The 576,716-nt window shown below is 40.7% G+C and overlaps 5 protein-coding genes and 1 long non-coding RNA gene across 13 annotated transcripts; 5 read left to right on the forward strand and 1 right to left on the reverse strand.

Moving 5' to 3' along the window:
* Positions 1–53,814: 53,814 nt before the first annotated feature.
* Positions 53,815–75,796, forward strand: GABRP (gamma-aminobutyric acid type A receptor subunit pi). 2 transcript variants are annotated; one of them, XM_004320613.4, is made up of 9 exons: positions 53,815–53,867; positions 54,340–54,458; positions 58,892–58,959; positions 59,726–59,943; positions 61,573–61,655; positions 65,062–65,199; positions 65,673–65,825; positions 66,322–66,509; positions 75,494–75,796. In XM_004320613.4, exons 1-9 carry the CDS (start codon positions 53,815–53,817, stop codon positions 75,794–75,796), a joined length of 1,323 nt encoding a protein of 440 aa, XP_004320661.1. The 2 variants fall into 2 exon arrangements, with proteins under 2 accessions (XP_004320661.1, XP_019801964.1); XM_019946405.2 differs by lacking the exon at positions 66,322–66,509 and having other exon boundaries at positions 75,494–75,531.
* Positions 75,797–109,361: 33,565 nt separating this feature from the next.
* Positions 109,362–117,189, reverse strand: LOC141278230 (uncharacterized). The gene is made up of 3 exons (XR_012330579.1): positions 117,149–117,189; positions 114,306–114,371; positions 109,362–109,508 (listed from the first exon to the last, which is right to left on the reverse strand). It is a non-coding gene; the product is annotated as an uncharacterized lncRNA (long non-coding RNA).
* Positions 117,190–117,340: 151 nt separating this feature from the next.
* On the forward strand, positions 117,341–429,131 carry RANBP17 (RAN binding protein 17). Of its 3 annotated transcripts, XM_073802791.1 has the most exons (29): positions 117,341–117,464; positions 127,348–127,494; positions 131,915–132,005; positions 139,916–140,082; positions 143,525–143,590; positions 148,500–148,604; positions 149,992–150,157; positions 153,146–153,219; positions 155,442–155,561; positions 157,342–157,488; positions 158,022–158,194; positions 160,221–160,414; positions 188,997–189,102; positions 198,289–198,424; positions 327,636–327,695; positions 335,678–335,751; positions 336,773–336,853; positions 345,728–345,791; positions 345,883–345,991; positions 359,197–359,300; positions 365,025–365,113; positions 372,425–372,532; positions 375,106–375,188; positions 387,622–387,836; positions 389,264–389,402; positions 401,203–401,369; positions 424,563–424,661; positions 426,558–426,685; positions 428,705–429,131. In XM_073802791.1, exons 1-29 carry the CDS (start codon positions 117,447–117,449, stop codon positions 428,799–428,801), a joined length of 3,327 nt encoding a protein of 1,108 aa, XP_073658892.1. In that variant the 5' UTR covers positions 117,341–117,446; the 3' UTR covers positions 428,802–429,131. The 3 variants fall into 3 exon arrangements, with proteins under 3 accessions (XP_073658892.1, XP_019801368.1, XP_019801376.1); XM_019945809.3 differs by lacking the exon at positions 327,636–327,695 and having other exon boundaries at positions 372,413–372,532; XM_019945817.3 differs by lacking the exon at positions 327,636–327,695.
* A 10,088-nt stretch (positions 429,132–439,219) lies between these two features.
* TLX3 (T cell leukemia homeobox 3) lies at positions 439,220–441,922 on the forward strand. 2 transcript variants are annotated; one of them, XR_012330955.1, is made up of 4 exons: positions 439,220–439,793; positions 440,149–440,392; positions 441,320–441,647; positions 441,891–441,922. XR_012330955.1 is itself a non-coding variant. In XM_033855151.2 (3 exons), the coding sequence occupies exons 1-3, from the start codon at positions 439,232–439,234 to the stop codon at positions 441,528–441,530; spliced, it is 1,017 nt and encodes a 338-aa protein (XP_033711042.2). In that variant the 5' UTR covers positions 439,220–439,231; the 3' UTR covers positions 441,531–441,922. The 2 variants fall into 2 exon arrangements, 1 of the variants encoding a protein (XP_033711042.2); XM_033855151.2 differs by having other exon boundaries at positions 441,320–441,922.
* A 40,509-nt stretch (positions 441,923–482,431) lies between these two features.
* On the forward strand, positions 482,432–498,534 carry NPM1 (nucleophosmin 1). 4 transcript variants are annotated; one of them, XR_012330956.1, is made up of 12 exons: positions 482,656–482,864; positions 484,911–484,990; positions 485,483–485,602; positions 485,933–486,026; positions 486,582–486,688; positions 486,788–486,855; positions 491,281–491,338; positions 491,688–491,771; positions 492,620–492,721; positions 494,846–494,920; positions 496,509–496,593; positions 498,170–498,534. XR_012330956.1 is itself a non-coding variant. In XM_073802792.1 (11 exons), exons 3-11 carry the CDS (start codon positions 485,537–485,539, stop codon positions 498,206–498,208), a joined length of 693 nt encoding a protein of 230 aa, XP_073658893.1. In that variant the 5' UTR covers positions 482,432–482,450; positions 484,911–484,990; positions 485,483–485,536; the 3' UTR covers positions 498,209–498,534. The 4 variants fall into 4 exon arrangements, 3 of the variants coding, with proteins under 3 accessions (XP_073658893.1, XP_033709450.1, XP_033709451.1); XM_073802792.1 differs by lacking the exons at positions 482,656–482,864; positions 496,509–496,593 and adding an exon at positions 482,432–482,450; XM_033853559.2 differs by lacking the exon at positions 496,509–496,593 and having other exon boundaries at positions 482,657–482,864.
* Positions 498,535–505,050: 6,516 nt separating this feature from the next.
* Positions 505,051–540,556, forward strand: FGF18 (fibroblast growth factor 18). The gene is made up of 5 exons (XM_033855078.2): positions 505,051–506,074; positions 506,250–506,286; positions 520,692–520,872; positions 532,558–532,664; positions 539,485–540,556. Exons 1-5 carry the CDS (start codon positions 506,043–506,045, stop codon positions 539,749–539,751), a joined length of 624 nt encoding a protein of 207 aa, XP_033710969.1. The 5' UTR covers positions 505,051–506,042; the 3' UTR covers positions 539,752–540,556.
* Positions 540,557–576,716: the final 36,160 nt, after the last annotated feature.

A 576,716-nucleotide genomic window follows, 5' to 3' on the forward strand; every position in this document is an offset into this window, starting at 1 on the left:
ATGCCAAGTAGCACATCACCCTCCCCTGCCCCCAAGCAAACATCCGACTCAAATGTGAATACTGTGACCATAAGCAAATGCAGCTTAAAAATGAGACTCTTCACAACACCCCCCTTCCAGAACAAGTGTCACTCCCAAGACCCTCTGGTATAGAAAGTCTGGAGCCTCACATGGTGTGGTTGGGGGTACAGAGATGAAGAGGTGGTCAGGACCCCCTGCTGAGGGACTTGGAGTCCAGGAGTGGATCAAGAGGCTTCAGCCTATAAACAGCAAATGATTGTTTATATTGGACACTGTGGGTCTTGGTTTCTTCATCTGACATCACATTAAAAAGATTAAGAGCTAACAGTGGCATTCTTGGAAGAAAAGCAATTTACAGAACCCCTGTTATGTGCCAAGGGCTGCACTAGGGGCTTATATGAATTATCTCATTTCACGGCAGAATGCTCTGGAAGGTAGAGTCTTCATTTGGCTGGTTTGCACACTGAAGCTCAGAGAAGTAAGGGAAACTGCCTAAGGTAGCACAGCTCCATAGAGAGATTAAACTCTTCCCACTTTCTCCTAGAGCCTTCCTACTAGGGGATTCTGCCTTGCCCCAAGGAACTGAGAGTACCTCCCACAAATCTCACTCATCTCCAGTCAGCTCAGAGAGGCAAAGGCATTCTTTGAATCCAAACAGTAGAGGAGAAAACAGATACAGAGAAGGGAAAAGCCTCAGGTACCCGTGGATCACTAGCGAGAGCAGGTCACCACACCTCTGCATGGATGAAATATTCCCAATCGGATTGCCATTGGCTGCTGCTGCTTTATGGCTGGAAATTATAGAGGCCACAGCTCTGTCTCTCTATTTGAGCTTCCTGAGTGCAGCCATGTGGTCATCTAAGGCTGCTGGACATGTGGCTGGCCCCTAGCAAGGCATATACTTAGGTCCAAGCAGACGATCTATTCTTGTGACCTTTCCACTGTGGGGTGTGAACCTGCATCCCGAGGCTGTACAACGTCTAGGCCATGGTTCTCCACCCTGGCTGCATAGCATAATCACCTGGGGAACTTTGAAAAATGCCAACACCTGGGCCCCATCCCAGATCAATTGAAGTAGAATCTCTTGAGTGTAGAACCCAGGCATCAGAATTCCTTAGAAGCTGCCCACAAGATTGTAAAGTGCATAGAGAGCCACAATGGGGACCATACCCAGTGCTGGGAATGGAGCACAGGACCTGAACCGTCCCCCTGGCTACAGTGATTGGTCCAGAGCTAGGCGTGATACCTATGCCAGTCCACACAGCATGAATCTCAAGACTTGCGCTGGGAACAACGGGGCAAAGATGCTCTCTCTCCTATTGGACATGAATGAGACAGCAGTCCTAGGACATGTTGGTAGTGATTTAGGAATTCTGAGAGGTTATCTGATAACCAAAGGGGAGAGAAACCAGAATCACAGAAGGCAAGGCAAAGAGGTTTTTTTAATAAAAAATTTAAAAATAAACCAGAAATTGATGAGACCATTGAGCTGCTAGATCAAGCTGTACCTGAACCTACACATACCTCTGACCTTTTCAGATGCCTTTGCTTGATGCCTATGTAAGATTTAGGCCAGTGTTTATCCACCATGGCTTCATATCAAAATCACTTGGGGAGGCACACTTAGGGAAAATTTTCAAAGTACCAAATGCCTGGGCCTTATCCCAGGTTCTAAATCAGAATTTCTAGAGGTGGGGCCCTGAGCATCAATGTGCTTTAAAAGCTCCCCAGATGATTCCAGTGTACACCTAGAATGGAGAGCCCTGGCCCTAGAAGAGTGGAAGGGCTGCTGCCCTTCTCCCTGTCCTGGCCAGACCACAGGTAAGAAGCCCAATTCAGTCCTCGGCACCCAATACTGAAAGGAAAATCAGCATCTGGAGATATTCAGAGAGAAATCAGAATGGAAGGAAGATTGAAAACTTGTCCTAAGATGAATAATCAACAGAAAGGAAGTTGGTTGTCCTGGTGAGGTAGGGAGAAAAGGACAACCTGTTGGAGCAACTGCAAGGATATGGGCCACCACTCATCAAAGCTTTCAATAAAGGAACAAGGAAAAAATAAATGCTGCAGTTTCCACAGAAGCACAGAAACAGAAAGAGGCCTGGGCTTTTGTGAATCCATGCATCCCTCAGCAACTGGGGTATTAAGAGAAATGAGGTTCTCAGCTTGGAACACCCTCCTCTTGGCCTCCTGGAGGGATCCTGCTCCTCCTGAATCATCCAACAAATTGTCACTATTTGTCCGTCATCGTGCCTGCTGATGGGGATTCAACCGTGTAGTAGATGACTTATCAGACACGCTTGGCACTCACTGACTGCACAGGTGGACTCAAAGCCTGCTGGCTGCAAATGCCTGTGACTTTTTGCCTGTCACTCTGACTGTCACAGACAGACTGTGGCCAAGATAGCCCCACTCTGTTTGTGGGCAGGGCAGGCAGGAAGAATCAGGTAGTTAGCACTTCCCAGGAGTAGCCCTTAGCCAATGACCAATGAGAGTTGGTGAATCAATACCCCAGAACCCTCTCCGCAGTAGGAAGAACTCTATACCTTCTCCCAGACTTCTCCACTGGGATTGAGCCCCAATCACCCACAATAGTAATCTGCTCAAAAGTACACCCCTTATTGACCTCTTTCTCTTCCCTGTCTCATTTCCTGCATTCTCCTACCATTGCTTCCTGGAATCCCCTCCCAGATAAACTACTGAATCCCACACGCTTGACCCAGGGCTGGATTCTAGAGGAACCTAACCTGAAACAAGTAATGAATAGGCCAGATATGTGTCCTGCTCTCATGAATCTTATTTTCTAATGGGAGGAAACAGAAAACAAATAAAATGATTTGGGGTAGTTAAAGTGGCATGAAGAGAACAAAAGTGTGATGTGATAGAAAATGACTGGGGTGACTTGGGAGGATGCTTTAGACAGGGTGGGGAGGGAAGGCTCCTCCGAGCGGAGCTTGATGCGATCTCAGGGGTGTGGGGGGGGAGATCACCAGGCTTTTATACAAAATATGGGCCTAGGCTTGCTGTGACTTCTTGCTCAGGCTTCTGAGATTCTATCTCTTGTTCCATTAAGGAAATCAGATCTGTTGTGGAAATGGAGAATCCCATCATGACCAATCCTGTGGTTCTCTAACATCCCATGTCTGAATAAATCCTCTGAGCAGAGGCCAGCAAGGCCCATTGGAGAGGCTTCCAGGAGGAAATGTAGATGGGACCGGGGACCACTGCTTGGCGCCAGGCTCTCTATGGTGAGATCCTACTTGAATCTCGCAGCAACCTTGTGAAGTAGGTATCCTAGGCACCTATTCTTCGGATGAAAAAAAGGATGCCCAGAGACACGGAGGAAACTGCCCACAACAGCTGGAAGTGGGCTTAAAAGCCTGCCAAACTCCAAAATCCATGCCCAGCTCCATTTCTTAGAGAACATGAAGACCTTCTCCACCTATTCCTAAAACTAGCTGTAATTATATACAAACACCAGAAGGTGTTAGAAAGCGGCTGTCGTGAAAACTAAAGCAATGAAAACAAGTCCGTGAATTCAAGCCAAGTTACTCTTCCTCTAAAGGGAAACATGCACAAAGATGCCCATATGGGTTTCTTAGAGGAGCTGAAATAAGTCCCTTCACATCAAAATAAGGCCCAATCTAATTGGCAGACCTCAACCACCTCTGCAAAAAACCCAGATCTTGAAGAGAAGGGGAAAACCTCAGGAGTAGCCAGCCCCACTGAGTGGACTTTTGATGACCCATGAGATTCTGACAGCTAACTGTACTCACAGTTCTAGAAATGGAGCACATGACCTAGTCTAGGCTAATCATTACCTCCCATGCCCCTGGTCACAGTGATTTGTTCAGGGGTAGGCTTAAGACTGAAGCCAGTGCAATCATCATGAATTTTAGGGTGTTTACAGAGAACGATGAAACGAAGTCCCTAGTTTTCCTGCTGGACATGAATGAAAAAGCACATAGCCCTGGAACATAGAGGCAATCATTTTGTAACCTGCAGGAAAGTCAACCTATAGATGAACATAATACCACAGAAGTCAAGGCAGAGATGAAAACAAATGGACTCCTTGAGGATTTCACTGAACTGCTGGATCAAGCTTCACCTGAAGCTACATGTCCTGCCAGTGTTTTGGTTGTATGTATCAATAAATTCATTCGTTGTTGTTTTTTTTTTTTTAATTTTTTTTTTGCTGTACACGGGCCTCTCACTGTTGTGGTCTCTCCCGTTGCGGAGCACAGGCTCCGGACGCGCAGGCTCAGCGGCCATGGCTCACGGGCCTAGCCGCTCCGCGGCATGTGGGATCTTCCCAGACCGGGGCACGAACCCGTGTCCCCTGTATCGGCAGGCGGACTCTCAACCACTGCACCACCAGGGAAGCCCCATTTGTTATTATTTAAGGCAGTTTGAGTTGAACCTCCTGTAACTTGCAACTTGACACTTGCTAACTGACCCCAGCCCCACTCCTTCATAAGACAGATGGAGCAAACAAAGCCCACAGCTACACAGATGGGTTGCAGCAAAGCTGGACTCAGAAACCCAGACCAGTGCCACATCCACTACACTGCTCTGCCACCTACTGATACTTTGCAACCATAATATAATACTAATATTAAATATCATTTACAGAACACTTATGTCATACTCTCATACATTTAATCCTCACTACCCTGAAATTAGTTCTGTTATTATTCCCATTTACTAATGAGGTTACCGAGAGATTAAATAACCTGACCATGATCAAATACCTAATAAGTCATAGAGTGACTTGAACCCAGGACTTTCTGACTGCTGCACTTAACCACTAAGACAGGAACTGCTAGGTTCAATGTGTATACAGAGCAAAGCAGACTAAAGAAATGAGTTGAAAACCAAAGAATATATACCCAGTGTGAAGGAGGAAACTATATCACAGCTCTAGGGACGGCTGCCATATTTTTGGAATTTGGGCCCTGTGTGTTAGACCTAACAATTTTTTCAAGTAAAGTTGAAAATCCGAATTTCTTTTTTTTTCCTTTATTATTTATTTATTTTGGCTCCATCAGGTCTTAGTTGCAGCACATGGGATCTTCGTTGAGGCATGCAGGACTTTTGGTTGCGCACACGGGCTTCTGTCTAGTTGTGGCATGCAGGCTCCAGGGCGCGTGAGCTCTGTAGTTGTGGCACCGGGCTCCAGAGCACATGGGCTATGTAGTTTGTGGCACACAGGCTCACTAGTTGAGGCCTGCGAGCTCAGTAGTTGTGGCGCACGGACTTGGCTGCCCTGCGGCATGTGGGATCTTAATTCCCCGACCAGGGATCGAACCCTGGTCCCCTGCATTATAAGGCGGATTCTTTACCACTGGACCAGGAGGGAAGTCCCTAAAATTCCGAATTTCTATATTCTGGCAAGTAGTTCAATATTTTAAAAACACCAGGCAGACCAAACCAAACAAGTGTAAGATTGGGATTGAGCTTGGATTGGGCTCAGAAGTCATCAATTTACAACCTCTGTCCTAAATTCTATGACCATTTTTCCCCACTAGAAAGTGGTGGTAATATACCAGGCTAATGCCAACTGTCCATCACAAGGTGAGTGGATAAACAAACTGCGGTGTATCCATCATACAATGGAATACAACTCAGCAATAAAGAAAAATGAATTATTGATAGACATGGATGAATCTCAAAATAATTATACTGATGAAAGAAGCCAGACAAAAAAGAATACATGCTGTATACATCCATTAATATAAAATTCTAGAAAACACAAACTAATCTATAGTGACAAGAAGCAGATGAGTGGTCGTCTGGGGCTGGGGAGGGTCAGTGTGGAGAGAAGGAGTGAGAGAGATCACCAAGGGGTGAGAGGAGACTTTTGGGGGTGATGGATGTATTTATTTTTTTGATTGTGTGATGATTTCATGAGTATATACATACATCAAAAATATTAAATTATACACTTTAAATATGTGTAGTTTATTGTATGTCAATTATATTTTACAGATGTTTTTAAAAATTGGTCTGGGGGGACTTCCCTGGTGGTCCAGGGGTTAAGACTCCATCCTTCCACTGCAGGGGTCACGGGTCCAATCCCTGGTCAGGGAAGTTGCACATGCCACACGGTGTGGCCAAAAAAAGAAAAAAATGTAAAAATTGGTCTGGGATCCCAGGCCACACCACCAACAGCTTTCATGGTTTACCTACCACTCTGGGACCTCCGCTCCTCAAGAAGCACTTTACATGAACAAGCTTCATCATCTTACCTTCCCTGGTCTGTCTTCTGGCCACTTTGTTCCAGCCAAGTTTCTCCAGCTATATTACATCGCTCCCTACCCCCACCAGGAAGCCTGACAAATGCAGTCCACCGCTTCCACCCCCCTCCCAAAGCCCAAGTCAGGCCCCTTCTCCATACTAGAACACCCGAGGGGTGGCCAGGATTTTGTGGCAGAGGATTGGGAACTAAGAGTACCCAATCCTCCTGTCTCCTAGCCCCCCACTCCCTGCCCAGTCCAAGGAGCCAAAGGCCCTCACTGCCATGCTGACACAGAATAGGGGAGTGCTTGGGGAGAGATGGAGAAAGATGGACCATTGTGGATTCTATTGAAGAGAGCAACAGAGGCACTAAACCGGCTGCTAGAAAATAAGTAAAAGATGGAGAAAAGGAAGCAGAGAGGTGTACGGGGAGGCAGAGGAAGAATAAGATGATGAGCTTATAAACTCCTTACATGATAAGTGTTAGCCCACTGTGATGGTTAATTTTATGTGTTAACGTGGCTAAGCCATTGTACCCAGTTTCTGGTCAAACTCCCATCTAGATGTTGCTGTGAAGGTATTTTGTAGAGGTGATTAACATTTAAATTTGAGTAAAACAGACTATCCTCCATAACTACTGGGCCTCCTCCCATCTGTTGAAAGCCTTAAGAGAAAAGACTAAAGTCCCCTGGGAAGAAGGCGTTCTGCTCCAGAGAGGCAGAATAATTTTGGTTAACTAAGAAGGAACTATGAAAAGGGATTATTTGATGAGCGGCCAGAGCATGGAGTAAAGGGAGAGGACTAGTGTCTCTTGAACACCTCCTCCATGCCGAGCACCTCTGTACAGCGCCTCATTTAGTATCATAAAGATCCTCTGCGATAGGAATAAAAATAATATCTCCATTTTCCAGATGGGAGGGGCTCAGCGAAGTGAAATCAGGGGCCCAAGGTCACTGCTAGTAATTAATGGATACAGAATTTAATAATGATAATAATGGCCATAACAACGTTTAGCCATTCTAAATGCCTAATGTAAGTCATTTCACAGAAAGTCATTCTGTGCTTGCCCCCGACCTGGCCACCTCTGACTCCAGCAGCACCCCCATACTGCTGTTCACGCAAAGGGGATGGCACCCCTGAGGATTCTAGTAGTCTGGAAGGCTTCCCAGCAGAGGTGGGACCTGGAGAGGCCACAGGCAGGAGAAGGGGACCCCAAGTCAGGGACGGGTGTCAGGAAGCCAGGGACGGGTGTCAGGAAGACAGGTCAAGATGGGGATGGTGAGGAGTCAGGCTGGGATTACCAGGGGGACGGCCTCAGATGCCAGTCTGGGGGAAGGGGTTTTCTCTGGAGGTGGCAGACAGCCACAGGGCTCCGAGGAAGATGGAGATGCAGGCAGGAATGGAGCTGAAGAGAGGGTGTCTCCAGAGGCCGAAGAGGGACCAGCTCTGGGAGGGATGGTGGGGACCTCAGTGAATTTGACCAAAACCATGGGGAGTGAGTGGCGGCTGAGTGGACCAAGGAACTAATGACCAGGAAGGGCCAGTGTGAGCCCCTGGAGGACAATGCAGAGGACGTGGTGAGCGATGGGAGATGCGGAACGAAGATGAGGCTGCCGGTGTGACTCGGAAGCACTCCCTAGCCCACGTAGGGTGAGTGGAACACGGGAGGCCTTGGCCAGCTGGGTGCGCGCGGCGGTGCTGCTCGCCATGCGCCGCTAGATGGAGCAGACGCCCCTCCAAACGAGCCGCGGGACCCTCAGCCTGGGCCTCACCATGAGGTCCAGGAGCCGAGGCGGTGCTCAGCTGCCGCGAGGGGGAGGATGCGCCCCACCGCCCCTAACCTCAGCGCCTGGGCACGCAGGGGGCCCCGTGCTTGCAAGGGCCCGGCGCTTAGTGTCCCGCTCCGCAGCCACCGCCTTGAAAGGGAACCCACATTTATGATTGCTCTGAGTCCTGCACATCAGGCAGCAGGTCCCACCCTGCTTTCCCTTTAGAGCACTTTCACAGGGTGACTCATTTATCCCGCCCACACAGCAGTGAGGTAAGGATATGGTCCCACTTCACAGACCAAGAAGCCAAGGCTCAGAGAAGTGATGAGACCTGTCCAAGATCACACCCGGTTGGTGGTGGTGCCCGCTGGAAGCGGCATCTTTGACTTCCAAGTACAGCGTCCTTTCCCGCCCACATCAGAGACTGCCCTCTGCAGGCACCGGTTGCAGACAAAGGCCTCGGCCCACTGCCTCCTTCAGGCCCATCTGGTGCTCTGAGGCTGAAGTGGGGCTGGGATGAAGGGGCCAGGAATAGCGATGTCCCCAGAGTCTCCATTTCTTCTGGTGATTGAAAGATCCTAGGCAGCCTGAAGGAAAAGGTAATCTTCCCAGCCCAGGACTTGTTAGTCCTGGCTTCAGCCTCCACGACAGACAGCCACAGACTTGGGCATCAGAAGGACCTGCCCGTTGGCAGGGTGTGCAGAATGGAGTAGAAGGTCTGGCTTCCCAGTGAGTGAGACAGCCCAGAGCTGGAATCCTTTCTCCAGCATGCCCTAAGCATCTGGCCCCTCTGAACCTTGCTTTCATCAAAAGTAAATGAGAAAAAATTCTCAGGGTTGCTGTCACTGTTAAACATTTCAGGTGCCTGGCAAGTTGCAGGTACTCAGTAAATCTTCCTTTATTTACTTTTGGGTTTTGTCAGGAAAGCAGCTGGGTTATCTGCCCCGGAATCTTCCCCTTAGGGAATAAAGTATTCTCAGGGGTGGGAGAGAGAGGTCTCCAAGATAGTTGGAGGGCCAAGGGCTGAGGGCCCGAAAACTGTGAGAAATGTGGTCTAACAAGCCACACCAGAAGGGAGTCACTAACTGTGGGTTTGGAGAGAGGCCTGCACAGTGCCTTCCTGCTGGTAGAGGCTGCAGGAAAGCAAGAGGGGAGAGGGAAGGAAGAAAACAACGAAATGATAATGATACTCATACTACCCCCTCATGGGTGTACCATCCTGGGCTGGTTTCAAAACCTTTTCTGGTCCACATTGCTTGCTCTGATTCTCCCCCCCAGCTCCCCTGAGAAGCCAACAGGGCACTCACTGCCCCCAGTTTACAAATGAGTGACTTGCCCAAGGTCAGGGGGGCGACACAAAGACTTGACCCAGTCTTCTGATTTTTGATTCAGGGTTCACCCCAGTAGTGCAGAGTCAGACCCTCCAGGCCATGGGGTGAAGAGGCAGAAAAGGCAGAACAACCTCTTTGTTCTGCCAGACCCACAAAGCTAGGAGTGGGTGCTGGGCTTGGGAATTGGGAACTGAAGAACAGAATATTCTCCTGATTCCAGGGACTGTGACTTCCTTAGAGTCCAGGCTGAACCAGGATGAAAGGTTGTCCCGGAGTCCTTGGAGACAGACAGGCTTGGGCTCTAACCCCACTGCTGCGATGTACTTGCTATGTGACCTCAGGTAAGTGATTATACCTCTCTGAGCCTCTGTTTCCTTATTTATAAAGCAGGGAGGATAAAACTTAACTCACAAGCTTAGAATGTTGTGGGGGAAAGCAAGCGGGTTTTATAGCCAGTCAGACTGGGTTCAGATTCCAGCTCTGCCATTTATTAGCTGTATGATCTTAAGCAAGAGTCTTCACCTCCATAAGCCTCAGTTTCCTCATCTGAAAAATGGGGATGTTAAGACCACCTGCCTAAGGTTGTTGTAAAGATGAAATGAGATAATAGCTATAGACCACTAGACACTTTGCCTGGTCTATTGTAGGGGTCAATAACGTTAATCTCCCCTGGTGAGAAGGCGGGGAAACGCTGCTGCATTTCACTCCAGAGGCCACCCCAGGACCAGGCCTGGTGCCTGCTCGCAGAGCAGTCAGCTCAGAAGCATTCCTGCTGTCAGCAGGCAGCTTCTCGGGAAAGAGCTGACATTCACAGAGAGCAGGACATTAACCAGGCAACATTAACAATGGAACGACTGTGAATTATTTGAAATATGGATCTTAAAGACAGAAACCTTTCATCCTAAGATCTCAGAATGAGGAGACCTTCAAGATGGCAGAGTAGTAAGATGTGGAAATCACCTTCCTCCCCACAAATACATCAGAAATACATCTACTGTGGAACAACTCCTACAGAACACCTACTGAACAGTGGCAGAAGACCTCAGACTTCCCAAAAGCTGTGTGGCTGACAGGGTCTTGGTGCTCCGGCCAGGTGTCAGGCCTGTGCCTCAGAGGTGGGAGAGCCGAGTTCAGGACATTGGTCCACCAGAGACCTCCCAGCTCCATGTAATATCAAACAGCAAAAGCTCTCCAAGAGATCTCCATCTCAAAGCTAAGACCCAGCTCCACTCAACGACCAGCAAGCTCCAGTGCTAGACACCCTGTGCCAAACAACCAGCAAGACAGGAACACAACCCCACCTAGTAGCAGAGAGGCTGCCTAAAATCATAATACACACCACCGGACAAAGTCCTGCCCACCAGAAAGACAAGATCCAGCCTCATCCACCAGAACACAGGCACCAGTCCCCTCCAACAGGAAGGCTACACAACCCACTGAAACAACTTTAGCCACTGGGGGCAGACACCAAAAACAACGGGAACTACGAACGTGCAGCCTGAGAAAAGGAGACCCCAAACACATAAGGTAAGCAAAATGAGAAGACAGAGAAACACACAGCAGATGAAGGAACAAGGCAAAAACCCGCCAAACCAAACAAATGAAGAGGAAATGGGCAGTCTGCCTGAAAAAGAATTCAGAGTAATGATAGTAAAGATGATCCAAAATCTTAGAGATAGAATGGAGAAAATACAAGACACATTTAACAAGGACTTAGAAGAAAGAAAGAGCAAACAGTGATGAGCAACACAATAAATGAAATTAAAAATTCTCTAGAAGGAATCAATAGCAGAATAACTGAGGCAGAAGAACAGATGTGACCTACAAGATAAAATAGTGGAAATAACTACTGCAGAGAAGAATAAAGAAAAAAGAATAAAAGGAATTGAGGACACCCTCAGAGACCACTGGGACAACATTAAATGCACCAACATTCAAATTATAGGGGTCCCAGAACAAGAAGAGAAAAAGAAAGGGACTGAGAAAATATTTGAACAGATTATAGTTGAAAACTTCCCTACTATGGGAAAGGAAATAGTCAATCAAGTCCAGGAAGCACACAGAGCCCCATACAGAATAAATCCAAGGAAAAACACACCAAGACACATATTAATCAAATGATCAAAAATTAAATACAAAGAAAAAATATTAAAAGCAGCAAAGGAAAAACAACAAATAACATACAAGGGAATCCCCATAAGGTTAACAGCTGATCTTTCAGCAGAAACTCTGCAAGCCAGAAGGGAGTGGCAGGACATATTTAAAGTGATGAAAGGGAAAAACTTACAACGAAGATTACTCTACCCAGCAAGGATCTCATTCAGATTTGATGGAGAAATTAAAACCTTTACAGACAAGCAAAAGCTAAGAGAATTCAGCACCACCAGACCAGCTTTACAACAAATGCTAAAGGAACTTCTCTAGGCAGGGAACATAAGAGAAGGAAAAGACCTACAATAACAAACCCAAAACAATTAAGAAAATTGTAATAGGAACATATATTACTATAACTACCTTAAATGTAAGTGGATTAAATTTTCCAAACGAAAAACACAGACTGGCTGAATGGATACAAAAATAAGACCCATATATATGCTGTCTACAAGAGACCCACTTCAGACCTAGGGACACATACAGACTGAAAGTGAGGGGATGGAAAAAGATATTCCATGCAAATGGAAATCAAAAGAAAGCTGGAGTAGCAATTCTCATATCAGATAAAATAGACTTTAAAATAAAGACTATTACAAGAGACAAGGAAGGACAGACACTACATAATGATCAAGGGATCAATCCAAGAAGAAGATATAACAATTGTAAATACTTATGCACTCAACATAGGAGCACCTCAATACATAAGGCAAATGCTAACAGCCATAAAAGGGGAAATCGACAGTAACACATTCATAGTAGTGGACTTTAACACCCCACTTTCACCAATGGACAGATCATCCAAAATGAAAATAAATAAGGAAACACAAGCTTTAAATGATATATTAAACAAGATGGACTTAATTGATATTTATAGGACATTCCATCTAAAAACAACAGAATACACTTTCTTCTCAAGTGCTCATGGAATATTCTCCAGGATAGATCATATCTTGGGTCACAAATCAAGCCTTGGTAAATTTAAGAAAATTGAAATCATATCAAGTATCTTTTCTGACCACAGCACTATGAGACTAGATATCAATTACAGGAAAAAATCTATAAAAAATACAAACACATGGAGGCTAAACAATATGCTACTAAATAACCAAGAGATCACTGAAGAAATCAAAGAGGAAATCAAAAACAACCTAGAAACAAATGACAATGAACACACGATGACCCAAAACCTATGGGATGCAGCAACAGCAGTTCTAAGAGGGAAGTTTGTAGCAATATAATCCTACATCACGAAACAAGAAAAATCTCAAATAAACAACCTAACCTTACACCTAAATCAATTAGAGAAAGAAGAAGAACAAAAATCCCCCCGAAGTTAGCAGAAGGAAAGAAATCATAAAGATCAGATCAGAAATAAATGAAAAAGAAATGAAGGAAACAATAGCAAAGATCAATAAAACTGAAAGCTGGTTCTTTGAGAAGATAAAACAAAATTGATAAGCCATTAGCCAGACTAAGAAAAAAAGGGAGAAGACTCAAATCAACAGAATTAGAAATGAAAAAGGGGAAGTAACAACTGACACTGCAGAAATACAGAGGATCATGAGAGATTACTCCAAGCAACTACATGCTGATAAAATGGACAACCAGGAAGAAATGGACAAATTCTTAGAAAAGCACAACCTTCTGAGACTGAACCAGGAAGAAATAGAAAATATAAACAGACCAATCACAAGCACTGAAATTGAAACTGTGATTAAAAATCTTCCAACAAACAATAGCCCAGGACCAGATGGCTTCACAGGCGAATTCTATGAAACATTTAGAGAAGAGCTAACACCTATCCTTCTCAAACTCTTGCAAAATATAACAGAGGAAGGAACACTCCCAAACTCATTCGATGAGGCCATGATCACCCTGATACCAAAACCAGACAAAAATGTCACAAAGAAAGAAAACTACAGGTCAATATCACTGATGAACATAGCTGCAAAAATCCTCAACAAAATACTAACAAACAGAGTCCAACAGCAATTAAAGGATCATACACCATGATCAAGTGGGGTTTATCCCAGGAATGCAAGGATTCTTCAGCATACGCAGATCAATCAATGTGATACACCATATTAACAAACTGAAGGAGAAAAACCATATGATCATCTCAATAGATGCAGGAAAGCTTTTGACAAAATTCAACACCCATTTATGATAAAAACCCTCCAGAAAGTAGGCACAGAGGGGACTTACCTCAACATAATAAAGGCCATATATGACAAACCACAGCCAACATCGTTCTCAATGGTGAAAAACTGAAGCCATTTCCTCTAAGATCAGGAACAAGACAAGGTTGTCCACTCTCACCACTATTATTCAACATAGTGTTGGAAGTCTTAGCCACAGCAATCAGAGAAGAAAAAGAAATAAAAGGAATCCAAATTGGAAAAGAAGAAGTAAAGCTGTCACTGTTTGCAGATGACATGATACTATACATAGAGAATCCTAAAAATGCTACCAGAAAAATACTAGAGCTAATCAATGAATCTGTAAAGTAGCAGGATACAAAATTAATGCACAGAAATCTCTTGCATTCCTATACACTAATGATGAAAAATATGAAAGAGAAATTAAGGAAACACTCCCATTTACCATTGCAACAAAAAGAACAAAATACCTAGGAATAAGCCTACCTAAGGAGACAAAAGACATGTATGCAGGAAACTATAAGACACTGATGAAAGAAATTAAAGATGATACAAACAGATGGAGAGATATACCATGTTCTTGGATTGGAAGAATCAACATTGTGAAAATGACTCTACTACCCAAAGCAATCTACAGATTCAATGCAATCCCTATCAAACTACCACTGGGATTTTTCACAGAACTAGAACAAAAAATTTCACAATTTGTATGGAAACACAAAAGACCACGAATAGCCAAAGCAATCTTGAGAAAGAAAAACGGAGCTGGAGGAATCAGGCTTCTGGACTTCAGACTATGCTACAAAGCTACAGTAATCAAGACAGTATTGTACTGGCACAAAAACAGAAATATAGATCAATGGAACAGGATAGAAAGCCCAGAGATAAACCCACGCACATATGGTCACCTTATTTTTGAGAAAGGAGGCAAGAATATAAATGGAGAAAAGACGGCCTCTTCAATAAGTGGTGCTGGGAAAACTGGACAGCTACATGTAAAAGAATGAAATTGGAACACTCCCTAACACCACACACAAAAATAAACTCAAAATGGTTTAAAGATCTAAATGTAAGGCCAGACTCTGTTAAAACTCTTAGAAGAAAACATAGGCAGAACACTCTATGACATAAATCACAGCAAGATCCTTTTTGACCCACCTCCTAGAGAAATGGAAATAAAAACAAAAATAAACAAATGGGACCTAATGAAAGTTAAAAGCTTTTGCACAGCAAAGGAAAACATAAACAAGATGAAAACGCTCAGAACCCTCAGAATGGGAGAAAATATTTGCAAATGAAGCAACTGACAAAGGATTAATCTCCAACATTTACAAGTAGCTCATGTAGCTCAATATCAAAAAAACAAACAACCCAATCCAAAAATGGGCACAAGACCTAAATAGACATTATTCCAAAGAAGATATACAGATTGCCAACAAACACATGAAAGGATGCTCAACATCACTAATCATTAGAGAAATGCAAATCAAAACTACAATGAGGTATCACCTCACACCAGTCTCATCAAAAAATCTACAAACAATAAATGCTGGAGAGGGTGTGGAGAAAAGGGAACCCTCTTCCACTGTTGGTAGGAATTTAAATTGTTACAGCCACTATGGAGAACAGTATGGAGGTTCCTTAAAAAACTAAATATAGAACTACCATGCAACCCAGCAATCCCACTACTGGGCACATACCCTAAGAAAACCATAATTCAAAAAGAGTCGTGTACCCCAATGTTCATTGCAGTTCTATTTACAATAGCCAGAACATGGAAGCAACTTAAGTGTCCACCAACAGATGAATGGATAAAGAAGATGAGGCACATGTATACGTGGAATATGAGCCCGAAAGAGAAACGAAATTGAGTTATTTGTAGTAAGGTGGATGGACCTACAGACTGTCATACAGAGTGAAATAAGTCAGAAAGGGAAAAACAAATACCATATGCTAACACATATATATGGGATGTAAAAAAAAAAAAAAGGTTCTGAAGAACCTAGGGGCAGGACAGGAATAAAGACACAGACGTAGAGAATGGACTTGAAGACACGGGGAGGGAGAAGGGCAAGCTGGGACGAAGTGAGAGAGTGGCATGGACATATATACACTACCAAATGTAAAACAGAGAGCTAGTGGGAAGCAGCCACATAGCACAAGGAGATCAGGTCAGTGCTTTGTGACCACCTAGAGGGGTGGGATAGGGAGTGTAGGAGGGAGACACAAGAGGGAGGGGATATGGGGATAAATGTATGCATATAGCTGATTCACTTTGTTATACAGCAGAAACTAACACACCATTGTAAAGCAATTATACTCCAATAAAGATGTTAAAAGAAAAAAAAATGGAAAAAAAAAAAGATCTCCGAACCTTTGAAATGCTCATTTATTCCTCTTGGCAGCAGTCTGACACCGAAACACTAAGTAAAAACCGAATCTCAGAGGCAAGGCTAGGACAGGAATTACAAATCACTGAAAGGAGTAGTGTTTCTATCACATTTCTGGGCTCTGCACGATTGCTTTTCTTCACTAGGCAAAGAGCAGTGGCAGATGCGTACCCTGGAGTTCGGCAGCCTGGGTTCAAGCCCAACCACTTACTCTCTTCCTGTGCCTCAGTCTCCTCATCCGTAAAGTGGAGCTAATAATAACGCCTTTTACAGTGTTAAGTGTTAAGTTTAAGGATTAACACATTAACTCAGGTAAAGCCCTTGGAAAAAGATCTGGTACGTAGTAAGCACTCACTTATAAAAAAATAGAATAATAATTATAATAATTATTATATCTGTATAATAGCAATTACTGTCATTGTTGATTCTATTCTGTTGTATCCCATAAGAAGACTCCCACGTGATGTGTATAATAAAATCTCATCTACTCAGCAAGGCCTACAAGGCCATTCATGGCCTGCTCCCCACTTCCTGCCCACCTCTATCCACCGACACTTCTTTCGCAGGAGTCTGTATGTAGCTAAACCAAACTATAGGCTGCTCCCCTTGCAGTGTTTCCTGCATCCATGCCATTGTACACACTGTCCCTCCTCCTAGAATGCTCTCTCCACCTAGCCCCTGGGAAAATCTCAACTCACCCTTCAAGACCTCATATAATTGTAGCCACTTCTGAGATGACTTCCCCACCTCAAGCGTGGCTGGCCTCCCCTTCACTGCACATTTCGCAGCCGAGTACCTGCTCCACTGTTGCTGTGTCCATGTCCCCCAGGATGGCAAGCTTCTTAAGGGGAAGGCCCACATCACATTTTCCTCCCCACGTGTACCAGCACCTCACACAGCACCTGCACACATCAGGCACTCGGGAATTCTTTGCCGAATGAACACATCCCTCGCCAGCATCACTGAGGTTTTTAACAACATGAACATATAACAACATGGACATTACTACAGAGTTGACCTGAAGAGCCAGTAGCTGGCACCTTTCCTTTCTCCAGGTTGATGGTTGGGCCTTTCCTAGAGCCAGGCTGCCTGCAGGCTTCGGTCCCTGCACATGGGGGATGGCAGGAAGCAGGTCTTTGAAACCATACAGAAAATCTTCCATTTCCTGCTGGTCGTGGTCCCGGGTCCCAAGCTGGGTTCTTTATGGGACTCCTGGCAACAATCCAGAAAGCTGGATCTTAACGCTCCCACCCCCTACATGGAGACAGAGCCCTAGGCTGAGACCAGACAAGGGAGGAGGGGAGGAGGGGCTCGAGTTATAACCAAGCCTTATGCATGAGTCTGGCCTGAAGGTGTTGGTCAAAAGGAGGGGGCAGGCTGGGGAGTTGTTTCTCAGATTCTCTGGAGAGTTCCAAGAAACAATGCTACTGAGAACACCACCCTCTTTTGGAACTTGTTTCTTCTGTCCCTTTCTGTGTTGTGTGACTTTTGGTGGCCTCCCCTAGGAGGCGGAATGAGATCAGGAACTAGTATTTACTGAGCACCTACTCTGTGCTAGCCACAGTTCCAGGCACTTTACATACTCCAATCTCCATCTGCCCCAGCTAGTGCGTGCCAGAGGGAGAAGGAACACACAGGTCTGCCTGATTCCAAAGCTAATGCAATAGTACTTTCCCCTAAAAACCAACAAATACTCTTACAGCCCATAGTATGACCTGGTGGTTAAGAGGGTGGACTTTGACACCAGGCCAGTTTGGGTGCCAGCTCTTCCACTTATTAGCCATGAGACAGTGGACAAGTGACTTAACTTCTCTGTGTCTCAGTTTCCTCATCTGTAAAATGGGGGTGTGGCAGCCATGGAGATGTGCTGCTCAGAATTCCTTCAAAAGAACCTACCTGACCACCTTATGCATATGGCTTCAGAGTAGGGGAAACGATGTCAATGTGACCATCCCTCTCCACCCCAGGAAAGAAGGAGCCTAGGGATGACTGCTTCTGGGCCCGGGGCCACATGATCCTTCAGGCTGTGCCCAGCCAGTGACTGAGCGTGGAGGGGGTGTTAGTTTCAGCCCATTCCTGCAGGACACCTGATCTTTCTAAGAGGTGACTTTTGCATGGAGACTGCCATCAGCCTGGCTGAGGGTTTCTCAGAACTGCACTGCTATCTGAGGCTCTTCCTACCCAATCTTTCCTGCCCTCTCTCGTTTTTACAGCTGTCAGCCCTACACTGATCTTCCCCCTTTCTCCTTCACAGCCATTTGGCCCCATAAATCTCTGGCACATCTAATCCCATTTTGGCCTCTGCTTCTTGAAGGACCCTAACTAGTAATAACTAATAATAATAAGTAACAACAGTACTTCCTTCATAGAGTTGTGGTCGGGGTTAATGCATTACTCTTTGTAACTGCTCAGGACAGCACAGCATAGGTGTCAGCTCTCACCTTTGCTACAAATGACATCCACTCCACTCACAGATTTGTCTGATGGCAGAGATTTCTGTGGTGTTCCCTTACAGACCTGAAGAAAATGTAACCTTAGCTAAAGATGGTATTTCTCATTCCTCTTAAGCCCATTTCTGCTGGGCCACAAAAACCACCTCCCTCTGATGCAAATATTTATTTGCAGTAAGTCAGGAAGAATTTTTTCAAGGATTAGTTCACACCTTCAATCAAAGAGACATTGGCTCCACTGCTAAATCTACAAACTGGACAACCCAACCTAAGTGTGATCCCATCTCCCTCTCTGGGTTTTGGGTAGTGGGGGCTGGTGTAGCGGCTCTCTTTGGTCCCTCACGCTGTAGCATTCTGGTGTGAGGACATCTGTTGGCCTCAGACACAGCCCCCCAATCCCCAGCTATATCTTTCCTTGCCACCCACTCAGTTCTGGGAGAGGTGGCTCCTGGGTGTGTAAAGTCCGCAAAGGCCAGTCAGGCTTGACCCAGTCACCCTTTCTATCGTCTGGGGTGGACGGTCCACAGACTGAGAAGGGCTGGAATGCCGGTTTGTAGAGGGAAGCTAAGGTAAGCCATTTCCACCTGCTTTGGCCTTGTGATTTATATGACGGGCACTGGGAAAGCGTCCCCATTTTGATAGAAGGTTATCCTTCCTCTTCCTCTCCTCTCGTCCAGAATAATCATCCCCGACCTAGGGGATATCAGGGTGGGAACAAGCACAGGAGTTCCCTTTCCAGTGGCAGTCTCTGACGTCAGTACTTCCCCCAGGGGCTCCCCAAGAGAGGGGAGCCTTCCTCTGAATCGCTCTGCTCCCAAAATGTGGATTCCTCATTCGCAGGAGAAGCTTGCTCTAGACAGCTATGCTGAGTGTTCATCACCCAACACTCCTCTCTTCAAAACTGAAGGACTCCTGACTCGGACCCCCGACTTGAAATACTCTCCTGCACTGTCCCACTGAGGGACCCCCCCCCCCCCCGCCGCCAGACCCCTCTCCCGGACTGTGCGCACATCCTCCCAGACGTCCTCCCGTCACCAGAGCCAGAGGTGCCCGCCGCAACAGCACCTCCCATTTATAACCTGCACCACCTCTCTGCCTCCCAAGCTCCCATTTCTACATCCTTAACCCCTGTAGGCTCTGTCTGCCCAAGCCGGTGCAGCTGCCATTCGTGAAAACCACAGTGCTAACTGTTTCTAAAGGTTTTAGGATCCAGAAAACATAAGAAGGTTCTAGATGGCTTGTAACGTGAAAGAAAGCAGCCTCCTTTTACTCTGGTGAAACTTCCTTTTTAATGAAAGGAAGTTACCATTAAGTGACAAATGTCATAGAGCCAGCCATGAACCTTTCTGACTTTCTTGTGGCCATAAATGATGACCACACACAATCAAATCTCCAGGTCAACAGAGGGACAGATTGACGGTAGAACCACCATTGGCATGTTAACGATTTGACCTGAAACCTTCCAGGACAATTTGGGATGAGGAACTTGTCTTTAATCTTTATAGATTGCCTCACAGTCACTTATGGTAGCTCTTAAAATATATCCAACCAGGACACAATGCAATGAATAGGTCTTAAATAACAGTCCCCTCTCTGTTTAGGAACTGCCCGTTTCAGTCAACAGGAAAGGGTGAGGGGGGAATGGGAGAATAATGTGCTTTTCAGATAGACCTGGAGTCGAACCCTGACTCATCTCTAACATCTGGGCAAGGTGTTTAACCTCCCTTAACGTGCTGCCTCCTCTGTAAGGTTAAAAACAGACACCTGCCTCACAGGATTCTCACCAGGGTAAATGCATCAACGTAGGACAGATACCTGCAACGGAGGCTGACACACAGCAGGCACCAGGAAACGTTCATTTTCTTCCTCCCTCCCTCCCATCCCCCCATCTCTCATATCTAGAAAACAGAACGTGCTGCTGTCCCCCTCATCCATGCTTTGCTCACAGCCCACGGGGTTTCTAGGCAAACCCACCGAATTTAAGGTCTTGATAACAACAAAAAGCTATGGAACCCCTTCCCTCTTCCAGGCTTTGTGCTAAGTGTCTATGTGTGTATTAGCTCATCTCATCTGCCCAATAGCCCTGACGTATATATGCAAGATGATCATATCTATATCTTAGAAAGGGTGAAAGTAAGGCAGAGAGAGGTGAAGGTACTTGCCCAAGGTCACCTAGACAATTAGTGGTAGAGCCAGCATGTCAGCCCAAGCCATCTAGCTGCAAAGCATACACAACCATCCGTCTCTCTGCCCCCCAAGCCACAGGACAGTAGGGATGACACATGCAGGCTCAATCGCTCTAAACAAAGTAGGTAAGCAGAGAGGGCGGGAGTCTCAAGGGGCTTTCCTCACTCAAAGAACAGAAACGCAGCTTGCCGGGACCAGGGTGACTAATCAGAAAAATGTCCCACAAAAGACTAAGGCAGGCTTTGAGGCCCAGAGATATGGGGCCGTGAGCAAATCCACTAACTCTCTTAGGATACATGAATGCTACATGGAAGGTCAAAGTCTCCAATAACTTGACTTTAATAAATTTACATTTCTTGCCCACCTACTGGGTACTTCACACGCATTCTCTCATTTAAGCCTAACAACAACTCACTGAGGTGGGTATTACACCCTTTGTAAAAAGAGGTAGTGAAGGCTCGCTGAGGCCAAGGGATTTACCCAAGTCCACCCGGCCAATGTGGCAGAGTTGGGTGAACCCAGGTCAGTCCTGCCTCTGTGTCCGCTCTGCCAAGTGAGAATAGGGTACTCGCCCCAGGATCCATCTCTGTGGGCAGTCAGACAGCTCCCGTGCCCTCCCTGCCCGCTTCCTTCCCACTCACCCCCACGAGGCACTGCAGGGTCATCATCCTAACCCAGAGAGCAGGCTCGCCCAGGTCACTGCCGGGAGGAAGGCACATGCCTCACCTCCCAAGGCAGACACAGCCAGATGCAGCCACCATTGTGTCCCAAAGGCCCTCGGGGGCTGGCGGAGGCCCTTCACGACAGCTGCTACAGTGCAGCCCATCCGGAAGGGCTCATTTTGCTGAATGCTTAACCCTTCTGAGGACCCTCGGGGCTGATGGATGCCATACCCTACTGAGAGAGATACTCGAGAGGAGAGGGTGAGCCAGGGCACCCCAGAGAAACCCCGCTTTCCCCCACTCGCTTCTGCTTCCCGGCGCTGGGAAGGTAGGAGAACAACATTCCCCAGAGGGAGAGGCCATGAGCCTACTGAGTTTTAGGAATCTAAGAATGAACACACCCACACACCTACCATATGCCCCCAAGCAAGAAAAGGGCCTCCCTGAGTCCCAGTGGCTTGGGTGAAGACCTCCCTGAGGCCGAAGGGAGAGGCTGCTGTGGGTGTGCAGCGCCCTGACCCAGCTTCTCATGGGTTCCCAGGAGATGAACAAAAGGCTCACACAGCCATCTGAGGCATCAGGTGGCAGCTGCCTCTGACCAGGGGCCATTCATGAAGTCCCGCTCAGTCACTCAGCCCCCCAGGCAGCCTGGGGGTGTTGGCAGCTGAGGAGAGAGACTTTCACCCAAAGACAGGTCTGGGTTTCCCTGGAGAAAAAGAAACCTGACTTCCTGGGGCATTCTCTTGGCAGGCTCACCCGACTAAACAGAGCTGTTAGATCTGTAGTACAGGGGCCACGGCCTGCTGTGCTGGAAGCACCTCCAGCATCGGGGTGCTGCCTCTGCCCCAGGTGCCGCCTTAGCAAGAGAGACCTGCAGGGGTCCTGGCTCTACCGGCCGACTGACCACCCCCTGACAACATGTCGGATCCTTCCTCTACCTGGAGCGCCTCTCCTGCCTGCCTGCCTTCTGATTCAGGCCCGGCGCCCAGGATTCCTGCTCCCCTCCCTCTGCCCTGCTCCACGCCCTGGACACACTAACAGGGGGCATGCTCCTGAGAGCCTTTCTAAGCCCAGCTCGTTCAAGGGCCACGTAAATGACTGACCTTCCTCCTCTACCTGGAGAGCTCAGTACAGAACCCATCACATTCATCACCTACCAGCTCTGTGACCTTGGGCAGGATGTGAACTTCTCTGAGCTATGGCTTCCTCATCTGTAAAATGGGAATAACAATACTTATAGCTAAAGGTTGTTATGAATACACAGAATAGGCAAATCTATAGAGGGGTGATGAAAATGTCTGGAATTACATAATGGTAATGGTTGCACAACCTTGTGAATGAACTTAATGACACTGAATTGGACACTTTTAAATGGTCACAATGGTAAATTTTATGTGATGTGTATTTTACCACCATAGAAAAGAAAAAAGTTGATTATGAGACTAAGTGAAATGGAAGTTGTAGAAATATTGATTGCAGAGCCTGGGATATAAGAGGTCCTCAACAGATTTTAATTTCCTTCCTTCCTTCAGATCATCACACTGAATTGTACGCGACACGCTCCTCCATGCCCACCCTGGGCAGACTGCCTTCCTCTTTAGCTATCTGCTCTGAGATGCTAGTAGGATGGAGCCATATGTTTTTCATGAAGCAAAGCCTTTACCATTGGCCCATAGGAGAGAGTGTCTGATTACACCACGCCCCCTTCCCACTCCCGCTGGTGACCTCATTTACGTGTTTCACCATGGCCATACCCCAGCAGCATCGAGCCCTACAGGAGGAGGGCAAAATCCACTTTGATACCAAGGTCAAGGACTTCCCTCAGTTTCTCCTCACTGTTTCCACAAAAGCTGTCATCCTAAAGAAATAAAAGATCATCTTGGGAAAGCAGTTTTCCAGGAGTCTCTCATGTTTCTGCACATCTTGTGAATGGAGACACTGTCTTGGTTATAGATTATCTTTTCAAGAATGTTTATATAGCAAATGGCATCAGAAGGTAGATAATGTCCCCCTTCAAAGCAAAGGGCAGGTAGGTTTACTATCCACTATAAAAGATATGGGTTCCCTAAGCTCAGGGTTCCTCGCCTGTAATGCAATCCACAACATGTACAAGTGACACCTGGCCCTCTTTCAACACCCTGAGGAAATCAGGGGTTGGCACAAAAAATTGTACTGAGCAAGGCTTAGTTAGTATTTCAAATCATTATCACTTGCCTTTCTTTCCCACAAGGTGCTAAACTCCTTGAGGGTAGGCAGCATGTTTTATTTATCTTTGAATTTCACAGAACAGATACTAATAAATGTTTCCTGAATGAATTAATAAGTGAATGAATGGATGAATGGAAGGATGGAGAGATGTTTCTCTTCTGTTAAACTGGCAGTTTTATTTGACCCTGCCCCTCCCATTTCTATGGTTTTCCTAGCTCCTGACATCATATCCAATATTTTAACCACTTACCTTGCCAGATATTTGCCCAGCTAAAGCCACTGGATGTAGATAATTAGACCCAAATACTCTGTCTAAAGGCTTTGGATTGGAATGTTGGGGGGATCTTGTATCTTTGCCCAGGTCTGGACATCTCTCAGATCATCCCTGCCCTGCCCTCCCAGCTTTGTCCTATACCTATAGTATTCAGCCCCATTCCCATCGTCATGACCTAGTGGTGACCTGTAGTTCTAATGTGCACAAAAGGACATAGGTCCAGGCCACCAAACCACACATTGCTGGTCACCATTGAACCAGCAACAAATGTTTGTTTCTCATGTTTGTTCCTGTTAGGCTGAAAGGGCATCACAGTGCTGGGCACAGAGCAGGTGCTCTGCTAATATTTATTTAATGAATGAATAAGCTTTCCTTTAAATTAAATTAATTGCCTCCTTCTTATATTAAGTCAATATCCTGAGCAATGGGACACAAAATATAACCAAAAAGGAGAGGAACCTGAAATGTCGCTCTGGTCATTTCTTTTGCCTCAATGTCCGCATGGCAAACACAGTCTCCAGAACAGAAAGCGATGGAATTTGATGCGACAGCAGCCTTCACCTGCCATAAGAACCCCTGCCTCTGTGTACAGCTTCATCACACGCTATATACGACGTAGAACATGATGACAAAAGTGTATCTGCTCTATATGCACTTGCAATTGCAAACGGCTACTCACCTTTTCTATAGTGATGCAGAAAGGTTAGCCAGTCGGCATTTTGCCAAGGGAAGCCAGCAGTGAGCAGCTACTTAATGTAAAGGCTTTGGCGCCTGTTTCTCACATGGTCGGCAGACAAACTGAAGTGCTAAATCCATGGCTCAGGCGTCACAAGAACACTGCATTCTCTACTGCACCAGTTTCCCCTGGCCTCAGTTCACCCGAGGAAGACTTGTCTTTTATTCTTTAAAGGGTAGGATTTAGGGACTTCCCTGGTGGTGCAGTGGTTAAGATTCCACGCTCCCAATGCAGGGGGCCTGGGTTCTGTCTCTGGTTAGGGAACTAGATCCCACATGCATGCTGCAACTAAGAGTTCTCATGCCACAACTAAGGAGCATGCCTGCCGCACCCAAGACCCGGCGCAAACAAATGAATAAAAATAAATAAATAAAAAGAGTAGAATTTTACTGGATATTATCTATCATTAGATGCCCAGCAGTCAATGAAGCATTTGTTTGTTTTTGACTCCCTTCACTCTAGAAGAGATCTATGCCTGCCCATCTATGGGAATTTATACGATAAGATTAAAAGGCTCTGGAAAAATACAGGCAGTATTTATGGAAGTAAAACAAAACCGGATTGGTTATAAACCACAAAACTGCATATTCACCCAAGGATGTGGCAGTTCAGTAGAGCTCAGAGACTTTGCCAGGAGAGCTGTTGAGTTGAGCCCTCAGGCAGAAGGACTTGGCACCTCAGGGTGCCGGATTCTAGTGCCTGACCCCCCAGCATTACAAGTCCAGCAACCTGATTTTGACAATGCTCTGAAAGTTGACCAGACTTTGGAGGAACCGACTCAGACTACCCAGGCTCACAGGAGGTTTATGTACAAACCAAAATTCACTCCACTAATCAAATCTAAGAACTAGATATACAAGAAAAAACAAGAACAGAAAGAGAAAAAGATGGAGAGGGGAGGAGGAAGGAGAGCAAGAGGGAAAAAAGAGAGAGAGAAGGAAAGGAAGGAAGAAATGGAGGGAGGGAGGGAGCCAGAGCAGTTATGCTCCATGGTCAGTGCTGGTATCCCTGTAAGCAAATCCAATAGGGAGACCCAATTAGAAACAGAACATCACTTCCTGGGTTGAAGTCAAAGCCAAGAGAAATTGGGAGGGTATGGGGGAGGCTGTCACCCAGAACTGTGCTGAGGCCTCATGAAATATCCTTCCCCCACAAGAGACAACACCTTTCCAGGACCTGAAAACACCCTGGCAGATTCCAGCCTCTCTCCCTTGGAAGGTCCCCGATAAACACTGCCAAGTTCTTGTCCTGTGAGTTACCTTTTTCAAGGCTCCAGGCCCACCCTCCCTTCTGGAAAACTGATGTTCTTCCAGAGACCACATGATTCTACTGCAGACCTGTCACCTCCTCCATGGTAGGATTTCCCCCGAACATACTGCCAAGTCACCTTGATTGGAATTCAGGCTTTCCAAAAACACCTCTGTCATCCTCTGGAATAACATCTACAGATGATTTCTTTCATTCATATTGTGTGAATTTTACTCTGTAACTCTTAAAGGACTACCTTAGTTCCAATTATTGGGGTTGGGGGGGACAGCCTCTCTCTCAGGTGTGAACAGTTTATTGGTTCAGTCAGTAAAGGTACTATTTACAGAGCCAGACAGGCTCTAGCCACAAGGAGGTATTTTCCATGTCTTAATTACACACTAACTGTAATGGTTACAAACACCAAAGCAACCCATTGAAAAGTGCAGACGCTTAATGATACGGGGTCGGGTGGAAGCAAGTGACGGGCTATTGTTTTTCACTAATCTGATCTATCAGTTCAGTCAAAACAAGGCGCTGGCATCAGACACAAACACTGCTAATGATTAATCATCAGAAATATCAATATTTGGATTGAATTTCCTACACTCTTCTGGAAATGCAGACATCTGAACTCCCCAGGGCACGTGTATATTTTGACCAATTATTTTAACAAGCTCAAAGCAGACCATCATGGCAAAAACATGTAAACAACTGCTCTCTGGTCAGAGAAAACAGATATTGGGCCATTTTCCTTGTGGAGAGAGTAGAGCTGCCCCATAAAATATAGGATGCCCAGTTAAATTTAAATTTCAGATAAGCACCAAATAATGTAATATTGGGGACATATTCATATTTTAAAAAGTTTTCTTTATCTGGAATTCAAAGTTAACTGGATGCCCTATATTTTTATTTGCCAAATCTGACTACCCTATATAGGAGTGAAAGAGAAAATTTTTAATTCACACTTCTTAATAAGTTACATATAAAACACAGCTGCAGGGCTTCCCTGGTGGCGCAGTGGTTGAGAGTCCGCCTGCCGATGCAGGGGACACGGGTTCGTGCCCTGGTCCGGGAAGATCCCACATGCCGCGGAGCGGCTGGGCCTGTGAGCCATGGCCGCTGAGCCTGCGCGTCCGGAGCCTGTGATCCGCAGCGGGTGAGGCCGCAACAGTGAGAGGCCCGCGTACCGCAACAACAACAAAAAAACACAGCTGCAGAGATTCCCCCATGACAGTAGCAAAAGCTTCACACTGAGGCATCAGCCTCAAACCAAAGTAGGGAATCCCAGGAACGAGGGGTAAGAGTGGCTGCTTCCCTGCTTTGCAAACTTCTCAGGCATGAAGGGCAGCAGAGAGGGGGCTACCTTATTTATTATGCTGCCCTCCACTGAAAGCCCTGCTAAGATGCTCTGAGCAAAAAGCCTGCCCCACCTGGCTCCTTGGATGTGCAGACAGCAGTGCAAGAAGGGAGATGTTTTCTTCACTCCTCCCTCTGTCTAGTTATCTCTTCCTGGGATGTGAAGACCATACTTGCAGAAGCTAGGGAAAACATGGGTGGCAAATCAATGGCCTCTGGTCTTGGGGTCCAGATAATTCAAGTAGAAGATAGAGGGTGGTTGCTTGTTTGTTTGTTCGTTTCCAAAAATCCCTAGGCAATTGCATCAGTGCATCCCCACCTTTAAGTACTTCATCGATATGTCATTTCATACTCAGGAATCACCACCTCCACAGCCACCGCCGTCCTCATGAGTTCCAACACTCTCTCTGCCATTGAACACAGTAGGATCTGGAGCAATTCACTTACATTTTCAGGGTAGTGGTTTTCCAACCTTTAATACAAAGAAAGGTTTTTGTTCATTAGAAAAGTAGGAGGAAGAGGAGGCGGATCTTTAGTCCCGAAACCCACTGGAAAAACAAAATCTAATGAAAAGATATTAGGACCTTCTTGCTCTAAACTTGTATATGTAAATGTCTGCATTTTCATACTGGCTGGAGAATGAAGAATTTATTCCTATTATAAAATTATTATATGTTGTCCTTCATGGCACAAGATGTATTCTCAGTGCTGCTGTATGTTCCAGCTGTAGGGACTGAAGTTTGTTGGGTCATCTACACTTTCTTGCCAGATCTGCAGAGTTAATGAGATGGGAAGCCACAGTTAGTCTGTAGTCCCAGGGAAGAGGTTTTCCCCACCTAAATCTTACCGCCTCTTTGGGCACCAACCACGTGATCTCGGAGCTGGAGCTCTTCTCTAACCCATGAACCATATTCTCACGCCATGTATGGAAAGCAGGCAGCTCCCTGACTAATCCTCTGCTGGCTCCCTAGTTGTCAAGTAATATCCAAACTTCTTGGCTTCTCCAAATGGGTCCCAGGCCCATCAGGTGACACTCGCCTTCATGTCCCCTATCCTGGTGTCTTCCTGGGACACACTCTCCCCATCACAACCTCTGGCCTTTTGTACACATTCTTCCTTCTGCCCAGAAGGACCCTGCCTTTCTTTTTCATCTGGCTAAATGATACCCATCCTTCAAGAACCAGTTTGGTTGTCACCTCCCTGGTGAAGTTTTCCTACAGCCCACAGATGGTCCCACCCTCTCTCTTCTCTTCTCTCACCTCATTGGCTCCTTTCTCTATAATGCCACTCCCCGCCCCCTCCATTGCATAATGGATTGCTTGTTGACAACTTTCTCTCCTCCAGCTTACCATGAACCCCTCAAGGAACAGACCATGTCTTAAACATCTTTATTTCCCCAGCACTTGGACCAGAATAGGTATAATAAATGTTGACTGAATCAGTGAATACAGAAACCACAGATAATTCAAATAGCATCTTCCCTGGCCTGTAAATTAGCCGTTGGATGAGTCAGTTCATAATCTATGAAGTTTATAATCTATGAAGAGTTCAAAGTCTATGAGGTTCATAATCTATGAAGATTCCTGTACACACCATTATTTTATTAGCTAGAAGGGACAAGAAAGTTATGGTGGGACTTCCCTGGCGGCTCAGTGGTTAAGAATCCTCCTGCCAATGCAGGGGACACGGGTTTGAGCCCTGGTCCGGGAAGATCCCACATGCCACAGAGCAACTAAGCCCATGCGCCACAACTACTGAGCCTGCGCTCTAGAGCCCACGAGCCACAACTACTGAAGCCCGCAGGCCTAGAGCCCATGCTCCACAACAAGAGAAGCCACCGCAATGAGAAGCCTGTGCACCACAACGAAGAGTAGCACCTGCTGACCACAACTGGAGAAAGCCCGCGTGCAGCAACGAAGACCCAACACAGCCAAAAATAAATAAATCTACTTAAAAATATATATATATATACATATATATGGCCTGATTATAATTCTACCAGATATTTACAATGGGTCAAATGATAAATAAAATTTAGCATGTAAACCACTTAAAAAATAAAAGACAAAAAGTCATGGTAGAGTGCAAGTACAGGACGATGTCAAGACTTCCTCACTGGGGGCAAGAAACAGGCAGGGAAACTACTTCAATTCCAGGCTCAGTACCGGAGTCCCACCCTCAGAGTCCTAGGTCCAGGATCCATGGTGCTGGGGTCATCCTGCTGGAGGTTGGGGTAGACCAGGTAGATCACTTGAGTGCCCTAAAGCTCAGCCTGAACCCCACCTGGGTGCTGAGCACAAAGAAGACAAAGGAGGGAGCTGGCACTCTGTGTGCTCAGGTGACTGTCCCCCCACCCCTCATAGCCTTTTGCCAGCCCCCAGTTCAGTCAGTTTCCCGAAAACCAGAGATGATTCTCCAGACAACGTGACTCTTGAGAAAATGGAATTAATCATCTTGCTCTAGAGCTGGTCAAAGAGGGGCCCCTGCAGGGTGGGGGCATGTGGCCTAAATGGTCCTTTGGAGCAGAAGCCAACTGAGGTAGAGGAAGATTTCCTGCAGATCACATGGTTGGTGATGCCAGGAACAACAGCCTAGAGAACCACACTGAACAGGACTGTTCCTGTTCCTGAGAGTCCACACACATGGCATGCACACACACACACAGAGTTCACACACGTGAGCGTGTACACATACACACACAGCCCTCTCCCTCACAGGAGCTTTGGAGCTCTCACTTCAGGGTCCCTTCAGATGACTGCCACCAGTTCCCATCTGCCCCTCTGTGGTGGTCCCTTCAGGATAGAAAAGTGACCCTGGCTGTCCCCCGCTCCTTGCCATTTTCTTGAGCTCAGTAACTATTTACAAGGTAAGATAATACCAGATAGATACGAAGCAGAGTCCACCTGTGAAGACATCAACCATTTCCCAGGGTCGACATAACCTTCTCGAGATCTTCCCCTTTCACATCTCCTGACCTGTCTAGTTTTTATCTAAGACCCTTCTGCCTGGTCCCCAACAAGAGCCTGGAGACATTAGTGTTCCTGGGGCTGGGGGTTCTCAAGTCAAATCTCACCTTGGCCCAGTACCTACTGTGTGAACTTGGATAAATTACTTGAGCTTTAGGACTGTTGACTCACTTGTAAAATGCGGATAATACTACTTGGTAACAAGGAAGCCTGGCACTTGAGAGACCTTCATCAGAAATTCCCTTTCAGGGCTTCCCTGGTGGCGCGGTGGTTGAGAGTCTGCCTGCTGATGCAGGGGATATGGGTTCGTGCCCCAATCTGGGAAGATACCACATGCCGCGGAGCGGCTGGGCCCGTGAGCCATGGCTGCTGAACCTGCGCGTCCGGAGCCTGTGCTCCGCAATGGGAGAGGCCACAACAGTGAGAGGCCCACGTACCGCAAAAAAATAAAAAATAAATAAATTCCCTTTCATTTCCGCTAAGCAAGTTGCCTGGCTGCTTTTTGTCTTTCTAATTTCCTGACCCACAATCTTTTGGGAGGAAATAACATGGGCAGCAGATTGGGAGGGATACTTACACACATGTCTTTAATGGCTACTGGATATCTATAAACAAGACACATCCCATATTAAAATGATCTACCCCAAGAAGCACAGAGGTGCCAGGCCTGGTATCCTGCTTCCATCTCTAATAACTCTCTCCCCTCTCCATCTCCCCATCCTCTCCCCTTCCTCACTCAACTACACCCAGAGGATACAAGATATCAACCTTACTCAGAGATGGAATGACCCATTCAGAATTACTCCCTCCATTCAACAAACAGTTACTGAGCCTGTGCTGACGCTGGGCTTGACTCTGGGGATTCAGGGAAGATAGAAGGGGCCCCTGACCGCCTGAATTTTCCAGCTAGTAGCTTGGTATATGGATGGGGATGTATGTGGAGGGGGTGGGGTGCAGGTACGGACATGCAGGAGTGTGCATAAGCCATCACACGACAATGTGATAAATGTGGTTATGGAGATGAATCCAAAGTACGTGCTGGGAGAAGCGAAGAAAGGCAAAGTAAGGGAAGGCTCCACAGGAGAGGAGCTGGAGCTTAGAGGGTGAGTAGCAATTCACCAGGGAGCTGCGGGCTCAGCAAACAACACCAAGGGGGCTGCCTGGGCTGAAACACTCTCTTGGACGTGATTATCAGGTGAGGGCATCAGTACCAGGAATCAGGGGTTAGTGACTGGGGCCGACTCCAGAAGACAGATATGGTGGGGTGCAGGCACACTGGACCCAGCACAGGAAGGCCTGGAACCCTGACCCAGAGCCACAACTTAGAGCCATGACGACGCCTCAGCCACTTACACCAATCATCTGAGCTGGGGCAGCTCGTACAAAATGTGTTCCACAAACGTTCACTGACTGAATGAGCATTCCCATCTATAAAATGGGATTGATAATATGTACTCCAACTATCCCATAGGATTATGTGGGAGGGTGAATTGAGGCCAGTGAGATGGAAAACCCTCTAAACAGTAAAACACGATCCCAATATAAGAATTATTAAGTGAACTGATCTTGTCGGTTTCCAGAGACAAAAACCATCTGAGGAAGCAATTGGTGAAGTACAGCGACTTCTCTGGCTGGCAAGGGAGCAGCTCTAATTAAGGAAGTCCCTTCTCTCCAGACCATTATTACTACTATTAGAGAAATCTTTTACATGGGTGAGTGGAACAAATTGAGAAAGACTTTAAGTGATAAGAAACAGTAACAGGATTGGGTATATAAACAGTCAGGGTGGTGGGGAGACAAAAGAACTATCCTATCTCAGCATTCCACTTGAGAGTTACTGATGGCCAAGTCTCGGCCCCTATTTTAGAGAAAAGGATACCGAGGCCCAGAGAGGGTACAGGGTCCCAGTGTTCACCTGGACCGAGTAATAATCATGACAGCTCACATTATTGAGTACAGCCCTATGATGGAGCACCTACATATATCAGGTCATTGGATCCACAGAGCAATCCTATGAGGTAGATACTATAATTATCTCCATTTTACAGATAAGAAAACGAACTCAAGCCAAGCAGCTTGTCCAGGTCACAGTTAGTAAGTGAGGGTTAAGACTTGCAACTCCCTGTTGCCAGGGCAACCAGAAGTCCACGGGTAAAGAAATCTTTGTGGGAAGATATATATTGTTTCATTTATTTGAGGTGGAGGGGGAAGATGTGACTAAAATGGAGATTACTGATGTCATAGAGTATGGGAAAACCTGTAATGATCTTTCTTACTTGGGAGTGAAAAAATGGGCAAGGGCTTGGGAGCTGATAAGCCATGGCTCAGTTGAAGCCAGGCCCTAGAGAAAGAAATGCAGTCAGAGGCGCCATAATGCCTGAGCCCTCCTGCTACCTCTCCCTCACTAGCTGACACCATCAATTCGAGGTTAATGCATGCCAGGGTTGGGAGCTAATTATTCCACCATTACAGACATAAATTTCCCCTGGAGAACGGCCAGAGATGGGAGCTAGGGAAAAGGGGAAGAGGCTGGGAAAAGAAAGAGGCTGCCTGGCTCTTACAAATGGGAAAATAATACGGCATCAGCTGGAGTGGGTTCCCAACCACTGGAATATGCTTTGCAAAAATTTTTACAGTCTCTCCTGGTTTTTCTCCAAGCTATTTTCCTGGCTGGGGGGGACTTCCGGAGGTCATCAAGCCCCCATCCCCACCTGTCAGTATCAGTGGTTCCTAAAAGAGCTTGTAGAAAACCCTTCAATTCCACAATTTATTTAATCCTAATCTGTGCCAAGCACTTAGATGCAGGGAAGGGGGAGGGAAATCAGCCACAATGATAAGTAACACAGTCCCTGAATTTCAGGAGCTTTCAATACTGGGGAAGAAGAATGTGTATCCAATCAACTCCAGCACTATGGACAGGGAGATTCACTCCAACTAGGAGGTTCTGGGAAGGGAGAAGCGTTTGAGGTGTGTCTTAAAGGATGAGTAACCTTTAGAGAGGGGGGAATAGGAAAGAAAGGGTATTCCAGGTGATGGAAGCAGCAAAAGCAAAACTTTGGAGGGAGGAAAAGACGGAACACATCGGAATGGCTGGGAATTAGGGCGCAGCATGTTGAGAGTTGAGAGCTTGCATTGGGAGTAAAGGCCAGGGAAGTCAGCTGGGAGAGACCATGGAGGGCCTGAAATGGCATATTATGGAATTTCAAACTTTCTGCTAGAGGCAATGGGGAGCCATTGATAACTTTTGAGGAAGGGAGTGACATAATCTGATCTGCATTTTGGAAAGAGGCCTGGGGTAGCGTATAGCAGACGGGAGCAAATGGAGGCAAAGGCATCAAGGTGGAAGCTCCTGAGAGACTCCAATAGGAACAAGTAGGGATTTGAGTTAGTGTGTTGGCAACCTTGTCAAGGTGACTTTTGAGGTTAAGAGAGGGAGACACCCTTACAAATGGAGATTTCCCTTGCAAAGGTAAATGTTTCTTGCAAAAGGGCCTACTTGGTCTTCCAGGTCCTTCACATCTGCTGTTTCTCAGAAAATAACCAGCTTAAAACAATTAATATGCCTAAGAGACATATTTTAGGGTGGCAAATTCTGCTCCCCTACAACATCAAAAGGCAAGTTTATTGTTTTTAAATAACATACATGCTACAGACAAACTATTTGTGTCGGCGTGGGGGAACAACGTGTCAATGCCCAGAGAAGCTCAGGAAGAGTAAGGGGCACTCACAGTTCCCTTCTGGGTGTTCTTTGACAGTTTTCTGTCTAAACAAGGATGACAGTTTTCTCTAAAAGCTAGAGTTACAGCAAAACTGGGAGAAGACGGGGAAGTTTCACTTTCAGTTGTGGGCATTTATTATTATTATAACCTCTTATTTTTAGATTATGAGTATACTTGAGGATGTGAAGTCACACATGTTTAGAAATGAAAATGCTGCACCTCCAAATCAGGGATTCCCCTACCACCTCGTTTCTGAAAAAGTCACACCAGAGGAGAAGCTAAGAAAGTGTACAGAGGCATGTGAGCATGAACATGCAAGCGCACACACACAGGCATACCCCATGCCCCACGTCCAAGGAATGGTTTACACGTCTAGAGCCAACACAGCCACTCAAGGAGAGATGTATGTATATTCACGGTGGGGGATTGAAGATGAAGGGCTCAGAACCCCATCCCACATGGACACAGAGTTCGAAGAGAGGAGAGAGGAAGGCCAGTAATAGAACAGGGAGCCTTCCGAAGCCAAGAGATCAGGGAGACACTAGGAGGAAGATCTGAAAACGGCATGGCAGAGGAAAAGGTGGAGGTCGCTTACCCTGGGTTCGGGAGTCTGGCTCTGGAAGGCTCTGGGGCTGGAGAGAGGCCGTCGTTAATCACATACCTTCCATTCACCCTGTGACTCAGCTAGGTAGATGCTTTGTGTATTTCTTTTTTGTTTGTTTTTTGGCCAAGCCGCGCACCTTGCAGGATCTTAGTTCCCCGAGCCAGGGATCAGACCCAGGTCCTCTGCAGTGGAAGTGCAGAGTCCTAACCACTGGACCGCCAGGGAATTCCCGCTGTGTGTATTTGTGATCCTCAAAATAACCCCCTGACACAGACATAAGTATCCCCTTTTGCAAGTGAGAAAAACGAGGTTCAGAGGCCGCAGGGAAGTGACTTGTCCCAGGTCACATGGGCAGGAAGGGGCAGAGTTGGGATTCACACCACTTCCAAAAACTCATGTTCTTTTCTTTCCACCTGTGTTTCTCAAGAGGGCACTGTTGACATTTTAGGTTGGGCGGTTCTTTCGTTGGGGTGGGGCTGCCTAGGCATCATAGGGTGTATAGGAACGTCCCTGGCCTCTTCCTGGTAGGTGCCAGCATCACCTGCCCCTCCCCACCCAAGCTGTGACAGTGTCTCCAGACATTGATTTTGCCACTTGTCCAACTGTGGACAAAACTGCTCCACACCGTGCCACCTCCCCCAGCGAAGGCTTTCATGGTCCCCATCCACACCGTGTGCAGAGCGAATGACCCTCCACTCCCAAGCCTGCACACTTCCTCAGCTCCACCACGTTTGCACATCGAGCCAGCTCCGTCAGGCTGGCTCAGTCAACACCATCACGCCAGGGCACTTCCCTTCTCTGAAAACAACAGGGCTGGCGGCCTTGACCAAGGGTGTACATGAGACTCACCTGGGAAGCTGGTGTATTGCTTTGTTTCTTTTGTGTTTATTTTTGGTTTTTAAAGTAAAGATACGCTTGTCCTACCTCAACTCTACTGGGGCCCAGGGCTGCATGCTCCTGGTAAGAACACCAGGCCTGAATCCTTCCTAGGGCTCATCTCAACCCCACCCTTCATTCATGAGTTCACTTTGATTCAGTCCCCACCTCCCAATCACTTTTCAGTCCCTCCTGTGTGCCGGATGCTCTGTTAGGGACTGGGGTTCAGACAGGGCTTCTGGCCCAGGTTGAGGAACAGGGGATGACACACCACAGTCCAGCGCAGACCCTGCTAAAAGACAGCTTTGCCTAGGGAGCTATGGAGCATAAAGAAGGGGGTGGCTGGGTGCTGCGTGCGTCGTGGCGGGGGGTCAGGAGAGCAGGAGGGTGTGTGAATGTGTGTAGGGACGGTGGAATATGTATATGTGCGAGTGGGGGTATCTGGAAGGAACTATAGGTGTGTGTACATGTGTAGGGGAAGGGATTATGGATACATATGTATTTTATATATATACTTAGTGTATATGTGTGTGTGTGTATATGTGAATAGTGTTTGTGGTGTATGTGCGTGTGTGTCTTTGTGTGTGTATGTTGTGTGTGTGTATGGAAAATAAATGTATATGTCTGTGTACAGAGTATCCGTGTGTGTGTGTGTGTGTGTGTGTGTGTGTGTGTGTGCGCACATGTAAGGGGTCAGGGAGAGGGAAGACCTCCTGGAAAGACCAGCACTGGGTCTGGCTCCTGAAGAATGAGGAGCAATTCAGTGGGGAGAGCGGGGTGGGCGTTCCAGGAAGAGGGAACAGGGTGTGCAAAGCCCAGAGGCGTGACTGAACGTGGCATGTTTGGGGTGCAGTGGCAGCAGAACAGAGAGGGGGAGAAGGGGAGAAGGTCGGGGTCACATCAGAATGACCTTCCTGGAGATCTCAGCACCTCATTAAGTTCTAGGCAGGTGCCCCAGCCTTTTGGAGAGATGCCATCAGCAACAGGCTGGCACCTCTGGGAAGGCCCAGGAGAAGGTCTGGCAAGGCCACATGCATGGTCACACCTGAACTGGCTGCACGAATGTTTACAAAGTACATGCATACTACAGGGATTAGAAAGCCGTGTTCTAAGGCTGAGCTTGGAGTGACACGTCTATAATATTCAGGGGTGGAAGACGGGCTGGAAGCAAGCCAGGAACCTGTGGCAAAAATGGGCTGGGTTGATTTCTCTAACCTCGGAGGACTGGTCTTCAAGGCACCACTAGGATTAGCTCTTCTGTGCAAGCCCTGCCTCTCTGCCAGATCACCTCCCTGCCTGCTACCCACCTGCCCTCCCCCACCCCCAGCCACGCGTCTCTAGCCTCTATTCTTAAGCTTGAGGAAATTCAACACGACCCCACCACCTCGGCCCTTACAGTACAGCCTCTTGCTCCAGGTTCCAACTAGGGCAGACCGACCTCCTTAGCCTAGGAATTCCCCCTTTTCAATATGAAAGAGGGGATGCTGAGCAGGACACTGGGAAGGGAGTTCAGTCAAGGGAATGCCCAGTGGGAGTCCGGAGGCTGAGACCACCTCATGTGGCCCACTTCAGCTCAGCCTCAGCCAGGCCTGGCGGAGGGGACATGGACTTGGCAGTCAGTCTCTCTCTGGCTGTGTGTCCTTGGGCAAGGACCACAGTTCTGTGTTTCCTAGAACAGAGATCCTAGAATGCCAACAGCATTCAGTAGCTGTGGTTCATTGAACAAATTTGTATACCTCCTCCGTGCCAGGTACTGGAATATATCAGGGAACAAAACAGACGAAGGGCCTTGCCTATGTGGAGCGTGCATTCTATAGGGAGGAGCCCAAGGGATGATAAACAATAAACACAGTAAATGACTGAATTACGGAAGGTGGTAGAAGGGGATAAGATATGAAGAGAAAGGAAAGAGCAGGGTAGGGGGCTGGAAAGGCTAGGAAGGTGAATATGAAATATGGCTGACTGGGCAGAAGCAGTTGGGAAGACACTGACATAAACCAGGCAGGGGACAGTGCAGTTGAGACCAGAAGTGGGTATCTGATGATTCCACGGGAATGGCTGTGTCTGGCCCTCAGAACATTCTGAATAGTTCAGCATAGTGTTCACCATTCTAACTGGTTGGACAGGCTCCCAGCCTGACTCAGTGTCTCAGGGACAGGATCCAGATCTCCCAGGGCTCGCTCTGCCCACTGGGACCTGTTCAGTGTCTCCAGCCACCCCGTAACCCTCCTGGAGACTGTTGTCCCAGTCTTTTCCCTGCATTACCCACCAGGGACAAAGTGCCCAACTAACGTGGCCCCAACTTTACGTTGTGTCCTCCCCAGTATCTCGAGGCCCCTGGCCAAAGCAAACAAGCCTCAGAGATCATCTGATTTACATCTGAGGGGCAGACAGGGAAGTGACTGGCCCAGGTCAGACTCCTTCATTCAGGCCCACATCAGTGCCTGCCTGGACCACTGCCCTGGGTTCCTAGCTGAGATCCCTACCATTAGTTTCTCCAGCTCGGTCTTTCCACAAAGCAGCTGCCAGAGTGATCTTTCTACAACATAAATTTGATCATGTCACTTCCCTGTTTTCACTCTCTAGTTCCCATAAAATAAAGTCCCAACTCCTGGGCATGGCATTCAGAGGTGACCATGAGGCACCCCGCCTACTCTCCAACCTTGCCCACGCCACACTAGTGTCAAGTCCCCTTGCCTCTACTCACACTGTTCCCTCCACTGGGAATGCCCTTCTTCCCTCTGACACCTTCTCACCTTTCAAGATTACCTCTTCTATAAACTTCCCGGAATCTCAGCTCTCATTCCAGATAGGATCAAGCAACACTTCTTGACTCACGCCCCATTGTTACCTTCACTTCTATCACTCAAACTTCTGAACCCCTATTTGAGTTGAGCTGGGTACCATTTTAGTTTTCAGTCATCAAATATACTGTCCTAAGGTTTTTGTGCTACTGCATTTTCTTAAGAAATCATGCACTTCTCAGTTCTCAGGTGTTGGTGTTTCACAGAATCATAGTTTTTAGACAGCATCAGGATGAAGCTGTTGTAAAAGGTACAACAATGGTAACTGGCAAACTGCAACTTGTGGGCCAAATCTTGCCCACTGCTTGTTTTTTATAAATAAAGTTTTATTGGAACACAGCCATGAGCATTTGTGTATGTATTGTCTGTGACTTATTTTGCATCACAACAGCAGAGTTAAGAGAGACCACAAGGTCCACAAAGCTGAAAATATTTACTATCTGTCCCTTTTCAGAAAACGTTTGCTGACCTGGATGCTCATAAGGGCAAGGACCGTGTCTGGTTTGCACCTGGAATATAAGAGGCACCTGACAAATACTTTTGAGTGAGTGAATGATACCCACACTCCAGGATGATGGTGGAAGCTAAGGCAGAGCACTGGGTGTGGGTTTTGGGGAAGGAGCTGGAGGGTTTGGAGGGGGGTGCTATGAAAGGAGGGACTGTGGATCAGCCCAGCATTATGTTTTTCCTCTCTGATGAGAGAAGAATGTTGCTTAGCCTCAAAAAGGAGATCTACGTCCAGTGAAGGGAGGAACACCTCCTCCCACCCAGGCTGGTTTGGGTTTGTAATGACCTTGGGTGGGACAGCTTTGAGAGCCTCGGGGTGAAGGCCAGCTGCCCCCGGCTAGGACCGCACTACTGTAACAACTCCAGCAAGCAGTCCTGAGGGCCCAAGCAAGGCGTCATCCATGGAATACAGGGGAGAAGTGACAACCCTGAGACTGTATCCTCAGGGAGGCGGGGAAGGGGTTAAGAAAAGAAATCAGGAAAGTTGATTGGCAGGCCTTGGGGAACAAATCTAATGGGAATTTATATTAAAGAAAGAGGGAACAGTTGTTGATTTGGTGGGGAGAGTCGCAGAAATGAATTCAGTTTTCAAACGCTTAATTTCAAAGGAACCCAATCACCGCAAGTGGGCAGAGCTCCAGGCACATGCTTGGGTTCATGACTCATCACCAGTCTGGAGATGAGGTCAGCAAATTGCAGGCCCTGGGTCAAATCCTGCCCAGCACCTGTTTTTGTAAATAAGGTTTCATTGGAACGTCACCTCACCCATTCATTTCCCTAATACCTGTGACTGTTTCTGTGCTACAACATCAGGGTTGAGTAGTCACAGCAGGGCTCAAAGCCTTAAATAACGCAAAACCTGACCCTTCACAGAAAACATTTGCTGACTTCTGACCTGGAACCTAGCAAGGGGCCCAACCCAATCAAGGAATGTGAAATAATTGAAAGCAAGCAGGAAGATGTGGTCATTGAGAGAATGACCAGAGGTCAGACAGTCTGGTCACCATGTTCAAGGCAAAAGAATGAATTAAGCAAATATCAGGTCAGAATGTTCCTGAAGTTCAAGACCAAAATGGATACCAGTGGAAAACAGAGCGGGGCCATGTATTTAAGGTGGTGGCCAGGGAACCCCCAAGGCCGAGTCTGGTCTCCAGTCAATGTGGTCCACATAGATGACCCTTTAGGATCTAGGTAGCAGCAACATGGACAGCTCTGATGCCTTCCTTTGTCCTCGGATCTGGGTGGCCTCCAGGTTGGCTCCACCTGGCTTGGCAAATGCCCTCTAACTTAAAGTGGTCTCAGTTCTAGCCAACCAGGACCCACAGCACATCTCAAATTTGGTCCCCAGAGGAAGTCTGGGTCATCAGGAAAAAGGTCTCGGTCAGCTGGGAGGGGTTTGAGCAGAGCTGCAGATGTGCAGGCCCAGGCCCCAGACCTACACCTGGAGACATAGGTCTGCAGAGGAGACTCAGGAAGGGAGACAGACAGCATGAGACAGGAGAACAAGGAGAAAACAGAGGAAAGAAAACCTAAGGAGACAGTGGAGAGAAAGACATTGCTTGGGAGAAAAAGGCTGGATCTAGTTTTCCTGCTGAATAAAATAAGCCATGCTGGACGGGCTCAGTAAGGTGACAGAGAACAAATTCTTTTCTCCCTTCATTAATTCATTCAGCACCTACTGAGTATCTGGTTCTATGCTGGGCATTAAAGGTTAAGAGTTTCTCTAGAAGCTCATAGTCTGGTGTGGGGGCCAGGCAAGAATACAAGCGATGAATTCTTTGGTTTATGGTGTGGTACCTGCTATGAGAGAGGTCAGCACAGAGGGTGGGGAGAAAACCAGGTAGAACAGGAGGGACTCTGAGGGACCTGTTGGGGTTGGCCTGATGGGTAGGAGGGAGAAGACAAAGGATGCTCCAGGCAGGGGAACAGTATGTGCAAAGATGGATGAGGGAAGGAAGGGGAGAGAGAAAGAGTGCAAGAGACCTCCTGGGGGCATCTGGATGTCTGTAAGCCAGTCAGTGTGGAAGGACAATTGCAGAATAAGGGAGTGATGGAGGGTGAGTATCCCGGAGGCCAGACCCTGAAGGCATTTGAATGTTATGCCAAAAGGGCTTTTTGTTTTTGTTTTAACTTTTTATTTTATATTGGAGTGTAACCGATTAACAATGCTGTGATAGTTTCAGGTGCACAGCTTTATCTAGAAAAAAATCCACTGAAGGATTTTTAAGCAGGGAAGACATCTGATTGTAATAGAATTTCAGAAAGCGTATTGACAAGAGGGAATTGACAAGAGGCTGGAGGAGGGAAGCCGGAATGGGGCAGCATCCCTTCCTTTAGGGGCTCCCTCTAACATCACCTCCTCAGAGAGGCCTTCCTTGATCACCCCATATAAAATAGAACCCTTACCACCCCCATCCCCTTTAGCATCTACATATGGGTTTATTTATTTTCTGTTTGTGCCCCCCTCATTAGAACAGAAGTTCCATGAAAGCAAGGACTTTGCCTGTTTGTTCACAGCTGCATTCCCAACACCTAGAAGAGCATCTGACACATTGTGGGCTCTCAAATTCTGTTGGAAGGATGAAGGGAAAGTAATAAAAGTCCTATCTTTCTAAGAATTAGGAAACTTAGCTGTGGGCCTGTTTTTATCTGAAGCAGTGAGCTGACTAGACCTGGGCTGGCCTTGAGGGTAGTAATGAGCTGCTCTACAGGTCACTGAAGTAAATCACAAGCATGTGAGATCTGTATCCCAAGGCCTCAGACTTGCTCTGGCAGAACTCTGAGAACCAGGTCCTGCAAAGATCCCTTCCAGGTATGCTGATCCTAGTGCTTCAGGCTGGGAGGCTTCTGGCACTAGGCAGGGAGGGTGCCACTGGCCACTCAGGGTCTTGGGTCTGAAATGACAGCTTAAAAATGTTTATTAAGCACCACCTGTGTGCCAGGCATAGGGCAAGGTATTCTACATAGGCTAATGCCACAAAGTAGGGACTGTTATCCCCATTTTACAGATGAAAAACTAAAGCTCAAAATGATTAGATGATTGACCAAGATCACAGAGTAGGAAGTGTAGGAGCCAAGATATAGGAATCCAGGTTTGACTCCAATACCTGGGTTCTCTTCTACAAAGCCATGTAAACTGAAACTTCTAATCCCAAACCAGACCCAGTGCCCCAAGCTCTGCTGGCCTCACCCCAGAGACTTTTCATCCCCTTGTGATAAACGGACCCTCAAACCTTTCTCAACCAGAGGAACTCCTCATGACTTCCAGGGAAGATGCCAGGGATCCAGGGTGGGCAGGGGCAAGTTGGTAAATGAAATAGAGTTGCCGGATAGAAAAAAACTTTTCCTCTATCCTCTTATGTTAGTGTTTGGGGGCCTGTGAATTAAACTGACGAAAGACAGATTAACAAGAGAAAAGACAGATTTTTTTAATTCACATACAGATGGGAGTTCACAAAGAAGTAGGACTCAAAGAGGCAGTTAGAACTGGGGGTTTATATAACATCTTAATGGGGAAGGGGAGGGGGAGAAGGGCATTTACAGAAAAAGAGTGACTTCTTAGAAGTGTGTAGGACAGGGAGAAGAGGCACTTATGGGAAAACAAATGACTTTTAGGAAAGATAAATGGCCCTTATGAGAATAGATGGGAGACATAATAGTTTTTATAACAATGCCTGTTTAGGTATGATGTGGAAACTTCTTATCTCTGGCGAAAAGAATTAATCTCCCTGGTTGTTCTGAGGGAAGAGTTTTAGGATAATTACGTTTTTTGAATTGCTTTGGGAAGGAATGCTTTTAGGCAGATAAGACATTTTTTATCAGGAGCCCAAATGCCTTCTGCTGAAAATAACTTTTATGCCACTGTGCCATATTCTGGGCCCCTTTACAGCAATGAGAGGCCCCACTGGGCTCTGGAACATGGGCAACGTTGCAGGGAATGCAGATGAATATTTGGGTTCAAGGACCCCCAGAAACTGACCAGGGAATCATTTTGACAAACAAAGATAATGTACTATATATATAGCCTGAGCCTCTGGCAATGACATTAAGGTTTTGTTTTTGTTTTCTTGGTTTCATTTTTTGCGTGGAGGGAATATGGTAAGGCTGGGGGCACTGGGCATGAGCTCTTTACCATAAAGTGATGGCAGAGGCTTGGTGAGACAGCTTGCCCTCTTCTGGCTCTGAAGCTCCATTGCTATGGCACACACTGTCTGCAACAGATCTTTCCTCCAGCCACTTTCCCAGGGGGAGCAGCTTCCCAGGGCGCACAGTAACGGGCGTGGATGGTCTACCCGCACTGGGACTGCTTCCTGGTCAGTCCAGTCCACCTCTCTCCACCTGCCCTATAGCCAACAGTGCCAGTGATTGTGTTTGTGGCTTGGGAGTGATTTCTAAGGTCTTTAATGCTCTCAACTTCTGGCACAGTCTTCTAAAGGTGTCGGTGACCTAGCCACTCAGAAGAAAAGGCTGATTGAGGGAACAAGAACAAAGAAGCCAGGGGCGGAGAGAGGGAGTGGAACATCCCCCCGGCTTCTGGGATTATTGGACAATGGGAGTCTGGCTGAACCCCAGGAGATGTGAAGGATCAAAGTCAAAGCTAGTGTGTATGTTACTGCAGATATTACAGTTTCCAAGAGTTGAGATGGGGAGGTGACTGAGGAGGCGTGAGGCCAGCCCTCAGCTTCTCCAGTCCGAACTCATTTCCCTGGACCAGGCGCTCCCACAGGTATCCTCCCAGCCCCCACACTGCCTCCTGTGCCCTCCCAACTCCTTCCCATCCTCTGGGGATCAGCTTAAATGTCAAACTCTCAAAGGGACATTTCCTCCTTAATCCCTATTATTCCAGCCTGTTTATTTCCTTCACAGCTTTTATCACAAGCTGTAGTGAATATGTTCCTTTACTTCTTTATTGTCTGTCTCCATCTCTAAGCTGTGAGCTTTAAGAGAGGAAGGAGCAGGTGTGATTGAGTCAGCAAGCAATATTCCACCTGCACTTAGCACAGTGCCTGGCACAGGCTTAGCAGGTATTGAGTAACACCAAATCAATGAGTGAATGAGATGGGAGCTCTACCTGGCAGCAGTAGTCTTCAAATTTTAGAATGAATAAGAATTACCTGGGGAGCTTATAAAAATTCAGATTCCTTGGCCTTATTTCTTGAGATTCCAATTCAGCAGATCTGGGGAGAGGCCCCGGGAAGGTGTGTTTTTAACCCCCGTTAAAACGTGTTGTAATCACCCCTGGTGATTCTGACACAGGAACCACTGATACAGGAACCACTGTCTCGGATTCAAGCTTTGTCTCCACTGCAGAGACAATGCCGAGAAAGGAACTTTCACCACTTGCCTTTTTGCTTTTTTCTAGTCCTTTAAGCATATAAAGTCTGAAAGCTTATGCCTTGGAGATGAGGGGTGTTGCAGGGAGAGGGTGAAAGGGTGAAAGAAGAAGGTATGTACTTATTATTATTAGAAATTAGAAGTAGACACTAAAGCTGATAATACATTGCTGTTACCCAGTATCCAGGTGCCATTGTTTGCATTCATTCATTGACTCAGCAGACTTTTCGAGAACCCACTACGTGACCAAGGCACTTGGCCTTGATATTGGGGATGCACCAGTTAGGAAGACAAAGAACCTGACCTTAGGGAGCACCAACTTAGTGATGGAGACAGGCAGGTTAGCGACATGCTGAGAACAATAAAACCCAACAAAAGTAACCTGTGAGGGCAGCTCCAGGGAGGAAAAGTCAAGGAGCTCCACAGAGGAGATGGCATCAGGCTTATTTAAATAAGCTTACTTGGCCAGGAGGAGGGAGTAGCACAGGGCAAAGATCAGCACGAATTAGCAATGAGCACAATGTAGAAAGCATCTGGGAGGATGCAGCAAGAGACGGACAGCAGTTCCCAAGGTCAGCCTTCACCTGTTCAGGGGGTCACAATTCTCTTGTCTGTCCAATTCTTTAAGTTGAAATGTTTTTAGGCAAAGAACTCTCCTGTTCACCATGGTTCCCACCATGCCTTACACTCAGCCTGTCTTCTTACATCAAGAAGGTATGCAGGGCTGCCACTCTTTCTAGGAGAGGGAGGCTCAACAGAGAGCAGAAATCAGAGTAGTAATTTGATCTCTTCTGGGTTTTTATGAAGACTAGTCTGGTGATATGTGGTAGACAAAACACAACTGGAAGCTGAAAGAATAGCCCGGCCCAACTGTCTCCATACCTTCTTGATCCTATACCCTCCATATACATACACTTAGTTACTTAGAAACCATATACACATCTCACTTCCTAATATACTAATATACGTTACATATGTTTAAGTAATGATTGCACCCGATTCCTGTGAGTGGGTTTTTTCCCCCACACCAACAAGCAAATTTCTGACACCAGCTAGGTATCCTACAATTCAACTCAATTTTGATATTATCTGCCTGGAGATAGCATCACATCCCACAGGTTACAGACTCAGTCCCACAAGACTGCTCACCCTCCCCTGCCTTCAGATGCCAATCTCAAGTCCAGATTGTCACCTGTGCTTCTGACCAACCAGCTATAGACCAGAGGTTCCAATGGGCTCCCTCCCATTCAGTTAATTTGCTAGAACAGCTCACAGAACTCAGAGAAATATTTTACTTACTAGATTACTGGTTTATTATAAGAGGATATAACTCAGTAACAGCCAGATAGAAGAGATGCATAGGGCAAGGCATGGGGAAAGGATGGGAAGCTTCCCTCTCCTCTCCTAGCATGCCACTCTCCCCAGTCTCCAAGTGTTCACCAACCCAGCTTTCTGAACCCTGTCCCACGGAGGTTTTATGGAGGCTTCATTACTTAAATATGATTGACTAAATCTTTAGCTACTGGTGACTGATTCAACCTCCAGCCTCTTTTCCCTCCCTGGAAGTCTAGGGTGGGACTGAAAGTTCCAAATCTCTAATCACACAGTTGTCTCCTCTGGCAACCAGCCCTCATCCCTAGGTGACCTAGGGTCAGTCCAAAAGTCACCTCATAACAAAAGATACCATTTATAGCTCTTATCCCTTAATGAATTCCAACCATTTTAGGAGCTCCATGCCAGGAACGGGATGAAGACCAAATACATATTTCTTATTGTAAATCACAATATCACAGTAAGACATAGAAAGGTATTTAAATGGATGTGCTAGAGATGAAATTACACTACTTTTTAAACTCCGATTTTGTTAACCATACAAAAAAACTTTTCACTGAAAGGAATTATTATGAATACTAATATTTGCAGCGAGTGCAACATGGTTGATATGTTTTATTATGTTTGTTTTATCTTCATATTAACATTCTGCCATTTGATATTTAGACCATCTGGTTTTAAGCTCAAATTATTTTAAATATTTATTTATTTATTTATTTTTGGCTGCGTTGGGTCTTCGTTGCTGCTCTAGTTGCGGCAAGCGGGGGCTACTCTTTGTTGAGGTGCGCGGGCTTCTCATTGCGGGGGCTTCTCTTGTTGCAGAGCACGGGCTCTAGAGTGCAGGCTCAGTAGTTGTGGCGCACGGGCTTAGTTGCTCCGTGGCATGTGGGATCTTCCCGGACCAGGGTTCGAACCCGTGTCCCCTGCATTGGCAGGCGGATTCTTAACCACTGTGCCACCAGGGAAGCCCTAAGCTCAAATTATTTTGATATTGGCTCTCATAGTTTTCAGAATTGAAAAAAGATACCTCACTAAGGTTCAGAGAGGTATCACAAATGGAAATGTGATAACGTATCACAGTAATGGCTGTGCTTACTAACATACAAAATTTTCAGTCTTACCAACTATGCAAAGGCTTCTGTTTAAATTCAGCTGGTAACTTCCTGTCTTCTCTGAGGTCGATCAATTGTTCTTGCAAACTGATTATTGCATTTTATACACATATATATATATATATATATATATATATTTTTTTTTTTTTTTTTTTTTTTTTGTGGTACGCGGGCCTCTCCCTGTTGCGGCCTCTCCCGTTGCGGAGCACAGGCTCCGGACGCGCAGGCTCAGCGCCCATGGCTCACGGGCCTAGCTGCTCCGCGGCATGTGGGATCTTCCCAGACCAGGGCACGAACCTGTGTCCCCTGCATCGGCAGGCGGACTCTTAACCACTGCGCCACCAGGGAAGCCCGCATTTTTTATATTTTTAACCAAAAGTCTTCAAAACCACTAAAACTCTTCATTTGTTTTTTTTTTTTTTTTTAATTTTTATGGGAGTACAGTTGATTTACCGTGTTGTGTTAGTTTCAGGTATACAGCACAGTGAATCAGTTATACATATACATATATCCACTCTGCTTTAGATTCTTTTCCCATATAGGTCATTACAGAGTACTGAATACCGTTCTCTGTGCAATTAGCTTGTTCTTCATTCCCACACCCAAGGGCACAATAAACACTTAAAGTGTTCAGGAGTACATAGGACATCCCCTTGTCCATACAAGGGCGGCCTTGGGTGTCCAGGAGTCACCCTGGATGCACAAATAAAATTGGGTGCTTATTATTCACATATATAAAATTCACACATGTAAAATGAGGCGGTAAGCACCTTGCAGCTTTTTATCCTCCAAGCAAGAACTTTCAGGAATATGAACCTTGGAGCATGTGTGAGGAGGTGGGTCTATTGTGAATGTAAGAGTATGGGTCCTGGTGTGGACCTGCTGACTGTGACCTAGGACAGGGGTCAGCAAAGTCCTTTAAGGGCCAGACAGTGAAAAGAATTACAGGCCACCTGGTCTCACAACTACTCACTCTGTCCTTGTGCAAAAGCAGCCACAGACAACATGTAAACAAACGTGCAAGCTGTACGCGAACAAAACTTTACTTATAGAAACAGGTATTTCTTGAAACTCATAAAACTTCATTTGCAAGATGTTTAACTAGGGTAGGCATTAGGTAGGCGAAGTGTCAACACTACCATTTTCTTGCTATTTGCTTCTGTTTGCATTATTAATGCTATCTTCTCTCAGTAGTTTCTTTTTGCAGGACTCATTTTTAAGCCACGTGTTCATTTCGTTACGGTTAATTTAGCGAAAACAAATCGTAAATCCATTTAACCTGGCCGATATACACGGCAGAAGGTCAAGTTATACTGAAAGAAAAGGAGTGATGCATAAGCACTCCACATTTAGAGACCCTGCCCCCTCCTCAGGCTTGTGTGACCTTGCTATGTGACCTCAGACAGTGTGACCAACAGAGCAGTGAGAGGCCAGTATCCATCTACATAGTAAATATTACTAAAGTGCAATGTTTTTCCCATTGTTTGAAGCCATAGAAGTTCTATAATTTTCTCCCCACACCTCAGAGGCTCGTTTGGCACAGGACCTGGTACATGGAGGCCTCATTTTGGAGACCACAGTCTCCAGGATAAGGCAATCCTGAGCCAGGCACTAGCAGATGAGACATTTTCAAAATGAAAAGGTGCCTGGGGTAGGGATCAATCAGGTGTTGACGAGGGGGAGGCGAGAGGGAAACTAAAGGGGTGAAGGTTGCCTAGAGTTTCCAGCTGGGGCTGCAGGTCAGTGGGGTATTCAATCTGACAAGCAGGTACCAGGTAGCCTTGCCCCACCATGGCCTCCTAGGCCAGGGGAAGATCCAAAGGCTGTCTCCATCCCAAGCTTCACTTGAACTCTGTCCCTCTGTACTCCCCATCATCATTGAACAGATGTGTGAGGTACGCAGCTGACGCAGAATCCTAAGACCTGGGCTCTAGTCCAAGTTGGCCTACTGCTTAGTAGCTGCGTGACTCTTGGGCACAGATTCCTCATCTGCAAATTGAGAATAAGGGAACATATCCTGTTCGCTTCACCGAATTATAACGTGGCTGGAATAAGATAAGGCGCAGGCGTATGAAAAGGCTCTGAAAACTGCAAAGCACTATATAAACGCACAGCATTATTATGACTTTTTAGTATCCTATGTGCATAGTGATCAAGGTCCCAGGCAAGGCGCTCTGGCCTTTGTTTTTCTGGGACACGTTCTAGGAGGGTGTATAGCCAGGTGATGTAAGAGGTGGACACCAGGTTGAGTAACCCATGGGCGATGTGCCTGCATAGCTGGACATATTGAAATACCACTGACCTCAGGCATCCAGAGACTAGAGGTCATACTTGGAAACTAGGAGGCCTGGATGGTGAAGAGGATGCTGGGTCTTCTGCAGACCCAGCAGAAGACCCCAGAACTTGGCTTTCCTGGAAACGGCCCGCTCTAAGCATTTCTTCAGTTGATCTGAAAGAAATCAAAGAAAGAAGCTGGCACTAGATTGAAGCATTGTTTGAAGCTGGGAGATAAGAAGCCTTATCATACCTACTTTATTAACTTGAGGTCTGGCTTGCCCTGACTCTGATATAATCAATCTATTAAAATACTTACTGAATGCTTACATAGAAGTACAATATAAGCCCATGCAATGAAAGCATTAACAATCTGATTGGGAAGATTAAATACTGGATGGTTGGGCAAGTGATAGATAGATAGATAGATACTTAGATGGATGGAGGAGTAAATAGGTTAAGTACAAACATGAGAAGATACTAACAACATCAGATAAAAAGAACAACTTACTGAGCATCTACAATGTGCCGGGTACAAAATGCCAGGTGATCTCGGATATGATATCAAACCTATCACTGCTGAATGATAGGCAATGATACCATCCCCATTTGTCAGATAAGGAAAGTGAGGTACAGAGAGGTTAAGTAACTTGGCAAAGCCACCCAGCTAGCTGCCCAATGTTCTTTCGTTTTACTGTTCCTGAGCCAGAGGATACCCACTCCTCCCATCCCCATCTCCCAGCTCCAAACTGTCTTTGTTACTTTTGAGCCTTTGTTTTATGTAAGAACATCTTGGAAATTCTGAGAAAAGCCCCAAACTACTTCCAGACGCCTTCCTACTCCCCACCAGCCAGCACAGAAATATTTGCGAGGCTGGCCGGGCTGCAGGGGCACTCTAAGGAAACTAGTTTGGAGCCAAAGGCATCTATGCGGCATTGTACATGGAGGCCCACTCCATCCTTCCTACCTCCTTTCACTTCCTGAAGCTCCATTTGCTCCCTCTTCTACTGTCTCCCTATCTCCCCACCTTCCCACCTCCAAGACAGGTAGGGGTCTGGGCAGGAGCTCAGTAATGATGTCAAGAGGGTAGGAGGAGGCTTCCCTGGTGGCGCAGTGGTTGAGAGTCCACCTGCCGATGCAGGGGACACGAGTTCGTGCCCCGGTCCGGGAAGATCCCACATGCCGCGGAGCGGCTGGGCTCGTGAGCCATGGCTGCTGAGCCTGCGCGTCCGGAGCCTGTGCTGCACAATGGGAGAGGCCACAACAGTGAGAGACCCGCGTACCGCAAAAAAAAAAAAAAAGAGGGTAGGAGGTGCTGCAGGGCCTTTTGCCATAGACTCAGCTCTCTCCTGGGCCTCTCCATTTGACTCCCTTCCTGGCTCCCAGCTCTCTCAGGGTGCAAGGCCAAGCCTCCAGGGAATTCCTTGTGCCTTCCCACAGGGCTGGAGCCAAGAGTGAGTTTCGAGGCCACTGGCTATAGTGACAGGGAGGACTGAGGGCTCAGAGAACACGGTGAAGCACTTCTGTTAGGAGGTTCAACTGGCCATAGAAGAAGGATGCTCCTAAAATGGACTTTGTGGGGAATGGAAAATCCTCTGTGTGAGGGGTAGGGATGGGGAAGGGGGAGCAACCTAGAAACCTAGCCAAATTTCTCCCAGAGTCTCTCCTATCTCTTCCTGGGTTGGCCTGCTCAGCCTCTATCCCCCATTCTCTTAACCCCCATGTCTCTTTTTGAAACTTCCCAGAGTGGAAAGCACGAGGTCCTGGCATTTGCAAGTCTCCTTTTACATAGACAAGGCTCTCTATTGATCCCAAAGAAGCTTTTCAAATACGTAACCAGGGATCAGAATTTTAGAAATGGTCAAGTTCTATTTTATGCATGGGAAGCTGAGGACTAGAGAGGTGGAATGGCTTGTCCAAGGTCATACGCACTGCAAAACCCCATTCCATTATACCAGGACAGAGGGGTGTCCTCCATATTCAGAACCGGAGACTCATCTTCCAGACATGATGGGTGGCGTTACCCATTTTATTTGACTTTCATGGGTCTTTGATCTTGAGTCTTTTCTGGCTGTGGTCCAGGAGCATGGCTGAGATGCAACTCAGAATCAAAGGCCTGGCAGCCAGCAGCCCTAGCGGGAGCTGAGGATTCCCACAGACATCCAGAACCTGGTCAGAGCTCCACCCAGAGGAGGAGCTGGGAGAGGCTCCACCCACCTGTCTGCCTGGCTTGAAGCTCTGTCTTTCCCGCAGAGAGATCCACTCCATCAGAGAGTGACTGTGTGCCTGCATCCAAGGGGGTCAGGGCTGATGATGGGGCAAATCTCGGGGACCCAGAAGACCATGCCCTACCTGAAAGCCCAGCGTGAAGCCCTGAAGGACCTGTCCTAACGGAGCCTTGTCAGCTGTCTGGTAAGGGAACTGCTGGCCCCTCCCAGTGCCTGAAGGGAGGAAAGGGAAGGGGATCCAAATATAAGCCCTGCTGGGACTGAGGGAAGGGGGCCGGGTCTGGAATTTGCTGAGCACCTACTTTGTATCAGGTTTCACCATCATCTGAAGAACTATTGATTCCCATCCCTTTTACAGTGGAGGGAACTGAACCTCAGGGAGAAGTAATACAATCTCAGAGCAAGCGCAGAGTAAGAGTAAAGCACCTTCTGTCTGATACTTGAGCCACAGGTGTTCCTGTCTGTGTTGCCACCCAGGACACACACCACACACCTTTACCTTCTGTGATTTGCTCAAGGTGGACCCATGGTAATAATGCCTTTCCTCACCTCAACCTAATTCAGGATCCACTCCTGCTTCCCAACAAGTGTTTCTGTCTATACTGAAGAGACTGATGACAGGGGAGCCGTGCCTGTGTAGGAAGGAGGCTAATATGACAAGTTTGGAGCTCACGGTATTTATGTGATAGCGATTCTGGGAATGAGAGTGGAAACCTGCACATGTCGGAACTACCTCTGCTTCTTAAACTCGATGCTGAGGATAAGGGGAAGGACAAGGGTTGAGGAAATGAACTAAAGGGAGAAAGTTGGATTGTGACCATTGGTGGATTGATAATGGTATTGTTGATGTGTGAGAAGGAAAAGACTGAGGAGAGAAACATGACAGAATGCAGAATTATAGGAGCTTACATATGTGCAAAGATGTTTATTACTGATTTTGTAACAGTAAAAAATTTGGAAATAACTTAGTATCTATATAGGACATGTGTTATATAAATGTTAATACATTGACCTTATGAAACACCTTGCTGCCATCAGAAAGAATGAGGCAGATCTATAGGAACTGACATGGAAAGGTCCCACTGACATTGGGAAAGAGCATGTGTCAGGTGCTGTGATTAAAAGCACTTGTAAATCAAGTATACTTCAATTTTTTTAAAAAAAGGTGCAAGTGAAATAAACAGAACCTTAAAAATGCTAAAAAAAAAAAAAAAGCTCTTGGCTCAGCTTACCTGGATTCACTTCTGCCCCTCACGTGCTGCGTAACCTTGGGACTTTTCTTATCCTCTCTAAGCCTCAGTTTCTTCATCTGTAAAATGAGAATGGTAGTTACTACTTCAAAAAGTTGTCGTGAGGACTGGAGAGGTTCTTGGCACAGCACAAGCGTGCATTCAATATTCAATAAAGATTTGCTTTATTATTAAGTGAAAATGTAAATAGCAAAAATATATGCACGTTATCATCCCAATTTTGCTGTTAAATATTTTTCTTCCTGCAAAGATATATGTGTATATATACACATAGTAGATGTCTGGATAAAACAACTGTTAACAGTGGTCATCTCGGAGGTATGAGACTAGAGAGGAGTGAGGGAGGGATTTACACTGTTTTCTTAAGAGAGTTTACTTTTCAGAGAAGTTTTAAGTTCACAGCAAAACTGAGCCCCATACACGTGCGCGGCCTCCTGCGCCATCAATGCGCCCCACCAGAGTGTACGTTTGTTAAATTGATAACCCTACAATGACACATCACTGAGATTTACACTTCTGACTGTATACATCTCTATCTCATTTCCATTTCTACAATAAGCATGTGTTTGTTTTGTAAGTAAAATAATGTTAATTAATGGCTGAATGGCACCCTAAGCCCCAGCACGGCAAGACTCTAGAAAGTGGCCTGGTTCACAGAAGCTACCAAAGCAGAGGGTATGACCCAGCCTGGATCTGCCTGGGAATGCAACCTGAGCCCTCACCCCCGCCCCAAGAACCTCCACTCTGCTGTCACCAGCGTGACGGGTCACAGGCTCACCTGCCTGACTGTCTGTTGCTCTCTCAGAGACATCTGACAGCAGCTCCCAAACCTGAGGAGGCCGTGCCCCTGGGCCATGCCTACCCTGACAGTCTGCACGCATACAGTGCTCACCCACAGCATCTGAACTGCTTCAAAGCACCCAGGCAGCAGGTCCGGGAGGTTGGGAGAGCAGCCAGTGGGACTGGGTCTTGAGGCAGCCAGCCCTGGCTTCACAGTCTCCTCTGACATTCACTAGCACAGTGACCTTTCCGTGAGTTCTGTTTCCTCAACACAATGCAGGGGTTAACCTGCCCATCTCACAAGGCCACCGTGAGGATAGAGCAAGAAGATCTGTGGGAAAGTACCTAACACATTCCTTGGCACATGGAGGTCCTCGGGAAGTTTTCATTTCCTGGCTACGTGACCTGCTTAACAGGCCTAGACCCTCAGATACATGGCGTGGTCAGGGGGAGTGTGTCGTCGAGGATGTCCTTCCTGGCAAAGTCAGGACAAGGACAGGGTGAGGACAGTCCTGGGGCTCCCCAGATATGCAGCTCAGGGTGGACCAGCTATATTTCTGCCCTCTAAACAAGTCCTCAGCCTTTATTTGGGCTGGATTTAAAATGTGATCCTTCAAAATGAAGTCACTCCTGGATGACATTCAGGGGGCAGGAGCTGAAACGGAAAGGTGTGGGAAGAGGCTGCTCCCCACAGACGTGGAGAAAATGCTGTAACTGACGCCCCACAGGACAGAAAAGCTGGGCTGGGAGGAGGTGAGCCTTTTGGGTTGTCTGCCTCTCACCTACCCCATCTGTTTCCCCAGGTATTTCTACTTCAGCCCCTCTCTGCATAAGCAGCTCCTCAACATGAGGCACAGTCTCCACTTGACCTTCCTGTGTCTGAGTCTCCTCACTGGAAGGTGAGCTTTGCTACCCCACGGTGGCTTTGAGCTGAACTGCTTTGGGTTTTGCATGTGGTGGGAGGGGCAGCAGCGCTTTCTACTTCGCAACGGTGAGACAGAACGTCAGGCCTTCACCTCCCTGATGCACCAGGACAAATGCAACTTCTTGCCAGTTATTCTATCTGGAGAAGTCAAGCTTCCAAAAGGGTCATAGATGGATGAACCCCTTGGGTTTGGGGGGGAAGGTGCTTGGAGTGTTCCCAAATTAGCATGACACTGTGATATACAGCAAATGGGTAACAAAATGGAGTGGGATCGGGACATGTATTAATTCAGCAGCTGAAAATCAGAGATTTCTCTTTGGGGAAGTTACTGCTCGTATCTGAGCACAACCACACACAGACATGCAAACACAAGCTCAAGTCTGTGTGTATGCATGTTTATCCACACGTAAGCAAGCATGTGCACCGAAACCCGTTTTCTTTTCCAGGATGTGCATCCAGGGGAATCAGTTTAACATCAAGGCCAGCAGAAGTGACAAGCTGTCCCTGCCTGGCTTTGAGAATCTCACAGCAGGATATAACAAGTTTCTCAGGCCCAATTTTGGTGGTAGGTCATTCTTTTTGCCCAGGACATCAATTCAAAAAGATAGGAACAGAGACAATATGCAGAAAAGGGTTTCAGGAGGTTTTAGTCGACTGCGTTTTCTGACCTGCCACTGGTTAAGGAGTGGCAGTGATGGATACAGACAGCTGCCAATGATTTTTCACGCTACCTTGGAGAAAGCACTTTCTCTGGTCTCTTCACCTGCAGGATACAGAAATACTCCTCCCCACTGAGGAGGTTCCTAGAGCCCCCTCACAACCTCACACACGCTGTCTGCCTTCTGCCCACACTTCCAGTGTCATTATTCAAGGAACCCACCATGTCTCACCAGGACTACTCCACCTGGTCCTCCTGCCTCAGCCTGCTTCCTCAAGGCTAACCCTCTACTCTGTCAACTGGATGACCCCCCTGGGTCCTTTGCTGCTGCCTGCTTCCCAGCATCCTCAGCATACAGTCCAGAGCCCTTTGCATGGCACACCAGGCGCTCCCCAGCCCAGCCTCTGTCTGTCAGTCTCATCTCCCCAACTTCTCCCGACTATGCCCTGCTACAAATGTGCCCCCTGGCCTCCTTGGCCTCCCTGGTCTCCGTGCTTTTTGCTGAGACTGTTTACCTGTCAAGAATGGCTTGTTCCAATTTGACTCCCTGGTGAAATGTCAGTTTTCCTTCATGTCTTAGATCAAAGGCTTCCTCCTCTGAGCAGCCCACCCAGATTCCTCCAGGCCCCATCCCCTTTCTTCACACTTTGTTTTGAACATATCTCCAAGTCATAGCCATTACCGGGTGATACTGTCACTGGCTTTATGTCTGTCTCAGCTCTAGGCTGCAGTCCCCTGGGGGAGTCTTGCTTTATTTACCTCACCAAACCCAGCAGCATCTCGGTACTTAACAGATAGCAAATTATCAACTAATATTTGTTGGAAGAATGAGGCAAGGAGGGAAAGAATGAGGCCACCACATACCTCCTCACAGGGTCTCAGCCTCTCTGTTTGTAAAATGCAAGACTGAACCAATGTGGTCACTAATGTCTTGTTACCTCGAGCAGAAACTAGTAGAAAGAGCCTTGGAGTGGAACAAACCCGAGTTTGGCTCCTTGGCTCTACTGCTGGGCAAGCATCTTAGCTTTCTGAGCCTCAGTTTCCCTTTCTGTAATTGGGGGTCACATTATCTGCCTCACAGGGAGGACTGAATGAAATGAAGTGTGTAAATACAGCATCAGGATGCAGTCTATTTTCATCCCTTTCCTTCTTGCTCCTCCCTTCAGATGATAAAATTCTCTGGTCAGATCTAGCATTAGTGGGTCAGTCCAGGTCCTCTGAGGAACAGACACTGGAAGGGGATTATCCGTGCAAGATATTTATTGGGGCCATATCTATGACAAAATATGGGGCAGAAAAAGGAGGAAGCTGGAGAACTGTCAGACCACAATGCAGGTCTGATCCCAGTGGAAGGAGGGAGGGAGGGAAGGAAGGCTGGTGGAGGAGTCTTAGACTACAGTGCGATTTTAAGTGTGTTTGGAAAGGCCACCAGGGAGTTCTTGAGCTAAAGTTCCCATCAGAGGAGCCTCCCATCTCTGTGCCTCCCAGGAACAGACCTGCCTTAGTATTCCTGCCATGCTCAGTCCCTGGTGGGATGCAGCCCATGGGAAGCATGGCCTCCAAGCAAGTGTGGTGGAAGAGTTCAGAGCACAGCAGCTGGGGCCAATCACACCCCCTTGGGTTGGAGATCTGAGAGACGCAGCTTCTTGGCCACACAATTAGGATTTTAGGTCCTTATGTTAAGGGACCTTGGGGGGCTTCAACCTCCTCTGGTTTTCCCAGGAGCAACTGAACACTAATGACAAGCACATGAGTCTCCACATCTGGTTGGGTCCACTCAACAATTTCCCAAACAATTAGGCCAGGACACTGCCTTTTTTTTTTTTTTTTTTTGCGGTACGCGGGCCTCTCCCTGCTGTGGCCTCTCCCGTTGCGGAGCACAGGCTCCGGACGCACAGGCTCAGCGGCCATGGCTCACGGGCCCAGCCGCTCCCAGCGTGTGGGATCTTCCCAGACTGGGGCACGAACCCGTGTCCCCTGCCTCGGCAGGCGGACTCTCAACCACTGCGCCACCAGGGAAGCCCAACACTGCCCTTCTTGTTGCTTGCTCACGGGCCAACAAGGTACAGAGTCCTAGGGCAAGGTGCCCATTCTGAGCCTGGAGTGGACCTAAGGGGACGTGAGGCCCAGATCCACCTAGGGCAAAAATGGGGCAAGGGGTCATCAGTCAAAACGAGGGGAAGGCACAACCCCCACCCCTCGTCACGAGCCTGTGGCACGCTGCCTTCTACAGAACCTACATTTACAAGGCAGCCTCGAGGCCCACGGAGGGAGTGTTGCTCTCCGTAATGTCTGTCCACCCAGTTCTCGGACCCTGATGTCCTTGAGCGACAAGACCTCTACAGGGTTTTTCAGGGACTGAGCTGGACAGCACAGGTTTGCAAGCAGGCCCTCCTGAACTCTGCCCAGAACATGGTTTTGACCTCTTTCCTAGGAGAAAGCTGCCCTCTGGTGGCACAGCTAACTTTTATAACTCAAGGGGAAGAAGGAGCAAACTCCGGTCTATAAAAAAGCCAACTGAAGGAAGGCCTAGACTAGACTACCTAGAAACAAACTAAACAAACAAACAAAAACCCACACTGAGGCTGGAGCTCTTGTGTGTTTTCCATTCTCCATGTTTCTCAAGGGGCGGGGAGGGGGGCAACCAGCACTGACCCACTGCCCACTGTGTTCCAGGCACATAAGATAGATCCTGTAACCTTCCCAACCCAACCCTTGATGGCTAGCATTAGTAGCTCTATTTTACAGGTAAGAAACTGTAGAACAGAGAAGTTTAGCAATCTGTTCAAGGTCACACTGCTATGATGTGGCCAGCAGAGGTTTCAAACACTCTGACTCTAAGCTCCTCTTCTTAACACTGCACCTTGCTGCCTTGAGGGGCAGAAAGCCACTTAGCACCGTAACTCCTTCAGCACCCTCCAGGGTCTGCCCTCAAAGATCTCCCCCTTTCCCACCAAGTATTAACACTAAGTATTAAGTTAATTATTGTTAATTGCTTTGGCTTTAAAACTCCACTTCCAAATTCTTACCTATATCCTGTGGCTTGGTTTCCTTCAATCGATCATTAGGCTGCTCTGTCTGATTCCCCCCAGTTTGCTGTTTCTAAGCGTCCTTTGAATTTGGCCTCTCCTTTTCCTGGTTAACGCGTTGTCAGTTTCCAGAGGCGTCCCCAGTTATCTTGCAAGTGAATGCTACTCTATCTGTTAACCTGGTGAGGAAAGTTTTTGCTTTTCCAGAATTAGCTAAGATCACCGGAGGAGAGCGGAAGGGAAGGGAAATGCTGTTTACTAAGTGCCTGGTAGGATGTGACAGGAACAATGCTGGGGGCTTTGTACAGATAATTATTTCTGAGCACCTTCTAGATGTCCAGCCAGGCGGGCACTTCATGTCCATTCTCTCTTGCCACCACTCTGCAAAGAAGCTGTCACACACCTAGTCTCATTTAACCCTGTCCGTGACCCTCTGATGTCATTAGCATTATATTCAAACCTGCAGGTGAGAAAACTGCAGTTCTGAAGGACCTGGTAACTTTTCCCACATCGAAACTCACGTCTTTCTGACTCCTGGGCTTTTGTTCCACATGTCCAGCCTAAGGAGGAGTAAACGTCCCTGGCCTGGCCTGGCCGCCGAGTATCGTGGCTCCCAAACCTCAGTCCTGAGAGCTAAGACAGGCCCTCTCAGGAGTTTGGCCCATCTGCTGGGACTCCAGGATTGAGGCCCAACATCTGCACACCAGATGAAACGTGGACAGCTCTGCAATTCTAAATAGTTTAGGGTTCTTGGAGAATAAAGGAGGTGGAGGAAAGTGTCAGGAGGTGAGCGGGAGCTCAACCATGAGCAGTTTTGAATGCCGTCTTGTGGTAAATTTACTTGGTTGGGGGGGGAAATATATTTGTGTACAAATTACCAATCTCTATTACCAATCTCTCTATTACCAATCTCTATTACCAAATCTCTATTACCAAATCTCTATTCTAATGAGTCCCTTGCAAGCACCATAGGAAAAAATCTCCAAGTAAGAAGTAGCAAATACCGCTACATTCTTTAAAATATACACTAATTAATCGTGTGGTCTCTCTCTTATGTATTTAGCTAACTACATATTTGTGTATTTTTTTCATACAAAAGAGAGGCACACTCTACATAGTGGTTCCTCCTGAGATGGGGAGGATAGAAATTAACCTTTTATTTAGAAGTATTTTATATACTTCTAAATTGTTTAAAAGTTTCCAATAGGCATAATTTTCTAATATATGCATATTTTTTAACTGTGCTAATGTAGGGTTAGGAAATCTGTTTGTGTTTCTATGGAAGTCTTTCTGGTTTTTCTTCATTCTTAGGAGAACCTGTTCAGATAGCACTGACTCTGGACATTGCAAGTATTTCCAGTATTTCAGAGAGTAACATGGTAAGTGTGCCCCCCTCATCTTCCACCCAAGGAGCCCCTCTCCTGTGTCTTATGAGGACACATGTTCTAGCTACTCAAAGCAGAACAGAGACTTACTTGGAATGGCAGAAGCTGGAGACCTATCCTGAAACTCCAGACAGTGGAAGATGCTTGTAAAACAGATCTGAGTATCAGAAGGAAAGTGGATTCAAAGGCTAGGAGGGGAGAAATGAGGGAGTGGAGTGGGTGTACTTGGTGAGGGATAAAAGTGGGGGACAAGAATAAAAGTGCAGGGGGGAAGCCTGAATGTCACATGGTCCCTCACAGAGTGGGAGACAAGCTGATGAAAACCAACAATCACATAACTGCTTTCAACCGTCCTCTCACTTAAGACAACACATTATAGATAAGGTGACACTAAAGGCAGTTTAGAGGGTCCACTGTGGACTCTGGGTAAATCCTGGACAACCTAAGCACCTTGCTCACCAAAAGCTTCAACAATTTGGTGTGGCCTCTGTGATCGAGGGCAAGTAAGTTAAGACCCTGAACATGCTCCTGTGGCGCCCCCTTTTGGCAGTGGGCGTTACTATCCAGAATCAATAAGGTGCTTTTTTCTCTTATTGCTACAGGCCACCACCTCAAGACAAACTTTATTTACCCATGTCTACTGTAGTACGTGCTCTTGACCTCAGTGGAGGTGGGTAGGGGAGTAAGACTTGACCCTTTTCCTTCCCTTTTCTGAGCTTTCTCCCTCCATCCATTTCCTCCCCACCGGCTGCCCCCTCAGGACTACACAGCCACCATATACCTCAGACAGCGCTGGACGGACCAGCGGCTGGTGTTCGAAGGCGACAAGAGCTTCACTCTGGATGCACGCCTAGTGGAGTTCCTCTGGGTGCCAGACACTTACATCGTGGAGTCCAAAAAGTCCTTCCTCCATGAAGTCACTGTGGGAAACAGGCTCATCCGCCTGTTCTCCAATGGCACAGTCCTGTATGCTCTCAGGTAATTGGATACCTGCGACCTCAGGGTTGGAGGGGGAAAGAGCGGGGAGAAAAGGCAAAGGAATTCTGAACAGCGCTCGAATAACCACCTACCCTTCTCACGTGCCTGCCTTCTTAGATCCCTGTCCCCAGAGCAGCAGGGCCCTTTCTCAGTCCAGTCTGGCTCAACAAGAATCTACTGAGAATGTGTGCTCTGTGCCAGGCCCGTGCTGGACACTGCGGATATGGAGCTGAATAAGACACTGTCCTGACACAGACACATAAGGAAAGGAAGGCAGGGCGCTGGGGCCCCAAGGTGGAGAGTAGGTTAGTGATTTGGGGTGATGTTAGAGGATGCTTTCACAGGACTCTGAGCTGAATCTTAAAGAGTTAAAGGAAGTTCGCCAAGAAGAGGTAAGGGGAACAGCAAGAGCAAACAGAGAGGTGATACAAAGAACTTTCCTTTCATGGGGCTCAGCGGGGTGGCGGTGGCTTAAGAATACATCTTTACTTAGCTGAGTCATTCTTGTACAGACAGAGAAGCAAAGCATAGTCCTCCAAGCCTCACCACCCGTAGTCACAGGCTCCCCTTTGCCCCTTCTACAAATCCCTGAGGCCAAAACTTCCTCCCACCCAATCGTTCATCGAGCCGCTGGTTGGCAGGAACAGGGAAGATGCCCCCAAAGTGCTATGTAAGGCAGCCCACAGGCGGAGGACTCATCGCTGCCTGTGCCAGGGCTGGACGAGGACTGCAAACACTGCTAGAGGCCTTCAGCAGAAGGCCAGGAACCAGATATTCATGAGGTGGATCTTAAATCCCAAGTGAGAGGCTGAAGTTATAAAACAAGGACTGAGCTAAGCAATGAGCTGAATTTTCGGACCGTTTATCTGACACTCCTCAGCTGCACTGAGTTTTGCAAAGGTCAGCCAGAACGCCAGCACCTCTTTCAAGAAGTCCAATAGACCTCTCCCTTGACCCCAACTCCAGTCAATGTTAAGGTGCCCCTCCTCGTATTCCCACAGCACGTGTGTGTGTGTGTGCATGTGCGTGTGCGTCTGTCTGTATTATGGCACATAACACAGTATCCTGTACAAGGATTACAAGTGATGGATGATGATTAATAGCCTGGCTCTAGAGTCAGACAGATGTGGGGGCAAGTTCTTGCTCTGTGACCTTAGGCAAGTTACTTGACTCTCTGAGCTCCAGTTTCCTCAGCAGCAAAAGGAGAATAATAATATTTCCTACCTAGTAAAGCTACTTTAAAAATTCAAAGGGATAATTCACGTGAAGCATTTTGCATAGGCACGGACTCCTCATGGGTCTCTCCTGAAGAATAAGTTTCAAAACTGAATGAAAAAGCATCTCAAACAAGCCAGTGAATGATTCTGTTCTGCAATGTTGTTGCAAGTTTGCCTCTGAATTGCCAACATTCCAACTTCCTCCACTCTGGACCCCAAGCTTTAACTGAGTCTCACAGGTGTCACTTAGCACAGAAAAACTCAGGACTGCTTTGAATGTAGGCACCAAGTCACACATTCACTGTAAGAGTCAAGGTGAAAGTTATCTTGGAGTGGCCCTTAAGAGGGAGTGTATACTTTCTACAGCATCCTCATAACACTCTCTATGAATCCATCATTTTTCCTTTCTTAGAATCACAACAACCGTTGCATGTAACATGGACCTGTCTAAATACCCCATGGACACACAGACATGCAAGTTGCAACTAGAAAGCTGTGAGTATACATCGTGTGGGCCCCTTAGATGATTTTCTGGGATGACTCAGATCTGTGCTTTCATGAAGAGTGTCCTATACATAGTGGCCTTTCTCTCCTTGATGTTGATTACAATGGGTTCAGACCTTCTGGGTGTACATCCAGAGAGATCTGGAGACCGCTCAAAACCAAACCTTACAGTGTTACATCTTTGGGAGAGGACCGCTGTGCATTGGCACCAAATATTTCCACCTAACAGTGGATAAGACAGCCAAGCAAACAGGGGTCAATAGGACTAGGAGGGGGCCTCAGAATCTGCTAACTCATGGAAGCCAGAAAGAACACAGCAGAAGTTAGAAATGGCAAGTATACAAAACAATCACTGACATTTATTGCAAGACTGCTTCCACCTTCTAAAATAAATTGTTTTGATACATATATAAAGCTTAATCTAGTAATGTCAGCAAGTGGGCATCTAAACTGCAATCTGGGGATTTTCTTGTGATGAGGAAGGAAGTTCTACTCTAAGTTGATGTGTGTCAAATGAACTCCTGGCACCGTGAGTGATCTCCATGATTCCTTAGTAAACCACTCTGAAATGCCCACCATGGGGAGGTGGCACCAGTGATACGTGTTCTGGGAAGAAAATGCCGCATATAGGAGTTATCAAGGTATCAAGGCATGGCTCGTGCAAGAAGGAAAAACTAGAGTCAAGTGCTGGAAACCACTGGGCACTTCTTACATAAGGACACAAGTGGCCAACATCCAAGAAACACAACCATTATGAGGCAGCGTTTTTCAGAGGTAGACATTTAATTAAAGACTCAGGCAGGCAGATTAATTACCTTATTGATTAAATGCATGCAAAACCTTCTTGAAGCAATACAGCTGTTTGGGGGCAGACTAAAACTTGAGGTTATCAAGAGAACTCATTTTCAGCCCCACATAGAAAAAGCAATTGCCCTCCATGGATGGCTGTGCTCATCTCAAAACCCAGGAGTGAGATTCTCCTGGAAACTTCAGCACTCTGCTTGCACAAATACCGTCCTCAGTGAGCAGAGGAAGCTTTCATTGAATGTTTATCAGCAGTTATTTGGGTACAGAAACCTCACCAAGGGCATTTTTCCTGAACACCATCCCTAGACAAGAATTGATACCTCCCACAATTGCCCATATCCACTCAGGGACAGAGCAGTGAGAATGTAATGACTGTGAACATTTACCAGTTGTAATAGCAAAGTATCTAAGTAGAGGCTTGTACAACTTACTTTTTTAGATATGTTCTTTCTTTGGGATTCTAGGCCTATTTGGACAGCTGGCTTCAGTAAATGAGGGCGTGTTTCCAAGGGAAAGTGCACAGACAATTTTTACCTGGAAATCCTCTAAGAGCTCATGACTACTTCTCCCCCCTATGGAGGCGGAGATAACCACTGACAGACAGTGGATACCATAGGTTAAGACTTAACAAAATGTTAGTCCTAACACTGGCATCCCACTTCTCAGTAGCCTTGGAGAATGAAGTTCCAGGTTTAAGATCACAGGTACCAGAATCACTGGGCTTTTCCATTCACTAGCTGGGTCACTTTGGGTCAGTAGAATTAACCTCAGTTTCCTCATCAGTGAAGTAGGAAAAATAATAGTATTTGACTCAAAGAGTTATTTTTAACAGCTTTATTGAGGTATAAATTACATACCATAAAATCCAACCATTTTAAGTGTACAATTCAAAGGTTTTTAGTAAATTTTCTGAGTTGTGCAGCCGTTGCCACATTCCATTGTTAGAACATTTCCATTACCCCAAAGAGACTCCTAGTGCCCATTTACAGTCACTCTCCATGGCCACCACCAGCTCCCAGACCACCACTAATACACCTTTTGTCTCTATGAATGTGTCTTTTCTAGATATTCCATATAAATGGACTCATACCACATGTGGTCTTTTGCATCCGGCTTCTTTCACTTAGCATAATGTTTTTTAGTTCATATATGATGAAGCATATATCAGTACTTTATTCCTTTTTACTGCTTTATTCCTTTTTATTCCAGACAAAAGAATACAAGTAGTACAAGTCTCTTTGGCGTGTTTCCGCCTTTCACCTGTTATGAATAACACTGCTGTAACATTTGTGTACAGGTCCTTTTGTGGACATGATTTGATTCTGTTGGACAGATACTTAGGACTGAAATGCTGGGTTAAATTTATGTTTAAGTCTTCAAGAAACTGTCAAACTGTTTTCCAAAGTGGTTGCACCATTTTACATTTCCACCAGCAATGTTCCAGCTTCTCCACATTCTCACCATCTGTTGCTGTCTGCCTTTTTAATTACAGCCATTCTTCTAGTGGATGTGAAGTGGTATCCTACTGTGGTTTTGATTTGCATTTCCCTAATGACTAATGATTTGAGCATCTTTTCATGTGCGTATTAACCATTCATCTATCTTCTCAAAGGTATCATTTGAGGATTAAATGAGATGATAATGTTGTAAAGCACTTAGAAAGGTAATTGCTTACTAAATGATAGATATTATTATTATCATCATCATCCATGGGCTTTGGTATTCAACTTTCTTGAGGTACAATCCTGGTTTGTTTTTCATTTGCACTGGTATCCTGAGAAACTTATGCAACCTCTCAGAATCTGATAATTTTCATGTATAAAATGGGCAAAACATTATAGTTCCTCAATTCTAAGGCACAGCATTTATTGAATAATAACATTTGAGGAAAAATGTAAGCTCTACTTTATATATATCAAGTATAAGATCCATTTCTATTTTATTTTTTTAAAAAGCTTTAAATAATGAAGAAATATGCAGGTCTACCTTGCAAGCTCATGAGAACCTTAGAGACATAATGTGTAAAGGACATAAATGTTTAATAAAAGGTAGCTATTATTACCATCATCAGCTATATTGGTAAAACTGCTTTGGGATTTATCAAACACCTATGTTGACACACATCAATAAAGTGGCTGGCTGAAGGTTTTTTGTTTTTGTTTTTGCATTTATGCCAATATGAAAATATGAATAGACCAACTGTAAAGTCCCTGAGAACCCCCTCCGAGGGGTTAGACTGTCCTGAAAAGCAATGTCTAGCACAGGCCTTTGTGGGTTCACAGATGCATGTTCAAAAATATCATTTAAATAATGATAGAGGCCATTTCTAGTTGCTTATCATCTACCAGGTCTATACGATGCTTAGCATAGAAACGGTTCTCAGCTGATGGTGAAAAGCCCTAGCAGGTCATCTCATTCTGAGTAGACACTGCAATTACACTTGAGAAATCATGCCAAATTTTGCATGGGATCATCCTTGGACTTAGCACCATCAAGACAGAGCTTCTGTTTCCTCCATATCACAGCATATTCCAGACCAGTTCAATCTGCTACCTTCTTCTGCTGATCAGGGCACTGTTTCACTTGCCAGGGGGCTATGATGGGAATGACGTGGAGTTCAGCTGGCTGAGAGGGAATGACTCTGTGCGCGGGCTGGAGAATCTGCGGCTTGCTCAGTACACCGTACAACAATATTTCACGTTAGCTACCAGATCGCAGCAGGAAACAGGTAACTCGTGGGACAAGCTGCACAAAAGCAAAATAGCTGAGCTGTATTCTGAGTCAGAAATATCTTTTTTCCACTTGGTCCCTTTGGGGCCCAGGAACCCCTCTGAGGTGCGGTGGGGCAGGAGGGTTTGGGCTCGGCACTTTTACCTGCTCCACACCTACTACTGAAAAGGTCCCCAAGGGGCTCACAGTCTAGTGAAGTAGATGTCAAGGAAACCAGCAGTTATGATGCTGCAGGAATACTATGACAGAGAAAGGCACAAGAAGAGGATCCTGGGTGAGGGCATTCCCACAAATCCCCTTCTCTACAACCACAATTTCTTTCATTGAAACTATGATGACAATTCATGATTAACTATGTTTTGGTGAACAACAGATGGCTTCATGGGAATATAGTGAAGTTAAACATCCCACAGGGAAACCACTCTGCTAGGTGAGCAGGGATGATTTCCTATCCCTTGTTCACCCTATCAGGAAATTATACACGACTGGTCTTGCAATTTGAGCTTCAGAGGAATGTCCTGTATTTCATTTTGGAAACTTATCTTCCTTCCACTTTCCTGGTGGTGTTATCCTGGGTTTCGTTTTGGATCTCCCTTGATTCAGTTCCTGCAAGAACCTGCATTGGTAAGTAGCTCCAACGGGAGATTTCTAAGAACTGGGTTATTAGGTCCTTATTTTTTTTTTACCTTCTACCATTGTTTTCATTGATATTCCCAGGGCAGTTCCAGGAGCTGGTTTCTTGAAAGACTCTTTTACAGAGAGAGAAAGAGAGACCGAGAGACTATTTTAGGAATAATGCATTTTTAAACTTGTGTTTGACAGTGACAGATAAGGGAGAATTGTGATTCGATGGTCTATTGTCTGTTATTTTGTTTACTGAACTCCTCCCTCCAGTGAGAAGACAGAAGGTGAAACATTTAGAAAATCATATCACTCATATCTGTATAAAATAGACAAATCAACCCTTTTCCAGAAGGCCACAGACTTTTCAGAATGAGCTATGCTCCATTTCTGAGTCCTATCCTCACCTTGCCAAGTCTTGAAGGGAGACAGTCTGCCACGGGGTGATGGAAGGTTCACTGCCCACTGACGTGGGTACATTGCTTACTTTTTTTCCCAGGAGTGACCACTGTATTGTCAATGACCACACTGATGATTGGGTCCCGCACTTCTCTTCCGAACACCAACTGCTTCATAAAGGCCATTGACGTGTACCTGGGGATCTGCTTTAGCTTCGTGTTTGGGGCCCTCCTGGAATATGCAGTTGCCCACTACAGCTCCCTACAGCAGATGGCAGCCAAAGATAGGGTAAGAATTTTGAGGGCCCTATATATGATTCATCACCTGTGCCATATACTGGTCTGTAGAGATGACCTGGACCTGGTTCCCGACCCCCAGTGATTCAGTTTGCACCAGTGATTCTCATCCTTGTTCAGTTGGGGGAATCTGGAAGTCATGACACCTTTTAAAAAAGACTGCTCTTTTCACCAAATACAGTGAGATATCAATATGCTTAAATTTCCCGCAGAAAATAACGGTGTTATCTGTATGCAACATAAAATCACAACCGCAAGAACAAGCATCCATGAAAAACCCAGTATCAAACCTAACATGATCAGCTGCTTATGTTTCAGATTAATATGTATTTAATATTTATTCATTTGTCGCATTTTTGTTTTCCTAAATTATACAAGTAATGGTTTACTGAAAAATGTATGGAAAAATTAAATTGTGGCAAATTTCATAATTAGCATATTTTTCTGCTGACAGGGAAAGACTTATTATCTGACTTAGCTGTGAAACACCACGGTCCAGCTCTCAGAATAATAATAATGATTATTATCAATTGAGCATGTATGTGCCAGACACAGTCACAAGCTCTTTGAAAATATTATATCATTTAAAATGCTCGTAACAACCCAGTAAGGCTATCTCCATTTCTATAGTTGTGGGATCCTAGTATGGAAAGATAAGTGACTTATCCAAGGGGACACAGACAGTAAGAGGCAGAGCTGGGATTCGCACCAGCCAAATCTGCTTGGCTCCAAAGCCTGACACTTACCTGTTATTCCCACTTGAAGTGGGCAACGGGCCATGCCCTTAACTATTATTCTCTGCAGGCCTACGGAACCCTGGGATTCTTTGGAAGCCCAATTTGATAGACGTTAGCATACTAAAGCTCCTGTTAACAGGCAAAAAAATGATAGGGATCCAGGGCAGAAGAGCTGCCCTACTTCAGCAAGGTGCCAGGACTGCACGGGGTCCAATGGTGAGGAAATGAGGATTCAGAATAGCCCAAAGATCCAGTTGCCTTTTCTCTTGTGTTTAACTATTGTGAACAAGGTTTCACAATTATATTACTCAAGTACCAAAGGCAAATGATCATATGTGCCAGCCAAAGAATAGGTATTTCATTTATTTTACTCCCTGTAGGCTTTCTTTTTTAAAAAATTATTTATTTTTTAAATTAAATTTATTTTTTAATTGAAGTAGAGTTGATTTACAATATTATATTAGTTTCAGGTGTACAGCATAATGGCTCGGTATTTTTATACATTATACTCCATTAAAAGTTATTACAAAATAATAGCTAATATTCCCTGTTCTGTACAATATATCCTTGCTGCTTATCTATTTTATACACAGTAGTTTATATCACCTTATCCCATACCCCTATCTTGCCCCTTCCCCTTTCTTTTTTTTTTTTTTTTTTTTTTTTGCGGTACATGGGCCTCTCACTGTTGTGGTCTCTCCCGTTGCATAGCACAGGCTCCAGACGCGCAGGTTCAGTGGCCGTGGCTCATGGGCCCAGCCGCTCTGTGGCATGTGGGATCTTCCCGGACCGGGGCACCCGTGTCCCCTGCATCGGCAGGCGGACTCTCAACCACTGCGCCACCAGGGAAGCCCGCCCCTTCCCCTTTCTTTCTCCCCTCTCATAGCCACTAGTTTGTTTTCTATATCTGTGAATCTGTTTGTTTTGCTATTTACATTCATTTGTTTTATTTTTTAGATTCCACATATAAGTGATATCACACAGTATTTGTCTCTCTGTCTGACTTATTCCACTAAGCATAATATTCTCTAGATCCATCCACATTACTGCAAATGACAAAATTTCATTCATTTTTATGGCTAGCTAATACTTCATATATATATATATATATATATATATATATATATATCTCACATATTCTTTATCCATTTGTCTGTCGAGGGACACTTGGGTTGCTTCCATATCTTGGCTATTGTAAATAGTGCATCTGTGAACATTGGAATACATGTATCTTTTTGAATTAGTGCTTTCATTTTTACCTGGATATATACCCAGGAGTGCAATTGCTAGATCATATGGTAGTTCTATTTTCAGTTTTTTGAGGAACCTCCATACTGTTTTCCACAGTGGCTGCACCAACTTACATTCCCACCAACAGTGTACAAGGATTCCCTTTTCTCCATATCCTAGCCAATATTTGTTATTTGTAGACTTTTTGCTGATAGCCATTTTGACAGATGTGAGGTGATATCTTATTGTTGTTTTGATTTGCATTGTTCTAATAATTAGATACGTTGAGTATCTTTTCATTTTCCCGTTAGTCATCTTTTTGTCTTCTTTGGAAAAATGTCTGTTCAGGTCCTCTGCTCATTTTTTTGATTGGGTTGTTTTTTTTGATATTGAGTTGTATGAGCTGTTTATATATTTTGGGGTTTTTTTGTTGTTGTTTTATTTTGTTTTTTTAGCTTACTTTTTAAAAAAATTAATTAATTTATTTTAGGCTGCATTGGGTCTTCGTTGCTGCGTGCAGGCTTTCTCTAGCTGTGGCGAGCAGGGGCTATTCTTCATTGCGGTGCGCGGGCTTCTCATTGCCGTGGCTTCTCTTGTTGCAGAACATGGGCTATAGGTGTGTGGGCTGCAGTAGCTGTGGCTCGCAGACTCTAGAGCGCAGGCTCAGTAGTTGTGGCGCACGGGCTTAGTTGCTCTGCAGCATGTGGGATCTTCCCGGACCAGGGTTTGAACCTGTGTCCCCTGCATTGGCAGGCGGATTCTTAACCACTGTGCCACCAGGGAAGTCCCTGTTTATGTATTTTGGATACTAACCCCTTGTTGTTCATATCATTAGCAAATATTATCTCCCATTCAGTAAGTTATATTTTCATTTTATTGATAGCTTCCTTTGCTGTGCAAAAGCTTTTAATTTTAGGTCCCACTTGTTTAATTTTTGCTTTTGTTTCTTTTTGTCTTAGGAAAGTGATCCAAAAAATATTGCTATGATTTATGTCAAAGAGTGTTCTGCCTATGTTCTCTTCTAGGAGTTTTATGGTTTCAGGTCTTACATTTAGGTCTTTAATCCATTTTGAGTTTATTTTTGTGTATGGTGTGACAAAATGTTCTAATTTCATTCTTTTAAAGCTGTACAGTTTTCCCAGCACCACTTATTGAAGTAACTGTCTTTTCTCCATTATATATTCTTTTCTCCTTTGTCATAGATTAATTAACCATAGGCAATTCTGTTCTGTCCTATTGATCTGTGTGTCTGTTTTTGTGCCAGTGCTATTTTGATTACTGTAGCTTTATAATAGCATAGTCTAAAGTCAGAGAGGGTGATACCTCAAGCTTTGTTCATTTTTCTCAAGATTGCTTTGGCAATTTGGGGTCTTTTTTTGTTCCATATGAATTTTAGGATTATTTGTTCTAGTTCTGGGAAAAATGTCATGGGTATTTTGATAGTGATTGCATTAAATACATAGATTGCTTTAGGTAATATGGACATTTTAGCAATATTATGTCTTCCAATTCATGAACATGGGATATCTTCCCATTTCTTTGTATCATCTTTAGTTTTCTTCATCAGTGTTTTATAGTTTTCAGAGTATAGGTCTTTCACCTCCTTGGTTAAGTTTATTCCTAGGTATTTTACTCTTTTTGATGCCATTTTAAATGGGATGGCTTTCTTGCTTTCTCTTTCTGATAGCTCATTATTAGTGCATAGAAAAGCAACACATTTCTGTATATTAATCTTGTATCCTGCAACTTTACTAAATTCATTAGCTCTAATAATTTTTGGGTGGAGATTTTAGGGTTTTCTATGTAAAGTATCATGACATCTGCAAGTAGTGACAGTTTTACTTCTTCTCTTCCAATTTGGATGTCTTTTATTTATGTTAAATAGAAGTGGTAAGAGTGGGCATCCTTATCTTGTTCCTAAATTTAGAGGAAAGTCTGTCAGCTTTTCATCATTGAGTATGATGTTAGCTGTAGGTTTGTAAAAATTGACCCTTATTATTCTGAAATATGTTCCTTCTATACCAACTTTGATGAGAGTTTTATCATGAATGGATGTTTTATCACATGCTTTTTCTGCATCTATTGAGATGATCATGTGATATTTATCATTCCTTTTGTTAATGTGGTGTATTACATTGATTGATTTGCAAACACTGAACCATCATTGCATCCCTGGAATAAATCCCACTTGATCATGGTATATGATCCTTTTTATATATTGTTGGATTTGGTTTGCTAATATTTTCTTGAGGATTTTTGCATCTATATTCATCAGAGATATTGGACTGTAATTTTTTTTGTAGTGTCTTTGCCTGGTTTTGGTATCAGGGTAATGGTGGCTTCATAAAATGAATTTGGGGCTGTTCTGTCCTCTTCAGTTTTTTTGGAATAGTTTGTGAAGGATAGGTATTAGCTCTTCTTTATATGTTTGGTAGAATTCCCCTGTGAAGCAGTCTGATCCTGGACTGTTGTTTGCTGGGAGGTTTTTTAGTTTAGTTTTGTTTGTTTGTTTTTTACAAATTCAATTTCACTACTAGTGATTGGTCTGTTCAAATTGTCTGTTTCTTCTTGATTCAGTCTTGGCAGGCTGGATGTTTCTAGAAATTTGTCCATTTCTTCTAGGTTGTCCAATTTGTTGGCATATAACTGTTTGTAGTATTCTCTTATGATTTTTTGTATCTCTGTGGTATCAGTTGTTATTTCTCCTCTTTCATTTATTTTATTTGGGTTCTATCTCTTTTCTTCTTGGTGAGCTTGGCTAAAAGGTTTATATCAATTTTGTTTATCTTTTTAAAAAACCCAGCTCTTGGTTTCATTGATCTTTCCTATTATTTTTTGGCCTCTATTTTATTTATTTCCTCTCTGATCTTTATTATCTCCTTCCTTCTGCTAACTTTAGGCTTTGCTTGTTCATCTTTTTCTAATTCCTTTAGATGGTAGATTAGATTGTTTATTTGAGATTTTTCTTGTTTCTTGAGAAAGGCCTGTATTGCTATAAACTTCATTCTTAGAACTGCTTTTGCTGCATCCCATAGATTTTGGAAAGTTTTGTTTCCATTTTCATTTGCCTTGAGGTATTTTCTGACTTCCTCTTAGATGTATCCATTGACCTATTTGTTTTCTAGTGGCATTTTGTTTAGTCTTCAAATGTTTTTGTTTTTTTCCAATTTTCTTCCTGTAATTAGTTTCTAGTTTCATACTGTTGCGGTTGGAAAAACTGCTTGATATAATTTCTGTCCTCTTAAATTTACTGAGACTTGTTTTGTGACCTACCATATGATCTATCCTGGAGAAGTTCCATGTGCACATGAAAAAAAGGTTTATTCTCCTGTTTTGGGATGGAATGTCCCATAGATATCTATTAAGTTTAACTGTTCTAATGTGTCATTTAAGACCACTGTTTCCTTACTGATTTTCTGTCTGGATGATTTGTCCATTGGCGTAAATGGGGTGTTAAAGCCCCCCATTATTATTGTATTACTGTCAATTTCTCCCTTTATGTCTGTTAGTATTTGCTTTATATATTTTGGTACTCCTGTATTAGGTGCATTTATGCTAACGAGTGTAATATCCTCTTCTTGTATTGATCCCTTTATCATTATATAATGCCCTTCTTTGTCTTTCGTTATGGACTTTGTTTTAAAGCCTATTTTGTTTGATATGAGTATTGCTACCCTGGCTTTCTTGTCATTTCTGTGTGTATGAAATATCTTTTTCCATTCCTTCACTTTCAGTCTGTCTGTATTTACCTCGTTTGTAGGCAGCATATAGGTGGGTCTTGTTTTTTAATCCAATCAGCCACCTTATGTCTTTTGATTGAAGCATTTAGTCCACTGACATTTAAAGTAACTACTGATAGGTATGTAGTTATTACCATTTTATTACTTCTTTTCCAGTTGTTTTTCTGGTTCTTCTCAGTTCTTCTCTTTTTGTTTCTTGCCTTGTGGTTTGATGATTTCCTTTAATAATACGCTTATGTTCCTTTCTTTTTAGTTTTTGTGCATCTATTGTAGGTTTTTGACTTGTAGCAGCCATGGAGTTCATATATATTGACCTATAACTATACCTACTTGTTTTAAACTTGTAGTCACTTAAGTTCATACACACTGTAAAAGATCTACATTTTTTTACTCCCCTCCCCCACATTTTGTGTTTCTGATGTCATATTTTACATCTCATGTTTATCCTTCAACTGTTTTTTGCAGTTATAGTTGCTTTTACAATTTTTTGTCTTTTAATCTTCGCACTGGCTTAAGTGCTTGGTCCTCAATTCTTACTATATATTTGCCTTTCCTAGTGGGATTTTCCCTTTCCTCTAGATTCTTCTTTTCCACTCAGAGAAGACCCTTTAACATTTCTTCTAGGGTAGGCTTATTATTGATTAATTGTTTTAGTTTTTGCTTGTCTTAGAAGTTCTTTATCTCTTCTTCAATTCTAAATAATAATCCTGCTGGGTAATATAACCTAAGTTGCTGGTTTTTCCCTTTCAGCACATTGAATATATTATACCACACCCTTCTGGCCTGCAAAGTTTCTGCAGAGAAATCAGCTGATAGCCTTATGTGGGTTCCCTTGTATATGATTCTTTGTTTTTCTCTTGTTGCCTTTAGAATTCTCTCTTTAACATTTGGAATTTTAATTATGTCTTGGTGTGAGTTTGTTTGAGTTCAGTTTGCTTGGGACCCTCTGTGTTCCCTGTACGTGGATATTTGGTCCTTCTTTGGGTTTGGGAAGTTTTTAGTCATAATTTCACCAAATACATTTTCCACCCCCTTCTCTTTTTCTCTTCTCCTTCTGGGACCCCTATAATGTGAACACTGATACACTTGATGTTATCCCAGATATCTCTCAAACTATTCTAATTTTTTAAAATTTGTTTTTCTTTTTGCTGTTCTGATTGGGTAATTTCCATTTTCTATCTTCTAGACCACTTCTGCATTTTTCTGTATCATTTAGTCTGCTTCATTCCTTCTAGTGTGAGTTTTTTTTTTTTTTTTGCGGTACGCGGGCCTCTCACTGTTGTGGCCTCTCCCGTTGCGGAGCACAGGCTCCAGACGCACAGGCTCAGCGGCCATGGCTCACGGGTCCAGCTGCTCTGCGGCATGTGGGATCTTCCCAGACCAGGGCATGAACCCGTGTCCCCTGCATCGGCAGGCGGACTCTCAACCACTGCGCCCTAGTGTGAGTTTTATTTCAGTATTGAATTCTTCATTTCTGATTGGGTCTTTTTTTTTCTTTGGCCAAGCCATGTGGCCTGTGGTATCTTAGTTCCCTGACCAGGGATTGAATCTGGGCCTCCAGCAGTGGGAGCATGGAGTCTTAACCACTGGACCATCAGAAATTCCCAAGATTGGGTCTTTCTTTATATTTTTTTAGTTCCTTGTTAAAATTCTCACCACGTTCATCTATTCTTTTCCCTAATTCAGTTAACATTCGTATTACCAATGTTATGAATTGTTTATCTGGTATTGTTTATTTCTGTTTCATTATTTATTTTTTCGGGGGTTTCTCTTACTCTTTCAACTGAGACCAGTTCCTTTGCCTTTTCATTTTGCTTAAATGTCTCTGCCTCTATGAGTTTAGGTGAAAGAGGTTGCAGTCTTGCATGGGCATCCTTATGTGGATGTGTCCCTATACAGAGCGCATGTGCCCATTGCTTTTGCTGGATTTGGTGTTGACACATGTCATGTCTTTCCTCAGGGTGTGCTGGCAGCTATCACCTTCTGCCACCTTCTGCTGGAAGAAGGTGGGACTGGAAATGGAGGGGCTAGAGCTAGAGCCTGTTGTGAAGTGTGACTTCCCTTCTGCTCAGTGGCCATCACCACCCTATTGGTGGTGGGATCTGATCCCAAGTTGCTGGAGCAGAGCCCTGAGGGTTGGGCCCATGCTGGCTCTGTCCCCTTTAAATGTACGTTTTCCCCTCTCCCAGCACTGGGGAAGTGCTGAAGCAAGGGAGGCCTGTGGGGGCTCTCGGCTTGGGTAGGCTGCAGAGAGAGGGCTGAGTGTACTGCCCTCCAATGTACTGCCTGTGCAGGCACCAGCAATTGTTGCCCTTGCTCTGCTCAGATGAAGCCTTGAGTCCAAGTCCCCTTTGTCCTTCGTAGCTGATCATTCCCCCAGCCTCTGCCACCCCTGCCCTGTCGGGGAGCCAAACAACAGGGCAAGCAGGACTTGTGTGGATGCTCTGTGTGTATGGGGTATGGTGGTGAGCTATGGTGGATCAGCCACTGTCAGAGTCCTGGGCTGCTTCTGATGTGCTGCCTGAGTAAGAGTCAACAATGGCTGCCGCCACCCCACCCAGACTCTGCCCTGGTACCAGGTTGCCTCTGTGTCCCATGGAGTTTTCTTCCCAGACCAGGTTGTCTCTGCGTACCGTGGAGTTTTCTTCCAAGTCTATGTTGTCCCAGCCATGGTGGAGAATGGCAATTCCATGGGACTGCAAGGAGCATCACTATTTCTGTTTGTGTGGCAAAGTCCTTAAGACACTGCTGATTTCTATTAACTCTCATAGTCAATTATTCCCTCCTCCCAGGAATAGAACGGAATTCATCAAACACCTACTAAATGCTCTACATAATTTACGCCATTTAATCTTCCCATCAGTCTCAAGAGGTAGTATTAATGTCATCAACATTTTGCGGCAAGGAAATTGAGTTCTAAAGGGATTAAGGTGACTAAAATTTCACAATAGTGAGAGGCAGAATGGGATTTGAACCTAGGTCAGCTAGCTTCAAGGTCTGAGCAATTAACATTTACCACACGGCCCTGCACACCTAGAATGGGCAATGGTTATTCTTCCCATTAGACAAGCTGATGACCTAGGGACAGGTGCCTATAAACAGGATAATAGGACTGCCAAATCTTGCTTACCAGCCAATTTATGAGGCACTCAGTACTGGTCTCTCCTAAACCTAATTATTCAATACTAAGGCCTCTAAGTATATAAATACCCACTTACTTATTTTGCTGAGTCAAGTCTATCAATCTAACTGCCCTGTTTATGAACTAGGGGAAGGCAAAGGAAGTGGAAGAAGTCAACATCACTAACATCATCAACAGCTCCATCTCCACCTTTAAACGGAAGATCAGCTTGGCCAGCATTGAAATTTCCAGCGATAACGTTGACTACAGTGACCTGACAATGAAAACTAGTGACAAGTTCAAGTTTATCTTCCGAGATAAGATGGGCAGGATTGTTGATTATTTCACAATTCAAAACCCCAGTAATGTTGATCGATATTCCAAACTCCTATTTCCTTTGATTTTTATGCTAGCCAATGTATTTTACTGGGCATACTACATGTATTTTTGAGAGTATGCTGAATTGTTTGCATGTCATAGGTCTTCAACAGAACAAAGTAATGATGTAAACGATATTCTAAGCCAAGTGTGCATCCTAATCCAGTGGCGCCACAAGTGACTAAAATAACATTTGAGCATTTCTCCTCAAACAATGAACCCCCCTCCAACCATTATTTAAGCTGTGTAGAAGTCCTAGCATTACAGAATCTTTTAATAGAAACATCAACCCATTCCTTTTTTATTTTTATGAAAGATATTCCCATGGAGCCCAAGATTACAAACCTACTCAGGACTGACTGCCCAGTGGCTCCCTGGTCTGCATTTAACTCATATAAAAAATGAAAAGGAAGCTATTACGTGTGTTGAGTCAAGTGTCAGAGGTTGTTTCTAAATTAATCACACATGCTATTTACTAAATCTCTACAGTGCTTATAAAATAAAATACATTGCTGCCTATTTAGGGAATAACATATTCTAGTTTTTGGTTTTGATTACAATGGAATGTGGGCTTATAAAAAGAAACAAAATTGAGTTATTTGTAGTGAGGTGGATGGACCTAGAGTCTGTCATACAGAGTGAAGTAAGTCAGAAAGAGAAAAACAAATACTGCATGTTAACACATATATATGGAATCTAAAAAAAGAAAAAAATGGTTCTGATGAACCTAGGGACAGGACAGGAATAAAGACGTAGACGTAGAAAATGGACTTGAGGACACGGAGAGGGGGAAGGGTAAGCTGGGACAAAGTGAGAGAGTGGCATGGACATATATACACTACCAAATGTAAAACAGATAGCTAGTGGGAAGCAGCCACATAGCACAGGGAGATCACCTCCGTGCTTTGTGACCATCTAGAGGGGTGGGATAGGGAGGGTGGGAGGGAGATGCAAGAGGGAGGGGATATGGGGATATATGTATAAGTATTGCTGATTCACTTTGTTATGAAGCAGAAACTAACACACCATTGTGAAGCAATTATACTCCAATAAAGATGTTTAAAAAAATAAAATAAAATGTGGGCTTAAGTAAATTCCCTGGAAGTCAGTGCACTAAATACCAAGGTGAGTTTTTAATACAGTATTTAATGTCATAGCAGAACTGTCCCCATTTCCCAACCTTTGAAGAAAAATTTAGTGGATCAGTAATCTCAAACATAAATCTCTTGTTTCTAAGATATAATGGATTCCTCAAACTGGGAGAGCTCTGGGGCTTTATTCCGCCATTTGACATGTCTTATCATTTTACTATTATATGCAAGCCATTCCTAAACAATGCTGAAGCCCTTTCGCCATAACATGGGAAGAAATGGAGGAACTTTTTAAAAAATTTATTCTGAGTCTTTATGCTGACTATTGTCATGAAGCCTTGCAGAATCAAGTCCAATTCTATCTGCTACTCTGACACTGTGCAATACTTTGCCAGCAGCAGGGTCATCTATAGGATATGTGTTTTAAGATCCCATTTGGAAAAGGTATACATCATAACACAAACTCAGTGGGCTCACACTCTTCCATCCTCATGTTCCACTCACCCCAGACAGTATACATATATATTCACAGACACACACACACACGTACCCCTACTATTTCCTACTGAGGAAGATAAACACTGGTGATACAGTTAATGTCATTCTTTGACACCACTGTACCAGAATACTTGCCTTGCAATTAAACAGCTAGGCCTGGTGGTATTGAAAGATCCACTTTTCAAAAAATGTCCCGGATTCCCTTCCAAGCCTTCTTCATTGTTTTGGAATTCTCTTTTGTTTTTGTTGAATGATATTTTTATAGTTTGAGAATATACTTTGGGGAAAAAAATTCTTGGATGTTTGTATCACTCTGAAATTTATGTAGGCTACAACACTAGACTTCTCAGTAGAAACTCCTAATACTCTAGATCTGTCCCATGTATCCTACCTACCCAGATCAGTCCCTGACTCGCTTTATTCAAAATATTTATTTCTTGGGTGAAAATATCAAGACCTACCTCATCAAATTTCTCAAAGTCATGAAACTAGGTAAAGTTGAGAATACCCTTAGTTATGGAAATACAATTTTAAATTATTTTGATTTTGAGAATATCAATATTTAATATCAATATTCTCAATATAGGAAGGAAGATATATAGATATAGATATATTCAATAACAAGCTGATGACAGAGGGTTTTCAAATGAAAGACAGGGAGAAATGGAGAAATGAGCATAGCAAAAAAGAGCTAGAGATTACAGTGCACCACAAGCTGAAAATAAGTCGGCAACACAAAGGAGTACTATTAGAGAAAAAACACAGTATGGGCTTTCAGTGACAGGAAAGTATAGTGACAATCTGTAGTTAGGAAAAGTTTGACAACCGGGATTGAGGTGTGGTCTTTCCTCAGTGCTGTGCATTACTCTTACACATACAGAGCTGTTCTTCTCAGCTACTTGCTTATACTTAATTTTGACCAGTTAGTAATGTATTTACTGCCAAAGACCCTTGCTTCTTAATAGACATTTTAAAAATTGAATCCTAACAGACAGGGGATTATGCCCCAATATATGGTCAATATAATTTATGTGTTTTACCAATGAATTTAAAGAAGGAAAGAACATATGAATACATGTTTCATGTTTTTAAAATAATTTTTAAAATATATAATATACATCTTTTTCAAGTTTTTGTAGAGAATTTATATATATCAGACTGTAGTATATTTGTGTTGAAAAACATTGAGTCCAATTTTGGCTACAACACTTTTAAGAAGGATGTACAGAAATGGAAAAAGAGTCAGAGAAAAGTGGTTAAAGTCATGGAAGTGATTAAAATCATGGAAAACAGGTCCAATAAGAAGGAGCTTTTGCACCTTGAAAAGCAAGGCTGAATGATGACTGTCAGTAGGTTCAAGAAGGTTTTGTACACGAGACATGCTGTGCCACTATTCACCTGAATAAGTGAACTGAATAAAAGTAAATAGAAACGAACTTAAAAGAAAGGCTAATTGTTTTGAAGAAAGAAAATGTGCAAATTGAATAATGAAATACCGTTGAATAATGAAATGCTCGGATGAACATCTAGTCTCCATCTGGAAATTTCCCATGAGAATAAATAACCTTGCCTCCCCTTTGATTTTGCCATCCACCTACCTGAAAGCAGAAGGTTCTGATAGGTAATCTTGGGAGGTTGCAGATACCGGGAGATGCCTCTGGCTGCACAAAACTAAAGTGTCATACCGAGTATTGCTAACGAAGAATGTATGCCTAAGAATATTCCTGGTGGCCCACAAGGTTGAGTTCCAAAATTATGGTTTCTTTGGGGGCATTTGAAGGGGAGTCATGTGACCCACAGCTTTCAGTGACTTGGATGTGAAATAGGCTTTGATCACCCAATCTCATTACTTAAAATTGTGCCTTTCCAGAAATTAGAGAAGAAGCAATCCCATTTGGAAAACTGGAAAGGGGAATAGAACATAAAAAGTGAGTGAATAGCTGCATGTTGATCCAATGTCTCTGTGATCTTTGAGGACATCTGCACCTACAAGCCAGCTATCTCTTCTTTAATAAGCCCAGACTAGAGCCATGGCCTAACTGGTCTTGGAGAGTCAAGTGGTCCATACCCTGCATTCATGATGGCCTGCTTCCTATTCAAGTCAGGGCATGAATTTTACTAAAATCCTTAAGGAATAGGAAATCACACTTCATCACCATGAAAATCTCCATTTTCATCTGGACGTTTTTCCTCCTACCCAATACAGAAACTTGGTTCACTTACTGTGTAGAAAAGCATTAACATAACAGGCCCGAGACTGCTTTCCTTAGGAATGGTCTCTTTGCAAGGCTGGGCCTTAGCCAGCATCTGCGAATTTGAATTTGGGGAGAGTTCCTATTATTCCCTAATTGGTAAGAGTGGCTCACTGGGCCTAACCTATTTGCACAAACAATGTGGTTTATGCTGAACACCTGCTTCTCTTCTGGGAGTCTGTAATTTTGGATCATGCTAAGCAGGGGGTGCCTATGTGACCAGCCCCCAGTAAAAATCTTGGACACTGAGTCTCTGGTGAGCTTCTTGGTAGACAGCATTCTGCACTTGTCTCAATTCCATGCTAGGAAAAATTAAGCATGGCCTAGGGAGGACACAGGGAGAATACTCTTGGAAGTCCATGCCTGGTTTCCTCCAGACTTCACGCCATGTGTTTTTCTTTTCCCTTAGCTGATTGTTCTTTATATCCTTTCACTATATCATAGCCATGTGTACCACTGTATGCTGAGTCCTGTGAGTTCTCCTAGAGAATCACTGAACCTGTGAGTGGTTTTAGGGACTCCCAACACACATGTTTTGGAACAGTGGTTCCCAAGTCTGGCTGATCATAAGATTCACTGGTAGAGCTTTATGAACAAAAGATTCCAGAGTCTCACCCTAGATCTATGGACTCAAGATCTATATTTTTCAAAGCTCTCCAGATGTTTTCAATGTCAAGTCAGAAGGGAAGACAGATGGCAAATCCCTTGGTGGAAAAGACAACAGCTGCATTAAAGCTATATTTTCTAGGAAAAAAAATAATACAGTGTGTTTGCCACATGGAAAGGAAAAGTCCAACTCAATATGATTACTGAATATGAATAATGTATACAGCTGACGGAAAGCAAAATTTTCTTTTGTCTCATTGAACCTGCTACGTTGGTGCCAAGGAGGAAAAGGACAGCTATTCTTTCTGATATGGCCGCAACATGACAAAAAGGCATCTAATAAAAAACATGTGGTTGAAGAGTTAGGAAGGTGTATGGGGATGCAGCAGTTCTTCATTGCAATTCCTGGTTTGTGAAACACTAAACCTTAACAGGCATTGAAATGAACTAAAAACCTTCACAGGAAAGCAAAAAGTTAGACTCTATGCAACCAAAGACTTTGGCTTCTGCAGTGGGTAGGAGGGGCAGTTGGCTTGAATGAGGCTTGAAGGTAGCTCTCAAGGAGGCTAGGGGTATGCCCCCAAAGTTTCATTAAGAACTCTCAGAATGACAAAAGGAGAAGACTCAGTTGAGAAGTATGAGATTATCAAAGTTGTGACATAAAAGGGCATCTCCAAATTCAAATTTCTTTCTCATTCTTAGGGCCTCTTTCAGTCTGGCTCACCAACTTATTCTGCAACTGCACAAAAAGCAGGCCTTGCAAGTTTAGCCAGAATCCAAATTACAGCTGTACTTATTATCTTATGGAGTAAGACACTTGTTTAATTTCCAAATTTTTGAAGTAGTCTTGAAAGCTGGCTTTTTAGGTTGAAACTTCTATGGACATATTCAACAAACAAAAAATGTGGGTATGTTCTCATAACATACAGAAATGTGGCATGACTGATGAATAACAGTTGATTTTGATGAGAGATTTCTCTTTAGGGGAAGTAGGCAAATATGTCCCTGATGGGTTTTGCTTTTCAATAACAAGTTATTGAACCAATTCGCCAAAATATATCTTGAAGCATCTAAAGCTCTCATTCATATATCAAATCGTATCTATGGAACAAAACAAAGGAAATGGGAGAGGATGACAGTGGAAAGTGATAAACACAAATATCACCAATAAAAGTTAGACTCAGATGCCGTGGCATTTAAAGGCACGAACCTTAGAATGTAATAATAAAGTGAATTTTCAGAACGTAAAGAAGTCCCAGGAGAAACTATCCGTTTAAAAGAATATGAGATGTTCCTTTCCTGGGTTTGTATATTTCTTACATCCTAACAGAACATTCTAATCCATTTCACAGAGGGAATCAAAGGCAAATTCTCAACAAGGGAAATAGAACTTTGTTTTATCTACTCCTGTAGTAATTTAACATAACTTATCCAGTTATTTTTTTTCCACAAAGAATCCAATTGCATACTCTTTTATACATATCATAAAAGATTAACCCAGTTTCATTTGGTGTAGGAGTCCAGGAATGAAAGTCAAGAGATCTGGGCTCTGCCATTACCTTAATCTCTATTTGCCTAAATTCACTAATATGTCAAGTGGAACAAAAATATTTGCCCTTCCTATTTCACAGGTTTGTGATAGGGTTAAAAATGAGATTATAAATATGAAAGTGTTTTGGAAATGTGTAATAGAAGTGGGTCCTAATTAATTTGACATATGATTATGCATGCATTACATACCCCTAGAAAATCAGAACTGGGATGTAGCTGGGACATCAAGACATTCGACCAGCTTATATGCCATTTTAGTAGATAAGGATCAAAGGCATCAGAGAATGCCTCCGAGATCAAACACAGTACACAGCCAGGACTAGGAGCCATGTCTTCTAAGCCCAGTGTTCTCTTTGCTGATTCTGTTACCTCCTCAAATGGTTCTGTGCATGCAGCTTCATGCTCTGCTTGTGCAGAAGCAGCACGGCAAGATTACAACATCTACAGTATTGTTATAAAAAGCCACAACCCTGTTCAGATTTAAAGTCATTATCTGTGGCCTATGTTTTGAAGGTCTCTCTCAAACTGCCAGGACTGTTCCACCCCCAGAAATTTCAGGCAGAGTATCTCTGGAATCTTTGCTGCCCAATAAGATCATTCTTCCCCAGAAAGGACTTTTTGAAGCCATTTTTTAGCACATAGGACCCGGCTTTTCACCAATTCCATCTCAAAGCCTCTGCAGGGAAGATCACAAAAGCTGGCATCCTGCCCACACAACGTATCTGACCTGGCTAGCTGCTCCCCAAATGCAGTTAGCAAGAAAACCCTATTTCATTTCTGCAAAGGTGAAAGATCTCAGATCATGAATCCTCTCAGCACTACACAGGTGAATTGTTTTAAAAATGCATTTGTGTGTATAAGCCATACCTTTCATTGCAATGAATCTTTTGCATTTTAACGGTAAGTTGTATGTTCTGACACTATAAATGGTAGAATTATTTCAAATTATCTCTCATTTGCTTACTTTATTAACCAAGAGAGTACATACAGGGCAATAAAGTTATATCTTTATCGAAAAAGCATACAGTGCTTTGGTAAGCACTGTGCTATAACCACTGTTGTCTACTCAAAGTTTTATAATGTTTTCCAAATAGGACAGAGGCATAAAATAACTCTTATTCAATCTTCTTGGAAAAATTAAGAATAATTACCACAATGCAGTCCATCAGTGGTTTTCTCGTTTCTCATTTTTGTCATTTCTCTTCTTCACAGATATTTTAGATAGACTTGATGTTATGAGTCACATAAAAGGACAGGAGCTCATGGTGTGTAAATGAGAGTCCATAGCTACAATTTATTAAGTGTCAGTCATATACTAAGCACCTGACCTACCCTGTCTCTCATCCTGACAATAGTCCTATGAGGTAAATGCTGTTAACCCATTTTGCAGATAAGAAAAACAATGATTCAATGAGATTGTCTGCCTGGCTCAATGTTACACAGTTGGTAAGTGGCAGAGCTGAGGTCTGAATCCAAGGTCTGTTTGGTCGCAGGACCATGCTTTATCCATTACACCATACTGCCTCCCTCTTACAATGAGCTATTAGAGGTATAGAGAATCTGGATCTAAGTTAGATGATACTGTGGAATGAAACAAATGCAAACAGTGAGAACATGTCTCCTTCATCCACTGAATATCCACTGAAATTTCCATCTCCAAAGCCAGTAACTCACAAGGGTGAGAAAAAGCAAACTGACCCTGTGAGAAATCCAAGCAGTGCACTGGAGAGGTTAGGAACTGTAGCTTTTTACTGAGTTAACTTGGGTTTGAGCCCTAGCTCTGCCTGTTTCTAGCTACTTGTGTGACCCCACCCACTTAACCTCTTTGAACCTATTTCCTTCTCTGTAAAACAGGAAAACATCCTTGTAGGCTTGAATGACACAGAGTGTACAGTATACTTAACACCATAACTGGCATATATTGTTGCATGCTCAGTAAACGCCATCTATATTTTATTAGAACTTTTAGCTGTTAGGTTGCTGTATAAAAATAAAAGACACATTATTGGTTAAAAAAATTACAGTCTCTGGTTTAACTGGTTTTTGTTGGCACCTAATGGTTCTACACTTATTGATTTAAGAGAGACTTAAAAACAAAGAGTGGGTATCAAGCACTGGGTTTCTACTTTCAAGAACAGATGCTCTTGTTTAGGCTCAGCTAACACTGAAGTTTAGTTGGACAGCTCAAAATAGAACCCACTTGATTTCTCCTGCCAGTTTAAGTAGGAAACTGGTGCTCCTAAGAGTGTGAAGATAGAGTCTCTAGAATTTCTGATTAATATGTCAGACCCTAAAATGCACATCCCATCCTTTCTTATTTCTACATAATAAAGTTTTAGCTCTTATTTGCACCATTCCCACAGTTAAAAAAAAAATTGGCCTAAATAGGATTATGTACTGAAAATGAAGTAGCAGCCTGGCTATATGCCAAGTTGAAACGGAGACCACCTCTCAATAGGGCTCCTGCCCAAGGAAGCTCTCTCTACTAGACCTGCAGTCTTTTCGCTTATGACTTAATCCAAGAGAAAATGTGCCTGTCCCCTTGGAAAGATAACTCTTAAAACATTTAATTCAGGATGAATGAAGAATGGGAGACACTTAAACAGGGAAGTGGGAAGGAGCATGAGGCTGCTGGGAACCTTGGGATTTGGAAGTGACAATTTGACCAAGGGCTGGTACCACATAAAGTTTCATTTTAAGGTTAAAACCCATAGTTTCAGATAAGCAAAAGTAAAACTAGTCTTTATGGGAGTTTTCACCAAATATCACCCACAGGGCTGGGTCCTTATAGAATTACTTTTAGGCTTAATTTTCACCTCCCTCTCTCTCTGAACAGCTCAAGTCTCCATATTTTGTAGCAGTATATGCCTTTCATTAAAAAGCCCCATAACTTGATCACAACTGTAATTTTACACCTATTTGAAACATCCGTTGGTTATTGTCATTCCATGAGATATAAACTTCCTACAGGCAAGAACTCTGTCTGCTTTTATTCACTGGGCATCCACAGTGCCTAGCAGAGTGACTCCCACATAAAAAGTGTCCTGTGAACACTTGTTGAGTGAATGAATACATTCATTGAATCCAAGAATACTGAAACAAACTCTGTCCCGGGAGATTAGGGCAGTTTCCCCAGGCATCCCTCCCCGGAGTCAGAATGCCTGGTTTTGAGACTTGCCTGAGGTTTATTAGCTGTGTGTGATCTTAGTCAGATTAATCCCTCTCTCTGTGCCTCATCTGTCAATTGGGGATAATAAAGTCCAAGATCAAGGGGACCACAGGGTTGGTTTCTTCTGAGGCCTCTCTGCTTGGCTTACAGGGGGCTGTCTTCTCCCTACGTCTGCACATGGTCTTCCCTCTGCACATGTCTGTGTTGTGATTTCCTCTTCTTATAAGGATACCCATCATATTGGATTAGGGACCACCCAAATGACCTCATTTTAACTAAATCACCTCTCTAAAGACCCTATCTCCAAAGACAGTCCTACTCTGAGGCAGTAGGGGTTAGGACTTCAACTAATGAATTTTGGGTTGGGATTGGGGAGATGACCCAATGCATCCCATAACACCGGCGTAACTCCCCTCACAGGCCTTCCAAAAATGTCAGGGGTTACTATGTGTGCCCTGTTCAATTTCCTGTATTACAAATACAAAAAGGAAAAAATGTAACCACTCTGCTAAATCTATCACCCTCATTAACGGCCCAGTTTTTCTCCAACCATCTAGCTATTAGTCCGCTTCCCCCAAACCAAGAGAGCCCCTGTGAATCGGGCCCTTGTGTGCCATCCAGTGTCCCTTTGAGAAGAGCTGCAGTGATATGATGTTTCCCTGATGATTCCCAGCACGCATCCTTAAAGAGTTTTTGTACCACCCTACCCACTCATCTTTTCCAGACCCAACTGCCGAGGATCTCCCATCACACTGCAAGGATTTAAAACCCTTAGACTCTGGAAGATATGCCCAGGTGGTGTTAAAATGGGGTAGTATTCTTTTACAACTGAGGAAACAGAGGACACTCATGATTCGATGACAGTTTCTAGGTCTGAGAACAGCACTATGTCAGCAGAAGCCTCAGTTCCTAACACAGCAAAGACCATTGTCTTGAAAGGGTGCAGAATGGACTTCACCAGCTCACCTCAGAGCTGGGATCTGGATGGAGGGCATGGCAAGGTGTTTGGTTTCTGTAATGGAAAGCAGAAAACTTTTTTTTCTTTTTAATTACCTTGTTATGTGATACAGGTCATAAGGTATAAGAAAAGTATGAAAAGTTGCTTTTTTTATACCTGAGTTTCTGATAGCCTATATGTTTTAGGGACAGATAACTTCCTAATGAGACTTTTTATAATAAAGCTTTCATTGCTTTGAAAAATATTAACTTTTCCAGTCCTTCCGGGTAGATCAAACAGACCCTGCAGTTATAGTTACAATATCCTAAAGATTTAGCTTCTCAGTAATAATGGGTAACAGCCTTCGCATTGCCACGGGCCAAAACTGTATTATTTGAAATGAAACCTCTCATAAATATCCAACTATGAAGTCACTATCTATCAACTGCTGTTATATAAACAGGGAAGAGCCAAATCCCCCATCTGCCAATATCAGAGCTGCCACAGAGAATGATTTTGTGTCCAGAACTCACATATGAAACAGGCTCTTGCTCTGTCAGCCAATTCGAGGAAGCCAGTTTTGGTTTAGGTAGCCACAGTGTAGGATGGCCTGAAAGTGTCTGAATTCTTCACGCATTTCCTTTTTTCCAAGAGCTTGGACCACCCTCAGCCCCAGTTGCTCTCTTCTGGGTGGTTAAAAGATGTGACCAATTCTTTAGAAAGAATACTGCAGTTCCCAGCGTCCCACTTACTACCGCTCTTTTCTATACCTTTCTCCATACCCTTGTGATATCGTCGAGCCCTAGACTTCTGCCCTCACTCTATTCTGAACACTTACATACCTGGTTCACTGTAGTTTTGTTCGGCACCAGAAACGCTAATGGGAAGTCTGTGGACCAAGTTTTGAGAAACACTGCCAGAAACAATGTGAAGCCATCAATATAAGGCACTGCTGCATTTACCTTTTCACAACTTCTGTTCCAGAGCCTGGAACATGACAGTCACATGATATACGTGTGATAATCTGAACTCAAGCCAAGAATTTTTTTGAAGCCTAAGATTTTTTTTTTGCAGTACGCGGGCCTCTCACTGCTGTGGCCTCTCCCGCTGTGGAGCACAGGGGCCGGACGCGCAGGCTCCGGACGCACAGGCTCAGCGGCCATGGCTCACGGGCCCAGCCGCTCCGCGGCATGTGGGATCTTCCCGGACCAGGGCACGAACCCGTGTCCCCTGCATCGGCAGGCGGACTCTCAACCACTGCGGCACCAGGGAAGCCGGAAGCCTAAGATTTTTAAGCAGGGAAGTAATATAATTTAGGTTTTAGAAACTGAATAAGAGTAGCTTAGAAGCTGAAGAAAAAGGAGTAGAGATCAGAATCAAGGGGACTAATTGTGCTTCCTCTAATTAAAATTTTAAAACATTATAATAATAATAGCCAAGATTGACATAACACTTATGATGTACCAGACCCTATTATAAAAGTTTTCCTTATATTAACTCATTTAATCCTCACTACAACCTAAAAGGTAGGAACTATCATTATCCTCATTTCAAGATGAGGAAATGGAGATCCAGAGAGGGTAAGCCACTTTCCCAAGGTCACATGGACAGTGACCGGCAGAGATGTGATTCCAACTGGCCATCTAGCTTCCCAGTCCAGTGTGCAAATCACTTCCATGTGCATTATCTCAATTAGTCCTCATCTCCCACCTACCCAGCCTGCCAGTGACAGACCTAAGTGGGGTAGTGGCCAGTGCACTCCCACTGGCCTGTCCTACCTAACTTCACCTAGGTCTGGCTTATACTTCTCTGCTTACAGCCACCAAAACTTATCTGATCTGTGTCTTATTCCAGGGGCTCTGGGTCAATTTACTGGCTTTAATAGCTTAATGTGTTGTTCATGCCAGGATGACTCATTCACTCTTTCAGCAAATATGTATTGAGCAACCACCATATGCCAGGCTCTGTGCTAGATGCAGAGGAAATACAGTGAACAGACCATCAAACAAATAACTACATGTACAAAATTCAATAATTATAGATCCTGATTAATGCCATCAAGGAAATAAATAGGACTGCATCTACGGGACAATGACCCACAGGAGTGCTTCTTTGGTATTGAGAATTTCAGATACTGTGGCAAATCACATAGGGAAGATATTTTGGGACATTGGTGACCTTTCTATTGGGCCCCTAAATATACCACCTTGTTTGTAAAAAATAAAATGGATCTTATCATTCCCCAGCCTAGAATCCTTCAGTGGTTCCTTTGAGCCTTTAGGATAAAGTCCAAATCCCTTAGCATGACTCACATGGCCCTCCAACATTGGCCTCCTGCTCACCTTCCAGATTCAACATTGTGTCAATCCATTCCCCGACCCATTATGCACTCAGCTCTGGCCATACTCAAGACTAATCATCACACGTTGCCCTATCCATCTAGATTACCTATCCTCCTTCCCCACACGTCATCTGAGTGGCCCCTATTTATCTTTCAACACTCAGACTTCAAGAAGCCTTCCCCACTCTAGGCTGGGCTTGGTAATGGTGATCTCTTAGTGTTACTGACTGAATTGTGCCCCTCCCCCAAATTCATATGTTGAAGTCTTAACTCGCAGTACATCAGATTGGGATGATATTTGGGGACAGGAGTCTTTAAAGAGGTAATTAAGTTAAAATGAAGTCATTCTGGTGGGCTCTATCCAGTATGACTGGAGTTCTTATAAGAAGAGATTAGGACACAGACACACACAGAGGAAAGACTATGCGAAGAAACAGCGAGAAGGTGGCCATTAGCAAGCCACCTTGCTGACCACCTGAGTAAGGTCTCAGAAGAAATCAACCCTGCGGTCACCTTGATTTTGGACTTCCAGCCTCAGAATTCCAGAAAATAAATTTCTGTTGATTAAGTAACCCAGTCTGTGGCACCTTATGATAGCCCTAACAAACTAATACACTGTGTAAGCCTTAGTGATACGCTTGATTCACAGGCCTAAGTCAAGAAATCTCATCTTTTTAAATCGTTATGCCCCGAGTGTTAAGCTCAGGGCTGGGAATGTGGTAAACTCAATAAGCGTTTGCTGAATGAATGAACTTCTCATTCGTCTTGTGTGGAGGGCATCTTCAACGCAATGTTACTTCTAAAAACTGGAAAGCCGGCTGGAACAGGGAAACCATCTGAGAAAGGTTGGTTCCCTCTGAGGGAGAATAAAGGAAAGCAGCGCTACAGTTCCCACTGCAACAATCAGGATTTGGAAAAACAGAAGGTTACAGAGGCACCCCCCCCCCCAGGCACAGATCTGTGGTATTTCCCAGGTCTTTCAAACACATTTAATTGTGCACATGGAAAAGAATAGCATCATTATTTAATCTAAAATATAATAACAATAGATTGCTCAAGTAGGCGCATAAGTCCCCTGCAGAGAATTTAATGTGCATGTTGCCTTACCCACGCATACAGCCAAGGCAGTGAGAATGGAAGCCAGCCCATTCTGGGAAGAGAGAACATAGATGCCTGTGGTTGTTATAACAGCAAAAGGGGGGAAAACAAAAGAAAGCCCAAGGGTATAGCTGCAACTCCACTTAAGGCTAATGCACATCTTCATTTTCGTCCTCAGCAATAATCCAAAGAAATATCTGATGCTTCTGAAAGACTACTGTCATCCCTGGTAGATACTCATCAATTATTATTAAGCATTGCACGGTTCAGGTCTAGATACAATATGTCTGAGAAAAACCGTGGCACCTCCTTTTAATCTTGCGTAGAAAACAATTAAAGTATATAAAGCGCATTATTAAAATATGTAAAATTTATAATTTAATTATAAGATTGCAAAGCTTTATGATCTAATAGTTCTGCTGTATTTTGCATATTAGTGAACAATTGCTTTCTTAAAGCACACAGTAGAATCATTTACTTGATGCTGGAGAATAAGTTAATTATGGATTCCCTGTATATGACTAATGGATTTAATAATCACTTTACTGTAGAATTAACTTATACTTCCCTGTGCTTATAGCACTAATGATGATATTCATAAAAGTTATATTTTTTAAAAACTGTAAGATTGGCACAAAAAGAGAAACCAATGTACAACTTGGTTTTAGAAACAGCAGTTCTAATAGATGGTTCAGAGCCATCAAGGCCCTCTCCTTGCTCCATAATAAATCATACACACCCTCTCCGCCCCCCACCCCTGCCACCAACCCTGCCTCCATTGGCTTTATTAAGGGAATTTATTTTATTTAAGGGAAGACGAAATGCTTGCCAGATGCATTTAGTGGAGCTCCTGATTTTTTTTAACCTCGGTCGTGGGTTACAATAAGGATTATTCACTTACAGCCACTTCACAGAGCTCTGGGAAGCCCCATATATGCTGAGATCACATTGGGATGCCCAAGTCCCTCTTTTCGTCCTCAGTTTTAGTCCCTTGAAGCCACTCGTTTTTCTCCTTCAGCCAGAACAAACAACATTGGTGGAAAAAGTAACAGGAATGCCTTTTGTTTCATAAGGAGAGTCTTTAGCAATGCTTTTCTCAACTTTTATATCCTTCCTTACCACTAAGAACAGAACTAACACCATGTTGAAACTGCCTCCCTAGTTCTTTAGCTTATGTATTCTATTATTTTAGCCCTGCACGTCAAGAGTTAAACATTAGAGAAATGTTGCTTGTGCCCAAATAGCTCACTAGGCTCCCTGAAGAAAGTTCCCATCCCACTTCCCGGGGTGGTAGATAAGTTCACTTTCAGCCTAAAACCTTGCAAATAAGCAGAGATAAGAATGGTAAAGTAAAAATAACTGCCAATGACTTGAGGTTTTGCAGGAGCCTTGTGATCCAGCCTATGTGAGCAAGCAGAAAAATGAAGAAATGTTATGGTTTCCTTGAAGGCCAGGTGGCTCCAAGAAGTCTGCAATCCACCTTTACTCTTTAACCTTGAATGCTCCTGCTTCCCCTTTTCCCTTAGCATAAAAGAAGTCTGAATTCTACGTTGAGATAAAACGGTTCTTTAAGACATTAGTGTGCCATCTTCCAGATTTGCTGGCTTTCCGAATAAAGCCACTATTCCTTGTCGCAACACCTTGTCTCTAGACCTACTGGCTTGTAGAGCCGCAAGCAGTACGAGCTTGGACTCGGTGACACCACCATCACCGTCATCACAATCACCAACATTACCATCATCCTCTGGGTTATTCTTCCTCATGGAATTAGCAATGGAAGATCTGGATTTTATTTCCAGCTCTGTCAGCTTGGAGATGACCTTGGATGGGTCACTAAACCTCTTCAAACGTGTTTGCATAGCTCTAAAATGTGAAAACTGGCTACTACTGACTCTGAATGCGCTTTGTCTACTGTCAAGTCCTAAATACAGGCCAAAATACGGTGCTCCCTCCTAACCAAATGCACATCACCCACCCCTCCGTGAATTACTTTGCCAATTCTGTCATGGAAATTTGAATATTCTGGAAGAAGAGAACTATGGCTTATACTTTGATATACTGCGCAGAGCTGTTCACAAAGTATGTACTTACTAAATACCTGTTAGTGAATTGATTGAAGGAGTGTAAATTCTTAATTTGCTCCCTGAGGACTTGAGGGATTGTAATTTCCTTTAGGTCAGATACCTGAAGCTATAACGGTGAATCCTTGAATCTCTGTCCCCCTGCCTCACATCTCTACCAATCTCTTCCAGAATAATGCTCTGCTGAGAGTGCAGAGTCATAAATGGTGATGACAGGCTTCCAGGAAATGTGACCTATCCCCTAGTGGGGACTCAGGAGATCTAAGGGTACCACTTCCTGCTCCATTCCTGGGTTCTTCACAAAGTGCCAGGTACCTGTTCCCTCCTCCTTAGCACACTATGGGAGTAAACTAAACTTTATGAAATACTGAATTGCTTTGACGAGCAAGAAATCCAGGAAGTTTCGCTTTTATTTTACTCATAACATATATAACATTATTAGAGGGAAATTTTTAAGCTAAATTTTCAAGATTTCATTTAAGTTCTTCTCAGCTCATTAAAACGTAGCTGGCAAATGGTAGGCGGAATTAAATGTTCCAATCCCTTTTCATACCCAAACATTTTGTTTGTTTGTTTAATGAATTTTATTTACACTTAACTTCCCTCCATACTGCCACTCCCCAGCCACAGTCATTTTTGTGGCAATTGGAGTGATTTGTTTATACTGATTAGTCATAAAAAATACTCAAGATACTCCCTGAAATTCATTTTTCTCATAAAAAAATATGTAACCCTACAAACTCCTTGCCCAAATTCATACCCTTTTCTCTTCATCCACAATCTTTGGCTTTTGACCTAAAGCACTGCTTCTGAGACTGAAATGTGCATACGTATCACCTGGGGTTCTCGGTGATCAGGTGGGCCCAGATTCTGCATTTCTAACAAACTCCCAGGTGAGGTAGGTGAGCTGCCAGTCCCGAGATACACTTTAAGTAGCAAGGATCTAACATTTTTGTGCATCAGCCTTGAAAAAACAACCTTTTTAATTTTATACCCAGAAAATTCGTACTATATAATTTTTTATGCAAGAAACAAATGTTTAAATTGAGCAATTTCTACTACTCAGAAATAATTGTATTACTCTTTTTCTCTTGAAATACTAAAATGTACCACCTTTCATCTCTGTCTCCACTTCATCTCCATTTTGGCCTCATATTCCCATCTCTTTTTCCAACCTGCTCCACAAACTAAAATACACCGAGTGCTACACAAGTATAAACTGCTTCTCTGATTTTCAGGTGTCTTTTGCCTTTCGTATGTTAAATAATAGTTAAAATATATTGGATTTATATAATACTTTATGCCTTACAAAAGGCTCGCATGCACTTATTTCATAAAAATAAGTTCATATCTAGAGAGAGCGAGAATGACAGAATGAAAAAAGTAGACGGACTTTGAAGTGAGATTCACCTGGGTACAGATCCTGGCTCTGCTAAATATTCAGTGTTGGGCAAATTATTTAACCTCTTTGCTTAAGTTTTCTCATTTGTCAAAGTGGGGGAGGGGAGTATAAATAGCCACATATCATGAGCTAGTTATTTGGGTTAAGGTTGGGGTTATGAGATTTCAAAGGAAGCTGACTAGCCAAGACTGGGAACACAAAGGACACTTCATATGTGTCCCCTCCAGACTCACATCCAGCTGCCCCTCTAATCCTACTTCGTTGTTTAGGGATCTCTCAATGCCCCCTGTCCTGTGATAGTTGTCCTTCTCTAGGATGGCAACTGGCATCAGACACTATCTCCTCCTTTCCTCTTTACTTCCCAAACCTTTCCGATTCTTCTATAAAACCTGCTGCTTTTGTAAAGCATGCAGCTGGTATTTGACACCTAGATTTCAAGTGATCAAACAAGACATGATGACAAATCTAAGAAAAATGACACCAGCCCTTCGAACAAAACCAAAATCAATTCCCTTCCCACCCCCATTCCTTGCGATTCCCCCTTTTCCAGCTGCTATCTTGCCTCATCTATCATACTTAGACAGAAATCCATATGTCTAGTTTAAATGACTGTTTCTCAGGCAACAGCCAGGCCACTTAGCAAGAGTCTAAAGCAAGCCAATACAATATTCTGCCCAGAGTGATATTCGGCCAGAGGTTACTGTGCCAGAGTAGGTTAATTATTCTAAGAAGACTTACTTTTACTATAATTATTGATTGCCGTGAACTAATGAAAAAAGAAAAGCCGCTATTTATTAAGTGCCTCTGTATCCCCTAGAAGCTTTTACATATGTATCTTATTTTCTCTTCAACACAACTCTGCAAAATGTTTTCCAATTTTAAGAAAATTTTAGGACCAAGTTGGTGAAATTACTTGCCCAGGGTCATGAGCTGGTGATGGGCAGAGCCAAGATTCAAAGCCATAAGCGATTATCTGACTGTGTTCCGTTACTATTACCTTTAATTTAAAATTCACGTTTAGCCAAGAATATTGAAGAGTTCCACATGACTTCAAACAAACAGCAACAGTTCCTTGCACCATCCCTCCCCACCTCTAATTCTCATTCCCCAGAGCAAACCTCTTTCGACTGCTTTTTCTGCTATTTACCTCCTACCATCTTTTCTTTTAAAATATGCTTAATTGCTCTTTCTTGATTTTAAAATTTTCGAATTATAATTGACTACTATGAAAGATGAGGATTAACTCTCAACCACCATGTCCTCCCCTCTTCTTCCTTCTAATATAAAAATATAAGAATTTTTGGCTAAACCAATAGTCAATATTTACATTGATTTAGACATAGAAATATTATTCACAGATGAGCAACGGTAATAGCATATCTTGATAATGTTTCTTTTCTCGTATAACAGTTTTCCCTGGAATTAATAATTGCATTACCTTTCCATTTCTTTAGTATTTTATGTTTCTATTACTAATCCATCCTTAGCTCTCTTCCAGAACCATAAAACTCTCAGTATGGTCAGTCAAATGCATCAAGTGATTTAACATTTTTCTGTGAGTGCATGCTTTGTTTTGTTTTTCCCCAACATTCATCCTGGAGCCACAAACTGTCCCAAACCACACTGATCACTCTTGAAGCGGGCCTCATTGGTTGTGCTGGGATCTTAGTAGGCCATTTGACCTAGAGATGCATGGCATTCAGTTCTGAAAAGTTCTCCTGTGTGGTTTCTTACATAATTTCCTTCCCTGTGATAATTCTCTGTTTCTGTAACTCTTACTAGATATTGGAACTCAAGAATTAAGATCCTTGGGGAAGCTGGGACAAAGTGAGAGAGTAGCATTGACATATACACACTACGAAATGTAAAATAGCTAGTGGGAAGCGGCTGCATAGCACAGGGAGAACAGCTCCGTGCTTTGTGACCACCTAGAGGGGTAGGATACGGAGGGTCGCAGGCAGGCTCAAGAGGCAGGGGATATGGGGATATGTGTATACATATGGCTGATTCACTTTGTTATAGAGCAGAAACGAACACACCATTGTAAAGCAATTATACTCCAATAAAGAAGTAAAAAACAAAAAGAATTAAGGTCCTCTATCTCATCTTTTCTTGCCTATTTCTTTTTTGCCTTTTTAATTTTTATTTTGGATGATTTCTTCAACTTTTCCTTCAAACTAGTGGGTTTTTTATTTTTGGCATTTTATTTTTCATTTCTGAGGTCTATTTCTTCTTCTCTGAATGTTTGTTTATTATGGCATCTTGCGCTTGTTCCAGGGATGCAAAATTTCCTTTTCTCTCTCTAAAGATACAGTTTAAAAAAAAAAAAGTTTTCTTCTACTCCCTAAATTGTCTATTTCCTACAAGTAGTATTCTTCTATTTGCTTATTTGATTCTCATCTTTCTTATCAGAGGCTTTTCCTCTTGCCTGCATCACTGTGAAGCACTCTTAAATATGACACAGGAAGTTCTGTATGTGGACAGAATACCCAACGGGTAAGCTTTTAAAGAGAGTGATAAAAGGGTGATGAGATGGTGGGTCAGCTTTTTCATTGGTTAATATCCAAAGACATCACCCAAGGGTTATATTTCCCATAGATAAGCTTCCCCATAGAAGGACCCTCCCATTTCTTCCTTGGAAGGTATAAACCTGGCTGCCAGCATCCTGGGAGCCCAGAGGGAAAATGGGCATGAGGTGTTGCTGTTCAGTAAACTGACTTTCAGTAAACCTCGTGGCCACAGCTGAGCAAGGCTTACAAGATTTAACTCCTGGATTTTTTTTAACCAGCTACCCTGGAAGGGATCTTACTGTCCTATAGACCAGCAGTCCCCAATCTTTTTGGCACTAGGGACCCGTTCCAAGGAAGAAAATTTTTCCACAGACTGGGGGGGGGGAGGGGAAAGGTCCAGGAGGTAATGCGAGCTATGGGGAGCGGCAGATGAAGCTTCACTCGCCTGCCACTCACCTCCTGCTGTGTGGCCCGGTTCCTAACAGGCCTGGGGGTTGGGGACCCCTGCTATAGACTCATTTTCAAAACATCCCCTGTTTTCAGCCCCACTCTACAACTTGGTCTCCAGAGGTTCCTACTGCTTTCAAGTCTTGACATTCTGGAGTTCTGCAGTACAACATGGCTGGCTTCTTGTCACCTTCTCCCACTACAGATATCTCGGGTTCTATTCCCTCTGATGTGCTAAATCAGTTACCACCTGTTCATTTGCTTCCCAGCTTCCAACAGTGTGTTGATTTTCTCATTTGCTATGGAGCCCTCTCCTGTTTTTCTTGGTCCTTGTTACTGTGTGTTTTCCAAATTTCTTCACTGTCATTTTAGTGGGATTGGAGGAGGGAACATGTGAGAACTAATTTACCATGTTTAACTAGAATGCACATGCTTTATTCTTGTTCAGCAGTTATTTTAGAATCAGAGTGTGTTAAATAATGGCCTAAAACCTCACTTGACCCTCAAATAAACAGAGACCAATTAGGTTGGGCCACGGATATTCTCTAGTATTTTATAAAATAGTAGCCTAGGTGTATTGAATGTTAGTCTAACTCTTATGACTAGAACAGAAGGAAGAAAAGAAAGGAGGAAGGCAGGGAGGGAGGGAGGGAAAAAGGGAGGGAGGGAGAGAGAAGAGAAGGAAGAAAAGTAAGGAGAGAAAAAAGAAAGAAATTCTCTAATTTTTAAAAAAAATCATACATGATAATAAACTTTATACTTTACATAATTTTTCTTCATTAATACTTCTTGGGCTTTACCATTAAGTGGTATAAAACGATTCTATTCTCATACAATAACTGTCTCAGGATTTGGCTTCCAGAGCCAACAGGAAGCAAAACCACACTTCTATTGCCAAGAGTGTAGTTTGTTTTAAACCCAAAAACTGCTCTTATAAAAACTGCATCCCAGAAGAGCATTTGTGGATGTTTAAATACCCTATTTATCTTCTCTAGACTTGGAATCTGATGTCAATATTGGCTTGAAACCATCTGTGGCAGATTTGTGATTTTTTGCTTTTTTGGAGGGGAAAGAGGAAAAAGAAAAAGAAGAAATGGGTACCTTTTTCCCCCTCTTGGCTTAAAACTAAACATTCAAGGCTCATGTTCATTGCCTGGAATGAAGCCTCTGGTAAGCATAGTGATGTTTGCAGCCCAACTACATGTTTTGCAAAGTCCCCCCACTTTGCATCATGAGAGCTGACTGAGATTATTCACGGGAGGTGGTGACTGAGGAAAATATGATTTAGAACTCTGCTCCCAGCCTGCAAACTGCTTGTCTGGGACTGTATGGGATCAATGTGGCTGCTGCTTAGAAAGTGGGAATGTAGAAGGTCAGCTCTGTGACTTGGACAGAAATAGTCATCTCTATGGTCAGTGTAGGCACTACCTGGCATGTGTCCTGGATGAAGAGGTGCTGATGGATGGACAAATCTCCAAGCCATGATGCATCTGTGTGACCTAGGGAAGCATTGGTGGGCTGAAAGGAAAGACCTATGAGAATGTTTGCTAGTTCAGGAAGCTAAACTCTCAGCAGAGCACCAATATTAGCACAAAACACAAAGGACCTTGTGAATCAGGTAACGCAGAATCCCCATACCATTCAGTAGAATTTTTAAAGAATAAAGGATATAGGACTCTGCATATGTTTTTCTATTTCTAACATTGACAAATGATATAAGAGCCTGGTATCCATTTGTGGTCATAATCTGACTTAATTTCTGGGTAATGTGACCTCCAGGCATGTGGAGTTAGTTGTCCAGGACTTGATTTAGTGGTGCTCCGTAGATAAAATTATACAAGAATCAAAAAATTAACTATAATAGAATTCCACTATGTGACTTCACCAAGTAATAGCAAATGTTTCTGTTTATATATTTCATTAACAACAATAACAGTATTTTCTTTGTCTCTTCTATAGTTATCATGCAAAATTAACTAAATTTTAATTTAGTGATATCTACATGGAGTTAAAATAAGATGAATGCAAAAAGGTAAATGCCTTGATAATTATGAATTATATCTGTGCTGGATTCAATACATTTTAAAAGTAAGGACATGGCACATAATCAGTTGGATGAAATTTCATTTTAGTGTGAGAGTCAAAACTTACATCATTTGAAAGAACTACATGTAAATAGACTATAAATCTACATTACTTGATAAGTAAGTAGAAAAGACCTCCTATGTCAATGCGAAATCATTTGCTTTTATTTCAGTGCTCTTAAGAGCCATAATAAGACAAAGTTCTTATAAGGCTGCATTTTCCTTGCTAGGAGAAAGAAACCAATGTAAACATAAAACTACTATACTCATTGGGAAAGATGAAGAAAAATAAAGCAATTACAACAGTAACTTTCACAGAGATAGTTTTGCAGCCCCATATTAATATAATTCATTCTTCAGAAATGAGTCATTGCAATTTCTTATAGATTTTCAAATGTCCTAATGCATGCTCTCCAGAGCTCTAAATTGCTCACTAAACACTTCAAAATATTAATAGCTATTAATGAAATAGGGCAAGTTCAACAGTTATCTCAGTACCTAGAATCCATCGTGTTATCACATGCTCACACTATAAACACTTGCATTTCATAATATTCCACTTAGTTTTCAAAAGTCCATAGGTACAGTTTTCCTTACTACATTTGTTTCTGACAGGTAAAACCTTTAGATCTCAAGAAGCAGATTCCTAGAAAGAAATAAAGCTTAACCAGCAATGCCCCTACTGTAATAATGTCAACCCACTCTAACACAGTATTAGAATTGCAGATACAGATGCAGTTTGCAGAGTGCTGCAGTACTGGATGTGCTGAAACTCAAAACTCCTGAGAATTACATAGCTTAGCAAAGAGAATATTTTTGCCTCAAATCCATGTGTTCAAAATAATATCTCCAATCAGCTCTAACCTATTATTGTGAAAGTATTCTGTTGTAAATGAGAAACAATAGTTGTTTTCTCCAGAGTACTAGAACCACAGCGACACGTGAAGTGTAGTGATCCTGATATCATTATCGTATTTATTATTAATGGGTATTCATAAGACTAAGCTTTCCAGAGTCCACTTAAATTTTTTTTTTTTTTTACTTAGGGTATCTCTTTTAGTATCATTTTCCAGGTCATCAAAGTTAGTTTTCAGGAATTTTCTACATCATTTCTAATCACTGATTCACAACTTTTCAGGGTAATTTGTGAGTTCCTGAGGCTGAGAATATGAGTCTAAAAGGACCGGTAATGTCAGTGATTTGGGCATACAAAATCTTCCATTCTTGATTTGGTTACTCCCTCCACATTCTAATTTCTACAAGAATAATAGCACTATTTTAAGGTAAAGTATAAGAAAATTAATTCAGCAAGTAGGATTCTTTCAGAATCTTGTGACAAGCCTTTAAAAATTCACCACATTTACAAAAACAGAGTTAACCATTACTCTGTTAATTTATGTTAATACCTTCCTGTAATGGTCTGAATTCACATGCTTTGCAAAATGACCAATTTGCCAACATAATTACGATTTTCCTACATCAATAAGAAACAATTTGCACTTATTTTAACATACTGATATATACACTTACCAGAAACAACAAGCCAATCCTTTAAAATATTTTCAAAGCTGTATTTTACTTAACTCTGACTCAATGCTCTTGAGCTAAATAATACAAACCTAATGTGGTTTAACAGTCCATTGGGTACGATTTTCTTTGGGGTTCTGGCAGATAATATGATAGATTGAGTTTGAACTTTGATCGTGCTTGGGCTATGGAAAGTCTGTGAGACCTTTTGCGGACAAGACAGGTAGATTTATCATGAGTGATATTAGCACAGGTTATTGTGAGTAGATTAAGTTTGTAATACACAGGAAAATTAAAGGGCCAACTTCGCTGATTAACATGCGGCATTCGCTGGAACAGTGAAGTCATATTAGAGTTTCTTTTAGCCAAGAATGGAGTAATTGATTTGTGGACAATTCAAAGATTAAAACTAAATATGTTTGATTGATTTAAGTCCAAGAAAAGGTTACTATTGTTAGCAATCATAAAGTACTCCCAAAAGAGAAAAAACAAAAATGAAAAGTATTACCAAATATTGGAAGCTTTCAGCACAAGCTAGGACAGAAAATTTGGTGGTTAGGAGAGCTGAACTAAATCATCTATTCTTTATGAGTTCCTTGATATAAAATGTACTCCCTAATGTTGAGAAGCAACAATTTAACACTAGTTCATTTTTTGTTTTATTTCTTATCCTATTTATTTTTGATTGGATGTTCACAAACTAATACTTCCAAGGGCCACATAGAGTAGTTTTGCCTGTGTAAAGGGGGATTTATGTGATTTCTGGTTTTTTATTTGGTGCTCTTGGCATTGACATTCCTGCTTTCTCAGAACAAAAAAGAAAAACTAATGTTAAATTGACTGATAGCCCATTCTGATTCCCTGAGATTACTCTCATGAAAAACTACTTCAAATTAAGAAATAGAAGCTATAGAATATAAAATTTATAAAAGCTATCTGACTTTATAGGACCATATCAGCCATTAAATAACCATACAATGTTGGCTTGTATCAACTGCTATAGATACTACAACAAATAGTTAAATAAGGGGGCAAGAAAATTCACACAGCTGGACTAAAGATGACTCAATTTTTGTACCCTGGGCCATAAAAGTCAATTTCCAAGATGCTGTATCACTTATGCAACGATGATATTTCATTATGTTTCAGAAAGAATTTTTAGCATACATAATTTAATAATACAAATATTAATACATATATTTTAAATTTTATCCTCTAAATGGATAAAAATGTCCTCTGAGGCAACTTGTACAAGTTTAGGGTATTTTTATGTGATTTTTTTTTTAAAAAATAACACCACAATAGAATTTACCATATTCTTAATTGTTTTACTTCTTTTCTGAATAAAGAGTCTGTTTTAGATTTAGTTCCATTGCTGAAATAAAATTATAAAGCTAGTTATGGTATAATGGGGCAAATGGTGTAACGGGAAAAACAGTTACTTTGCAGATAGACAAACCTTATTTAATTCTGGGCTCTGCCACTTAACTATGTGACTGACCTTGGGCAAGGTGCTTAAAATCTTTGAAGTCGCCTATAAACTAAGAAAATACCTACGTTGCCAACTGGTAGTGTTAAATAAGAACTGTACAAAGCTTGGTACGTAAGTGTTCAAATATTCTTTTTTCCTTTTCCCAACCACAAAGTGAAAATGAAATACTGGAGTAATGACTATTTTTAATCCCTTATATTATAAAAAATGGCTTTTGTATTTTTTGACATGGTACTTTTTTTTTAAACAGTTTTAATTGAGATATAATTCCCATACCCTACAATTCACCCATCTAAAGTATACAACGTAATGGCTTTTAGTATATTCACAGAGCTGTGCATTCATCACAATCAATTTTATTCACCACAATCAATTTTATATTTTCATTGCCCCAAAAAAGAAGCCCCCCTCCTCTTAGTCATCACCCTCCAATCATCTCATCCTGTCCAGAACTAGACAATCGCTAATGTCCTTTCAGTCTCTATAGGCTTTCTTATTCTAGACATTTTATGTAAATGGAATCATGCAATATGTGGTCCTTTGTGACTGACTTCTTTCCTTAACATGATGTTTTCAAGGTTCATCCATGTTGGAGCATGTGTTAGTACTTCATTCCTTTCTGTTGCTGACTATTATTCCATTGTACGTATATACTGCATTTTAAAAATCATTCTTCAGTTGATGGGCGTTTGGGCTGTTTCCACTTTTTGGTTATTAGGAATAATGCTACTATGAACACTAGTGTACAAGTTTTTGTAGGGACGTGCTTTCATTCCTCTTGGGTATGTGCCTACAGGTAGAAATCCTGCATCATATGGCAACTCTTTGTTTAACGACTTGAGGAATTTCTAGAGTGTTCTCCAAAGGACCTGCAACATTTTACATTCCTACCATAAGGTTAAAAGGGTTCCAGTTTCTCAACATCCTCACCAACACTTGTTATTATCTTTTAATTTTTTAAATTATAGCCCTCCTAGTGTATTTGAAAATGGTATCTCATAGTCGTTTTTTTTTGTGTGTGTGTGATACGCGGGCCTCTCACTGTCGTGGCCTCTCCCGTTGCGGAGCACAGGCTCCTGACGCGCAGGCTCAGTGGCCATGGCTCACGGGCCCAGCCGCTCCACGGCATGTGGGATCCTCCTGGACCAGGGCACGAACACGTGGCCCCTGTATTGGCAGGCGGCCTCTCAACCACTGCGCCGCCAGGGAAGCCCAGGTTGTTTGCTTTTTGATACTGAGCTGTATGAGCTGTTTGTATATTTTGGAAATTAAGCCCATGTCAGTCGCATCGTTTGCAAATATTTTCTCCCATTCCATAGGCTGTCTTTTCGTCTTGTTTATGGTTTCCTTTGCTGTGCAAACCCTTTTAAGTTTCCTTAGGTCCCATTTGTTTATTTTTGTTTCTATTTCCATTACTCTAGGAGACAGATCCAAAAAAAATATTGCTGCGATTTATGTCAAAGAGTGTTCTGCGTATGATTTCCTCTAGGACTTTTAGCGTATCTGGTCTTACATTTAGGTCTTTAATGCATTTTGAATTTATTTTTGTATATGGTGTTAGAGAATGTTCTAATTTCACTCTTTTACATGTAGCTATCCAGCACCACTTATTGAAGAGACTGTCTTTTCTCCATTGAATATTCTTGCCTCCTTTGTCATAGATTAATTGACCATAAGTGCACCACATGTATTTTTGTAGCAATTTTGGCTGAAAGTCTACTGACTATATGATTTTTAAAAGCCCTCAATTATTTTGTGCCAATTGAATTTATACATGCACAAATTATTTCCAAACACATTTCTTTAGATACTAGAGCCATTTTTTAACACAAATTTCTCACTTAATTACTTTTTTCTTGCAGGTCCTATTATTTCTTTGCCTCCTAAAAATACAGAGAACGTCACTCAAAATGATGTCACTTTTGCTTGCGAAGTTTCAGCCTATCCAATACCACATCTGGAGTGGAGGAAAAAGGCAGACAAAATGATCCTTCATGGTGATAATTTCAATGCAAGTATGTGAATTATTTGCACAGTTCACACAGTCAGTATATTTGTTGATAATGTTAATGAATTCTCTCCTTCAGATTACATTTTAAAATGAAGGTTTGAAATATTAAAACGTTTTCATTGTAATCATGTCAAGCAAAACAATAATACCTTAGATATTTAATGTGTTAGAAGATTTACAAAACCGTTTCATGTGTATGATCTCATCAATATGACTTAGAGGTCTGAACACAGTGATAGAGAAAAAGGATGGTGGTGCAGTGTTTCTCAAAGTGTGACTCGAAGACCACAAGTTATAGAATCATCTTAACACCCTGGCGAAACAACCAACTGCAGGACCCAAATGTAGCCAAAAATGATCAGGATACAGGGGGTGTGCCTCATGACTCTGCACTTTTTAAAAATAATTGTTCCAGATGACCTCAATTCATTCTAAAGTTTGACAATCACTAGTATAGTTAAATAAATAGATAACTAGCATAATACGCTTCAGAATGAAAAAGAGTGTGAGCAAATTATTTCACTTCTTTGGTCCTGTTGCCTTACCTTCTCAGGAATATCACAGCATAGTTTAATAATGAATATATGTCAATCACCCAGCACACTGCCTTGCTCAGTGTAGGCACCCAGTAAATACAAGCACACCTCATTCTGTTGAGCTTTGCTTCAGTGCACTTCACACATATTGTGTTGTTTACAAATTGAAGGTTTGTGGCAAGCCTGTGTCCAACATCTTATCAGCACCATTTTTCCGACAGCATTTGCTCACTTTGTGTCTCTGTATCACATTTTGGTAATTCTCAGAGTATTTCACATTTTCATTATTATTATATTTGTTATGATCTGTGATCAGAAAAATTAATACCAATCCTTCTCAAATTCTTATAAAAAATAGAAGAGGCGGGAACACTTCCAAACTCATATTATGAGGTCAGCATTACCCTGATACCAAAGTCAGATAAGGACACTATAAGAAAAGAAAGTTACAGGCCAATATCCCTGATAAACATAGATGCAAAAGTCCTCAACCAAATGTTTGGAAACTGAATTCAACAGTACATTAAAAGGATCATACACCATGATCAAGTGACAGTTATTCCAGGGATGCAAGGATAGTTTGACATATGTAAAACAATAAATGTGATACACCAAATTAACAAAATGAAGGATAAAAATCATATGATCACCTTAATAGATGCAGGAAAAGCCTCTGACAAAATTCAACATCCTTTCATGATAAAAGATCTAAACATACTAGATACAGAAGGAACGTACCTCCACATAATAAAGGTCATATATGTCAAACCCACAGTTAACATCGTACTCAATGGTGAAAAGCTGAAAGCGTTTCCTCTAAGATTAGGAACAAAACAAAGATGCTCACTCTCATCCCTTTTATTCAACATAGTACTGAAAGTCCTAAGTCAGAACAATTAGGTAAGAAAAAGAAATAAAAGGCATCCAAATTGGAAAGGAAGAAGTAAAACTGTCACTATTTGCAGATAACATGATACTATATATAGAAAACCTTAAAGACTCTACCAAAAAACAGGTAGAACTAATCAACAAATTCAGTAAAACTGCAGGATTCAAAATCTATATAAAAAAATCAGTTGTATTTCTAAATATTAACAAGAAACTATAAGAAAAAGAAGTTGCAAAAACAATCCCACTTACAGTAGCATCAAAAAGAATAAAATACTTAGGAGTAAATTTAACCAAGGAGGTGAAAGATCTGTACACTGACAACTACAAAACACTGATGAAAGAAACTGAAGAAGACACAAATAAGTGGGAAAATATTCTAATATTCCATGTTCATGGGTTGGAAGAATTAATATTGTTTAAATGTCCAAACTACCCAAAGCAATCTATAGATTCAATACAATTCCTATCAAAATTCCAATGGAATTTTTCACAGAAATAGAAAAAAAAAATCCTAAAATTTGTGTCAAGCCACAAAAGATCCCAAATTAACCAAAGCATTATTGAAAAAGAAAAACAAAGCTGGAAGCATCACACATCCTGATTCAAGCTATATTACAAAACTATAGTAATCAAAATGGTATGGTATTGGCACAAAAAGAGACACATAGATCAATGGACCAGAATAGAGCGCCCAGAAATAAAGCCACACATGTATGGTCAATTAATTTTTGACAAACCAAGAATATTCAGTGGGGAAAGGATAGTTTCTTCAGTAAATGATTCTGGGAAAATGGATATCCACAAACAAAAGAATGAAACTGGACCCCTATCGTCCACCATACACAAAAATCAATTCAAAATGGATTAAAGACTCAAATTTAAGACCTGAAATGGTAAAATTCCTACAAGAAAAATAGGTGGTAAGTTCACTGACTTCAGTCTTGGCGATGATGTTTTGGATCTGACACCAAAAGCAAAGGCAACAAAAGCAAAAATAAACAAGTGCGACTACATCAAGCTAAAAAGCTTCTACACAGCAAAGGAAACCATCAACAAAATAAAAACACGACCTACAGAATCAGAGAAAATATTCGCAAATCACATATCTGATAAGGGGGTTAATATCCAAAATATATAAGGAACTCATACAACTCAACAGCAAAAACCCCCAAACAATCCAACTAATAAATGGGGAGAAGATCTGAATAGACATTTTTCCAAAAAAGGCATACAGATGGACAACAAGTACATTAAAGGTGCTCAATACCACTAATTATCAGGTAAATGCAAATCAAAACCACGATGAGATATTACCTTGCACCTGGTATAATGGCTGTCATCAAAAAGACAAGAGGTAAGTGTTGGGAGGATGTGGAGAAAAAGGCACTGTTGGTGGGAATGTAAATTGGTGCAGCCACCTTGGAAAACAGTATGGAGGTTCCTTAAAAAAATAAAAACAGAGCTATTATGTGATCCAGCAATCTCACTTCTGGATATATACCCAAAGGAAAGAAAATCACTATCTTGAAGATATATCTGCACTCCCATGTTCACTGCAGCATTATTTACAATAGCCAAGATATGGAAACAACCTAAGTATCCATCAATGGATGAATGGATAAATAAGATACATATATGAATATAATACATACGAATATTATTCAACCATGAGAAAGAAGAAAATCCTGTCGTTTGTGACAGCATGGATGGACCTTGAGGGCATTATGCTAAGTGACATAAGCCAGACAGAGACAAATACCACGTGGTATTACTTATCTGTGGAATCTTTTAAAAAAAGCCAAACTCACAGAAATAGAGAGTGGAAAAGTGGTTGCCAGGGGCTTGTGGGGTGGAGGAAGTAGGAAGTAGTTGGGAAAAGGATACAAACCTTCAGCTATAAGGTGAATAATGCCCTTAACAGATTCTAAAACTGAAAAGGCAGAGTAGAACTTGGCCACTTAGGAACACAGTTCTTTGTACATCAAATAAAAATAAATAATATTATTATGTGTGGTGCATATTTAATTCAAATACTTTGAGAGATCTAGTGATAATATAAAGTAATCGAAGCTTGCATGTAGTTGAATTCTGGGCTTGATGAGTACCAGTATATATGGAGAAGAGTGTGCATTGGGAGGGAGGGCGGAACAGGGGTGTCTAAGTCTGCTCAGGCTGTCATAATAAAATACCATGGACAGTGTGGTTTAAATAACAGAAATTTGTTTTCTTATAGATCTGGAGGCTTTAAAGTCCAAGATCAAGGTCTGGCAGGGTTCAGTTTCTGTATTAGGGCTCTCTTTGCAGTTTGCAGATGGCCCTCCTCTGTGTCCTCACACGGTTGAAAGGAGAGAGAGCTCTGGTGTCTCTTCCTTTTCTCATAACGGCACCTGCCCTACCAGATTAGAGCACTACTCTTATGACTTCATTTAACCTTTATCGCCTCCTCACAGGCCCTGTTCCAAATACAGTTATGTTGGGGAGAGGGTTTCAACATATGAATTTTCACAGAACACAGAGAGTCTATAACTAGGGGTAAAGAGACGGGGGTGGGGTGTGGGTAAGTATAGCACTGAAAGGTCTACCCGCACTGAACGGTCTACTTGCAGGCCAACAGTTATTAAATACATTGCATTTTTCACTTATGTAAACTCTAACTTGTTGCCTCTATAGGTTCTTCATTTACATATCAAATTCCTGCAAGGAACCAAATCACAAAAAATAATACGAATTATGGAGACTACACTGAAGAAGATGAAGAATATGAATCCAGTGACTATGAGAAAGGAAACATTTATATAGGAATGTAGACGTTTCACATAAAATGTCACCTATATTTACTTTTATAATTACAAAGCATTTTGAAAGTCAAATTTTCTGGCAAAATTTCAGGTATAATGAATCACTCTTTCCAGACAAACTAGGATCTAGTTTGTTTTTTTTTTAACAGTATTCTCCTACCTTAAGAGCTTGCCTTATTCATATAACGACCAAATATCATCTCAGTTGACAAGAATAATCAAATGATACTGTAAGCATTTCTCTGTACTAAACTTTCTGATAGGCATCATGGAGGAAGTGAAAGAGGCTGAAAATGCATGATTCATGAACTGAAGAAGATTAAAATTTTAAATGAATTTAACCTTTTATTTCACAAAGAGATAACTTAGCATAACATTCCTTACATATTCTAAGAATCAATAAAATCATTCGCAATTGGATATTATTTGCAACAAAAATTGCCTACAGGTAACCATCAGCCGAAGATCGGGAGTTGGTGAACCAGTATGAGAAATGACTAAGGCTTTTCCATCTCTGATTGCATTGCAGCAGAGAGCTGTAAAATGGCATACACCATCCCAGTTTAAAACAGATTGTCTTAAGTATGCGTTTGAGGATGAATGTAGAGCAGGAGAAAGATGGAGGAAGAAAGCTTGATTAGGATAGCTCATTTAAGATATGCCTTGCCTTGGCGCATTTTCAGAATTCTGGTGTCTCTTGAAAATGGTCATCACCAGGCTGTTTGTAGGTGAGGTAGTCCAAGAGGGCCTGTGTATGAAATGTCCAATGCTACGAACACACAAAGGGCTCATTTACAAAATGGCCAATTCTGGGCCATTGCTGAAGGTGCTAAGCCTGTGGCAGTCCCTTTGTGAAGTGTCTCTGATATAGTCCATGTTCAAATTATCTGGTTTCAAGGTGGGCCTTTGGAAATGCCGTATGTTCTTTATCAGTTTCAAATATGCTAGTTGTATCCTGAAATAGAAACCACCAGCCAAATATATACTCTGATCATTTTGTAAGTGGGCTTCTCCAGAGGTTTTTAGTATCACTCTATAGAGTGGTGGCCCACTATACTTTGGTCCAGAAAGTGGTTCAATGTTGTTTTTAGCACTATGATTACGTGACCTCTCTTCTTAGGTAGGGTGACTGATGCTTTACCCAGCCATTGTCTCCTTTCAACACTCTAAAATTTGGTTGTACATCCATCATTCAGACAGATTCCCCTGGACTCCTGAGGCCAACATATTGACTTCTCAGATTACCACCCAATGAGATCTTACTAGTGAATTCATGGCAAGTGTTACTGGCATGTGCCTAGAATGTATCTTCATTTTTTCCACAGTAAAACAGGAATCCAAGTATGTTCCTAGGGATGTAGACATGGTGGGCTCTGCTTTAGGCCTTCTAGGTAAAGACAGTCTCTCAGAGGATTTATTTTCTCAGAATGATTTCTGCCATTACAAGGAACCAGTCCTAGGGGTCTTGGAATATTTTATAGATTATTGTCTGTATGGATAGGACATGCAACTATTTAAGTGATGTTGTCTCAAGGATAATAAAAATTGTCATTGACTGAACTTCTTCAAACCTAAGACACATATCAATTGTAAGAAGCACAATTATCTTATCCCCTGATACATCGTGTTGATTTTCTATAACCAAGGGCATTCTCTTGCATAACTGCAATACAACCATGAAATCGGGAAATTAACATTGATACATTATTACCTTCTAATTCTTAGATCTCATTCAAGTTTTGCCAAGTATCCCCAAAATGTCCTTTACTGTAAAATTATCCAGTTCAAATCATGCATTGCGTTTAAATTATTGTTTCTCTTTTAGTTTTCTTAGTGGATCAGCCTCTCCTTGACTTTCACTACCCTGGTATTTGTAGAATGTCTCTCAATTTGAGTTTGCATGATGTTAATCATGTTTCAAGGTTAGATTCAGCATATGCATCTTCTGTGAGACTATCACAGAGATGATGCTGTGTTATTACTGCATTCTGTCAAGTGGCACATGGTTTAGATTTGTCCCATTACTAATATTATCTACATTAATCACATAATCAAGGTGGTGAATGACAGATTTCTGCACTGAAAAGTTACTCTTTTTTGCTTTCTTTAAGTAGTATTTTATGAGGAACTACAATGAGACTATGTAAATATTCCATTCTTCACCAAATTTTCAATTTATTCATTTATTTACTTATATTAGCATGGACTAATATTAGTATATTATTAAGGTTTCTTATTTTATTCAATGAGTTATAATCTATTACTATCATTATTTATTTTGATGCCCGACTCTTCCTAGATTTGGCAGGTGGGAGTCCCTTCAAGCTGGCTCTTATGTCCTTTTGACTGGCCCCCTTCATTCTTTGAAGATTTCCTTACTTTCTGGCACCCAAAATGTTCCAAACATATTCTGTACTTACATACCCCAACTTGGAATCAGCTGTTTCTCCAAGTGGCTGGTTCCTACAAGTGGAAAATAATATTTAGAGGCCAAGTTCTGGATGTTAGGTGTTCTCATTATTATTGGGGCATTGTTGACCTCAGGAACTCTCAGTAGGGCATATATGTAGGTATACACACACCCCTAAACTTATTTCTGTATTTATCTCTACATTCTGAAAACCATGAATTTTCATTGATACTTCTAATTCCAATCCAACACCACAGGGTTCATTCTAGTTTTCCCCCTTTCCATATTTGTAACTTCCTTTTCCCACAGTGAAAAATCTGGCTTCCAGTAGTATTAATGTATTTATTTCCTCAATTTCCCAGTATGCAATCAGTTTCCCAACTCCACTGCCAACTCCTCCCCTGTACTGATATCCTCCTTCTCTACTTGTGCTCTGACACCCCTTATAGAACACCACTCCATATGAACACTCTCCTCACCCTACTCAGGTTCTGACTCCCCATGCCTAGCTAGCCCCTAACCCACCCCTGTATAGATTCCTTTCTCGGGCCTGTTGAACTTCAAAATCCTGCACTGTGCCCCCAACCCATGCCCCCAATGCACAGATACCCTTGGTATCTGGGCTCCAAACCCCCACAAGAGGCCAAAACTCTGTATGGATACTCTCCTCCCCTGCTGGTCTCTGACACTCCAAGAAGGACCACTCTCATGACGGGATGCTCTCCTCATCCCATTCAGGCTCTGACAGGCTTGTCAACCAGCCCTCTACACAGAAGTCCTCTTCACTTTGCTTGGCCCACAGTGGCTCCCCCAACCTTCTTTTGCCACAGCTGGTATAAACCTTGCTCTACCTACTGGATGGCTTCAGGACTAGCACAGAGTATGCATTAATAGTTCCCCCTTTTACTCTCAGAAGTGTTCTTGGTGAACAATGAACTATATGTATAAGTCAACATACAACATAAGACTCTAAGTATAATCAACTTATGTACAAGTCAACCTGGGAAAGCTTTTTTGGAGCAGTGTTTTTAGATGTCCTGAGGGCAAAATTTTGTCTTTTCTGCCTCTCCTAGTTATAAAGAATATTGATAGTTCACTTAACATTGCTACTACATGCTTTAGTTATGATAGTAAAAAGAATCATACAAACCTAAATTTCTCTCAGTAGAGGACTGATTAAATAAATCATAGTATATACATATGGAGGAATATGGTACTGTTACAAAAGAAATGAGGTTGATCTATAATACTGACATTGAAAAATACCTAAAATGCATATATTGTTAAGCAGAAAAATCAAGGTACAAACCAGTTTTATAGCATGATCTCAGAAATTTTTTTTGCCCACATATGTATGTGTAGAGACAGAGGCATGGAAGGACATATGCTGCTATATTAAGATAGGTTATTTCTGAGAGGCTGCTATTCTTGGTAATTTTTACTTTTGATTTTATACAATTCTGTACCATAACATTTTATATAAAAATCACGGATTTCTTCTATAGTCAGGAGAAAATGATAGAAATACTCTTTTAAAATAAATTTCAGTAATTTGAAAGGATTTAATATGGGTATCATCTCTCCTAAGCTCCTCAGTATGACATATGCTACTCGTGGGGAAGGTGTTAATGTGTGTTGGGGCAGAGGAGATGGGAGGCAGAAAAAGAAAGGAGAAAGAAGAAAGTTCACAACTTGGTTTTCCTTGAGATATTCTTAGGTGCTTTTGTTTTTCCTTACAGTAAGAGACTTGCCTGCTCAGCTTGGTATCCTCACAGTAAATTTAAAACATAACTCTTAGCAAAAGGAAAATGTTGACCCTTAAGGAAGGGGCTTGGGTTGTAAGAAATGGTATAGCTTTTGCCTGCTCAAAGTAATATTAGTATGTGAAGGACATAATTTTATATTTTAGTCCAAATTAATTTTACTCTAAAAACAATTAAACAGTATTGTTCTCATTGATACAGGCTTAAACATATTTTATGGATATCTTTTAGAAAAAAATCACTTGAAATGGGGACATGCCTATTTCTGGGAAGTAGCTATGTGCATAAAATGGGCTATGACTGGTGATAGCTCTTTTTTCCTGCCCTATTCCCCTAGGATTTACACATTTTATATTTTCCATTTCAATTTAAGATTGCATTATTTTAAAAAAAGTTACATGCACACACATACGACATCCACACTTTGCCTTACTCCAGAAAAGATTTATGGCAGTAGTGCCTGCCTGGTCAAGTTCAGATTTTCTGATTGGTCTTTCTTCCAAATATACGCACCTGCCATCAACACTTCTTTGGTAAGTACTTCCTTAATGAGATTAACAGTAATCTATTTTGGTGTCACTTTTTGTTATACCATCAGTTTTCCTCTCAATATAAAAATGAATAATGTACCTTTTAGAAAATCTTGAAAACACAGAAACATGATAAAGAAAAAAAATCACCTGTTAATTCCACCATTTATAAGACAGCACTGTTAATATTTGTTTGTATTCTGTTCCATTCATTTTTTTCTATGCCTTTTTTCATTTGATTGAAATGATAAATTGTTCCATTTTTCCTTTTACACTTAACCTTGTAAGACAGCATTTTCCATATATTTTTTAAAAACTCTCCATAAATGTAATTCTTCATGACTGTATAGGATTCTGCCATACGATGTACCATAGTTTACTTAAGCTTTTCTGCTTTTTCCTATTGTAAATCATGCTATAATAAATATCTTTGCATATAAAACTTTAAAAAAATTTAGGCTTTTTTGTTAGAATCACTTTCTAGAAGTTGGATGAAGATGAACATGTTCAAGGTTCTTGATACATATTGCAAAATTGCTTTTCAGAAAGGTTATACTGCTTTATTTATCCAGTAGCACTGCATATCAGGTCACATTTTATCATGATCCTGCTTAGCAGTAACTTTAAGATGCATATTAAGTAATGCTACTATCTTGCTTACATAATCAATGCCTTAAACTCTTTACTATTATGTAGAGGAATTAATATGCAAGTAATATAAGGCAATGTACAGAATGAGAAACATTAATTTTTATTTGTCAAAATAATGGCATTATTAATACACAGCAGTATACCCTTATTGGCAGTGCATTAAAAGTAAAAATCATTTAAAGAAAAAGTATGTATAGTTTTTAATATATATGTAATAGTCAAGATTGTGAAATAACTCATATCCATATCATTAGTGAAGAAACAAATTTTTTTTCTTACTCTGGTTTCACACTGGCTATTTAAATAAATGGAGTTTAAAGTTAATGACTTAACAAAACAAAAATATAGTTGAAATCAACCAACGTGAAAGAAATATACACAGGTAAATATTTTATATAACTGTTGCGTTTGAAGGGGTTTTACGTAAATTTGAATTTATTGGGTTCATTCTCCTCCTATTTCTCTTACCTGCCTGCCCTCTGCTGGATTCCCCAAACTTATTGACGTATTAAGCAATCTTACTCAGTGTATTTAATAAAATTACATTTGTAGAATAAGTGAAGGGAAATGTGTACTAATGCTTCCTATATTTTGTTTATAATGTTACTAAAGTAAATGATTGATCATAGGTTTTACATTTTAAGTATTCATAAAGTGAGAATTTTAGTTGGATATTTGGAATTTTCAGTCCCACCATTTATGAAAACATGAGATAGAAATGCTGTTAATGCAGGAAATGTCAGAGCCTTTCAAAATTTTTCAGGATTGAGAAGCTGGGTGGGGCAGGAGGGACAATGAGGAAATATCCAATTTGATAGTAAATTCACAAAGTAAAAAAGTGTAGAATTATTTACTGTTTGATTAAAATTATAATGCTACTCCATTAAAAATATTGATTTAAATATGATATTCAGGGGCTTCCCTGGTGGCGCAGTGGTTGAGAGTCTTCCTGCCGATTCAGGGGACGCTGGTTCGTGCCCTGGTCCGGGAAGATCCCACATGCAGCGGAGTGGCTGGGCCCAGTGAGCCATGGCCGCTGAGCCTGCGCGTCTGGAGCCTGTGCTCCGCAACGGGAGAGGCCACAACAGTGAGAGGCCCGCGTACCGCAAAGAAAAAATTAATAATAAAATAAAATAAATATGATATTCAGAGAATATGAATTTACTTGATAATAAAATTAGTGTTTATGTAGCACTTATTATTTACCACATGCTAAGTACTTTATATATATTAACTCATATAGTCATCACAGCAACCTATGAGATATATACTATTAGTCTCCATTTTACAGTTGAGGAAATGAAGGCATGGCGAGGTTAAGTAACTTCACCAAGTTTACCAGCTAGTAAGTGAGGTAACTGGTATCCTAACCCAGGCTGTTTGGCTCCATGTTCTTTTCCTAACCGCCGTGCTTGGCTGTCTCATCTCAATATTACTTCTTGTAAAATTTTTGAATTATAGACTTACTGTTATCCTGACCTTAGAAATGACAAATCAAAGCTCAGAGTTGTTAGGTGAATTTCCTAAAGCACCAGAATTACAAATGCTAATTGAATCCCCTAAAAAGATACAAAGATTAAAGACCCATCTGTGTTTTTTAGAAGGCTAGTTGCCATAAAGGAAGATAATATTGTAATTCCTAAGGGCTCTAAATGTCCCTCCATTAATTGAGTTTTGTGACAGAAATGAATTATTTGACATCCTGGAGCATCTTCTGTGCTAATTTTAATAGCTGTAGAGACGCAATTCTATCTTAAATTTTGTTAATTGACAAAAAAAGATATGGAGTTGTGTGCATATTTTGCTGACAGAAAATCACGGAAGGGAGTGTTAATTAAAGAGAAATCTTATGTGGTCACTCAAATTTAAAAGGAAAAAATAATTGGCTTCTCATTTCCAGAATTACGTGGTGACTCCACAGAACAGTCAGCCGCTGTTCCTGTCACAATCTCATATTTGCCCCAAGGATATTCTGGAGTGGGAAAAAAATGCCAAACGGTCAAAGTTCAAGTAATTGTTCCTCTCTTAATGACCTAAAAATTGAGGTAACAGAAGTGCTACTTTAAAACTATAGCTTTAAAATGTGGTTGGGATCTAGAAGTTAGGCAAAGGCAATAGTCAGTTAAAATAATGGGGTATTTATTACGTGGCAGGTGCAATAGGGAGGTCAGAAGTGAACACTGGTGCTTTGGATGTGAGAGTCGGAAATGTTGGAATGTGAGAATCACAAACAAGATTGGATATCAAAAGTCTTGGGGCATGGAAATGAAAGTTAAAATATAGGAATCAAAATCTTTAGGAATTAGGAGCACAAAATGGCAGGATGAAGGTATCAAAGATTTTAAAGTTTAGGAGTTGAGCTGTGGGGATGAGGATTCATGGGCTGTGGATGAGCTATGAAAATCAAGGGTGAAGAATGGAAGATGCAAATAGCCCGGCCATAATGAATTAGCTTATGCTGGATTAGACCTCCCACTGAAAACAATTATAAAAACGGGACAAATAAATATACATACATATTTAACAACTATATTACATATATAACAACTATAAAGAAATAAATATGTATTTAACAATAATTTAACATATTAACAACCATATCACACTATATATATATTTAACAACTGCTTGAAGGTACTAGAGAACAACCAACAAGGGCAGGACTTAATTGGCTTCAATCCTTGAGAGCATGTGAGAGCATGAAAGCACTAAGGGCAAGATCCACATTGACTTCAGCTTTTCCCTTCCCTTCCCCTCCCACCCCAAAAGCATTTTCCAGTTGGCACAAGGAGTAACAGAGCTAAATAGATAGCAGCGATCTCAATAGGCCAGGAGCAGACAAGGGAGTCTGGGAACAAAAGCAGCTGAGATTCTAGGGACAAAATTCTAGAGAGGAGCAAACCGCAGAGATGTAAGCCCCAACATCTGTGTACAGATTTCCCTCAAATCATCAGTCAATTCTTAAGATGTATACCTGTAGGGAGAGACTTTAAGAAACTCAGCAGAAGAGCAGCATCTAAAGAGTCAAACAGAGATTTTAGCAGCTGCACAGTGATGGGGAGACAGGGATTAAGAGTTCAAGCCAACAGGGTGAAGGTGTCTTAGTAAACATCCCAGGCTTTTAGTTGTAAGATCTATTGAGGACCATGACCTAGGAATAAGGGTAAAATGGAAATAAACCTGAATTTAAAAGCCTAAAGCCAAGTCTTATAGGATTGGAGTGATCCTCTGGTATTCTATCTGCCTACTACAATAAAATTTTTTTAAAAACCTTCTTTGGAGAAAGCTGATATCGTCCAGAACCTCTACAGTTTTTCTTCCACACTGTCTGACATTCAATAAGAAATTATTGAGGCACACTTGAAAAAAATAGGACCAAATACTAAAAGCCAGGAGGACCCACAGCTGATTCAGATATCGGAGTTATGTGTCACAGGCTTTGCATAATATAATTAAAATATTCAAGAAAATAGAGGAATGATAAAGAATTTCACCAGAGCCTTGGAATCTATTCAAAGAATGGAAAGGGAGGAGTCAAATGAAAATTCTGGAACTGAAAATATTATAACTAAAATTAAGAATTCAACAGAGGGGTTGTATACCAGCTCAGACACAGCAGAATAGAGTTTCTCCTGACTTGGGTGAAAGGTCAGTAAAAAATATGTGGATTAAAGCATGACAAGGAAAAAAGACAAAATATACAGAAAAAAGTGTAAGAGACATATGGAAAACTCTAAAAGGTTTAACACACACGTACTTGGGGTTTCAGAAGGAGAAGAGAGAGAGAAAGGGACAGAAACAGTATTTAAAGAAATACTGACTGGGAATTCTCAGACATTGATAAAAAAAACCCATCAGATCTCATATTTAAGAAGCTTTATGAACCCCAAGCAGGAGCACACACACACACAGAGTTATATCACACTCAAACTGCTAAAGACCAAAAGAAAGAGAAAAATTTTAAAGCAGCCAGGGGTGGGAGAAGGAGACATATTACCTTCAGAGGAGCAGCAATCAGACTGATGGCTAATTTCTGAACAGAAACAATGGTAACCAGAAATCAAGAGAAAGGCATTTTTTAAATGCTCAAAAAAAATTTAAAAAGCCAAAATAGAATTCTATACCCAACAAAACTATCCTTTAAAAATGTAAGTGAAATAAAGACGTTTTCATGTTAACAAAAGCTGAGAGAATCTGCCAGTAGTAAACATGAACTATAAGAGGTATTAAAGGAATTTTTCACACTAAAGTACAATGACCCCAACTGGAAGTGTCAAACTTCAAGAGGAACTCCTTTCAGAAAGGAGTGACTTTGGCCTACTTCTCCTCAAATAAATTCTCATTCCAATGGAATCATTCAGTGTAAAATATAAGTTCATGTTAAATGAGATCTAGACAAGAAGTGAACTAGAATTTTATAACTTAGCAATATGTAGAAGATACTGTCAGTTTAATTTTAACCAAAATAAAGTTTTTTAAAAAAATGAAAGCTGGGTTCTGGGAGTCAGGGATCAAGGACAGCAGCTGGCATGTAGGAGTCAAAGGTTATGGCTGATCTGTCATTGGCAAGTGGGTGTTAGGGGACAAGAAAAGATGTGGAGATGGGGGAGTTAGAAGGCGTGGGCAATAACTATGCTCTAGGGGTTAGAGGTCAAGAGAGTCTGTGGGAGATGTAAGGTCAGGGGTCATGGCTGACAGTTGGGTGGTGGTGGTTGCCTCAAGGGCCGGAGGTCTGAAGTCACGACTCACCTGAGGAAGTTGAAGCATGAGAACGGGGAGGGGTGATGGGGGTGGTGGCGGTTGAGATTCCTGGCCCCCGGCCCCGCCCCTCTCGGCTGGCCCCGAGCGCGCCGCCTCCGTCACCCCGTCCTTCCCCGTCAACCCCGCCCAGTCCGGAGCTTCGAACGCGAAGGCAGCTCGGCCGAGGCGACAAGCGAGGTAGCGAGTGGCGCAGGGACCCAGCGGGCTGCTGGGGCTTCTGCGGCGCCCGCCTACGCTCCCTCCCCTCGGGCGCTCGGGGCGCCGACTGGCGCCGCCCCCCGGGAAGATGGCGCTGCACTTTCAGGTCAGTGCGCTTTGCGCCGCGGGTTCTCGCTCCGCCGGTCAGCCGCCCCGGGAACCCGGCGGGACGCTGGGGTCTGGAGACTGAGGGCCGAGGCCAGTGGCGGAGGCCGCGGGGTCGCGGGCCGGTGCCTCGGAGCCCCAGCCCCCGTCCCCGGCCAGGGACCCACGCACTGGCTTGGGCTGCACACCCCGGGCCCGGGCCCGAAGAAGGGGCGGCCAGAGCTTGGGGTTGACGGTGGAGGGGCAGGGGCCAGTCTGGAGCTCGCACCTCGGGGGAGGTACGGATGCTGAGGACCGGCCGCGTGGGAGCCCGCTCTCCCCGGTGCTGCCGCACGGCGCGCACGGAGGCTTCGGCGGCGCCCTAGCAGGTGGGAGCCCGGCCGGACCAGCCTTCCCGCCGCGTCGTGGGCCGCGGTTCCATCGTCTGCCTCCACACAGTTCGTACGGAGCTCGAGAAGGGGGCCTGGGTCCGCCGATGGAGGGCGCAGCAGTTGGACTTTAATTGGCCAGAGCGGGCAGGGGCTGTGTATATGGGGAGTTGCGAGGGAGGGCTCTGCAGCAGCTTCATTGGAGGAGGAAACGGGGGCAGGACGCGCGCTAGGAGCGCAGAGATGGTCTGGATGGGACGCGGGCTGGAGGAAGGCTCACGTATTCTCGGGCACTCTAGCATATGCATGCAGTTATTCATACAACAAACATTTATAGAGCCTTCCCCCGCCCCCCACGTGTCTCAAGCACGGTGCAAAGTTCAGGGATAAAGGATTACATCATCTTACCATACTTGCCCTCATGGAATTCACGGATAATTATATAGTACATGTGAAAAATGGTATGATAGAATTAATCACGGGATATCATGGGACATTGAAAAGGGGCAGTCAACCGTGTGTGTGTGTGTGTGTGTGTGTGTGTGTGTGTGTGTGTGTGTTGGGAAGGAGTGAGGCAGAGCTGCTGTGCTTCTCAGGCAAGCTTTTTTGAGCTTCTGTTCATCTACTAATGTATTGTAGTTCCTACTTTGCTAGGCCCTTAAGATATAGCTCTAGCAAAACTTTATGATTTGTACACTCAGGAAACTTGCAGTCTAGTGGATACTGAAAGAATTGTAGGAGTTGGCCAGACGAAGAGGAAGCGAAGGGTATAGAGGCAAAAGGATAGTGTGAGCCAAGTCAAAGAATTGTGGAAGAACATGGCACACTGCAGGAAGTTCGGTTTGGCTGGAGCTTAAGGTTCATATAAAAGGGAAGGGAGCAGGGAAGCCTGTGGAGGCAGGAGATGACCTTGGAGAGGTAGGCAGTCTCATAATATGCTGACAGTATATCTAAGTGTCCCAACCCTTTGTAGATTTCTTTGGATCCCCTGTGACTACAGTGCCTCATTACTTAATTATTGATTCTTCCAAAGGGTCTTTTCTTTTCAATCAGCCACTCTCCTATCAGGTAATTGACAGCTCAGGAGGTAGTAAGCCTGACACATTACCTTTTGACTCCTTGCCATTTCTAAGCGTCTCCAGGTCAAAATAATGTTATTTATTACCACTTTAGTAAATATGCCCTTTGGAAATCTTCACAGGAGGAATTTCACAGGGAGGACTTTGGGATTGTAAATAGGTAAACAGATGTTCATAATTCAGGTGTAAATCTTGAGGGCAATTAAAAACTGTGATGGAAGTTTTGGGGACTTCCCTGGCGGTTCAGTGGTTAAGAATCTGCCTACCAATGTAGGGGATATGGGTTTGATCCCTGGTTAGGGAACGAAGATCCCACATGCAACTAAGCCCACGCACCGCATCAAAGACCCAGCGCAGCCAAAAAAAAAAAAACTATGGTGGAAGTTTGGAACAGTTTCAGACTTGGAAAGATGAAGCATAATAGTAAATTACCCAGTCTGGAAGATTTCTTCATACTTAGGTAGTGGTGGAAAAATTAGCTGCTAATGCCAAAATTACCCAAATTGGTTTCCTAGGAATGTATTTCACAGCAGTTCTGGGAAGCTTAAAAGTGGAGTTGAACAAATAAAAGACCTGATGATTTGGGGGGCCAGAATTAAGCTCTGAACCTTCTCAGTTTGAATTGTTTTCAGCATATGGATCATACTGTTACCCAGTTAACTCAAGGAGCCTTTATTACTAATGATAACTGGTACCTAGCATTTTGAATTTTCACATGCTTGTTGTAGATGTTCAGCCTCACAACTAGCTTGAGAGGTGTGCATATACAGTCGGCTTGCTGTATCCCTGAGTTTTGCATCTGTGGGTTCAACCAACTGTAGATTGAAAATACTCTCAAAATTCCAGAAAGCTCCAAAAAACTTCCATTTGCTGCACACGTGACAACTATTTGCATAGCATTTGCATTGAATTTACAATTATTTACATAGCATTTACATTGTATTAGGTATTATAAGTAATCTAGAGGTGATTTAAAGTATTTGAGAAGATGTATAGAGGTTATAGGCAAATACTATGCCATTTTATATAAGGTACATGGACATCTTTGGGTTTTGGTATCTGCAGGGTGTCCTGGAGCCAATCCCCCTACTTATGTGCATATATACATTTTATCCCTGAAGACACTGAGTCTTAGAACAATTGTGACTTGCCCAAGGCTACAGAATTAGAGTAGTCTTAATAACTCATGTTTCCACATTCTTTCCTACAAATATCTTACTGTCATCTACCCAGCAGGGAAGTTAGTGAAAAATTATGCCATTTTGATAAGTAAATAAGTGAATTTATGTAAGGGGAAGTTAGGTCACTGCTTCACAGTCTTTTTCACATCATAGCATACATAAAAAATGGTAATTGTGTGGTTCATTGACATAAACTGCTCATAACCAAAAGCCTGACTGGAGGACAAGGGGATCAATGTCCCTGACATACTATAACCATTCAAGGCACATGCATTCTGGTTAGGAAGCTGTGGGTTAGGGTACTCTGTCCCAAAGGAAGAAATGGATGTGGATTATCTGAGAGGAGACAGTCCAGATTAGAGGGTAGGGGACAGAGTGAGGCAAGATATTTCTGGGACCAAGTAGGAGGTAGGCACTTAAGATTTAACAGAAGGACCTTGATGAGAATCAAGGGATAACATTAGGAAAAATTTAGGAGATGCAGTTGGTCGATCTTTTTAGCTTTCAGGATTATTCCAGAACCTGGGACTATAGTCATGCTTAATAGCCAGCCAGGCATTCTGATATGATCAGGCATACCTGATATGATCTAGATGTGATTGTGAACTATTATAGTTGAATATTATGGTAACATGATGAGAAAGGGGTTTGGAAAAGATCATCCTGTATGGAGTTGAATGGGAGAAACTATAGACAAAAGACCAATGTGGTGTTTTATAATTAACTGAAGAGATTATTTACAATTTGTGTAGATCTGCTGTGTGCCAGGAGGCGGATTAAGCTTTCTCTCATCTTTTCTGTCTTAATCTTCACAATTACTTTAGATGGAATCTTCACAATTATTTTAGATGGTGGATATTACTACCTGCAGTTTCAAAAGTGAGGTTTAGAAAATTTAAATAATTTGCTTGAGGTCACTTAATAAGTAATTGGACAGATTCCAAAGCTTCCACTCTGATTCCCAAAGAAGCCCCTAAAGAAATCCTAGGCACTGTAGGCCACAGTTGGAAAATACTCTTCTATTGATCTACTGTCTATGAATATCATGTAGAGGTGTTGAGTCTGAGTCTTTATTTTAAAAGAATTGGTAGGATTTTGTGATAAATTAGGTAGGTACCTGGAATTAGCCAAACTGCGAGGTTTGAGGGCACAGTTTGCAAGACTGTTCTCACTTCTGACACCACCTGCATATTTGGGGGTTTCCCAGTACCACTCTCAGGTTTGATAGTTTAACAGAAGAACTCACAGAATTCACTGAAAGCTATCATACTCAGTTTATTATCAGGAAAGTATGCAGATTAAAATTGATTAAAGAAGAGATACATAAGGCAGAATCTGGGAAGGTTCTCAAACAAAGCTTTTGTTGTCCTCAGGACATGTTACTCTCCCACCATATATGTGTGGCAGTAAGCACCAAGTATTGCAAACCAGGGAAGTGCACCTGAGCTTTGAAATCTGGAGTTTTTATTGGAGCTTCTTTATGTAGTCATTGATTGACTGGTTGGTTGCCACATGATTGAGCTCAGTGTTTAGGTCAGATGATACTGAGCAATCTAAAGTCCCCACCCTAAAACACAGGGCTGGTCTTTGGGATGGCCAGCCACCAATCTACACACACACACACACACACACACACCATCCCCTCCCACACACACACACACACACCACCCCCTCCCACACACACACACCACTCCCGCCCACACACACACACACACACACACACACACACACACACACACCCTGCCCCCGCCCTGAACAAAAACATTCCTATCTTAGACGTAGATTACCTCCCAGAATCTGAGGGCAAAGACCGCAAGGCCAAACTCTTAACTATATAGGAGGGACTAGGGAGAAGGAAAAGTAAAAGATAACATCAAGATTGTAAGTCTAGATTCTGGTCTACACCTCCAAAACCACTGAAAACAAAGGGACAGTTGATGTGAAAATCTGTGGGAAATATGTTCAATTCAGTTCCTGACATTTTGGGGCTGTTTTCAACATCTTTCTTGATTTCCAAGAAGAAGTTTGTAGATAAATATAAAGGTGGTGAATAGACAGTTGAAAGTGTGGACTAGGACATCACCTGCAGGTACATGATGACTAAAGTCAAGGGTGGTAAGATGGCAAGGTGCTGAGGAGACAACATGTGCTTGGGGCCCACAGATTTGTATGTGGCTCAGAATTGACCATTTACTCTTATCTTGAGCAACGTGTGTGTGTGTGTGTGTGTGTGTGTGTAGATATATATATGTGTGTATATGTATGTATTTGATCTCTCAGCCTCAGTTCTTTTTTCTGTCTGTAAAATGGGTGTGCTAAAAATATGTACTTTACAGGAGTCTACTTTTTAGAATTGGTTTAAAAAATAGAAGATGGAAATACTTTTGTAAACGTTTAAAGCACTAAAACAAATATGATCCAATTCATTGTAGAAGAAGGAGTTCTAAGAGGCCCAAAAATAAGTCCCCAGGTATGCTCGGGAAAAGGTAGTAAAGGGAGGAAAAAACAAAGAGTTTATGGGAAATGAGCAGCTTTAAGATAAAGGCACTTTGTATTAATGGTAGTCAAGAAGCTTAATTCCAGAAGGCAGGAAAGATACAGGGAAGAGTAATTGAAAGGAGTTTAAATTTAATTGAGCAGGGATTTTTTTGTGGTTCATCGATTTATTGTTTTATTATTAGGGGACATTTTTCCCTAGGACAAAAAACCTTCATTTTTTTCCAGCTTTCTTGAGGTATAATTGACAAATAATAAACTGCACATACTTAAAATGTCCTTTTGGATGAATTTTGACGTAAGTATATTAACTGTGAAACCATCTCGGAAATCAAGATAATGACCATCTCTATCACCCCCCCAAAGTTTCCTTATGCTCCTTTGTAATCCCCCCTTGCTGCTTCCCTATCCTGTTCTCCCACTCTCTCCTCCCTCCCCAGCCTGAAACCGCTGATCTGCTTTCTTTCACTATAGAACCATATAATATATACTCTTTTTGTCTTGCTTCTTTTACTAGGCATTTACCTGTCGATGGATACATGATGGGAATTACTGTATAGAAAGAAGTCACATCATTTACTGGTTAATTGTATGTCAAGTGCAAAGTGCAGAAATGAGTCCAGAATAACTTGGAAGATATTTAGACTGTAGGCAGGATTATGTCATTGTCTCCTAGGCTATGGAAGTTGGGTGCTGTCTGTTCATGTTTGATAGTTTATCGATGGGAGTTAGGTGATATGCAATTCTACTTGTGTTACCTGTTGGGCTTCTTATGGTGATATGAAGCCATGTAGAAGCTTTAATAACTCAAACCCGGTTTGTCAACAAGTTGAGAAGGGATCCATTTCTCTGAGGCATTCTTATGTTAACCATATTCTCAGACATCAGTTTATAAAACTAAGATGCAGTTTATCAGTTCACTATGAAAAATAGTCTCTCTTTATAGACAGATTTTCTGGAAAATCAAATGCTAATCAGAAGATTGCTTGGTCACTCAGCAGTCATCACAAGTTTAACTACTTGAAATGTTTAGATAATGCTTTTCCACAGGGTAAGGATCTTTGTGTATGTATCCTTTTCTCTAAAAAGATTTATCAATAGTATGCCAGGCATTTATTTAATTGTTATCATTACAGTGAAAGAATAACTTAATTTTTTCCACTTTGTTTCCGTCTTTCTTAAGAGAAAGTTCAAACCTTTACCTTTTTATCTTTCACTGCCTTTCGGTGGTTAATAATTTGAAAGGCATTTGGGACATAGTTGTAAACAAATACTTTTTAAATACACTTCAGACTTGTTCTCTGTTGGAGTTCACTAAATCAGTATAGCAAAAAAGACAAAATTCCAGAACTTTTTCAGAATATTTCCAAATAGATTTACTCAGGTGCCCCTGAATTAATTAATATTAATGTTTGTGTTAGTTTCTTGGGGCTGTTGTGACAAATTACCACAAACTGGGTGGGTTAAAACAACGAAAATTTATTCTTTTTTTTTTAGAAGCTATTTTAGCTTTATATTTTTATTTTATTTTATTTATTATTTATTTTCTTTATTTTTTGGGGCTGCGTCGGGCCTTAGTTGCAGCATGTGGGATCTCATTGCAGCGTGCAGGCTTCTTTCTAGTTGTGGCCTGCAGGTTTTCTCTCTCTAGTTGTGGTTTGCAGGCTCCAGGGTGCGTGGGCTCTGTAGTTGTGGTTCTTGGGCTTAGTTGACCCATAGCCTGTGGGATCTTAGTTCCCCGACCAGGGATCAAACCCACGTCCCCTCCATTGGAAGGCGGATTCTTTACTACTGGACCACCAGGGAGGTCCCAGAAAATTTATTCTTTTATACTTACAGAGGCCAGAGTCTGAAATTAATGTGCTGACAGGGTTGGTCTCTTCTTAGAGGGCTTGAGGGAGAAACTGTTCTGTGCTTTGTCCCTAGTTTCTGATAGCTGCTTGCAGCCCATGGTCCATTGGCTTGTAGATGCATCACCCCAATCTTTGCCTCCTTTTTATGACTTTTTCTCTTGTTTCTGCATCTCAAATGTCCCTCTCTCTTGTGAATCATTGGATTTAGGGCCCGCCCTAAATCCAGGATGATCTCATCCCTAGATCAGGATTTGCAAAGACCCTGTTTCAAAATAATTCGAAGGGACTGGTGGTTAGGACTTGGATATATCTTTTAGGAGGATACAATTCCACCTATTACGATATTCTTATTAGGTGATACTAATAATAAACAGCTAACGTTTGTAGTGTGTAATGTGTGCCAGAAGTTATGTGGCCCTAACTCATTTAATCCTCCCAGCCGACCTTTTGTTTTTCAGCAGTTAGGTTTTCTCAGTATTTCTGGCTTCGTTCTTTTTTATACTCAAAAAGTCTACTTCTTCAGAGACTCGTAGACCTAGATGAATGCGTGACAGCAGGATCAGTTTATCTTTAAATTATTCTGGGTATTATCAGCTCTAAAATTTAGCCCTTCAAATTTATTAGATGAAGGAAAAGGTTTCTGAGGTTGATCGTGAGTCATGAGAGGGAAAAAGTAGCTCTTTTCATTTTTGTTTTTTGTTTCTTACCCTTGGAGGAAATATGGGAATTCATATGTATTCATGAACCATAAATTTTCTATGCATTTTAGTATGATGAACAGTATGTAGTAGCACTCCGAGGGCTTCTTGGACCAATCTAGGTAGAGGAAATGTTTAAAATGTGGTTCATTTTTGCCGTCCTTTATCCTAATTTATCCTTTTGAAACCTTTCTTTTTTTGTACTTTTATTTTCACTCTAGCAAAAAATTCCCTAGTCTGAGATGTTGGGCTCTGAGCTGGATAGAGAAGTGGAAAATGCCATAAAGAAACTAAGGAGAGAGAAGTAAAAAGAATAATGGGAGCTAGAGGAGGTTTCATTTCAGTGTTTCTTACGTATTCCTGTTAGACAAAGGTACATGCATTTGACGGAATGTTTAGATTAGTGTAACTGTAAGGCTGCCACATAAAAATTCAGGTCAGAAAGGATAAAAAATAGTATTTCTTTATGAATATCCCATTACCTTCATATGCCCACCTGACGTTGAAATCTGTGCCAGTTTTTTTTTGTCCTCCAAAGAATAATTCTCTAAGTTCAAACTGAAGTAGTTTTAGTAAGACACCTTTAACAAAAATTCTCTAAAGCTGAGAGGAATACTGAACTCATTTAGAATTTTTTCTTTCAGATTTTATCCACGTGTCGTATATCTTCAGATTAGATTATATTTATAAACAGAATGAATTATTCTTTTTTATTTTTTAAATTGGCTTGTTTGTCCTTATATATTTTTAATACAATTTTAAAGATTACCCTTCACTTACAGTTATTATAAAATATTGACTATATTCCCTGTGTTGTACAACATATCATTGTAGCCTATCTTACACCCAGTAATTTGTACCTCCCACTCCCCCACCCCTATATTACCTCTCACAGGTAACCACTGGTTTGTTCTCTGTTTCTGTGAGTCTGTTTCTTGTTTGTTATATTCACTAGTATGCTGTAATTTTTAGATTCCACATATAAGTGATATCATACAGTATTTGTCTTTCTCTGTATGACTTATTTCACTTAGCATAATGCCCTCCAAGTCCATCCATATTACTGCAAGTGGCAAAATTTCATTCTTTTTTATGGTTGAGGGATGTTCCATTGTATATATATATATACCACATCTTCTTGATCCATTCATCTGTTGATGGACACTTAGGTTTCTTCCATATCTTGGCAATTGTAAATACTGCTGCTGTGAACATTGGGGCACATGTATCTTTTTGAATTAGTGTTTTTGGTGTGGTTTTTTTTTTTTTTTTTTTTTTGATATATACCCAGGAGTGGAATTGCTGGGTCATATGGTAGTTCTTTTAGTTTTTTGAGGAACCTCCATACTGTTTTCCACAGTGGCTGCACCACTTTACATTCCCACCAACAGTGTATGAGAGTTCCCTTTTCTCCACGTCCTTGCCAACATTTGTTATTTGTGTTCTTTCTGATGATAGTCAGAATGAATTATTCTTTATGTCTGTAAAATAGGAGCCTACAAGATGATAGCTAGTTATTACACTGCTATAAGTAACATGGGGTCAAGTCATAGTTCCTGAGAATCATGCCGCAGTTTACCTGCAGCACTATGAGCCATTAGTTCTGAAGACCCACATCAGCATATATTTATATCTTTTCTTTTATATAGATGGAACCATTGAAGTTCTTATAATCTGAAAAAGAATGTAAATTGGCATAATGTCTGCAGCTTGCACACGATAATTCCCCTTACCCATCTCTTTAGCTTCTTTTGGCAACTCCTCCTGGCTGTCTGTCTACCAGTCATACTGACCATTTAATGCCTTGAAACGATTAAGCTCTATTCTGGCCTCTGGTAAATGCTGTGTCTTTGCCTGAACTGCTGTCTAGTCTTTTTCATATGGCTTACCCTTTCAGGTCAGCATAAATGTTACTATATACTTTAGGCCAGCCTTTTTAAACCCCTTGGATTAGACAAGTCCTCCTCTTTCTGTACTCTTACTTTTCCATCACAGAACTATCAATTTAAATAATTTAGAGGTAGGAGGTTTGCCTTTTTTTTGTTCACCACTGTGACCCCTAGTAAGTAGTTGTAGCTCAATAAGCATTTATTGATTTGACAAATACACACATGGTATTTGCATTCCTTGTTTCCTATGATTAATATATTTACCTTATTTTTTTTCACTCAAGTAAAATGTTAAATTTTTTTTTTTTTTTCTTCTTAAGAGTTTGGCTGAATTGGAAGTATTATGTACTCATCTCTACATAGGGACTGATCTTACACAAAGAATAGAGGCTGAGAAGGCACTCCTGGAACTTATTGACAGCCCAGAATGTCTCAGCAAGTGTCAACTTTTATTAGAACAAGGAACAGTAAGTATTTGATAACAGCAATTAACAATGAAAGATCGGTAGGTATATGTCACTGTTGATGAATGCATGTAGGTTAGCAATGTAGGTTAACTGATAGGTATTACCATGTCTTTTTACTGTAGTTTATTTCACTGTTGAAGAATTGGAAAGCCTGGAAAGAAAACTTAGGGAAGAGCCCAGGAGGTGGAAATAGGCATGAATCAAAATACATTCTTGATTCCTCTTGGCCCCTTTTTATGTCTTCTACCAGTGGCAAAAGTTACATTTTTAGAAAGTTGGAATTAAAAATCTAGGTGGGAGAGGCAGATTGTAATTAACTTTGAAATATGAAGGAATGATTCAGAGGAATGCTGATTACTTCTTGCCTGCCTCTCTCCTAGAGATTCATAGCCATTCATTCAACATCATTTAGCAAGTATTTAAATGTAAAACCAGGCACTGTACTACCTACCTGCTTTATTTACAAGCATTAAAGTAACTCATAATTTAGTTGGGAAGGCATAGATGTATCACTATAAATAAAGAGCTGTGGAATGATATGGTAAGCACTATAGTAGGAGACTGTAGGATCTATAGAGCAGAGGTTAGCAAACTTTTTCTGTAAAGGGCCAGAGTGTAAATATTTTAGACTTTGTGGGCCAAGAGGCAAAATCAAGGATGTTTTATAAATATGCCTATTAGAAGAGAGAAAACAAATTTCCACAAAGTTTTGTTTATGAATTTTGAAATACAATAATTGAGTACAGTTTTTTTGTAGTATAAGTCTACTGATGAAAAGAATGGAATTATTCTTTTGGGGATGACATTTTGCTTAACTGGGGTTCAGAGTTAGTATTTCCTATCATTAGCATTGATTACAAATGTTCATATGTTAATACTGACCTGTAATGAGATTTTACAAATTTCATCTTTGGAAATGTCTCTTCACACAGATAGGTACTACCAAATATTGATATCAGCTGATAAGCATATGATTTTAATTAAGCATATTCATCACTTAGAAGGCATGTATAGTGTTTTATTAAAACTTCTCTTGATATTTGTCTTCTAGGATGTCATTACATTCTAGATTAATCACTTCCAATTGAAGGTTAGGTGGAGGCTCCTCAATTGCTCAGTTAAATGGATTTTGAAATATGGAAATTTCCGTTGCATTTGCAACAAGGTCTGAAAAAAAGTGCTGCTGGAACATAGTTTGAGCTCAGAAAATACACTCAGCAATAGAGATCTTGCTACTTGTTTTAATATTTGATGTGTGGAAAGTATATAAAGCAGCTTGATATTACTTGTGATTCAATCAATGTTAGTTGTGATTAGAGTAACTTTATTGCATTATAAGTTTCACATTAGTACTAAGCACTGTTTGCCTTTTAGACAATTTTGTAACTTTAGGTTGAATTTATTAAGAGACATTATCAAGTTTGAAGCAAAAACTAACTTCAAAAGCTATTTAATGTTCAACAATAGTGGATAAAATTGGTTCTTCTCATTCAGAAAAATTTCAGTCTCAGTCCTGAGCAAGAAAAAATTGCAGTAAAACTTTGCCACTGCCAAGCTATAGAACTACTGTGCAGTAGGGCAAGTCAGAATTTTCAGCTTCTATTTCTGACAGAAATTTCCAGAACTGAAGATGAATTCATGAAAATGAACTAAAGTCCACTGTTTTTTTGTTTCGTTTTGTTTTTAGATTTTTTTTTTGATGTGGACCATTTTTAAAGTCTTTATTGAATTTGTTACAATATTGTTTCTGTTTTATGTTCTGGTTTTTTGGCCGCAAGGCATGTGGGATCTTAGCTCCCCCACCAGGGATCAAACCCGCACCCCCTGCATTGGAAGGCAAAGTCTTTTTTTTTAAAAATTAATTAATTAATTAATTTAGTTTTGGCTGCATTGGGTCTTCGTTGCTGCGCACAGGCTTTCTCTAGTTGTGGCGAGTGGGGGCTATTCTTCATTGCAGTGTGTGGACTTCTCATTGCGGTGGCTTCTTCTTGCAGAGCATGGGCTCTAGGTGCACGGGCTTCAGTAGTTGTGGCACGTGGGCTCGGTAGTTGTGGATTGCGGGCTCTAGAGCACAGGTTCAATAGTTGTGGTGCACGGGCTTAGTTGCTCCGTGGCATGTGGGATCTTCCCGGACCAGGGCTTGAACCCTGTCCCCTGCATTGGCAGGTGGATTCATAACCACTGCACCACCAGGGAAGTCCCTGGAAGGCGAAGTCTTAAGTACTGGACTGCCAGGGAAGTCCCTGAAGTCCACTGTTAACACTACTGATTCATTAACACATGATAGATTCAAATATTGACAACAAAGTACCTACTGATGAATAATAAAATGAATACCACAGGCTTTAGTCTCTTACATTTTTACAAGCTTTGTAAATTTGTCCACTTAAGTCTTTTCTTTTTACCACCCTTGTTGGCACATTTTAGCAACTACTTCAGCTTGTACAGAATTAGCATTTTCTCAGCTTTTTTCAAGATATTCTGACCAATAATTGCATGCAGACTCTTCATAGCGATTAATTCTTTAGTCACTTCAAACTTAGCATTGACTTCTGGAATAAACAGATAATGTCGGTAACAGTATGAGCAGTGCATGTTGGTAACATCGGTAACTCATCAAGAACTAGGGAGAACCTCCAAATCATTCGCCTGGTTTGAAATTGAATTTTGATGTTGCTCTAATAATATCTTCAACTATCTGGGCCTTCTTCTCACTGAAAGTCTAGTAGTCTGAAGTTTATGTTCTCTGCATGTGTAACTTTGGCTACTGCAATAAAATAATGGTGATTTAATTAACTCTTTTGGTAAGTGGCTTTCCTTACTTGGCTGACAAATGAGCCATTTCATAACCTAACTTTGGTTGCAGCCTCACTTTATTTTTTTGTGGAGAAATTTCACTGTTATAGATATTCCGTCTTAAATTTTCTCCTTTTTTCTGACTATTGATTACCTGTGAGTTAGGAATACTGACATGAGTGCTTGGTATGATATGGTCAACATATGTTGTATTCTTTTAGGACAGCTATAGTACAATTGCATAAAAAGCACATTGCTTTGCTATCTGATTCAATAACAAAATGATCCACATTCCACTGTGCCTTAAAAGTTAGACATTTGAAGTGCTTTTCTATCTTTTCTTGTTTTGACATAACAGATATGCACTGGTAATAATAAAAGGTGCGTGTCATGTCATGGTGATACTCATGGCACTCTGTGCTGTGAAGTTAATAAGTACATCATTGCGGTTTATAGTGCACTGAGCAGCAGTGGGGAGGAGGCAGTGAGTGCCATATACTGTTTTAAGTATTTGACTCTGCTGTCATAGTCTGAAAGCAAACTATATGCGTGTGGCTGTGTTCTAATAAACTTTATTTATGGACACTGAAATTTGGATTTCATGTACTTTTCACATGTCACAAAATATTATTGTTTTTATTTTTTTCCCAACTGTTTAAAATAGTAAAATCCATACATAGCTCATGGGCCTTGCAAAAACAGGCGGGATTTGGTCCACAGGCCTTAGTTTGCTGACCTCTGGTCTAGAGAAAAAAAATAGGGCTATCTTTACAAGAGATTGCTAGGGGTAGAGTGAATAACTGAATCAGATTTTGAAGGGTTGAGTATGCTATTAAGTTAAGGCAGTTGGTGGTCAGAGTGAATACAACCAGCATGGATCTGAAGGAGGGGGGAGGTCAGGGTGGGAAAGGCATTGAAAGGAACTGAAAGAGGGCTGTTTTGGTCAGAGGATAGCAAAGAGTGGAACCAGATGAATTTGAAGAGATAATCAGAGGGCAGAACATGTAGGACTCTGTAGACATGGTAAGTGTATTTTATTTGAACTTGCTCATAATCATTTTTTTCCTCTTGCGGAGGATGGGCTCTAGGTGCACGGGCTTCAGTAGCCCAACAACTGCTTGCCATTTGAAAAGACTACCTATACCTTCCTCAACTACCCCACCCTTATGAGGGATTTTGTGTGTGTGTGTGTGTGTGTGTGTGTGTGTGTGTGTGTGTGTGTGTGTGTGTGTGTGTGTGTGTGTGTGTGTGTGTGTGTGTATTTTATCCCTTGTAAATCTGCCAGTTTGGAAAACCAGAAAAATTCCCAATATTGCTTAGCAAAAGTTCCTATCATAGTATTGTTTTTTGGCTGCATTGGGTCTTCGTTGTTGCGCGCGGGCTTTCTCTAGTTGCAGCGAGCTGGGTGGCTTCTCATGTTGCAGAGCTTGGACTCTAGGTGCGCGGGCTTCAGTAGTTGTGGCGCATGGACTTAGTTGCGCTGCGGCATGTGGGATCTTCCCATACCAGGGATCGAACCCATGTCCCCTGCATTAGCAGGCGGATTCTTAACCACTCTTCCACCAGGGAAGTTCCCTTATCATAGTATTTTGATTAATCTATTAAAATTTATATTTCTTTACAGACATCCTATGCTCAACTCCTTGCAGCAACATGTCTTTCAAAACTTATTAGCCGAGTCAGTCCTTTGCCGATTGAACAAAGAATAGATATCAGTAAGTGGTTTATTATGCTTTTTATCAAATTGCACTTTAAAAATAATTTTTGCTTTTAAATATGCTAAACTGTTAACAGGCTTGCAAGTTATTTTATTGTCATTTTTAAAGATGAGTAGTCAAGTCTCCTTTACACATGTAGTGATAAATAACAATGTGTTATACAAAAATGTGTTGTCAGAAAAGCATTTGTTTAGTTTGATAATAAATAATAACTAGCATTTTATTGTCTATAGTATTTACTAAGATTTGCACTATCTCATTTTATCTACCAAACTTCTGAGATGGGCACTATTGTTATCCTCATTTTATAAATGAGGAAATTAGATTTGATAGGCTCTATAATGTGCCCAAGATCATCACACATCTAGCAAGAAGTAGAGCTGTGATTCAAACTTACACAATTTTTGTGGAGTCCATGCTCTTAGCGATTATCTTAACATCATATACAACTAAATGATGGGAAAGAAGTGTACCCTCCAGCATTTCTCAGAATCCTATATCAAAATCATATGGGATGCATATAAAATCAAAAGCAGATTCCTACTTATTAGGAAAATAATGTGTATATGGAGGAACAGTGCTTGAAACTTAGTGTAGTTGGAAAATTGATTCTATAAAGTACCAATATGCTTTCAGAAGTAATGTATTTTCATATTTTAAGTGTGTGAGTTTGTTTTTCATATGGACAAAACTCTGATAGTTGAGATATGGGAATTTTTTTGTTATCTTTGTTCATGATAGACTGTTGACTCATTTCTGCTCTCCAGCCTCAAGGTTTACATGATTCATATTTGTGTAACAGAAAAGTTAAAGTGTAGTATTATATATGATGGTTCTTTAAGCTCAGTTTTTGAATGGTCAAATCCCACAATGATTTGTCATTTGCCTCATATGTTTGACTGATATTTCTCTTAAGTACCTAATAACCGAGGGGAACTCCTTCAACTTGATAAAGAACATCTACCAAAAAAAAAAAACCTACCAGGCTGAAGAAAACCTAGAGGAGAATTTATCCATGTTCTCATGGACTTGTGTGCTTAAGAAAGCAAAAGAGAAATTTACAGTTTAAAAAATAAGGGTTCAGACATTAAAAACCTGTCATAAAACATTGTGATTTTGTTTGTTTGACTTTTATACACATAAACACACATATTTTAGGTAGACTTTATTTTTTTAGAGCACTTTTAGGTTCACAGCAAAATTGAGCAAAAAGTACAGAGAATTCCCATATACCCCCTGGCCCCACACATGAATAGCCTTCCCCAGTATTAGCATACTGCACCAGAGTGGGTACATTTGTAACAGTTGATTAACCTACATTGATACATCATCATCACCCAAAGCCCATAGTCTATATTAGAGTTCACTCGTGGTGGTGTGCATTCCGTGGGTTTGGATAAATGTATAAATGACACATATCCCCCGTTATAGTATTATACAGAATAGTTTCACTGCCCTAAAAAGCCACTGTGTTCCAACTATGCATCCCTCCCTCCCCTCTAACTCCTGGCGACCACTGATGTTTTTTACTGTTTCCATAGTTTTGCCTTTTCCAGAATGCATGTAGTTGAAATTATACAGTGTGTCGCCCTTTCAGATTGGCTTCTTTTACTTAGTAATATGCATTTAAGGTTCTCCATGTTTTATCATGGCTTGGTAGATCATTTCTTTTCTTTCTTTTTTTTTTAAAATTTATTTATTTTATTTATTTTATTTTTGGCTGCACTGGGTCTTTGTTGCTGCACCCGGGCTTTTCTCTACTTTGCGGTGAGCGGCGGCTACTCTTTGCTGCAGTGCACAGGCTTCTCATCGTGGTGGCTCCTCTTATTGCGGAGCACAGGCTCAGTAGTTGTGGCCCACAGACTTAGTTGTTCGCTGCATGTGGGATCTTCCTGGGCTAGGGCTCGAACCAGTGTCCCCTGCATTGGCAGGCAGATTCTTAACCACTGCGCCACCAGGGAAGCCCGATCATTTCTTTTTAATGCTGACTGACGTGCCATTGTCTGGATGTACCACAGTTTATCTGTTCACCTTTTGAAGTACACCTTCATTGCTTCCAAGTTTTGGCAATTACGAATAAAGCTGCTATAAAGCAGGTTTTTTGTGTGGACATAAGTTTTCACCTCATTTGGGTAAATACCAAGGAGAGTGATTGCTGGATTGTATGGTAAGAGTATGTTTAGATTTGTAAGAAATCACCAAACTGCCTTCCAAAGGGGCTGTACCAGTTTTGCATTCCCATCAGCAATGAATGAGAATTCCTGTTCTTCCACATCCTTGCTAATATTTGGTGTTTTCAGTGTTTTGGATTTTGACCATTCTTATAGGTGTGTAGTAGAATCCTACTGTTTTTAATTTACAGTTTCCTAATGACATATGATGTTGAACATCTTTTCATATGCTTATTTGTTGTCTGTATATTTTCTTTAATGAGGTGACTGTTTAGGTCTTTTGCTTATTTTTAAATCAGGTTGTTGTTTTCTTATTCTCTGTATATTTTAGTAAATGGTCCTTTATCAGATAGGTCTTTTGCAAAGATTTTCTCCCTGTTTGTGGCTTGTCTTCTCATTCTCTTGGGCAGAAGCTTTTAATTGTAATGAAGTCCACCTTATCAAGTATTTCTTTCATGGATTGTGCCTTTGTTGTTGTTTGTAAAAAATCATCACCAAACCCAAGGTCATCTAGATTTTATTCCTGTTATCTTTTAGGAGTTTTTATAGTTTCACATTTTACATTTAGAGCTGTGATCATTTTGAATTAATTTTTGTGAAGTGTGTAAGTTCTGTGTTTAGATTCATTTTTTTGCATGTGGAGGTCCAGTTCTGCCACCATTTGTTGAAAAGACTATCTTTACTCCGTTTTATTAGCTTTGCTCCTTTGTCAAAGATCAGTTGACTGGATTTATGGGAGTCTCTTTCTGGGTTCTCTATTCTGTTCCATTGATCTATTTGTCCTTCACCAGTACCACACTGTCTTGATTATTATAGTTTTATAAAAATTAAAGTTAGGTAGTGTCAGACCTCCAACTTTGTCCTTCTCCTTTAGTATTGTGTAGGCTATTCTGGGTCTTTTGCCTTTCTATATAAACTTTAGAATCAATTTGTCAATATCCAAAAAAAATAACTTTCTGGGATTTTGATTGGGATTGCATTGAATCTATAGATCAGTTCTGGAAGAACTGACATCTCGACAACATTGAGTCTTCCTGTCCACGAACATGGAATATCTCTCCATTTATTAATTTCTTTGATTTTATTCATCAGCTGTGGTTTTTTGTAGATGTTCTTTATGAAGTTGAGGAAGTTCCCCTCTGTTCCTGGTTTGTTGAGAGTTTTTATCATGAATGGCAGTTGGAATTTTTGAAATCCTTTTTTTGTATCTATTTTGATCATGTGATTTTTCTTCTTTAGCCTATTGATGTGATGGGCTGCATTAATTGATTTTAAAATGTTGAACAATGCTTGCATACCTGGGATAAATGCCACTTGGTTGTGGTATATAACTCTTTTTATACATTGTTGGATTTGCTTTGCTAATAATTTGTTGAGGATTTTTGTTTCTATATTGATGAGAGATATTGGCTCAACTACAAGTTTTCTTGTAATGTTTTTGTCTGGTTTTGGTGTTAAGGTAATGCCAACCTCATAGAATGAGTTAGGAGGAATTCCCTCTCCTTCTTTTTCCTGGAAGAGATTGTAGAGAATTGGTAGAATTTCTTTCTTAAATGTGTGGTAGAATTCATCAGTGAACCCATCTGGGCCTGGTGCTTGCTGTTTTGGAAGGTTATTAATTATTGACTCAGTTAATTTAATAGATATGGGCCTATTCAGATCGTCTCTTGCACTTATCTTTTTAAAATGGATACTTAAAAAAAAAAAAAAAGGTACACTCATTAAAGGAAATTCGGAAAAAAGAGAAAAGTAGAAACCTACCGCACAATTTCAAGCAACAAATGATGTGTTTCCTTTATGAGTTTCTTGGGTTTGAGTTACTACTCTTGCTTCTGCAAGTAGATTAGAATGTTATGAAATGTCTGACATGTGTCAATAGAATAATTGGTATGTCAGTTAAAATGGAAAATGTGAAGATTGCCTCAAAGTCACATTGCCTTTATTACATCAACTCTAAAATTCTCATTCTTTCATGATACAGTCCCAGACTACATATTTCATTATTTCCCAACATTAACTCTGTTGCATGTTCTCTGTGTCCAGCACACTGTTTTCTACCTATATTAGTATAATTAACGATGGCTTACCATCGCTCATCAATTAAATACCATTTCCTCAGCCTGGTGTTCAAGTCCTTTCATGAGCTTGTAATTGATGGATCGTCCCGTCCTTGTAGCCTTATATCTCGTTGGTACTAGCCTATTTGTACCAGAAGGTATTTTCCTCATGCCATGTTATTTCTGCCTTGGTGCCTTTTCTTATGTTGTTTCTCTAGCCTGGAATGCTGTCCTTTTAATCTTCTATTCAAATAAAAGTGTAGCTTAAGTTTAATTGCCTATATAAATCAGTCAATTCTCCTTCCCTTTCTCTGTCCTTCACTCCATCCCTCCCTCCCTCTTTCCTTCCTTGCTGACTCCCCTCTTCAAACAGCTTTATTGAGGTATAATTTATATACCATAAAGTTAACTTGTTTTAAGTGTACAATTTTTGATTTTTAGTAAACTTACAGAGTTGTGTGAACATTTCCATCATCCCTTCCAAACTCCCCATGCTCATTTACAGTTAGTCCTGCTCCCATACCACCAACCTCTAAGATGTTTTCTGCCTGTAGAGATTGACCTTCTGAGGATATTTTCATATAAATAAAATCTTATCATGTGTAGTTTTTTTACATCTAACTTCTTTCACTTCGAAAAATGGTTTTGAGGTTCATCCATGTTGTAGCATGTGTCAGTATTTCATTTTTTTTATCATAGAATAATATTCCCTTGTATAGATGTGTGACATTTTGTTATCTATTCACCACCTGATGAACATATGGGTTGTTTTTGCTTTTTGGCCACTGTGAATAATGCTACCATGAACATTGCTATACAAGTCTTTGTGTGGATATACGTTTTCATTTCTCTTGAGTAGATACCTAGGAGTGAAATTGCTGGGTCATAGGTAAGTTTATGCTTAACTTTAAAAAAAAACCTGTCCAACTATGTGTCAAAGTGCCTATACCATTTTGCGTTCTCAGCAGCAATGTGTGAACATTGCAGTTTCTCCACATCTTCACCTCATAAGTCTTACATTGATCTTCTTGTGGTAGTTTCTTTTTGTCTGTCTCTCCAAATATTTTATAAGGCTCTCAAGGCATAGATTATAGCTCAAATTTTTGTGTTCACAGCATTTGGAATTGTTTCCATCAAAGCATTTGTAGTTAAATGTTGAGGTATTTACCTTCTTTTCATTTTTTTCCTGAATAACATGCTAGTCTTTGGGACCAAAGTAGAGATTGAGTCTTTCCCCTTTCTTTTATATTCTTTTTGTATGTTTTCTGATAGACTTTGTGGCATATTTTTTTACTTGACTTCAATTAATCAGTCAAAACTATTTCATATTAAATTTCTATAATGTGTAATACCTAAAGTTTCAGTCTAATGACAGTAAACTCCAAAAGACTATCTACAAGTTTGGACTTAGTAGAGTTTTTGAATTACTAATTATTACTAAAATATATGGTTTGACCGGTATTTGAAAGCAGGAAACAAACTCAAACCAAAACAACCTGACTCAGAGTCCCAATTTGGCCACTGTGACAAGTTGTTTCACCTCTTTGACCTTCATATTTTTTTGCCTAGGAAACAGAATAATAATAATAGTAATATAAAAGCAATATCTTCACATTGCTGTGAGAGCTACATAAAGCTTTTTTTCTGGGAAGCACTTGTAATTTCTAACTTGTTTCATAAATGCTAAATACTGTTGTTATCATATAGGTATTTGACACTCAAAGAGCCTCTAGTGCATGGCTTTCCAAGTTTCTGTTAACTTTTGTTGGGGAATTTTTCCAGCTGTTTATTTCGTTCTCCCATGTGTCTTTCTGAACATTTCATTTTCTTCTTGTTATGGCTTTTCCCTATTATCTTGGGCTGGTGATGATTAGACTGCTGTTGTTTTACTTGATTGTTATCATTGGCTCTTGCTTATTAAACTGGAACACTATTATAGGTCATGTAATAAGCATAACGTGAGAATATTTTATGTAAAACATTCAACTAAAGTAACAGAAATACAGTCTATTAAATTTTTTTGCCTTAGATAATAAACTTATTAGCTAGTATCTTCGCTCAGGGAGTTTGGGAAGGTGTGCTTAAGGTACCTAGCTTAAATGTGAAACTTGGTTTGTCTCCTGTTTTGTTGTTTTATTATTTTTGAGATTACCCTCCCAGTGGTTACCACTACCTACATATAGATTTCTCACATTCCGTCCGGGTTAAAATTTTTCAAGATACTAAAAATAAAAATAATAGAAGTAGATAAACCAGATTTTCTTTTATGTTCAGGAGGCAGTGTCATTTTCATAAGTTTTGTTATTGAAATAAAAGATTACATGTAATGAAGCTTAAGAGAACCATATTACTTTAATCCATAGCAGAAACCTCTTTCAGATTTATCTTAATGCTAGGAAAATCTGTGCTTTTTAATAGTATTTTTATTTGTATAACTGTGTATTTTTAATGTTAATAAAAATTAAGGTTGAAATGTGCTAGTCGTGAGAACTTTTCTTTTTTATATCAAGGTTCTCATTACAGTTGTCAAGAACAGCTGTTGAAAGTGTTCTTGGATTTTGGGGTTGTTTCCATTAAAGCTATTTTTAGTTAAATAGTGAAGTATTAATATTTACTTTTTCTTCACTCTTTTCCCAAATGGTATGCTGGCCTTCGGGGCCAAAGTAGAAATGGAATCTTCTCCCTTTAAAAAATTTTTTTCTTCTGTCTTTCTGATAGACTTTTGTGGCCCATTTGTAACCTCAACCACTCCTCCATTGGGAAGCTCATAGCTGAATTTGCTACCCACTTTTTATGATTTGGATATATTAACTTTATTCCAGGCTTTACTCTTCTGTTCGTACTTTCTTTGACTTATGTACTTATTTTATCACATTATATTATTTGTATTTTTTTCTGCCACTTAAACAGCCAGATATCGCTTCTCGGCCTTTTGGCTAAGATCATGTGTAAACAGCCAGATAGTGTGTAGTCAGTTTTGCTATAACATGACATATGTATTCCTAAAAGTGACTGTGCTGTGCAGTGATATGTAGTAAAACCACAGGGCTTATTAGAGAAATGGGGTTATGGAAATAAAATTGAAAAAGGATAGAAGTCTAATAAAAGACATAGTAGAGTTTTACACATGTTAAGTGGTTAAGAAATACTAAATAGTGGAATAAATACAGCATTTTATTTGAAGAAGACCTGAAGTTTGTGGAAGGGGGCCCACTTCAACAAATAACTCATTGAAGTGTTGAAATTTGTGAGTTACTATGAAGGTAGAAGGAAGGTGATCTGAAATAGGATGGAAATTGTAACACCAAAAGGGATGAGTCTGATAACACGAGATGAACTGAGATAGCTGGTAGATACATGCATTTTGAGTATGGCTTGGTTCGTTTGGCTTGGTTGCCGTTTTCGTTATTCACCTAGTGTTTCTTTCTGAATGAAATTATGCAAAAATGAAAGTGACATTCGCATTATACTCATATTATCCCCTAATATATCAATTGAATTGGAACAAATTTGCTTTTTCCAAATAACCCTTATAGGAGAACTGACTATATAAATAAGTACATATCTTGGAGAAAGGGATTAACTTTTTGTCAAAGAATGTGTTGTCATCACTACCTGTTTTTACATTATTCGCATTAAGTTACTGAATAGTCCAAATGATCACAATATTTTTTTACAGGAAACTACATTCTTAATTATGTGGCATCACAACCCAAGCTGGCTCCCTTTGTCATCCAAGCTCTAATTCAAGTCATTGCTAAAATTACTAAATTGGGGTGGTTTGAGATTCAGAAAGACCAGTTTGTCTTCAGAGAAATTATTGCTGATGTGAAGAAGTTTCTTCAGGTAAGAAGGCATTATTACATTATAAGAGCATCAGTAGTTGTTTTTTTGGTTTAGAAAACTGCTTTTCTTAAAGTTAAATGGTTTGTTTTGTGGCTACCAGAACCATATTAATTATGGTTTATTATTTATCCTCTGGAGCCTGTATTTTTTATTGCCAGGAAAAGAGGATCATGTCATATAACTTCCAAACCAGAAGAATGCAGATTATAATGTTTTATAATTTCAAAAATATATGTTGTCATTTGTAACCACGTGTGTCTTTGTATTGCATATATGCAAAACATGTATATAATGTTTTTCATGTATTATCTAATTTAATGCTAATTGCATCTCTGTGAAGGGAATTACATTTTGTAAATGAGAAGACTGAGGCTTAGAAAAGTTAGGTAATTTGTATAGGATTGCATAGTGATCTAGTAAAGCATAGCACTCGTACTTCAACAGGTTTTCTAAAGATATATATATTTAAAAATTTTTTACATTATACATTGAGTCATACTAAATTCTCAAGAATGTTTTTAACGTAAATGATTAAAGTTATAACATACTCACATTTAACTTACACAAATTCAGGTATTTGGACTGAAAAAAAAAAAAGAAAGAAAGAAAAGAAAAAAGAAAAGCAAGAAGACACTAATTTAAACTGTGCCAGTGATTCCACTTGCCATTCCACATAGTATTTTATGTTGTGGGGTGTGATATGGGAAACTTAAATCTGCTCTTTTCTGTTCCTGTATGCCTCTTAGGATGACCATCATGCCCTGCTCAGTATGATTCAGATATTTAAAGATACATACTTTTTCATGCAAATGTTATCCCTAATCGCAAGAAAGGTACCTTAGTTGGTGCTCTGCTGAAGAAGCAGTGATCTGTTACAGTTCTCAAGGAAAAACTGGCAGTTTGGATTAATAGATGTTCAGTGTTGGTTTATTGGCAATTAGGGGGCTGTTTGGACTTTCTGAGATGTTATTGCTTATACAGTAACTGTCAGATTTAATCCCTATGTAAGATGTAACTCCGTCATACATTGTAATGCTAGAAACCTCAGAATATGAAACACTAGACTATTCTGCTTCTCTTTTATTCATATTGTTAAAATCCTGTTTAACAAATATTTGATTATCTAAAATATCACAAGAATAAGTGTATTTTTAGCCCTGAGGAGATCTGCTGTGGGACAGAGGGATAGTTTATTCAGTGACACATGAGTTTCTCACTTTATAGTTGTGCATATAATTTTGACTAACACAATAGCACCCCTCTCTTGTCCTTTACTAAGATTGTACACAGCTCATCAAGAATCCACACACACACTCACTGTAAACAAGAATAGACTTCAGAGTTCTTTTAAAATAAAATCAAGGTTGAAAACTGAATGAAATGAAATCATTCTTGTTGGCTAACATTTCTCAAGCTCCCTTTTCAATGGCTGATAAGTTGAGCTTAAGTTGGGCTTTAGTGTGCTTTTGTCAGTTTTGGAAGACCAGAAGAAACAGAAAATGTTTTCTCTTCAAAGTTTATTACAGTATCACGAAAAAAGCACTTGCTTTCTGGGCATATGACTTAACCTAACCTTCAGTCATGAGAAAGACAACTGACTTAGTGTTTTAGTACTCTAAAATAGTACTGCATAGTTCCTTTGGGTAATAACAGCTTCTGTGAATTTTGTACTAAAAATTATTTTAAGTTTGTTAAATTTTTAATGGCCTGAAATTTTGTATATCTTCTTTTCTCTGTTATTGTAACCTTATTGCTGCCATACTTCTAACATTTATATGCCTCCTTTCTACATACATACCCAGGAGATACTACTGTCATCTAGGACAGTGCTATTCAGATTGCTGGTTCACAGCAAGATAAGGGGTTTATGTCAGAATGTAAATCAACGTGGTGCTTCCGTCATCGAGAGAGACTTGCTATGAAAAATATGCCAGCTGAACTAAACAGTGTACTTAGTGACTTATCTGTTTTATATTTTGGTGCAAACTCTTTTGTCATGGACCAGTATCAAACCATTCTCAGATTAGAATCCAATTTGCAGACTACCAGCAGATTCATGGACTAACAGTTGGTCAGGGAACGGCATGTTAAGGAGCATTGGCCTGGTTTACACAGAAGATGGATGCTTCAGTAATGTGAAATCTGTAGTTTATCATAGAGTTCCGATTGTCCTAAAGGGCCATAAAGAATTAAAATGCAAAAATTGGACTTCCCTGGTTGGGCATTGGTTAAGAATCCGCCTGCCAATGCAGGGGATACGGGTTCGATCCCTGGTCCGGGAAAATCCCACATGCCACGGAGCAACTAAGCCCGTGCACCACAACTACTGAGCCTGTGCTCTAGAGTCCACGTGCTGCAACTACTGAGCCCACGTGCCGCAACTACTGAAGCCCGCGCGCCTAGGGCCCATGCTGCACAACGAGAGAAGCCACCGCAATGAAAAGCCCGCGCACCACAACAAAGAGTAGCCCCCGCTCGGCGCAGCTAGAGAAAGCCCGTGCGCAGCAACAAAGACCCAGTGCAGTCAAAAAAAAAAAAAAAAAGCAAAAATTATGGATGTTTCTTTTATGTTTTTATTCTGAGATAATTTGAATTTAGTTACACCTAGTGACCCAGTGTTAGTGAAATTCTGTGATAGTTAGAAGGAATGACCAGCTATAAAATTAAGACTTGAAAAGTGTATCATCTGTATTGCTTTCTTAAAATTATTATACTGTAATTGGATGTTAGATTTTTTTATTTTCATACTTCCAATGTGATTTTGCAGTTGAGTAATTTGTTAGTAATGTGCATATAAAATCTGAATTTTGATTTGAAGGAAGTTATTGAGATTAAATTGGAAGCTGATTACATTAAAACATCATACTGTATTGATAGTCATGTATTTACTCAGTGCATTGGGCAATTCACAAGCCTTCATTATAGATCCTTAGTAAATGCATATACATGCACTATTAAATAATATTAAAAGGGCGTAAGTGATCTTATCTGGTATTAGGTTGAGGCATTTAAATTAGTTCCCAAGTTATTAATTATTTACTGAATGCATCTATCTTCAAGCAAATTTACAGAGCTAAAAATTGTTTTTTGTTCTTTCTTATTCGTGGCCTTATGAAAAGGATTAAACTACACTCCTGTATTTTGAGGTTTAGTTTATTGTAAGTCCTACATGCTGAAAACATTTTATAGAGTATCATGCAGTCCTAAGGTAGGTGAGCTTTTTTCCCATTCAACTCTATACCTAAATTTATCCTTCAGAAAAATGAGCTTGACATTATTTTTATTTGTGGACCTCATAGTGATTTTTCTATATATTTTAATAGCTCTATTTTAAGAAAATGTGATGTTTCAGTATTGAATTACTTGTAAATGTTACCTGGTTTACACATTAAGAACCAATCATTTGTCTCCATTTAGGCTAAACTTGTTTTTTTCTCCAAAGGGTACTGTGGAGCACTGCATAATAGGAGTAATAATCCTCTCAGAATTGACTCAGGAAATGAACCTGGTAAGCCTTTCCATCTAATGGTGACATGAAGTTTGCTAGGTCATGTCATTTCTTTGATGTAAAATCTTTGTGTGGCTTAAAACTCTGAATAAGCAAGTCTTTTTTTTGGGGGGGGGGTGTCTATTTTATTGGTGGGATAATCAAGTATTGGAACACTTTTATTGTTACTGAAAATGACAGTAACAATATAAAGTACTACAAAGAACAGGAAATTAGACATGGTCCTCTCTCCATAGCAATTGGAGGATCGTCCTTTTATCCTCTGAATATATAGTAATATACTAATCGTAAAAATAAATTATACGCAAAAGTGGAACAAGCCTTTATTTGCTTACACATTAAAGACAAGCAGTTTAGCAGTTTGGTAAATTGATTCTCGATAATGAATACACAGCATGACTCAACAAAGAACAGGATACTTGGCATTTTGCTACTTGTTAGCATGGGTTTCACCCATACAAGGAGAGTTTGCAGAAGCTATGCTTACCCCCCACCAACGCCTTTATGAACTCAGCAGCTGAGCACATCCTCACTTGCTCCTGTTCATTTTTGTATTTAACATGGTTCTAGACAGAACAAAAGCGGAAGTTGGGTTTTACATGGAAAAATGTTATAATAAAGGGGAATGTATTGTTTATATTTAAGAACTTTTATCTTTTTTTAAATTGAAGTACAGTTGGCATACAATATTAGTTTCAGGTGTATAACATAATGATTTGACATTTATACATATATATATATGTATATATATATATATGAATTGATCACATAAGTCTAGTAACCACCTGTCACCAAAGTTATTAAAATGTTATAGACTATATTCCTCATGCTGTACATTATATCCCCGAGACTTATTTATTTTATAACTGGAAGTTTGTACCTATTAATCTTCTATTTCATCCAGCCCCCATCCCCCTCCTCTCTGGCAACCACCAGTTTGTTCTCTGTATCTGTGAGTCTTCCTGTTTTGTTTTCTAGATTCCACATATAAGTGAAATCAGATGGTATTTGTCTTTCTCTATCTGACTTATTTCACTTAGCATAATACCTTCTAGATCCACCCATGTTATTGCAGACAGCATGATTTCATTCTTTTTTAATGACTGAGTAATTCCATTGTATGTATTTATACTACATACTCTATTCATTGATCTATTGATAGACACTTAGGTAGCTTCCATATCTTGGCTATTGTAATTGATGTTGCAGTGAACATAGGGGTGCATATATCTTTTTGAATTAGTGTTTTTGTTTTCTTTGGGTAAATACCCAGAAGTCGAATTGCTGGATCATATGATAGTGCTATTGGGTTCTCAAAAAAAAAAAAAAAAATCTTATGGAAAAACCCAAACAAACTTTTTGCCCAACCCAATATTTTTAATTTTTTGAGGACCTTCCATACTATTTTCCATAGCAGCCATACTAATTTACATTCCCACCAACAGTGCACAAGGGTTCCCTTTTTGCCAGGTCCTTGCCAATACTTATTTGTTGTCTATTTAATAATAGCCATTCTGAAAGACGTGAGGTGATATCTCACTGTGGTTTTGATTTGCATTTCCCTGAGGATTAGTGATATTGAACATTTTTTCATATGTCTGTTGGCCTTCCGTGTGTTTTCCTTAGAACAATGTCTATTCAGGTCCTCTGCCTATTTTTTATTCAGATTTTTTTTGATACTGAGGGTAGGGAAGTTTTCAGCAATTATGGCTTCAAACACATTCTGTGCTCTTTTCTTTCTCTCTTCTCCTTCTGGGACCCCTATAATAATGCAAATGTTAGTATGCTTGTTGTCTTAGAGGTCCCTTAAGCTATCCTCATTTTTTTAAAACTCTTTTGTCTTTTTGCAGTTCCAATTGGGTTATTTCGACTACCCTGTCTTCCAGATTGCTGATCCATTCCTTTGCTTCCTCTAGTCTGCTGTTGATTCCCTCTAGTATATTTTTCATTTCAGTTATTGTATTCTTCAGTTCTTATTGGTTCTTTTTTATGTTTTCTATTTCTTTGTTGAAGTTCTCACTGAGTTCATCCATTTGTTTCCCGATTTTGGTGAGCATCTTTATCACTTACTTTGAACTCTTTATCTGGTAAGTTGCTTATCTCCATTTTGTTTTAGTTCCTTTCCTGGGGTTTTGTCTGATTCTTTCAATTGGAAGGTATTCCTTTGCCTCCTCATTTTGTCTGACTCTCTGTGTTTGTTTCTATGTAGTAGGTGTATCAGCTACATCTCCTGGTCTTCAAACAGTGGTCTTAACGTAGAAGGGGTTCTGTGGGGCCCGGTGGTACCCTCTCCCTGGTCAACAGAGCCGGGTGCTCCAGGTGCTCCTCCTCCTTTGTGTGGGCTGTGTGTGCCCTCCTGTTGTGGTTGGGCCAAGATTGCTGCAGGCGTACTGGTTGTCGGGGCTGGTCCTGGCCCACCTGGCTGAGAGGTCTGGCTCTGAGTGCTGCAGGTGGGCTGATGTGCTGATCTGTGGTTTTCTCGTTGTCTCATCTCAGGAAGCACATGATTTGATTTGTTACATCACTAATGATGTTCACTTTGGTCACTTGACTAAGATGGTCTCTACCAGGCTTCTCTAATTGTACATTTATTCTTTTCCCCTTTGTAAATAATGAGTATTTTGTGGGCAGGTAGTTTAAGACTCTGAAAATACCTTATTCCTCATTAAACTTTTAATTTATTCATTTATTATTTCTATCAGTTTGGATTCCTGGTTTCTAACTTTGTTTAATAGGTTATAGTTTGTTACTTACATTATATTTTGGTGCCCAAATTTTCCCAAATTTGGTCATTAGGAATGCTTTCAGGCTAGCATCTCTGTTCATTTGACATTTATTCACCATCCTTTGAACATTTTCTTACTTTCTGTCACAAGATGTTCCACACTTATCTTGTGTAGAACTAGGTACCTTTTGAAGAAAGCTTCAAGCTCTGAAGTGTGATATTGACTTTGTATGGTAAAAAATTACATGGCTTCTGTGGAGACATTTTACTTAGCCTAATTTTAGAGCATTAACAACTTCAACTAGCATTTCTTAAGTACTTCTGAACCAGGCAATAGGGAGATCTACAATGCATAATGAAAATCAAATATAATTGTCAAATGTGAGCTAGGTAAATTCATGTAGGGTCAATAACAGGATGTATCTTCTAAGAAAAAGATCTAAACTTGAGGTTTCTTAAAAATTTAGAATTATATGTTACCATGCTTTTGTAAAAGCTAAGTCTAGTATTCCTGCAGTATATTCAAAATATAATCATCAAGAAGTAAAATATCCTTCGCCTACATGGTAGAGACATAGTTATGCAGTAGAAAATGGATGATAATCCCTCTTATCAAAAAAGTTGGATATCTAAATAAATAACCCAAGTAGAATAAGCATGTATGCCTTGAAGATAACTCTGAAATAAGACCTGGATTTGTGTTTTAGCTCTATTGCCTACTGCTTTGTCCAAACTTCTTAATGTCTTTAAACTTACATATCACTATCTGTAAAGCAATCATGACACTTTCCTTGGGTCTTATTAAGATTAGATAAGTTACTAGCACAGGTCCTAGTACATACAAGTACTCAGTAAACCCAAGGTTCTTCCCTCAGTGTTATAGATATGGTGTGCCTGTGAGCTTTAATTTTCTTGTATGTGAAAAGAGAATAATATATATCTCACAGGTTCGTTTTGAGAATTTAGTGAAATAATATGTGAAGAGTACATAAGTTGAGATTATAATGCTGTATGCTATTATTAATTTGTATTAAGGAGAAATTTTTATATATTGAGGGAAACTGAAGAGACAGACCAATTGAAGGAGAGAGAGATGGACGTTTGATTTAAAAGAAGGGGGAAATGCTGGAAATGCTAACTTGAATCTTACATAGTGGGTAGAGATTCCAGTAACTGCTTTCTGTAATCACTTTGGGCTTCTGTTATGTTTCATGTTTCTATAAGTAAATGTGGTATTTAAGTATAATATGATGGAGCTTAGGAAGTGTCAGATAATCAATTTTGATCTCACTACTTTTTTCAAATCTATAAATATCAGGAAGGAAAATGGTTTATTTTCATCTTTCAGATACCAAAAGGAATGCTATAGCCACTGTAGCCTGTGGTATTAATAATTGTTTGGGTATCAGATTTCAGCTTTGTTTGCTGTTTCCTAGTGATAAATGGAAATATTAATGGTACTAATAGTATAGTTTTTGCCATATTATATTTTAGATTAGAGGCTCAAGAACTAGTCTTAGTAAACTTATTCTTAAAAATTATTTTTTATTAACTAATAAAATATTCAGGGGGAATATACTGTTATATAGTAAATCAAATTTATGATTATTTATAATTTCTGCCTTGGTTTTTTTTTTTAGAATATCAAAATACATGAATCAGTGACATATCTGATATATATAGAAATATCACTTTCATATAGAAGAATCTTCTGTAACTGATTCAGTTTGCTGATTCACAGAATGTTAGAATTTGAGGATTATCTCAGAGATTTCCCATTTTATAGGTGGAGCCTGAGGAACAGGGAAGCTGTTACTTGCCTAATGTGAAATATGATACATGACTCAGGAGTTGATAGTATCTATCTATTATTTTCTAATCTGTGTTTATATTGCCTCTGAAAGTATGATCAATTCTGCTTTTCAATTTTGGCATCAGTATAGTTTGTAGAGAGAGCACTGAATTAAAACAATACAGAAACTTGGGTTCTAGTCGTGGCTCTGCCATTATTAGCTCTTTGAGTAACCTTAAACAAATCACTTATACTAGTAGATTTTTAAAAGCTCTTTTAGCTCTATACTTTATGATTCTTTAATCATTATTTTCATTCCTTTTCTTACATAGTAAATTTTTGCTTTGCTGTTTGGCAAGTCTGGTTAAATAAATTCATCTTGAACTTTTTAGGTTGATTATTCTAGACCTTCAGCAAAACACAGGAAAATAGCTACCTCATTTCGTGACACTTCTCTTAAAGACATTTTAGTGCTAGCATGCTCTCTTCTAAAAGAGGTAAGTTACTTAATAATTCAGCATCCTGTTTCAGAAGAATTTCAGATGAATTCCCCTGTGCCCGTTTAATTTAAGTACAAATTAATTTGCACAAATCTATAAGCAGTTCCAAAAAATTCACTTTTATTTAGTCGGGATATAATAAAGTAAGATCCAAAGGGAATTTAGTAACTTGTCTTTAGACAGTAGTTTCATTATCTTCCCACCGTAGATTACTTATTACAGAAGCTATTTGAGACTTAGTTTCTGTATTGCCCTGCCCATATTTTAATGGGGTGCAGATGAACAATGAAATGATGGCAAGTTTTCCTAATTCATCATTTCTCAATATTTTTTCAGAGTTGAGCCAAGATAGTTGACTTTAATAATTTCTTTAGGAAATAATATTTTCCCGTTTGCTACTTAGTGCCCTATTGAACATTAGTATGTTCATAGTATGATTCATAATTCTATTGTGTTCTCTTGTAATATAGGGACTCCCTCATTTTACTCAAGCTTGTTAATTGGTGTAGTAGAGCATTTCCCAAAGTATGTTCCACTAATCACTAGTTTCTACTTATTTAAATTCTGTGATATAGTAACATGGTAACTGCCACACTAGGCCAGACTGAAAGTTCCTCTATTTAAAAATTTTTCTTTTAGTATGAAAAATTTTAACATATATACAAGAAGATCGAATAGTATAATAAACTCCCTTAGACCCAGCAACCAGATAAGCATTAACAACTCGTGACCAATCTTGTTTCATCTCTATGAACTAACTAACCACTTTATTTCTTTCTGTGTTTTTCATGAAGCAGAATCCCAAGCTTCTTATCATTTCCTCCACAAATATTTCACACTGTATCTCTAGGAGATATAATCTGTTCTGCTTGTGTCAGAATGAACATTTTGAGGGGGTCGGGATTGTTCTCCAGGAGCTTGTGAGTGTCCTCCCACATTCAAACAGCTCTGAGAACCTTTGTTAGCTGAATGTGTATCGTTTATGCATGAAGCTTCCCTACTTTTTCTTGAAGAATATTATATTTTCAGCTTGTTCCAATTGCTCCTTTGAGCTAACAAATCCTGTACATTTATACATTTGTGCTGTGTAAAGTATTTGTCCTAAAGTTACTTCCTACAACTTTAGAAGGTGATCTCCAGTATGCAGTTAAATATGAAAGGTTTTAACCCCATTTTACAAGATTAAATTTGAAAATTTAATCTATTATTGTAGATTTTTGTTGATAGTGATATTACAGTTTTTTTCTGATATATACAACATAACTATGCAAATTCTTTTTAACTAATTTTAATTTGGAACTGAAGAATTATTTAAATTAGTTGACTAAAATTCTTTTAATTGACATATGTCATAATGTTTCATTTGACTCTGAACCTCTTTCAGGTGTTGGCCAAGCCTTTAAACCTTCAGGATCAAGGTCAACAAAACCTAGTAATGCAAGTCTTGAAACTGGTCCTCAACTGCCTTAACTTTGACTTCATTGGCAGTTCAGCAGATGAATCTGCAGATGATCTTTGCACAGTACAGATTCCAACAACTTGGAGAACAAGTAAGAAAAAAGTTTAGTGTAAGGAATGGTCAACATAAAATACACAGGATTAGCAGTATAGTTGCTTTATGTGCAATTATCTCTGTTTTTTACTTGGCAATCAAAAAGTTCAAAAAAATTTGTAACCTAAGGTAGCTGCTGATACCCAATGTTGAAATCTGTTTTCCTCAGTTCATATCATAGTAACCTCTGTATTTTGATTTTGGAAAAAAGAAAAGACAACTCTAGAGTTGGAGGATGACAAGTTTAGGTGGGGAAATGAAGAGCTCTGTTTTGAAATTTTCAGATAAACAGTAGGAGAGGATATAACACTTGGCAGGAGATATCAACATATTTTTCAAAGTTATAAAGAGAATGAATTAGAGTAGCTAACTTAGCAGAGCAGAATTGCAATTTACTTTGTTACAGAGAAGGACACCAAAAAAGAGCAAACTCACTTGCTTTCACACATCCCAGAAAGATGATGGCAATAGGGCTTTCCTATTGAAGTCAGAGGTAGGGAATTGGGCTGAAAGGACTTGGTAAAAAGTCTATGTTCTGCACAAACATCCTCGGGATCTTCTCTACCACCTCTGTGCAGCTCTGTGACTGCCCTTTTCCCTTCCTTCCCTATGTGTACTTCCCTCTAGATTCCCAAGACCAGAGCTTTTTTCTCTTGAGAAATTAAACTGGAGAGGTTTCTCATTCAAGGGTATCAGATATAGTAGAGAAACACCATACATTTGGTGAAAACTTCTAATAGGGAAGTCAGAGACTAAAAGAAACAATTAAAAGGGACTTTGTATCTTGATAGTAATGATGAATGCATGAACCAGCACAGGTAGTAAAAATTGCACAGACTAAATACACACACACACACACACACACACACACACACACACACACACGAGTACATGTAAAACTGGGAAAGCCAAATAAGACTGGTGGATTGGATTTTATCAGTGTGCCTTCTTGATTGTGATATTGTGCTTTAGTTTTGCAAGAACTTAACCATTTGGGGAAATGGGGTAAACAATACATGGGATCTCTCTGTATTATTTCTTGCAACTGCATATAAATCTAATTATCTCAAGAAATCTTTTTTTAAAAAGGGAGAGTTAGTAGAAACAGAGACAAAGTGAAGAGTCGAAGTAAATTTCAAAAAGGTTTAATTACTATCCTCAGAGAGATAAGAAAAGGTAATGCATTCCTGAAACATGAATAGGATATTGTTTCAAAAACGGAAGTTAAGACAGTGTTCCAGATATACAAATTGCCCAAATAAAACATTCAGTAAAAGAATTGGAAGATAAAGCTAAGGAAATATCCCAGAAAGTAGAACAAAAAAAGCAAGAAGAGATTTGATAGAAAAAAATGCAAGAATATTAAAGCATGAAACTAGGAAGCTTGACATCTGAGTATTAGGAGTTCAAGAAAGGACAGGAAAAAACAGAAGGCAATTTGCAAACAATACCAAAAAAAAAATTCTCAGCAATGAGATACATAAATTTTCACATTGAAAGATCCCATAAGTACCCAACATAATGAAGGAAAAAAAATACACTAAGCTTCGTAATCATGACATTTCAGAATAACAAGGACAAAGAGAACCTAAAATCTACCGGAAAGAAAGTCACCTACAAAGGATTGGGATCAAGAATGGTATTAGAGGGCTTCCCTGGTGGCGCGGTGGTTGAGAGTCTGCCTGCCGATGCAGGGGACGTGGGTTCGTGCCCCGGTCCGGGAGGATCCCACATGCCGTGGAGCGGCTGGGCCTGTGAGCCATGGCCGCTGAGCCTGCGCGTCTGGAGCCTGTGCTCCTCAACGGGAGAGGCCACAACAGTGAGAGGCCGCGTACCGCAAAGAAAAAAAAAAAAAAAGAATGGTATTAGATTTCTCAACAGTAGTACTGGAAGCTACAGGACAATGGAGTAATATCCTCAGACTTCTGAGTGAAAATAATTTTCAAACTAGATTGAGATTACCAAGTATAAGAGAATAAAGATATTTTCAGACACGTAAATCGTTCTGAAATTTAGCCCTTATGTACTTGCTGTTATGAAGCTACTTGATATACAAGCAAGAAAATGGAGGATATGGAGTTCAAGAAAGCTTTAACACAAGATGACAATCAGCAGACATAAAAAGGAGATAATTATGTAACACATTTTGGAATAGCCAGTCTAAGTTGAAGAAGGCTCCAGGAGGAAGGGGTGGGAAAATTGAAGTAACAGGTTATTTGATGCTATTGACCAGGTGGAAAATGGCATGAAGAACATTTTGCAAATCTGTCAGAACATTTGGAAAGAATTAATGACAGATACCGATCTACACAACTAAGCACAGAAAAGATGCTGTGATTAAATCCAGGGAGTGTTGGAAATGTGATATAATCATAGCTGTTAACATTATTTACCTAGTCATAATAAAGTAAACACTTAGAATTGATTTAATTCCTAATTATTATAACAGTGGATGGATTTTTGAGAGAGGATGGATTGTAGAAAGAGTGGTGGGAGTAGAGGGGAGAGTGTACCGTAACAAGGTCATTTGAGACCTAAAATAAAGTAGTCAAAGACATGTAATACAGCACGCAATTTGGAAACATGTATTTAAATATAGCTAAGAGTTGAAAGGCAGTGGGAATGGAGTAGGGTACAGCTGTTTTTTACTATATACTTTTTAGTACTATTTACTTTTTTATACTATTTGAATTTTTAAATGTTTTTATTACCTTAATATAAATGAAAATAGTGAGAAGGTTCTCTCGATAGGAACTGTAGGTGCTACATGGAAATAAGGAACATCTTAGCTAATTAATTTTTATCTTTGTATTATTTCATATTTCAAAGGAAAATAGCTAGGAATTAAAAAGGAATTAAGCCTAACTGCAAGGAAAGATTGGCCACATGCAGAGGTCTTGGAGTTCTTGGTTTGTATGATAATGTCTTACTATGTGAAGATCACTGAATTGAAAGTAATGGTGTTAGAATTTTTTTTTTTTTCCAGTTTTCCTGGAACCAGAAACATTGGATCTTTTCTTTAATTTGTATCATTCACTTCCACCACTCCTATCTCAGTTAGTAAGTAAAACTCATTCATTATTTCATTAAAAAGTACCTGTGATATTTATCTAAGGGTGGTACATATTTATTTATATTCTTGATTAGGTTTACCTCTCATAAGAGATTCTTACATCATCTGGGATTTATATTACGTAAGCTATTTGTCAGTTTCTATTTATAGTCCATAGTTCCCGTCATTTCACTGGTGAGCCCAAAACCCATAACTGGTGATTTCGTTCCTGCCCGTAGCCAAGACAACCTATCAACCTCTAAGTATCTTTTTTCCTACTCAGTTCCCCCCCAGCTCTTCTTCTGGGCCTCAGTCCAGTAGTTTGGCACCCCACCTGTTACCTTCCCTTTTCTTAACCTCTCTAACTCTTTCTCCACTTTGCTTGGCTCCATGTCAGGCTTGCCATGTGGCCCCCATCAGATATCTCCAAATGAGAAACAAAGGGGATCTGCTCACTTGATTTTGTGCTCATCACTCCAGCTGTTCATTTATTTTTTGAATCAGATTCTGTTGTGTGGTAAAAGATTCTTGAAACTCTTTGGTTATAGTATGGAACTTTGAGACTCTGTATCCCATCTTTGTGGAATCTAAAACAGAGACCAGGCAAGATTGAAAAAAAAAAGAAAGTTGTTAGCTTAATATCTAAGCTTGTAGAAGTGAAGTTGGGGAATTTTTATATTGTCATTTCCTGAAAAAAGATGTTCCATATTTAAAGTACATATCAGCAGTATGTTTGTTTAGATATGTTATCACCTAGAAGGGAGGAATAGGTTCACAAAGATACTCCCTCCCTTTCTTAGAAAACATGTTTGCTCTCAAATCGAGGGTTTTAAGGTGGTGGTTTTTAAACTGGGTTTCACAGGACACTCATGTTTCCAGGTGGTGCCACAGAACTTCAGCCTTCTGTCTTTTAACCAGAATAGTCTTGTTTTTAGTTGTTTAAAAACCATGGTTTCATGTACAGTTATGTTTTGGGATAAAACACACAAGCTACTGGTGCTTAAAAGTAGATTGGAAAGCAACTGCTTTAAGAGAATGTAACTGACATTTATTGGGCATGCCCTATCCTATGATGCTTATCTCACTTCATCCTCACAGTGGCCCTGCAAGGTAAGTATTGTTACCTTCACTATGTAGACAAGGAAACAGATCCAGAATGGCCTAAGTGACTTCCTTCAGGGCAGTGAACTAAATTTTGGAGTTGAGATTCAAACCCAGGTGGTTTTGGCCCCAAACCCCTGGATATTTTTATTACGCTAGTGGTTCCTGAACCTTCTACACATCAGAAGAGAGTTTTGTTTTTTGGGTTGTTTGCTTGGGTTTTGTTTTTAACATTAAGGACTGTGGCAAACTGAGTAACATCTAAAAAGGCTATCCTCTGATTTTTGTCCCTATTCTCACCCTTGCCAAGAGAGCCAGACATTTTGTGTGAAATCTCCTAACTGGAATATTTAAATATTGACAAATAATTCTTTTTTTTTTTTTTTTTTTTTTTAAAGTGGGCAAGTTTACATATGTGGGCCAGTTTGGCCTGAAAGTTGCCAGTTTTGGGCCTCTCAGTTAATGAACAAACAGGCTTCAGTGGGTTCCAGTAGTAGAATTAAGAACCCGAGAAGTGAAATTGACTGATAAAGTATTAACTTCAGAAAGATAACTAGGCCACAGACACTTTGCAGGAATTTTTATAGGGCATCTAACTTTTTCAGCAGCGTTTTCCAAATTGTTCCTCAAGATATTAATAAATGGTGTGGGCAAGATGTTTTATCACCAAATAAATTTGGGACATGCTGGATTAAGTAAAGTTAAAGGATTTTTTCCCACTTGCAGGATACCACAGTGCATATTGTACAGTAGTTCCCAAATGTATTCTACAGCAAAACCATATTTTCTTTTTGGTGAAACACCTGGTTCGTTGGTTTACAAACAGATTAGGCATCAAAAGCAATTGGGAGCCTTTGAGTGTATGCAGGTCCCGGCTCTACTCTGGTGTATTTAATATATACAAAAATATTAGAGGAATTTTACACAGAAATAGGAATTCTAGTGGTGGGATTGACAGGTTTTGGGTGGTGGTAATTATTGATGATGTTTAGCTTTCATTGTTTTTGGAATCTATAACACTATTTTATCATTAAAATTAAAAAAATTTAAATGTAAAGAATAGTGTTCCTTACATGTGGCCTTACATTAATTTTAAAGTTGAAATGAATTTTGTTGTTCCTGTTTTTAGGCACTTTCATGTTTAGTTCAGTTTGCTTCTACAAGAAGGTCCTTATTTAGCAGTCCTGAACGTGCCAAGTACCTTGGTAATTTAATCAAGGGAGTAAAAAGGATACTTGAAAACCCTCAGGTATTTTTGAAGTAATTTAATTAATATTTACCATATTTAAATACAGTTTTTCTGCTGAAAGGTGCATAATAAACTTATGACTTTATTACGATTCTGGAAGGAAATAAGTATCATATTCTACTTTCTTGGATCTCATTTGTAGTATAAATGGGCAGCTTTTAAAAGTGAATGTTTTCGTGACTGACTGCTGTGTTGTTCTTTTTATTTTTCCCGTTCTTTTAGGTAAATATGAATAGAGGTTGTATACCTTATTATGCTTCTGCTTTCTACCATTGTACTTTCCTTGCACTTCTTAAATTACTGAAGTGATTAATTCAATCATATCTACCTTCTAAGCTAGAAGACAGTATAAATCTGGATGTTAATATTGGAATAAGTGGCTTTAAATTATGAATATCTTTTTTGCCCTCTTGTGGACAATAAAAATTTGTAGATTTTTAAATCTACTCTCTATGTTAACTGCAAATCTTCAGTGGCAGTGTTCATTTCAGAGAATTGCACAGCCATTATAAATTAGTGATTTTGGATGCCTAGATAAAATTTGTTTCACTTTTGGTTTAAAATATCTGTAATGAAAGTACAAATATTAAAAGGTTAAATGATGATTTAAGGAGGTTTATCTAAGTCTCTTGGTTATTAATAACTTAGGGGGGACATATAATATCTATACATAAAGAAAACATGCTTACTCTATAAAGAACAGTTGTTTTTGCAGATTAAGAGGTATTTTATGTGTTGTGCATTCGTTTTATCTTTTCACTGTTGGCATAACTGTGAAATTTATGTGTTTTGCTGATAAATGGGATTTTTACCAATATATCGATACTTCAAAATTTTTAGTTGTTCAGCTCACTATCATCAGTCAATATGTGGAAGATAATATGCTAATATCAGATAATTCTCTTAATTGATTTTCCAGTATCCTCATGTTGATGTTTATGGCTCTAAAAGTTATTTTGAATATTATATGTATTTTTAGAATTATAGATATGTATTAAAAGACCCATGAATACAAAATATATTTTTAAGTTAGTCCTTAATAATTAGAAACTATGTTATATTTTTTCATGGGTTGAAATTTTTTACAAACTCTTTCACTATTAAGCAGATACTGAAAGATACTTGAATTCTGTTTCATGCCAGCTATAGTACAGAGTTCTCAAACTATAAAGATAATAACATACATGTCCTGTCTTCGAGGAGCTCACTGGGGGCACCTTTCTTGGTCTTTCCTTTTAAGCTGTCCTCACGAAGTTACCTCTGTTTCTTGTAGTACTTTTGTTAAACTTTCTGCTCTACATTGCAGCAGTTTATTTGAATGTCTTAAGAGACAAGAATTTGCTTGAGGACATAATGCCTCTAGGTACTCAATAAATATTTGTTGAATTAAAAGATGTTTCTGTTATTTGTGGGTACACATTTAATGTAAGTCTAGTGGTATTGCTCTTTTCCAGGATTTCAAGAGCCCATTCTTATTTTCCATCTTAAATATTTTTCAGGTTTTGTATTGACTTCTATTTAAGTCACAAGGTACACACTCTCTCTCCCTCTCTCTCCACCCTTTTCTGTCTCTTTTCTGTCTCTCATGCAAGTTTTTTTGGGGTAATGTAGTGGTTCCCAAACATTATGATTTAGTCATGATGGTCAAAGCTTCCTCCAAAGCCTCTAGTTTGGATTCCTTATTATTAATCATTTATGACAACATTAAGTCCAGTAGGAATCATTTGGTTTTTTGTTGTTAAGTTTTTTAAAAAGCCTTTCTTTTTGTCTCATAATTTAGGGTTTGTCCAATCCAGGTAATTATCATGAATTTTGTCGATTTTTGGCTCGTTTAAAGACAAATTACCAGCTGGGAGAATTAGTTATGGTGAAGGAGTATCCTGAAGTTATCAGATTGATTGCTAATTTTACCATTACTAGCCTACAGGTAAATAAAAATATATAGTTGATGTTAAACTGTAGATAGTTTTAAAACACTTTCTTGGTAAGATTTGGTAGGGATTTTAAAAAAACATTTATTAGAGCACTTTGCTAAAAATGTTCATTGCAAGATTTTAGGTAAAAAACTTCTCTGTAACAAATTTTATAATAATAAAAATTTAGAGGCCATCTAAATATCTAATAATTAAAGACCAAATTGAGATGCTGTAGTAAAATCTATGTGGAGAAATAAAATAAAGTTTTACAGATTAGTTTTTGGAAAAATTCTTTTTATAAGTTTGGGGGGAAGTTTTAAAACCATATTTTCCACATGATATCAACTCTGTGAAAAAATATTCCTGGAAAGATTAGAAGGAAGTTCACAAACATTTAACAGAATTTGCTATTTTAAATGTTCATTGGTTATAATCAGAATAAAAGTTTATTTTAAACTGTATGTTTACTAATTTTGCCTCTCCATTTCTTATTCTAGGAAGACATAATGTCATTTTAAATAACGTTTGCTTTATTTTTTTGTAGCATTGGGAATTTGCTCCCAACAGTGTTCATTATTTATTAACTCTCTGGCAAAGGATGGTAGCATCAGTTCCTTTTGTGAAATCAACTGAACCCCACTTATTAGACACTTATGCACCAGAAATCACGAAGGCCTTTATCACTTCTCGGTTGGAATCTGTTGCCATAGTTGTGAGGTATTGAAAACTAAATGTTTTTGTTGTATTTTCATCTTCTGCATCTTGGAATTTTTTAAAATGGAGGTATAATTTACCTATGGTAAAATTCACCTTTTTTAGTATACAGTTCTATGAGTTCTGACAAGTGTATGCCGTTGTGTTTAACAGCACAATCAAGATATAAAATAGTTCCATCACCCCAAAAAGTTTTTTTAGGTTCCTTTGTAGTCAGACCTTTCCCCATCCTCAGCATCTGGCAATTATTGATGTTTTGTTCCCTAAGATTTTTGTCTTTGGATGTTATTACATAAATGAAATCATATAGTATGTATCCCTTTAGTCTGGCTTCTGTCACTTAGCATAATGCATTTGAGATTCTTCCATTTTGTGTCAGTAGTTCTTTACTTTTTATTGCTGAATAGTATACCATTTTATGGATATATCACAGTTATTAGTCCACTCACCTATTGATGGACATTTGGGTTCTTTCTGTTTTTGCCTTTATGAGTAAAATAGCTCTAAGTGTTCCTATACAGATTTTTGTATGAATTTAAGTTTTTATTTCTCTTGGATAAATTCCTAGGTGTGAGATTTCTGGGTTGCCTGGTAAGTGTATATTTTACTTTATAAGAAATTGCCAAACTATTTTCCAAAGTTGCTGTATCATTTCACATTCCCACCAGCAGTGTATGAAAAATCCAGTTGCTCTGCATCCTCACCAGCACTTGATATTGTCAGTTTTAAAAAATTTTAGTCATTCTGATAAGTGTGGTGCCTCATTGTGGTTTCAAATTGCATTCCCTTAATAACTAACAATGTTGAGGATCTTTTTATGTGCTTGTTTACCATTTGTATATACTGTTTGGTAAAATGCCTGTCAAATATGTTCCCTTTTTCTTATTGGGTCGTTTATTTTCTTATCTTGCGATTAGAGAGGTCTGTATATTCTAGTCACAAGTCTTTTTATCGTATGTGTTTTGCAAATATTTTTTCCCAGTCCATTGCTTGCCTCTTCATTTCCTTAACAGAGTCTTGCAAAGAGCAGGAGTTTTAAATTTTAATGAAGTCCAATTTATCCTTTATTTTTTTCTTCTAGAAGTTTTGTAATTTAAATTTAGGTCCATAATCCATTTTGAGTTAATTTTTGTATATGATATGAGGTTTAGACTCAATGTTATTTTTCTTTCCTTTTTTCCTTTTTGCATAGGGAAGACCAGTTATCCCCAACACCATTTGTGGAAAAGACTATCCTTTCTCCATTGAATTGTCTTTACTCTGTTTTCAAAAATTAATTGACCACATATGTATGGTTCTATTTTTGGACTCTATTCTCTTTAGTCTCTGTTTTTCTCCTTCTGCCAGTAGCCCCTGCCTTGAGTACTGTAGCCTTATAATAAGCTTTGAAATCAGGTAGTGTGAATTTTCACCTTGGTTTTCCCTTTTTAAAATCGTTTTGGCTCTTTTACTTCCTTTGGTTTTCTGTATAAATGTTAGAATCATCTTGTCAGTATCTACAAAAAAAAAAGTCCTGCTGGAATTTTGACTAGAATTGCATTGAATTTGTAGATTAATTTGGAGGAAGAATTGACATCTCAGCAATATTGAGTCTTTTAGCCAATGAGCATGTTTATCTTTTATTTAGAGCTCTTCTGTGATTCCTTTCATCACTGTTTTGTATTATTCAGTCTTTAGATCTTACATATATTTAAGATTTAATTAGTGTTTTATGTTTTCTGGTGCCTTTGGAGATACTGTTTTTTAAACTTAAATTTCCAATTGTTCATGTTAGTATATAGTAATGAATTCTATATATTGATCTGTATTGCTAGCACCTTGGAAATACACTCACCTGTTAGTCCTAGTAGCTATCTTGTGGTTCACATTTTCAAATATAGACATTTTATTTCTTAACCGTACAGTCTATGTCTTTTATTTCTTTATCCATGATAGAATTTTTATTTAACATAAATAAAGCTTATTTGTGGTGAATAAAAGTACATCTCATTCTAACGTCGTCTGCAATCCTTTTCTTATATATTTGCAGAGATAATTTAGATGATCCACTGGATGATACCGCCACTGTGTTTCAGCAGTTGGAGCAGTTGTGCACTGTTAGCAGATGTGAATATGAGAAGACATGTACTCTTCTTGTACAGTTGTTTGATCAAAATGCACAGAATTACCAAAAGCTTCTGCATTCAGCTTCTGGAATAACTGTGGACATGGCAATTCAGGAAGGTCAGTAAATTTTATATGACCATATAAATAATATAATAATATGGTATTATGTTGAATTTTAAGTAGCTTCATTAATCAATTTATTTAATAATTTTACTGCAACGTATTTTTGTTTATTTCCCGCAATTCTATTCCTCTAATAATCCATTAATTTTAATAACCATCTGGGTATTTTGTTGACTTGATAGTTTTAGTTCTTTATAAGATTCACAGGGAATATTTCTCTCTGGATTCACTATCAAAAAAAGCTGATAATGATCTTTGAGTAGAGTTTATTAACTTACAACTATCTTTTAACTAACCATGTTTCCCTCTTTGCTATATCTGACTGCAAATTCAGAGCCCAGTTTTAGCCAGTAAAAATTTACCGAAGACCTCATCATGGTTTTGCATTTGTTTATTTGCCTTCACCATGGCTTTATTTTATTATTATATTTCAATTTCTCAATTTCCTCTTTATTTTTCATTCTTTACTGAAGGAGAATTTATTTATTTCTGTATATTTCCTTAATATGAAAGGATTTTCAGGAACATAGGGAATTAAATACACTTTTCAGATTTTAAGTGGGATAATTTATGAGAATGGAACTGGCTATATACATTTCTTTTTTTTTTTTTAACATCTTTATTAGAGTATAATTGCTTTACAATGGTGTGTTAGTTTCTGCTTTATAACAAAGTGAATCAGTTATACGTATGTTCCCATATCTGCTCCCTCTTGCGTCTCCCTCCCTCCCACCCTCCCTGTCCCACCCCTCTAGGTGGTCACAAAGCACAGAGCTGATCTCCCTGTGCTATGTGGCTGCTTCCCACTAAGCTATCTGTTTTACGTTTGGTAGTGTATATATGTCCATGCCACTCTCTCACTTTGTCACAGCTTACGCTTCCCCCTCCCCATATCCTCAAGTCCATTTTCTAGTAGGTCTGTGTCTTTATTCCTGTCTTACCCCTAGGTTCTTCATGACTTTTTTTTTTTCTTAGATTCTATATATATATGTTAGCATGCAGTATTTGTCTTTCTCTTTCTGACTTACTTCACTCTGTATGACAGACTCTAGATCCATCCACCTCACTACGAATAACTCAATTTCGTTTCCTTTTATGGCTGAGTAATATTCTACTGTATATATGTGCCACATCTTCTGTATCCATTCATGTGATGATGGACACTTATGTTGCTTCCATCTCCTGGCTATTGTAAATAGAGCTGCAATGAACATTTTGGTACATGATTCGTTTTGAATTATGGTTTTCCCAGGGTATATACCCAGTAGTGGGATTGCTGGGTCATATGGTAGTTCTATTTGTAGTTTTTTAAGGAACCTCCATACTGTTCTCCATAGTGGCTGTATCAATTTACATTCCCACCAGCAGTACAAGAGTGTTCCCTTTTCTCCACACCCTCTCCAGCATTTATTGTTTGTAGATATTTTGATGATGGCCATTCTGACTGGTGTGAGATGATATCTCATTGTAGTTTTGATTTGCATTTCTCTAATGATTAATGATGTTGAGCATTCTTTCATGTGTTTGTTGGCAGTCTGTATATCTTCTTTGGAGAAATGTCTATTTAGGTCTTCTGCCCATTTTTGGATTGGGTTGTTTGTTTTTATTGAGCTGCATGAGATGCTTGTAAATTTTGGAAATTAATCCTTTGTCAGTTGCTTCATTTGCAAATATTTTCTCCCATTCTGAGGGTTGTCTTTTCGTCTTGTTTATGGTTTCCTTTGCTGTGCAAAAGCTTTTAATTTTCATTAGGTCCCATTTGTTTATTTTTGTTTTTATTTCCATTTCTCTACGAGGTGGGTCAAAAAGGATCTTGCTGTGATTTATGTCATAGAGTGTTCTGCCTATGTTTTCCTCTAAGAGTTTGATAGTTTCTGGCCTTACATTTAGCTCTTTAATCCATTTTGAGCTTATTTTTGTGTATGGTGTTAGGGAGTGTTCTAATCTCATACTTTTATATGTACCTGTCCAGTTTTCCCAGCATCACTTATTGAAGAGGCTGTCCTTTCTCCACTGTACATTCGTGCCTCCTTTATCAAAGATAAGAGGACCATATGTGCATGGGCTTATCTCTGGGCTTTCTATCCTGTTCCATTGATGTATATTTCTGTTTTTGTGCCAGTACCATACTGTCTTGATTACTGTAGCTTTGTAGCATAGTCTGAAGGCAGGGAGCCTGATTCCTCCAGCTCCATTTTTCTCTCTCAAGATTGCTTTGGCTATTCGGGGTCTTTTGTGTTTCCATTACAAATTGTGAAATTTTTTGTTCTAGTTCTGTGAAAAATCCCAGTGGTAGTTTGATAGGGATTGCATTGAATCTGTAGATTGCTTTGGGTAGTATAGTCATTTTCACAGTGTTGATTCTTCCAATCCAAGAACTTGGTATATCTCTCCATCTGTTTGTATCATCTTTAATTTCTTTCATCAGTGTCTTATAATTTTCTGCATACAGGTCTTTTGTCTCCTTAGGTAGGTTTATTCCTAGATATTTTATTCTTTTTGTTGCAGTGGTAAATGGGAGTGTTTTCTTAATTTCACTTTCATAATTTTCATCATTAGTGTATAGGAATGCAAGAGATTTCTGTGCATTAATTTTGTATCCTGCTACTTTACCAAATTCATTGATTAGCTCTAGTAGTTTTCTGGTAGCATCTTCAGGATTCTCTATGTATAGTATCATGTCATCTGCAAACAGTGACAGCTTTACTTCTTTTCTGATTTGGATTCCTTTTATTTCCTTTTCTTCTCTGATTGCTGTAGCTAAAACTTCCAAAACTGTGTTGAATAATAGTGGTGAGAGTGGGCAACCTTGTCGTGTTCCTGATCTTAGTGGAAATGGTTTCAGTTTTTCACCATTGAGGACGATGTTGGCTGTGGGTTTGTCATATATGGCCTTTATTATGTTGAGGAAAGTTCCCTCTATGCCTACTTTCTGCAGGGTTTTTATCATAAATGGGTGTTGAATTTTGTTGAAAGCTTTCTCTGCATCTATTGATGATCATACGGTTTTTCTCCTTCAGTTTGTTAATATGGTGCATCATGTTGATTGATATGCGTATATTGAAGAATCCTTGCATTCCTGGAATAAACCCCACTTGATCATGGTGTATGATCCTTTTAATGTGCTGTTGGATTCTGTTTGCTAGTATTTTGTTGAGGACTTTTGCATCTACGTTCATCAGTGATACTGGCCTGTAGTTTTCTTTCTTTGTGACATCCTTGTCTGGTTTTGGTATCAGGGTGATGGTGGGCTCGTAGAATGAGTTTGGGAGTGTTCCTCCCTCTGCTGTATTTTGGAAGAGTTTGAGAAGGATAGGTGTTAGCTCTTCTCTAAATGTTTGATAGAATTTGCCTGTGAAGCCATCTGGTCTTGGGCTTTTGTTTGTTGGAAGATATTTAGTTACAGTTTCAATCTCAGTGCTTGTGATTGGTCTGTTCATATTTTCTATTTCTTCCTGATTCAGTCTTGGCAGGTTGTGCATTTCTAAGAATTTGTCCATTTCTTCCAGGTTGTCCATTTTATTGGCATAGAGTTGCTTGTAGTAATCTCATGATCTTTTGTATTTCTGCAGTGTCAGTTGTTACTTCTCCTTTTTCATTTCTAATTCTGTAGATTTAAGTCTTCTCCCTTTTTTTCTTGATGAGTCTGGCTAATGGTTTATCGATTTTGTTTATCTTCTCAAAGAACCAGCTTTTAGTTTTATTGATCTTTGCTATCGTTTCCTTTATTTCTTTTTCATTTATTTCTGATCTTATCTTTATGATTTCTTTCCTTCTGCTAACTTTGGGGTTTTTTTGTTCTTCTTTCTCTAATTACATTAGATGCAAGGTTAGGTTGTTTATTCGAGATGTTTCCTGTTTCTTAAGGTAGGATTGTATTGCTATAAACTTCCCTCTTGGAACTGCTTTTGCTGCATTCCATAGGTTTTGGGTCGTCGTGTCTCCATTGTCATTTGTTTCTAGGTATTTTTTGATTTCCTCTTTGATGTCTTCAGTGATCACTTCGTTATTAAGTAGTGTATTGTTTAGCCTCCATGTGTTTGTATGTTTTACAGATCTTTTCCTGTAATTGATATCTAGTCTCATAGCATTGTGGTCGGAAAAGATACTTGATACAATTTCAATTTTCTTAAATTTACCAAGGCTTGATTTGTGACCCAAGATATGATCTATCCTGGAGAATATTCCATGAGCACTTGAGAAAACTGTGTATTCTGTTGTTTTTGGATGGAATGTCCTATAAATATCAATTAAGTCCATCTTGTTTAATGTATCATTTAAAGCTTGTGTTTCATTATTATTTTCATTTTGGATGATCTGTCCATTGGTGAAAGTGGGGTGATAAAGTCCCCTACTATGAATGTGTTACTGTCGATTTCCCCTTTTATGGCTGTTAGTATTTGCCTTATGTATTGAGGTGCTCCTATGTTGGGTGCATAAATATATACAATTGTTATATCTTCTTCTTGAATCGATCCCTTGATCATTATGTAGTGTCCTTCTTTGTCTCTTGTAATAGTCTTTATTTTAAAGTCTATTTTTTGTGATATGAAAATTGCTACTCCAGCTTTCTTTTGATTTCCATTTGCATGGAATATCTTTTTCCATCCCCTCACTTTCAGTCTGTATGTGTCCTTAGGTCTGAAGTGGGTCTCTTGTGGACAGCATATATATGGGTCTTGTTTTTGTATCCATTCAGCCAATCTGTGTCTTTTGGTGGGAGCATTTAATCCATTTACATTTAAGGTAATTATCGATATGTATGTTCCTGTTCCCATTTTCTAAATTGTTTTGGGTTTGTTATTGTAGGTCTTTTCCTTCTCTTGTGTTTCTTGCCTAGAGAAGTTCCTTTAGCATTTGTGTGAAGCTGGTTTGGTGGTGCTGAACTCTCTCAGCTTTTCCTTGTCTGTAAAGGTTTTAATTTCTCCATCAAATCTGAATGAGATCCTTGCTGGGTAGAGTAATCTTCGTTGTAGGTTTTTCTCCTTCATCACTTTAAATATGTCCTGCCACTCCCTTCTGGCTTGCAGAGTTTCTGCTGAAAGATCAGCTGTTAACCTTATGGGGATTCCCTTGTGTTATTTTTCCCTTGCTGCTTTTAATATGTTTTCTTTGTATTTAATTTTTGACAGTTTGATTAATATGTGTCTTGGCATGTTTCTCCTTGGATTTATCCTGTATGGGACTCTCTGTGCTTCCTGGTCTTGATTAACTGTTTCCTTTCCCATACTAGGGAAGTTTTCAACTATAATCTCTTCAAATATTTTCTCAGTCCCTTTCTTTTTCTCTTCTTCTTCTGGGATCCCTATAATTCTAATGTTGGTACGTTTAATGCTGTCCCAGAAGTCTCTGAGACTGTCCTCAGTTCTTTTCATTCTTTTTTCTTTATTCTGCTCTGCAGTAGTTATTTCCACTATTTTATCTTCCAGGTCACTTATCTGTTTTTCTGCCTCAGTTATTCTTCTATCGATCCCTTCTAGATTATTTTTAATTTCATTTATTGTGTTGTTCATCATTGCTTGTTTCCTCTTTAGTTCTTCTAGGTCCTTGTTAAATGTTTCTTGCATTTTCTCTATTCTGTTTCCAAGATTTTGGATCATCTTTACTATCATTATTCTGAATTCTTTTTCAGGTAGACTGCCCATTTCCTCTTCATTTGTTAGGTCTGGTTGGTTTTTATCTTGCTCTTTCATCTGCTGTGTGTTTTTCTGTTTTCTCATTTTGCTTATCTTACTGTGTTTGGGGTCTCCTTTTTGCAGGCTGCAGGTTCATAGTTCCCGTTGTTTTTGGTGTCTGTCCCCAGTGGCTAATGTTGGTTCAGTAGGTTGTGTAGGCTTCCTGTTGGAGGGGACTGGTGCCTGTGTTCTGGTGGATGAGGCTGGATCTTGTCTTTCTGGTGGGCAGGTCCACGTCTGGTGGTGTGTTTTGGGGTGTCTCTGGCCTTATTATGATTTTAGGCAGCGTCTCTGCTAATGGGTGGTGTTGTGTTCCTGTCTTGCTAGTTGTTTGGCATAGGGTGTCCAGCACTGTAGCTTGCTGGTCGTTGAGTGAAGCTGGGTGTTGGTGTTGAGATGGAGATCTCTGGGAGATTTTCGCCGTTTGATATTATGTGGAGCTGGGAGGTCTCTTGTGGACCAGTGTCCTGAAGTTGGCTGTCCCACGTCAGAGGCACAGCACTGACTCCTGGCTGCAGCACCAAGAGCCTTTCATTCACACGGCTCAGAATAAGAGGGAGAAAAAGTAGAAAGAAATAAAGAAAGAGGATAAAATAAAATAAAGTAAGATAAAATAAAGTCATTAAAATAAAAAATAATTTTTAAGAAAAAAAAATTTTTTTAAAGAAAAGAAAAACGGATGGACAGAACCCTAGGACAAATGGTGAGAGCAAAGCTATACAGACAAAATCTCACACAGAAGCGTACACACTCACAAAAAGAGGAAAAGGGGTAAAAATAATATATCTTGCTCTCTAAGTCCACCTCCTCATTTTGGGATGATTCGTTGTCTATTCAGGTATTCCACAGATGCAGGTACATCAAGTTGATTGTGGAGTTTTTTTTTTTTTTTTTTTTTTTTGTTTTTTTTTTTGTTTTTTTTTTTTGTTTTTTTTTGATTGTGGAGTTTTTATCCACTGCTTCTGAGTCTGCTGGGAGAGATTTCCCTTTCTCTTCTTTGTTCGCACAGCTCCCCGGGTTCAGCTTTGGATGTGGCCCCACCTCTGCGTGTAGGTCGCCTGAGGGAGTCCCTTCCTGCCCAGACAGGACGGGGTTAAAGGAGCAGCTGATTCGGGCTCACTCAGGCCGGGGGGAGGGAGGGGTACGGAGTGCGGGGCGAGCCTGCGGCGGCAGAGGTCGGCATGACATTGCACCAGCCTGAGACGCGCCGTGCGTTCTCCTGGGGAAGTTGTCCCTGGATCACAGGACCCTGGCAGTGGCAGGCTGCACAGGCTCCTGGGAGGGGAGGTGTGGATAGTGACCTGTGCTCGCACACAGCCTTCTTGGTGGTGGCAGCAGCAGCCTTAGCATCTCATGCCCGTCTCTGTGGTCCACGCTGATAGCCGTGGCTCGCGCCCGTCTCTGGAGCTCCTTTAGGCCTTGCTCTTAATCCCCTCTCCTCGCGCACCAGGAAACAAAGAGGGAAGAAAAAGTCTCTTGCCTCTTTGGCAGGTCCAGACTTTTTCCCAGACTCCCTCCCGGCTAGCCGTGGTGCACTAACCTCTTCAGGCTGTGTTCACGCTGCCAGTCCTCTCCCTGCGCTCCGACTGGAAGCCCAAGCCTCAGCTCCCAGCCCCCGCCCGTCCCAGCGAGTGAGCAGACAATCCTCGGGCTGGTGAGTGCCGGTTGGCACCGATCCTCTTTGCGGGAATCTCTCCGCTTTGCCCTCCGCACCCCTGTTGCCGTGCTCTCCTCCGCGGCTCCGAAGCTTCCCCCTCCGCCACCCGCAGTCTCCGCCCGCGAAGGGGCTTCTAGTGTGTGGAAACCTTTCCTCCTTCACAGTTCCCTCCCACTGGTGCAGGTCCCGTCCCTATTCTTTTGTCTGTTTATTCTTTTTTCTTTTGCCCTACCCAGGTACTTGGGGAGCTTCTTGCCTTTTGGGAGGTCTGTGGTCTTCTGCCAGCGCTCAGTGGGTGTTCTGTAGGAGTTGTTTCACGTGTAGATGTATTTCTGATGTATCTGCTGGTGTTGGAGAGTCTCCTGCAGAGGCAGGTGGTGGCTGTGTCTCACCGTGAGGACAAGGACAATGGCAGCAGAAGTTCTGGGAAGCACTCTTTGGCATGAGCCCTCCCAGAGTCTGCCATTAGCCTCACCAAAGAGGCCAGGTGGCTATATACATTTCTAATAGGAGGCAGTTTAATTAAAGTTCCAGGATGTTTTTGTTTTCTTTTATATTTGTTTGGAAAGTGAGTGGTAAGGGATGATAGTCAAACTTTGAGTGATTTTCCATTTAAACTCTTTTAAAAAATGTTCTTTAAAAATTATCCTATACATTTACGTATTGTTTTCTAAAAATGACTTTTATTCATTATCTGTTTTTTTGGTTTTTGTTTGTTTTCTGAGTCACACAGTACTGCTCAGCAGCAGAGAGAGGAATAGTTAACCTTCTTGAAATGTTCTCTTTTATTAGTATCTCATCATAAATTAGATGGAGGAGAACTAACATTTTACTTTGTAGCATCTTGTCTTCATGACTGAATTCTTTCTTTAGCAGAGTTCTGAAAATTATTAAATATCCAGTACATACAAAAGGGTATTTATATATTTTGAGCCATAGTAACTAGCAGTAACAAGCACCATCACATAGCTTAAAGAACAGGTCAATACCAGTATCTTTGCTGTTTCCTTTTTCCTACCAGCAAAAAATACTTGATGTTTGTTCATTAATTGATGCCTCTTTTTCATAGTTTTACTGCATATGTATGTACTCTGAAAATAATGCATGGTTTTGCATATTTTTGAACTTTATACAAATAGAATCAAAATTATTTATTCTTTTACAACTTGCTTCATTATTTTTTCTCAGTGTTGCATTCATGAGAGTTTGTGTGGATGCTGTAGCTATAGTTCCTTCATTTGTACTGCTGCAGTGCTGTTGTTTGAATATACTGCAATTTATTGATGCATTTTCTTGTCAGTGGGTATTTGTGTTTTCTGTTTTCTGCTAATGCAATGAATGCTGCTCTAAAGATTGTTATATATATTAATTACACAGTCAGCTTCAGTAGGCAATGCCAAACTATATTTTACAAAGTGATTGTACTACTTTATATCCCACCCACTCTTATCTAGATCCTCACCAATGGCTCATAATGTTAGACTTTTTGTCAGGCTAGTTGAGGTAATATACCTCATGCATATTTTACTTTTCACTCTCATGATTATTAATGAAGTTTAGTGTTTATGTTTATGTTCTGTCATCATCAGTGATATATATGTTCATCACTTGTGTTCATTTCCTCCTCACCATTTGGATTATTTTGGTCTTTGTTTTTTTTATACTAATGGAGCTCTTTATAATATTTTAACAGTAATCCTTTAGTTGTTTGAATTGTAAATATTGCCCTCAAGTTTGTTACCTGTTTTTACGTGTAACTTTAATGTGTCTGTTCTCTTAGTTTTCATATCTAATTTTATTTTAATTAATTCACCCAATCTTTTGAAGAGGTATTATATTTACGTTGTCCAGAAAAAAGAAATTAAAATGGGTTCTGTTCCAGTCCTATAATCTGTCCTACTGTTCTTCACTCTAACAAATAACGATTCTTTTTTTTCTTTTTTTTTTTAATAAATTTATTTATTTATTTATTTTTGGCTGTATTGGGTCTTCGTTGCTGCGCGCGGGCTTTCTCTAGTTGTCGTGAGTGGGGGCTACTCTGTGTCGTGGTGCGCAGGCTTCTCGTTGCGGTGGCTTCTCTTGTTGTGGAGCATGGGCTCTTCAGTAGTTGTAGCACACGGGCTCCAGAGCACAGGCTCAGTAGCCGTGGCACACAGGCCCAGTCGCTCCACTGCATGTGGGCTCTTCCTGGACCAGGGCCCGAACCCGTGTCCCCTGCATTGGCAGGCAGACTCTCAACCACTGCGCCACCAGGGAAGCCCAAATAACGATTCTTATTGGTTTTGCATCTTTCTGAAGTTTCTGTATGCATGTACAATTAGGAATATATAAGTTCTTATCCCCTTTTATTTACATGGAATGTGGCATACCACACTCACATTTTACTCCTTGCTTTTTCTCATTTAACAATGTATTTTATAGTTATTCTCAAATCAGTATACAAAGAATACTTAATTTTTATAGATGAATAATATTTTATTTTTTGAATGTGTCATAATTTATTTAACTATTCTCTCCATTGTTGAGAATCATTTGAGTTATTTGCCATCTTCTGCTATTAAAACTAATGCTGTACAGATTAACCTTGTACTTGTCATTTTATATTTATGCGAGTATATCTGTAGGATACATTTCCAGAAGCAGAATTACTGTTGGGTAGAAGGGTTAATGTATTTGTAATTTTTATAAATATTTCCAAATTACTGTCTGTAAGGGTGACACCAATTTACTTGTCCACCAGCAGTCTATGAGAGCTCCATGTTACTGCCTTCACAGGACAGTATTAACAAGCTTTTGAATTTTTGGTAATCCTATAGGTGAAAAATGATTTCTCAGTATAATTTAACATTCTCATATCAGTGAGGTTAAGCATTGTTTATTTAAGAGCTATTTGGTCTGGGTTTTTTTTTGTTTTTTTTTTTTTTGGCAGTACGTGGACCTCTCGCTGCTGTGGCCTCTCCTGTTGCGGAGCACAGGCTCCGGACGCACAGGCCCAGCGGCCATGGCTCACGGGCCGCTCCGCGGCACGCGGGATCCTCCCGGACCGGGGCACGAACCCGCGTCCCCCGCATCGGCAGGCGGACCCCCAACCACTGTGCCACCAGGGAAGCCCTGGTCTTCTTTTTCTGTAAAAGAATTACTCATTTTTTTGGCTCAGTTTTTTGTTGTTGGGTTATTGGTTCTTTTTTTCTCATTGATTTTTTTTTTCCTCATTGACTTTTAAGAGCTCTTTATATTTTAGAAAAATGAGCCCCTTGTCTGTGTTGAGTTGCAAATATCTTTTTCTTTTTTTTGAGTATACAGTTTGAATTTAGTAGATACATAGCCATGTAACTACCACCACATTCAAGATAGAGAACCTTAGAAATAATTTTCTCATGCCCTTTGATCCGTTTTCCTAACTCTATATCCAGGTAACCACTGGTTTTTGTCACTATGGTGCATCTCTTTTGGGTTTTTGTGTAAATGAAATCATACAATAACTAGTCTTTTGTGTTTGACTTTGTTTGCTTAGGATAATGGTTTTGAGATTCAAACATATTTTATATATAAATATTTTGTTCCTTTTTATTGCTGTGTAGTATTCCATAGTATGGCTTTTTCTTTAGTTTGTCTAGCTGTTTACCACTTAATGGATATTTGAGTCATACTTACAGTTTTTGGCTGTTATGAATAAAGATGTTGTGAACTTTTGCAGACAGATCTCTGTATGTACTTAAATTGTCATTTCTCTTGGGTAAATACCTGTGACAGTTTGCTGGGTCATATGAGAAATGTGTGTATAATATTATAAGATACTACTAGGCTATTTTACAAGGTGTACCATTTTTCATTCCCATTAAGAATGCTCCACATCTTCATCATCATTTGATATTGTCTTGTTAACTTTAGCCATTCTACTGGGTATCTAGTAGTAGTATCTCATTGTGGTTATACTTTGAATTTCCTTGATAATTAATGAAGTTGTGCTTTTTTGGCCATTCTTATATCTTCCTTTGTGAAATGTCTGTTCACAATTTTTGCCCATTTTTATATTGGGCTGTTTGTTCTTTTGTACATAGTCTTATTATTGAAATTATAAGTGTTTAATATATTCTGTATACAGTCCCTTTTTCACATACATGTTGCAAATATTTTCTTCCTGTCTGTCGTTTGTCTTTGCAACTGTCTTTCAAAGGGCAGAGTTTTAAATTTTGATGATCTGCCTTTTCAATTTTTTCTTCATGGCTTATGCTTTTTATATTTAAGAAATCTTCTGTAACTGAAGTCCACGAATATGTTCTATATTTTTCTTCTAGAAGTTTAATAGTTTTAGCTATTATGTTTAAGTCTGTGATCCACTTTGGGTTAATTTTTGTGAATGATGTGAGGTAAGGATAGGGTCTCCTCCCCAACCTGTACAGTTATCAAGTTGTTCTAGCACCGTTTGCTGAAAAGACTGTCTTTTTTCCTATTGAATTATCATGTACCTTTGTCAAAAATCAGTTGGCCGTAAAAGGCTAGGGTCTGTTACTAGACTCTATTCTGTACCATTGATCTAAATTTCTATCCTTATGCCAATATTATACTGTCTTGGTTACTATAACTTTATAAGTCTTGAAATCAGGTAATTTAAGTCTTTCAGTCTTGTTCTTCTTTCTCAAAATAGTTTTGTGTTCTACATCTTTTGGTTTTCTGTATTAATTTTAGCATCAACTTGTCAGTTTCTTAAAAAAAAAAAACCTCATTAGAGTTTTGATTGAGGTTGCCTCAATCTATATATCAGTTTGGTCCATCTTAATATCCAGTTGATGGACATGATATATTGCTCCACTTATGTAGGTGTTTTAAAATTTTCTTTGCAATGTTTTATTGTTTTCAGTTCATAGGTATTAAAAATCTTTCACAAAATATATGCCTATATATTTTGGTGCTATTGTAAATTTTGATTATTCTTTGCTATTTTATATAAGACCAGAATTGATTTTTGTCTTTGTGTCCTGTGATTTTGCTGAATTTACTTATTAGTTCTAATAGCTTTTTTTGTAGATTCTTTAGGATTGTTTTATATGATCATGTCACCTAAAATAAAGACAGTTTTATGTCTTGTCTTCATGCCTTTTATTTCTTTTTCTTTCCTTATTCCACTGGTAGGACCTTTAGTACAATGTTGAACAAAAGCGATAAGAATGGATATTCTGGCCTTGTTTCTGTTTATACATAGAAAGCATTGAGCCTTTTACTATTGGTAATAAATTTGATGAAGTTCCCTTCTGTTTCTCAGGCGATTTATAATGAGTGGGGCATTGATTTCTTTGAATGCTTTTTTATGTACCTACTCAAATGACCTTTGTTTTCTGTTTTATTTTACTAATATAATGAATTATATTGGTTGATTTTTCTGTTAAACCAGCTTTCCATTGCTAGGATAAATCCTGCTTGGTTACGATACTGTTCCTTTATATAGTGTTAGATTCAGTTTGCAAAAATTTTATTTTACATTGATGTTCGTGAAGGATATTTGTCTGTAGTTTTCTTTTTTGTGATGACTTTGGTTTTGGTAACAGGATAATACTGGCCTCATAAAATGAGTCAAGAAGTGTTTCTTCCTCCTTCTTTACTTTCTGAAAGAGTTTGTGTTGTATTGGTATTATTTCTTTCTTAAGCATTTGATAGGATTCATCAGTGAAGCCAGTGGGCCTGGAGGGTTTATTGTTATGAATGAAATTTTGTTAATTGGTATAGGACTATTCAAATGTTCTCTTTCACCTGGGGTCAAATTTAGTCATTTGTGTGTTTCAAGGAATTGGTCCTATTTTTAAATTTACTGGAATAAAGTTATTTCTAATTTTTCATTATTATTCTTTTAATGTCTGTAGGATCTGAAGTGATGTCTTTTCTTTCATTCTTCCTATTTTAAAAATTGAAGTATACTTGCCACATAATATATTATTTTCAGATGTACAACAGTAATTTGGTATTTGTATATATTAGGAAATGATCACCACAAAAAGTCTAGTTAACATCCATCACTACACATAGTTACAGATTATTTTTCTTGTGATGAGGACTTTTGAGATCTACTATTTTAGCAACTTTCAAATATGCAGTACAGCATTATTAACTATAGTCACCATGCTGTACATTACATCCCCATGACATTTATTTTATAACTGGAAGTTTGTACCTTTCATCCCTTTGAAGTTTGTACCTTTCATCCCTTTGATAATTTTTGCCCTTTTTCTTTTTTCCCCCTGATAGACTAACTAGGTATTTATCAACTTTGTTAATCTTTTCAAGAAATCAACTTTTAGTTTCACTGATTTTCTTTCCTTTTTTTTTTTGTTCATTTTTTATTTCATAAGTTTTTTGGGGGGGCTTTATTATTTTCTGCCTTATACTTGATTTTATTTGGTCTTTTTTTCTAATTTTGGATGGAGGCATCACATCTTTAATTTTTAGATTTTTTTGTATTCTAATAAAAACATTTAAAGTTATAAATTCTGCTTTGAGCATTGCTTTAGCTGCATATCATGAATTTTGATCTTTTATTTTCATTATCATTTAGTTAAAATTATTTTCTAATCTGTTATTTCTTTGGTAGTTTATGGATTATTCGAAGTATGCTTTTATTTCCAAATATTTGGGGCTTTCCTAGTTGTCTTATTGTTTCTGATTTCTAATTTAATTCTACCTTGGGCAAATATCATTTTGTATGATTTCAGACTTTAAGTTTATTGAGACTTGTTTTATGACCCAGCATATGGTCTCTCCTGACACACAGACCATGTACACTTGAAAAGAATATGTATTTTACCATAGCCATAGTTGGGTATAGTAGTATGTAAATAGAAGTTAAGTCAAGATGATTAATAGTATTGTACAGATATTCCTTGTTTTTACTGATTTTTTTCTGTTATTTTTGGGGCCTATTTCTATTATTTACAGAGAAAGAGGTATTAAACCTCCAAATATGATTGTGGAATAGTCTATACTACTTTTTATTTTTTTAATTAAAAAAATTTTTTTTTATTTTTGGCTGTGTTGGGTCTTCGTTGCTGTGCGTGAGCTTTCTCTAGTTGTGGTGGCTTCTTTTGTTGCAGAGCACAGGCTCTAGGCACACGGGCTTCAGTAGTTGCAGCACGCGGGCTCAGTAGTTGCGGCATGTGGGCCCTAGAGCGCACGGGTTTCAGTAGTTGTGGCTTGCGGGCTCAATAGTTGTGGCTCGCAGGCTCTAGAGCACAGGCTCGGTAGTTGTGGCACACAGGCTTAGTTGCTCCGCGGCTTGTGGGATCTTCCTGGACCAGGCCTCGAGCCCGTGTCCCCTGCACTGGCAGGTGGATTCTTAACCACTGCACCACCAGGGAAGTCCCATATACTACTTTTAATTTTCAATTTTTGCTTCATTTAGACATTTATAATTTTTTGTCTTCCTTGTTAATTGATCCTTTTATCTTAAAATCTACCGCATTTGATATTACTGTAGCCAGTGCCATCTTATGCTTTCTGTTTACATGGGATATCCTTCACCATCCATTTACTTCCAGTCTGTCTGTGTCTTTATTTTTAAAGTGTGTCTCTTGTAGACAGTGTATAGTTCTTCCTTTAAAAAAAAAATCACTGCTGACCATCTCTGTCCTTTAATTGAAATGTTTGGTCCATCTACTAAATGGGGTGGAGGAAGACTATCAACTCAATACCATTTAAACTGCTTCCTTAGAATAAGGTTTTTCTTATCACACTGGTAGTCTGTATTTAGGCCACTCGCTGTGTGAGGTCTGAATTGAGGGATTTTTCCTTCTTTCCTGTGACTAACATGGAAGTCAAGTTAGACGGTTTTCTGTTTTGTCTTTCTTTGTCTAGGGCAGACAGTTCACTTCCTTGCTAAGGGTGTTAAGAGTTTCTTGTTGGAGTCCTCTTACTGGGCATGCCCTAGGCTTTGTCCTTTGTCCTTCAAACAAGAAGCTCAAGTTCTCTAGTTGTTTCTATGCCTATATCTCAGTTTCAGCCCAAACATCTATTTTTGCCTTTGTGGACTTATTTTACTTTCTTACCAACTCAGTAATATATTAGGTGCCTTTGTGCAAATTAGAAAAAACACCCAGGCAAGTATAGTATGCTAGTATGGTGAGTAGAGTACAGGCTGGATTTCAGTCCCCGCTTGTCCCTTCAGTTCTTTTTGTAGATATGTGGTTGCCCTGTAAGCCTGTCTTATAGTGTTTTGGGGTTTTTTTGCCTGATGACACAATGGCAGCCTTATATAATATCTTTTCTGATTCATTTTTTATATTAATTCAGATTATGTTATAATTTACTTCATGTTTTACCAACTACGTATAAAAATCACATTTTTTGTTTTTGGTTTTATATCACAATTAGTGTTTGCTTCTTTAAAAGTAAAGAATTAGTAGTAACTTTCACTTCAGTGTGGTCAACTACATGCTCTGAAAGGCGTTTGAGCTGCAAACAGTCAGATCCTGCATTGCTTGGCTTGAAAATAAGTATATGAAATTTCTGAGGTTCCTACTCCTCCAGTCTGCTCTCCTCCACTTCTCTGTCCCTCTCTCTTCTGACTACTTCCCCCTCAAAAAATGAACTTCAACCAGAATGAACTGGTGGGTAGCAAACAAGGGCAAAAAAGGCAGTGTTGCCTTTAAAGGCAAATTATCAATGATTAAATTGGTGGCAAAGCCTTAGGCTAGTAGCAAAGTCAGTGTACTGAACTTGGGATTCTTATATTAAGTTGGGCCCTTGAGAGGGGATATAGTGGTCTGAAACTGGTAGATCCCCTTGCCTTCCAGCAAAAAAGTAAATAAAATCTTCTTTAAAGAATAGCAACCATACTTTAGTGCCTTAAGAATCCTGCAGATTAAGAGCAGTCAATTAACTCTTCATGACTTAAAAAATAACCAGCACACAAACAACAAAACAAGATACCATGACTGAGCACTAACAAAAACAGTGAATGGTTTATTTGATTTAGATCTCCTCAAGGACTTAAGATATTGGAATTTTATAGGAATATAAAATAATTATGTATGAAATGTTTAAAGGAAAAAGTTCGAACTACAGGTGAGCAAACAAGAGAATGAAAAATGACCAGGCAGATTGAAGAAGACTCAAATGAAACTTATTATTGAAAAAAATATTTTTTGTGATCTAAAATTTAATGTATTTGTTAAACAGTAAATTAGAGCCTGCTGAGGAAAGAATTAGAAAATTGGCAGTTAGATTTGAAGAAATTTTTAAGAATGTGAGGAAACAAGGAAAGTAACTGTTTTTTGTTTTTTTTAAAAAAAACTGGTGAAGGATTTATTTTTTTAATTTTTTTTGGCCGCACCTCACGGCACGTGGGAATCTTTGTTCCCCGACCAGGCATCAAACCTGTGCCCTCTGGAAGTGGAAGCATGGAATCTTAACCACTGAACCACCAGGCAAGTCAAAAGTAACTATTACAAGACAAGTTAAAAGATGGAATGAAGAGGTCAGATATGTCAGGTTGGATCCCAGAAGACAGCATAGAGAGAATGGAACAGAAGCAATAATGGAAAACATTCTTTCTGAGAAATTTTTAGAATTAATGAAAGACATGCATCTGTCAATACAGCAAATCCAAAATGTACCAGTCAAAAAAACCAGCAGTTTAGTCAAACTGTGTAGCTCTGAAGACAGAAAATCTCAAAAGCAGCTTAAAGAGTGTAAAATAGACCGAAAAACTCACTTCTCAACAGTAAAAATGTAAGCCAGAAGATTGTGGAATATTATTCTCAAAAAATTGAGTCAAAGTAATGGCCATCGTATAAGTGTATGTCAGAAAAAGTATCTTTCATGAACAAAGATACTGAAACCACTTCTGGACAAGGAAAAACAGAATTTTTACTACCAGTAGATCTTTACTGAGGTTCTTTATTAAAAGTTTTCATTAAACTTTCTAAAGATTATTTTTCAGGAAGAAGGGACGTGATTCCAGGAGGAAGGAAAGGAACACACAGAAATTGGTAAACACACAAATCTTAACAAACATAGCCTTATATTTTTAAAAAAGTTATTGTTTTTAACTTGTGAAATTAAAAAAGAAACTACCATAAACAGTAGTACACGAGAGAGGGATGTGATAAGAATTAAAATTGTCTTAATGCCTTGTTTTATTTTGGAAGAGAATTAAGATGGTAAAATTTCAAGAGTAACAAAAGTGTAAGATATGTGATTAACTTCCATCACACAGTAGAGGAAAAATAATGAAATAGGTAAACAAGCAAACTCAGTGTTTTAAAAAGCCAAGAAAAGAGAGACAAAAAGAAAGACAGTAATAGAAAACAAAATAGTAGGAGCATTCCACATACATTATTAATCTAATAAACATAAATGAATTAAATTTACAATTAAACCAGATTATAAAGTTGAATATTTAAAAAAATATTCCAGTGAGCCAAATGCCCATTATAAGAGACATACTCGGGGCTTCCCTGGTGGCACAGTGGTTGAGAGTCTGCCTGCCGATGCAGGGGACACGGGTTCGTGCCCCGGTCTGGGAGGATCCCACATGCCGCGGAGCGTCTGGGCCCGTGAGCCATGGCTGCTGAGCCTGCGCATCCGGAGCCTGTGCTCCGCAACAGGAGAGGCCGCAACAGTGAGAGGCCCGCGTACCACAAAAAAAAAAAAAAAAAAAAAGACATACTCAAACCTTTAAAACATAGAAAGTTGAAAGTAAAAGGATAAAAAAAAATGTGCTGTGTAAATACGATCCTAAAGGAAGTTGGGGTGGTTATATTAATATCAAACAAGACTGTAAGATAAAAAGCATTACTAGAACTGGAGATAATCGTTTGTATACTAAGGAGGTATAACAATTTCAAATATCTAGTACCTTGAAATAGTCTCAAAACGTCAAGCGAAGAATGGTGATCCTGTGGGAGAAATTGACATATGTACCATTATAATGAGGAGTTGCAGTACATTTCTGCAAATTATTGTTGATAGATATGGAAATCAAAAGGATTTGAACAATATAATTAACAGACTTTATTGAATTGATGTATATAAAATGCTGGAACCAACAATTAGAAAATATTAATAGGACATGTGGCATGTTTTTAAAGGAATTGACCAAGAAGAACAAAGCTAGAGTCATCATGCTTCTTGACTCTAAACTATATTACAAAGCTATAGTGATCAAAACAGTATGGCATTGGCATAGAAACAGATACATAAATCAGTGGAACAGTATAGAGAGCCCAGAAATAAACCCATGTCCACATGGTCAGTTAATATATGACATAGAGCTAAGAATATACAATGGGGAAAGGACAGTCTCTTCAATAAATGGTGTTGGGAAAACTATATAGACACATGCAAAAGAATGAAACTGGACCCCTATCTTACACCATACACAAAAATAACACCATACACAAAAATAACTCAAATCGAAAAGACTTGAACATAAGACCTGAAACCATAAAACACCTAGAAGAAAACATAGGTAGTAAGCTTCTAGACATTGGTCTTCGCTGTGATATTTTGGACTTGACACCAAACGCAAAGGCAACAAAAACAAAAATAAGTAAGTGGTAAGTGGGACTACATCAAACTAAAAAGTTTCTGCACAGCAAAGGAAACCATCAGCAAAATGAAACGGCAACCTACCAAATATGAGAAAATATTTGTAAGTCACATATCTGATAAAGGGCAAATATCTAAAATATGTAAAGAACTCACAGAGCTCAATAGCAAAAAGATAAACAGCCCAATTAAAACATGAGTGGGGGATCTGAATAGCTATGTTTCCAAAGAAGACATATGAATGGCTTTCAGGTACGTGAAAAGGTGCTGAACATCACTGATTCTCAGGGAAATGCAAATCAAAACGACCATGAGATATCACCTCACACCTATTAGAATAGCTGTTATCTTAAAGACAAGATATAACAACTGTTTGCAAGAATGTGGAGAAAAGGGAACCCTGTGCACTGCTGGTGGGAATGTAAATTGGTATAGCCAATATTGAAAACAATATGGAGGGTCCTCAGAAAGTTAAAAACAGAACTACCATATGATCTAGCAATTCCACTTCTAAGTATTTGAAGAAAATGAAAATACTAACTCAAAAGGATATCTACACTCCCATGTTCATTGCAGCCTTGTTTACAATAGTCAAGACATTGAAGCAACCTAAGTATCCATTGCTGGAGGAGTGGATAAAGAAAATGTGGGGGGGGTGTGTGTGTGTACACATAAACATATGTATGTAAAATTATTATACATTATATATAGTATATAAGGAATATTATTCAATCATGAACATCTTGCCATTTATGACAACACGGATTGACCTTGAGAGCATTTTAAGTGAACTAAGAGAAAGACAAATACTGTATGATTTCATTGTATGTGGAATCTGAAAAACAAAACAAAACAAACTCGTAGATACAGAGAACAGATTGGTGGTTGCTGTGGTAGTGTTGGGGAGTGGGTGAAATGGGTAAAGATGGTCAAAAGGTATAAACTTCCAGTTATAAAATAAATAAATCATGAAGATGTAATATACAGCATGGAAACTATAGTTAATAATACTGTATTGCATATTTGAAAGTTGCTGAGAGTAGATTTTGAAAGTTCTCACCACAAGAAAATAAAATTTGTGACTGTGTGGTGATGGATGTTAACTAGACTTATTGTGGTGATCATTTCCCAATACATACAAATATCAAATCATTTTGTTGTATACCTGAAACTAATATATTTCAATTATATCTCAGTTTTAAAAAATTAAACAAGTGTTAGTACATAAAGCAAGTCTCAACAAATTTCAATGACAGTATCATAGAGTCCAGATTTTCTTACCAATTTGCGATTAAATTAAAACCAACCTGTAAAAATTACAAATTCCATAAAGTTGGTAATTTTATAAACATACTTCTGAGTAATTATGGAGTAAAAGAAGAAGTCTTAAGGAAATTAAAAAACAAAGAAAAGTGGAAATACAACATGTTTGGAATTCAGTAGGAAATTTATTTCACAAAAACAAGAAAGGCTGAAATGTGACTTAAGCATCCAAGTTGAGAGGTTAGAATGAGAGGAGCAGATCAAACCCAAAGAAAGGAGAAAGAAGGGAACAAAGAGCAGAAATTAAGGAACTAAACAACAAAGATTCAGTAATATCAAAAAAATCAAGAGTTAATTCTTTAAAAGTACTAATAAAATTGACAGACCTCTCATGAGATAAGAAGAAAAGAGAATTCACAAATAACATTAGGATCAAGAGGGGAAATACAATTACAGATACAGCAGAGGTTTAAAAGATAAAATTATACATAGTATTTTTTGAAGTCAACAAATTAGAAAACTCGAAATTAGTAAATTTCTAGAAAAATAACTTAAAATCAACACAAGATTTTTTTTAAAAATACCAGAAGTCGAAGAAGATATTTTCAACACATACACACACACTAACCCAAGTAAGGATCTAGAAGAACCTGGAAATAAATCCTAGAAATCAATAAAACAAGCAATTCTTTAGGGAAATGATCAATAGATACAAATAAGCATGTCACTACTCATAAGAGAAAGGGAAATCAAGGCACATGAGATACCATTTTACTTCCAGTAGATTGGCAAAAGTAAATCTTACAGGAGAATGTAGATCAAAGGGAATTTTTACATCCTTCTGGTAGGAATATAAAGTATAGTCACTTGGAAGTAGACTGGAAATCACTTTGGTGTTATCTTGAAACGTGGAACATTTGAATACCTTCTGACCTGGATTTCCACTCTTAGATATGTCCTTTAGAAAAGCTCTTCTAAACAAGAGGACATGGCATGAGAATGTTCATAGCCTTAATGTTATTAAAGGCAAAAAAATGGAAAAAGCTCAAATGTCCATCAACATGAAAATGGATAAACAGATCATAATATAGTTATACAATGGAGTATTATATAACATTAAAAAATGAACTACAGATATACTTAAAGATGAATTTCAGAAATAATTAGTGGGGGAAAAAAAAAATTTTCAGAAAGCTATATATAGTATGAAATGCTTAGTAAAGCCCCAAAACAAGTGAGACTAAAAATATATTGTATAAGAATGTATCTGTAAGTGATAAAACAAAAAGATGTCAAGAAAATAGTAAGCATCAAATACAGTCATGGTTACTTCTAGGGTGCAAGGTAAGGGGGGATGCTAGGTTCGGGGTATGGAGATAGGTGTGACAGTATTGGTAATGCCTTGGTTGTTAAATTGGATAGGGGGTTCACAGGAGTTTGTTTTATCATACAGTCATCCCCCTGTATCTAAGGTTTCTGCACTTGCTAATTCAACCAACCACAAAAAATATTCCCCCCAAAATAAAATTCCAGAAAGTTCCAAAAAGCCAAACTTGAATTTGCCATGTGCCAGCAACTGTTTACTTAGCATTTACGTTGTATTTACAACTCTTTACCTAGACTTTACATTGTATTAGGTTTATAAGTAATCTAGAGATGATTTAAAGCATATGGAGGTTACGAATAGGTTATATGCAAATACCGTGCCATTTTATATAAGGGACTTGAGCATCTGCAGATTTTTGTATCCATAGGGATCCTGGAAATAATCCCCTGTGGATACTGAGGGAAGACTGTACTTTACATACATTACATATATTCGTTCATATGTATCAAATATTAGTTACAGTGTAAAAAGATTCAGTTGTAAAATCAAAGACTTGTTTTCCTACAAAAGGGTATTGGAAGAAAGTATAGCTGTTCTAAGATACATGAATGGAATTAATTGAAATGTAATCATTTATTGTTATTAAATAGGCCTATCTATTGAATAAAATGTCAGACCTGATTCTTTTTTGTTTTTTTTGGTTTTTTTGGACTGCGTTGGGTCTTCATTGCTGCGTGCAGGCTTTCTCTAGTTGTGGCAAGCGGGGGCTACTCTTCGTTGCGGTGCGCGGGCTTCTCATTGGAGTGGCCTCTCTTGTTGTGGAGCATGGGCTCTAGGCGTGCGGGCTTCAGTAGTCGTGGCGCGTAGGCCCAGCAGCTGTGGCTCACGGGCTCTAGAGCGCAGGTTCAGCAATTGTGGCGCACAGGCTCAGTTGCTCTGCGGCATGTGAGATCTTCCTGGACCAGGGCTCGAACCCACGTACCCTGCATTTGCAGGCGGATTCTTAACCACTGCGCCACCAGGGAAGCCCCAGACCTGATTCTTGACTAATACAAATTCAGGGAGTTTTTGTAGTTGTAGTTTTAATAAAACATCATTTCAAAGTTTCTAATATAATGCCTGATACATGGAAATGTTTAATAGATATTTTTTTCCTTTCTTCTAGTCAAAAGGTTAGTGAGAAGGAGTCTGTCTGCCCTATAAAAATATCTGTGGTCTATTCAAAAATAATTGTTTTATATTATGAAAAGTGCCTAGTGTGGTTCTAGTTTGTACTGCTGTATATGGTAGTGTTCAATTTCTTTTGTGTAAAGACTTCAGTTAGTGTTGAACAAAGAAAATTATATGCTCTCGTTATGTGTGCTTTAATTTAATGCTTAATGGCTTTTAATGTTACAAAATAAGTTTATTATTATATTATGATCTCACTTGTATTATATTGTCTTGCTCTTCCATATTCGTGGTGATACGGTCATGGTTTACGAAAAGAATAATCCCTAAGAAATAGATCGTTAACAGTAGTTAACGATTACTTGTGATCTAGGGTAATGACTGATTTCTTTGGGATTATTGCAGTTATAAACCATAATTACAGATTATTACAGCAATAATTATTTTGTTAAAGGAAAAAATGTTCTGTCCTTGACAGCTGCTGAACAAGTGCCCTGAACATTTCAGAATAAATCGAAAAATGAAAAACTATAATGGAAATGTAATCTAAGATGAGATTTTTTAAATAAAATTATAGATATGAAACTCATGTATAGGATATTTAAATTTCTAAATGCAATTTAGATTTATGGCTTTACATGGTTCTTTAAACTTTGTGGATATAATTCCGTAACCAATGTAACTTTTTAACATCTATTATTCTAAATGCTGTAACTCTAATATTCTAGAGTTTTAGGGTAAGGTTTAATGTGTATGAGAAATATCACTCATTCAGTGAAATAGGAAAATTGTATTTGATAGATTAATTAAAATGCCTTTATATTTCATTGCATTGTTCATTTCTAACACTAATCCTAATTTATTCAGTTAGTAGTTGTTAATTTTTAGGGTTAAAAATTCCTGCTTTTTTGTCTCGTACAATAGAAATCACTGCTTTCTAAAACAGGGAAAGAGTAAATATACATCCTACTTCTCTCTGAATAAACTTCCATTCAAAATTTACCATAATTTTAGAAAAAATGCTCACAATTGATCACATGCTATCTTTGCATAGCATTCTTTGATATCAAAGCCTTAATTTCAAGGTCACAAAATAAAATGAATTAAAGAATAAAAAATTAAAATTTGAGAAATTCTTGTCCTATATTTAGTATTTATTATTAGACAGTGATACTCATCACACTGCATTGAAAAATCATCTTTTCAATTTTCTCTCTCTCACCAGGTTCAACCTGTTGGGCATAGGGTCTCTTTCTCCCTTCTCACCCTGCCTTATACATATTTAGTTATATCCCAGTGGACAGAACATGGCACATAGTAGATATTCAGCAAATGAATCTTGAGGGTTTTTTTCAGTTCAGGGTTTTTGTTTGTAGACACAGCTAACTGTAAGTAGCTTTAATTGCGAAAAGCCTCTTTGGTAGAGAGGGAAGAACTTAAAAATTCTTAAATATTGTGTGACTTCATTTTCTTGAGCAGCTTGAAAGTAAAACTTAGAATGGACATATAAATATTCCATATTGATATGTTTTATGGCTTTTGTAGCTATGATATAGAAGAACTAAAAACAGTATAGCTATTTAATAATAATAGCCAACATTTAGTCAGCCCTTGTAGCAGGAATTATTATGAGTACTTTACATGCAGAATACCATTCAGTGCTGTCAGAAGCCTATGAGCCAATTATTATTAGCATTTCATATTTATAAATGAGGAAATTAAAACCAAAAAGATTGAATAACAAGCATAATAAATAGTAGAGGCAGAATTTGAATCCAAGTTGTGCTCTGGGTGGCTAAATTGTATTGCCTCCATTTTTAAATATTGATCTTCCAACAGAGAAATATAAAAGTTACATGTATAATCAGCGTCTGTTTTCAAGATGGCTTGTTTTATGAAGAGCTAGTAGGCAGATGTTTCTACATTTACATTAGTTACAAACTCCAAAAGTAAGTTTGCTTATTTTAAATTCAGCTATTCAACAAATGTTAGTTTCATGTGTCACATATACTTGGTTTTAGGGTGGCTGGTTTGGGAATCAAAAGAAGTGTGAATGCCCTAGAAATGATGCCAAAGGGAGATGCAGTCTCATCTGTAGTAAAAATGTGGGAGACAGGTGGAGAACAGTCAGGATTAGGAATTAAAATGTATTAAATAAACACTTAAGAGGTTGTTGGATCATCAAGGTCTGTCTAGCTGATTGACCACTGTGGTGTTCAAGTACTTCCTTTAATCAGTCTTGAGAGGAAGTGGTACATATCTCATAATGGTATGAGAATGGACTCTTGGAAATCCATTGCCTATATTTGAATCATATACTTCTTAATAGGGATTTGTGACACTAAATAAATATAGGTACAGATAGTACATATAATGTTTAAAATAGTACTTAGTGCATGTTAAGTACTATTTAAATGTTTACTATTTTTAGTAATAGTGAAGCTTACTTTAAGCAAAATTAGTATCTAAGAATCTAAATAGATAAAATATATAAAGAAGGTTATTATTTAGATTTAAATAATATTTTTCATTTTGAGAAATAATTTGCAGTAACATATTTTTAAAATAATGACTCTCATAGGCAGGTAAGTTATTATACTACATTCACCAAAGATTATGGTCACAATGTTTTAGATTCGTATCAATTATATAAAATGTGTATGCCCCACACACATTGGAGCACAATCTATTGATGATAACCTTTGTAAGATTCTGAGAAATACAGTCAATTCTCCTTATTTGGTATTTAATGTTCTATAAAGTTTCTGTGAACACTGAATTAGCAAATATTAAACCATTGCTCTTAGGGGAAATACAGGTTGGGTTCCTGCAGGCTTCTGGTCACATTTTCATCAACTGATCAACATATAACCTTGTGTTATGTATTCTTGCTTAAAGATACTTTACATTAATATATATCATTGATTTGTTAACATTGAACTCACAGCCAACAGCACTACAACCCATGCCTGGACGAAGCTTAACACGTGTTATTTTCTCTACAAGGTACATAATAGCTTTTTTTTTCACTTAGGAACACTAGGCAACACATTAGCACTACTCTTGTTGACTATTTTAAACAGTAAAATTATAAACAAGGAGCACAAAAGTGAAAAAACAATGTGATACCAAAAGGATACCAAAAAGGGATACTTAGCTGTTTATAGTATGAGAGATGAAACAAGAAAGCAGATTGTTGCTTTGTTTTACCTGATCTTGGAATGTGAACATTGGGCAACTTAAATTATTTGCTGTTCTGCATCTGTCCATGAATGATCACAAGTATTGATTGGGGGGATTACAAATAAATTTTACTAAGTAGATGAATTTGCAAATAGCAGGCTAGACTAGATCATACCTTGCATTGAATGTGCTTTAAGAAGCTGCTTTTATTTAAGCAATAGAAATGTAAGTACCATTAACATTCATTTTTAATAACAACTCCACATTTTAATGTTTACTAAATTGATAATAAGCTGTTAACTTCTTCTTGCCTGGTTCATGCTGTATTTTCTATGTAATGATTTCTTAATTCAATAACCCATGCCTGTTTGATGACTTATGTATGCCAGGCACTGTTTCAGGCTCTGGATATGCAATAGACAACCAAACAGAAAAAATAACAGCTGTCATGCAGTGTACATTCTATTGGAATAGACAAGTAACAAAGCAAGATAAATAATAAAATATATATTATGTTAGAAAGTGATAAGTAAAATTTAAAAAAATAATGAATCAGGAAAGGTGGATATGAAATGTTGGCAGATTGTATTCTGGTTATCTTTTGCCCAAAACTTAGTGGTTTATCAAATAACAATTTTATTCTTATCTCTCATTGTTCTCTGGGATTGATAAGTTTCAACTGGATGGTTCTCCTTTGGTGTCTTTCAGGCGCTGTAATCAGGTGACAGCTGCAGCTGACATCACCTGAATGATTCTTTACTCACAAGTCTGTTCTCTTTGCTGGAATATTTGATGAATGGGCTATAGTTGGGCATTTCTCTCTCCATGTAGTCTCTCTATATGGCTAGCCTTTAGGTCTCAGGGTATGTGGTCTTCTTACATGGTGAATGGCTTCCCCTAAGTGAACATTCCCTGAGAGACTGGAGGAAGCTGCCAGTTCTCTTAAAGGCTAAGCCCAGTGCTGGAATAAGTGTCACTTCTACCATATTCTTTTAGTCAAAGCAGTCACAGTCCAGCCCAGACTTACGAAGGATTGGAAAAATAGACTTCACTTCCTGATGGCAATTGCATACATGGAGGGAAGGAATTGATGGGTATCTTGAAGACACACTACCTTAGTCTAGGTATTGAAAATTGATAGGATAGCTGTGTAAGACCTGACTGAGAAGGTGCATTCAAAGTGAGACTAGTCAACATGGTTGTATCTTTTTGCAGGTACATTAAGCTGTGTGAGGATAGGCAAAGGGTAGGTGGAGAATTGGATTTAAACAATTACGGTTTTGTAAGATGCATATGTCAGAGGAGGAGAGAAGTTGACATTGAATGCAAGACAGAGATTATAATGATAGACAGTAGAACTGGAGGTAGGTAAGCATGGTAGAGAAGACATGAAGGGTGTAAGAAAGTGAAAAAAATGGCAGATCCCAAAAAACTATTAGAACTAACAAAAGAGTAACAAAGTTGCAGGATACAAGATCAATAGACAGAAATCAACAGTGGGTTTATATATTTTCAATGAACAATCAAAAATGAAGATAACAGGTCCACTTACAATAGCATTTAAAAGAATAAACTACTTAGGTAAAAACTTTACAAAAGAAGTGTTAAGTCTTGTACACTGACACTGTAAAACATTATTAAATCAAATATCTAAATAAATTGGAAGACATCATGGTCATGGTTCAGAAGACTTAATATTGTTAAGAAGGCAGTATTCCTCAAATTGACTTAATGGATTCAGTGTAATCTCTGTCAAAATCCCAACTGGCTTCTTTTCAGGAATTGGCAAGCTGATCCTTAAATTAATGTGGAAATCCAGAAGACCCAGGATATCCAAAGTAATCTTGAAAAAAAAAAAAACAAAGTTGAAAGACTCACACTTCCTGATTTCAAAATATATGACAGAGCAATAGTAATCAAGACAGTGTGGTATTGATGTAAAGGTAGACACTAGATCAATGAGATGTAGTTGAGACTTCAGGTATAAACCCTCCAATTTGTATTCAGTTGATTTTTGACTCTGGTAGGAAGACAGTTCAATGACAGAAGGATTGTCTTTTCAACAAATGGTGCTGGGACAGCTGGATGTCTGCATGCAAAAGAATGAAGTTGGAACCCTATATCCTACCATACACAAAAAATTAAAATGAATCATAGACCTAAATGTAAGAGTTAAAGGTATGAAACTCTTAGAAGAAAACATAGGACTAAATCTTCATGACTTTGGGTTGGGCAATGGTTTCTTAGATTTGACAGCAAAAGCTGAAATAACAAAGGAAAAATTAGCATTATGTACCACATGAGAATTTAACATTTCTGTGCGTCAGAGGACACCATGAAGAAAATGAAAACAACCCACAGAATGGGAGAAAATATTTGCTAATCATATGTCTGACAAGAGACTTGTATCTAGAATATATAAAGAACTTTTACAACTCAATAATAAAAAAGATAGATAGCCCAATTTTAAACTGAGCCAAGGATTTAAATAGACATTTCTCCAAAGAAGACATACTTATGCCAGATCACATAGCAGATTGGTAGAGCTGGGATTCATAGTTGTATCTGGCTCTAAAACGTGTCATTTTCACTCTTATACTACCTTGGTGAACTTAAAATCCAACTCTTCGCTCTGTCAAGAACTGAGTTCACAGTAGTTTATCACTTGTTTGGAAGAACTTTTGCTAATTTTAGAATATCGGGAAAAATAAGCTTTATTTCTGTCAATACTTTCTAAACGATTTTTTCCTTGTTATATATTAGGACGTCTTGCCTGGCTGGTATACTTGGTTGGGACAGTTGTTGGAGGAAGATTAACATATACCAGTACAGATGAACATGATGCTATGGATGGAGAATTATCCTGTCGGTAAGTAGTAGCCATGTAACTTACAGAAATTTACTAAGTACTTAGAAATTTAGTTACTGGGCTGCTATTATGAGCTAAAGCATTTTGTACTTGGCCTTTTGGAGAAGGTATTATTTTCCTTTTTACTAATGAGAAAACCAAGGCTTAAGTGATTTGTAAAAGTCATATCTCTAATAAGTAGTATAGTCAAATATATTCATATGAATAATATGAGTAAGCTGGTTTTCCATATATTTTAATTCACTTTTAATAACATCTTTCTTTATAACAAAGTAATACATGTTTTTGTTGAACAGTAAAGATTTAAATGAAAAGAAAGTTATATATTAATTTGGAAATAACTACTGTCATTTGGTAAAGATCTTTGAGTCTTTAATTAATGTTTGAGAGTATATGTACATTACATGTGTATTTCTCAACTTTTTTTCAAAAATAATTATACTATAATATTGTTTTGTAAACTAAGATGGGGATACTAGTACTATATCTAATTCATTTTGGGCTGTTATAAGGATTAAATAAGTTAATAATTTAAAAATAATTTTAAAGTGCTTAGGACAATCAATGCCTGGCAAATAGTAAGCACTATATTACCAAAAAAAACCTCCAAAATAGTTCTTTTTTAAAAACTCAAACATAATAATTATTTATAAACATTTTATCTAGACATGACATATTCTAAGCTATACCATAATTTAAATAGGTCCTTGCTTTGGGAATTGTAGGTTGTTTCTCAATTTTTCCTTATTATAAATGTGAATATTCTTTTAGCTATATCTTTATGTAGATCAAAATAATTTTATTAGAGTTAGGTCCTAAAAGCTAAATAGCTGGTTGAATAGTATATAGCACTTTAAAGACTTTCAATACACATTACCAAATGGCCTTCTGGAAAAGTACCAGTTTATCCTCTGAGCCCAAAGGCCATGAGAGGCGATTGGTTTTTTTTTTTTTTTTGCAGTTGAACACTAGGTGGTAGGATTCTTATCTTTGCCAGTTCATAGGTAACTGATGTCTCATTTTAATTTGTATTTCTTTGTTTACAAGTGGTGTCAAACATTCTTTTCCATTCCTTTTCTTGCCATTTCTATTTTCTCTTTGTGATTTTTTATTATATGTAGATTGCATCATTCACCTGGTTTTCTTTTATGATTATATTTCCTAATCTATCCGTAAGAACTCAGTATATATCAGTATATATCAAAGATTGTAATATTTTGCTATTCATTTTGCTATTCATTTTCTCCATATGTTTTAATTTGTTTTAGAAATTGCTTTTTTTCTGGCTTTAAACATTTATATATTAAGATCTATGAATTTTTTCTCTCATACTTTTTTCAGTGCTCATGTTTAGGAAGGTTGTTCCACACCTGGATAATAAAAATATTCTGCTATATTTTCTCCTGGATCTTTTATGGTTTCAGCTTATATTTAATTTTTAATATATCCAACATTTATTTTGTTATGTACTTTTTTGAAAATTTCCAAGTGTTAACCAGTTAATGTCAAACCCCACCCTCTACTGATTTGAAATGCTGCATGTATCTTACACAAAATTCTCATGTCTTTTTCTAGGCCTTTCATTCTTCTCCACTGATCTTGGAAGTCTATTAGTACACCACTATCACCCTCCTGAAGTCTTTAGTATGATATTCTCCCTCATTATTATTCTTAAATATATTCCTAACTGTTTAATAAATTTGTTGCCATTTTGAATAGAGATTTCTCTCTCATTTCATACCCTTTTTAACCTTTAAACTACCTCATTTCAATGAAATTTGAATCTGAATGGAACATAAATATTTTTAGTTTTTCTTAAGATTTATTATTTCCAATATCAAACCACTTTAAAATATGACTGGGGCATTCTCAAAATGCTTTGATTAATTTTTTTTTTTTTTTTTTTTTTGCGGCACGCGGGCCTCTCACTGTTGTGGCCTCTCCCGTTGCGGAGCACAGGCTCCGGACGCGCAGGCCCAGTGGCCATGGCTTACGGGCCCAGCCACTCCGCGGCATGTGGGATCCTCCCGGACCGGGGCACAAACCTGTGTCCCCTGCATCGGCAGGTGGACTCTCAACCACTGCGCCACCAGGGAAGCCCTGCTTTGATTAATTTTAAACCAAGTGAACAATTTACTTCTGTAACATCTTTTAATATTACATATTCAGTAAAGTTTTTGCTATAGTTAGTTCGATTTTTTTTTTAATGTTTTCATCATCAAGTAGAGAATTTCCCACTGGCACTATTTTCCTGAAAAATATATATAATAGGAAATAAACAAAAGTATCTGCCAAGTAGAAAATTTTAATTTTTTCTTTAAGCAGCAAACATATTTAGCTCTAAGTAAGATTTGTTTTGTGTTTAGCCTGTTTTCCCTAGGAAACAAAGTCTTAGTTGAAGTTTATGGGCTGAGATTTTTTTGTGGGGTGGGGAAAAGGATACATTTTCAGGGAAGAAAGAGTGAAGGAAAAGTGAGTAAAAGATAAAACAGGTTATGTGTTGATTAGTTGATGAAAATATTGTGACCAGAGTTCCTCGGGAACCTATTCCTGTATTACCTCTAGGAGCAGTGGTTCAGTATTTGCTAATTCAGTTTTTACGGCCATTTTACAGCACATAACTACCATAAATAATGAGAATCAACTATAGAAGGTGGTGCATTACACACCTGGTTGCTCACTTTTACAGGTTTCCCCAGAGACCACATGGAACAGCTGTGCTTCAAAGCAGTCCATCTTGGTGGGGGGCGGGGGGGGGACGGGGACTGAGGGCAAGTGGTTTATATGTTCACTTATTTCTGCATCCCATTTTTAGTGGTTGAAATCTACTCCTGGAGTGTATAACTTTTCCATACTTCTTAGTTGTGTTCCCTGGCCTCTTTGAGGAGCTGCTGGGGAAGCCAGAGCTACTATTGGTCCTGTTGGTTGGAGGTAGGGGCTGGCTGGAGCTATGGTAGGCCTTTCCTCCCCCTGAGTGAGGATTTATAACTGCAGTAGCTGTGCGAGTCTTTACTGGGGCTACAAGGCAAGTGGTTGAGCCCAGGGGACAGGAGGAGAGGTGGTGGTGGGGTTGGTGGGGGTTAAACAGGGCCGAGCAGATTCAAGGTGGGGTATGTACCAGGACTTACATAATTTGCCTAGAAAAAACATAAATATATGTGTTTTAACATACTGAGATTTTAAATTAAATAAGAATGATGTTATATGTAAAATTTTAAAATATCAATTTCACATGGAGAAATTCCAGGTAACTAGAACTGTCATACTGTTGCCTTTTGGTGTTGTTATATGATAACCTTTTTAACTCCTGGGAGGACACTACCAAATTAGACGTTGAGGAGCTCCTGCCAAAAATCTATGTGTTATTTTATCAGAAAAAGGTTGATATTCATAAAAACTTTCAATATTGTGATAATGATATTTAAAACATGTTACTTTAACATTTTTAAATATGCTGCTTTAACTTAGCAAATAAGTATATTTGTGCTCAGGCCACACAATTCTGATTAAATAAAGATAACTTTATAATCACTTCAGTGTCATTCATCATGACCAGAATGTAAACCTCTTGAGAGATTTCCCAGGGATTTTGTCTTGTCCTGTATCCTCTCTAATTTGCTGGTGGCCGCTTCTTTTCGGTTCATTCCTCTCAGTTAGGCCACCCTCTGTTTCTGTTTCTTCATGTTGCTCTCACCTGTTCATCTCGCAATCATTCCTCATTATTCATTGAAGACTTTTGCAGCTAGCTCAGTGTTTTGCTCTCTGCCCCAAACCCTGCTGTGATATAGATGACTTCAACTTCTTTCCCATCCGGTAGTGTTGCTTCCTCTTCTCTACACAAGACACTTCCAGTGGCTTCCTGTCACACGTGAAACAAATTCCAAATTCTTGCCATAGCCCAGAGTGTACTGTGCTACTTCTCTGACCTTATTTCCTATCCCTTTTCATTCAGCTCAGCTACATACACTGACCTCCTTGCTATTATTACCAATATGTTTTCACTTTAGGGCCTTTGCGCTTCTCTTCTGCTAGGAATGCTTTCTCCCAGATGTTTATGTAGTACTCCGTCACTTCAATCAGGTCTGTACCCAGATGTCTCTACCTCTTTTGACCTCCCTATCCAAAATAACATCCTTATCCTACTTTATTTTTCTTCACAGCACTTACGTTTATTCCACTAGAATAGGGAAGTTTATTCCACTTGATGTTTATTCCACTAGAATAGGGAAGGAATAAGCTTTATCTGCTTTGTTCACTGCTGTATCTTTATCTCATCTGCCTGGCAAAACCTAAATTCTGAAGGAATTCAGAGTTTTCTCTTAATTTGTTGAGTGATAAAAGAAATTGCACACTTCTTTAGATAGGTACCATTGCCAACTAAGATATCTTTTTTTTTAACCTTAACTGAGCCCTCAGCATGGCTCAGTGATTTGTGTTATTTTAGTAATTCTTATCTTCTGACTTCCAAACACTTACTGAACTGTTTTCCTTGCATGTGTTGTCCCACATGTACCTCTAATTCAGTGACTAAACTTAAACTCATCTCTTCCATCCACTCCCGACCCTGACTCTTTGTGTGTCTCATCACTGTCCACTCAATTGCCTAGGCTTGAATCCTGGGACTTCTCCTTAACTTTTTCTTTTTTCTCTCACCAGCATCCTTATAGTCATCAAATTCTGTCACTTCTACCTTTTCTGCTTATCCCGATTAGTCCAGTTATTTCTGTTACCCTTGCTGTTTTAACTCCTGTCATCATTTGCCCGGATTCATGCTACAGTTTTATGCGGGCACCTTGTTTCCTCTCTGGCTTTCTAAAATAAAGATTTAATTATGTCTGTGCTTAAAGTCTGCAGTGACTTTCATTGCTACTGGGATTAAAATCAATGTGATTTATCAGGCTCTTCATAGTCTGGGTCCTGCCTGTCTCAGTAGCTGCATCTCGTACCACTGACTGTCTTATAGCTGTATAGAACTTTTTTTCAGCTCTTAAATGAGCCATGCTTTCCTCCCTGCCCGCCCCCCCCGCCCCTTCCGTCTAGAAAGCTGCACATGCGTTCCCCTTTCTCTTGACACTCTCTGCTCTGTTCCATCCTAGAATGTTAGGAGCTCTCGCTAATTTCTTTGTAGTGTTTATTATAGCACTTGTCATTCCTTATTCTAATTGCTTGTTTTACTGTCTTTCCCTGCATAGGCTGTAGATTTCTGGAGGACTGGGAATATATATGTTTTGCTCAGTATTGTATTCTGAACTCCTAATACATACCTGCCATACTGTAGGCCTTCAAATATTTGTTGACTGAATAAATACTTACGGAATTGGATATTAAGGGGAATATAAAAGAACTGATTATCCAAACATTCATTTCTTTATACTTGAAATGGTGTACATATACTTGGACCAAAATTATTTAATATTTATCTTTTTATTCCCTCCATGCTCCAAAGATAATTTAAGATAAAGGTAAAAATAAATGTAGGACAATAAACTGAAACACAAGTGAATATTGTATATACAATACAAGCTTTGGTCTTATGCACTTATTAGAGGTGGCCACAGATCTTTGAAGGGCACTGTGGTAGAGACTACTAGTTGTCTTGTATCTCTTCTTTCCTTCTTCTGCAGTAATAGAATACCTGAAATGTTTTGCTGGGCATTGGCCACCTGAATAAGACTAGATTTACTAGAATCTCTTGCAGCTAGGTATGGTTAAGTGATTATGTTCTGGGCAATTGAATGTAAGTGAATGTGGTACGTGTAACATATATGCACATGAGTGGAGCTGAAGAAGCCATCTTAGACCATAAAGTGATTGGGTGAGTGGAGGCAAGTGTAACAACAAGATGGAAGGAACCTGAGTCCCTGATACACTGTGGAGCACCAACTAGTCCTAGAGCATTGGCTTGAATTTTTTTTTTGCTTGAGAGAAAAATAAACATCTATATTGTTTAAGCCATTGTTTTTGGATTCCAGTCACTTGCAACTGAACTTCTTGTACGACTATCAAAGCTTATTTGACAGATGGATCATGTACCCTTCTGGGAACTCTTTCCTACTCTCCTGTTGGGGATTGTTGGGGTGCCTTTGCAATTCATATCAAGCTGGTGATTTGCATTGCCTCTTAAGCAAATGTAATCACCAGCTTGATATGAGTTGTAAAGGCACCCCAACAAACTTGGCTATTGGTTTCATGTCTTCCTCAGAGTTTTGGAATGTATGTTATTAAAAGGAAATAAAAGTAAACAAGCCATTGCATAGAATCAACAAAGAACCAGGGTAAGAAAAAGGAGGTCCTACTCATAAAGAATTTAACAGCAGGATATGCTTTAAGTCACTTAAGAAATCACCTGGATCCAGAGATGAAGTTTGGTGTGTGTATCTATTTATTTAACTAAAAATTACTTCAGGAATCTGTGCATTCACAAATACACAGACTTTAAAAGTGAGGTATGTCCCTCCTTTCAAAATCAGAGAATAAACACATCTTTTTAGGAAAAACAAACAAACCTGGTTGACTCATTCTTAAATTTGATCTTTATAAGCTTTCCTTTATGAATTTTAATAGCATTAAAGATATTTAGTAAGTGAAGGTACTTTTAAATAAGTAGCTTAATTTAGGAATTAATAACTATAAAAATGGTTACCAAAATATTATTTCATAACACTTTGGCAATAAATACCAAGTTTTTTAAAGAAGTTCATTTGCTGTAACCTACACATTTTGTTCCTAGAACTCTTTGCTGGTAGGGAACAGGAGAATAATTATATTTCACTGAAATGTAAGTTTGTATTCAAAATGAGATTATTAAAATTTGGTGTAGCTTTAATTTTATACAATGTTTTGGAAAGTTATTTAATAATATGAAAAAAATAATTGGGCTAGATATGTTTAGTGAGACAGTTCAATGGAATAAAATAAACGGTCCAGGAAGTAATATGAATGCATAAATAGACCTAATGTATGTGATAAGGGGGTAATTCAAATTAGTGGGCAAAAGACAGACTATACAAGAAAGAAATGGCGTTGAAGCAGCTGGGTAGCTATCTGCGAAAAAACGTTGATCCATATCTCACCAGATAGGTTCAAGGTTAATTTCAGTGTATCATACAGTTGAATGTAAAAAGATGGAACAAAAACACCTCAGATTTGGGTAAGACCTTGTTATTATATAAAATCCATAAGAGAAAAATTGGTAAGGTTTTCTGCATAAGAAAAAGAAGAAAAACATGCATGGTATTAAAAAAACACCATAGGGCTTCCCTGGTGGCACAGTGGTTGAGAGTCCGCCTGCCGATGCAGGGGACACGGGTTCGTGCCCCGGTCCGGGAAGATCCCACATGCCGCGGAGCAGCTGGGCCCGTGAGCCATGGCCGCTGAGCCTGTGCGTTCAGAGCCTGTGCTCCGCAACGGGAGAGGCTACAACAATGAGAGGCCCGTGTACTGCAAAAAACAAAACAAAACAAAACAAACACCATAAAGTCAAAAGACAATTGAAAAAGTGGGGGAAAATATTTACATCTCAATCACAGGCAAAGGGCTCAGTTTTCTAATATATAAAGAATTTGTAGAAATTAGCAATAAAAAAATAACCCAACAGAAAAATCAAAAAAGGATATGAGCAAAAAGGGCACACAAAAGGACATATGTATTACTTAAAAATATGGAAAATTTTGACTTTACATTCATGAGAGAAATACAAATTAAAACTTCACTGAGATACCATTTTTCAGATTCCAGTAAATTGTAGAGTTTAATATCACCCTGAATTATTTATATGTATATAGACACTCTCATTTACTGATGATGAGAGTATAAATTGTTTCAGTTTCATTGGAAGGCAATTTTGTAATAGCTATCAAAATTGTAAATTCATTTTCTCTAAGCTAGTAATTTGACTTTTACTGTGTATATTATAACTGAACATGTGTGCAGTGATGTGTACAAGATTTTTAATTGCAGCATTTTTGTAATAGCAAAAAATTGTAAACAACCTTAGTGTCCCTCAGTGGGGGAAAGTATGAAAATAATGTGGTATGTTCATATAATGATGTTCAGCAGCTGTAAAAAGAGAATAAGGAAGCTCTTTATATCTGACATGAAAAGATCTCTAAGAAATATTATTAAATGAAAAAAGCTAGGTTTAACAATATAACGGTGTAGTATGCTCCATATGTGTAAAAGAGTTGGGAGGAGAATGTATAGTCATACATACATTTTAAAAGTCTCTGGAATGACACAAACTGTTAACAGCATGTGTGTGTATCTTCTCGTGTGCATACATGGAAGGAAGTGAGTGGGTTAGGGCTAGGCATAGCTGCCTTTGCATAATGAGAAAAAAGAGAAATAGGTGCTGTTTCCTCCAGAACTTCTACTTCTGTTTCTTAAAAATTTTATTATGATATGCTAATTTTGTTAGCACCGGGCAGTTGGCAGCCATTCACTGGAAAATTTTAATGAAAATAGATAGATAACAGAAGGATTTGGGGGTGGGGGGAAATTCTAGACTAAGCTTTTTATTCTATTAAGCTTTTTCTCTAGGAAATTTAATTTAACCTTTAGTTCATTTATGATTTTTTGATAATAATAGTTGCATACCTGTAATAAAAATATTTGATTTTGTTAAGATCATCTTGTAATTTATTTCAGGTAAAATTTTTATTACTCATTAAGAAAGTGATACAGCTTGATGGCTGTACCTCTTTTTTTTGTATTTTGAACCATATGACCCCAAAATATATAGTTATATGAAGAAAATATGTTGTAATGAAAAAGTAAAATACAAAACTACACATTCAATATCATTTTTCTTTTACTAAAATATTATATATATACCTAAATATATAAGTTAATACCTGCATTTATATAATAGTTATAATTGTAGATATTTACTATATATGTATATGTCATATGTATCTATATATAAATGTTTAGTAAAATAATAAATGCATGTCCATGTAGGTTTGTATGCATGTATATGAAGTGCATGTGTTAGGAAAAAGGGCTAGAAGGAATTAGACCAAATTGTAGTATCTCTTCGTGGTAGGATTTCAGATGATTTTTAAAAATATTTTCGTTATAAGCATTTGTATTTTTCCACTTTTTATATTATGTAAAATTGATGATAAATGTTTTAATGGTATTTCTCTAAGAATTTTTACTGAAGCTTCTTTTTTCCTTCATGAAAAGAGTTTTTCAGCTTATATCTTTAATGGATACCGGATTGCCTCAGTGTTCTAATGAGAAAATAGAACTTGCAATTCTGTGGTTCTTGGATCAGTTTCGTAAAACATATGTTGGTGATCAACTTCAGCGAACCTCAAAGGTAGGTTTTTACTAGAGATTAAAATTAATGTTATTGAAGATGAAGAAAGGTGTTCACATGTAACAGCTTTAAGCTGAATGATATATTTGGGCAATTTCTACATAAGAAATTTAGTTGATCAATTGAAGTCAGTTGATTAATTGGTATTGAAGGCAATGTGAGATTGCTTGTTTTATGCCTAGATTTACCATTGTCTTTGAAGATTGATTGGCAGAGTTAGAGAATATTTTTTATGTGGTTAGTCATTAGTTAAGATTATTTTAAACACCTTAATGAATTTTGCCTTATTGTATTTCAAGGTTTAAAACATACGATTTACTCTTTTAGTAGTTCTGAGGGTTTTGGTGGGGGGTTTTTTTGATACTTATTTTTGTGGTTTCCAGTGTATTTTCCACTCATTTCTTGGCATTTTTACATGATAAATGATGAGGACAAGAAGAGTAAGACATGCCTTTGAGAGGCTGCAGTTAACTTAGTGAAGGGAACATTTCTACTATGGTGATTGAAAGTTTAGCATTAGCAAGTTCAGATGAATTGATCTTAAGGCATTAAGGTATTATTGAGGGCATTTATGTGAACCCTAACCAGATATTTAGTAGCACTTGGACACTGAGTAAGATCTATGAGGTTTTCTTTTTCTTTTCTTTTCTTCCTAGAATAATAACTTTCCAAAACCTTCTCTGTTGGAAGTCCTAAGGATATTCTTATCTCCTTTGGATTTATAGTTTGTATTAGTAATGTTAAGAGATTAAGTTCTAGAATAAGCTTTTTATATTGAACTGAGCTTTTTTTCCCCTGGGAAATTTAGCTTAACCTTCAGTTCATTTATGGTTTTCTGTTAATAGTAGTTGTATAGTAGTATGAAGAGTATTTGATTTTGTTAAGATCATCCTTTAGTTTACCTCAGGTAAAATTTTCTTTGCTTTTTAAGAAGGTGATGTAGTTTGATGCTTTCTTTGTGAAATACATTGTGATATTTTATTGCCATTTAGGATTTGTTTTCATTCAGGATTAATATCAAAAAATTTTTCTTAGAATTAAGCTGACATTGAATGAGACAACTAGGGAGAAAAAGGAGTAGCTAGGTATAACTGTTTTAGGTTGACAGTAAGACAAATTAGAATCAGACAAAAATTACATGGTATAAAATTTATACAGGGTACACATTGAATTATGATAAACTGTCTTGTTTTAAATGTACCCAGAGAGTTTATTTTGCTTTTGCAAAAGTGAATACTCTTGAAGCATTGCTTATCTAATATCCATTTGGTCTGGGTCCTAAATCAGAACAGTGTAATATGGAGTGGAAAAGCCTTAAAATTATTGTGGTTAAAGCACTTGGAAATAATTATGTAAAATGAAATCGATTGTTTTAGGGCAATGGGTTTGAGAAGTTTTTTTTCTGAAGATTCTTATATGTATATAACTTTTAATATAAGGTAATTGTGAAAAAAGTGAATTATAAAAGATAAGTTTTTCTTTTTTGAAATTGCTTACATATTAGGAAAAAATAAACAGATCATCAGACTGGTGTTGATTCTTTTATTTTAATTTTACTCTAACATTTTTGATGCATCTTATCCTATTTTCAAAGAGAATAAGGTGATTTTATTTCTGAGGCATTCCTACTGCATAACTTTGAAGTGAGGCCAAAGCTTTCCACTTTTCTTGTCTTTTTTTTTGGCTTGTCTGCTGATCTGCCTTAGTAGGAACTGTTTTGGGGGTCCTTATTGTGTGCCCTGGCACTCTTCTAGGAACTCTTCACATTCTCTCTAGGTCTTATAACAAGCCTGCAAGTTTGGTATTATTGTTCCCATTTTACAAATGAAAGAAAAGACTGTCTAAGACATTTAAAATAAGTTCTCTACATACTGTTTTTCTGTCAACCAACTAAGGAGGACCAGATGGAAAATATTTTTTGGTGAGAGCATTCCGGATTATGGCAAAAAAAGGGAGAGCATTAGGTTAAAGTAAGCGAATAATGTTCAATGTGTACTTATTTTGTACCAGGAACTTTCCTAAGCTCTTTTAAGCATTATGTCATTTAATTGGATCATATAGAGTATGACTTAAAGTTCTTCCCAGTCTCTTTTCTATGTATGTCATCAGTTTCATGCTTCACTACTCCATACTTGTATTACATACTTTATGTGTACTAAATTTTTTTCAGCTCCTTTAACAGTCTACATTCTCTTTCAATTCTGGACCTTTGAAAAAAATTGTTTCCTTTGCCTAGGACACTATTTTTTTTAATTCAGCTTCCACTTCCCTGCCTTACTTAGCTAACTTCTACTTTTCTTTCACGTCAGATACCTCATCCTTTAGGATGCTCTTCTTAACTTAAATTCTGGGAGAGTTTCTGTCTCCTATTTTAGGATTATTATACTGCATGGTAATTATTTCTTAGCAAAACATATAGAGACTATAATTTGGGTTAGGACTGTTCTGTCTTCTTTATTGTTATCACCTCCACATGCTTGGCATATTCCTTGTATGCTTTCTACTAGATAATGGTTGAATGTATATATTTAGTAGAATTTCATAGGAATTGGGTCTAGATATCATGTATAATACTTTCAGGTAATAAAGGGTATGTTCTTTAGTTGGAAAATGATGCTGACTTTAGTGAAGTTGTTTGACAGTTTTTTTAAAAAGACATAATAATTGATTTATTTTTAATTGATTAATTTATTTATTTTTGGCTGCACTGGGTCTTTGTTGCTGCACACGGGCTTTCTCTAGTTGGCGGCGAGTGGGGGCTACTCTTTGTTGTGGTGCGCGGCCTTCTCGTTACGGTGGCTTCTCTAGGCACGGGCTCTAGGCGTGCGGGCTCAGTAGTTGTGGCATGCGGGCTTCCGTAGTTGTGGCTCATGGGCTCTAGAGCACAGGCTCAGTAGTTGTGGCTCACGGGCTTAGTTGCTCCATGGCATGTGGGATCTTCCCGGACCAGGGCTCGAACCTGTGTCCCCTGCATTGGCAGGCGGATTCTTAACCACTGTGCCACCAGGGAAGCCCTGTTTGACAATTTTAAGTAAGGTATACCATTAATAAGCATCTTAAAAATTCTATAAAAGCCTTCATGTGCAAAATAATATAATTTATAGAAATAAATGCTCCAGGAACCAAGGTGGGAATCATTGAAGTGATTGTATAGAAGTATGTCCTATAAGTGAGAAAGAAAAATCATAAATAGCTGTAGGTATTAATTGAGCAATTAGTCTGTGCCAAAGACTTTGCTCAGCACTTGACAGGCATCTAATTTCATCTCACAGAAACTCCATAGAAATAGTTATCTTTATTAACATCCCCACCACTTTTTACAGATATGGAAACTGAGGCTTGGAATAGTTAATTAATTTGATTAAGTGGTTGAACCTGGATTTGAACCCAGGACACTTGATAGAGCCTTTGCTGCTAACCACTTTGCTGTATTGCCTCCTGTTGGATCTTTGACAGGGGTATTGAATGGGCCTTTCAAGCTCAACAGGTTCTAAAAAGAAACATTGTCTTCTAAAATGCTTTCTACCTACTTTTCTATTTTGAGGAAGAATGACTTTTAACCCAAAATTTCCACTTTGTTCTTGTTTCTTATGTCTAATCTGTCACCTATTCTTGCTGATTTTATTGCCTAAATATCTCTCAGTTCCACTCCTTTCTCAGGAGTGGAACTTGCCTTTTTATTCTTGTTACTGCTTACATTTCTCACTAGATTTCAAAAGTCTTCTGGTTGTACTCTTTGTTTCCTTTTTGCCTTCTTCCAGTCCATTTTCCATACTGCCACCAGAGTAATCTTTTCTTCAGTAGAAAACCAGAGAGAATAGTGTAATGAATAGTCACACATCCATCTTCCAGCTTTGTCAAATCTGAATGCTTTGCCATATTTACTTCAGATCTGTATATTTTAAAATTAAATATTGAAAACATATTGCTCTGATTCTATTTGCCTCACTTCTTGCCCAAAAGTAACCACTACCCTAAATTTAGTGTGATTTTCATGCACGATATCGTTCTTTCCCACATTTCTATGTATTTATTAACAAAACATAGTATTATTAACTTTATAGAAAATTATTAGGCAGAAACTTGCCTTTTTTGATCAACATTGTTTCTGAGATTTATCCATGATGATACATGTAGTTTTTGTTTGTTTGTTTGTTTTAAAGAACAGGTGTCATTCTTTTTTTTAAAATTTATTTGTTTTATTTATTTTTGGCTATGTTGGTTCTTCGTTGCTGTGCACAGGCTTTCTCTAGTTGCGGTGAGTGGGGGCTGCTCTTCGTTGTGGTGCATGGACTTCTCATTGCGGTGGCTTCTCTTGTTGCAGAGCAGAGGCTCTAGGTGCACAGGCTTCAGTAGTTGCAACACATGGGCTCAGTAATTGTGGCTCGCAGGCTCAGTAGTTGTGGCGCACAGGCTTAGTTGCTCCGTGGCATGTGGCATCTTCCGGGACCAGGGCTTGAACCCGTGTGCCCTGCGTTGGCAGGCAGATTCTTAACCACTGCGCCACTAGGGAAGCCCTGATACATATAGTTTTAAGTATTTTAATTATTTAATGGTATTACAGTATATTACTGTGCCATTATATATTCTTTTTTTAAAAATATACATTAGGTGTTTCCAGTTTTAACGTTTACAAAAAATACTGCAGTATGTATACTAATACCTATTTCCTCATGCATATGTATGAGTATCTTTTTTTTTTTTTTTTTTTTTTTTTTGCGGTACGTGGGCCTCTCACTGTTGTGGCCTCTCCCATTGTGGAGTACAGGTTCCGGATGCGCAGGCTCAGCAGTCATGGCCCACGGGCCCAGCAGCTCCGTGGCATGTGGGATCTTCCCGGACCAGGGCACTAACCCGTGTCCCCTGCATCGGCAGGCGGACTGTTAACCACTGTGCCACCAGGGAAGCCCTGTATGATTTTCTTGAAGGTAAATACTAGGAGTGGAATTGCTAGGTTGTGGAATGTTCATATCTTCAGCTTTACAAGATATTATCAAGTTGCCCTCCTAAGTGTTGTAACAGTTTATTCTTCCTCCCCCAGCAGAGTAGGTGTGTGTTGCTGTATATTGTCATTGTCAGTCTTTAAATTTTGTCTGTCTTGCTTTTGTCAGTCTTTAAATTTTGCCGTTCTTCAGGGAACACATTTCTTACTGTGCCATTTCTCTGCTTAAAATTATTATTGATTTCCCATTATTTACAAAATAAATTTCTTCTTATGGTCAAACTTCACCTACCTTTGCAACTTTTTCTTTTGATACTGCATTCTATTCTATGACATGATGTATATGTGCTGCTGTGTATTTATTTCCTGCTTGCATATTTCAATTATCCAATGAATATTAATAAGTAACTATATTAAGGCCAGGGATACAAAGGCAAATAGGATGGTCCATCTCCCCAGTAAGTTTATAAATTAAAGGGGAAGATAGCAAATAAAGAAAAAAATAGAAAATTTATCCATGTCTATATTGAAACAATATATAAATAAGGAAAAGACAGACTGTTAAATAAATGCTGCAAATATATTTTGTTATATCTATGTAAAAATTATATTATTCAGAGCACACAAATATCAAATCCAACTAAGTTAGAAGACTCTTAGTGTGCAAAGTAGAAGATTATGATTTAGGGGCAGGGACGGATTTTTTTTAAGACATAAAAAGCCCAAAGTGTAGATACAAAGGTTGAGAAATTCTACCCATTTTAAAAGTAAAAACTTCTGTGGATAAAAAAGATACAGTAAACAAAGTAAAAAGACAACCTGTAGACAGGTTGTAAGATATTTGTAATACATGTAACTTAAAGAGAATCAATATTCAGTTATATAAACAATTTCTATGAATCAATAAGAGAAAAACAACTCAGTAGAAAAATGGGCAAAAGATGTGAATAAACAATTCACAGAAGAGGAAATCACAGTTGCCCATAAACATGAAGAAATGTTCATCCTTTTGTGGACTCAAGAATGCAAATTAAAGCTACAGTGAGATACCATATTATACCTGTTAGCTGGAAACAGTTACAAAGTCTGACAAGTGTTAAGTATTTGTCAGGAAGTAAAATAGCAAACACTCTACACTGCTGGTGGAATCCAAATTGGTAAAATTGCTTTGGAAAACAGTTTAGCAATATTTAAGAAAGTTAAAAATGCTATACTCTTGGATCAGGGAACATAAATTCTAAGAACATACTTTAAAGATGCTCACATGTATGGATGACTTATTTAAGAGTATTTTGTATACAACATTGTAAATCAACTATACTTCAATAAAATTTAAAAAAAAGAATATTTCAGGTATACAAACAATTGGAAAACTTAATTTTAAAAATACCATCTACTCTAATACCCCAAAAGCCCTTCATAAAATAGGAATAAATCTAATGAAAGATGTACAAGACGTGTACAGTGTAAACTCTAAAACATTGTTGTAAAAAATTAAATGAGCCCCAAATAAATGGACATATATATACTATGTTTATGAATTGGAGAATCAGTATCATTAAGATCACTTAAGTAAAGTAAGTGGTAACAATGTGTCATGAAATAGAGAATATCGATAAAGGGAAATTTTTAAAAAAAGAAACAAATAGAAATTCTGTAGTTGAAAAGTACAATAATTGGTATGAAAAGTATACTAGAGGGGCTCAACAATATATTTTAACTTGCAAAAGAAAGAATTAGCAAACTTGAAGATTGACTGTGTCTTAGTTTGGGCTGCTATAATACATACCATTGACTGGGTGGCTTAAACAACAAAAAATTATTTCACACAGTTTTGGGGGCTGGTAGCCAAGATTAGGGTGCCAGTGTGGTTAGGTTCTTGGTGAGGGCCCTCTTCCTGATAGTGTCCTCACATGTCCTTCCTTGCTCCATGCCAAAAATGAGAGAGTGGTTCTTTGTCTGCTCCTCTTTTTATAAGGGCATTAATCTCATCATGAGGGCCCCACCCTCATGACCTCACCTAACCTTTGTTACTTCCCCCAAACCCCACTTACTAATACCATTCCTTTGGAAGTTAAAGATTTAACATATGAATTTTGGGGGACACAAACATGTAGCCCATAACAGATGGCTAGAGATTATAGAATTCAAAAAACAGACAAAGAAGAATGAAGGAGGGCTCCCCTGGTGGCGCAGTGGTTGAGAGTCCGCCTGCCGATGTAGGGGACACGGGTTCATGCCCCGGTCCGGGAAGATCCCACGTGCTGCAGAGTGGCTGGGCCCGTGGGCCATGGCCACTGAGCCTGCACATCCGAAGCCTGTGCTCTGCAATGGGAGAGGCCACAACAGTGAGAGGCCCGCATACCGCAAAAGAAAAAAAAAAATGAATGAAGGAAAATGAACAGAGCCTGAGAGAACTGTAGATCCCCGTTAAGTACACCAACAAGCATATGGAGTACCTGGTAGGAGGTGTAACAAAGAGGACAACAAGAAAGGAGCAGAGGGCTTCCCTGGTGGCGCAGTGGTTGGGAGTCCGCCTATCGATGCAGGGGACACAGGTTCGTGCCCTGGTCTGGGAAGATCCCACGTGCTGTGGAGCGGCTGGGCCCGTGAGCCATGGCCGCTGGGCCTTGTGCGTCCAGAGCCTGTGCTCTGCAGCGGGAGAGGCCATGGCAGTGAGAGGCCCGCGTACAGCAAGAAAAAAAAAAAGAAAAGAAAGCAGAAAAATATATTTAAAGCAATAATGGCTTAAAAATTACCACATTTGTTGAAAAATATTACCCATCAAAGAAGTGTAACGAAAAAGGTCCACACTAAAATCACACCATAGTAAAAATGCTGAAGGACAGACAAAGAGAAAAATTTGAAAGCAACGAGAGAAAAACTACTCCTCACATACAAGGGAACTCCAATAAGATTAACAGCTGATTTATTTTTGAAAACAGTGAAGGCCAGAAGACATTTGGATGTCATATTCAAAATGCTGAAAGAAACTGGTAACCAAGAATTCTATATCCAGCAAAACTATCTTTAGAAATGAAAGGAGAATTAAAGACATTTTCAGATAAACAAAAACTGAGAGAATGCATTGCTATCAGAGCTGCCTTATAAGAAATGCTAAATGAGGTACTGCAGGCTGAAAGCAGGTGATCTCAGACAAATTCATACGGATCCACGGAAAAAACCAAGAGCACTAGTGAAGCTAATTAAGCAATTATAAAATACGGTACTTCTCTTAACTGATTGAAAAGCAATTGTATATAACAGTTACATATTTTATATACATATACACTGTATCGATAGCATATAACATGTAGAGATATCGATAGCAGCACACAGAAGGTGGGTGGGGAAAAAGAAAGGTGGGTGGAAGTGGAGTTGTGGAAATGACACAAGATGGTAACTCAAATATAAGAATCAATAAAGAGAACTAGAAATGGTAAATAAGAATGTTTATCTAGCAAACACTTTAAACATATTCTTTTTTTTCTCTCAACTTTAAAAGACAAAATTACGTAAAGAAATAATTACCATAGTTTATTGTTGGGTTTGTAATATGTAGTTGTAATATGTTATAACGTACAATAACAATATTACAAAAGGGGAGCAAAAAGACTAGAGCCATGTAGGAGCAACATTTCTGTATCTCATTGGAACTAAGTTAGTATAAATCTGAGGTAGATTCTATTAAGATGTATATACTGAGCCCAAAAGCAACCACCCAGAAAGTTACCAAAAAAATGTATAGTGAAAAAAGTCATTAAAGTTTTTAAAATGTTACATTAGAAAATATTTGCTTAATGCAAAAGAAAGCAGTACAGGAAAGCTAGAGGAACAAAAAAGACAGTAGACATTTTTTAAAAAGTAAAATGGCTGACATAAATCTAACAATATCAATAACATTACATTTAGAATAGATTATATAATCTAACCAATAGGCAGAGATTGTCAGATTAAAAAAAAATGTCCAACATGCTATCTACAGAACACACTTTTTAAATTCAAAGATACAAGTAGATTGAAAGTAAAGGGATGGCAAAAGGTATACAGACAGCAACCATAAAAAAGTTGGAGTTGGGCTTCCCTGGTGGCACAGTGGTTGAGAGTCCGCCTGCCGATGCAGGGGACACGGGTTCGTGCCCCGGTCCGGGAAGATCCCACATGCCGCGGAGCGGCTGGGCCCGTGAGCCATGGCCCCTGAGCCTGCGTGTCCGGAGCCTGTGCTCTGCAATGGGAGAGGCCACAACAGTGAGAGGCCCGCGTACCGCTAAAAAAAAAAAAAAAAAAAGTTGGAGTGACTATACTAATATCAAACAAAATAGACTTTAAAACAAAAAATGTCACTAAGGATGAAGAGGGACATTTTATAATGATAAAATAATCAACCCATGAGGAAGATATAACAGTTACAAACATATTACTACCTAAGAACAGAGGCAAAAACTAAAGCCTCTGTTTTTTACATGAAGCAAAAACTGACAGAAATAACAATGTTAATTGAAGAATTTAATGCCCTAGCTTCAATAATGAATGGAACAACTAGACAGAAGATCTATAAGGAAGTAGTAGACTTGAACAGCACTATAAACTAACTGGACCACAGACAACTACAGAACACTCCACCCAACAACAACAGGATATACTTTTTTCCCATGTACACACAGAACATTGTCCAGGATGGACTACGTACTTTACCATAGAACAAAACTCAGTAAACTTAAGAGGATTGAAATAATACAAAGTATGTTCTCCAACCACAATGGAATGAATAGAACTCAGTAAAAAAGAAATTTGGGGAACTCACATATATGTGGAAATTAAACAACACACTTCTAAATAACCAATGAGTCAAAGAAGAAATAAGAAGCGAAATTAGGAAATACTTCTAGGTGAAGGAAAATGAAGACACAATATACCCTAACTTATAAGATTCATTTAAAACAGTACTTAGGTCTAACTTTATAGCTATAAACTCCTACATTAAAAAAGAAGAAACATCTTTAATAGCCTAACCTTCTACCTTAACACTGGAAAAATAAGAAACTAAACCTAAAGTAAGCAGAAGGAAGGATATAATAAAGTAAGAGTAGAAATTAATGTAATAGAAATTATAATTCATGGGCAATTAAATCACCATAATTCAGGAGAGTTCATTTCAATACTATAATGACATACCACTTCACTCACCCCTAGGATGGATATAATCATAAAGACAGATAATAACATATCGGTAAAGATGTGGAGAAGTTGGACCTTCATACACTGTTGCAATGTAAAATGGTGCAGCTAGTTTGGAAAACAGATTGGAAGTTCTTCAAAAAGTTGAACATAGAGTTGCCATATGATCCAGTAATTCCAGTCCTCTGTATATACCCAAGAGAAATGAAAGCACACATCCACATAAAAACTTTACACACTATTCGTAGAAGCATTCCTTGTAGTCATTAAGTCAAAAAAATCCAAATATCCATCAACTGAAGAGAGGATAAATAAAATGTGGTATATCCCTAAATGGAATATTATTCAGTCATAAAAAGGAGTGAAGTATTGATACATGCTACACCATGGATCATCCTTGAAAACATTACGCTAAGTGAAAGAAGCCATTCACAGAAGAACAAATATTGTGTGATTCTACTTATAGGAAATTTCCAGAATAGACATATCTATAGAAACAGAATGTAGATTATTGTCTAGTAAAGGTTTCTTTATGTTGTGTTGAAAATATTCAAAAATTGATAGTGATGATGGTTGCAAGTATCTGTTAATATACTAAAACCAATTAATTGTACACTTTAAATGTGTGGTTGTATGAATGTCTCAACTACTACCAAAAAAGGACTAAAGCTCACTTTTAAAATGGGGAAAAGATTTAAACAAGCACAACTAAAGAAGATATCTAAATGGCCAATAATCACATAAAAAAATGCTCAACATTGTTAATCATCAGAGAAATATGAAAGAAGTATCATTTCATGCCTGCCAAAATGGCTAAAAATGAAAAGACTGATAAACCCAAGCCTTGACGATGGTGTGGAATATATGAAACTATGATGTGTTGCTGATGGCAGTGTAAACTGATGTATCCATTTTGGGAAACTATTTGATGAGTCTACTAAAGCTGAACAGAGCTTACCCTATAGTTCATCAGTTTCACTCTTAGGTATTTACCCAGAAGAAATAAGTTTATATATCCAAGTGACTTATATAGGAATGTTCATAGTAGCTTCATTTATAATGTCCCCAAACTGGAAACCTATTTCACCAACAGTCTAATGGATAGATAAATTAATGTGTACCACATGGCAGTAAAAGAAAAGAAAAATATTATGATACATGCAGAAATGTGGGTAAATTGATGATAATCAATTTAGCCATGATGATGAATGAAAAATTAGACACAAAGTATACATGCTTTATGATTCTGTTTAACAATTTAATGTGCTATTTTGATTGATTTGTGACTATCAATCCATCCTTAAGTCCATGGAATAAATCCCACTTGATCATGGTGTATGATCCTTTTTATATATTGTTGGATTCAGTTTGCTAAAATTTTGTTGAGGATTTTTACATCTGTATTCATCAGAGATATTGGCCTGTAAAAAAATTTTTTTGTAGTGTCTTTGACTGGTTTTAGTATTAGAGTAATGGTGGCTTTATAGAATGAATTTGGGAGTGTTCTGTCCGGTTCAATTGTTTGGAGTAGTTTATGAAGGATCAGTATTAGCTCTTTGGTAGAATTCCCCTGTGAAGCCATTCGGTCTTGGACTTTTGTTTGCTGGGATTTTTTTTTTATTACAAATTCAATTTTACTTCTAGTGATTAGTCTGTTCAGATTATCTGTTTCTGATTCAGTCAAGGAAGGTTGTATGTTTCTAGAAATTTGTCCATTTCTTCTAGGTTGTCCAGTTTGTTGACATATAACTATAGAATTCTCTTACAATTTTTCTATCTCTTGGGCTTCCCTGGTAGCACAGTGGTTGAGAGTCCGCCTGCCGATGCAGGGGACACAGGTTCGTGCCCCGGTCCGGGAAGAACCCACATGCTGCAGAGCGGCGGGGCCCGTGAACCATGGCCGCTGAGCCTGCGCGTCCGGAGCCTGTGCTCCGCAACGGGAGAGGCCACAACAGTACCAGAGAGGCCCGCGTACCACAAAAAAAAAAAAAAAAAAAAAATTTTTTTGTATCTCTGTGGTGTTGGTTATTTCTCCTCTTTCATTTCTTATTTTGTTTGTTTGTGTCCTCTTTTTTTTTTCTTGAGGAGCCTATCTAAAGGCTTATCAATTTTGTTTATCTTTTCAAAAACCAGCCCTTTGTTTCATTGATTTTTTTTCTATTGTTATTTTTGTCTCTATTTTATATTTTTCCTCTCTGATTTTTATTATTTTCTTTCTTCTGCTGACTTTGGGCTTCGTTTGTTCTTCATTTTCTAATTCCTGTAGGTGGTAGGTTAGGTTGTTTATTTTAGATTTTTCTTGTTTCTTGAGGAAGCCCTGTATTGCTATAAACTTCCCAATTAGAACTGCTTTTGTTGGTATCTTATAGATTTTGGAAAGTTGTGTTATCACTTTCATTTGTCTTGATGTATTTTCTGATTTCCTCTTCTATTTCTTTATTGACCCATTGGTTTTTTAGTAGCATGTTGTTTAGTCTCCATGTGTTTGTTTTTCCCAATTTTATTCCCATAATTGGTTTCTAGTTTCATACTGTTTTGGTTGGAAAAAGTGCTTGATATAATTTCTGTTTTCTTAAATTTGTAGAAACTTGTTTTGTGGCCAGCATGTGATCTATCCTGGAGGACATTCCATGCGCACTTGAACGTATTTTCTTCTGTTTTGGGATGGAATGTCCTGTAGATATCTGCTAAATAAGTCCGACTGATCTAATGTGTCATTTAAGACCACTGTTGCCTTATTGATTTTCTGTCAGGATCATTGTGTATTGATGTAATGGGGCATTAAAATTTCCTACAATTATTGTGTTATTGTCACCTTCTCCTTGTATGTCTATTAATATTCACTTTATATATTTAGGAGCTCCTGTCTTAGTTGCATATATGTTAACGAGTGTTATATCTGCTTCTTATATTGATCTCTTTATCATTTTATAATGCCCTTCTTTGTCTTTTGGTATAGTCTTTGTTTTAAAGTGTATTTTGTCTGCTATGAGTATTGCTACCCCGGCATTCTTGCTTTTATTTGCGTGAAATATCTTTTTTTCCATCCCCTCATGCTCAGTCTGTGTGTCTGTAGCTCTGAAGTGAGTCTCTTATAAGCAGCATAGAGATGGGTCTTATTTTTTTATGTAGTCAGCTACCCTGTGTCTTTTGATTGGAGCATTTAGTTCTTTGACACTTGAAGTGATTATTGATAGGTATGTACTTATTGCCAGTTTGTTACTTGTTTTCTGGTTGTTTTTGTAGTTCTCTTTTCTTTTTTTCTGTTCTGGTTTGATGATTTGTTTGTTTGTTTTAGTGGTATGCCTGTATCCCTTTCTCTCTAGTTTTTGTTTATCTATTGTAGGTTTTTGACTCGTGGTCATTGTGGGTTCATATGTGTTGGCCTATAACTATATCTACTTGTTTTAAACTGGTATTCATTTAAGTTCAAATCATTCTAAAAGATCTATATTTCTGGGCTTCCCTGGTGGCACAGTGGTTGAGAATCTGCCTGCCAATGCAGGGGACACGGGTTTGAGCCCTGGTCTGGGAAGATCCCACATGCTGTGGAGCAACTGGGCCCGTGAGCCACAATTACTGAGCCTGCAGGTCTGGAGCCTGTGCTCCGCAACAAGAGAGGCCACGATAGTGAGAGGCCCGCACACCACAATGAAGAGTGGCCCCCACTTGCCACAACTAGAGAAAGCCCTCGCACAGAAACGAAGACCCAACACAGCTATAAATAAATAAATTAAAAAAAGAAAACAAAAGATCTATATTTCTTTACTCTCCTCTCCCACATTTTGTGCTTGTGATGTTGTATTTTACAGCTTCATGTTTATCCCTTTAATGTTTTTTGTAGTTATAGTTGACTTTACAATATTTTGTCCTTTAATCTTTGTACTAGCTTATATAAGTTGTTGATCTCCAGCCTTTACTGTATATTTGCCTTTACTAGTGAGTTTTTTTTTTCCTATCCTATAGATACTTAATTCTTGTTATATCCTTTTCTTTTGCACTTTAGAGAAGACCCTTTACATTTCTTTTATGGAAGGTTTAGTATTGATGGTGATCGGGTCCTTTAGGGTTTTTTCTCCTCTGCTCAGTGGCTGTCACCGTCCTACTGGGGGCAGGGGCAGGGGCAGGTTTCAAGTTGCTGAAATAGAAGCCCTGAGGATCAGGTCTGAGCTGGCTCTGTTCCCTCTATGTGTGTGCTCTTCCTCCTCCCAGCACTGGCACCCTTGCCCTAGAGGGGAGCAGTCCTGGAGCAACAGGGGCTGGAGCAGGCCCTTGGTGTGGATCTGGGCACAGGATTGTGGCAGTCCCAGCTGGAGTCAGAGTCCTAGACCACTTATGTCAAACTGCTTCCATAAATGCCAGTAATGACCTCCCATATCCCATTCGGGTTTTGTTCAGGGTTCAAGCCACCTTTGTCCCTCACAACTGAGCACTCCCCTGAGCCACTGCAGCCCTAGCCCCAGTGTGGAACCATGTTGCAAAGCAAGCAGGGCCAACGTGGGCGCTTAACTGAGGTTGGGCCTTGCGTTGGGACAATCACAGGAAACTTGTAGGAGTCTAGGGCAGTTTCACTCTGCTTTCTCCACTTTATTTCAAGAGTAACCAAGTGTGTGTATGCCCTTCACCAGCAGAATCTAGGTTTCTTACAGCCTTCCTGTTTTTCCCACTGGTTTTCTGACCAGCTAAGGGAACTTGTATTGGTGGTGTCAGACTGCAGGGCTGGAGCACCCAATATGTGACTTGAACCTCTCACTCCCTAGAGAGGATCCCCCTCCTATTCTTGGTCCCCTCCCAGGGACCCAGGTCCTGACCTGATCGTTTCTCTTTCCTTCCTACTGGATTCCGTGTGGATCTTTCTTACAGCCTTGGTTGTACAAGAGTTAGCAACTCTCCAGTTATTTTAGTTTTCAGTGGGAATTTCTCGAATGTAGATGTATTTTTGATGTGTTCATAAGTCCCATGTCCTCCTGCTCCACGATCTTGATCTGAATCCCCCATTGTAATTTTTAATCCAGTTAAAATTGAATTGTAAATTTTAAAATGGGATATGGAAGAACCTTTTTTATAGACACACACACACAGAGATCTTGGCTTCTGAATATTTATCAGTAGGTGGAAATTTTGAACTTTGTTTTTAATTCCCTTTATTTATTCAAGCCAACCCTACCCATAAACATCAGTTTTGCTTTTGTTGGTTACAGAAATCTCACCAGTAAGTTGAATTGCAAAAGTTAGTTAAATTGTGGTCGTTTAGATCTTGGAATGTACTTTCCTTTAAAAATAGATCTACAAAGAACTATTTAATCAGTGACACTGATAAGCCATAGTATTAATAGAAGTTTCCTGAATTTTGGCCTCCTAAACTAGGATACCAGAAATTGAGGAGGAAGCAAGTTCCCTTTCCCTCTTAGGATTTAAATTTTCAAGTAGACAAGTTAGTCTTAGAGGTTTTCTCTCCTTTTCTTCACTCCCAGTTTTGACATCCTATACAGTCAGTCACCACCAGAGGGATTTCATTCTTTGAAATGATCTGTAACTCTCTTTTCTCCATCACCACACTACGCACAGCAACACACATGCACACAGCAACACACAAACACACACCTCACAAATTTGCTTTTTTTCTAAACACTTGGCATCTGCTAGGTGTCAAAAGGGAAGACTCCCAATTAATGGATGAATGAATTATCCTAGGAAGGATTTACCTTTTCTAAAGAAGATATTTATTAGTGCCAAAGAATTTCAAATAGTATAACAAAGTGAAGTAAGTAAAAAAATCACTCTGTTTGAGGTAGTTACTTAGATTGAGGCATTACGTGGTCTGGGAATGCACTCTCATGTTATTTCTACTTCCACCTCCCCCTTTTTTGCCTTCATCCTCCTGAATTAGCTATTTTCTAAAAATTTGCAAATTGCTTTTCAGGAAGGTTCTCAGGGCATTGTTAGGAAGCCAAAGGGAATAAAGGCAACATACTAATTTATAAATAGGTGACCATGCATTCAGATTTGCCTAGGATTGTCCCAGTTCACACTTGTTGTGCTAGCATAATTGATAATTAATTGCTCCATCTTTTGTTCTCAAAAGTGTCCCTGGATAATAAGTTATATGGTCCCTTTATGTACAAGCCATATGTTCATAAATAGGATATTGTAGTAATTCATAAATGGGAAATAACTTTATTAAGGTCAGGCAAAGTGATCCTTTTCTTTTGCTTCTCTGGCTCTCCATACCTGAGTAAAAGCCTTATTTATAATCATCATGAACTAGTGATATATAAGCACATTGTATCCTTGTAATTCTGTGGAATAACTTGGAATTTGTACTAAGACAGTAAGTGACTGTTGATGTATTTTCAAGTTATCCAAAATAGAAATGGGAATATTTCAACTTTCAAGTATCATCTTTGTATATGGATTTCTAAATTGTGTTTTGTAATTACTTTACCTGTTATCAAGCTTTTCTCCTGTTGAGTACCACATGAAGCAGCAGATGGCATTCTCTCTCTACAACTGTTAGATCCTCCTGTGTAGAATATTAGTAACAGTTACTGGTAAATCGAGTAGGGAAGCACGTGAATAATGAAAAAGAAAAACATAATTGTAACGGTAACTTAAGTAGACTGCTGTAACTATAATTGGCAATCCAGTGTTGAAATAATGTACTTGCTGCTTTTCCAGGTAACTTGGATATATTTCAATTTTGGGCAAAACAATTTTTGTATATGTATTTAATAACAGTTTTAGGAGAAAGTATTTAAGAAATCACATGAAAATTGTTTTGTGCATAGGATTTTCACTTTGGTGAAAAATACGTAGCAGCTTTAAAACATTTAAACAGTAAACATTTAACAGTAAAAAAATATTCTAGTGTAACAAATATATCATGCAGGTTGTAGGGGGAAGAAAGTACCTTCAAAAGTTGATTGTTTTTTTTGAAGTTTGAGTAGAGAGAATAATGATCACTGACTTTGGGATTTTTAGAGAATAATGATCATTGACTTGGGATTTTTTTTTTTCTATTAAGTGTTTTAAAACTTTTAAAAAAGTTTTCGAACTTTCATTTTGAGCTGCTTTCACATTTCCTGTGTAAATGTATCATAATTTGTCTGTGTGATAGAGTGTTTTCAGAGCTAGCTACGTTTTCCTTCTTGGATAATGGTTAGTGCTTATAGTCCTAGCTCATGCTTATAGTGCTGGATTGTTTTATTGCGCAAGGATTTTTTCTTTCAATTGTCATATTGAATACATATACATCATATATATATACATCTAATACATATATAATATATATACATCATATATATATACATCTAATACATATATAATACATCAGAGTTCAGACAGACCCTTTTTTAAAAATATGATTTCTCTACCCCCATTCCCATGTAATTCATCTTACTTGATAATATTTATTAACTATTGAAAAAACACATTCTATGTCTCTGCTTAATAGAAAGTTGAGCAAAGCAGCCTAAGGCCTAATTTTTTTTTTAATGTTTTTGCTTTATAAATGGATTTGCCAAGTTATGCTTGGCACTCCACTCCCTAAGTGCATTTAAGTGTTGATTCAAGAGCATTAAGTACTAGACAGGGAGGTTTGCAGCAGAAAAATCTAAAGTTAAAATCTTAGCAGCTGTTAATAATTGAAATTATGATGTAATTTGGAGAAATACAGGATTTAAATTGGAAAAATAATGGGCTTAATTTATTATTTTTAAACTGACTCCTATGTATTATTTATCATACCAAATCAAATATACCATTATTTGGCATATGTAATCATGTAATTCTTTATACATGTATTCCTTAAACACTTATGGTCTTCCTTGTGCTTAGCACTATGCCAAATCCTGGATATTCCAAAACAATGATTATTTGTAAAAACTTGATAAAGTATATATGCTTATACACAGAGTATTTTAAATCTGTATTTTCTTATTTTTTCCATTTATTTTAAATGATTATAAATTCTGAAGCATTTATAGAATTTGACATTTGTGGACAAAATGAACAAAGTAAAACTACATGTGCATTTGGATTATGAATGACATATTTTGGATTGTTCTCTTCATTAATTTTTTAAAAGGCAGAAGATAATACTTTCTTTTGGTGGTGATTTTTTTGCCTCAGATACATTTATCTGAACATCTTTTGATGTTTGAAATTTTCCTAATGATTCTAAGAAATTGTTGTGACAAAAATAATAAATGAAATAGTATGTGGATGTGACTAAGATGTGTCTTTGAAGCATTTTCAGCACTAAAAAACACTCAGTTTAAAGAGGTTTTAGTTTTTAAATTTTACAACTGAAACATTTTTCTCCCCACATTGGTCTGTAGTTTTTCTGAATAGGTATTGGGTCTTGTGGAAATCACACACAAGGTGATCTTTCCCTACAAATCAAAAGGTGAGGCATGCAAGTCTACTGAATTTACACTAGAAATGTGTTCACCTGTGATGGTGTTGCTAAAATTGGTTATCTTCTTTATTATTTAGTGTCAAAGTAGTTATCAGTGAGAATCTCCTACTTCATTCCAGAAAGTATTTTCTTTTCTTCTGTTAATAATTGCTTTAAGTGGCTTGCTTGAAGGGAATCCAGATGAGAGAGGATCCATCCTACTTCTGCTGCAGAAACCCTGAAGCTACGTAAAATTTGTAAATAATCCATCCCACATCTTTGTTTCTTTTAGCTTCAAGGAATGCTTAACACCTATTATATATTATAATGACTGGATGATCAACTGGAATGATAAGAAAAGTTATTTTAACTACAAGTTTGTAAATAAATATGGTTAAAATATTTCCAGAAGAGTTTTAGGCTTTAAGATGGTGATTCTATCTCATCAAATGTTTTCTACAAATCTGAATGAGGAATATCGTGGATCATTCTTTAATCGTTTATTTAATAATTCTTTAAAAGTTCTCTATATTAATTATTTAATCAATTATTTACTGATATGTTATTCTTTTTTGGTAGTATAAGAAAGTAATTGTATTATTTCCAAGGCATGTTAGTATTTGAAGAATAGGTATGTTTAGCCTGAGAGCGAGCCTGATATTAAGTAGTTAAACATTTTAATAATATATTCGTGTGTGTGTTTATATTTTTCTTCCTCAAATATATATTGTTCATTGCTAGTTCATGTTCTTATCTGATAACTAGGAAGAAAAATTAACAAGGTAGGCTTATTGAAATATGTACATGAATGACAGTCCAGAATTACAGGCTATTTATTAACTTAATAGTGTGATTACAATGATGTAAAACAAACAAAAAATAAGTATTAGAAAAGACAGAAGAAATGTAATTAAAAATTGCTGTTTCTTAATATTTAAATGACAAGCAGTGTTTTCTTTTTGTTTTTTTTGATAGTTTTAGATTTTTCCTACTGGTTATGTTATATATATTTGGAAAGTCTAGTAAAGTCCAATTAAACATGCTTAACTATGTTTGTCTAAGTCTGAATGACACTCTCTTTGTTCAAATGATACTTTTAGGCAACAATTTAATGCAGAGCATAGTAGGCAGTTTATTGGATGAATTTGTTTAAATGTGTTGTCAAAACTTATCCATTTAGACTATATTCTAAATCGTATAAATTCAGTTTCTACTATATATAGATGGCTGCAGTGTGCATTTATTAGATTCCTACTGATTTTAGAGAATGTTGTGTGCTTATTATGTTCCCGCTTAGTTCTATCAAACTAGCTATCTCCAAGTTATGTAATGTTAAGCCTCTTACCACCATGTGGCTGTAAACGAGATAAATAGAAATGTCAATAGCATGGATTATAATAGCTACTGTTTATATTCCATCTGGTACATTTATTTTTTTCTCTCTGTGGAAAGGCCAAAAAAATTTTAGCTTAAACAAAGGATAAATGAGCATTCTGAATAAGGCTCCTTTACTGTCCTCATGATTAATGATCACTGAACACTTTTGAAAGATTAGCATTTTTTGAGAGCTGCTAAAAAAAATACTGTTTTATTTAATTACAAGAAAGTAAAGGCTCTTCACACTGACAGGTGGTGGAAATTAGCAGGCAGTTTTGAAATTGTGCTGTGCACGAGAAATTAGATCTCATTTTAATTCTGCTTTTCTCAACTAGCAAATGAGGTTAATGCCATACATATTCAGCTGATATGGATGAAGAAATTGATATAAAGTAGATCAACATAGCTACAGGGCTAGATTAATTTATAGGTAAAGAGGCAGTGATAAATGAAAGTAATGTAGTAGTGGTCACTAAACTCCTCTGCCATGAGGGATTCAATAGCGTTAGTTGCTCATTAAAGGCATTGTCGGGGTGCATCAAGTAGAAATTTGAAAAGGAATAACCAACTAACCCCTAATTATCAAAATACAGAAAATACTAATTATACCTTAATTAGCTTTTCTTTTAATGTACTGAAATTTGTTACTTTTTGTGTGGCACAAATGGATAGTTATATCAACAATAAATAGGTTGTTTTAATAACTTTCTTTTACCTCTGGGAAAACTACACTCCAATTTTTAATATGCAATAATGCTTCTCTCTAGCCTGTAGGAGATGAAAATTATTAAGTAGCTTGATTTTTTTGAAGATTTTACAGCAGCTTTGGGAAAAATTATTTCACTATGCATCAATTACTTTTAATTGAACTGAATATTTTTCAGATTATACCGAATGCCTCTCATTTAAGTTTAGCAGTTAGAGTTTAAGAAAGCATCATAATGAGAACTGCATATATCCTCTGTCATGCGTTATAATAAGATAAAGATGATTATTTATTTTGAATTTTTAAGAAGTGTCCTAATTAGAAATTATCAAGGTAGTCACCTTATTTATTTCTGGTAGGCAGTGTTAGAGAAATAGAGCTATGTATTTTAGACACTTTTGTGATTTTTTTTTTCTTCCCCAAATAAGGTAGCTATCAAACAATCCAGTTGAGAAAGGATTTATCTATTTAGAATAAAGATGCAGTGCCGGAGTGGGAAGCAGCTTGGGCTTTTAGTCAAATAGACCTCAAGCCTGATCTGTGCTCCTCCTGCTATCTCTTAACTACCCTTGGAAAATCCATTGACTTTTCTACGTATCAGTTTCCTCATCTATCAGCAGGAGAGATACCTTTTACAGAGAATTGTGAAGATGAAGTAAGATATGTGAGAAGTATTTAGCATAGAATTTAATACAATGCAGATACTTGAAAGAAAAAAATCTGTTATTGATAAGAAGGTAGGGCTAAATTTTAAAAAATTATCTCTACAAATTCATGTAATGGGGAAATTCTCCATGAAAGAATTTAATGTAATCAAATCTTTAGAATATATAATATAATTTCTGACCTTTTTCAGAATTTGACTGACGTATCACAGATTGATTTTTTTGTGTGTGGAGAATTTGGAAATAGTTTGGCTTTAGGGCACATAGTTACAGTCATTGTAATATTGGTAGATAATCTAAGTTCATGTTTTTTTCCTAATACCAGGCAGAACTGGGAACTAAAACCAGTCTGATTCTGAAATCCCTCTAGAAAGAGACAAAAGTGTGACTTCTGGCCTAAATCAAATCTATAATTTGTTCAAAATCTCTATTTTTCTATCCTCTTTTGCCTTTGATACTTGTGTTGGATTTGTGTTTCTTCCTCCCTCTTTTGCTTTTCCTCCACTATCCTTTTTGGGTCATAGTCATTCAATACACTGACCATTAACTAGGTCTGTGACACTGAGCTTCTCCAACTTTGTTTTCCTTGTTAGTAAAATAAGAATAATAGTATTCATTGGTCTTTTTGGTAATGAATTATATCAATATGTTATGCCAATATCAATTACATTGTATCTTTTGTCAGAAAAATCAAATAAACAATTCAAATAGGCATAAAAGAATGGATCACCAGAAGAGAAGAGAGCCGGAAGAGCATTTTACAATTTATCAAGATATGGATTCTAGTACTGCCTTAAAACATAAGCACTGTCAGCCAACATTTTAGAATTATGAGCGCTAACTAAATTAATATATATGAAAGTAAGCTGTAAACTATGAAGCATTCTGTATATCTCCATATTACATGAAAAATGATAATACTACCTTTCACCTGCTTACCTCCTCTCAAACTAACCAAAAAGAACAATTCAAGTGTGATTGTGATGAGAAGGAAAATGAATGGGTTTGTTTTCATGGAGGGTTAGGGGAGTGAGAGAAAATGCCAGAATGGAAGAAAGGAGGTGAGATTTTTATGTTCATCAGAAGAGGAAAGGATTTTAAAGGTTAGAAATAGAGAATTACAGCAGTGGTCTCAAACTGAGACCCCAAATCAGGAGCGATAGTCCACCTGAAAACATGTTAGACATGCAAATTCTTGGGCCCTACTGTACCTGACCTAATGAATCTGAAGCTCTGAGCATGGGCTCAAGCAATCTTCGTTGTAACAAGCTCTTCAGGTGACTCTGATGTTCACTAGTTTGAGAACCACTGAATTATTTGCTTGAAGACAGATGCTCTATTAATTTCTATTTTTAATCATCATAAGGACCTAGGTTTGTTTGTAACTCATCCCCACCCCTGCCTCTTTTAACCTGAATATGTGCTCTTTTCTTACTTTTATTTTAACCTAAGCTCTAAAGAAGGGTAAGAGAAAAATGACCACTAGTCCATTATCTGTTAAACGTTGTGCTAAAATAATCTAGGGGAATGTATAAGTCAATAGGATCTATGTTCTCCTCTCCCAAGAACTAAAATGTATACTTATACATTAAGTTATACAAGATACATATGTAATAAACCATGAGTATTCCTAATCTTATCCCTATTTTCAACATTTCTTTTAATATTATAATTAATGCTAAAATGAACATTTTTTTCTTAAATATATTTTTGAAGATAAAATTATTTTTAAATAAAATTTCTCTTAGTATATTGATTTTTTTTTTTTTTAAAGAAAACTACAATCTGAACTAATGCCTTGAACATAGTTCTCAAATGTTGTGACTCTTCCCTCTTGGCCTTTTATGTATATTATATTGCTGGTGATCTATGGGCTCATTAACTTTTTAAAATTAATATGTTTTAAGAAAAGTCCTTCAGACACTAGCAAGATTAGGTCAGAAGTCACACTCTTTTCTGCTTCTAGAATCAGATAGTTTGGATTTAATTCACAGTCCTGTCTCTTAATAGCCTTGTAATTTTTGATGAATATATAATCTCTCTAAGCCAGTCTTTCTTCATCTGGAAAATGATAATAATAGTACCTCCCTCTTAGGAAAGTTTTGAGATTAAATGAGAGTGCATATAAAATAGTTGGCACAGTGCCTGATACATAGTGCCCAGTAAATATTAACTGCTATGATAATGATGATGATGGCAACTACAACAGCAATGTGACTCTCACTTTTCTACTTCAATTTAAACGGTACACAGTGTTTTTAGAGTTAACAAAATGTTAAAAGTCTGGAAGAGACTACAGATATAATTTAAATGAGCACTTTCTAAGATGTTTTCTACAGATCACAAGGCTCTTGATAGCAGAATTTAACAAGTTAATAGCACTTGAAAGGATTTTTTGCCATAGAAATTTGGAAAAGCCCATGTACTATATATTTCTCTCTTAGAAATTGATAATACATGTTAGCATATTAAAGGTTCTAAGAAGGCCTTGCCTTAAATGATCCTTAGCATTTATCAGAATTACTTAACCATAGAAACTTTTTCTATGGGGAATACCTACTTAGGTTTTACAGAATACATTCTGGGAAATGCTTTCTAGACCAACCACTTTTATAGATAAAGAAGCATCTCCTCGACCCCATTCTGTAGAAATTGATGACTTACCTAAGGTCACACAGCTATAAACTGAGTTTGGAACCCAAAACTCTTTCTAGTCATGTTCACTTGTTTTTCTAATCTGGTTTGGATGTAGAAAGGAAAATGTTTTGAGTAGAAAATTGGAAATGATTCTATTATATGGGATGGCAAGGAAAGAGGAATGGGAGATAATTCTAATATAGTGCCTCTCATGTGTCTGATTTTAAGAGAATTCAGGATACTTGTTAAAAATATAAATTCTTATACTCCCGGTCATTTTGATTTATAGGTATGAGGTAGGTTATCATTGCTAGGTCATATGTTAATAGATTTAGGATTTCTAGGCATGAAAATTTCCAGATTGGTAAGTGTTATCTTTCTATATTGGCAGAAAGATGATTAAAAATAGACCAGATTCTGTGACAAGAAAGGCACATAAACCTCACTTCCTGTCCACTTACATCTTAAAGTCATGTATGTTTGGGAAGAATGTTACTGGTTTATTTATTGCTTTCCCCTTAAATACTCTCTAGTAGTCATTTCATTAAGGAGTTATGGAAATCTGTTTCTTAAGGTAGCTGTGGAGTCATTCAGAGCCTAACAGATTATCAGTAAGCTATATTAAGTTCTCTATAATAAATTAGTGATTCATTAAATTTATTTACTTTTTGACCACAACCCTGTTGGATTCACCTCCAAGGGACAGACTATAATTTAAGGTTAAACCTAGGCCTTCTTATGTCAGAAAACATCTAAAAATTTCTACATGGAAAATTTTGGGAAAATACGGATAATATTTGGAGTAATAGCACAGCCTTTATAGCTGATGCCTAGACATGTCCTATAAAGACACTAAGAATTCTCAGTGAAATAAGAATTAGTTCTGGTATGTGTTAAAATGTCTGCTTTCCAATAAATATTCATAGTTAAATCAGCCAATTTCAGGAAGTCAGACATTATTTGGAGAAATAAATATATATAAACTGTGTATTGTCATAAACAAAGATTTTTATGATCTTCTTTGGGGATTTTATGTATTACAGGTGAAATGTTTCTGAAATTTGTTATATGCATAACCTTTTCTTTAAGACCTTGAAGTTTATGACCAAGTTACATAAACACGTTTGCATTTAGCATTTTTATTATCAATACGAGTTGTCAATTAGAATAGATTCTCGAGGTATTAAAGTGAAGATATGTTTGTGAAATTTGACTTTCAGAGTAATGATGCTGTTACCTGTTGTTCTCCAGCTTATTTTGCAACCTACTTTTCCTTCATGTTTTGCTTCAGAGAAACCAAATAAAATATAATTATAATATCAAGGTCCTTAAAAATGTTCACATCTGTTGACCCAGTGTTTTATGTACAGAAGTGTAGCCTGAGGAAATAATCTGAAATGCAGGGAAAACTTTGTGTAGCAAGGTATTCATCCCAGTAATGTTTAAAAGAGAAGATTGATTAAATAAGTTATGATACAGCATTTGATAAAATATTGATCAGACAGTGGAATTTGTTTAGACTGAAAGTTAAAAGTTTTTGTAGACCCCTGTACTCCCTCTTTCTAGGCATAACCACTGTATCGTTCCATACTTCTTTCTTTTCTGAAAAATTTTATTGACATGATATGATGCTTTTGTTAAAATGTTACACTTTTTGTAGGACAACAAATTATAAATACATAAATATTTTAAAAATTCATCCAAAAAGAGTAGAAGAAAATATATTAAAATGTTAATTAATAATGCTTGTCTCTGGGTCTGTATACTTTCTTTTTTTTTAAATAAATTTATTTATTTATGGCTGCATTGGGTTTTTGTTGCTGCATGCAGGCTTTCTCTAGTTGAGACGAGCGGGGGCTACTTTTCATTGTGGTGCGTACGCTTCTCATTGCGGTGGCTTCTCTTGTTGCAGAGCACGGGCTGTAGGCACACAGGCTTCAGTAGTTGTGGCACACGGGCTCAGTAGTTGTGGCTCGCAGGTCACAGCTAGAGCTCAGACTCAGTAGCTGTGGTGCATGGGCTTAGTTGCTCCATGGCATGTGGAATCTTCCCAGACCAGGGCTCGAACCTGTGTCCCCTGCATTGGCAGGCGGATTCTCAGCCACTGCACCACCAGGGAAGCCCCTGTATACTTTGAGTTACCCTCCACAGCCCCTCAAGTAATTTAAAAAAGCTTATGGATAAAGATGATCTTTCTGTGTCAAAAGGGCTGGAAATCTAAAAGTCTGAAAGATAGGATGCTTGAAGGACCGTCTTCTTTCTCATTCTTACTAAATTAAAATGATAGTTGAAGTTATTTTCTCCTAAAAAGCAAGGCAATGAGTGAAAAGATAAGGGCACTACTGGTAGACATGATGACAGTGAAAGAAAAGAGGAGTGGAAAAATCGTTTATGGAAATGTGAATTCATAGAGTGGTTGTAGTAATACCTGAACTTGACTTCAGAGAAAGCAAAAGTGATCTTCATGAGATTGGTTAGTTTGGTCATTTGAAATCAGGAATTTATTTCATTCATGCTCTGCTAAACAGCTTTCAACCACTATACTAAGTGAATATGAAGAAAAGTTTCTGTTCTGGAGGATTTTGAAGTCATAATTATATTGGGTTGGCCAAAAAGTTCGTTCAGTTAGTGACTACGTTGTTCAATAAAGTTCTTCGTGAAAATGAAAAATGTCTTTTATTTTTACTTAAAACCGAACAAACTTTTTGGCTAACCCAATAACATGCCAAAGGTTTTCACAAATAGAAAGTGGTGAAGCCAGAATTCAGACCTAGGTTGGTCAACCCCCAAATTACTTGCTCTATCTGTAGATGCATCATGTTTAGGATTCTAATTTCCACCTAGGACATACTGTCTGATTGTGGAACTAAAGATATGTATCCAGGCTTCCCTAGTTGGGCAGTGGTTAAGGCTCTGCGCTTCCACTGCAGGGGTATGGGTTTGATCCCTGGTCAGGGAAGTTCCTTCCGCATGCCACGAGGTGCAGCCAAAAAGAAAAAATAAAAGATGTATCTCAAGTTACATTGTCATTATTACTACTCTTCTGATTGGAAAGGGATACTTTATCTTTTGCTAGCTTTACTAAAGAGAATAAGATTTCTCTGTGTTACTATTTATTATGCCGTGGCTTCTAAAAAATGGAAAAGTTAGTTGCTAGGCAAAAGAAAAAAAAATTTAAGTCCAAAAATCCTCAGTATGATGTTTCTGGAAAGGTAGTTCCTCAAACTGTGGTGTACGTAAGAATCCTGTTGCATGAGTTTGTTAAATGCAGATTCCTCTACCTCTCAAAGATTCTGATAAAGTAGATTTGGGGCAGGATCCAGAAATCTCTATTTTAATAAGTACTCCTACTAATTTTGATGTAGGTGATCCATGAACTACACTTTAAACAACTCTCGTTCAGAAGTTCTACCTCCTAGTCCTTACACTGGATATACTTTTTATGTCTTTACAATTAACTTGATTAATACAGACGAAAGTTGAGGGTTTTCACATTACTTTCTTATTTGCAGTATGCCGTGAAGTCTGCCAAATGCACATAAATTTGCTGTATTAAATCTTATACTGTTTATCATTTCTTAGTTCCTCATTGACTTTGGAGAATTTTATTGCTGTGTGCATACATTTTTGAATATAGCATTTTGAACATAATTGTCAGGTTGGAGGAGCTGCCATTTCAAATAATTAGGAGCACTCAGGCCATTTTGGGGTGGAGCCCATTTATAAACCTTGGGCTTATGGCTTTTTAAAAAACTATTTCATTCTTAGGCATATCCATGTAAAATTACCAAAATGATTATGATTAGACTTTACGTTGTCATGGTATTTAAATGTTGTGTGTTCATATAATGTGAAAAGTGTATATTCACATAAAAATAGCATCAGTACTAAAAGTAGTATAGGTCTTTGATAGCAATATTAATTTAGTTTTAAGCCCTTCTCGTTCAACAGTTTAATAGTCGTCTTGAGGTTCTTGAGGCATATTAACTACTACTAATTAAAAATGGACCTACTGACTGGTCTGTTTTATTGTGCTTTTACTTGTGTCTTGGATGTCTATCCAGATGCTTTTGCTGATGGGAAATTAAATAATCTATTACAGTTTTCAATGAAAAAAAAATGTCAGTGGGGCACAGGTCTTGGAGCTGTGGTTTTTAATTTGTATAAAATATTTTTTTATTTTGGATTGGAAATTCCAAGTTTTTTTTTTTTAATTTTCATTTGTATTTTTTTAGATATAGAAATGTTCATGGACCTAGATAGAATGTAACATATTAGAAGACTTTCAGGTTTTTATTTAATATTTATATACTGTAATGGCATTGTAAAGTTTAGAACTGGAAAGGCTCTTGATAAGTCATCTGCTACCTTGAGGCAGTTAAATTTTTTTTAACCCTATTTTAATAGTGAGGCCCCGTGAGAGTAAATGACTTGCCCAAGGTCTCATAGCTGGCAAGTGTTAGAGAGAAAACTAGCATCTAGGCTTTTATTTTTCTAATGTAATGATTTTATCTAATTATTTTCTTGGATCATTACATTAATACATTTTCACAACTTCAGCTTATGTCAATGTTCACCATCATTAAGTTTTTAAAGATATTTCTGTAATTGTAAATAAAATGCTAGTATTTATTGTAGGTTTAACTTTTTACCATTTGATAATATTTTTCAATAAAATTAAGTAATTATAAAAATAGCCTGTTTTGTCAGTTGGATAAGCTGGCTTTATTTTATACTGCTGATAAAGGCACATTACGTTCAAGCATTGCAATTATCACTGAAATGCGCACCCATTAACTGAAACATTAGGCTGAGTATATAATTACTGTCCAGAGCCAATATCTTTGAAGCTGCATCTACACAATGCTATTAAGCTATAAGCAATATTTGTAAACTAATATTTAAATGATTCAGAATTGATACCATCTTTTTCAAACATAAAAATGAAAACTGTATATTCAATTCGGTTTCTCATGTGCTTAGAAAAATATGATGGGAATTCTTAAAGGTGATTGAAATATGTGACTTGAGGTAGATGAATTTTAATACAGTTGCGATAACCTAATACATAGTAATGTTACTGACATCATCTGTTTCCCAAGTTTTTTTATTGTGGTAAAATATACATAACATAAAATTTACTATCTTAACCATTTTAAGTGTACAGTGGTATTAGATACATTCATATTGTTGTGCAAACATCACCACAGTCTGTCTCCAGAACTTTTTTCAGCTTGCAGAACTGAAATTCTATACCCATTAAACAGTAACTCTTCATTCTCCCCTACCCCTAGCCCTGGCAACATCTGTTCCATTTTCTGTCCGTGTGATTTTGACTATTCTAAGTACTTCATATAAGTGGAGTCATACATTTGTTTTTCTGTGACTGGCTTATTTCACTTAGTTAATGTCCTCAAGGTTCATCAATGTTGCAGCGTGTGTCAGAATTTCCTTCCTTTTTAAAGATGAATAATATTCCATTGTGAGTGTGAACCACATTTTGCTTATCCATTCATCTGTTGATGGACACTTGGATTGCTTCCACATTTTAGCTATTGTGAATAATACTGCTATGACCATGGGTATACTAATATCTCTTCTAGACCCTGCTTTCAGTTCTTTTGAGTGTATACTCAGAAGTGCAATGGCTGGATCATATGGTTATTTTTAATTTTTCGAGGAACTGCCATACTGTTTTCCACAGTGGCTCTACCATTTTAGACAAGATCGGGCACTTTCAGGGTGGCGTGGCTGTAGACTGACTCTGCCGTTTTACAGTCCCAGCATCAGTGGACAAGGCTTTCAGTTTCTCCATATCCTTGCCAACATTTGTTATTTTTTTAAATTGAAGTCTTTTGTCCATATAAAGTAAAATATATGTATATTCTATTCACAGTAAAACTGAAGCGGCTGTGTAATCAAGCTTTTTAACTCAGAAGGTCTTTTGGGGGCTTATCATTTCAAAATTGCTTTTAAATCTGAATATTTATATTTACTATTGAAATCTATCTGAACTTGTATTTCCAACAATAAGTACCACTTTTCTTTACTGTTACAACATTTAGAAGGGTGTTTTGACAACTGTTGCATATAGATGCTTCACAGTATCCTACAATGTACCTTTACAATTTGTGTAATTTGTATGTTGCAGTATGACATTACTTAATTTATTTGACCCTACTAAATTCTCATGTCAGCATCTTGGCTTAGACATACATATCTAAACCATAGGATGAGGAGGACAGTGTCAAGAGACTTGCTATCTAGTTTTGTCTCTACCATTAATGCCACATTTTGTGGTGAAAAATATTGTAGTTTTAAAATCTGGTTAACTTGGTTTTAGTGCGTGTCTTTATCATTTAGTAGGTATGTGGCCTTAGGCAATTTACCTAACTTCTTTAGATACCAGTTTTCCTAAATAAAACACTATAAAGCACTCTGCAGGGTTGTTTTGAGGGTTAGAGATAGTAAGTATAGAGATTCACACAGAATTGGTGTTCCCTAAATCATACCTATTAACATTGGTTTAGTTGGGTAAGTTATAGTCTAAATCTCAAATTTAGCCCATGTGAAATGAAGCAATTGAACTGGACTAAGAGAAATGAGTCCGAAGATCCTTGAAATAATATGCTAATATTTTCATTTTGTATACTTCTGTGAAAAGATTTGTAGTGTTCATCAGATTATTAGAACAGTTTATGAATCTCCCAAAAGGATAAATATTAAAGGAGGTGATCTCCAAATTATCTTCTAGTGATAAAATTTTGATTATATGCTACACAGTCCACCTCAGTGTGGCCAGAGTTAGGGAAATTCTTTCTAAAAATATTTTTTACTCAAGCCCTTTGTTGTCAGAGGTAATCATTGTAGTTTACCTTAGATTAGCAAATTATACCCAAAGTAAGTAAAGAAAAGGAAATCATTAAAATAAGAGTAGAAATCAATGAAATATAAAACAGGCAATCAATGGGGAGCACCAATGACATGACAAGATGGTTATTTGAAAAGACTAATAAAATATATTAAATTCTGCAAGACAGATTAAGGAGCAAAAAATGAGAACCCCCCCCGCCACACACACACACAAAGTACCAATATCAGGAATGAAAACGGGCACCATTATAGATCCTACACACATTAAAAGGATAATTATGGAACCTTACAAGTAAGTTTACACCAATAAATTTGACAACTGAGAGACAATGACAAATTCTTTTAAAAACAGAACTTACGGGCTTCCCTGGTGGCGCAGTGGTTGAGAGTCCGCCTGCCGATGCAGGGGACACGGGTTCATGCCCTGGTCCGGGAGGATCCCACATGCTGTGGAGCGGCTGGGCCCGTGAGCCATGGCCGCTGGGCCTGCGCGTCTGGAGCCTGTGTTCCACAACGGGAGAGGCCACAACAGTGAGAGGCCCACGTACCGCAAAAAAAAAAAAAAAACAGAACTTACCAAAACTAACAAAAGAAGAAATGTGAAATCTAAATAGCTTAATATCTAATAAAGTGAATTAAATTTATAATTAAAAATCTATACACAGGGGAAATTCCAGGCACAGATGGTGACCTCCATGAAACACTGGGGAAGGAATTAAAACCACTCTAACACAAACTTTCAGGAAAGAGAGGAGGAGAATAAATTCCCCATTTCTTTTATGAGTTTCATATAGCCTTAATATAAAAATCCAACAAGGAAATTTCAGAAAAAGAAGATTGCAGACCAACATACCTCATGAATATGGACACAAAAGCCCCCAGTAATTTCTAACTTTATACCAGTTACTGTACCTAAAAAGAGTTTAATCAATTTAAGGTTAATTCAATTAATAGTAGGTAATATAGTTCATATATTTGTTTATTTAATTTGCCATTACATAGGAATGTGAATAACTATTGATGTTATTACCCAGTTGGTAATCAGAAATGACCAGGGTGTTATATGAGGATAGTTACTTAGTATAGTTTATGGCCTCTGTTGTCTCCCTTAGTACTGTTCTAATAGGCAACTACTTCTGTTTCTTTTTATATTATTCATCAAAAAGGAATTGAATAGATAGCTAGTGGGAAGCAGTCGCATAGCACAGGGAGATCAGCTCGGTGCTTTGTGACCAGCTGGCAGGGTGGGATGGGGGGTGGGGAGACACAGAGGGAGGAGATATAGGGATATATGTATATGTATAACTGATTCACTTCGTTATAAACAAACTAACATCCCATTGGAAAGCAATTATACTCCGATAAAAACGTTAAAAAATTTTTTTTAATTTAAAAAAGGAATTAAAAAGTTTTTCATTATAATTATGGGAAATTATTTTTTAATTACACACTTAAAATTTCAAATCTACAGAAAAGTTTAAAGAATGTTATAACAAATGCCTTTATACCATACATTTTGCCACATTTGTTTTATCTCTCGTTCTATGTATGATACATTTACATGTACACATTACATATAAACTTTTTTCTGAACCATTTGAATATGTTACACACATCAGGACAGTGAACCCTTAAGAATACTTTTCACGTATCTCCTGAGAAGAGGGATGTTCTCATATATGAAAATACCATTATCACACTCAAATATAATAATGATATAAGAACATTTAATATATGGTCCGTATTTAAGTTTTTACTTGTCTCAATAATGTCCTGTATAGCTTTATTCTAATGCTAGAAACAATGATCATGTGTTAAATTTACTTTTTTCTCTTTAATATAAAATCTTTTTGCCACCTTTCTTTTTTCATGATATTGACATTTTTGAGAACTTCAAGCCAGCTGTTTTGTAAAAATTCCTGCAGTTTGTATTTTTCTGGTTATCGCCTTAGTGTTAGATTTGTTTAAACAATATTGCCAAGAATACTACATAGCTGAAGAAATAAAATTCTTAGTAGAATATTTGCAAAAAGAGCACTTTAGACCAACAGTGAACCATGGAACAAATAGATAAAATGACAAACGGCAAAGTTTACAAGATTATACTGCAGGTACCAATTCTGCATTACAGTGTTCTTGCCTGCCTTCACTTACCTTATGAATGTTCCAGTTACTCCACATCTTTGCCAACATTGTCAATCTGGTATTGTCAGCATTTTAAATTTTAACCATTATAGTGTATGGTGGGATTTTACTATAGTACTAATTTGTATTTTCCTAATGACTAATGATATGGAGCATCTTTTCATGGACTTGTTGGCCTTTCATATATCTCACTTTGTGAAGTGTCTCTTCACCTCTTTTGCGTATTTCTTATTGAGATATTTATTTCTTATTATAGAGTGTTGTTTATAAATTCTGTGTTCCAGTCCTTTGTCAGACATATTTATTGCATTTTCTCCCCCTCTGTGATTTGTGTTTGCGATTTACTATTTGCTTTCTTAATGATGTTCTTTGGAGAATAAATATTTTTAATTTTGATGAAGTCCAGTTTATCTTTTTTTTCCTTTTTTGTTTCTTACTTTTTGTGTCCTAAGAAATCTTTACCTTTGCAAGGTCACAACTCTTCTCTCCTATGTTTTCTTCTAGAAGTATTATATTTTTAGTTTGTACATTTGTATCTATGATCCATTTCAAGTTAATTTTTGTCTGTGGTGTGAGATAGAGTAGAGGTTCATTTTTTTTTTTCCCATATGGATATCAGGTTGTTTCAGCACCAGTTTCTGAAAAGACTGTCCTTTCTTCCATTGAATTATCTTGAGCCCTTAGAAAATTAATTGGTTATATATCTTTACATCTATTTCTGAAATCTCTATTCTGTCCTATGGTGATCTATAAGACTATTCTATGTCAGTATTATAGTGTTTTGATTACTGTAGCTTTTACTGTCTTAAAATCACATAGTGTAAGTCCTCTAAATTTGATATTGTTTTAAAAAATTGCCTTGGCTATTCTGGTTTTTGTCTCTCTTTACAAATTTCACAATCGGCTTAAACATCACTATAAAAAATAACACTTTTTTGGAATTGTATTAAATATATAGATCTATTCAAGGAGAACTGACATTTTAATAGTATTGAGATTTTCTATATTATTCCTGATTTTCTGGCTCCTTGGTTTTATTGGTTATTGAGAGAGAACTGTTGAAATCACTGACATATATTTATTTCCTCTTGCAGTTCTAGCTTTTCTGGCTTCGTGTATTTTTGTGTGTGTGTGCGGTACGCGGGCCTCTCACTATTGTGGCCTCTCCCGTTGCGGAGCACAGGCTCCGGACACGCAGGCTCAGCGGCCATGGCTCATGGGCCTAGCCGCTCTGCGGCATGTGGGATCTTCCCGGACCGGGGCACGAACCCGTGTCCCCTGCATCGGCAGGGGGACTCTCAACCACTGCGCCACCAGGGAAGCCCCATGGCTTCATGTATTTTGAAATTCTGTTATTAGGTCCATAAACTTTTAGGATTGTTATGTCCTCTTTTTTTTTTTTGACTCTTCTATTTATTTTTGTTGTTGTCGTTGAAGTATAGTTGATTTACAATGTTGTTTAAAAAGAATGTGTATATATATGTATATGTATAACCGAATCACTTTTCTGTACTACAGAAACAGAAATTAACACAACATTGTTATGCCCTCTTGATGAATTGACCCCTTTATCATTATAAAATGACCCTCCTTATTCATGGCAATATTCTTTGCTTTGAAATCTACTTAGTTTGGTATTGATATGGCTACTTTCACTTTCTTTTGATTACTGATACCATTCTTTTACTTTTAACCTTACTATGTTTTTATTTTATATATAAATAAGTTTGTAGGCAGCATATGGTTCAATTTTTTTTTAATCCTAGATGGTAATCTCTACCACTTAATTGAGCTGTTTAGACCATTTACATTTAATATAATTACTGATATGGTTGGATTGAATGCATTATCTTGCTTTTTTTCCTGTTTGCTTCAACTGATTTTGTTCCCCTTTTCTTTTTTCTTTGTTTTACTTTTTTGGCCTTCTTTTGGATTACTTTTTATTATTCCAGGTTATCTCCTGTTTTGACTTATTAGCTATAACTTCTGTTTAGTAGTCATTCATCAGGGTTTTATAGAACAAAGAGAATACATCTTTAGTTCATCATAGTTCCCTTTCAAGTTATATCACACAACAGTGTACTTCCATTTTCCCCCTTTGGCCTTATGCTATTGTTGTCATACATTTTACTTCTACTTATATTATAAGCCCCACAATGCCTTGATATTATTTTTGCTTTGAGCAGTCGGTTATCTTTTCAAGAGATTTAAATAATAAGAAAAAAAGTCTTTTATATTTATCCATGTAGTTACCACTTCCAATGCTTTTGATTCCTTTGTGTAAATCCACATTTCCATGTGACATCATTTTCTTTCTGTCTGAAAGATTTCTCATAAAATTTTATGTAGCACAGAAATCCTGATTAAAGATTCTTTCAGCTTTTGTATGTCTGAAAAAGCATGTATTTTGTTTTCTGTTTTGAAAGATATTTCCACTGGAAATATCATTCTAGGTTGACAGTTTTTTTCTTTTTAATACATTGAAGAAGTTGTGCCACTGCCATCTCACTTGTCATGTTTATAATGAAGAATCTGCTGTAATTCTTTTCTCTTCCTGTGTATGCAGTTTGTCCTTTTTCTTGCCTTCTTTTAAGATTTTATCTTTATCACTGGTTTTAAGCAATTTGATTATCATGTGCCTTGCTGTTGCTTTCTTCATGTTTCTTGTGTTTGGGATTTGTTGAGCTTCTTAAATCTGTGAAATTTTAGTTTCTTAGAATTGGGAAAACTTTAGGCTTTTATTTCTTCAGGTATATTTTTCTGTCTCTCCCTTTTCTCTCTCTTGTTGAACATGTTATATATGTTATCGTAACTCTTTTTTGTCTTTGTCTACTGATTCTGCATTTATAGAATTTTTTTCTTTTCATTCCTAATAATTTTTTTTATTGGATGGCAGACATTTTTGTATAAATACTGTTGAGTTTGGTCTGGGAAGCAATTAAAGTACTTGGAAACAGTGTGATTCTTTCAGATCTTGCTTTTAAGCTTTGTTATGCAGAGCCAGAAAAGCATGTTGTCTAGGACTAATTTTGCCTCAATGCTAAAACAACATCTTTCTGAGTATTCTACTCAATGTACCATGAATTATAAGGTTTTCAATTGTGGCTGTTGGGTATGGGACCTATTTTGGGGCCCTCTGTGAACCCCAGGTACTATTCTCTCTAGTCCTTTTGGTGTTGTGTTTTTTTTTCTTTGACATCGGATAGTTTCCTCAAATACATGTATGGATTGATAAGTACTCAGTTGAAGATTCAGTCCTCTACACATCTCTGAAGTTCTTTCTCTTTATAGCTCTCTCTTTTCCAGTACTCTTTCCTGCAAACTCAAAACTCTAGCTGCTCTGGCCTTTTGGACTGTCATTTTGTCCCTCAACCTGGGGAGCCTTCTGGGCTGCACCAAGCTTCCACCTCCCTGGGCCAATCCCAGGGATCCCTGTTTTTTGCTTCCTGACTCTAATGTCTTGAAAATTATTGTTCCATATATTTAAATTGTCTGCATTTTTAGTTATTTCAGGCAGGGGGGTAAATATAATCCCCATTACTCCATGTTGGCAGAAGTCATGGATTTTATTTTTTCTGTATTTTTTTTTTCTTTTAATCTACCTGTTTCTTTATATTTAAAGTAGTTTTCTCACAGGCAGTATCCTATCTGACAGTCACTGCATTATAATTAATATGTTTAGACTAGATATCAGTAAACCTTTTCTGTAAAGGGCCAGATAGTAAATATTTTAGGCCTTACAGGCAGTTTGTGTCACAACTGCTCCACTATGTTATTTAGTACAAAGCAGCCATAGACAATATGTAAATGATTTGACATGGTTGTGTTCCAATAAAGCTATACTTAATGGATATTGAAATTTGAATTTCAGAAATTGTCATGTGTCATGAAATACTATTATTAAACTTTTTTTCAACCATAAGTGTAAATGCCATTTCTAGCTCATAGTCCATAAAAAACTAGGTGGCAAGCTGGATTTGGCCTGTGATCTGTAGATCACTGACCCTGGTTTAGACTATTTCTCTTTAATATAATTATCAATATTGCTGTCATCTTGCTGTTTGTTTTCTGTTTGTTCCATCAGTTTTTTTGTCCCTTTTTTCCCCCTTTCCTGCCAGTTTTGGATTAATTGAGTATTTTTAAATTATTCCACTTTATCTTTACTATTGGTGTGTTAGCTATACCTCTTTGTTTTATTTAACAGTTTTTCTGCGGTTTATAAAATGCATTTCTAATTTACCTACCCTGAAATGATATTATAGCACTTCATATATAATATAAGAACTTTACAAGAATATACTTACATTTAAACCCTTCTGTTCTTTAACTTCTACATTTATAAACCTCTCAATACATTGTTATTATTTTTTAGTTGTTGTCTTTCAGAGAAATAGAAGAATGAAGGTGAAAGTTTTTATATATACCTACATATGTGCTATTAGACACTTTTTTTCTGTAGTTGTAGATTTCTTTATGGTATCTTCTTTATTTTCCATGTGAAAAACTTTTTTTTTTTTTTTTAACATTTCTTGTAGTTCAGGTCTGATGGAAACTAATTCCCTCAGCTTCTTTTCTTTTGCCTGAAAAATCCTTTGCCTTTACCTTTGAAAGATATTTTTACTGGGTATAGAATTCTGGTTTGACATTTTCTTTCCTTCTGCTATTTAAAAATGTGTTTCATTGCCTTCTGGCTGTTGTGGTCTCTGACATGCAGTCTGTGAACATTCTGAAACTTCTTCTGGAACTCTGCCCTGAAGGTTCAAGTTACTTCAGATTCTGAACTCTTATATTTGCCTCCTCAACTCAGTGAGACTGTTGTACTATACTTAGAATACCCCCTCCTTCTCTACAGTCCAGAATGCTTGTTTGTTTCCTTCTTATAGGAATCCAAGTCCTGTACTGCCTGTTTTCCATTTTCTCAAAACTGTTCCTTATTATATTTAATCTACTTCTCTTGCTGCTTAAGGTAGAAGGGTGAGCCGGGTGCCTGTTACTGCATCATGGCTAGAAGAGCAAGTTCATTCTTTTGGGAGGAAAAAAAAAAACATTGAACTGGGAACAACATCTCTACTTTAGATACTAGAGATTTAAAAATGTGAACTGTACAGGCTTGATCTCTAGTCTCATGAAACTTACATTTCAGAGGAAGCAGAGAGAAATATTTAATAACTAAGCAAATCCGAAAGGTAATTTAAGATACTAGATAAGTGCTGTGAAGACAGTAATGCAGGATGGTATGATAGAAAGATGGAAAGAAGAGTCTGCTTTAGATGGGAAGAACATGAAAGGCCTTGCTGAAGTAGTTAATGTTTGACGTGAGGCTTGATTGATATAAGAATTGTCAGACTATGGTCTGAGGGCCAGTGCCTGTTTTGTAAATAAAGTTTTATTGGAAAACAGCCACACCTATTCCTTTATGTATTGTCTGTGGTTGCTTTTGAGCAACAATGGCAAAGGTAGTAGTTGGCCCATAAGCCTAAACTATTTATTATCTGATCTTTTAAGAAAAAGTTTGCCACACCTGACATAAAAGAACTACCCATTTATTGCTTGAGCTGAGATCACCAATGACAGTAGTATTTATAAAGCTGGTGAATACTTTTTTACCCTTATCTTAATGAACTTTAAATGAACGAGCATTCAACATAAGTGACCACTTTCTCCTTGAAACAATTTTTCCTTTTCCTTAGCTTCTCTGACACCATGCTTTCTTGTTTTAATCTCTCTCATAATTCCTTCTCAGCTTCTTTGTATACTAACTTTCCTAAATTTGACCTTTAAACATTGTTTCTTAGGGCTGGGCTTAGGTCTTCATATCTGTCTTCTCCGTTTTCTCCTTAGTCTCATCTTCTGTGTCTTTAATTACCATTTATTTACTGAAGAGCCCAAATACGTATCTCTAGTTGGGCCTGTCCTCTGAACTTTAGACTTACGCATCCAGCCGTCTACCTGACATCTGTTTAGCATCTTAAATTCAGGAGCCTCTAAACAGAATTCATGACATCCCCTGAAAACGCTGCTTTACTTTTAGATTTCTCTATTCAGTAAATGGCATCTGATGCTCACGTCTGTAACCTAGAACTCGCTGTAGCCATTTAAACCTTTCAGGTCTCTGTCCTAAGTATTTGATTTTATATAATTTTATATGTATCAGCATGTTACTAGTCGAGGCCACCTCTCCATGACCTCCGTGGCGATTTTCTAATGGTCTGCCCATATCTATTCTTGCAACCCCCAAAATTGTTCATCGTATACGATAGCCAAAGTGGTTGTTTTACAATGAAAATTAGTGTCTCCCTTTGTTAGTAGGATAAAGACCAAATCTTTTCCATGGCTTATAGCATCTGCTGAAGAAACTCTCTGTCTCCCTCTCCAGTCCTATCCTATACCAGTTTCCTTTTCTTTTTTTGTTTCTTTTCTCTAGGTACTCTGGCATTTTTTCAGTTCCAAAATTCTCCAAATACTTTACCAGGGCCTTTGCATATATTGTTTCTTCTCCCTGGAATGATCTTTCTCTGTTCTTTGCCTTGCTAATTCCTACACTGTTTTCTCTGGTCGGCCTTCCCTCATCCTTCCTTCCTATCTTAGGGCCTTCAGTTATATGAAGTCATATTACTTAGTCTTTAGTCTTCTAAGCACTTATCACACTGTGAGTATTCACAACTATAATTAATGTAATTATGTGTCTGTTTTGTTCACCATTGTGTTCTCAGCATATTTTCTGACAGTCAGTAAATATTTGTGAAATGAAATAATAAATGAGTATATCATGTGTTTCAATTATCACAAAACCCCTGAAATTTATAATTTCTCTTTGAGAGGCTGTTAAATTCCTTAGGAAAAATTTAGTAAAGAATAATGACAATAGTTGCCATTTGTTGAGCAACTGTCATGTGCTTCCTATTCACTGTGCTACCCTACAGTGTAGAGATAGACTTATCCTAATTTTTATGTGGGGAAACTGAGGCTCACAAGGGTTATTTCACTTGCCAAGAGTCATACAGCTAGTACATGGGAGAGCCATGATTCAGACCCAATTGATCTTTCTCTAGAGGCTCTTATGTTCTTACACTTTGTGTTACAGCCTCCTAACCAGATTATTATTGGGAAAACTGCAATTTGTAACTTTACCACAGGCTTCCAACTAATTTTTCCTTTTTACTCCAAAGAGATTAAAGTTAGTATCTATACATACTAGCTCATATATTCATTATTTGTTAATATTTACATAATGATTGTGAAAATACATGTACTTCTTGGATTAACAAACATCTGTAAAATACTGAATGCTGAAATTTAGTAATTTGGTTTGGGTCTTTGCAGGCATGCTCTAGAATAGTTATGCAAAAATTACACCAAGGCTACAGATGAACTTACTCCATTTGACATTCAGTATTTTTCTTAGTTGTCATAGTTTTGATCCTAAGTTGAGAAATTACTCACATATTCGAATTAAATTATGGAATGTTTCACATTTTCTCTGCCTTAGAACATGTAGTAAAATTTGGATGGATCTTTAAGAGTCTGTTCCTTAAAGAGTTTATCATATAGGGCAAGGCTCTGCTTTGAGAAACTGCAGCTTAGCTTCATTCTGTTATTACTGCATGGTTTAGAAGTCTTAAAGATTCTGATATTTCTATGATAAATCAGTATCATGAAGAATTCATTTTTGTCTTTTCTTTCAGCATTGGTAAACTCATTTCTGCCATGAAGCATCTTATCTCCTTGTAATGCTCTTCAAGGGAATTACCCTTGATATCTTGGTAGAGCTAAACACTTCCCCTTCTCCTATTTGTGAGCTTTGCAGAGAGTATTATAGCTCTTCTTTGGAATTTTCTATGTTTTAAAAATCCCCTTAATAAAGAACTCATCTACTTGTACATACAATATAAATCTATAAGAGAAAGACAAATGTCACATTATATCACTTATATGTGGGGTCAAAAAAAAAGATACAAATGAACTTGTTTACAAAACAGAAATAGACCCACAGACAAGGAAAACAAACTTATGGTTACCAAAGGGAAAAGGGGGGAGGGATAAATTAAGAGGTTGGGATTAACACATACACACTACTATATATAAAATAGATACCCAACAAGGACTTACTGTATAGCACAGGGAACTATACTCAATATTTTGTAATAACCTATAAAGGAAAAGAATATATATATGTTCATATATATACATGTATTACTGAATCACTGTGCTGTACACCTGGAACTAACATGACATTGTAAATCAACTACACTTCAATAATGTTTTTTAAAAATAAATAAGAGGGCTTCCCTGGTGGTGCAGTGATTGAGAGTCCGCCTGCCGATGCAGGGGACACGGGTTCGTGCCCTGGTCCGGGAGGATCCTGCATGCCGCGAAGCGGCTGGGCCCGTGGGCCATGGCCACTGGGCCTGCACGTCCAGAGCCTGTGCTCCGCAATGGGAGACTCCACAGCAGTGAGAGGCCTGCGTACCGCAAAAACAATAAAAAATAAAATAAATAAGAAAAACAGCAAAAAAAACACCCCTAGTATCTGAAAAAAAAAGTCTGTAAAGCATTTGAACTAACCCCAGTAAGATCATATTATAATTAATAATAATAATATTTTGGTCATCAAACCTTGCTTCATAATAATTTCTTTCACACTTAAGTTTAAGTGCTAAAGTCTGTAGCTTCATATAGTGATTTTCATTACAGAGATCAATTTTATTATTTGCCATTTGAGCTATAGACTACTAGACCTAGTAATTCCTGTTTATTTTGTAGAATGGGAGGTGAGAACTAGAATTGAGGAAGGGATTTTGATTTCATATAAATATATCAGCTATTAATTAGTTATCCTATTAGATTTTTATAGTAGCTATTGAACTTTTGCAGCCAGTCTTATTTTGAGTGTATTTTTAAGGTAGCATTTATTAGCTTCTATATCATCTCACCCTGTCATCTCATTCATGTGAAATGGAGTTTTTTGCTTATTGCTTTTTTAAAAGTAAAAACTAAGTGGTACCCATACATACAGAACATTGAAATTCTAGTCTTGCCCATGAAGAAAAACAGTTAAATTAATATTAGACATATATGGCACTGCAAATAAAGCTAAACAAATTTTTATAAATAAAAAACAGAAATTTACTGTGTTTAGTAGGGCAAAATAGACATCATGAAATCCTGAAGTTTGCTAATTATCTAAAATAAAACTTTGTGTATCTATAAAAAAGACTAACATGATATTTTTGAGTATAGATTCTTAAAAGAACTAAATCATCAGTCTTGGAGAAAAATAGTATTTTTAGAATTCTTTTTTGAAAATATCAGTAAAGATATTTTATACCTATGGAAAACTTGATTGGAACATGTTAGAGACGTATCAAATACTGGTCTTTGGAATGCCAGATAATTTGGACTCCGGAAAGATATATTCTTTTAAATCACCATTAGAGTAGCTATAATATCTGAAAATAATTTCATGATTTGGATTGACACTGCATTGTTGACATCCTCCTTATCTACTCTAAAGCATTTTTAGAAATATTCTAGGACTAACTACTTTGCCCATGAAAACAAACTTTTGATCATTGATCTTCCCCAAATCAAATTCAGCGGGGCCATGAAAATAATCAGTTGTAATTAGCATCTTTATTATTATAATATCTATTCCAAAATGATTTAGACTTTTGATACCTTTGTCTCTCCCACTTTTGCAGAGACTTTCTTTGCCTTGTGTACAGAAAAGAGGTAGCTAAGTGGAGAATATGCATACCTGATTTTTTTTCCTCTCCTAAGAAAGGAGAATTCATCCACTGCCACTGTACCTTTTTTTTCTTTTCTTTTTTGTCTTGCACAGAAGACTGACATCTTCCTGTGAAGGGCTTGTGGCAAACCTATCCAAGTCGGGTTTCTTCCTCCTTGAGAACGATCTGACCCATCATCATCTGAACCAGGGATCACACTCTAAGGGTCCAGGTGAGGGCAAGTCAGTCTGTATGTTAAGCCAATTTCTTTTCTGGTCAGGTAAGTCACACTCAGGCATTATCTCACTCAGCATCAGTCAGCCTTAGTTTTTTAAAGCTTCCTAGACCCCAGAGAGATATACAATTCATCTATCCATTAATTCTACGACCCACCTAAACTATTAATGATTAATCACATCAATTAAAAATTCTCTTTGCTGAATAATGTAATCATTTCAGAATACTTACTCATTTTAAGTTCCAGAAATCTTAAAAGGAGTATGTGTGTATGGTGAGAGAGAAAGACATATTGAAACAGGTATTTCTAGTTGCAGTTTTAGTGCTGATCCTTGTTTCCATTTTTATTGAACTTGTAAGAGTTGAGAGCAACTTAAAGTCAATCTAGCAGATATAATCTTGTACCTTTGTAATTTTAATAGCTTTTAACTGTGTTTGTAGATGTCTTGAATCCAGCGGCGGATTCAGAATATTAGAGCTAACATTTACACGCATGGTCATCATGAAAGTCTTCGTTGGTTTGTCATGGATTCTTTCACTTAATGTCATAACGATTAAGGGCAAAGACAAGAATTTCCCTGTTCTGTATCCAATTTCCATAAGCTAGTTATAAGCAGAAATTTATGATTGCTCCTCAGGCAAGTGGTCTTAGCTAATTGAAGTCTGACTTTGCACCTTGATGCTATATTTTAAGCTGGGAGGTGAATTAGGTCTGTGGCTATGAGGCTATTTTCAAGACAACTCAGTTTCAAAAGCTTTTTTTAATTGGGGGGAAAAATCTTCCTTGTATTCTGACATTGATAATCTATCCTTCACAAGGCACTTGTAGGGACTTCCCTGGTAGTCCAGTGGTTAAGACTTCGCCTTCCAGTGCAGGGGGCGTGGGTTTGATCCCTGCTTGGGGAGCTAAGATCCCACATGCCTCATGGCCAAAAAATCCCCCAAAACATAAAATAGAAGCAATATTGTAACAAATTCATAAAGACTTTAAAAGTGGTCCACATCAAAAAAATCTTTAAAAAAATACAATTAAAATAAAAATCTGAAAAACAAAATGCACTTGTACATTATATATAATTTGTTTTATAGGTGACCCTTTATATACTATAATAAATTACTTGTCAATCTTATAAAACATTAATTTGTTGCATCTTGATAATGACACTATGCATTTAATTGTGAGGAAAACAGAAGTAGTACTACTCTGATATACCTTGTCTCTGCCGTTTGCCAACACAAAGACAGGAATAAATTGGGCTTTTATTTCCTTCCATTGGCTAACTCTCCAGGTGACTCCTAAGTTATGAACTGAAGTTAATATACTTCAGTGAAGTTAATACACTTCAGTTTGCTACAGTAAAGAATGACTCCTACTTAGTGGGAAAAAGCAGTTGTCTTCCTCTCTGAAATTTTGTCAGCCAAGAAGCTAAATGGTTGTATTACCCTTTAATATTGGCTTTTTGAGATGCATTTTTTGGTGTTTATTACTCAAAAATGTCAGTACTAGTTTTGAGCAAGAGAACTTTTCTTTGGCTGGGAAAGCAACTTTTTCAAGCATTTATTATTCGGAACCACCTGATGTTTTACGACTGGAAGCTAAATAAAGTAGTTGTTTACTTGATTCTATATCAGTACAATTAAATTAGTATGGGCTTACACACAGAATTTGTTGAATACAGATCCTCTGTTTTGTAATCCCCTTATGTTTAGTGTAACGTGCAGAAGAACTGAAAATATTCACTGGTGTTAAAAAATATTTCCAAGATAATCTGTCTTGAACAGGAAAGTTATTTATTTAACTCTGCTTCAGATGCTAACAAAAAGTTATTTCCCACTAGACTGTAACTGTTAATATGATTAGGTTCCTATATGTGCAGTATGTGAGTACATGAACATATCCTAACCCAATCCTATAAATCTATAAAGTAACTTAAATATTTAGAAATCTGAATTACATTACTTAACCAGGAATGTCATACACATTAAAATGTTTATTACATATTAGAATCTGCATTGTAATGAAGTCAGTGGCCATGTTTCAAAAGCTTAGGGAGTAACACAGATTTCCCATGCTGCTCTTGGGCTGGGATAATCAACTACATTGTTGAGGAATTGTAATTTTGAAGAAATAGCAAACTATGAATGAAACTTGAGTATTTGACTGCCTTTAGAAGTATGTGTATATCTAAAGAGTATAAGTTTTAAAATAATGCCTTATATTTACCCTTCTCTTACTCTTTTACTTATGTAGCCAGTAGTTTTTTATGTAGATGTATATGTGAATTTTAGATATTTCCATATTTATATCAGTGAAATCATTGCAACATCTGTTTTAATAAACAAATGAACTGAGATTTAAAAGACCAGTTTTTAGTCTTTAAAATATCATGATGGTGTCAGCTCTTAATTATCTACACAGAGATTTAAAGAATTAAATGTATAGATTTAGATTACCCATGATAACATTTCCATTCTACACCAGTTAACATATTTCAGACACCTGGCAAGTGTAATAAGGGACATGCTAGCTCATTTCCCTTACTATAGGCAAAACAAAATTAGAAAGGCAAATGTGCTATGAAAAATAAGTAATTGATTAATTCTAGAACCACATGATGTGACTTTTAGACTCTTCTGTGCATTGATAGGATTGTTCTGCCCTTTCTAAGAAAAAGGCATGCTACTGACCCCACTATAAGCTTCAAGTTATCTTTTAAGTAAAGTATGTTAAGTTTGGAATAAAACATAGCTTAGACATAGGCATTGTAGAGATTACATACTGAAATTGGGGGTTCCTTTCCTTATTCTCCCTTCCCAGTTAAGATTTGATTGCATTACTCAAATAAGTTTTAACAGTAAAATCATGTTTTGTGTTTCTTTGTTTCCATTTTCTGTGTCCTCTGTAGGACCAAAAAACAAAAACAAAACAAACAAAAAACAATGAATGTCATTCTTCTAAGAAACCCTTTTAATGCATCCAGGATGTCAGAAACAGTCCTTTCATGCCTCCTGAAGAGTGGCAGCATGAAATTGTATAGGGATATTCTACCTAGCTTTTCTTTTGGTGATGTCTTGCCATTAACTCATAGAAATATGTATTGTACTATTATCCCTATTGTACCTTCAAGTAATTTATTGGATTGCCTGTTGGCTACTAATGTCTTACATTAATAACCAGAGAATATTTCAGAAAGGTGGTTCCTGCTTCGTAAAATGTATCTGTGGTTGCTAAAATCTTATTTGGCTTGAAACGACTAAATTTAGTAGACTCTAAAATTGTATATTGTTAGAACATGATACTTCAAAAAACTATGATTTACTTTCAGTTCTGAAAATATTCAGAAGGGTTTGTTATCTCTTGCAGACCTTTCTGCAAACTACTAATGGGATGAACACAATATATCACTTTTGTAATAGTGAGCTATTAAAGGCAAGCATAAAGCAGTCTGAAGCCCATAAGTGCTGCCAACAGCTCCTGCTTTAATGAATTCCCTTTTAGATGTCCATTAAATGCTCGTGGCAAATGTACTCATAATGGAAATGGCAAATCTAAATGGGTAGATATGAATAATCCATGGAGTTTAAATTCTGTTTATGATCATCTTCACATTTAGTTTTCAAGACAACGCAGTTTAGTTTTCATTACAGTTTGGAATAAAGAGGACAGGGAGTAATTGATTGCTTCAAGCAGATTAAAACCAATGGTTTTCTTTTCAAAGAACCAGTTCAATGCAGTAATTCCAACTTTAAACATTGATTTAGGGTACTCAACACAAAATGTTTTGTGCTGTGTGAACTTTTATGTAGAAAGACTAGTATTACTTTTATTTCCCTATATATCTATATAGTGAAATATAGAGGTTGTTAGTAGCATGTGCATGACTTAATAGTGATCTATATTAAGTCATTTTGATATTATTGCAGTCATATAATGAATCAATGAGATTCCCGTCATCACTGTAATATTGTTTGTAACCCATTAGCACAGAGAAATTACAGCCCATCGTACATCATTACTGTGATTGAGGCTTTATTACCATATTCTCAAATTGCTTGCTTGCTCTAAAACTAAATAGACACAAGACAACTATAGGTGGGTATAGACTATGCATTATTGTGCTACAGTAATGAGGGATTATTGTACAATAAATGGGTGAAACTTATGAGGAAAATAAACAGTAGTAATAGAAAACTGGAGACTCTTTTTGCTTTTCTTATTACTTAAAAGGTCATATGTATTTGTTACGCTCACGTTATTGTTTATATATTACACGAATCGTAGCCATTAAATATTTTGTAAAGATTTTTTTTCCCAAACGTATCTTTTCGAAGTCTGTAGTCTAACGCACTTCCAGTGCTCAGGGCTGGACTTGGAATCTGCCTTTTGTCACTTGCGAGATTAGACATTTTACTGCTGCTAAGCTTGACGTGGGTGGGTAATACCATTTAAACTTCAGGCTATTTTTCAGTACTCTATATATTTTATTAATAGTGTGAATAGGTCAGTAGTCTTCTGACTCTTCAGTTGAAATAATAAATGTATGAATGCAACAATATTCTAAGCAATGAAGAGAGGTAGAATATGGAACAATTGCCTGGGGCCTGATTGTAAAAGACTTTTGATGTCTCAAAGAGGGAAATGGAAGAAATATATTGCCTCTATATTAAAGAAGAAAATCCCACGACACTAAAACTTGTTAGTTAAATTGTGCATATGTTCATCCTCTCTCTGTTGAGTCTTGTTTATAACATTGAGACCATTATTTAGAACAGTAAAAAGGCTAGTGTGTTGACTTTTGGGCTAAGATCATTGCTTGGATTGAAAGTTCTGCTCAGTGCAGAGTGGCTTTCTGATCTCAGCTTCACTGTGATTTGGCACCATGACAATTTAAATAACAAATAACAGTATAAAACAAAAACCAGAAGCTGGCATAAATATATTCATGATTATAAAGTACTATACCTATAAATTCTTAGCTAAAGCAATAATAACCACCTGCAAAGTTAGAAATGACAACATATTCTTCCAAGAGAGACAACTCTGTTCTTAGGTTATAATGTTCTCACAAGCCACTTAGGCATTACTCTAATGCCTATCATGATGTAATTACCACCCTCTTTGTAAGTCATAGTTTTTATTTATAACACATATAGTGGTTGTGGTGGTATAAAAACTGAACGCTTGTCAAAGTATGTCTTAACTGCAGCGAGACATACTCTGTGAAACGAGAGTTCAGAATTGGCTGAGGGGACATAGGCCTAAACTATGCCTCACCTAACTCTAGTATATTCTTAAAATGTAAGAAACTGAAAAGCCTCCTAAATAACTGACTTCATTCCCTGCTTGCCAGATTACACAGCCATTTTGAACTATATGAATATTTTTGTGACTTTCTCTTGATTCACGTCATCACTTCTTGGGAGCACTTTCCATGTTAAAAACAAAGCGAAGAAGCAATACAAAAGCAAAATGCCAGGAATAAGAGAGAGGAGATGTTAGAAAGATGTATTTTAAATCTTTGAAACCATCTATCTGTGACTCACTTAACATAATTTCAAGCAGGATTTGAAGTTGTATTAAATTTGTTACCTGCTTCCAGATCTTTTGGGGAACAAGGGAGAACATGAATAAAATAACTTTTGTTGTTTTTAATAGTCTACTTGGAGAGATACTAATAAATAAAAAATTACAAAAATAATAGTAAACAATAAAAATAAGCATTAAGAGCTAAGAAGAAAAAGTGAGATATGGGTGATAGGGAGTGCTAGGTGGGGTTGTTTTAATATAGGATATTTATAGAAGGCCTTTTTTTAAATTAATTTTTTTGGCTGTGTTGGGTCTTTGTTGCTGTGCGCGGGCTTCCTCTAGTTGTGGAGAGCAGGGGCTACCCTTCGTCGCAGTGCATGGGCTTCTCATTGCAGTGGCTTCTCTTTGTTGCAGAGCACGGGCTCTAGGCGGCACGGGCTCAGTAGTTGTGGCTCGGGGGCTCTAGAGCACAGGCTCAGTAGTTGTGGTGCTTGGGATTAGTTGCTCAGCAGCATGTGGGATCTTCCTGGACCAGGGCTCGAGCCCGTGTCCCCTGCATTGGCAGGCAGATTCTTAACCACTGTGCCACCAGGGAGGTCCCCAGAAGGCCTTTCTAATGAAGTGACATTTTAGCAAAACTCTCAATAAAGTGCAGAACTACCATAATGGTATCTGTGATAAAATACCCCAGAACGGTGAATACAAATTTCTAAGACAGAAGCATGTTTGGTGTGTTTGCACAACAGCAAGGCCAGTGTAGCTCAGTGAAGTAAGTAAGGGACAAATAATGAGAAATTAAAAACAATGCCTTAGTAATTTTTAAGATTTATAATAATGAATTTAATACCATTAAAGATTTTTTCTTTGGCTAGGTTTTTGCTCTTAGAGAGGTAGTTCAGACTCAGATGATGTTTTCAATAGCTTTCTTAATATATTGTAAATGATTTACTTTTTAACTGTTTAAATATACTTTTAACATATTCAGTCTATCACGTATATCTTCTGTGGGGATCGAGATATTTTTGATAAGTTACGTCAAATTCTCAGAGTGTGAGCCATGGACTACCCTATATATTTAAGAGCTTATAATTGGGGAATATTTGTACTTTTTGTGCTGGTATAGATAGGTTTCCAATTTATTTCTAGCACTCAGTAAAAACAAACATTATTTAGTGGCCCTTCCAAAGTAGTCCAGAGCTCCATTAAAGCTTGTGAAGTCTTGCTATTTTATTTATTTGACTTACAGACAAATTGAAGTAGATGAGATGTAGAGTTTGGGGGATCTTTAATCCTGTAAAAGGGGTCCTTGAATTGCAAAAAGTTTTGAGAATCATTTGCCTTCTTCTAAGGCAGAAGGTGAGGAAGAAAAGGAACCAAACATGGGGAAACTGAGGTAACAAGAAGACACTAAGAGAAGTCTAAGGTTCCAAGAGAGAGAAGAAGCTAAAAATGTATGTAAGTTAAGTTTTGACACAGAGAAGAGGAAGCTGCTAAGAATTTTTCTAGTTGTATCCTGCATTAGTTATGTGTTGCTGTGTAACAGACTACACATGTAATTACTAAAACTTTTATGAATCTAAGGACTTAAAAACCCCTTCTAACTGATGGATTAATGGATGGATAGAAGGATGGCAAGGTATGTAATAATGCAAAATACAGGAACTCTTTAATTATAAAATCTAGAATGTGGATATATGGCTGTTTATTGTACAGTTCTTTCAGCTCTTCTGTATGTTAAAAATTCTCATAATAAAATGTTAGCCTTATACTACTACTCCTAGCTACTGCTTTTCCAAATGCAAAGTGACATTTTGTAGTGGCAAAGAATTGGTAACTTTTTCTCCCCAGCCTAAACAACATGCACAAGTTATTGTTAGTAGTTAGCATCTTAGCAAGCCTAATAGCATCTAGCTCTTTCTGTCCGTATAATATGCTTCCTTTTATAGGGAAGCAATGATTATACCTCTGGCATATGTATATGACAAGAGCCTGAATCACAAAACACATTTAAACAAAATATTTGTTATGTAACAGCAGCTACCAGTTACTTAGTGTCTGCAGTGTTTCAGGTACTGTGCTAGTTACTTCTGTTCTCACTTTAATCCATATAAAAATCCAAAACTGCAGGAAATTACGGATGAGGAAACTATGCTGTAATATTTTTGCTTCTTAGTGGTGGTCCTTGTAAAAGTCTGTTTAGCATTGAAAATCAGTATATATAGTTTTGGATTCTGGTGTATTATCATCATTAATTAGTATAGTCTATGAAAAATGCCTGTCATTTTTGCTTAGACCATTTGCAAAGGCCATTTTGCAGTGATCTTTCATAGGGTCTTATATTTTCTTGAACCTCCCATGACTCATGTGTAGTTGAAAGAGCCATATAATTCGGAATCAGAAAGCTATGTTTTAGGTCCCAGCCACATCTCTTAAAAGCTTTGTGACCATATAGGGAATGTGAGTGAAGAATATATACAAATTCTTTTTAACTATTTTTGCAGTTATTCTGTAAATCTGAGATTATTTGTAGATAAAACCGAAAATAAATAGCTTTGTCACTCCTCTAAGCCTTAGTATACTATTTTTGAAAGTAGGAAGACCTGTACCTAATAATACCAGAGGAACCTAAAGAGAGCCTAAAGTGTGAATGCAGATGCAGATAGCTCACACAATTTTCAGCCCTATTGTAGGTATTCAGTAATCTTCACACATAGTTAAATGCACAACACATGTTCATTGAGAGCGGCAATATGATCTTGTAAGAATATCCTCAGTGTTGGAGAGCCAGCTAACTAGATTCGGATATTAATTCTCTCACTGGACGACATTGAGCAATTGACTCAGTCCTGTCATTCCTCAGTTCTTCCTACAATGGTATGAAATAGTGGAAAATATTCAATATCTAAAGGCATTCAAGCTATCCCCTAGAAAGCTACTGTAAAAATTTAGGGTAATGTATTACATAATATTTACTAAGCAGCGAACCGTTTCAGTAATTGTTGTCACCCATTTGCTTCATTTATGTACTGTGATTTCTCAGTTTTTTTAATCATTGGGCACAAAGCAGCATCTCCCAGAAACAAATAAAGAAGCCAAACTACCACCCCACCTTTCACAATCTAACTTGTGATAAAATATGAGAACATATTTTTATTTGTTGAAGGAAGTCTTATATATCCCAATTGAAATCACTTCTGAAGTACATCATCATATACAGATACTATACTTAAATACATTTGTTGTTTTCAGTATTATTGAAATATTTGTGGTGAAAGAGATGATTAATTAATGCTGGTGAGTTGTTTGGATCAAAGAGTTTTCCCTTAGCTAATATTTTGAGGATGAGCAGGAACATCAAGAATGATTTTAGTACAGTAGCACTCACATTTGAATCATCTTTGGATTAAAAGGTTCTAACTAGAGTCTTTTTTGCATTGCTTTTCTTAATTATAACTATAAATCAAAACCATATAAAATTACAGAGAGCTAAATGTTTTGTAAGAACCATTTAATGACTGTAATAACCAGTCTAGAGGGAGGCATCATCTTTTTGTCAGGGAAACCATAGTCACAGAAAGACCCCTACTCTCAAATTTTTGCTTTGTCTGAAGGGAGTATATATTAAGATGTTTGGAGAAATAGTTACATAAAGTCTTTTCTGCAATATTTTAAAAGAGGATATAGTACTTTGCTTAAGCTAATAATAAGACTGTAGTTAATGGACACAAAAGTGGATGAATATGGGATGACTTCAAAAAAGAGATACAATTGATGTTATATATTGACTGGTGACTGCTTTCCTGTACTTAGCATTAAACAGTTTGTACCATGCAAATATCGAACTCTATCAAATAAGTGACTACAGTATTTTCATATAGATGTTCCTATAATTACTTTGTAATAAGTAAATCTTTTTGAGGCAAATACATAAAATGAAGTATTCTTAAAAAACAAAAAACCTAAGTTCACTCTTTTCTTAAAACATTTTATTCTGAATTTCAGGAATATACATAGGATAAGATAATGGTTTCAAACTGGTTTATAATTAACTGTTTCTTAAATAAATCTTACACAGAAGCAAATGGTTCTGACAGAAATGAGGATACAGTGATGGCAGGGAGCCAGATGTTCCAGTGGCTCAGTTCTTACTGTCTCTGTGGTGACCCTGACTTGTCTCTCTGGCATCCTAAGCCTCTGAGGAGTGCATTTTGAGAACTGTGGAAAATGTAGGAATTTGTAATTCTTAGGCCATATGCCATTCCTTTGGCTATTGAACAACTCTGTCTTGCTGTCACTGTTAGATTACATAGGCTAGCCACTAGCAGCTATAGTTGTTCAACAGGAATATGTATATTGCATAAACAAGTTATTGTTAGTCAGCATGTTTGTCTAATCGGTACTAGTAATTAGGTATGTCATATGGGCTCAGACACTTCTGATTCTCAATTTCTTTATTGTATGTAGTGAGAGAGAATTGGGTTAGGACAAATCAGAAGCTCTTTCCAAGCACGTACCATTCTGTCATTCGATAGAGAGTCTAGAACTTCCCTTACATGAGTTAGAGAATAAGTCTTAGCCATAGACCATAACTCTGAGGGATTTAAACTCACATTGACGAGATAAAACTATCTGACATAAAATGAACAGAGACAATCTATTAACAAAATGTTAATAAATTGTTTTGGACTTTAAGAGCCAAAATTATAAAGAGACAAATGTATGTAGAAAGGATCTATTTTTAAATTCTTAGATTAAAAGAAAATCCTGTTTGATTGAGATTTCATCTAACTAGATAAACCAGCAAATTATGCACTTAACGTATTTCCTACTAAGAATTAGAAATCAGTGCTGTTGCTCTGTTTTGATCTTAAATATGGTCTTCTAAGCAGGTGTAGGAAGGTCTTATTTTTTCTCATGCTGTCTATGAATATTAATATTATGACATTTTTACTTTAATGCCTCCTGTGAAACCTGTATTCTTACACATCTAATGAGCCAAACTATAGCTTTAATAGCTCATATAAATTCAATTGGCATATGGCTTGAACATCAAGATTATAGAGTGACAAATTTTTCCTAATTGTTTGTGAGTACAAATTAGTATTTTCTTAAGTCCATTCTTAAAATGTATTTTTAATATAGCTATAAGGTCATATAGATATATTTCAGCATATTAAAGAAATATTTTAGTAATTTTTATGTTGAAATTTTATTTTACTTTACTAGCAGTTTTAATTCATTAACTCTTATTTTTCCTTGCAATAATAATGTATTTCCAAACCATTATAAAATTTGTAGAGAATCTTATATTTAATATTTGACTGTAATACCCAATTTGAGTTTTGCTTTGCTCACAAAGATAGAGAGAAATCCAAATTTACTCATAATAAAAGTATTAGAGAAACTGTCAATAAATTTACTGCTATAATTGAATCATATGATATCTAAATTGTTGATAATATGATCTGCTCGTTAAACAATAGTGTCTGGAGAAAATGATGGATTAATTGACTGATGGCTAAAGTTTCCCTCAAATATAATGGTTTACCCAGTTTGATTTGATTTGTGTAAAATAACTTTCTCTAATAAACAATTTGCTCAGAGGCAATAGAAGAAATGAATGGTTATCAAACCAAACTTAATTAGTCTATCCTAGATTGATATTACTTGGGGAGTCTTCGTTTTAATTGTGGAGGGCTGGATACAAAGAGTTTGGTTCATTATTTTTTCCTGTATAAACACTATTGTGTAACTACCTATGGAATAATAACATGTGAATTCATTTTAATAAATGCTTGTAAAGTGAATTAGCTAATTATGCCAGGCTAAAAATGATTCCTTTAATTATTTTGGATATTTAACTGGTACTTCAATTTTATTATTGTTAGTCTGTAAATGTGATTTGTATTAGCTCTGCCAAACTAATTATAATATTTAACTTAACAATTTGAACAGTTTTGTAATGCTTATAATGTTCTCTTGTGCAAGAGAAAACATTATTTCTAGTTTGCATGAAGATAAAGGTTTGACACAAATTTAGACCAAAAGAATGGCTGTTTGTGTTTAAATAGAGAATTTTTTAAAACCCTCAGTGTCCAATATAGTGACTGACATCATTATATGTATGAGAAGAATGAACATATTTCATTCAGGAGAAGGTAAAACCAGTGAAACCAGTGACTCGGTTTATCTTAAGATGGTATTAGTTTGGCACTTGAAGATATGATATAGCATAAGAGATTTGATTATTATTTTACAACGTAGAAGCATTTTCTTCATGACTTTACCATAGACAGAAAGAAGAGCTCTATCCACATTCTCAGAAAGATTTATACTCACAACTCATTATGAATGTTAAAAACAATATACTTCTTTTTTTAATTTAATTTTTATTTTATATTGGAGTACAGTTGATTTACAATGTGGTGTTACTTTCAGGTGTACAGCAAAGTGATTCAGTTATACATATTACGTATATCCATTCTTTTTCAGATTCTTTTCCCATATAGGTTATTACAGAATATTGAGTAGAGTTCCCTGTGCTATACATTAGGTCCTTGTCGATTATCTATTTTATATATAGTAGTGTGTATATGTTAGTCCCAAACTCCTAATTTATCCCTGTCCCCACCTTTCCCCTTTGGTAACCATAAGTTTGTTTTCGAAAAAACAATATACTTCGTAATCACTCCCATTTAGCAAGCTAATTCTAATTGTCTTTGAATCAGAAGTGAATCAGGAGTTTTAAAAAGGCCTTAGTAGTGAAAAATATAGCATTTTTATTTAGTTTTTCTGGGAAAAAGGCAACTACCATAATCAGGACACAGAATAATTCCATCACCTAAGAAAAACCTTCCTCATGCTGCCCTACCCTCTCCCATCCCTAACCCCTGGCAACCACTGATGTGTTCTCACTCACTATAGTTTTACCTTTTTCCAGAATGTCATATAAATGGAATCATATAGTGTTTGACCTTTTGAAACTGGCTTCTTTCTCTCAGCATAATGCCTTTGAGATTCATGCATGTTTTTGTAGTATCAGTAATTTGTTTCCTTTCTGCCTCTCCCCAAATTAGCAACACTAATATCAAGTTGTCAGGTTAATATAAATGATCTACCCATATGGAAACTTAGTTTCTCCTTCAGCATATCCCCGTCATAACTAGAACTTGATTTTTGCCCTTATTCATGAATATAGTTCTGTCTTTTTAATGTCTGTATTGTAATTTTTTATGGATGCATTATAAATGCATTATAAATTTTATGGATGCATTATATTTGTTTAACCTGTCTCCAACGTAGATGCATAGATGTTTTAAGATATTATATTCAAGGCTACAGTAGGCATTCTTGTGCATGTCTTTTCTGCATGTATATCTTCCAGTAATTCCTAGAAATGAAATTTCTGGGTGAAAGAATGAACACAAAAATTTGTATGGATTACAGTTTGCCTTCCCAACCAATGGTGAACCTATTTGTACACGCTCTTATTTTGCTCTGTCATTATCCTTCTTTGTAATCTTTGCAAGTCTAGTAATTGAAAATATCTCACTTTTATTTTAAACTGTATTTCATTAAATATTAGTGCATTTGAACTCAATATTGTTTAAATGTCAGTTGTCTCCAATTTGATCTATATATTCAGTCCAATCCTAATAAAAAAAAAAAAATCCCAGCAAGGTTTTTTTTGTTTGGTAGTTTTTTTGTTTTGGATGGTTTTGTGGGGTGTTTTTAGGGTTTGTTGTTGTTGTTTGCCATTTTAATAGGATTATAGTGTATCTCATTTTAGTTTTAATTTGTGTTTTCTTAATGGGTAATGATGCTGAACATTATTTCTTGTACTTAATTGTCTTCCATTTGTCCTCTTTGGAAAAATGTCTGTTCAAATCTTTTGCCCATTTTAAAATCAGGTCATTTGTTTTCATACTGTTAAATTTTGAGGGTACTTCATAGATTTTGGTTACAAGTTCTTTGCTGGATATGTGATTAACAAATGTTTTCTTTCAGTGTATAGCTTGTCTTTTCATTTTTTAAGTGTCCATTAAAGAGCAACTGATTTTAATTTTGGTGAAATCTAATTTACCTTTTTTGTTTTTTGCTTTAGAGAGTGTTTTGGTTTTATTTTGATTTGATTTTAAGCCATATACACATAACTTGTAAGCTTTAAAACTGTAATATGTTGCAAATTGGTTGTATCATATGGACTTTTGCATTTACTGGTATTTAGTGATCATATGATCTATATTCCAGAAAGCATGTTTTTAAAAATGTGAAAATCTGGTTTTGTGTGTGTGTGTGTGTGTGTGTGTGTGTGTGTGTGTGTGCTTTTATATGACATTAGCTTATTTCCTATTCATGATTCTTTGATTCAAGAAGGCACTTTTTGTGCATATATTGTATATACAGTAACATAAAAGATATGATGAGACTCTCCTGGCAATGAATTAGGAAAGTGAATCATTTAAATAAATTTAAGATATTGGAAAACTTCTAAGAATGCAATGAAAGATAAAAATATATACTATGAGAATTACATTAGGTAATGTGCATGAAAGCAGGGTATAATCTAAAAAGTTCTATCTAAATATAATTTTTTTTGTTTCTGCTTTATAACAAAGTGAATCAGTTATACATATACATATGTTCCCATATCTCTTCCCTCTTGCGTCTCCCTCCCTCCCACCCTCCCTATCCCACCCCTCTAGGTGGTCACAAAGCACCGAGCTGACCTCCCTGTGCTATGCGGCTGCTTCCCACTAGCTATCTATTTTACGTTTGGTAGTGTATATATGTCCATGCCTCTCTCTCGCTTTGTCACAGCCTACCCTTCCCCCTCCCCATATCCTCAAGTCCATTCTCTAGTAGGTCTGTGTCTTTATTCCTGTCTTACCCCTAGGTTCAGCTCATGCAGCTCAATAACAAGAAAACAAACAACCCAATCCAAAAATGGGCAGAAGACCTAAATAGACATTTCTCCAAAGAAGATATACAGACTTCCAACAAACACATGAAAGAATGCTCAACATCATTAATCATTAGAGAAATGCAAATCAAAACTACAATGAGATATCATCTCACACCAGTCAGAATGGCCATCATCAAAAAGTCTAGAAACAATAAATGCTGGAGAGGGTGTGGAGAAAAGGGAACACTCTTGCACTGCTGGTGGGAATGTGTATTGGTACAGCCACTATGGAGAACAGTATGGAGGTTCCTTAAAAAACTACAAATAGAACTACCATATGACCCAGCAATCCCACTACTGGGCATATACCCTGAGAAAACCATAATTCAAAAAGTCATGTACCAAAATGTTCATTGCAGCTCTATTTACAATAGCCCGGAGATGGAAACAACCTAAGTGTCCATCATCGGATGAATGGGTAAAGAAGATGTGGCACATACATACAATGGAATATTACTCAGCCATAAAAAGAAATGAAATTGAGCTAATTTACCTTTTTTTTTTAATAGATTATGTTTTTAGTGTCATACATAGTTAAATGAGCAATGTGAAAGAATTCTTTGCCTAATCCCAGGACACGAAAATAGTCTCCTAAAAGTTGTATAGTTTTGGGATATGAAACTTTTGGGATATCTTTTTTCCATCTTTTGCTTTAACCTATATTTAAATGTAAATGCATTTTACCTTAATATGGGTTTCTGGTAGACAGCATATCATTGAGTCCTGATTTTTTTGTCCATTTTCAGAAGCTCTGTCTTTTAATAGGTATATTTAAACCATTTACACTTATTATTGATATTTGGATTTAGGTCTACCCTTTTCTTGTTTTATGTTTGTTTCCTCTACTTTTAATTGTTTCTTCTTTCCTGCCTCCTTTCAGATTATTTAAATATTTATAGTATTCCATTTTATTTTATCTATTGAGGTTTTTTTTTTTTTTTTCCGGTACGTGGGCCTCTCACTGCTGTGGCCTCTCCCGCTGCAGAGCACAGGCTCCGGATGCGCAGGCTCAGCGGCCATGGCTCACGGGCCCAGCCGCTCCACGGCATGCGGGACCCTCCCGGACCAGGGCACGAACCCGTGTCCCCTGCATCAGCAGGCGGACTCTCAACCACTGCGCCACCAGGGAAGCCCTATCTATTGAGTTTTTTACTGTAGTTTTTCAAATTTTTTTTCATGATTACTCTAAGGATTATAATATGCATATTTAACTTTTCACAATCTATTTAGAATTAATATTTTACCACTTAAAGTGGAACATAGGTCCTTTTATCCTCCACTGTTTGTGTTGGAGTTGCATTACGTATTACATCTACATACATTGAAAACCCCAAGATAATGTTATAATTTTTGCTTTGAACCATTAAATATATTTTATAGAATATAAGAGGAAAATTCTGTTTATCTCGATATTAACTCTCTTTTCTTTCATTCGTGATGTTCCAGGTTTCTCTCATATCATTTCCCTTCTATCTGAAAAACTTTCTTTAACTTTTCTTACAGAGCAGTTCTACTGACAATGAATTCTCTTAGTTTCCTATCATCTGAGAATGTCATTTTCACCTTTTTTCATGAAGAAATTTTTTTTCTGGACATAGAATTCTAGGTTGACAGTTTTAGCACTTTAAAAATGTTTCACTTTCATCAGACTGCATGGTTTCTGATGAAAATTCCACAGTCATTTAAATTGCTATTCCCCATCATTTTATGTGCTATTTTTCTCTGGCTGCTTTCAGGATTTTTTTCTTGGCCTTCAGTTTTTGAAGTTTGGTTATAATTGTATAGGCGTGAATTTCTTTATGTTTATTCTTCATGAATGTGTAGGTCTGTGTTTTTTGCCAAATTTGGGAAGTTGTCAACCATTACTTTCATTTTTTTCTTTTTTCATTGAGGTAATATTCACATGACGTACAATTGAGCGTTTTAAAGTGTACAATTCAGTGGCATTTAGTGCATTCAAAATGTGCAAATACTACCTCTCTGTAGTTTCAAATATTTTTCATTGCCTCAGAAGAATATTCTGTACCCATTAACTCACTCTCCATTCTCCCCTCTCCCATCCTGTGGCAATAACTCTAATCTGGTTTCTGTCTCTGGATTTGACTATTCTGGTTATTTCATATGAAAAGAACCATGCAATATGTGACCTTTTATGACCAGCTTCTTTCCCTTAGCATAATGTTTTCAAGGATCATCCAAGTTGTAAGATGTGTCAGTACTTTGTTTCTTTTTATGACTGAATAATATTCTGTTTTATGGATATGTATGTACACCACATTTTATTTATCTCTTTATCAGTTGACAGACATTTGTGTTGTTTCCTTCTTTTGGCTGTTATGAATAGTGCTGCTATAAACATTTATGTACAAGTTTGTGGATATCTCAGAGAGAAATAAAACGTATATATAAAATATAAAATAAAATTAAATATATATATGTATATGGAGTTGCTAAGTCATATGGTAATTTTATGTTTAACTTTTTGAGTTACCACCAACTTGTTTTGCACAATGGCTGCACCATTTTACATTTCCACCAGCAATGTACGAGGGTTTCTTTTTCTCCATATCCTCATTAACACTTTTAATTTTCTGGTTTTTTAATGTATACATGTATATTTGGATTATATATTATGTATATAATTATAACCATCTAGTGTGTGTGAAGTGATCTCATTGTGGTTTTGATTTTCATTTTCTTAGTGACAAATCATGTTGGACATAGTTTCTTGTGCTTGTATATCTTCCTTGGAAAAGTACATTCAAGTCTTTGCCCATTTTTAAATTGGGTTGTCTTTTTCCTGTTGAGTTGCAAGAATTCTTTAAATAATCTTGATACTAAACCCTTATCAGGTACATGATTTGCAAATATTTTCTTCTTTTCTGTAAGTTGTCTTTTCATTTTCTTGATAATGTCCTTTGAAGCACAAGTTCTTAATTTTGTTGATGTTCAGTTTATCTGTTTCTTCTTTTGTTGCTCTTGCTTTTGTGTGAAATCTAACAATTCATTGCCAAATTCTGAGGTCATTAATATTCTGTGTTTTCTTCTAATAATTTTATAGTTTTAGCTCTTATATTTAGCTTGTTGCTCCATTTTGACTTAATGGTGTAAGGTAGGGGATCCAAATTCATTCTTTTGCATGTGGTTAACCATTTATCCGAGCACTATTTGTTGCAGATATTATTTTTTCACCTTTGAATGACCTTAACACCCTTGTCAAAAATCATCTATCCATAGATTTTTGGGTTTATTTCTAACTCTAAATTCTATTCCCTTGGTCTATGCTATGGTCTGAATGTTGGTGTCCCCTCAAAATTCATATGTTGAAATCCTCATCTCCAAAGGTGATAGTATTGGCAGGTGGGACTTTTAGAAAGTACTTAAGTTCTGAAGACAGACCCATCATGCATGGGATTAGTGCATTCTAAAACAGCGTCCACAGAGATCCATAGCCACTTCTGCCATATGAGGATCTGGAAGAGAGCCCTCATCAACCCATGCTTGCACACTGATCTTGGACTCCTCCCTGGAAGCCTCCAGAACGGTGAGAAATAAATTTCTGTTGATCATAAGCTACCCAGCCTGTGATAAAAGCCCAGACGGACTAAGACAGTCTATACGTCTCTCCTTGTGCCAGTACTGTACTGTTTTGATTATCGTAGCTTTGGGGTAAGTTTTGAGATTGGGAAGTGTGAGTCCTCCAACTTTGTTTTTCAGTATTGTTTTCGCTATTCAGAGGCCTTTGCAATCTTATATGAATTTAAAGATCATCTTTTCCATTTCTGCAAATGAAGGCAATTGGAAATTGTATTGAATCTGTAGATCATTTGGGGGTAGTATTGCCTTCTTAACAATATTAAGTCTTTTAATACATTAGCATGGAATAGCTTTCCATTTAATTAGGTATGTAATCTCTTTCAGCATTGTCTTGTAATTTTCAGTGTACACATCTCTCACCTCCTTGGTTAAATCTATTCCAAGATATTTTATTCTTTTGGATGCTATTGTAAGTGGAATTATTATCTTTATTTCCTCTTTGCATTGTTCATTGCTGGTGTATAGAAACCTAACTGATTTTTGTGTATTGATTGTGAACCCTGCAACTTTGCCGAATTTGTTTAATAGCTAGTATATGTTTTCTGAACGTTTTGGTATGTTCTCTTTATAGAATCATATCATCTAAAAATAGAGATAGTTTTATTTTTTTCTTTGCAATTTGGATGTCTTATATTTCTTTCTCTTACCTAATTTCTCGAGGTAAAACTTTCAGTACAATGTTGAATAGTAGTAGTAAAAGTGGGATCCTTGTCTCATTCCTGATCTTAGGGGGAAAGCTTTTAGCCTTTCACCATTGAGTATGATGTTAACTATTTTCCCCTTTGATTCTGTCAGTGTTTGCTTCATATATTTTGAAGGTGTTGTATGGTGCATATGTGTTTATAGTTTTTATATCTTCTTGTTGATTTGACCCTTTAATCAATATATAATGTCTGTCTTTGTCTCTTATAGAAATATTTTGATTTAAAATCTATTTTATCTGATACTAGTATAGCCACTCCAACTATCTTTTGATTATTGTTTGTATGGAATATCTTTTTCCATCCTTTCACTTTCAATCTGTTTGTGTCTTTGGGTCTAAAGTGAATTGCCTGTAGGCAGCATGTAGTTGGATCATTTTATTTAAATTCATTCTGGCAATCTCTGTCTTTTAATAGGTGAGTTTAATCTATTTACATTTAAAGTTGTTACTAATAATGAAAGACTTAGTTCTGCTACTTTGCTGTTTGTTTTCTATATATCTTATATCTTTTTTGTTCCTCAATTCCTTCCATACTGCCTTCTTGTGCATTTTATTGATTTTTTCTAGTGTCAGTTTTGACTCCCTCTTCAATTCTTTTTCTGTAAATTTTTTATTTTCTTAGTGATTGTCATGAGGATTACAGTTAACATCCTGAATTTATAACAATCTAGTTTGAATTGATACCAAGTTAACTTCAATACTAGAAAGTTATACTAGAAAGAGAAAATACAAGTTATTTTCTCTTATTGCTTTCAATATTTTTTTCTTTGTCATTGTCTTTTGACAGTTTGACATAATAATGTGTCTCATGGTGAATCTCTGTTAGTTTATCCTGCTTCAAGTTCATTGAGCTTCTTGGATATATAGATTTGTGTGTTTCATCAAATGTTGGAAGTTTGGGGCCATTATTTTTTCCAGTATTTTTTCTGCCCTTTTCTCTTTCTCTCTTCCTTCGGAGACTTCTATAATGTGTATGTTGATATGCTTAATGGTTTCTCATAGGTCCCTTAGGTGTTGTTCATCTTTCTTTGTTCTTTTTCTTTCTGCTCCTTAGACTGAGTACTTTCCAATTGCCCTATTCTCAAGTTTACTGAGTCTTTCTTCTGCCTGCTCAGATCTGCTATTGAACCTCTACTGAATTTTTTCATTTCAGTATTGTACTTCTCAGCTCCAGAATTTCTATTTGGTTCAATTTTACAATCTCCCTTTTTAAAATTAACAGTCCCCACCTAAGTGTTTATATAGTGTTCTCCTGATTTCTTTTAGTTTTTTATCCATGCTTTCTTTTAGCGCTTTGAGCATATTTAAGACAGTTAATTTAAGTCTTCATCAAATAAGACCAATGAATGGGCTTTCCTCATGGATTGTTTCTGTCAGTTTATCTTTTTCCGGTGAATGGGTCATACTTTCCTGTTTCTTTGTGTGTTTTGTGGTTTTGGTTTGCTAGTACTTTGAATTCTGGTCTCCTTCTCTAATCTGCCCACTATCCTTTACTTTGCAAAGTCTTCAAATAGCTTCTCCATGCTTTCTGTGCAGGATTTATATTTGTACTCAGTGGGAGAGACAGGTTATAGTTTGCTTATTTCATCTTGCCAGGATCCAGAACCTCTTTAAACCATTCTTTTTTTTTTATATAAAGATGAATATTTAATAGTGATGAAAGGTATGATCCACAAAGAAGACAAAATCATCATAAACATTTACATTTCAAAAATATCAGAGAAATTTATAAAGTAAAATCTATGGCTTGTGGGATCTTCCCAGGCCAGGGATCAAACCCATGTTCCCTGCATTGGAGGGCGAATTCTTAACCACTTCGCCGCCAGGGAAGTCCCTATACAGTCTGATATTCTAAAAGGCTTTACAAATTTCAATACTATCTCTAATCTTAAAATTAGTTTGATTATGTTGGATGTATAGTCATGCAGAAATGGTTCAGATGGTCATAGAAACTTAAGGTGGAATCTCCCTTAAAAAACCCCTAGGATATGATACCAAGCCAGGGGTCTTCCCTTAGTCTGCAATTCCATTAATGTTTGAATTTATCATTTTGATGTTCTAAGTGATGGCATTTCTTCAACTTCCCCAGATGATTTCTCATAACTTAATATATTTTCCTGGCATCTAGCTTTCCCTAGTAAATCAACTCTTGACTATTTAGAAAACAAATTTATTTAGCCTTTTTTCTTTCTCCTCTGGCTCTAGAATTACTGTTGAGCTGTTGCAGTTTCTTAGCACACCATTAAACATGCAGTTCAAACCACTGTATTCCAATATTCAGTTTGGTTTAATTCATTCTTTATTGGGCACTAATACTGTGTCAAGCCCTATGTTCTAGATACCAGTGAAATAGGAAATACGATTTCATACCAGATCCTGAGAAATTCTGGTTAATAAGTGAGACATACACACAAATAATTATAAACATTCCATGCAACACATACAGTGGCATCAAGATTGGATGTTGTACAGAGGAGATGGTTTATTCTGTCTGGGTCAGGAATGGGGGATGGATTCGTGATCTAAATTCTGAGAGGCCACAGAAGAAAATGGAAATAAAGCCAAATATAAAGTAATTTTGAAAAAGCGTCATGGTGATAGAGTGATTAGATAGAAAAGGAGATAAGAATAGGCAGATTTACCATGATGCTGTTGAAGCTTAAGCTTTGCAGAAGGGCCTACCAAACCTGCTCTGCCCCTCCTTATAAGAGATAAGTAACAATATTTTTGTCAGGGATATAAAATAAAAGAGAGGAAAAATCTTGCGACTTAGTAGATAGACAAAATTTCTAAAAGACGACTTGAAAAGCTGAAGCATATTGGTATTTCTCCTTTCTGTCTTTACCAAAAAAAAAAAAAAATAGCCCTTCTGTATGCCAAAGCAAGCAAATTCTATTTATTAGAAAACCAAATTTCAATAAGATAGATTATCTTAGAATGTTCATATTTGTAGGGGACTTTAAATGAAATTTGGTTAGTTCAGTCCTATCATTTTACGGTTGAAGAAACCAAGATCCAACAAGATTAATTAAAGAAAACAAATCTGTTTGCCATTTTTGTTCTTTTGTCAGTATACTCAGCATCCCTCTCTCTTAGGTATTTCAAAAGGGACTGTTAGGGCAAATACATTCTCTTTTTTGGAATTACCTCTACTGTTTGCTTGTATCTGTAATCTGAATAAATATAATGTTAAAGCTGGAAAAAGTCATGGAGATCAGCTGTTCTTAAACTTTTGAGGAGCAAAAATCATTTTGAAGATTGGATAAAATTCATTCCCTGTGCCCCATTCATTCCCCCCAGACTTAGGTGAGTAAATAATTCCTGACACAGATGGAGAAACCCAAGATTCAGAAACAGAGAGAATGATTTTTTTTCAAAATCCCAAAGTGGCCAGTAGCAGACAAAATTAGAATGGTCTACTTATAGATTACCCCTAACAGTTAACTTCTTCAAATTGTAATAAATTGATAAAATAGTAGTTTCTTTCCTGTTTGTCTCACCTCTCCCCTCCCCTACAAACTGAATGTAGAAATACTAGTATACCTATCTGGAGAGTTAGTTTCTTCTTCAGAATATCGCCAACATAATTAGAACTTGATTTTCACTCTTATTCACACATGTATTTTTGCCTTTTTAATGGCTACATTTTATTCCAGTTTACGGATGCATCATACAGTTTAATGTGTCTCTGATATAGATTCTTAGATTTTTAAAACTATTATATTCAGTGCTGCAATAAACATTCTTGTGCTTATCTGTTCTATATCTCCAACAATTTCTAAAAATTAAATTGCTGGATGAAAGAATAAACATGAAAAAATTTTTATGGACTGCAATTTGCCTTCCAAAAAGATATAACCAATTTGTACCTCACCAAAAAAATACAGTTGTTGTTTTTCTGTAACTTCACAATTTTTATACTTCTTTGTAATCTTTGCCAATCTAGTAATTGAAAAGATTTTACTTTTATTTAACTTATATTTTATTATTAATGCACTTGAACTCAATATATGTCAAACAGCTCAGTGTGACATTTAGATTCAATGCAGTCATGGTCCAAATCTTAGCAAGGTTTTCTTGTCATTATTGACAAGCTCATTCTAAAATTTTGTAGAAAGGCAAATGAACCCTTTCAGTTTCAGAAAAAATTGAAAAAGAAAAGGTTGAAAACTGATACTACCCAATTTTAAGACTTAATGTAAAGCTACAGATGGCAAGCCAGTGTATACTGGCTAAAGGATAGACATGTAGTTCAGTGGGATAAAGAGCCCAGAAATTGATCCACTGATATGTCAACTGATTTTTGGTAGAGGTTAAAGAGAAATTTAATAGCAAAAGGATAGTCTTTTCAATAAATGGTGCTGGAACAGTTGGACATCCATACGCAAAAAGAACCTTGACACGTACCTCACACCTTATACAAAAATCAGTTCAGAATGGATCATAGACCTAAATGTAAAATGTAAAACTATAAAACTTCTAGAAGAAAACATAGGAGAAAATTTGTGTAACTTTGAATTAGGTGATGAATGCTTAAAACTGACACCAAAAACACAATCCATAAAATAAGAGAATTGATAAGTTGTACTTTAAAATGTTTGCTCTGTGAAAGACACTGTTCTAACAATAAAGAGAGAGCCACAGAATGGGAGAAAATATTTGGAAATTGAATGTCAGACAAAGAACTTGTATTCAGAATATACATAGAACTCTAAAATTTCAACAGTTAAGTGTAGTAGGCAGAATAATGGCCACCCCAACCATGATCTACGTTCCTAATTCCTGAAACTTGTGAATATGTTGCTTTATATGGCAAAGAATTATGGTTGCAGATGGAAATAAGTTTGATCATCTGACTGTAAGATAGGGAGAAGACCCTGGGTTATCTGACTGGGCCCAATATAATCACAAGGGTTCTTAGGCTCTTAAAAATGGAATGATGATGCAGAAGAAGCAGTCAGAGTGATGTGATGTGGAAAGGACTCAATCCACTGTTGCTAGTTTTGAAAATGAGGGGTGAGGGCTCTGAGCCAAGGCCCACTTGCAGTCCTCGAAATCTACAGAAGGCAAGGAAATAAATTTTTCCCTAGAATCTCCAGAAAGAAATGTAGGCCTGCTGATTCCTTGACTTTGACCCAGTGAGACCTGTGTTGGACTTCTAACCTACAGAAATGTAAGATAGTAAGTTTGTGTTGTTTTAAGCCATGACTTTTGTGATATTTTGATACAGCAGTAAAAATCTAACACGGTAAAAAAATAATAACAAAAAAATGGGCAGTAGATCTGAATAGATAATTCACCAGAAAAGATATATGGATGGCAGATAATGATATGAAAATATACTCAACATCATTTATCATTAGAGAATGCAAATTAAAACTAATGAGGTACCACTACAAACTTGTTAGAATTGTTAAAAACAAACAAAAAATTTGACAGTACTAAATACAAGAATCTGGAGCAACAGAGACTCATTCATTGCCAGTGGGATTGCAAAATGATATGCCACTTTGGAAGATAGTTTGACAGTTTCTTATATATCACTCCTAGGTATTTATCCAAATGAATTGAAAACTTGTGTTCACATAGAAACCAGTATGCTAGTATTTATAGCAGCTTTATTCGTAATCACCATAATCCAGGAACGAACAAGATGTCCTTCAGTACGTGAATGGATAAGCAACAGGTGAGTCGTACATCATACAATGGAATAGTACTCAACAATAAAATGGAGGGAACTGCTTATTCTTACAACAACATGGATGAATATTGGATGCATTTTGCTGAAAACAAAGCCAGAACTTCAAGGCTATGTATTGTATAAGTCCATTCATATGACTTCTGGAAAATGCAAAGCTAATAAGATGGAAAACAGATCAGTGGGTTACCCAGGGGGCAGGGAAAAGGAGGAATGGTTGACTACAAAAGGGGCACACAGAGGAATTTTTAAAGCGATGGAACTGTTGTATATGGTACTAAGATGTTGGATGTGTGACTCTATGCATTTGTTAAAAGCCACTGAACTTCAACTGATATAGATTAAAAAATCAGCCAAGATGTCAGGGGATCCCAGGATAGAATTGAGACTTTCTAGTGAACTTTACAGTGAAGACACTGGGTCAAACTCTACCTTACTCAAATAATCAAGGTTAAAATCAACAGTGATAAGTCAAGTGGTAGTACATCTATAGTATTCTTCCCATAACCCATAACCCCTATCTGATCATAAGAAAACATCAGATAAACCCAAAATGAAGGAAATTCTGCAAAATACCTGACTAGTGCTCTTCAAAAGTATCAAGGACATGAAAAGCAAAGGAAGTCTGAGAAGCTGTCACATACCGAAGAGACCAAGGAAATATGGTGACTCAGTACAAGTGGAGGCGACTGATTCCTTCCTACAGCAGATAGAATTCATTGGTGGGAAAACTCGTGAAATACAAATCAAGTCTTTAGTTTAGTTGATAGTGTTAGTGTAACAATGTTAATTTTTAAATTTTGACAAATGTACCTTGATTATATCAGATGCTACCATTTGAAGCTGGATGAAGGATATCTGAGAACTCTGTATTGTATTTGCAATTTTCCTATAATCTTAAAATTATTCCGAGATAAAGATGTTTGTTTACAGAGTATACATTCTTTCAAAATATATATTTATGCAGGTGAACATCTCTTTGTTTGTTGATCATTTTTTTGTGAGTTGCCTATTATAATCTTTGCCAATGTTTTGTTTAGGTACACTTTTTATATGTGATTGCAACTGCTACATCGACTTGTTTTAGGCTCTGTATAAATTTTATCAGTAACTAAAAAAGCTTGTGTTTTTATTCATTTTCACGCTATTTTTGAGACTGTGTTCTAATAGGAAGGCTGATTGTAAATGTTTCCTTTTGTTGTCTTCTCTGCCTTAGATGCTGGAAACTTTTTCATACACTGTCACTTAATCCTTGTTAAATAATAACTTTGTTAAAAAAGAATACCTACTTTTCAGGTAAGAAAACCAAGGCTTGGAGGTTAATAACTGGTCAAAAATCAAAAGCGAGGTGAAGATTTAAATTTAGATCTTGCTCTAGTTCCCTTTCTTTCCCATATGATAAATTGCCTTTTCTGCAGTATAGTAGGAAAACTTCAGGAAAAAATGTTTTGACTTTTTAAAATCAAATAACATACATTACAAAATGTAAAACCAAAACCCATATCTTCTATTCTACTTGTAAATATGCCAGTTTTGTTAAAGAAGGTATATTAGAGAAAATTACAAACTAGATTGGCCAAATGAACAAATTGTTCATGTATCAGAAAATCCACTGTAGTCTTTACTTTTCATTAGGAAGCAAAATACCAGTAAAATAATATACCCCTGGGTTTTGAGGAGTTTGAACAGCATGATCATTCATTGCTTGTTGAATTTCAGGAAGACCGTAATAATGCTTCTAAGTTTGAACATAGACTTTTAAGACTGTGATTATACTTATTTTATCAGTTCAAGTAAAGCCACCCTTGAGTTTAAGATACTTTCTTTGCTAAAAGGCAGTTTGGGTAGGCTTCAGAACCAGCCATTTGGTTTGAGTATCAGCTCTGCTTTTTATTTAATTGTGTGTTTTTTGGGTTTTTTTTTTTTTTGCGGTACACGGGCCTCTCACTTTTGTGACCTCTCCCATTGTGGAGCACAGGCTCCGGACGCACAGGCTCAGCGGCCATGGCTCACGGGCCTAGCCGCTCCGCGGCATGTGGGATCTTCCCGGACCGGGGCACAAACCCATGTCCGCTGCATCGGCAGGCGGACTCTCAACCACTGCGCCACCAGGGAAGCCCTAATTGTGTTATTTTAATCTCCATGTATATAGCATATTATGTATCTCATCCTTATAAGTTATGTTAGTATATCTGCATAAACTACCATGTTGAAAATCTGATAACATAAATGCCTTCATATACTTTAATCCTTTGTCTGGGACTCCAAAGGAAAAAAAAAAGACTTTCAATCTCAACAGGTTGTAATATAATGAAATAATCTCTAAGAATCTCTCCTTGATACCTAGATTCTGTTCCCACTGATAAAAGACAGTCTTTACTGTTGAAAACCCATAGTCTAAGAGAGGAGCTTCATATGCTCATACAATAATGTCAGCTAAATATAGATCACATTTTTAAAAGTTAAATAAACATCAGAGTATCTAACATAGAGATTACTGGTTCAATAGTATTTTCTTATTTTGGCACCTGCAAAACTTCACTTAACTGTCTTGGATCCTAAATATCTTCCTATGGAGAAAGTATAGCACTGCCTTCCCTGGGATACACTAAATAACTTTTTCCTTCTATTAATTATTAAGGACTGACTTAAGTGTCAGCTTCAAATAATCAGGATAACCTGGTGTCCTAGATGCCAAAGGAAATTGCAAGAAGAGTGTTAAAGATGGGGTGTCAGGTAGCCTTGAATATCAAAATAAGATGAAACCTGAGATTAAGGTTGTTAAATCTGCCTGTGAGGGGTTCTTTGAAGTGATGGTGCAGACAACAAATGACATATTACATTATTATTGTTTGTACACATCTATCTACCCTTACAGACTGAGTTCTATTATAGAATGGCCTGTTTCTTTTAAATCTTTATTGGCAGCACCTAATATTGGGCCTAAGCTTAAGTGTAACATTAATTTTTGAGAAGGCAAAGTGTCTTGGAAAAGCTCCATTTTTTTCTTTACTCTTACATTACACTTCACTTCATCCTTAAAGTTCAATTCAGTTCTGACACTATCTGCTTGGAGGTAGCATCAGATTCCCCAAGTTAAGGGCTCAGTCCCACAAGACTGCCCCCTCCCTTCAGATGCCAATGGCAAGTCCCATGTAATCACCTGTACTTCTGACTGAAATGGAGGTTCCCATGACCCCTTCTTCGGGTTTGATAATTTGCCAGAATGGCTTACAGAATTCAGAGAAGCACTTAGGTTTACCAGTTTATTATAAAGGATATAAGAAAGAATACAGATGAAGAGACACCATACGGCAGGGTATCGGAAAGCAGGGTGGAGCTACCATGCCCTCTTTGGCTATGCCACCCTCCCAGAACCTCCATGTGTTTGGCATCCTAGAAGCTCTCCAAACCCCATGCTTTTGGTACTTTTATGGAGGCTTCATCACTTAGACATGACTAATCATTAACTCAGTAACTCAATATCCACCCTCTCATTCCTGGAGGATGGGGAGCAGGGCTGAAAGTTCCAAGCTTCTAATCACATCTTCATCTTTCTGGTGACCGGCAGCCATTCTGAAGCTATCCTGGAAACCTAGCAAGATTTGCCCAATTAAAACAAAAGACATTCCTATCACCCAGGAAATTCCAAGGGATTTAGGAGCTCTGTGTCAGGAACCAGGGTCAAAGGCCAAATATTAGAACAAAAGATGCCCCTAGTGCTCTTATCATCTAGGAAAATTCAAAGGTTTTAGGAGCTCAGTTCCAGGAACTTGGGGCAGAGACCAATATGTATATATTTTCTGTTATTTCACAAGAGAGGAAGGAAAGAAAACGGATAGTAGCTTGTGGGGAACTAAGGTCATCACAAAGATTTTTGTTTCTTTATTTGTTTTTATAGTAGGTGACAGGATATTGAGAAGGGGAAGGGAGAGATGGAGAAAAGTCATAGGGCCTTGATTATCTCAGCCAAGTGGGAGGCAGTCAGTCCTCCACTGAAAATAAAGGACATCAGACTGGAGTGAGGACATTGAAGAAAGTGGAGAAAGGTTAGAACAGAAAATAAATTATGGTTTAAAAAATAAATAAATTGCAGGTAGCTGTAAGGACCCAGCTGAGGTGAGAGCACTGATGAAACACTCAAGCCCATTTTAGAGCTGAGTGTCTAAATAATAATGTGAGAATAATATTAGAATAACTATTATTGCTGTACCTCAGGAGATTCTGTGTCTTTTACTATCCAACATAATATTTCATATTTTATAAATTATATTAATTTTATTTAAAATTATATTTTTTATTATTTTTATAAGTTGCTGTCTTCTTTCCTTGAAAGTAATCCTACTGGTAGTTATGCTGTCTCTGTGAAGGTATGACTGATGAGATCATATCTAAGCAACATTACCCATGTGGTCCATAAAGCTCACCTATGGATTATTTTCTGCTTCATGACTATGGAGCCTTTAGTGTGATTTAGGGTTCATTCACTCAGCATGTAAGACCTAGACACTATGTGTCTGGCACTGCCTTAGTCACACAATGCTAAACCTCCAGAACTGACAGTCTAGTGAGGAAGAGAAAATATATAAACAGTTACAATGTTATCTAAGGAGTGCCTTCAGGTAGTATTTTATTTTAAAAGCATGTGATGGGTAACCCAAGGCACTGAATTTCTAATGCTGGAATACCAAGGAGTTCAGGAAGTGCTACTGGACAACTTGGAGTAGGTGGGGAAAGCTGTAACAAATGATACTTAATTTGCATCTTCAAAGCAAATAAAGGAAGCGGTTCAGCTTCCTTTAATGTGCCTTCTTAGAAACCTGTGCAACGGATTTGGGCAGTTATCATTTTTACTAATAATTGCCCTTTTCATCTGTGTCCCTAAAAGCTTGTAAACTAATGGAGAGCAGAAATTGTGTTTTTCCTACCACCGTTTATTTCCCAGAATACTGTCATTGCCAAGTAGGCAATGAATATATATTTGTTAAATGAGTAAATATAATTAAAAGTCATATTAGCATTAAACAAAATGATCCAATGAGACAAGTTTATCTGTAGTTTTTCTTGCCCACCTCTATCACTCTAGCATCTCTAAGTTTTTCCTCCCGCTTTTTTTTTCCTTCAGGGAACCTATGTCTACATACTGCCTTGAGCCCCCGGGTATCAAGGCGATGGTGGAAGGGTGAGGATCTGATTGACATTCTAGTACAAAATAAAAGTTTGCTTCTATATTTTAAATACGTCATTATAGTGTTTTCAGGTGTCTTTTTAAAAATATTTGTTTATAGAAAAAGTAATATAGTCATTTGGTACAAAAATGCAAAATACAGAGAGGAATGTACTGTGACAAGTAACTTCCCTTTTCCCTCCATCCTTCAGCCATCAAATTCTGGCTCCTAGAAACCATACTTATCAGTTTCTTGTGTATTTTTATGGAGCTATTCTATACATATTCATATTGTATGTCTTCTAACTTAATTTGTAACGTCTTCTTTTAAAGGTGTTTCAAATATATATGTAATCAACAAGCCAGGTGGTTTGTCCTGTAAAATTTCTCAAAGTCTAGATATTGCTGATTATATTTTGGTATATTCTTCTGTCCCTGTATTTCTTGTATAAGTAGTAAGATATAGAGACCTCAGGCTTGATTTTTTCTTTGTTTGGTTTTGTTTTGGTTCAAGACTGCTTCATAAGTTAGGTTGTATACTTACTATACTTACTTTGCCTATTCTGGATATTTCATATAAATGGAGTCTACACAATATGTAATCCTTTGTAACTGACCTGTTTCATTTAGTATATTTTCAAGGTTCATCTGTGTTATAGCATGTATCAATACTTCGTCCTCTTTATTGTTGAATAATACTCCTTTGTATGAATATACCACATTTTATTTTTTCGTTCATTCATGGAGGGACTTTAGGATTGTTCCTAATTTTGGCTATTAGGAATAATGCTATGAACATTCATGTACAAGTTTTTGTGTGGATATATATTTTAATTTCTCTTGGGTACATACCTAGGAGTAGAATTGCTCAATCAGATTGTAACTCTATCTTTAACATTTTAAGGAACTGCCAAACTATTTTCCAAAGTAGCTGCACCATTTTACGCTCCCACCAGAGGTGTATGAGGGCTCCTGTTTGTCCAAAACCTTGCCAACATGTGTTGTTACCTGCCTTTTTTATTCTGTTCATCCTAGTGGATTTGGAGAGGTATCTCATTGTGGTTTTGACTTACATTTTCCTGATGGCTGATGGTATTGAGCATCTTTTCATATGCTCATTGTCTGCTTTTATATCGTCAGAGAAATATGTTTTCAGGTCCTTTGCCCATTTTAAAATTGGGTTATTTGCTTTTTTATTATTGGGTGTTAAGTGTTCTTTATATAACCAGGTACAGGTCTCTTTTCAGATATGTAACTGTGTAGATATTTTCTTTCATTCTTTGAGTTGTCGTTTCACTTTCTTGGTGGTGTCCTTTGAAGCATAATAGTTTTTAATTTTGATGATGACCAGTTTTAATTTTTCTTTTGTTGCCTGATCTTTTGATGCTGTAACTAAGAAGTCACTGCCTAATCCAAGGTATTGAAGATTTACTCCTGTGTTTTCTTCAAAGATTTTTGTAGTTTTAACTCTTACATTTAGGTCTTTGATTCATTTTGACTTAATTTTTGTGTATAGTATGAGGTGTAAGGGTCCACTTTCATTCATTCACTTGACCTAATACCACTTGTTGAAAAGAGTATTTTTTGCCCACTGGATGGTCTTGGCACTCTTGTTGACAATCAATTGATAGTAAATCTGAGGACTTACTTCTAGAATCTAAATTCTGTTCCACTGACCTATATGTCTGTCCTTATACCAGTACCACACTGTCTTGACTACTGTAGCTTTGTCATAAGCTTTGAAATCAGGAAGGAATTGTTATCCTTTTTCAAGATTATTTTGACTATTCTAGATCCCTTGGATTTTCATGTGATTTTTGGACAACTTGTCAAATTTCTGCAAAAAAGTCAGCTGGGATTTTGACAGCGACTGCACTGAATCTGTAGATTAATTAGGGGATCATTGCCATCTTAACAATATTGTCTTCTAGTCTGTGAACATGGGATGTCTTTTCATTTATTTAGGTCATTTATTAGTTCTAATAGCTTTCAGTGGATTCCTTTTCTATATACAAGATCTTGTCATCAGCATGAAGCAATTTAATCTTTGTGTTAACAGTGTCTGTCAGTAATAGTCAAGGACAGTTTCATTCCCTTAAGCCCCTTCTCCTTCATGTTTTCTTTTCTAGTTCTTTTTTCTCCTTACAATACTGTCTGCCTTCTTTCTTTGTAGCTCATTCTTAGTCCATTTCCTTTCTGCATTTGGGCTTTTCTCTAATAATCCGAATTCACCTCTTCTTTCCTCCTTTGTGTTCTCTCTGCTGGAATCTTTATCCTTATGGCTTTTCCTCTCCTCCTCTACTTAACCTCTTTTTCTTGCACTTTCTTTCTCTCTAGTGTCTATCTTTATTGCCTGCCTGATGGACATTGGCACTGTTCTCTCAGGTGATTGGAGTTATTTCTGAGGTCAAGACTATGTTTATCAGAGTTATTTTCTTATAGAAGTAGTTGTAGCAGCTATTTTTAGCTTTATTGAGATACATGTTACTTACAATAAAACAAATAGATTTTAAGCGTTCAATTTGGTGAGTTTTAACAAATGTATACATCAGTGTTTACATGGTTTTAACACCAAGGAAATATCCTCATTTCTCTTTCTAGTTAATGTCCCTCTTCCCCCAGCCCATGAGAGGAACACTTTCTAATTTTTATCACCATAGATGAATGTTACCTGTTTTTAGATTTTTATATATGAATAGAAACGTACAGTATGTGCTCTTTCAAATCTGATGTTTTTTCACTCAATAAGGATTCATCCATGTTGACATGCATGTAGTAGTTCGTTCCTTCCTTTTAATTACTGAGTAGTATTCTGTTATATGAATATAACACAATTTGTTTATTCATTATCCTGCTGATGGACACTTGAGTTGTTTTCACTGGTTTTGTTTTTTAAAATAATAGTAATGTTTTAAAATTTGTTTTTAAAAAGACAAAGGAAAAATATCGAAAAGTAAAAGCTCAGCTCCCTCCCCGCAGAGGTAACCTCAACATACAGTTCCATATTTTCTTTCAGACAGTCATATGTATATCCAAGTATTTTTATATGTCTTTGTACTTATTTTCATACAAATGGAATCATCTGTGTATATAGTCCTGAACCTCAATTTTTTTCCCATGTGATATTTCTTAAACATCATTCTGTATTAATACGTGTATTACTTCATTCATATTCTTAATTGTCAAAGAGCATATACGTAATATACTTCTTTCTCATTGTACAGATATACAATAAATTCTTTAACCAGTCATATTTAACTAATGGATAATCAAGTTGTTTCTTTTTTTGCTCTTACAAATATTCCTGTGTTGAACATCCTTATATTTATATATTTGTGCTATTTGCTCAGTACATAAATGCTGTAAGATAACTATTACATAAGAGGAATTGCTATGTCAAACAATATGTACATTTAAAATTTTGATAGAAATTGCCAAATTGCTCTCCAAAAGTGTTGTATTAAATCTCAGCAACATTGCCCTTTCTATACAACACTTAAGGACTATTCTTCATATGTGATTATGGAGACTTTCATCTGTCTACAGTTTATTTATTTAACAATTATTGAAGACCACCAACAGTGTCTGACAGTTTTTGTTCCCACACAACTTGTAAATATCAGGTCATGTTTATCTTGCCAATCTTACCGATGAAAAATATTATCTGACACATACTTGAATTGCATTTCTATACTTACGAATATTCTTTCATATCTTTATTCTTCATGTAGTTTTCTTTTATCTGTAAACTACCTAGTTTGTATTGTTTGCCCGTTTTTCTATCTCATTTTTGTCCTTTTTCATGCTGATTTATAAGAGCTCTTTGTCATGTGTTATAGTTTTTCCTAGTTTCTTGTTTGCGTCTTGAATTTGTTTATGGCGGTTTTTTCTTAAATAAATATCATATATATATATATTTAATAAATTTATATACTTATTTTTGGCTGTGTTGGGTCTTCGTTTCTGTGCGAGGGCTTTCTCTAGTTGCGGCGAGCGGGGGCCACTCTTCATCGCGGTGCGCGGACCTCTCACTGTCGCAGCCTCTCTTGTTGCGGAGCACAGGCTCCAGACACGCAGGCTCAGTAGTTGTGGCTCAAGGGCCCAGCTGCTCGGCGGCATGTGGGGTCCTCCCAGACTAGGGCTTGAACCCGTGTCCCCTGCATTGGCAGGCAGATTCTCAACCACTGCGCCACCAGGGAAGCCCTATGGTGGTTTTTTTAAAAAAGAAAATATCCTCTGTTCCTTGATGGTGTTTGTATTTTTAAAGTGTTGTTTAACCCAAAAGAATAATTCTAAAGAATTAGTGGGATCCTAGCAGTTGAGTGAGAAAATTATTTGGGTTGGCAGAAGGGATACCAAGAAATCTGGGAATTTCATCTCTCTAAATGAACTCTTCCTTCAAAGACCTGTCTCTACAATAGAGGAATATTTGATATACCATCAGTTTTTATGCTGTGAGGATAAAGTTTGTCTTCACTTTAGTTCTAAATATATAACAATATGTTATATATAAATGTCAGTATATATACATTTTTTTCTGTAATGATGCAATTGGTTATTTTGTCATTTGTGATACTGCAGATCCATCACTCACCTGTACTGAGTTTATTCTTCATTTGGGTAATGACTTCAGAGAATTTTAATATCCTAGAACTGTAGCATTGGAAGGATTCTCATAAATTTCAGGACAACTAAGAAGTTGTCTGCATTCACCCATCAAGGCACATAAATAGAGACTTTTGCTTAATTCATAAGTAGAATAAACGCAAGTATTGTCAATGCTTTATTTTCTTCTCTTGAATATTTATTGAGACTCTGGCTAAGATCTTGTCCGAAGGAATGTGAAAATAAAAAACCTGAAAGACCTGCTTAATGGATACTCATCGTGTAACAGGCATGACACTGAGTTGCTAATATTACCACATCTTCTAGTTGGTCCAGTTCTACATAGAAGGTGAAGACTTTCTATGAGTTAGACACAAAACTAAGTGCTTTACCTATGCATTTAAATCTCTGAAAGTAGGTCCTATCATCCCTATTTTAAAGTTGAAGAATCTGAGGCTCCAGGAAGTAAAATATCTTGCCAAAGTAACCACTAAATGATAACTAAAACCTCCTGTTGGTCCCATCAGAAACTTTAGAGTTATGCACTGGCTTCTTTTATCAAGTAAATTCCATGCTGTGTCTACTACTCTTAGTCCATGGGGAACTGACCCCATTTCCTGGCCTCAGGAATGCAGACTTGACATAGCCCTGGTCAGTCAGATCACTGTATTCCCCTGGCCACGATTATTGGTTTAATATGAGCATATGAAACAAGCCAAGTCCAAGGTCAGTGAGGTTTAATATCTGAGACCTTTTGAAACTATTTGGAAAGAGAAGCTCTCTTTCCACTGAATTTGTAGCTAGGAAAATTTAAGTCTTAAGATGTTAAGGGCAACTATGTTCAAAAAGCCAGTTTGAGAGTGAATGAAAGGAGTGAAAAGAAACACTGAGTTATGGAGAGAGACCAGATTCTGGCACTATTTCTTTAGCTCCTGGATCCAAGGATTCAAATATGCTTACAAGAAGATCTAGCAATGTTTGTTTCAGACACTGAGCAAATACTCCCTCCCTCCATGCTCCCTGCTTTAAAACCAAAGACCATGCTGAAGTTGTAGAACCAATTGGCTCCTAAAGATTGAGGTGATATTGGTAATATTCTGTCTCTGTCACTGTCTCTCTCTCCCCTATTCCTCCTCCCTTTTTCTCTCTCTCCCCCCTCCCCCTCTTTCCCTCCCTCCTTTTCCCCCCTTCTCTTTTCTCCTCTCTTCCATTTCCCCTCCTTTTTCCCCTCCTTCCCTTCCTCCCTCCTTCCTGCCTTCTCTCTGTCTCTCTGTCTCTCTGTCTCTCTCTCTCTCACTCACACACACACACACACACACACACACACACACACACAGACTTATGTCCAGCTTGACCACTAATTCTAAAATAGGAAATGACAATGAATATGCCAGGGGGAAGGGGGAGTGTTCTGACCTGTTGCCAAAGCTTTTTTTTCCCACCTCTGCACTGCACCTATATTCTGTAATGGTCACTGCAACCCTTTTTTAAAAACTGTTTACATGTCTGACTTCTTGTTTGGATTTTACTTGGTGATTTGATATGAATTTTTAATGTAAAAGCACTTAGCATTAGGAGTTTGACATTTTGTCTGACCTTAATCACCAGGAGGATCATGAGAGGTTTATTCAGTGGGAAGAGAACTGTTACAGCCCTGACAGAAATGATGGGAAATAAGTAAACAGACTTTTAAATCTTCACCAGAAATCAATAGGGTTTAAAGATGATGGACGTTGGTGTTTTTTGCTGCTTAAGGACTTCAACCTTTTACGGGAAGATATCTTCTCAACGTGTCAGCAGTTTTTTTTCCCTGTACACAATGAATCACTGCTGCAAATAGAGCATTCTGCATAGCACACTCTTCATCATTATTATATGGAAGAAACTGTATATGCCTGCCCATGGTAACATAGAGCCTTTTGGGGCATTTTTGTATGAAAAAAGAGGGCCGTTTCTCACCGTTTTGTTTTTTGTCTTATGTGTAATTCATGCTCCAAACTTCTTCCCTCAACACAATAATAGCAGTTTTTATTTATTGAGTACCTTTTAGCTATGTGATGTTAAGGTAGATGATATGATTCCATTTTATAGATGATGAAATTGAGGCCCAGAGGCTCTGCCTAAGGTCATCCAACTAGTGATATAACTGGTTTTTAAAATTGTGGTCCATAGTATTTGAAGCGTATGCTTTTACCACTCTTTCAACTGCATCTCTGAAGACACTCAGTAGGTAGTCTCACCTTTGACTCTATTTCTTTAGCAGTGGTATCTCTTATTTCTTTCTTTCATCTTTTCCCTCAGTCAGTAAAACTGACTTAAGTGACAGATCTCCACATCATTTAATAAGAGGATAAGAGCTATACCATGGTCATTGAATAAAGAGATACGGGTTGAGAACTGCTTCCCAGTATACTGTGCAGATCTGTTTTTCATGAATGATTTACAAGATATTAGATTGATATAGCATTTAGCAGTATATTCACAATAAACAGAATCTGATGAAAGTGTTCAAATTTTAACAAAACATGTCATGCAGTGTCCTTTTTTTGAAGGTATAGAATTATATATTTCATTTTTTAAACATTTTTATTCTAAATACTTTAAAACATGGAAAACTTGCCATTATAGAACAGCTGACTTTCCAGGTATTCGAGAAACTAAGATATTTATTTTGTAATTTGGAAATATTCTTTCTAATTCAAACTAAGAATACCAACTCAGTTTTTTAATAATAAGTAATCATGAAATATATATTGGTAGATAAAAATTTTCACATAACATTTCCTGATTTGATGTGAATTTAGCTTTAAAGACACATTACTTTATTTAATTGGAATTTTAAGAAGAAAAGATGAGATAGCTCTTTACCAGTTCATTGTAATACATGTTAGATATGTTGAATGCAAATACCGTCTTATGAAAGGTGCAACAGTCTGTTAACTTTTGGAATCCTCCATTTCCTTATTTAGAAGCTGAAATAAACTAAAATTTTTGAGGATCCTTCTAACTCTAAAGTTCTATAACTCCTTAGGTTTAGAATATTGGTTTGAAGTCATTTTTTTTCTATCACATACTTTTACGTAATGTTCGATTTTTCACAATGTTCAAAGTAATTTTTGCTGTAGCATTTTAAAATGTTCCACCCTCACCCCTTAAAAGCTGATCTTTTTCTAATACCTAATGATCTTCTCTGAATTGGTATACTGTGTTGCTCCCCTGACTTGTTCTTACCTCAAGAAGAGTGACTTGAAACCTTTGTTTCTCATATGAAAAAAAGATAAAATATTGTTACTCCAGGCCTTCTAAAGGTGCTGATCAAGGAATAAAACTGATCAACCATTTTCTTATGTTCTCTTTACACTGACTTGGGACCTCAAAAAAGAGTGTTAGTAGAAATCAAGAATGCTTCGTTCCAGTCTGACCCTTATCCCTAATTTTTTGGTCATACAACCTCTTGAGGCCCTAGTTTTCTTGTCTACAAAATGGGGATAATAGGACCTACTATACCGGATTATTGTGAAAATTATTTGCATTAACATATATGGAAGCATTTGAACTCCTAAATAAGCTGCTTTGTCAGACAACAATGTAGGTGTTTTGCTAGTACAAGTTCTTGTTACCTGGGTTTGATATATAACCTCAAATTCTTGTACTGCAGTTTTTTGGGTATGACCAGATGTAACTTCTAAAAAAAAAAAAGTACTGCTGAGTTTATTTATTCACTTAAATAAACTTTCATGGTTTTTATCCTTGCCCCTGTTATTAAGTAAACATGTCCATTTTTTAAAAGGCTATAGCTTCCTCAACATGACAGGGATTACAGATTAAACAAATGAAGAGAGGGCTTTTCAGTATAGGGTGTTCTGTTTATCAAGTTCCTTTTCTTGTTTGTCTTTGAACTTTTAATCCTCTCATTAAATATAAAGTCATTTCCTAGTTACTTTGCATTTAAATTTTGCATTGGTTACTATAGGTTTTTGTGTTTAAATATTTGATTTTGATGAAGTCATCTTTAATCATTCATTTTATTAACATCTGTTTTGGGGACCAGAAATTTTACCAAAGAACATGCTTTAAATTTATTGAAGGAAAATATGATTTGATACCTAAAAAAGTAAAGCAAAACCAATTTTTTTTGCCCCAAAATCTTACTGAATGTTAAGTAATGGTCAACCATGATTATGCCAGTGTTGGTCCTACCTACATACATTTGTTCCTTTTAAAGAACACGTTTCCTCTTTTCGAATACTTCATTCTTAAGTTATGTAAAATAGTTTTCATCCCTTATTAAATGACTTAATAACAGTCATCAATTCCTATCAAAACAGAAGTTATTTTCCCCAGAATTATTATCACATTTTTTCTCTTTTCATAACTCTTTGTACCTTCTTTTATTGCAACAATTATATTGCACATTTATATGTCCGACCTACACACCATCAGGAGTTTCTTACATTGTGAAATCGTATTTACCTTTGATGTCTAGTCCTTACAAGCTCTGTGTTGGGCATTTAGTGAACTCTCAGTAATATATTGAATGATACTTAAAATTCTGTTGAAGATCCAAAAATGCTTAGCCAAATTGATCTATGACTATATAGACAAGTTCTGTTACCATGATTCTTAAAACAAAAGTGTTCCCAGTTTGTGACTGATGGTCTATAATGTCATATTTACTTCCATAATAAATAGTCACCTTTCATAATAGTGTCACCATAATAAACTAAGATTGAAAGGATTTTCTGAGCCTTCTCTCCCAGACATTAGGATAAACCAGGTATAAGGTTCTACCTCCAGTTAGCTACGTGACCTTATCCTGTTAAGGTTTTATTTATAAAGTGACGGCTTATACTGGATTATTGCTAAGGTCTGTCTAGCTAAAGAAATTCTCAACCAGAAGAGCTTAACAGTATCTGTCACCTACATTTATTTTTGCTAAGAGGCTTTTTTCCATCATATTGACACAGTTATTCTGAAACTCATGTAGCTTCTGAAAAAACCTAGGAAGCCCAGCTTGTGCTTAGCTCCACAGTAGGAGTGCTTGAGGAACCTGAACTGCATACTACCAGGTGCTTTTTACATCCTGAGAAAAATTGTTATTCACTTTTGATCTCTAGTCCTTAAACTCAGTGCTTGGCATTTAGGGAATGCCTACTAATGCTTAGTTTGGTTTGGTTCCATATAATGGAAAGTACTCATCTGTATGTAATGTATAGATTTCTGTCTTTGAATTTGTGGGAAGGCACGTGTATTGTAAAGTCAGCTTCCTGCCATCCCTACTCTCAACCAACATCTAAGTCCCTGCCACTGTGGTTTAGTCCCCAAAATTTGTTATAGAAGGTATAAACACTTGTTTAATATATCATAGACAGCCAATGTGTGTTTATATATGGCCTTGTCCCTGAAGGACTATAAGCTACTTGAGGTCAGAAACTCTGCTTAATTAATTTTTTTATCTCCTTCTAGTGTTTATTACTATTTAGTACCTATTGGTCAATTTTGTTTACTAATTTGATGATTATACAGAATTGCAGAATTATACAGAATTTTCAGAATTATTACTGAAAAAAGATCACTGCCTTTGTAATGATCCCTCTCTACAAGAAGGAACATCCACAACTCAGTTTTGTGTGATAGCTTTTGTAAGCGGGGAACTTCTGGAGAAGCACCTGATGATTGTCATTGTCTGTTATGTTATTTCAGGGCTAAAGGACAAATGTAGTCGTAATTGCTGCTATAATTTTCATGAACCCTAAACAGTTCTATATTTTTTAAATGACTGTAGAAATGTATTGGTTATTTTCAGTTTAGTTTTTATGCAGTCTAGCAATGTAATCAGATTAAGTGTGTATGTGTCCTGCATTTTTTCACTTGTAGCAATAATCCGCTATCTGCATCAGTCTAATTCAGTGCTTTGGGCAATGAAGTAATGCAGACTAAATCAAAGCTGAGCTTGAGCCAAGATGATGAGTTGGAAAGATTCCTGGTTTTGTAATTATACAGACCTGAATCTCCACTGATTGAGGTATAACATACATAAAACACTAAACATGGTATTGATTCTGGTAAGTTGCTCTGTAAAAGGTAGCTAATGTTATTTTAGTTTAAAAAGTATATTGCTAAAAATAGTCATTAGGTGTGAAAAGTATTTGAAAGACATGAAGTTCACTGCCTTCCAAGTACAGATTACCAGCATATAATATATCTTGGCATATGTTAGCTCCATAGTAGGTTCTGAAACAGACCAAGGAATGAAAGAACCAACTAACTTTGTTGCAAGGCTGTGTGCTTTTTTATTTAATGGGAAATGATAGTCATCAGATGACAATCTAGATGGTGGCAGCCAGCATGTGTGTGATTTCTAATTGTGTGTGTTAGGTGATTAGAGATTTCTGCCTTAGGCAAGTCACTGAGTACTAGATGAATTCAACTTCTGTTAAATTTTCTCTAGTGAAAATAAGGCCAAATAATGACTATGCTGCAAAGTTATTATGAGGATTAGTGATTATATCTAAAAAATAACTACAAGTGCCTAGCATTTTGTAAATTTTTCTATAAATTGAACGTTTTATTTTTATTCTCATTATTGCCGACATTGCTGTTGCCATCATCATCATCTTTATGTAATGATCTATGTGTTTAAGGTGGGTTTCTGCCTTTGTGGATCCTCCCAATATTTCTCTGTTCCTTAGAAACAGATCCTTTAAATAATCACAGAAACTCTCTAGGCATCTGAGAGCAAAACTACTTCATCAGATTCTGTAGGCTCTTAACTTTATACCATTCTACCCAAGCCTGCCTTCTAACACTGATTCTTCTGATCTTTCAGAACTATGCTCTCTTGACGTAGAGGAATTACGGAAGTTTACTATCTGGCTGATCTTGGTATATGGTACTATCAGCAATTTACCCAAGAGAAATACATTCACTTTGGGCAGTCTTTATCTGATTGTCAATCCTACTTTACTCATATTGGCGATTTTTTTTTGTATTCTGTCCCTACTTTTCTTTTCCTCATGATAATTTCACATTCTTTTATTATTTTTTCAAAATTCATTAACCCCTAATAAGGTCAGTTATGTGAATTACGGATTCTCACTAAGTTGTTCATAATGCTGTGGAGGTGTGTTATTTACTCCATCTTGTTTTCTTTACTCTCTATCCTCTTGATGTACTTGTTGTGATGACCTTAATCATGTTTAGAATGGTTCATGGAAAAGAGAAGGTTGTGACTGGAACTGACATGAGCCGTAGAGTTTATTTATATGCTTGTGTAAGTCTTTTCTATTTTATCATCTTGAAGCTGAACTTATTTAAAACATTGCTAGCTATAAATAAAGAGCACAGTTCTTTTCATCTGGTAGGTGTATAGTCCACCAAAGGAAATCCATTGTGGATACTGGTAAGGAAATACATAGAAATTGAGAAGGGTTTTGGTAGTCCAGTTACCTTTGACAAGTCATAAGCTTTCTGGGCCTTAGTTTTCTCCAGTCCAAAATGGACATGTTAACTGCCTTTTCTATTTCAGTGGATTGTGTAAAGATCAGATGAAATGTGAAATGCATGTAAAAGGACTTTGTCATTCATGAAAAGTGTTAAACTCTTTATGATTATACAGTGTTGTTGCCTTGAATACTTTGAGGAAAGAGAATAAGTATTGGTATATTTATTAACTTGTTTTTGCCTCTCTTCTTCCAAAAAAGATTTGAAGCAGAGGTCACTAATGAAGTCACTGAACTGAAGATATTATTGGCAAGAGGAATGAAGTGAAAGGAAATCTGAGGAGGAAAATATTTTGTAAAGGTGTTGAATTAGTTTGCTGCATAGGCAATAAATATTTAGGAGGCACATCCTCAGAGATAGAATTAAAGTACAAATTGGATTGTTATTGTTGGCAGATAGGAGTGGTTTTTAAAAGAGTAGTAATATATTGTAGATCTGGAGAGATATTTTCTATAAAATGGTAAGATCTTAAAAAGAAGAGGTAAGGATTAGATATAATGAGAAATTGTTAGTTAATTTCTATTTGAGTACTTGGAGGAAATGCTTCAACTTACAGGGAAAGAGTAATTTTAGGAAAATAATAATGTGACCAGGATAGGGCCTGAATTTTGAATGTGTAAGGAAGAGGCTAAGTTCTTATTAACTTTTTTAAAGGTCAGTGTCTACCTTAAAACTCTAGTTTACCAACAAAAAAAAGTTACGGGTGGAGGAGAGAGAAGAGGGATATTTATGAATTATTTCTGAATCTAGTGAAAATTCTAAGTATGTGGTAGAACTTTCTGAGATTCATACCGTAGCACAAAAGGAATTATGATGGTCTTAGATAATGTTTTGAAACATTAATTGTGACCATGTAATTAAAGTTTATGATTCTTGACCTCATATCTTATTTTGTAAACTGATGTTTTATAAAAGACTATATTACTTTCTGCTTCAAGTTGCTACTGAATCATGTTAACTCCTTTTTTATCAATAGTTTCTCTCTCGTTAGTTCTTTCCTCCCAAACTACGTTAAACAGAGTACCTACACCACTACTTCCTAGCTCTTTTTTTTTAGGCAAGTTCCTGAGCTCTCTGAGCTTTAGTTTTGTCGTAAAATGTGGATAATAATACCTACTTTTTATAGAGTTGAAGCGAGGATTGAGATAATATTCTTAGCATGATAACTGACACATAGAAAGTACTCATTAAGAATTAGATGCTTCTACTGTTGTTGGTGGTGTTATTGCTATAATTATTACAACTGTTCTTATCATCGTTGAATACAGTTATTTTTTCCCTAGTGGTCTACTAAATCAAAGAAAAACCATTGGGAAATAATCACAGGGGATGTGTTTATATAAGTGGTGGCCACGTATTATATTTTACAGGTTAGTAAACTTTGCTTCTTAGCATGTTATGAATATCTTTGAACTAAAACGTTTGGAGAGGAAAGAAAGATTTTCTTTATTTGAAAACATCCTTCTGTTTTACATCTTAGAATAGCAAAAACCTGTATGTACTTTTTAGAATCAGTCTCTAAATGATAGCCCGATACAGAAACCAGGGTTCTTTACAGCAGGCCATTCTGAGGTTGGAGGTATCGTTGGAAAAAAACGTAATTAGGATTCACCATAAATTCTTACATTTCTCAGTATTTTATCTATTAAGAAGTCACCCCTGCTTGTTGCCCTTTAGGCAGTCAGTTGGGGTGCATTAGTAAGCTAGGTGAGCAAACTGCTGAGCATATCTAATTGGGCTCCTAGAGAAAATGGCTGACCAACGGTTTTGAATGCTCAAGAATTCACATATTGAATGCCTGTCGAGGACCAAATCTGTTGTGAAATCATCATTACCCTTAGAATCTTGTATTTAATGATGAGACTGGTAAGAAATGGTACAGGGAGATAAACGTGTGACCGAGGTAAAGACAGGCCTGTAGCAGCCTTGGGCTTGAGGAGAGCAGGACTCGGGAGAGAGGAACCAGAGGACTTAATGATGGTAATATCTGGGCTTTGAGGCCAAATGGGCAGTGGCTGGGTAGAGAGGTGGTAAGGGACCAGGAGGGGATAAATTTTCCATTTGGGGAACTATTAGATGGCGGAGTAAAGATGAAAATATAGGCCATGAAGGGAGAAATGAGATTTTTCTGCTGTGGCCTTGGAGGGTCTCTTTTGTGCAAGAACTAGTCAGTTCAAAGGAGGAAATGATTAAAATGGAATTCACTAAACTATTTTATTCTGTTGACTTGATCAGTCAGTTTCAGTAAAAATGCTTGCGCCTCATAATCCATTTGGGCATGGATTTGTTTTTGTTACTCTTTTATAATGTGGAAGATACTTTCAAAATTCTCATGTGGTTCTCGATAGTGGTTGTACAATATAATCACATGGGGATTATTTTTTTAAATGCCAGCGTAGATTTGTTGTAATGATTCCAACAGAAATTTTTAAATGTTGGGGGATGGGGAAATAGATTATACAAGACTAGCAAAATATTGATAATCATTGAAGCTTGGTAATGGATACCTGAGGTTCATTAAAGTATTCATTATATTTGTGTATGTTTGAATATTTCCATACTAAAAATTTTTTGAAGTAAATTTAGAAGAAGTTTTTCTCAACAACCACCACCAAAAAAATACTCGTGCCTGGGATGCTCCCTAAACCCATTAAATAAGAATTTCTTGAGATAGGACTAAGGAATCTTTTTTCTTTTTTATTGAAGTATAGTTGATTTACAATATTGTGTTAGTTTCAGGTGTACAGCAAAGTGCTTCGGTTATACTATATATATATATATATATATATATATATATATATATTCTTTTTTTCAATTCTTTTCCATTGTAGGTTATTACAGAATACTGAATATAGTTCCCTGTGCTATACAGTAACTTCTTGTTATTTATCTATTTTACATAAAGTAGTGTGTATCTGTTAATCCCATACTCCTAATTTATCCCTTCCCCCCCTTCCCCTTTGGTAACCATAAGTTTGTTTTCTATGTCTGTGAGTCTGTGAGTCTGTTTCTGTTTTGTAAATAAGTTCATTTATACTATTTCTTTTAGATTCCACATATGAGTGATATCATATGTTTGTCTTTCTCTGTCTGACTTACTTCACTTAATATGATAATCTCTCGGTCCATCCATGTTGCTGCAAATGGCATTATTTCATTCTTTTGTTTTTTTAAGTTCAACATGATCCTCGTGTGTAGCTGTGGTTGAAAAACCTCTGCTTTATGAGATAAACTAAGCAGGAATTATTGTTCTTATTTTACAGGTAGAAAAACTGAGACCCAGAAAGGCTAAATGTTTTGTTACAAGGCCACATAGATAGTAAAGAACACAGCAATTGCATTGTCAGCCTCATATATTCTAGTGCTCATTTTATTATACCACTCTGCTTCTACATTGCCCATCGAAGGAATGATTTCATTGCCAGTAATTGTCATATGGTCTGTTCAAAACCTATGCTGTATTGAAGATACCTTAGTCCTAACGACTCTGTTTTAGAACACACTAGTTCCTCTTCCTCACACTGGCAGTAAGTATTGGGTGCAAGCAGTGACGGTTGCTAAATTGGTTTTATTTGTGAGTAGGTGCTCATAATTCAGCCTGCCATTTTCTTTTCTTTTCCTGCGAATATGGGGACAGTGTAAGTACCTCTTGGAAAGAAAAGATGCTGATATTTTTCTAACGCCCTGTGCACTGGGGCAGTAAATCTACATGCAAATTAAAGATTTTGGTGACAAATGATAACTCTCATCATCACTCTAATCTCTTCTTAACTTTCCTGGGTATTGTTAATTCATAACGTAGTTTGAATTGACTTACTACTATTGATTTCTGTATTCATTAGAATGAAAAGAGAAATCTTGCCGTTGCAAGGGAAATACAGTTATCAGACACTTTTTTCTCAGAGAATAAAAGGACCTGGCGGGATATAAACTGTGAGAATGACAGTTAAATTGACATGAAGGTTAATGCTTGCTTGCTACATTGATGTTGGAGGATCAGTCGCTTGTCAGTATGCTGCTATAATACATGCAGTACATCTTCATTAGGAAGGCATATAGCAATCAGTTTCAGGTTTCCGGATGAGCCTGTGGCCAGGCCATAATTAACCTTTTGAACCTGGAATTGTAACAGAATGTACTATTGGCTTGGGTTATCAATTATGGTCGGAGTCAGTTGATACTTACTCAAAGAAGGCTTATTGGTGATGGATATTATAATCTACTCATTTTCCATTGTTTGATTAAAAAATAAAATTGACATGACAGAATATTCCATTTTTTACTTTTGGAGAGACCAATTTTTGTAAGCCAGATACTTTGCCAAACAAACAGTTATATTAGTAACAGTTTGGATTTTCTTGGTTTCGATTTGATTTTCGGTCTCAATTTTCAGTATTGTTTTCAGTTTCTTAAATATGAAGCAGTGTAACTGCTAAGGAGGACTTTTTAAATACCTGATCTGTCAAATTATAATAGAAAAGACTCAGATAGCATTTCATCATACTTTAAACATAAGTTTTAAAAGATTAAAGTTCAGGTGCAATCATGTTACTAAGTTTTTTGCGTCTTGTACTTCTTTTTCAATATTTCACTCAAATCAAATAGTATTATCAGAAAAATGGCTGACCGAGTTTCACTTATTTTGGAAACACTTAACAGAATATTTGTTAATCAAATAAAACTGAAAATAATATTTGCCAATCCAAATCAAGGGAATGTTGCTATTTTAATGTATTTCAAATTGCCTATTACAGTTTAAATATAACTACTCAAATTTAAAAGCTATGTGCTTTTTAGCGATATTTCCATTTATTATGTTATTTTTATTGTATAAGTTTTCAAAATAATTTTCTATTAAAGTTATGCAGTGCTAATATGTTTGAGAAGTTATTTCTAGAAAAAAGTTACACTTAGGTTTTACTTATAGTTGCTGCTGTCTGTGCATATTGCTTTGAAATTGTCATCTATGAATCTGTCTTGAGACAATTTATTTTTATTTATTTATTTATTTATTAACATCTTTATTGGACTATAATTGCTTTACAATCGTGTGTTAGTTTCTGCTTTATAACAAAGTGAATCAGCTATACATATACATATATCCCCATGTCTCCTCCCTCTTGCGTCTCCCTCCCACCCTCCCTATCCCACCCCTCTAGGTGGTCACAAAGCACCTAGCTGATCTCCCTGTGCTACATGTCTGCTTCCCACTAGCTATCTGTTGCACACAATGCTGCTTCTGCCCATAATTAATTTTAAATAAATTGTCTCGTAGAGAATGGAATTGAGGATACGGGGAGGGGGAAGGGTCAACTGGGACGAAGTGAGAGAGTGGCATGGACTTATATATACTACATATATACTACTTATATATACTATATACACACTACATATATACTACTTGTACATACTACATATATACCACTTATATATACTACATATATACTTATATATACTACTTATATATACTACATATATACTACTTATATATACTACATATATGCTACTTATGTATACTACATATATAAGCCTATGCCACTTTCTCACTTCGTCCCAGTTTACCCTTCCCCCTCCCCGTGTCCTCAATTCCATTCTCTACGAGACAATTTATTTTAAAATTAATTATGGGCAGAAAGAGCATTGTGTGCAAAGGTGTTTTTTGCAATATTTTTATAATAGTGAGAAATTGAGAAAAACATAAATGTCCAATACTAAGACATTGGTTGAGTACATTGTGTACATCTGTTTGAAGAATTAACATAATCATAGGGTAGAAATTTTAATATTCTGAGGAAATAGTTATCTTAAATTTTTAAAAGTAGGCTAAAAAAATTGTATACCTAAGGGTAATAGGAGGGTTTTTTTTATACTGGAAAGAAATATACTAAAATGTGAAGAATAGTTGCCTTGAAGTGGTAGTATTACACGCCTTTTTTCTTATTTATATATTTTATTATATAAAATATTTATTATAGTATATATATAAATTATATTTTAAAGTAAATTATATTTTTATAAGTAGAACTGTTTCTGAGTATTATTACTCTTATCTATCAGGAAAACAATAGTTTAAAAATTAATTACAGGTCTCTAAAATTAATGTTTTTGTAATCTGTTCATCAGTAGCACAAGATAGTATGTAAGGCCTGACTGCCTGGTTCAAATTCCAACTCTTACTTTCAAGCTGCGTGACTTTGGATAAATTTTTAGTACCTATTTATGCTTCCGTGTCCTCCTCTATAATATGAGGCTAATAAAGTACCTCTCTTGTAGGGTTTCTATAAGATTAAATTAGTTACTGTACGTGAAGTTAAAATAAGTAAACACAGTCTTCTGGGCACTGACCCTCTAGTGCTATACACACAGCCTGCTGCTTTCCTAATAGCTGATCACTAGCTCTTTAGCTTTCATGTCTATCTTCCTTCTGTAAATCTCTACTTATTTATGTCCCATGGGCTCTTTCAAACTCACCATTCACCTTCTCCCCAAACATCTCTCACTCCTCCTAGTGAATCATTGTCACCTCAGTCACAATATGAGAGATGTGAAAGTCATTTGGATTCTTCTTCTCTCTTCCTAAATTTTCTTGAATATTTCTGCTTTTTTTCTTTCTCTTCTGCCACATTCAGACCATCTTTACTTCTCATCTGCTAATCCAGTCTTGACTTTCCTATCCCCAAACATCCTAGACAACACTGCTAGGGCATTCTTTCTGAAGTGTCAGTCTTCCGTAATTCCCCAAGCTTTCAAGGTGAAATCTAGAGCCCCAGGGACCTAACCTCTCCTCAGGACTATACTCATTTCACCTCACACTGGCTTTCCTGAATTATTTGCAATTCTTTGAACATGCTTTGCTCCTTCAGTACTTCTGTGTCCTCATGCATGCACTTCCCTTTCTATGGAATGCTCTCCAACCTTCTATAATAACTCTGGATTAGATATTTCTCCAAATGGACTTAGCACATGGCACAAAGCAGTAAAAGCATTTATCATACTTTATGTTAATTGTCTGTGTCCTTTTCTCTGATACCCTTTACATTGTGAGCCTCTTACATTTAGGGACCAAGCCTTATTCTATATGTCTTCTTTTTAATATGCGTGGACCTAGAGATGATCATACTAAGTGAAGTAAGTCAGACAGAGAAAGACAAATACCATATTGATATCATTTGTATGTGGAATCTAAAATATGATACAAATGAACTTACTTATAAAAGGGAAACAGACTCACAGACATAGAAAACAAACTTAACGGTTTCCAAATGGGAAAGTGGGTAGGAGAGGTAAAAATTAGGAGTTTGGAAATAGCAGATACTATCTATAAAATAGATGAACAACAGGGTCCTACTTGTACAATACAAGGAACCATATTCAGTATCCTGTAATAAGCCATAATGGAAAAGAATATGAAGAAGAATATGTATATGCCTAAAACTGAATTGGATTTCTCTGCCGTAGTTTTTAAAAGTGTAAAAGAGTCTAGAGATCGAAAAGTTTGAGAACTATTATCCTACACTGTTATCCTCATATTTCAGAAGAACCTTCCTTTTAGTATACATTTGGGGCCTTTTAAATTGACCTCCCAATTTCAGAGAATCCTACAATTCTGTATAAGAACAATACTTTCTTATAAGTTGTCAAAATTGTTAGCAGTAATACTTGAGACCTTTGTTTATTCTTTGACCCTGTTTGCCTTCTCAAACAGCTTACAAAATACCAGGATATCATGATTCTGGTGTACTTGAATCAGATTTCCAAAGTTAACTTTTATGAAATATGGAGAATAATTACATTATAATTAAAGCAGATTGTGTTTTAATGTTAACCATTACATTTTAGTATATGACTGGTATTGCAACTAGAATGTTACCACTTCCAGAAGTTTATGCAACCACAAAAAGCAAATATCCTCTTTTTTACCTTATATAATGAAATTGCTGAATGTTTTAAATAGGATTTATCTATTGTGTATTTTCCAGTATTTTAGAAGCGTGATAGAGTACAGACACACTAAATGGTTTCTAAAAGAACTGTTTATTTTTTCATTTAACAGTTATTAAGCATGTATCAACTCTGTGTTTAAATACTAGGGGAAAGACTAGTTGTAGTCTTGGTTCTTAAGTTAGATGGGGGAGGTAGAAAAGAGAACAAATGAAAGATATTTTTGCCAAACTAGTGTAAAACTTCTCAAAAATAACATCTTTTTTTATTCTTGATGAATGATGATTGTCATTGATTTTATGTAAATTAAAGGTTGTAGCCTATTTTATGAGTATAACTTAATCAGTAATAAAATCTTACTTCCACTATGAAATAGAATTTGAAATCTAATACAATATTAAAGTTTTTAAAACAATGATTAAATGTTCTTTAATCTCCCTCAAGTTACAAAGAGGTAATATTGCTTACTTTATTTATATAGTGGAGCCGGAAAATGTTTGCCAGAAGACAAAATTGATTGCCAAGTTGAGCTGTACATATGATCATCAAAAGAGAGCAATACCCTAAATATCCCAGAAAGTTGAAAAACAGTTATAGATTTTACATATCCATGTATTACAGTGAGTACCCCATTTATGCTGGGAGAAGTGGTTTCAGTTTTCATTTTTGCAGCTAGGAATGTTTTATAGGTCTACCTTACGTACATACTTACTGTTCAACCTAACGGTATTCCAACAAGCATTACTAGTGTTTCATGGTCAGAGGGACGTGGGACTCCTGTATGGCAAATACCATTCGCCTAAACATAGGTGACAGTTTGCCTAGGAACAAAATTCAAAATCTTTTAAAACCTGCTAGTTTTTACTATTACAAATTTTATTCTAATGGAATGAGAGCTAAGACTAGCTAACATCTTTTGAGGTACACAGAGTCAAGCTAACCTAGGACAGCCTCTGAACCCTGGCATTATCATCCAGGATATATAGAGTTTCTAGAGCCCAGTAAAAATGAACAGAGGTACCTTTTAATGAAATCATGGCTTTAATGTGAATTTTTTAATGCCATGTGGATTTATAGTTTAACTTCTTACAGAGAGTATTAAAGGCAAGTAAACTTAAAATTTCTTGCCTTGGTTTCACTGTTTGTTACAGGAGGAGGAGATACAGTTAGAAAAGTATTCCATGTCATATTGCTATTTGGGTAGAAATTTTTTTTAAGAAAAGAACATTTGTTTTCTATAATGCCATCTACTACTGAAAGAAAGCTCAATAAAATCTTGACTGATAAAAATAGTGTTATCCCCCCACCCCAACCCTGACCTTGGAAGAATGGCAAGTTCTCCCCCACCCCCTTCTACTAAACAGAGAGGTCTGGAGTGACTTGAGAACTTACGTTTATCAAAATGGTAATGGAAGGTGGAAGGAGGGGGAGAAGTGTGACAAGCATGAGAATGATAAGGTAACACTAGTGTAATGGCCAGAATGGATTCCAGTCCTGAGCACTGTCACTAACTGGCCGGTGAATTTTAAGAAAAACTTTGAAAGTGAATCGCAATGATGAGAACTCTGTCTTCTAAACTCATAAATGTAACAGTGAATATCATATTTGCCGATTTGTTGTTTCAACAGATGTTTTTTGATTCTTTAATTAGCCCTGGCCCTGCCTTCAGTGAGTTTATAATCTAGTTTGAAGAGATTAGATTTTTACACTAGTGGATAAAGTCTCAAAAACAGATGTCTCTGCCTCTCTATCCCTCTTCTCTAGCACAGAGACTATCCTGTGTCATAGAGGTGTTTCTTTTGTTGTTTAAATCACTCACCATATGGTGATGGAAAGGGGGAAGAGGGAGGAATCGGTACAGAAACATAAAGCGAAAAAGCCTAGCAGTCCTTGTTTCTGAAAAGTAAAGCGAAAATTCAATTTATCAACCTCACCTCTGAAATTACAATGTAAGTCAGTAGAAATCAATGCATAATTCTCTTGCCACACATTTCTTGCAGAAATGAGATATAGCTCTGCTTGTGCCTGGCTTACATAGCTGGGTCATAATTAAGGAAACCTGTGTGGGCTTAAAACCTAGAGGAGAGTTTCCCTTCCTTCTACTTCAACCTCCTCTTGCCCCAAACCTATCTCCACCAGTTACTTCAGTCTGGCACTGCTGTTGAACCCATAGCACCATCTAGGGGTCAGGGGAGGTGATGGAGAGTAGTATTTCTGTGCCTAGGCATTCCCAAGAGCTTACAGCTTTAGTACTTTCAGAACTCTTCTCCCAGTTTCCAATTCTGTAAAATTATGTCAGAAATAGATGAACATGAGGTTTGTAGAGTTTTCTCCTCATGGCAATCTAAGAAAGAAAGTTTACACACATGTCAGAAGACAGTATGACACAATGAATAATACCATACAAGCTTTATTCCAAATCGACTTGGGTTCAGATCCACCATCTGGGCTTGTAAGGGTTTTTCTATTATAATGTGTAAAGTGGTTTGGACATAGTAGGCCCCTAGAAGTGAGTCATATTATTATGTTTCAGAATCATATGAATGGAGTTAGATGGAGCCAAAAAAAAGAAAGGTCAAATTCTACAAAAATAATGAAACTATTTTATTCAACATAAGGAAAGAAAATGAACATTAAGCAAATGTATTTGGTGTATTTGGTGTATTTGGTGATTCTTCTTTTTAAAAGAAGAATCATATGTATAACTGAATCACTTTGCTGTACACCTAAAACTATCACAACATTGTTAATCAACTGCACTCCAATATAAAATAAAAAGTTAAAAGATCAAAAACAAAAGAAGAATCATAGGCTGTGGTCTAGATCTAAATCACGAAAGGTGTTAAAATCACATTAATAAGTATTCTGGTTACAACAGAGAACTATGTCATCGTCAAAGTAAAGCTGACTGAGGCTTCAACGTGTAATTAAATTGCACTTTGCACAAGAGCATTAAAACAATTCTTGTAACACTCTCCTCCTCCGTCACTTTTCTCCTATCAAAACACAAGAAGCCAGTAAGAAACATCATTCCCTTCTCGGAAAAAGCAACAAGATAACCTGCAAACAGATGATAAGAAAATGTCATTCATCATTTTCATTTTCTTTGGAAATTGTGCTTCTCTTCTAAATATACCATAATTTTTTTCTTTTCCTTTTTATGCTCAACCAAAATACTTTAAAATACTGTTTTGTTTGTGGAAAAACACCCTTCTGTCTCTTAAACATATCTTGTGCTTTTTAGTAAGAACCAGTTGGGGGACGCAGATGCATCATCGTAAGCAACTGTACCTTGGCACAACTGTATTACAAATTATGTTGTGAAGTTGAAAAGCTAGTTTCCCTACTATCCGTTTCTTTTGGTGAATGTAAATTAGCAGTGTGATACCATTTTATTGATACTGGAGATACAGTATGCATGTTTTTACTCATACAACTTTTTTGAGAAGTCTATAATGTTGCATATGTTCTTGGACTTCTATCTCCAAAATCCTCTTGCTAACTCTGCTAGTTATAAGGGCATGCAGTTTTCAGCTATACAGTCTTGGGTTCTACCATTTAGTGGCCTTTAGGCAGATGTCTCAAACTCTCAGACCCTCCCTCAGCTTTCTTGTTTCTAAAGTTAGAATAATAATAGTTAATTCATAAGACTGTTGTAAGGATTAAAGGAGATTACATATGATAAGTTCTCAAAAAATATTAGGTCTCTTTCCCTATAAAATAAAACATTCCCCTAAAAACTATTATGTCCCTTTTTTTTCTTGACTACCTTCACCGATTTTGCCCTCCCCCATCCTATCCCCCACCTCTGGCAACCACCAATTTGTTCTCTATATCTTTGAGGTTTTTTTGTTTTAGATTCTACATATATGTGAAATTGATCATACAGTACTTGTCTTTTTCTGCCTGACTTACTTCACTTAGTGTAGTGCCCTCAAGGCCCACTCATGTTGCTGCAAATGGCAACATTTCATTCTTTTTTATGGCTGAATAATATTCCACTGTGTGTATATACCACATTTTATTTTTCCATTCATCCATTTATGAACACTTGGCTTGTTTCCATGTCTTAGGTATTGTAAATAATGCTGCAGTGAACATTGGGGTGCATATTTTTTTTCTTTCAAGTTAGGGGTTTTTTTTCCTTCAGGTAGATATCTGGAAGTAGAATTGCTGGGTCATATGGTAGTTCTATTTTTGATTTTTTGAGGAACCTCCATACTGTTTTCCATAGTGGCCGCACCAATTTATATTCCCAGCAACAGTGCACAACAAACACAACAGTGCACCTTTTTTCCACATCCTCACCAATACTTGTTATTTCTTGTCTTTTTGATAATAGTAATTCTTACAGGTGTGAAGTGATACCTTGGTGTAGTTTTGATTTGCATTTGCCTGTTGGTTAGTGATATTGAGCACCTTTTCATGTACCTGTTGGACATATGTGTGTTTTCTTTGGAAAAATGTCTATTTGGATCCTCTGCCGTTTTTTAATTGCATTGTTTGGTTTTATTTTCTACTGATTTGTGTATGAGTTCTTTATATATATTGGATATCAGATATACGATTTGGAAATATTTTCTCCCATTCTGTAGGTTGCATTTTCATTTTGTAGGTGGCTTCCTTAAGTGTTGCTAGGCATTTGAAGTGATTCTAATTTGTATCTAGTACTACTGTTTTCTAGATCCAGGAATAGCTTCCAATTAATATTCCTTTACGTGGAATAGCGTTAATTTGTCTAGCTCACTGCTGCTATATTGTACATGTGCAGCTTGGGAAAATGTGCTGTTTTTGCACATTTTCTGTTCATTCAAATGGTTTATGAATCAAAAAACAGAGGCCTATCATGTTCTAAGATCCTGTAATTATTGCAAAATAAAGTATCCATTTATTAGGCAAGAATTGTCTACGGTGTCTGCAAGAGTAAACAGAACCACTCACAAGAATAAGTGTTGCCTTCAAATTCATACTGACGTATGCTGAAAAACATGTATACTATAGCTGTGATAATGAGCAGTACAGTAGAGAGAGGTGATTTATGATACCTGTTTCTGACAACTATAGTGCTGAGATTCCCAGGGTATCTGATTGTGGCATTAGCATGCTGACAGCTCAGCATTTAGAACATTATGGTAATTTATCCTGCCTATGCTGTCACCTGCACTGTCAGAGTTTCTTTTTAATGATGGTATAACTATTTTGTTTGTTTGTACTGCATTCTTTTCATTTGGCTAATGCTTTCTCATTAGATTGAACCTAGTAAATGAGAGTAATTAAGTGCTTCCTATAGCTCAGATGCAATGATTAAGTTGCAGAGCTGCTACTGATTATGTTTTGTCATTTATCTCTATTAATCTGAGAATAATCCAGATGATAAACACATGTAATTTTTTGCTAATGTTCAATAGATGAAATTTATAGTTTCTCAATGGAGCCAAGCAGTATGTGTATATTCATATATAAATGATAAGTTGTTACATGTGAACTTGCTTTTAATCAGCATACAAGTTACAACTAGAATTAATAAAAAGGGAAAGATACTTTTTGTCACACTGAATTTACTTTTTCCTGAAATGTCTTTCTTTATTCCAAAAAAACAAAAAAGAGAGAGAGAGAAAGAAAGCAGGCTTAAATCTTTGTTACAGAGCAAGTTGTCTCTAACTTTTCCTTTCTTTGAGTTATATGCAGGGGCAAAACTAAAATTTGTTTTAATGTAGTGTATTTGAACTCATGGGATTAATAAGTTTTTGCCTTTCAATAAATTAAGCTAAAATGTGGAGTTACATATATATTTTTTGAAAGATAATACACAGTTACATATTATTTATTTGTATCTGACAGTATTTGCTGTAAGGAGCTATACAGTTTTCATAACTCTGAAATATTATGAATATTATAGTTAATTAATCCTACTAGCTTTTTAAAGTTTTTGTAAACAATGCCAAACCAACTGATATTTTGTTTGTAATTGAGACAGTATATGCCAAATTCATGCATTTTAATGTAATTATTTGCAAAAATGTATTCCTAACTCTTTACAATTTATTTACAAAATGACAGTTCCAACAAAGTTTCAGATGTACTAAGAGAAAACAGTATTGTTTTTAGGAAATTAGATTTTTGTGACACTGTTTTCATAAATGCTTTAAAAGATCATAGACTCACTTAATCTGTGAATATTTGTGTGCATAGGCTACCCTTAATCTTCAGTTCATATATGGACGGTAGGAAAATTGACAGGAACCTAGTTGTGGTATTTAACAGTTTGTGCTTAAGTGTATGACCGGAATCTGGTTAGACTGTGATTTATCATACATTAGAATAAGAACATTAACAGTTCTCTTTTTAAAAAACGAGCATTGTTGTCCTTGAGCTTTCAGCATGTTCCCAGGCACTGTAGTGCTTTAACAACACTCTTATAATTCACTTAAGAAAGATGTCTTTTCGGCATCCATACACATAATGCCTACACACTTAGATCATTTGCGGAATTTCGTGTGAACAAATGGTATCACCTAAAATTAAATTTCTGAAACATTGGTGTTAGGCCTACTTCAGTGATTTAGTTTTAATAGAATATTATTTTTTGAAAATAAAGACATTGTATAATTCTTAAATGGAATTTGATATTTTTAATGATTATTCATGTATTCTTTGGATTCCTTTCTAAAAGAAGAAATGATTTTTAAAAGGTGGGTTTAGGCTAAACAGAGAAACTTTCCTCCCCTTTAGGTATAGAAATGGCTTCCATGCAGACTAATTGGAAATTGAGACTATCATAAATATTGGGCATTAAGTTCTCTAGCAGTCTATTCAAATTGGTTTTCCCTCATTTTTAGAAGATTTAATATTTAGCCTCATAGAGATGGTCACCTTTTAGGGATTACATTTTTAATTCTATACTTAAGGCTAGATAATTTGTTAATGTTAGTATAATAGAAGAATCTGTGTTTTTGAAATTGTGGAAAATGTCTCTGATAGGCATTGTCAGTTAAGTAAAGGACCAAAAGCAGAAAGTCCAAAGTTCTTTCTAACTCAGACAATGTTCCCTAGTAGTTATTTCATCGGATAAATCTCTCTTTCTTCTGCACACTGAGATATTAGGATGAATAATGGTAAGTATTAGGCCAATGAAATGCTCTTTGAATGTTAAATTATAAAATAATAAGCCCCAAAAGAATAAGCTTTAAATGTCATAATAGGTTTCCTATCACTGTATACTGATTTTTTTAAAAAAAGCACAATTTGAATAATATTTAGGAAGGATTGTTAATTACTTTAGAAGGTATTTCTTTTTCAGTAAAGGATGGGAATGATAGTTTTGATGTAAGAATCTTTTCATTGACTTGTATATATTCAGTTCACTAATATAAATTAAATATCTGTTTGCTCTTTCTGTATTCCTGACAGTGGATTCCTAAATGCCCTTTCTTTAATATTCTGGTTTTTAAAATTATAATTCTTAATCAGTCCCCACCCCCACCCCTTGTCCCCACAACAAACAAAGAAAAAGTCTATTTGAGTTGTTAATGTTGAAATCACAAGTTGTAACTGTCCCTTTCTCCTTGGTTAAAAAATAATTATAAAAATAGGGTAAAGAGAAAATTCCCTTTTTCCCCTTGTTGGTCAGTTCTGTAGAAGTAATTTAAAATACGGTGTATTGAATTCTTTGATCATTTCTCCTGGGTGGATAGGGAAAGAAGTCAAAGCTGAGGCAATTGCTTCTGGGCTCTCTTTCTGTGTGCCTGGTAAATGAAACACAAGGAACCTCACCAAACTACATGACTAATGGCAACCTCCAGTGCCGCCTGCAATCAAAGATTAATTTGCTTTATCAAGTTTAAAGAATACTGGGTGATAAATCATGTCAAAAAGAAATAATCAGTCAAAGGCTGATGTTCTTTTCTACATGTGAGGACAGGTGCTATGAGGCAGGCATTTGCCGTGTACAGTTAATTTTGTTCTTGTGCATTTATGTTCATTTTAGTTTCTATTTAGTTGATTCTTGAATCAAATAATTTCTCTCATTAAGATCAACTAGCATTCCAACTGGAAGGCTATCGGATTATGGATCCAAAATAACATTCTTTCCCTTTAATTTGTATAAATATTTTCTTATGTGAGGATTATTAATAAATGTTTACTTTTTTCAAACATGAGTTAGCTGACGCCAAATGAGTAGTGAAATTGTTTTCTCCTTGTCAAGATGGCCAAGAATATTAACTGAGTGTTCATATTTGTAATAGATATCTGTATATAACATACCTACGTATTTATATAAAATTTTCATTTTACCCAAATCCCCACACCCTTTTCTTTTCTTTTTCTTTTTTTTAGAGAGAGAGAGAGAGAGCTGGAGTCTCTCTTTAATTCTGTCCCCTGGGTCCATAATGTAGGATCCATTTTAGGTAAGATTGTATTATAAAGAGGTGGTCTTCCCAGCACTTGTAACACAGGCATTTTGAACAGTATCCAAAACCAATCTTGTGTTTGTTCAGAGGCTGTCAGGACTCTTCTTAAAGTGAAACTCAGAGCATCATTTTAGAAGAGTTTTTTATTTCTAGCTATAGTCACGTTCAACTAGAGTCTCTTTAAATGTTTTGGAGTATGTAGATATGTATTCCTACCCTAGGTCGTTTCTACTCCCTCTACCTTCAGTGACTAATTAGAAATTGAGAAATTATTAATTTTGCATTTGATGTATATAAAATAGAAATGTCTCGTAGGCTTGAAACTTGGGGCTGTGAAGTTATATAGTTTGAGCAGTTGTAGGAAATCTTATTCCTGACGTGACTCTTCATTGTCTTTTTCCTCATGGTTTCTCCCAGTCTTTCTAGATTTTGACCCTTTTTCACTCCAATAAATTCTTGGCAGTGCAGGTGGACTTATGGCTTTTGTTTTTCTTTTCTTTGGTTTCTGATTCCTAGGAATTATTTTAAAATATTTATAAAGTTCCTTTTTTAGCATCAATAGTATCCTAAAGAGAAAATATCTTGTCAGCTTAGCTGGGTTGTTTTTTTTTGTTTTTTTTTTGTTTTTTCTTCTGTACGTGGGCCTCTCACTGTTGTGGCCTCTCCCGTTGCAGAGCACAGGCTCTGGACCCGCAGGCTCAGCAGCCATAGCTCACGGGCCTAGCCGCTCCGCGGCACGTGGGATCTTCCCAGACCGGGGCACGAACCCGTGTTCCCTGCATCGGCAGGCGAACCCTCAACCACTGCGCCACCAGGGAAGCCCTTAGCTGGGTTTTTTAAACCTTCTTTTTAAACTGAGTAGGCATTTAACTTGCCTATACTTATATTTTTCATAAGAAAGTATTTATCATGATCTAATTTATATCTAAAATGAGAATGGGACAAGGTAATGAGGACCCTTCTAATATGAAAGAATTTTGTAACCTAGGACATACCTATTTTGGTGTTAACTGAGTCATCAGCGATCATTAATAGTTTGTATAACAGCACTCTATGCTAGCAAATTGCTATAGAATGAACTGCATAGCAGAGTAAAAATAGGGTTAGATTTGAAGACTGAACACTTCTAGCTAAGGTCTAACTTCAGCATTTGTATGAAACCTGATAATTGTAGTTGCTTTAGGGGTGCTGTTGAGACTAACAATCATATTTCTCAGTGGTCCCTATATGAAACCACATGAGAGAAGTTTCTTTTAAAATTTCGCACTAAGATATGACTCTGTGCTTAGGAAATGCATATATATTCCTATAATGGATAACAAAGACTATAAAATAATATTTACTTTTTCACTTTGGACATCTGGAAATTTGGCCCCAACTTATGGCTCAATATACCATTATGTGAAACCTTATAATCTGCTTTTATGAATTTTGATAATTCTCCTCCCTCACCCCCCCATCTACACTCTAATACAACTTTATATTATACCAAGCCCTCATGTTTTATTCTAATTCCTCTTTTACTTTTTTAATGTTTGGTTTTCCTATATATCACTCCAAATACTATATATAATGAGTTACTGTGTAAATAAGTAAAGCTGCCCTGACTCTGTCACTAAATATCCGAAGAGGTCATTTCTTTTCTTTTAGAGTTTCAGTATTCTCATTTGTAAAATAAATTAATGCATCAGGTTGCCTCTGAGGCCATTTTGACTCAAATTCTAGGAGTAAAAGCAATAGTCTTTTAGTTTCTGTTTGGGACTATAGAAAGCAGAAAGATGCATCACTCCCACCCTGACAACAACAAAAAAGATGGACAAACTGCAAGTTTATGACTTTTCTTGAACCTATCAGAGAGCTGAGGTTGCAGAGCAACCAAACAACCTAAAATCTAAGAAGAGATAGGTGCCTACTAGGAGAGAAAGAACACAAGTACTCTTACCTGAGGCACATACAACGGACACCATTAAGGATGATTGGGATAGAATAGTTCAAAGAATTGATGGAGGTACACACTATTATACATAAAATAGTTAACTGATAAGGACCTACTGTATAGCACAGGAAACCCTGCTCAGTACTCTGTAAGGACCTATATGGGAAAAGAATCTTTAAAAGAGTGGATATATGTATAACTGATTCACTTTGCTGTACAGCAGAAAGCAACACAATATTGTAAATCAACTATACTCCAATAAAAATTAATTTTAAAAAATTAAATTAAATTTTTAAAAAAAGAATTGGTGAAGGCCCAGTATGGACTGGCAAGAGAAAGTAGAGCCCCCAACAGCCTTAGATATATGTAGACTTTGTAGCCTCTTGCAGGTTCTCTCTTCACACACTCCACCAGACAATCCCTCCTACCCCAAAAAGATATTGGCAAGAGTCCGGAGAAAGCATCCTTCAAAGTGCAGCGCTAGATGAGGGGAATAACAGTAGGAGGGGCACAAAACTTAACCTGAACCCTTCTTCCCCATCTCCCCTACCAAAAAAAAGGTATTAATTTACAAAGTAAGAAAGGCAACCAGTGAAAACTTTTGGTGGTGGGGGACAACTCTGCCCAGTCAGGGAGCAGGGACAGGAATATGTGCTGGACCCAGAACCACAGCTGCAGGAGAGGCAGGAGCACTGTGAAGGTCATATCCCTATGACCCAGAGACACAGTGCCTGCCCAAGACTAACACCTAATCAAAACAACACAGAACACTCTCACCCATTCCCTATCAGCAGACTAACAAGTGTCAGTTAACAGGTAATAATGGAATATTGCTAGGAGAGTTACAAGAACATTAAGACAGATAATACCTGAGGCACAGCACAAAGGAGAAACCTAATAGGAGTGGAGCAGACATTGAGAAAATCCCTCTTTGAGAGCCGGCTCCCACTCTAAATAAAAGGTATCACTAGAGTAATTTGAAGCCTATGATATACTGTGGGTAATTATACAACAACAAACTCAGACTTAACCCAGATTCTAACTATTAAAGCTCCACACAAAAGGCCTAGCAGAAAGACACACGCATTTCCAGAAGCAAAAAAAAACCCACAAAAAGTCTGACTTTCAACAAAAAGTTACAAGAAAGGAGAAAAAAGAAGCAGCCTACAGCCAAGAGACAAAGCAAAGAACAAAGCGAGACTCAGCTATGATGCAGACATTAAAACTCTATAACAAGGAATCTAAGGTAACTATGATTAATATGTTAAAGATTCTACTGATAAAGGTGGACAACATGCAAGATCAGATGGGTAATTTCAGCAGAACTGAAAATTTTAAGGAAGAATTAAGTATAAATGCTAAAAATGGAAAACTCTTTAACAGAGATGAAAAGTGCCTTCAAAGGCCTATCAGCACACTTGACACAATTGAGGAAAGAATCAGTGAACTTGAAGATTGGTCATGAGAGATTACCCAACAACAACGAATTAAAAGAATAAGCCAGGGCTTCCCTGGTGGCGCAGTGGTTGAGAGTCCGCCTGCCAATGCAGGGGACACGGGTTCGTGCCCCGGTCCGGGAAGATCCCACATGTCGCGGAGCGGCTAGGCCCATGAGCCATGGCCACTGAGCCTGCATGTCTGGAGCCTGTGCTCCGCAACGGGAGAGGCCACAACAGTGAGAGGCCCATGTACCACAAAAAAAAAAAAAAAAGAAGAACAAGCCATAGCTTTTGAATGGTTGTTCTTTTAATTTTTTTCATGAATAATACTGTCAGCCAAGTTGACCTAATTGACTTTGATAGACCACTTCATCTAACAACAGAAGAATATACATTCTCTCACATGCACATGATATATTCACCAAGATAGATTGTATTTTGGGCCTTAAAGCAAATGTTAACACATTGAAAGGAATAGGAATTCTGTAAAGTATGTTTTCAGACCAGAAAAAAAATTAAACTTGAAGTTAATAACAGAAGGCTATCTGGAAAATTACCAAATGTTTAGAAATAAAACAACTATTTCTAAGTAGTCCATGGATCAAAGAGGAACTCTCAATGTAAAAAATATTTTGGATGGAATGAAAATGAAAATATATTCTAAAATACTGTAATTTGTGGGATACTGCTAAAGAAGTACTTAGAGTGAAATTTATAGCATGAAATGATCATATTAGAAAAAGAAGAAAGGATTCAAATCAGTAATCTAGAACAGGGGTTAGCACTTTTTCTGTCAAAAACCAGATACTAGGACTTCCCTGGTGGCACAGTGGTTGAGAGTCCACCTTCCAATGCAGGGGACACTGGTTCGTGCCCCGGTCCGGCAGGATCCCACATGCCGTGGAGCGGCTGGGCCTGTGAGCCATGGCCACTGAGCCTGCGCGTCCGGAGCGTGTGCTCCACAGCGGGAGAGGCCACAACAGTGAGAGGCCCGTGTACTGCAAAAATAAATAAATAAATAAAACAAAAATCCAGATGGTAAATATTTTAGGCTTTGAAGGCCATATATGGTCTCTGACACATATTTTTCTTTTTTTTCGTTCTTGTTTTGTTTTTACAACTTTTTAAAAATGAGAAAACCATTCTTAGTTTGAAGGCTATTAAAAAAAAAAGGTCACAGGCCAGGTTTGGTACTTAGACCATAGGTTGCATACCTCTGATTTAGAAAATGAGTAAATTAAATTCAAAGCAAGGAGAAGGGAGAAAATAATAAAGATAAGAGCACAAATCAATTAAATTGAAAACAAAAACAATGGAGAAAATCATTGACACCAAAATCTAGTTGAAAAGACAAAACTAATAAATATCATTCTAAACTGTCCAAGGGGGAAAATAAGGCAAATTAGTATCAAGAATGAAAACACGAAGGAACTCCCTGGTGGTCCAGTGATTAGGACTTGGTGCTTTCACTGCTGTGGCCCGGGTTCAATCCCTGGTCGGGGAACTAAGATCCCACAAGCCACGCAGCATGGCCAAAAGAAAAAAGAAAAAGAAAATGAACGAAAGAAAGTATGGGTATCAATACAGATTCCAAAGACATTTAAAGGGTAATAAAGTAAAACAGTTTGACAACTTATTTTAAATGAGCCATTTCTGTGAAAGACATAAGCTACCAAAATTTATTCAAGAAGAAATAGATAACCAGAATAGTTTTATATCTATTAAAGAAACTAAATTTATAGTTTAAAACCTTTCAATAAAGAAAACTCCAGACCCAGATTATTTTACTGGAGAATTCTACCCAACATGTAAGGAAAACAATAATCCTAATTTTACACAATCTCTTCCAGAAAATAGAAGAGAAAGGAATACTTCCCAACTTATTTTATAAGGCCCAATTCCAAAACCAGACAAAGATACTACAAAAAAAGAAAACCAACGATCAATATCCGTCATGATCACAGACTCAAAAATTCTCAACAAAACATTTGTAAACCAATACAACAGTGTATTAAAAGGTTAATAACAACACAACTAAATGGAATCATCCCAGGAGTTCATGGTCGGTTCAACATTTAAAAATCAGTCAAAGTAATTCACCTTCTTAAGCTAAAGAAGAAAGACCATATGATCATCTCAGCAGATGCAGAAAAAGTTTTTAACACCCATTCTTAGTGAAAATGCAGTCATCCAGGAATAGAAGGGACCTTCCTTATTCTGATCAAGGCAGCCAGTGAAAACCAACATCATACTTAATACTGAAAGACTGAATGCTTTCCCTCTAAGATCAGTAACAAGCAAGGATATCCTTCTCACCACTCCTAATCAACATCATACCAGAAGTCCTGTCCAATTCAGTGAAACAGAGAAATTTTAAATGCACATATTGGAAAGGAAGAAATATAACTGCCCCTATTCCCAGATGACATGGTTATAGAGAAAATGGCCAGAAAGCTATGAAAAAAAAATCCTGAAACTAAAAAATGAGTTTAACAAGGTTGCAGGATGCAAGGTTAGTATACAAAACTCAATTGCATTTCTATATACTAGCAATGAACAATTTAAATTAGATTTTTTTAAGTGCTATATAAAATAATGCCTCCCAAAATGAAATACTTTGTGTAAAACTAGCAAAATATATGCAGGATCTGTATGCTAAAACTATAAAGCACTGATAAAAGAAATCAAAGACCTAAATAAAGAGAGATATGCACAGGATTCATGATCAGAAGATTCAGTATTATTAAGATGTTAATTCTCTCCCAGGTTAAACTATAGATTTATTACATTTCCAATCAGAATCCTAGCAGGATTTGTGCTAGATATCAACAAAGTGATTCTAAAATTTATCTGGGAATGCGCAGGAAAAGGAATAGTCAAAACAATTTGGGAGAAGAACAATTGGAGGATGCACACACCCAATTTCAAGACTTACCAAAAGCTACAATAATCAGGAGAGTGTGGTACTGGCAAAAATGTAGACCTGTAGATCAATGGAACATAATGGAAAATCAGAAATAGACCCACACAAATATACATCATATATATCACTGATTCTTACAAAGATGCAAAGGAAAATTACTGGAGAAAGAATTTTTGTCTTTTTCAACAAATGGTTCTGGGTCAAATGTCAGTTTCTCTCTCTCCGTATCTCACACCTTAAACAAAAGTCAACTCAAAATGAAATAAAAGGCCAGTAACAGATTGGGGAAAAATATTTGCAAATTACATTTCTGACTAATGATTTATATCTAAAATATATAAAGAAGTCTTGAAACTCAGATATATAAAACACTGCAGTATTGGGGCTCTAAAGCATGAAAGTTAAAATTTTTATTAAAAGAATTTTGTGTTGTTACTAACTCCAGAAAGTCTCCAGTCATCTCTTGACTCCCACTGTTGACTCCCCCACTGTTGACTTGGGCATCCTTTCTCTCTCTGCTTACCCGTGTCGTGGTTTTTATCCCATTGTATGAGACTCATCTATATACTTATCTCGAATTGGGAGCCTCAGTGCCTGGTCCATAGTAGACATCCAATAATATTTATTGACATAAACCTGATTTCTTCCACTGTTACTCCTTTTGGTGAATGGCACCATTCTGTCATAAGTCAGAAACTTAGGAATTATTTTTATTTCATTTCTTTCTCGCTCATTCTCACCAAATTCTGATACTGTTTTACGTCGTAAATCTCTCACCAGTCTGTCCATTTCTATCTCCTCTACAGCCCTAGTCCAAGTTACTATCTATCTGTTTACTTGGGCACTTACATTACCCTCCTAACTTGAATCCTCACTCTATTCTTGTTCTCCCACCCCATGCTTTCAGCCTATTTTATACATTGTACCCAGAGTAGTCTTTTCCAAAAAATTAATCTGATTCTATCTTTCCACCTATTTAAATAGCTTTACATTGTTTGGGGGATAAAAACCAACTTCACAATGCTACATGCCCTTATTAATCTAGCCCCAACCTACCTTTTTAACTTCATGTAATCCCTACTTTCCTAGCCAGCCCAATGGCCTTAAGACCCTCAGAAGTACCATACTCATATAACTCCAGGCCTTTGCACATGTCACTTCTCTTGTCTGAAATACCCTTTTCTGTTTCTCCCAACCTCATTTTCACCCAGTTAATGCCTACTCACCCCTCAGCTCTCAGCTTAACTATCTCTTCATCATCGAAGTCCTCCCTCATCTCCCAGACCAGGTGGTTACCTTTTTGTATACTGTCAGAACATTTGACATTTCCATTATAGCAGCTCTCACCGTTTGTAATAATGTTTATATGTGTGATTATCTGATTACTATCTGACTCTTTCACTAGAACTATAACCTCAGTGAGGATGGGGATGTGTTTGATTTTGTTCATGCCAGCATCTAGCACAGTGCCTGACACATGCTGGAATATTCATCAAGCTCACATGTATAAAATTCAGTTGAACATTTATTAAATGAATAAAAGAATAAGCTATATATACTGTGCTAAGTGGTGGAACTGGAACTGTAGCTGAATACATGTGCCCAACATTAGATTAGTCATTTCTTCTGTGAGCAGAGTTTGGGCTATAAACAACAGATGTCATATTATGTCCTAGTTTAAGAAACCCTAATCCAAATACCTTTCGATGGTCAGTCTTCTGTTTGTCTGTTTGATACAAGTCCTGTTGGACTCAAGGACCCCTAAGTAGAGGTACTAGAGTTTGGTTGACTACAGTGAGGCCCAGAGGAATTTTTTGGAGTGATGGAAGTGATTGATATAGATATACTGATATATATATATATATCTTGATTGTGGTGCCAGTTACACAACTATTGCATTTGTCAAAACTCATAAAACTGTATGTTTTTGAAAAGGGTGTATTTTATAGTATGTAAATTATACCCAATTAAAAAAAATTCCTGAATATTTTGAGGCAGGCATTTGCTCTGTACCCAAGAACCTCTTCATTATGCCCTTACCTTACTGTGGAAGTTGCATTCATGTATCATGAAGATATGAAAACCAATTCCAAGTCCAGAATATTCCTCACAACCTGTGTCTTCCCCCTGCCTTCTCTCCCAGTCTCGTTTCATAAAATTGAATGAATGAATGAAAAGCAGAAATTATTGTTGGCTACTTGATTGTATTAGGACAGCTCTCATGCCATTCTCTTCCCATGACAGGCTGTCCTTGCTCATCTCCACCTGATTCTTCCTCCTATCATTCATTTAAGAAATATTGGCAAAGTTCCCCAAAAGTGTTTCTTTGCTTTCCCTCCTGTTTCCTCTACTGGAGCACCCACTTACTGAAAATGAATGTATCAGAGAGGCCCTTTTATTGATGGTTCCCTAAATGAAGCCCAAGACAAGATCCCTTCCCAGTGAAAAGAAATATTCAGACATAGGAGTTCCACTAAGGAAGGCTGTGTTTAAAGGTGGTTTATCAAGGATGAAGCCAAAAAGTGCAAAGATACATACTTTGATCTAACAAAAAGCCTAAACTGGAGAATTGGTTAAATTAATTTAGAGAAGACTAAAATCAAAATAATTATTTTGTAGGACTAATTTGCAGGAATATCTATTTTAACTTTTGCTACTGCCAACCCTGAATCCAGTCACCCAATTTTTTAAAGGTTGTGCGCTTAATTCAAGAATTCATTTTAAAAATTATGAATGAAGACCTAATGCTGAATAATACCTGCGTCATAAATAGTTGGCATATTCATCCTGCATTTTATATACTTCCATTTATTGCTAACTCTTTAGTTTCTTTTCTATTTAGTATATATTGTGTAAAAATGTATAATATATATTGCTTTGGAATAAAATCAAGACTAAAAAATTCAAATTTATTGGTGAAATATCAAAAGGTTGTAAATTGTTTCAAATATACAAGGTCATCATTAGTGCAGATTCTTCCTTATATATTGATATTGGAAATAGAGGTGTTAAATTCCTCCATGATATGGCCATTAGTTTGCTTCTGGTTTTTAATGATAATAGAGCTGCTCGTTTTGGTTTCTGTGCTCTGTATCTCCATTAGAATGTTTGTAGAGACTCTCTTTTAAGGTAATAGGTGATTCTTGAAAGCGAGACTGATCTCTTTTTTCATATAATTTTCTGTTAAAAAGTAGTTTCAATTGTTCAGACTGTAATTGAGGAAAAAATATTGTTAGAGGCCAGCTATACAGCACTATGTCACTAAGTGAATGTCTAGTAAATGTATACTTTTGTTGTGTGGTGAGCTTGGAATCCAGACCATGATCGCTGTTGGTGGAGTCTGAACCAAATGTTTTACCTGCCCTTTATAGAAAGGATAATGTTTTATGCCCATCATGAATGTGGAATTACTTTGAATTTGCTTTTTCAGTTATAATGCAAATTTTGGGTAGATTCAGTCGTAGTCTTTCCATATTAATAAATTGCCAGTGGTAAGATGGGTGGTACCGAGTGTTACCTGTGACCAAATGAGTGACTTTGTTTCTTAGAACTCTAGAAAAGCTTACCTTCTTTAGTTTATTAGTATTCATTAGGGAATGAAATGTAGACTGTTTTTAGAGGCCTGCCATGTGCCAGTCAGTATGCTAGATACTTTATTTACTTTGGTCCTTCTAACAACTATGTGAAGCAAGTATTATACCAGTTTTAGAGATGAGGAAATTAAGGCTCAATAAATGACCGTCACTGATAGCTAATGAATCATACAGCAGTGTTTCAGACCTAGAGCTCTTAACTACAAAGGCACATGACAAATTTTTATAGATGTTTACCTTTTCTTTCCAGGCGTGAGTAATAAAGGCCTGGTTTCTTAAAAGACTATTAAACAGTTTATTTTTTAAATTTATTTGATCAATTGCAACATTTTGTGTTTAAACTGAATGATCGTCGCAAACAACCTGATTTTATCTAGTAAGCTAGTAGGGTAAATGGCTCCATAATCACTGAGTTTTGTAGCACAGTCAGTGAGTCCAGATAATTCACTATGGGAAAATACGGTTCCAAATTGAGTTTTTTGTTCCTAAAGGACAGTAGAACAATGGAATTTTTCTACTTAATAATCTTTGTATGTGCTGCTTTGAAAAACTGAATAACATCATAGAATCATAGAGTATTAAAACTGGAAGAAAACATAAAACGTGTAGTCCACAAGTTTTCCATCTTGCTTTGTGCAAAGTTTCCAGCAATGGGAAGAGGAGCTTGGCAAGTCACATTCCCCTTCCATGAAATAGCACTCTACTTTAATCTGTCTCTCATGTTAGTCTTCCAGGTAAGCTCTTATTTGAGGAAATGGTTTCATATCTTTAAAACATTTTTTTGCCATTTCCTAATTTTACAAACAGCAGTTTAAGGCCCGGAGAAGCAAATTACCTTTCCAAGGTAATGTCCCTTGCTGGACTAGTTTCTTCATTCCTTCAGTAAACATTTATTGAATATCTGCTATGTTCCAGTCACTATGCTTAGAGCTCACAGACTAGTGGCAAAAAGAGATGGACAAACAAATAATTGACAACACAGTGTAACAAAGGAAGTTTATGAAGTGCCATGTGAAAGAAGTCAAGAGAAGCATCCCATGAGAAATTACATTTGAACTGGCTCTTAAAGATGGAGATGATTTTGCCAGGTTGAAAAGGGAAGGATGACTGTTCCCGACCGAGGCAACAGTGTATACAAAGCCATGGAGGTATGAAAGCACGACATGATCAGCCCATGTCACGGGGCTTGGTGGGGTAAAATTCCACACTAAGTAATCGAAGTTAGGGGAAAGGTTATTACCAGAGTTGCGAAGGGCCATGTTAGGAAGAGTGCTCCACAGCAAGTTAAGGAAAGAAGGTTTTATCCTGTAGGGAAGTGTGCCTTTGAAGGCTTTTAATTAGGTAAGAGGAGTGATTGATCATGTATTGCAAAAAAGTTATTCTGGGGGCTGTTTCTTAATCCGAGAGGGGAAAAGATACAAACTGTGTGTTGCCTTTTAGCCATCTCAGCCTCTTTCACTTACTGGTACCTGCAGATGGTGCCCTCAGCCTCTCCCTCAACGGCCATAAGAGTTCATTATATGTTTTGTTAACGGCGTTTTGTCCTTTAGAGTATCTGCCTGCCACAACACAGCATAGATCAGATTTGGAGGACCTTTTCTGAGTGTTTGACTCTCTGTGAAATCCCTTTCTGTGTTTTGCTTCACTTTGAAATGACGTTATCACTTACTGTGAGGATAATTTGTAGTTTCCTTTGTCATCATCTTTTTTGGATGTCACAGACCATGGAGTGCTCTGCGTTGGTTCATAGAAACTGAGAATGGGAAGGACACATGATTTTTATATTATTACTTCTCTTGAGTATGCTCACCTGTGATGGATTTTGGCTCCAGGCTTAGATGGAGAAGTGGCCCGTTGGGAGAACATTTCATGTTTCACTTGACTTTTTCTGTGATTAAATACACTATTAAATGATTTGCGTGGTGCTTGCATGATATTGAATCAGAAGGGCTGTTGTTTTATCAAGAGGTGCTTTAGCATATACTGTGAAGACTGGACATTAAATGCCAGGGCTTCTATAGCATGTGAAGAAAAGTCAGGCCAGATTTCTTAGTAACCTTAGCAATGGCTCTTAAGAAACCTGAGGCTTTCTTTCTCATCAGAAGCCTCAAACAGGTTTCCTTTGGGGGTCATTTTTCCTGGCATTATATTCTGGATTCAGCCAGCATCTTGGGCTGGGTGAGCTAGCATCTTACCATCCTCTGTCTCCAAGCCTATAATCCTCTCTTAGGCCATCTGTGCTTTAAAATAAAATCTGTATTTCTTTTTACTTTGTCCTAAGCCAGAGTCCTTTGTCTCTCTCTAATGAAAAGCAGAAGAGGAGCTGAAACTTTTCTTTGGTATAAATTCCTAGGGACAAACTCATATCCTGAACGCCTCAGGAGTTGACTTGCCCTTATTTCTGTCCAGGATTCCTCTGTTCCCTGGCCCTCCAAACTTTTTCAGCAGCCCTTTTGGGGATTTCTATATGTTTTGATACTACCAAAAATAAAGAAATGGCCTTTTTTATCAGAGTGATGGAGAAAGATTGGATAAAATAACATGAAAGAACCAATTATACAACTTTAGGAAGTCTCACACCAGAAGTTGCCCATGACAGTAATGCAATTGTAAATGGGATGGGCTCCGAGTACATGTCATATTTATTCTTCTGAAAGCCGCATGGTGGGCTCTATACTTCATTCCCTAGAAATAGTGTTTCTAGGCTGCATAATGCCTTACCTTTCCTTAAAAAACTAACACAAAAAAAGTAGGAAAAAGCATTACTTTAATTACTAAGGTGGATTTTTAAGTACTCAAAGGACATTTCAGAGAAGCCCCCATATTGTGTCTAATAGCCCCATGAGGAAGAATAAACATTTATCAGTCACCTATAATATGCAATGCCAAACATTTCACAAAGATTTCCCTTATTCCTTGCAACAATCTCATGAGATTCTACCTCTAACATTGGAAAGGAAATGCATCCAAGGAGATTTCCTTCTCTTTCTTCCCTTTTACCTTGGGCATTAGGGTGAGGTGGAAAAGTAGTAATAACAAATAAGGCTGAAGACCAGATTTGTATGACGCGCATAAAATAATCGAAGGAAGACATAGATGATGAGCACTATGCCCCCAAAAGTCTAGAGCATATTGAAAAGTAGATGAGGCTTTCTTTGACAGAGAGAGCAGAACAAGAAAATAGAATCATCAAGAGGAGGAATGCCATTTATTGTGTAGCTCCTGGGTGCCAGTATGCTGCTAGGCGCTTCACGCATGTAATCGATTTAAGCCTCACAACAGTCATGTAGGGTGAGTGAGCTTTTCCTCATTTTACAGGGGAAATCTGGGGAGCAGCATGGTTAAATAACTTCATCCAGGTCGTACAGCTAGTTAGTTTTGGGACAGGGATTAAACTCAGGTTCTACGTGTAAAATCCTCTAACACTAAAAAGAAAAAGTATGTAAAATTTTATACATGTACATTTTCCTGGGAGATGGTCGGTATCTTTAATAGATTCATAAAGGAGTTCATGCCCCCTCCCCCAAAGTTAAGAACTTCTTCTAAATTATGCCACTTTAAGAAGAGCCATGGGCTTCCCTGGTGGCGCAGTGGTTGAAAGTCCGCCTGCCGATGCAGGGGACATTGGTTCGTGCCCTGGTCCAGGAAGATCCCACATGCCGCAGAGCGGCTGGGCCCGTGAACCATGGCCGCTGAGCCTGTGCATCCGGAGCCTGTGCTCCTCAACGGGAGAGGCCACAACAGTGAGAGGCCTGCGTACCGCAAAACAAAAAAAAACAAAAAAAAACAAAAAAAAAAAAAAAAGAAGAGCCAGCTGAGGAAATTGGAGCTGTGCGAGCCTTATTTTATGTTCCCTATTTAGACGTTTTCCCAGGTAATAGTAGTAAGTTAAACCAGGAAAAAAAATTCTTACAATTCTTTAGGCCTGAGAAAGCTAATTTATTTTGCTAGAGAAGTAGCATAGTGTACTGGGGTAGGGGAACAGGTTCTAGAGTCACATTGCTTACATTTAAACCCTAACTCTACCACTTATTTGTTCTTTTGCCTCAAATACACCTAATCCCTCCATCTCAATTTCCTCATTATAAAACTAGAATAGTTGTAGAAGTACCTACCTCATGGTAGATGGAAGCGTTAAATTAGTAAATGTATGTAAAGTGCTTATTAGCACAGTGGTTCTTTCCAGGGGTGAGTTTATCTTCCAGAGGACATTTGACAATGTTAAAGACATTTTTGGTTGTCACGATTTGGGGGAGGGGTGCTACTGGCATCTAGTGAATAGAGGCCAGAGGTGCGGCTCAACATTTTACAATGCACAGGACAGCCCCACACAACAAAAACATCAGTAGTGCTGAGGTCGAGAACCCTGTTTTAACACAATGACTGACATATATATTTCAGTAAATATTTGCTATTATTTTGTGTTAATGATTAAGAAAAATAGGGAAGAGCAAGCGAAATTACGATTCATTCATCTTTTCTGAGCAGCTAAAGAAAAGTAAAAAAAAGTTAGTATCAGGTAATAAACTACTCTACCCAATAGTCATAAATTCGATATTATATGGAAAAACCCACTTAAAGAATGTGATTTTATGATAACATAAATGAATATGAAGCCATGTTTGAGGCTCTCATGTGTGCTTTGTAAAGAGTTCTATAGTTTAATACTATTTGGTATTGATGTAACTATATATTTTTAGAGCATTTCATGATCATATATAAAAAATAATTGGTTAAGAGTGTGGTCTTTGGCATTATTCTTACTTGGGTTCAGATCCCACCTCTGTCACATACAAACTGTCTGACTCCATAGACACATCACTTCTTTGAGCCTCAGTTTCTTTAGTGGTAAAATTATGATATTAATGCCTACCAGCTTCATTGAGTTATCATATTGATTAAATGAGATAAAGCATATAAAGTACTTGGCAGAGTCCCTAGCAAATATTAAGCACTCAGTAAGTGATAGTTGCTCATATTATCTTCATCATCATTGTCATCATCTCTGTCCCTGGAACTTTAGTACCCACCAGTGGTGGGATAAAAACTAGAGTGACCAACTAGGAGGCTGTTAGCAAAGTAAACCTGACCATGGGTTCTGTAACTAGCACGTGCAAGCCATCTGACTTGACATGCTGCCTTTACCAATTCCATAAAATCACCCTCAACTTCCCTCGCCACTCTACAAGGGCTCTTTCCTAGTTTGATACCTACCGACATCCATTTCCAGCATCCCTGACCCCTTTTGGAGATACCCTGGATATTTTACTCCTCTTTATTGATGGTCTAAGTTGTGATATTTTTCACAGGTGTCCATTGAAGTGCCAAGTAATTACATAGTTTTGGTTTTTGTTTTGTTCTGTTTTTTTCAAAACCCCACATCACACCATTAAGGGAATCTGAACTCTATTTCCTGTCTGGCTCCTCTCACCATATGACAGTTCATTTTATTTTTTTTAACTTACTGTATTTTTAGCCTTCTTCTAAGTTATATTATCCTTTGAAGTTCCTAGCTTAGTTTGTTCAAGGCAAAACAAAAGTGATATTTTGTGAAAAAGAATGTGTATTTTGGTTCTGCATGTGATAAAGAGACACTGTGATTGCTTAGAAGCTAATTTATTATTAATTAACTTGTTTAGAAGCTAATTTAAGTTTCTTCTTTTACTGTACTTGGGCAGTAGAGTATATAGTCTGCAAACATGGTTTAAGATTTGGGTTAGATTGCATACATCTGTATTAATGTGTTCCATAAGCCAAGTTTTAATATCCTTTTATTGTGCTGTTGTTAAAAGAATTTTCTTAAATCTAAGGAATGTGTCTTTATCTTGAAGAAAGATAATTTTTCCACCTCTCTGAGTTTAAAATAGAGGAACCTACAAAGAAAAGGAAATTGCATTTTTAAACAACAGATCTCAGTAGTCTCTGGATTTGCAGGTTGTTGCTCTTCATCCTCTGAGCCAATTGAATGTATCACATGGGCACCAGTGAGCAGATGTGGGGAGGACGCAAGCAGGATGTGGAAGCAGGAGCCAGCAGCGCTGGCAGACTGGCAAATGCTTCTGTTTTGCTAAGCACCTGCTTTTTTGTATTCAGACTATCCAAACCATCTGCTTTTATATTCTCTTTACTTACTGTCAGCCATTTTGGAGTTTTTAAAAAGCTTCAAAAGTGACTGGGAATTTTTCACAGTAAGCTAGGAATCCATACCACTCTTTTAAAAACTTGTGCTTTTAGGATATTCCTATTTAATTCTCAAGACATAGTTGCTTTTTAATTTAGGTACAGTGTGTTATGTGTTGTATAATTAAAATGTTTTTCTCCCTTCCCAATTACTTACTCTCAGACATCAGTATTTGAATTGCCTAAACAGATAGTTGGCCGTCATATGATACATTAACAAGATACATAATGATTGAATGTAAATGATTGTTTACTTACCCCTTCTCATTAAAAAAAAAGAAAAACATTGTACCTTTTAATGAAAATTCCTAATTCTTTATAAGCTTAACTGTTTTCTAATATGCAACTGATGTCCTCACTAGAAATAGTATTTATAGAGTACCTATTGTGCACCAGATACTGTGCTAGGCATTTTGTCCAAATTATTGCTAATCCTCTCTCTCTACAGCCTTACAAGGTAAGTATTATTACCTTCATTTTGTGAATGAAGAAATTGATTCTTAAAGAAGTTGAGAAAGTTGTTTAGGGTCACACTTGAGACTGGGGATTTGAGCTCTAGTTTCTCTAGCTCTTCTACACTGTTCTTCAAAAATGTTGTCATGTGGGCTTCCCTGGTGGCGCAGTGGTTGAGAGTCCGCCTGCCGATGCAGGGGACACGGGTTCGTGCCCCGGTCTGGGAGAATCCCACGTGCCGCTGAGCGGCTAGGCCCATGAGCCATGGCCGCTGAGCTTGCGCATCCGGAGCCTGTGCTCCGCAACTGGAGAGGCCACAAGAGTGAGAGGCCCACGTACCGCAAAAAAAAAAAAAATGTCATGTCAAAGAGATGATACAATATGTGATAGAGGGCCTCAGCATAAGGAATCAGGGATGGTACAATTTATTTAGCTGCAGGTGAGTACTCTTCATCTCTAGTCATTGAGAAGTACTGTTGGCACTTGGTCCTCTGCTTCTGCTTTTTTAAAGTTTTTTAAAAAATGCTTTTACTTAAAAAGAAAGAAAAGGAACACTTGTAGCCTGTTTCTAAAAACTTACAACAGCTAATTTGTTTTTTCCTTGAGCTTTCCGCCTGTCAACATTAAGCCCTCTAGTAGCCTTTTAAGATGGTAATCAGAATTGAATGGCGATGTTGTTACATGTTTTTTGACCTTTATCACTACCCAAAAATGTGGTCTGTACAAAACAGACCCCAGAGATGCAATAATTCAAATGATTTAAAAGCACAATCAGTAGACATAACCTCTATTTATATTTCACTTTTTGTAGAGCGCAGCTCACATATACACTGTAGAAATCAACAGTATGAAAGTATTAGGCCTCTTCAGCCTAGAAAGTTAAACACTTAAGAGAAAAGATCAGGTTTTTGGCTTTTTTAATCAATATTGGTAGAACTTGAAAATTTTGTAAATATTTAAATTCAAGAGTACCCTTAGCCTTACATTAAGTTCAGGGTAAATAAGAAGAAGTTCTGCTTTCTTTGGTGGATAATGAAATTTTATGGGGCTTATTTTTCCAGGGAGTGCCACAAAATGAAAATACAAATAGGTCGATAAGTCCATGAATGAAAGATTCTCAACTACTTAAGGAAAGATAGAAATTTCTGGGCTCCATCTCTAACCTTCTGAGGTTAATGGTCATCGCTGGAGGCTAAGTCACTGGAGTCATAATCAGAGACAGTAAAGAACCAAATGAGCCTTCAGCTGATATGCTGTGTTCTTATATAATTAACAGAGGCAGTAATCTCCTTTCTGACCTACCTCAGACTTTCCTCTTGTTCAAGGAAATAGGGCCAAAATTGTCACAGTTTTGCCACCTTGGCCTTTCTTTTCAATTCCCAACCCTAACTACTTTTCTTTAGTAATACAGATGAGGTAGAGAGGAATTTCTTTTCCACATTCAGTACTTACTTTTGGAACTATGGATTTAGAGTTTTGGGGGGTACATATTTAATTGATACCTTGTGAGCAGATGAACCTCCCCCAAGGAACTGGGTATATAAGGATGAAGGGCACTCTCAGCTCAAAGATGTGGAAAATAAACATTTCTAATGGAAAATAAAGAATTGAAAAGTGAGAAGCCCAAGAATACTGTGTCCATGAAGGTAAAAATATCAAGAAGAGGAAACACATGATGTCAGAGACAACAAAGGGTTCAAGAAAAATAAAAACTTGACCTCTCTGGCTGTGGTCCATCACACACACTGTAGTCAGACAAATCTGAAACACCACTTTTATCATAGGGCCCTTCCCACTTCAGAGACCTCTCTCTTGCCTTCATCTAGCCAACAGTCCTCAGCTTCTAAGGTCCTCCAGAATCTAGCTCCACCTACTGGCCAATTTTAGTTTTCACAGACCCCCCTCTATCAAGCTGACTCCCACCATCTTTATCTTGGATTACATTGTTCTCTTTTTTCTTCTCCCCATTCCCCCCGCTTACCCCACAGCAATCTCCATCCTTCAGTGTTCTATCCCAGTAGGCGCTCTTACAGTTCTTAATACCTGGATCATATTCATTAAAACTTAGTTAAATAATAATGATAATGGCAATGCTGGCACTCGTTTATTGTTTATTATATGCCATGATGCACTATAATAATAAGCGTTTACATACATTGTATCTTGTAGGCCTCAAAATAATCTTGTGATAAAGGTGTTCTTAACCCCAGTTCCGCCATAACGTAACTTGACTAAGAACACAGTGGTAGGAAGGGGCATGCACAAGATTTGGCCTTTAAATCTAACTCTAAATTCACTAAATGACTAACTGATTCCCAGTCTTGCTCCTTAAGTGTTCTGCTCTATGTCCTTGTTTTCTTAACACAGTTTGAGTTTCTTGAGGACAGAGGCAATATCCTAGGTATAAGATACGTATCGTATATCTGTCGCTGTTGATTGAATATGGGTTAGGTAGGGTGAGATGGTCAGATTTCATGGTGACAAAAACAGAAATTTTATTCTGATTCTAGTCATTTTTTTGAAGTAGGTGTTGTTAATTAGAGCAGTGTTTTATTAGGAGACAGTGGATTGGAACCAGCTAATGTTCCGTTTTTAAGGATTGTAAATTAGAAAAGGATCTGCACCCCTTCCCACATACCTTGCTCTAAGCATCTCTTCCATCTGGATGTTCCTGAGTTACATCCTTTCATAATATACCAGTAATGTAGTAAATAAAGTGTTTCTTTGAGTTCTATGAGCCACTCTAGCAAATTAATCAAACCCAAGGAAGAAGTCCCTGGATCTTCGATCTGTAGCTAGTTGGTCAGAAGCACAGGTGACAACCTGGACTTTCTTACTTCCTTTTTTATTGGACTTTCAACTGGTGTTTGAAAATTAGGAGCAGTCTTGTGTGACAGAGCCCTTAATTGGATGTGAGACATCCAAGTAGTGTCCCCTGAGAACTGCTTGGTGGTGTTGGAAAAAACATGTAGACATTACAAATACATGTAATTGCCTACTATGTACTAAACAATGGGCCATAATATTGACTATTATTATAAAGAGAGATAGTCCTGCCATCATAGACAGGTGGAGAACACAGAGCTGACAGGCATCATTGTTTGATATGGTAAGGCCCATATTTGATATGCAGAACAACAGTGGGAACGTATAGGAGAACACCTAATGTAATCTTGGGAAAGTCCAGGAAGGATTCCCGGACCAGAAGAGTCCAGCTCTGTGTTTTCCACTTTCCTATTCAAGATTGCAAAACAAGACCAAGAAATCTAAGTATCCGTACACTTCAGACTGTTTAACAAATTGGTGACAGTGTAAATGTTCCATCCCTGATGGGATGGTAATTAGTAAAGCAAATGAATTCCTCTACCCCTCTCAGTTGGCACCAAGAACCACCCACCACTCCTGCTCTGTCAGATAGGTGCCAGATATAAGGCAAGGTTGTTTTCTGTGCATTGAATAACATAGCGCCCAGTAGAAAGTTTAATTTGGATTTTCTATGGTAAATATCCATGAAAACATATTTTTTCCTAGTAGCTAGGAAGCAGTGTTATCAGTTAGTGGAAACTGTTGAGTAGGAAGTTGGAGAACAAGCCATTTCACTGTGTAGCCTTCTTGAGCCGTCTTCTAAACCCCATCTAAAAAAAAATGGAGTTCATGATACCTGCCCTACCTGCTTTGAATGCACAGTCTTAGTGATCTAAGGGAGACAGTACATTGAATGAGCTCTTTCCCAGCCAAAAGGGATAATTCAAGTAACTAAAGGTTTAAACTAAAATTTTGTCAGTGAGATATAGGAGGGAGAGAAGAGGGCCGTAGAGAAAGTTCATGTTTTGTCAGCTATTTTTCTTGGTTGCTAATTAAGAATTTATATTTTAAATCAGCTGCAGTGTGGGGAAAGGTCATGATTTCAATAAACATGAGTGATACTATTAAAAAGAAACAGAAGATAAGGAAATATACCTGGGTTCTCTGCATGTAAAGATGTGTGGTTTATAGAACATTAGTTATTTATGGTGGTAATGATTCCCCTCTAAAAAGTCTGTGAAAATGAAATAAAATTATTTCGTTGAACTTTTCAAAAAACATATCTTCCATGAATTCCTAATTGTTAATCATCATAATCAAGCTGATTTCAAAAGAAAGGGAGAAAAAGTAGATCTGAATGGAGAAATGGAATGCTAGAGAATATAGAATTTTTATTCATTTGTATGGTGGACCGTCATCTTGAAGTAAATATGAAATGGATCAAAGTTGTTTGTGCTTTGAAAATTGAAGCAGTGTTCATCATACATAATTGAACAAAGTTGAAATTTTGTAGGTATAAAACAAACAAAAAAAGCCACAGCTATAATAGCTATTACAGGAAATGGAGGAAATTAATAATAAAAGACAATACACTACCTCATAAATACATGCTCATCATGTGATTAGAGGGTGAGAGCATTAAGCAAATACCCTGATTAATTTAACAGTTTAACCCTGAAATTAGAGTACAGACGGTTCAAAATTCATTTGTACATAAACCAACCAGAAAAACAAACAGCTTGCTTTCATAAAGTAAGGTTTTTCGGCAGTTCTTTTGGATACGTGAAGATAATATTCTCTTAAAAGAAAGATTATTACTTAGCAAGACATGTTTGTTTGATGTATTTCTTAAAAAAATAACCAAGTTTCTGTATCTTTTTTTAAGAAAATATATTAAGGAACAGATTGAGGGCATTTTTGCCTTACATCCAGTGATCTTGCCTTTTATAACTTGTCCTCAAGTAACTCCTAGGAGCTATGATTTTTAAGACTGATTGATACTAGGAACATAAATTAGGCAGGAAAAGGGTATTTTCGTAGGTCTCTGTATTCACTGAGTAAAGTTTAAATTAACCTTGACTAGAGCATCTTTGAATACCTTTTTGATGCATAAAATAGTTTATCAAAACAATTTTAAAATAAATTTTGGAGGATTTTTAGAAGTGCAAACAGCAAAAGAGTAGTTTACTAGAAAGGCTTTTATTTTATATCACGTCGACATTTGTGAATCACTATGTTTTTTCTATCACTTATTTGGTTAAAAGTCCACAATTTGCCAAAATGGTTAATAGAACACAAATACAGACATTTCATGTGATGTACCATGTAAATGTAAACCTTTGTAGTTACATGTTTTTGTAGCAAGAGAATTGTTTTAAAAGGCACGTAATTTATTAGCTATCGGTAGCTTCTTTATTGCCTTGCCGCGCTGCAGTAATAAATAAAAAAAAAGTGAACTGATTTTACAAATGGCACACAAGGTGCACATTTTGTGGGGGGGAAAAGCCTTTTTTTAAAGAATTGGCATTAAATCCTTTTTTTGTGATGACAAAGAGGCTAAGAGTGCAAACTGTATTTTCTGTTTATCGAAAACAGTCTTTTTTCTCGGGGGCATTTTTTCCTATGATCATCAAGGGATTTCAAAAGCAATAAAGTGTGGAATCATTGTTCGACTTGAACAGTATTAAAACTTAGGTTTTAATTTCAGTGAAGTAATAAGATTTGAACCTGTCTCACATTACAGCACTGTAAGGCATTTAGCAATTGTATTTTAAAAGAGGTTTTTAAGATGCAGCTCACTTGTAAGCTCACTGTCTGTCAGTAATTAATAGTTTTTCTTCAGCGTAAGCTGTTGTGATCAAACCAAGAAATATCTGGGTTTTCAGTAACACATTGTGATAATTGTGAGTGTTTATTCCTAATTAGTCTAAATGTCTAATAATTGTCAGCTTGCTTCCCTGGCTGCTTAAAAAGAAAAAAAAGAGAGTGACATTTAAAGCTACAGTGTGTCTTCGGGCTTTTAAAAATATGAACGTAGATGTACATGTATATTTCAATAAGCTTTACACCCAGCAAGATTATATGTCAGTTGACTCATTCATTAACCAAGTATTTTATCCTTCAATATCATTTCCTAGTTTTTAGACATTACATCATCTGTGTACGTTAAAAAAAAAAATGTTTCCAGATACAGTATTATATGTACAGCTAAACCCAAACTGACAATCTGGATTCTTCAGTACTCATCACTGAAACTTACCTTTACTTCTCAAGAAAGCTTTTAAAATATGAGCATTTCTATTAGATCAATGTGGCAACATACTTGCTGATGAAAGATTGTAGTTACCATTTTGAATTGCTATTGAAAATAATTGCCTCTACAAAAGGAAACATCTGTATGATAGCACATGGTTAAAGCTGCCATCAATTTTTAACATTTGAGGGTTGAGCTATGACCTTTTATGATGACTGTGAACAGTAACTGCCTCCATTAGCCATAAGTTTTGTTTCTTTATTTTAGTAGATGGCCTAGGCTGTAAATATTAGAGAATCTAAAATAAATCAACATATTATCCTAAGGATACAAAATGTAAGAGCTATTTGTGGTTGGGAGCCCTTGACAGATAGTTTGGATGAAGCAGATGATTGCCTGCCTAGCGTATCTGGTCTGCATTGCTATGCCTGCAGGCAGTTTAGTGCTGTGGTTGTATATTGATGTCAGGGTTAGTACTGAGTGGCTAGCAGTGACAGATGTCTATAATTACAGGCAATGCTTCCAGTATTTCTGAAAAGCCAGCCTATGTTGAACAATTATCTTATTTCTGCCTTGCCAAAGAGCGTGTTCCAATTGCTAGTATTAGCAGTGGTGAATATAGCGCTTCATCTGCTGCCTTGGGACAAATGTGGGAAAAGCACTTGGTTATAAAACATAAATGCAAAATATTTTTTTAACACTTTGAATTAGTTCAGTTCAGTGTTTTCCTAATTTTTATCTTCCCATAATGTTTCTGTTGAAGGAATCTTGAAATAATAGAAGCACATTTGGCTACTTATTGGGATTTTGTTTTCCCTTAAGCCTGTGTGTCTCCCCAGCGCCAGTATCCCTTGCTCTACTGAATAGATGTGTTTAAGCAAAGTTGGCTTTGAAATGACTTTCTCCAACGTGGATTACATTCTCTGATTGACTCCCATTACAAAATTGGAAATGCATTTCCATGGACAACCTCCCACACCTTTTGACGAGGAAAATTGTAAAAGGATAGACAGTGCTGAAATGTGCGAAATACCTTAGTGCACTGGTGCCTTTACATTTACTGAGAAATTGCAGTTTTCAACTTTTGTTTTAACCCTTTATTTTAAGCCTTCAGCCACTTATTGTCCTTTCCTATCTCCAAGTGTACATGACCACTTCCTTCCATATTGCCTCTTAGCCCGCTTTAGTGACTCATTAGAAATGCTTTCATGCTTGTTGGTCCCAGTTCTCAACTGTCCTTTTTTTCTGGTTATTTGCATTTCTGAGACATGGGCTGTAATACCACTCTCCCGAGCAGATGCATCTGCCTTACTTACACAATACTCTCCAACCTTAACATTCCTGAAGTTCCTAAAGTTCAGGGCACTGAGTATTAAAACATTATCCATGCTGTAAGTGACAAATTCTGTATTTCCAGGTAATGTAGACTGAGAAATGCCTAGGAAATAGCACTTGAGGTCATGTTTCTTTCCAACCTTAATCTAACCTGTATTGGGTTTCTACTTTGTGCTTCACTCCACTTTGTGGCATTATTTATACATTTTCTCATTTAGTCTTCTCAGCAATATTCTCTTTAGTAGGTAGGAGTATCTTCATTTTGCAGAACATGAAAAAAGATTTCAGGAAGGTTAAAAACTTGTTTAGTGTCCTGGGTTTTCGACCAAATCATCATACCCTAAACCCAAGTGTGCTTTCCAGTGTATCACATTACCTATGTAGGTATTTAGACATGAGTCCAGACATGATCAGTTTTAAGTGTAATGATTGATAAGACCATCATCACAGCTTCATCCCCGTATTTGCTATTTTACTTCCCGAGGAAAAATCTCATCACTACAACCACAGATTGGACCTCTAGTTCTGGCTATCCAGCAGTCACAAGAGAATCGAGCTACATCCTAGATTATCTGCTAAAATCCACCCTACTGTAGGAGAAGCAACTCAACCCATGGTCTAGTGTCAGAGATAAATATTATATTCATATATGAAAGGCAGCCCCTTTCTGTTCTTACTGGGCCTATCACACAAAAACTTTTTTGATAACTTAAAACTCTAATGATGATGTTCTGGAACCCCTTGTCTGTGTGCATTTAATTTAGCAAAGAAAACTCAGAGAATCGGATGGACTTGTTTACCTGAATTGGGAAGACTTTGATAATTTATTGGACACAGGGATGTAAATCATCTACTTAACCCAGAGGTGAGAACTTATCCTGCAGACAGGAAACAGGAACTTGTGATGACTGTAAAAAGGAAGATGAGGGCTTTGAAATCAGGAACTTAGGTTGTACAGAGCCCTTGGGCTAAAACATCACCTGCTACCACATAGCGTTCTGTTTTCCTCCTGTCTCCTTTCCCATCACATTTACTGTTCCGCCTCTGTAAAATAGAAGTTATAGGTAGAAGACGGAAGATTAGGAGTTAGTCTTTCACTGGGGCTCTCTTCCCTCTAATCACTCTTCTTTAACCACTATTAAAGTTACTCACATGCCAGCTTAGAAGAAACATTTACTTTCCACCATCTAGTCCAGATAAAGCACAAATAAAAGGGACCGTCATCTTGGTGCATGCCTCATAATCTTAATGCCAGACTAATGTTTGACTATCTTACTTAATAATAATAGTGGCCATTTAGTGACCACGTATTCTAATGGCTAATAGCTAATGTTTATTTGGTGCATACTGTGTGCTAAAAACTTTCCAAGTGTTCCTGACACTGTGCTGGCAGTGCTGTGTATAATACAGCATTTGATGACAATAATATTGGGTTGGCCAAAAGGTTCCTTTGGTTTTTAAGTAAAAATAAAAGACACATTTTTCATTTTCACCAAGAACTTTATTGAACAACCTATTCATTGTTTTGTTCCACTACCTTCTGCCGTTTTTCAGGCAACTTCATAATTCCATCTTCCCAAAACCTTTGGTCTTTTTGAGCAAAGAACTGTTCCAGGTGCCTTTTACAGTCTTCCAGGCAATGGAAATGTTTTACATTAAGAGAATTTTGTAAAGACCTAAATAAATGGAAATCTGAAGGTGCAGTGTCTGGTGAATGTGGCGGATGAATCGGAACTTCGCAGACAAGCTGTAACAGTTTTTGCCTGGTCATCAAAGAAACATGTGGTCTTATGTTATCCTGATGGAAGATTATGCGTTTTCTGTTCACTAATTCTGGACGCTTTTCGATGAGTGCTGCTTTCAAGTGGTCTAACTGGGAGCAGTACTTGTTGGAATTAACCGTTTGGTTTTCCAGAAGGAGCTCATTAGTAGAGGACTCCTTTCCAATCCCACCACCATATACACATCACCTTCTTTGGATGAAGACCAGCCTTTGGTGTGGTTGGTGGTGGTTCATTTCGCTTGCCCCACGATCTCTTCCGTTCCACATTATTGTACAGTATCCACTTTTCATTGCCATCACAATTTGTTTTAAAAATGGAACATTTTCATTGCGTTTATGTAGAGAATCACATGAGGAAATACGGTCAGGAAGGTTTTTTTCGCTTAACTTACGTAGAACCCAAACATCAAAGCGATGAACATAACCAGGCTGGTGCAAATGATTTTCAATGCTTGATTTGGATACTTTGAGTATGTCACCTATCTCCCATGTGCTGATTGTTCTCAGTTAATGTCTTGATTTGATCGCTGTCAACTTCAACTGGTCTACCCGACCGTGGAGCATTATCCAGCAAATCTCCAGCACGAAACTTCGCAAGCCACTTTTGACACGTTCGAACAGTCACAGCACCTTCTGCATACACTGCACAAATCTTTTTTTTGCATTCCAGTTGTGTTTTTACCTTTCTTGAAATAATAAAGCATAATATGCTGAAAATGTTGCTTTTTTCTTTCCATCTTCAATATTAAAGTGGCTACACAAAAATTCACCAATTTTGATGTTTTTGTTTAAATGCACGCTCATATGACAGCTGCCACATACAATCTAACAAACTTGTTTCGAATGAAGTTAAAGACAACTAAGTGCTACTAGAGCCATCTTAACAGAAAAAAACTGAACAAGCTTTTTTGCCAACCCATAATAGCCAGTACTTTATGGAAATTTTACCATGTACCAGGACTGTTGTAAGTGCTTTACATATGTTAACTGCTTTAATCCTCTCCAAGATTCTGTAAATTAGGGCCAACTATCATCCTCATTTTATATTGAGAAAACTAAGGTGTAGAGGGTAAGCAGTTTGCTCAAAATCACTTAGTAAGTGGTGGAATCCAACTAGTCTTGGGCTTCAGAATCTATCTTTAACGACTTCACTAGACTGCCTTCTATTTTGTGATATTATTCTTTCCATTTTACAGATGAAGAAACTGAGACTCTTAGAGGCTAACTAATTTTACTAGAATTATAGAGTTAATTTATTAAATAAAATATTTATTAAATGTCTGTTATCTGCCAAGCACTGTGCTAGGCTAGCAAGTAGTGGTCTCACTCAGTATCCCAAGTGCATTGCACTAGACATGCATTCTGTGTTTCCTCCTAGTTGAAGTTATCTAAAATATATACTCAACTTGCTCATTTCTGTCTCTTATTGAAAGAAGACTATGCTTCCTGGGCAACTGCATGTTGTCTTTGTTCACCAGTTAGACTTTTGCATACGTTGTAGCTAATTTTCAACATAAAAGTATTCAGTAGGAAGACTAGGATGGAAGCGGTACCTAGCCTATTGCTGCGTATATTGCCTCCTCAGAGAAGGTTTGAAGTGTTTATTAGTGTTTGAAGATACTAGTGTTTGAAAGACGTCAGTAGGCCATCAGAAGGTGAACTCTGATCCTTTGCATTTAGGGCAAGTTAAAGTTTTCACTAACTAGGCTAGTGTGAGAGACAGAAAGTAAAAGCTACGAAGGACTATAGGATTAACGTTTTTGAGTAAAGTTTGAGAATATAATGAAAATAGCAGATTTGACAGAATAGTAAAAATATGCACAATGTCATTGGCAGCCCTTTTTTCATTCCATGGGCCATTATTCCTTTACTCTTTTTGTCAGGTTGTTCTTCCTAAAGGGATAGAGAGTTGAGTGGCTCATAGGAGGAAGGTACAGCAGTTGTTTTGGGTGTAGGAAATGGGAAGTGTTTCAGAGAGGCAGGGTGGAGGCAGAGTGTGTGTGCAAGAGTTAGTAAGTGGTGGAAGACTCAATGTGATTTGCTTAACTTTCTGAGTGACTACAGAAATGCGTTTCATTTATTGAACATATACTTTTACCCTTCAGAAGTTGACTTGGCCTACTTATATCATTAGCCCCAGTTGCCACATTTGCATAATTAGAGTGCCTCATGGGAAACAGCAGTATTAAGAGATTCTTAAAAATAGTTCTGTTAGGTGTTATTTATAATTTGTTCTTTTTCAGGGCTACCTTTAGTAATTGGTTTCTTGAATTATTTCATGGAAGCAAACCCATTGTAATCCATATAACCACATCCAGGCTTTGAACAGCACTTCACTCTGCCTCTGATCCTAGCCTCCAGAATAAGATCAAAGTCCCATGAATATTTTAAGTGACAACCACAAAGATCCTGAGCCACCTTCTCCCTGTATCGGAAGTTGGGAAGGACTTCTGCTCTTCCCTTATCCCCGACACCAGGTGGCAGGTCCCTAAACTCTGTGCTTCGTAGGTTGTACGCCTGAGGAGTGATGTGTCCAGAGTTCCAAAGAAGGCTTGGAAAATAGTTCAGGTGAGTTGAGCTGCTGGTTATTGTGGTGGATCACCAGTCTTTATGCTTGTCTCACCACAGCCCGAGATTCTTATTATTAAAATAGGCGCGTGCACAGTGATAAGTGTGGGGGTGCATTTTTCTTGATTCCCTTTTTTATGCACTGTGGAATCCTACAGTGTGCATGTTTTATAACGAAATGTTCTATAGTCAGCTAATGTTCGATGGTATTAACGGCAAAGCCTCTGTTCAGTGTGATTGCATAGTATGAAAGCAGCCTAGGTTTCTTGATTATAACGTTTCTGAAGTGGCCAATTCTAACCAGTTATTCATACCTGAAAGCAGAAAGTTGTATTTGGCTACAATGAATAGCATCTGTTATTGAACAGTATCTAGAGCACATGTATCTCTTGTGCCAGAATACGTTTCTGGCAGACACTTTTGAGAGGTGTAAAGGATTAAACAAAATCTTTTACTTCCCAGTTCCCCACCTCTACCATCACTCTCTCACAAACTTCATCCAGCATCAATTCTTCGCTCCAAAATGTAATGTCATCTTATAAATTTGCTATTGCAAAGAATTATGAATCAAATGCCTGAAATGCCCCTTCAAACCATGATCTCGAAACCTACCAAAATTAATCACACCTTCTTCCAGTGGTCCTGTGCCGTAGCCATGGTTCGCTTCTTATTGTATGAGCTTGGAAAGATAATATATTTACCCAAGACTTTACCATGGCTTTAGCCCCAGAAGACTAGTTTAACAGAAGCTTGGCCCCAGATATGGAGTGAATTGGCAGCCAGCGGGAACAAAGCTGTGTCAGGACAAATGTACACTCCCCGTCTTCTCTAGTTGGCTTTCAGCTGGTTGCACCACAGGAGTCTTTCTATGGACTGTGTATCCTGTGACCAATAACTGGTGCTCTCGACCCAGGTCCCTCTTGGCTAGTGAAGGCCTGTCGGGAGACATTAGGTTCATGCTGGTGGAGATCCTTAGTCAGTGGCTCCCTGAAGGAAAATGGGGCAAACAGCCAGCTTCTGTTGAACAGGTGGTAGTTAGACCTTAGATCTGGTCGGGGCAGGAGGGAAAGAATCTCTCCAAAATTACCAGTATTGCTGGTTTTCACACTGTACCTGTACTCCTCTTTCTAATAAATGATTGTTTAGAAACTAATCCAAAAATATCTCTGGCGGCATCTGGAGCCCTTCCTTAGCAGTCTGGATTTGGGCCCAAGTGAGGAATGGAAACCCCACTGGGGTGCAAGCAAAAGAGGAAGCATGTTCTTAGCCATGCATCAGTGGAGGCCCCTACTGGGAGAGGGGATTATCACAAGGCAGCAGGCAGCCCTGTACCCCAGCCTGCTGAGTTCATGCTTTGTGCCACAGGATGTGGAGCGAAGGAAATGTGAGGCCAAAGTGGTCGCTCCAAGTTTTCTTATACAATAGCTCATTCAAGCAGATTGGGAACGCCTCTTAAGAGATTTGTTAGGTACATGTCCCCTTAGCAAGATGGCCACCACAGATGGTAGGTTCAGATATTCTAATTGAAATAAATACTTAACATTCATATTTATTTTATATCTCCATAGCCAGCTTTTCTTTATCAGATGTCATTCTGTATTCCACTGAATGAGGCAGGCAGATTCCTAACCTTTTACTGCTTGGTTTCCAAAGTAAATTATGGTCTTAAAATTAAATTTTAGCAAAAGATTTTTTTACCTAATTTTGATCCTGTATTTTGTGATGTTATTTTAAATGATATGGAAAAAGTAGTCAGCCAAGATTAATGTGGATCTATTCATTATCACAAAGTTTATGTATTTAATATGCAGCAATGATGTCTGTACTATTAATTCTCTTGATGTGGTCACAAGTTAATTGTGACGATCATTTTATTTTTTTTTTATTCTGCTTCAGACGTTAATGAGAGAGCTCAATATCTTTAGCTCCAAACTGTTTAGATCCCAGTCATTAAATGCTCTGTTAGTTTCCTCTTACACCTTTCCTCTTCCTCCCTCCCCTCCCTTTCTCTTTAATGGATCTCATGTAGAGAGCACTGCATTGGCTTCAAGGGCACTTGAAGCCTAAGACAAAAATATGGAAATTGATTTCTTACTCATAATAAGTGAGTTCACACTCCGTTCCAAAATTCTTTTCCTAAGGAACATTAATGCTTTTATTATATTGAATGCTTTCCAGTGACAGGTCTTGTTTTACTAAATTACATTCAGTTAAAAATCTTGACACCAAGGGGGGAAAGTGGTGGGGGGCGGGTCATGGTGGTGATGGGATGAATTGGGAGATTGGGCTTGACATGTATACACTAATATGTATAAAATGGATCACTAATGAGAACCTGCTGTATAAAAAAATAAATTAAATAAAATTCAAAAAATTAAAATAAAAATCTTGATTTTTAAGTCCTTTCAATAGATTAAAATAATACTTAAAAATTCATAATTGTTGAGTTTTTAAAATTTTTATGGTATCAATTTTGTATTATTGGATGTGAATTTTTTTACACTAAATTGGTTCAGGAAAGTGTATCGTCTGATGGCAAAATACTTTGTTGTTGATTTCCACAGCACTGCTAATTTTCTGCGCTGAGCCTGCTTATAAAAGCTCTTTGAGAAGTTATAACATCCTAAACATCTATAGAAGGCCTAAGGGTATTAACTTACTGTAATTTTCTGAAGATTCATTATCCAAAATCTTAATTCATTATAACAACTCTTATGAAAACCTATAGAACCAGTGTTTTCTCTTATTTTCTTATTTGCACACAATGAGAGATTCATTGTTCTTTTTAATTTGTTTCATGCGGTGCTTTTGAGTACATTTCATAGAGGGCTGTTATTGAATTTCTGTGACTGTCATTATATATCCATACAACCTTTAGGAACTAATATTCTGGGTTTCCCAGTTCTGTAATCTACTTCAAATTTAAGGATTGACATAATTAGTTTCTTCAAAGTTATAACCAGAATGTTAGAGACAACACTGCGGATACCCAAGACCAAGGATTAGGACTGGAAAAAGAAAGCAATTTAAAAAATTATCACAGCACATGCTTTTATTCTTTATTAAATTAAATTTACAGCTCAAAACCTTATTGCTGTTTGTATGTGTATTCCCTTGTCTGGTTTTCTTATCTTGTCTGGCTTCTTTTTTAAAAAACCAGATATAAGATCATTTCAACTACCTGCATATGCTCAGACATTATTTGTCACTTGATTAGTTTAGAAGTTAAAGAACATAAGTGGGTCACTGAAGTGTTATATACATATCCAAATACTCTTTTCTGAAGTTTAAAAGAAGCTGCGCAGTAGAACGACTAGAGATAAGAAAACATATTAAGACAGTTTTTTAGGAGCATGCCTTCTTATGTCTGTACTGATGATAATTTCTTACATTTCTAATGACTTCCTGTATTTCAAGAGCCAGAGAGATGGATGACTGGCTAAAATGGGTACTTTTTCTGCCTTCTAAGACAGTAACTATTGAGAAGTAGAAAGAATTTGGTTTTGTATCATGAAATTTTGAAGCTTTATGCCTTTAACAAATGCCATTTCTGACCATGATTAGCAAGATTTCAAAGTTAATACAAATTTAGGGTTTTGTTTGTTTTAACCTTTTTTCTGTGTGAAAGTCTTCAAGGTAAGCCCTTTCTTACCCTTCTGTTATTTTTTATGTAATGAGCTTTCTCTTGGAAAGGTAGTAGCTGACATTACTAGCACCTACTATTAGAAAGGGTCCATGAAAGGGGGTAGGAAGGGAAGCAGCATTTGTTGAGTAGCTGCTAAATGTCAGGTTCTGTGTTAGGTATCATCATTTAATGTTCCCAAAGGCCCATAAGGTAGGCTTTATTATTATTCCTGTTTTTCAGATAGGAAACCAAGATTCAGATACTTTAAGTAACACCTAGTTAGTGGCAGAATTCAAATCCAGTTATCTTTGGGACCAAAACCTGTGCTTTTTGTATGTTGCTAAGTTTATCGAGATAGCTTCTGAGTACTTCTGGAGATGTAAAGAGAAATAGACATTTCCCTGCCCTCAGGCAGCACGTGCTTGAAGTAATGGAGGAAACACGTATAAACATAGAAAATTAGTACTACAACAAGATAATATTCTGTTACATGAGAAGTGCCACTAATAGGCCAGCAACAGTGGGTGCTCTGAGTATCCAAAGGAGGAGAGAGAGCTCCTCTTACTGAATCTACAGGGAGAGCTTCTTCCAGAAATATTTAAGCATTGAAACTACATAGTTTTATATATAAAATAGATAAACAACAAGGACCTACTGTACAGCACAGGGAACTATATTCAATATCTTGTAATAACCTATACTGGAAAAGAATCTGAAAAAGAATAGATATATATATAGATAGATAGATATGTATAACTGAATCACTTTGCTGTATACCTGAAACTAACACAACATTGTAAATCAACTGTACTTCAATTAAAACATAATAATAATTTTAAAGAACTGTATCTTTTTAAATAACAAAACTTTACCAGTGGTCACCGGAGTGAGTAGAATTTGGAATATATTATCTTTACAGGAAAAAAAATTCTTCGTAAAACAAACACACGTCTTACTGGTCGTTTTCCTTTTGTTACAAAATTATGAATGAAATGGAATCAGCGAAAATACACATTTTAACATTACATTCTTGTTATTCATTTAACAAACATTTATTGAGTATTAGGCATGGGAGATAAAAGACAGAGCATCATCTCCACCCTCAGGGAGTTTGTAGTCTAACAGAGAAGGGCAGGCATATTTAAAAAAAAAGAAAAGAAGAAGAAGAAAGGGAGGAAGGCACAGGCTGACAGGCAAAAACTAGGTTATGTGAAACACATAACCAAAAGCATAACGATTTATTCAACTTCATTGTCTCCTTCAGAGAAGGATAACACAAATGCGCTTATTAGTCTCTTATTTCTTAGATTTTTGCTTATTTTTCACTATGATCAAATTACCTTGATTATGAAATAAAAGATTAGAAATCTATGAACTGAAAGTGAGCTTTTTTCCTTTTCTTGCATTCCTACGCCAACTCCTATGTCTTTCCCTAAAATGAGTATGTATTGTGATGTAGTTTCTTGCTGTCATAAAAATTATTTTTGGTGAAGTGATAGAATTTTTAGAAAATGTTGAAAACCCGTAAATATTGTGTACGAATTTTTTCTGTAGAAAACTTTCATTGACTTGTGCTTTATGATAAATAATCTTATAGATGTTTCCTCACTGGACGGATTAGTCCTCACCCCCAAATTATGTGTATCTATGGTATAACTACATTTCAAATGTTCGAAGACATTTTCATATTATCTGCATGCTCTCTGAATGATAAGGTGCCTTGGAAAACGTGAGATGGTCTTTTAAAAGAAATGCAGTAATCATACCTTGATTTTAAATGACCCTGTCACACGTGAAAACAAATCAGATTGTTGCTCTTAATGAGCTTTTCAATTTACTATTCAGTAGATCAGATAAGTGGATTTAAGAGGTAATGATCCTGTTTAGTACTCAAGCTTGGCTGTCAGATCCTAGTAGTGGAGAGAAATCCCTAGGGACAAAAGCGTTGACACAGTTCTAGATGGGATAATGGGAATCAAAGCTAATGGATGATAAAAGGAATGGTGCAAGTTACAAGGATAATTGTGGATTAAAGCACTGCCATGTGTCAATGTTGACTGTTTTTTCCAGTATCGTATTGGGTCAAATGTGATGCTTTGAGAAGCTGTTTTGACAGCAGAGCACAACAGATCTGCCTGCTTAGATTCCCTCTTTCTTGAATGCTAGAGACACAACAGAAAACTTCCTTGCAGGGACTATCAATTTAAAAAATATTTTTAATATGTTTAAATGTCTTAATGTTTAAAATCACATTTTTGTTACATTTCTATTCAGTGTGGCATGGGCAAAATCAAAATTAGACTAATTTGATCTTTGCCATAAAAAATAGCATTTGAAAAGTCTTGAAAGTGTAAAATTTTATTTTACAAAAATACAGTGTAGGAGGGGAGATGGACACCCAAACAATTACAATGTGAAAAGCACCATGCTAGAGGAATGGACCAGACGCTATAGGAACGTAAAGGAGAGCGCAACTTACCCTACCTGGTAATGGAAGGAAGGCTTCAGAGATGACTTTTGAACGAGAATCAGGGGAAGAGGAGGAAGAAGGCTGATTCAGGAAAAATGAACAGCACATGAACTCATAGAGATCTGTAATTGCATGAGAAGCCTCAGTATTTCATGAGTATTTCATTGTGGCTTCAGGTTGAGGGAAATGATAGATGAGGAGGTAGGTTGGGGCCAAGTTGTGGAGGGCCTTGTGTGCCATTGTCATATCAATATCAGATTTTCAAAGGGGCCCGACTTACTCCCATTCATGAGAGAGCTTTTGGATCATGTTGAGATAAGGGAAACTTCCCTTTTTACAACCATTCTTCTTTTGAGCCTTCTCTGGGCTTAAAGGTTTCTGATGATTGAGGATTTGGTGTTAACTAACTTCCCTAGGTTCTTTCTCCCTAGCTCCCTCTTCTCAGCAGACATCTTCCAAAAACAGTGATAGCTTTGATCTTACAAGAGATGAAGGCCTACTCTCATGAGCCAAGTCACAGATACTGGAATTGAAATGCTTTTCTATTAGGGCTCAGAAGTTAGCAGGAGAAGCAACGGGAATTTGAATCTCAATCTTCCTTTCTTTCTCTCTCCCCCAGCTTCTCCCCTCTACCCTTCTGCCCCTTCTTTCGCCTGCCCCTTCCTTTCCCTCTCTTTCTCCCTCTCTCTGATTCACTCTACTGGCCTGAGGAGCTCCTGGTCGTAGGACTTAAGTCAAAAGCCTGGAACACAAGATTCTGGTTGAATAGTGTTTAAAATCCAAACATGAGATCTCTGCAATGAACAGCTTTCCTCCCCTGTATCACCATGTAACTCTGGATGATTTGTGGTGTCCTGTGATTTTTATCTCACCTTCACAACCTATGACATTATATCAAGGTAGTGTTTACGTATGAAGAACAAAAGGCAGAGGGAGTGAAAGCTAAGTTGCCATACCATAGGAAATAGTCAGATCAGGAGAGAGTAAGAGAACACAATCACAAGGAATCAAATCAGAGAAGAGAAATCCCATACAGCTGGTGTCTGGCAGAGATAACCTGGAATCATACCAGAGCATCAGGGAGTATGAAGGTGTCAACCCACCTCTCAGCTTTGCCAGGCTATTAGAGGGAATATTCAATTGGCTGCCAGTGGCATTTTCCCACTTGTAGTGGGATATGTGTTTATAAGCTCAATGCGGCTTAGGTTGGAACTGAAATGTTACACCCCAAACTCTGCAACCATCACTCCCTAATGGGAAGCTTAGTGGATTCCCAGACCCTGATGTATTCAGCAGAGAATCCCTGAGCCTGGGATTTCAGTTTCAGCATGGAAAGTAAGACCTATCTGTATATTTGGGGGAGCTTATTGAGATACTTGAGGAGAATTTCTATAAATTCTTTAACTTCCTCTTATTTTTGAAATCCTTATTTTTATAGCTGCCTAACATAATCCTGAATTATTTGATGGCTTGCTAAAATCTGGAAGAGATGGAAATTTTTTAAATGTTGGAATCTTTTATTGAGGCACTCCACTTTCCAGCCCTTTACGTACATATACCTGCCTTTGAGAAAGGGGTGCCTTATTACCACTTTGAGAAAAAAAAAAGTTATGGGGTATGCTGGGAATAAAATGAGTATGTGAATGTGGGTTTATGTGGGTATGTATGTATTTCAAAATAAGGGAGGTGCTTCCTGGAAGAGAAAGAGGAGGGTAAATTTTTAAATTATAAAAATTTTTTAAAATTCTTAATTTGTTCTCCCCACTCGTTCCCTACATCACTGTGGGTGCAACAATGCATTAAATCTTTACATTTGTTCAATTTGAATAGTCTTTTGAAAATATATGTTAATGATAAAGCTTTTAACAATTAAATGTTTTCATGCAGGTATATGCCCGTATGTCAGAAGTCTTAGGAATAACAGATGACAACCATGTTCTAGAAACATTCATGACGAAAATGTGAGTTCCTGCTTTGGTTCTTTGATTTTTCTGTTGTTGTATTGCTTTGACCTTTTTACTGTGCTTAAATCTCTCCAGAAATATTAATTTTTAATAAGAGACTTTTTAAATTATGCTTTAATTCTTAGAACGGTAGCATTGTTCTTATCTGAAACTTAATTTCAAGTATTTAAAATTCACCATCCAAAATATGTTCTTTGTCAAGGTATCCGTACTACTGCAGTATGCAGTATCAAAACATGGTTTTGAAAAGTTTGCAGACTTTGACTCTTCAGTTCAATTGGACCGCCTTTTTTAATTAAAAAGAAAATACTCAATTTTAAAGACCAACTCAAGAGATTATTGCAAATTGGAATCATTGAGAGAGATTTGGTTGCCTTCAGACAGGGCATTCATTGATTCCAGTAGAAACCTATGGCTATCAGAGACATATTCATGGAAACTGTCCTTAAATTATCCTTACAATATTAGCAAAATTAACTAGTTTCTGGTCATAGACATAACTTTGTACACTTAGCCTAAACTTCTATGCCTCCACTTGACATCTTTCTTCATCTGTGTAACAGATAGGTAGCACTGCCTTACTTGCAGAGAACAAAGCTAGATAAACAATCATGATCATAGGAAGTGAGTTTTGGAACCACAAGTTTGATGGTTCACTTCTTCGCAGTAACTGTGAGTCTCTATTTGACTTCCTTTGTAACTCCTGTTGTCACTCCCTACTATGTTTATTTTGGATACAAACTTAATGTTTCTTCTCTGAAACATTTAGGCAACTTTTTAATTTACAAAACTAAATTTATAGAATAATACACCATTTGGAGAGCAGTGTTCATTGCTTGTATATAATTTTGAATATACTATGAAAAGAATAGAAAATGTTCCATTGATATTTAAACCTACTTTATGAGATATTTGTGATTTAGGTCATTTAACTGACATGAGTGTATGTGTATTTCCATGTTCTCCCTACACAAACAAATACCTTCATTATAATTAAAAACTTTTTTTTCATATTTAGTGTTACAAACCTTAAATACTGGGGAAGATGTGAGCCTGTCATTTCAAGGACTCTTCAGTTCCTAAATGACCTTTCTGTTGGATATCCTTTTTACTATATCTGATAATGTACATAAACAACCTAACAAGTGCATTCTGTTGGCCAGGTATTTTCCTTATTTATAATTTTTCAAGTGTTTTTAAAATTTTTTTAATAAAAAGCCTTTCATTTAGCCTTATCTGTAACTGCATAATTTTGAAAGATTTATATTAGCTATATAATGTGAAAATTTTATTCAGAGTCACAATTGAATTTATGTGGATATATAGATTTCTAACTAGTTAAAGTTAATGTTTGTACCCATCCAGGCTTATAAATGGATATATAAGAAAGTATGCAAACCACATATGTTTTAATCCGTAATTTTTCATAATTGTCAGGACGTTCTTGTTTTAAAAAAACATGTAACTAATTTTAAGAAAGTCAAAATGTTCCAAAAACATTATTTTATAAAAACTGAATTCCTAAGAATCAGTATTTCTTCAGTGTTCTTCAGTTGAAACAAATATTATTTTCACTAGTTAAGAGGCACAAAGGAGTAATAGAAAGGGAATTACAAGATTTTTGACCTCTTCTTTGATTATTTCCTCTACCAAATCAACATCTTATTTGCTCTAAAATAAGATTTCCCATTACACATTAAATGTTTAGATTTCTCTTTAGCAGATTTTTAAAATCTAAAACCAGAATCATCCTTTCTTATTAGATTATAGTTGATACTATTATAATGTTTCTACCAATGCGAGAGAAGTATGTCGATTGTCTTTTATATGTTAGCTATCAAATATGTAGGAGTTGTGAAAAATAAGTGTTGGTTTAGTTAACCACTAAGATTAGCTGATATTTTAGCATGAGGACAGCATTCTGAAAATGGGTGGCATTGGATGGAAATCTTTAATGTAGGTTCACTCCAGGAATATGTTTATATTAGTTAAGTTTAAAATTGTGTTCCTTGGCAAACCATAAAAGATTTCCAAAGTATTAGACACCCACTTTTGTGCTGGAATTTAATATGCAACTTTTTATTGGAAAATAATCGTCCTTGTCTGGCAAAATCCACCATGCAATATTTCTGTTAGTAGGTATAATGCAATAAAGACAGGGAGGGCTATTTATCACTACAAATTTTGAGGATTTCAGGATTCTTTTTATTATTTTAATATATTTCTTTGATATTAAATCAGAAAAATGATAAATTACACCTGTCCAGGCTGTTTTTCCTTTTTACTGGAAAGTGATGTACAACCCAATTCCAGTGGTCATTTTGGCTTTTTAAGATATGTATTTTTTCTTATTAAAAAAAAAACTCAACCTGTATTTTTTTTTAATAATAATGCTGAAATACTCTTTATTTCTAACATATGAAGTGGTTTATAAGTACTTCTTAGTATTGCAAACTCTGGCCTTTTCACGATGTATTACTTTGAGAACATATTATCTGGAAAGAAGCCTATATTATTTTATAGCACATATCTATGTTTAGATTTCCCCTATTTTTTAGGTTGAAATTGAAATCTAATATAAAATTAATTTGATTTGTATTGTTTTTTGTATGATTTACATAATGCCTAATTTATTTGTATCTGCTATTAAAGATCCTTTCCTATCACTTATACCTTTTATATATTCTTTAATCCTGAGATTATAACCATTTATCTTACAAGTCACTTACTGCTTTTGAGCACTCCTTTTTTGAAGTTAATAAAAGAATCGTATTTTCAGAAAGCTTATTAGATAAAAGTTTAATAGCTTGCGTTTTAAACCAAGGGATAGGCATAATTTCAACTTGGGTACATTGATTTATATTTTTAAACAATTATTTCAGGTTTGCATATTTAGAAATATATATTAACTCAATTTGATTTCACTGCTCAGTTATTTGAATTATAAATCATTATGTCCCTTCTAGCTGATCAGTCATGAAATATCTTTGAATTCATTTACATAATGGAATATGTGAGTGGTGTATCTATTTCAGTGCAGTTGCTGGTTACTTAATGCATGTTTTGTTGTTTCTAATCGATTTCTTTATTGTAATGTGTTTTTAAATCCTGATTTTAAAGCAATACATTATTTCTGTGTTAAAAATAAGGTGACACTCTTCAGCAATAGAAACAGTTATTCAAGATAAAAATCATCACCTTTTGGCCTCTATAAATGGAAGTCTGTTTATATAGTAATATTCAAAATATTTATATTTAAAATACTAGTAACAAATAAATGAAAAGCATGTTATCTTACTATAAAATTTTTAAATGTTCCTTATTACTTTTATAATGCATGTCTTCAAATACTTATTTTTTTGTTTTTTCTATTTTTATCTTCTTCAGAGTGAATCTTACTCATTATTTATGGTCCTCACAGCCCTTCTCTGAACTTTGGTCGTCTTGTATCTGACTGGTTGTTTGGAAATTGAAATCACAAAAGATCCTCATTTATGAGAAGTGCTAAAAAGCCTTGTGTTTACTTGCCTAAGGCAGAGTAACCTGGAATGGTAACCTGGCCCTGATGGTTACTGTCTCAAACCTTAGTGATAATCAGAATCACTGGAGTTCTTGTTAAGATACAAATTCCTGGACCCCACCCCCACCCCCAGAGTTTCTGTTTTAGGAGGGGTCAGACTGAGGCCTGAGAATTTGCATTTTCATCAACTCCAGGTGATGCTGGTGGCTCAAGGACCATACTTTGAGGACTTCTGCCTTAAGTTAATCAGAAAATAGAACTGAATGTCCTAAACAGAAAAGTCGGGTATTTCTCCTACAAGCTCTTCTCTAAGGGAATTTGTCTTCACTTGGAAAAGGCGGACTTGATGTTTTTAGAAATAGTCTAGTTTTCCAAAGAATAATGTGTGTGAGGAGGATACCATTATGTTAAGTCCTCAGATTTTAACTGGAAAGCCCTTGTTGCATTCACCCCAAGGTTTCTGTTGGTAAATTTGAAGCTTTCTAAACTGGCAAGATTATTGTAATTTTAAAATCTAGTGGCCTTTTTGAGAGAAAGTTTGTTTTCCCGACAGATTCATTACATGTGGCATATATGATACACTTAGCAAGCATATCTAGTAACTTTTTAATGTACTTTTTAAATTTCCAAGACTAAATTTCAAGAATTCCAGATTCTAAATAGCTTTCTCTAACAGGCACAGAGTTGAAATGACTCTGTCCTGGGGCAGCCCTCCACAGTTAGGTTTAATACCTGGGGATCTTTTTCCTGCTTTGAAATGATTTCCAGTCATAAATTCTAGTTTCTATCTAATTGGGAAAGGAGTAAGATTGTTGAAGTGATTAGGACAAGGAAGCTGCCAGGAAAACTGGAGCAAGAATAAGGGTCATACGGAGCTATCAAATAAACTTACTTATTTTACATGCTGAGAAAGAGGGAGGGAAGTGTCACATTTCATCCAAAATTCTGTTTGTTTATTAATCATTATTTTAAATTTTTCTTCCTTTGAAAAATAATTGATCAACATTTCTACTGCAATTCATTGTTTACTAAAATTTATAGCATTTACATGTCTCTGGGTTTCAGATAGATAATAATGAGAAAGGAAATTTCATTTTCTGTTAGGCCCTCTGTTGGTAGCTGCCCTTATTACATCATCCTCAAAGGTCTGAGAAAACCCACAATATCTTTAGCTTTTAAAAAACAGACCCCATTAAAGGGTTCTACATAAATTCATGAATTTATCCAAACTCACTTTACCCTATTGATAATGTTAACTTAAACAATTCTTAGAATTAATAACTTCATCATGTTATTGCAAGACCACATACATAATTCACGGGTCCCAGTACGAAGTGAAAATGTGGGGTGCCTTGTTCATAAATGATTAAGAATTTCAAGTCCTCATCAGCAGAGCATTGAACCAAGCAGAGGCCTTTATAAGCACAGGCCCCTGTACAAGTGCATAGTCTGGACGCCCATGAAGCAGGCTCAGGTTATCTGTTAAAGAAAGAATTGCTTCCATTTGGCTTCAGACTAACTCTCTAAGACTGGGACTATCTCCCATAGTTCCTGTACACCAGGATTTGGTGAATCCTGAATGAGGTGGAGGGTCAGGAAAGACTAAAGGATGAAAGATGAAACAAGGGTCTAGAATGAAATAAGGGTGAAGGATGGAAGTAAAATTGGGTATGTCTGTTACAGGAAATATTTAGTAATAAACCATAGTAATTCTGCTTTTGTGAAACAGTATTAAAATGTATTGCTTTATTTCAGCGAATATCACCATCTCCAGATGTTTTTCAGAATGTTAAATAAAACTAGTTTCAACAACATCCCTCAGGCATACTTCTATTAACATTTCTCATCAAAAGAAATGTTGATTTATTTCTTTGTTTGCTGTCTCTATCATCTTTGGAAAAGTCATCTCGTAATTTATCTGCTCTATTTGTTTGTTTTTGTGCTGGCATCAAGGGTGAGAATCTGCTACTCCTCTTCTGTAGCCCACTTATGCAGGCCTTCTCTCAGTTCTTTATATATTCTTGCTTCACAGGATTACCTTCCTCGAGCATTGTTTTGATCTGATCATTTTTCTTCCCAAAAGCCCAGAGTCACTTCCACTTGCTTCTTGGGTCAAAGTAAAATTATCGATTTAAGCTTGAGTTCTTTAATGGTACTTGACTTATTGAGTTCCCATAACTAATTTCCTGATCTACCACTCAACCACAATTTGTACTTTATACTTGGGCCAAGGAAATTTATTTTTGCCTTCCCCTTGACACCCTTCATTATCTTTCACTGAATTACCACGTGTGCTGTTCTCTTCATTTGATCCATTGTAACTCACTTAGGTCTCTTTTAATTTTCAGGTTTAGCTAAAAACTTGGTAGAGCCATCCTGAAGTAGTTATAATCCTTAGTCACTATGTTAACTGAAAGAACATGAATGAGTCATTTAATTTCTCTGAGACTCAGTTTCTTCATCTGTAGAAAGGGAATATTACCTATCTCGTAGGATTTTGTAAGGATTAGATAAGATAGTAAATACATAACAATATATCTATGTCATCTTACAATAATAAAGCACCTGGTTCTACTGATCCAGTCACATAGTAGGTGCTACTAAATACTTCATTTTCATTCCTTTTCTTTTTCTTAATGTTCTTGGACACCTAGTTCTTATCTATATTTCTGGTGATGAATATAATACAGCCTAGTATTGGCTAGTCCTCTCTCCTATTAAGTTGTAAATTATTAGGGATTAGGACTCTTGTTTCCTTTCTCTATAGTTTCAAAACTTCATCACATAGCAGGCCTTTTGAACATACTGTTACCTCTCCTACTGAGATACTAAACCTTAACTCTTAGTCCTTATAAGTAGTTATTAGTATCCCTTAAGATGTTTCATTTTGGTTATACCTGTTTGGATTTTTTTAGTCTAGTAGGGTTCATGAGCATAATTCTACTTTTGAAATAACTAAACTAATATTTCAGTAATTATACTATATACCTACAGTATATTTATACTATATTACCTACAGTAATTTCCAACAGGTAATTTTCTTATCTGTGAACTTTCTTCTATCATCAGGATCTAATTCTATCTGTAATATTTGTAAATATGTATGGCTTTTACATAATTGCCGAGGTCAATACCATTATCCACCCTCTTGTGCTTAGTGAATATCATGCATCTAATATACTACTTCTTTGATTCTAAAACAAATTTTGTCACATTTTAACACTTCTGTAAATAAAATGTTCTATAGTTGATGATACTTTAAAATACCTTTTCTTTCATAGTAGCTCATATAATACGAATGTTTTTTTATAATCAGTGGTGTTTTAGGATTGATGAAGTATGGTGTTGCTCAGTAAAGACTTGATAGCATGAATTGAAGTCATACTTGGTGCTCCTGTGCCCCTTAGCTGCTGAAGTGTGTGGTACCTGTAACTTAAGAAACCAGGGCATTCTCAATTTGGTTATCCTTCTTTACAAAGGATGCAGATTTTCAAAATTTTGACCATCTCTAAGGTACACCATTCTTTCAACTTTTTCTTGCCTTTCTCCATTTGTCATGCTAACTATCAGTAAGGCCATCTTCACCTTTGTCAGTGGTTTCATAACAACATGGTTATAGACAGAAATTTTATGAGCATTTTGTTTGTAAGTTAGTATCAGCCAGGTTATGGAGTTTGCTCAGTCCTGGATGTGATGAAGGCTCACTAATGAGTTGATGCCTCCTAAAAGAACAGTTTCCCTGTCGCTTCTAGGACCTAGTTCCAGTTTCAGTTGTATCTCAAGAAGCTAGTGATCTCTGTAGAATCATGTGGCATCTTTAAAATTAAATGGATATGAGATAGCCTAGTGAAAAGAGCTTATACTTTCAAGTCACACAGACCTTTGAACTTTGGATTTGAATCTTGGCTCTACCATTTATAAGTTCCATGTGAGACCTTTATTAAGTTCTCTAACTCTACTGGACTTCTACTACTGTTGTTACTGTTAACCACCATTACCACGTGTACTGTTATAAACTGTTGTCAGCAGGCCTCTGAAATCTAACCTAGTACTGCCACCCGACTAAAATGGTGCAACTTACAAGAACCCTAGTCTCTTAGAGAAGAATGAAGATTATAATGATGATGTATCTATTTACCTTTTTAAAAAAAATTATAGATCCTCTTAAGGACCATAACTAGCTTTGAATTGAATTCCTATAGGGGAATATAAATATTCAGATGAACGCTCATTTTTTTCTTTATTGAAAAAGTTTAAAAATTCACTCTTAACCTTTTTTTTTTTTCTTTAGAAGGTAATTAAAAGGCCGTGAGGCTGGCCTTGGTACAAAGTGCACAGATGCAGTTCTGCAGAAAGTGTGTCTTTGGCATATGAGATTCTTCCTGTGAATGTTCTGTTTATTGCTACCATAAATATTCTGTTGTCAAAACATGACTTGCTGTTTATTAGCAGCACTGACAGGAAGATTCCTATTAATGGCAGCATTCTTATTACCCATAGACCCTGTCACTTTCAACTTCGCAATTGTAAGAGAATTGTATTTGGTAATTACTTAAGATATTTCTTAGCTTATTGATCCCCACCCCTGTTTAACCGAGTGAAGTTTGAGTGGCAGTTCTTCTACTCAGTGATTTACACTGGAAAAAATCATCAAATCTGCATCTTTGTAAGCAGGGAAAGACTTGCTACCTATCAGCCCTGATCTTGTTTCAACCTTCCAGAAACACATAGTGCATCGAGCACCCGCTGAGAGCGATGTGCTGTGGAAAATGCATACATGCGGCCACTGCCCTTAGAAAGTTCACAGTATAATATACAGATAAGCAAACTATACAGTTGCTTAATATGCAACTGGAATGGGTTGCCTTAGAGTCAGAGGGGCTTGAGTGTAAATCATCCTAATTGCCTGTCTTTTGGTAAGTTTTATTTCATTGTTTGAGTTTGTTTCCTCATTTGAAAAATAGAATCTATCTCATGGGATTGTGAGAATTAACCTTGCAAGTAGTAAGCATTCTGTAAAGGTTCATTCTCTGCTTCTTTGTATTTTCTCTCTAATTTACATTTAGCAAAGACATTTGCATCATCTGATCCTTACAACAGCCCTCACAACCCAAGATAGCTTGGGTATATCCTCATTTGTTGAAGAGGAAAACTAAGGCTAAGAATCGCTGAGTATAGTACTCAGACTGTCATCCTGCTGATTGAATGGTGTAGTCAAGCTGAAAGCCCAGGTTTCCTAACTTTCGTTCCAGTGCATTTTCTACTCTTTTACACCCACACCTGAGTGCCTAAAATTTTAAATTAGGCTAATCAGCCCCACTGTACAGAGTTAATATACATCTGCATTTGGGAATGATGTGAAGGAAAAGAGCCAGTGTTTTCATTGGGACATAAATGGAACCATGTAAGATTATTACGGCTTGAAGAAAGGTGTGAGTAAGTATGTAGGGAATGCCCAAGAGGTGCCCTAGCTAGAGTAGGAGACACATGACTAGAAAACACTTAGGGTAAACCCTAAGTAAGAGGAGAGGGTGTCTGTGTCCTGAATAGATGTTCTTAGAACCCACTTCAGCCCTTCTTTGATGATGGCATTAAACAGAAATTATTTAGGCTTTGTGATCATGTTTGTGACTTTTCAACTCTCTTCTCATTCTGAGTTGAACTGTTCAGGTGATAATGTGGTACAGTAGAAAGAACACAGCCTTTGTAATCAAACCTCAGGTCAAATGTCAGCACTCTCAGTCCACAGATGTATAATCTTGGGCAAGTAACTTAATTTCTCTGAGCTTCTGTTTTCTTATCCACAGATTAGACATAATAAGTAATATTTAACAATGTAATTATGAAGATTTGGTGGGTTAACAAATATAAAATGCCTTACACCTAGTAGGCACTTGAGAAATATGAGGTCCTTTAAACCTGGCCTTCAATACTTGAGGACATACAATCTGCTACATCCTCCTAATTGTATTCTGATTTTCTTCATCTAAAGCAGAACTTCCTTAGATTTCTACTAACTGAGCTCATGTTTCTTAGAATTGAATAATTTTCTCTTTCTTGATAGCCTATTATGGGTCTTTCATAATTATTTTTTATGAAATAATATTAAGTGAAAAGGAGTTCCATGTTACACCCAAAATGTAAAAAGGGTCAGTTTTAATTTTCCACTCTCAAGGCTTTAATAGTAAAAAACTTTTTGTCTTAATTATAAAAGTCATTCTCCCTTTCCATAACTAGAAAATGTATAAGATAGGAAAAGTAATTGCACTGGTTAATAATGGATTATCATTCTTAACAGAATGGAAGGCATTTCTATAGGAATAATACTCTTTAGAAAAAAATATTTATTCTTCATAAATAGAAACTGATGCCATTATAGTTCAGTGTTATTTTGTGATCTATTACTTATTGATGAGACAATTGTATTTCCCCAGATTCCTTAACTTCTATTACCTATATCCTTTTAAAAAAACTTGTGAAGATAGATGCCGTGAAATTCATGTTAAAAAATCACACGGTGAGTCTTATTTCATTTAATTAATGACTAGAGTTTTCCGGGTAGTTTAGGTAAAGCTTAGTAACTTTGGATGCTCTCTTGCTTTCATCAGAGTGAACACTTCCCCTTTCTTGGCATCAGTGACAGTTACAGTCTCAGTGACTTCAGGTGCCGAACAACCTTCTACACAGCCCTCACTCGTCTTCTGATGGTAGATCTAGGTAAGGTTAAGAATTTAAGCTTAATTAATAAGGGGTCAACAGTATACTTGTGTGAATAAAGAAGTGTCGTATTTGTGAGTACCACATTTATCTTATTGGAATTTGCCATCTTTGACAGTTTTCTACAACTTTCCGAGATTTGAGCATTCACTTGTTAACATCAGAGCCAAAAGGCAAATTTTTGTATATAAGGTGGTATTTTTCACTTCAAATAGTACTTGTATTAACTCTTTACTTCAAAACTGATTTTCTGGGTATCCTTTGATCCATTAATTTTACTGCTACAAAATCAAAGAATAATCGTAAATACAGAAAACCTTTATAAACAAGGATTTTCTTTGTAATGGCATTTAATCTAGAAAAAAAAATGGCAATGATGTAAATGTCCAACAACAGGGAATTATAAAATTATGGCATATCTACTTACTTGATGGAATAGTCTGTAGTCATTAAAAATTATGGCTTGACAAAGTAATACATGAAGTTTTATGATATAATATTAAGCAAAAACGTAAGGTATTGAACTGTGCAAATGATTATGAGCATGCCCATTGGGAGGGAAAAAACAGTGCGTCAAAAAAAAAGTTCAAATGAAATTCTTCAAAAATGTTAAATGTTGTCTTTGAGTAGTGCACTATAGGTGACTTTTCCTCATTTCTGGTTATTTGAAATTTTCCTGACTGTATTACTTTTCTAATGGGAAAAATTAACTTGTTTTTGTTTCATTGAAAAGCTGAAGTTAGCCAGAAGTGTCCACAGGTAGATAGCGAGCTACCTTAAGATGGGCACTTAGGCCTCTCTGTGTTGAGCACGTTATTCTGAATTCCCATTTTCCCCCATGTTTGGATACTGCAGGTTAAATTAATCGGTTTATAGACATATGAGAGAATTCAATCAATGACGATATGATATCATCCTTAGAAAATGTAAGACTGATGATACTTTTTCTTCCTTTCTCTTGCAATGTATTAACTGATCTATCAACTTAAACATGAATTTTTTTTAAACATGATCATACATAAGGAAAAGGGATAAATAATTTCATTTTATATGTAAAAGGCATTGACCCTTGTAATGGAAAGGTGACTAAACCCTTCTCTGCTCCATATGTATGTTATTTTCATGCATTTCAACAGAATAAATTACCAGAAAGACAAACAGCCAAAAGTTCTGAAAAATACAACAAGAATGACTAAGGAGCTTAGTGGGATTGATTTCTAAAGAAAGATTAAAAGAACCATGTATGTAAAACTTGGCCAAGTGACAAGTAGGGCTTGAGGCAAAGAAAACTGTCTATAAATATTTGAAGAGTGTAAACCAGGCATGCAAAACCCAATCATCTGCTACCTTAGGCAAATGGAGGATCTGAGTGACAGCTTTGCATGCTGCACACTGGCCTGTATTACCTCTCAGCTGCTGCCTTGAGCAGAAGAGCAGAAGAGCAGCCCAGACTCTTTGTCATCATCCTCCATAATCATTTAGAGAGCACCCTGTGCTGAGGTCTGAGGGCAAGACAAAGACCAGTCAGGCATACTGGCCCCTGCCCTCAAGGAGCTAGCCTTCTTGCTTTCCCTGTTGTCCAAGCATTAAAGGAGATAGTAACACCCTTGTCTAGACTTAATTTGTTTCCTAAGCCTTAAAAATGCTCTTTTAATGACCTGTCAAACAGAATGAAAGAAGCAGGGAGACCAAAGTTAAACAGAACTAGCTAAAGGAAATTTCCTAGAAGGAGGTTCATGTCACGCACATCTTCAGGACCTGGAAATGGAATGAGTCAAGATCCTTTTTTGTACGGCCGTTATGGACAAAAGAACCCCTCATAAATCTGTGGTAGCTTAAACAACAGGATAGCACTGTCAGTATTCACAGCACTACTGCGCTTATCTTTGCATTGATAATTGATAGTCATGATGATGCCCAGAAAGACCCTGCATTGCACGCTGCCTTTTTGAAGACTACATTTATTTAGTATTGCTTAATGCAAACTGTGAGGTATGAGAAAACTGAAGTACAAATATATACTTGAATAATAGGGTCTTATTAGGTTTCACACGATTGGATTCCTTTGAAATATTTAACCCAAGGACATATAAAGTATAAATTGAAATTTTTTGGTTCAGAGGGTTTTTTTAAAGGTAAACATCTGTTTACACTGAAAGCAGTTTTTAGATACCTTGGGGAAAAGGAAAGACAGGCTGTGTGGGAGTACCTGGTACATGGTAGATGCTCAATGTAAGTAAATCGAATCTGGGAATACAATAGCAGCTACACTCATGGAACTTGTACATAGTTTGAAAAGAAACTTTTTTATTTATTAGTGTTTTTCACTTTTAAAAATAATTAAACGTGTATGACAAGCATCAAGTGATGATTTGTGGTATATATTATCAGAGAGCTTCCTTCCCCTGTTACAAACCAGAGTTGCTCTTCTTCCCAAAATATGTTGAGCTCCTTTAGGGTATAGACTTTGCCTTCTTCATATTTTCTAGTACCAATCTCAGTATCTCTACATTGTTCGTGCTCAGTTAGTATTTGGCGAATGAATGACACACAAGTATACTGTAACCAGAATGCCATAATCATGGCTCCTGAAATCAGCTCAGCCTGCTGTGTTGTCTCTGGGAGTAGTTTGATCATTGGGCTCTCCAAGACAAAACAAACCAAGTGGCTGATTACTTTCGCAAGTGATTAGCTACACTTGGACACTCTTGTGCTCGATTAGTCACTTGTTGCTCTCTGTTCAAGTTATTACTTTACAGACAATCATTTGTTGAGTGCTGCTGAACACAGTTTTATTATTTGAAGCCTTGTCTCACAAACTAGATTGACTGGATGTTGCTGTCAGAATTCCTATATAGATGGCTCTGTACTTTTCTATTGGGTGTTGACTGTCATGGAAACAAGGAAAGAAGAGGTAGTGATGTTGTCAAAAGAAGCACAGATCCATGTATTAAGTGAGAGAAATACTAGATCATGAGAATTCTTTTCAAATTAAACAGAAAAATTTGAAGAGGAACTTTTTATATCAGTGATTTTTGGGGGGGGGTAAGAATCACATAGAAAAAACGCCTAACCAACCTGCTTGCAAAGCATTGGATGTGATTCTTAGATTGAAATATAAAGCATATTCTAATTGAATCCTACAAAAGAAATTGAATATGCTTTGTGTATAAGCCCTTGCAATTGGAGTGATTAAAAAAGGTGAAGAAATTGGGTGTCACATTAATTGATATTTACTTTGAAATGCATTTTGGTTTCTATTCAATAATTTGTACTTTGTATGAATTTAATTAGGGGCTATGTGCCCCAGGTTGTATTTCAGATTAAAATGGGGGGGAGGGTGTTGACAATAAACAGTTGTACCACTTTATCAAATTGCTCCTTGGCTAAACTAGACAAAATGTTCACTTGTATAAAGAACAGAATTGAAAGCATTTCATCGTCAGAATGATGATGTTTCATGTTGGCCATGTATTTTAAGAAATTATAAAAATTAATGCAGGGCTTCCCTGGTGGCGCAGTAGTTAAGAATCCACCTGCCAATGCAGGGGCCACGGGTTCGAGCCCTGGTCCGGGGAGATCCCACATGCCGCGGAGCAGCTAAGGCCGTGCGCGACAACTACTGAGCCTGCGCTGTAGAGCCCGCGAGCCACAACTACTGAAGCCCACGTGCCTAGAGCCCATGCTCTGCAGCAAGAGAAGCCACCGCAATGAGAAGCCCGCGCACCGCAACGAAGAGCAGCCCCCGCTCACCGCAACTAGAGAAGAGCCTGCACGCAGAAACAAAGACCCAACGCAGCCAAAAATAAAAATAAATAAATAAATTTTTTAAAAAAGAGAGAGAGTGAAAGAAAAAAAATTAATGCAAAAAACTCCCTTCATGAGATAGCAGCATACGTACAGGAGAAAATAGTAACTGACCAAGAATCACTTAAAGTTCCCAAGGTTATTTTTAAGTTAACTTTGTCAATCTAATAAACTAAAGGAAAGATAATATTACCCAAGTCAGTAAATGGCGAACCTCCAGGGAGCTGCTCAGTGTAAAATACTTGAATAAATAAAAACCTTCTATTTTGTTTAATTTGAATGGAGGTGAATTCAGCTGACAAATATTGCAGAGGGGAAGTGTGGGAAAGAGATACAACAAAGGGTTTTGTTTTGTAGAGAACTAAATATTGTTAGTTGCAAATTAAGTTTTTAGCAACCACAGATTTAGAATTGCTCGGTGTCATAGTTTATTTTCCTTGGACATTTTATGATTGCACCTTATCTTGAACTACTCAGATGAGAAGCATGTTGATGGGATCTGAGTAGTACCTTCCTCAGATATTCAAACTCTAACAAGCAGTCATACTTTTAATGATCACGGGGATACTAATATTAAAATGGTGTTTATAGACATTAAGAGAGAGTTCTCTCTTTAGGGATGAAGGTAGCATAGTATCCATCTACCTTTGTGGCTTATAATTGGTAATTGGCACCTGAAGATATCTAGCTTAAATTTGAAAAATCTTAAATAGCAAGTAAATGACTTGAATAAAAAGGGAAGAGTATTCTAGAAATAGCTACTAAAGATAGAAGTAAAAATGTACTGAGGAAAGAAACGTTTCCTTTTCTTTATTAATAATAACGTTTTGTTTACAAAGTTATAGTTTGCAGACCACTTTGACATACATTTTCCTATTTGATCTTCAGGACAGCCCACATGAAATAGGTATTATTGCATTGTTTATCTGTTAGAAAAGTGAGGTACAGAGAGATTAAATGACTTGCCCAAGGTCAGTCATATAACTTGTAGCCCTCTGACCCCATATTCTCATTCACTTTTGCTAAACTGTTACTTTGCCTTTCACATTCTCAGTCAATTAGGCAGTGTAACTTTTTCTTCTTCATTTTTATTTGAACTATTTGGACTGAATGATTGATTTGAGGTTCGGGGGCAGTGAGAAGAAGGGAGAAGGGATTACTTTCCAAACTTCTATCAAACAGATAAGATTCATGTTTATTATTTGTATATTACATTTCTGTGGTCAGTGAAAGTCAAATGTAGTTTTTGAAATTTGTTCTTATGTCTAATAATTGGCTAAAGCATATTTCTTCTCATGGAAAAAATAACACAGAGGTAGATATCCCAGGAGGATTTAGAAAGTGAGAAGCTTGCTCAGAAATAGCTGATGTTCTGATAAATAGGAAGAATACATCAATGTATCACCTGTGTCCATGACTTGGCACAGACTATCTGGAAAATAGACATTTGGTGGGAGGAGGGGAAGTGGGCAATAGGGGTTAAAAAGCAGCTGGAAATACTTAGAATCTATAATGAGATAATTAAGACTAATTAGCTGGCCCTGTAGGCAGAAAGCAGCCCATTAAGTCCAGATCCAGTGTTAATAACTCACCTGGTTTTGAGGGTAGAGAGTCCAGAGCACCCCCAGGAATGAGATGCTTCAGGGATGAAACTTTGAGGATAGGTTTGCTAGAAAAAGAGTGAGTAGTCTGCAGTAGGCAGTGTATTTTTCTTTTGGGAACTAAAATAAACATTCTGGTTCCCTAGGGAGAGGAATTAAAGGGTGCCTCAGTTTTCTCATCTGTTAAATGGAGATATCTACTTTGAAGAGCTGTCATGTGGCTTAAATACGATAAACATATGTGAAAGGGCCTGGAACAATTCCTTTCACAAAACAAGTACTCAGTATGTGTTAATCATGACAGATATTTTATTAAATGCACTGTTAGGGGCACTGACTGACACTGGGTCCTCAAAATGAGGCAAATCCAATACCCTTTATGCAGCTACTCTACCTTTAGAACTTGGGCTATTATTTTCCTGTAGAAGCAAGAGCTGATGACACTTCCTGACTGATACTAAAACATCTTGCCCTGCCCAAAACCATAAGTTATTTCAAAGCCAGCTAAAACTCCTAGGCAGTTTAGAGGGAAACTGAAATGAAAACCAAATTTGGGCCCAAGTTAAATCTAGCTATGCACACTTATCAAGCCTTTTTCTAATAGAACTTTATTTATTTTTATTTTTGGCTGCGTTGGGTCTTTGTTGCTGAGCTTGGGCTTTCTCTACTTGCGGCGAGCGGGGGCTACTCTTTGTTGCGGTGCGCAGGCTTCTCATTGTGGTGGCTTCTCTTGTTGCAGAGCACAGGCTCCGGATGCGCAGGCTCAGCGGCCATGGCTCACGGGCCCAGCCACACCACGGCATGTGGGATCTTCCCAGACCAGGGCTCGAACCCGTGTCCCCTGCATTAGCAGGTGGATTCTTAACCACTGCACCACCAGGGAAGCCCCTCTAATAGAACTTTAGAAGTGCTATCCTAATAAAGTGCTGGGGAACAGCAGATGATATGGGCCTAGACCTGCAGAAGTCACTGGCTCTTACGAGATTACCCACTGGTACTTGGTTTTAAACGGGTTACAGTTGTCCCTCAGTATACACAGGGGCTTAGTTCCAGGACACCCCACCCCCCCATACCAAAAGTTGCATTTGCTCAAGTCCTTATGTAAAATGTCATAGTTTTGCAAATAACCTACACACATCCCTCCCGTATACTTTCAGTCATCTCTAGATTAATTATAATACCTAATACCATGTAAATGCTAGGTAAATAGTTGCCAACCATGGCAGATTCAAGTTTTGCTTTTTGGAACTTCCTAGAATTTTTTTTCCTAAATATTTCTGGTCTCTGGTAGGTTGAATCTGAGGATGTGGAACTTATGGATATGGAGGGTCAGCTGTATTTTCTTCACTCACTGTCTGTGTATCTCCTTGTTTGCCTCTCCTCTTAATTCTCATTAAGAGCTTCATGGCAGTAGACCTGATCTTTATTGATGTATTAGTTTCCTATTACTATTTTAACAAATTACCACAAACTTAATGGCTTAAGTATTACAAATTTATTATTTTGTAATTCTGGAGGTCAGAAGTCCCAAATGGGTCTCATTGGGCTAAAATCAAGGTATTAGCAGGGCAGTGTTCCTTTCTGGAGGCTCTGAGGAAGAATCTGTTCGCTTGCCTTTTGCAACTTAGAGCTTACCTGCTTTCCTTGGCTCATGGCCCCCTTTTCCAAGATTGGTCAAATTCTTCTCATGCTGCCATCTCTGAGTTTCCCCTTCTGCTTCTCTCTAACACTTTCACAGACCTTGAGATTACATTGGACCCACCTTGATAACCCAGAATAATCTTCTATTTTTAAGTCAGTTGATTGCAACCTTAATTCTCCTTTGTCATATAACCTAGCATACTCACAGATTCCAAGGATTAGGATGTAGACATCTTTGGGGGGCCATTATTCGGCCTACTACGTTATTCAGCCTACTACATTATTCAGCCTACTACTACCTATCACTAATACCAAACTATTTCACACAATATATATCATACAATAATTCCTCAGTAACTGTTGGCTACCATCATTTATTACTACTTGCTTCTCCTTGGCCACTCCCCAAACCCCCCAGTAACCCAGCTGCAATTTGCATTTGAATTTGAAGAAATGAGAAATTGCACTGTTTACATTTAAGGGGGGGAGGTGGGAAGCAAACCCAGATTTTTGGTGGTGGTGGTTTTGTGGAGGTGGTGACATTCTCATACCATAAAATTCATCCTGTGAAAGTGTATAATTCAGTGATATTTAGAATATTCACAGGGTGTGCAACCGTCACCATTATCTGATTCCATAATATGTTCATCACCCCAGAAAGAAAGCCTGTACCTTAAAGTAGTCGCTCATTACCCCTACCCCCAGCTCCTGGCAGCCACTAATCTACTATCTTCTCTATGGATTTGCCCATTCTAGACATTTAGTGTGAGTGGAATCATACAATATGTGACCTTTGTATCTGGCTTCTTTCATGTACCATAATGTTTTTGAGGCTTATCCATATTTTAGCATGCATCAGAACTTCATTCCGTTTTTTGGCTGACTAATATTCCATTGTACGGATATACCACATTTTGTTTATCCATTTATCAGTTGATGAACAGTTGGGTTGTTTCCACCTTTTGGCTATTATGATAATGGTGCTCTGAGCGTTCGTATGCTAAGTTTTTGTATGGACATATGCTTTCAGTTCTCTTGGGCATATACCTAGGAATAAAATTGCTGGGTCATGTGACAACTCTGTGTTTAACTTTTTGACTAACTACCAAACTGTTTTCCACAGTGGCTGCATCATATTATATTGGCTTCACCATTATACATTCCCACCAATCTAGATTTTAAGTTATACAAAATAACAAATGAAGTGGCCTACAAATAAAATATCTGAGAGCCAACATACTAAAATAGTTACTATTTGTATTTTAATGTGACTTCCCTGAAGGAAAAAAAATTGAAATTCATAAAATGAGTAACTTTTCTGTTGAATCAGATCCTCAGAAATCCAGTAGAGGGGATTTAGCTTTGGGTTTTCCCTAAAAGCTGATGTCACTTACAGATTGGCACTTGCCCTTGCCACTTGCCATCTACCTCTACAAGGATCAAATCATGAGCTGCTGCAGCTGCTGACTTTCAGCAGCCCCTGAAAGGAGTTCAGGGTGGAGAGCAGAGATGAGGCGCTCTGGGAAAAACTGGCAGAACAGATCTTCAGATAGTTAGATATTTTCAGGAGCCGACTTTATGAGCCCAATTCTTGTATCTCCTCATATCTAGAAAAGCACTAAGATCCTTCGTGGTGACGTCTGCTCCTTGTGACTAGCAGTAACCTTCACAAGACTAGCAGAAACCTTCTGCAAAAAATATGCACTTGGGACTTCCCTGGTGGTCCAGCGGTTAAGACTCTGTGTTCCCAATGCAGGGGGCCCGGGTTTGATCCCTGGTCAGGAAACTAGATCCCACATGCCGCAACTAAGAGCCTGCATGGCCCAACTAAAGACCCCGCGTGACGCAACGGAGACTCGGTGCAGCCAAATAAACAAACATTTAAAAAAATGCGCTTGATTGGATGTACTCCCCCTTCACCCAAATCACATGTATACTGACCTTCTCCCCCACCTCTTCAGGGCAGTTTCTCAGAGCTATCTGAAATGCTGTCTCCCAGACTGTAGGCCTCATTTTGCCCCAAATAAAACATAACTCGCAATTCTCATGTTGTGCATTTTTTTAAGTCGACACTGAGGAATATTATTTTTATCTATGCATGACTGAGAACTTAGGATGTTACGTTAGTATTTACTTTCTGATGCCAATGAAAATAGTAGCCTATAAATTGGCACTTCACCCTCAAATTATACTGGTGTCTGGGCCCTTGTCTTGTTAGAAAAAAAAACTGGCAGCGTCCATTATTATTCATAAAAAGATCACATGTAGATTTGGCATACTAAACATAATATATGACTGCATACTTGAATGTAAAGTCGTAAGAGCACATGTTTTCTCTTTTCGTATCAGAAACAGTAAGTGATACCTCCATGGGTAATACAAATGAGGAAAAAATCCTTAATAGATGTTGTATAAAGTTGCATGAGGTAAAAAAAAATGACCAGTTTTCTAGCCTAGATGATACAACATATCACATTGCAATAATAGGAACAGTGCTAACTGAAACATAAACGTTTCTATAGGAATAATGCACCAGTGTCTCTTCGTTTGCCTACCTTAAACTCAAGTGATTGCTGAGGAATTCCTTTCTCCTCACCAGAACCAAGCTAATTGTTCTTCACCCTCTTCTGACTTCATGCAACTGCAAAGTCGAGATTTTGTGACCCTGACTTCCGTCCCTACCTCTGACACCTTCCACCTCATCAGAGACATGGGGGGAGGAACATGAAGTTGGGGGGTAAAGCAGAACTAATTGGAGACCCTGGTTCACTGACATTTACCAGGCAGAGGATGTTGGACAAACTGCTTAACTCCTTCAACCTCTCAGTTCACATGTAAAATGAAGGAAATCATCATACTAGTTTACAGGATTGTTGTGACTGGTAATGACTTACAACAGTGCTTTGAAGGTAGTAAGAGCTACATAGGTGTTTGTTAAGTAAACTAAGTACCACATTCATTGACCGCACATAGCAAGTACTCAAGAAATAACTACTGTTATTCAGTCACTACACAAATATTACTTGACCACCAGACCCTCCTCTAGGCACTGGGGATACAGTCATGATCAAGACAGACGAAGTTCCTTCTCCAAGGAGCTTACATTCTAGTAGGAAAGACAATGCATAAATATGTAAATTAATAGCCAGTCATAGTAAGTCCCATAAGAACAGTGAAGTGTTTATGGGGTGGGAAATTAGGTGAGGGGGGAGGGCACACACTGTGGTACTGTTTTAGAGTGGTCAGTGAAGTCCTTTCTGAGGAAGTGACATTTAAGTAGCATTGCCGCTCACCTTGCTTTCTTTAGTATTTGCTCCTTGACTTCTCCCTTCACATTTCACATTTTGGTGGCTTTCTCTTGTGCTCCTGATGTCCCTATTTGCCTCAAAATTTGATTGAGGAAAGAGATGGAATCAGGAAGTTTTTTTGATCTGTAGCTCAGTATACTAAGGAAGGGTTTAAATGTTCAGGTTCTGAGTTTGTCTTTGTTCTGAGTAAATATCCTTACCTTGCTCCCAGAGGAAGGGTATTGGGCTGGCAACCTCGTGGTCACATTTTATTTGACCACCATAATCACCTCTGTTAAGTTCATGTTAAACTCAAAACAACAAAAATGCTCCTGGCTATCATTTATTAAGTGCCAGACACTGAGCAAGGGGGCTTACAAGTGTTTTGTCATTTAATCCTCACAGCTGACTTTATGAAGTAAATACTATGTCTCTTAATTACAGATGAGTGAAGAGACTTTATCCAAAAGCAGACAGCTAATAGTAGCAGAACCAGGATTCAAGCATAGAACTTTCAAAGCATCCACTCTCTCTAGCACCCTTACCTGCCTGCAGTGATCATTATCACTGTTCTCATTAATTCCATACTAGAAGAGTAAGATTACATGGTTTAAAATATAATGTATTATATATTTGAGGATTTGATGTTTGCTTCAGTTAGTAATTTTTCTATATTAGGTATTAAGAAAATAAGGTAATTTTAAAATTTACCTTTAATTGAACACCTACTTTTCATTCAAATACAGTATTTCCCTAATATGTACCAGGCACTGTTCTAGGTGCATCATCTATTTTTCCTGTATATACATTTAATATACACAATAATCCTCAAAAGATAAGTATTTATCCTTATTTTATAGATGAGAAAACTGAGACACAAAGTGATCAGCTGAGTATCCAAAGTTAAACAGTACATGATGGAGCCAGACACTGGGTCTGTTTATTGCAGGGGCTTAACCTACATCATTCTCCTTCACAGAGAAATGAAAAGATGCAGTCTTGGTTCTCCAGAAGCAAAGCCAAAGATACTATCAGTGTAGGCTGATAAATCTAATAATTTACATATACATGTTACAAATTTTATCTCATTTAATCTCCACAGTAACCTTCATCAAATGGTGGTAGTAGTAGAATGATATAGGTGGTATTATTAAGTGTTAGTATTAGCTATCTGCTAAAATATCTGCCATTCACAGCAGACTGATACATGCTGTCTAAAGGATCAGACAAAGGGGAAGAATCAGACAAAATGCTGTGAGAACCCAAAGGGGGAAGGGGAATACTTGCAGTAGGATCTTAGTACTTGAAGGGGAGCTTAGCTCAGACATTAAGAAAGCTATCATTTGACCTGGGCTTTGAAAAATAAAACTGGCTCCTATAAAGGTCTCATGTTATCCCCAGTTGACAGAGGGTGTATCTAAGAGGAGTAACTTGGTCGCATAGCTAGTTGACAGGGCAGGGCTTATAACTTGGAGTCAGACGTACTACCATTGCACCACGAGGTCACTATAATTTGGTTTACCTTCCCCTTCACCTAGCACCCTGATCCTTGTGTCGAACAGCATACTAGGAAAGACTCATTGGCCTTTTGACATCTGTTTCTGAAGAAAGCTGAGTCTCTGAATCTGTTGGACTCCAGAAACAAAGTATGTAAGGTTAAAGGGAAAAGAGAAGTCACAAAAGATCAGGGTCAGCCAGATCAGCCACTCCTTAAGAGTCAAAAGATCCTGAATCTGCCATTGATTTTCTGTGTATGTGGCCTTGGACCTCGCTCTCCTTATCTGTAGAATAATATATAGGCCAGTGTTTCTCAAACATTTGCATGCATCTGAGTTACCTGGAAGACTTCTTAAAACAAAAATTGCTGGATCTGGGATGAAACCTGGGTTTTTATATCTAACATGTTCCCAGGTAATGCTGATGCCGCTAGGTCAAGGACCAAACTTTGAGAACCACTGATCTCTGCTCTGAGATCTTATTTCCTCTCTAATTCTCTACTTAAAAACTGCTAGCATAGAAATCAGGAGGTCTGGACAGTATAGTTACACCTCCAACTAAGTATGCTACCTTGAGCAGTCGCTTAACGTTTCTCTGCCTGTTTCTTCATCAGTAAAGTGGGACTCACAATTCCCTGTGGCATAGGATGAATGAGAAAACTTTCTCATTTGAAGGAAACCCCTTTTGAAAAGGATAAATTACCAATTGTGTAACATATCCATTTGTTAAATGAAGATTCTACCTTCAAAGTGAAAAAACAATAGAAAATGTCTCTTTTCCCTTTTTTATATAAAGAAAAAGAAGCTTATTGCAAAAGGAAGTATACTCAATGGAGAATGTACTTAAAATCCAAATGACCCATGAGGGACCCCATCCCGTTTGGAGATAAAAGTTTCCCTGACATCCATTTAACAAATTAATAAAAAAGAACATAAATAAAAGAGAATAATAACTTAGGGCTATCTGGGCACCTGAGTCTGTGAGCCCTTTAGGGCCTTGGCACCTAAAGAGAAAGGGAAAAAAGATCCAGTTCTCTGAGGCTTTGAAAGTGCCTTTCCTTGAGGCATTAGGGAAGCTCTGGGGGCCCTAAGAGCTGAAGGGCTGAGAAGCCTGGGGCATGAGTCTATTTGATCCAATAAAGAGCCAGGAAAAAAAATGGCTGGTAAGTAATTTTGCTATTTCATTTGGTGCAAAAGAGAAGGCAAAACACCAGAATATTCAATGAGCCAAAGCACAAAATGTGGTACGGAGGTGAATGCAGGCTGACCCCTTCTCAAGAACGTTTCTAAGCCTGAATGAAGCACTCACTGTGGAGGCTAATGGACAATAGCATGCATCTTAAAGCGCAATGACCCTTTTGTTTTTCTGATAGGCGAAGATGAGGACGAATTTGAGAATTTCATGCTGCCTCTTACAGTCTCTTTTGAAACAGTGTTACAGATATTCAATAACAACTTTAAACAAGAAGATGTAAAGGTGGGTTTGTTTCCGAACATGAGGAAAGATGATTTTGTTCATTCTAGGATGTATAGATTCAGAAAAAGGTCTGCATATTTGTGTGTGCTTTGTGCTTCATCAATCTTAATTTCCCAATTGCATGTGTCTTTGAGTTGTACTTTTCATACAAGTACTTTTCTAGTTTCTTATACAAATGGACTTTGAGGTTATCGAATGATTTCAGAGAGCTTATGATTAGATGATGCATTTGTCTCTCGTGGCAATATCTTTTAAAAGAACATTTCTCGTGGGTACACCACTTTAAACGTCCCTATTCCCTCATCTACCCCACACTCTATGTTTCAACATATTTATATGGAGGAATGCACAAATGTACACATGCTAAAATACTACATCTCTAAATATTTTTAAACAAGAATTTGTATAAATCAAGACTTTATTAAATGGCTAGGCATATATGTATAAATAGGAGCTGGTCTTGAAGTATTGCATTCTTAAACTGAACAAAGTGATTAGGGTAACTGATAGCTAAATAAGGTTTTTATGTGCCTGTGGGAGCCATATTAGGATTGATTTGACAAGTCAGTTCAGCTGTGGCAACAGTCATAATATCTAAGACAACATTATGTTTTATTAGTAAAATCCTTAAGTGTAGCAAGCTGTTTGTGACAAAACAGCCCCGTATTTTAATACGGGGGATGGGGAGCACAAGATCTGCTAAATAGGAATAACATCTTCTGAAATTCTGATGTATCAGGGCTGTGTTAAATTGATTGACACTGGTTATTATTCTTAAAAGACTAATAAATATATACCGAAAATGTAGGCACCTTTGTTGGTGATACTTGAGTCATGTTTTATTGTTATTTGAAATGTGTTGAAAATATTGACAGTCATTTTGCATGGCTCCTCTTCTCTCTACCAAAAAAAAAAAAAAAAAAATTAGCAGTAAGAAGCCAAATAGAAGAATGATGGCCTTTGGTGATTATTCAGTGTAATTCTTGTACTAAAAAATAATTAACCAAATACTGTACCTTCTATTTTGACATAGAGTTTTTGAAATGCATGTTTATCAACATGCAATAGTCATAGAATTTTTAAAACCAAAAAAGGATCTTAGAGATTGTCTTTGTGTTTATAGTGTTGCTGAAATTCTTCACCAGAGTTTCTACTCAGGTTAGCTATATTTTTTAGATGTCTCCCAAATATTTTTAATGACCAGAAAAATCTTTGCAACTTTAAGGTGGTTATTGCTGCCCTTTATATCAGAAAGAAGCCATGAGGTTGAAAAACACTATCTTTATAAAAATTACATTTGTCTCATTTGAAGATTTCATTATACTCCAAACCCGTTTTGATGTAATCCCGTCTAGTTTGATAGAAACCATCTTCCTAGAGTCATTTTTAATGGAGTTCCTGTGATATATCCCTAAACCAGCAAGTTCTTAACGACCCTGGAAAGTGACTGCTTGATTACACTTTAACGGTATTTGCAAATAAAATCACAAGTAATTAAGGGGAAATCTCCAGGCTTTTGAGCAAGTTTGATGCATGATAACTGCCTGATTCAGCTTCATCTAGAGTAATGCTGTGTAGGCAACAGCTACTGAGATCAATAGCAACGTAATGATAGTGGCAGAATTAAGTGAGTAACCTGAGAACTGTGCCTCAGAATGCATGCAGCTGCCACGAACCAAGGCCACACAGTGCACTCCGTGCTTCCGTCCTAAATGTTCATCAAAAGACGCCCTGCAGGAAAATGGAGTTAGATGCTCTTTATTGCTGATCGTGTCTCTTGCCACATTTATCAGGGAAATTGGATTAGCAGTTGGCAGCTGCAGGTAGACAAGATTCTGCAGTGATTAAATATGCAGCTTGGCTGCATTTGTTGTGACAGACCTTTAGTAAATTCTACTGTAAGCACCATCTGTCTAATTTGTATAAAGAAAACTTGGTGCTTTAAGCTACCGATAAAGAACTAAATCTGTTGCTTTATCATAAACAAAACTTTTGCAGTAAATGCTTTTAAATGTAATTTATTAGGTTAGGCCTATTTTTCTATCATGATGAATAAATAATACATGCAGAAGTGCTTTCAGGTACTTCATTTTGCAAATACTAGAGATAAAAACAGTTCTGTTTTGTTCTTCAATAAAGTATTCAGTATTCCAATCCACAGGAGGTGATGCCGTTAAAAGATCTCTATGAAAATGCTGCAGGACTGCCAAATTCATTTAATTTGCAACCCTTACCAGGATTTTCTAACTGCCTATTTATTGATAGATATTTTTCAAATGCGGATTTCAGGATAAACATAAGCATTAAGGACCTACACTGCCAAACTGAAATATGGTTGTGAGAGAAGGAAATGCTGTAAAACTCTTAAATTTATAGCTTTGTTTTCTTACTTAGTCCTAATAAAATTGAAGAGAACATTGAATTTTTGTCTTGGGTTTCTCTTTTCAAAGGAAAGGGAAAAGGAAAGAAATTGCTCTGACAAACCCTGGCTCTAAAACGTTAGTTCACAGTACGTGTTTCCCCCCTGTGATTGTACCCACAGTAAAATATAGTCCAGTACTCTGACTCCCCATGCATCATTTTTGTTTTGGCCATGACGTCATCAGTTTTAAGGGAAATGAATGAAAACTTCTAGGAGGAAGAGGAGCAGTTAAATAGGAACCTGCTATCTTTAGTCCCTTCGTAAAAACTCCACAATGTTAAATTATTTAAAATCCTAGATTTTCAGCATGCGCACATTAAAAGTTTTCGCACTAAGTGCCAAATGTTGCAAACAGCACTTTAACAGAATGATTTTGCTTTGATCCCTGTAGCAGTTCCTGAATAATTTATCACAGGTTATTGCCTTAATTCTGGAGAGGGATAGAGCAATAAAGGCAGATGAAAACACTCCAGTTGAAACACCTTGGGGCCTGCTCATTCCTCTGACACGGCTCTTTTGTTGGAACTATTTAGAGGTTATTAAGATGTGTCTTCAGAATTAAGAGTATGCTGTAAGGATGAAGACAGCCATCTTAATTCTAAAGACAAAGCACAATGACCCTTCACCTTCTTTTTCTTTGTTGTTATTATATAGTAGAATTATGAGGATAATATTATAGCTGCCCCCAGTAGTGCCACTACAGTAAAGGGTCTGTCAGACTTTCCATTAGAAACCCTGTTTTGGAGGTCAGGGTGGAAGGAGCCGCATTTCAACTGTTTCCCAGCCCATCCGTCTCACACTTGGCACACAGACGGCCGTTCACCATTCAGGAGACTGCAGCACCGAGCAGTTTCTCCTTGAACTATCCAAAAAAGGAATCCTTAGGATTAGATACGCCAGACCTGCCCACTCCCCCAGACAGCCTCACTTTATAAGGACCTCTTATTTGTCAGGTCAGTCAAGTGTTGACTAACTGTAGGAGAAAGGCAACTTTTTAAATAAACCTCTTTGTACTGTTCTAAGTGAGATGGTAAATTGTGGCTCTTCCTCCCCTAAATTTCAGATCATCCCTTGATCTCTGAGATTGTTTGATAGCCTGGTTGAGCTCCTTGTTAACAGTTTTCCTGGTCTCGTACCAGAACTGGGTATCTTTTGACTGTCAAGAAAGTGCTTACTTAGTGTTGTTTGAGTGTCTGTATAGATTATGACAGTACTCTTGCTGCTTTGAGATAAAAGATTGTTTGAGCATGAGAGATCTGTTTCTCACATTAACACTGCATTTTCCTGCTCAGTCGAATCTTTTGAAAACATATTTAGTTATTATATTGTCATATGCTTCCTCTGCTTTGGAGTAACATTTTCTAAAATGGATATAATTTCATAGATTTGAGTCAGTTAGAGCCCTTCTGTTAACTTGGTGTCTCTTAAGAAAAAAATTTGTGATGAAATAAATATTAACCTTTTTGCGTAATAAGGATAGTCTAAAATATTTTAAGAGCCTTTTGCACTAGACACAAAGTAAAACTTATTGCTCCTGTTGACCGATTTAGAGTTGAATGGTGATGAGTACCTTATGTATATGTGAAAACTGAAGATTATTTGAAGAGTAGCCTGTAATTTGTAAGTGTACATAACAAAAATAGCATCAAAAAAGGCCACTTTAATAGAAAGACTACAAAGAGAATTAGTCAGAATAGAATTGTTCAAAGACTTCTTAGAAGACATATTCTGTTCTGGAAACTGCAAGAAACGTGGAAAGCTGAGAAAGAGGAGAATAGTTTCCAGGTGATGAAAACAGGTTACATAAAAGGCAAAATGGTTTAAAGAAAAATAGCAGTCACAGAAGAGAACTACACAGAGAGACTGGCCGATTATAGAAAAACAAGGACCGGTGAGATTATGAAAGGAAAAAGAATAAGTTATTTAAAGAAGCAGAAACAAAAGTTCAGGGTTCACAGATTCAGAAATTCAGATTACCATCATTCTATAAGCTGTTACACAGTATAGAAACTGAATATTCTTATAAACAGCTTCCAGTTATATTGAGTCACCTTTTAGGTATGGGGCATTGGGGAAGGGGGATCAAAAATTACAGATACTTGTGACATAAACTGTTTCCTACTTTGAAATTTTTGTAGTCATTAAGGTGAGGGTCAGCATTCACTTCCAAGTCCTTAATGATCATTTAAACGCCTTGCTAAAGAGACTTTCATTTATTACCAAAGTGTGCGGAAAAGAAAATCTGATGAAATAGTTCAGAGACCATTTTCTGGCAGAATATTTCCACTGAAAACAGTATCTTCAGAAATCACAGTTGCATATCTCAATTATCCCACCCCCTTGTTCTGCAATTATGTTTATTTGTAGTCTTTGTTCTGACATTCTAGCATCTGTTCATGGGTTTTCTTTTTCACTTCCCAAGCATCTTCCTAAGGACAGCTTAATTAAGGGTCCAGAGTACGAGTCAGATCTCTTCTATTTAAGAGTCAAGTTTTCATTTTGTTTTGTTTTGTTTTCTCTAAAACTAAGTATTTATGGAACACTTATGTATGTATCAGGCTCTTGTTAGGCATTTTTATATAAATTTATTAAATTTATTCCTGACAGTGCCTCTGTGAGAGAGGCATTATTAGCCCCTTTCAGAGATGAGAAAACTGAGACTGATAATTTGCCTTGCCTTAAGTCTTACAGTTAAGAAGTAAAGCTGGGTTTAAATTCAAGTCTTCTGATATTGAGTGTAGAAGAACTCTTTTCCTTATATCTTTTCCTTGCTTGGGGAATGTGAATGCCATTCTGGGTATGCCACAGTACCAATAGGTCATCTGGCCAGTTTCATTTTATCCTAAGTTACTAAAGATATTCCTTAGGGATCTTTAAATGCCAGTGTGCTTTCAGGTTAGACTCCAAATTGCATAGTAGGACTGATTTCTTGCAAGCCAGTGTGGTTAAGATTTGTTGTTATTAAATAATGTCTATACCCTGTACATTTCTGTTTCGTGGAATTATCAATACTCTTTTTTTTTCTAATTTGGCGTTATTCAGAAACAAAGTATGTTAGGAATCTAAATGTTTCTAAGCTATTGGAATTATGACTCAGCTCAATTTATAAGAAGCAGAGTTGGTCAGCAGATTTGATGGTCTGTTTGCTTAAAAAGTCTATGACTTTCTATAGAAAGAGATCTGAGCGAGACATTTTAGCTAATGAATCAAAATCAGATATGTGGTCATTATTGCCTGATTATTACTCCATCTGCTCTGTGCTAACGTGAAAATCAATTACTGTGTCTCTTTCCCACTGACAGCGTCTGTTGATCGGGCTGGCAAGAGATCTTCGAGGGATTGCCTTTGCACTGAACACAAAGACCAGCTACACCATGCTGTTTGACTGGATGTATCCTTATTACACTGTGACAATACCAGCTCTGTGCACAGAGGGATGCCAGGCCCCTGGCTTTCGTTTAATAGTATGGCACAGTAGGGAAGAGGAAACAAAGCTAAATGAACTAATGTGTAATCAGCTAAAAATTACAGCACAGTGGCAGCAGTACAGATAACTGAGCACAGCATTTGGAGACCCAGCTCAGAGAGGTCACTTCTTTGGTGCCATTAAATATCGACACCTTAAAAAATCACATCCCCAAATGATGGTTTATGTTGGGGTTGCAGGGGTAATTGGGCTGACGTCTCTAACTCAAGATCAATGGATCCTACCATTTGTCATTTTCGAGGAGATTTGGATTCCCACTCTATCTCAAACAGCAGAGCTGAGGTCACTTTATCTCTTTGAGGCTCAGTTTATCATGCTGTAGTTTTTCATCATCATGAAAATATTAATGGACATGAAAAGGGGGAAATAAATCGTTAGGATTTTCATTTGATATAAAATTTGAACTTACCTTTGCCAAGGCTTAGTACAGACAGCAAAATAAATAAGCAAGGAAACAAACATCCCCCCACAGAAATGCCTCATCATTAATAGTAAAAAGATTTGGTGTTAGGCAGACCTGGCTTGAATTCCTAACTCTCCATTTGCTGTGTAAACTTTGGCAAGTCTTTTCACCTCTCTGAGTTTCCTCATCTATAAAAGGAGACATCCAGTGTCATGGCCTATTGTAACCATTGAAATAGGTAACGCACTTTGTATAATGTCTAGAACATAATAGGTAGTCGTAAATGGTTACTATTCATATTGTTTTAGCAATATTGTACGAATCCTCTTTGATCCTAACAGAAAGTGATAGTTTATGCAAGTCATGTAAGTGTAACATATGTTTTCATGCCTTTATACATGAAACCATCAGAGCACGTAAGAAAATTCTGTAACCTTAAAGTTATTTTTTAAGTTACATTATTTGTCTGTTGCTCTTTTCAGACCCTTTTTATCATAAATAAGAACTTCCCTCATGAATTGAATTACAAAAGAAACTTCCCTCATAAATTAAATTACAAAAGAAACTTCTTAAAGGCAGTCTTCAAGTACTGATGACACAGTTATGACCGAAAACATAACGAACAGGATCTGGGCATGTTTCAGGGAGAACGCTACACATTAAAGAAATCGTTTAGCATTAATTTTGAATACTTACTTACATTTTTACTTACTATTAAAACCTACCTCATCAGATTTATGTGCCCATAGAAGGGTTAGAGATAAGAATTTTCCATGCCGTTTAGAAATCATGTATGTCTTTATATCAGCATACAAAGTACATGTACAGAGATTGTAGATTTTAACCTGCAAAGTCATACAACTCTTTTAACTGTGCAGAACAAACTGGAATTACATATGACCCTTTCATTTCTCTAAACGTAAATACAAGCTCACAAAGCAAAAACTTTCATTTATTTGAAATATTGTAAAAACCTAATTTTAGCGCTTTAAAATTGACGGTGATCTTGAAGCCAACCTACAACTCTAGGAGGTCCAGCAATTAATGCTTCACGTTTTCCTCAGCAACAATCTTAACTAAGAGTTCAGATAAGAACTTTCCCCTTAGCATCAAAGAATAGAAATATCTGTCGTAATTGATACTGCCTAAAATTTATAGAACATATTGTAATTTAAGTTTTTAATTAAGTCTGTTTTCCATTTCCTCAGTTTGCTCCTTCTTTTGGGCACCTATCTGAAATGAAACTTTTGTCCAGCAGATGGCAGAAAATAGCAAACGGAAAACCTTGGGACTTAACTTTTGTTTTGGACTAGAAACCACTGTCTCCTCCATCTGACTATAGACGTTGATGTTATTAGGGTCAGGGACAGAGGGCCAAGTGTCAGTTATGCAGGAAGTTATGTTAGATTGCCAAACGGGATGGCTTGGTACCGGCCTTGCTTGTAATAATTGAGTTTCAGTAGCAAATCAGCTTCCTTGGGAAAAGGCCAAAGGCTTTTCATAATTGTATTGACAACAAAATGAATATGATAAATGGTGTTCATTCAGTTGAGGCAAGATTTATAGTTTTCCTTTGAGCAAGGGATAAAAGAGCAAATATTTATAATAATAGTAAAATTTGTTTAAAAGTTATATTATTTGATAATTCAAAGAGCTTTATTAAAATATTTCAAAATACTTTAAGCAGTTTCAGGTGATAGAGTACAGATTCTTTCCAAAGTATTCTAGTAATGTAAAAATGAGCAAGTGTATGATTAAAAAAAGAACATGGATATGAAAGTCATTTATTCTTCCTAAAATATTGATATGTCAAACCGTCAGTGATGATTCTAATATTACTGCTGGAGAAAGTTTATTTGCCTTTTATCCACATAAAGGTGTGTGCTTTAATTTGCTGTATAGTCCTTGGCATACGGAAGAAACATCCTATAAGAGCACATGTCATCTTAAAGTCAAAATGCATTTTATTTATCGTGATTATTTGATAAAATGCTATTTTAGTGGTTAGCTATTTAATTTAAAAACATTTCTATAAACACTGACTGCATTAACTGGTACACGGACTACATTACTTATCACTCTGTCCTTCCAAACCTAAATTGCCTGAAACTACACAGCAACCATGTTGATAAATTGTCCCACTACTGGAGAACAGAAGAAGAATCACTGCTATTTCTTTGCCCCTGTAGTGAGAATGCAACAATATAAAAGCACCTTACCTTGCACTGTATTTAGTCCCCTTGTTTAAACTTTTTCCAGATCATACTTAAACTTAAGTATCAAAAACCCAGCGGGAAATTGAAAAAAATAAAAGAATGTGTAGGATGCTATTTCCTCACACTCATTCTTTTAATTGTCATAATCCTGATCTTTGAGTACACTGTTTTTCAGTCACGCAGTCAGTGCTGTTGTTTAATATGAATAAACACATTTTACAAAGACAAGGCAAGACAATGAGATTTGTAGGGAGAAAAAAAGAACTTTGGAATAGGACAGTCTCAGGTTCCAGTCCTGGGTTCACCACTTAACAACCTGTGGGGTTTTGGGTAAATTACTTAATGTCTCAGAATCACAGTTTTCTCCTCCATGAAACAGGGCTAATAATACTTGTATCACAGGTATGTTGTAAGAAGTGAGTGAACTGACATATATAAAGGGCCTAGTACAGTGTCTGGCACAAAGTAAATATACCCCTCCACTGTTGTTAGTTCCTTTCCCTAATATGGAATGAGACAAAGGAATCCGATTTGCTCACTTATTCAGCAGATTTGGCTAAGGACTGTCCGAGGATTCATGAGGGATGTAGATTTCTTACCCTGAAATCCCACCCCAAAATGATGTTACAGTTTAATAGAGTCAGTTAGGTATCTACCTAAACAACTGTAATAAAATACAGAAGGTGATAAGTGCCATAACAAAGATAGAAATAAAGTGATTGCATTTAGCTGGCGCATCAGGAAAGGCTCTGTAAAGGTGAAGGTATTTCTTTGGGTCATATCACATAAGTAGGATTGGACTATTGGAACTGTGAAGTAAGAGGTTTTCAGTTGGTCTAAGCACAGGTTTAGGAAGGAGAGTAGTAGAGAAGATATTTTGTTAAAGATACACTTATTTTATGGTTGGACACGCAGGTTGTCTGGGACCCTTGAATATCAGGCTAAGGAACTGAGACCCTTATTCCATAGCTGGTATAAAGCAATTGATGATTTTGACTGACTAACAGAACGAGAATTGTATTTCAAGAAGAGAATAGTCAGCAGTATGTTAGACAAACTGAAATAGGGAAGAAAGTAAACCTGAAAAATTGCTGTTCAACAAGCATATGTTGAGTGCATTGTGCCAGGCATGAGAAATGAATAAAATGATTGCTTTTTATAAGAATGAATAAAATGGATCGTTCCTTAGAAGCTCATAATCTAGTGGCCATAACAAATAACTAATAAACCATCAATGTATTGTAACAAAGATGCATGCAAAAGACCATATGAACATTTAAGAGGAAGAGATTGGTATTTGGGGCAAAAAGTAGGCTTCCCAGGGAAGTAAAAGTTGAGCTAGGTGTTGAAAGATGGATAGGCATTTGCCAGACCGAAAGAGAGACGGCTTCCCAGCAGCGTTTGCCTCCATGAACAAAGGTATAGATGTTTCACGTTCAAGGAATACCTTTCAGTTAAGCTCTGAACTAGCAGGCTATTTCTGTTCTGGAACCACATGCTCACACTCTTACCTCCTAAAATTTTTAACAAAAACCTCTTTTGTTGCCTTCTAGTGTATTAGAATGCTTTCTCTACTGTGAAATCTCAGAGGAAAAGAATTACTTTTTTACTCCTTTATGCTTTCTTGGGGTCCAGCCCATAGTAAGTAACTATTGGATGGATGGATGGATGGATGTCATCAAGAAGCAAACCTCATTCTTTTCAGTTTTTCATATTTAGCATCTTATAAGGCAATAGCATATCATTAATTTTTTTATTTTTTATTTATCTGGTGTTGACCTTAGGAATCCATTGGGGAGATCTAGGTGAAAGCAGTTAGATCTGTGCCACTTCTGCCTAAGGTCTCCCACTGTCTTCCTCCTATCCATGTACACATAGTTCTCACAAGGCCACTGGAAAATTAAACTCCTAGGGTAGGTTCTGATTCTCACCGTGTAATCTGAGTCTGGCACTCTCACTCTGAAACCCTTTTAACCTCCTGCTTGGTAGACCTTTACTCTGCTTTCCAGTAATCACTCATTTTCTCCGTGGCAGTCACCTCTGTCAGAAGCATATTAGAGTTGGCACCACTCTCATTCCACACAGAAAAGGGAGCATCCCCTCATATCCCGGGCCTTATCCCATAGTGAATACAGTGTGCTCTGAAAAGTATAATGGTCCTGATGTCTTTAGAATGCCTTGCAAAGGGGCATCTGTGTGCTTATGATATCCTTAGATTCTGAGATTTGTGTCTTTCCAGTCTCCTGATGAGTCTTCCAGATGCTTTCCCGCTCGTGATCGCTGAGTTTGTACTCAGATCTCTGGGTGGAATATTTTCTCACCTGTACTCCTGTGGCACTGTTTCAGGATTTTGGTACTCAGAGCATTACTATTCTGTGTGCAGCACCCAGACTCAAGCATGAATTCACCAAGAACAAAAGCCATGTCTTACTTACCACTGGATCCCTGGCACAGTACATAGCACAGAGTATCTACCGTCTATCAAAAATAACAGATTTTCTAGTCCATAGAAAAAAATAAAACAGTAAGTTATCTGACAAAATAGAGTTAATAATCAAGTTTATTGATTTTATATTTTTCATTTTCATCCAACTGAAACCTCATTCACACATATACACTCACTTCTCATCTCCTCTCTCTGCCTTATTTCCTTTGTAGCACTTTCTAAAGGATCATATATCTATTTTATTTTCTGTCTTATTAGAATATAAATTCCACGAGGGCAGGGATTTTTTTAATGTTTGATTCACTGATGGCTCCAGAGAGTCTGTAACAGTGAGAAGACATTTATAGAATAGGCCTTCAATAAATACTTAAGTAAATTGTTCGTATATATTCAAATACAGCCTTAACATGTATATCTAGGGGGACAAAAGTATTGCTTTTTGCACTTTTAGGGAGCCTGACACTCTTAAGGTATTTAAGGGCTTATTTTCACTAAATGTTATGTGAATTATTTCCTGAAGCTTCAAAGTGAAATGCACAGCTTAAAAGAATCAAATAGGTAGGTCTAATTAAGTATGCTACACCTCATTTTTAGGTTGGCAGGTTTACCACAACAAATGTTTATTGAAATCTATTTTGTGCCAGGTCCATGCATACAATAAGTACCTATGCTGTGCTCTCAAAAAGCATATAATAGGAGAGATAAGGTGCTATGATAGCACTAACACAGGGTACCAGAGCCTTACATAGGAGACACACTTAGTCATGGGGGATTAGGGGAGGTGTCACGGAGGCTTCTTGGAATAATTGACATGTATATTGAAATATGAGGGACAAATAGGAATTAACAAGGTCATAGTAGGGAAGCACAGGTCTTTGCCCTTGAGAAACTCACTATCTAATGGGGCAGATGGGTAACACAAGCAACGAACCGTAATACAGTTTGTTATAAGAGAGACGTGGTCAAAGTGCTCATTGAACTTAGATGAGGAGGAGATTGATTCCTTTTGACAAAAAAGGGAAAATTTCACCGTTCCAGGGGAAGTAAAACTTGAGCTAGATGTTGAAATACAGTTTGGAATGTGTTAGGCAGACAAAGCAGCATATAGAGGAATAGAGACAAGAGAGAGTCGGCATCAGTGGGTTTGCAGAGAATTAAGAATGGCCAAACCATAGATAAGGGCAGGAGCACTAAGAGACGAGACTGGAGGTAGGCAGGGACCAGATATTAAGGACCTTGTTTGCCATGCTAAGGAACTTGAAATTTATTCTAAGAGCAGGGAAGAAAATTGTGATCTTTTCTCACCATGGAGGTCACTACCCATACCACACAGGAAAGGAACAACATGAGGTGATTCCGTTCAGCACTTCCATCTGAAACAAAAAGACAAGTACATTGAAAAACATCAGAAAGAGACAGATTTAGGAATTAGGAAAAGAAAAAGGAAATGAAGGTAGTGGTATAGGAAGGGGTTTTTCTGCTGCAGTTTTAGGCCTTAATTTTATATTTCTGTGTCCATTTGTTAGGAGGAGGCCAGTTACGGGTTAAAGGGTCAGTGGAGCTGAGTCAGAGTTTTCCAGGTTCTGGTGGTCTCAGCCATTGACTTAACAGAGACATGCACTCCTTAGTATTGATGAGGGTGTTTGAGAATTTCTCCTTGAGCGTACAAGGGACTACCTTTTAGCAAACTGACCTTGAGTTGAGATTAAAAATTACCCAAAGCTTTTCTTCAAGCTGTCATCCCTAGCGTTCCTTGGGGCTATAGTGGAACTAAGCAGAGTTAAGTCAACAACTTAAAATAAAAGAATGTAGATAATTTCTAAGCTGGGAGATAAATGCATAGGCTTTACTCTTTCCCTCTACTTTTATGTATTTTAAAAGTTACATAATAAACAACATTTTTTTCTTAAGTAGTTTGATGCCCAACAAACTCTGATAATAGCAGTTCACATTTTTTACCCCTCATTAACTAAACTTATTTTCCTTTCCTGCAATATTAAGCATAATTCTTTAACTATGTTACATGATACTTCATAAGTATGCTAAACATAGAACAAATGTGGATTCCTTTGTTTTCTTTTTAAGTGGCACCAATTTTCAGAAACAATATTTCTTTTGACCCTTAAATTCTTTAACAGGCTTTATAAAAGGTACCCAACCTATATTCCCATCCTTCAGAGGGCTGTTGAGCAGTGGTATGGAGAGCCAGCGTGTACAACTCCCATCTTAAAACTTATGGCAGAACTGATGCAAAACAGGTAAGAGGTAGCATAGGCAAGTGAAAAGGTCATTTACTATTTGGTAGCACTCTTCAGAGGTCAGACTTTCCTGCCTCGTGCCTGTATATTTAAGACTTAGCAAGAACCCGGGAACCAAAGCTTAAGATGATCAGTTGAAGGCAGTAGAATTAGAGATATAAGGTTGAGACTTTGGGCGAGAAAGAATTTAGTATACTTAGGTGTATACGGGGACTATGGGAACTGGGAAAAAAATTGGAAGACTACAGCCACCATTATTTAAAAGATTCAAAAGCGCAAGATGGAGGAAGGTAGGTTTTTGTTTTGTTTTGTTTATAAATTTATTTATTTTTGGCTGTGTTGGGTCTTCGTTGCTGCGCGCAGGCTTTCTCTAGTTGCAGCGAGTGGGGGCTACCCTTCAGTGCGGTGCACGGGCTTCTCATTGCGGTAGCTTCTGTTGTTGCAGACCACGGGCTCTAGGTATGTGGGCTTCAGTAGTTGTGGCTTGCGGGCTCTAGATCGCAGGCTCAGTAGTTGTGGCACACGGGCTTAGTTGCTCCGCAGCATGTGGGATCTTCCTGGACCAGGGCTCGAACGCGTGTCTCCTGCATTGGCAGGCGGATTCTTAACCACTGTGCCACCAGGAAAGTCCCAGGGCAGTTTTAACTGTCTCATTGCTTAACTGCAGTTCCGTAGAGGAGGAAAGGAGTTTAGAGGTCTCTGAGTTGAGATGCTTTATTTTATGGATAAGGGAACTGAGTCCCAGAGCAATTCGTGGACACATAGTTTGTCTCAAGCCCTGGGGATTGTTCCTGCCTTGACTTCTAAGTTATCCTTCTTCCTCTGTGCCAAGATGCACATATGTGGATGATTTATGCACTCACAATTTTTATTTAAATAGCAACTACCACACTTCTCAGAAATTGCCTAGGTGACCTTATAATTTGCATAGACAAGCAGAGGTTCAGGTTCTTTGTATATAAATATTAACAGAGGTGTAGCTAAAAGAGAAAAACTGCAATAAGATAATTAGTTTTACCTCTTTAAGATATGTCATTATGAATATGGCTTAGCACCAAATTACCTGTCACTTAGCCATACTGTTTCATCAGTTCCTCTTTGTAAATTGCGTGTTGGAAGGGAGATATCCAGACAGGGAAGGAGTATGGGTTGCAACTCTAATTTGATCTATGGTGCTGAGTTTTTCACAGCAATAATTTAAAATTTTTAAAACAAGAGGTGGGAAAAGACCTGGCAAATAAATAAATGTGAGTATTCTTTTGAAAGCTGTTAGTTTTTTTAAAACTGTTCTCTAGGTGCCTTAAATACTAAACGAAGGGTGGCTATATACTTTATATTAGAAATTTAGTTTTTATTAAATTACAGTTTTTTCAGCTAGGTAATTAATAGTTCATATTACTGATATAACATTTAATGCTAAAGGAAAAAATCATTACGTTGTATATTGTAAAGTATTTTATATCTGCCATAGGTGGATAATTCATATCTCGCACAGTTGTCCAAAGAACTACCTGGTAAAAATTTGTAATCCCAGAAAATGTTATCTTGTCTATATTTCTCTGGAACCTAATGTGTATTATGTATATACATTTCTTTAATCGGAATTCTATGCCAACAATCAAATGTTTCCAGTAGTATTTCTAATAAGTTATAATTGCACTTAATTCCGAAGCATTTTGAAAAAGCATAGAGAAGCAGCAATTTATTCTATTCCGAGCAGTTTATTCTGTTCCTTGGCAAATATCTTTGCTTTTTGGTGTTTCTTTGCTATGACCTATTTCATATTTTTGCTGATCCTTTTAAAAATATACCATTATTTCTTAAAAGCAGAGCAAAAAGGTATATTGGAGCCAACTAAAGCCAAAGTGATGTTAAAAAAGCAAATATTATGTCAGGATGGCAAATATTATGACTGACATGCCATCCTGACATAATACACTTTTCAGACTGTTCCCCAACCTGTTAGGAACTAGGAAAGTAGAACTGTTCTTATTTAGAACTTCTGGGATTTGTTTCTCTTTACTTGAGCTATGTTCAATGGAAACTATAGTCTGTATGTAATTTAATGTATTTGAAATATGCTTGAAGTATCAAGTGATTCATTATGCATATGAGCAGTATTAAAGGTACTTAGATTTCCTGTTATTTTATAATTTGTTTTAAAGATGTGTATTAGGCACTACAGGAGATCTCAAGTGTAAATCTCTATCCAAGTAACTATATAAACTTATACATACTTGGGGTTTCCTTTATTATTATCTGTCAACCACTTTGCATGAAAGGAGAGGGGTGTAAGAGGTCGGTGATATAGGATGTCAGGATATTGTTTTGACAGATAAAAAGTGAATTCTTTGAATCAGCAAATAAATGAAAATAATTTTATCGTTCTAGTATCTTTATAGTGAGAGAATTAGCACACACATTTTATCAATACTTGTTTAATGGAATGACACTTTAAAAAAGGGATAATTGTACTGTTGCTACTTCTAATAAATGAAAATTCTGGGTATTTTAAACCTATATTTGTTTTTTTTATCTGCACATATAGTCTAAATTTTTGCTGTATTTCTTAGATCCCAGCGTTTGAACTTTGATGTATCATCTCCTAATGGAATTCTTCTCTTCAGAGAAGCTAGTAAAATGATTTGCACTTATGGTGAGTATCCTTTTCCATATTTGTCTCTGCAATATAACTTTTATCTCTTTGGAGGAAAGAATGATGTTAGTTATTTTGTTCTTTTGAACCTTCATATCTGTATGAATTTGTGAAGTGGGTAATAGGGGTGCAAAAAGCCAGGTAGCTATCATATTGACATCAAGAGAAATAAGCAACATGCCTTTGACTACAGATCATGCCTGACCAGCTTGATGAATTTCTTTTAGATGAAATTGCAGTGTCAGTAGGCAAAGGGAATACACTATAGATAGAATATTGAAAAGTTATAGCATATTTAAAATTGCTAAAAGTTACATCAGGGAGTTTAGTGTGTTGCGTCAAAGGATGCTTAAATCAGTATGTCACCGGCACTGAATTTTGGAAAAATATCCTGGTAAAGAGCAGTAAATATTTTATTGTAGGAAATTTGGGGGCACTGCATCCTAAGAATCAGAGTTCTACAGTAATGATTGTTCTATTCAATTACAGTACAAAAAAATGTGGTTAGGGGCTTCCCTGGTGGCGCAGTGGTTGAGAGTCCGCCTGCCGATGCAGGGGACATGGGTTCGTGCCCCGGTCTGGGAAGATCCCACATGCCGTGCAGCAGCTAGGCCCGTGAGCCATGGCCACTGAGCCTGCACGTCCGGAGCCTGTGCTCCGCAACGGGGGAGGCCACAACAGTGAGAGGCCCGCGTACCGAAAAAAAAAAAAAAAAAATGTGGTTAGTAGTTAGAAATGAGCGTTAGAACTACCATAAACCCTAATATTTGCCACTTCTGACAGCTTCGTCAATGAAATTCTCAACTCTCTGAGACCTTTATGTAGCCAGGGAATGAGGATACGATACAACAGATAAGAATCCTCTGTTAGTTCGCCACAAACTGACTGAATACTAACTACAGGCTGGACACTTTGCATGGTTCTTCTTGAGAGATGTCTCTCTGTGTCCTCCGTTCCTTTGTCCTCTTCTTTTTTGCCTGTCTGGTCTTACTTTCCCAAATCAACAGCCAACTCTATGTTTGGCCTCAAAAATTGCCTGTGATTCTCATACTTCTTTTGGAGTACCTAGAAACAGATTTTACAGAATTTTGTAAAGCTTCTTTAAGTGAGTGTGTGTATGTAGGAACAGCCATTAAAAGTGTATTAGTTTATTTTGTGTATGGTGTTAGGGAGTGTTCTAATTTCATTCTTTTACATGTAGCTGTCCAGTTTTCCCAGCACCACTTATTGAAGAGGCTGTCTTTTCTCCATTGTATATTCTTGCCTCCTTTATCAAAGATAAGGTGACCGTAGGTGCATGGGTTTATCTCTGGGCTTTCTATCCTGTTCCATTGATCTGTATTTCTGTTTTTGTGCCAGTACCATACTGTCTTGATTACTGTAGCTTTGTAGTATAGTCTGAAGTCAGGGAGCCTGATTCCTCCAGCTCCGTTTTTCCTTCTCAAGATTGCTTTGGCCATTCAGGGTCTTTTGTGTTTCCATACAAATTGTGAAATTTTTTTGTTCTAGTTCTGTGAAAAATGCCATTGGTAGTTTGATAGGGATTGCATTGAATCTGTAGATTGCTTTGGGTAGTATAGTCATTTTCACAGTGTTGATTCTTCCAATCCAAGAACATGGTATATCTCTCCATCTGTTTGTATCATCTTTAATTTCTTTCATCAGTGTCTTATAGTTTTCTGATAGTTTTCTGCATACAGGTCTTTTGTCTCCTTAGGTAGGTTTATTCCTAGGTATTTTCTACAGCAGAAACTAACACAACATTGTAAAGCAACTGTACTCCAATTTAAAAAAATTAAAACATATTACTTTTTAAAAAGTAAAACTTATTTTAAAAAGTAGAAAAAGTTCTTTTAAATTGTTTTTACTTGAACTCAAAATATTCTGGGACTCAGTTCTGTATGCACTGTAGGCCTCTGTTAAAAATGCTTAGTTTTAATTGTACATTTGATTTTTAGAGTTTGAGGTCATAAGTGTATAGAAACTACAGAAAGCACCTATTTAAGACCGTAAACTTAAACTCTCCTATTTTCATCTGTACCAGCAACTATATTGCCACAACTTTTGCATCTGTTGAAAATGGACACATTAGAATCATATAAAGTAGAAATGCTTTGCCTCCCAAAGGTAAAAATGGACCCCTTTTTGAATATTCTCAGTACAGTTTGTTGTGTTTCCAGGGTATATCTAATTCCTTTCAGTGTCTTATCATAAAAGACATATGACTGGAGCTTTTTCCAAAAGAATGATATCTTTAAAAAAACATAGATTTTGGCAATTAAAAGATCTGAGTACCAATTCTAGTACCAACCCATATCAACTCCGTGACATTCAGCTAAGACACTACACCTCTTTGGCCTACTTTTCTCATATGTAAAATTAGAAATAATGAATACCTACTGACCTACCTGTCTAGTTAGGATTAGAGGTGGTTAATTGAGCTACTCTGGGTAAAGGGCTTGGCACAGGTTGTAACATGGCTTAGGTACTCAGTGAATATGCCTTTCCTTGATCCAAAGCCATTCTCTTACACTCACAGAACCAGCCTCCTTTGGATAGGGGTTCACTGACCTCATCACTTTTTTATTCAGGAATGCCTTCTGTTTGGACCATGCTGTCCTGCTTCCTTCTGCCTGTAACAAGTGCTAAGCGTCTATTTCCTCACTTTTTAAAAAGAAATACTTCCCCATTATGAAACAATGCACGTATAAGAATTTCTTAGTAGTCAATAGACCTTTAACTATACAAATGTTTGTTTCCTGTTACCAACCACAGTTGTATCTTTCCTTCCCCCTTTTCTGGATCCAGTTTCTTTTACTGAGGCTTACTCACTCTTACAGTAGGGCTGACAAGAGCAGCAACTTCCTCCTCGTCCAGGATCACTGAATCTCTAGTATAGGACAGAATGTTTGTCCAGCAATTGATACCAAAAGGAATCTCAGAACATCGCCAAGTCTATGGGCTTCAAAAGCTATTCAGTCCTCTGTCAGGTTGTTTGACATAGACAAAAGCATTGCAGCAAAAGTTGAGAAAGAAAACTGTGAGGATTATATTGGAGGAAGAAGAAGAGGAGGAGGCAGAAGGAGAGAGAGGAAGAAAAGAGAAAGAAAAGCAGAAAAAAGAAAAAGAAAAGAGAAAACCTTCAAAGCATTCTTGAGAAGAAAAGCCAATAAGGAGTTTTCTTACTCTGAAGAAAGACTAGGAGATTAGGGTAAGGTTCTTCTCCTTAGTTGGGACTAATAATAATGGTTGCTTCCACTTTTTAATCAACTATTATGTGCCTGCTCCTATACTAGACCATTAATCATACTTTAGCCCATTGAATCCTTAAGGTAAGTATTATTATCTGCCACTCACTAGTCACTTGGCCTTGGTTAAGTTGCTAAGCCTCTCTTGCTTCACTTTCTTGTTAAACAGAGAAAATAATACCTACTTCATAGGGTGGTTGTGAGGATTCAATTACATAGTGCATGGAAAGCCCTTAGATCACTTAGCTACTGTGATTACTGTTATGAAGAAATTGAAGCTCATAGAAGTTAAAGAGTTGCCCAATATTACATAGTTAGCAAATAGTCAAATTGGAATTTCATTCAAAGTCTGTATAACTTCAGACAGTAGTCTTTCCATGTTCCTTTCTGCCACTTGAGAGTTGCCACACAAAGTTGGGTATTTTTGATGAAGTACTGTTCTTTAAGTATGGTGATTTCTATCCTAAAACTTAAGGAAAATGAAGGCTCAATGGAAAAATGTCCTTCAACTTTGTCACCAGTGACTTTGACACATCGCTTTACATAGAATGATAGAAAACTCTTTCTCAGCCTTCACTGATTCCACATGCTGGCCTCAATCAGCCGAGCTGATTTTGTCTGTCTTTACCTGTGTAATGTTTTATTACCCATGCTTTTACCTCTGGAGATTCTAATATGCTCACTGAAGGGAGATCCTGTGGTTGCCATCCAGGAGTCTAGAAGATGAGGAAAAGAATGACTAGGAGGGTACAGAAGAGCCAACATTATTTATTTCTGTGGTAAGCCAAGGTGAAGGAAGGGAGAGCCCATAGAAGAAAGGGGCCAGAACATTCTCTGATCCCTTCTGTTCCCATCCTCGCTGGGTTCCTTCTCTGCTCACCTGTCATGGGCAGTACTTGTGTAATCGATGATTGGGGCAGTTCAGAGGGGGGAAGAACTCATTTCCACAAGCACCTGATTCGTTATATATTTTATGGAATACCTCCACCTCGCTACTCAATGAGACTGGCAGAAAAATAATACTTTCGATATGCTGTTTTATTTATCTACATTCTGTCATGATATACTTTGATGTAAGTTTTTAATTTTGCCTCAGCTCTCAGCTGCTCTCGCCGTTACAGCTCAGGGTCAGCAATGAGGTTAGCCACAGTAGCACAAAACAATTTCCTGTTTGTGCAGCCCAGGTAACATTTGGATGAGGATTAGATTTTACCACATTTTCTACTAGCCCAAGCCTATTATTTCTAATGAGTTTTAAATTGCTTCAAGAACATGTATTTCAAAATTTAGTGCTATGATCCGTTCAGCCTGAGCAACTTAATAAAAGAAATTTCTTTCTTAAATTTTTGGTTAAAATGTTGCATGCAGTGTAATAAATGTCATTACTTTGGAAACCTACTTCTCAGTTTTAAGAACTGGGTGGTTTTTATGCTCAATTTCCATTTGTCTAATCTTTTCTTCCCTTTGCCTCTGGGTAATGGTATCTTTAGTGACATCTGTTGGTTAAAGAGTGCGCAGAAGGGAGAAATAGTGGTTGTTTTTATACGACTGGCAAAAATGGAGCTGCTTTTATTCCTTCCTTAGGTACCTGATTTAAAGAAAGCTCGGTGTGTGAAAAATCTAAACTTTAATAGTGGATAGAACAACTATAATTATTCACTGTACATAAGAATTTACATCAGGGTTCTTTTGAGCAATATATGCTCCAGGTGCATTTAAGGTATGATCTAATAATATGCTTAAATTGAATTTGTAAACTGATATACAAGCTGCTGTTATTTACTGTGACCTAGAAAACAAACCAGTGGTTTTCCAACTGGGTTTTTCAGAGCCCTAGAGATCTGTGAAAGTACCACAGAGCCTCTCCAGAGAGGGGGGAGGAGGGGACCCTACTGCCACTTTGACCAGAACCACCCAGCTATATATAGTTGCACTAGATTTATTTGTAATAGGGGTCACCTGCTTAAAGATTTTTTTTTAATAAAAGAGCTTGAAAATTACTGGTATGTATTGATACTATTAGAAGCATTGTAAGAATGAAGGATTATGATTTCTATTTATGTTTAAATGATTACAGAAAGATAGCTGGACAGGGCTTCTCTGGTGGCACAGTGGTTGAGAGTCCGCCTGCTGATGCAGGGGGCACGGGTTCGTGCCCCGGTCCGGGAAGATCCCACATGCCGTGGAGCGGCTAGGCCCGTGAGCCATGGCCACTGAGCCTGTGCGTCAGGAGCCTGTGCTCCGCAAAGGGAGAGGCCACAGCAGTGAGAGACCCGCGTACCGCAAAAAAAAAAAAAAAAAAAAAAAAAGATAGCTGAACAATGTGTTGGACTTGAAATAATTAGAGACTTAAAATGTAATCAGGAAATAACACTTCTGGAAAACAGATCATCCAAGAACCATGGACATAACCTTAGATTGTATCAGAAACGTGGTCAGGGACAGAGAGTTGTATCAGAAACGTGGTCGGGGACATAGGACAACAAAGTAGTAGAGTAAGCTCACAAAAATCTTCTTAAGGCGATGGAATGATCAACACCTTGAGGATCCCAGGCCTTGAGGAATACATTTCACAGTGAATCCACACGTGTTGGACTTGGCCACTTCTGCACACAAGCAAAAACTGCTAAACAAGCTGTTAAATAAGTAAGCGTGATCTCCAAACAAGTGGCTTAGAGTTCAGTAGAGTCTTTCATCCATGCAGCTAACGTTTATTGAGCATTTACTATGTGTTTGAGAGTTACAAGGGATAGGAAGAGAAATAAGGCACACAAAAATAATCTTACTGATTCTTCTCTTAGTGGAGTCCAGCAGTGTATTCAGACAAGTAAATAAAGAATTATAATGTGTTGTGCTCACTTTTATGCTTAAGAAGCATACAGAGTGCTATGGGAGCCCAGAAGTTTCTAACTCAAAACTGAGGAGCCAGAGAAGGAAATAAGAATAGGGCCTGGAAATTTGAGGAGGGCATTTCAAGCAGGCAATAGCTTTTACAAAATCATATAAATATAAAACGTTAGCATGGTCTATCAGTAAACTGAAGGATTTCAGAATTGCTGGAGAAAGTAGAAAGTGAAAATTCCTGATTATCTCATCACTCAAAGATAACCATCATTAACAGTTTAGTGTGTGCTCATTCATACTTTTTTATGTGTGCATATACATATATTATTCCAAAAGTGGTATTATAATATACTTGCTAATCTGCAATTTGCTATTTTTTACTTATATCATGGCCATCACTTTATATTAATACATATCTAAATCTACCATATCTCTTTTTTTCCTTTGGTTTTTCATAATTTTTTCTACCATATCTTTTAAAATAGATTAAAGCATTCCATTTTATCGTCATACTATAATTTAATTATTCACCTTTTGATAAATGTAATTTTTATAAACATGTAATTTTCACTGTAATACACTGTTGCAGCAAGTACATACACTGTACATTCAGCTTCATGAGCTTCACTCAGTCAACAAGTATATATATTGAGAGCAGCAGGTGCTGTTCTAGACTCTGGATATATCAGTGAGCAAAACTGAAAAAGAAATTATTTTGTATGTCAGAAGGTAATAAGTGCTATGGGGAAAAAAAAAGAAAGAAAGCAAATCAAGATGGGAGCATTAGGGGCTTCCCTGGTGGTGCAGTGGTTGAGAGTCCGCCTGCCGATGCAGGGGACACGGGTTCGTGCCCCGGTCCAGGAAGATCCCACATGCCACGGAGCGGCTAGGCCCGTGAGCCATGGCCGCTGAGCCTGCGCGTCCGGAGCCTGTGCTCTGCAACCGGAGAGGCCACAACAGTGAGAGGCCTGCATACCGCAAAAAAAAAAAAAAAAAAAAAAGATGGGAGCATTAGAAGTACCAGGGATTGGGAAACATGTTGCATTTTTAAGTAAAGTGATCGAGGTAGGCCTCATTGAGAAAATGACATTTGAGCAAAGACTTGCAGTAAATAAGGGAGTTAATTATGCAGATATCTTGGGGAAAAGTATTCCAGGCTGAAGGAACACCAAGTTTTAGGGTCCTAAGGCAAGAGTGTATCTGGCATGTCTGAAGAACAGCAAGGACATTGTTTGCTGGAACAGAGTGAACAAAAGAGAGTAATAACAAAAGCAATGTCATGTAACGTCATATCCTGTAAAGATTATCAGGACTTTGACTTTAACTCCGAGTGAAGGAGAAGGACTTTTGAGCAGAGGGCTGACATGATTTGCCTTTGGCTTTGACCAAGGTGATAGCAGTGGGAGTAGTGAGAAGTGGTTAGATCCTGGATATATCTTGAAGGTAAATCCAATTTCTTGATGGATTGGATATATGGTATGAGAGAGAAAATGTAATCAAGGGATTTTGGCATAAACAACTGGAAGGATGAAGTTACCATTAACTGAGATGGAAAAGGCTGAGAATGGGTGTGAGGGGGACTCAAAAGTTCCATTTTGGTTGTGTTGAGCTTGAGGTGTTGATTAGACATTCAAGTGGAGGTGTTGAATAGGGAGTTGGATATACAAGTCTGAGGATTGGAAGAGGTCTGGCCTAGAGAAACAAATATGGGAGTCATTAACTCTAAGATGGCATTTAAAGCTGCAAAACTAGATAAGATCACCGGGGTGGGGTATGAATTTAAATATAAAAGATTTAGCTTTGCGTTCAGGGGTATTCTGTGTTAGGAGGAAAGGGAGAAGAGGAGGAACCAGCAAAGGAGAGAATGAGCAAACACTGAAGTAAGGGAAAATCAGGAGAGCGTGTGTCTTGGAAGGCAAGGAAGAAGAGGTAGTCAGCTGTGTCAAAAGCTGCCAATGAATCAAATAAGACGTGGACTAAGAGTCGACCATTACGTTTAGGGACAAGGAGGTCATTGGGAACTTTGAAAAGAGCACTTTCAGTGGAGTGGGTGTAAAAGAGAATCAGAGGAGAAGAAATGAAGACAGTGAAGGTCACAGTTCTTTTAAGGAGTTTTGTTACAAAGGGGAGTAATATCAGGCAGGGAAGTAGGGCCAAGAGAAAGTCTTTTTTAAAATAAAAAAAGATTGCATAGGAGAGAAAGGGGGAAATTGCTGTGCTTTCTTCTCAAGCACATAAGAGGAGATGGGAGCTAGTTCAACACACTGAGGGGCTGGCTTTTTAGAAGACAGTGTGTAAGTGCAAATGCTAGGAGATAGGTAGATATGGTAGTGAACATTTGGAATTAGAATATATTCCCAAAAGTGGATTTACGCATTTTTAATATTTTTAATAAAATTTACCAAATTACCCTCTAGAATCGTTATACTAATTCACATTCCCAACAATTTCCTTAATTTCCCACATGCTTGTCAGTGCTGCATTGTTTTAATCTTTTTCAACCTGAAAGGGAAATGTTATATTCCTTTCCAGTCTCCACAGCTTCATTTCTGTCCCAGACCATTTACGTCCAGGGGCCTCAGCTGGTTTGCACAGAGACAGAGTAGGTTGAGTGACCTGAAGTAAAGGAACGTCAGGAAGCTTGCACTTCTCTTCCCATAATTGTTCTGATGACGAATGAAGACATTCAACCTGTAGAGCTGTCAGCTAAATATCAAATTCACTTTAAAATTTTAGAGATTAAAAGGGAAAAAGAAAAGGTAAATCAATGTAATGGATTGCTTTATAAACCGGGAAGTGACATTGTTCATACTGTTAGTTCTTCCTGGTATAAAATACAGCTATAGTATATCTTATCCCTTGTACCTTTTTTAAAAAGTATTCTTTTGAGGGCACAGAGAACTGGTAGATTGTGGGCCAAAGACCCCCTGCAGCCAGTTCTCTTTTGAAGGAATAAAGGGAGAGTGGTCAAAGATCTAGTATTGACCTTACTTTGAATTATGTGTTAGAAGGAAGGGACATTATTCTACACCAAACACACCCAGCCTTACCTCCTCCTCTTTTTCAGGCCATAGCTCCCCATGTATGAATTTACAGGCTAGTAGACTGGAGAAAGAAAGGAACACCTAGTGCTGTGTATTGTTATAGATTACATGAGCACTGTACCAGTTACTGTGGTAAGCACATTACGTATGCTGTCTCTTTTACTCCACATAAGAGCCTTGTGAGTTATAAGTACTGTTATTGTCCTCATTTTACAGATGAGGAAACTGACTTACAGAGATTAATAATCTGTTCAGACACCCAGGTAGTGAGCAAAGAAGTAGGATTCAAACCCCAGGTCGGTATGACTCAGAAGCCCACCTGGTTCATCACTACCTTACGCACTGTATGTTTGTTTTCTGTTAGACTGCTATCTTGTTATACAGTTCTCCAGCTGAGGCCTTTGAAGGAAGGCCACTTCTTTTTGGGTGTAGGGAGCCTCTTCTGTAGAGGACATCATGGAGGCAGTCATCAGGGAAGAGATAGGGTCTCAGAAGGGGAAAAAGTTGTTTAAAAAGTAGGTCTGAAAGTAGATATCAGATAAACAGAAAAGGAGATTTTGCATCTTCTTATATATCCTTCTCTAAATCTAGTTATTGAGAGTGGTCTAGAAGGGTACTTCTGAATGCTGGAAGCTAACCAAACACACACACACACAAACACACACACACACACACACACACACACAAAAGGGGGGCTTCTCCAAAAAAGATAGAATAGAGGTTAAGAAAGAGGAACCCAAGCAGTTAATGTAAGCTAATAATGAGGGAAATATATGTAATAAGCAAAATGATAGCAGGAGTCCTCTATGCTTATTTCCCAGGTTTTTTCCCCTTATTATTTAGTGCGATTCTTTTCCTGTTATAGCATATACAACAGTAAGACTGGCAGTTCCAGAACACTTGTGCTTCCCTTCCTCAGTCATTGCCCTTAGCCAGGTAAACCACTCAATTCACAGCATCCTTTCCCGGAGCCCCAGCATAGCCTCAACATCTGTCTTACCCAGGTCTGATGTTAAGGTTGTAACAGCATCTCATTCCCCTGCTCCCAGTTATGGCAGATATAATCAGTGGGAAACAATCAGAGATTTTCCTTTTGATTCTAAACTTCGGAAGTCTCTTATTTCATTAAAGAAAGTATCATTTCCTTTTGTACAAGTGGCAACTGCTACTGGCTTCAGTGGCTGCCAGCCTGGCAATGCCTTCATCTCCCAGCGGTCCATCAGTGTAATAAAGATCTCCCTCTTAGGAAGGAAATTCTGGGAAGGAAGGAGATGGGACTTTATGGGTGTGGGGTGGAATAAGGAAGGCAAGGAGGGTTGTCATACCTATAGAGGAACATCAAAACCAAACCTCAGCTCAGTCACTTTTGTTTACAGCAATGTGAGTCTAACTGCTAGATTTTAAGCTTTTGGAGGGCAGGGCCTCCAATTTTAGTAAGTGTTGTTGAATAACATAGATTGAATAAAGCTGATTGGAGTGAATAACGATGCGGCCACGTCTTCTCTTCCATAGTCTTACAGCCACCACGGAATGCGGAGCCACTTGAGCACAATTAAATATAGTTTCCTCTTTCAAAAGTATTACTTTTTCAAGGTCATAATGGTATACTAATTACTGTTTTAATTAACACAGATGTGTCTGAAGCAGTCCAAAAAAACAAGTGTGCCAGATTGCAGCTTTAACACAGCGATAAAAGTTGTGATTCTAAATAATTAATCCTTCTTGATGATAGGTTATCCAGTCCTTTAGAATCAAAAATTTTCCCCATCACAATTCTTCGTCTTCCTATTCAATCTTGTGCTGAAGAATATAGGATCTTTACTATAGTATAGGGGAGAGTTGGAAGTTCAGGAGAAAAATAAGACTGGCAGTTCTTATTCTTATAATATAGGGGAGAGTTGGAAGTTCAGGAGAAAAATCATTAATAGGCCCTCCTGAGATAATGGCATGGATGGACAAGTTGGAGCTTGCAGGGAAAGCTAAAAGCTAGAGACATCCAGCTGCTGGGGTGGGACCCTGAAAGGATGTGGGGTGAGAGGGGGGACTTGAGTAGTGGTAAAGAAGCAATGGAAGACTGTTGCCTCTGCACAGCTCCTGCTCTGTACCTGTGCTGCCAAGCACTTGGTGGTAGGCTTGGGGTCATTGGTCAACAGGGCTTGTAGTTCTAGACACAGAGCAGGAAAGAACAAGGAGAAACTAAAACCCAGCGGTATTTCTACATCTTTTTCTCACACCTCTAATCACAACAACCTTCAGAAAGTCATGGCTGCTACTTCACTTCCACCTTCTAAATCTCATATAGATTTCTGTTTTGCTCAATTCTAGCCCACAACAGTACAGGGAAATGAGTTCTGGGAAACTTAATTCTTATTTAGCCCAATAGACACAGTACAAAACCACAACAGTATGCCTCTAAATTTTGTAAATTGAATTTAGTTTCAATTTTAGAAGCAGTACTCACTTGAACAGGAAAAAGCAGAGCTAAGAAACATGTATGACTTTATAATTCTTTACAAAGCATTCTTAGATATTGCCTGGTAACAAACCTTATAGCACACATTTCAGAAAGAGAAACTATTAGTTGTAAATGCTAACTATAAAAAACTGTAAGGTGATTATATAAACATTTCTTCATCTTTCGACGGTCAGACATAGAATATAAGTACGGTTTTTAAACAATCGTCTCTTTAGATCTTCTGAAAAAATGTCTAAGAAGAAAAAGGAAGTAACATTTATTGTGCACTGTGCCAAGAATTTCTTGTGTCTTTATTTCATTTAACTCATGTATCAAACCTGTGAGGCTCCTAAGAGTGAAGTAACTCAATATCAAGTGCATGTGAAAAGGTTGAAAATTCATCCCACAATTCAGAGTAATTTATATGTCTAAGTTATCTTTTTCTCTTGACTTAGTTTGTTATTTACTCCTACTTTTTTTTAACTTCTTATTGAAGAAGAGATAACATATACATTAAAGTACATAAAGTGAAATAATCTTAGGAGTACAACTCAATGAATTTTTGTGCATCCACATATATATTCATGTAATCACCATCCAGATAAAAATATCAAACTTTTCCGGTACCCCGTGATTGATTTTCCTCGGGCCATTTGCACTTCCCAGGTAAACTGCCTTATGTATTTATATTTTTCATTATATGGATGATGTAATTCTTGGAACAATGGTAGGGGGAAGTGAACAATAGCAGTAAAGTGAAAATGTTGAATAATGTGCCTCATAACTGCTTTGAATTACATCTACTTATGTCACTTTCTCATTCTGCTTTTACCCTAAAACAGGTAATCAGATCCTGTCCCTTGGGAGCCTCTCAAAAGATCAGATTTATCCAATGAAACTCAAGGGCATCTCCATCTGCTATTCAGCTCTCAAGTCTGCCTTGTGTGGAAATTATGTCAGCTTTGGCGTCTTCAAGTTGTATGGGGACAACCATTTTGACAATGTACTCCAGGCCTTTGTCAAAATGCTGCTGTCAGTGTCCCACAGTGACTTGCTAGTAAGCAATCATGCGTCATGGGAGTCTTTGTATGAAACGTGAAGTAACACCACCACAGGGTTGGAATTGTTATAATGAAGCCCAAGGAGTTAGAATAGCACCAGATCATTTTATGTTTTAGGACAACTTCTTGATTTAACTTACAGGATTTGAATAACTATAGTGGCTGTATTTATATAATTAAATGTGCAGTTTTGAGAACTGCAGCTACCATCTTCTGATAAATTGGTCATCTCAGGCATTCCAGGTTCTGTGTCTAGAGAAAATGTAATTAGCAATTTCAACTAATTGCTTACAACCGTACTCATAATTCAGAGAAGGTCTGTGTTTCCTGGAGCAGAAAATGCAGAATGACTATAGGATCTTCTCCTTCCTTCATTTCTACTCTGTGTACTCCCCTTGCTGTTTGGCCTTGCTTTCCATTAAAATTCAGGTGTGGTGGACAGAGTGCTAAACTGGAAGTTGAGCAGCCTGGTATGTAGTCTCAACTCTGCCACTTGCTGGTCATTTACCTTGAATAAATCACCTTCTCTATTTCTCCAGGCTTCAATTTCCTCACCTTTAAAATCAGTAAATTAAACAAAGTGATCTCTAGGTCCCTCTTCTACTCTACCATCTAGTCTCTGTGATTTATGTCAGTTGTTTTCAAACTTTGCCCCTCAGAATCACCTGGGGTGCTTGTTGGAATTCAGATTTCCGGACTCCTCCACTGAGCTGAGTCTGAGTCGTTATCAGACTTTTTTTTTAATATCTCAGCCTGATTACTAACAAGCACCCCATGTGATTCTTATGGAGATAGTCAATTTTACTTTATAATAAATATTGATATGGTTTATTTCTCTTATAAGTGTTGCGCTTCTTTGATACTGGTTTGGGTTTCATTTGAGGCTTTCCAGGTATCTTTCTCATGCACTTATCCTTTGCCTGTTGTATATGGTAAATATTAAGCCATTTACCAAGTTATGATTTAATTAGATGGGTTGGCATTGTGTAAATATAGCAGACTATGATGCCAAATGCTATTATAACACAAATTTCTTTGTGTTAAAAAAGAAGGTTCCCTAGCCACTATTAAGCACTGTTCAGTGTTACAATATTCCAGCCCAGAAAAATCATTCAGTCTTCTATACTGCAGCGATTTTAATTGCACTTAAGTGTTAACCACATAAGGCAAAATTGAAATTACTTACTAGGGTATGCTGTAGCTTCAAATTAGGATTTCTAGAGATCAAGAGATTTGTATTAGAACCCCTTTAAATACTGAATTGAGAATCATTATGTCATTTGTTCCATGTATTTATATTTATGTTTATTTTATGTATTTATGTGTAAGGTCACAATTTCTAATACTATAAATGGCAATTTTCACTGAACTGTGACACGTCTTTTGCTTCCCTGTGGCTTGACATTTAGTATTTCTGTTATAGCAATATCGGAAGCTGAGCCAGTCTTATTATCCACTCCTGGAATGTCTCACCCAGGACCACATGAGCTTCGTCACCAACTTAGAGCCTCCTGTACTCCTATATGTTCTCACATCTATCTCAGAGGGACTCAGTACTCTTGGTAAGTATCATGGAGAACATTGTTTTCAGAGGAAAGACTTGATTGTGGTCTCTTAATGTATGTGCTTTTGAGATGATCATCCTACAAAGGGGGAAAGATTATTTACCCAAACTGAAAGATTATTTTATAACTATTGCCTGCGAGAGAGAAAATGCCCTTTTTCATATTTTGATATAGTTTATTTTTTAATCAGCTTAATTAAAGTATAATTTACACACAGTAAAAATTACTGATTTTAAGTGAACATTTCAATGAGTCCTTACAAACATATACACAGTCATGAACCACCACAGCCAAGATACAGAACATCTTCATCACCGCAAAAAGCTCCCTCCTGACCCCTTCTAATCAATCCCTTTCCCCTAGTCCCAGCCCCAAGGAACCACTATCTACTTTCTCTCACTGTAGTTTGCCTTTTCCAGAATTTCATATAAGTGAAATCATATAACCTGTAGTCCTTTGTGTCTGACTTCTTTCGTTTAGCATAATGCCTTTGAGATTTATCCACGTTTTGCGAAACAGCTTTTATCTTTCTATTGCTGAGTATTATTCTATGGTATGGATTACCACGTTTGTTAATATGTTCACCAACCAATAACATTTGGGTTGTTTCCATTATTTGGTTGTTTTGAATAATGCTACTATGAACATTCATGTACAAGTCTTTCTGTGGACAGGTATTTCTCTTGAGTAAATACCAGAATGAATTTCTGGGTTGTATGCTAAGTGTATATTTAACATTATTAAAAACTGCCAAACTCATGGATATATACACTACCAAATGTAAAACAGATAGCTAGTGGGAAGCAGCCACATAGCACAGGGAGATCAGCTCGGTGCTTTGTGACCACCTAGAGGGGTGGGATAGGGAGGGTGGGAGGGAGACGCAAGGGGGAGGAGATATGGGGATATATGTATACATATAGCTGATTCACTTTGTTATAAAGCAGAAACTAGCGCACCATTGTAAAGCAATTATACTCCAATAAAGATGTTAAAACAAAAAACTGCCAAACTGTTTCCCAAAGTGATTGTACCATTTTACTCCCCCAAGCAATGTATGAGGACTCCAGTTGTCCTGTATCTTCCCTAACACTTGCTGTTATCAGTCTTTTTAATCTTAGCCATCCTCGTGGGTGTGAAGTGGAATCTCCTTGAGTTTTTAATTTGCATTTCACTAATGACTGATGATTTCAGCATCTTTTCTTGCTTATTTGCCATTCATCTGTCTTCTTGGTAAAATATTTGTTCAAATCTTCAACCCAATTTCTTTAATTGGGTTGTTTTGTCTTGGAAGAGTTGTTATATATTCTGGATACAAATCTTTTATCAGATCTATGTTTTGCACGTATTTTTTCAGCCTTGGCTTGTCTTTTTTATTTTCTTAACAGTATCTTCTGAAGAATAAAAGTTTTCAGTTTTGAGGAAGTCCAATTATTTTTTTCTCTTACAGTTCATGTCTTTTTGGTCCTATCCTAAGAAATCTTTGCTTATTAACCCAAGGCCATAAAGGCTTTTTCTGTGTTTTCTTCTAAAAGTTTTATAGTTTTAGCTCTTATGGTTAGGTCTCTGATCCATTTCAATTTAATTTTTGTACGTAGTATTATGAGGTAAAAGCTGGGATTCCTTTTTTAACATGTAGATATTCAGTTGTTCTAGCATCTTTTGTTGAAGAATATCCTTTATTTGTTAGACTACTTTGTGCCATTTCTATACTGTCCTAATTTTATAGTAAGTCTTAAAATCAGATAGTATAGCCCTCTGATTTTGTTTTTCCCTTTTTAAGTTGTCTTGGCTATTCTGGGTCCTTTGCCTTTTTTATAAATGTAGCGTCAACTTGTCAGTTTCTCATGTTAGAAAAAAAATGAGCAGGGGAATTATTATTGGGTTACATTGAATCTCTAGCCCAGTTTGGGGAAAACTGACATCTTAGCAATATTGAGTGTTCAATTCCTGGCAATGGCATATCTTTCCATTTATTTAGATCTTCTTTACCTTTTCTCAACAGCATTTTTGAAGTTTTGAATATATAAGTCTTGTCCATATGTTGTTGTATTTATAACTATTTTCTGTTTTTATGCTGTTGTAAATGATATTTAGTTCAATTTCTATTGTTTTTGCTACCATGTATAATTGCAGTTGATTTCTTTGTATGCTGACCATGTATCCTGTAACTTTGCTAAACTGACTTATTAATTCTGGTAGCCTTTTGTAGATTTCTTAAGATATTCTGCATAGATGTGTCTGCAAATAAAGGTAGTTTTACCTCTTTCTTTCCAATCTGTATGGCCTTTTTTTGGCCGCACGGCATGCAGAACTTCCCAACCAGGGATCGAACCCATGCTTCCTGCATTCGAAGTGTGGAGTCTTAACCACTGGACCACGAGGGAAGTCCCTATATGGCTTTTTTTATTTTTCTCACCCTATCACACTGGCTAGAACCTACAGTACAACGTTGAATGGAAGTGATGGTAGCGAGCATTCTTTCCTTGTCTCCAGTGTTATGGAGCAAACATTCATTCTTTTTCACCATTCAGTATATTAGCTCTAGGTTTTCTGTAGAGGCTCTTTATCTTGTTAAGGAAATTCTCTTCTTTTGTAGTTTTCTGAGAGTATTATCATGAATGGGTGTTGAATTTTATCAAATTCTTTTTCTACATATACTGAGATAATCATATGGTTTTTCTTTTTTGGTCTGTTAATGCATTACATGATATTAATCACCACATTGGTGGATATTTGAATGTTAAAACAACTTTGCATTCCACACTTGGTTACGATGTATTGTCCTTCTTATATATTACTAGATTCAACTTTCTGTAATTTTGATACAGATTTTTACATCTATGTTCATGACAGCTATCGATGTATTCTTCTATGGTTCTTCTTTTATAGTTTTCTGTTCTTCTCATATCTTTGCCTTGTTTTAGTGTTGGTCTAGGGCCCTCATGAAATGAGTTGGGAAATGTTCCCTCCTCTCTTATTTTCTTAAAGAGTTTGTGTAGAATTGTTATCAGTTCTTCGTGAAATGTTTGATAGAATTCCCTAGTGAAACCACTAGGCCTAGATTTTTTCTTTGTTAGAAGGTTTTTAACTATAAATTAAATTTCTTTAGTGGATATAGGACTATTCCAGCCTCCTATTACATCTTTCTTTCTTTAATTAATTAATTTATTTATTTGGTTGCGCCGGGTCTTAGTCGCGGCAGGCGGGCTCCTTAGTTGTGGCTCGCCTGCTCCTTAGTTGCGGCTTATGTGCTCCTTAGTTGTGGCTCACGGGCTCCTTAGTTGTGGCTCGCCAGCTCCTTAGTTGTGGGCATGTGTACTCTTACTTGCGGCATGCATGTGAGATCTAGTTCCCTGACCAGGGATCGAACCCAGGCCCCCTGCATTGGGAGTGCGGAGTCTTAACCACTGCACCACCAGGGAAGTCCCTCCTATTACATCTTAAGTAGCATTTGATAGTTTGTGTCTTTAAAGGAAATTGTCCATTTCATCTGAAGTTCATCTGACATTACTGACATAAAATTGTTCATAATATCCTCTTGTTATACAACTTTGATTTCTGTAGGATCTCTAGTAGTGTTCCCTCTTTCATCCCTGACATTGGCAATTTGTGTTGTTTTTTTTTTCTTTATTATTCTGGGTCCAGGTTTATCCTTTTTTTTTTTTGGTTTATCAATTTTATGCAGAGAACCAGCTTTCAGTTTTCATTGATTTCTCTATTGTTTTTCCATATTTTTATTTCATTGACTTAAGGTATGATCTTCATAGCTTCCTTCCTTCAGTTTATTTGCTTTTCCTCTTCTAGTTTTTTCAGGCAGAAGCTTAGGTTGTGGATCTTAGACCTTTCTTCTTTTCTAATGTACACATTTAATGCTTTTATCTAAGCACTACTGTGGCTATAACTGATAAAATTTTTATATATTGGGGGCTTTTTTTTTAAAAGATTTAATTTTATTTATTTTTGGCTGCGTTGGGTCTTTGTTGCTGCGCGCGGGCTTTCTCTTTGAGGCGAGCGGGGGCTACTCTTAGTTGCAGTGCACAGGCTTCTCATTGCGGTGGCTTCTTTTGTTGTGGAGCATGGGCTCTAGGCATGCGGGCTTCAGTAGTTGTGGCTTGCGGGCTCTAGAGCACAGGCTCAGTAGTTCTGGCACATGGGTTTAGTTGCTCCACGGCAAGTGGGATCTTCCACCAGGGATCAAACCTGTGTCCCCTGCATTGGCAGGCGGATTCTTATCCACTGTGCCACCAGGGAAGTCCTGGGGACTTTTTCTATTCAGTTTTAAAATATTTTCTTATTGCCTTAGTGATTTCTTCTTTTACCAGTGAGTTATTACTTAGAAGCACATTGTTTAATTTCTGATCTTTCTGTTATTGAGTCTAGTTTAATTCCATCGTAATCATATTAGTGGTTGTTATAACTTTTGTATTTGTTGAATCTTTTTTTGGTCCAAAATATGGTGAATGTTCCATGGGCACTTGAAATGAATGTATATTCCATGGTTGTTGGGAAGAATGTTCTCTTAAGTGTCAGGTCTAATTGCTTGATAATGTTCGCATTTTATATATTTTTACTGGTTTTTTGTCTGTTTGTTTTCTGCTTGCCCTATGAATTATCAAGAGAGAAGTGCTGAAGCCTCTAACTATAATTATAGATTTGTCCGTTTCTCCTTCTATCCGTCTGTGCATAAATTATTTTGAAGCTCTGTTATCAAGTAAATATATATTTAGGATTGTTATGTCCCCTTGATTAATTTACCCCTTTATCCTTGTGAAGTGATGCTCTTTATTTCTGGTAATATTCTTTCCTCTGAAATCTACTTTGTCTGATATTACTTGCCTCTCCAGCATTCTTTTGATTAGAATTAGCCTCTTTTTCCATCATTTCACTTTTATTCTTTCTGTGTCTTTATATTTAAAGTTGGTTTCTTGAAGACAGCAGGTATTTTCTATTGCTGTTTTAACAAATTCTTACAAACTTGGTGACTTAAAACAATGTAAATTTACTGTCATATAGTTCTTTAGGTCATAAATCTGACATGGGTCTCACCAGACTAAAATCAAGGTGTCAGCGGAACAATTTTTCTTTCTAGGAGCAAATCTATTTCCTTTCCTCCTCCAGCCTCTAGAGATCACCTACATCCCTTGGCTCATGGCTTCTGTCCTCCATCTTCAAAGCTAGCAACATTGAATATCTCTGACCATTCTTCCATAGATACATGTCCCATTGATTCTGATGTCTTCTGCCTCTCTCTTTCACTTTTAAGGACCCTTGGAATTACCTTGGACCTACCCAGATAATCAAGGATGATCTTCCTATTTTTGGTTCAACTGATTAGCAACCTTAATCCATCTGCAACCATAGTTATTCTTTTCTGTGTAACCTAACACATTAATAGGTTCTGGGGATTAGGATATGGACATATTTGCCTAACATACAGCATATAATTGAGTCATATTTTTATATCAAATCTGACTGTCTCTACCTTCTAAATAGTGTTTCAGCCATTTACATTTAATATAACTACCAGTATATTTGAGTTTAAATTTATAATATTGCTGTTTGTTTTTTCTTTATCCTATCTGGGCTTTGTTTCTTTTTCCTGCCTTCTTTTGGTTTGGATTAATTAAATGTTTTTCTAATGAGTTCATTTTATATCCCCTGTGGGTTTATTAGTCATACTTTTTAATTTTTAGTGGTACTCTAAGGTTTACCATCTACACCATCAAATAATATAATCATAGTTTGCATTCAAATAATTACAGTCTGCCTCTCTCCATCTCCATTCCTTCTGGAACTCCAGTTATACATATGTTATGTATATCTGTTATATTGTTCAAAGACTGGAGAGAACTCCTCTGCAGATCTCCAGAGCTCTCTTCTTATATAGTTCCCACTCTCTGACACTCTGTCCCACAAGTTCTAGCTGCCTCAGCCTCCCCAAATTCAACTCAGTGAGACCACTTGGCTTTGTTTGGGTTCCCCTTTCCTGGCCAGTAGCCTGGAAACTGCTTTGTGCAGTAAGCTTGAGCAGTTGGGTAGGTATTACCTCATTTGTTTCCCTCCTCTCTGGTTTCATAGTCCTATACTGCTTCTTGTGCAATTGAAAACCGTTGTTTCATATATTTTGTCCTGTTTTCTAGTTGTTTATGGCAGAAGGAAAAATTCTCATAGCGGTTAATCCTTCATGGATAGAAACCGAAGTCTTTTATTATTACAGTTTGTCTTGACATTCTTTTATCTCATATTATAGTAATACTTGAAGATTTTAAATTAGTTGCGGATGGCTGTGTTGTTCTCAACATGTGATCTTAGGCCCGAAATCAGCATTTTAACAAGTCTCCAAAGGAATCTTGACAAAGTGGCATAATGCAGGGAATACTGAACTTGAATTTAAGTCCCAGTGCTGCCACTTATGAATGTATGACCATGGACATGGACTCTGTGCCTGACGCTGCCATAGGTGTTTTCATATGTGTACTTCACTCATTTCATTCTCAGAACCACTCTGCATACCAAAACTGGGTTAAATATGCTAATAGCACTGTTTGTCCTTATTTCCTGCTTGATTGTAGGCTTCCTACTTGATAGGAACAGTGTGTCTTAATCACGAATTTTTTCCCAGTGCCTAGCATGTGGTAAGTGCTCAATAAGTATATGTTGAATGAATTAATTAGGTAATATTATTTTCACTATACAGATGAGTAAGCTGCTGCCCAGAGAGGTGAAACAACTTGCCTAAGGTCATACAACTAATGAGTGCCTCATCTAGGAGTCTTTCTAACTCTAAAACCCATTCCTCTTCACCTCACCACCCTGCTGGATCCTGCTGTGATCCAAAAGGTCACAATTTGGCAGGTGAATTGTGCCCTGTGTCTTCAAGAAAGAGGATTATTTAGACTGTTGAACGTAACCACTTGGGTTTCTCCTTTTCCAACAATGAAAAATTTGCAAAGAGGCATTAATTGGGTTACAGGCAGCCTTCAGTTCTACTATAGCCTCAGTGGGAAAAATGAGAGGGAGGTGCAGAAAAGTTGAACCAATGATAGATAATATGCTTAACACGATATTAAATTTTTTTAGTTAATCATTTACTAGCATTTTTAGTTTCAGGCCAGCTATAATTTGTGAAAAGAAAAAGTGATTGTATTTATATATTATATTTTCCATGTTTTTAATCACCCACCACCACCACCACCGCCTACCCCCCATACTCTTACATGCAGAGACCAAGCACGGGGCTTACAAAAAGCTGCTTCTAATAATGACTCTCAACTCATTCATTTAGTAAACATCAGCTGTGCACATGCTGTGTACCAGGTTCCATTCTAGACCTTGAGAGTGCTGTAGAGAACAAGATAGATAAGGTCTCTGCTCATGTGCAGTTTATATTCTAGTGAGGAGATATAACAGTAAACACACACACACACACACACATACACAAGAAAATGTCAAGTCATGATAAGCGCTAAACAAAGACTTAAAATAGGATCATGAAGAAGGAATGATTGTATGGCTTTTTTAGAAGTGATCAGGGAAGGCCTCTGAAGATGAGCCCTGGCAGGAATGGGGGTGCCTTCCAGGAAAGCAAAGGATGGCACAGAAGACAAGGCAAGGGAAGGTGGGGGCAAGCTAAAAGTTGAACCAACTGGAAACCACCAGAAATTTCCCCATCAAGGTCATTATTAATAAAATTTTCATTATTAATAAAGGGTGTATGTTATTGTCATGAAACACATTCTTGAATTGGATGGAGTAAATATTATAAATGTAATATGGAAATAAAACATTCAGGAAATACGTAGAAACTTAGAGACCTTGTTCATTAGTTTCTCCCACCAGAAACATGCTAAAGAGAGAAGAAAGCTATGGATTGGCTAAATAGAATGACAGGCTTGGTGTTTCAGGAATTGAAATAGCCAGAAAAACAAATGGGAAGTGAAAAGGGGGAAACCTACAAGCATTGGGCGCTATGTTACAGTCTTTACACACTTTCTGTCTTTAATCTTTAATTTCTCAAAACAAAGTAGGTGGTATTAAACACATTTTACAGAGGTGGGAGTTGAATCTTCCTATAGTCAAACATCTAGAAGATACAGATTCAACCCTAAACTGCTGCACCATCCAAATAGGCCTTTGTTTCTGAAATTGCCTTTCACACTATATTTTTCCAAGACCTTCATCCTCCCCTCTGCTATGGTGAGAAATTTTGAGTCAAAGCCAAATGTAATTTCAACCCCATTATCATTCTTCTGACTCTCAGTTAAGCAACTCTTTCCTGCACAGTTAACTTTACAGAACAGCTTTCTACGATGGGTCTTAGTGAACAAGAGGGCTATTAATGATGCATATGCTTCCCATAGAGACTAGTTGCAGAAGAAAAGGGGCATTTGGTTGTTGCAGTCACAAACAGTAAGTTGCTAGAGAGGACAAAGTGCCTGTTGGGCTTAAAAAATCTGTCCAAAATTGTCTAAATCATGGATGATAAACACCAAGAGCAAGGAAAATATGAAAATTCATGACTTCTGCTCATTCTTTTATTTCAGGAGAGTTTCATTGTTTGAATCTCACACAATAGCTTGAACTGCAAATAGAGAAAACTAAAAATAATACATAGTCCTCATCACTATTCATTCTGTTTTTGATCAAATGGCCCATGATCCTTATGATTCCACACTTTTCAGTCTACCCTGAAATAACATTTATCCTTTTCAAAGCCCCCAACAATAAATCAGCCATAATGAAAGCTCTTCTTCTTGCTTTTACTGCAAGGATATATGCTCCAACCTTCATGTCTAAAGTGTTTACCTGGCTTTTTCATAGCTGACTCAGTAGACTGGAACCTTTTAATGCAACCTTCATGGCATGTGGTCACCAAATCTATGTGAAGTCTTTATCATTTTTGTATGATTGATAGCATATTGCTCTTCACTGGTGAGGGGAACCATATCTATTTCCCGCTTGCTTCCTTTGTACATGTTAAGTTACTTAATCCATTTACTTTCATGATTGGGACTTCAGAGGTAGAAATGTGAAGGAAAAGAGAAAAGCAAACAGGTTCAACAGTCTGTGCCTGATTCTTAGGCCTAAATGTTTTCTACTACATTATATACTACCTCCCAGGGTTATAAAACCAAAGCTTCCTTTTCTGCAAAGCAACCCAGTTAGTGGGGAGAGGTAATCAATCAATCAGTCAATCAATCAACTGCCATAGCTTTAGAAGGAAATAAAAGCTCCTTTCTCAAAAGCCTATAGCTCCACAGTTTCCCAAAACTATTGTCCATGCCCATCTTTTAGACCTTCATTCAACCCCTGTGTCAGCTACCATTATCATCTATTTTAAATGCATACTTCTATATTTCAAAACCTGTCCCCAAACCTACCTCTATTTACTATGTCATTCCTCTCTAAAACAACGTATGTGAGAGTTTTTAAATTGTAGTGTTATATCAATTCTAGTATTATTACTAAACAAAACTCAAGACTTTTTTAAAAAAACTTTCTCCGATTAGCTTTGCCTACCCATTCTTTAATTAAATCAACTAATATTTCACCTCTAATCTATGACAAGCACACATATGTCTCAGAACCTTAGAGATGAGTAAAATGAATAAGAAAGTAACTATTCCCCTAGGAAGTTTATAATCTGCTTCCCAGCCCTACTCTCCCAATCTACTTCTTTTCTGAATCTACTGAATTTGCCGGTTTTTGAGTGCCCATCACGTTTTTGTTTGTCTTGTTGTTTCTGTTATTAATCATAAACTCCCCAGAATTGTGTCCGTATGTTACCATTAGCCAAAAAATCTGGGCACTGTCATGCTCTGAATCAAAACCATGAGCTTTGGATAAACTAATTATCTCTGAGCTTCATTTTTCTCATTTGAAAAATGCAAACAGCAGTACCTACTGTATACAGAAGTGGTCATTAGAGGTATATGAAATGATATTTAGTGTACAAAGGAATCATGTCACTTACTTGCTAAAAAAAAAACCTTCAATAACACCTCTGTTGCCTCTCAAATTACATGTAAATGTCTCGACCTACTACTGGATGCCCTCAAGATCCCAACTATTTTGTCAGCCTTCTCTCTTATGATTCCTCTACACACTCTTTCACTCACACCAAAAGGTCCTGCTCCCCTTTTTTCACTATGAGGGAAAATTAGTAGTAACTACCATATTTTTTTCCTTCCAGTTTTATTGAGACACAATCGACACTATACAAATTTAAGGTGTACAACATAATGATTTGGCTTACGTACATCCCGAAATGATTACCGTAGTAAAGTTTAGTGAACATCCATCACTGCATATAGGTACAAAATAAAAGAAAAAGAAAAAAAATATTTTCCTTGTGATGAGTATTCTTAGAATTTACTCTCTTAACTTTCATACATAATATACAGCAGTGTTAGTATAATAATCATGTTGTACATTACACTCCTAGTACTTATTTATCTTATAATGAGAGCTTTATACCTTTTGACCACCTTCATCCAGTTCCCCCTCCTGCTAACCCCTGCCTCTGATAACCACAAATATGATCTCTTCTTCTGTGAGTTTGTTCGTTTGTTTGTTTGTTTGTTTGTTTGTTTTTAAAGTATAATTGACCTACAACACTAAGTTAGTCCCTGGTGCCCAACATAGTCATTCAATATTTCTATACGTTAGATAATGATAAAATACTGTGGTAAGTCTAGTTACCATCTGTCACCATACTAAGATATTATTATTGGCTATATTCCCCACACTGTACAGTTTGTCCCCATGACTCATTTATTTTGTAACTGGAAGTTTGTACCTCTTCATCTCCCTCACCTATTTCTCTCATCTTCGCCCCCGCCCCCAACTCCTCTCCTCTGGCAACCACCTGTTTGTTCTCTGTATCTATGACTGTTTCTCTCTTGTTACGTTTGTTCATTTGTTTTTTGTTTTAGATTTCACGTATAAGTGAAATCATATGGTGTTTGGCTTTCTCTGTCTGACTTATTTCACTTAGCATAATACCCTCTAGGTCAGTTATTTTTACTGTGAGAATTTCTAGTTATTTTTCTCCTCATTCAACTCTGCAGCATATTTTATAAATGATGAGAAAGGTTAATTGGCTCCTTCGCAGTAACAACACAGCAAATAACTGGAAAAGATGGAATTTGAAACCAGAGCTGTCTGGCTTCAAAATCCATACCTTTTCACCCTACTATGTACATTGTGCAAAATGTGAAAAATGTCCTTCCTTATGTTTAACTGGAATTAGTTTTCCAAGCCCATCTCAGGTGCTACCTCCTTCACCAAACTGTCCTTAATCCTCATCCAAATACAATATCACCCTCAAATTTCTCACAGCACTGTGTCACTCATTTTTGCGCAGCACTGTGCTAGTGACTTACGTACCAAATCATGAGCTCTTTGACACCAGGGTGAGTGTTTCCCCTGAAACAAAGTACTTTGCAGCAAGTTTACACCCTGTTTCCCCTGAAGCAGAGCAGTTTGCACCAAGTAGATATTTAATAAAGTCACTTCAATTGAACAGAGGGTCATTAAGGTCACATATGGAAAATTCTGTCCAGTCAATCCAGGAATCATTTACTTACTAACATGTCTCTATTCCAGGTCCTGTAGTAGACATTGGGTTTAAAGAGATAAAAGCAAAGCAAAAATCCCTGCCCTCAAGGAGTTTACAGTTTGATTAAAGTGCTTTGAAACCAGAAAGTTGGTTTTCTTTTTAATTTAGGCATTATAGTGAGATGAAACAAACACTTTAGTAATACAAATGAATTCTCATTTGTTGTTCACACAGATACAGTTGTCTCCTCCAGCTGCTGTACCAGTTTAGACTACATCGTCACCTACCTCTTCAAGCACATAGCAAAAGAGGGCAGGAAGCCACTTCGATGCAGAGAGGCTGCCCAGGCTGGTCAGAGACTATTACATTTTATGCAGCAAAATCCAGAGGTCCTGCAGCAGGTAACTGGTGGTTGCTTATCTAGCTTAAGAGAGAAGAGTTTCCCAAAAGCCGATCTGGTCTCTGAATATCCCTTAGAGCAACTGGTCTTGCCGAGACTCTTTACTGGGTCTTCTCTAGGAGTATTTTCCCTGTAGGGAGGATAGTACACTGGCCTCAGGATTACCCACCCTCCAGAAATCTCTAAGTCATTCATCTCACCTCAGTGAAGCTAGAATTCAAAAAGAGGATAGCTCTTCCAGCGACAAGAGAAATAAAAGTCAAAGCTGGAACTAGAAACAGTCAACCTCTGATTTCTTTCCCAGAGCCTCTAATAACGTTGTCTTAGGTTTGCCTTGTGAATACCCTGGTATGTTGAGAAACTACCATTTTCTGGGCTCCTAGTCTGTGCCAGGCAGCTTGCTGGGAACTTTCCCTTCATCATATCATTTTCCCCATTTTAAGATGAGAAATCAAGGTTCAGATAGGTCATATTCCCACGAACATTTAAATAATAAGTAATAAAGCTACGATTTGTTTATTTTCAAATGTTTTCTGACTAGCTAATATGAATTAGGTCCAAGTTTAATATTTTTTAAAAACTTCTGCAAATCACAGTAACAGCATGCATAAAATTAAATAATATATGCCAGAAATGTTTCAAAGAGAATAATACCATTTTACTGTGGAGATAGCATCACTATGATATATTGCAGTTCTACTACATTTGGAAAGTGATATCTTTGTACTGCTTCCAGTTGTCTTCTTTTGCCAAATTATCTATCTCCATAATAGTCTGTGGTTTGCAAATATAAACACGTTAACCTGGTCATTAGCCAGCAAATAAGTCACCTGCAATCAGCAAAAAAGTGTCAGTCTGAGTAAATAAATGATGAAAATGAATAAGACAGCCATGGAAGAGGTTTTCTTCCTAGCTGTCATTTTTTTGCTGATATTTAAATGACATTATGTAAACTTTATTTGTGGTGATGTTTCAGTTAACCAGTTATTTTCCTGGCAGGGAGGTGTGTGATTAAGATTTTGTGTAAATAAGCAAAGGGTTCTGGGCCTGTAACTATTTGGTATGACCCTGGAATTGTTACAACATGTTGGTGATTAAACAGGAGGAAGGTAACTCACATTTATTGAGTATGTACAAGGTGCGAGAGCCACTAAGACCCATGAGACATAATTTCTCTCCTTAAATAAGTGTGTCCTGCCAGGTGGGAAGGAGAGACAAGTAACTAACTAATTATGTGATAATTGGATTAACATAGTGATGACAGGAGGAGAGGACTTGCAGAGACATCTCCTCATTTAGACCCCACAACAACCCTGCAATGTGGATATAACCATCCCCATTTTTCAAATGAATAAAGTGAAGCACAGAGAGAAACTGGAAAGTGGAATGTGAACCAAGGTCTGTTTGGCTTAAAAGCCCAAGTCCTTACCACTTACTTACACCATTGATTCTCAGGAGACTAGTTGCTGGATAAGATCTCAGATTCACCTGGAATGCCTTTTCAGAATAACACATTCTATCAAGATTTGGATGCACTGCTCCTCACCCATCCTTCTGCAGTAGCCACTGGTACTGCTGGGAGTGTGGCGTAGCCCTCAGGTGTTTTGCAACAAGAAGGCTGAGAACCACAGAATTAGAGCATGTAGGCAGTGGAGAAAATAAATAACCAAGGATTGGCCAGCAATCAGACCCAGCGCTCACCCCACCGTGGCAAGTGACAGGTCTGCCACCTGCCATTGCTCAACCATGATCACAATATTGTCCCGTAAACTTCGGCAGGAACTTTTAAGTGGGTAGAAAATTTTAGCAAAAATCAATAGGCTATGGTCCTAGACAAATACCATCCGACTGTGCAGAACAAGTAATGTGGTTGTGCAGAAGACATTCAAGTTTGTCTTTACTCAGAATTACCATGTGTTTGTTGGTTTAAGTAATTTCTATGTGTTAATAGTACTTGGTAATCCTTTACTTTATAGCATATGACTACGTAGTGATATATCTTTATTAACAGTGGAATACATTCTATTTATTTGGAATGTAGGCTTTCAGATAGCATTTTAAATATTAATGACCGGTCTCTGGTAGTCAGCATAAATATGATTTGCATTAGCACTGGGTTATATCATCTTGAGTGCCTCTGATGTCAATGATTGGGTATAGTAGTATCTGACATCATCTCCTTAGGTCACTGACAACTTTGACCTCTATTCTTATGCACAGTTTCTGTCGTCTCAAAAGCTCTTTTGAATTGATTTGAAATTTTGACTCTTCCCTTTATGAGGCAGTAAAATTGATAATTATTCAGATGGGAACTGAGCACTGAGTGAAAAATCAATTCCACCCGCTCTCTGCCGCGTATAAAATTACTTCTGAGTCGGCTGGACTGAACGGATGGCCAGAGTAAAAGCAGCAGGCAGGAGTAGTGGGAAGAATTAGCTGGACACAGCTAATAGCCTGAAGGGATAGACTTGGAAAAGAGGGAGTGGGCCAGTTGGGGGTTATTATGAGCAAGGATGGGTCCCATTGATCATCTGTTTGCATCAGCTTTCCAAGACCTTATAAATCAACCCTGAAGAGCAGCAGAATCCAAGATTTCAGCCTCTTTCCAGAGGGAATTTATATTAGATTATTCTCATTTTCACACTCAGATGAAAAGTGAGCCATTGATTATTCATTGGTTGCCCATCAAATGCTGTTTTTATAGATGATTTACCTATCAGAGAAGATAATGAACAAGGTTGCTGCTTCATAACTCAAGGTTTCAGTTTTCAAGGCATCTGTGTCAGTTAAGTAATGCCTAACCCTATTAAAAGGAATGGGTTACAAATTGCTTAACAGTGCTGAAAAACTAGACCCTAATGACTAATTGTGCTTGGAGTTTAGAGAGGGTTTGTCAGCTCTTTAAACTAAACTGATGCAATGATACTGCAATTATTTACTAGTTTGAACTGTTCTCCCCCTGCACCACCAACCTGGAAGCATAGTTGCATGAAGAGTGTCAATTCTAAATTGCAAAAGTTATCTCCTCAAGCTTCCACAGCAAATGAAGCATGAACCCACATAAAGGGTCTTCTGACATTCTTATAGGCCTTTCCTATAAGACATTTTAAGTGCCTCTCACCTGAAAATGTGTTTATTATGACCTGCTATGTGGCTTTAGATCTTCAGTGTTTTTAAAAACATTCTCCAAATAAGCCATCTTCCATATTTTGCAAACAAACCTAAATTTGCAAAGCATTACATTTAATCCATTTGAAGATCTGTTATAATTAAGTAAATCTATTTTAAGTAAGAATTATTGTCTAACCAGCATTGCTTTAACTTAACTGAGAAAAACCCAGTTTACGTATATTAAGCAAAAAAAAAAAAGTTCCCATGTTTTTATGTCATTAGAGAGATAAACTAAAGTTTTAAGAACAGGCCAGTAGTAACAGTGATTAGGCATGGATCTGCTACAGTAATTTGGAAGATAAAATTTCTACGGGAAACGTTTTCAGTTTTATCCCTGGTCATGTTAAGTGTTTGTATCTATAACTCAAAGGTCAGCATACATTTAGTTATATCACAGAATGAAAGAAGGATCTACCTAAATTAGGTACATGAAAGAGTGTGTTTTATAAGAGTAGAAGGGCATTTCAAAGATGAGACTCATTCTCTTTCAGATTATAAGAATAGGACACTGAGGCTGAATGCTTCTCTAAATCATAACTTCTATTAAAACTACCTGCTCTCGAAAGAGTAGCAACTTCCATAGAAGTAGAACAAGAATTATGTGATGGTCAGTATTACTGATTAGATTATGCAATTAACTTATTAACAAGGTATTTTTAGCAATTATGTTCTCTAAAATTTAAATACACTGAATGGAGGAATTAGAACATTTAGGTTTTAATTTATCTTAACCTCTTCTATTTAACTATTTGGCTCAAGTGAGCTGTACTAAAAACCAGAAAAAGTTCTAATTATAATTCTTTCTCCCTCGCTCTCTCTCCCCCTCCCTCCCACTTTGTGCTAACCTGACATTTAACTACAAATTGTAAAGAGCTGTCAGGAGTTATAAGAATCATACTTCAGTAGGGACGTAAGCTGGAAAGAACATTCACCCTTTTCCTCAATCAGTCAGTCAATCAATGAAAATTGCTTTTGTACAGTGCTCTTCGTGACATGCATCCCAAAGTGAATTACAGCAAAAGGGAAATCATCTGCTCTTTTTTCATTTCTGTGTTTAGATTGAAAGGATATTGCTCAACATTTTGACATACTATACAAGACATCTTTCTTACTTAAGATACCATCCTATAGTACTACGTAGGAGAAAGTGCAGTCACATATTTAACTGATGTTGAGATTTTGGCCTATAGAACCTCAGCAAGACTCTCACAGTGGGAAACACTTTAGCAGATGAAATATATTCATGTCTCTTATGCTCTTAAAAAAATTAACCAGACTTTCTAATGTTATTGTAGACATTTCTAGTGAACCCTAAATAGAAAGTATGCTCATGACCCACTAGCTCAGTCTGGTTAATTTGCAGCTGTTATCAAAAGTATGGCAGTAGATTGATGTCAAAAACACATGCTGAAGGAACATTCACAACTGGATCAGAGGATAACATGGATTTAAAGGGAAGCCAGGGATAGGTCATCAGACATGGCAAGTAAAAAATAAGAATAATAGAATTGGTTTTTGCACATGCTGCTGCAGTCTTGGTCTTCTTCACAGCAACATGTGTATGTACTTTGTATTTATTTCTAGGAAAAAAATTATACTGGCAAAATATTGCAGACAGTAGCTTAAGCTTTTTCATATGCATTTAATCTGATTTAATCACCACAGTATCTCTGTGAAGCTGTAGTATTATGAGCACCATTTTACAGATATAGAAACCAAGGCATAAAAAGATTAAGTAGGGGCTTCCCTGGTGGCGCAGTGGTTGAGAGTCCACCTGCCGATGCAGGGGACACAGGTTCGTGCCCGGGTCCGGGAAGACCCCACATGCCGCGCAGCGGCTGGGCCCGTGAGCCATGGCCGCTGAGCCTGCGCGTCCGGAGCCTGTGCTCCGCAATGGGAGAGGCCACAACAGTGAGAGGCCCGCATACCGCAAAAAAAAAAAAAAAAAAAAAAAAAGATTAAGTAACTTTCCCAAGTTACTAGTGGTCAATAAGATCATGTAGTCCATAAGCGGAAAGACTAAAATTCTACCTTGATGTGTTTAGCTCCAGCGTTCACATGCTTAACCACAAAGCTATAATTTGTTGGCGGCTGCTAATTTGAAGTAGTATGTATGTTTTGAGCACTTACAATGAGGCAAGTTGAGCTTCCAGTAAGTCCCACTGGGGCCATCCTTAAGGTAGAATGATTTAGAGCAGTCATCCTATACCCCAACTTTGTGCTGCAGCCGGAATGAAACAGATGGGCAGTGACCCAAAGAGGCAATGGGCAAGGGAGAGGGAGGTTGCTTTGCCAGCTGGTATAGAAAAGCCCTGTGGCTCCCACCATCACTGACAGAGCTAACAGAGCTTCCTCTCTCTTATTCTACACCCATACCCAATCATTAATTCTGTAGCCAGACGTTGAAGGTATAAAATTTAGCAGGACATGTATCCTTGAGAAGGTCAGAGTCTAATAGTGTAACTGTCTCATGATGTTCCTTTGTGACTATCCTTCAGTTCCTCTGAGGTAGCTCTTGAGGTTTACTCTAACCTGACTTTTCTAGGATAGAGTCAATATAGAAGCTGTGAAATGAAGTTGGGGAAGCAACAAGTGCTTTGCATCCATCCCCCATACCCTGCACGTCTCTAGGCTTTGTCCTGACTCTCACTACTGATTCATCAGTGTTGAATGTCATTTTTCACCTCTTTCTGATTGTAAACAGCTTCTGTTTTTTAAGAGGCTTCTACTACTGAGTACCATTAGCTCTACTGAAGGTCCTTCTTAAGGGCCTCTCACATGGGCAAGTCTGAAACTGGCTCCTTTGAGCATCCCTCTCCTCCTCCTTTTCATTCTGTAAGGTACCACAGACTAAGGTGCCTATAGAGCCAAGTAGGGAACTTGACTGAGGTAGACAGGAACGACAAACTGTGTTCAGTATACATCCCTATCTAAAGGGGGCAGCCTCCAAAGGGCTCCAGCTAATTGTTGCCCTGTAAAGTGGTAAGACCCAGTGTTGCCAGATATATTGAGATTTCCCCACGGAGAGAAGCCAGAAATACAGTTTTGTAAATGTTGGCAACTGATTGAAAAATTAAAATAAAAATACTCTGCAGGTCAGCACTGTATGTCTGGTTATCAGTTTCCCACCTCTGTATTCTGTACTCTTAGAGAATTTCAGAACTCAGATCTCTTAATGCATGATCCCTTGCATTTCTCATAGCCATCCCATGTGGCCTTGCAACAGTGATATTTTTATTTGTCTCTGATGTTTTGATAATTCTTAAAGCACACTTTTTTAATTTGCTGTTTTAAGAAGATGCCAATATTTTGCTTTTACATATGACTCTATACTTAGGTCTTTAATGAAACTTAAAGAGGGCATTTTATCACATTTGGGTTGTGTCTTTGCATACAGAAGGGGTGCAGTAAACAGGCAATGAAACTCAGTTAACATCTCCCAAACATTTTTTTTTTTAATTTTCAAAATAATAAGGTTTGTTTGAGGCAGAAATAAAGCTCACTTTGGTCAAGTGTGTGTGTGTGTGTGTGTGAGAGAGATCTAATTACTAAGGATCATATCAGAGTATCTAAGAGGACCAGGGCTGCACAAAAGTATCTAGTTAATAGCCAGGTAACAAAAGTCCAAAAGGGAGTAAAACTCTTAAGAACGATCAGTGTGTGACCACCACCCCTAAAGATCAGCTTAGAAAGTTAAAATATATAATTTTAAAAATGGAAAAACACTAATTTTTAATTAAAATGGCTTTTATCTGTGATATAATAAAATCATTTATCCATCTTTAGAAGGATGATTCTTGTCCAAATCCTTTGTTATATTCCATATCTTTGCCATTTTGATTTCATTTTTGTTATAGAGATATTTGTTGAATGACTGTTTCAGCTGTAACAAAAAATGGTATTTTAAAACAAAACCCTTTTAAAAAGAAACCTATTCTTGGTTTATAAATCATCAAATTAGTGTTATAACCCTATCACCTATCTTTACACAGTACCTTTTTTTCCCCAAAGATCACCTCCATCTTGATACTTGTCCCAGCACCTAGCAGAGCCTGAAACCTTGTGATGGTCAATGAATGTCTGCGAAACAAACCAAAAAAATTAATTTTTAAAAGTGCAATCTACAGGCAGTGACTTTAGGTATCAAATCTAACATGGTCATAGACTAATACATGATAAAATAAATGATAATGCCAAGATAAGATTATATCGTCATATACTATATAATAACCCTGCTGAAATTCCATAAGAAAATTTTATTCTAAACACGGATGAAGAAAGAAATAAGTACTTCAAATACTGTTTCAAATGGTTAACAGAACAGAGAAGGTTTGTGGTGGGGTTTTTTTTTTTTTTTTGTCTGTTTGTTTGTTTGTTTTTTCCACTGGGACATGTGTTTTTCTACCTCTAAGCACAGTTTAAAGATGTAATCCATTGATAGCGTAACTTGCCTTATTAATTGAAAGGGATGGAATCCACCAGATGTAGCCCAAACCAGCAGAGAGTTAGGTGACTAAGCAACAGCAAAGACACCATATTGAGTGAGCCAGATTTCGGTCTCCAAGTCATTTATTTCAACCGGTGACAATACATTTAAACTCCTGTGCCTCAGCAGTGATTGATGGTTTAATATCATATATAATTTTTTTAATGAAGGAAAACCATTTAAATATGTTACCATTTGCACTGGTATTCTCCTATGTACATAACTGCATTTAATCATTATGGGGATTGTTTTTATACTTGTGTAATTTGTATCCAAGAAATAACTGTCAAAACCATCTCATGCTGTTGCTGGAAATGGTACAGTGTGCTTCATACTTGAATAGATTCATTCTTCCCTGCACATAATTAAGAGTGTTGGAGCTTTCACTGCTACCACATAGGAATTCCATGTTTACATTTCTGAGAATGAAAAATTAGCCACAGTTTGCTTTTTCAGGCTCCCATTTTCTGGGGCTGTGATATTTAAGTACCTTAGTTCTGTACCAGTATATGATTTGAAGAGTTTGATTTTAAGACTTTTAATATTAAAATACATAATAAAATTTTATTATCTAATTATAAGAGGGTTTAGCCTCTTATTAAAGTTGCTAAACCAGGCCTGGATTAACATCATAATGGCACAGTTTGACATGGAATACTCAAAAGTCAAGTTCGAGGGAAGGGATGGGTTTTGTTGTTGTTGTTGTTTTGGGGGTTTTCTCCTATACCCACCCCTCGCACAAAATAACAAGGACGAAACGCATGTGTGGAAACAAACAAGGAGCAATTTGGGACGCTGGAGAAGGAGTGGAGGTGTCAGCCTAGGATGGTACCCTTAGGCGAGGCAGCTGGTATATGTAGCCTTTTGTTTATCTGCTACTGGTTTATGTAGCCTTTAGGCCGGCAGCAGAAACAATCACTCCTACAGGGTCAGCTGCTGGTCAGAAGCAAAATAAGAAAAGATTTTGCGTTCAAATGCACAGCCATGATTTCTGTACAGCTGGCACCTGCTGCTGGTGCACAGCGTGAAGGTGAAAGGGCAAAGAGGCAGTTGTTCAAAACTCAAGAATGGCTTAAAGGGACTTGTAGATTAATCTGCTTTATTAACTTCTGTATATTAGATAACTATTGCTATGAATGACAGTACATCTTTTTGAATAAGTCGCATCTCTTTCTCTTTTAAATTAGCTTTTGAGTAATGAATATTAAATAGAAAGCATTTCAGGGGTAATTAAATGAAAACAGAATGATGTCATTTTACAATTATATTTGTGTGTTTATAGAATAGGGGAATTATAATGTTTTCCAAGGAGCTAAAAAAAAAAAGAGCCGGCTTCATAAAGAAGAATTTGAAATAAATAAGTTAGATGTCCATTAGCCTTTGTGTTTAGACTAAAAAGTATGATGTAGTTTGCGACTTAACGTAGAGTCATTGGGTGCCAGTGGCTTGATTTGGCATTCCCAGGGGCTCCAAGTGTTTTCTTTATGAATTAAAGTGACCGCAATCCGTCATTGTTCTTTTATCTACAGTTTAGGACAGTCAGTTTTGCTATCACTCTGCAGCAAATGTTCTCAGAATAGCAAAGGAGTAGTAAAAAACAACAGCCGTACCTTTTCCTTCGCACTCATGTGGGGCAGATAAAGAGCGCTTCATGAGGAAGAAAACGCACGGTTTTACACAGGTTTAGCCCAATGATAATTAGGCATGCTTTATAACAGTCTCTCACCCGGTATGGCAAGTGGCAAACAAGATGGTTTTTAGCCTCTTCATTAATAGTGATTGGCGCAGTTAGCTTAATTTATCATTATAAATTAAGGGTAAAAAGAGTTCACTTTCATGCGTTCTTTTTTAAAGCCTCTGCAAGGAAAATTTCTAATCCATAGACAAAATACTGACACCAACTCTGGGAACGTGTTTAGCAATCTGCCTTCTAAAAGGACAACTCTTTTCTGCTGACTCTCAGTGATTTTTTGTTTTTGTTCTTTTAAGAATTCTCAGAAAAAGCATAGCAGATGACATCTGCCTTTTTCATGCTAACACAGGACAGGTAGTAGCATTTATCCATATTTCACAAAGGGAAGGCGTCTGGGATTTCATTTGCACTCCCAAGTTTTAACACAAGTTCAGTCTTTCTACTCTGAGCAGTGTTTCTGTGACATGTGAAGATGACACCTGAGATCACCTCCCTGTGTCACATCCAAGCCAGCCCAGGGCTCACCAGAAGGATCCTAAACTTGCATGGGTGTCACAAAGGAGCAGACTACCTTGACCAGAAAAGATTGGGTTAGGAGTATTTCCACATCCTTACACTCCGAAGTGGAAGAGCCTTTACACCTCCTTCTTAAAGATCTAGACTTTTCCTCCATCCTGTAACAGAAGCCTTATTTACTGTACGGTTGCTAGGACCTAAGAAGTCACTATAAAAGGGCGATCTCAGGTTCAAACAGAATTTTTATGATGAATGATAATGATGAAAAAGAAGTAGAAATAATTATTATATTCTAGGCTTGTGTGCTAAGTGCTTTATATATATGTACACAGACATATATTCCAGTGTGTGTGTGTGTGTGTGTGTGTGTGTGTGTACATATATATATATATTTCTGTTTAAGTCTCAGTACTCTGTGGGGCAGATATTTTTATCTCCATTTTATGATCAAAATACTGTAATTGCAGCTCTAGTAAGATAGTAACTCACCCAATACCGTACAGCTAGTAAGTAGCAGAACCCATGCTCTTCACCAAAATACAGTGCAACTTTTAAATGGGCTAGATGGAGGCTAAGCAAGGGGAGACACATGCCATTCATTCATTCATAAATCCTCGACTGAGCCAGGGGCCCCTTTCTTTGAGAACTGATTGGACAAGAGGAAACGCTTGACCTAAGCTGGCTTTTCTTCCCTAGATTTAGAAACGAGCATTTAAAAGTTACTGGTCAGCCTCATCTGAATTGAAGACTTGAAAAATCAAGAGCCATGGGGCAGCCATTCCCTGCCACATGCTCAGAGAAGTAGCCAGTCTGCAGCGAGAGAAAAGAGCAGCAGACGTGCTAAAAGGATCTCGAGAGACCAGGCAGGCCCACAGAGGGAGACTGAGAAGGATCCCACCAGCGTTCTTGCCGCTGGTTCTAAGCCCTTGAGAGGCCTGACCGTGCTGCCTAGTGTAGGGGTCCTGAAGCCACCCCTTTTAGGCCTAAGTTTTGCCTGCGATAGTTGCCGTCCTCCTAGCCAAAGGATTCTTGACTCAGGGAAGCTGTGAGGACACAGTGAGCCAATGAGTATAGACTCACCTAGCCCAGAGAAGGTATTCAATCAATGTGTAAAAGTAGCCTTCACTTTGAAAAACAATATGCAGCTACCACTTTTCGATGTCCCTGTCCTTGTCCATATCCCTGCTGTTCATAAGTATAAATATGAGAAAAGTATCCTGTCCAGGAAATCCCAGGCCCAAGACGTCATTTCACAAGATGATTTGCTTTTGCCGTGACTTCAGCCGGATTACTTATGTCTACCTGGTCCCATCCATGTGTTCTGCCTTTCTTAGAGTTCCTTCTGTGACAAGCATTCTTAATATCACACTCACTCACTGGACTGGATGGGGCATGGTGTGATTTTATTCTGGGGCCCAAACTGACTTTTTCTCACTTATTCTTCCTGCATACTCCAGGCATTACCTTGCAATGGCAAGAATGAAAATAAACGCCATAACTCTTTCCATTTGTATAATGTCTTCATACCTTCTGTCTCTTCTGACTCTCACAACAACCCTGATGGGTAGACAGGGCCAATGTGAATATTTTTTTAACTTGAGAGTATGGGTACATCAACACATTTAATCCCACAGTACCTGTATGGGTAAAGTACGCAGAGGTTCAGAGGGGTGAAATAACTTGCCCAGAGACACAGAGCCACTAAGTAGCAGTGCCTAGAATATAACGAAGGCTTTCTTGTCCCTAGATTTTACAGTTTTCTTGTCTCTAGATTTTAACATACCAAGGCTCCCCAGGGCCTTACCCTGCCCTTCCTTCCTGGCATTTCTTCTTCTCCGTCCATCCCTATTCAAGGGAGACAGCAAGATAAATGACAGGGTTCCCTTGCCTTCATTTCTCTTAGTGGCACTGTGGATGGTATAAGAAGCTCTTTGAGTTTCTTGAAAGAATGGCACAGGATAAAGTGAGGGTTGGTTTCATGATGGCATGATTTATTCATTTCGCAGTTATTACTGATTTTTCACGTAGTACTTGAAGGGTAAATTATGTGAAATTTTCCCAAAGTATATTAAGGTCTGGAGATGTGACTTCCACCTTCATATTCATTTGTCTTGACCCTTGGAAATTTTAACTAGCAGTAGCCATTCGTGCAGCTGTGAGCTCATATAGTGTGTTGAGGAAGACTTCTTATTTGGTTGCAGTCTAATCACTACTTGAGGAACAAGGTAAAGGTTCCCTCATCCTCTGACCTTTCATGAGTTGATGCTGCTTTGTATGCTTTGCAACCCAGAAGAACTCTTGCGTGCTAATTCTGTATCCCTTGTCATGCTTAGGAAAATACAGATGTAAGTGCTTTCAGACTGATGAAATTCTATCCTCCTTTCATAGTTGTTTAATTGCAAATTCTCTATTTGTGGAGGACTTTCTACTTACAACAATCAGAGCTGACAGATTTTACAGTCAACATACCTGGTTTTGACATACCAGTTATGCTACTTCCTGTGTCCTTGGAATACTTTCTTCACCTCTTTGAGGTTAGCAGCCCTTCAACAGGGGGAGTTCTTTACATTACTTGAACTGGCCCCTGGGTGGCTGAACTGGTGGCTGAACTGCTCCCTCCTGTGGTCTCATGCCCAGACTCCCCAAGACCAACCAAGACCTAGATGTCTCCCATTCCATCACTCCCTCAGCCGGTTACCCCATAACTTGGAACATTGGTATCATGGAAAAGAAAAACATTCAAGTGCATGTTTAGTTGAAGTCATGTGAACATAGAATGCTAAGAAGGAGCGATGGGAAGCTCAAGGCCTGAAGAGAAATCTCTTAGGCCCCAAAGAGACCCACCAGAAAGAAAACACTAAACAAGAGCTCTGTGTTAATCCCCATACTTAATGTGGCGTCTCGTTTTAGATGAGACAAAGAAGTTCCACTCAGGGAACTAAAAGCGTCAATTAGAGTTAAGTGCATTTAGGGATGATTTCTCTGAGACCCTTAAGATTGGAAGGAAACAACTTGATGGGTGCGCAATAAGAGATTGGTAAATACTTAGGCTGCATGGGCTCTTTTAGGCCACAGGGACCACATTTTATTCAATTCTGTACCACAGTGCCTGACACATAGTAGGAGTTCAGTAATTCTTTGAGCAAAGAATAAGTCTAAGAAATGAAGAGGGAGGGAGAAAGGAAGGAAGGAGAAGTCCCTAGCACAGTACCTGACACATCGCAGGCACTCATCACGGATGTGTTGCGTGTGTGCCCCTAGCACGTAAGAGTTGATAATAGAATATTATTGACTTGAAATGTGTGCAGGTGAAACAAGTAGATGACAAGAGGGCTTTAGAGCTTCTCTAGGGGCCTGGCCTGTTTTGGAATCTGTACTTGAAGGGAGAAGTTCCACCCTCAGCACACGATGGCCTCTTCTTATCCCACAGAAGGAGCAAGCCCTCCCTCCCCAACCCCATCTTTCTCCTGAGCCCCTTGCATTACTGAGAGGCTGGAAACAAACTGACAGAAACCTGGAGAAAAGTAACTCAAGTGATTTAGGAGAATGGAAGGGCTGGCTTATGGGGCCAGATTAAAGAAGCTAAATATGTATAGCCTGCCTAAGTGACAACTAAATGGAGCGTTTGATAAGTCTATAAATACGTGGAAGATGTAAACGCCAAGGAGGAAAGGGAATTACTTAGCATGGCACAATGGAGTATTGGCGTAATGGGATAATATTAAGAAAGGGAAAATGAAGGTTGAACATCAATAAAAAGCTTCCTGACAAAGAGAACCATTCCTGACAGAGGACACTATTAAGTTACACGCTGTGCGCCAAGGGAAGTAATGGCAGTGCCATTTCTCAGGGTACTGGCAACAGAGCCAGCAGGACGGGGCCCGAGATATGTCCTGACTGAGGCACAGGAGCCAAGCAAGTAACCTGTGTCTGCAGCCTCCGAATCCTAGAAACAGGAAAAAGGCTGCATCTTCTTGGGAGAACTCAGACAGCTCAGCCTCCTAAAGGGTCAGACCCTGTGGAGAATGGTTATGCCAATCGTTCGCCCTCCCACGCCACTGCCCAAAAGAAGTCATCCACCTAAAATGGTACCCCATTTCCTCCAAGGTAAAGCCCACATTCTCTAGCACGCAGTAGTAGGCCCTTCACAAGACGGGGCCTCTGCCTACCTAATCAGCCTCCTCCGCCACCACCACTGCCCGCGCACCCTCTCAGGTCCCACAGAGCTGCCCGTCATTCCCCAGACACTTCTCCAAACCTTGGCACCTGCTTGCTCCTTTTCCTGCCTTACTCCCTGTCAGACTTTGCTTGTTCTCTACAACAGATCCGGGTGTCACCTGTGAAGCCTTCCCTGCCTGCCCCCCGCCCCTCGACAGCGTTAGTCAGCCTCCTGTGGTCTCTCAGAGCCTCCCGTGCAGGCTTCTGTTTGTGGCGCTTGCTAGAGTGTGTGGTCATGTAAACAGTGTACTGCCTCCCCTACCTGAGTTCTTGGAGGGCTGGGACTGTGCCTCATTCATTGGTATGTCCTCAGGGTCTAACACAGAGCCTGGCACAAAGTAGGTGGCAGTAAAGTCTGAATAAATCAAGGAACGAGGTTCTATTCCCAGCACTTTCAGTCACTATCATTCCTTAGGCTCCCTATGTAAATATCAGGGTGAAAGAGCTTCCAAATCTCAGTAACATCTTTGAATCATCTCCCCAACCGCTTGGCCAGCACTCTCTATGCCATTTAGACAGCTATAAATAAAAACGCTCAAATCTGAAAGGCAGCATGCCATCCTCTGTGGTTAAACTCGAGACTGCTCTTTAATGGAAAGTGCTTCTGAGGGCCGAGTGAATTTTCCAAAAAATATTTTTTTCTCCTCACACAAAATCATTCGAACATGATAAGTAAAATAATCCTCCTCTGTTGGTTATGAAGATTTTTAGGTCCGTCTAACCAAATCCCTTCGGGAAGTCAGGGAGAATATAGTGACAGATGATAGGCAATGAAACTTTGAACCTCCTACTGTAAGGATAATATGTTTATTATGAAATACAATATTCATTGCACTCTGCTCTGAGGACCGCGTGAGATGCCCCCATGCCATTATGCCTTATGTTGTTCTGTTGTGAAATATGATATTCATTGCAAAATGTTGTGATGACTGTTCAATAAAGTAGCATGCTGTTTCCCGCTCCCTTCCTTGATTTTGAATGGCCTCAGTTAAGAGTTTACTTTATCACTGAATATTTAATATAAACATGTGCTTGTAGTCGCCTCTGTCATGCATGTATATGTACACTGGGTGGGGTTCATTTCACTGCTCCTTATCCCCCGAGCTCACTGGGACTGTGGGCCTGCTAGACGGCAGCCGCCCTCCACCACGTGCAGCGCTGCTGGGGCCGCCTAGCATCCAGCCCCTTCTCTCATTGGCAGTCTTGAAGTTGAGGCCATGTTCTTAAAGCTCTGAATTTACCTGTAGCTTCAGTATCAGGTTGTTGTTCTTCGAAAGATTTCTTTAACTGGGAAGAAAATGGGATACGCAGTCAAGGATTCTGACCATTTCTCTCTGTCTCTGCTACCACAGACTTGCGGAGGCCCTCGTCATTTCTCCTCTGGACTCGTGCAGTAGTACCTAAACATGTTGCCTTGCCTCCAGTACCTACCCGTCATTGCCATTCTGCAGTTTCCCATAAGTTTTGTTCTAAATCACCGATCTCATCATTATTCAGAAGTCCTTTGAAGGCTACCCTTTGTGTACTGGCCCGAACTCATTTCTGCATTCAGCCTGACATGAAAGACCTTTTATAGCCTGGACTCAGCCCAGTCTTCTCCTCACCCTCAGCTCTACTCCTTTCCACTCAAAAGAAGGTCTCTCTTAAAAGCCTCCTATACAGAGGCTGATTATTCCTCATATATGCCAAGCCCTGTCCCCTGTGCCTTTTCTCATTTTATTGTCTCTTCCTAATGTGTCCTTTCCCAGTGATGCTATATGTGTCTTTTAAGATTCACATTAAATATTAGCTGTCCTGTGTGGATAGGCTGATTTTTTTAGACAGAAAACGTAGCGCATATGCCTTTGTTAGTCTCGAGCTTACACACATTTTCTAATTTGGGGCCCCCAGAGGCTAGTGTAGGACATTTGAGGTTCTAGAACCTGATTGTATGGCAGTCATTTGGGCAGTATATCATGAACTAGAAATTACAGTGTCACTTGAAAAAAATGAGAGGAAAATGGCTTTGGCGTTGAAAGCCATTCCTTTACATACAAGTTTTCCCAACATTCCTACCTAGAGGAAACTTAGATAATGTTTTTGACAAGGGATGCTTAATTTTTACATCAAATCGAATACTGTTCCGTTTGATGTTGGCCAGAGAAGAGTGAGAAAGGGTTTCCCAAACAGTGCTGAGTGGCAAATCCTTCAGCCTCCCAGTACCCCAGGTTTTCTGGTTTTCTTTTAATGCAGCGAGCCGCTTTATAAGATCTGCAGCCACTTGAAATATGAGTTACTACTCGTAAAAAGTTTCAAGTGGATAATGAAGATTCAAGAATGAGACTCACAGTGTAGTGCAGTCAATTTTGTTGCTGCTGCTTTCCAGTACATCTCTGCCATTGAAATGAATTATTTATTGTAATTTATTTCAACCATGGAAAATAAAACTGTTTTCATTGTGATGTGCACTGTTACATTCAGAATAGACACATCACATGCAGTACTCTCAATTAATTAATTCTGAAGTTTCATTCCAACTTTATCTTCTTTATTATAAGCTATGAGACTGGCAGGTAATTCTTTCCCCAATAAACTATGATTAAAATGAATGTTTTGAGAACTAGGGGTAATGTTGGTAATGGAGAAAATTGAAACAGCAGCAACACTAGGTTGTGTATTTCCTTAGATTTTACAGTGGATTGGAAGGGTTTTTAAATATTCTAGGCAATTTATCACTTGGAGGAAAACTTTTTCTCCCTTAACTTTTCGTAAGGAGTGGGTGGAAGAGGAGGGTACTCTTAGTTTAGATGTGGAACCGTGCAATGCTAATATATGGCCAAAGCCAGCTGAGTTAACCAGTCCTGCAGTACCTTTATTGGTAAGAAGTTTTTTGCCTTTTTTTTTTTTTTTAAAGCAAACTTAGCATTGTACAAAGGCCAAGAGGCAGGACTCCCAAATGATTTTTCAGAGGAGAATGGGTCACCTGTAATTGATTGCAATCTTGTTTCTTCTAAAAAGAGGCTCACCTCATGCATTTCATTTGATTTTTTTTTTTGATTTAAAGTGCTAAATAGTTGCTTCTGTTATGAGACTGCAAAGACACTATGAGAACTTAGGAATGTGCTTAATATGTACAGATATTAAAAGATTTAATATAACTTAGGTGGTGGGGCTTAGTCCAGGCAGAAAAGTACTTGCTTATTTGTCCATTACTTTCATTTTTCATAACATTCCACTAATACCACATTGCTAGACAGCAGACAAAGAAACAGTTGATTCCTTTTCCCCAAAGATGACCAGTATCTAATTTGAGGAGGATCACATTTCAATATTTGCTATGCACGTGGCCTAAGAACAGCGCTTGGTAATGACAGCAACTCGCTAACCTCCACAAGCACTGAAAATCTGGAAGCTTTTCCTCCTTTGGCAGCATTCAGGTTCTTCCAGGTCATAGATCTTCAACCAGGGCATGGGGCTCTGGAGAAATTGCCGTGGAGATGGGTAGAAGGTCTCTCTGCTTTTTCAGGCTCTACTACACTATCGTTTTTGTTTTGTTGTTTTTATTGCTGTTGCTAGGGCCAGCCTTCCTCCTCCTCTCCTAACTGGCCTTCTGAAAAGCCAGTTACAGGTGCCAGAGGCTTCTTGAGACTCAGAAGCATCTCTCAAGTGTTTGGTGCATTTATCGGTTGTTCTCAAAACATCAGCAACTCACTGCATCAAAATCAAAGGCAATCTAGCTTGGTCAGCAGTACATATAATTGTGTATCCTACCCCCTCTTCTCATCGAGGGCTCAAGCAGATTAAGGCACCCCATTCCGCAGACACACCCTCTTGGGCACAGCCCTGATCATCCTTGCTTTGTCCTCCTCTCCCCACCTCTGTCTGGATCTAGGTACAGGGACGCTTTGTCTTTGGTCTCTCATCTCTTCTTTGGTCCATCCTTCTTTTATATAAACCAAAGCCTCCTTCTCAGCCCCTCCTTGCACCACCTTTTGGAGAAGACAGATTACTCTTGCCCCATTCCCATTTTCCATTTCCCTGGTCAACAGGGAGCAAAGTTGCAGTGTAACTAAAAGGTCATTCAGCCCTGAGCAAAGAGGCCAGGATAGAGAGAGAAGAGCTGAAGTTCCCTAAATATGTTAAGGATTTGATCCCCATAGATCAGAGTTCATATCATCACTTCAGATTCAGTTTTGTCTTTCTGAATCAGATGGGGAGCAGAAGGGAGGAGTTTGAATTTTTTTTCACCTATTTCTTAGACTTTGTGGAATATTTTTTAGTTTTATTAATCAATATGTTCGAAGAACATGAACAATGAAAAGTGCTCACTTTATTGGGAGTATTGTAACTCGAAGAAAATTAGCTTAATTTACTAATGTTTTCTATGATGTTAATTTAAATTGCCGTATACTTTTGGTGGGAGGGAAACCAGTGGTTCAGTGGACCGTGTTCCAGAGACAATCTATTAATTATGTCTACTGCTGTTCACCTTGGGAGGCTGAAAATATGTTAACCAAATTTATAAAAGCTGTAGGTGGGAGGCAAGAAGGTCTGCTGCAAACTCACCAGGAACCTCTGCCCTGGATTCCAATCACAGGGATTTCAGGAGCTGCCCGGCTCTTGATCAGGTGGCAGAGTGGCCAAACAGAGGAGATACACATGGGCAGCATAGCTGGGAGGCTCACTGCAGGTGGAAGAGTGAGCCACGCCCAGAAACGAGCCTTTCCTTTCACACCATGAATCCGCTAGCAGTCTACAGTGAGGGCCAGACACACTGTGCCGCAACCACCACTGCGGCAGTCCTGGTCCTCACCCTCAGGCAACAGCCTCCGGACTCAGGCGGGCCTGTGCACATGTCCTGGTTCCACTTCACCTCGTGGTAGCTGGTGGCTGTGATGCCTTGAGCAAGTGACTGACTTGCTCAGCACTTCAGATCCTTAGTCTATGAAATGGGGATAATACCTACCTCAGGGTTAGCTGAGAGTTCCAGACAGTGTGTGCCTAACAGAATGCTGAGCACCCAAGGGCTCTCCGTAAACGTGTCATTCCCTGCTGGGCAGTGAGAAAACTCATCAGGCACAGCTTATGCTTAGGTGGAAGTGCTTGTCATTAGAAAAGATGGTGCCTCAGCCTTTGGCCTTGGTGACCTGAAAGGACCTAGAGAGCTCTTCCCGGCAGCTGCTGGCTAGAGAGGCAACAGTGGCTTAGAAGAGTTCTCAGGCTCTGCACACAAAAGCAGGATCCTTGGAAATGAACAATGTATTAATTTACATATTTACCCATTTCAGGTTTTAGCCGTAGACTGAGGCCAGAACTCCTCTGTTTTCTGTACAGTCCCCTTTCGGCTCTTTAGCTCGTTATGCTTTAGTTGATATTTCACTCATCCTTTCCCATTCATTCATTTATTCATTTATGTATTCATTCTGTCATCCAGTAGCTATTTCCTGAGCCTCTGATAGGTGCCAGATGCCATACTAAGCACTAGGGATACAGAGAAAAGTCCCCCATGGTCCCAGCCCCGCAGAAGTTTGCAGACCAGTCTCCCGACCCCACCCCATTGCAGTCACCACCCTGTACGCACTCAAGCCACACCTCTCCAGCCATCCTTCTCCACTCAGCTTCTAGACCCATTGAGCCTCCAGCCTCCTTAGAAAGAGTACATACTCACCGTGTAGCAGTAAAGCACCCAGCCACCAACCACATCTTTGCTTATTCTGCACAGGTAGAAGATAGAACAGGAAGCACCTGAAGTGAGAGCATGTAGTTACCACCTTGCTGTAGGGGAAGAGTGACCCAGCACATTGGAGTGGGAAGGTCCACTGTGCTTTGTGCTTGTGCTTTACATGCCATTTTAGGGTAGAAACAGGAGCGGAGCTGAGGAGTGAACAGAGATCCGTGTAGCACAGCATTGCTTTGTCTTATTTTTCCAGATCAGATATTTGTAGCATAGCTTCATGTTTTATTTAGAAGATTACAAGATTTCAGAACAACAGAAACACTGTCATTCAAAATCCATACTAATACATGTGCCAGACCACATAGGACTGATTTTTGGACTGTTTTCTATTTTAGGGTTTTTTTGCTTGTTTGTTTGTTTGCGTATTGCAACTCCCAGTGAGGGTAACTGATAGTGAGAATATAATCTCGTTTATCTGTCCATAAGCAAGACATGAAATGGGGTGCTTCCTGGAGCCATGAGATTCCACTGGGCCAGATCAGGCAGGGTAACCATAGTTGGAGTAAAGGAACGCTAGTAAGGATTTGAGTGCCTGGGGAAGAAGTCAGTCCTCACAGCAGCCCTTCAAAATAGTTGCCATAATCCTTCATTTTATATGTAAAGAAATAAAGGCTCAGAGAAGTGAAACAACTTGCCCAGCGTCCCAGGTTACGTAAGTGGCAGGGCCAGATTTGGCCTTAGTTCTGACTGGCTCCAAAGTCTGTTCTTGTCAAACCATGTTGGTTTTGCTTCACTGAGAGAAATTTTCTACAAACTCATGCCAAAGCCCTTTGGGAAGGAGGAAGGAGAACAAGGAAGCACCACCTGAGACAGTGTGGTGTCTGGTTTTCCTAAGCGGACTAAGCCTCATGACTCCCCTTCCCAAGTGGTCCATTCCCTGGTTGGGCAGAATAACTGCTTAGGATAATACAGTGGGTAATGTGTGTGTTTTTTTGGACATAGGCTCTGGAAACTGTAGCCTGGGTTGGGCAAATCTGAAACGGCCATTCCAGCCATGCCTGTAACAGTGCAGGAAGTGAGCAGAGGTTGGAGGAGTTCCTTATACTGAACGCTGATGGTGCTTTGTGACTCAGTGCAGGCTGGGGCGGGCCACTGCAGAGTTGCCAAGGGCGCTCTCCTTTCAGTCTTGACTTGTTCGCATCGATAACCGCCAGAGATTTCACATTACCTGCAACAGGATTCTGTACTCAGGCCTTTCACCCAGTATTCTTCCATATGGGGGGGGACTTTCTCCAAAGGGACTTGCCATACTGATTGAACTGTTTCCCCATATCCTCTAGGAGTGTTAGAAACAAGAACTCTGGAAATGAGTTGACACGTCAATACCCTTTGAACGGATTTGCTCACTAATTTCCATTTTTCCGGAAGAGTAAAAGAGAAAAAAAAAAATCATCCATTTTAGCCAACTTTATTTTTAGAAAAGTATTTTATTCAAACATCCCCTTATTACAGACATAAATACATGCATTCAGACAAATGAATCCACGAGAGAACCGTATAAAGTAATTGGCACATCACTTCAGCATGCTTTGTCAGTTAGTGGAGGACTTTGGTGCCTCTGACTTTAATCTTTTCCATTAAAATATCCATTCTGCCTTCAGATTGTGAAACCCATAATATTTTAGGCTGTCTCCGTGGATCTGTTAGTTTTGCTTGTCAGACTAATTTAATTTGTGGCTCTGTGACTTTGGGTGGCTTGTTAAATTGTACATGGAAACATGTGATCTGCAAATGATGTTCAACATGCCAGGCTTAAGACCTAGTTTCTCCCCAGAGACACTGGACATGCAGTAAATGTGTGTTGGCAGATTTCATTTGCAACCAGCCTAACTGTTAGGATGATGATGATGTGTGAAACGGCAGATGTTTAAGCGCATTACTGTTGCTCTTATATACCTTAAATGTTTATAACACTTTTTGGAGCACTTTTTATATCCACCGTCTCATTTGATTCTCTGAGCTTCCTTGTACTGGGTTATCATCTCCCTCTTTATAGCTAATGAAACTGAGACACAGAGAGAAAGGTTCAGTGACTTGCCTGAGAACAGGGCAAATTGGATTGCAAAGATGCTAGAGGACAAAGCCAAATGTCACCAGAGCCTAGTCAGGGTGGTGTGTGTAGTAGGCTTTGCCACATAATTGCCATCTTCCCCTGCCCTCCTTTGAGGAAAGGAGCTCTGAAGTGGTGAAAACAGGAAGGGCTAGAGATGGGAGGTAAAGAGTGCAAGAAGCAGAAACTGTAGCGTCAGCTCCATATGGATGGCCACAACTGGCTTCACTGCTCTTTGCCTGGACTGTTGCAGCAGCCTCATCTCCGGCCTCCCTCCTTGACTGTCACCTGCACAGTACACGTTCCAAATGTCCCCAGAGAGAGATTTCTTAAGTACAAATCTGAGCATGTCTCTCCTTTGCTGCAAACCCATCATTGGCTCCCACTGCCAGATTCTTCATCGCGGTCTTCCAGCCTACACTGGGGTCTTGCTTCTGGCCTGCCTCTCTCCTGCCACACTGCATTCCTCACCACTGTAGAACCCACTGTGTTCTTTCCCAGACTCCTTTTTTTGCCACCGTCTCTGCTTAGAACACATTTATGGTGAACTCCATAAACCTGACCTTCTCTGTGGAGCCTTCCCTGATTCTCAGGGACCCAGAAGCATCCCTCTTTCCACTGCATGCCCACAGCAACTTAGCCCAGCCTAGTGCCTGTTATCTCTGTGCTGAGTAGTCTGCCCCAGGGAGTTTTTAGCTCCTCAAGGATGGAGGTTGTGGTAGATGCCTGTGTTCTCTTACCGCCTCCCAGGTGTCTTGAAGAATTGGAACTTAAGAAAACGAATGAGTATGAAATGTAGGAGTGAAGTGAGTAAATGAGTGAATTAGTGTATGAGGAGTGAATGAGAAGACTTTAACAGCCTGAGCCAGCAGGAAACGTGACTTCCAGCATTACCGGGCATGTGCCCCGTTTCTCCCTCTTGTCTGAGAGGAGTCATGGAGAGAGATTACCCCTCCACAGCTTGGCGTCTTTGGTGAAATGAGAGGCAGAAAGAAAGGTGAGCTGGGCTTTTGCCTGGTGACCTAGTATAGAGGAAAACACATCAGGGTTGAGAGGCAGGGACTGATCCTCTTGGCTCTGTGGCCCCTGACTTCTGCCCACCCAGAAGGTTCTCACCAAAGGTTTCGGTGGTGGGAACTCTTCCTCAGGGAGCTGAGTGTCTTTGCCAGGAGTTCCTACAGCAGCATCATAGGCTTCCAGAGTCAAAGCTGTTTGTTTGTCCAGGAAGCACCTTCATGTCTGGTGGCAAGATGTGGGGATAGAAGGTGAGCACATAGAAGGCCTGGGACTGGGGGGGGACTCTGAGCCAGCGCATCAGTGTCTTCATGTGACTCTGTCTTCTAGATGATGTCTGTCCTCATGAATACCATTGTCTTCGAAGACTGTCGGAACCAGTGGTCGGTATCCAGGCCTCTCCTGGGGCTCATCCTGCTCAACGAGAAGGTGAGTGCGGTTGCAGGAAGGTCCGCAGGAGGCGACCACTGGGAAGAGGGAGCACTGTACACCAGGCCAAGCTGTGACAAAGACAGGGAAACCAACCGAGCTTGAGCTGGGACCTTGAGCACGCGGGACAAGGCCATATTCCCCCAGAAGGCCCTGCCCCAGAGGCCTCAGATCTCCTTCAGTTAAGTAGAGGCCTCACACTAGCTTTTCTGGCATCCGGAGCCCTGCACTGGACAGGTGGTTTGCTCAGCATTGCTTCCAGCACACCCTCACTCCCCTCCCTGTTCCGGCAGACTGTGGGCAACCACGCCTCTTGCCCCTTCCTAGGCCTCCCTTCCTTTGTGGGATCCCCACTGCCCTCAGTGGTAGCAGTAGCCCCTCAGGGCCAAACACAGAGGCAGCACCCTTCATCCGGAGCACAAGTCTCCAGTCCTTAAGTGCACGCAGCACTCTGGGCTGCCTCCCAAGTTCTCCAGCTTCCCCTTGAACCCACCCCTGTCTCCCCAGCAGTCAGTAGGAACAGTACATTACTGCTCGGGAGAATGAATTGTCTATACAATAAGAGAGTGCTGGGGAAAAAGACAGTGAGTTTAGAGGCAGCCGCATACATTAAAATTCAAACTGAAATCCCAGCCTTGGAAGGAAACTAATAGAAGAAGAAAATATATCAAAAAGAGAAGAGCTGTCTCATCATTCACCTGTGCTGAAGTATCCAATTTTAGCCACATTCAATAGCACTGTCATTCATCTTCCCTCAGTGTTATTGTGATTTAAATCCAAGCTCTATAAAAGAGAGCAGTTCTTTTAAAATGATTGAGAGGGAATAAGGGCAAATTCAGTGTTTAGAAAAAGCTTATGACATCACAATATTATACTTTACTGATGGAGGTAATATTTCATGGTTTGGGATGAAAAACTAATAATTTTCTATTTGGTGTGAGTCACTGCATCATTATAAAAGGGAAAAATAAGTAGTTTTGTGCATTCCCAGTCTTGTTCGGGAAGACATTGTGGTTTAAGTGTAATGCCTCTGATATATAGTATTTAAGTATTAGTCTGACTACATATTAATTATGTGTGTTTTTGATGTGAGCTGTTTTAATGTATGATGGAAATTAAATATCATGCTGTTTGGGCTTGGAAGGATAAACACGACTGGCAAAATGTTGTCTTTGTGCTGAAATTAGGCTGTTTCCAATGATTAGGAGCTGCTTTTAGCATAAGAGTTTGTGTGTATAAAAGCCGACAGACATCAGCAGAGAAGAAAGGGCTGTGCAGTTCTTTGTGACCAGGTGTGACAGGTGTTCTTCTTAGTGCCAGGAAGCTCTCCCAGGACTAAGCAAGTCCCTGTAGTACCCCACCTCAGCAGAACAGACCCATCCTAACTCAGGAGGACAAGGACTTGGAACAAAGCCTGGGGTCGTTTGAGGGGTAGTTCACTGAAGCCACCGAAGAGGAAGAGGCCTGAGGAGGGACCCTGGACTTGGTCGCCCAAAGTGCTCCTTGGGCATTTTTAGTTCATTTCTTCCCCTCAGCCTAAGAGGTCCTTCCTCTTTCAGCCTTTCTGTGATTATTGTTGATGAGACTCAGGAAGACCTTTATGTGCTTGGTCCCCCACAGAGGAGGCGAGAACTCCATCAGCCTAAATTGTTCCATGACAATAAAGCAGCTATAGGAAGAGATTTTTATGAGAAGGGATAATACAGTTTATACTCAGGAATGTCCCTGTTGCTTTGGTTTTCTCTAAAGGCTTAAAGTTCAGAGGGGACCTGGACCAAAGCGCCTTTGAGAGTTAGGAGCCCTGAGCACTTTGGAGGTGGTCTAGCCCTCCCCTACAGCTCTTCTCAGGCCCCAGTGTGGAGCCAGAATTCTGACACTTGTTCTGTCTCCCAACAGTATTTCAGTGAACTGAGGGCAAGTCTGATAAACAGCCAGCCTCTCCCCAAGCAGGAGGTCCTTGCCCAGTGCTTCAGGAACCTAATGGAAGGAGTGGAGCAGAACCTGTCTGTCAAGAACAGAGACAGGTAAGCAGCGCCCCATAGTTTAGCATCTCTGGGGTAGGTGGACGTTCCGGGATTGCGCTTAACACAGCTCACGACATACTGATGTGGCTTTTTTATCACGCCTTGTAATCCTAGACTCAATTTAGTTCCATGCAGTAAATATGACTGGGTAGTTGCTTTCTTCCAAGCATCAGACTAGGCACTGTAGAGCAGCGGTCCCCAACCTTTTTGGCACCAGGGACCAGTTTCGCGGAAGACAATTTTTCCGGTGGGGCGGGGCGGGGGGCGTGGTTCAGGCGGTAATGCGAGCAATGGGGATAATGGGGATGAGCGATGGGAATCGGCGGATGAAGCTTCAGTTGCCCGCGGCCCAGGGGTTGGGGACCCCTGCTATAGAGGATGCAGAGATGAATAAAATGCAGCCTTTGCCCTTAAGCAGTTTATAATCCAACAGGAGAGAGAGAGAAAAAGTAACTAATTGAAAAGGTTAAAAGAAGGAAAGTTTAGATCTGCTAGGAAGGACAAAGAAAGGCCTCCTGGCATTTGAACAAGCATAGGCTTTGAGGTCAGACAGACTCCAATTTAAATTTTATCCCTGCCCTTTATAGGCTGTGTGGCAGTGAGTAAGGCAGTCAAGTTCTCTGATCCTCAGTTTTCTCACCAGTAAAACAGAGATGATGATAATTGATTGTGACCTTTAAATGACAGAATATAGTAAACATGGTACCCAGGACATATGATGCACAGTAAGTAGTTCTTTCCTCTTTCTGACCTTTAAAAGTGGTTGGTTTTGCAAGAACAGAGACAGGTAAGTTGCCAGTGAGATCCTGATGAGGAAGCCAAACTTAGCACCTATGCCTGAATTCACTCATTCATTCATTCATTTAGTTCATAAAATTTTATCAAGAATCTGCTATGTGCCAGGCACTGGGGATACCACTGAGGAACTAATTGTTCCGGGTTTTTGCCCTCACGGAGCTTCTAGTGGAAGAGACAGGCATAATGAATGATGGAGAGAGAAAATGTTTTCAGAAAAAAAAAAAATAGTAATACTTGCCTCATCCTTTTATCAAAGCGGTAGCATTCAAACACTGCGCCATTTGAAATGTATATTATTAATCATCCCGATAGCCACAAGCCAAAACCTGGGCTCTGGTAATACAAGGCCAAGTCGGATGGGCTCTGTGGACGTGTTCCCTTGACTGCTTGTTCTGAGCCAAGATCCTCTATCAGGCAAAAAGGGGCAGCCTCCAGGGCTAGCAGGAGAAGAGACTGCGTGAAGGAAGAGGGGACCCTTCCCTACATGCCTCGGGGGGAAATTGCTTCACCTGAGGCTTGGGAATTTGAGTATTGCCTCCTGAGCGGCTCTGTGAAATGGTGTCAGACAAGCTCCTCGTTTAGTGAGTACTAGCTAGCAAGGACTGCGTGTTTTCCATGTGCCGGGCAGGATGTCGCGCACTTACAGGCATCATCTCACTTGACTCAGTAAACTCTCCCTTCCCGCAATCCCGTAAGCTAGCCACTCATGTGGGGCATCAAGACAAGAGATCACCCAGCTGAGAAGTGATGGGGCCAGGATGTGAGCCCAGGTAGTCGTACCCAGTGCCCCCTCTTTGTGAAGCACTTAGTTTGGTTTCCTTATCTGCAAATGAGGATACTGACGCCTACTTTGGAGAAGACTTGTGATGATGAAACGAATTTATGTGTAAACTCAACCAGTGCCAGGCACATAAGCTTTTGTTCTTTTCTTTATATTCCTTACCATCTATAATGTAATTTGACTTTTAAAAATAATTTTTAAATAGTATAACCACAGAATGCACCCCTCGAAATGGTCAGAGTGTATTTGCTGGTAACCCTTGTCTTCCGGGAGGGGAAGGAGGAGGGCATGCTGCTGGCAGAGCAGTAGTAGTCGGTGAAATGGGAGGAAGGAGCTCAGCCAGCACCTAGGCCGTCTCCAGGGTCCTGAACTCCGCCACCAGAGCTTCGCACAGCCTCAGCCTTGCCACTGCCCTCAGCCCTTTCTTACTCTTTCCACAGGTTCACCCAGAACCTCTCGGTCTTCAGAAGAGATGTGGCAGAGGCCCTGCGCAGTGACGGCAGCACCGAACCGTGCAGTCTGGACATGATGAGCTGACCCGACTTCTGACCGTGTGCCGAGCAGCTTTTTTCAAGAGACTTGTGGGTCTGGATCCCAGGACAGTGATGTTGGCTAGCCCAGGGGAATCTATTTTTCAAAACAAACAAACAACAACAACAAGAGTCCTACCTTTTTATAAGCCTGGCCTAATTGTAAGAATTTATAATAGCGCACAAACAATGTAAATTCAGTCTTTGCACTGAAAAAGCAAAAGATGTGTTTTCAGTCTTTCTATAAAATATCATTTATCTTTGTTCTTATAATGCTCTGAAAGGGTGTAGAGACAATATTTAACCAAAGAATATAATAAACCAGGTTTACGCCTAAGTGTGTACTAGTTAATGGTTCTGCAGTCAAGGTTGTGAATTTGTGAGAGATGCAACCTTCAACATAGATCCCGGATTGAGACAAATATACCATTTGAACCTGTTAAATTAGTAGTTTGTTATGAGTCTGGAAAAAGCAGCACTGGGGGCTCTGAGCTGTGGGCACTTAGAACGAGCCTGGGAGCCCTCCAGAGCGCCCCACAGGACTGCACACAGCCCTCTCCGCCTCAGCAGCGACTGATAAAGTTGAGAGACGGTAACACAATTAAATGACTTACAAACAACGTTTGCTCTTCACTGGCATAAATCTGAAGTGGTTTAGTCTAGAAGAATTAAGCTGCAGAGATTAATTGCCTGCAGAGATATTTCTGCCTGCAGAGATATTTCTGCAGAAGGAGATATTAATTGCCTGCAGAGATATTTCTGCAGAAGGAGTAGGTGGCCCCAGCATGTAGCTCTGGGTGCTACCAGCTCCCAGGCCTGCCTCCATTTAATTTTTAGGAGAAGCTGAGGGTGTCCAGTCAAAATACAGATTCAAAGCAGCTCTGCCTTCTTGGGCCACCCAAAACAGTTCCAGGTGCTAAAGTACAGATTTTCAGAGGATGAGGATCAGCTGGTTTTCATCCTTCCACAAAAACTCTTACTACTGTGGGGATTGCAGCTCGGCCCAAACCCAGGACAAGGAGGAAGCCTTTACAGTTTGTGAGGGACTGGAGCTAAGCTATTAATTTGAGATTGCCACTGTCAGATGGCTTTGGTGTCTCACTGCTCCGTCTTCATGGCTCAGGCTTGTAGTAAATATTGTTCCCTTTATTTCTGATAAGACACGAAAGGTTGGCCTTACTGTTGAAGAAGAAGTAAATCTACAAGCTCCTGTTATAATCTCGTTTCTCAGACTAGTATTTCTTGAAAACTTTCTTGATAGCTGAGTTTTACAACAGGCTTGTCACAGAAAAGCAAAGTCACCCAAGTTTATCTCAAAATGTTTGTCTTCCGTGTGTGAACCCAGGAAATCAGGGAAAAGTGTGTTCTAGGTAGGGTTACTTCTGGTATCTGATGGAGGAGGAAGCCTCAGCCTTACACTATGTTTCATTAGCAGTGGGATGAATTTCCACAAGAAGGCAAATTCTGAACTTCATAAAACCTCAACTGTTTAGAGAAGTCTGACTTGAGAATTTCTCTTTCTCATGGGCTTATTACTGTACACTACTCATCCCCAAAAAAATCCTTCATAGAAGACCTATGCCCTTCTGACACTGTTTTTTGGTTTGTTTGTTTTTTGTTTTTGTTTTTGAAAAGGGTCCAAGACCTGGGAGTTCCCTAGTGGCCTAGTGGTCAGGATTCCGGGCTCTCACTGCCATGGCCCGGCTTCAACCCCTGGTCGGGGAACTAAGATCCCGCAAGCCGCGTGGCGTGGCCAAAATAAATAAATAAATAAAAAGGTCCAAGGCCTAAAAGCACCGTATTATTTGCATTAAAATGCTCACAAGAAAATCACCATGTGTACTTGCTTTTCTTGACCACATCGCCAAAGGTCGCCTGGTGGTTTCTCCCCAGCCAGGAAAGGCTCTGTCTTGGCCTTGGAGAGCTGCTGGGGAGGAGGACTTGTCAGGCCTGCCCCAGCCCCACTTGAGCAGGGCCTGCTCATGGCGCCGGGGTGTGCAGAGCATACGGAGAGGCAGCGCGCGCAGCAGGGAGCAGACTCAGCAAAACGATGGAACGTCTGCCGTGCCCTCCTCATCTGACCTCTCACTTAGTCCTCACAATAGCCCTGTGAAGGTGGACAGCATACTCCCACTTTTCAGATGAGGAAGCTGAGGCGCAAAGGTGGTACACAGCTTACACTGGTCACACGGGCAGGATTTGACCCCAGGTCTGTGTCACCTCAAAGGAATTCCTGGCCTCTCCAAGACCTGTATTTGAGAATGGTGAGTTGAAACCAGTTACTGTTTACATCCATTTCCGTGTGTTTTTCAGAACTCTGTTGCTGTGTAACAAACGACCCCAACATGTAGTGGCTTAGAGCAACGCTGCTCATCTCACAGTTCCTGTGAGGGTCTCCCAGGCTGCAGCCAGCATGGTGGGCCAGGGCCCTGATCGTCACCAGGCTTGCCCGGAAAGGACCTGCTTCCAGCCCCCTCGTGGCTGTTGGCAGGAGTCGGCTCCTCGCGGGTTGGTGGACCGAGCCCCAGCTCCTCGCCAAGTGGCCTTTGCACAGGGCGGCTCACAACTTGGCATCTCGCTTTACCAGAGCAAGAGAGAGAGAGAAGCACAGCAGTCTGGAAGTCTCAGCCTCTCATAACCTAATCGCAGAGGGGCCACGCATCATTTTTCCTGTGTTCTCTTCATTGGAAGTAAATCACTGGACCAGCCCACACCCAAGGGGAGGGGTTACACAAAGGCGGGAGGCAGGGGTCTTCGGGAGCCATGTTCAAAGCCACCTGCCAGGACTCTTACCTGGCCTTTGCTGGAGAGGTTGAGTTTGGCTACAGGTTTCTCCCCTGAGACCTGGAAAGGAATCCTGATTCTCCTTGGAGAGCTAAGTTCCGTTCTGTGCCCTTTCTGAGGGAGGAGGAGGGAGTGGGGAAGCTGGGGTGTTTGCAGAGCACATCACACTGCACACTCACCGCCTGACCCAGTGGGTCCTGGTTTGGAACTGCGCCCCACCCGCTCAGGCCAGCCTCGCCAGAGCCGGCCTTGGTGAGGGATTGCGGGGGCTCCAGGGGAAGCTGGGGTCCCCCGTGGGAGTTCTCTGCAGGGCCATCCTATCCCAAGGGTAAAACAGGCATTCCAGGGCACACCCAATCTTGCGGAGCCTGCACAAAAGAGAGCTAGTTGGATCTGTTACAGAGTGGTCCCCAACCTTTTTGGCACCAGGGACTGGTTTCATGGAAGACGGTTTTTCCACCGTCGGCGGTTGCGGGCTGGGGGTGTGTGGGGGGCGCGGGAGGATGTTTCAGGAGGTAACACGAGCGATGGGGGGCGGCAGAGGAAGCTTCGCTCGCTCCCCCGCCGCTCACCTCCTGCTGTGCGGCCCGGTTCCTAACAGGCTGTGGCCCGGACCGGTATTGGTCCGTGGCCTGGGGGATGGGGACCCCTGTGTTACATGCTCCAATCAGATCGCAGGTGAATGTGACTTACACACAGCAACAGGAAAAAAATGATCCTGGCAGTTCCTCGGGGTCTACCACCTACCCGCAGCCTCTGGCCCAGAGTGAGGAGGAGAGGAACGCGCGGGCCGCTGCCGGCGCACCTCGCCCTTCTGATGAGCTTCTAGCAGGCGAACAGGTCTGGTCCACACTGTGCGGGGCTCTAGGTCAAGCCAACAGCTTCAGCTGATAGTCAAGCAAGAAACAGTTTGAAGGTATTATGACCGCACGACTTTTGCCTTCTCCACTGACTTGAGAACCTGACGCCTGAGAGCTGTATCCTGCTTGTGGTCTAGATGTTTCTGTGTTTTCTGTGCTTTCCAATCAGGCTTCTCTAGAACAGGGGATGGGGGTGCTGCACCGTGTGATGATCGGAGCAGCCAGAAAAGCCCTGTTGGCCCCTGGCCTCCCTTCCACCGGCCCTGCCAACCTAGAAGTGCCTTTGGGTTATGGTACTGGAAGCCCCTGTCGACGTGCGCAACTGACCTGGCACTGGCTGTGAGCTGAGCTCAGTGACTGAGTTAACTACCAACAGAGCTGAGCGTGAGAACAAAGAACAGGGTAGGTCTGGTGAGAGAAACTGGGGAAAGTGGAAGAGCTGGCACACGGGAGCCTTGTCCAAATGGAGGCCAGTCCAGCAGTGTAGGCGAGGCAGCCTTTGAGAGAACCCAGCACCTTATGGCGAGGAGGCAAAGAGCGCCTGGAGAGCAGGGCGGGGCAGAGTACAGAGGGAGACAGTGAAAGTCCCAAGATGAGCATTAAACAACTGGAACCACCATCATTTAATGAGCACCCACGAGGCACTGCAAATCATGATCTCATTTAAATGTAATGCTTACCAATAAGAAAGTCAAGTAAGTATTGATATTATCCTCATTTTAGAGATGAAGAAACTGAGACTAAAAGACTGACCCGAGCCACACAGCTAAAAAGTGGACGAGCCAGGATTCAAAGTCAGGTCAGCCTGACTCCAAAACTCCTGTTTCTTTTCCACTAACATCCCTTAAGCTAGGTACTTCACCACTGGGCTTTGGAGACAGTTGGGTGGGGAGGTGCCTATGGACCCGCCGGGACCCCCAGATGGGGCTGATCACTCCCCAAGAAAGGCCAGTCCCACAGGGCCCCTTGTGTGCTGTGTCTGTGGCTTCTGCCACTGATTCATCCTCCTCCCTGAACTTTATAAAATCATTCTTGAGACTTTTTAATGTTTTATTGAGGTGTAAGTTTACAATGACAGCAAACCTTTCAAACTACAGCAAGAGTAACCTGCCTCCTTGGCGTATTAAAAAATAATGTTAGTGTGGGTTTTTACATCCCATAGGTTGGATTGCTGCTAAGAGTGCTTCCTTGACAAGATTCTTTTTGAGGTTTACAGAAAGCGTAATAAAATATGTAAGTTACATTCCCACAAACAAAAGCTATAACATAAGTTATTTATAAGCGTGAGATACAAACAGTATCACGATAAATAAACCATAAGGGTACCTGCAACATCCATCTTAATGTAATTTGCCCAAGAAAAGTGTTGAAACGAAGTCGAATTTAGTAGAGAAATCTGTCAGGAAGAAAGGAAAGTTGTAAAACACAAAATGGGGACAATGGCTGATGGGGTGGGAACAAACAAGGGCATGAGATCGGGTGTGAAGGCACCTCAGAAGGCCACGGCTGTGCCTGCCCTCGGTGCCTGCCCTCGCCCCCTGAGCCCGCGTGCTCCCAGCAAGCCCTGCTACCCACAGGCGCATATGTCACCAGCCCACACAAGGGAAGGAATCTCCCCTCCCCTCCCGCTTCCTGTCTTATACCCTCTCTCCTAACCCCCAGCCCTTTGGCAGCTCCCTCAGGCTGCTGCCAGCCTCCCTGCCAGGCTGGGCCATCCTCAAGGCCAGGGCCTGGGTCTGACTCAGCACAAGGATCCTGGAGATCATTCGTTCGCTCATTCATTCACCTACCACAGATAAAGCAGTGAACGAGGCAGAGTCTCTGCCTTCAGAGAGCTGGTGAGCAGGGGAAATAAGATGGGTTCCAAAGGCAAGGAGGCAATGATGAAAATAAACAGGGATAGACAGTGGCTGGGGGAGAGGAGGTCTGCTTTAGAGGATGGGCAGAGAGGCAAGAGGTGGCCTGGGCCCTAAAAGGTGGAAAGGCAGGGCTTCCCTGGTGGCGCAGTGGTTGAGAGTCCGCCTGCCGATGCAGGGGACACGGGTTCGTGCCCCGGTCTGGGAAGATCCCACGTGCCGCGAAGCGGCTGGGCCCGTGAGCCATGGCCGCTGAGCCTGAGCGTCCGGAGCCTGTGCTCCGCAATGGGAGAGGCCACAACAGTGAGAGGCCCGCATACCGCAAAAACAAAAACAAAAACAAACAAAAAAGGTGGAAAGGCACCAGCCGTGGGCGGAGCTGGGGGAGGCGAGTGCTGAACTGAGTACAGGCGAATTACTGGACACACTTCTGACCCCTTCTTCCCTATCCCTCGTCTGACCTTGCTGTGTGCTATTCAGTTTAATACCGCAAACTCTTAATGACCATCCAGTGGGCCCTGGGCCAGCCCCAGGACATGAACTTGAACGCCACCAACACCATTCTGCCCTGGAGGTACTCCTGGAACAGTGGGGGACACAGAAGTGAGCCCACTGTGGCCGCCCTCACGCCGCTCCTGGGATCCTTCCCCTAGACCACCCACTGATTTCCTATGACTTCGAATCCTTACTACCTGCTCCCACAGCAAAAATGGGGGTATGAGGTAAAGGGAAAAGCACGGGCTTTGGAGTCAAGACAGTCCTGGGTTCCAATCCCAGCTCCAGCCCTTCCCCACCGCACGCCCTCTAGTCCTCCCCATCGGGGGAGGCAGCGATGAAGAGCTCAGACTGTATTACTCCCACTATCAGATGGGGAAATGGAGACCCAAAGTTGGGACATGGTCCAGAAAATTGGAGTATGTGCTCAGTAAATACTTGAATAAATGAATGGATGAGTGAATAAGTTTGGGCAGGTGTCTTTAGAGCCTTCCATCATGAGAAATAGAAGGGCCCCTAGAGACTCCAAACTAGGGGGTGTGAACTAAGGATGGAGGGTGGGCAGGTAAGCAACCTGGGACATGGCGTGTGTGCCAAATTGATGTGTTTGTGTCTTTGTCTATGGAAATGGTCCATAATATTTCCATCTATCTTGCAAATTCGGTTGCTGACCCAAATATGTTTAAGAGCCCTGATTCAAACCCTACCCCATTTTACAGACAGGGAAATTGATTCCCAGTTTACACAGGAAGTCGGCGGTAGAGTGAGCCCGAAATGGGTCCTCCTGCATGTGGACAACTGGAAATGCCGACATCCTGACTCTCATCCCTAAATCCCCCCTCTGTCTCCTATATGACACCCAGCAAGATCTCCAGCAGTGCTATCCCTTCTCCCATCTTCTCCATCGGGAGGAGGACAGGATGCACTGCATCCTGGAAGTCTTTCTGGCCTCATGAGTCTGGGCCACCAGCTCCCAGTTCTTAGAGATTTTCTCATCTCTGTGTGTGTGTGTGTGTGTGTGCGCGCGCGTGTGTATCTCCATCTCTGTCATTGTTCAGTTGATAGCAGGTAAGAATGGACAGCAAAAAATTACAATTTCAGGAACACTAAATACATATCAAACAATATTTGGCCAAAACAGTGCTCAGAGGAGAATGTCTGGCCTTAAATGTATTTAATAAAAAACAAGGAAGAATGACCAAAAGGAACTAAAATTTCACCTCAACAAACAAAGAAGAAATTAACGAATAAAAATAAAACAAACCATTCCTGAAGGAGATGATATTTTAAAAGAGGATAATGAAATAAAAGTCTTTTCTTTAAGACCAGTAAAACAGACAAACCTTTGGCAAATATGATCAAAAGGCACAACTGAGTAACAGTGAGAACGAAATGCAGAGGATGTCAACACAGATTCAACATGGGAGTTTCAAAATAGGAGAGAATCTTCCCACAGTGTTACAACAATGAATGTGAAAACTTGGATGAAATGGGCAATATTCTGGGCACCGGCTTCTGAATTTGAGCAGGCGTCTCAATCACCTGGGGGGCTTGTTAAACACAGAGTGCTGAACCCAACCCCAGGGTTTCTGATTCAGTAGGTCTGGGCTAGGGTCCAAGAATGCGCATTCCTAACGAATTCCCAGGTGAGGCTGATGCCGCTCGTCGGAACACACATGGAAAACGCTGTCCCAGAAACTGCTACCCGCGCCATTTACTCCTTTTCCTGAGCTGCCTAACAGCTCTGTTCTGTCTGGGTTGGGAAAGAAGGGGGGTTTGTGCCCAGTGGTCCAAAGCGCCTACTGCTGGATGCCTGAGAAGCCCGGGGTCCCAGGCAGCGGGGCACAGTGAGGTGGAGCCCTTCCCTACCCCAGGCGCTGTGCCGAATGCTTACTTGAATGAGCTCATTCAATCCCACGATGTTGGTACTGGTGCTTTACCAGATGGGGAAACTGAGGCACAAAGAGAATTCCCTAGCCCACAGCTGATAAACAGAGGCAGGAATCCAACTCTTAAGCACTGGGCCACTCACCGTGCCCTGGGAGCAATGTTGGCCACACCACCCACATCTTCTCCCTATCTCTGTGCCTGTCCAGCTACATGTGCAGCGTGGGCCTTGCTATTCCGTGTAACAGAGCCAGGAAGCAGCAAAGACAGGCCTGGGATCCAGGGATCTGGAAGCCAGGAAGGAAGTGGAGCTGCTGGTGGAGAGCCTTCACTGGCCTCTGAGTCAGCGTGAGTCTCAGAACTCAGCCTCAGTCAGCTCGTCAGGTACAAGATGGGGTTGAGAGCAGCCCTTTCCACACAGGGCTGTCGCGAGGAATAAATAAGTGCCCCAGCCCTTGCCTGGCACGCGCTAAGTTCTCAACTCACAGTTGCTCTACTGTTACCATTAAAGTTATTATTGCATAACCGCCAGAGTGTCTCCCAGGCAATTCCACAGACCTTCTCTCATTTACTTCTCACAGCCACCCTGGGGGTAGCTATTACCCTTTCTGTTTTACAAATAAGGAAAATGAGGCTCCAGGAGATGCAAGAGGGACCCCACAACCCCCAGGCCCCCCAGTGGCAGAGCCTGAGTTAGAAGCAGGAGGCCCCCAGCCCAGAGCAACAGCGAGACTCCATCTGAAGGTCCTGGTCTGCAGAGGGCAGTGGAGGAGGGCTTGCCCAGGGCCCAGGAGCCCTGCTCTCCTCACCCCTCCCTGCCCAGACGCCTCATTCTCCCCACCCAACACTGAGGTTCTGCCAGGGCCAGAGACTTGCCCAAGGTCACAGAGGGGGTGTTGACTCAGGCTTCCAGGCCTTAAGATTGTAAGTCCTGAGGCCTCTCCTTGTTGGGGGCAGATTACTAGGAAGAATCTAGTAATTCTGCTGCCCCCTGCCCTTCCTGGCCCCCTGAGACTGACCCCACCGTAGACAAATACACCTCTCTCTCCAAGATACTGAGCCTCCGCAAATAAAATAAAACCGCAAACAAATAAACAGGAATCTTCAGAATAACACATCAACTGTCACGCTGGGCGGGTGGGGAGGGCAGCCGCAGCTTCCTGTTTCCTGCTACCTGCCAGGCCCTAACCCCGTGCGCTCTCCACATCTCACTCGCTGCTCGAGACCATCTCGCAATTCACGCATTCCGTTTTACAAACGAGGAAACCAAAGCCTAAAGCTATGAGTCCCTTGCTCAAGGTCACTCGGCTAGGATGTGACCTGGCCCAAATACAAACCCCCTTCTGGCCAATGGAGCATCCCAGCTCTCACCGCGTCGGCAAGATGGGGAGCGCAAGGGAGGCCCTGCCAAGCGGTCAGCAGTCAGTTTGCACCTAACGATTTTAGAATTAGCAGGTAGAAAACGATTCTGTAAACCTCCCCTGGGGAGACAGATGAGACTGGGGGGGGGGGGGGCAAGGGGGGTTGACCGCCCTGAACGCCTTCCTGTCACCGGTGCCCCTTGGCCCGCCGGCACAGCCTCCGAGGGCGCGGGCAAAGCAAGGAGTGGTCTCAGCGCCCAGGGTTACCCAAAGAAACCCCGCTATTTGCTCTAAATATGACCCTCCCCCGCCCTTGCCCCTCGGTAACCCCAGGTCTCGACACCTGCCGCGCCTCGGGCAGGTCTCCCCGCGGGTCCACAGTCCCGTCCATCCTGCAACGAATTTCGAGGGACCGGATCTCGCTCCCTACCGGGCGACCCCGGGTCCCGTTCAGCCGGGCCTGGCACGCGTGGGCACCTGAGAGTCTCGCCTCGGTCTGCTTGCCGGGTGGGTGCCAGGGAGCGTCTCTAAAGTGGCCGCGACGCCGCGGCCGAAGCCCGGGCGGGGGTGAATTCTCCCCACGCGGGTCGGTGTCCTCGGGAGCGCGGGGCATGCTCCGGTGCTGTCCTTACCCCGCGCGCAGGCAGCGCACAGCTTGCGCCCCACGGTGCGCCCCTTTCGTTGCTCCCGAGGCGGTGGGGTGTCCAGGACGCTGCCGCGGATTCCGCAGGGTCGTTCCGGAGTTGCAACTCCATTGTAATTGAAAGGATTCATATTGTTTGGGTTTTGCTCGGATGAAAAAAAAAAAAATTTGGAAGAAAACAAAACCCCCCTCAGCAAATGACAATTTCACCAGCAGAGCGCCCTGCCCGCCCCGCTCGGCGGCGGGGAAGCTGCCCCAGCCGGGAGGAGCGGGGAACGTCTCCTAATTGCAGCTTCGTTAGATTTCGGGTTTGGGAGGCTGTGGTTCGGGCGCTAATATCCGCCGCCCATTATCCCGGCTAATAAATTTGACCTATTGTTCGTTTGTTAAAATGATGTCACCTTGGAACAGTCCCTAAGCTCCTATTTCCATGAATTAGGCCTTTATTGAAAGCCAGGAGCCAATGGGAGGAGAGAGGCTTGTTGATCGCAGCCAATGGTTGCGGCGGGAGAGGAATTAGCAGCGGAAACTCCAGGTTCGGTTCAAGAAAGATGACACAGAGCCTGTCGGGCCCGCGCACTCTTGGCAAAGTTTCAGTGCGACGAGAGGCGCCGGGCGCTCCATGGCCGTGCCGTAACGGGGACCCAGCCGCCTCCCCGCCCAGCCCAGCCCAGCCCTTCCGCCCGCCCAGGATGGAGGCGCCAGCCAGCGCGCAGACCCCGCACCCGCACGAGCCCATCAGCTTCGGCATCGACCAGATCCTCAACAGCCCGGACCAGGACAGCGCACCAGCCCCGCGGGGCCCCGACGGCGCCAACTACCTGGGAGGGCCCCCCGGGGGCCGTCCGGGCGCCACATACCCGTCTCTGCCCACCTCCTTTGCCGGCCTCGGCGCGCCCTTCGAGGACGCGGGATCTTACAGTGTCAACCTGAGCCTGGCGCCCGCCGGCGTGATCCGAGTGCCAGCGCACAGGCCGCTGCCCGGGGCCGTGCCGCCGCCTCTGCCTAGCGCGCTGCCTGCCATGCCCTCCGTGCCCACGGTCTCCAGCCTGGGCGGCCTCAATTTCCCCTGGATGGAGAGCAGCCGCCGCTTCGTAAAAGACCGTTTCACAGGTGAGCAGGGTGTCCAAAAAGGCGCCGGGCCTCGGCCCTCCCGGGGCCAGAGGCGCCGCGCCCTACGTGCTTCACTCGGGGAAACGGTTCCGGAGGCCCAAGTGCGGTGGAGGCCTCAGCGCTCAGGGCCCCGGGCAACCATAGAGGGGAGAAAAATCAGAGAGTTTGGGGGAAATAAGCCTGTGCCCGGGGAAAGAGGGGGACATCTCCCAACCGGCTTGGTGCCGCTGGGGACACTCGGGACCAACGAAATAGCGTAGTACTCTGCGCCCCACCGGGCGGCACCGGGTCCGCATGGTGCCTGAACGGCAGTCGAGCTGGGCCGGGCTTCAGGGGGCCTCGTGTGTCTCCGCAGCGGCGGCGGCGCTCACGCCCTTCACCGTGACCCGGCGCATCGGCCACCCTTACCAGAACAGGACGCCGCCCAAGCGTAAGAAGCCGCGCACGTCCTTTTCTCGGGTGCAGATCTGCGAGCTGGAAAAGCGCTTCCACCGCCAGAAGTATCTGGCTTCGGCCGAGAGGGCGGCGCTCGCTAAGTCCCTCAAAATGACGGACGCGCAGGTCAAGACCTGGTTCCAAAACCGGAGGACCAAGTGGCGGTGAGAGAGGCCTGGCCCGGCCCACCTTGCACCGGCCCTTCGCCCGCTCCGTGCCCGAGCCTCGCGTTCTCCCCACCCTGCGCTACCCCCTACTCGCCCTCCTAGGGCTGCACCTCCCCGCTCCTTCCCAGGTTTTATCTCCCAGCTCGCCCTCCCGCGCGCCTGTCCTCATCCGTGTCTGGAATTCTCCTCCATTCCCAACCCTGTGTCGCTTTCTTGAGCCTCTCCAGCTGTCTCGATGTTTTATTCGGTCTCCTGCGCTCGCTCGGTTTCCTCTCACCTGCCCCCCCCAACACCCTACCCCATCCCGGGCCTCTCGCGCTCCGCTAAACCCTCCCGCTTGCCCCCTGCCCTTCCGATTCCCGACAATCCGCGCGGGGCTCCGGGTTCCCGCTCTAGCTCCCCATCCCGACTCCAGCCCTGTTTTTATCCAATCGCTCTTTCGATCCAACCCGTGAACGGCGAAGCGATCGCGTCCTGCAAGAGGGGTTTGAGACAGAGCCTGGGAGAACCGGATGAGGCTGACCGGACCCGGGGACACCGCGAGGTGCAGAGCCTGCCCGCCCACCCGCGGACCCCAGTGACCCGGCTGCCTGTAGGGCCTAGTCAGTTACACACACGCCCTGCCCTTGTTACCCCGCAAAGAAACAATCTTTGTTGTTGGCGAAGCCACAATACCCGGGTGTGCAAGTGGGCGGCGGGCGGAGTTTCCTCCCGGCGATCTCCCCGCGCACAACAAAAACAAACGATCCCAACCCACTCCGCGGACCCGCGGGTCCCCGGCGCACAAGGCCGGCGGGGAAGCAGACTGACTCTGCGCCTCGAGGCTCCCGGCTGGCCTTGGCTCCCGGGCGGGTGGGGGCCCCGCCGGCGGCCCCGCGGTGCCGGGTGCCTGACGGTGCTGTCCCTCTCCCTCCCCCGGTGCAGGCGGCAGACGGCGGAGGAGCGGGAGGCGGAGCGGCAGCAGGCGAGTCGGCTCATGCTGCAGCTGCAACACGACGCCTTCCAAAAGAGCCTCAACGACTCTATCCAGCCCGACCCGCTCTGTCTGCACAACTCTTCGCTGTTTGCTCTGCAGAATCTGCAGCCCTGGGAGGAGGATAGCTCCAAGGTCCCCGCCGTCACCTCTCTGGTGTGAGCCGCCAGCGCGCACCGTCACCAAGTATCGCCGCCCCGACCCGGCGGGGCGCCCCGGCCCCCCAGCCGGTCTGGGGGGGGAATCGAGGCCGAGACGGGAAGGGCCAGCCAAGCTCAAGTAGGCCCCGGGGCGCGGCCGCATCCCCGCCGCCTGCGGAGGGGGGCTGGGCCCGGGCTCCGCGCGACTGCACAATCCGAGCCCCCGCCCCGCGCCCAGTCCCGCCCGAGGCCCGGGCCTGACAAAGAAAGCGCCTTACGTTTCTCCGCCCCTCGCCCGCAGCCCCCGGGCCGGGCGCCTGTATTATACTTTGTACTTTTGCCCAAACGTGTAAATAATAAAAGTTTTGGCTTTTTTCTTTAGAAACCGGCCACCTGCTTCCCCCGCGGGGGCCACTGGAGGAGGGGCGGCCGATCAGGCGACTGGGGGAAGCGCCAGGGGCTGGGGCACCCTGCGTTGAGGCTGGGTCCACCCTTCTCCTTTTCCGTTCCTTTTATTTAAGTCGTTTTATTTAATAAAAAAGTTAGCTATTTCACTTAACGCCGCTTTTATTTCGTTTTCGTTCCAATAATGCTCGGCGACCCCCGACCCTGCGCCCCACCCCCTGCGGCGGTAGAGGCCGAGCGGCGGTGTGCGGGCGAGCGTCCACTTCTCCGAGCCTCGTCGGTATTCGCCTCACCTCGAACCCCGGCTCGGGGCCCCGCGGAGGACCCGCGGTGCAGGTCAGTGCGTGCCGGCCGCCCGCAGTCCGGGTGCCCGCGGGATGGGGTGGACGTGGGAAGGGCACTCTAGGCTCAGAGGTCGCAGAGCAGCGCCAGGCAGAGTTGGGGAGTGAAAGGCCCCGCCTGGACGGGTACTTAGGCCGTCCCAAGTCAAACCCACCTAAGGGGTGGGAGGCACGGTGACCTCGAACTTCCGGCGACGCGAAGCCCACGCCCCCTCCCTCCCACAACCCACAAGCCACTGTCCTCTCTCTTTCTCTAGAGAGGCCCTGGGCGGGCCCCTCCGACAGGTTTGAGAGGATCTGGGCGCACTGCGCAGAGCAGGCGCGCTGCCTGGCTCTCCAAACGCTCGGCGTCTGGGGAGCAAGTGTAGCGCACAACCCCGGGACACCCTCGCCCTTCTGGGTTGCGTGGGACCGCCGGTGGAGCGTGATGTCACGTGACTTCACTGCAGCCGTGGTGGCGTCACTAGACAGGAGGGGGCGGGGCGCCCGGAACGCCCAGGACCCCAAGCCCAGGTGTGAAAGCGGCATGGCCCAGTCCACCCGCTTTACCTCGGCTCAAAAGCTAGAAGTTTCGGGATCACGAGATCTGGAGCAGGTGGCCCCTTATAACAACGACAAACACACACTCGCAGCGTCCGTGAACATTTCATCTTGCTCGTTGATTTTTTCTCCTTTTATCATTCTCCCTTTCGGTCTTTTAAAAACTTTTCTTATTTTCTGGCCTCTCCATTTCTTTCTCCACAATATTGTGTTTCCTCCTCTGTTACTCTTGGTCTCTGTTACTATATCTTTTTAACTTTTCTCTACAGTTTTATGTTCCTCTGTATAGTTCGTTCTCTATTGCTTTCAGTTTTTCATCTTTCTTTGTCCTATCCTTTCTCCCATTTCCAACTCTCGCGTTCTGTCTCCTTACTTCCCTCCTCTCTTTTTGTCCTTGTTTTCCCCTTCTTGTCTTCCAAAATCTCTTTGCCTCTACCTCTCTCAGTCCCGGTCTCTGTCTCTCTCCTTCCCTCCTCCAGCCCGGGCTCCCCGGGTCTCCTTAAGGCTAAACCCTTCTGGGTGCGGTCCCAGAGGCCCTGTAGCAGCCCCGCCAGCCTCATCGCCCTGCCTCCCTCGGGGCGTCGCGGCACCCTGCAGGCTCGGGTATATTGGGCGCCTTCGTTGCAGGCGGGCAGCGGTATTGTCTGCACTGCAGGCCTCTAGGAAGGGGAGGGAGTCTAAGAAAGAGCTGGAGCTGCAGCGTTTCTGCCCTCATCCCCACCTCCAAGCCCTGGGGACTCCCAGACACCTCAGAGAAGAACTAGGGTGACTCAGAGCTTCGGGTCTCTTCCTTGGGTGTTTTCCTGAAATGCTTCTATTTTCTCCGCTTAAAAAAAAAAAAAATCGTAGTAAACGCCGTCATCAGGATGGGAAAGGTTGGCCCTTCGGCTGGGGACTTGAATATCTAAAAACCAGAGCGACCGTCTTTGCCTTTGCTGAACAAGCAGGCCCCCCGTCGGGCACTGGCATCGCTTTCTATTTTTCCTCGCTTTTATTCTATTCCTCCATAACAGGGCTTAGTGGTTTTTGTTTTTTTTCTAAATTATGTTTGTTGTTCTACCAGAGGGACCCTCGATTCTCGGGCCTTTTTGGGGAACGCACACACATCTTTTTCCCTCTCCGGTGCCTGACTTTGCGCAAAAGGTCTCTGAACGAGAGGCCAGCCGGGCTGGGCTTTCAGGCAGGCCCGGGGACAGGGACCCAGTGCCGCTGCGGCCCTAGGGGAGAGGGGGCAGTTTTTCCCCAACCAGTGACTTCGCGGGCGTTTGCTCTCCCTGAGCGCTTTGTCTCAGCGAAGCCTTGCCCAGCCAGAGAACGGCTAGGGGGTCTCTTCAAGCTAGGGGGGCTCAGCCCACTTGTGTGGGGCCGGGTGGCGACCGTCACCCAACCACGCGCACCCAGGGCAGTGTGGGCGCCCCCAACAGGTGGGAGGAATTGCTGAGCCAAGCCAGGGCTTTTAGCGCCTAACGCCCTCCTCCCGCTGTGCAAAGCCTGGAGGTCGCCGCCATTTCCACTGCGGCTGCGCCGGATGAGAGCCCGAGGACGCCCAGCTAAGGGACACAGCTCCCAGTCCCCACACCGGGAGGACTGTGAGGCACAGTCGCGGCGCGGAAATACCCGGACCAGGCACGCGCCCCTGAAGCTGAGTTTAGGAGAACGGGAATCTGGAGTAGGCTGGGAGGCCCACATGGGCGTCTCCTTCTGGATCGTCTCCCAACATGAGGCCCCACCTCGGCCGGAGGAAGCGCCTGAGGCTCTGGAGGTAGGCGGGTGAGTGTGGACGTTCAGCCAGGCCAACGTCCCCGGAGGGGATTGAGGACAAGAAGCAGCCGGCCTCTGGGCAAGGGCTGGAGACTTCGCCTCGTGGCCCTTCCCCGCGGCCTTCCGTAGGCTCGTTTGGAGAGTCTCTGAAGTTGCACCCATTTTACAGATGCCGGACAAGGAGGCACGAGGCAGCTTCGCGACCCAGGCGGACTGGTCGCGGGAGCTCTCCCCGAGCGCCGGTTGCTGGGCTCCACCCGCGGGCAGGGTGGGGGCGGGGGGTTGGGCCCCAGGCGTCCGCAAAGACCGGCGAGGCTGCCCCGCCCAGGCACGCGGAGTTAGGCCCGAGCTCAGCTCTCTGGGATGCTCCGCAGACGGTGGAGTCTGGGGTTAGGCGATGCAGTGGGGACCCGGGCGGGTCAGAGCCAGGGAGGGAGGGGGGTGGGAAGGGGAGGGAGGGAGGGAAAGAGAGAAAGGGAGAGAGAGAGAGAGAGAAACTCTGGGGCTGGCCGCTCGCTTCCCGAAAGAGGGAGTGATTCCCCTTCAGCAGCTCCCTGTACAACACCAACCGCGGACCGCGAGCTTTGCACGCAGTGTGTGGTTGACGATGACCCGCACCCAGTCTCTAAGAGGTTTGGATGCCCCTCCCCATTTTGCAGTTGAAAAAACTAAGGCTCAAAGAAGTCAGAAATTAGTTCTGGGTCGCGCATCGCCGGCGGACTGGCGCTCCCTCCCAAACACAGCGCTCTTATACTTGGGAAGACTTTTGGGAGGACTTTGCTTAGCAAAGGGATAGGGAGGCGGCCTAGGGGACACCTGCAGCCACCCTGACACCAGGCCCAGCGGTCACAGTGCGGCAGAAGGGCCTTCCTGCTCCGTCTTGGGTGGTGGACTCGGACTCTGAGTTCCAAGGGCGCCAGCGCCTATCGCCTCCCAGGCTTGCGAGCTTCCCCGCGTTTGCCGTCCAAGCAGGAGCGGCGAGACGAGATGAGGTCGCCTCCGCTCATCGGTAAGACCGGAGTCCACACTGCGCCCTTGAGCCGGGCAACCTCTGCCCGCCCGCCCGCCCGCCTGCCTCGGCAGTTCCTCGAGCAGTTGGGGCCTTGCGGCCCTCGTCTCGGACTTGAGGCCTAAGGACGCGCAGCCTGGCCCAGGAGGGTCCGGCCACCAACTGCGCCGTTTCAGCGGCCGGCCCTGGGCAGCAGCAGGCGGTGCGCATCTGTTCGCCGCTTAGCTAGGCGCTCCGGTTAGGGACCTCGGGATGTGGCCTCGGACTGCCCGCCGAGACCTCCAGGCCAAGGACCGGGCCTAGGTTGCGAGAGCGCTGAAGGGCACCTCCGCCAAAATCCCAGTCTCAGCCTCAGCGCAAACGCAAGCAGAACAAGGCCGGAGAAGGGCAGGCGTGGTGCAGGGGCCCGCATTCTGGAGAGCGAAGGTTTCTTAACACCGAAGGCGACTTTCCTTTTACGAAATCTTCCGACTCGCGGCGGCGAGGTCCCCCACGTTTCCAAGCATCTGCTCGGTTATGAGCGGTTCCTCTCAGCGAAGCCCCGACTCAGTAGCGCACTTTCTTGGTTCAGACACTCGCAAAATCCTCCCGGAATTGCCACAGTGATCCGTGCCGTCCCTCGTGCCACCCAGCCGGTGGTGGCACGGATTTCTCTGCTCAGTTTTGTCACTCCCTTGCTGTGTGGCCCTGCGAACGTGGCTTTGGTTTCTGCATCTGTAAAATTAGGGCTACATAGTCATTAAGGAGTCTTCCAGGGAAAATGAAAAAAACCCATGGCTTATGGTACAGCTGATCTTCCGCTTATTATGAGAATAGAGGCATTTAAAATATACTTATGGATGAGGAATCTAATTAAACACCTAACTGCGTAGGGGTTTATTCATAGTTGTTGCTATTTTGGACGAAAGGGCAGGAACGGGGCAGGACCCCATTGAGGTCACTTCTCCTGCAGTCACTGAAGGTGGAGAGTTGGTGGAGAAGTCATCTGGGAAACTGGGCCTGGGTTGATCTGGTTACAGGTTGCAGTATCCTGGTGTTACCCTGAGATCCGTGGCCATATCTGCCTCTCACTTTAGTTGAAATGACTGGACAAAGTTGTTCTTGTAAGTGTCAGACGGGCTGCCAATTAATGAGTTACTTATTCAACGCTTTAAATATGCTCCCAACTGGTGTGGAGAGGAAGAAGAAAAACCATTATTTGAACAGAATATTTGTTCAGAGGTTTTCACACCCTCCACCATCCCACTGAATCCCCAAAAGAGTCTCGTGTTCCCATTCTAAATAAGGAAACTGGGGAGCAGAAAAGGCAGCTGACCTGCACAGGTTCAACCCGCGCCTTAACTGAGCTCCGACTCAAACTCCTAGTCTGCCGGCTGGGCTCCCTGTGTGTCCCCACCCAACCACAGATCGCAGACAGCAAAAGCTCCGCCGGCCGCGGGATCATTAGAGAAATTTGTGCTGACCCAGACTCCCCCGATTTTAAAGAAACCAAATCTTCAAATGGAGCAGAGTCTTAGACTGGCTTTAAAAGTCTCCAGCCCCTGAGCAGCTCCCGTGGTGGCCCGCTCCCTGGAATGTACTGGCTCTGCTATCAAGCCCTATTGATGGATGGATTTATCTGGGACGCACTGAAACTCTTCGAAAACTTGCAGCCTGGGTCGGCAGCACATCCTTTGCCGCTTCATCCCCCATCCAGGAAAAAGCCACTCCTTCCTGCCGGCGTAGACCAGCCAGCAGAAACTCAGCCAGCAGGAGTGAGAAAGAGCAGTGCTAAAGGAAAAGACCAACCCTCTCAGGAAGGTCTGCCCTCAGGGGTAATAGTGGGCAAGGCCCGCTGAGACCCTGGGGCTAGAGAAGGTGGTGCTGGGCTCAGAGGGGCGCCAGTGAATAGCCAGTATGCTAAACAGTACGCACTCGCATCTGCTGTCTGGGCCGCCACAGCTGGGACACTTTTGTTCTTCGGAAGTAGTGGGACTAAGGAGGAGGGGGTTGCGGAGAGCAGAGAGGAAACTCAACCCCGAGAAATCAGAGTGAGAGGGCCCTGGGAGGGGGTCCTGCTTATTATCAATCACCTGCAGTTTCAAGTTCGTTTGTTGGAGGAGCCCCTATGGGCAGGGATGGGTCTGTGCACCCAGTCCCCAGCTCCCAGTGGATCTGTAGCCCAGAGCCCAGGCTCTGGCAGCAAAGCAGTTACCATGTGTTGAGAGCATCTGCACAATCTTATGTAATCCTCACGAGGGCTATCTCAGAGGGAGGTACTATTGCAATCCCCATTTTACAGATGAGGAGACTGAGGCTCTGAGATGTGACACAATATCCCCAAGGCCATCTGACTTGAAAGGCCAGGACTTCAACCCAAGTGCACTGACTCTGCCTCATGGGTTTTTACCCATCGAGGCTCCTCAGACCTACTTATTAGTAAAGCCAGTGTCCTTCTGTGACTGCCAGAGGGAATTCTGAATGGTTTGGAGATTATCATCCCCAAACAACTTCAGACACAAACCAGAACATCTTGGGTTGTATCTACAACATTATTGTTCTTGCTGCTGCTACCATTACTGTCCCCTGTTATTTCTCTTCTGAGACCCCTGAAGGTGGTTGGAAGGTGCTTGGCCTTGCGCTCTATCTAAGGGATTCAGGGGTCTTCTCCTGCCCTCTCCCCCAGCCCAAGCCCAGCTTCTGCTGGGCCCCATGATGCTCTGCTCTTACTGCAGAGCACCCAAGCTAACGAACAGGCTCTAGTGAGCCCCTGTGGGTACTGATGAGCCATGGTGGAGCCCTCAACCTCCAGACCCTTAGGATTTTCAGCTCAGGGCAGGAAGATAGTACTTAAACGCTGCTTGCCTCGAGGCCAGAATGCCCGCAACATGAATGGAGTGTAAAGAGGCCTGGGTTAAAATCCAGCTTCACCACTCACCAGCTGTGTAGCCTTGGAAAAGTCACTTTGCCTCTCTGAGGCTTTGTGTCCTCATCTGTACTCTGTAAGGACAGATCTTCCTCACAGGGTTGTCGGAGGATTAAATGACATAATCCTTTGTGCACTTCACCAGGAACCTGACACACGATAAGCACTATGATACATTTACTGCTCTTATTAGTGGTAGATTAATTTTCACAAGATAAATTGTTCTGGTTCTCCTCATAGAGAGGAGGAAGCAAACCCAGAGAAGATGAGTAACTTGCTCACAGTCAGACAGTAAGTGGTAGAGCAGAAATTCAAACCCAGTTATGTCAGAGTTTAGAGTCCCGATTTACCTCCGTCTGCACTGTCTCCGCCGTAGAGAATCTTCTAGAAATGGCTGTTGACTAGGCGTGGAAAATCTAGATTATTCTAAGTCAGTGGAACCAGGTGCTCTGTTGCCTTCTGGGGCTTCCATTTACTTTGGTTGCTGATGTGTGGCACACTGCCACTGCTAAGAACCTGTTTATTAAATAAAAATAATACTAAGTAGCATTTCGAGAACATCTGCTGTGGGCTAGACAGTGACGGTGGACCAGAGGTTTTACCCAAGTGATCGCATTTAACCCTTAAAACAATCCTAGGAAGTAGATCTCATTTTGAAGATGAGAAATTTGAGGTTTGGGGACTTTAAATAACATAGCAACACAGGGTATGAATTGGAATCTAGATGTTCTGACTCCAGAGAGGGGAAAACCTAATATGAGCTGAGCACTGTACTTGGGACATTATGTATATTTTCTCGCTCAGTCCTCTTAATCTTATAAAACAGTTTTTTTTTAATTTTTAAAAAATTTATTTATTTAATTTATTTATTTTGGGCTGCGCTGGGTCTTCGTTGCTGCGCGCGGGCTTTCTCTAGTTGCAGTGAGCGGGGGCTACTCTTCGTTGAGGTGCGTAGGCAGTGGCTTCTCTTATTGCAGAGCACGGGCTCTAGGCGCGCGGGCTTCAGTAGTTGTGGCACGCGGGTTCAGTAGTTATGGCTTGTGGGCTCTAAAGCGTGGGCTCTAGAACGCAGGCTCTGTACTTGTGGCACCTGGGCTTAGTTGCTCCGCGGCTTGTGGGATCTTCCCAGACCAGGGCTCGAACCCGTGTCCCCTGCATTGGCAGGCGGATTCTTAACCACTGCACCACAGGGAAGCCCATAAAACAGTTTTGAAAGAAAACACTAAGCCTCGGCAACTTTAAAGTGTAATTTGCCCAAGTTTCCATAGATGTATGAAGACAACAGTTCTCCATCTACCAGCCCAGGGTGCTCCAATCTGCTTCCAAAGCTGAGCTCTTCAACCAAGGTTGGGGTAGCTCTGCAGAGACGGGGCAGACGTGGTTATGGGAGGTGAGTTTGCACACAAAATGTGACTTCTCCCATGAGGAGGCCAGACATACTTGATATCTCCTGGTCTCTCTGAGGGAGGGGAACATCAGTGATATTTAGTGAGAGGACAATGATGTGTCTGCAGGTAAGATGAACACAAAGAGATAAACCAGCGTTGAGATGGTCAGAAGGCGTGCAAGCCTGCTCTCTGCCTGCAAGCACGCAGGAAAGAGCCTGGCCTCCCTCCCTCAGAGAGAGCCCAGGAAGTAACTCCTCTCCTTGCCTCCCTCCCGGCTGCACTACTGAAGTCCGTCCCCACCTACCTCCAGAAGGAGCTGCTTTTGATGAAGACCGCATGCCTGTTATACATTCATGTTCCAAAGGAGGAGAGGGTGGACATCTGTGTTACTCAGTTGCATCTAAGACTTGAAGATGAAGTAAGGTGGATTGTTTTGTTTGTCCTCAAATCCATCAGATGAAAAGCAGACCTTGAACCTGGAGTTACTGAATCCTGAAGGGCAGGGTGTGGGGTGACGTCTTGGATTTGTTCCCCGACAGAAGCCAGGTTTTGCCAGCCTGGCCATGCGCTGCAGCAGACGAGCTTCTGCTGGGCCCCATGATGCTTAGCGCGCTGAGCGCTTAGTAGGTGGTTCAGTGAGTCCTGGTGACTGTCCGACCTACAGGCTTGAGCTCTGCAGCTGCCAGCCACGCTACCCTGTCGGGCTGTGCTTGGTAAGTAGAGGTCAGGGTCTGAGGCTTCTCTGCAGGCGGGTTGCTTGGGCTCCCTGAAGAGAAGACTGAACCTGCACTCTGTATAGTTTAAAAATGATTTGTCAATGGCGACAATTTACAAAAATATATTTCTGTTGCGGCATCTTCCAATCGCTGGGATTTATGGCTTCATCTCTCGGATTTGAAAGCACACCCGCACGCTCTGGCAAATGAGAAAATGTATGAACAATTTGTTGGCCTTTTTTTTTTTTTTATCAAGTTTCCCCAAATATGTAAACTCCGAGAGCACCTTATTCTTTTTAAATGACCATTCATTTGTCTCCAGACTCTATCTTTTGGCACAATTTATTATTCTCTATTTCAAAAAACTTAAATGCATTTCGCATATTAGCACGTAACTCTTGTTCCTGCCTCCTCAGTTGTGGAAAGGGCTGGATTGCTTTTATAAAGAAAAAAATGGCTAATAAAATTGGCCTCAGCACCATTGCTCTGCAATTCTTATGAACAGTAAAGTGGTACTTACCGTCATTGATGTTAAAAGCTATTTCTAAATTATGTGCCATTTATTATCTCTAGTGTCCAAAGTAAGTTTAAATGATGCTTATAATTCATGTTTTACCAAATTTCCTTTTCCCCCCGAGGATACCTCTGATTAACTTATGCACATTAAAGCGCTTTTTAAATTCTTCTTTTATTGCCATTATGCTCTGAAAATCTCAGCGATTCTCAAAAATGGGTAATAAACTTGAGATAAAATGCTGCAGTTTTAGATCAATGCTGACATATCACTGTGGTGATTTCTACAGAGCTAAAGTGATAATGCTTCATATTTACGGAATATATACTAGGTTATTACTACAGTATTACCATTTTGTTCTAAGATGAAATGAGTAATTTACCAATTTATTAAACAGTTACATTTAAGTATTGCTTAGGACATTACCACCCCAATCTGTTTACTTAGCTTGAAGAGTTACCATTAAGATACCCTGTTTATTTAGGTAAAATTTGTAATCATCATGCCTTCCATTAACCAACTTATTTTTCTGCAAGGCTAATTGTCTGGAAATGAGTTTCTTCTTATTTACTGTGCTACATTCTGCTTAGCTGGCTGAAAACATCACCCCAGCAAGAAGTGCTAGGGAAATTAATAATGCATACAGAGAACAGTTTTAATTAGTATAATACCAAATATTAAGAAAAGATTTATGACACCGTTGAAAAATTCTAACGGAAGAGGTCTTAACAGCTTGGGGCTCAATTTATCAGGAGAGGGCGACCGTGGTGCGACCTTTTGTGGGAGGCCAGTTTGGGTGATTCTCAAGAGCTTCTGGGGCTCCTGGGAGCACGGGCTGGAGGTGAGAGGCTCTGCCTCTAGAAGGGGTTTGCTGGGTGCTGAATAGAGAGTTCACACCAAGGAAGGAAAATTGGGGACATAGATGTAGACTGCCAATTCTAACTCAAAAGATACCAAGGTTTCTGCAAGGTAGGAGAGGAACACAGGCCAGTCTGAGGCCCCGCTGAGACATTTCCAGAGGCACCACTGGTCTTCAGTCCCAGATGAGAACTGGACTTTGAGAGTCTGGACTGCTGTTAACTCAGGAGCCATGGGGACAATGGATCGACATGGAACTGGGGAAAGAATGCGTATTCACTGAGTATTTATTATGCGCCATTTGCTTACGCACATCTATTTTAATCTGCACAGCGGAGAGCTAGCACTGTCCTCATTCTGCAGGTCAGGAAGTGAAGCCCTTGGAAGGGTAAGGCCCTTGCCTGAGCTTATGCAGCTAGTGAGTGGAGCAGAATTTGAACCCAAGTCTGTGGAAACCTCAGAGCATTGTCTCCTGCAAGGCAGTACCGATGTGAAGAGAAAACAAGCAACCCCATTATTGACCTGACCCTTGTCCATGATGTCAGGCCAAGTAGGCACTCAGACAAGCATTTTGATGCTTCCATTCTCCTCTGGATGGGTTGGTGCATTCCCATCCTTCCACTGTCCTGCTTGTCCGAAAGGCGTAACGTTCTTTCTTTATGTGTCCATCTTCCTTCTGTGACATGAACTCACAAGGGCAGGGTCATTTCTTACCTTCTTTAGATCCTTGGTGCCTGGCACAGAGTAGGCCCTTTTTAAAAGATTTAAAAGACCAAGGAACAAGGAAGTGAAAAGGAAAGACAAATACAGCTTCTGTTTGCAGTGTTCCGGAGAAAAACTGACCCTACATAGATACATTTTGTTTGTAGGAAGTCATCCCCCTCCCCACCACCAAGCCCACACAACCCTGGCTGAAGTATAAGGTTATTATTATTGCCATCTTTTCTAGCCCCCAAGGGCCAGGTCTTAGGAACAGCAGGAATCCTTTGTACCGTGAGCTGATTTTTTCCTGACATGTGTAATAAAAACTGACCAAGCCAGTTACTTTCTCAATTTCTCTCCAATTTGAGAAACTCCATATCGTGAGGCACTTGAGGGCTGATGACTCTTTTATCCTACTCTTGATTAAAAGGTAAAAGAAAAAAGCAAAACTAACAAAAGTTCTTGGACTGAAGATCTCCAGGATATGCGGCAAAATGGCCGGGCTGCCTCTTGAAGAACAAAAGTAGTGCCTGTGACCAGGGCCACCTTTGCTGCTCTCTGAACACCTTGCTCTTCCTGACTGTGCCCTCCGAGAAGGAACTTTAGTCCTTCAGGGGATGAATGGATAAACAAATTGTGGTCTGTACATACAATGGAATATTATTCAGCCGTAAAAAGTAAGGAAGTACCCATACCTACATACAACTGGGATGAGCCTCAAAGACATGATGCTAAGTGAAAGAAGCCAGGCACAAAAGGCCACATATTGTATGATTCCATTTACATGAAATGTCCAGAAAAGGTAAACCCGCAGAGACAGAAGAGAGATGAATAGTCCTAGGGGACAAGGTAAGGGAGGAATTTGGGGTGTTTTTCTGGGGTGATGAAAAGGTTTCGAAACTAAGATCTGGTGGTTGCACAACATGGTGGATACACTAAATGCCACTGAATTGTACATATTAAGACAGCTAATTATATGTTATGTGAATTTCACCTCAATTTTTTAAAAAGGCATTTTAGGAATACTAGCATAAGTGTCCAAAGCTACATACACCTGGGTGTTCATCGCAGCAGTGGCTATAAGAAGGAAAAATTGGAGATAACAGTCTGTCCAACATTTAGAGATTGGTCTCATAAAATAAAACCATTCATACAATGGAATGAAAAGTAACCATCCAAAAGAATGGGAGTGGGACGTCAGGACTTGGGAGCTGCTCTGCAGTGCTAGGAACAATGGCTTTCGGTGTAACGGAGCTGTTATGTGGAGAGGCTAAGCTTCTTTTTTTATTTTTATTTTATTTTATTTATTTTTTATGTTTTTCGGTACGCGGGCCTCTCAGTGTTGTGGCCTCTCCCGTTGCAGAGCACAGGCTCTGGACGCGCAGGCCCAGCGGCCATGGCTCACAGGCCCAGCCGCTCCGCGGCATGTGGGATCCTCCCGGACCGGGGCACAAACCCGTGTCCCCTGCATCCGCAGGCGGACTCTCAACCACTGCGCCACCAGCGAAGCCCCAAGCTTCTTTTTTTTAGATGCAAAGAAAAGTTCCAAAACATATGGGAAAATGTTTGCTGGAAAATGACTTGGTTAAAACCTGACAATCTTAACCAGCATCCTGCAGGCTGATGAATACTAATGAAGCTATGAATGTCACTGACTGATGAACAGCTTCATTTTAAATGAGGAGTCACTGTCTGCCTATTGAAAGAGGCCAGTTTGCTATGAAGTTCCTAAGATGTAAACATTCTGGCTAGTGCCATGAGATTTACTTGTCTGTTGTCTGAAAAACTGGAGATCAGGAAAAGCTCTTCATTTTACGGACACAGAAAGAAAACAAAACTCAAGACAGATTATGTTTTTTTAATTTTGAAATTGCATTTGTGAATAGATTTCTGAGCCAACATCGAATCTAGATGAATGCATCCTTATGGTTCAAGCCATTTCTGTTTAATCACGTCACTGCCCTAGAGTCATAACCTGTTAGCCAGTATATTATTGATACTTTCTAGCTCTGAAACTGTTTTAAATGGAAAATTCCTTTTCAGTTATCCAGCCTTGTAATTAAATAATTTTGAATGAAAAAAAAAAAAAAAAGAATGGGGGTGGGAATTCCCTGGCAGTCCAGTGGCTAGGCCTCGGCGCTTTCACTGCTGGGGCCAGGGTTCAGTCCGTGGAACGATGTCCTCGATGCATTATTGAGTAAAACAATTTACTTGCAAAGATACACACACACACACACACACACACACACACACATAAATCTCATATCCCACACACACACACGTGTGCCTTGTTCTGTCATAGGACAAGACACAGAAAGCATAGACAGCAACCAAATGATTTGCTCAGGTTACTGCTGAGAAAAGAATGCTGCAGTGAGTGGAGGCCTTCACTTTTTACTGTGTCATTTGCAAAATTAAACATTTTTTTAAATAAATGAATATGTTTTGAATTAAGGCAAAAGTTATAATAACGTTTAAGATGTGGTAGAGGAGTGAAGGGAAAAAGAAAGTGGTCCATAGTCCTGCCACCAATGTAGTGTACACGACTCAAAAAAAAATTTTTTTTAACACATAGGACACCAACATTAAAAAGAAACAACAGCGCTAAAAAATTCTGTTAAGACATTGAAAGATGAAACTTTAGACTAAGCAGGTCCTTACTTCGACTGCTTTGTGTTTCTTCCGCTGCCCAGCACCATACCTTGGAAAGGATAGGAACTAAGTTCTCAACACCCGCTTTCTTAAGGATTGTAAAACGTACTGCATTTTCCTACAGTTCTCCGTATCCAGCATGGAGACGTTGAACCTAATAGGTTTATAAGACAAAATGGCTGTTATGTGTGCAAAACGCAAGGGCATTTTTTAGCTAAGCAACTCTAGAGGACGAACGCCAAGGGAAACCTTTTGATCTCAATTACTGGGACGCTTCAGAGGTATTTTTACCCTGAATGATTTGGATAATTATCTCAATATTTCACTTTGTTTTGACTAGCTCTGCAGACTGGTTTGAATTCAGGAAGGGTATCAGTTTCTTCAACTAAATATTCTTTCAAATTCATGATGCCAACCCATGAGTTTTTTTGTTTTTCAATGGCTTTTCTCAAACACAGCCAACATTTTTTTTTTAATTTAATTTATTTATTTTTGGTTCCGTTGGGTCTAAGTTGCGGTGCATGGGCTTCTCGTTGCGGTGGCTTCTCTCGTTGCGGAGCACGGGCTCTAGGCAAATGGGCTTCAGTAGTTGTGGCACGTGGGCTCAGTAGTTGTGGCTCGCAGGCTCTAGAGCACAGGCTCAGTAGTTGTGGTGCATGGGCTTAGTTGCTCTGCAGCATGTGGGATCTTCCCGGGCCAGGACTCGAACCCATGTCCCCTGCATTGGCAGGCAGATTCTTAACCACTGAGCCACCAGGGAAGTCCCATAACCAACATTTTAATTTTTGCTGTTTTATCCCTTTTCAAAAGGGAGCATTCTTAGAAGCTGGAAGAACGGAATCAAAGTGATGAGTGGACCTAAGTATTTGTATGTTTCTGTGTGTGTGTGTGTGTGTGTGTGTGTGTGTGTGATTTTGTGTGAGTGTGTGAGTGTACATATTCTGTGACAGGGCCTGAGTCAAATTTTCAAGGCAGAAGACAGAACTAATTTTTCTCTCTTATTTTCAGTGGATTATTTTCTGTGGGTTCTAAATAATTGATAAGGAGGTCCCTTTCCGTAATTAAAATGGATGTCTGGACACGTCAACACCGATAGCTTTTCCAGTAATGAGTGAATTTAGATACACGCTAAGTACAGGCTATATTTACTCCCCTGATGGGTTGCAGTGCAGAGTGTGTGGGTGGGGAATGGGGGCTGGTGGGAGACACAAGCCGGTCTCAGTGGAGATGACAAGAGAGCAGGAAGGATGGGAGCCTGGGAGATTACCTGGGCAAAAGACCCTGCCTGGCCCCAAGGTGCACCTTGGACAAGCAGGTGAGCCAGGCACAGAAAGGCAACATAGGGCAGGAAGTCTGGAGACGTGCTTAGTCCTGTTTGGAATCTGCTGAGTTTTCTTTGTCTTTTCTGCCAACCCTAATGTCCTCTCCGTCTCTCACCTTCTTAGTGACATCTCCTGGCTGCCCCTTTCCTTGATGAAAACCTATCAAACCCTTCCCTGCCAAGGAGAGAGGGGTCGTTGGAAGCCTTCCAGGTGTGGTTACCTTCTTACAAACATCAAAGTCAGTTCACTCACCTTTGGGTCCAACAGACTCTCTCTCATCGCCTATCATGGGCCCTACTCCATGGCTGGTGCCGGGGACACTGCAGTAAAAGGCTGCCTGTGCTGGAGGAACTCACACAGGGCACTGAGCAGATGGTTGTCTACCTACAGGGAGGCAGGTGCAGGAATCGGGCGCAGAGGGGCCAGGGGAGGAGGGACAGTCCATCTCAGGGGCCTGTGCTGACTGTGCAGGTGAGGCTGGGGTCAGGGGCGGGAGGAGGAAAGGCTTCCCAATGGAGAAGTCGCACCAAGAATGGGGAGAGGGACAGACGCTGGGGCGGGAGGACAGCATGTGAGAGGTTTAGATAGATGGCAGAGCAGCCTCATGGATGAGGGCCCACTCCTTGGGGGTTGAATTCCTTTTCGAGGAGCTCAGCTGTCATCCTGTGGTGATGCTGGGGCACTGAAAGGCTTTATGCAAGCCTGTGGTGGGGGGGGTTGATGCTGAATTTTAGGGAAGTCCCACACGGAGGAGGAGGGTCCCGAAGGGAGACGAGAAGCAGGACTAAAGATTCAGGGTGTAAGAGAGGGGTTCCCAGAAGGGTGAGGGGGGATGGTGCTGGGCTGTAGAAGAAGGGAGGGGTGGTGGCCTGGGTGACAGGGACCAGGGGACTGAAGAGGGCAATATGCCTCCCAGAATGCTTAAGTCACCCCTGACAGGGAGGCAGGGGTGAGAATGAGACCTGGCAAGTTCCAATCCCAGTGCCTCTGCCTGGTAGCTCTGTGACCTGGGGTAAGTTACTCAACCTCTCTGAAGCAGATTCCTTCCCTATTATTTGGGCATAATGGTATCTGCTTCACTTGTATCTACCCACCACATCCTAGCTGCTCGATAATAGCAGGGCCGATTATTAGCTAGGAGTGGAATGGGCCAACCACAAGTGTCCTTGCAAGAGGGAGCACACCCAGAGGCGCACTGACTCACAGCCCTGGGCGCAAGAAACTGAGTGTGGGCTGGGGCCCCGGGGAGTTCAGCATGGAGCCTTCCTGAATGAGGACACCTTTGAACAAGGGGAAGAGAGAGCCACAGACCGGTGTGGGTGCATTCATTTCCAAGCAGACTCTTGTCAAGGAAAAAAAAAAAAAAAAAAAGGCGGCAGAGTGTCGGTTCTGGCAGAAATACCCGAGACCACAGATGCATTTGCCCGCCCGCCCCCGCTGTTCTCTCTGTCTGTCTCCCTCTGGCCTCTTTCATTCCGTCTTGGCTTTGATACTGCCAGCTGACTCCAGAGAGGCGACAGGCTACCGGGAGGAGATCGCCATCAGGGAAGGAGCCGGTGGATAACTTTGGAAAAGGGGACCCATTCTTGAAAGGTAGCAAGTTTTCAGCTCCCAAGGACGAACAGGGCTAACGCTGATCCAACCTAAAGAAAAAAAATCTTTTTAAAAGCAGCCTTGCTGACACGTTAAAGACGTATATCTGTTTGATTCATTTAAAAACGCGCTCAGTGCTCAAATATCCTTAGAAAGATTTTTGCCAATTAAAAAAAAATACATTTAAAACGAATTCTAGCATCCAAATACTTCCTTTGAGGAAAAAGCCAAAGAATTTCTTGCTTTCCACCAGAAGTGGGGAATAGTGGGGGCTTGCGGAGGGATGACACACTACCTCCGAATGAATGAGCCTGCAGGCACCGTGGAGAGGATGCAAGGGCCATTATTATGGGCGGATTACTCACCGAGAGGTCAGTTGACTAACACTCTGAGAAACAGGGGCTTTGTGTGAGCGGGAGACGACAGCATCTTGTTTTAACTTAACAGTTAGAAAGGGGTAAATCCTCGTGTCTGCACCGACCAAGCTCTGTGTAATACGTGGCCTACTTGCAAAATACCGCACAAGAATTCTGGCAGAGACTCCCGGATTCCCTGGTCCCCAGGCTGCTCCTTCCTTCCTTGGTCCTGTGTACAGGCTCCCCCGGCACGGCACCCCCTGCCTCGGCCAGCAGCAGCAGGCACATTCTGAGTCTCCCTTTCCTAAGGCAGCACCAACTGTGTTTACCGTAAACTTAGCTTCGGGGGCAGTCAACCCAAAGGATGCTTACTCTGATGACTTACGACACTGTGCTTCTGTTCCTTGAGTCAGTGCTAATGTGGAAGCTGCCGCCTTTGTGAGCTTATGTGTACCCACGTTGGCTGGACCTTTCAAGTGACTATGGTTGTGGGCACAAGGAGGTGAGTACCCAGGAGACTGCACTTGGCGTGGGGACACCAACAGCTGCGCTGTAGCATCCTTCTCCTTGGGGTCCACACCTGTGCCTCTTCGCCTGTGGGCTTTTCCCCCGGCCATGGGAGCACATGCTCTGTTGCCTTCCAAGCAGAGAGGTATTGCTTATTGCCCTCAACCCGTGATGGGCAGGGAGCTGGCGAATTAGTCCTCCAGCTGCCTGGTCCTGGGTGGAGAGGTGTATTCTCACAGCTCCTAGACAATGAATTCCAGTTGCCCACAGTGGGAACCAGCTTGAAAACACACTTTTTCTTGGCCGCCCTCTCTTCCATCTCCCTTACCCACTCTCATGCCGTTGCCTCCTGGGATGACTGCCAAATAACTACTTCCACCCGAATCCCTGTCTCAGTGTCTGCTTTTGGGGGAACCTGAACAGAGCAAGGTGGGTTAGCTACATAGAACCCTATGAAATTGCCACCTCTAAACAGAGCGGGTTCGTGTGGTTTAACTAACAATTCTTGGTGCCTCAGCTGTGTTTCCTGAGATGCCAAAACAACACGTCTGGTCTCTGTAAACTCAGGCACATCCGTGTCTGTGAAGCTACAGGCTACGTGTAAGAACAGTCTGATATTTTCTTGTTCACATAAGCTTTCCTGTCCTGATGGATGTCTCAGGCTTGTCATTTTTTAATGATTACCTGATATTCCATTGTTCCGTTCTACCCATACGCAGGACCAGATTTGTGGGTGTGTCACTTGTATAGCTGCACAGGGCCTCACATTCTGAAAAGTCCTGCACTTGGTTTAATGCTCTGTTGTTGCCATCAAGGTAATTCATTGCAGTACCTCTTAAAAAAGCAATCCATTTAAAATAACCTAAATGAATATCAATAGGGGACTTCCAATAACACAGAGAACAACTATGTCGTGGAATACTATGCAACCATTAAAAAAATAGACTGACATGTAACAGTGTCCAGATCGATTGCAAAGTGAAAAAGCAAGGCACAGAATGGTGTGCATAGTAACTTACATTTGTATAAAAAAACACATGAGGTGGGCTAAAGACTCTTAACTCACGCACAGATCAACTCTGGAAGGGAGGATGGAGGAACTGGCTTCAAGACTGCTGTAGGGAGGAGAGTTGGAGGTTGGGAGACAAGGATGGAGGGCGACAGATTTTTCACCACTGTGCTCTTTTGGTGTTTGAATTTTCTTGTTTTTCTTCCCCAGTATATTTTTTATTTTTTATTTATTTATTTATTTACTTTTTGCAGTACACGGGGCTTTCACTGTTGTGGCCTCTCCCGTTGCGGAGCACAGGCTCCGGACGCGCAGGCTCAGTGGCCATGGCTCACAGGCCCAGCCACTCTGCGGCACGTGGGATCTTCCCGGACCAGGGCACGAACCCGTGTCCCCTGCATTGGCAGGCGGACTCTCAACTGCTGCGCCACCAGGGAAGCCCCCCAGTATATTTTTTAAAAAATCAATTCCACACCATCTTTCCCCTGGGGCTGCCTTTGCAACGTCCTGAGTGACAATTCTTTTAAAATCTGGAGCAAAAGAAATCCTCTTTATTTTCTTGATGAATTTGTATATTTTCTCTGTTTTGAAATAAAGTAACTGTGTCTCTTTTTTTTTTCACTTTGGCTGCCAGGAATCTCAGAGGCAAATTCTAAGCTCAATTATATGTTATCCACGTGAGCTGTAGGTTAAATTCTTTTCTTTCCTCTGGCCTTGATTTTCTACTTGAATTACATTTTCTTTGTCCCTGATTCTTTATATTTTAATGATTTTATTGTATGTGAACTAAGATAATAATTTGAATTTTCAACTGAGGTGTTTTCCTCCCTGTATTTCCTTGTACCCTGTCTTCCTCCCTCCTTCATTCAGTCAACAAGACCAGGTGGCATCCTTGCCTCAGGGAAGGGATGTCACAATAGAAGGATGAGAAAAATCTTTTGAGTTGCAAAGCCCAAGCTCTGAGGGACTAGGGACCTGAGCAGTAATTTGGGAGAGGAGGTGAAGAGTCACATAGAACAAAGCTGGCTGAAACTTCACAGGCCGGGGAAGAATGAGCAAAAGGAAATTAAGAATAAGGGAACAGCACAAAACCCAGAGTGCTGGGAGAAATCTGTCCCAGGGAAACCTGTGCCCTGCTTCCCATTTAAAGTATAGAGAAAGTACAAGCCCTGTGGCACAAACAGCTGTGTAGTAGACAGATGGGCCTGAGACCACCTCCCAGAGTGTCCTGCACCCCAGAGGGCACAGGAGCTATGTAAGATGACTCCCATATGCCACAGGAGTGGGATGTCTGGGAGAGCTCAGAGACATATCCGGAGGGGCCTCGTGGTTGAGAATGACACTGTGGCAACATCCTTCGTGGACCCAGGACCAAAGTCATCACCCCAGGTGCCAGAATGCATGGACAGGGGATGAGGACAAGTGCCCACCTTGCCTTGGTGCTCTGTAGCCTCCCCAAATTGAGAGCAACCCACAGAAACCATGATGTGACTGCGATGAACTTTCTGCCATATGGCAAAATGGTGCTCATAAAAGAAACGGTTATATATCTTATAAACCTGAGTTAGCAAAATGTCCATCCCCTGAGCCCCTCAGTGGAATGCAAAGGAGAAACAAATGAAGTAAGCAGTAAAGAGCCCTAGCCTAAAACTAATTCTTTCCAGACCCTTCTATAAGACGATCCCCAGGACAGACTGCCCCCTATGAGTCCTGGGATGGCCCCTCTGATAAAGATAGTATTTCCGTGCTCGGGACACAACTAGATCCGTCTCGCACATTTTGATGGACCGGGAAGGGACCTGACTCACTTCTTACATCTTCCTCTGTAACAAATGCTTTTGGAATAAACTGGAGCTGCCACTGAGCACAGTTAATGGCCTGGAAGCTTCCCAGGTGCTTCAGGAAAGAAGCGGCCTTTTAACCATGGTTTTTGGCCTTCACAACTAATGTCAGCTTTAAATGCTGTTCAGAATAACAAATGAATGCTTGTCTGACTCTGAGAGCCTTTGCTCACCGCACTCCCATGCTTTATTATTTCACTGATGGAGACTGCTCTTGTCATCTGGAGCAAGTCATCTTGGCAGTCTGACCGTTAGTTTACCTGTCTTTCAAACGAGCATAAGAATAATTTCTTCGTGGGGGACTAATGCTGACCAGGTGTTCACAAATGCCCTTAGGATCACCGGCACAGGGCCCTCAGTGGGACTGAGGTTGTTGTTATGTAATAATCTTTCCTTCTAGTTTTGATTAAAAATGATATATGTCCATCTATGTACAACAAATGTGTCAATGCTGACGGGACATGCGCACCAGAATCCGCTCCACAGAGATCAGAATGCAAGGAGGGTGTCCCCCAGCCAGACTCCCTCACAGCACCAGTTTGCACAAACAAAATGACTGCGGGATAAAAATCTTTTCAAAATTAAAAAAAAAGAATCGAGATGTTCCTGACCTTTGGATGCCACCCATCTGTGGTGAGAGGGCGAGGGCAGTTAAGAGACGGCCTGACTCGGCCTTGCGGTAGACTCTGGTGCCCTCTTGCTGTCATTTGGGAAATAAACGTTTCTTCGGGGAGCCTTCAATGTCTACCGCAAGGAAGGAAACCGGCTACCCTCACCTGCTCAGAAGTTTCCACTTGAATTTGGCTCTGTTCTGAGCTATTTGGGTTGGAGGCTAGGTGTCCCCCACAGAGCCTGGGGTGTCCTGTTACATCAGCCTCAGTGTTCATCCCAAAGATGGAACTCGGATGTCTTGGGTCAGCAAACTGACCGAACCCGAACTCAAGGATTCCCAGGGACTAAAACAGAGCACCAAAGTGTTTTGGAGAGATCAGTAAGAGGCTCATATGTGCCGGATCTGATGCAGCCCCAAGCCGCTGTGTTCTGAGGGTTGTTTATTCATTTAAAATTTTCCTTTCATTTTATTTTATGTCCATCAAGCAAGGAAAGGGCTTGAATTTGGTCTGGAGTGTGGCATTCTTCACTGGATGTGCCCGCTCTGTCTGAGCCTCTCTGGAACACCTGGGTATGGCCCAAAGATCGAATGCTCATTTACTCTGTGAGCAAGAAGGATATTTGCCCATTAATTTCAACTCCAGTGTTCCAGGCTGCATGTAAGTCTCAGTTAATATCATCTCACTTTAGATGACACTCGAAGGAGCAGGAAGACAATTTGTGGGGGGAAAGGAATAAGAGGCAGCGCACATTTAACCAGAATGTTAATATTTACCCATTGCTGCACTTGGTGTCTGGGAGGCTGCACAGTCACTAAGTGGGGATTACATCTTCAATTAAGTAGTGGTAGCGGGGGAGTTTGTGATATTTCACAGAGGGAAATTGCCGGAATCATACTTTAAGGAGAATAATTTTTTTTTAAGCTGCAAAAAAAATTGAAATAAAAGCACGAGGGGAAAAAAATAGAGAGAACATTTCTGTTTAGGGAATCCTAATATTTTGGCCGAACACATTATGTAAAATTAAATACTATTTTAAACCAAGGAGATCTAATATCTAATTAAGTTTTTGTAGTTGATGGGCTTAGAGAGGATTGCGAATGTTGCATCCACTGAGCTGAAAGAAGTAGAAAAATTAAATAACACTGTTCTATAGTGACTTTCCCCCAGACATACAAGCAGTCTTACATATCTTGCTTTTACTCTGCCCCCTACCTAAGACTCACTGATGACATGAGAGAGAAAAGGAGAATGAGCACGATGACCTCGTTAAGCCTTGGAATGACCCCGAAGCGCAGGAATCAGGAGTTGTCAGCCTCATTTCCAAGCTGCGACCAGAGGCTCCGAGGGGCCAGGGCACTCTCAGAGGATCATCTCTTGAGTCCAGGGGTGGAGAAGGAACAGAACCACCATCTTCCAACTGCATCTGGAAGTTCTTCTGCCCCAGAACGCTCTCTGCTCTACAGTAAGAAGAATGTCACACTTTGGGATGTGAAGCCTTCTGTTACCGAGCAGAAGTTCCAGGAAGCACCAAGATTTTAAGGCTACTTGAAGTTTTTAGGGGAATTTCAATGTAAGGTGTGAAGGAGCCAGACGTGGAAGATTAGTTTTAAAAGGATGTTGACTTCTAAGACTAATTATTACACAGAGGCATTTTCAAGTTACTTTATAAAATAATTTTTAAAGACAGGAAATAAAAAGAATACCACATGATTTTTGGTCGGCAATTTTTAAAAACTTAGCTTGAATAGTAGGTTTTCTTAAACTGAGTAAAATCGAAATACCTACAGATACAGTCTAGACAAAGACAATACTCCCAGGGCAAGGACTGAATATTTCTATCATATTTCATTAGTTTTCCCTTTAAATTTACCATCACAGATGTACAATAAAAGAACTAACCCACCATTTTTAAAAGTTTAAACTTTGGCAATATTTTGTCTATAGTTCCTGACATAAATTAAGCAGGGTCACATTTAATATTTGGGAGGGGAAAAAGAACTCTCAGGACATCTTCATAACAAGTTGAAAGAAATTTTGTCAGAAGGCTATTTGAAAAAGTAGAATATTCAAATTATAATTTGGCAATAAGGAAGTAGTTTAAATAATTGAAAATGAGGAATTGAGCTGGGAGAAGTCACTCTTCGGTGGTCGTTTTTGTTTCAATTGCCACAAGCGAGAAGTAGGTTTTAAAAATAGATCACCAGGGCAGAGCAAGTGTCTCTGACAGGCACTTGAAGGCAGGATTCTAGAAATTCCAATCATTTAACAAATTGCACCATTAAAAGTCATAATAGGTCTAAAAGCCATTCTTGAAAGAACTTACTAAGTAATTTGACCTACAAAATCATCTTGTTAAATTTATTTGATATCATGAGACAGTTAGTGAGATATGCATAGTCCATTATATTAAAGAGAAAAGCACCCTGCAATGGGTATCTGATGTGCTCTTTGCAATCGCAGCTATTAGTTGTCTATAAAACTCCTAGACATGATTTGATTTGATTACTGTTACATCATTTTACTTTGTAACATACAGGGGTGGAGATTACAGATCTGCTATTGCTTACTAGGAAATATTTAACGAAGGATGTTTTATTTATTAGCATAAAGAGACACAGTGGATTATTGGGTGATTAAAGTGATGATGTGGCTGCCATACTTGTCAGAAATATAGCTCTAATTCAATAACAAGGCGACAGTCAGTCTCTGAGTTGATCTATGCCTGAGCAAACTGACTCTGAAAGCAGGACATGGCCCACTTAAAAGGATCTTGGTAAATTTCTATAATTACACGTTATCAAAAACAAACAGCAACAACAAACCCGCAGGATGATTTCTCAATTGTAAATTTACTTTCTCTCTGCCATGAGCTCCTGCATCTTATCTTATGCATTCCTAACATCCCAAGTCAATAGCAGAGAATATTTAACGTTACTAATCTATGTGGGAAGCAATATTTTTATAAGGAGTAAATTGAGAAGGAAATCAATAAAGGGAGCAAAGGAAGAAGGAACTAGCATTTATTGAGCGCCTGCTGTGAGCCAGGCTCTGTGTTATGTATTTCACAAATACTAGCAGGCTATCTCATTTAATCCTACGGAAAACTGCAAAACAAATGAAGAAATAAGTTTATTTTTAAATTCTGAATTGCACACATATTTACTATTTTGTCCTTTGTTGTCCTTTGGTTTAATGTCATTTAAGTCCTACAAATAGTTTGTATCATCAGAACTACTTCACACCACATTGGGAGGGAAAGATTACTAATATCACTTGTCAATGAACATGTTTACCACAATTAGTGTCCATATTTTATTCTCAGCTCTTGCTTAGAGAATACTTGATCAGAATTTTACTCTGTGTATAGTTAGGCATAAAATAGATCCACCCTGAAATACCTGCTCTTTGCTAATCATGGCCAATTTTAAAGAAAACTTCTAAGATAAACTACATCATGTAAATAAATTTGTTCTTTAATATTTGTTAATTGTATTATTTGCATTTCAGGACAAAGTTCGTGCTATTTCAAGGTAAACTATTACAGATTCTGATTTCTTTTAGGTTGCAAGCCAAGAAATGGTAGAGACCCTTTCTCAATTATTTTAATATGTCGTAAGCTGAAATGGATCCGGTAGATCATAAACGTTTACTGGGCTTTAGGAGCAGTTTAGTTTCACAGCGCCCTCTGTTGTTGCTCTGTAAGTTTATCACTCTTCTAACTCACTGAGAGAGCACCACTCACTCCTCCGGGAAGGCTTATCGCAGGTTGGAGTCAAAGCGTCAGTCTTCGGGTTTCAGAACTTGCATACTGATGGTGAACCCAAATCCGAGCAAGCTCAGGCAACCAATGTGCCCTGACTGAGCCCCCAGGTATTCTCTTTCCATCCCCGTCCTCTCCCCCAAGCTCCAAAGCTCCTACATCTGGCCGCCTCCCGACATCCAATGGGCATTGCACATTTTGCATCTCCAAACAGAGCTCTTGTTTCAGCACTCCCAGTCCGAACAGGACTTACCCCCAGGTCTCATCTCTGTCCGTGGACCACCACTCACTCAATCGCCCTCAAACCTAGGAGTTGTCTGTGGTTTCTCTCACACCCGGCACGTAGTAAGGCCTTCATAAATATCTGCTGAATTAATTGAACAAGGAAACAGAACATCAAGGTATTAATTTATAGAAAAGCATCTATGAAAACATCAATAAGATCAACACGTTACTTCCAGATCTCCCTCCACGGAGAGAGGCTACCACCAGTTTATATTTCCCGGGCCATCCCTACCTAGGCAGGATATAGAATGCCTTTTGATTCCCACAGCTGCCATCAGGCAGGGCAGGGAATAAAGGATCTGACTTTAGGTTTCTAGGTTATAATCACATTCCTTCCTTACTCTCTGAAACTGTGCACTGGTCCTAGTTCCTTGGAGTGGAACTGGATTGCTGCTAAACCCGCCAGTCTGTTAACAAGCCATCTCGTGTTTCTCTCCCTCAGATAGCTGCACCATCATGTGTGGAGTCTTACTCTTGTCAACTGCTGAGAATAACTTTTTCCTTGTTCTGGGAGACCCTTATGTGTCCCCTTTGGCCATTGATCTTTATCAGTCAAACTTGATAAACAGAATTTGGCATTCTTGCAAATCAAAGTATTTTCTAAATTGGTTAGTTTGATTTAAACCGAGACCCTTTGCTTTAATAAATATAATTCACAATTTGATAACACATGTATAATTCAAAAAATTAACATCAGGCTAATCCCACAACCCAGAGGTAACTTCTATTAACATTTTGATGTATTTTTTTAAAAAAATAGAGTTTATGTTTTAGAGAAGTTTTAGGTTCACAGCAAAATTGAATAAGAAATACAGAGATTTCCCATATACACCCTGCCCTCACACGTGCATCACACACATCGAGAGTGGGACATTTCTTATAATCAATGAACCTACACTGGCACACCATCACCCACAGTCCATGGTTTACATTATGATTTATTCTTGGTGTTGTACATTCTATAAGTTTGGACAAATGTATAAAGCCAAGTATCTATCATAACAGTATCACACACAGAATGGTTTCACTACCCTAAAAATCTTATGCGCTAGGCCTAGTCATCCCTTCCTCCCCCCTTAATGCCTAGCAACCACTGATCTTTTCATATAGATGTCTCTTTTCTATATGTACGTGTATATTAATATTATAAAACTGGGCACATACTATGCATATCATTTTATTTTCTGTTTTTTTTTTTCATTTTAAAGTTTAAACACTTCATGTTATGGAAATTCTCAAGTGTACATAAGAAGTAGAGTAAAAACTGTCATGAATCTCCGTGTGCCCAGCACCAGGCTTCAGGGATTATCAATATTTTTGCCTGTTGTGTTTCATCTGTCTCCCCCAACTGCTTTTATTTCTTTTTTTGCTGAAGTATCTTCAACAAATTCAAGGTATCATGTCATTTCATCCATAATACAGAAATATTACATAGACTGCCTTTTTCACTTAACATGACATCATGAATATTTCCCACATCATTCACTATGGTTTGAAACATTGTTTTTAACAACTGCCAAATATTGTCATTGTTTATACGTATTACAAACCTTTGAGTGCATCTCTGATTATTTCTTTAGGAAACATCTCTAGAAGTAAATTACAGGATCAAAGGGTAAGAATTTTAAAGATACAAAAAACATCAGAAATGATTAATCAATTTATACTCCAATCAGTGGAATGTGAAAAGGTCTGTTTCTTTGAACCCCTACTGACTCTGGGTATTACCAATCGTATGGGTCAATGTTTCATTGAAGATAGCAGAATCCACTCTAGCTGGAAGCAGAAGAGTTATTACCAGTTATTATGAAATCATTAGAAGATTTGGAAGAGCTGATTGAGCTCCCAGGAATGAATTCTGAGCCACACTGCAGAGCTGGCTCACCAAGGGAGCAGCCTCTGGCACAGTGGGGAAGCTGGGAATAAGAAAGTTGTCATCACAATTGCAGGCTCTAAGCTCACAGTGCCTTTGTCATGACTTACACTGTCAAAGTGGATGCCTTGCAACCCCATGAAACTGGAACTGGACCCCACTCCAAATACCTCTTATGACCTTGCTTGCTAGCACAAACAGCAGAATTACGACTTGTGCCTCATAATATTTCCACCGTCCAAATTTCATATGGGCACATTGCTAGATAGATCATCTGAAAAATTCCAGCTGCAAGGGAGCCTGGGAAATGTAATGTTTTGCTTTCCAGCTTTTAGCAGGCAGCAAGACATAATACAAAGTGGTTGGAATGGAGCTGAATGAGCCAATCTGTAATACCTACTACAATCTACCCCTTTGGTAATGCAGCATCCATATAGAGTCTTCTGTCAATAAGTCTTGCAAACAAAAATAATAGCCAAAACCAACATACTCTCCTAATGGACTCATACCTCGTACAAAGAAAAATGAGCTTATCCTAAAAAGGAGACCCAGATCTCACTGCATTCATCTCTAAGTGATGTTCATTCTTCTTCTAGTGTAACCACATATTGATACCCTGCAATCTAGGTGCTAAATTATAAAGTTTACCACAACTCTGTATCAGATATCTTAACTTACTCTATATAGTATAGTAGGTGAAAGAGAGAAGGAGAAAAAAAGAAATAGCATTATGTATAAAACTTGTGATCATGGATCTCATTTCTTCAGTTAGTCATAAGGTATCCAATACCAGCCAATAGTCAAAGATGCTGTTTTACAGCTGGTTTATTTGATTCAGAATCCAAGCAAGGCCCACATATTGGGTCGTTTTTGTCTCGTAAGAGTCTCTTTGATTCAACACGTTCCCCACCTTTCGTTTTCATGCTTTGATTTGTTGGAGAAACCAAATTACTTTTTAAGTGTAGAATGGATTTGGTTGGTTGCTTTCTCTTGATATCATCTAACTTGTTCCACTATTCCCTATGTTTCCTGAAAACTGGTAGCTATTCTAAAGACCTGATTAGATTCAGGCTCTGTTTGTGTGTTGGCGATGGGAGCTCATGGGCATCTTTGTGTACTATTGCATCACATTGTGATGCATACAATGTCTGTTATCTACTTTCAGAGAATCTAAGATTGATCAGTGGGTTCAGGTGGTGTGGCCCTGGTCCCTCTGTTATAAAGATTCTCACTAACTTTTCACCTAATGATATGAGGGTCCTTTGAGATTATGACCTGGATCTATTACTTCATTAGGGATCAAAAATTGATAATTTTTCTAATTCTACCGAACAACTAGATATCCATGAATCATTGTAGGTCTGTACCCCAGGTCACCTCTTTTTCTAGGCAGGATGAATGACCAGGTACTTATATATATAATCCTATGTAATATAATATAGGAGACATCACTGCTTGTTATTCCTCAATTAAAACTGCCAGATTTAGCAAATAAAAATACAGACATCCAGTTAAATTTAAGTTTCGGAAACAATAGACTTTCAATATGTGTGTTTGAAATGTTTAAAGATAAGCTGAGTCATATTAAAAACTACCACAGTTCACCCCATGTCTATTAACCATATTTATCTTCAAAATAAAGACAACAGTAAAATCATAGATGGGGGGCCCTGAGGTAACCTATAACAGAAGATAATTCAATCAGGGAGAATCTCTAGATTTTACTTTGACAGTTTGAAGAAAGATAGGTCTCCCACCCCTCCTACCCTTCAGGCTTGGAAATGAACAGAAAGAATGTAAATATTGGTCCTTTGAGGGAATTCAAACTGGGAACAGAGCTGATGAGGGTAGAGGTGAGAGAATTTCAGAGTCACCGTGGCCCTGGTGACACCCTACAACCACTGTATAGCAAATCCCATCAGCCTTACCTTTTTCCAGCTAGTTTGAGTTTGAGTTGTGAATGTGGCATATTTAGCAGGCAGGACTTCGTAGGAGAAAAGCGGGAAACACTTTTTCACTACTGCTCTTTAAATTTACCTGGTCAATTCTCCCTTCTCTATCCATCGCAGTATATTGAGCAGACCACTTAGCTTTTCTGTCATTTTCAAGGTATTCGAATAGTCCTGTTTTCAGGTGCCAAAAGTCCAGGTTGATTTAAGTAAGAGCTTCCATTTCTGGCGTAGTTGAAAGCTTCTATTCCTTTACCTTGTTTTCACCTCCTCCTTTATGCATCCTGCTGCTTTTTGGTGCCCCAGGGTCAGGATGGAAAGGAGAAATGGGAGGAAAAATATAGGGTCTAACTTGATGGTGATGGTTTAATCCAGCATCAGTGCTCTCCTGTGGCTGATGTCCAAATGCTGGCCTTCAGTCTCATGGGATATTTCCATGACCTCTTCACAAACATGCCTCTGACAGGGCACAATTGCTAGGTTGGGCATTGTGCCCTATGGCTGACCTTTCAGAGATCATTACCTTCAGCATCTCTGAACTTCTCTATGAACTGACATGGAGTAATTTCCAGGATGAAAAATGCATAGTGTGAAAAGCGTGCCCATAGTATGCTACCTTTTGTATAATAAAGAAGAGGAAATAAGAAACTACACGTGTGGTATCTGTGAGCCATAGACACCCTTGGCTCTAATGGAAGCAAAGTCATGAATAATATTTTCAATATCTACTTCTTTGCTTATATTGTTTTCAGTTGAGACAATTACCATGTTTGTTCATTTCTTTTGACCAAGAGGCGATCTTAAATAATTTTTAATTAAGCTGAAGGAAAATTATAGTAGTCTGTTTTAGGATAAATAAAATATTTAAATTTAAAATAATGTCAAGAGTATTAACCTACCTACTTTTCAATTTTTTCCAACTGCCTTACAGTCCTAGGAGAAAATTTGCCATTAAAAACTACTTAAAAACAGGTACATTGGGCTTCCCTGGTGGCGCAGTGGCTGAGAGTCCGCCTGCCGATGCAGGGGACATGGGTTCGTGCCCCGGTCTGGGAGGATCCCACATGCCGCGGAGCGGCTGGGCCTGTGAGCCATGGCCGCTGAGCCTGCGCGTCCGGAGCCTGTGTTCCACAGCGGGAGAGGCCACAGCAGTGAGAGGCCCGCGTACCGCAAAAACAAAACAAAACAAAAACAAAACCAAAAAAAACAGGTACATAGGGTGCTCATTTTTATTGCCTCAGGTTCCAATATGGCTCAGCCTTACAATCATGGTTATTTAAAAATTTGATATTTTGTCATTACAGATTTTTGTATTAATTTTTATTTTTAAAATATTGCATTAAAATATTAACTACTGATTTTTTTGTGCACCTTCCTCCCTTTTTTGTGCCCAGGGTGAACTCCTCACACTCATGCTAATCTGGTCCTTGCAGCTTAACTGTGCAAAAAGAAACCTAAAAATGACAAACCAGAACTAATACGATTGATTATCTACAGGCAGTGGATGAAATGAGGGTAGAAAGGATAAGCGGGACTGACACCTTTCTGAGCAATCCTTTTCATATATTTTTGACTTTTAGAGTCATGCAAATGTTTCACATACTAAAAAAATGAACAAAATATAATCAACAGGGATGGGATAGAGCCCCAAATTGAATATACACTAAAACAGATGAACTGGACTGCTTCACAAATGAACAACATAACCATACTGGAGTGGGAGCAGAAAAGAACCAGCCCAAGCAACTTTGGAAAATAGTACTTTGACTATATACTGAAAGGGCAAAGAAAAAAATGAGCACAAATATTGCACTTTACTTACTAGTTTGTTTTTCTCACAGATATGGATTAGCACTTCTGAAACTACTTTATGTGTATTGGAGCCAATAAGTAAATATACTGTGGATAATGAGACCCAGGGTTTTCACTGTCAGAGAAAGCAGTTAAAATAAAGGGAAAGGCTGAATGAAATCTATGCTGTTGGTTTGGAATTGGAGATACGAACTAATGGTATGGGTGACTCCAGAGGTGGGGCAGGAAAGTACAAGATGAATGTAAAATAGGAACTGCACACATAAAAAATGATGGGATAAACAAAAGGACACAGGAGTTCATTTGAAGAGGCTCCAATGTCCAAATGTGGTACAATCTGAGTAAGAAAATAAATATTAAGAGTAATGGATTATAACCCATAGCATAAAATAAGAATCATGAGTCCATACTGATATAAATAATTGAATAAATAAATACGTAGATGAAAAGGAAAAGCTCTTTTTTTACAGAATTCCAACTAGTAAATGGAAATAGATAAACATTATTTGGCAAACACTTTGGTAGTAACTTTTTAGGTAAAATTCATGAATGGAAGCTAGAATGAGTAGGTGAAATTAGAAAAACGGTATGTTTACTTAGTCTCAAAGATCTCCCCACAGGATATTTATTAATTACAAAGGAAAAAAGAGTAACTTTAGTGGAAGGACCTGGCAAACATCACTCTCATCAAGTGATCAAAGTGAACATCATCAGAAATGGGAAAAACATCATGTGGCTTCTGATATGATGCACTGAGAAGGACACAGCATTGCTTCTGTGATATTCTTAACAAGAATGCATAACTTAAATTTAATCATGAGGAAATCTCAGCCCCACTCCAGACAAAGAATATTCTACAAGATAGCTGGTCTGAGGAACTGTTTCACATTGAAGGAGAATGAGGAGATATGACATCTAAATATGCAGTGTGATTCTGCATTGAACCCTGGACCAGAAAAGTGATATTAGCAGGACAATTGGTGAAATGTGTATAAGGCCTCTAGATTAGATAATAGTATTGTACCCCTGCTAATCTCCTGGCTTTGACAATTATAGTGCAGTTATGTAAGATGTTAACATTTGAGGAAGCTAGATGAAAGGTATGCAAAAATTCTTTGTACTAGTTTTGCCATGTATTTGAACCTGGAAAAAAAATCAGCCTTTGTAGTCTGGGGTTGCCTCACCACAGCAGGCAAAGTCCTCTTGGAAAAGTCCTTTAAAGACTTCTCTATGCCCATCGACAGATGAACGGATAAAGAAGATGTGGTACATATATACAATGGAATATTACTCAGCCATAAAAAGGAATGAAACTGGGTCATTTGTAGAGATGTGGATGGATCTAGAGACTGTCATACAGAGTGAAGTAAGTGAGAAAGAGAAAAACAAATATCGTATATTAACGCATATATGTGGAACCTAGAAAAATGGTACAGATGAACCGGTTTGCAAGGCAGAAATAGAGACACAGATGTAGAGGACAAACGTATGGACACCAAGGGGGGAAAGCGGTGGGCGGGTGGGGGTGGGATGAACTGGGAGATTGGGATTGACATGTATACACTGATGTGTATAAAATGGATGACTAATAAGAAAATAGATAAAGAAAAAAAAGAAAAAAAGAAAAGACTTCTCTAGCTTGGCTACTTCTGGATGTGCCAACTTCTAGAAGGGTAAGCCAAGCCCACCACAAGTCTCTTTGCTTTGCCATCATAGGCAGCTCAAGCCAGGTTCTAGCCGTCATACTTTTCCAGGCAAGAGTCAGGCAGCAGTCTCTGGAGTCACCTAACGTCTGGGGGACATAGGTCAAGTTTTTCAGAACTCTCCACCACACTTTGCTCCAATCCATGGGGCTAGTGGAACTTCCTGACTTGGCTTGAGGTAAAGGCAGAGAATAACCCTCACTCTAGGCCAACAGCTCCTTTCAAAGAAATCCTCTCTCCCCTCTCCTCGAGGACTTTCTTGGTTGCTTTTCTCTAGTCTGGAGATGTCTGATGGGCTGTAGTCCATAGGACTGGTTTAGCTACCTCCTAGTAAGTTTGACATGGACAATAATACACTTTTTCATCTGACTGGAGGCTGAACCCAAAGCCTGAGCAAATGATTAAAATCCCATTTAACATCTTGTAACACCTGCAACTAAAAACATTCCCAAACATTTTCAAATGAAAAAGAAATGGCGACATTCCCTACCAAACCTTTCTTTTGTTTTGTTTGAAGAGACTCAATGGCACCCTTGTAAGAGATTAGTGCAAATACCCCTGAAAGTAAATGGAGCTGCTGAGCTGCCTACCAGCTGCCTCTTGATTAGAAACACTAGACAGTGAATTTCAGCAAGGTAGACAAGAAACAGCATCTTACTTAAGAAAGCATTTTGCAATCAAATAATTTACCTAAAAGAAGAGGTTCTATATAAGATATTAAATATCACTGTATCATTGTACTACTTAATACAGTTCTGTATCATTTAGGAATGTGTTAAGCTTACTGAAAGTGGCCAAGGAGCAGATGGGGTCTTCTTCTTTCTCATATAATAAGTTCAGAGGAGGCATTGCTTACATTGGTTCAGCGGCTCTACAACACCATGGAGAACCAGCTCTTTCTATTTTTAACTCTGTCATCTTTAACATATTAGCTTTCATCCTTATCATTTTTGTCTTCTGGACATAAAATATCTACTCCAAGTCCAGAAATCTTATTCCAGGTAGGAAAAAAAGAGATAGGGTGAGGGGATTTTGTACGTCTCTCTCCTCATCAGATTCCTAATTACTTGTCTTACCCAGAATATATCACAGAGCTACTGCTAACCATGAGGGAGTCTGGGATTTAGAGTATTAGCTTTCCATTCTGTAGAGGAGAAGGGCAAGGGGGTCAGGACTGGGTGCTGAGTAAGTAAAATTACAGTGTCTGACATGGGTGCTTTGCATATACTTGTCATTTAATAAAATTATGTACATAGAACAAATGTGTAAAGAATTATCCATATTATAATGGCCAATGAAAAGTGGCTTTTAAAATAATAACAATACAATAAACAGGTGTTTTTGCTCCACTGAAAAATTTTAGTGGAAACTGCAGCTTCAAACCTTAGGTTAAAAAGCAACAGACTGTATGAAATGGGAGAAAATATTTGCAAATCATATATCTTATAAGGGGTTAATACCCAAAATACATAAAGAACTCATATGACTCAACAGCAAAACACAAACACAAACAATCCGATTAAAAAATGGGCAGAGGGTCTGAATAGATATTTTTCCAAAGAACACAGACAGATGGCCAACAGACACATGAAAAGATGCTCAACATCACGAATCATCAGGGGAATGGAAATCAAAACCACAATGAGATATCATTTCACACCTGTTAGAATGGCTAACATCAAAAAGACAAGAAATAACAAGTTTAGGAGAGGTTATGGAGAAAAGGGAGCACTTGTGCACTATTGGTGGGGATGTAAATTGCTATAGCTATTTATGGAGGTTCCTCAAAAAATTAAAAATAGAACTACCATATGATTCAGCACTTCTACTTCTGGGTATTTATCTGAAGAAAATGAAAACACTAAGTCGAAAAGATATCTGCACCCCCATGTTCATTCCAGGAATAGCCAAGACATGGAAGCAACGTAAGTATCTATCAACAGATAAATGCATAAAGAAAATGTGATACATAAATCACAGGTGGAGCAGTTGCAGGCCTGGACTTTGCCCCATGGCAAACTGGTGAGCCAGCAAATAAGCCACCGTGAGCGTGAGCCACAAGAGTACTGGCCCCAATCTTCTAGGCATAAAACCCAAAATGCCTGCTTCTTCTCTTCTGCCTACCAAATTTCATGTGAAAATATCTCTTGTCAACCAACCTAACCAAAATAAACGCAGAGGAAAGTTCAGCCTAGCCAAGTTGACCCCTTATAATACTACCCAAAGCTAGTAAAAACACAAAGTGATGCATGCACGGGGCTGTTCATTGCTGTACTGATTGTAATAGCACAAGACTGGAAACAACCCAGATGTCCATTAATAGGGAACTAGATAAATAAACTAGGGTACATCTACACTGTGCAGCTGTAAAATCGGATGTGAAAAAAAAGTTTTTATATGCTGCCATGGAGTGATGTCTAAGATATATTGCTAAGTGAGGGAAAAAGAAGAAGGAAGATGCAAAACAATGAGCATAGTATATTATCTTTCATCTAAGGGAGTATTTCCTAGCTCTGTCTATTAAAAAGTCCTAGAAAAACAACTAACTAAATAGCAATGAGCACCTTTCACAAGCAGAATGCTGTATCTAACACTTCCCACTAAAGGATTCAGTGGGTCCTTAAAGAAATGGCTGAATCTATCTCCAGGACAGGAAATGTATAATGTTAGCCTGGAATATTCTATTGAGGCAGGAGATAGATGGGCCCAGGTCAAACAGCTGAAGTTCATAGTTCGTCCCCTGTGGCCAGAAACTCCATAATAGCAGACACTCCATAAAAGCAGGATGATGGAAGAGGCTGGTCTCTGCCCAGATAAGAGATAAAAGACCACATATTCCTCATTCTCGAAGTCAAGGAGACCTTCCCGATTACACATGCGCAGAAAGGCTCCTTGGAGGTCAAAATGGAGGGGGCGCCACCCCATAGTAAGTGATGTCAACTACCCATAGGCCTCTTTGCTAGAATCCATCTTAGCTAAGAGATGTGCACACACACAGGGGAGGACCTTGAGATATACTAAATACGGACTCAGAACCAGGCAAAGCAAGATGACTGGTCAAAGGAAACCTGGAAGAAATACCCCATAAAAGTAATTCAAACTACCATGAGGGTCCAACTCTCTCTCTGAGCCCACCCGTGTGTCTATCCACACGTACTGTACTCTTTTTCCTCCTAACAAACGCTTTACTTGCTTCACTACTTTCTGTCTCTACGTGGAAATTCATTTCTACACAGCTGACGGGCCAGGGCCTTGTCACTGGTCACTGGTTCCTGGTGGTCTGGTGGCTAGGATTCAGCGCTCTCACTGCCACTGCCCGAACTCAATCTCTGGCCGGAAATCGAAATCCTGCTTCAAGCCACTGCAGGCCAAGGCCACCCAAGATCACTATCATACCAGAAAGTAGGAAAGCTATCAAAGACTATTGGAGTCATTTCACGAAGAATCAAAGCCAACTTGAAGGGACTCTCACTGCCCAAACTGGGCCATTATGAGCATCCCTTCCCCCCCAAAAAAGGGAAGGAAGATTGAAACACTGGTTATGTTTAAATTCATGTGCACATAAAGATACTAAAAAAAGAAAAAATACAGGGTACCACCTATTATTCTGAAAACAAGTAAGTAAAAGGAGAGATGCAATCATTTATGAACTATTTTTCTAGTTTTCAGGGTAACCAAATAGTTGATAAGGGAGAAGTCTCCTTTACAGAAGAACTTCAGCCAATAATTGTATAGGGAATGATAAATTAGAAGGAAGGAAGCAGCTTAGAAAAATGGAAGGAAGCAATGGTCAGTTAAAACTCTTAGGTGAATGGAAGACTTTATAAAGGAAGAATCCAGCTGATAATACCGGAACTTGACATCACAAAAAGAGAGACAACCAGACATTATGTGCACCCTGACACAACATGAGGTATTCTACGCACCTATGTATGAAGTGTTCTTGTCAAGAAAGTGAACATGACCTTGGTGAAGCCGCTACATCAGAACTGTCCAACACAAATTTCTGCAATGATGGAAATGTTTTTGTGTGCTATCCAATACTACATCTAATACCATAGCCATTAGCCAATAGCCACTTAGCTATTAAGCACTTAACCTGTGAGACTGAGAAATTGACTTTTAAATTTTAGTTAATTTTAATTACAGTAAGTCCCCTACAAACAAGTTCCCTTCTGAGAGCATGTTTGTAAGTCCAATTTGTCTGTAAGTCCAACAATGTTAGCCTAGGTACCCAACTAACACAATCGGCTATATAGTACTGTAGTGTAATAGGTTTATAATACTTTTCACACAAATGATACATTAAAAAAACACAAAACATAAAGAAAGCATTTTTAATCTTACAGTACCTTGAAAAGTACAGTAGTAGAGTACAACAGCTGGCGCCTCTTAGCTGTACCAGCTACATCACCTCTGCTTTTACGCTTGTTTCTGGACATCCTGGGCTTGAAATAAAGATACTGTACTACTGTACTCTATACAGTAAAGTACACAAAAGCACAACCACTTGCAGAGGATGCACACACATGACAATGTACGTGAAACACATGAACTAACGTGACTGGACATGTGAACACAGTTCGCATCTTTGAAAGTTTGCAACTTGAAGGTTCCTATGTAGGGGACTTACTGAAATTTAAATTTAAGTAGCCACATGTAGTTAGTGGCAACCACACTTGACAGAGCAGCTGTAGGTCTACTAATTTATAGAAAGGATAGGGGATAAAGGGACACGTTAAATGATAACACATCTCAGTGTATAACGTGTAGACCTTGTTTGGATCCTTATTCAAACAAACCAAACATAAGAGACAACTGGGGAAATCTGAACTGGATAATTCATAATATTAGGAATTATTTAAAATTTTTACTTGTATCAATGATATTATGTTTAAGCTTTAAAAAATTGTTCTTTCTCCAAGATTCATACTTTAGTATATAAGATGAAAATGTATATGTCTGGGATTTTCTTTAAAGAATCCATCAGAGGGACTCCCCTGGTGGCACAGCGGTTAAGAATCCATCTGCCAATGCAGGGGGCATGGGTTTGAGCCCTGGTCTGGGAAGATCCCACATGCCACGGAGCAACTAAGGCCGTGTGCCACAACTACTGTGCCTGCGCTCTAGAGCCCGCGAGCCACAACTACTGAAGCCCTAGAGCCCGTGCTCTGCAACAAGCGAAGCCACCACAATGAGAAGCCCGCACACTGCAATGAAGAGTAGCCCCTGCTCGCTGCAACTAGGGAAAGCCCACGCGCAGTAACGAAGACCCAACGCAGCCAAAAATATAAATACATAAATAAATAAATAAGTAAATTTATTTTTAAAAAAAGAATCCAGCGGAGGTGGAGGGGGAAGGGTGGTGGGAGGGTATACATGAAACAAGATTAGCTATATGTTGATAACTGTTGAAGCTTGGTGTTGGGTATATGGTGTTCATCATCATATTCTTTCTATTTCTGTGCATGTTTGAAAATTTCCATCGCAGAATGTGTTAACAAATGAAGAGATAAATAAAACCTAGAATTAAAAGAATAGTATATATTTTATCCTATGGAATATTATACAACTCCTAAAAAGAATTTAATGGGCCTCTATATATTATACCATGGAAAGAAGGCTAAACCACATGAGATGAAGGGAAGTTGCATAACAATTACTATGGTCTGAAAGTTTGTATCCCCTACCCCAAATTCATGTTGAAATCTTAAGCCCCAATAGTAATAATATTAGTAGGTGGGGCCTTTGGGAAGTGATTAGGTCATGAAGGTGGAGCCCTTGTGAATGGGATTAGTGCTTCTATGAGATTCTGCAGAGCTCCCCCTAGCCCTTTCCAACGATGTGAGGATACAGTAAGAGGTTTGCAACCTGGAAGAGAGTCTTCACTTGACCATTCTGGCAGTCTGATCTTGGACTACCAGCCTCCAGAATTGTGAGAAATAAATTTCTGTTGTGTATAAGCTACCCAGTGTTTTTTGATAGCAGTCTGAATGGACTAAGACAGCAATATAGAAAGTATGATCCTATTTATATAAACAGTAAAAAGATGCATTTATATGTACATATATTTGTAAGTAAATACCTGCCCTTTAACGTAGAAGTCCATTTCTTAGAACATATTTACAAAATTATTTTTAGACATCCAAAAGGATATATGTACAGATACTTAACTGTAGTGGTCTGCTTGGGCTGCCATAACGAAATACCACAGACTGGGTGGCTTAAACAACCAAAATTTCTCACAGTTTTGGAGGCTGGGAAGTCCAAGATGAAAGTCAGTGGATTCGACTCCTGGTGAGGGCTTTCTTCTGGCTTGCAGATGGCCTCCTTCTCACTATGTCTTCACACAGTGGAGAGAGAGAAAGCTCTGGTGTGTCTCTTCCTCTTCTTATAAGGGCCCTAGCTTATAGATTAAGGCCCATCCTTGTGACCTCATTTAACCTTTATCACCTTTTCCATGTTCTATCTCCAAACAGTCACATTGAAGATTAGGTTTTCAACTATGATTTTGGGGGGAACACAAATATTCAGTCCATAACATTTACGAAAGCATTATTTCTTATAGCAAAATTATGGAGACAATTTTTGTGTCCATCTATGGAGAAATGGATAGTTAAATTATAACATATCCATATTATGACTAGTTTGGACAAATGTCCAAAATATATTTTTGAGTATAAAAAGCAAGTTGAACAATATATGAATCACACACATTAAAAAAATACCCAAAAAACCCCCTAACTATATAATCCATCCCCCCCCACCCCCGTTATATATAGTCTGGAAGTATAGTCATTCAACTACTAACAGTGATTAACCTTAGGGAATAGGAATGGGGATATGAAAAGAGGGGCATTTAACTTTTTCACTTGTATAAGCCTAAATACTTCTAATTTATTTAAAAGATAATGGGCATTCATTACATTTGTAAATCTGAAAAATGCAAAAAGTGGTTTTTTAAACCACTTGATTCCATGAGATATCTAAGTGCCTGAAATATTAAAACAGCAAACGTGTTTATATAACATGAGCTATGCCTCTCAAATGATTGCGGCACTGTGCAGAGCTGCATCGAATAATCACGGTCCAGAATCCAGAAACATATTACAAAGTAGTCCCAACTTTTACTTGCATGGGCTCAAAGAACATTAGCCCCTTCTCCACTATCCTGTAGCTCCTCTCTTGAGACTTTCTCATTCTAAACGTCTAAATCCTCCTCAGCCACAGTCCTGTCCTCTTTTTTTTATCAGCCTTCCTCAGTTCCTTTAAATAGATATCCTTGCAAGACTCAATTTTTCTCTAGCAATCGGTCACACTCTGCGTTTTAAAAGATCCAAGAACCAGGCTGGTGAAGACTTTTCTTCAACTGGGGGAAGGGAAAAGGTGAGGAACAGCTTAGTCTATTCACATATTGCAAGCATTGATTTCTCCAAATTCAGAACTGTCATTCTGTTAACTAATAATTGGGTCATGTGTATTATGGTTTATCTCAGGTAGATTGTATTCGGGTAGGGAATTACTGTCACTATTTTCATTCCTTACAGTACTTCTTTAATTTATTGTTTGGGCCATTGATGTAAAAAAGATACCTAGGGGAATCCTGGGCACCAGGGCCCCGGGGCTGCGGTTGGGGGAGGGATGGTCCTCAGTTTGTCAAAGTGTAGCTTAAGTTGCTCATTTCCAGGCTCACTTCCAAATAGTCTAATTAAGGTTTATGCATTTCTTACAAGTCATATGCCTTCTTTACAGGTCAGAACATTCTTAGAAATCCTGAGGATTCAGAACTGCACTGCCTTAGACACTGGACCCTCATATAATCCTCTGAGCTCTTTCAGTTGGATGTTAGTATTCGACTTCGAACTAGAGAACCCTGTCTATAATCACTTCATCTGTTTGGGCACCTTCCTAGCGGTCCGTTTCCTTGTCTGCAAAGCGGGGATAGTCGTGTGTGCCTCACAGGACGTTATGTGGGGACATGTTGTGGCTATATAGCCCTGTTAAAACCTTCTGTCTGGAGAAATCACCCAGGCTTGGTTCCTGCCCTGCTCATGTGGAAGAGGCCGACTTAGTCCCCTTTTGTCCCCAAATGACATAATGAGGAAGGATTTCAACTTCGAAGATGTTTGCTCAGAAACGACAGAACGATAAAAACAGAGTTGAATAAGTCTGGCCAGCAGCTACATCTTTTCTCTCCAACAGATAATACTGCGTACGGTCCACTGTCTCTGGCACCTCAAGCTTTAACTTTGGGGAAACAATGAATTCTGCGCCCAGGCCTTCAGGCGAGTCAAAAAACCCGAAGTGGTTATGCTTGTTTGGAGGCCTGCGAGGCACGAGGAGACGGAGAAAGGTGAATCGAGCTGCTCTCTGACTCACAACCGGCTCGCCCTCCGTACCTAACACATCTAACTGTTACCGTCGCCATTTTGCAGGGTGGGCTGCGCAGTCTCCTCTAGCAAGGCCCGCGCGCCTGAGCCAGCGAGGACGTGGAAGGCTAGAAGGCGGGGAACGCGCGCTACCGGGGGTAAGCACGCGTGCGCACAGGCGGCGGCTGCGGCGGAGGGGTGGGGCCGGGGTACGAGTGCGCGTGCTCGGTGGGAGCCCGCGAAGTACCTGGAGGAGGTGGGGGACGAGGTAGAAAGGAGTGAGGTTGAAGAGCGCTTGCGCGAGAGGGCGACCGTGCGGGGAGGGGGGCTCCGGAGCACAGGCGCGGAGACGGGACTTAAGGAGGTCTCGCGAGATCTCCAGGTTGCTATATATGTGCGCAGGGAGCCCGCGTCCTTTCCCTGGTCTGATTCCGTCCTGCGTGACTGTTCCTTCGAACGGTAGTCTTTTATCTCCGTCCACTTTCTCTCCCACCGAAGTGCGTGCCACCAACCCATGGAAGATTCGATGGACATGGACATGAGCCCCCTGAGGCCCCAGAACTATCTTTTCGGTAACTGCTGGGGGGTTGGAGCGAGGCCGAGCAGGGCCTGCAGGCTTTGGTGGGGGGGGCGGGATCCCACTGAGGCCTGGGTTAGCGAGGAAAGCTAAGCAGGCTGGAGGCCTGAGGGAGTGGGAAGCGAGCAGACGGGGTCCTGCCGCCTACAGGATGGGGACCCAGGAGGGGCGAGCCGGAAGCACGGAGGGGGGTGGGAAGGAGGGGCGGCCTGAAGGCTGAGGCGTCAGCGGTCCGAGGCCCAGGGCCTGAGGTAACGTGGAACCGACCGGCTGAGGGTTCGGCCGTTACGCGGGGCCCATGATGGAGCTCCGGGCACAATTATTTTCTGGGGTTTTGTGAGTTGGTAGGCTTCTCATTCCGGGCGGGTGCCTGAGGCTGAGCTCCGCGTTGGTGGTGTAGGAGGTTTTGTGGGTTCGTGGTGTGAGGAGGCTTGGGCCTCCTTTCTGGACGAGAGGAACAATTGAGCATGGCGTTGTCCTCAGGCCTCAGGGTCAGGAGCTCTCGACCGAGCTTCGGCCCCAGTGCCTCGGCTGGTTGCTGGGGGCAAGGGAGGTGCGACCCGGCCCGGCCCGGCGTGAGGAGGCCGCGACCGCTGGGGAGCACGTGGTTGCCACGTGGTTGGGGGAAGGAGGGGGGTGTGGGCGCTGCATCCGGGGCTCACTGGTGTCTTGTCACCCCCGAGCCTGGGGTCCTGGGGCTTCATTGAGGCTGGTGGGCCGGAAATGTTAGGTGAAGTGGTTGGTAGCTCCAGGACTCTTGGAAGTCTTTTGTTCGGTGCTTAACATCTATGCTGGTAGTTCTCATTTAGAGAATCCTCTTTCTGTTTCACCGCGTCCACCTCGCAGAGGAGGTACTGCCGCTCAGAGAACCGAAGTGGCTTAACGAAGGTTGCACTTGTAGGAAGAGACTACATCTAACCCCATGACCCTTGCCTCCAGATCTGATGCATTACAAATGATTTGGGGTGGGGGCTGGCTAGGGAGGGAGACTGGCGGAGGCCAGAATTACAATTAAACTTGTAATTCTATGCCAGGGTTTTGGAATTTCCCCCCTCGAGCACACCAAGTACCATACTAAGGGGCCTTCGTTGGTTTGTCAGTCTCACTAAACTGAATTGTTGAAGCCTTTGTGTCAGGCTTTAATTTAAAGTAAGTGCAAATCCTGCCCCAAATTAATTTTGTTTCCTTATATACTATGCTGAGATTTGTTAATTGAGCAATAACAGTTAAGCATCTATTCCAGTAACTATTAGGTGACAACTAAATGGGACTATTTAAATTAAATAAAGTTTAATTCTCATGGTATTTAAGACAATTTGCTTTTTCATGAATGGTAGTAGTAACATGCACTATGCATTAAGGCTTTTATTTCTAGCATTTTGAAAAGCTGGCGTTTCTGATCAGTTTACATCAAAATTTATATCAAAATTTTTGCGTTAACTCTTGCTATTGTAAGTATCCCTAGGATATTTCTATTGTCTTAAACATAATTTCTGAACAGAATTTAATGTACATCATTTCTGTTACTTCGAAGATGGAATGTTGACCCCTGTAATGAGTTTTAGTTCTTTTACATTTGTAGTTTTTCTGTTGTAAATGCAAGCTGTTGATGTAGGTGTTTGTGTAACCATTGTCATTTCTAAATTTGGCACCTGAGAGTTTTGGTAGGTAATTCAGCTTTAAAATAATATATATATATATATATATATATAAAATATATATGGGATTTTATCAACATTGTATGTTAGGGTTGGTTTCAGTTCTAGGTTTACGAAATTTTTCATTCTGTTTCTACATGAGAATAGTAGTGTAGTTGAGCATAAAATAATGTAGTGGGAAGTGGAATTTATAAAGCTCTGTATGGATGTTATTTGCTGTTCATATTTTGTGTTCAAGAAATCCAGGAAGAGGTACTTCTGCCTTGCCTTTTGGTAGCTAGAATAGTAAAAATTAGTTCACAAGTTAACTTTTTGGTTACACACACTGAATTTTTAGTGTTATTTTTCTCCTTGTTATAGTTGAATTTTTTCTTCATTTACAGGTTGTGAACTAAAGGCCGACAAAGATTATCACTTTAAGGTGGATAATGATGAAAATGAGCACCAGTTATCTTTAAGAACGGTACTTAAACTTTTCAAAATAAACTACTTAACATTTCTTGATTTCAGTCTCTTAGTTCCTATTCGTGTGGATTAATACTTATTTTACAGCAGTATTTTTCTTTCCTTATTTATGTTCTTCGCTTCTACAGTTGTATTAAAATGCCCTTCAGGGTAGTGATAAATATAAATCTTATTTGTTCTCCACAGACACTAGCCTATAGCCTACTACTTAACTTCTAGGTGGCCAGTAAAAGGTGGTTTGTACTTAGGCGTGGGTGATGACGTAAACATCTTTGTCATCAAATGCATTTTTATGTAATTGTTAAGATTTACCAAATATGAGAAATTGTCAAAGTCACATAAAACTTGAAAACAACATTGTGCTCAAGTCAGTTTCCCATCAGTGGTAATAATGAAAGGTTTATAATTGTTCTGATTTTTTAAAACAACTGGTTGGGGGGGTTGTAAAATGGTGGAAACTTAAGTTGAAGTACTGTTCTTCTATTCACAGGTCAGTTTAGGGGCTGGTGCAAAGGATGAATTGCACATTGTCGAAGCAGAGGCAATGAATTATGAAGGCAGTCCAATTAAAGTAACACTGGCAACTTTGAAAATGTCTGTGCAGCCAACGGTAAGGGCACATTTACACTTTGGATTTTATGTCAAATTCTAATTCTGTTGCCCTAAGGTGAGCGTCATTTAGGTTACAGGGAGATTGGGGAATTTGGTTTGGTTTTTTCCTAGTAGTCACAGCTGCATATTCTGTCACTGGTGTTGACTGATCATCGCGGTGGTAGCTGCTTGTTTATCAGGTGGAAAAAACAGGTTCACTGATTTGTTCATTTGGCTTATGGGTTTGCTTGTTCAGAAACATTTTTAAGTTATGAACAGATTTTATACCTAACATGTAACCATTTTTTTCCCCCACAATATTTAGTGATTTATAATTTCTTCTTTTTAGGTTTCCCTTGGGGGCTTTGAAATAACACCACCTGTGGTCTTACGGTTGAAGTGTGGTTCAGGGCCTGTGCATATTAGCGGACAGCACTTAGTAGGTATGTTATTTTTATGTTATGATGCTTATTTTTAATGCAGTTACTTTGTTCCCAATTTGGACTTTATAAAGTATGCTTAGTTCTAGTACGGCTGTCTGTAATAGGTTCAAGTGGGAATCTAGGGGCTTCCCTGGTGGCGCAGTGGTTGAGAGTCCGCCTGCCGATGCAGGAGACACGGGTTCGTGCCCCGGTCAGGGAAGATCCCACATGCTGTGTAGCGGCTAGGCCCACGAGCCTGCGTGTCCGGAGCCTGTGCTCCGCAATGGGAGAGGCCACAACAGTGAGAGGCCCGCATACCACCAAAAAAAAAAAAAAAGAGAGAGAGAATCTAGTAATTTATAACTAGAAAAGCCTGGTCTTTTGCATGTAAAACCTAGTAATGAGTATTAGTCCACCAAATTCCTTTTAAAAAATTTTTTTTTTTTTATTTTTACTGTTTTTCTAATAGAATCTGAGTTTTAAAATACTCATTACTGTGTCTTATCAGTGCCCTTTTTTCTGAGTTCTTGCTGTTGGTTGAATTTTAATAGTGGCTAATAAAGAATTTTATTTTAGCTGTGGAGGAAGATGCAGAGTCAGAAGATGAAGAGGAGGAGGATGTGAAGCTCCTAAGTATATCTGGAAAGCGTTCTGCCCCTGGAAGTGGTAGCAAGGTTCCACAGGTACAGATGCAATTTACTATACATAATTTATTCTGGCCTTTAGTTTGGTAGTTTGGATTAGTACTTACTTACGAGTGTGTGTCCAATTATTTTTTTAAGAAAAAAGTAAAACTTGCTGCTGATGAAGATGAAGATGATGATGATGACGACGATGATGATGATGAAGAGTAAGTAGTGTGCCCTTAGAAACCTGACATTGTTGTATGGGGGGTTATGAAAATGATTTACCAAAATCATGATTAGTGGTTGTCAGTTTGTGTTAAATGAGCTGAGTTAAAGGATGGAATATGCAGCACTTCCCAGGTGTATTTGACTAGGTGCCTTTTTTCTGAGGAAGGTTTAGTGGACACATTACTGTATGCTAAGTCTGGTGTATTTTACGCTGAACAGTTTATAATAAATGGGTTGGGCATAAAGAGAATCTGAATAGTTCCAGCTATATTCATTTTGTAAGTTGTCACTTGAGGATTTTTTTTCCCCACAAAGGATTTTGGCATATGGTTGTCCTGGTCCTTATGAGAAAATTAGATTCTAAAAGAGAATAGGATTTTGCTGGAGAACTTAAAATTTGGTTGTAAACAAGATTTGATATGTTTGTTAAACTAGGTCAGACTATGGTAAAGTTACAAACACGCTATGGAATAAAATGCTCCTCATAATTAGTCTTTCCTATATGCAGCCATATCAGAAATTTATTAATATTGAATTTTTAATTGCTTGTCAGCTTTGTTCTTGAGTTCTCAGGTTGGTCCAATATATATTTACTGAAAACAATTGAAATGGAATCTTAAGGCTCTGAGAGAACATGCACTAATTTGAAGATCAGATCTGCAAAGTAGGTTTTCAGTGACCTCAACTAGCCAAGCTGGTAGCCCTTTAAAAAGGCCTTTGAGCATGACAGTGGAAGCAGAAAATAGGAAAGAGTTGAATGCTTAAAAAATTCAGGGGGCTTCCCTGGTGGCACAGTGGTTGGGAGTCCACCTGCCAATGCAGGGGACACGGGTTCGTGCCCCCGTCTGGGAGGATCCCACATGCCGCGGAGTGGCTGGGCCCGTGAGCCATGGCCACTGAGCCTGTGCGTCTAGAGCCTATGCTCCGCAAAGGGAGAGGCCACAACAGTGAGAGGCCCGCATACCACACACACACACACAAAATTCAAAATTACCTGCATGTTAAACTTATAAACAAACTCAGTATAGTTGGTGTTTGTTACTACTTGAGTATGCCTGAGCTTTGGGAGATTTTCTGTCTTTAAAATGGGGATAATTCCTGATGTAGCTACAGTGTAAATAGTTTACGTTCTTGTCTTCCATGTCTTCTCTAAGCTGTCTTTTAAGTTAGGTGGTGAGGGAGGAATGAAAAATGTAGATGGTGACAAGGTCCAAATCGGTAAGTTTTCATAAAAGGGAAAAAAGGGTAGTCAGATACATGTATAAGTAGAGGCAGTTAATGGATCCCTTGAGGATAACAAGTCTTAGAAGATTCCATTGGTTAGGGGGCAATGAAAACGTTAAGAGGAGCCCCAAGGTTTGTTAGTTAAAAGTAGTTATTATGTGGAAATTGTAAGCCATAATCCAAGAAGGCTTGGAACCCACAAAATAAAAGGCAGATCAGTTGGTTCTGTTCTGGGGATGGAAGGGGTATGGTATGGGGTTGGTTGACTGCTGTTGATGTAAGCAAGAAAAGCTGAAGACCATGTAGTACATTAAAAGTTAGTATGACCAACACAACATTGTTAATCAACTATACTCCAATATAAAATAAAAAGTTAAAAAAAAAAGTTAGCATGGCTTACAGATACATCCTGGGTGGATTATTCTGGGTGGCCAGGGAGCTATGAGGGGTGACTTAGGAGGACAGTTTTTAGGGGGCCCTGAAAATGTTAGGCGTTCAAGCATGGCTGGCATGGGGCCCCCGTGGGGCCAGAGTGGCCATTCCCCAAGTGGCTCATGGTTATGGCTGGGTCCTGGGGCAGCATGGGCTGTGCTTTCTTACAAGTTCAGTGTTGTTTCCACAGGGGCCAGATCAGGTGAGGGGGTGGTGGAGAGTGTTCCGCGTTTTTCATTGAGGTGGCAATGGGATTTGCCTAGGTGCCACCCAGGAAAATATCTGTTACTTAAAAAATAAAACAAAGGGTGGTTCTCCATAAACACCCTTTTCCCCTATTTTATTAGGGAATATCCTAATAAAACTGCTTACAGTAGTGGTTTTATAGAAACCATTGTCATCTTTTTTTTAGCGTGGGGTAGCCCATGCAGGTATTGGGTGCTAGGGCCAAAATTGACAAATCACTGTTAAAAATTACTTAAAAGACGTTATATGCCTTTAAATGTATACTACATGGTATTTTATCCAGTTAACATAGCAGATTTTTTACCCCTGTATTGGAAAGAAGTGTTTCTTTGGTTGCACATGGGTGAAGTTACTCTTGTTTTTTATTTAGACTATGTAGTGTGGAAGAGAAACCATTTTGGCCAGTATATAATGTTTGGTTTGTGAAGTAATTACAATTTAAACCAATTCCACCATTTGCTGATTTGTACTTATTCGTGGACTTCTCCAGTGATTGGATTTTTTCCCCCCAGTTCCTCCATTTAGAGTGTACAGTTTGGTGCTTTATAGTGTATATGCACAGTTGTGCAGCCAATTTCAGAACATTTCATCACCTCAGAAAGAAACTATGCTATAACCCCTCATCTTCCCCAGCTCTAGTCAACCACTAATGTACTTTTTGTATTTTATAGATTTGCCTGTTTTGGATATTTCATGTAAATGGAATCATACAATATGTGCTCTTTTGTGGCTGGTTTGTTTAACTTATCACAATTTTTTTTTTTTTTTTTTGCGGTACGAGGGCCTCTCACTGTTGTGGCCTCTCCCGTTGCAGAGCGCAGGCTCCGGATGTGCAGGCTCAGTGGCCATGGCTCACGGGCCCAGCCGCTCCGCGGCATGTGGGATCTTCCCGGACTGGGGCACGAACCCGTGTCCCCTGCATCGGCAGGCGGACTCTCAACCGCTGTGCCACCAGGGAAGCCCTATTACAGTGTTTAAGATTCATCCTTGTAGCATGTAGCAGTACTTTTACTCGTTTTGTATTATTGAACTGTAAGAACTTTTCATATATTTTGGAAACAAATCCCTTATCAGGTAGAATTTACAAACATTTTCTCCCATTCCATGGGTTGTCGTTATACTCTGTTGGTGGTCCTTTACAGAAAAACTTAAATTTCATAAAGTTTGGTTTATTTCTTTTATTGTTTTCGGTGTCAGACCTAAGAAACCATTGCCAAATCTTCAAAAAGTTTTATAGTTTCAGCTCTTACCTTTTATCCGTTTTGAATTGATTTTTGTATCTATTGTGAGGTAGGAGGCAGTTTTATTTTTTTTTTTTGATTGTGGATATCCAGTAGTCCCAGCACCATTTGTAAAAGACTTTTCCCCATTGAATGGTCTTTGCCCCCTTTTTGAAAATAGTTACCATAAATGTATATTTACTTTTGGACTCTTCAGTTCCATGTCTATCCTTCCGCCGGTGAAACATTATTCTGATTTCTGTTGCTTTGTACTTTTTATAGATTTTAGTTTGTAATTACTTAATGTGAATGCTTCACCTTTGTTCTTTTTCAAGATTGATTTTGGCTACTTTGGGTTCCTAGAGTTTCAGTGTGAGTTTTAGGATCAGTTTCTATGGAGATACCAGCTAGGATTCTTTTAGGGGTTGTGTTAAATCTGTAGATTAATTTGGAGAGTTGCCACCTTAATATTTACTGGTCCATGAATTTGGAATGTTTCTATTTATTTTAATTTCTTTAAATAACTTCATTTTCAAAAATTTATTTTCAGTTGTAAAAAACATAACACCATATTTCCCATCTTAACTGTTTTTTAAGTGTGCAGTTCAGTAGCGTTAATCATAATCACATTGTTGTGTAACATCTCAAGCTCATCTAGTTACACTGAAAACCATAACCATTGAACAAAAAGTCCCCATTTCCACCTCTCCCCTGCCAGCCACCAGTCTACTTTTGGTTTCTATAAAGACTGATTCCTTTAGATACCTCATATAAGTGGAATCATACAGTATTTGTCTTTTTGTGACTGTTCTTTCACTTAGCATAATGTCCTTAAGGTTCATCCATGTGCTACATTTGAGGATTTCCCTAAGACTGCATATTCCCTGATATATATACGTATATGACATTTTCCCTACAATTTGTTTATGAACATTTGGGTTGCTGCTTTTTTGGGGACGGGGGGCGGGTTGGCTCACACAGAGCTGCATGCGGGATCTCTTAGTTCCCCAACCAGGGATTGAACCTGTGCCCCGCTGCAGTGGAAGTGCGGAGTCCTGACCACTGGACTGCCAGGGAATTCCCTGGGTTGCTTCTACCACTTGGTAATTGTGAATAATGTTGCAGTGAAAATGAATTTGTGTTCAAGATTGTGCTGTCAGTTCTTTTGTCAACCCACAAAAGTTTGAAAGCTCTTCATGCTTTGAATGACTAAACTTGTAGGTTCATCCACTTTCTGGATAAGCTTTCTAGATTTGTTGAGTGCATTGAATCAGTAATAAGTACTTATTTCATTTGTAGTGATGATGATGATGACTTTGATGATGAGGAAGCTGAAGAAAAAGCTCCAGTAAAGAAAGTAAGTAAGATACAGTAGTATAAGATTATCAGAAATAGCTAATAACAAAATGATGGGAATTTTTGCCATTGGCTTGTTTTGTGGTTATTGAAAATTGTCTTAGGAGAAGATGATCTCATACTTTAAATTTTTCTTGAGTAGGGCTATCCTGGAAACTTTTCTAATAGTGGGGAATTACCTATTTTCTTTATATAGCCTTTGTTTGTTAACCCTTTTGTAATCTTTTGTCGAAATGATTGTTTCTCTTAGCCTGACTGCTGCTTTTGCCATGGTTTGGGGCAGTTTTATTTGTACTAATATGTCTGTTATGTAGGGAGGGGCACTGACTAAGATTAATTTGTAATTGCAGTCTGTACGAGATACTCCAGCCAAAAATGCACAAAAATCAAACCAGAATGGAAAAGACTCAAAACCATCAACACCAAGATCAAAAGTAAGTGGTAGCATACAAATACAAGGTCCATTGAAGTAGTTAGGTTCTTCTGTGGAAGAATCTACTTTTAAAAATTTGGTAGGTCTTTGGAGAACGCCTGTAGCTGGTGTCGAAGAGCTAAGATGTGATTATTTTATTGGTAATCACTGTCGTATAGTTAGACAGTTGACCCTTGAACAACATAGGTTTAAACTGCATGGGTCCATTTATCACGGTTTTTTTTTTTTTTTGTAAATGCTACAGTACTGCATATCCACGTTTGGTTGAATCTGGATGCAGAGGAACCACAGATGTGGAGGGCCGACAAGTTATACACAGATTTTTGGCCACGTGGAGGGCTGGCGTCACCTGTTGACATTCAAGGGTCAACTGTATATTGCCGTGGCTTTCTAATGGGGGAGAAAGCCGACAGAAAGATTTTTATTGTGGTACAAACAGTTGTGTCATATAAGGGTTCTTGCTTGTTGAAAGGTATGTTTATCGCATAGTGCAGTTTCTGGTGCTGGCCGCATGTTGGGAGATTATCATTTAAATGCTATGGAATGGGCCCCAGGCATCAAGCTGCGTTAACTTTGTTGCTTCATTCTTGGGGACCTTCTGGTTTCTTTTTTTGATAATATACTTTAAGTGTAGAACTGACCTTGTGTTGAATATAAATGCAGGCTCAAACTATTTCCTATTCCTTTCTTAAGCAATAATTTAAAAATAATTGTTGAGACACGAATTCATTTAACTCAATTCTGGTGTATACTTGTTTTTACAAAGGACTGTAAGAATTTTGTTGAGAAAATCCAGGTAGAGTGGGTCTTAAGAGTTCTTATGATGTTAAAATTCGCCTTTTTTCCCAGGGTCAAGAATCTTTCAAAAAACAGGAAAAAACTCCTAAAACACCGAAAGGACCTAGCTCTGTAGAAGACATTAAAGCAAAAATGCAAGCAAGTATAGAAAAAGTGAGTAAAATTGTCTTCCTTGAAGGAACTAAATTGGTAATTTTACCTTTCTGGGGTTTAGAACAGGACTCTTCCTCATTTTTTATAGTTAATATACTTGCCCTTGTGTGAAATTATCTCAAAAATGAATTACTGGTTACTTACATTAATTTATACTCTGTTGATTTTTTTGCATATTTGAAGTGACATATGCTTTATTTTCCATTATAAAAGGAATACAAGTAAGTTGATTGTAAGATATATTCTTACCTTAGATGTTAAAATGAGAGCATTTCCCTCACCTGTTCTGGTCATGAGCTGCCACAGTACCAGCAGAGGGCGTTTGAGTCTTCTAAAATTGCAAACAGCTGGAAAAGTAGTCTTTGGCCGCTTGGTGTTGTAGTTTTTAAAAAAATTACTCGTGTTTGACTGTAGTCAGAAACATTCTCCAACAAATTGAGTCATTTCTATTTGCCATTTGCACCAAGATGTCACCAGGCAATACGTGTGATAATATCTTGAATTTTTGAGTGACTAACGTGTTTACATTTAGTCTCCTTTTGTCTTAGTGGAAATGTGTGAAAAGAGGATTAGCTTTTGTCCTACTTGCCTTGCTTGATTTGGGGTGGGGGGGATGTACTTAGTAAACTTTAGTGAACTCTGGAGTATGGAGTAATTGGTTTTAATGCCTTGAAACACATTTGAGAGAAACTTTAAAATTCTGTGAATATTCTCAGACCCCAATTATTGAGAATAAATGCGGGATGGTGAGGAAAAGTTACTGACTCCCTTTCCCTATGTTTTTTCTGTGCTCACTAGGTTCTACATGGCTTCGTAGATTTCCTTTCATTGTGCAGTTATGAGTCAGTTGGAAAACTAACATTTTAGAACCAGAATGTATTTCTTGATTTTGCTTTAGTACAACTGTAAACCTTTTAGCCTTCCTGGTATCGCTGCTTTATTTTTATCCCTTGCGTACCGTTCTAAAATGACATTTTAGATACCCCTCCCCCTAATTTTAATGTGGTCCTATCTCCTTGGTTTAATTGCAGGCGCATTGAACAATCCTGGGCACTACTGGTAAATTAAGCCCAAAGATGGGGAGAGAGGAAAAGGAGAGACAAATATAGTCCAAACTGAGTATCATCAACAATCCAGACTGAAGTCTTCTATTTTAACTCAATCCCCTTTCCTGATTTGCCACCCACCCATGCCCCCCTTCCAGGCTGGAAGCAATCTCTTGATCTCCTAAAACACTTTCTTTTGACTGCTGTGATCCAGTGAACCTTATACTTTGCTTTCTATTACTTGTGCATTTGCCTCACCTCTTTGACCATATTTTAATCACCTTTGTATCTCCCTAGCTGCTCAATAAATATTTGAATCAAATAAGAATGTATGTGACAATAATTTAAAAGTGTCAATTATAGTGAGGTTTATTTTCTAGGTGATGAGGCAGTTAAGTATCTTACACCATACCTGAAGCCTTCTTGATCCTTTTAAAATGCACAGAAGATTCAGGTTACAGGGAAAATCAAAATTTAGTTATCAAAATAGGAAACAAAAGTGAAAAAATTAGTGCGTTAAGGTAATTCCAGAGCAGAGATAAGTATAAACATTTCAAGATTTTTGAAAATATTTGGTGACATATACTTTGAAAATAATTTGGTGTTACTACTATTGTGCTTTCTTCCCTGTGTCCATAATTGAAAGGAATGGCGAAGTTTAGAGTTTAGTGAAATGTATTTGGTCCTGGGTGGTAGAGGATGGTGATAAAGCCGACTTGTTAGATAAATACAGTAGGTAGTCAAGTTGATGGTTGAGTTCCTGAAGAATCACAAGCACAGCTTATACTTCGTGTTTTTAGAGTGGCTGGGTGGGGGCAGGGAATTTGAAACTTGGACAAACCTTATTCAGTACGAGAGTACTTGTGGAAGACCTAGGTCCTAATATGTTATACAAACATGTCTTTCTAGGCCTAAAAAAGGATTTATTCAGTATTAAAATGAAGGAGTTGAAGAGACAAGGAATGAATCACAATGATCCATATAATAAACAGCACTCAAATCTTTGAGGAATTTCTCACAATCTCCCTCAAAAACAATGTTTCTATACTTACCCTTAATAATGCTTTTGTCTCAATAGGGTGGTTCCCTTCCCAAAGTGGAAGCCAAATTCATCAATTATGTGAAGAATTGTTTCCGGATGACTGACCAGGAGGTAACTGAACTTTGTTGGAGACATGATCAAATCCAAAATTTTTATTGTGACTTATTATGGCTATTTGTTTAGTCTCTTTAGGTGTTGGCTTCTTTTAAAATGTTCCTAACCACAGACAATACTTCAGATTAAATACATGGAAACTCTTAAGAATTTAGTTGGCAGAGACTGAGGAGATAACTTCTTTAGTACATTTTTCCCAGCTTTTATATAGTTGGTAAATTATCTCTTGGTTACTGAACTCAGTTTTGCTTTTGGTACTATGTTGGCTAAGGAAATGAGCTGCGGTTTTCCTTGCTGCTCCATTTGGCTACTTGGGTCAGTCTGTTCTTTGCTTTCTTGTGAGTTGGCAGAGATGATTTTCTCCATAGATGTTATGAGAAGCACATTTTGCTGAAATCAACCGAAGTGTAAAATCAGTTGAGTTAGATCTTGTATTTCTTAATGTGAAGAAGGTATTTTGTCAATAGAAGAAAATTTTTATTTTCTAAATAAATATTCTATTTATTCTAAAAATAAATTTTATTTTTACTGTCTTATTTATAGTTGCTGACTCGCAGATTGTAAAGGAAAATGTAAAAGCAGTTACACAGGGTTGCTAGGCATCATGTACATACAGAACATATTCTGTGTTTAATGGTTTTTGTCAGCGCTCCCTAAGTCTCCTGTATTCAGCTTTCTTCAATAAATTAAATTTGTTATTTAGAGATCTTTTTCTACCACAGTATTTAGTACTTAAATCACTTAAAATGGCAGCGCTGTTTTTCTCAGTTTGAAACCCTTTCAGTGGTTTAATACTCTTTACTTGTTTATTGTGAATTCAGCCTGCCTTGTTGTGGTCACGAGATGACCAGTTTCAATCTTTTCGATTCTTTTCGTTGCTATTCTGTTTTTGTGTATATTTGAATCCCAAAAAGCCAGTGTAAATTATGTGAATTTTCTGCGGACATTTAGTAAACATAAAAGTCCTTTTAAAACTATGCAGTGTGTAATTGTCAATTCAGTATTGAAAATGGTAGAAAGTGAGATATATAAACCATCATCTATAACAGGTAAGCATAAGAGCTATATAATTTTTTCAGCTAATACCAAAGGAAGTGGTAAAATAAAATTTTTGATTAAGAAAAATTCAGGTGAAGATAAAGTAACTAAAGTTGCAAGGGCCTTCCAAACAGCGTAACGTCAGTCTTGCAGCTGAAAATGACTGAATTCACTGCTATCAGAAATATTTTCTGACTTAAAAACTGAAAGCTGTTTTCAAGTGCCAGGATGAAATTTCTGCAATAATAAAAAATATATCTCAGTTTACTATTATGAAATTATCAAAACACTGAATATGTCACATTTTTATGGCATAGCTGCAGATGTAAGTAATCACAATGTGTAAAATACCTTCCCATTACTTGTGCAGTTTATCTTCTGCAAAAGAGTTGTTTATGAGGATTTGGCTAATAAAATCCAGATGGAACCTGAGAAATAATAGCAAATTTTTGCAGAAACTCTTGAATTTAAAGAGTTAATGAAAAAAACTGTACTGCCTTTTGTGGAAAGACTACAGATAAAAACCTTGCTGAATGTTTATATAAAGGTGCAAGCAGTATTTACTCGAAGTTGAAGCAAAACATGATGTATTCGAAGGTGTTTTCTGTCCCATTCAATATTCTATATAATACGTAAGTCAAGTAGCATCTGGCTTTTTTTTTTTTTACATTAGAGTGTCATGAAAATGTTCTTCAGTATTTGTATTCAACGTAATGATTAGTGAATGACTGATATTTGTTGACATGGTATTCAGTTCTCTTGCATTTGAAATCCAATGGCTGTGTTTAAAAACAGTATTTAAGAAAATCCTATTTATTTGAAGCACTGAAACACTTTGAAGAAAAGGCCCCCAAAGTTCTTTTAAATAATCCATTGAGTGAAACCTGCTTATTTAAATGTCTCTTCAGCAGTAGGACCACGTAAATTAAAAGAAGAGAAAAGTCATTGAAGTTCTCCATTGCTTTAAAAGAACTTGTTGAATCCTTTGAACGGTTGACAAAAACATCAAGACTGTTTTTTTTTAAGAGGCATTATTCATGAATAGGAAAAGAAACACCAACTTGAAGTAGATAATTAATACTGCCCTTACATGATTGTCATTTGAAATGTTTTTTATCACTTGAAGATTTTGGCTCTTTTACATGGATGTTACTAAATACCAGCATGAGAACAAGTAGAATGAATTATATGTTGAAGAGGGATGTAGAAATTGATGAGGGATCTCTTCTTTTTGGTCATTGGACAATATTTTTTTATTTTAATTTTTATTTTTTATTATTATTTTTTTTGCGGTACGCGGGCCTCTCACTGCTGTGGTCTCTCCCGTTGCGGAGCACAGGCTCCGGACATGCAGGCTCAGCGGCCATGGCTCATGGGCCCAGCCACTCCACAGCATGTGGGATCTTCCCGGACCCGTGTCCCCTGCGTCCGCAGGCGACTCAACCACTGTGCCACCAGGGAAGACCTGGATAATATTTTAAATCATTAGACTTGAAGAATGGAAAAGCAAGTTAGTCATGGAAGATGGTGTTCTGTGTTTCAGCAAACCAGAAGAGCTTGTCTGAGTAGCTAATATGGCAGAACATGTTAAATATATATAGTGTCTCATAATGCTAATGCTAGTATGTGTTCTCATTAATGAAATAATTTGGATGTGACCACTGTATAAACTTAAAATGTAAACAAAATATAAGACTGTAATTAAGGAATTTTATTATGCAAAATAAGGAACTGTTGAGATCCCACATCATCAGGGAAATATAACTAGAGGTAAAAAAAAGATGTAACTTTGGTATATTTATATAGTTTATTTCAGATAAGTGTACTTACTTTTATGGGTGCCGTGTACAGGTGCATGTTTTTCTCTAAATCTGGCAGCCTGAAAGCAGATAACATGGAGGCAACATTGGCCTAACTGGTCTTTGTTTCCTTAACTAAATATCTAAGTTGTTAAATGTATATTAGTATAAAAGTGACTTTGCGTACAAAAATCACATGATTTTATGCCTGAATCGAAGTATTTGAAATTAAATTATGCCTAAGTATAAATTTCCTTGAAATCAGTTCTTAATTATCTAGAGTGAACCTTTTTGGTGGTAGAATGAAAAATAGATATGTTGAATTGTACAGAGACGTGGTTTAATTTATTGGTGTGTATGAAGTGTTGTGGTTTTTTAACCACATTTCTTTTCTCTTTTTTTTTTCCAGGCTATTCAAGATCTCTGGCAGTGGAGGAAGTCTCTTTAAGAAAATAGTTTAAACAGTTTGTTAAAATTTTCCGTCTTATTTCATTTCTGTAACAGTTGATATCTGGCTGTCCTTTTTATAATGCAGAGTGAGAACTTTCCCTACCGTGTCTGATAAATGTTGTCCAGGTTCCATTGCCAAGAATGTGTTGTCCAAAATGCCTGTTTAGTTTTTAAAGATGGAACTCCACCCTTTGCTTGGTTTTAAGTATGTATGGAATGTTATGATAGGACATAGTAGTAGTGGTGGTCAGACAAATGGAAATGGTGGGGAGACAAAAATATACATGTGAAATAAACTCAGTATTTTAATACAGTAGCACTGTTTCTCTTTCTGTTATCCTCTTTGTACTTTGTCAAAGAAATACGTGTACATAGTAAAAGTGTCAAATAGTATTCCAAAATCTCTAAAATAGTATCCTGCCCTACCCCTCCAAATAGTTCTGCTTCTCAGAGTTAACCAATCTATTTTTCATCAAGAGGGCTTAGTGCTTTTACCTTACCACCTCTTAATAGTTAATTATAATCAAATGTTCATCAGACCTTCTTATCCACCTATCCTAGCCTTTTCACTCCCAAAGAAAATCTGGCATGTTAAATAGCCTGCAGCAGCCTTTCTCAACCTGGGTTCTTTATCTGAACCAGAACACAAAATTATTTCTGTGACTATTTTCTTAATTTATCCAAAATAGTACATATTTGAGATCCATAGGGGAAGTTAATTTATTGCATGTGGTGGTTATGTGAGGACATTCAGGGACTAAACCTTGGGACCCCTTCATCTGTTAGACCAAGATTCAATTGCATGATGGTCAGGGCTAGATTCCTGTTCTGCTTGTTTTGCTGTGGTATATCCTCCAGTAGTTACCCAATAGATGGGGGAAGTATTCTGATTTTTTTTTGCATACCTGAAAACATCTTGATTTTTGACATCAAATTACATGCTGCCTTGTAAGCCGAATCTTTTTCTCTGAATTTTGGGTGTGAGCTGCCTTTGTTGGCCTAGTCTATTCCATTTTTGGGTATTCTTTGTATATGACCGGTTTTTCTGAGAGCTAATTAAGATTGCTTTATTGCTGGTGTTCTGGAATTTTATGTGTCTTGTAGACTTGTTCTTGGGCCCTGGTGGACTGTGGGTCTGTTCTCCAGAGATAAAGTTCTCTGGTCTGGGCCTTTTACTGGGGAGATTTTACCCTTCTACTTAACTCCCATCCATTCTTAGGCCTTCTGTTTGATTCTCTTGGATGTTTTTCTTCATTCCTTTTTGTTTAAACTTTAGGAGAGAGACTTTATTTTCTGTCTTCAAATTTGTGTTGCTTTTATTTTTTTTAACTTCCAAATGCTCTTGCTTGGTTCTTGGGATGCGGTATGTAGAGTCTGAAGAAACTTTTTCTCATTCCTTGCATTGTTTGCTTGTTTCCCTCCCGCACCAGCCTGTTTATTTTATCTTTTATATTGATTAGGAGGGTGGTACTTGTTGACTGGGCTCTAGTTTCAGATATTTTGATGGGGGTCTGCAGATTTTAAGCCTTTCTATTTCTGGGGTGGTTTTCCAGAGTAAACTAGTTTTGGAGGGTGGGGGAAAATACTGGTGCAGTACTGTCTGGTCTAATCTCAAGTTTCCAGGTGTTGGGTTCTTCTACTCATTTACATTGTGGTTTTCTTCATTGATTATTCAGTTTCTTTTCTCCAGGCCATGTCTGTCCTTGTAGCTTATCTCTTAATGTCTTTATTTTAATGGAGGCACAGTAGGAGATGGTAAATACTCAGTGTTCTTTGTTTTTATGTACTTCAGATATAGAAGATCATCTGCTTTAAATTGATAGAACAATCCCAAATCACTTAACCATCCTATACATTAATTTGAAAAGTTATTGGTGTTCAAATAATGCAAGTACATTAAAGTTGAGTCATTCCTTCCCTAGATAGTGTTTTTTATTATACTGTGTGATGTAGGAGTGTGGTAATTATTAGTATTAGTCCCTTAACATGTTCAGAAGTAGAAATATACTTGCTGCATAATACTGTCTTAAACAAATAGTAAGTCTGAAATTTTTAATATTTGAGTTGCTTTGTATAGAAGTTAAACCTTAACTTTGGTTTACCTGATGGGCACTTCTATGTGGCAGGAAACCCAAAAGGACTTCTCACCATTCTGAGGGAAAGCAATCGGCCTTACTGGTTGTCCTGTTCCCAGCTCATTAAATAGAGCTCATCAGATCCAGATAGGGCTTCTGTTTTGGAAGCGCAGGAATTAAAGATTTCCCTGTGCCTCAGAAGTCACCAATAGTACTAGTTATTAGACATCAGCTAACTAAACATGGTAGTAATCTGAAAGTTGAACTACTACTCTAGGTTTGTGACTTAGGGAATTCCTCTTCTAAAGAAGCTGACTTCCTGAAAGTAAAAAGTGAGTGTCCTGAATTCAGTTTTTTTTACAGTATTTAAAAAAATTTTTTTTAATTGAAGTATAGTTGATTTACAGTGTTAATCTCTGCTGTACATAAGAGTGACTCAGTTATACACATATAGACATTCTTTTTTATTTTCCATTTGGTTTATCACAGGATATTGAATATAGTTTGCTGTGCTATACAGTAGGACCTTGTTGTTTATCCATCCTATATATAATAGTTGACCTCTGCTAATCCCAAACTCTCTGTCCTTCTCTCCCCCCTCCCCCTCAGCAGCCGCAAGTCTGTTCTCTATGTGAGCCTGTTTCTGTTTTGTAAATAAGTTCATTTGTGCCATATTTTAGGTTCCACATGTAAGTGATATCATATGGTATTTGTCTTTCTCTGACTTCACTTAGTATGATAATCTCTAGGTCCATCCATGTTGCTGCAAATGGCATTATTTCATTCTTTTTATGGCTGAGTACTATTTCATTGTATACATGAACCACATCTTTATCCATTCATCTGTTCATGAATGTTTAGGTTGCTTCCATGTGAATAGTGCTGCTGTGAACATAGGGGTGCATGTATCTTTTTGAATTATAGTTTTGTCAGGTAACTTTTTAGTTTTCTTCAGAACCTCCACTTTTCCATAGTCGCTGCACCAATTTACATTCCCATCAACAGTGTAGGAGGGTTCCCTTTTCTCCACCCTCTGCAGCATTTGTTATTTGTAGACTTTTTTTAATGATGGCCACTGAAGTCATATTTTTATATATTTGTATTTCAATCCACTGTGTTGTATCTTTTTGGCCAACGGAATCCTTTTCAAGCTTGTTCCTACCATCACTGACTCCAGTAAGTAGTCTTCGATACGACTTCTTTTTCGCTTTCTAGTGTGACAGAATGTTCCAGGCTTATCTTGAACAAGATAAACAGCTTTTCTTTCTAGACCTGGAATGATCCATTTTTCCAAGGAGCTCTGGTTCCTTATTTAAAAAGAATGGCGTTTAGAGACCGCAGCCTTGGTGGGAGTGATACTCATTAATACTGAACCCAGTATTGTTTCGAAGACTTAACCTGGATGATCATATCAGACCCTTTGGGAAAGCAAGGGGAACATTTTGAACACTAGGAGGGCAGAGACACACTTGCTGGCTGTCTGCAGGAAGCTTCTTTTCATTTGGTATCTTAGTATCTTTATCACATATGGTTAGGTTGTGGGTGAGAACTTAACAGAGTTACCTTCAACCTGAACCAGAGGACAAAATAGGTTAATAAAGTAAGGCCATTTGGGGAGAGCAGATCAGGCTGAAATTACGGGCTCATGCACATGATGTTAAAATGAGGTTTATAGTGGTGTGTCGGAAAGCTTGCCGGAAGCTATTAACTGGATGATGGGGGTGGGGTGGGGAGGTTATGTTTACATTGCCTGCGGGGGTGTTTTTCTTTGAAATTATCCGAGGAAAAAGGTTGAGGGTTACAGAAAATACCCTATTAAGGGTTAGTAGTCTGCACTGTGGAGATGCAGGGTTAAAGTTATTTCAGAAAGTGTAAGGCCACCTTCCAGCCGGATCTTAACGAAGAGCCAGTTGCTCCTTGACTCCTGAACTTGGCAGTAGACATCCCTTTTTAATCTGAAAGTTCCAAGAGCTGATTTTGTGCTACTTTGTGTCTACTTTTCTGATTAAGCTACTTCATCCGATTGAAGACTTGAGGCTGCATTTGTCCTATGTTCTTAGGCTGGAGGTTCTCTCATCCTTCTCCAAAATATTTGTATTCTATAGACTCCCTGAATTTTGTGATTCTTAAGATTGGAGAGAGGTGGAAAACGAGTGTCAGATTGCAGTGCTGTTAGTGTCCTTTCACTTGAAAATGAGGTAGGAAGAATCTAAACATGTAAGTACTGTGTCCCAAAGTATGTATTTAAGGCTTAGGATTAATCAGCAAGCAAAACAGGTAACTGCCCTTCAGGGCTTGCATTCCATTGGGGAAGCAGTCAACATACATTCTCAGCTACCCTTCAGACAACCAGGAATTTTACAGATGAGAATTTGCTCAAAAAATTGTGAATTTGCCAGCCGAGAGCTAGGAATCGAATGTAGTTGTGTCCGACTCCCAACACCAAACTGGCACATAGCCACCTGGCCCCAACTACCATACTTGAGCCTGGACTGGTAACAGCTTTTTTGCTGGCCTCCTTACTGCCACTGTCGCACCATTCCAATGTATTCTTACCAGCTGCAGTAAGCTTTAAAAACAAACTGGATTTTGACCCTTAGTTTCAAAGCCTTTGATAAATTGCCAAACAAATGGGTATATCCACACTGAGTACTACTTGACAATAAAAAGGAACAATGATAAAAGCAACAAGGGATGAGGCTGAATTTCAAACATGCTGAGCAAAAGAAGCCAGACACAAAAGAGCACATAGATGGTTCCATTTCTGTGAAACTAGAACCTAGTGCCAGCAGACTAATGGTAACTTGAGACTAGTGATGGGTGTGGTGGGAGGTTGCCTGAGAAAGGTGTTTACAGAAGTATAAACATTTGTCAAGCTCCAGGCATTTAAAAGTTGTACGTAGGGGGCTTCCCTGGTGGCGCAGTGGTTGAGAGTCCGCCTGCCGATGCAGGGGACATGGGTTCATGCCCCGGTCCAGGAAGATCCCACATGCCGCGGAGCGTGTGAGCCATGGCCAATGAGCCTGCGCGTCCGGAGCCTGTGCTCCACAACGGGAGAGGCCGCAACAGTGAGAGGCCCGCGTACCACAAAAAAAAAAAAATAATAAAGGATGATCCTGCTTCCCTACTTCATGAAATGGGTGAAGAAAAATATAATGTGATAACCTGAAAACCATAATTAGGATTATTAATAATAGCTAAAATCTTTGGAGCCTTCCTTGTGAGCCAGACTGATCTCATTTGCTGTCTCGCAGCATCTTAACACTTGCTGCAATTTATAAGTAAATGTTGGAGGCAATATTCAAATCCAGGACCTCTAAGTTGAGTTTATGCTCTTAATAAGGACTTCACTTGACGGGACTTCTGGGTGAATCTTACTTGGGTGATAGCTTTATTTGTGAAATCAACAAACACTATCTGAGCCTTGAAAACAATTGCAGGCATTTTAGAATATCATTATGGACCCATTTCATTCAAAAGTAATAGGAAAAACAGTACAGAAAATTGTAAGTCTGATTATTGGCCAGGAGATAACTTCAAACACCCCACTTTAGCAGGTAGTAGGCCAAACCCACCTCTTGACTGGGCTGTCAGAGGTCTTTATAAAGCAAGATCAAGCATGGTGATGTCACAGGACCCAAGGGAAGCATATGTTTTGTGGTTGGGCATTGCATACTGTCTTGGGATTTGCTGGTTCTGGCAATGAGAATGGCTAAGTAAATTCAGCCTAGCTCTTCACACAAGAACTTTCTCCATTGCTCAGCACCTAGCTTTGTAAAGGTTTTCTGCACTTGTGTCCAGTGCTGAAACAGAGGCTGTTTAAGATGGCCTCAGCTTTGAAAGGGAACTTAAATAAAATAGCTTGCAGGGAAGCCTGATAATCGGAACAATTGCTGATAGTTCCTATTCCATGACTAGGAAGTAGCACTGTTTGACAGTGTCTACCTCAGTTTCACTATACGTGAAATGGGGATATCAGCCATAGCCAGTGACACAGAAGTTTTTAACCAAATAGTCCGGATTCCTGAGTTTTGCTTTTTGAGCTTGTTCAGTTTCTTTCCCTCTATGACAAACCCTTAGCATCAGGCCAAAGCAGAGCCTAGCTGTCTGGAGGTCTAGACAGTGTGAGACAGTTAACGTGTGACAAGAACACCTACATTTTGAGGTTGGTGGCAAGGACAGGAGTGATTCCTCTGAAGGGGCGGAGGGGGTTAGAAGAGATGCCCTTAGAAGGGACCTGGTTAAAAGAGTCAAACTGCTTAGTGTGCAAAGAGTGGCAAATCTCAGCCTGGAGGCCGGCAAAGGGCCTAGAGTGGTCGCTGACCATAGTCCTGCTGGCTCCTCCCGGGCCTGTATAGCCTGACCGGGCTGGGCTGCAGTGAAGCCTTGGGGACGCTAGGTGGCAGCCGTGCGTTTCCAAAGCTGGCTCACCTACCGGAGAGCCCAGCTGGGATCTCGGGAACCGACCCGGGAGTCCTGGAAGGGGGGCGGTGGGGGTGGGTGGGGGGCTTAAGAGACGCCCTCGAGATCCCCTCCCCTCAACGGCAGGGACGGAGATTGAAAGGGGGCTCACATAGGGTGGCCAGCCGTCCGAGAGGGCGCCTGGGACATGCCACGATCCTGCGTGAACTCACAGAGCGGGTAAAAGCGACCCCCTTAAGTGGAGCCGCCCCGAGGGCTGGGCCTGACCCGCCCCTTCCCTGCTCCCCACTCAAGCGCTGGTGGGTGTGAGTGCGAGTAGCGAATGTGGGCGAGCAAGGACGTTCCGCACCTAACTGCGTTCTTGGGGACCGCAGCCTGTCCAGTTCTGGCAGCGTTTGCGCCGTGGCGCGGGGTCATTGCGCCCAGGCGCAGAATTCCGACGGCTTCGAGCGCTCACCAGCTCCAGCCTAGCTGGCTCTGCCCCTTCGGAGCTGCCGGTCCCGTCGCCGAGAGTCTGAGCGCCTCCCTCCAGCCCGGAGCCGCCAGGAGAAGGAGGAGGAGGCAGTGGAGAGGCTGCGGCAGGCAGGCAAGCAGGCAGGGCCGCCTTTGATGTGGGCGCGGCGCACCCAGGCTAGCTGAGCGCCCGTCCGGCCGCGCCCCGAGGGGGGAGCCCCCGGGCCCCGCATCCTCATTGTGCCGGCTCGGGCCCGGGCCCGCCCCCGGCCCCCCGCCCCCTCGCCGCCCGCGCGTAGAAAACGCCCCGGCCGCCGCCAGTGGTGGGAGGTGGCGATGCGCACGGCCGGAGAGACGCGGAGGAGGAGACATGAGCCGGCGGGCGCTCAGACGGAGCGGCCGTGACGCGTTCGTGCTGCAGCCGCGCGCCCCGGCCCCGGAGCGCTGACCCCTGGCCCCGCGCAGCCCCGCGCCTCGCCTGGAGAGCGCGCCCCAGGTTCCAGCCCCGCCACGCATGCTGCCCCCGGAGTAAGCAGGGCAGCCAGCCGCCCGCAGACGCCCGGACGGCCGGACGGCCGGCCGACAGTGAGCAAGCTTTCTCGCACCGGCCGGTGCCTCCTGCACAGCGGCGGCCGCCCCGCAGCCCCCGCTCCAGCCCGGAGGGCGCAGCGCTCGGGAGGAGCCGCGCGGGGCGCTGATGCCGCAGGGCGCGCCGCGGAGCGCCCCGGAGCAGCAGAGTCTGCAGCAGCAGCAGCCGGCGAGGAGGGAGCAGCAGCAGCGGCGGCGGCGGCGGCGGCGGCGGCGGAGGCGCCCGGTCCCGGCCGCGCGAAGGGGACATGTGCAGGCTGGGCTAGGAGCCGCCGCCTCCCTCCCCGCCCAGCGATGTATTCAGCGCCCTCCGCCTGCACTTGCCTGTAAGCTCCCGCGTGCGGGGCTGCCCACCCTGCCTGGACGTCTGTCCGTGTGCCTGTGGCTCTGTCTACCCGCCCGGCCGTTCTTCTGACTTTCCGACTGCGTATCTGTCTGTCTATACGCGGGTTCCCCTCCCTCCAGTCCCACTGACTGCCTCTCCATCTCTCTCTCCCGCAGGTGTTTACACTTCCTGCTGCTGTGCTTCCAGGTACAGGTACGTGGGCTTCTGACTCTGACCTCCCCCCCCACCAGCCCCTGTCTCCCGGTACGTGTCTACCCCACCTCCCCCGGGCCGCGCCCCCTCCCTGTGCCCCACCCCTCCTGGGCGCCGAGCCCAGTGCACCTGTTCCCAGGGCGCGGAAGGGTGGCTCCAAATGCGCCCAGCGCGGGCGGGGGACCGGCCAAGGGCAAGGGGCTCTGTTGCGGGACTCAGGCTGGCGCGGGCTGCCACGGCCCCTGTCGGCTTCGGCTGGGAGAAGATGCTCGGAGCCGGCGGCCTCAGCCGCTACAATGTGCCCGGCTCCAAGCCCCCCCCCCTTCCCCCCCACCCCGCTTCCCCGCCCGGCCCGTAGCCGGTGAGGAGTCAGGACGTAGGGATTTTCTCTGCCAACCGTCCCTTAACATCTCCGTTCGCTCTTCCAAACAAAAAGGCTCCTTTCAACCGAGTGGATTTGGAGTCCAGGGAGAAAGCTTCACTTGTAAATTACTCTGTGGTTTCAAAGGCGTTTGCAGCATTGAGAGAAAGACAGAGAGGGAGAGAGAGAGATGTTGTGCTAGGAGGGGAGACTGGGGTGAGAGCGAGCAGAGCGGGGCGCCTGGGCCGAGGGACCACTGCCTGCGAGGCGGCTCCGGAACGGGCCGCGCTCCGCAACGCACACCCTTGCCCAAGGTAGTGCAGCCCTCAGCTGGTTCCCCGCCTAGCTCCCCGCTCGCTCGCTCTCCTGAATCAGAAGAGGGCTTGGCGCTCAGCCTGGAAAGCACTTGCTAAAATCTGATCTGTTACTTCAGCAGCTTTCAGACTCGGGAAGGTCTTGGCACGCAGACAGTTGGAACACTGGGGCTTCCAAAGCCGTGGAAATGAAGGAAAAGGGTTGGGGGGCGGGGGGAGGGAAAGAGAAGAGGGACTGAGGGAGCTGACTTCAGCCCCGATTAGAACCAGACCAGGCTGCCTCAGCTTGGAGGGGGGGCGCAAAGGGAAAGGGAATAGGAAGTACCAGCTGCCCTAGTCCTCCGCCACCTAGTGCTCTGACGGAGGCGCCCTAGGAGGAGCTGGGCTGGGGCCCAAAGAGATTATGGGCCAAAAGAGCCCCTTCCCCCTCTGGGTTGAAGGCAGGTGTCCTCACAGGGTTCCAGAGGATGATTGGGCCTTAGCTTTCTGGATTCCCGAGGTGCCCAGGGAGAGCACCGAGCAGGCAAAGTGGGGGTTCTCCCAGGTGTGTGTGCTGAGCGCTGTTGAGACTCACGGGTCTCTTGCGGAGGGCAGCTGCGGTGGTGGTGGGACTGCTTATCTCCCCTCCCACTCCTAAGAGAGAGCTGTTACCATCGGGATGGACATTGAGGTGAGGGCAACTAGTTGGGACTGGGGGCTGGAAGGATGGATGGACAGACTGATGGGTTCTTTCCTTCTGTTGGCCAGGCTGGGGTCCCTGGTGACTCCTTGAATCAATACAACTGGAGTCAGTAACTTAAGGCTGGCCGTTTGCCAAAGCAGATGTGACCCTGTGTGGTTGCAGGGGGCAGGGTGGGGAATGGCTGGTGTCAGAGAGAGAGGCCAGTGCCAGGTGTAGCCTGCTTGGTTTGCATCTGAGTCCCCAAGCAGAGGGCAGGCCCCAGGGTCACCCCGGGGGACTGCCTGTCTGACCTGGGGGACAGCTCTTTTCCTGAGCGCTGAGCTTGGGGCCGGGGACGATGAAATGGGCATAAAGTAGAGAGACTGTTTCAGACTTTGTGGCCCAGGCCTCTTATTGCCTGCTGCCTCTTGGTCCTTGAAGTGGGGCCCAGGAGGGGCTGCTGTGTGGTCTTTGTGTTCTGGGTGGGGGGGAATGTGAGGGAGGGAACCTGGACTCTGCATCCCACCTCCAAGTCCTGGCCAGAGCTAGAGCCAGCCTGTGGCAGGGAGGGGCGGGGAGGGGAAAGCTGGGTGGGCCGTCTGGGTTAGGTCCATTGGGGTTACGCCTTCAAGCAGGTGAGGGAGCCTCCTCTCCCCCCCCGCCCCACCTCCCCCTTCCTTTGCAGCCTTTCCCGTTGCAAACTGCCTTAGGACTGACTGATGTTTTTAACCCATGATCCATGCACCCTTAGGATATCTAAGGATGGGATTATGGGGGAGGGGTGGTCCCTGAAACACTGTGCAAAACGGTGCCCATATATGCAGTGTATGGGAGACGGTTCTCAGCTCCCCACAGATTTTTGAAAGCACCCATGATTGCTGAAAGATAAAGCAACACTACCCTAGGGAGTTACAGACAAAGTTGGCAGGCTCACATCCTCCTTTATGCTCGAGGGACAAGGTGGAGTGTTAGAGGTAAAGATGAGAGGTGGGACCCTTGTGCTAGTTGCGGGAGTCTGGAGTCTGCTCCCCACTGAGGTGATGGGCCGACACCGGGAGAGCAGCTGCTTCCTGGACAGGGTGCATTTGGAGGGTGGTAATGAGAGCACCCTTGGTGAGCAGGGCCCAGGGGAGGCTCCCTGCACCGTGGGAAGGGCTCAGGGCTTTGCCATCCTGTGGACTGCACCTGAACCCCAGCTCCATCTTTCCCTATATGTAGACCTCTGCGAGACTTAGCTTCATCATTTGTGACATGGGTGGCCCCGAGGATGAATGGTATATGATAGGCGTGGAAGAGGTTTTGCGAATTCTCATCCCCCAGGAGCACGTTGCTCTGCTGGGAACTCTATACACCTATGCCCTTCCTTCCCCCGCCTCCATGTTTTGGGGAACTGGTCCAGTCCTAGCAACAGAGTTTCTGGGCTCCTCCTCTCTTTCCATCCATCATCAGCCACCAAACCCCAAATGGGCCCCTTGCCCCCAGCCACATCTCTGTGAACACAGGCAATGCCAGACACTGCCCGCACTGCCCCCCCCTCACCCCCCGACAATGTGGTGAGCCCCGCCCTCCCCTGCCAGCAACCCTGGGAGCGGGAAGCTGGGAATTTAATAAAATCCCTTCTCCACACGACTTGGGACACCGTGGATAGCTCAAATCGGAAGAATTTTAAAAATTTCCAAGGGGAGCAAGCGGCGTGACCAGTAAATTGCTTTTCTGCACTTGGCTGAGCGCTGACAATGACACCGGGCTGGGCCTTTCACGCAGCTCGGCCGGCACCTGCCTGACATTGTTCCTGCCGCCAGGCTCGGCTAGGTCCTGGCCTTCCCCAGACAGGCCGGGCGTGAGGCGGGCCAGGGCAGGGGGGCCTTCCACTGGCCCCTCGGTCCCTCCCTCCCACAGCGCTGCTTCCTCTCTCACCGCACTTGCTCAAGTTTGGAAGTTTCCTTCCATGCCTTCTCTAAGGCTAACCACCCCCATGCATGGCCTCTTCAGTGGGGTGTAGAACCTCTCTTCAAGCTTGCTAGGATGGGGAAGCCAGAGACAGAGTCCTCTGGGACTCGAAGAGGATGGGACGCTGTCCTATTGGATTGTACTTTTAATTTCTTGAAGAAGCAGCCTCATCCGTCCATTCGTCCATCCAGTCAGGTATCTGTTCATCAAATACTTGCTGGCAGCCTGCTTCTTGCTGCCCCTGGAACATGACTAATCCGTTCCTGGCCTCAAGGAGCTCCCAGTCTAGAGAGGGAGAGTGCCGGATAAACAGGAGTTCCTTCAACCCCACCCCTCCTGTCCCACGCTGTGAAGTGTTGAGAGGTAGAGAGCATCCTCCAGCCTGATGGGGGTGGGGGCAGGGGAGGGGGTGGGGCGGGAGGGGGGAAACCAAGGCCTGGGAGAAGTGACCTGCGTTTGGTGAGAAGGTGCTACTTGTATGAATTTCCAAGTGGCTCTTGCATCAGGAAGTTCCTTTCATCCTTTCTACCATTCTGCAAGGGAGACTGGAGTAGGAGGAATATTATCATATTCCTACCTCACAGATGGAGAAACTGAGGCACAGGGTGGGGAAAGGATTTTTCAAGGCCATGGCTAAGACCCAAGACTGTGAAATCGAGACCTTGTATCCCTTCCAGCACACCAGGCAGACTTTTTCAGAAACACTGCAGTTGTTCGGAAGGAATACTGATAGGGAAATGGAGTCTCAAGAGGCATGCTAGGGGCCCTTAGTGAGAGATCCGGTTGGATCCCCCTGATAGGATCCCTTATCAGGGGATGATCAGAGGCCAGGTGGGCGTCTCTGTGGTTGAGGGCATCTGACTTGGTGTCTGCAAGCCCTGATCTTCCTGGAATGTTCTGGTCTAAGAGGGTTTCAGAGCCAGAGGTGGGTTTGGTTTTTGGGGGTAGCAGGGCCTGGGGGATTCAGCAGTCTCCTTCCAGCTTCTTTCCCAGCATGGAGGGAGATGGGGGCACCCTGCCAGCCTTCCTGCAGCCCAGGAGTGTCACCTGCTCTGAGGCAAGGAGGTGGATTTGGAATATTTCTTGTGGTTGGTGCAGCCAGTGTCCAGCAGGCTCTGGGCAGCGTGTCAGGGCCACAGCGTTGCCTCCTCGTAGCCCTGGGTGGCTGGGAGGGCACATTGGACCCCCAAAGGGAGATGGCTGGGGACAGGAAGAAGAGTTTCTGTCCTCAGTAGGATCTTTTGGTTCTGACCTCGTCCTGGAGCCGGGAAGTTGTTGGTGTGGGAAATCAGGGTGTAGGCCCATCAGGGTAACAACTATACTGGTAGATGCCGCTGGGTATTGCGGGCTCGTTCCGTGGCTGACGCTTTCTCACAGCATCTAGGCTGTGCCTCACAACCAGCCTGGAATTAGGGAATTCTACAGATGAAGAAAGTGAGGCTCAGAGACATAAAATAATCTGCCTTTGTTTGCACAGCAGGAGAGAGAGGCAGAGTGGGATTCAACTCTAGCTTGCCCACTCTAGGACCCAGGCTTATTAAACAGCACTTTAAAGGCTCTGGAATCTGCCAGGCTGGTTCAAAGAGTTGCTCTGCCTTGTCTTTGCTGTGTCACCCTGGACAAGTTACTTAACCTCCCTGGGTCTCAGCTTCTGCACGCATAAAATGGGAAGAAAACAACCAACAAGACAACTCCTACTTACTAAGGGTGTGGAGCAGGGGAGAGTGCAGAACCCAGGGCTCTGAAATCTTGTCTGCCTTTCAAGACCTAGTCCCTGCGTCTCTTGTTCTGGGAGGACTCCCTTGTTTCCACCCCTCTGTCAGTGGATTAAGCTCCCCTCGCCCATGGCACTGCCACCTCCTGGTGACTGGGGAGAGGGAAGGTGTTGTTTCCTTTCTGAGGGCCGGGATCGTCTGATGAACATCTGTGTGCCCCATATTTTGTGCGGGGTTGGGTCTCCCCCCTACTCACAAGGACCCATGTCTGAGCACTTAGCGAAGGGCAACGCCAAGGGCCCTGTCAGTGTGGCCCAGGCTGGAGGAGAGCCACTGGGCCTCCGGAAGGGCTGAGGCCCGCTGTTGGCACCTTGGGTCTGACAGTAGGGATTTGTTCTGGAACAGCAGTGCGTAAGCGGGCCCCTCGGGCTTTAGTCAGTCTTGCTGGTAGGGCCTGGAAGGTGACTGGGTTTTGTTTGTTCCGACATCTAAACCGCGTAAGGCCTCAGGCCCATTTGAAATGCTGCTGTGCCCAGGATGGGGCCAAAGACAAGCCCCCCATAGGCCACAGGGCGGAAGGACTCTCAGGATGCCTGGGATGGAGTCCTGGCTCTGTCGCTGGCTCATTGTGTGCCTCAGTTTCTCCACCTGGGGATCAGTGAAGTGAGCTAGGCGGCTTCTGTGTTGCTTGAATGTGTGGGCTTTGGCATAGGAAAGACCTTGGTTTGAATCCTATCTGTGCTGCTGAGCCACTGTTCAGCAAATTTCTTAACCTTCCACCCTCTGCACCTTGGTTTTCCCCATCCGTATAATGGGGTAACGAAAGGTACCTACTTCTCAAGGGTTATGGTGAGGACTGAATAGGATAATGCACACAGGGTAGCTAGCACTGCGGCTGACCCTCAGTAAATAACTGAGTAATAGTAATTGCTCGATCAATTGTATGCCCTGTGTGTGTGTTAACATGCTGCAGCGTGCTGAAGAAAGCTAGGAAGGCTGTGCTTCTTGCATTGGTGACATCAGGCCCCCTCTAGTCTGAGCATAGGTCTTGGATTTAGGTCTGAATTTTATCCTCATTGCACCACTCACAGGCTGTGTGCCCGTGGGAAAGATCCTTAACCTCTCTGAGTCTCTACCTCCTCGTCAGTTGAGAAATAGGAATAATAATACCATTCCTAGGGCCTGTGGGGAGGATTAATTGAAACCATGTCTCGGACCTGGTATGCGGTAGGCATTCAATTATGGCGCTGCTCCTCATTACCAATCAGCAAACATGGCTGGCCCTGGACTGGGTTTTGAGCGGGATGAAGAAGACATCTAAGGCTTCAGCTTTTTTCCTCCGCGATCCCTGTGAAGAGATGGCAGGTGCTTTGGCAGCTCCCCATCCCACCTCTGCCTTGGAACCTCTTAGCCCTTTGTCATTGCTCTGTGACCCAGTGCGTTCTCTGCTGGGGCTCACAGGGATGTAGAGGGGCTCAGGCTCTGGACACAACCCACCTGGGTCATACCCCACCTCGGCCACTTGGTAGCTGCATGATTGAGTGAATTCTCAGCTTCTCTGTGGTTCATCTTTAATATAGGCATCAGGGTGGACCCTCCCTCCTGGGGTTGCTATAGCGGGTGAACGGTGGTCACTTGGGGGAAGCACTTGGCCCAGCACATGGCTCATTATAAGTGCTGAGTAAATGTGAGCTGCAGTTATACATTTGACTCTGGGGTGCCTAGAGGCCTGCTTGTCCGCCAGCTCCTGGTTCCTGGAAGTCACAGGAGGCCTGGCCCATCCCGTGGGCCCTGTGGCACCTGGCACGGACCTGGCATGCAGCATGAATGTCAGCAAGTGGGTGGGGAGAACAGCTTCTCTGAGGGCCGGGCATCTGTATGGAGCCCCCCAACCCTGTACCAGGTGTGGGGCACGGGGTGCTCAGGACCTGTCCCAGCCCGCAGGGATTTGAGAGAAATCTGAGGGATCTGTGCAGGGGGCAGGGGCCCAAGGGTGCAGAGGGTGTTCTGACGAAGGGCCCTGAAACCAGACTCAGGGCAGGAGGATCTCGCCTGGGAAGGTGCGCCATTTGAATCTTGAAATAGGAACAAGCTGGGTGAAGAAGACTCTTTGAGTGTCTCTCTCTGTGTGCGTGCGTGCGTGCGTGTGCGTGCGTGCGTGTGTGCAAAAAAGCCTTTGCAGGCACATGGACCATTTCTACACGGAGCAGGGAATACCTTGCTCAGGGGACTCCAAGCTGTTTGGAATGGCTGTCGCATCAAGTTCAGGAATGGAGGCGATATAAAAGGCCGTGGTGGGCATCGAATGCCAGAATAAAGGGCTTGTTTATTACCTCTTTGACATGCATGACCCCTCTCCCCACCCAGGGGCTTCAAGGGAGAGAGACTGGAAGGAAGGAGAAAAGGAGGAAAGAAGGGAGCATGGGTCTTTAGGAGTCCCCCGCCCCCCCCCCCCCCCCCCCCCCCCCGCCGCCTCAGGCTGGCTGCAGGGTTGACGGGCCGCGGCACCCATATTGACAATCTGTACAGAGCAGGCTGATGTATGGGGAAGAGGAGCTCCCGGTCAGCGCCTTGGGTGGCAGCACCCCCCTCCCGTGCTGGCGGCTCAGCCCTGCCAATCAATACATTGACAGCCCCAGGAGCTTAATGGACAGGTTGGGGGTAGGGAAGGGCCCTTTGGAACATCCCTGTGTCCTGGCTGGGATGGATGTGGGGAGTGTGACAGGAGAAAGGGGAGAAACCTGGGGCTAAGGGGTGACTGCAGGCATCAGTCTGAGTGAACCAAGCTCCAATTCAGGGGTGGGCCCAGCCTCCCTCCTCCGCTTTCTGTCCAGGGGTGTCAGCTAGGGGAAACTGATGGACTCCAGAGCCAGAGGTGGGTTCAGTTTTGGCTGCATCAGTTTCTGTACAACTGAGGCAAATCCCTTAGCCTCTCTGTTTCTCCCTTTATCATGGGGATGGTAATCGTTCTGACCTGCCCAGGTCCTGCGAGGAGCGAGGAGACCGTGCCTGGAAAGTGCTTAGCTTGGACCCTGGCACTGAGCGAACGCCCACTAAGTGGGAGCCGGCGTTAGTTTCGTGCTCAACGACGATGATAACCCCCGGAGCGCTATGACTGGCATCAACTCCTGGGCCTGAGTCCAGGCTTGCTCTTGAGGAAGAGTTTGGGAGCTGCATCTCAGGGTGGAGGGGGTGCTGACTCTACAAGGGGCCACTCCTGGAATGGGGTGCAGGTCTCAGGTTTGAATCCAGAATTTGGAGAAGCTCCGAAAGCCCTTGGCATGGCTGGCCCCAGTGCTGCTTCTGGAGGGGGAGGCAGGCAGGGGTGGAATGTGGCCGCAAGTCTGTGGGCTGCCTCTCCTGGGACCAGGGAGACCCTCCCTTTCTGGGCAGGCTGCCTGGGGACAGGGGCTCGGATTCTCTGAGGCCTCGAGGATGGGTACCTGGGCGGGAGGGGCAGTCTGACCCCTTCCTTCTCTCTCGGGTAGGGGGTGAGCTCAAGGCCTCAGTCCTTTCATGTTTAATCCTCCACCTCAGTCCCTGCCCCACATATGGCTTGTGGCTGGAGCCAATTGCTTTCCTGAATGGGAGAAAGGAGGTGGGTGACAGAGAGAAAGGAGAATAGAGCAGGAGAGGGTGAAGAGACGGGGAGCGGAGGTTCTAGGCTGGACGGGATTCAAATCTTGATTCTTTTTTGCACCAATTTTGTGCCTTTGGACAAGCAATGTAACCTCTCTGAGCCTCAGTTTCCTCATCTGTAAAATGGGGATGATAACCGTACCAACTCATAGGGCTGCTCTGGGGATGACGTAAGATAAGTTAGTTAAAGTACTTCTTAGTATGGAGAACATGCTCCATAAGTAGTGACTGTTTAGAAAATAAGAAAAAAGAAAAAAAAAGGTGACTCTCCTTACTTATGTTTTTCTGAGGTAAATAATTGTAAGCAATCTCATTCTGCTGATGAGAAAACTGAGGGTTAAAGAGATCAAGTAAGTTGGTGATTTTGGGGTGGAGCCAGGTCACACCCGAGGTCAGTGAGTGCTATTGTTGAACGTGTGTGGTGTGGGTGTGCTGATGTAACGTGTGTATTAGGTGATGTGTGATGTGGCAGATGTTGGTGTGAGGCGAGCCCAGGAAGAAATAGGAAGCCGCTTCAGACATGACTTCAGAGCCAGGAGTGGATGGGTGAGGTTGAAACCTTCGGTCAGAGGGAGCAACTGTGGTTATCGGATTCCCTGGCGGGAGGGGGAACCTGGGTGGACGTCTGTAAGCTGGCCCTGGGGTTGGAGTGGGGCTCACCCCAACCTCTTTTCACCCCATGGTAGTTTCCCCCCGAGGTGCCTAAGAGAGGAGGCTTGGAAGCTAGGCGGGGGCTGGATGGTAAAGGACTACATGCGGGCGCTGTGCAATGGGTAGTGGGGAGCCAGGCAGATTTGGGAGCAGGAAAACCCCTCACCTCGTGCACTAGAGCCTGAGACTGCAGGCGGAAGGTGGCGGGCTCTGTCCCACTAAGCACCGCGTCCGTGCTGGGATCTCGGGTTGCAGCCCCTGTGCAATTCCCGGATCGGGGAGTGAATATTTCCACCAGAGCGCAAGCCCCTCAGAGAAGGGGTGGGTCGCCCTGGGGGGTAACAGGGGTCTCAGCCAGGCTGCAGGGGGACCCCACTGTAGGCTACCCTGCTGCGGGAAAAGCTATCTCGACCTCGAAGATAATCCGTGAGTATGGGGTGGGGGAAGGAGAGCCTTTGGTAAGGCACCTTGCTCTGCCCCAGGAGACACCCTGTCTGTGCCAGCCGTGCTCGCCTTGCGAGAGCCGCAGCATTTTGATTTTTGACACACTGCAGCTTTTCAAGGCCCCTGATGATTATGCACCTGGATGGGTTTAGAGAGCAGCTCTGACTGTTCTAGGAAGTCCTGGAAGACAGGCCCCCTCTTGGGCGGCGAGGCCGGGTAGCAGGAAAGGAGGAGCGAGAGGATGTTCCTGAGTGGCCCCGCTCTGCATGCGCTCTGCAGGCAGGCCCTGGAGCTCTGTGGCCCCGGAGAGGTGCCTCAGAGGTCCAGTCTGTGAGATGGACTCTAACTGGTGCCTACCTCCACGGGTGCTTAAGGAATTTGACGAGGTACCATGTCTTGAGGGCTTCTTAGCAGAGTGCCTGGAACAGAGGAAAGCTTAGCAATTGATGGCTTTAAAAACCCTCTCTGGGACACTTGCTCATCTGGGTAGTAAGTGATGGGGCTGATTTTGGCTGCCAAGTTTTCCTCTTCCTGGCCACAGTGATTTAGCAGACATTTGCCAGGTGCCTTGTGGGGGCAGACCTGGAGGTTCAGGGATGAACCAGGGAAACTGGACTCTGGGGACAGTAAGCCATTACAGTAGTGTCCAGAGGCTGTAAGCCAGCCTGAGGCCGGAGGGCAGGAAATAATTCCAGAGGAGGTACCTAAGGGCAGGTGTCATCCGGGCAGAGGGGCTGTGCAAAGACCTGGAGCCCCCCAGAGGTCTTGCCCAGGAAGCCCAGGGGTCTTCCTGCCTTTTCAAAAGGACGGACTCTGTTTCCATGTCCGATGCCGCCCCTGTTACCGCCCTCGGGATTGATGTGGCCACAGAGTACGGCTTAAATGGTGGAAGCTGGGCAAGATGGATTGTTCCCCCGCATCCTGGGGAAGGGCCGCTAGAGAGCCCCTGCTGACCCTGGGTCACCCATGCTGCCTCTGTCCAGTGCGCCAGGGAGAAAATCATTAATGGGAGGCTGGCTTCTGGGGCAGGGCAGTTCCCCTAGGGGACCTGGGGTGAGGAGATTGGTTTGACCTCTGGTCAATAAGGTCTCCTGTGAGCAGGAGGAGATCTGGAGGACAGGGAGGGAGGCCGGAGGCCTGGCCTTGGGGGAGGGGACAGGGCCAGGCCACCTCGGGAGGTCCTTCCAGGAACGTTGAGGGCCACGGGCGGGGGTTCTTCAGGATACATGCCCACCAGGTGTGGGCCTCAGGGGGCACTGGAGCTCTAGCCTCCCTAAGCATTAGGATGTGAAATGAGGAAAGTCCCAGGTGTGAGACTGGGCTGTGAACGGGCTGGCCGTTTAGGGTAGTGGAAGTGAAGAGTGTGCACTCTGGGTGCACCAGCGGCCAGGCCCCGCACCACCGGGCTGTGCAGCTCAAAGCAACTGACTTAACTCTCCTGAGCCTTAGTTTCTACATCTGTTAAATGGGGGTGATAAGCATTCCCACGTCCTAGGGTTGTCGGGATGATCAAAAACAATAACATCTTCCCAAACCGTAATCTGAGCGGCAGAAGTTCCTCGTCTCAAAGGACGTGAGCGTGTGATCCCCTTGTGTCCTGGGGAGGCTTCTGTTAGCAGGGCTTCACCAAGAGCCTCTTAAAGGGCTCCCTTGTATCCTCTCAGCAGTTATTTGTGTCTGCTGAGCGCTTAAATCTGTACCAGGCAACTGTTCTAAGACTGTATGTTTAATATTCAGAGCAACCCACAAGGTGGATGCCATTGTCACCACTCTCAGTAAGTTGCCTGGGGACCCTTAGCTAGGGAGTGGCTAACCCTGGGGTTTTTTGTGTTTTTTAAGACTATAGTTGATTTACAATGTTGCATTAATTTCTGCTGTACAACAAAGTGTATCAGTTATACATACACATATATCCACCCTTTTTTAGATTCTTTTCCCATATAGGTCATTACAGAGTATTGAGTTCCCTGTGCTATACAGTAGGTCCTTATTAGTTATCTATTTTATATATAGTGGTGTGTATATGTCAATCCTGGTCTCCCAATTTATCCCCCCACCCCTTTCCCCCCGGTAACCATAAGTTTGTTTTCTATACCTGTGACTCTATTTATCCTTTGTAAACAAGTCCCTCTGTACCGTTTTTTTAGATTCCACATATAAGTGATATCATATGATATTTGTCTTTCTCTGTCTGACTTATTTCACTCAGTATGACAGTCTCCAGGTCCATCCATGTTGCTGCAAATGGTATTATTTCATTCTTTTTTATGGCTGAGTAATAGTCCATTGTATATATATGAACCACATCTTCTTTATTCATTCCTCTGTCGATGGACATTTAGGTTGCTTCCATGTCCTGGCTATTGCAGATAGTGCTGCAGTGAATGCTGGAGTGCGAGTATCACTTCGAATTACGGCCTTCTCTGGATGTATGCTCAGGACTGGATTTTGAACCCGGATCCTGCTCACCACTGTACTGGTGGGGCCCACTGAGGTGGAGCTGAAAGCAACACTTTGGGGCCACATGGCCTGGGGCTAACTCTGCCATTGCTTGCTCTGTGACCTTGTTGGTTCAGCTTCGGAGCCTCCGTTTCCTCATCTGTAATGTGGCCTAATGTTTCCACCCTGAGGATGATAGTGAAAGTTCAATAATGTCGTCCAGGTGAAGTGTCTGTGGAGCCTAGGCTGGGATTGGAGGACATGTGCAGGTCAGCAGGGGAACAGAGACCCTGCAATGAGGAAAACATGGTCCCTACCCTGGAGAGCTCACAGCTGAGAGCTGAGACAGATGCTTGGACAGCCCCAATTCCAAGAGCCCCATCATGGGCTGAGTGGGGTCACGCTCTTGTGGGAACGGGGTCCTGCAAGCCTAGCGTGCCTAGAACAAACGCAGAACGCTGTCTGGACTTCAAGAATTGTTCAGCTTTCTGGTTAAGATGGGCTGGGACAGGCATACAATTATCAGGGCGTAGGAAAACCTAATTCAATGCTGAATGGGATGACAGACTCCACATCTTTTCAATGTTCACTTGTTCATTCATACATTTGACAAATGTTTGAGTTCCTACTATGCTGTGTGCTGGAGATAGAGCAGAAAACAAGTGGGGGAGACAGACAAAAACTAGATAAATAGATGTTATGTGAGGTTGATCAATGCTAGAAAGAAAATCAAAGCATGGTAGAGAGATGAGAAGTGACAGAAGTGGGGGCTGCCTCAGAGAAGCAGTCAAGGAAGTCCTGTCTCAGGACGTGACATGTGAGCAGAATGAATTAGAGGAGCCAGAGTGCAAAAATCTGGGAAAGAGCACTGAAGCAGAGGGAAGAGCAAGTGCAAAGGCCCTGAGGCATGTGTGTATTTTGTGTTTGGAATGCTCAGAGCCCTAATAAGACAGCCAGTGTAACTGGTGGGGAGGGAGTGGTAAAAGATGAAGGTGGAAAGCAGTTGGGGGCTCATCTTTTTTTTTTTTTTTTGCGGTACGTGAGCCTCTCACTGTTGTGGCCTCTCCCGTTGCGGAGCACAGGCTCCGGACGCGCAGGCTCAGTGGCCATGGCTCACGGGCCCAGCCGCTCCGCGGCATGTGGGATCTTCCCGGACCGGGGCACGAACCCGTGTCCCCTGCATCGGCAGGCGGACTCTCAACCACTGCACCACCAGGGAAGTCCGGGGGCTCATCTTGCAGGGCCCTGAGGCCCTGGTGGGGACATTTATCTAAATGCGATGGGAAGCCCCGGAGAGTTTGGAGGGGAGGGTTGCACAAGGTGATTGGGTTTGGGAAGATGGACTACCAGGGGGAAAGAGTAGAAGCAGGAGGCTGGTGAGGAGGTGGGTGCAAATTGTCTACGTGAGAGGCCGTGTTCAGGGAAAGGAGACGGGAGAGATACGTGCTGGCGTAGCCAGAGGTGGCTTCCTGGAGAGTGTGGTCGGACATGAGCTAAACCTCCAGGGATACAGGGAATTTTGATGAGAGATGCTAAGCAAAGGCTTCTCCACGAGGGGCTAGGGATGTGGTCAAATGCTTGGTGGTGGAGGCGAGCATAGGACACTTGGGATGTGGAGAGGAGACCGCCCCCAGCATCAGCTCCAGGGGGAGAAATGACATTGGGCTCTGGTTCATTCGTTCCCAGGAAGAAATTTGCCAGGTCTCCTTCCTTCCCTGCTGAGGACCTAAACAGGAATTAACTGCCCCCATCCATTTCCCATCTCCATATTGATTTTGGTACTTTTCTTCCCATTTGCTCACTGTATCCTAACAGCCACCCTGGGGTGTAGTCAGGCTGGAGGCTCTGCTCCCCTGTTTTACTGGGGAAGAACCTGAGGCGGAACAAACCATGGGCCCAAGGTCACATGGGAAACTCCACTCCATCCTTCTTGCTTTAATTTGGGGGTGTGGTGGAAAGATAGCAAACGTTGCTGTCAAATAGACCTAAACCTGATTCTTAGCTTTGTTGCTTCCTGGCTGGGCCACCTTGGGCAACTTACCTCATCTCTCTGAGCCTCAGTTGCCTCATCTGTGAAATGGGGGTGGTAACAGGGCAATTACGAGCGTGTGCTGATGCCTGACCCAGAGCTGACATAGAGGAGACCCTGGCTCTTTGTTGTGAATGTGGTTCCTGCACACAGGGACTCTGGACTTCCAGAGTAGCTCACCATCTCCCCTTTCCCTGCTCAGGTGCTGGTGGCCGAGGAGAACGTGGACTTCCGCATCCACGTGGAGAACCAGACGCGGGCTCGGGACGATGTGAGCCGTAAGCAGCTGCGGCTGTACCAGCTCTACAGCCGGACCAGCGGGAAGCACATTCAGGTCCTGGGCCGTAGGATCAGCGCCCGCGGCGAGGACGGGGACAAGTATGGTAAGTGTCAACCCCCTCCCCCCCCCCTCGACCGTGTACACATTCTTCCTGGCCTCTGAGACCTCAGGTTCAAATCCCAGCTCTGCCGTGTCCTGGCTGTGTGATCTTGCGCCTGGCGCTGAGCCTTTCTGGGCCTCAGTTTCCTCATCTATAAAATGGGGATGCAGTAGTGCATCCCTGAGAGCCTTATTGGGAGTAGTAACTGAAGACATGAATAAAGCATGCTCTTGCTGGTAAATGCCCCATAAATGCCAGTCGTCATGGGTATCCGTGGCAACCTGCTCCCCACGGCATTGCTTCCCCAGGTTCAGATGCTCGGAGGGGTGGGAGCCTCTGGGGCACGCTTTTTGGATGCTGGTGGTGGTGGTGGAAATTGGCCCGGCGTGAGTGTGTGTGCGCATACGTGCATATGTGTGTGACAGTGTGTGCATGTGCACAGGCCTGTGTGTGTGTGCTCTGCGGGCCTGAGCTTGTGCACCTGTGAGGCGTGGGCACTCACAGCACCTTGGGCCATGGTCCCCATGACCTGCCCTTGACCCTGGAACTGCCCAGCTCTCTTCTGGGGTGTTTAGGAAGCATCACCTGCCCCAAGCTGCCTCTGCAGAGGGGCTGGGAGGAGTGAAATAACCCTGACTCCCTTCCCTCCCTAAGCCCCCAACCCACAAAGACCCTCCGCAGTGAGTGAAGCAGGCAGGACTCCTCCCTCCCAGAGCCTGGAGGGGATTTAGGGGCCAGACACTGAGCAAATACTGACCACACCTCCATCGCTTCCTACCTTCTCAGGCCCAGGTTCTGGGAGGTGTCCCAGGCCCCAGCCTTGGGTGGGGGGGAGCCGGGGCTGTAGGTGGCCACGGTACGTGCGTGCCTGCGGCCGAGCCTGCCGGCCTGGGTTTCTCCGAGATGATGCTCCGTCTGCCCGCCAGCCCCTGCCCATTGCAGTCAAGACATGACAACAAGACAAATAATTTCTTGGATCTTTTATCTTGGACACCATTTATTTTCCCTCAGCCCCGGGGCAGGACTGACCTCATGGTAGGGCCCAAGTGTGGCAGCTGCACCGTCACTGGGGGCTGGGCCAGGCTGGGCTGGGCAGGGCTGGGCCACGCTGGGCTCCTGCTTCTCCAGGCCAGCTGCCTCCCCTCCCTTCTCCTGCCCCATCACTCTTTACTGCCTCCATCCCTCCCTCCCTCGTCCCCCTTCTTCCTTTCTCAGTCTGGCTGCTTCTCCTTTTATCTGGGCATCTCTCTCTCTGAGTCCTTCTCCCTTCCTTCTGGCTGTTTCTGTCCATTTCTCTGGCTCCCCCCTCCTCACCATCTCTGTCTTTCTCCCTGCTTCCCTCTCTCCGACCACAGCTTTCCATCCCTCCTCCCCATCTCTCCCAGGCCCTCTGCTGGCCGCCTCTCTGGGGCCTCGTCTCTCTGTGCCCCCCCTCCGTGGACGCCTGGCTGTGCTGGGCAGACCCAGGTGCTGGTTTTCCCTGGGATCTGCTGTCCAGTTGCTGCCAGGGAAGGGGCAGCTGGCTGGCTGGGGCGGGAGGGAGGTGCCCTCCTGGGGAGTCCCCGGAGCTCTGGCTGGCCCCTCCAGGCTGGGAGAGTACAGGGGGGTCAGACTCTGGTCTGAACCATCTGTCCAGGCTCTGAGATAGGAGTCAAGAGCTTGGGAGGGAGAGGAGGCCGGAAATGGCCGGCCCCTCCCTCCAGAAGCCACTTGTCCTCTCATTTCCTCTGCCTGGACTGGAGACTGGGGGGATCTCACCTGCTGTGTAACCTTGCCTTCTCTGAGCCTCAGTTTCCCTCTGTACATTACAAGGGCTGTACCAGAGCAGTGCTTCTTAAACACTAACGTGCATCGGAATCACTGAGGGTTCTTATTACAATGCTGATGTTGATTCAGAGAGTCTGGGTTGGGGCCTTGAGCTCTGCATGTCTAACAAGCGCCCTGGTGGTGCTGGGGGACCACCCCTGGAGTATCCAGGGACTCGCCCGCCTTGGCTTCTCCTCCAGCTCCACAAACTCTAGATTTAATGATTCTCTGTCAGGGAATATGTTTATCATTCCTCCAATCCCCCAACACCCAGGGCAGCCAGGGGCCTTGCTGGCCGCTGAGGCTGCTCTATTTAAATGTCGCATTAGAAACGCAGATGAGGCGAAGGGATCCCATCTGCGAGCCCTGGGAGAGGAAGTGAGACAATGGAGCCAATTGAGGCTTCCAATCTAGATAATCAATACAAATATTATTGGGAGGGTGATTTATGTGGCCAAGCCGGGCAGGAGGATGGGGCTGTGTTAGAGGCTTGCCCTGCCTGTGGGGGAGGGGCAGCCAGTAGTCCTCAGTCAGGCCAGGGGGCCCAGGATGGTCTGAGAACCTGCTCCCTCCTTCTCAGGGCTCCATCCAGCTGAAAGAATGGTGTCTTCTGAGACTTGCATTCATACACAGTTAGAATGCAGTCTGGGAATTTCAGCAAACACCAAGTATAAACAATGCCTATAAATGCCTGGAATCTGGAATCCCCAGAAACGCCCGGAGTCTCAGATCTGAGTCTGTACAACACTCAGAATCTCAGATTTGACAGCGTCCCGAGGCGCTAGACCCCATAGGCAGGTAGGTGCAAGAGTTTCTCCCCATGGCTCCCTGAAGCTTTCCCGGAGCACTCTGAGGGCCCTGAGGTTGGCTGTTCCAGGAATGCAGGACTGTCTTAGCTTTAGGTTCGGCTCTGGAGGGAGAGGTATGCTGCCCAGGGGGCTAAAGGCTTAGGTAGTGGGACACCTGGCAGGCCAGGAACTGGGGGAGGGCCACCCTGCCCACCCGGGATTATTACATCAGCCCCTCCCCTTCCTGCCCTTGGTCCTGGTCACCTTTGGCCTGCAGGTAGTTGCCACCTTGAAGAAACAGCACTGGGCCAGGAGGCAGGACCCCTGGGTTCCAGTGGCAGCTCGGTCGCTGAGCAGCCCCCAGTGCGGGGGACAAGCACGTCTGGCTCTGGGCCTGGTTTCTTCACCTGCCAAGCAAGGATGAGAAGGCCCCACTCTACCTGCCTCCAAGGTTGATGCCCTTCAGCTGGGATGTGGAGGTGTCAGCACCCCCTGGCTACAGGAAGCAGGGCTGCTGGGTGGTGGGACTTGAGTCTCAGCAGAGGAGCACCTGGGGTCAGCTGAGCCAGCCCTCAGGGAGCGGGAGGGGCCCCAGCACCAGGGATGGTGGTGTGGGAGCAACTCTGCTTTTATAAGCCACATGGTTGGCTATTCCTGCCTATTTTCATTTGCAGAAAAGGGCTTCTCTACCTGATTAAGAAAAAAAGGCCAGAACACCCAAGGTTTTGCAGTAGGCCAGCCTCCCAGGACTGACAGTGCCCAGAACATCCCCGAGCAGGCCTCCGGAGGGGCTGTGATAGCCAGGGAGGTGGTCTTTTGAGAGGGTGGGCATGTGGACTCTGGAGTCGAATGGAATTGGAATCTCAGTTCCACCACTTACGAGCTGGAGACCTTAGGTGTGTGTTAGCCTTTCTGGTCCTGTTTACTCTTTTGTAAAATGGGGTAATTGAAATGAGAGAATATCTTCTTCTCAAAGAGTATATGATTATTAAAGCAAGAATATTCATAATAACCACCTGAACTCCGTGCTGTTGTATGGCGGCAGGGGGGTACCGTCATAGGCTCAGGTGAAGGTTTCCCCTCTCGAGAACGGGTTCATGCGGCTTCCAGAAGGGATACTGCTTCCCTCCCCTTAGTGGGGCCCTGGCATGTCAGCTGCGGTTTAGAAGAGGCTTCTTCAGCATGATTCCAAGCAGCAGGGCGGACTGGCCACGCTCTGGCTGCCGTCTCAGGCTGGATGCGGAAGGGTATCTCGACCCTTCTGTTGCGTGCGGTCCGGTCTCTCAGTTCACACCTGGATCCCTCCCTCACTGGGCGGTACAGCGGTGAGTGAGACCACCCAGGCCCAACCCTCAAGGAGCTCCCAGGCGAGAGCCCCTTCTCCTTTCTAGGGGCTGACTCTGAGTAGGAAGAGCCTGGGTCCCTCACTCTCGGTGTCCCCTTGGGCACTTTCCATCCCGTCCCTGCATCAGTGAGTTTCCTCACAATTGTGGGAAGGCATGGGCAGGGCACCGAGTGTGTACTGTGTGGGCTTGTTCCAGTTAGGCATGGATTAGTCTGTGATTCCAGCTGTGTCACCACCGCTCAGGGTCACAGGGAGTCAGCCTGCCCCAGCATGGGCTCTGCCCCTCGAGGCAGCTCCCCCGTTCACCCTTGCCCCTCTGAGAACGTGAGCTCCTTGAAAGCAGTGACCTTTCTGCCTGTCTGCATGTCCAGTACATGTCCTGAGAGCAGGCCCCCCTTAAAGGTTACTGGATAAATGAAGAAAATAATTACGGGGCCACGCAAAGCACGATCAGGGGCTGACTTGCGTGACTCACCTAGGAAAGTATGTGGGGTCTTCCAGGGCTTTTGCTGGAAGTGGGAGGGGGCCCTCTGGTCCCCGTGTCTCTCATTCTGGTACCTGCTGCAGGGCTGTGCTGGAGCAAGGAGCCAGGTCCTTTGGGCTGGCTGGTGTGGCTGAGGCAGCAGAGACTCTCTTCTCTGAGTCTGACGGCCCATAGTCCCTTCTCCGTACCACAGTCCAAAACGTGAGACTGTGTCACTCTGTTAGTCAAAGGCTCTCAGCTCATTTAGAATGCAGTCCAAGTCCCTGGCTCGGCAGCAAGGCCTGGTGTAGCCTGGCTCCTGACTCGCACACTAACCTTGGGCTCTACTGCCCCGTCCTTGCCCGCTCTGCTCCAGCCCCAGCGAGCTTCCTGCTGCCCTTGGAACACGCCAAGCATGTCCCCAGCTAAGGGCCTTTGCTGTGTCCTCAGCCTGGGGACGCCCTTCTCCCAGATGTCCCCATGGCTTTTGCTCCCTCGCCGTTCAGTTGTCCCCTTATCAGGGAATTCCTGTCTCTGTCCTCTCGTGGGTATGTTTCTCTTCCTAGCACTTATTGCTACCTGAGGTTCTGGTAAGTATTTAGTTATTCGCTCTCTGTGTCTCCTGTTATAGTGTAAACTCTAAGGCTAGGCCGCTTCAGTCTATTGTGTTCACTGCCGTATCCCCTGCACAGAGCCAGCCACAAACAACGGTTCAGTACATGCTTGGGCCAGTGAATACATGGCTGACCCATGTGTGCGTCCGGGAGTGTAGATGGGACCACTTCCCCGGGGCGGGGGCAAGTGCCTGGCACAGAGCCCAGCACACAGTAGGTACTTGGGCAATCCGTGCTCCCTTCCTCTTCTCCTGTCCTCCTCTCCCATCCTTCCTTCCAGCCAGCCTTGCATCTTGCAACAAGGATACAGTGAGCGACAGGACCAGCTTCCCCGAGGGGCGCTCCCAGCTGGGAAGGGGCATTAATATCTCTGTCTGAACCCCCTGCCCTCTGAGCTCATGTTCCACGACTTCTGTCCCCAGTGAGGAGTGGCCACCCACACGTCGCTGACTCTGCAGCTCAAGTGGCCACATGAGAGATACAGCTAGGATTAAATATAGCTCCCGATCGATCCTATTGATTCTTTCTCTCTTCCTTTCCAGCTCGCCCACGTGGCCTGCGAACCTCCTTGGGGGACTTTAGGAGAAGGGGAACCGTGGGCATCTTTGGGGAAAGGCCACAGTGGGTGTGTGTGGGTGTGGGAGGATAGCGATGCTGAAACATCTCCAGAAAGGGCTCCTTCCCCCCACCCCCACTCCTTTCCCTTCCCCTCCCCTCGACCTGGTCCACCTTCAGAGGGGAGGAAGGGAGTATGGTTTGGTGTGACCTCCCAGTGCCTTTTGTGGCAAGGACGTTTCCTCGCCGCAGGATGATGCCTGGAGAGTGGCCAGCAGCCTTGTCAGCGCTGGAATTGTAGCGGCCGGCTGGCCGGCTTCTGGCCACCCCGTGCAGGGTCTGGGTACGGCCAGCTCTGCCCAGCCTCTCGCTGGCTCCCAGCTCCCCCACTGCTCTCTCAGGTCTTGGGGATTTAACCCCGAGGCTTGGGGGGAAAAGAAACCAATTCTCCTGCTTAGCTTTTTCCAGTTCCCTTTCTCTGGGTCTTCTGTGTCCCTCTTTGTATGTGTCTGTCTGGCTCTCTGTCTGCCTCTTGGTCTTTCCCTGTCGTTTCCTACCCTTCAAACCAAAAGTCTTTAAAGTGACGCTATGGATTGCCCGCAGGGAAGCCCAGCTAGGGAATCACACTGGAATCAGTCAATCAATCCATCCATCAAAGTCATTTCTTTTTTCTCTGCCATGGCTGACCTGCCTGATGTCTGTCCTGCTCTGCTCACCTCTGTCTGAATCTCTCTGTCTCAGGCTAGCTCCAGAGTTACTCTGCCTGTGTTCAAATCCTGGTCCTACTGTGTGACTCTGGCAAGTAACTTGACTGCTCAGGGCCTCAGTTTCTTCATCTGTAAAATGGGTGTAATCGTGCCTACCTCATGGGGTTGTTGTGAGGATCTAATGAGACATTCCACATTCAGACTCCAAGCACAGTGCCTGACAGATGGTAAATGCTCAAATAAGTATTAACAGTTTTTGTTTTGTTTTGTTTTTTTAATTGTCATTGTTACTCCATGCATTTAAGAGAAACAGGGAAAAAAAGACAGCATGAGTTCTTATTGAAAGGGCTTTCTTTCCGGCTCCTTTTTCTTCCACTTTCTCTTTTTCCTTTTCTGCTTTCCTCTCTCAATGCTGGAGAAGGGATTGGGTCCTTCGAGCTCCTGGCCCCCAGCCATGGGCAGGCGCTGGGCTTCTGCTCTGTGCTGGGCCCTGGTAAGACTGGCTCTGTGGACTTTGCCTTCAGGGGAGCTGGGTTGTGGAACCCCCGCCCCCGCATCCTGCACTCACTCACCCTCTGGTGCGTGCAGCCTTTCCTTCTAGTCAAAACCAGATCTGAAGTCATTTCATGCCTCTCTGGCTGCGGTTTGAACCCAGACTTGGGTGCTCCTATGGGCACCCCCACCTCCCAGAATCAGCTCGAAGGTATTTTCCTCAGGGTGACCGTTGGCACCCCTTCCTCCCTCAAGGTCATTTGGAAGCGGAGCTGAGGAGGGATGGGCCCCAACCTTTGGCTCTTTGGGCACCCCAACCCACAGACCTCTGCCTCAAGAAGGTGAGGTCAAGTGAAGACCTTCTCTGCCTGCCTTTGGTGTTCGTTCACTCACTAACTCCCCCAGGAAAGGGACTGGCGTGGAGGAGAAGTGACCGGTGGGGGAGACAGGCTAAGACCCAGACTTCCGTGTTAGCCTGCCTGGGTTTGAATCCTGCCTGCGTTTTAACTTCATCCCTGTCTGACCTTGGGACTTAATTTTCTCACCTGTAAAATGGGGATAATAAAAAAATAGTTCTAATCTCCTGGAATTGTTGTAAGGATGGGTGGGTAGGAGCTCAGAGTTCTAGTGAGTGGCAGGAGTAACATGGTGGGGTGGGTGGGTAGAGGGAAGAGTTGCTAAGGGCATTGACCTGGAATCAGAGACTTGGTTTGAACTTCTACCCTGCTTTTACTACCTGTGTACCATTAGGCAAGTCCCTTTACCTCCCTGAATCTCATTTGCTTTAACTTTTAAGTAGCTTTATTCATACCTACCTCACCAAGCCCTTTATGCACTTACTAAAATTTACTTATTGGTCATTTGCTGTGAGCCAGGTATGGGCTAGGTGCTAGAAACCACAGTGGTGAATGAGACAGTTAAGGGCCTGCCTTCATGGAGCTTACCTTCCAGTGGATAGAGACAGACAATAGAAAAGGTAGCAAATAAAACAACTTGGGGAAGAGCTCTGAGGAAAATGGAGCGGGGCTGGGGGCTTCCCTGGTGGTGCAGTGGTTGGGAGTTTGCCTGCCGATGCAAGGGATGCGGGTTCGTGACCTGGTCCGGGAGGATCCCACATGCCGCGGAGCGGCTGGGCCCGTGAGCTGTGGCCGCTGAGCCTGCGCGTCCGGAGCCTGTGCTCCTCAGCGGGAGAGGCCACAACAGTGAGAGGCCCGCGTGCCGCAAAAAAAAAAAAAAAAAAAAAAAAAAAAGAAAGAAAATGGAGCAGGGGGTGGCTAGAGCTGAGCTGGGAGGATAGTACAACATGGGACAGCATGGCCAGGGAAGGCCTCTCTGAGGAGGTGGCATCTGAGCTGAGATGTCAACCTAGGAAGTGAGAAGCCACTATGGGAAGCTCTGGGCAAAGCAATCTCCAGGCAGAGGAAAAGTGCAAAGGCCCTGAGGTGGGAGTGTGCTTAGTGTCTTAGAGCAGGAACAGTAAGGAGGCTTGTGTGGCTGGAGGGCGGTGAGGGAGGGAGGGAGGTGGGAGCAGGCAGCAGGGGCCAGACCACGTGCCCCTTCCGGTCCCCGTAAAGAGTCTGGATTTTTAGTGGGTTGGAGATCCACAGGAGGCTTTAGCAGGGACGAGGCACAATTAATTTTATATTTTAAAAGGTTCCCTCTGGCTGCTGTGTAGAGAAGAGACTGCTGGGGACAAGAGTGGCAGAGAGAGGATGGGGGCATGCCAGGGTGGTGAGGGACGAGATACCATCCTCAACCCCTTCCGCCTGGCCTGGGACAGACACGAGCACGGAACTGACCGGAGATGAGGTCGCTAGCTCCTGAGAGCTGCATCCTGGGGGCTTGGGGCTTGAGTCAAGAGAAGGGGGAGCGTGATGCTGAGGACCAGGCAGGCTCTGGGGCAAACCTGGTCTGAGCGGGCGGAGCCTCTCTTTCTGTCTTTCTGAGAAATGCTGCTGCTATTACTCCCCAAAGACTTTACATAATCCTGGCCCGGCTTGCTCCTCATTATGTCATGTGCTGAGTGGAGTCTAGGTCACTCCATGGCTTGTTGCCGTCGGGGAAGAACAGACTTCTGGCTCCCTGGGCACAGAGGCTGGTGCAGACCCTGCCCTCGCTGGGGTGAGGGAGACTGGCTCGCAGGGGTGGAGGTGCGGTCCAGCCCCAGCCCCAGGCCCTTTGGATGGCTTAGGCAGAGGCCAGGGCTTCCTGAGATGGGCTGTGGTTAATGAGAGATGGGGGTTGTGCTTTGAGCCAAGTCTCCCCAGAGCTGGGGGCCCTCCTCTGGGACCCAGGCCCCAGCAGGGGGAGCCAGGCAGACCTGACGTCAGCCCTTCCTGCTGGGTTGCTTCTCTGAACCTCAGTTTCCTACACTGTAAAAAGGGGACAAAGGTACCCAAGCTCGTGGGCATATGTGACGTTAGCAGGCTCACATGGGAGCCAGATCCAGCGTGTAGTAGGAGCTCTTCTGAGGACAGAGGCCCAGCCATGTGCCGGGGGAGGGCAGACAGAGCAGTTTTCTCCTTGGACTCACTTGGAGTTGCCTGGGCCCCAGCCCTGTGGCCTCACCCTCTTCTTAGGGTTTCCCATGCCTGCCCCTCTCCAATGCCAGAGACATTCAGGATAGGGTCAAGCCCCATTCCCACGGCGTGGGTAAGGAAACTGGGGCTCAGAGGGGTGTGTGGCTTACTCAAGGTCACACCCCCAGGATGGCAATTCCAGAAATGGAATCAGACCCCATGAATCCCAGTCTAAGGCATTTTCTGATGCACTCACAGTGTGGGGTGCCTGCGCCCCTGGAGGATGCTGAGGAAGTTCAGGACAGAGGGCACACTTTGGGGAGGCAAGTTCTGTTCCACCTCTGCCCTTTTACACACGTCTGATTTTTTTTCCACTACTTTTTTTTTTTTTTTGTCTGGGAAAACAGTTTTGTTTTGCAGTTATTAGGAAACTTAAACAATAATTACTGAGCTTCCCCTCCCCAGCCTCTGAGAACAGGGTGCTAGGCCCTTTACAGCATCATTTTATATAATCGTCACCATAACTGTTGAAGATTGGAGATGACTATTCCCATTTCACAGATGAAGAAACTGAGGCCCAAGGTCATACAGTGACCAGTGGGGCCAGGGATTCCTATCCATGTCTGTGCATTTCAAAGCTCTCACCTATCCCCTTATACATGCTACCTTCGTCAGAAGCTCCTAGAGTTGGGGACCCTCCTGACCCCCCAACAACCCCCATCCCGTGTGGGGCCTGAGCTTTGTGAGGAGATACAGAAAGCATGTCCCAGAGCTGCTGTGATGTTTGGCCCTTGGTTCCCAGGGACCAAGCTAAGAGGAGAGTTAATGGGGAATTTGAGTTAAGGGGAACAGGGAACATGAAGGGCTTGTAACCCCCTATCTCAGTGTTGGTTAATATTCTCAACTCAGTGGTTTACTAGGGATGGGGGAAGGTGGAGAGAAGAATGTGCCCCCCACCCTTGTTCCTAGAATTACTAAATTCTTGTTAGATCTTTAAATTTTATGTAAATTCTTCTTTTTTTCCTTGGAAAGGTGGGTATCATATTTTAATTAGTAGTGGTGTCAAAGGAAGGCTAGATTAATTATTGGAAATCCTGAGTTCCAGGTGGTTTTAATTTTCACAGCAGGGCACCAGGGTATATATTTAAACTTTTTTTTTTATTAAAATCATACCTAGTGTATTTTAGGGGCACTGAGGTACACTCTTTGTGGCTCCAAGGATACTGTGTTTAGGGCTATGATTTTTGTTATTGAGAAGCAAGTCCCTTGTCAATGAAATAAAAATTTTGTGGGTGAGGGAGGGGCAGGTGCTGGGAAGCAAAGAGTCAGGGGAGGGAGGGTGAGAATGGGGAGTGCCTCATAGGCAAAGAAGGGGGTGGTAGCGGTGGGAAATCCAGGCGCAGGGATTCAGGTTCAGAGAGGGCACATGACCTGCCAAAGTCACACAGCACCTTACTGGGGAGAAAATGTGGACTGGCAGAGGGACAGGGAGGGGTCTCACAGTATGCCTAATCAAGAGGCAGTCACCCTTTGGCCACTTGAGGTCCTTGTTTAGTCAGGCCTTTGGGGATCAGCTCTGGACACCCCCATCCTGAGGGAGGCTCTGTGGAGCATAGATGGTTTAGCATGGGGCCTCCCACTCCTCACCAGGGGGTACTGGGTCCTGGTTGGGACTTCCGGGCTCCTGGGAGGTAGTTATTCTTCAGCCTTGGTGGCCTTGATTGAGGAAGGTGAAATATTATGCAGATAGCCTCCTTTCCCCAGGGACTCGAAACACCCCTCCCTGACCCTTCCCCACTTCAAGTGGCCAGGGCACTCCCTCACCCATATCCCCAGAGGGGAGGGGACTCTCCAGCTGTTGTTTTCCCTGGAGGAAGGGGCCTGTGACCTAAATTTTGGAGGAAGCAGCTTGGCATTCCACAAGGCAAGGTGTGTGTGTGTGTGTTTTGTGTGCATGTGTGTGTGCGTGTGTGTGTGTGGTGTGCATGCCTGTGTGAGCTCACGTGCCTCTGAATGTCTGACCCCTTAGTCCAGAGACTGCTGCTTTTCTGGGGTTATTTGTGTGGCTGTCTGTCCTGCCTTGGGGAAGGGTATTGGCGGAGGAGGGGAAGTGGATGATGAGGGGAGGAGAAGGCACACTGGTCTTCAGCCACAAGGGGCGATCTGGGTCCCAAGTGGAGTCAAGAGAGGCTGGGAGTCGGGGAACAGGTGTCAGACAGCTTCTCTCCCTGCCTAAGGGGCAGGGTGCTCCCGAGAGACCTGTCAGAGGCATCCCCCATGCCTGATTTTGGGGCAGTGGGAGGTCCAGGGACAGGGTCAGGGATCATGTCACTGAGTCTTTAGGCCAGCCATTGCCCCTGGTAAAAAAATGTGTCTTGTTCTCCTTCTGCCTTTCGAAGCCCAGCTCCTAGTGGAGACAGATACCTTCGGTAGTCAAGTCCGGATCAAGGGCAAGGAGACGGAATTCTACCTGTGTATGAACCGGAAAGGCAAGCTTGTGGGGAAGGTAAGTGATGGTCTAGATTGGGTGGGTCCCCCGGCAGCTCTGGGTAGCTGGAACAGTGCGTCCAGGGCCCTATCATTCCCAAGTGGAAAACAGGCCCCATGAATGTGTGTGTGTGTGTGCACGCGCGTGTGTGTGTGTGTGTGTGAGAGAAGTCCCAGGGACTTCTCTGTCCCCGCACCTGCAGCCTGCCAGGCCGAGGTATCTGTGGCTGTGACTTTGGTGAGCACGCAGGGCCCTGATCTCTCCTGGTGGATGTGGAGCTCTGGCTTGCTTGGTAGCGGGAGAATCCTCGAGGGGTTCTGAGGCTCCCTGCCTGAATGTACCTGATGTCTGGGAACAGGGAACCATTAGGCCAAGGGCAGGGGCTGCAGCACTGTTTTAACAATCACCAGGGGTTTTACGACTCCTCAAAGCAGCGCCTCTGGAACCCAGCAGCGTCGTCAGCTCTGGGCCTCATGATTCTAGCATTTCAGGAAGATTTTATTACTTTGGAATAGGCAAGAGAGCTGCATGTAACAAATTAGGGCAGGGGTGGGGTGTGGACCCACGTGCCAGGGGTTCTGAGCCTCCACTGATGCTGCGTTTTGATGCTGCCCCCCTTTTTCCTAGTGTCTGTTTGTGAAGTTCATACACTTGCTTCCTTTGGATGTTCCAGTGGAAAGCATTACTGGTGGTAGCTCTATAGTGGCACGCTCCATGTTCCCTTCGCTCTGCAGGGACCCGACTCACCCCCTATCCAGTTTGTATATTGGAGGGGGCTGTGGCTTCTGCTGGACAGGTGGAGTGCGGGGTGGAGGGTAGACCCAGATTCCAAGGAGGATGGCTTCTTCTACTTGCATTTATTACACCTTGTTGGGGGGAAGGAAGCATAACCTCAACTCCTGTTTAAGCCATGGTTTTGACTTCCTGAATCCCTCAATTCTTATCCGTCTCCCCTCCCCCATTCCCAAGTGCCTGTAGAGGAGGTAACAGGCCAGGGACCTGTTACCTGGCTGGACAGAGCCAGGGTATTGTTGCTTATTATTTGTTAATAACAACGGTACCAATAGCCTCTGTTAATTGAGCACCTGCTTTCTGCCGGGCACTGAGCAAAAATGCTCCAAAATAATCCCAAGGGGTTGGTACCGCCACCATCCCCATTTCCCAGATGAGAAAGCTGAGGCTTGGCCACATCCGGGCACTTGTCCCAGGTCCCACGCTAGAGGTAGGCGGGCTTCAAAGCCCGGTTTGGAAGGCAAAGGAATCCAGCAGCACTGCCCACACCGACTGGAGCTTCTCAAAGAGCAAAATAATAGTAATCCATGTAGCGCCGCCCCGGGATGCCAAGGAGTGGTTTTAATTAGTGATTCACTTTCCGCGTCCCGAGGCCGGCCCGCCGGCCAGCGAGGGGGTCCGGGGCAGGGGCGGCGGGCAGGCCGGGCGCCGGGTGCCCTGGCCTGGCCGTGCGTTTCCTGTGGCGGCGCGGCAAGCACCGCGTCAGGCGCTTTGTTCTCCTGCCCGCCTGGGCCGCCTCCCAGGCCCAACCTGCTTGCAGTTGTGGGCCCGGCTTTCTCCCCCCAACCTTTTTTTTTTTTCTGTTTAAAGGAGGGGCCGCGCTGCAGCCCGCCGTGCCCAGTGCCTGCGCGCCCCTCCCTCCCCGTCTACGCGGTTCCCGGCATCTTGACCCCAGGAGGGCCGTCTTGGGGTCAAAAGAACAGCCCCGTCCCTTCGGGCTGCTCCCCGCCGCCGGCCGCCCTCCGCCCGCCCGCCGGCTGGCCGCTGAGTCACCGCTTCCACAGGAGCCGGCTCCGATTTCCTGCCCCCTCGCCCTCTCTCCCGTCATTAATATTGGGGATGGTTCAGCTGGCGGCGAGGCTCCGCGTAGCCCAGGGAGGCTCGCCCCCGCCCGCCCCCTCCTCTCCCCTCCCCTCGCTCCGCCCCGCTTGCTGCATTTCCCCCCATCATCCCTTTCCGGTCTTCTGGGCTGACCTGGGAGGCTCCAAGGGCGCCCCACCAACCCACCGCACCCTAGTCCTGACTTTGCCCTGGGCAGGTCCCCCTGTTGGCCTCTGCCTAGCCTAGTGCCCCTCACTCTCTGGCTCCTGCAGCTGGAACCCCAGGCCCTTGGGTTGCTGTTTCATCACAGACGCCCCAGCCAGTCAGACCCCGGTCCTGGAATTACTCTTGATAGCTGGTGTGTCTGCTGCTTCCCTAACTCCTGCCTCTGTTCTGGCCTCATACCTTCTGGGGAATAATGTCCCTCAGCGGCCTCAGGCTCCACCTCCAGGCCTTTCCCCGGTGCCCACCCTCAGCTTTCTAAAGCACAAAAGGGATCAGGTCTTCCCCACCCTCTGCCCCCAGCTCAGCTCAGAACCAGCCCCTGGGTCCTCACCACCTACCAGAGAAAGGCTACACTCCTCGGGGAGAGCTTCCCCGCCCTCATGGTCCTCATGTCACGGACTCACGGCACTGCCCGCCTCTACTCCCTGAGGGGGCCTTCAGGCTTTGTGCGTGCCGTACCCTCTGCCAGGACTGCCCTTCCCTTGACCGTCCGCCCGAGTTCTGGCTCATCCTGCCGTAGCCTCTGGCTTCACTGACTGCTCAGTCAGCGCACCCGCCCTGAAGCCCAGAGCCCGTCACACAGCTGTCTCTCTCCGTTCTGCTAACCTGGGTTGTCACTGTCTGTCTTCGTGCCTGCACCCCCCACTGCATCCAATTGTGGGTCCATCCATCATGCTTCTTGGACCTGCCCGAAGGGCTGCAGGGGCACCAAAGAAATAGAAATGCGGGTGCTTGCTTTCTGAGGATGGACTCTTAACCTACGGCCAGAATTAGCCACCTGAGGCCCAGGAATCCAAGTGCCCTGACCTCCCTGAGCCTCAGTGTCCTCACCTGTAAAATGGGAAGATACCACTGGCACTTAGTAGGCACTTACTTGTTGAACATGAGTTACCTTCCTCTTTGAAGCCGGGTCCTTCACCTGTGGGACTCCTTGACCTCAGCTTAGGCTCTGGCTCCTTTGGCTCAAGAGGATAGCTTCCTTGGATGGTCTTGACCCTGGGTGTCAATCTTCTACATATCTGGCCACAGCTGGATGCATCTGCTGAGCCCCCAGCAGAGCCTTTGCCAATGTTCCAGACCCTTGGCTGTGCTACTCACTCTGCTGCATTGTACCCATCATATACCAGAGCTCTTCTCCCCCGCTTCTCCTTGCCACCTCTCTGGACCCCACGTCCACCTGACGTGGGGTCCTTTCATTCCATAAAGGAATGAAAGTTCATTCCATAGTACTTCCTTTCATTCCATAAAGAGTTGTTGAGTGTCAAACACTATGTACTAGGCAGTTTTTCCCCATTTGTGGAGATTCAACCCAGACGGATTTTTCTCATCTGCCCCCTCCTGTGTGATTACTGGTGTGTCCTCTTTGGGGCAACATAGGGCCCCAGACCCTTTCAGGGCAGAGGGTACCCTGCCTACCACTGTATCTTTGTGAAGACTGCTTTGGTTGGAAGTGACTGAAACCCAATTCAAAATGCCTTTAAGCATAAAAGGACTTTTTTGCCTATGTAACTAAAAACGTCCAGGGGGTAGTTCTAGTTTCAAGGAAGACTAGATCTAGGGGCCAAATGATGTGATCAGGATTCAGTCTTCAGGTCAAATAGAAGGAATAGGACTCCAGTTTGGAAAGAAGGAGGTTGGAGGTGGCAGAGGGGGAGAGATGATCAAATTCTACTAAATCACCAAGGTTCTGGGATGGGCTCTTCACTTACTCTCTAAATATTGATGATCTGCCTTGCCTGGACTGATTGAGTCAGCATTTTCAGAGGTGAGGCCCATGCATATGTGTTTTTTAAAATCTCTGCAGGCCGTAAGCAGGGTTATAGAGGTACTCAGCAGAGGTGAGGGTCAAGCCCCGGGACAGCCTACTGTTAGTTTCTTATCCACTGGGTCTGAGTTCGTGGTGGGGAACTTGTGACCATCATAGGCCCCATGGCTCCTCCCAAGGGGCTGCTGACCTCTGGAGTGTCGGGAATCTCAGCCTGAAGCCCAGATCCTCAACCCAGACGTGAATGAGCACGTGTGCCAGGCAGTGTGCTGGCCCTTGAACCTCCGAGTTCTTGCTTCATGCCCGCGGTGGCTCTGTGGGCCTGGGGGAGGGCAGGTGTTTTGATGGGCAGCGCCCACTCTTCCATACCCTTTCTCCTCATGGGCCTGTCTGGCGCTAGACAGCAGAGACGCGAGCTACGTGTGGCAAACGCAGGTTCAAATCCTGGCTCTGCCACTTAACAAGCTCCGTGACCTCGGGAAAGCCATTTTTGCCTCTTTGAACTGTTTTCTTCTACCGGGTAGAGTCTACCTTAGCAAGTTATGAGGATTAAGTGAGACAATGCATGTGGAAATGTCTGGCCTGTAGTTGGCGATCAATAAATTCTGAATGATTGAGTGAATGGACGAGGAGGGAGACCAAGGCTGGCAGGCAGAGAGCTCCAGCCCTCTGCTCACTCTTCTCGGCACATCCCCCAGAGGAGGGGCCTCTCATAGCTCATGACTGTCTCTGGAACATTCGTAAGAGATCCAGGAGGCAGAGTCCGTTTTCTTTTGGAGGAAAACCCATTCATGTGTCAACCCCACCATTTCTATCCCAGCAGAGCTCTCATCCATTTAACCACAGATGCTCTGGGCACCCCTGTCTTGGGCTAAGATTTGTGCTGAGCCAGGAGAGCAACTGAGAAGCAGTCCTGACCTCCTGAAGCTCTTGGGCTGATGAAGAGGCAGGCAGATACAGAATTGCTCTCTTGGGGGGCGGCGGGAGAAGGAATGGGTGTCGAGGGGTTTCGGAAGATGGAGTATGTGAGCTCAGTAAAGGCTGGTGCTTAAATGGAGCCTTGAAGGAAGAGGAGGAAATACCCAGGGAGCTAGATGGCAGTCAGGGAAGGCTTCCCAGGGGAGGTGGTTACTGAACTGAGCCTTGAAGGTTGAAAGCAGTTTTCCAGGCAGATGTTCTAGGGTGGGAAAACAGCCACGGTGTAGCCTTTATTCAGTTTGCTCTGACTGTTCCATGGAAACCAGCCAAGGGACCTGGACTCAGGTTGGATAGGCAACTTCCAGAATTATTCATGGGGGGCCCAGAGCCCAGAGACCACTCCTTCCTATCAGCCTTGCACATATGCCCGGCTTCCCTCACAATAGTCCCTCACTCCTCACCCAGTCCCTAATGTCCTCTGGGTCCTGTGTGTGTCTCCCAGGCCCTACCCCCCTGCCCACTCTGCAGCCTCCTCAAAAGATCTCTCCTCCAGAGAATGTTTTCTTACCCTGCCTGTCCCGTTCTGCGAAGTTCAGCACTTTGTCTGCAGGGCCCAAGCTTGCCCTCTGCTCAAAGGTGAACGTTCCTGGAAGCTCCGGCCCGTTTTCCACTTCAAACAAAAGGCTGGAACTCGCACCTCAGTCTCCACGCACAGCCAGACCGCTGGGCTTCCAACTTGGCCTGGCATCCGTCTGTAACGAGGAGTGGGCCCGGCCTAAATTTGGAGATGTTAGCTGGAAACTCAAGTGCTGCTAATTCAGGCCTTCCAACTTTGTGTGTTTCCCACTCTTCCACACAGAGCAACTCGACTTTCTCAAGGAGGAGATTGAAAGCCTGCTTCGCACCACTCTTTGTCCAGATCCAAGGAGGGAGGCCAGACTGTCCGAACGACCTGCTCTTCAGGAATAATTTAACATGTTCCTACTGTGTGCCAGGCTCGTTTATAAGCGTCATTCCTCATAACATCTCTATGGCGCAGGAGTCGTTTTCCCTCTTTGATCCAGGCGAGGAATCCAAAGTTTAGAGTGGAATTAACTAGCCTGAGGTCACATAAGGAAGTGCTAGAGTGGATTCAACTTCTGACTCTGAATCTAGTGCTCCTTGCCTAGCATAGTCTCCCAGGGAGCTCACCTGGGACCCTGAAATCTCAGAACCACGGCTACAGGCTTTGAAGTTTGGCCATGCCCAAACTCTTATTTTTAGAGGCTCCCACCACTCTTCACACCAAACAGTAAGATGTACCGCATCCCACATGTAATGGAATTTATATTTAACTATATAACAGTGGAGTTGATTGGCAGTTGAGTAGTTGGCTTCATCTCAGGTTTAGCGCACATCACTTGGGACTCCTTTCTGTTGCATGTGGTAGGACACTCTCAACTGTTTTTAAAGGACATGAGATATTGTTAGCCCACATAACAGTGAGGTAACTTGAACCCCAGATGCAGCTCGGTCCAGAAGCTAAAAGATGTGAGGAGGACGCGGTTTCTGTCATTCTCTTCCTCTCGGCTTTCCTTGCTCCAAGCTGGCTTTGTCGTCAGACAGAATTTCCCCTCATGGTGGTACAATGGCTGCCTTAGCTTCAGCATTACGTGTTTCCCAAGTGTAAATCGGCCTGTGATTTTTGGGGATTACGTACACAAGGGTCTCGAGGAACGCTGATTGGATGGCTCAGGCCACGTGCTGTGCTCTGCACTAGTCATGGGAAATAACGTTTTGAGTGGTCAGGTCTAGGTCTCTTGTTCTAGTAGAGCTGAGGCGGAAGCCCCTGGTTACAGTGCGGAGAGTGGAAGAGATGGATCCCTGAGTGGTAATGGGAGGATGTTACCTAACTGGTGAGCAGGGAAGGATGCAGGGGCTAGTATGACAAGTCCACCCCATAGATCCAGGGAGTGAAATTGCTGAGGCCAAAGCTTGGGTCAGGCCCTCTCTACTCCACGACCCCAAGCCTTGGCCACCTGCTCATGCCCTCTCTACATAGCCCTGTCCCTTGTGCCCGCCCTCCCCCTTCTCACCTCCTCCTCTCTCTTCCCGCAGCCCGATGGCACCAGCAAAGAGTGTGTGTTCATCGAGAAGGTCCTGGAGAACAACTACACAGCCCTGATGTCGGCCAAGTACTCTGGCTGGTACGTGGGCTTCACCAAGAAGGGGCGGCCACGGAAGGGCCCCAAGACCCGGGAGAACCAGCAGGACGTCCACTTCATGAAGCGCTACCCCAAGGGACAGGCAGAGCTGCAGAAGCCCTTCAAGTACACCACAGTGACCAAGCGGTCCCGGCGGATCCGCCCCACACACCCCGGCTAGGCTGGCCCCGCTGTGGCCCCGCCAGGCTTCCCCAGCCCACACTCACACTCACAGAGAACTGCAATCAGAGGAATATTTTTACATGAAAAATAAGGAAGAATTTCTATTTTTGTATATTGTGTTTAAAAGAAGACAAAAAACTGAACCAAAATTCTTGGGGGAGGGGAGCGATAAGGATTTTATTGTTGACTTGAAACTCCCTATGACAAAAGACTCACACCAAGGGACTGTTGTCAACACACAGGTGCTTGTGTCTCTCTAGGAACAGACAACTCTAAACTTGTCCCCAGAGGAGGACTTGAATGAGGAAAACGACACTCTGAGAAACCAAAGTCCTTTTTCCCAAAGGTTCTGAAAGCAAAAAAAAAAAAAAAAAAAGAAAGAAACACAAAAAAACGACAAAAAAAGCAAAAAAAAAAAAAAAACAAAAAAGAGAGAGAGAAAAACAAAGAGAAAGTAGTATCCCCTCACCCCCAACATACTCCCCCCTCTTTCCCAATCCCCTGTCCCTGCCCCAGACTCCCAACAAAAATCGCTCTCTGGTTTGCAGTCATTTATTTATTGTCTGCTGCAAGCTGCCCTGAGACACCGCGCAGGGAAGGTGTGCCCCTCGGAATTCTCGGCGCCTCGACTTCCGACGACAGACGGCCTCGTCCAATCATGGTGACCCTGCATTGCTCACAGTTCTGGAGGATGCTGCTATCAACCTTCCATGACTCACGTGACCTAGTACACCAATGAATAAGGGAATATTTTAAAACCAGCTATATTATATATATTATATATATATAAGCTATTTATTTCACCTCTCTGTATATTGCAGTTTCATGAACCAAGTATTACTGCCTCAACAATTAAAAACAATCGACAAATTATTTAAAAAACCATGAGGCGAGTGGTGGCCGGGGGCAGGGCTCAGGTGCCCTTTGTGTTTCATTCTTCTCAGTCTGAGGTCATTGGGCTGAGAGCTGGGGCCTTGCTTATTCATTCATTCATTCACTCATTCATTCGACACGGGCTATGCTCCAGGCACTGTTGTAGGCACTGAGAATGCAGCCTTAAACAAAGCAGATGGAAACCCTTGCCTCCAGAAAGATTAAATTCTAACGAGTCATGATTCAGTGGTTTACTCAGTCATATGTTCACATGCATATGCTCTCACATACATTTACTCTGCACCTCCTATGTTCCAAGGCCTTTCAAGGCCCTGGGGACTTACCAAAGAACACAAGAAAAAAAAAATCCCAGCCCGCAGGGAACTTCACTTATAGTAATTCTCTTGCTAGCAATGATTCTCTGCTTCATTCACTGACTTATTGGTGGAATCACTTATTCAACATATATTTATTTAGCCCTTACTAAATGCCAGGCACTCTTTTAGGTATTGAAAATTCATCAAAGAACAAAACAGACAAAAAAAAAAATCATGCTTCATGGAATTTGCAGTCTAGGGATTACTGACTGAGTCATTTGTGGAGTTGACACCTGGGTTTTGCCAGGCACAGGCTGAAAAAGGCAGTGGTGGTCCCTACTCTCCTTCGGGTGGTGGAGGGGGTCAGAGGGCCCAGGTCAGGAGGGGACCTGGTGTTTCTCTCCTCAGACTTTCGCGGGCTGGAGCACGAGAAGTGTGTTTGGCATCGTGAACTTCCAGGGGCCTTTTCTCCTACGTCTTCTTTCCTAGGGCCTGCCCCAGGATGTGGAGGTGGAAAGCAGATCGGGCTTGAGGTTGATTGAGGCAAAGGTGCCTCTTATAAGGGTCCTGCTGTTGTCACCTGCCTCCCTTGAAAACGCCGCTTGCCAAGAATGGCCAGAAGAGGTCCCCCGTGAGGCCCTACGGAGAAGGAAGGGGCAGGCCTGGGGGGTGGCGTGGGGGACAGTAGCACCTTCTCTGCGGAGAGCTCCGGGACAGGGATGGAGCTTGGCTTCTTCCAAGCTCCCTCTATGACCCGCCTCTGTGCTCAGGCCAAGCACAATGCTTGGTTCTATCTTTCTTTATCCCTGGGCCGCATCCTGCGTCCTGTGTGTCTGTGGCTCGCCCTCCTGCCTGTCACATCACATCTCCTGAGGGCTTCGTGAAGCCCTTTCAGGTGCACAATCTCACTGTGACCTCCTGATCACTTGCGAAGAAGGTACTATCATTATCCCCATTTTATAGATGAGGAAAAGTTTGTCTGCTTCCCCGAGGTCATGGAAAAAGTGGTGGGGCTGGTATCCAAATCCTAGACCCTCTAGGACTGAAGTACCTGCCACTTGGTGAGTGCTTACTGGGTGTCAGACCCCCGCTATGTGCTTCATGTCCACCGCCCAGGCATCCAGCAAACATCCCTTGTGTGGGACAGAGTTTGACAGGTGAACAGACTGGGGCTCGGAGAGATCACTGACATGCCCAAGACCTCAGGGAGCGGGTGACTGAGTTTGAGATCCTTGGTGATAATGATTGTGGTTGTTATTTATTGGACACCTATTATGTGCCAGTCCCTTTCACCCTCTATTATCTTATTGAAACAATAACCCTATGAGATGGATATGTACTATCTTTTGCATTGGAGGTTTCAGAGAAGTGAAATGACCTGCCCAAAGCAATCCAAGCTAGAAAATCGTGGCACCGGAGTTCAATCAACCAGTCATTCATTCATCTGATAAATATGTATTGTTTACTCTGTGCCAGATGCTGGAGATACCGCAGTGAGCTGAGCAGAGCCCTTGCCCTCATGGAGCTTACATTCCATTGGGGAAGATACAGTAAGCCAAATAAATATAAAATATGTCAGGTAGTGGTAAATCGTAAGGAAAAAGAAAATAGGGTGAGGGGTTAGAGGCGATGGGGCTACTATTTTAGACAGAACGGTCAGGGAAGGCTCTGGAGGGGGTACCCATGCAAACACTGAGGGGAAGAGCATTCCGGGCAGAGGGAAGAGAGAGTGCTAAGGCCTGGAGGCCTGTCAACGGAATAAGGAGGGCCCGGTGGGGCTACTGCAGAATGGACGAGGGAGGCTGAGTTTTGGAGGGGGCCAGACTTGAACTTTTTTATTTGGAGCGAGATGGGGAGCCACATGTGATGTGCCTTACACTTGAAAGGGACTCCTCTGGCTACTGCATGGAGAAGGGCGGGCAGACTCCAGCCTGGGGCTGCCTGAGGCCATAAGGACCCTGCCCTACCTCCCGCTGCTGGCTATGCCTGCCTCTTCCCCCCAGCACATCCTCAGGCCTCCATCCTCATCCCACAGGCTGCTGGTACCTCCCACACCCAACGCCTTGCCTTTGCTCCCTCTCAGGGGCCATGGGGCCCCTGATGATTTCCTTTCCTTGGCCCTCTAGAGCAGTGGTCCCCACCCTTTCTGGCACCAGGGACCGGTTTCATGGAAGACGATTGTTCTCATGGACCAGTGATGGGGGAGGGGGTATGGTTTTGGGATGATTCAAGTGCATTACATTTATTGTGCACTATATTTCTATTATTATTACATTATAATATATATTGAAATAATTATACAACTCACCATAATGCAGGATCGGTGGGAGCCCTGAGCTTGTACAACTAGATGGGCCCTTCTGGGGGTGATGGGAGACAGTGACACCCGAAGTGTGTTGCTTACGTCCAGTCTACTCTGTAAGATGCAGCTTAACTGTCACTTGCCACTCACTGATAGGGTTTTGATATGCCTGCAAGCAATTGATTGATTATGGTCTCTGTGCAGTCAAACCTCTCTGCTGATGATAATGTGTATTTGCAGCCGCTCCCCAGCACTTGCGTCACCGCCTTGGCTCCACCTCAGATCATCAGGCATTAGATTCTCACAAGGAGTGTGCAACCTAAATCCCTCGCGTGTGCAGTTCAGAGTAGGGTTGGCGCTCCTATGAGAATCTAATGCCGCCGCTGATCTGACGGGAGGCAGAGCTCAGGCGGTAATGTGAGCGATGGGGAGCGGCTGTAAATACAGAGGAAGCTTCGCTCACTCGCCTGCCGCTCACCTCGTGCTCTGAGGCCCAGTTCCTAACACTCCATGGATCGCTACTGGTCCATGGCCTGGGGTTTGGAGAGCCCTGACGTAGAGACTTGCTGCGTGCCCTGGAGCGAGTCACCTCCCCTCTCGGGGTCTGACTTTGGAAGATGGGGACAGAGCTTTCTGGATATTTCCTGAGCTATGAGAAATATGTTAATGATAAGTGCAGTGGACTGGCAAGAAGATTTCTCAGCCAAGGATGATGTCTTAGGATGCTTGCTTAAGGGAAGAACTGAATGAGTGTTTCCACAGTCCAACTGAGTAGAGCCACAGTAATAACAGCCATCGCTTTTGAAACACCTACTATGTACCAAGCATGATCTTATTGAATCCACCCAAGCAGCCTTTGGGGTGGGCATTTTAATTTTTTAAAATTATTGTTTATTTATTTTTGCCACGCTGCGTGGCTTGCAGGGTGTGGGATCTTAGTTCCCCAACCGGGGATGGAACCCCAGCCCTTGGCAATGAAATTGTGGAGTCCTAACCAATGAACAGCGAGGGAATTCCCTGGGGTGGGCATTTTTAGCTTCACTTTATAGAGCAGGCTCAGAGAGGTGAAGTCACTTGCCTGAGGTCACATAGATAGTCAGTAGAGGAGCTGGGATTTGAACCCAAGTCCGTCTGTTCCTAGAGCTATGGCTTGATGCCAGCCTGGATGCTTGGAGCACTCAGCATCTGTCCAGAGTTTCAGTCTTTCCCCCTAGCCCCCTGATCCTGCCTCTATGTCCATCATCTCCCATCCCCCCCCCCTCCCCGGAGGAAGGAGGCAGATATAAACCACATTTTCAGGTGCCTAATTTTGGCCCATCCCTGACCCTCTGGATCCTCCCCAAGATATCAGTGTCCCAGAGGTCACAGATATCTGGGACCTAAGGTACCTGAGTTTGTTTTCCTCTTGGCCACTTGGCCAGCTGTATGACACTGGGCACATCGTGTCTTTTCTGTGAGGCAATATCCTTCATTAATCCAACTGTTTTTACGTTGCAGGGCACATGTAATGTTCAAAAGAGATAGGAGAGCAAATTATTGGGGATTATTCCTGCCTAGTAAGAGCTGGAAGGCACCCATGCAAGTATTTTATCCTCAGTCTTTTCTCTCCACCTCCCTTCAACTTTATTTATTTATTTTTTTGTCCGTGGCCCCAGCAGCATGCGGGACCTTAGTTCCCTGACCAGGGATCAAACCCATGGCCCCTGCAGTGGAAGCGCAGAGTCTTAACCACTGGACCACCAGGGAAGTCCCAACCTCATCACTTTAGAGAGGAAGGAACCACGACTCAGACAGGGGAAGTTACTCACTCCAGGGCACCCAGCAAGTTAATGACAGAGCCCATTAGATGACCAATGAATAGAGATGATGCTGATAATAAAACAGCAGGGTATATAGCAAAGGGAGGTGAGTCAGTGCTCTTCCAGGGAGGTCAAGGGTCAGAGGGCCCCTTCAGTGGCCAGCCAGGTCCCTCTTAGCATCCTTCCAAAATTTGCTTCTCTGACCCAAAAAAGTAGAGGGCGGAAGGAGACGGTTGAGGTCTCTTGATCCCAGACCCTCACCCTCTTGCCCCTCACCCCTACTCTGTGCTCTGTGCCAGAAGTGACTAAAGATGGACCCTTGCCTAGCATTTCAAGGGGCCAGTAAGCAAGAAGAGTAGGATCTGTCCCCACATCGGGAGAGAAGTGGGTTTGGGGATGAGAGCGAGCTTTCTACCTACCCACCCCACCCTTGGGCATTGTTTGGATTTAGTCTCCTCCCTCTATGGCCACCCCTCCCCTGACCACTGGCGTAGGAGAGGGAAGTGACATCTATCAGGCACCTATTCTAGACCGACCCTTATGATCACAGTGATGGACACACACCTTGTTCAGGATGGTTCCTGGTGCAGAGTAAGCTCTTGGTGGTACCTTAGCTATTACTATCATAACATTTGATTGGCACAAGGACATTGCAAGATAGGTGTTAGAAGGCCCATTTTGTAGATAGGGAAACTGAGACCCACAGAAGGATGCAACTGGCCGTAGGTTTCATGATAGAAAGTGACAGAGCCGGATTTGAATCCAGGCTTCCCTGTTTCTCCTTTCCACTTCCCCACCATTCCTCCTCGTCCCTGTTTTGTTGGGGTTGGAGAGGGGAATAAAGCACCAAAGTTTGGGGCAAGAGAAGTAGAGTGTCCCTACTGGGTGGGTGGGGAGGACATGACAACAAGGAGAGGCTGGGTCTGGGGGTTTTCCTACCAACCAGGTAAACTGAGGGGCGGGGCAGGGGGTATAGCCCCAGGCTGAGTGTGGGAATGAAATGCTCTCCTGGCTGCCTGCCCAGCTGGAGCCTAACAAGACTGGGCTGGGATGCTCGGGGCTTGAAAGCCTCATAAATGTGCAGAGGCCTCCCTCCACAGCCCCAGGATTGGGGCTTCCAAAGAAACAGTAGTGAATTAAGTGCTAAAGATGTGAAGGCTGCCCCCCCAACCATGCAATTAGGTAGCGGGTCTGTTACAAACATTAGGTGGGGAGTTGGGGACCAGATGGTGGCGAGGCTCACCCTTGCTATCCTGTCTGGAACTGCCTGGCCCCCTGGCTGAGGTCTCCAGCTCTGGCAAGGAGAGAAGACGGCGGGAAGCCCCGGTGCGTGGACCCCTGCAGAGCAGGCCGTTAATGAACCAGGCATTCCTCCTGTCCCTTGGGCGGCTTCACGGACCTATTTAGCACTTGCTAGAATTTCTGCCCAGCTCCTCCACTTGTGGAAGGAGAAAGTCTTTGAATGTTCCGATCTGCCGGACTGACCACTGCAGCTGCAGGACCTGTTGTGGCCCCTAGGGTGGGTCAGAGGTGCTGACTCATTTTAAAAGACTGTCAGACTGAAATTTCATTTACCTAAGCCAGGCAGGGCTAACTGTCACCTACCGAGCACCAGCTCTGTGTGGGCATTTTATCCAGTTCTCTTTTTTAAGTCTCACCATAATCCTCGGAGGTAGTTATTTTTATCTGCTTCCTACCAACTGAGGAAACTGAGGCTCCGAAAAGGTCAAGGTCAAGTAGGTCAAGGCTTGGTTAAAGTCATCCATCAGACTCCTGGAATCTTGCACATGACTCTTATTACCACAAAGCAGCCCCCCAGGGAGTTGGTCTTAACCTGTTCTAGCCAAGGACAGAGGATCAAAGAGGCAAAGTGATATGCTCAAAATCACTCAGTTAGTAAGCAGTGAAGCCAGGATTTGAAACTAGGTCCATTGGGTTTGAGAATCTTACCTCTCTACTCCTGCCAAATCTCCACTTCTGTCTCTGTTTCTGGGTTCTTTGGCTACAATGGACAGAAACACATGAAATCTGACTTAAGCTTATAAGGAAATGTATTGGCTTGTAGAACAGAAAAGTACATAGGCACTGGCTTCAGGCAAAGCTGGATCCAGGTGCCCAGGCTCCTCTCCCAGTTTCTGCTACATTGGCTTCATTCTCAGGAAGATTTTCCCTGTAGTTCCTTACATCTTACTGACTTAATAACTTCAGAGAAAACGGAACATACCTTTTTCAGAGGCTTCAGTAAAAGTCCCAGGGCTGATTCTGATTGGATCAGTTCTTTCTATTCTTGAGCCAATCACTGTGATCAGGGAGACAGAATCTTTCAGTGACAAGACCTACGTCATGGGCAAGTCCTCCTTGGAGCTGGAGTTGGGGGGCGACCATTGGCCAGTTCCACCAACTGTAAGGTCTGAAAGGGGCACAGGGGTGGTTTCCCAAAGGAATATGGAAGTGTTATTACCAGAATAAAGGGGCAAAAGCAATAGAAGTCTGCTCCAGTGTTCTCCACTTGGGTGTGCATCAGAAGCTCCAGAAGGGCTTGTTAACACACAGACTGCCAGGCTTCAGCCCTACACGTTCTGCTTCGATAGGTCTGGGGAGGGCCCAAGAATGTGCAAGTTCCCAGTGGATACTGCTGCTGCTGCTCTGGGGGCCACACTTAGAGAACCACTGATCTGTACCTTTCTCTTACCCTCATTCTTTTCTCCCTCATCTTGTCCTACCGTGTAAGGGCATCTGTACCCATCCAGGACCTTCAGACTGGGGATATATATACCTTGTGCTATGTGAGGTCTTTCTGAGAGGCCCATGGGTACAATAATCTTATAGGAATCAGGAATCGATGGACAGATCCTCAGCTTTCCTGAGTACTCTTTCCTAAAGTGATCTGCTAGAGAACTTCCCTATGGTCCCTGGCTCCTTTCCTGCCACACATTCCACAGTCCCTCCTCCAATGTACAGCAGAGAGGTACGCCTCTTGCCCTCCCTGCATCTCACTGCAGGCATTGCCTGGGATGTAGAAAACCATGGAATGAAGGGATGATATCAGTGTGGGGAGCTCCCTTTAATCATGGCGCCATGAATCTACCGTAAGGCCTCAGGCTTTCCCTTGTCTTGATATCGATCTGTTCTGTAAGGGCAAAATGTGGATCCTGTTTTGGTCCAGGTGGGGTTATTCTGAATTCAGGTGCTGTGGGAGTATTGGCAATTTTTCTTTAATTACCTCGTCTCTTTGATTCATTCCCCCAATGTTACCTGGAATGCATTCACTACTAAGGGATGGTCTTATGAAAACAAAAGAAGTATCAATGGTGGGAGTAATTTATTTTATTTGGGGGACACAAACATGGCTAAATTCCATGCTTTACCTATCCATCTGTCTACCTACCTACCTACCTATCAAACCATCTTGGAATGACGATATTCAAGATTTTGAAAATGCATTCTTTGAAATACCAGTCTGGGTCCTGCTGCACTGTCACCATCCTCTGAGATGAGAAAGAGCCTGGTGTGTTTCTCATCCATCCATTCCTTGGTCCATGTCTCTGTGGAATATTTTGCCCAGTTTCAAGAAGGAGGAGATGAAACCTTCCAAAATTACTTCCTACAGGTCATATTTGAGTAAAAGATCTTGTAGCAGAGGAAAGTTAGTGTTTTATCTTTTCTTGAACATTTATTAAGACTTGCAGGGGAAATACTTTCATTTAACTTTTGCAAAAAGATGACTGGCTACCCTAAATTCACATTCATTTTTCACTTGGGTGGAAATCTCTTATATGCTGTCACTTATCACTGCTCATTTATTCATTCTTATTGTGTATTTATTAGAATTAGATGAACTTAATTGTGAATGGCATGGTTTCTACTGAAAAGATATTCTCTTCAAAATTATTTAAGGCGGTTCATGAGAAAAAAGTGTGAAGACCCCAGTCTGGTTCAATTCGGGCATCCGTACACTCTACAGTCAGGCACAGCTACACAATCAGAAAACATTCCCCAGGGCACTGGCTGCTTGCCTGCCTTCCGCAGCTGGGACCACAGAGGTACCTCAACTTGGTCTCATGGGGAGACCCCAAGAGGCAGCCCTTGGGGAGCTCGCACAAAGTTGAACGTTGTGAACAGATGGACTATAAGACAGTAAGAGAAGAGCATGTAGATAGGAGCCCCAAAACTCTGGATGCACAGAGGACTAACTGGGAAAGAGGTGAGGGGTCAGGAGACTTAGGAAGGCTGGATGAAATTTAACTGCAAGGAGAAATCGGGGAAGGGCAGTCCAGGCAGAAGGAACAGCAAGGAGAAGGTGGAAAGAGGCAAAAATATATGAAGATTTACAGAATATGGCAGGGCAGGAGCTAGGAAGCGCAAGGTGGAGCGATGGGAGATGCAGCTGGGATGGGAGAGAGAGAGAGACAGTCAAGGCTGTGGCTTTCATAGCCCCTATTTTTGCACGCCACTCCTGCATGGTGCACATATGTCCAAGTTCACACGCACCCTGCTCTGCACACACAGGAACAGTCAGTCACACTCTGACGCTCAGTCAAGTGTACACACCAGCACTAAGATAGCGCAGGGTCATGCCTCCCTCCTGCCCTCTTTTCCCCTTCTTTCCTGCCAGTAACATTTTCTGAGTGCCCACTCTATGCTGGATTCCTTGGAGATAAAGCAGTAAATCTCTGCAATCTCTGCCTCCCAGAGGCTTATTGAGGTGACAGACAGTTAAAAATGACCACACACTGTGATTAGTGACACAGTGGGTCAGGATAGTACAAAGGGGGAGTCAGTGAGGACTTCCTGGAGGAAGGGTCCTGGAAGCTGAGAGCTGAAAGAATGAGGAAGCATTGGCAAGAATAGAAGTGGGTGGGAGGGGTGAAACATTCTAGGTAGAAGAAGCAGCATTTGCAAAGACCTGGCTAAGAGAGCACAGCCTCCAGGAAAACACAGAAAGGAGGCCAGGGGAGGATTTATGATTTCAACACAAGAGTGGCAACTTGGTTGGCAAAAATGGGGGAGGGGATGTTACTAGAGGACTCTCCTCGGGTTTCTGTTTTGTTGGGGAGGCTGGGGCTTGGGCTGATGGACAAGGATGATGTTCGTGGGTACCACACCTTCCTCAGGCACCTCTGGGGACTGCTTTAGAGTCAGATGTGGCTCCGTTCCTCAGAGGGTCATGGCCTGCGTCAGTGGTTCCCAACCGGGGTGACTTCAGGACACTTGGCTGTGTGTGGGGATGTTTTGGTTGTCACAACTGGGGGGCAGCTACTGGCGTCTAGTAGGTAGAGTCTGGGGATGCTGCTAAACATCATACCATGTACAGAACAGGCCCTATCACAAAGAATTATTTGGTCCAAAGTGTCAATTGTGCTGAGGCTGGAAAACCTTGGCCCAGATCCATTTTTCAGGAGAGCGGCAAAATGGTGATTTTCTACTTCTATCATTTCTTCTGCAGTGATTGACTGGGATTCTTCTGTAAACAAGAACTCTTCCCCATCAACTGTTCAGTTACCCCAAGAGGTAATTCACACAGGAAAGACAAGTACTTGATTCTTTATTTACCAGTTTTCAGAATAATTCATCAACTAGCATTCTCCAAAGATGACCAATGCACTTTTTTAGTATCTCCATGAGAATTTTAAGGAACTTAATGTCTTGCAATCCATAGACGTGATTAATCTTTGTGAAGGTCAGATTCCTCCATCTTTGGCCAGTGAGGACTCCTTAGGTTGGCCCTTGCGTCCTTTTGTCACTGCCCTAGTGTTCTGATAGCTTCTTTGCTTCCTGGTGTGACAAGTTGTCCCTGGTTCATCTTGTACGTTTTAAAGCTCTTGGCACAGTGCCTGGGACATAATGAGTGCTCATCTAATGCTGTGATTATTGTAAGGCCAGAAATCAGCTCCTCCAAGTTGCTTTCCCTCAACCCCCAGTGCATTCTGACACTTGCTTTCTGTACCTCCAGACGGTCTGGGGCAGGTCCTGAGAGTAATGAAGGTTCAGGTTAGCCAGAGAGGGCTGCAAACAGTGGCTCTGTTGGACAGAGGGACCTGCCAGCCAAGAGTGCACGTCTATTAGAAGCCAGGGTAAACCAGCAGAAGAGAGGGGCAAATTAGCTAATTCAGGAGTCAAGGCCTTGCTTTTGTCTTCACTGTCAGTTTTAATCCTGCAATAACCTTTGACCTAAGCCTTGGGGCAATTAGTACCTGCAAGTGAAGTAGTGGTGGGTTTGAACTTCTGCCTTCCTCCCAGGCTAAGTCAATACCTTTGTATTCTATTACATGTAATTGAGGCAAAAGGGTTTATTTAAGCTAACAAATGATTATTTCCCACAATAGAACCTCTATCCCAGTTAGCAATTGGCTCTTCCAGGCATCCTATGTTTTGTCTGCAACCAAAGCCTGTATTTCACTGACTGCTTTGTCCTCTTTTCTCCTTTTTCCTTGCTTCTCTCTCCTACCCCTCCCCTTTGCCCTCACAATTCAATGTAACTAGCATTCACACTGAGCCTCCCCTGTTAGGTTTAGGCATTAGGCAGGCCAGGCCCTTAGATCCCAGTACAATTCTGGGCCACCCCAGAAGGATCTCACAGCCTAGTGACAAAGACAGACACATAAACAGATAAATTATAAATTATACTGTGGTGTGATAAGTGCAAAGTAATTCAACAAGTCTAGACAAAGAATTTGATAGATGGTGTGGAGGAGTCTTTGTGCAGAATCTAGAAGGGAGACAAGACTGGAGACATTTGAACCATTAGACGTGAGGCTTCCATGGACCAAAGAGGGATTTTATCCAAGTGACTTGAGGGTAGTTATTTAAAAGAATGTGGCAGTACAGAACACAGATTTTGTTCGGGTTCCCTGCTTCTCTATGGTGTCACGTACTTTAGAGAAGGCTTGTGCCAATCTCATCCTCGGGGTGAGTCTTGATTCATCAAAGCCTGTCATGCTAACTGCATTTCTCTTGCCAGTGATTGGCTTAAGACAGGTGCATATGACTCTATTCTGGCCAATGAGCTATGAGGGGAAGTCTGGGGTGGTGGTGGTGGGGGCATGTTTCTATGGAAGTTTCTTAACCCTTAAAAACAGACACAAGGAAATTATGATCACTTCTCTGAGTCTGGATTTTGGTGAGGATGTGATGGCTGGAGCTGTTGTAGCCTTCTTGCAACCATGAGGAGAACCAGCTGTTATACTGAAGGTGGTAGAGAAAAGAGAAGGCAGGAACCTGGGTCCTTGATGCCATTGTTCAGCTACTGAATAAAGCAACATGGGTCCTTCCTGCCTTGAGACTTCTCACTGTCTGAGATAACAAAATGTTCTTGTATGTAAGTCTGTTTCAGTCGGGTTTTCTGTTACGTGTTGCTGAAAGCTTCCCAACTAATAATACAGAAAAGGAGATAGAATTTGAAGAATGAGTCATGAGAAAGAAAAGAGCATTTCGGGAAGGGGATACAGCCCAGACAAAGGTGCTGAGACAATAGGAAATGTACATTTTAAGTGCACGGAGCCTTAGTTCTGAGAGGTGAGGTCAGATAGGCTTCAGCCAGGTTAGGCAGTGTCCCATTCCCCCTCTCTCTGCCTCCCTCTTTTCCTCCATTCCTCCTGAGTGGTTCCTCCTCTTCAGCCAGTCTCCTCTCCAAAGATACACGGGAGGGAGATGCAGGTAGCAGCAATCTTAGCCTAGATATAAAGTGTTTACTGAGTATTCACTCTGTGCTAGGCCTTGTGCTGGGCTGAAATGGTCCCTCTGAACAGATTGCCTAGTCCAGGGACAGAGACAAAAACGTAAACCTATGTTTCTAAACATGTGATCAGTTTTAGATTGGTTCATGGGCTAATATTTTTTTTTATTTGAACAGTTATGAATTTATTTTAATGATCAATTTCTATACATGGCAGAAATATACATTTTCCTTTCAGATATGTTAAAACAAAGGAAAAAAGGGTCAATTTAAGGAAAACTAGTTGGTAATGTTACAGGCGGTATGGGAATGTGGTAAAACTTGTGCAATGAGAATTGAATAACATGTACATGCACACGTGTGCATGTGCGTGTGTGTTAGTCTGCTCAGTTTTGTTTTTTCTAGTCATTTGAGAATAGACTTCTGTTCTTTCAGGAACTTCTGTGTTTTATGTGGTTTCACTGGGAGATGCCATGTACATATATGACTATTCCTACTCCCACCATATTCAATTGGCCCAGGATTTTCTCTCAGGATTTGTCAAACCATGAAAATTCTCTTTCTAGTGGCAGAAGCTACGAGACATGAGACTTAGGAACTGTTGGCCTGTTCCTTGCCCTACCAAGGACCCTGACCTGGAGTGAGGGAGGAAGGAAGGAAAAGAGAAGGAGAAACAGAAGATACAATTCATTCTTGTTATTCATGGTAGTTATGTTCTATAAAGTGACCACAAACTGAACTAGTGAATATCCAACCATTGCTCCTAGCGGAAATACAGGGTAGGTTCCTGTGAGCCCCTGGTCACAACATTTTCATCAACTGATCAGTGTATAACTTTGTTTTACTTGTGTTCCTGTTTAAAGACACCTTATTTAACATACATTGTTGATTCATTACCATTAAACTCACAGCCAGCAGCGCTGTAACTCACTCCTGAACGAACCTTATCTAACACACATGTTTTCTCCATAAGTCACATCACAGCCTTCTTGCACTTAGGAGCACGAGACAGCACCTCAGCGCTATGCTTGGGGGGTCGTTTTCAACAGTGAAATCACCAACAAAAAGCACTAAAATGAGAAAAAATATGGCATTAAATAGACTTACAAAAAGGACACTTTTTCATAACATGGGAGCTGAGACCAGAAAACAGAGTGTCTCCTAGTTTGACCTTAGCTGGGAACATGTGTGTCGGATGACTCAAGTTTTTCTCCACTCTGTGAATGTCCACAAATGACTGTGAAAATGCCACAAATATTGATCTAGGGTTTGCAAATAAATTTTAGCAAGTAGACAAATTTACAAATACAGAATCCATGAAAAATGAGAATTGATTATGAGAGAGAGAGGGAGAGAGTGCTTGCTCAGCTCTGCTGGAATTTGAGTCACTGGCTCTAGCTACTTCCCTGCCCTTTTTTTTTTTTTTGAATTTTTTTTTAAATTTATTTTTTGGCTGTGTTGGGTCTTCATTGCTGTGCACAGGCTTTCTCTAGTTGCAGTGAGCAGGGGCTACTCTTCGTTGCGGTGCACAGGCTTCTCATTGCAGTGGCTTCTCTTGTTGCGGAGCACGGGCTCTAGGCATGAGGTGGGCTTCAGTAGTTGCAGCGCTCGGGCTCGGTAGTTGCAGCATGTGGGTTCAGTAGTTGTGGCTCATGGGCTCCAGAGCGCAGGCTCAGTAGCTGCGGTGCACAGGCTTTGTTGCTCCGTGGCACATGGGATCTTCCCAGACCAGGAATCAAACCTGTGTCCCCTGCATTGGTAGGTGGATTCTTAACCACTGAGCCACCAGGGAAGTCCCATTCCCTGCCCTTCTTATGGCTTGAATGTTCAATTTTGTTTGATTGTATGAGATATTTCAAGGTCCTTTCTACACCCCACCCCTTTTTGTTTTACCCTAAGCTGATTCAGTTGGTGTTCTGTTGCTTGCAACCAAGAGTTCAGACTTAGTATATAAAGCCCTTGGCACATAGTAGGCCCTCAGTGAATGTGGGTCCCTTCCCTCATAGAATGCAGGGTTGGCTAAAGGTAACCAATGAACGTGTGTCCTAGGGAGAGACAGTGGTTAAGAAAAAAGGGCTTTATAATAAAAAAAATAGGTAGCAGCATATTTCCAACTCTTCCTTTTACCCTTAGCAGCAGCAGTCACTTCTTGCCATGTTCCAGTACAGATGGAAAAGTCACTGAATTACAAACCCAGTTGCAAGCTATTTTTGGTGGAATTGTGGTGTGTGTGTGTGTGTGTGTGTGTGTGTGTGTGTGCGTGTGTGTGCGTGCGTGCGCACGCGCAATGTATGCATTGAGATTCTTGGCCACGGCCTCTGTTTGTATCAGCTGTCAGCAAATCAGAGGCACCATACACGTTTGTCATAATTCATTACATTAATTAACCATGTTTGAGAACTGGGCACAGGCCAGAGGGGATGCGGGGGAGGGAAGCCTCCACATTGTTTTGTCTGAACCTCCCGGGTCAGAATTTCCACGGTTTGATGGGCTGCCATCGCCTGCACATGTGTCCCCTGACACGCGGACCTTGATGAAATCATCATGTTTACATCTTTGAATATTCTCTGCAGATGATGCCTGTGGCGGGAAGCCAGAGGCAGAGAGCATCCCAGAACTTGGCTCTGGGGGCCCATCTCTGTACCCAAAAAGAGCTTGGAATTACCCTGACGTCCGGTACCAAACTGGGCACCCTCCACTAGCCCATCTCTCTTTGGCCAGTTCTCTGGGCAGGCTGCCTGGGCTAGGCCTTCTGCAGGACAAATGGCGCCGGCCGTACCATCCCCACTCAAGGCGCGGTGGGGCGAAGGCATTCTCTCTCCACATCCCCCATTTCAGTGAACGCTAGCTGCCCTGCTCGGAACTTGCAGATAATTCTTGACTCTTTTACCATATCCAGTCTCCCCCCACATCCTATTCATTCCCCTTTATTACCGCTTCTCAGGTCCTTGGACTTCAGCGCTACTTCACCACGATTCCATCCGGGCCTCCATCGCCTCTCACCTGGGCCACAGCAACAGCCTCATCTCTGGCCTCCTTTATTCCCGTCTCCTCCTTCCATCTTTCCTGCAGCCACAGGGAGTTTTCTACAATGTAAACAGAAGCATATCACTCTCCCATTTCCTCCATGCTTCCCATTGACCTTGGGATTCTTTTTTTTTTTCTTTTTTTTTTGCGGTACGCGGGCCTCTCACTGTTGTGGCCTCTCCCGTTGCGGAGCACAGGCTCCGGATGCGCAGGCTCAGCGGCCACGGCTCACGGGCCCAGCCGCTCCGCGGCATGTGGGATCTTCCCGGACTGGGGCACGAACCCGTGTCCCCTGCATCGGCAGGCGGACTCTCAACCACTGCGCCACCAGGGAAGCCCTGGGATTCTTCATGACGGCTTACAAGGCCCTTCCTGACCTGGCCCTGCCAATCATTGATTTCTGTCCATTTTCAAGCCTTATTCTCCAGCCTCCCTGCTGTTCTTCTAGTAAGTTTCTTTTGCCTATATTAGTTTCTTTTGTATGTACCCACAGACCCTGACTCCTGAATCATCAAAGTTTATATTTGTTCTCTATGTCAGATTAAGGGCAAGTAAAAATTTTTTTTTCAATAAAAATGTCCTATGTTCTTACCATGGGCTCAGCAACTGGGCCTCTGATTGGTGTTTATCACTGAGTCTTTGGTGTTTAGAAACTAGGTCCTTAATGACATCATTTAAACTATTGGATTGAACCTTGCCTGAAGCCAGTACCACACATTTCCCAGTTTCGGGGGGGTTTTTTGGTTGCACGGTGTGGCTTGCGGAATCTTAGTTCCCCAACCAGGTATTGAACCTGGGCTACGGCAGTCAAAGCTACGAGTCCTAACCACTGGACCACAAAGGAACTCCTTTCCCAGTTTTTTTAGTCAACAGATTCTCCTTATGTTTGATTATTTATTTAGTTAGTTAGTTTTGCCTGCGTTGGGCCTTCGTTTCTGTGCATGGGCTTTCTCTAGTTGCAGCAAGCGGGGGCTACTCTGTTGTGGAGCGCGGGCTTCTCATTGCGGTGGCTTCTCTTGTTGCGGAGCATGGGCTCTAGGCACGCGGGCTTCAGTAGTTGTGGCACCCGGGTTTAGTTGCTCCGCGGCATGTGGGATCTTCCTGGACCAGGAATCGAATCCGTGTCCCCTGCACTGGCAGGCGGATTCTTAACCACTGCGCTACCAGGGAAGTCCCTCTCCTTATGTTTGAATTAAATTTTCTGTGACTTTCAACTTGACACAGACATTGAGTTACAAATTGTTTTTGGACAAGGACGATACCTGCTTCATCTTGACTGTAATTATCTGCTAGGGTGGATTTTTTATTTGTATTATCTAGGCTTATTATTAACCTTTTCCCTTCCTTGGTGTAATTACCCTCTGCACATCACTTGCAGTTTATAAAGCACTCTCACATCCATTATCTCATTTAAACCTGCCAACAATCCTGGGAGGTATGTGTAACTGCATCCATTTTATAGATGAGAGAACTGAGGTTCAGAGAAGTAACAGGCTTGCCCAAGCTCGCATGGTTAGTAAAAAGCAGGGCTAGCTTTTAAATCCTGCCCTCTAATTCAGAACTTGTATATTTTCTTACATTTGTGTGTTCATTAATTCATTTGAGAACAACAAAAATGACTGAATGTCAACTATGTTAGAGATCTTGCCAGGCTTTGGAAATACACCAGTGAACAAGGCAGAGTCCCTGTCCTTGAGGAACTTACTGACCAGCCGGAGACACAGACCATGGCAGTGATCTGTGATGGGGACGCTGATTCATTCTGAGCCTGGATAGCTGATCAGCAAGTCACCACTGGAGGGGACAAGCCTCCACCATTTCCAGTCTCTGTCTCCCAGCGTAAGATTCAAATTCCAGGCTTGGGTGGGATGAGAGGCTGGTTAAAATAGATACAATAGACTGTGTGCAGTGGGTAACAGGTAATTCTGCAAGAGGAAGTTGAGACACGATTAGGGAGGAGAAATAGGAACAACAAATGTTCACTATAATTCGGGACACTTGAGTCACTTACTGGATTTCAAGGTTATTGTGCCTGGGTGATGGTCAAGAGTTACAGTTGCTACACCCTGGCTTTTAATACGTGATTTCCCAATTTGGGATAGGTTTTTTCCCTTAAGTCCTTTTGATTTATTTTGGAACCACCTTCTATGAATAAGAATGTTGCTAAGCCCTTTAAGGAGACGGTAGATGTTGGTGAGCTGGGCCAATGCATTTTTTCATCTTCTTCTGTAGTAATGTAAATACCTCCTCTGAACTTTCGCAACCCAAGGCAGACATGACTAATCGAGCCTGGAATTCTTTCCCACTGAGCCCAGATAAAGCCTCAGAAATCTTATTACAGCCACAACCAATTGACCAGAGTTGGCACATGGAGTGACATCTATTTTTCAGTCCTGTTTTGGAGACTGTGGGACCTTGGGAAAATCCCCTTCCTTTCTCTGGGTCTCAGTTTCCCCATCTGTTAAATAGTGGCAGGTGCCTTCCAATTCTGACCGTGTTGGAATGGAAGATCTTTGAGGTGGGAAGACACCTCTGTAGGGCAGGCTTTTAGCCTCTAGATGAGGTTTGCTCCCTCTCTTTCCCCATCCTCCTAGGACCTTCAGGACTGGGAAGTAGGTGGGGATCATATTATGTGCTGGGACACAGACCAAATATTTCCCTCACAATCTCTAGCGGTGTAGGTAACACCGCTAGAGAACACCTGAGACTCAGGGGTGTGTAGTCTAGGAGCGAAGTGGCAAGGATGGTCACCATTTATTGAGTGCCTACTGTGTATGCCCGGCCCCACCTCTAGTCTCCAGCACAACCCTCCAAGGTAACGTTCTCATTCTTTTTTTTACTAAAGTGTAGTTGATTTACAATATTGTGTTATTTTCAGGTGTACAGCAAAGCAACTCAGTTATTTTTTTTCAGATTATTTTCCATTATAGGTTATTACAAGATACTGAATATTGTCCCCTGTGCTGTACAGTAAATCCTTGTGCTTATCTATCTTATATGTAGTAGTTTGTATCTGTTAATCCCATATTCCTAATTTAACCCTCCTGCATTCTTTTTCCCCTTTGGTAACCGTAACTTTGTTTTCTATGCCTGTGATTCCTTTGTTTTATAAATAGATTCATTTGTGTTGTTTTAGGTTCCACATATAAGTGATGTCATATAATATTTGTCTTTCTCTGTCTGTACTTACTTCACTAAGTGTAATATTCTTTAGGTCCGTCCATGTTGCTGCAAATGGCAATAGTTCATTATTTTTTACGGCTGATTAATATTTCATACCACGTCTCCTTAAGCCAACCTTCTGTTGAGGGACTCTGGGGTTGTTTCCGTGTCTTGGCCATCGTAAATTGTGCTGCTATGACTATTGGGGTGCCTGTGTCTTTTCAAATTAGAGTTTTTGTCTTTTCTGGATATATACCTAGGAGTGGGATCAGTGGGTCATATGGTAGTTCTATTTTTAGTTTCTTAAGGAACCTCCATACTGTTTTCCACAGTGGCTGTACCAATTTACATTCCTACCAAGAGTGTAGGAGGGTTCTCTTTTCTCCACATCCTCTGTTTATTTGTAGACTTTTTGACGATGGCCATTCTGACTAGTGTGATGTGATACTGTATTGTGGTTCTGATTTGCATTTCTTTAATAATTAACCATGCTGAGAATTTTTTCACAGGCCGATTGGCCGTATGTATGTCTTCTATGGAGAAATGTCTTCTGCTCAGTTTTTGATTGGGTTGTTTGTTTTTTGGTATGTTCTCATTCTTATCTTACAGACAAGGGTAATGACCTCTGAGGGCTACCCACACACTCACCCAGTGGCAGAGTCAGGATTAAAGCTCAGGTTCTGTGTCCATTGCTCTTTCAATAATTCCACCTAGTTCGAGCTAGAAAGGCCCTAAGGGTATGATCTTTGGTACTTTTGGGGACTTGCCAGGCCCAGTGCCACCCCTGGTCCCCCTCCCCCTGGGGCACCAGTCTGTCTCAGCACCCAACACTGGTGCTCTGCTCAGCTCCCCTCATCTTTCCTGGCTTCTGTGTTCTCTGTGCCTATCGCCCTGTGCCTGCACTCTCTTTGCAGGCTTGCCCAGGACTGGAGATGCTTCCCACAGATGCCAAGAGAGGGTTATGCCCAAGGACTTACCTTCTCCTTCCACTCTGCCGTTTGGCCAGTGACTGGATGATACTGGAGTAGGAAAGCCCAGTGCCCGTGTCTGGAATCTGCACAAACTCTGAGGGGTAACGTCCGCCCCAGAGCCTCCCTGTGGGATCAAGCTGAGGCTACGCCTTTGCCCCAGCCGGCACCTTGCTTGGCTTCCTTCCCTTCCCTGTTGTCCTTCCCCCACTCTCTGACTGAAAGCCGTTCCTTAGTAAATCACTTGCCCTCAAATACTCAGCTAAAAGCTGCTCTGGGCAACCTGACCTCAGATACCTTCCTTCCCTCTATTTCTTAGGAAATTAATCATAAGAACTGAGATTTTAGAATTCATTGCAAAGCATTTAAAAAAAGTTTTATTTATTTTATTTTTGGCTGCATTGGGTCTTCGTTGCTGAGCGCGGGCTTTCTCTAGTTGTGGCGAGCAGGGGCTACTCTTCGTTGCGGAGCACGGGCTTCTCACTGCAGTGGCTTCTCTTGTTGTGGAGCACGGGCTCTCAGCACGCGGGCTTCAGTTGTTGTGGCATGCGGGCTTCCGTAGTTGTGGCACATGGGCTCAGTAGTTGTGGCTCACAGGCTCTAGAGCGTAGGCTCAATAGTTGTGGCGCATGAGCTTCGTTGCTCTGCGGCATGTGGGATCTTCCCGGACCAGGGCTCGAACCCGTGTCTCCTGCATTGGCAAGCGGATTCTTAACCACTGTACCATCAGGGAAGGCCCATTGCAAAGCATTTTTGAGAGATGATCTTACATAGTTCTCTCTGCCTGGCATGCCCTCCCACTGCCCACTTCATTGCTGGACCCAGCTCGATCCTCACTTCCTCTGGGAAGCTTCTCTGCTCAGCCGGGTAGGGTGATGTTCTCCTTTGACTCCCCTATTGTGGCAGAGACCTGCTAGATACACATCAATCCTGGCTCCTCATTTCCCAGCCTCCTGTGCATTAAGTGGAGGCAGTGAAACTAGTTCTAGCCAATGGAACATCGGCAAGTCAGGTACATAACTTCTGGGCCAGGCCATAAAATATTCCATGCAGTCCCCCATGGTGCCACTCTCCTGCTTGTTGGCTGACATCTAGTAGAGGATTCCAGTGGGAGACTCCAAGGACGCCTGGCTCTCCTGACGATTACACAGAGCAGAAGCCCCTGCCAATGCATTGCACCATGTGATATATTTTTAAGCCACTGAGATGCTGGGATTATTCGTTATAGCAGCTTGCATTGAATGCCCTGACCAAGACACCCAGCCTCTTGTAATCTATCTATTTTAACAACAATCACCCTACATTATAATTGGTTACTCATCTGTCTCACTGAATGGGCTGGAAGCTCCTTGAGAGCAGATACAAGATTTACCTCTCCATCCGCAGTGCCCAGTACAAGAAGATGGTCCATATTTGTTTGTCCAATGAACGCATGAAAACATTGTGAGACGCAGCGTCATAGTCTAGTCCGTAGAATCTAGAGCTGCCGTGGCTCGGCTGGAATCCTTGCTCTCCCTTTTGTTGCTTGGGTCACCCGGACAAGTTACTTACTCTCTCTGAGCTTAGTTTCCTAATCTGTAAAGTGGTGATAATTGAAGTACCTACTTCATAGAATTGTCATGAGGATTAAATGAGGTCATGCGTTTAGCCAGAGCCTGGTAAGTAGTGAGCACTCCATAAATATAACTCTTATTATTATCATAGCTCTTATCATCCCCAATGACACTGAAATTCAGAAAGGTGGCTTGACTGACCCAAGATCATTCAGTAAGGGACAGAAGTGATCCTTGCATTCAGAACTTCCTCTTTCTGCTATGAGGAGTAAGTGGAGAGCTTGTCTGTCATCTTGGGCTTTTCCCCTGCAGTTCTGGGTGACAGCCAGGATCCCCAGCAGGAGTGGTGACCTGGGACTTTTTAACACCTTCGGGTGCTAAGTTGAGGCAAAGGGCCTGAGTGACTTCCCTGGGGAGAACCATGCACTTGGTTGGAAGACCCTCCCAGGTGGAAACCTCCACCTTGGAGGAACTAGGTTGCAGCCTGGGGGCGCCCCTTGTTGCATGAGACAGGCACCGGCTTACACAGGAGCCACGGGAACCTGTGGCCAGCTTCCTCCATTGTCCAGGCCCTCTTTTCTTCCCCTTTTAACTTCTATCTCTCCTCCTCTTCCTTCAGAAAAATACTCAACAGTTTTCCAGCTGCTTTGGCAGTCTCTGAGTTTGAATTCCAAGACCCACGGCCTCTGAGGACAGGAGCCCAGAGGAAGGTTTTTAGTTCTGTGAGACCCAGACAGCAGGAAGTGCTGGGGTTTCCTGAGGGGTGGGGGGGGGAGAGGGGCACTCCAGGGTTTCCCCAGGCTGTGTGGGAGGAGCCCCAGCTGGAGGCTGACTTCAGTCCCCTGGGAAGCAAGGGCCTGGACCCAGCTGGAGAGAGAAGGCCCAAATGGAACACTGAGGAATTCCAGGGGATCCTGGCCCCCTCAGTGGTGAGGGCCCCCAGATGTCGGGGGAATGTGTGAAGTGCCCTGCTGGGGCCAAAGATGGCCTGTGCTGTGTGCGATGAGCACGGCCCCTTTCCTGGTCTCCTCTCCCCTTTCTGAAACACCATGTTCTTGGCCACCTCTCTGCCATTTTCTTGGCCTGCCCTCTCCTTCTCCTTTACCATCTGGTGCTCTCCACTCACCTTTCCAGATAACCCCTTGTCTGTGAAGTCCTTGCAGCTGACCCACTGACCTCTCACAGCCTCAGGTGGGCTCCCCCTCAGAGACCGTGGAGAGCGTGTCCTCTCCTAACCCCAGAATGCCTTGTGGCAGGCTCCGTGACTGTTCCCCTTCGAGCAAGTACATCAGTGAATGCATGAACGAATGAACAAATGAACAGAAAAGTGCCTCTCTGTGCTACTGAATGAATGAGTCAATGAGAGCACGAGGGGGTGAATGAACTTGCCTCAATAGGAGTGAGTGGGGAGCTGGGGGGTTCTGGGGTGACCCCTGGGGGCAGAGGAAGCAACTGCAGGAAAGGAGGCCTTGACGGCTTTGGAAAGGGGCTGCCACTGTTCATTATCCCTGGAGGACACAGCAGGCCAAGGGGTCCCTTCCCCATGCACAGCCCTCTGCCGTCTCTCCGGGCTCTGGTGTCCCCTCAGGCTCCCATCCTTGGCCACGCTCAGAGGAGAACCCTCCTGGCCCCCACTGGGTTTTCCTGGCAGGGTCCTCCTTGGAGCATGTTTCTTTTGGACGAAACCTCTCTCTGACCCTTCTTCCCCTCCCCCAAGTCCCCATTAAGTGTTCAAAGTGTTTTCTTTTACTCAATAAAGCAAACAAAGGCGAGGGCAGCCTTGAGCCCTGAATCTGCAGCCCTTGGCTTCACTCGGCTGGGGTTCGCAAACCACCTTCACGCTGGAGTCTCTGGGGACCCTCCCACCTACTCCACTTCCCAGATGGGAAAGCGAGACTTGGAAGGTGAAGGTCATTCTGCCAAGAGTGGCATGTGGAGACTTGACCTGGGCCCTCCTGACTCAGCTCTGGGAGAGCCATCCCCCTCTCGGTGGCCCATCTCCACCTCACTTTGATTCCAGTGGGTGACAGCTGGCTGGGTGCTAGGTGGCCTCCGTGGTGAGGGTCTGCAGTTCTTTCCACAATACGCTTCCATATGGCTCTGCACATCCCTGCCGAATGGCCGCTGTACGCAGGCAGGACTGCTGACTGCTGTGAGTGTTGGGAATCCCGCCTGGGGCTCCACGGAGATGGGTGAGACCTGGTGGGTGCGTGGGGCAGGCAGACCCACGGAGAGGAGTGTGAATTGACTGGGCACACTCTATATGCCAAGCCTTTATAACAACAGCCCTCTACGCTGGGTATTATTATCACCATTTTACATGTGAGGAAACCAAGGCTGGAGAGGTGACATGAGTTGTCCCAGATCATTCAGGGGGAAGTGGTGAAGCTGGGATTTGAACCCAGCATTTGTCAGACCCCAAAGCTCAGGCTCTAACATCTTCTTCTAGTTGGGTGAGAGCTTAAGGTAGGAAGGGGGACAAGTACAGGTGTGGACTATAACGTACAAGGCCCAGAACAGGTGCTCACCCAGCTCCTGGTTTCATGCCCTCCTGTGATCGATCGAAGGGCGAGTTTGCCCAGGCAGATGGGTTCTTTCTGTTTCTGCACAAATCTGGACTATCCTTGCTCATTCAGTTCTTCTAGAAACCTACCCGCTTGCTTTGGTCTTCTGTGGAGATAGATGCTCTCCACCCCGCAAGTGTGGGCTGGTCTCCCTTCTGCCTGCCCTAACCCCACAGCCCTGTGGTGGGTGGAGCCAGCTCCTCAGGAAAGGGGCTTCTCTCTTGACAGCCCTGCCCTCCATCCCCCTTTCCATCCCTGGCCCTGGCCGTCCCCCTGGGCCCCGGCTTGAGAACAGACACCCCTTTGCCAAGCACGGAATGGGAAGGGCCGAGCTGCGGCAGCCGCAGCCAGGAGTCCCAGCCAGGGAACGGGATCAAGAGTGGATGGGATGACTGGGGCTGCAGAGGGGCCAGGACCAAGGCACAGGGACCTGGGGCTGCAGCCGGCTGGGGGTGGCCTGGAGGTCAAGGGAGGAGCAGGAGGGCTCCCCATCCCCAGCTCTGCCTGGGTGTGAAAGTCAGAAGTCTTGCAGCTGCAGCTGGAGGGGGGCACACAGTGGGAAATGGCCTTGCCCCAGCTGTCTTCTTAAAGGGGCCAGATCTCTTAAAGGGGTATGCTGGGCCGGGCAGGGGCCATGGGAAATCTCAGCCTCAGCTCCAGGGTCAGAGCACGGTGCCCTCCCACAGGCAGTGGGGCCGCCCCCTCTAAGGGATGCCTTGGTTTCCTGCTTCCTCACCATAATGGTGTCCAGCTGGGCCTGTTCCCACTTGAGGGGCCACGGGGCTGGGGCCCTTATTTACCTTGCCCTTTGGAGCCAGGCCTGGGCCAGGCCCAGAGAAGCACCTCGGTAATGACTGAGGAGCAGATGACTTGGTGAAAGGACGAGGCTGGAGCTGTGAGTTGGGACCCCAAACGCCCACCAGAGCCCTTCCCTGACTCAGTTTCCTCTTGGTCTCCCAGACCCACCTTATCCAGGTGGTGCAAACAGACCCCAGCAGGGATGGGCGCTCCCTACTTGGGCTGTTCTCTGAGTTCCCCCCCAGCTCCTTCCCTTCTGGTGACATCACCTCCACTCAACCCCAAAGTTCCCAGCCCATCTAACTTCCATGATGTGCTTTTCATGCACCATAAGTGGACATCGTAACTTAGTATTTAAGGGGCCAGAAAGACAAACCTCCACTCTGCCCATTCCCAGCTGTCTCAGTTTCCTCATCTGTAAATGGAGCCCTCAGTAATACTGTGTCAGAGGACTGTTGAAAGGATTCACTCAGTTAATGCAGCTGACGTGATGAGAGCAGGTACGACAGATGGCAGCCAGGATTTGAACTCGGGCTCAGCACGTGGCAGAGCCTGCTTTCTTTCTGTCACCATGCACCCTGGGATTGCATGCTCACTGGGAGCTGGTGGCAGGTGAGAGCTGGGGTGGGGACTAGAATCTACTCCTCCCTTCCACTGGCCTAATTTCATGGATTCCAAGAATGGTGGACAGTTGTGCAGGGTGGAAATGAGCCCCTCAGTCCCTTTCCCTCCCTGGGCCTCAGTTTTCCCGTCTGTAGGTTGGGAAGATGGACAAAGACAGTGTGAGTCTCAGCTGAGCTATAATGTGTGAGAAAGGCTTTAGGACACAGGGGGCGAGGCCTCCCAGGTTGAAGGACAAGAAGGGGGCCTTCGGGGCGGGGGAAGTGAGCTGGCTGTGTCCACAGCCTCGGACCTTGGCCTCCGCCGGCAGCTGGGCCTGGACTCCTGCTCATGGCCGCCCCCTTTCATGGGCCTTTGGCGATTTCCCTGCTCCAGGCTGACGCCTTCTCTGCTGAGGAGGCTTCTGCTGCCCACCCAGGAGCTCCGTGCCTGGGTGCTTCTGTGTGTGAAAGTGGGCGGGGTTCTTGCAGGTGCTGAGACAGACAGGATCCTGAGCTCACACTGTGGGCCACGCACGGAGCCCCCGCGGAGTCAGCCTGGGCCGTCGGCTCAGCCATCCTTCCCGGAGCCTCTGCAGTTCTTCTGGCTGCTGCCGCAGGCAGATTCCCGGCGAATGGTGCTCCTGAGACTGCCACGGCCCCAGGCTGCGTCATTCCCACCCTCCCTGAGCCCTGGGACCAGCTGGGCAGGGCTCCAGCCCTGGGAACTTCGCCTGCTGCTTCTTTTTTTTCTTCTCCTTCGAAACTTCACTCTCTGATTCAATGAAAATGTCCTCTGCTCTCCATTGCCTGGCTTGGCCAAGCTGACCTTGTAGGGTAGAGAACACTGGACCTGGAGTCCAGGCTCTGGTCTGTGTTCTGCCTTGGATGCCCTGTGTGACCTCGGGAGAGTCCCTTCCCCTCTGTGGGCCACAGTTTCTCCATCTGTAAAATGGAGCTGGAGGATGGTGGTGAGGGTGCATCTAGCAACAGAAGAAGGAAAACTGCCTTCGTACCCTCCCATGCCTGTCTCCTAGCTCCATGGTGGGCGCCGTTCTTTCTTTGCAGAGAAGTTTACCCAGGGGTCCAAGCTGGACCTCTCTACTCTGCCCTCCCCACCAAAGCAGCTTACAGATCACTGGTCCCAGGCCCAGCTGTGGCGGCCTTGGGTTGAGACTCATCCCCAGTCCCAAGGAGGTTCACATCTAAGATTTGGCCCCAACTGTCCTCCCTTCCCTGCCCCCTACCCCCTGGCTAGAGGCTCAGGCACCCCTCCATGTGGGGCTCCACCACTAGAGGGCGCCCACCACTCCCCAAACTGTGATTAAAAACCAAACCAAAATGCTTACCCCAACGGAACTTAATGATAACAGCCACTGTTTACTGAGGATTTATACGTGTCAGGTGCCGTACCAGTCCCCACAGCACCCCTAGGAGGTGGATAGTGCCATCATTTCCACTCAACAGATGATAAACTGAGGGGCGGAGAAGTAAAATGACTGACCCAAGATCACCCAGCTGGTGAGTAACAAAGCTGGGACCTGCATCCATGTCCAACCAGGGTCCATCTCAGGCCCAGACCTGAAGGCTCAGTGGCCCTCAGAGTCAGTCGTCAGGGTGGGGGATGATGGCTAGGATGGGAACTAGAGATGGGAGCTAGGATGAGGTGATCAGAGACCACTAAAGCGAATGGTTGCCAACTTGAAAAAAACCATTCAGCAGATCTTTTAATAACTACACTAGCAGGTAACATCCATGAAGCACCCACCATGTGCCAGGCACATGTGCCAGGTGTTCTACATACATGAGCTCGCCCAGTACTTGAAACCACCCCGTGGGCTATGTTCTAGTGTGATTTCCATTTTACAGATGGGGAAACTGAGGCTTGACAAAACCAACTGTCTTGCCCAAGCTTACTCATTTGAAGCCAGGTCTCTTTGTCTCCAGAGTTTGAGACTTTTAACTTCTACCTTGTGCTACCTGTCTTGTTTCAGATGAATCTTATCCGGAATCCCAATATTTAAGAGAGACAAGTGGGTAGAAGCAGAGAAGGCAGGGATCCAGAAGCCTGAGGCTCCCCAGGCCACAGCTGGAAGATCCCTGAGCGGATGCATCCCTCTCTGGCTCCCACAGAGGAGCAGAGACTTGGCCGAGGGCACAGAGCTGGTTAAGGGCAGAGCAGGAGAAGAGCCCAGGCCTCCTGGCTCCCAGTCCACTGCTTGCTCACTCTACATGCTGCCCTGACTTTGAGACAAGTACAAGAATCTGTCTAGGTCCAGGCATGGGATGACTGGGGTAGAAGCTTCAGACCTTGGCTTCAACGACTGGGTAGTGAATGTCTTTCCCCTGGTGAGCAGACCTCAGCCCTGGCTGGAGACCTCCGGGACGCATGGGCTGTCATAGGCAGTGGCAGCCGAGAGGTGGCTTGGGGGGTAGGTATCTGGGCCCCCATAATCTCTATCGGTCCTTCCCCTAAGCCATCCGAAACAAGCAGCCCCTATCCCACCTCTGACCCGAGTGCAGCCCAGAAGTTGTCCTGGGTAAGATGCTGTAGCAGCCTGGGGTCATGTGAGTAGACTCAGTGGTCTCATGGCAGTTTGTCCAGCACAGGAGCATGAGAGTGGGATATGGTCCCTGCCATGTGTGAGGCTCTCTTTTGGTGTCATGGGATAACTTCCTGATCCCGGGCCCTGCCTTGGGTCCACCTTATTACTTTCAAGAGTTGAATCTGGAATTTTCTGACCTCTGCAGCGATGCTGGAGTAACCAAGTTCAACTGCAGTACGGACAGCACCTCCCTGCAGCTGGGGAGACTTGTTTGGTGGGTCTGGCTGGGGCTGAGGGCGTCAGAACTCATCATGTGTGCACTACTGGGGATCAGGCTGGTGCTAAACACGATTGCAGTGAATCCTTACAACAATGCTGTGAGGTAGGAACACTTGCGCTTTCACCCCGTTTATGCACAGGAGTAAGCAGAGCTCACAGTCTAGTTAGAGAGAAAAAGGCAGAGCAGGGACACACAATGCAAACAGCACAGGGCTTCTAAGCCCACGTAACGCGGGCCAGATGGGCAAGGTAAATAAGGGAGGGGGCCATGTGTGAGACAATAGGGAATGGCGGGGATTATGGTGAACTTCAGAGACACACCTGAGGGAGGGGTGGTGGTGGCTGCTATCAGCTCTAGCCACTTGGTGTCATGTGGGCCCGATGTGGTCAGAGCCTCTAATTTTTAAAGGCAAAGCAGGCATTTTGACACTTGTGTCAACTCTTCCATTTCCCAAAACTTGGAGAACTAATTTAAAACTAATTTTTACACATCTGGGGGGAAAAAAGCATGAATAAGAAAAATTAAATGTTTTTTTTTTTTTTTTAAATCTGGACAGCCCAAACAAACCTGGAGACCAGATCTAACCTGATAATATGTTGTGGGATCCTTGAGGCAGGACCCCTAACTCAGCCTAGGAAGGTTCCCCCAGAGAAAGAAAACTTAACCTGAGGGTGAGGAGAGATTAGGGAGGGGAAGGAGTAGAAGAGGAAGGGTGAATTGGGCATTGGGACAGCCTGAGCAAACGATGGAGGAGGGAGCTTCAGGGAGTATGGTTTTGTCAACGTGCAACTGTATCATGGCGCCTGTACCACCCTACATCCATTCCTAGGGAAGCTGCCATTTTAGGTGGCCCCCAAAGCAGGGGTTTTGGTTCTGGGGGATAAAAGGAGAGGGAAGAAGGGACTCCCCAGAAACATGCAAGAGATTCCCTTTGTTGGGGCAAAGGGTCCACAAACTCTAGGGACAGAATATTTTCTGTCCTTAGTTTTAGACCAAGTTTGGTTCTTTGCAGGAACATCCTTCAGTCATGCGCCCTGTGTTTGGGGTGCTTTGGGGAATGAAGGAGAGAGGACTGCATCCATGCTTGGGGAAAGTAAGGTGGAGAGGGGACAGCAGCTGGCGGCCGAGGTGACCAGGGAGACAAAGTGACCATAGGACAGCGGGCAGTGGGCTTTTGGAGGAGGAGACAGAAAACATCAAGGGGCAGGTAAACATCTACTTTGGATCTCTGCTGAAGCAATCAGGAGGGCACCGTGTTTCCTGCAGCCACATGTGAGGTGGGGCTGGAGTGACTGCGTCTGGAGATGGTGGAGAAGAGTGGCCTCCCTGACCTAGGGTTGCACATGGTGAAATGGTATTTGGTTGAGCTGTTGGAAGGGCTCCAGACGGTGCGGTATAACAGAGCCCCACTCTACACCCGAGTCCAACATCTGCAAGGAAGGTGGTTTGATGCAGATTAAAATGGCAAATATTTTTATCTCATGAGTCAGTCCTCACTGACTGGCTGTGGCTTTGCATTAATAAGAATTTCAGGCTATAATGGTTCAGCCAGGAAGAGTGTGGAGATAGATTAATGATGCCTGCCCAGGGTGCGAGATAGATTAATGATGCCTGCCCAGGGTGCAGAAACGGGGACAGTTTATATTCCTGGCTTGTTATTCATGCACCTCCAAAGGAAAAGAAGTTCTTGTCTTTGCTCTCAAGTTCTCCTGACCCAGGTTCCCATCCCTGCATGACTTGAGACATTTCCCCTCAGAGGGCCTGAATCTCATGTGACTTGCTCCCCTCTGGGACCTGGATTCCCCATCTGTAAAAAGAATGCAATGCATATAGTGGTAATAATATCCACCCTACCTATCTTGCGAGATGCTGTAGAGGTGAAATGACCTCTTTGTTACATGATTTCATTCTTATAAATGCTTGTCTACAAGATTAGACTCAATTCTCCAGTTTCAAGTATTGTGACTTCATAATGCATTGTAATATCTGGTTGAATAAGATCTCCCCCATCCCAATCATTCTTTTTTCCCAAATATTTCGTGGCTTTTTTTTTTTTTCTCTCACAATTATCCTTCCAGACGAACTCTAGGATCATTTCATAAAGTTGTGACAAGAAGTAAGATTTTCTTTGGTTACTCTATAACCAAGCATGGAGTCTCATGCTTAAGAGTGTGGGCTGTGAAATCAAACAGCTGGGGTACAAATCCCAGCGCCCCCCTCAATGGTGGTTTTGGGCAAAGACTTAACCTTTCCAGCCTCCATCTCATCATCTGTAAATGGGGCTCATAGTGGTACCAACTTTCTAAAGTTCTTAACGAAGAGTAAATAATTCATGGGCAGTATTTACAAACTTGCCACGCATGTGGCAAGCATGCAGTAAATGAGAGCTAGCATTAGCATCATTTGATGCATCCTCTCTCCCCTCTGCAGTCTGCTCAAGCCTGTGGTGCGCATGTGGTGATGATGGCAGTGGGTGGGGCTTGCGGGGGTGTGGGGTACCTGGAGGAGTCAGGGGTTGCTGAGTGACTCCAAACCACACGGCCCATGTCTATGGCACGGGCTGCCATCCAGGACATCAGAATAGATGCCGTATGGTCCCCGACTTCTGGGGCCACAGGGTAAGGTGGAGGCAAACACAACATCCCAATCACTGTACAGGGTGGTAGAAGGTTCTGTCTGTCCAGAGAGAGGGATGATACCCTGCCAGGTGTCTGGGGTGTCAGAAAGACTTCCAGGCAGAGGGAGGCGATGAGAAAGCTGAGAGCCTTCCAGAAGTTGGATGCGGCCAGAGCAGCTCCATCAGGAGACAAGTTTGGGGAACCCCAGGCCACCCCATGAGCACTTTGAGTGTCAGGCTAGGTGGTTTAGGCTTTATCCCAAGGGCAATGGGGAGTCAGTAAAAGTCTTAAAATGCAGGGAGGGAGATTGAGACCTGGTGAGAGCCATGTTTGGGAAGTGAGAACTTTGGGGAGGAACTTGCAGGAAGTCCCTTAGGATGTCCTTTGGCACGCGCTGACCGTGGCCCCGGTGGGTTCCCCAGCACAAGCAGCACCGGGACCCTCTCTTCCGCACCAGGTCTGGGAGCTGTGTTACAGCCGCCCATCTGCTCCAACTGATGGCGAAGTATCTTCCGACCTCCTTCTCTCCCTTGGCCTCTCCCTCCCTCATCCGTGCTTTCTCTTGCTCTCTGCCTCCCATTTACATCACCCACCTCCCCTTCCTTTGGTCCTGTTGCCTGGTCCTGACTAAGCTCCACCAACATTTTCCAGCTTCATTTTCCCTTAGAAACAGCACCTCATGTATCAGGACACAGAGGACAACTTGGATGGAAGCAAAAACAAGACGTCTGAGCAGCCGAAATAGAAATCATCAAGTTCATTGTCCCTGCATGTTGGCGAGTCTGCCCACCTGGGATTCTCACTTAGAGCTTAACTCTTACTTCACACGTGATTTGAGCATTATTTCTTACCAAGTTTCCTGATATCACATTTTGAAACAACACATTATAAGCGCCTCCTAGAATTTTAATATAGCATTATTTATCATTTACTGCATTTTTTTGCTTTTCATTTAGTTTCTTTAGTATTGTTATTTTTCTGATTATAAACACAACAAACAAACTGTAAACATTCTGAGAAAATGCAGACTTGTAAAAGATGGTGTGATGGTTAATTTTATTGTCAACTTGGCTGGGCCACAGTGCCTGGATATGTGGTCAGACATTATTCTGGATGTTTCTGTGAGGGGATTTTTTTTTTTTTAACATCTTTATTGGAGTATAATTGCTTTACAATCGTGTGTTAGTTTCTGTTTTATAACAAAGTGAATCAGTTATACATATACATATGTTCCCATATCTCTTCCCTCTTGCGTCTCCCTCCCTCCCACCCTCCCTATCTCACCCCTCTAGGTGGTCACAAAGCACCGAGCTGATCTCCCTGTGCTATGCGGCTGCTTCCCACTAGCTATCTATTTTACGTTTGGTAGTGTATATATGTCCATGCCACTCTCTCGCTTACCCTTCCCCCTCCCCATATCCTCAAGTCCATTCTCTAGTAGGTCTGTGTCTTTATTCCTGTCTTACCCCTAGGTCCTTCATGACATTTTTTTTTTTTAGATTCCATATATATGTGTTAGCATACGGTATTTGTCTTTCTCTTTCTGACTTACTTCACTCTGTATGACAGACTCTAGGTCCATCCACCTCATTACAAATAGCTCAATGTCGTTTCTTTTTATGGCTGAGTAATATTCCATTGTATATATGTGCCACATCTTCTTTATCCATTTATCCGATGATGAACTCTGTGAGGGGATTTTGGGGAGAGGTTAACATTTAAATTATATCCAGTTGACCAATGGTGCTATTGAGTTCGACTGTGTCCTGTCTGATTTTCTGCCTGCTGGATCTGTCTAATGCTGATAGAGGGCTGCTAAAGCCTCCAGCTACAATAGTGGATTCATCTAGTTCTCCTTGCCATCCCATCAGTTTTTGTCTCACATATTTTGATATTCTGTTGTCAGGCACATACACATGAAGGATTGTTTTGTCTTCTTGGAGTATGGACGCCTTTTTCATTGTGTAATGTTCCTCTTTATCCTTTTAAATTGGTGGACTTTGAGTAAAGCAGATTGCCCTCCATAATGTGGGTGGGCCTCACCCAATCAGTTGAAGCCTGAATAGGCCTGAAAAAAACTGACCTCCCCAGAGCAAAATGGAATTCTGCAGCAGACGGCCTTTGGACTTGAATTGCAACATTAGCTCTTATCTGGGTCTCCAACCGGCTGTCCCATCCTGCAGATTTTGGAGGATACCTAGATGACCTTGGATATGGTGATGGCTTTTTAGGTATAACACCAAAGTTATGACACATGAAAGAAATAATTGATAATATGGACTTCATTAAAATTCAGAACTTCTGCTCTGGGAAAGACAATGTCAAGAGAATGAGAAGACAAGCCACAGACTGGGAGAAAATCTTTGTAAAAGACACATCTGATAAATGACTGTTATCCAAAATACATGAAGAATTCTTAAAACTCAACAATAAGGAAATGAACAACCCATTTAAAAAATGAGAAAAAGACCTGCTGAACAGACATCTCACCAAAGAGGATATACACATGGCAAGTAAACATAAAAAGCAGGTAAAAAGATGTTCAACATCATATATTGTTAGGGCATTGCAAATCAAGATGACAATGAAATAACACTACACACCTATGAGAATGGCAAAATCTAAAATACTGACACCACCAAATGCTGGTGAGAATGTAAAGCAACAGGAACCCTAATTCACTGCTGGTAAGAATGTGAAATGGTACAGCCACTGTGGAACACAGTTTGGTAGTTTCTTATAAAACCAAACATACTGTTACCATATGATCCAGCAGTCGTGCTCCTTGATATGTACCCAAATGAACTGAAAACACATGCTCACAGGTAAACCTGCATACGGATGTTTATAGAAACTTTATTCACAATTGCCAAAACTTGGAGGTATCCAAGATGTCCTTCAGTAGGTGAATGGATTAATAAACTGTGGTCCATCCAGACAATGGAATGTTATTCAGCACTAAAAAGAAATGGGCTATCAAGCCATGGAAAGATGTGGAGGAACCTTAAGTGTATATTACTAGGTGAAAGCAATTAATCTGAAAAGGCTACACACTGTTATCATCCCAACTATATGGCATACTGGAAAAGGCAAAACTATGAAGACAATAAAGGGCTTCCCTGGTGGCGCAGTGGTTGAGAGTCCGCCTGCCGAGGCAGGGGACACGGGTTCGTGCCCCGGTCCGGGAAGATCCCACATGCCGCGGAGCGGCTGCGACCGTGAGCCATGGCCGCTGAGCCTGCGCGTCCGGAGTCTGTGCTCCGCAACGGGAGAGGCTACAACAGTGAGTGGCCCGTGTACCGCAAAAAACTCCACAAAACTTAGTGATTTCCAGGGGTTAGGGATGAGAGGGATGAATAGGTGGAGCACAGAGAACTTTTAGGGCAGTGAAACTATTTTGTGTGATACTACAGTGGTGGATACCTGTCATTATACATCTGTCCAAACCCATAGAATGTATAACACCAAGAGTGAACCTAGTGTAAATTATGGACTTCGGGTGGTAATGACGTGTCAATGTAGTTCATTATTTTAACAAATGCACCGCTCTGGAGCAGGATGTTTAGAGTGGGGAAGCTTGTGCCTGTGTGAGGACAGGGGCATGAGAACTCTGTATTTTCTACTCAGTTTTGCTGTGAACCTAAAACTGCTAAAAATAAAGTTTAAAATAAAATAAAAAATAAAGTTTATTGATTTAAGAAAATCATCCCATGAAAAGAACAACTATCAAGAGCAGCATATGGTTTTGGGATATTGTATAAAATATCTATTTATATTATATATACATTTATTATTTCTACAACTTTGTTTTATACCTTATTTTGGTTTGGATATCTTTCATTGCTATTCACATCCCCCTTTATCTTATTCTACCATAATTTATTTAGTTAATCCTCTTTGATAGTCATTTGTATTATTTTCAATTTCTTACTATAGATGCCATAACAAAATTTCTCTCTTTAGGTGTTCACCCAAGTTTTACTTCAAGGTAAATTCTAGATGTGAACTTGCTCAATCGTCTTCCAAAAATGTTGGTTCAATTTACATTCCCACTAACACTATATGACAGGGCCCGTTTTTTCATACTCTCAGTACTAATATTAACCTTTTTAATCTTTATCAAAAGGAGAGGCAAAAAATTTTCATCTTCTCATTAAAAGATAGAGTTTTATGACTACTGGTGAGGTGAAGAATTTTTTTCATATATTCAATTTGTAGTTCTCTGTATTGCCTTTAACTGCCGTTTCACATTGTATAGTCTCTCAGTATCATTCCTTGACGATGTATCTCTTCTAAATATCTGCGGAGAGCTCAGCACCGCAATTAAGGCATAGTAAGTGAGTGAGTGAATAAATGAGTGAATGAATGAATAAAAAAGCAAGACCACTTCAGATCTCAGAAATGGTAAGCGGTATGGAGAAATTCCCCATTTGGTTTCATGATTCAAAAATGAATCTCTTTCTGCATCTGGCCAGAGGAGGGGCTGGCAGAGGGAAGTGCCCTATTGCGAGCAGAGCCGGAGGCTCCTCATGTGAGCGAGGGCCTGACATTAGGACCAAGAACACCCTCCCGCCTAACGTGAGAATGTGGAACTCAGCCTCCTCGCAAGCAAGCACAGTCCCACTTCAGTCACACAAGTGCCCGTTGGGGTAAATAACACAACATTTATACACTTTGTAAGGGAGATGTGTTTCGGAGGAATTTATCTGCAAAAACCGTAGAGCTGGGCACTGGTGAGATTTACTGAGAAAAGAGAAAGAACAATTACCCAGGTATAGTTCCCTGTGCTATACAGTAGGTTCTTGTTGGTTATCTATTTTATATATATTAGTGTGTGTGTATATATATATATATATGTGTGTATATATATATATATATATTTTTTTTTTTTTTTCTTTTTGCGGTACGCGGGCCTCTCACTGCTGTGGCCTTTCCCGTTGCGGAGCACAGGCTCTGGACACACAGGCTCAGTGGCCATGGTTCACAGGCCCAGCCGCTCCGTGGCATGTGGGATCTTCCCGGACCGGGGCACTAACCCGTGTCCCCTGCATCGGCAGGCGGACTCTCAACCACTGTGCCACCAGGGAAGCCCTAGTGTGTATATTTTAATCCCAAGCTCCTAACATAGGGAACTATACTCAATATCTTATATCAACCTATAATGGAAGAGAATGTAAAAAAAGAATATATATATATATGTGTATATACATATATATGTATATATATACACCACACATACATACATATATATGTATATGTAACTGTATCACTTTGCTGTACGCCTGAAACTAACATAACATTGTACATCAACTGTATTTCAATAAAAATTGAAAAAGATAACACAGGTAAATCCACCATTTGACATCTCTCTCCAACAGTTACTGCTGAGTGTGCGCTGGAGAATGGTCCACACCCACTAGTGTTCTAGCCAATCAGAACGTTCAGAGTCCAGGCTAATTCAGCCAACCAGAGCTCAGCATTCTCTGATGCAGAGTCTGGGGGGCCCAGCTAGTAATAGATTTCTGCCAGTAACAGAACTTTAGGGGCTCAGCTGGAGAAGTGGTTGATGGGTGGGAGGGGGGAACTTTTCAAGAATTACAAGTCAGTTGAAAAAGTAAAGTCCACACAATTACTAACATAATAATTGACATTTACTGAGCGCTGACACCTCAGTCACATTCAAAATGCCCTCAGAGAGGTTAAGTAGCCTGCCTGAGGTCACAAAGTGGTACAGAGTCCATGTCCCTTACTGCTCCACCACTTTGTGAAATAATAATTGTCATCACTAATATTTAATGATTACTTCCGGTATGCCAGGTACTGTGCGTTTAAACGTGAACAGCACACAAGAACTCTGTGAGGTGGGTGCTCTTCCACTTCAT

The sequence above is a fragment of the Tursiops truncatus genome, chromosome 3, assembly GCF_011762595.2.
Source record: "Tursiops truncatus isolate mTurTru1 chromosome 3, mTurTru1.mat.Y, whole genome shotgun sequence".
NCBI classification, from domain to species: domain Eukaryota; kingdom Metazoa; phylum Chordata; class Mammalia; order Artiodactyla; family Delphinidae; genus Tursiops; species Tursiops truncatus.

Bases quoted from the DNA above. Each gene is read 5' to 3' on its own strand.
- GABRP (XM_004320613.4), top strand. From the start codon at position 53,815: ATGAGGCACAGTCTCCACTTGACCTTCCTGTGTCTGAGTCTCCTCACT. The intron at 54,459-58,891 runs GTAGGTCATTCT...CTTCATTCTTAG, and splicing joins TCTCAGGCCCAATTTTGGTG to GAGAACCTGTTCAGATAGCA. The intron at 66,510-75,493 runs GTAAGAATTTTG...TTTATGAACTAG, and splicing joins AGATGGCAGCCAAAGATAGG to GGGAAGGCAAAGGAAGTGGA.
- RANBP17 (XM_073802791.1), top strand. The intron at 127,495-131,914 runs GTAAGTATTTGA...ATTTCTTTACAG, and splicing joins TTTTATTAGAACAAGGAACA to ACATCCTATGCTCAACTCCT. The intron at 327,696-335,677 runs GTGAGTTGAGCT...GTTTTCATGCAG, and splicing joins AGGCTTGGAAAATAGTTCAG to GTATATGCCCGTATGTCAGA.
- TLX3 (XM_033855151.2), top strand. From the start codon at position 439,232: ATGACACAGAGCCTGTCGGGCCCGCGCACTCTTGGCAAAGTTTCAGTG. The intron at 439,794-440,148 runs GTGAGCAGGGTG...GTGTCTCCGCAG, and splicing joins CGTAAAAGACCGTTTCACAG to CGGCGGCGGCGCTCACGCCC. The intron at 440,393-441,319 runs GTGAGAGAGGCC...CCCCCGGTGCAG, and splicing joins AACCGGAGGACCAAGTGGCG to GCGGCAGACGGCGGAGGAGC.
- NPM1 (XM_033853559.2), top strand. From the start codon at position 482,807: ATGGAAGATTCGATGGACATGGACATGAGCCCCCTGAGGCCCCAGAAC. The intron at 484,991-485,482 runs GTACTTAAACTT...TTCTATTCACAG, and splicing joins ACCAGTTATCTTTAAGAACG to GTCAGTTTAGGGGCTGGTGC. The intron at 485,603-485,932 runs GTAAGGGCACAT...TCTTCTTTTTAG, and splicing joins AAATGTCTGTGCAGCCAACG to GTTTCCCTTGGGGGCTTTGA.
- FGF18 (XM_033855078.2), top strand. From the start codon at position 506,043: ATGTATTCAGCGCCCTCCGCCTGCACTTGCCT. The intron at 506,075-506,249 runs GTAAGCTCCCGC...TCTCTCCCGCAG, and splicing joins CCCTCCGCCTGCACTTGCCT to GTGTTTACACTTCCTGCTGC. The intron at 520,873-532,557 runs GTAAGTGTCAAC...TGCCTTTCGAAG, and splicing joins CGAGGACGGGGACAAGTATG to CCCAGCTCCTAGTGGAGACA.